The following is a 463,986-nucleotide window of genomic DNA, read 5'->3' on the forward strand; positions in this document are numbered from 1 at the left end:
CCCTCCCACCTCCTGGCCCTGCTAGTTCATGGTCCCCTATAACTCCTTCCCTACCTGGGCAGCTGTATGCTGGAGCAGTCAATTCCTCGGGGACAGGATTTACAGCAGAAATGGGGGAAAAGTTTTGAGTTTCAAAGTCCAAGATCCTGAAGGGCACCAGGCAAAGAAAGACTAATGAGTCACTGCAAAGTGTCCTGCTGAGACTCACCGGTCCCTGAGAAGGTTCTCCCACCCTGCAGAGCTGTCTCCTGCCCAGCCAGGGGATGTGGGACAGCAGAACCCCTGTTAGCGTGGGGAGTCAAAGAGCTGAGAACAAACAGCTGCAGGGGAGTCCGGGCAACGGTGAGAGCCGCCCTCCTGCACCCCAATGTCCCAGAGAGGCCCAGGACTGGCAGGGTCTCCACATAGGTTTTGGTGATGACACCACAGCAGCTCTGTTGTTTGACAAGCAAAGGCCAGGTGTCAGTGTGCACCTGGGGGAATGGGAGAAGGATGGACAATGATGGTGTGATGGGGGTCCAAATCCCCCTGTCCCACACCAAGGTGAATAAACCCAAGCACTGAATAAACCCACTCTCCACCCCCACTTAGTTTTAGCAGAAAAGCACAGGGAATTATTCATTGAAAGATATTAATTTCTACCACTTACAGAATAGGATCTCGAACATAGGGTCTCTAGAAAAAGAAAGGCCCACTTTCTGCCTTGCTTGTGATTGGAGGCTCATGCCTGTGACAAGGAGAGCACTAGAAGCTTTCTCAGAGGCCCTGGACCAGCTTGCTGAGTAGTCCACCTTTCCATGCCATCTGTAAAATACACTAACTGCTGGCCCTGCCATGAGGAGCTCTCTGGCCAGTGGATGACCGTCCAGGTCTCCCCCTGGGCACTTGTGTCACCACCAGTCCAACGGTACCCCAACCAAGGGTCAGCTGGTTTGTCCCTGTGAGCCTCAATGACACTTCTACTGAGAATTGTCATTCATAAATAACTGCCATGAAAACTAATGAAATTCAAGTGTACAAAAAAGAGCTGTGGTTTCTATGGCAATTAAATTGAATACTTTCTTAGGGAAATGTTGGAAAGAAACAGCTGTCACATTGGGGTGTGTGTGAGAGCTGTAAAAGTTCGGGGAGATGTTAGATGTCTAGAAAGTTCTGTACTTGGAGCACTTCATGGCTATCGCCTGTAATCCCAGGACTTTGGGAGGCTGAGGCGGGCAGATCACCTTAGATCGAGAGTTTGAGACCAGCCTGACCAACATGGAGAAAAAAAAATTAGCCGGGCGTGGTGGTACCGGCCTGTAATCCCGGTAACTCGGGAGGCTGAGGCAGGATAATCATTTGAACCTGGGAGGCGGAGGATGCGGTGAGCCGAGATCGCTCCATTGCACTCCAGCCTGGGCAACAAGAGCGAAGTTCTGTCTCAAAAAAAAAAAAAAAAAAAAAAAAAAAAAAAAAGATTAATGCGCATGTATGCGCCATATATATATATATGAGATGGCATCTCACTCTGTTGCCCAGGCTGGAGTGCAGTGGCACGATCAGGCTCACTGCAGCTTTGAACTCCTGGGTTCAAGTGATCCTCCCACTTCAGTCTCCCAAGTAGCGCGTGTGACCACGCCAGGTTATTATTATTATTATTTTTGGTAGAGACAGGGTCTCTCTATGTTGCTCAGGCTGGTCTCGAACTCCCGGGCTCAAGCGATCCTCCCACCGTGGCTTCCCAAAGTGCTGGGATTACAGGCGTGAGCCACCGCGCCCGATCCATATAATTTTTTTTAAAATAGAAAACCCCGCAATCTCCAGAGCCTCGGGTAAGAAGTCTCTCGTAAATGGCCAGCACCACAGCAACTCAATAGGCTTCTATTTCCATCCACGAACGCCAGGACACTCGTAAGCTGCGGGCACGCGTGACGAGACAGCAGCAGAGCGCCTTCTCCCGCGTCCCTTCGCTGAGCCCGGCCTGGCTAGCCCGCCACCCCGCCCGCTGTTACCCGACTCCCCGCCCGGACCACCGTCGGCCGCCAAGGTGCTGCAGGGGGCGCTGTCCGGCTGCAGGGGCAGCGCTGAGCCGCGCTCTGATTGGCTGGAGGCCGCGGCCCTCGCCCAGTTCGCCCGCCCCGTCCGCTAAGTGCCCGGGATCTCCAGCTCGCGTCCCAGTCTGCGGGCCTCCGGGGCAGCGGCGAGGCCGGAGCGTCGTGGCGGAGGGGACAAGACCAGGACAAGACCAGGGCAGGAGGGAGCCGGCCAACCGCGAAAGCCCCGCACGCCCGGCAAGATGCTGTCCTGGCGGCTGCAGACGGGACCCGAGAAGGCCGAGCTGCAGGAGCTCAACGCCCGGCTCTATGACTACGTGTGCCGGGTGCGGGAGCTGGAGCGCGAAAACCTGCTCCTGGAGGAGGAGCTGCGCGGCCGGCGCGGGCGAGAGGGCCTGTGGGCCGAGGGGCAGGCCCGCTGCGCCGAGGAGGCGCGCAGCTTGCGGCAGCAGTTGGACGAACTGAGCTGGGCCACTGCGCTGGCGGAGGGAGAGCGGGACGCTCTGCGGCGAGAATTGCGGGAGCTGCAGCGCTTGGATGCGGAGGAGCGCGCCGCCCGCGGCCGCCTGGACGCCGAGCTGGGTGCGCAGCAGCGCGAGCTGCAGGAGGCGCTGGGCACGCGCGCCGCCCTCGAGGCGCTGCTGGGCCGGCTGCAGGCCGAGCGCCGCGGCCTGGACGCGGCCCACGAACGCGACGTGCGGGAGCTGCGCGCCCGCGCCGCCAACCTGACCATGCACTTCCGCGCCCGGGCCACCGGCCCCGCCGCGCCCCCGCCGCGCCTGCGGGAGGTGCACGACAGCTACGCACTGCTGGTGGCCGAGTCGTGGCGAGAGACCGTGCAGCTGTACGAGGACGAGGTGCGCGAGCTGGAGGAGGCGCTGCGGCGCGGCGAGGAGAGCAGACTCCAGGCGGAGGAGGAGACGCGGCTGTGCGCGCAGGAGGCCGAGGGGCTGCAGCGCGAGGTGCTCGGGTTGGAGCAGCTGCGCGCGCGGCTGGAGGAAGAGCTGCTGCGGATGCGCGAGGAGTACGGGTTGCAGGCCCAGGAGCGGCAGGTCTGTGCACGGGGACTGCGCGCTGACCCCATACCCCCTGCCGCCGCCCCAGCACCCTGCCCTTGACGGGGTGGGGCAGCGGCCCCTTCACCAGGGGCGCGGCGTCGCGGATCTGTAGGGCCCGCCCAGAGGATGCCCGAATGGCCTGGGGACCCGGACTCGGTCCGCTGGTCCATCGACTCAGCGGGCGAGCGCCGGGCGGCAGTTGCCAGCGGATAGTCCCGTCCCCGTCATGGAGTTAGGTAGCAGCTGCTCTAACTTTTGACGCGCGTAACTGGGCGCATCCTGATAGGCGACCCTGTTAGCTCTAGGTTTTCCTTCCTTTTCCCATGCTTCGTAGACCCAGTAGATCCAAATATAAGAGTCAACCAAGAAACCTCTCTCACTTCCAGAAGTGACGCTATAGACGGCCCCGCTGTCTATAGCGCTCCTCAGGGGAAAACTCAAAATTAATTTCCAAAACGGTTTTTATTTTGCCAATATGATTTCCCAGTTGGAAGCCGCAGTTGTGGCTCCCTGGGCGGCTGCCTTGTTTGATCTTGGGAGGGGCAGCAACCGTAATGCAGAAGAGAGCTTGATCGAAGATGTTTTGCTCACAGCACACGCTGACGTCAGATCTCTGCGTAGTGTAAAAGTTGTGGGAAAGTGGGGCCCTTTGGCAGGATGTTATTACAAGTGCAGAGTGATATAAACAGTTACTATTTCAGAGAAGCAAACCCTCTGACACCGGCGGGGTGACACCTGTGTCTGATGTAAACTATGCCCAGTCCAGTCCTAGCGTTTGGCCGCCGCCCTGCCCAGCCTCAGCCAGAATTGGAAATATTCCCAAATCACACTGTCAGTTTTCAGGAGGACAGTTGGAAATAACATCTGTACAATTTCACAAATATTTCAAGAGTACAGTTTGCAGCTGTGAGTTAAAGATTTGAGACTGACTTTTTAAAATTAGAGGTGAGAGGAACATGGGGGTTGTCATATGGAATGACTGGGGTGATGTGACAGGTGTCCACAGATGATAAGGAAATACCTGTTGATTCTCCCTGGGTCCGCAGCACTGCGCTAGACTTTTAAGTATTCAAAGAGCTACAGGCTAGATGCGAAATCATAGAATGCAATATGGTACTAAATTGGGATTTAATCTTTTGAGTTGTGGGTTTTGTTCGGCTTCCGCCTCAACTTTTTTTGAAAGTGTTCTCTTGGGGCTTTGCCATAGCTAGAGCAGGGACAGGGACTGACCCAGTGTGTACCGATTTCCACTTGTGAGCTCTTGTGTCCCTTCGCAATGACAGTGGCCTGAGGTCTGAGTTGCACAGGTCCTATACCCCTTGTTGAGTGAAAGTTAAAAAGTGCCTTAATGTGGCATTCATGGAGATTTAACCAGTGGTTATTGTGACTCTCCAAAAAGGAGTGTCTGTCAAACCTACTGCCCAGGGAACCCCTTTGTAGGGAACCCTCACTACCAACTCAAGGGCCTGTGCTGTGCAGGCAGGTTTAGAAAATGCTGCTTTGAGCCATGCTGTGTGGACCAAATTCTCACTATGCGTTCACAGCCACAGCTCACTTGGCACATTTTTGACCTTCAGACTCTGGTTCAAGTGTTGGTTCTTAGCAGCAAAGCTTTTTTCCCCCCTAATGAAATCTTCAGTGGAACCCCTAATCTGAGACATATGAAATCAGAGTTCCCCTCACTGGAGGAGAGATGGGGACTTGGAAGTGCAGTTAGAATCCTGTCCAGCCCTCCTTTGACACAGGGACTCCAGGGTCCACCAGGGAAGTGCTTTTCCTGAGGTCCTACCTGCCCTCAGAGTGGGGCTGGGACCTCACTATCAGTTTCCCACTCAGCGATAGCTCTCTCTTGTTAGAATTTGCTGCTTTTTCCTAAAAGCAAAGAGCAAGGAAAATGTCAATAAGGACCTGGGTTTGTTTGTTGTTTTTGGTTTGGTTTTTGTTTTTTGAGACAGAGTCTTACTCTGTCGCCCAGGCTGGAGTGCAGTGGCTGATCTCGGCTCACTGCAACATCTACTTCCCGGGTTCAGGTGATTCTCGTGTCTCAGCCTCCCGAGTAGCTGGGATTACGGGAGCCCACCACCACGCCCGGCTAATTTTTGTATTTTTGGTAGAGACAGGGTTTCACCATGTTGGCCAGGCTGGTCTCACTGACCTCAAGTGATCCACCTGCCTTGGCCTCCCACAGTGCTGAGATTACAGGTGTGAGCCCCTGTGCCCGGCCGTTTTTTTTTTTGTTTTTGTTTTAAGTTCCAATTTGCAGAGGTTTTATTGTACTAAATGTTACCAGTCACTACCTTGTCCATATACTGAATCTTCCCTCAGTTAACTTAAGTCAACCCCATTTCAAATTGCATTCTGGAAGATTCAGCACCAATCACAGAGATGCTAGGAAGTATGTGAAAGAGTGAGTATGGATGATTTAACCCCAAGCCTGTAATTTTTTTCAAGTTCTGTAGAAGCTTACTATGGGGAGACTGAAAAAAATCCTAAAAGTGTGTTTAATTATACAGTAATAAATATCTTATTACTAAGAGCCTGTAGCAAGTGCTTCCTGTGTGCCAGGTACCACAGATGCCCTTCATAAATGTTCAGTCTCAGTGCCCACACCAGTGTTAGGAAGTGGGTACTAATATTAGCTCCACTTTACAGAGGAGGAAACTGAGGCACATAGGTCACCTGATTAGTAAGTAGTTAAGCCAGGATTCAACTCAGGCTCCAGTGCCTGAGCAGCTGACCACTGAGCCATTGTTTCTTCTGTCTGTTCGATCAGAGAGAAACCTTTAACCAGTATTCTTGCATTCATAGCATAATAATCATTGCTCTTCCTAAGGGCTAGTCCGAGGTACTCTAGTGATTTCCAGTCCTAAAATGCTTTTAGACCCCTCCAACTGGCTGATGTCAGAATAGTTTAGGTATTAAAACTATTTTCTTTCATTTCTTTCTCTCTGTGTTCCATGTGCTTTAATGCCCCTCCCCTGGAGGCAGGAGCTGGAGGCAGTAGAGGGTGCCCCCACATTGTGCCCAGCTCTCCCTGCCTCTTGCTAGCTTCTGTGGCTTAAGGGGGAAGATGCTTGCTAAGATTCTACTTGAGGGGAAACTGGTCCTTCCCAGATGGCCCATGCGCCTTCACTATATGGGGTGATAGTTGGCCTGCCCCAGGCCCAGCCTCAGATTTGCCTGAGAAGAATTTGCTGAACTGACATCCAAGTTCCCAAATGTGATCTAGATCACTTAAAGCCTGAGTAACACACCCAGGCTGCGGGAGGGGGCTTCAGAAAACACTTGAAGACATTTATGATAGGGTGAAGACCAGCATTACTCTGCAAACACTGAGATTTTTGCTTATGAAAGTGAGCCCTTAGCTACTCAGGCTGACTGTTTGGAAAAGGCTTCCAAGCCCCCAAAACATGATTGAATGAAAACTTTCTGTAGATGGGAAGGTGGGATGGGATTAGGATGGGATTAGCAAAGGGTCAGTGCTCTGCAGCTATCCTACCTGGCCCTGAATTCTGACTCTGCTGCTCTCTGGGTAGGTTATGTTCCTTAACCTGTCTGCAATTCAGTTTCCCCATTTGTGAAACAAGAGGTACTGGAAGTAGCTCCCAGGGTGTACACAATTGGTTCATTCGTTCGACTAACAGCCGTTGAACATTTAGTGTGCCACGCTCAGTTCTTCATGGCTGTGGATTCAGCAGTAAAAAATGCCACATAAAGCAAGGAAAGTCCCTTGACCTGAGAGGACTTCAGGTGGAAACAGCGCATGGCTTTTTGGGGATGCCTCAGCCAGACTGCTGATGTGGCTAGGGCACAGCGAGCAGGGGGTAGAATGGCCACTGCAGGACTTGGGCTTTTACTCTGAGTGCCATGGGAAGCCACTGGAGGTTCTGAGCAGAGGAGAGTTGGTGCCTGGCTGTATCTTAATGGAATCACTGTTGCTGCTGTTTTTAAAATAGACCGAGTGGGCGCAGGGATGCCTTAAGAGACTGTTGCAGTAATCCAGGTAGGAAGTGCTGGAGGCTTGGACCAGGGGTCTCAGAGGGGGACCTGCCTTCAAGTTGAAGCCAACAGCGTTTGCCACCATATTGGATGTGATGGGAGAGGGAGAAATCACAGTGGGCTTAAGGCCTTGTGGCCTGAGCAACTGGAAGAAGGGGGTACCCTTTACTGCAGGGCATTGGTTAGGAGGATGGGCCTGGATGGGAGATTCAAGTTCAGTGTACATGTGTTCAGTTTGAGGTGCTTCTTACATACCAACCTGGGATTGTAAAATATAACTTGAGTTCAGGGTGCTGTCTGGGCTAGAGCTATAAATACTTTGTTGGCTTCCAATTCATGCTTATTATTATGAATACATTTAAATTTTATGTCTAACTGAAGTTATCACAGTATTTAAATCCCCTGGAGCTCTACCTTTCAAGGTTGCAGATGACTGTGGTATTTGTGAACTATCCCACAGACTTGCTCAATGAGCGGTAGCTCAAGTTTGGCTAAGAGAAAATTAATTCTTTTGATACTAACAGCAGCGTGCCTTTCCTGGTGTGGAGCAAGATTTCATCATCAGTTGTGATGCTGCCCAACAGTTCTCTAAATAGCAAAAAGGTGACTTCTCTCCCAGGCTTTTGCAGCATTAGGTGAAACAGCCTCTGCTTGGGTTAGATTTAGCGTCCTGTGTCTGGGGCTCCAGTGCCTCTGTTCCGACCCACAGCTTGCAGACTGGCAAAGCAGAGCCCAAGTCTGAAGTTTTATTCAACAGCAGGATTTGTTGTGATTTCTGCGGAGACTGTTGGGAGCCAGTTAAGTCTTATATTCCTGCTTCCAAATGTCAACTAAATTTCCTTTGACAATTGAGGAGGAGCTGACTCACAGGGAAATGTGGTTGAAACTATACTTATTCCAACTTCAACACAGTTTGGTTTTCCTCTTTATATTTTGTGGGGTGCAGAACTATTCCATGTCCTCTGGGAGGAGAATCTTCCTGCGCACCCCTTTGACGTGACTGGGCCTTCTTGACCTGTTCAGGAGGTTTGTGGTTGGAGAGCTTTCATCGTATTTTTTTTCTAAGTAGTGTAACAACATTTGAACTTCTTTGTAAGGAATAAATTACTATAAATTTTTAATTTGTAATAGTTATGTCAAATTTCCTGTAGTAGGAAGAACACACATACATACATACATACATGCATGCATGCATACATACAGCCCATCTTATATGATAACCTTGTACCTAAATTTGTATTCCCTCTGAAACAGGGGAATGTAGGATTTTGACACTGAGATTTAACTATAGAATGTGTGAATATTGTGGCTGAATTGTGGCAGTGCTGTCACTTACGTCAAGACTGGCAATTGCTCTGCTTTGGTGAGCTTCTCTATCTGTTTATAATGCCAGCTGTGGAATCTGTGAATGTTTTTCCACCCTGGGACTTAAGCCAGTGATTTTTAAGTTTACTTCTTTGCTTTAAAAGCTAAGGGGTTTTAAACTATTTTAGTAGCCTTTATATTCAAAGGGAACCTAACAACAATCGCTGGCATAGAAATACAACTGTTATGAGAAGTGGAAATATTTATTGGCCGATCATGCATTTTGAAAAATGATAAATTCCGGCTGAGTGCGGTGGCTCAGGCCTATAATCCCAGTACTTTGGGAGGCTAAGGCGGGAGGATCACCTGAGGTCAGGAGTTGAGACTATCCTGGCCAACATGGTGAAACCCTGTCTCTACTAAAAATACAAAAATTAGTTGGGTGTGGTGGTGTGCACCTGTAATCCCAGCCACTTGGGAGGCTGAGGCAGGAGAATCGCTTGAACCTGGGAGGTGGAGGCTGCAGTGAGCTGAGATTGCGCCACTGCACTCCAGCCTGGGTGACAGAGCAAGACTCTGTCTCAAAAAACAAACAAACAAAAACAAAAAGATAAATTCCATGTGCAATCTTAGTAGTTCGTTTGTTGGTTTCACAGACATATGTATTGTGGACCCTCAGCATCTTGCCGGGTGCCTTTGGTGAAGGGATTCCAGCAGCAATGAACATAATATTCCCTCTCCCAGTAGTCTTACCATTTTTGAATTCTACAAAGATAAATGTTTATAGGTCTAGCTTAGTTTAGTTAATTATGTTCAGAAGTAACGCGACTTCCCATTACAAACCAGAAGTTAAAAGTATATGGACTTATTTCAATGTTGAAATACTTGCTTGGTTAATTGTTCCCCAGAGTAACTAACAACTAGGAAGAAAACAAAACTAGAAATCGGTGCAGCTGAAGCCCATGTGTGTATTAATTAGAAGATACTGTCGACTTCAAACAGGACATTTTAAGGAGGGTAATATGATCTGGATCACTTCATTTTAAATTTAATTGAACAGCTATGTGCTGTGTGACTTGTATGTGGTGGGTGCTAGTCTAGGACTGGACTTCAGAAGGCTGCAGTATCTCCCTGCCAGGTAGAGAGGCAGGTGAGGGACCCGGCCGGGGGTGAGGGGAGCTGCAAGGAGCACCCAGGATGCCCTTACTAACTGCACTGTGCAAGTACAGTTCAAAAAAAAGTTTTATTTATTTTTATTTTATTTTTTGAGTTGGAGTCTTGCTCTGTCACTCAGGTTGGAGTGCAGTGGCATGATCTTGACTCACTGCAACCTCTGCCTCCTGAGTTCATTCCTGTTCCTCAGCCTCCCAAGTAGCTGGGATTTCAGGTCTGCGCCACCACGTCCAGCCAGTTTTTGTATTTTTAGTAGAGACAGGGTTTTGCCAGTTTGGCCAGGCTGGTCTGGAACTCCTGACCTCAAGTGATCCGCCCACCTCGGCCTCCCAAAGTGTTGGGATTACAGGCTTGAGCCACCGTGCCCGGCCCAAAAAGAAGTTTTATATCTGAGTCTGTATTTTGTCATTTATGCCCAGAATGCATTTCTCCCCAGATGATCTTAAAGTAGCTTTTCTAAGTGAAACAAAACTGTATCAGTTTACCTGCTTATTATTGGAGAAATTGTGACTTTGGGGGGTACATTCCAGTTCAGATCTGAGTGACTGATGCTTCAAATATTGTAAAACCCCTGATTTCTAGTGTTGGCTTATTTTCCATAGCGTCTTAGTGACTGGTTTGAGGCTTTCCTAAGCTGCCTGATGTCTGGACGGTAGAGATGATTTGAATAAACTCCTAAGCATTCATTATTAATAGAGAGTCTCAACACAGAAGCCAGTGTCCTATCAAAATGTTCCATGTGCAATAGCAAACTTCCATATGGAAGAGAGAAAATGTTGGAAACCATCCTGCAAATGACTGCATGTTTAATAACCCTGGATGTTTTGCAGCTCTTCTAATAATCCTGGTCTGTTTTTATGTCCTGAATTGTTGGTACCTTCAGTTCGACCCAGTAAAGCTCCAGTTCTCCAATCTAAAAGTCTGTCTATTCTCTTTAGAGAGTGATTGACTGCCTGGAGGATGAGAAGGCGACCCTCACCTTGGCCATGGCTGACTGGCTGCGGGACTATCAGGACCTCCTGCAGGTGAAGACCGGCCTCAGCCTGGAGGTGGCAACCTACCGGTAAGGATGCTGTGCTGAGTTGGTCTTGATGAAGCCATGGGGGTGTAACTTGTACATGAAGGAGACTGGTCTAGGGACCATAGCCTCTGTGGAGTCCCTGTGGCTTTGTGACAAGCAGAGAGCAGCCCTTGGCATGGCCAAGCACGGAGTCCAAGGCCAAAAGGAAGAGGAAGAGTAGGGGCTAGCTTAGGTCACTGAGCAGGTATCCCCTGTATGGGAGTAGCTGAGCCTTGCCCCCTTACCTGGTGTTCGTATGTTCTGGGGACTCCTGAAGAGCTTTACACATGTCGACGTGTTGGATCCTAGGAGCTAGAGACTGTGTTTACAGATGAACAGACTTTGCTCAGAGAAGTTACAGAGCTGGAAAGTGGAGGGCCAGGATGTGTTAGTGTGTTTTCACACTACTATAAAGATACTACCTGAGCCTGGGTAATTTATAAAGGAAAGAGGTTTAATTGACTTACAGTTCCTCAGAGCTGGGGAGGCCTCAGGAAACTTATAGTCATGGCGGAAAGTGAAGGAGAAGCAAGAACCTCTTCCCAAGGTGGCAGGAGAGAGAGAGAGAGAGCTCAGGGGAAACTGCCACTTTTAAAGCATCAGGTGTCGTGAGAACTCAGTCACTATCATGAGAACAGCATGGGGAAAATCGCCCCCATGGTCCAGTCACCTCCCACCAGGTCCCTCCCTCGATATGTGGGGGTTACAATTCAAGATGAGGTTTGGGTGGGGACCCAGAGCCAAACCATGTCACAGGATTTGGACCCAGGAAGTCTGTGTCTATCAAAGCCTTTTGATTGTTGCTTTGAATCTCAGGGCTCTGATGCCACCCTGTCTGGGTTTGGCCATGAACTGAATCTCTTCCAAGAGTTTAGCATGGTGCATGGTGATGTAGGGCAAATGGCTTTATTTATCAAGATGTTGACTTGAATTCAAGGTAACCAACTCTGATGAAAAGGTCACAAAGGCTGGGTGCTGGGTGGGGCAGAGATGCAGTCCAGTCCCGTCCCCCTGGGTGTGGCCCGCAGGCCGGCAGAACAGTGCTCCTCCCCTCCTTGGCATCACCCCTCCCTTCCCCTGGGTGACAGTGGGTCTTTGATTGAGGTGGTGCCCCTTATTTCCTGGCAGTTCTCATGCTCAGGACTGCTATGAGGAGCAGGATCTGTGAAGCTTACAATGGAAGGAATTTTAGAGACCCAGATGTCCAACTTGCAGGAACGATAACAATAGCCAGCTTTATGGCGTCCTTACTGCCTGCCAGACGTGGTGCTAAGTTCTTTGCTGCTATTCTATGCTCCGAGTCAACCTCTGAGGTGGGCGCCACTCTCCCCTCTTAGAGGTGAGAGAGAGAGGCCTGGAGGTTGGAGCTGCAGGCTGGTGAGGGGCAGAGCCAGCAGGTCTGGTGCCAAACCTGTGCCATGCCCACCAAGCCATGTAAAAATGGCACACTGCCTGCTCCATTCCCAGGATTGTGGAACATGTGTCAATGGAGGGTGTGAGCAAGCTGTGGAAACCCCTTTGGCAAAAGAGTCAAAGCCCTGGTCATCAAAGCCATGTTCTAGTGGTGTCTCCTTAACAGGTGGGGGAGTTAAACCTGGAGAGGTTAAGAAGGGGACCAACTCCCCTGGGGAGGGCTAGAGCAGGGACCATCCCCTGGCCTGGTTCAGCACATCTTGTAGGCTGCCTCTGTAATCTTCTGATCATGTTTTTTTTTTTTTTTTTTGAGACAGAGTCTTGCTCCATCTCCCAGGCTGGCATGCAGTGGCGTGATCTCAGCTCACTGCAACCTCCGCCACCTGGGTTCAAGCAGTTGTGTCTCAGTCTCCCGAGTAGCTGGGACTACAGGCGCCTGCCACCATGCCTGGCTGGTTTTTGTATTTTTCATAGAGACGGGGTTTCACCTTGTTGGTCAGGCTGGTCTCGAACTCCTGACCTCAGGTGATCCACCCACCTCGCCCCCACAAAGAGCTGAGATTACAGATGTGAGCCACTGCGCCCAGCCCTGATCATGATTTTTTGCTCTAAGAATATCAAGGTGGCCTGAATTGCTTTGATGTCTATTAAAAGGGTATCTGGCTGATAAGTGCTTATAGTTTACATTGTAGCCTGGGTTGGCCTCACTGTCTTTATTTTCTGGAAGACTTACATCAGCCAGGGTTCATCCCAGCCTCACTCCCATGAGTGAAGAGGGAGCAGCTCTATTGGGCAGCCCCTGGCCTGGGCCCCAGGAGGCTACTAAGGGGTGAGGCCTTCCCAGGGGCATGGCAGTCTGTGCGGGAGCCATGGCTTAATTGAGGAGTGAATTGAGGGGCGGTCCTGGGGCCAAGGCCATGAGGGCCTTTCTGGATCCCCATTTGAGAACCTTACCGAAGCTGAGGGGCTGGTGGCCGGGGCTTAGAGAAAGGGGAAAAAATGCTGCCAGCCTGGACTTCCCAAAGCCCATTCTTGGCATTCTCCTTGGAAATCTTGTGGGGTGAACAGTTGCACAATTAAATCGGTAGGGCATTGAAACACATGTTGAGTTAGATAATCTAAACTTTAATATGGAAAACTTGAAAACACTCAGGCTTTATTTGGGGGAAGAAAGCATTAATCAGGAATTTTTCATTTGTGAGTGACAGAAACTCTCCTCAGACTGCCACAAGTCGGAAAAGGAATTTATTACTCACATACCTGCAAGTCTTGTGCTGGTCCACTCTGTGTGTGAAGGAATAACTGAGACTGGATCGTTCGTAAAGAAAAGAGGTTTATTTTGACTCACAGTTCTGCAGGCTGTACAGGAATCATGGTGCTGGCAGCTGCTCCTGGTGAAGCCTCAGGAAGCATGCAGTCATGGTGGAAGGTGAAAGGGGAGCAGGCATGTCACATGACAAGAAAGCGAGCAAGAGAGGGTGGGGAGGTGCCAGGTTCTTATTTTTTTTTTTTCCTTTTTGAGATGGAGTCTCACTCTGTCACCCAGGCTGGAGTGCAGTGGCACAATCTCACCTCACTGCAACCTCTGCCTCCCACGTTCAAGTGATTCTCCTGATTCTCCTGCCTCGGCCTGGAGAATATTGGCCAGGCTGGTCTCGAACTCCTGACCTTGTGATCCTCCCGCCTCAGCCTCTCTTAAAGTGCTGGGATTACAGGCATGAGCCACTGTGCCTGGCCGGTGCTGGGTTCTTTCAAACAACCAGATCTCGTGTGGACTCATAGAGTGAGAACTCACTCATTATCACAAGGACGGCACCAAGCCATTCTTCAGCGATCCACCCCCCTAACCAAACCCAAATACCTTCCACTAGGCCCCACCTTCAACACAGAGGTCACATTTCAGCATGAGAATAGGAGAAGACACACGTCCAAACCATATCACATCCTTAGTTTCAGGTGCAGCTGGTCCACATGGCAGGATGGTCTCTCTCTTCTGGACTTTTCCCACCACGTGGCTGGATGGGGCCTGAGCGGCTCCAGGCTTAGGGCCACCCAGCCTTGTGCCTGTGGTCAAAGGCGGGGGCCTCTCCTGTCAGCCTCTCCATCTCTGTTGGGTCATGTTCCTGCCTCAGAGCCCGTCACTGGCCAGAGGGATGAAGGGCTCTAGAGCTTTGGGGTGGGGTCCCAGCCTCTTGTGAGTCACATGGACTGAGCCTGGGGTGGTGGGAGTTACCTCACATCAGGCACTGTTCTAGGGCAGATGCCAGGCAGGCCTGGAAAACTGACTTCTGTGTCTGTGTTAGGAAATGCCCCATGCCAGATGCATCTTTTCCCTGCAGGGCAGTTGGATTTTTCTATTTTCTTTCTGTACTAGTTCTCTGAGTTAGAATCAGGAAACTTATTTTGTGTCTTGTGTCTCTGGGATGTTGAGCTCTTTCCTTCCCTCCTTCGTCCTGCCCCTGTTCTCCATCCTGAAAAGCCAGTGTATAAACATGGGCGTCCTGTCTGAGAGTCTGGGGCCTGCCTTTTTGGCAGGGTATTCACAAGCCCATGGGCCCAGCTTTTCCAGGGCATCGATTGCGAGCCGTTTCTGCTCGCTGTCAGCAGTCTGTCAGCCAGGACAGAGTTTATTTTGTCTGTCTATGGCTGGCATTTCCCTAACCCAATTATGGATTGATGTGGCCATCTTCTAGGAATTTGGGAGCTACTCGTGCTTTCCGGGGAGCAAGTGATGGATTTCACTGTACCTCTTTCTGCTGTCCACGTTTGCATGGGGAAAATGAGGACCCCTGCCAGCAGCCTGCCTGACTGGCCCTGCCCTGCTGCAGACTCCCAACCCTGCTGCAGACTCCCAGCCCTGCTGCAGACTCCCTGCCCTGCTGCAGACTCCCAGCCCTGCTGCAGACTCCCAACCCTGCTGCAGACTCCCAGCCCTGCTGCAGACTCCCAGCCCTGCTGCAGACTCCCTGCCCTGCTGCAGACTCCCAGCCCTGCTGCAGACTCCCAACCCTGCTGGGTAGGATCGCTGCAGGCCTCCCACCTCTGTGCTCTGGTTTAGTCTCGGAGATGCCCATCGATGAAAAAGACACACAGATGGTTGACTAGAACCCATTCTTTTGTATAAGCCAAAAACTTAGCATTTTTGAAAATCACCAGTGCATGTGTGGAAGACACACCCTCGTCATCCTCAATGTGAGTCTTTTTCAGTAGTCTGCACTGCTCCTATTAGGAAGACAGATGTGACGTTCCTGTTTGTGTTAGTGGACTTGCGCTCTTCTGACAGTTACTCTTTAACTAAAGTGCCCATTTGATCTCTGTAAACCTTGTCCCACCTGTTGTGGCCGTTGCCCCAGAATTGCTGAGTTGACCATCATCATCCTGTGGCTTACTGGTTCTCATTCACATGCAAGGGAAGGGTCTGTGGCTCTTTAATGCTTAAAGCACATTTTGCTGGGATTTGTCCATTGTCCCAAGGACTCTCAAATGTACTGAACACTGGCCGAGCACGGTGACTCACGCCTGTAATCCCCGCACTTTGGGAGGCCGAGGTGGTTGGATCATGAGGTCAGGAGATTGAGACCACCCTGGCTAACATGGTGAAATCCCGTCTCTACTAAAAATTAACCGGGTGTGGTGGCGGGCACCTTTAGTCCCAGCTACTCGGGAGGCTGAGGCAGGAGAATGGTGTGAACCTGGGAGGTGGAGCTTGCAGTGAGCTGAGATCGCGCCACAGCACTCCAGCCTGGGTGATAGAGTGAGACTCCGTCTCAAAGAAAACAAAAACAAAAACAAAATGTGCTGAACACCTCCCAACCCAGATCTTTGGCCCTTCTAGGTGACTGTCACAGGGAAGGAGCAACATTAAAGTAATAATATAATTGTATACTTGTAATTTCCAAAGAGACTTGCAATTTACAAATAAATATATAACTTAATAAAATAAACATAGGATAATAAAATTAAAACAAAGCAAACCTCAGAGAGTCTTAAGACTGGAGGTTTGCCTTTGGCCAGTACATGGCCAGTGAAGCTGCTGGCACCTTGCCTGACAGGTGAAGATGAGATCGAGACCTCTGAGCATCCTAAGACGTGCAGCACCGTCCCACCCTTTCCTCCTGCATTGCGGGTGGCAGTGAGCGGGAGCTGTGGGGCTGGGCTTGGGGCCATGAGAAGAGAGGAGACACACCCTGCCTGCAAGCTGGCACCAGGCCATACTGGCTCTTGTCTCCTGTCAAGAGTATCTGCAGTTGTGTGGGGCTGGAGGTAGTGATCCATTTGCTATATGATCGCAGGGTCTTGCCTGGAGTGTGCGTTTTATGGCACTAGCAGCAGAATGGTAAGGGAAAGATGCTCAGAGACAGGGAGGGACTGCACCTGGGAATCTCCAGGCCCTCAAGATTCTGATTAGATTAGTGACAGGTGGAACCAGCACAGTGGTCTTAAACCTCCTCGGATGATTGTCAGGTACCACCAGAATAGGGAATCCCTGGTCCAGGGCCTCACTGCTCACAGGGCGGCAGCATGCACATTGTGAGGCATTGCAAGTTTCTTGGGAATGCAGAATCTTGGGCCTACCCAGACATACTGGACCAAAGTTGGCCTTGTAACAAAATCCCAGGTGATTTGTGCGCACACTGCTGTTGGCAGAGTGGCCCAGGGGCAGGTAAGTGCTAGGTCTTCTCACAGCGGCCTGGAGGACAAGATGAAGGATGGATTGATGGAGGAGAGGGGAAGCAGTCATAGTAGGAGGTGGGGCTTACACCAGGACCCACGCGCCAGTCTGGGCTGTTTGCAGTTGCGTGTGGCAGTCCCCTTAGAGCTGCATGGGGCCTGTCCGAGGTCACAGAATCCTGTGGAGCCACCTGGAGAGACCACACTTTAGAGAAGGTAATGACTTGGATTGGACAGAATTTGAAGCTCTGAACACCCCAGATGAGCAACACAACTCATTCCTTTAAGTCTTGTTTTGCAGAATCATGTCAGAACAAATAGTTTATCTAGTTTCCCCAACATTTTGTTACGAGAATTTCCAAAGATAAGAAAAGTTGAAAGAATAATGAATGTTCCATTTGAGTTCTCCAATGAACATTTGCTTTATCTCACGACTGTCCACCCGTATCATCATCCATCTTTCTGATGCATTCCAAAGTAGGTGCCGTTACCTCTGACCATGAATGGGTAACAGGGAGTGACAGCTGCCTTCTGTTTAGTACCTACCATGTGCTAAGTGCTTTATAGACAGTATCTCCAGTTTTTATAGCTTCACCGAAGAAGCTCATTTTCCATGTGATGAAACCCAGGTTCAAGGAGGTTACTTACAAGGTTACACAACTCATAATTGGAGAGCCTGAGATTCTAACTTCAGGCCTTAAACCAGGGCTGTTCCCTCCATGCCCTGCTGAATGTGGAATTAGAAAGGAGCTGGATGTACTGGGATGCTGGGCAGATGACGGTACAGACCTAGACCCTGTCCTCAGTGGTAGGATGATGATGTTTTGGGTGCATTTGGGGGAGGCTGACAGGGCAGGCAGGGAGGGCTTCCTGGAAGAGGCAATGCTTGATTCTTATAGGAAGAGAAAGAGAAGCTGGAAATGACTTTTTGGAAAGGGTTTTCCAGGCAGAGGGAATGGCCAGGGGGAGGCCCTGAGGACTGAGCTAGTGTGGTATTTGTGACAGTGCCAGTCTCTGGGCAGCTGGGGTTTGGGGGCCTGTCATGGAGGGCCGCGTGTGATGGTTGGATAAGAGCCACACCTGCCCTCAGCCTGCTCCGAGACACTTGGTATGCAGGATATGATGCTGGGTGGGGGCCTGCAAAGATACTGCCAGTGTGGGCTTCATGTCAAGGAACATGGGCTGTAGATGAGGCAGCATGGATCTGGGGAGCCTGCTACAGGGCAGGGAACCCAAAGGACCGCCAGAGACCCTCCAGCCCGAGGCTTCTGGAGCTGGCGAGGGAGTTGTGAGAATCCGGGGAGGCTTCTAGAGGGATTTGAGAGGGATGAAAGTCTTGAAAGAAGGGGCCATTTGAGCAGACATAGAGGAGAGAGGGAGATGGACAGTAGGGGGTAGCGTAGCAGGAGGGACACAGAATGTTGAGGTAAAAAGTCAAGCATGTTCCAATAATAGAAGGCACGTTCCTAGGAGGTAGTGTCGATGGTTCGCTGCCACCTAACAGGGAAAGCTGTCCATGGGTCACCGCTGGATGGAGCACTTCAGACCGAGGTGATGAGAAGAGATTTGCGAAGAGGTGTGGGGTTTGGGCCTTTGGGTGGTGGGGAAGTAGGGAGATGGGAATTAGACTGGCAGAAAGGAATCAGGAAGGAGCTCCAGGTGGGCAAATTTGAATAAGAGAATAAGTTGAGAGAGGAACGTGCAAGGGGAGTGTGGAGAGGTCTGGGAATGAGGCAGAGCGCAGGGGCCTTGCATGCTGGGAAGCCTCTGTGGGGCTTTCTGGGGCCTGCGGGGGCAGTCCCAGGGCCAGCACTGTGGCGGGAGTAGGCGGGGCTGGGGAGGCAGCGGCAGGCAGAGTGCAGGAGGCCTACAGTGCTGGGGGCCATGGGGTGTCTGGGTGGCTGCAGGGGGGCTTCCGAAGTTGCCTGCAGTCGCTAGTGCCCAGGTGTGTAGACCTGATGGAGGTGGCTGTGGCAGGAGGCAGGAGCCTGAGGGACTGAGAGGTAAGGAAATATGAGAGACGTGTTGCTGTGACTCTCTGCAGGCTAGCACAGAGTCTTGTGAATAGTCGGATGGTAATTGATGATAAGATGGTGAAAACCCTAGCAATGTCCAGAACCTGCAGCGTCCCCAAACCCTCTCACTGCCGATGTGAAGATCTGGTCCAGATTCTACAGACTGACGACGTGCGGAAGCACAGATAGAAAAGAAACAGCCTCCCCATACAGACACTCAGCATAGAGCCCAGTCATCAGCAAGAAGCTGTTAGAAAACATAATCTTTCAAAAAAGATACTCAATATTGAAACAACAAATGCAAGAATACCCAGGAGTGGACAGTGCAGAAACCACAGAACAGAAGGATGCAGAAACAGCGTGCATGACATGAGGCCAATCCTAGGTTTCTGGTCTGGAAGACAGACAATGCGGTCTCTGTACGAATCCAAAAAGAGGCTTTTGTGTTCTATCTTTTGGGAGATGAAAGATATGATAATTGTTCTAAATTTCACCTGAAAGAAAAAATGGAAAACTGGGTCAAAATGATTTTTCAGTAGACAAATCCCAAAGGAAGCCTTCCGTCGGCAGATAGGAAAATGTAATGCAGAGATTTATTTACTGCCTGGGATCTTTAAGGCAAAAGTCCTTTTAAAAGGTTAGGTTAGAAACAACATCAAAAAATATGTTGTGTGTGACAGGAAGGGCATGGGAAGCTTCCTGTTTCTTCTTTCTAATCCCAGTTGGCAGAAACAGCATGTTTTAATGGAGAAAAATATGATGTGGCCTCTGGTCTCGATGTAGACTGCTAATGTAGCAACACAGAGGACTCCTGATGTTTACATCTCATCATTCTAGTGACATTTCTGATTGCTCCATTATTTTTAGGCCACCTGTACCTTTTCACATGTCTATGCAAAGAAAAATGTTTCTTAGGGGTTTCCTCAAGGTTTTGCAGAAGTATATTTTGTTTTTTTTAAAGTTAGGTCCCACCTTTTTTGGGAAGACTTATAAAAATGTGTGAACACTGAGACTTATCTGATTGCTACATAAAATACTTGAAGTGAATAAAATCTTGTAGTTTTAAGAATAGGGTTGGGCATGGTGGCTCATGCCTGTAATCCTAGCACTTTGGGAGGCTGAGGTGGGTGGATCACTTGAGCCCAGGAGTTGGAGACCAGCCTGGGCAACATAGTGAAACGCCATCTCTACAAATAATACAAAAACAACCAGCTGGGTGCGGTGGCACGTGCCTGTAGTCCCAGCCCCTTGGGAGGCTGAGGTGGGAGGATCACCTACGCCTGGGAGGCAGAGGTTGCAGTGAGCCGAGATGGCACCACTGCACTCCAGCCTGGGTGACAGAGCAAAATCCTGTAAATAAATAAATAAATCGAATATATAATTGAAAGGATCGACCAGTACCTTTGGTTGTTGGCCAAATAAATGAGTTAACATTCAGTTAACCATAAAATACAGGTGATCCACAATCCCTTCTCTTGTGGACTCATTTTAGTTAACTGGAAATCAGTTTTCTTTGGAGGATGTAGAGGAGGTGGTGATGATGTGATCGCTGATGTTTAGTGAGCTCTTATTCTGTGACAGCCATGGTTCTGAGAACTTCCTGCTTCTGGATTAGTTCCTACTGCAAACCTGTGAGTTCTCTCCATTTCAGAAATGGGGAAACTGAGTCACAGTGGGTTTGAGCGGCCTGCCAGGTCACAGAACTAGGAAACGGCAGGCCCCAGATTTGAATCCAGACATCCTGACTCCAGAGCTGTGTCCTGCGTTTCCTCTCTGTTTAATAAGTAACGTTTGTCTCTGTTGATTATCTGATTTTTTTTTTTTTTCAGTCTCTAGTATTGACCTAGAGATGGCTCTGGGATGTGATTGAATACTGACCCCAGAAGGGATGCCCGGAAATAGCCCAGCACTGTCACCTTACCTCCTGTTATCCTTCCTATGAAGCCGGTGGTCGTGTCACCTTTCCCATTCAGGTGGCATTGCTGGTCATGGGAATGGAACTCCCCGCTGCTCCCTCCCTTCTGCTCCCTGGTCTTCCCGGTGACTGACCAGCCATGGGCCCGCATCTGGGGTGACCCAGGCGGTGCCTCCACTCTGTGTGGAGCTTGGCTCCCTTTGGCACAGTGAGGAGCCAAGGGAGGCGGTTCTGCAGCTCCTCCAGCTCTGAGGCCTCCCTTTCTTCTATGTACTTCTCCACCTGCTGTTTGCTAGGAAGCACCGTGTGAATCACCCTCAGGCCCAGGCCCAGGCCCCGGGTCCGGTAGGCTCCCGCACAGGCCTGGCTTCTGGGAACATCCTGACAGTGCCTCATTTATGGGGCTGCACAGAGCGGTGGCCTTGTGCCCACAGTGCTGAGTCACAGCAGATTGTTCAGAAATTCCATTAGGATAATCTATCCCAGACGGAGAGCCTTGCCTTGGGGCCTGCTCAGGACACCGGGTGGCTCATTAGGGCCTGGCGCCTGGCCAGAGGCCACATTACAGCCAGCTTCTGCGCTGTGGATTTGTCTTGGGCTCCTTAACGAGGCCAGGGACGTGGATTTTCTTGCACTTTGGCTTATTTTCCTGCCTAAGGGGCCACCAACCTGTGGCGCTATGTGAAATGCCCACAATAGCCCATGACTCAGGGGATTGGCATTTCTCACAGTCCCTGAGGCTTGGGGGCAGATTTCCTCCAGCCGCTCTCAAAATAACCAGGTTTGATTGCAGCCTCAGAGAACAGTCTACCCATTTCTTAAAGTGGTACAAACCTGTTCCTTAAAAATGTCCCTCGCAGAGCTTTAGAGGAAATCGTAGTTTCTGGCTTCTCCTCAGAGTCTTGTTGGTGACTTCGCCGTGTAGTCCTGGGGCTGTGCGGAAGGCTGGTGGCTGCCATTGGGCTGGGTGTGCCACCCTAAGCATGAACTCAATGGCCAGTGCCCAGCCGGGTGCTCACGGAGAGTAAAGGTGACATGTGTCCCTGCCTGCTAGGATCCAGCCATTGAGAGGACACAGATGAGGGACAGCTCCTTCTCCAGCAGGAGCTTCTTACTCTCATAGGAGAGCTCTGCAGGGCCATATTGGATGAAATCACAAAGAGAATTTACTTTCATTAGTATGGCCCGGAGGGTCTATCTGCAGGATTTATGCTTTCTGAAATTTGTATGCAATACCATGGTCTCTAGCCTCACTGGGAGGCTTAGCGATATCACAGGGGAGGGGGCTGAGAGCTCAGGCTGCCTGGGTTTGCATTTTTCTCTTTATTGGTGAGCTGTGTGCCCTTGACCAAGACGCTATCTCTGCGCCCCGGTCTTCTCACCTATAGGGCGAGGATGCGGCCACAGGCCCTGGGTTGGTGGTGGCTCCGACTCTAAGTACAGACATGAGAGTGACCACAATGCATGGTGCTCAGTGTTGGCCAGGGATTGTACAGGCCTAGAAAGGGGAGGCCGTGGGGCTGTATCTTGTCTCCTGAACCAGGCCAGAAGCCCCACGCAGGGCTGGTGCCTGTCTCTTGTACGTCAGGGTCCTGAACTCTATGAAGGTTTGGTGATGCTTTGGAATTCTCCTGGAAGAGGAGCAGAACCATTCCCCTTGGAGGGGTGGGGAAGACATATTTTTCCCTGGACAGCAACATACCTTCCGTTCTAACTTGGGCAGCTCAAGGGAGAGGCCCCGTGGTACCCAAGGTTGGCAGCTAAGCCAGGCCGGGAGGATCTGAACTGGAACCTAGTCTTTCTCCCCACACCCTACTCTAGCTCCTCTGCTGTAGGACGCCACCCCTTCTGCTGCTGTCATCCTGGGGTGCAGACCCTTGGAGCCTAGCTTTATCCTGAATGTTCCTCTGATTATATAGACCTCAGAACTTTCTCAGCAGTGAAAGCTGTTTGCGTTCCTGGAACCTAAAATGCTTGGTCATGGGGGTGTGGGATTAATGGGTTGGTGTCCTGTTTCCTGGCTTCTGCCCTGAGCCAAGGGCTGGGGCTCTGGACTCAGGCGCCTGCCCATCCCCCATCCACACACCAGCACTCTGCAGTCACCGCTCCGGGGCGGGCCTGCTGTGTGCACCTTCGGGAGAGCGCCTCATGCCTTCCTTGCTTTATTCCAGCTGCCCACAGGGTTCTCATGTTCATGGGGCTCACCATGTTTAACTAGAGGGATATACAACTCGGTGTAGTTTGTCCAAGCTGCCAAGTCCCTGCTTGGGGGTGGCGTCCTGCTCCATTTTTCTGCCCAGCTCTCAGCCATAAGATGGGCATTTCTCAGTGGGCTCTGGTTCTGGATGCCTTTTGCCGTATGCCGTGCGTTTCTTGGAACCGGAGTTAGTGACTTCACATGTTGCTCTAGCAACTGAGAAACTGTTACACCCAGAGCCGCCAGCAGCCCAGGGGGTCTTCGTGAGTGACTGGCTGACAGGCATCCCGGGCTAAGCCCTTCACCAGCAGGCTGGGTCTGCTGGGACCACTCTCTCCTCAGCTCTGGGATCTGAAGCAGTAGACATGAACAACCTGATGAAACCTCTATAATTTTAGAACTTTGGAGCAGACGTAGTCAAAAAAATCACCTCATTGGGCACTTCTCACCATTTTATTAAAGGAGATAACAGGATGCCAGTTTGGATGAAGTGAGGCCCCTGGGACTGGCATTGGGAGGGTGCTGCTGACGGGGCGCTTTAGCACTGCCTTTTCCATCTGCCTGCCTTCTGCTGCTTTTTGTCATCTCCAGGATGACCCCCTGGAAGGCAGTTTGAAACCGCAGATGCAGTTTGGCTGCCTTACAAGTGTAGTCCCTGCTGTGCTCCTGGTCAGCCCTCTGCAAGCTGCCCCCCAAGCTGTGACTCCAGGAAGACCCCAGTGGGGGGTATAGCTGCTCTGGGGCCCTCTAGCCTGGGGTGACAGGCCATGCCTGGGGCCCACATTTCTCCAGTGCCCCCATGCTCCTGCTCCTCTTCACCCTGGACTGAGAAAGCTTTCTAGAAGGGCTTGGCTCGCCAGTACTGTTGAAGCCCTAGCCTGGTCATTTTGTTCATTGGGCTAGTAGGGGTTGAGCGCCATGCTGGGCGCCAGGGATGTGGCGGTGAGCAGAGCAGGCGGCCTGGCCCAGGTCTGCTGAGGCTGGTGGGTGGGCTTGCAAGCCCTATGGTGCAGCCCTGCCCAAGCCGCCTCTTCAGGTAGAAGTCCTAAAACGTGTGACACTATGGTCATTGGCACATACCACATAATACGTTTCATTAGAGGCACTTCTTACTCTTTCATTTCCTAATTAATTATGTTTTAAAATTATTTTTACAGGGCCTTATTGGAAGGAGAAAGTAATCCAGAGATAGTGGTCTGGACTGAGCACATTGAAAACATGCCATCAGGTAAATAAAAGCTAATGATTTAACTTAGCTTTAAGCATCTGAACTGTCTATTCTGTGGCTAGATAGTAAAGCACCATCATCTGGAAGAACGGGTTAGATACGGTGTTTAGATAACAGGAGTTCATCTCTCATTTAAGTACCAAATAGATTTTAGTTTCGTGTGACATAATTTCAGTTATGTGAAGGAGAATGTTTGGGAAGGTGCGTGATAAACTTGGTCCCCTCTTGACAGGATGCAGGAGCGGAAGGGGCTGATGGCACTGGGCAGTGTGAGGGCGAGGAGGAACGCACATGGACTTGTGTTTCACACCTCTAGAAGAGACAGTCCTTCCATTTCCAGACCAAGGGGTTATGGTTGTTACACCTGTAGAGGGAGGTATGGCCTTGGAGGGCAGGCAGGCAGTACTCTGGAACCTGCTACCCTAACAGGAAAGAGATACGGGAGTGGTTACATTGTTTCCACCACCCTAGGTTGGTGTGGGCAGCTCAGGAAAATGTATCTTGGTGCCTTGAAGACTATCTTATTCAGGCCAAGAGCCTCAGGACAGGGCCCTTCCTTCCTATGGCTGCAGAACTGACATAAGATAATTAATGTTCATTAGAAAGATCCTAAGAAACTGAGGGATAACTTGTTTTTTTAACCTTTTAAAGCCCTATAGAATCTTAAAGAGCTCTGGCTAAGCAAGTGTCGATTAAATTACGTATAGAATGTTGAGTTCACACCTTAGGCAGCATGGTTTTAGTCTTCCTTGTTTCTTTTAGGCACCTCATGGATTTGACACGTCACTGGGTTGAGAATAATATTTGGATTCTAATAATCTATAACTGGAAGGGATCTGGTCTTAGATAACATGCAGCAAATTTTCTTTCTAATTTTGAGAGGAAGTTTGAAAAAAGCAAAGGCGTTCATGGAAGGGTAGGCATTGGTCAGCCTGCCTGGCATCAGTTAACATATGACATCTCTAAAACAAGAATTAACTCCCCAGATTTCAAGATTTACTTAGTTACCTACAGTTTTAACCTGTTGATACCTAAGTTTGGACATCCATCATGTAACCTAAAGAGAGGGGAGAAGGAAGGGACAGGCCCAGGAGCTCCGAGGAAGACCAACAGTCTAAGTAAGCCAGGGCCTTGCTCAAATTTTCCCAGTTGTGATTTGGAGCCGAGGGAGAGCACATGGAGGGGCTAATGGCTGTTGCTGTTAACTTGCTTCATTCATTCATTCATTCATTCATTCATTCATTCATTTTTCAGACTTCTTGAAGGAAATAGAGACTTAATATTTGTAAACTAAATTTATTCTGGAAATTACATATTATGCCAAAAGCTTTAGAATAAAAATTACTAGTTGGGAATTTTTTTATTAGACTTTGAGCTTCTAGATAGTTGTGTTCTGTTGAATAAATGTACAGATATGTTCCTCAGGTAGTGAATTTATCAGTACTTATTAGTGTACTTGTGTTTCTTTTGTAATGTTGCATAAAATAATGTTGGCCCCTTGCCCACTAGCTGATAGACCTAAACCCAGTCTGTAATATTCCATATTTCTTGTTGAATCTTCATCATAAATGAGATGGTTCCTGCACTGTTTCGTGGGGGTTCATCTTCTGGGACTTCTCAGTTGGATCAGTAGGATCCGTTGACCTGAAGAGAGGAGTCTTGTAGAAAATGTCCTGGCCTGGTCTCTTCCCTGTATCTTGGGATTTGTCCAAAGGAGGCCTCTGGCCTTGGCTGCCATAAGGGGGAGAGAAGGCCTTGTCCCCGCTGAGCCAGCTGGGGTGTGGGTAGACACCAGGGGCACTCTCGGGGTGGATGGTGCTCCTGGCTATGTTCTAACCACCAGCTGCCATTCCTAAAGAGCAGTTTACCCTGCTGGGGTTTGGACACCCCAAAGGGTAGCACTGTCTGCAAACAGCCTGGAGCAAAGCTGGAAGCCCTGAGGACTGCCTCCCAAGTTCAGGATCATGACACTAAGACAGACTGGGGTGTTTCTGCCCTGGCTCCTTATCAGATAAGAAGGTTGTTAAGTGTAAAAATAAAAGATCAGAAATCTTAAAAAAGTTAAGTTATTTAATACTTGGCCCAATATGGAAATCAGTGAAAAATAAGAGTGTATTAAATAGTGGAGGATAGTGCTATTTGGTGTTTAATCATGATATACTTTTAATTATAGAGCCCTTCTCTGCTAAAGTAAGTAAATTAAACTTACCTCAAAAAGCAGAAATTAATGATTTCAAAATATGAGACTGTGAAATTTCAGCCTAAAAAAACTGCACCTCTGACCTCCTTGGGATATGCATTGTGCTTTAGGATTAATGTTAAGATGAGTGAGTATTTTAACATCAGTAACTGGAGAAATGCGTTAGGCTGAAGTATTTGTAGTGCTGCCTTTTATTGTAACAGGATTTTGTAAACTGCCAAAAAATAATTTGGGCACCGAATGTAACTTATTTTTATAATGAGCTTTCTGTGGTAACAGTATATATTTATTATGATGGGATGGGATTTGACTTGCAACAATACTTTTAGATGGAAAAGGGTAATGATGCCTGCCATTTTAATGAACTGTTTGTTCAATTTCTACAGAATTCAGAAACAAATCCTATCACTATACCGACTCACTGTTACAGAGGGAAAATGAAAGAAATCTGTTTTCAAGGCAGAAAGCACCTTTGGCGAGTTTAAATCACAGCTCGGCACTGTATTCTAACCTGTCAGCACACCGTGGATATCAGACGGGCACATCTGTTGGAGGTGATGCCAGAGGAGGCTTCTTGGGCTCGGGATATTCTTCCTCGGCCACTACCCAGCAGGAAAACTCATACGGAAAAACCGTCAACAGTTCGACTAATGTCAGAACTTTCTCTCCAACCTATGGCCTTTTAAGAAATACTGAGGCTCAAGTGAAAACATTCCCTGACAGACCAAAAGCTGGAGATACAAGGGAGGTCCCCGTTGACAGAGCTGAAGATTCCACAGTTGCCCGCGAGTCGTACCGGGACCGCCGAGACAATGTGGCGGCAGGTGCTTCGGAAAGCACACGGTCAAATGAGAGGACCGTCATTCTGGGAAAGAAAACAGAAGTGAAAGCCACAAGGGAGCAAGAAAGAAACAGACCGGAAACCATCCGAACAAAGCCAGAAGAGAAAATGTTCGATTCTAAAGAGAAGGCTTCCGAGGAGAGAAACCTAAGATGGGAAGAACTGACAAAGTTAGATAAAGAAGCGAGACAGAGAGAAAGCCTGCAGATGAGGGAGAAGGCCAAGGAGAAGGACTCACCGAAGGAGAAGAGCGTGCAAGAGAGAGAGATCCCGATTAGTCTCGAAGTATCCCAGGACAGAAGAGCAGAGGTGTCGCCGAAAGGTTTGCAGATGCCTGTGAAGGATGCTGGTGGCGGGACGGGTAGAGAGGCAGAAGCAAGAGCGCTGCGGTTCACGTTGGGCACCAGAGATGCCACCGGTTCTCTGCAAGGCGATTCCATGACAGAAACCGTAGCAGAAAACATCGTTACCAGTATCCTGAAGCAGTTCACTCAGTCTCCAGAGACAGAAGCATCTGCTGATTCTTTTCCAGACACAAAAGTCACTTACGTGGACAGGAAAGAGCTTCCTGGGGAAAGGAAAACAAAGACTGAAATAGTTGTGGAGTCGAAACTGACTGAGGATGTTGATATTTCTGATGAAGCTGGCCTGGACTACCTTTTAAGCAAGGATATTAAGGAAGTGGGGCTGAAAGGCAGGTCAGCCGAGCAGATGATAGGAGACGTCATCAACCTTGGCCTGAAAGGGAGGGAGGGGAGAGCCAAGGTCGTCAACGTGGAGATCGTCGAGGAGCCTGTGAGCTACGTCAGTGAGGGGAAACCAGAGGAGTTTTCTGTCCCATTCAAAGTGGAGGAGGTCGAAGATGTGTCCCCAGGCTCCTGGGGGTTGGTTAAGGAAGAGGAAGGTTATGGAGAAAGTGATGTCACATTCTCAGTTAATCAGCATCAAAGGACCAAGCAGCCCCAGGAGAACACGACTCACGTTGAAGAAGTGACAGAGGCAGGTGATTCAGAGAGCGAGCAGAGTTATTTTGTGTCAACTCCAGATGAATACCCGGGGGGGCACGACAGAGATGACGGCTCGGTGTATGGGCAGATCCACATCGAGGAGGAATCCACCATCAGGTACTCTTGGCAGGATGAAATCGTGCAGGGGACTGGAAGGAGGACACAGAAGGATGGTGCAGTGGGCGAGAAGGTTGTGAAGCCTTCAGAGATCCCAGCGTCCTCTCTGGAGGGGGACCTGGGTTCCACTCACTGGAAAGAACAAGCTAGAAGTGGTGAATTTCATGCCGAACCCACAGTCATTGAAAAAGAAATTAAAATACCCCATGAATTCCATACCTCCATGAAGGGTATCTCCTCCAAGGAGCCCCGGCAGCAGCTGGTGGAGGTGATCGGGCAGCTGGAGGAAACCCTTCCCGAGCGCGTGAGGGAAGAGCTGTCTGCCCTCACCAGAGAGGGGCAGGGCGGGCCGGGGAGCATTTCCGTGGACGTCAAGAAGGTCCAGGGTGCTGGTGGCGGTTCCGTGACCCTGGTTGCTGAAGTCAACGTCTCACAAACTGTGGCTGCCGATCGGTTAGACCTGGAGGAGCTGAGCAGAGATGAGGCCAGTGAAATGGAGAAAGCTGTGGAGTCGGTGGTTCGGGAGAGCCTGAGCAAGCAACGCAGCCCAGCGCCTGGCAGCCCAGATGAGGAAGATGGAGCAGAGGCCCCCGCTGCTGGCGCTCGCTTCAGGCGTTGGGCCACCCGGGAGCTGTACATCCCTGCAGGCGAGAGTGAGGATGCTGGTGGGGCCCCTCACAGCTCGGGGCAGCACGCTCGCCAGGGCCCAGTGTCGGCCACTGTGGAGGTCAGCAGCCCCACAGGCTTTGCCCAGTCACAGGTGCTGGAGGACGTGAACCAGGCTGCAAGGCACATAAAACTCGGCCCCTCTGAAGTCTGGAGGACTGAGCGAATGTCCTATGAAGGACCCGCTGCAGAAGTGGTGGAGGTAAGTGGGGGAGGTGACCTAAGTCAGGCAGCGAGCCCGACCGGAGCCAGCCGGTCTGTGAGGCATGTCACGCTGGGTCCCGGTCCAAGTCCACCGTCCAGAGAAGTCATCTTCCTAGGCCCTGCCCCTGCCTGTCCGGAGGCGGGGGGCTCACCAGAACCTGGCCTGGCAGAGTCTTCTGCAGATACAGACGGACTGGGGAGGCACAGCGCATTTGGCTCCAGACAATTTCATGCTGAAAAGGAGATTATTTTTCAGGGCCCCATTTCTGCTGCAGGGAAGGTTGGTGATTATTTCACAAAAGAAGAGTCAGTGGGTACCCAGACTTCTGTCAGGCAACTCCAGTTAGGCCTTAAAGAAGGGTTCAGTGGGCAAATCCAGTTCACTGCTCCACTTTCAGACGAGGTGGAATTGGGTGTCAGAGGAGATTCTGTACACATGGAAGGGTTGCCAGGGAGCAGCACATCCATCAGGCACATCAGCATCGGGCCTCAGAGGCATCAGACCACCCAGCAGATAGTTTACCATGGGCTGGTTCCCCAATCGGGGGAGTCTGGTGACTCAGAGAGCATTGTGCACGGAGAAGGCTCAGCAGATGTGCACCAGGCCACTCATGGTCACACCTTAGGTAGACAAACCATTATGACTGAAAAGAGCACCTTCCAAAGTGTCGTTTCTGAATCTCCTCAGGAGGACAGTGCAGGGGACACGTCAGGGGCAGAAATGACATCGGGCGTTAGCAGATCCTTTAGGCACATTCGACTAGGTCCTACAGAAACGGAAACCTCTGAACACGTTGTTGTCCATGGACCCGTGTCCAGAACATTTGTGCTTGCTGGTTCAGCGGACTCCCCTGAGCTAGGCAAGTTAGCAGACAGCAGCAGAACGCTAAGACACATTACACCAGGGCCCAAAGAAACTTCGTTTACCTTTCAGATGGATGTGAGTAACGTAGAGGCGATCCGCAGCCGGACACAGGAAGCGGGAGATCGCGGTGTGTCTGACCGTGGTGCCTGGACAGACGCGGACAGTAGGAATGACCGGGCAGTTGGCATGAGCTTTAAGGCCTCTGCTGGGGAAGGAGACCAGGCCCATGGAGAACAGGGCAAGGAGCAGGCCATGTTTGATAAGAAGGTGCAGCTCCAGAGAATGGTAGACCAAAGGTCGGTGATTTCAGATGAAAAGAAAGTTGCCCTCCTCTATCTAGACAATGAGGAGGAGGAGAATGATGGGCATTGGTTTTAATAAGCAGAAACATTTTGTCTTAATGGCATCCTGTTGGCGACATGCCAACATCCAAAGGCCTTCACTTTAAGAGGCGGGGGGAGTCTATGAAAATCTCCCCTTTTTTACTTTCTTAAAGAGTACTCCAGGCAGTGTCAATTTCCTTCATAGTTACTCCGTAAAGGTTTCCAGTTAATCCGTGCCTTAAAAGGCACTGCAATTTTATTATTGAGTTGGGACTTTTACAAAACACGTTTTTTCCTGGAGTCTTCTCTCCACTTCTGGAGATGATTTCTGTGTTTTGCACCTGGTCACAGACATGGCTTGCATCTGTTTGAAACTACAATTAATTATAGATGTCAAAACATTAACCAGATTAAAGTAATATGTTTAAGAGTCAACTTTGCTTGCATGTGCTAATATGAAATAACAAACTAACATTTTAGGGGAAAAATAAATACAATTTAGACTCTTTCTAAAAAGTCTTTTCAAAAAGAAATAGGAAATAGGCAGACTGTTCATGTTAAAAAAATTTCTTGCTAAATGATTTCATCTTTAGGAAAAATTTACTGGCCATATAGAGTTAAATTCATGTTAAGACTTGAATGAATTGCTTTCTATGTATAGAACTTTAAAAAATATAGTATTTATGGAGAGGACAGCTGTAGTCTGTTGTGATATTTCACATTCTATTTGCACAGGTTCCCCGGCACTGGTAGGGTAGATGATTATTGGGAATCACTTACAGTACCATTTCAATTTTTTTGGCACTAGGTCATTAAGTAGCATACAGTGTGAATATCTTTTTTTTGGTATAGCCTAAGTTCTGGAGTGGCCAGTTCCTATCAGACTGTGCAGACTTGAGCTTCTCTATACCTTAGCCCTTAGCACTCAAACATTTAATTTCACTGGTGGGAGGTAGACCTTGAAGACAATGAAGAGAATGCCGATGCTCAGACTACAGCTGGACTGGCAAGCTGGGTGTGTACAGGAAAATTGGAAACACACAGTAGACCATGCCTCCTAAAGACGCCTTTCCCAACCCTTCATTCATGGGATGCAGGTCTTTCTGAGCTCAAGGCTGAAAGATGAATACAGTAACAACCATGAACCCACCTCATGGAAGCCTTTTTTGCACTTTCAATAGAAGTCATTGCAGTTGGGGTGTTTCGTCCAGGGCAACAATCTATTAAATAGAAGGATGTTTTGGGGGAAGGAACTGGATCTCTCTCCTGCAGCCCAGCACTGAGATACCCAGGATGGGCCTGGAGGATGAGAAAGGCCCCCATGCTCATGGGCCGCAGAGTGTGGACCTGTAGATAGGCACCACCAAGTTTAAGATACTGGGATGAGCATGCTTCATTGGATTCGTTTTATTTTACACTTGGGTATTGTTTTAAAGTTTCCATCTGTAAAGTGTGGCATCATATAAAAAGAGTTTTGCTAGCAGCACAGCATTTGTTTAGTCCAGGCTAGCTTCTTTCACATAATGCTGTCTCAACTGTACTTCCTGTAACACAGTATCATAGCACTGACTGTAGTGCACTGAGGAATAACAGTCTGAGGTAGCACCACCCTCAGGCAGGCTACAGTGAAGGCACTGGAGGGTCTTCCCTCTCAGATTCACCTGGAGGCCCTCAGACCCCCCAGGGTGCACATCTCCCCAGGTCCTAGTAGTGGCTACCCCAGGTAGTTTCCGGAGAGTGCATTTTCTTCATTGATAAGTGGAGGAGAAATGCAGCACAGCTTTCAAGATGATATTTTAAAAACACCAAGAATCAGAGTATGGAAAGAAAGTTCATTTGAATTGCAAGTTTAAACCTTTGTTGTCCATCTGCCAAATGAACTAGTGATTGTCAGACTGGTATGGCGGTGACTGCTTTGTAAGGTTTTGTCGTTTATTAAAGTGTGTCGTTTTTAATACAGTCAAAGATGTGCTGATTTTGTTTTAACTGTAACAAGTAATGGTTTTTGGATAGATAATTGATCGGTGAGAATTTGGTCAAGGTGACAGCCTCCTGTCTGATGACAAGACAGACTGGTGGTGAGGAGTCTAAGTGGGCTCAGTTTGATGTCAGTGTCTGGGCTCATGACTTGTAAATGGAAGCTGATGTGAACACGTAATTAATGTTATAACCCACTTCTATTTACTTTGTGAAATATCGTGAATCTTAATTGTCATCTGCAAGTTTGGAACACATAACTTCAAGAAGTATTCTGCCAGAAGTATTTATAAGTATGGAATCATGAGCTATTGTTGGTTGCTAAATCTGTGAATCACCCAGGAGTGTGCCCTTGACATTGTGACAGGTCACCCCAAAGCTCCATGTCCTTTAAAACCAGTCACTCTGGGCACAAGAGAAATCAACTTCGTGGTTGGATGGGGCCGGAACACAACCAGTCTTTTTGTATTTATTGTTATTTAGACAAAACAGTACTCACTGAGTGTTTTTCAGTTTCCCACTGGTTGTTTTGATATTGTTTGTTTAAGATGTATATTTAGAATGGCATCATCTAAGAAGCTGATTTTGCTAAACTCCTGTTCCCTACAATGGGAAATGTCACAAGAATGTGCAAAAATAAAAATCTGAGGAAAAAACCCACATTGTTCTTAAAGAGAATGAATATTTTCAGTAGATTTTGATGTTTCCTTTAAACTCTAAATAAAGAATCTACGTGTTTACATGCATGTTTTTAGTGTAGCAGAGAATTACTGGGCAGAATATATATGAAAAGTTCCAGTTTTCTAATTCCTCCCCCGAATCAGAACTCAATATTGGGAGCACAGAGCTAGAAAGCACGGCAGATAGAGCATAAGCCAACTGGCTTGTATTCAGATACACACTGGACAATTTGTGGTAAAAATGTCATCATCACAGCCTGAATGATTAGTGGCAGTAGGGTACCACCAGCCATCCCATTTGGGATGGAGAGGTTTCTTGGGATGTGGGACTTTGAGTGCTAAAACCAGGACTGTCCTGGGCATACCAGGGCATACCAGGACTAAGAAATGGCCACGGCCATTTCTTAGGGGCTTGAAAAAATCGAGGTAGTTTGAGACAAAGGAATAGCTAGATATCTTTACCTGTTTGTAACCTTGTAGCCCTTTACCAAAAATAGAAAAACACAAGTAGCTATAGTCTTCCTCTTTTGTTGAAGTCAACAGAATTGCCAGATGGGAGACATTGAAGGGAACATTCCTAAATTCATTGTTTCCTGGGGTGGGGTGGGATGGGGGCGCTAAATTTTAAAAATGTGTTTTAGTTTTTGTGATTCCAAGATACCCTTCAAGAAATACAGAAAGGAAGAAGTAACATCATAATTAACATTTATTTAAAAAACTCAGCAGGGACTCTCAGTTCAGGCTGCTGTAACAGAAAGCCATAGCCTGAAAGGCTTAAACAACAAACATTTATTTCTTACAGTTCTGGAAGCTGGGAAGTCTCAAGGTGCCAACAGATTCACTTCCTGGTGAGGGCTCTCTTCCTGGCCTGCAGATGGCTGCCTTCTCAGTGTGTCCTCACATGGTGGAAAGAGAGATCATCTCTCTGGTGTCTCTTCTTATAAAGCACTAATCCCATTTATCAGGGCTCCACCCTCATAACCTAATCACCTCTCCAAGGCCCCATCCTCTAGTACCATCCGTTTGGGGATTAGGGCTTCAGTGTGGATTGGGAGCATATGAACATTCACCCCTTAGCAGACTTCACCCATGTCAACTAGATAGGAGACACGGTGAGTAATGACCACATCTTACACCTTTTTAGCACACTGCTGATGTCCGACAGGCCTGGGTGTGGGACCAGTGTGTACCAGCAAGCATGGTCTGCAGGGTCAGCTGTCACGCTCCTGAGGAAGACAGTGGACCCTGCTTCTCTCCACCCTGTCATGGCTCTATTAAGTTTCTTTTCCCCATCAATACTGGAGGTGGTGCCCTGCACAAATGGCCCCAGGGTGGTTCGGATGTCCCACTGGGGGCTGGAGGGGAGGGCCCTGTGCTGCAGTCTGCTGTCATCTTAGCACTGGCCTGCAGCCTCATGGCCATAGGGGAGGGAGGGGAAGGGACGGCACTGCCTACACCTGCACCCCTACCCCTGTGTGTTCAGTCCACCTCGATCTGGCACTGGATCTTCTTGTTGACATCGTGGAGAAAGGCGCTCAAAGCTTCCTGTTCGACTTTGCCATCCTCACACGACTATGGCCTCCTTCCAGGAGGCTGAAGACTACTGTGTACACGATAGTGTGCCAACTCAGGAAGCAGCTCCAGGTGGCGTCCAGGTTTGTCCTGCCTGCAGTGGAGGCCACAGGAGGGATGCGAAGCAGCAGGGAGTCTGCGGTCCTCCCCTGGCAGCCTCCTGCTAGCCTTTCTTTTCACTCCCTTAGACCTTCCCCCCTGGACCCAGGCCAAGTCAGGTGTGTTGGCCTCCTGCCCCTCCTACTGGGCTCTTTCCCAAACCCCTTTTCAGGCTTCAAGGAACTCTGAGGCAGGCTGCACTTTGAAGACACATGCTGACACCAGCGCGTTCAGGTTTCCCTTTATTAGCGTTTTCTTCTCATGTTATTCTCAATCCCTATTAGCCTCCTATAAGAAAGGGCTTCCTTCTTGAATTTCACTGTTCCAGATCTGATTCCAGACCTATGCAAGGAGCTGTGTGTACAAGCAGATGTCGGGCTGACTCCTGCACAGGGTGCACCAAACTTTTGAAGAGAAGTTTTTCAGCCACAGTAGTGCTGATGGGTAAAAATTCTTTGTTGGCAAGAAAAACCACTTAGGTGATAGAAAGAAAACTGCTTTATAGCATATATCACCCTGAAGGGCATCCACTGTCAAAATGTGGCCAATGGGAGGCTTACGGTCTCACTGTTGCACGTTGGGGCCAGCAGTTGGCCTTGGAAGTCTGTATCCTGACTGTTGAATTCCATTTTCTAGGTGGAGACAGATTTATACAGCACCCTAAATGACAGTGCCCAGGAATGTCCTAGGCTTTTTCAGGGTGGGGGTGTCAGTCTGCTGTTGTGCCGGGCCGGGCCTTCGCCAGCATGGTGTCCTGAGGGATGCTGGTGCAGAAGACCACTTTGGCTTTCGATGCCTGCCTTGGCTTCGCAGCAACCTTGGGGGCCCTGCAGACAAGCAGAAGTTGGAGTGATTGTGGTGCCCCTCAGCCCCCACACCGTTCCCATCCAGCCTTTGCTGCCCAGCCGGTGCCCAGACCTATTTATGAGAAGCCTTGGGAGGGGCTGTAAATGAGAGGAGAATTGTAGCACAGAGCATAAAATGAGATGTTTTCCTTCCATCTTTTATTTTTTATTAATTTTTGTTTTCAAACAGAGTATCACTCTGTCACCCAGGCTGGAGTGCAGTGGCCCAATCTCGGCTCCCTGCAACTTCCGCCTCCCAGGTTCAAGCAATTCTTGTGCCTTTCAACTTCCTGAGTAGCTGGGATTACAGGCACATGCCACCGCACCCAGCTAATTTTTGTATTTTTAGTAGAGACAGGGTTTCGCCGTGTTGGCCAGTCTGGTCTCAAACTCCTGGTCGCAAGTGATCCACCGCCTCGGCCTCCCAAGGTGCTGGGATTATAGGCATGAGTCACCTCGCCCGGCCCCGCCCATCTTTTAAAATCACCTGTGACCATCCCCACTGAGCTGAGGCACTCAACCCTTAGCTGTCTTGGTGAGCAGGACATGGGTGAGGAGGATGGTCAGGGTTGCGCTGGAGGCCTCCCTGGCTCGCCTTCCCTGCTGGCCAGGTTTTCTCTGCTCCAGGCTGTGGCCCTGTTTCCCTGAGCACAGACTCGGGCAGCCCTGGGGCTGCTCCCTGTGAACCAGGATTTGTGAGGTGGGCCCTCCACAGCAGAGCGCTGGGCCTCTGCTCAGGGGCTGAGAAAGGACGTGGTGGGCCAGCCTTTAAGGTCAAGTCAGTGAACTCTCCAGCTGCAGTCCTGACAGGCATCTGAGGGCAGAGGGAAGCCAGAAGCAGGGCTGCAGGAGGCCACAGGAATTCCTGGGGCCCTCCCCCTGCAGTGGGTGCCTTAGCCTGCAGGGGCTGGTCTGCAGGAAGACAACATCCAGCATATATTTCTGACTTAAAGGATGAATTAAAAAAAAATATCTGGGCAAGGAATTTATTTTACAACTTGGGTTTCAAAGGAACTTGTCCTTTATGGAAGTTATGGGAAGTCAGTAAAACATTCCAGAGAAGGTTCCACAGAACCTTCTAGAACCAGCTTCCTCTTGAGCTTCTGAATGGAAAGGGAATGAGATACTCAGAGAAAGTGTGAGGGAAGCCAACTCACGTGGAGAAGATGCCCATGGCCTGCTGGGTGGCTAGAGTCCTTTTGTCCTGTGGTCCGTATAAGAGGGTCTGGATCTGGAGACACTAGAACACCAAGCAGCTATCATAAGGCTACGGAAATGTCGCTGAGAGCAGGAAAATAAGGTCTCCCTTGAATGAGAGAAAGATCACTTCATTCTTAGACCCTGCTGTTATGGAATTACCACGTTCTTGGGGTTTCTCCTAGTGACTGACCTTTGATTTGGATGTTCTGAGGGATCTAGGCAAAAATGAACAGTTTTAGCACTATTTCACAAAACTCTCTGTGACTTATCTGTATGTAAACAATATATTTAAAAGTAGTATTTTTAAAAATAAAGGCAAGAACCTTGGTACTGACCAGAGCATGGGCTCTAGTTTCTATTTTTAAATGTGGCCCTTGCTATAGCCTGGAAAAGATAATAGATTTTTTTTTTTTTTGTAAACACATACTTTTATTAATACATGGGCTTTCTATACTGTTTACTACACAGCAATGTCTTAGTTATTAGGAGTCAAATACTCAGCTTATGGATTATCCAGGGCTGGCTTTGGCTTGATTTCTCCCTTCTGCTTACTTTAAGTCTTGCCATTTGATTGCTCGTCCTAGGCTAGGGCAAATCGAGGAGAGGAGAAAGATTAAAGCTGTGCCAAAAATGGCCAGAATCATTTTGAGAAAGAATGAGGTGCAGGAACTTGCTTTACTGGATGCCAAGACCCTTTTATTTTTTATTTTTTTAATAAAGTAAGACAGCACGTTAGCCAGGGTAGACAAAAAGACCAGTGGACAGGGCAGAGAGCCCAAGCCTTGACAGATGACAGAACTGACCTTGCAGGGTTGGTGAGGAAGAGGTGGGCTAGTCAATAAATGGTACTGGGACCGCTGGTTTTCCAAACAGAAGAAAATGGATCACTACCCCAAATCAAACACAAAGATTAAGCTCAAGAAAGATTTAAAGGACTAAATGTGAAATGCAAAACTTGGAGCTTTTAGATGAAAATATTGGATTTTTTTTTTTTTTTTTTTTACGGAGTCTCACTCTGTCGCCCAGGCTGGAGTGCAGTGGGGCGATCTTGGCCCACTGAAACCTCCACCTCCCGGGTTCATGTGATTTTCCTGCCTCAGCCTTCTGAGTAGCTGAGATTACAGGCACCCGCCACCACAGTTGGCTAATTTTTGCATTTTAATTTTTTAATTTTCCTAATTCTTTTTTTATAATTCTTATTTTTTTAAATTATACTTTAAGTTCTAGGGTACATGTGCACAATGTGCAGGTTTGTTACATATGTATCCATGTACCACGTTGGTGTGCTGCACCCATTAACTCATCATTTACATTAGGTATATCTCCTAATGCTATCCCTCCCACTTCCCCCCACCCCAGGACAGGCCCTGGTGTGTGATGTTCCCCATGAAGTTTCACCATGTTGGCCAGGCTGGTCTCAAACTCCTGACTGCAGGTGATCCACCTGCCTTGGCCTCCCAAAGTGCTGGGATTATAGGAGTAAGTCACCATGCCCGACCGGAAAATATCTTTATGATCTTGAGGTAGGGAAGTATTTCTTAGACAAGATCTGGACAAAGCAAAAGTGAAAGACTGATAAAGTGTAACTATATGAAAACCTAAAATATTTGTGCACCAAAATTCACCATAAGCAAAGTAGACAGACAAACCATGCTGAGAAAAGATTCTTGCAGTGTACAGAAATGAGGAAGGTTTAACATTCGGAATACATGAAGAATTCCTATAAGGTAATGAGAAATACCAAACCAAACCAAAACCTCTCAATAGAATAACAGTCAAAAGATATAAACAGATTATTCAAAGAGTTGAAATCTGATGAAATAAACATGCTTAATCTCATTAATAACCAGAAATACAAACTACAACTTCAATAAGGTAGGTACCATTTCACCCATCAGCCTGCAAAAACTACCAAGCTTTGTTAAAGATACAAAGCAACAAGAATTCTTTTACATATTGATAGTGGGTATTCAAACTGTTATAGTCCCTTTGTAAAACAATTTAGCAATATTTAGTAATGAATATGTAATTTGTGATATGTATATATGTATGTGATATATAAATGTTTGATATATGTATGTGTATATATAACCACATACATGAATCTCATGATTACAAAGTCAAGGGGAAAAAGAAAACTACAGATGAATGCACATGATATATATTATAATTTATATGAAGTTTTAAAACATGCAAAACAAAACTATAGTAAAATAAGAGCATGGGAATGATACCAAATTAAAAAAAGTAGCTATCTGGGGATGGGGTACAGGGGACTTCAACTGGATGGGTCATGTTTTATTTCTTATATTGAATAGTGAGTTCAAAAGTCTTTGTTATGTTATCCATACTTTTCTGCATAACTGAAATATTTCATAATATATTTTTTAAAAATTGGATGAATTGTGCTACATGGTAATAGCTTGAGTAAAAAAAAAAGTGTGAGGGTTTGGGGACTTACTACTGAAGGCTGTTTATTCATTCTGATCTGCCAACCATTTTTAGGTCTTCAAGAAAATTAAAATGCAAGCAGCCAAATGCCTTTGTCTTTATAAGCTGTGGAAACTATAAAAACTGTCTGAATGTTTCAGTGTGAGGAATTGAGAATGTGTTTTTCGAATCTGAGAATGTGGTTGTCCTTTGAAAAAAGTAACTATCATATGAGAATATGACAGGATTTTTTAAATAACAGAAAATATTCACTATTTCTTAGTCATTTGACTAAGAAATATACGGTATCAAGTAGTAGTAAACGCTGCTTGTTCTTTTATTTAATGCATAATTCAAATCCTACAAAGGCAAGGATCCCTGTCCCTCTGTCCAACAAGCCCTTGACTTTCTAAATCTGCACAGGGACCTTGGCCTGGCCTAGGCAGTGGGCTGAGCTGCTCATTCCATGGGGTTGAGCCAACGTTGCTTTAATGCTTTAGGTTGTTGTGACCCTAGAAATGTAGGAACTTTGACTAAGCTCCGTTGCTTTGAGGGGAGGGGATGGGGACATGTTTTTGATACCCATGGTACCTGATGAAAACCCTTCCAGCACCCTGCTTGGGTGACAGCTATTGGAAGCCTGGGCACACTGGGCCTGGCAGAGGAGGTGGCGCTCAGAAAGGGCCACAGAGCAAGAGAGGCAAGATGCTTCCCCCCACTGTCGCCCATCAGTGAGAGGCCCCTCTCTCTAGCGTTAACACTTCTTACCCAGAATAGACTTTATTTTGCCCAGAAATACCTTCACTCAGTGTAAAAGATCAGGGCTATTTTTAGAGCCACCCAGTCTTCCCTGTGTTTATATATTTATGATTGCCTCCGATGCAGCTCATTTTGAGAGGTGATGTTGTCACTGCTTGTCGTTAATTCATTCACTGTGGCATTAGAGTTACTGACACTGTAACAATTAGTTGAGACAGTCTGAGGTCTCAGTTCACTCTGCCTTAACAGATTGCCTTCAAAATCTAATATTCTGGAGGAATTTCCATCCTACCCCTTTGGTGATTGAAGCTGCTTCTCCTTGGCCCCTCATTCTCTAGGGATAGAAATACACTGTTCGCTGAATATGCACGAATCCCTGGGAAGAATGAGAAGGCAACTGACAGTGCTTATTCAAATTATCAGTGGGTCTACTAACCATCCCCACTTGTTACAAACCTTTGTGCTGATCATTTTCACTACTATGTTCGTAGAGAGAGTGGAGTTGAGAGAAGATTATGGTTGGGTCAAGAGATCCTTTCCAGTAATCAAGCCCTGAAGAGAGGAGCCCCATCCTTACCCTACCCCTAGACCTTTGTCAAAACTCAACTCTTCCTGGTATTAATATATTTTTTTTTCCCTAAGGTTACTTATCCTTACTAAGGAGATTTGCCCAAAATTCCAGCTGAAGTGAAAAGAGATGCAAAGGGGTGTCAACTAGGAGACAGAAACAGATCCTCAGCCCCTCACTAATCCCTTGTGTGATTACAGTGTAAGGTCAGGCACCAAGGCTGGAAAAAATGGTCATCCATTAACTAAACTACTCTTCCAAAGATAGCTTTTTAAAACAGCAAAATAACCCATTATGGACTTCTACTAGAAAATGTTTTATATAGTTATGTATTTATCTAAGAAACATAAACTGAATTTTTCAACATTCAGCTGTTCTTAGCTAAATTTACTTAAGCATTTTTGTGTGAAGTAGGTGTTTTGATTCTTTTGTTAAAAACATAGGCATTGACAGAGAGGAAGTCAATAAATGTTAATTGAACCTACTGGAGCCAGGCATTGTAAACATGTCGCTGAGCTAAGTAAAGAACTCGCCAAACCTTGACAGTAGAACATTCTCCACTATAAATAAAGGTACTCTGTGCTCCCCAGATTCTTCTGAGAGGCAGATATGCTCCTCCTTGAAATGAGCCAGTAAGGGGTTTCTCACTTTTCTTTAAAGTGAACAATAAACTGAACTCCTGAGTGTCCAGATGAATTTTAGGAGCCATTCCTTACATTCTCTTTGATTTTATATGCAGGGTTGTGAGAAGTCACTTGTGTTTCTATTGTTCCTTAAATACCAAACAGGGAGCTTTTCTTTCCCTTGCAAGAAGACAAAAGGGAATGTCTGCTTTTATACCAGCCTGCAGGCTGTCCCTAAATGGGGCCATGTTTGTCTTGCTCACCACTGTGTTCCAGGGCCTTGCACAACCCCTGGCACACAAGCAGATGCAGTAGTTGTTAAGTGAGTGAATGATTAGGACAAACACGTAAGCTGGGGAAATTCTTATATGGAGTCTAGACTCCTTAAGACACAGTTGGACCCTAGGGTTCCAGTGGCTCATCAGTTATTAAAAACCTCAGCTAGGGAAGTCCCACTGGGTATGTGGTGTTAAAAACCCTCGAAATTACAGTCCAGCCTTCAATAGGAGAAAGACGGCTGTTCACTATTTGCTGCTTACTCTTAGGACTCATTCGGAAAGCTGGGGTAGTTAAGAGACAATCTTAAGCATTTGATGCAAACTCTCAGAATTCTTTTTGATATGACTTTGAGGTTTGAAAGCTGGGAGTCTAAGGAGCCCAGGAGCCAAGAAAGCTGGGATAGGTGCTATCAGTTAGCCATCTTCCTAGCTGTGGTGCCTTTGAGCTAACACCCTTCCCAGTGTGGACAGAGGGGTGGCTCAGTGGCAGCTATGGCATCAGGGTTGGGTGACTCACTATACTGTCATTTAAAAACCCACAGTAATTCAATACCCAAACTCAGGAAGAATATTTTCTGTTTTAGGGGGATCTGTGAAAATGTGCAGTTGTTACTGAGGGCCATTTTCATAGCAGCATCCTGCAGAAGTAGATTGGTGGTATCTCCCTTCCTCCCTTAACCTCCTGCCTAAGGTCCCAGAATTGCATCATAACTTCTATTGAGGAATTTCAGATGATGAAGGTACCGATGGAACACCTCCTATTCATTAATGGAGACAGTGCAGCAAGGACTGCAACTAAAGGGTCATTTAAGTTACAAGGCTACATGACTCCGTAACAGAAAATCGAGAAAAGCATACTGTTCATTCCTGGTAAGGTTCCAAGCCAGGCTTGTCAAGCTATTACTTGTATTTTGTACTTACATAAAATGAAAAAGCTAAAGAAAGGTAAATTTAAAAAAATGCTCTAACGCTGAGGATCTGAAATCCCTGCTCTTCTTCACACACATTATCCAATGCCAGATTATGTCCACGGGGGAGAAATTACTCAGAAACTTGAAAATTGTGCTCTGTTTTCATGTCAGTTCTCAAGGCTGATACTAAGAGAAAAGATGACTCCGGAAGCCTTACTCCTTGGAAGCGTGAAATGTGATACATCTTTCAAGAAATACAAGTGCGCTTTCATTTACCAACCATTACAAGGCAGGCAGAAACGACTAACTTGGGGGAATTGAAGGAGTAAACCAAAACATAATTCATCAGACAGCCTTCCCCTGCAGAAACACAGTTGGGGTAGTGGGTGGTTCTTCTGAGCCACGCAGAAACCAGCCTCGTCCTGGCTGGACGCATGTCTTCGTCCACATTCGCCACTTCCTGAAGCAGGTGTCTGCTGAACACCTGCAACACGCCAACCCTGTGGCTACTTCGGAGATGGAATGGAGAATGGGCAGAAGTGGGCCTTGCTCTCAGGGGGCTTCCAGTGGAGTGGTGGAGACAGATATTTTTAAAATACATAAATAAACATGTCATAACAATCTGTGATAAGAGCTACAAAAGAAAAGAAAAAAAAGACGACGGGGCTATGAATGAATACCGGGGGGTGTTGGTGGTGGTCGATCCAGGGTACCTGGGCCAGCAGAGGCCTATGTGAGGAGGTGTCACTGGAGTGAGACCTGAGGACTGGGGAGTCAGCAGGTGAAGAACAAACAGGGCAGGATGGGGATGGAGGGAGGTGGTGGGGATTGGGGGGAGGTGGAGGCGGTGGTGGGGGTGGGGGTGGGGGTGGGCTCACAGGGAGAAGGAATTCCGAGTGTGTGTTTGAGAGAACATACCCCTGCATCCTCTTTTTCTCGGTCTATGTCTCTCTCTCTATCTCTGTCTCTCTATCTGTCTCTGTCTCTGTCTGTCTCTCTCACACAGCCCTACAGCTCCCTTACTTGGAGGGCCAGTGATCCTATGACCTGAGGACTGAGGCACTGGTTGGTGGGTAGGGAGCCTCCCATGAGAGAAACACAGGGAAGGTAGGAAGGGGGATGCTGGGCTTTGCAGGGAAATGGGAGATGAAGGATAAAGGGGGTGAGGTCCAGCCACTGCCACCTGCACAGCTCCTCAGAGCAGACTCTTTCAGAAAGCTCTCCCTGAGTATGTCCTGGGTGCCAGCCCTGGGGGCATGGATGTCATCCTTGCTGTCTCCCTCACTCCTCACCTCTAGGTTGCCAAGTCCCATGGGTTCTATGTCCTTATCGACATCCCTCGACTCCCCCACGACTTTGTTCCATCCCTTGGCCACTGTACTGGAGCAAGGTACCATCATCCTTCTCCACAACAACTGCAACACAAATATTTAGAAAATAAATGCATTGGCAGGACTTGCTATTGAGAGAAATCCTGCTGTGTACCCACATAGAAATTATGGTTTCTTTTTCAAGTGGAGCCGGCTTTTTGTATAAAGGCTGGATTTGCCTATTTCTAAGCCAGCCAAGGAAAGGGATGCAGACTCTTAAAGCTGGGCCTTCTGAACTGCCTTCTCTTGGCAAATTTCCCTATTACATGGAGCTCAGCGATCTGGTTCAGTCCTTCCTGAATCTGTGCTATCCACACCAGCCATTCCTGACCATTACTCTTTCAACTTGTTTAAGGTTACACTAGATTTATGTAACAGGAGCTTTTGCTTTTCCCTCCATCCCTGGCCATGTACCCATAAACTCACTGTTTCCAGCGAAGCTCTGAAAAACTGCTAGAGAGCCTCAGGCCAGGATGGTCTGTCCACACCCACAGTTCTGGATCCCTCCAGACCTTGTGGGATAGTTGATGACCCTCTGAGGCACTGTACACTCACTAAGCCATGGTCAGAGTTCTGATGCTTGAGGAGCTTTCCACAGCAAATGTAGCCTTGTCAGTGGGCAGCTTGTGTACACTACAAATCAAGTGTTTTCCAAGGGAGAGCAAACATGGAGGGGCACTGTGCCTGGGTGCCATAGCTGGGTGCGCCCAACCTCAGGAGGGTGCCTTTTCCCTGCAGCTGATGATGTTGGGGAGGCCTGTGGCCAGGAGAACTGGAGTTCTTATTCCCACACAGCCTATAGTGGGCAAGGGAGGCTCCACATTCATTCTTTTTTGTTTTTTGAGATGGAGTCTCGCTCTGTCTCCCAGGCTGGAGTACAGTGGTGTGGTCTCGGCTCACTGCAACCTCTGCCTCCCGGGTTCAAGCAATTCTCCTGCCTCAGTCTCCTGAGTAGCTGGGATTACAGGCATGCCACCACCACATCTGGCTAATTTTTGTATTTTTAGTAGAGATGGGGTTTCACCATGTTGGCCAGTCTGGTCCTGGACTCTTGACAGGTGATCCACCCGCCTTGGCCTCCCAAAGTGTTGGGATTATAGGCGTGAGCCATGGCGCAGGGCCTCCAAATTCACTCTTAACCAAGATAAGAATGAATAACCATGACCCCTTTAACAATTGGCTCTCATTCTCATATAAACTGATTTACAAACATCTTCAAGTCACAAGTGCTTGAAGAGTCTTTAAGCACACTTCTCAACCCAAGAACAAGACTTTTTATATGCAATTAATGTCATTATGACCTTCTCTTTAAAAAAGGTGGGCTGTTGTGGTCCAACAATGGGTCAAAGATGATTAGAAAAATCAGGATCAAGGACAAATGAGGCTCTACACATGAAAACAATGTGGAGTGGCGTGGTGGCTCTGTGGGAACTCCAAATTTGGCTCTGGATTTCCTGGTATATCCAGGACAACAAGGAAAATACCAAATATGCTAAAGGGAAAGTAAGACAAAGTGGGCTACTGATGGAATTACAGGGAATGGATTCTAACATAAGGTATGGCCTTCCCTAAGAAGGCTGTGTGTATTGGCCTGCTTGGAGGAATAGCTGGAATATAGCAGGGATTCCATAGCCTGTTCTCCAGTCTTGACTTATGACCACATAAGACCTTCCTAGGCTGGGCGTGGTGGCTTCACGCCTGTAAGCCTAGCATTTTGGGAGGCCGAGGCAGGCAGATCACAAGGTCAGGAGTTCGAGACCAGCCTTTCCAGCATGGTGAAACCCCATCTCAATTAAAAATACACAAATTAGCCAGGCATGGTGGCATGTGCCTGTAGTCCAAGCTACTCGGGAGGCTGAGGCAGGAGAATTGCTTGAACCCGGGAGGCGGAGGTTGCAGTGAGCCAAGATCGTGCCACTGCACTCCAGCCTGGGCAACAGAATAAGACTCCATCTCAAAAAAAAAAAAAAAAAAAAAAAGAAAAAGAAAAAGAAAAAAGACCTTTTTAACGTTGGCTTTCTTGCCTACAACCTCTGAATAAAAACTATGTTCCAACTCCTTTCTTAAAAAGGTTCATTTTAGTGGGCTTTGATTTTTTGAAGAAAGGGGTCACATAAAATTATTTCATTCTTTTATGAAAATGTTTAATGCCCACAGCTAAAGTAGTGAGGCCGTGGATTGAACCCTGCTGAAGATAGTATCTAATATAGAGGCCAGATGAAGGCTGGACCCAAATCTGACTTCACACTGTTCTTGGGCTCAGCATACTCCTGAGGTTCCTGATCTATGAAGCAGCCTTCAGGATTCTTTCTGCAGCCTTTCACCTGATGAAAATGTTGGTGATGATGACCATCCTAGAATACAATCAGGTTTCTATGTGGTACAAGTAGGTGAACTTTTGCTGTGGAAATTTCCATCTGGAGCCAAGAGAATTCTGTGATTTTCCCCTGCAGGCAGATGCCTTTAAAAGGCAGATCAATAATATGGTTTCCTTTTCGGTGATTTAATCCCTCTGTGTGCCTTGTTTCCCAGGCCTTCCTGTTTTTTGTTTTTCATGCCTGCAGGTCCATGCCTGGACCATTCAGCACAGGAGGGTACATCTGGAAAAGCCACTGTTCAGTGGGTTCCTGCTACTGAGTTGAAAACTTAGGGGATGCAGCTGTTGTTGTGATAAAAACAAGAGACACTTCTCAGGCAGTGTTTAGCTTTAGGAACTGCTGGCTTCACAGAGTCGACTGCTAAATATGGCATTTGAGAAACTGCAGTCAGCAGCAGATGTGAAAAGCATGTTTTAAGTCCCCATTTGCGCCCTCGTATTCACAGAGCAGTCAGCCTGTCCTCAGACAGGTACATGTGGAGGAGTGGAGATCAGAACCGCAGGCACCACAGTGCACAACCTTCAGAAATACAAGTGTCCATCGTTTCTCTTGGAGTCTGGCAAACGGTCAGGTATCTTTAAGATGCCAATGCTATTGTTTTCAGGACTGATGGTAAACAAGGCCAAATCAGAGGAAAAAGGGGCCACCAACTTCTACCACAGGCTTTAGGGTGATGCACCCTGAGAGTTTCTTGAAGCTGAGCTGATTTTTAGCCTCTTGGGTGGCAGTGTGGCCCAGAGCAGTGTTTCTCAGCCTCTGCCTAGGAAACTGGCCAACATGCAGAACCCTGAGCACCTGGCCCCTGCCCCAGAGACTCTGATTCAGAAGGTGACCCTGATGCAGGGGGCTCAAGAAGGATACTTGGTGAGCCACTGGCATAGAGGAAAGAGTCGGGCCTTACATAAGAGTAACCTGCCCACAGACCACTGGCTTACTTCTGGGAGCCTCAGGCTCCTTCTCTGTTTAACAGAGCTATGCAGGTTTGACCTGCAGGGTTGCTGTGAAGATGAGGAATGATGTATGAGCCACACCTGGTAGCAGTGAGTGTGCGGTGGGGCACATAAACCACTTCAGTCCCACCGGGAGCCAGCAGTGACAGTGTAAAGGTCTGTGTGGTCCTGCTCAGCCCTGCTCAAGTTTCTGTGTATCTCTGTTATCATTTGCCACCCTCCTCTATTCTGAGGTCCTTCCCCTGCCTGGGGTGCAGTGGCTGGGCTGAACCCTAGGAGGAGTTTTTCCAGATGTTATCTACCTTCTTCAGGGGAGAAGTGAGGAGCGGGAAGGAAAGCAGGTATTCCCAGTGGCAGGCAGCGCCTTGGCTCTGCGTTTTCCTCTCTCCTGAAGAGGTGCTGATGGTTGGAACAGCTTCCCAGTGGCCTGCATGGCCTGCACACAGGCAGTGTCTGGTGCTCATTAGAACAGCCTCACTCAGTTCATCTCATTCGATCCCTAAAACTGTGGGATGGAAGGAGGACAAAGAAAACTGAGTCCTCTTGTCTCCATTCTTGGTCCACTCCATTCCATCCTCAACACTATCCTCATAGTGATTAAAAAAAAAAAAAAATTCCAAAGGACAACTCTAGACCCATTGATTGTGCCCTGCTTAGCATTCCCTGTAAGCAGCATTCCCAGCTGCTTAGAGCAAGGCTCAGAAAAATTTTCTGCAAAGGGCCATATGGTAAATATTGTAGACGTAATAGTCCAAGAGACAAAGTTGAGGCTATTAGGTAGGTGCAGCACTTACATAACAAGACAGAAGACAAATTTCTACAAAATTTCTTTTCATGAAATTCAAGATATAATAATGAGCATTTTTTTTGGCAATATAGTTCTATAGTTCTACTAATGAGAAAAATAGATTCATTTTGGGAGGAAGATAACTATTCACTTACTTGAAGTTCAAAGGTGTCCTCCATCATCAAATGGGTTGCAAATGATCATGTGTAAAAAATGTTTAACTTGAGGGCCACACAAAAGCAGGTGGAGGGCTGCATTTGGCCTGTGGGCCATAGTTTGGGACCCTTGCTTAAAGGATCAGGTCTCGGCCCCTTCACCTGGCAAACCTGGTCTCAAGGATTTGCCCTGCACCTCTCCCACCAGCAACCCCACAGCCAGCCAGCTCCAACTGCTTTTTGTTCCTTGGATGTACTTTGGTGTCCTGCCTCTGAGCACCCTTCTTCCATCCCACTTCCCGGTCTGGGAATTCCTGTTTCTCTTAGCCTATACTCTTTTTCAGGACTACTTATCTGGACACTTTCCCTAAATCTCTTCACTCCCGTAGATCCCAGTATGGACCTGCTGCATGGAACTGAGCATGTAATACACTTGGGAGGTTATGGTCTATAACTCCCTCATTGGTCTGGGACATTTTTAAGGAAAGGGGCCACTTCATTCCTATTGTATTCATTGCACATGTGCCAAAAACAGGGAGGGACGCTGGCAACCCTGGCCCAGGTCTTCTGACTATAGGATAGTGTTTCCTGTGCCACCTCCACCCCAGGCCACCCAGTTACCTTGGAAGTACTATGTTTTTATAGCTTACCACTCTCCTGGCCTTGGCTGACTGAGCCAGGGGTGGGCCCTGGATTCAAGCCAGGCCTGTCAGTCTTTCCCTGAGGTCTTTGAGGTCTTTCAAGCTGAGACAAGAAAAGGCACAGGGACAGAAAGTAAAACTATGGAGTGTTGCCAGCCTTGATCTTCACCTTGAGGGAAGACACTGCCATGAGAGAGGAGGAAGATGTGCAGAGAGGAGCAAGGAGAAGTCCTGGACAGAGAGCGCCTTCCTGGCATGAGAGTCTGGCTGAGGCTCAGCTGCATCCTGCCGGCTAATCACTGGCTGTCGGCCCTTATTTGGAAACCACAAGACAATAGACGCTCCTTTATACCTGAGCTAGTTTCAATTGTATTCTGTCAGTGACAACCCAAAGACTCCTACTGTTCCGATCTTGGCATTCTCCCCACCGTGCCATTTGCTTCCAAACATTTTTTAAGCCCAGGGACCCCTTGTTCAAAAACAAGTCTTACTTGGAATTCCAAGATGTGAAATAAATGACCCTGTAGTATAGACTGTGCGATACCAACCACCTGGCCAACACGGCGAAACCCTGTCTCTACTAAAAATACAAAAAATCTCCACTCCAACAACTCTGAGCCACATGATCAAAGCCAAGACACTTCTCTCTCAGCTTCAGTTTCCCTCTTTATAAAATACAGAGTAGAGGTACCCAAGTGATATAGTTTGTATATTTGTCCCTACCCAAATCTCATGTTGAATTATAATCCCAAATATTGGAGGTGGGGCCGGGTGGGAGGTGATTGGATCCTGTGGGTGGGGATTTCTCATGAATGTTTTAGCACTATCCTCTTAGTGCTGTCCTCATGATAGTGAGTTCTCATGACAGCTGTCTGTTTAAAAGTATGTGGCACTACCCCATTCTCTCTCTCTTGCTCCTGCTTTCCCCATGTGACGTGCCTTCTCCCACTTTGCCTTCTGCCATAAGTACAAGCTCCCTGAGGCCTTCCCAGAAGCTGAGCAGATACCAGCATCATGCTTGTACAGCCTGCAGAACGGTAATCCAATTAAACCTCTTTTCTTTATAAATTACTCCGTCTCAAGTATTACTATTTTTTTGCTTTTTTTTTTGAGACGGAGTCTTTCTTGCTCTGTGCCCCAGGCTGGAGTGCAGTGGCATGATCTCGGCTCACTGCAACCTCTGCCTCCTGAATTCAAGCGATTCTCCTGCCTCAGCCTCCCTACATAGCTGGGATTACAGGTGTGCATCAGCAGCTAATTTTTGTATTTTTAGTAGAGACGGGGTTTTGCCATGTTGGCCAGGCTGGTCTCTAACTTAGGTGGTCTGCCCAGCTCGGCCTCCAAAGTGCTGGGATTACAAGCATGAATCACCACGTCTGGCCTCGGGTATTTCTTTATAGCAATGCAAGAATGGCCTAATACACCAACTCTTAGGGTTACTGTAGGAGTTAAATGAGTTAATGTACACGAATTGCTTAACACGGTGCCACTGGTGTAACAATCACTCAAAAAGCACTGGCTCTTTTTTCACAGGGTCTCACTCTGTCACCCAGGGTGGAGTGCAGTGGCATGATCTCGGCTCTCTACAACCTCCACCTCCTAGGTTCAAGCAATTCTCCCACCTCAGACTCCTGAGTAGCTGGGATTACAGGAGTGTGCCACCATGCCCAGCTAATTATTTGTATTTTTAGTAGAGACAGGGTTTCGCTGTGTTGGCCAAGTTGGTCTCGAACTCCTGGTCTCAAGTGGTCTGCCTGCCTCGGCCTCCCAAAGTTCTAGGATTATAGGCATGAGCCACCGTGCCTGGCCAGCATTGGCTCTTACTATATGGAGGTGACAGATGGGGAAATGCAGGGCATCTGCCACCCTCAGCTTCCGTCTCACCTCTCCCTCACCAAAATGTCTTTGGCATATGGGTAATGTTTAAAGTATTAAAAATGATTGATCTAATATATTTCTTCCTGGCTAGACTGGGGACTCACAAAGACAAGGATCATATTTGTCTTGGTCACTGTTTTCCCTCAGGTCTGGCTAGCACAGTGACTGGCCTATTGAAGGTGCCAAGTAACTATTTGCTAACTAACTGATAAAAGATATGTGTCACCTCACCAACAAATAGGTGTCACACATGTTACCAAATCTAGTGTCTTTTGCAGCAGAATCAGAAAAATCATAAGAGAAAAATACTTGATTTATAGGATAGCCCCTCAGAACTAGTTAATTCTTTTGGTTTGATTAATTATGTTACTTAGGGTTTCCCAGGTTTTCCCCATTTTAAAACTAATGAATGTAATGAAAACATATGATGTAACTTATGAGATACATTTAGAATAAAAGAAAATTTCATATTCATAAACACTTAGATTAATAAAATGAAAATAAATGAATTAAATTCCCAACTCATAAACCCAGAAAAACAATTTTAATAGAGCAAAATAAAATAAGGTACAAGGACAGAAATAGTAAAGATAAAATCAGAAATTAAGGAAATAGAGAATAGGATTTATGGGATTAAAGTCCTGGCTCTTTGAAAAAATTAACAAAATAGACAAACTAAGTCAAGGAAAAAGGGAGAAAACCCAAATATAAAACTAAGAAATTATAATGGGAAAATAACTGTTAAAAAGTAGAAAGTTTTAAAATTAATGAGACCACTTTTCAAATCTCCATGCAAATAAATCTGAAAATGTAAGTGAAATGGATAATTATCTAGAAAAATACAGTTTGCCAAAATGACCCCATTAGGGACAGAAAGCTTCAACGGACCACTTTTTGTGAAAGAAATAGAAAAAATTATCAAGGAATTTCCCTACAAAAGAAGCACCAGGCCTAAAGGATGTCACAGAAGACACAAACCTCCAAAGACTACAGAGTTTCAATGCTACATAAATTCTTTCAGTGCACGAAAAATAAGGTAAACTTCCAAATTATTTTTATAAGCAAATATAACATTGATCCTTAAACAAATAATACATACAAATATTGGCAGAAAAATCCTACAATAAATGTTAGCATATAGAATCAACATCTGCTATGGTTTGAATGTGCCTCCCAAAATGCATGTGTTGGAAACTTAATCCAAAATGCAACACTGTTGAGAGGTGGAGCCTAATGAGAGGGGATTAGGCCATTAGGACTCTGCCCTCATGCACAGATTAATGCTGTTATCTTGGGAGTGGTTTCATTATGAACGGCTGAGTTTGGCCTCCTTTTCTCTCCCTTTCTCTCTCTCATTTCCTTTCACTTTCTGCCAAGGGATTATGCAGCAGGAAGGCCCCTGCCAAATGTCAGCCCCTGAATCTTGGACTTCCCAGGCTCCAGAATTATAATAAATACATTTATTTTCTTTATAAATTACCCAATCTCTGGTAGTGTGAAATAAATTTATTTATTGTGATTTATTTAAATGATCTAAGAAGAACCATCTGATAATCTCCACTGACGCTGAAAAAGCCTTTGGTAATATTCAACATTTAGTTCTAATTAAAAAAGCACTCATGAAAATATAAATTGATGGATACTCTCTTAACATGATAAAATATATAAACCTTAGTTCTAAAACCAGCATCTATTAAATGAAGAATCACTGGAGGCATTTACACTAAGATCAGGAACATGGCAAGGATGCTCATTATCTCCACTGCTGTTTATTATTATATTGGAGGTATAAGCCAATGCAATTAGACAAACGAAATAAATTGGAGGCATAAGAACTGGAAAGCATAAAGTAAAACTAAGTCTATTTGCAGATGATGTAATAGAATACCCCCAAAACCTGGGAGAATCAATGATTGAATTAACTCAAGCAATAAAAGAAGCAATTAGCAGGATATAAAATTGACAGAGAAACCAACTGGGCTCGTATGTAAAAAAAAAAAAATCAAAAGATATAACAGTAGATAAATCTCCATTTATAATAGTAATAAGGAAGATCAAATGGTTAGAATTAAACTTAATAAGAGATATACAAAACCCATATGAAGAACACTTTTGGATGTGCCTGAAAGATATAAAAGTAGGCATGAAGAAATGGAAAGATACCCCTTGTTCTTGGATAGAAGAACTCAATATCACAAAGTTGTTAATTTTCACAAGATTTATTTATAAGTAATGCAATAAAAATACCAGCAAGCTCTTTACGGAGTTAGACAAATTGATACAAAACTTCATGTAGAAAAAAAAAAACATGGAAGAATAGCTAGAACATCTGATATTCTAGCAAAAGAAAAGCCATAAGCGTTGTCTACTCCTATCACATATTAAATCATTCTGTAAAATCTCTGTAGTTAAAACTGTGAAATATTGACACATGAATAAACAGAAAGACTAGTGGAAAAGAAGAGAAATCTAGAAATAGACTTAAGTCCATAAGGAAAATCAGTATATGATGAAGGTGTTATCTGAAGTCACTGGAGCATAGATGGGCTCTCTAATTAAATGGTGCTGGACAACTGGGTGGCCATTTGGAAAAAGGGTAAGATTAGATCCATTCCTCATGCCATCCACACAAATAAACTCCAAATTTAAAAGAAGAAAAAGAAGAATGACAATTGAAGAATATGTAAGAGAATTCCTCTATAAACTCAGTATATAGAGAGAGCACCACAAACATAAAGGACTGATAAATTATACTATGTAAAAAATTAAAAATATTTGCGTAGTAAAAATAATTGATAATTCATTTACAAAACATATATGTCTAAGAGGCTTACTATGTGTTTTACCCAAAAAGTATTAGCTTAGATCTACCACAAAAGTGATGTCATCCTATCTAAACAAGCCACTTCTAAAGTTTCATTTAAAAGAACCACCACGAGGGAGAGAAATTGACCTTGGAGAGGGGAGGGAGAGCCTACTCTTGTGTTCATACTGGTTCCAGCTTTACCTTCTTCAGTTTCTTGTGGGCCTCACTGTGGTTCCCCTGCACCAGGTCTGCTCCTCCCAGGAGCCGGTATGTCTCTGCCACCTCGGGACTGAAATCGCCAAATACTCCCACTTTGGCTTCCAGGGACTCTCTCAGGATCAAGGTTGCTCTCTGTGAAAGGAACAAAAAGCTATCTGGTTAACAAGTTCAAAGGCTGATTAAAATCAGTGCCTCTTAAGAAAATTACATCACTTGTATATTTTCACATGGGTGTGGTAGTCTCATGAGCTGAGCCTATTCTCCTCTTGTATTAGTCCATTCTCATGCTGCTATGAAGAGATACCTGAGACTGGGTAATTTATAAAGCCAAGAAGTTTATTTTTATTTTTTTATTTTTTACTTTTTTTTTTTGAGACGGAGTCTCGCGCTGTCACCCAGGCTGGAGTGCAGTGGCCGGATCTCAGCTCACTGCAAGCTCCACCTCCCGGGTTCACGCCATTCTCCTGCCTCAGCCTCCCGAGTAGCTGGGACTACAGGCGCCCGCCACCTCGCCCGGCTAGTTTTTTTTTTTGTATTTTTTAGTAGAGACGGGGTTTCACCGTGTTAACCAGGATGGTCTCGATCTCCCGACCTCGTGATCCTCCCGTCTCGGCCTCCCAAAGTGCTGGGATTACAGGCTTGAGCCACCGCGCCCGGCCAGCCAAGAAGTTTAATTGACTCACAGTTCCTCATGGGGGGGGGAGGCCTCAAAAAACTTATAATCATGGCAGAGGGCACCTCTTTCATAGGGCAGCAGGAGACAGAAGTGCTGAACAAAGCAGGGAAAGCCCCTTATAAAACCATCAGATCTTGTGAGAATTCAGTCACTATCACAAGAACAGCATGGGGGTAACCACACCCATGGTTCAATCACCTCCCACAGGTCCCTACCATGACACATGGGTATTATAGGAACTACAATTCAAGATGAGATTTGGGTGGGGAAACAGCCAAATCATATCACCTCTGGTTGAACAGGAGTCAGGAAACAACACAAATGTGAGGAAAGATGTAAACTATGAAGAGAGAGGACACCTGGCAAAATAAACCAGGTAAAGGACACCTGGCAAAATAAACCCACTCAGCCATTACAGGAATCCATTTCAGTTGAGTAGTAAGAACAAAAGCTCACATGGATCAGTCCTCACGTCAGTAATTGTGCTGAACACACACAATTGTGTGTGATCTCATTTAATTTTTGCCGTCTTCTTTAGATGGGTAAAATTTTAATCCTCATTAGGCAGAGGAGGAAACAGGCACAGAGCAGTTAAGAAACCTGCTCAGAGTCAGAGGGCTCAGCTATGTTGGTGCTAGGATCTGAATCCAGCCAGCAATTTTCATACTTTTCTGTTTTTAAATCCATCTCAGCAGATCTTCCATTTTACAACAGCAGGTGGTAATCTGGAGGTTTTTTTTGTTTTGTTTTTTTTTTGTTTTTAGACAGAGTCTCTCTTTGTCTCCCAGGCTGAAGTGCGGTGGCATGATCCCAGCTCCCTGCAACCTCCACCTCCCAGGTTCGAGCAATTCTCCTGCCTCAGCCTCCCAAGTAGCTGGGATTACAGGTGCTCACCACCATACCTGGCTAATTTTTGTATTTTTAGTAGAGACAGGGTTTCACCATGTTGGCCAGACTGGTCTTGAACTCCTGACCTCAAGTGATCCGCCCACCTTGGCCTCCCAAAGTGCTAGGATTACAGGCACGAGCCACAATGCCCAGCCTAATTTTCATACACTTTAGTCCCATGCTTTTCTCCCTCTGTCCACAATGCCATTCTTACAGAAGTGAAAATACAGCATTCCTGGGCAAATTATCTACGTATAGAACATCCTGAACACACTCCAGGCTTTACTATTCTCATAGGAAATCGTTTAGGAAACTGAAAGTAAACATTCCAACATGATGTGACATTTTGTTTGGTTTATCCAATTTATTTATACTAACATGGAATAAAAAATATGAATTGGTCAGGACACAGTATTTCCTGATACTAGCTTCTTCAGACACCAAAATAGGCGGGGGAAAACCCTGTTAAAGTATGTCAATCCTCCATACTTTCTCCAGAAATTCTTCCACAATCTTCCACATGAAGGCACGACATCAGCTGCAGAGCATGGATGCTGAATTTGACTGCCAAATACAGCATGGACCATGGGAGCTTCCTCATGACACAGCCCCAAAGGTGTCCTGAAAGTGCTCCACAAACAGAAGGACAAGGAGGGCCTTTAATCCTTTTGTTGGCAATAGTACAAGTCAGGGGCTAGGGCTGGGGTAGGGGAACCCCATTACAGGTGCTGATGAGGCAGAAATCAATTTCTCAGGTGAAAGAGGAATCCCTGTAGAGGCAGAGTGATTGTGTAACTCACCAGTGAGGCCCCACTGAGGTACATGAGGGACTAGCATTTAAATCTAGACTTGCCTGAGGGTAAAGCCCATCACATCTCCCAACTTCTGAGAGCAAGGACTTAGACTGATGAGAGTGTTGGGTTTGGTAATATTTCTGTGGGAATTGACTGTCAGATTTAGAGGAGCCAGTGATGGGGAGAAGACCCAGGGAGACTCCCTTTCTCAAATGAAGCTTTGGCTACTGTCTACAGCCTGACTGGGGAAACGGGGTAGATGTGAAGGAAGTTAAACGGCACGGATTTCTAGGAAACTGAGATGGCATCAACCTCTGCTAGGAAAAGCTTAATGGAGAGGAGTGAAGAGTAAAGAGGACTTAGGCAGGCTGAGAAGAGGGTATGGGCAACTGGGAGCACAGGAGGAGCACATGGCCTGTTGACAGCCAGTGAGTGACCAGGCTGAGGAAGTCAGAGAAGATTCTTGAGCAAAAGAGTGGCATAACTAGAAGACAAACCCTCGTAAAGTAGCTTACCCTGTGGCAGAGTGACCTTCACTTACATTTTACCTTAAAAGGCATTTCGGCCCCCAAAGATCATGTTCCACAGTGCCAATGGCCATGTGCTGTGGGAACATCTGGGATGGCCTGAGCACAGCCCCATTCTTGGCTCCGGGACTGTCCTTGGGCCCGGCCCTTGTTGGCCATGTTTGGCTGGGCAGGGGGTGCCACACACAGGGGTGCCTGGCCAGAGCATGGGGAGGGCTGAAATCCAGCCTCTGGTCCCCTCCAACATGGGCGGTATCTACCTGAGGAAGGGGCAGCTTTTTCTATTATCATAAGGGCACTGGATGGGCTGGTAGTGGCCCTAGAATGAAAAGAGCCAGTTTGCTAAACTCTTTGAGGGCAGCTTAGGAGAGTGAGATGCATCTTTTGATCAATACTGATCTGGGTGACCTGGGCAAGGGCAGTGAGGCATAGCATCATTGACAGTGAGCATTGGCTGACTCCGCAAGACACTATGGTGGGAAGCCAGACAGTACAGACGAACTGATGCATGGCCCATGGGAGTCAGAACAGCCAGCTGGCCCGTGGCCAAACATGCATCCACCTCTCTGCTCATCACTCCTCACCACAGGCAAGAGGGTCTCTGCTTTCACAGGTTCAGTCTAGTTGCAAGATAGATGTTAAATATCCACGTGAATATATACTTACAAATATTTGATGACATCAAATGGATTCTGTAAGGAAGAACAATGGGGAGCATCTAAATGAAGCCTGGGGGAGAGGAATCAGAGAAGCTGATAAGAAATGAAGAATGGGTTAGCATTGGCCTGGAGATGAATGAGGAAGGGCCTTCCAGGAGGAGGAAACAGAAGCTGGCACTGCCTGGAAGTGGGAATTAGAAAAGGCCAGTGTGGCAGGAACATGGATCGGGGGGAGGAGGCAAAAATGAGCCTGGAAATGTCAGTGGAGTCCAGGTTGTGGACAATACTGTGGGCCATGTCAGGATTCTGGTTTATCCTGAGGGCATCGGGGAGCCAGTGGACTGGCTTTTACAAATTAGTGTTCACTGGTCAGATCTGCTTTTTGGAAACATCACCATGGCTTCCTTATTCTGAGTGGATTAGAAGAGGGCAAGCATGGAAAAAGCAGCTGAGAGACAGGAACTTGTTAGAGCGGTCCAGGCAAGAGATGATGAGTGGCAGGACTAAAGATGGAAAACAATGGATGCCCCATTATTCTGACCTGAGCACTCCCCTTAAGTATTCTAGAGATGTGAGGGGAGATGGGGAGGGAATATGATGCCCCTGGAAGGCATTTCTCTCCCTGGGGTTGGGTGACCAAGAAAACTCCCATTTGTCATGTTGATTGTGGCCCTACTTTGGCCCGAGAAACATGTGTGTATCTATGTAAAAGCCCATGTTCCCTAACTGAGAGAAGGTGGGGGTAGTGGGGGGATTAAGGATGAGAAAAGAGCTGTGGGGGAGGAGGTCTACAGATGGCAAGGGAAATAAAGTTTTTCATTTCCAAGATTTGCCATGATAGAGTTGAAAAAAATATACAGCGAGCCCTCCATATCCATAGATCACAAATTATATGGGAAAAAAACAAAAATAACAATACAACAATAAAAACAATACAAATAAAAAATAGAGTGTAATAACTGTTACCATAGCATTTACATTGTATTAGGTATTATAAGCAATCTAGAGATGATATAAAGTATTCAGGAGGCTATGTCTAAGTTACATACAAATATGACACCATTTTGTACAAGGACTTGAGCATCCTTGGAGTTTGGTATCCTTGGGCGTTCTGGAACCAATCCCCCACAGATACTGAGGAACAACTATGTATATAGATATGTGTGTGTGTGTGTGTACACATACATGTACTGTGTACACATATGTGTATATATGTATGCATGTGTGGTTTTCTAGGAAACTGAGATGGCATTAACCTCTGATAGGAAAAGCTTAATAGAGGCTGGGCACAGTGGCTCACACTTGTAATCCCAGCACTTTGGGAGGCTGAGACGGGTGGATCATGAGGTCAGGAGTTCAAGACCAGCCTGGCCAAATGGTGAGCCCCGTCTGACTAAAAGATTTTAGCAAACTAGCTCTTTAGTAGAGCCCCATCTCTACTAAAAATACAAAAAAATTAGCTGGGTGTGGTGGCAGGGGCCTGTAATCCCAGCTACTCAGGAGGCTGAGGCAGAGAACTGCTTGAACTCGGGAGGCGGAGGTTGCAGTGAGCTGAGATTGCACCACTGCACTCCAGCTTGGGTGACAGAGCGAGACTCTGTCTCAAAAAAAAAGAAAAGCTTAACAGAGAGGAGTGAAGAGTAAACAGGACTTAGGTGCGCTGAGAAGAGGGTGTGGGCATATATGCACACATACATATATATACACATACATATATACATATATATGCACACATATATATATAATTGTTCCTCAGTATCTGTCGGCGATTGGAGATATATATATATGTATTAATATGTATACACACACACACACACACACACAAAAGAATATAGCCACGGTATGCTAGGCTTTGCAAGGAATACGTTCCCAAGGGTTTAATTACCAATGAATATAAGATCTGGGATTTGTTCTACTTTTATAAGCCATGTAAATCATGCTTGTATGAATCAATACTAAACAACTGAGCTGTAACTTCTGCACCGTATAGTTTTCCTTAGATATGCAAATTCCATTCATTACCCAAACTGAGGAGAGAGGGATTAGACACACTAACTGCCACACTATTCCAGCCAGATCTGCAGGGCTTCAATAAGCAGGGCCTGTCCACTATTTCTTTAGGATCTTTTGTAGGTGGGCATGACAATCTATATTCTCATGAAGTCTCCTAGCTTCTAAGAGCAAGTATCTCTGGAAGCTACCCGAAAGGAGCTCTAGCCTTATTTATGTGTCCCTCTAGAGACTGGCACATGCTTTGCACACAATAGGTGCTTAATGGATGCTTGCAGAGTAAAGGAGTAGCCCTTTGGATATCAACTGTGAATAACTAGACAATTGTGATCCAAACTCACTTACCTCTTTTTGTCCAGTCATTTGTAGAAAATGGCAAAATTCATCTTGAATTGAAAGAAATTTGGTTCTTCCCATCCCTTCAGAATCTTTAAGATGAGCCATGCTCTCTTGAAAATACTGCTCAGCTACATCTGAAGAAAAGCATTTATTATAACTTTGAAAACTGCTCACAGATTTGAAATGGAAACAGAATAAATATACTGTTAGCAATGTTGACCTATTTGAAAAGAGGTATTGGGACAAGAAAAAAAAAACAGTTAAGACTGTCCTTTGCCCATTAATCTGCCTGTTTCATTAGAAAGAATTTAGGTCTCGAAAGGTACCGTAATCTACTTTCCTTGATTTTCATACATCTAGCTTTCCTGGTGATACATAAAGAAAACTTACTGCAAAAGAAGAAACTATGCCCTAGATCTGAACACACTGGTGAGTTTTCAGGTTGATCAACCATCAATTCTTCCTATAACCTTAGTTTTTTTTTTTTTTTTAAATTTTTTTTTTTATTTTTTATTTTTTGAGACGGAGTCTCGCTCTGTCACCCAGGCTGGAGTGCAATGGCCGGATCTCAGCTCACTGCAAGCTCCGCCTCCCGGGTTCACGCCATTCTCCTGCCTCAGCCTCCCGAGTAGCTGGGACTACAGGCGCCTGCCACCTCGCCCGGCTAAGTTTTTGTATTTTTAGTAGAGACGGGGTTTCACTGTGTTACCCAGGATGGTCTCGATCTCTTGACCTCGTGATCCGCCCGTCTCGGCCTCCCAAAGTGCTGGGATTACAGGCTTGAGCCACCACGCCCGGCCAACCTTAGTTTTAGGGTAACTATAACTTTACTGAGGGTAGGACTCTGAAAGTTCACTTATTTTGATGTATTTGGAGGGTAATTTTGGTATGTATTTCTAAAACATGAAAAATCTTGCTGACATGCTGCTGAGGGAAGAAATCATTCAAAACCCCAATCATTCCAAATACTTCAACATACAGGTTATAATACAACACACATATTTTTAAATGCATGCCAATCTTGAATGCAAGAAATAGAAAACCTCAGGTATGGAAAATGATGACAGAACTAAAAGCCAGAGAAGCGAGTGGGAGCTGAGGTTGAATGGCCCATGAGCATATTAGAAAAAAGGTCCATCTACTAATACTGGGGCTTTCTAAGTCTGAGCAGGACTAGGGATGAAGCCTAAGGATCATTTGTGGTGGAAAGCTGAAGAGAACTCCCTGCAAAAAGCTGGTGTGGCCCCCAGAAGTCTAAGGTGACCTGTGACCCTTGCTCTTGTGTAGTACCTCCCCTGTGGTTATGGATGGAACTTGTGAGTATGAAGATACAGTTCTCCTGAGATGAGCTTATGTTATAGGGTACAGCTGACTTTAAGAAAGTGAGATTATGGCCGGGGGTAGTGGCTCACACCTGTAATTCCAGCACTTTGGGAGGCCAAGGTGGGAGGATCGCTTGAGCCTGGAAGACCTGCTTGCGCAACATGGTGAAACAAAAAATAAACAATACAAAAAAAATTAGCCAGATGTGGTGATGTGCACGTGTCATCCCAGCTACTTGGGAGGCTGAAGTGGGAGGATTGTTTGAGCCCAGGAGGTTGAGGTTTCAGTGAGCTGTGATCACACCACTGTACTCCAGCCTGGGTAACAGAGCCAAGACCCTGTCTCAAAAGAAAACAAAAACAAAAACAAAAACAGATTATCCCCTGGGTCAGACTTAATCACAGCTGCCCTTTAAAAGCAGAGAGTTTTCTCTGGCTGGTAGCAGAAAAGGAAGTCATATTTATGGAAAGCATGACAGAGATTTGATGAGAAGGATTGTGCCTGCTGCTGAGATGGAGAGGGATATGGTGGAAGGACCTGAGCAAGAGCAGCCTATGGGAGCTGAGAGGGGTCACTGGCCACCAGCTCTCCAGAAAACAGGGGCTATAGTCCTGCAGCTGCAAGGAACCGAACTGTGCTCATAACAGGTACGAGCTTCAGAAAGGACCCCAACCTCCAGTTGAGAGTGGAGCTGGCCAACAAAGCAATTTCAGCCTTAGCAGAGAAGCAAGCCTTACCACACCAGACTTCCAACCGACAGAACTGCGAGGTAATAAATGGTGAACAAATTTGTTATGCACGAAATAAAATGAATACAGGCAGTGCTATGGTCTGAATGTTTATCCCCCTCGAATTCACGTGTTGAAATCTAACCCCCACGGTGATGATATTCAGAGGTAAGGCCTTTCAGAGGTAATTAAGTCATGAGGATGGCACCCTCATGAATGGGATTAGTGTCCTTATAAAAGACACATCAGAGAGTTTCCTCACTCCTTCCACCCTGTGAGGACACAGTGAAAAGACAGCTGTCTATGAACCAGGAAGCAGGTCACCAGGCACCAAATCTACCAGAGCCTTGATCTGGGAATTTCCAGACTTCAGAACTGTGAGAAAAAAACTTCTGTGGTTTATAAGCCACTTAGTCTATTGTGTTTTGTTATAGTTTCCCAAACAGACTAAGCCAGGAATCTCTAAAATGAAGATAAGAACAATTGCACTTGTTCCAGGTGTGGACTTAAGGGTGTCTACCCAGAGGCTCTGACTAGAAAAAGAATACCTGAAATAAGCATATATGCAGTCTGAATGTGTACCACCTACTTGGTCTGGAAATCCTGAACCAAGAAACCAGCACAGAAACTAGTCTGAAACTGGAAAAATCACAGGGCTCTAGCACAGGGTTTGGCAAACTTATTCTGTAAAGGACAGGATGGTAAATATTTTAGGCTTTGCAGGCCATATGATCCCCATTGTTGCTATTCAACTCTACTGTTGTAGCATGAAAGCAGCCATAGACAATACATAAATGAATGAGAATAACCATGTTCCAATAAAACTTTATTTACAAAAACAGGTGGTGAGCAAATTTGGCCCATGTGCATAAGTTTGCTGCCCCTACCCTAGTAGAGGAAAATGTGATGGCTTCCTCCCCTGGGAGACATAGGACTCCCATAGAAGCACCTGTTGAAGATAGCTTAATGGTGACACATGACAAGCACATAAAGTCTGTTGGGGAAGATTATGAGCCATATATACAGCGGTCTACTTGACATTTCTACTTGGAAATATCATATTTATTATGCACTGTACAAACCATTATCTTCTGCTTTTAGAAATTTCCTCAATATTTGGTTATTCCTTTCTATCATTTCTAGTTTTGTATTTGTACTTTCTCTGTTTTCTTGATTAGGCCAGCTAGTGTTTTATCTGTTTCATTATCTTTTCCAGTGAATTGATTTGGATTTATTTTTCTCATTCTGTGACGGTAATGCCAGGTGCTTCCAAAGTGGCCTCCATGGTCTTCAGGTACAGCTCTCTAGAACACATGAGGATCAAAAATCCAATTAGCCCCTGTAAAGTGTGCTGCTTCTTGGAGGCAGCAGGATGAGTGGCAAGGAGAGCAGGCTCTGGGCTTGCGTTATCTGGGCCCAGGTTCTGGCTCTACCCCTTATAGCTGTGTGCCTTGCTGTGTGTCTCAGGTTCCCCATCTGGAAAAGGGGGACCATTATATTAATAACTCCCTTATAAGGAGGTGTAAGAAGTAAACAGATTAATGCACACGAACAAATGATAACAGGACTGACCTATAGCTGGTGCTCAATAAATGTTGATGATTTTAATTTTAGGGACAGTTTTGATAATTGTGGCTATGGGTGTCCATACTGGGCTGAAATAGCAGGCAGACTGGAAGCAGCAAGTGGCAGAAATGGACAGTGAGAGGAGAGAAACATGAAAACACACAGAGCGATCAAAAGACACAGAAGTCTAGCATCCTTTGCAGATAAACAGCCCTGTACACCTCAAGAGCTCTGAGAACATGCCTGAAATTTACAATGAGAATCGTGGGTCTTAAGAAATGATCTAATTGTATTCCATAGGATCTGTGTTAGAAAGGAGAGACGTAAACATTTGGGAAATATGTCTACCAAATGTAGTCAACCTAAAGATAGCTTAGGTCTGAAACAAGTTATGTTCATCTGCAAGATTTACTCCATGTAGATTTTAGACAGTTGCCAGACAGGAGCAGGAATTGCACTCAGTGCCAGCTGGCCCTGGGGTCTGCAGTTAGGCAGAAATCAATTGAACTGGATCCCTGTAACCCTCTCTTTCAATGGGGCCTGTCCCCAGCCACCAGCAGATGCATTTCTGGAGCACTACTCAGAAGTTTTTGTCTTGGTGGGAGAAAATCTACCACATGGAAAATGTTACATCTCTTCCTCATAGCTGACCCATGCGAGAAAACGTTACAGATTTAATGTGCAAACTGAGTATTAACTTTGGCTACTTTGATAATCTAACGACAGCAAATGTTGAGGATGAAGTGGCATTAATTTTGTTGATTATAAAAGCATTACAGAGATGAACATTCATGACTAAAATGAATGAAGATATTCAGGAGTGGAGTACTCTTTTGGTATTTTAATTTTCTGGCTAATTGAGAGTTAACTAAAGAATGTAGCTGAGTAATTCTTTTTAAAAGTAAAGATCTTTCCGCATCTCAGCCTTGTCCCTAAAGATGGGCCCTTACCGTGAAGACCTGCAGATGTATAAGGCATGGGGCAATTTGTGCACTGAGTTTCAGACTCTGGGCTTTGGCCGAAGCAGCATTGCCATGCTCAGGGAAAGGCAGAGGCCAAAAGGGCTAGGAAGCACTTCCCTGCCCTCTCCTAGGGTAGGAGCTGGTCTCCCTGGCACAGGTGGACACAGCCGCACCTCACATATATTAAGCCCTTTTATTTGTAATGTTCTCCCACCTCCCAGTATTCCTTCCCCTAACAGCCCATTTGGGCTGGTCCTCTCAACCCGAGAATGGCATGCTCCTGTCCCTCAGTGCAGCTCAGCTCACAGAGAAGCTTCGAGGGAGGATGCTGCGGGGTTCAATTCCAACTAATGCGCAAATGGCTCCTAACCTCAGACTTAGGGACGCCCAGTCATATTTTCCAAAGAGGATGCTTGTTAGTGTACATGGACCTCCGGAAGAGGGAATGGGTGCAAGGGAGGAACGAAGAGAGGAGAGTGCGGAAGGAGTGTATTCCTTACGTGAAGGCAATGTGGCTGCTGAAGTGACAGAAGGCCAGGCGTTGTGGTGGGCAGACAGAGATGGGCCCTGCCTGGGAATCTGCCCTCTGGGGACCGCCTCCTCAAGTCGCTGCTCTCTTCCTTCAAATCCTTAGCTTCTCTAAGGTTTTGTGCTTTTCCCATTTTTGTTCCTGGTAGGTCTCTAGTCACAGGGGGATAAGGCCAGATAGAGGGTTCCCAAACAGATGTTGTCACATGCAAGCCAACCACACATGAGGCATCTGTGAACTCAGGTTAGGACCCCTGTATATTAAAATGGTCTAGAGCTGAGGAACAGAGGAAGGTCTAGTGCATCCACGTGGGCACCCTCCCTGTCTATAGATTTCAAACCACTTTTATCTTTATCTGGGATACAAGAAAGCTCCTTTATTGCAAGATCCTGATGTATTTCCCCCAACCCCCTCACCTCCAAATTAACTTTGAGAACTAAATCCACATAAGCAGTCTTTTAGGGGAGGGCAAATTGAGTCCTACAACTACAGCAAAGGGGTCACTTCCTGAGAAGCAGTTTATTCTCCTGGCAATGGACATCCCAGTCTATCTCCACCTGGGACAAGTGACAACAGGATTTCCAGAGGGATAGGAAGTCATAGCCCCTTAGAGTGGCTGCCACCTCCTGGCCTGAACCTTGTGCCCTGAAACAGGGTGTGGGTTCACAAAGAGCCAGCAGTTTCAGCACTCTCACACAAGTCCATCCCTACCTTTAAAAACCACTTCTAGAATCCTCTGCAATCTGATGCCGAAGGCCTGGGCAGAAGCTGAGGTCATTTTCTAAAACACAGGAGCATGACTTAGCCTGTAAATCTGAGCCCTAATGGCACAGGTGTTCCAAGGCCGTGAATCTTCTATTTCCACTCTAACAGAATGTTTAGGTTGGCGGTGAGTTACAGCAGGGAGAAGGTGTGGCTTGGCGGGCAGGGTGGTTTGACGTCTCTGCAGATGGCTCTGTCTGAGGACTTGGAGCCACGTCATTCCAAAAGACCCTGAAAGATTCTGTGTAGAGATGTTCATATACAGGCAACAGAAAACAAGGCTTCATCCCAAGAGCAAGAGGAATGCAGGACTGCAATGTTGCCCACTGCCGGGGAGGCCAGGAGGCTTTTAATTAAAATAAATTCCAGTAACCCTGCGTTCATTTCCCTGTGGCTGTCCTAAGGCAGGAGTTGGAACAGTAAGGACAGTTTTCATTAAGAGGGAAGCCTCTGTGTACAATGTGACGACTGTCTTTTGTAGCAGTCTTAGGAAATAGTCCCTACTCTGTACCAACCGTAAAGGCTTTAAGGACCCCAGGGAGTTTAAAAATGGAAAGTCCCAAATCTTAGCCTGGCGCTAACCCAGAAGAGCTCCCTCACCCAGGAAACGAACACACTGAAGCTACTTAGACCCTGCTGGGGGCTGCTGTTCGAGGCTGCTAGCCTGTGGAGGCCACACGGGAAGCCTGAGAACACACAAAGCCTGGAAGAGACTCTTTCCTCACCCCAGAGCCTTCAGCGGTCCCCACAGGAGACCCTCTTCATGAGGAACACTTTCACAGTGCCATAGACAGGGGCCTGTGACATGGCTTCAGGGCTGCTGCTCACTAGCTATGTGATACGAGGAAGTCTGTGGCCATCTCTAGGGACAGGTGTGCATCCATAAAGTGAAGTGATCCAATGGCAGCAGACCACGTGCGGCTCGCAGGGTATAAATATGCAGCGTGCCCACACATGGCCTGGTCACCATTGGGATCTGCCTGCCTTAAGTGTCCTCACCACCAGGAAAGTGACCAGCCCCCTCCGCCACCATAACTTGGGGCCACCATGTAGTGAAGGCTTCCAGCAACCTCAAGTTCCTGTCACTTGTCTTGGTGATGTAGATGCATTTTCCGTCAGCTGTCTTAAAAATCCTTTTTGAAGCTGAGTCGGGGTAGAAGTTACATAGGCTTCTCTAAGAAGTTCTGAACACATTGGCCGGGCGCGGTGGCTCAAGCCTGTAATCCCAGCACTTTGGGAGGCCGAGACGGGCGGATCACGAGGTCAGGAGATCGAGACCATCCTGGCTAACCTGGTGAAACCCCGTCTCTACTAAAAAATACAAAAAACTAGCCGGGCGAGGTGGCGGGCGCCTGTAGTCCCAGCTACTCGGGAGGCTGAGGCAGGAGAATGGCGTGAACCCGGGAGGCGGAGCTTGCAGTGAGCTGAGATCTGGCCACTGCACTCCAGCCTGGGCGACAGAGCGAGACTCCGTCTCAAAAAAAAAAAAAAAGAAGTTCTGAACACAAATTACAAAGCAGCCCAGAAGTGAAAAACCCGAACCTCAGGAACGTGGTCACCATGTTGCTCATGCACTTCAGCCTCCCCAGGAGAGAAATGAAGGGACAGGCTTTGCTCTCAGACACAATGAAGGGACAGCAGCTGGTGAGCAAGCTTGATGAGGTTTCAGCTCTACCCTAGCTAGAGGGGCCAATAGCATAAACCTGGGTGGGGAACAGGCCTCCTCTTCTCCTCCGCTGGCCCCAAGGGCTGCCAAGCCCTGTAGCCCCTACCTGCCTGTCCTTTAGGGCTGCTCAGAGCCCTGCACCCTCAGCGGGGGTGGGGGTGGGGGTGGGGGTGGGGGTAGGGGTGGGGCAACTCCCTCTCTGGGTCTGGAGTGTGGTAAGTGGGTGGCACCCGGGGTCCATTCTAGGCCTTACTTGGCCTCTAACTTGCTGAATGACCCTGGACCCTAATCCCCTAGATGTGACTACTCTAGAGTGACTTCCAGAAGTTTCTGAGAAGGGATCCTCCTGATGCCAGTGAAAACAGAGTACGGGGCATCTCTTTCCTTCTCTGGGCCTCACTCCACTGCACCCTCACTTCCCCTTTCTCCCTCGCTCCCTGTGGGGCACAGAGCAGGGATGGATGCCACATGTGCTGCTTGGGGAGCTCAAAGGCAAGGCCAAACTCAGGCTGGTTGGGCATTTTGTAAAAACAAATGGGCCCTGAGAAGCAATAGAGGAAGTTTCTCTCAGAGCGCACAGGGGCCCAGAGGAGTGGGAAGTCTGAAGGGAGAGAGGCAGCTGGGGCGTGGCCAGCCATGGCTTACTCTCACTTGACTGTACCACCAGGCCCCGCTTGGAGGCTCAGGTTGGAGGCATCATGAGAGGCAGCAGGGACAGCTAAGAAGAGCATGGGAAGGTAAAGGACACCTCACTGTGGCTGCTCCCAGGTGTCCATGTTACCTGTCAGGGGCCCACAAGACCTAGGGCCTGTGTACACCGGGGGTCCCTGATTTCTGGTCTCTCTGGAACACACGGGGCCCAAGGAGCATCAGTAATCCAGTGAGCAGCGAGGCGGGAGGGCCCAGCAATGGGCAAGCTGAGAAGGCAGGCCACAGGGGAAGAGTTGAGAAAAGGGAGGGTCGTGTAAGGTAAAAAAGAGGAGACCTGGGTGAGATGCAGTGCCCAGCTCCTGATACTGACATTTTTCTAGTCTACTGTGTAAAATGTGGCTAAAGGCTAGGACCAGTGGGGGCGGGGGGGATATACATATTCGTGCATAGGAAATTATATCTTAGGAATCCACTTAGTCAGCCCCTTCCCCCTAAGCTCTAACCGGACAGAGCCCATTCCATCTGCTGTCACTGGACACTGCAGAACTCCCCAGCCTGCAAGAGCCCAGGCTGCAGATGGGGCTACTTCCAAACAAGGCCGTCTGCACTCAGCAGGCTCTGCCTCTCAAAGGCTGATGCTGAAATGTTCTTGGCTTTGAACCATTTCATTTTAATATCCTTTAGGAGATGAGTTATAAACACAAAGCCAATGCCTTGAACACTTAGCAGGGTTGGGAAAGCTGTTAATACCAAGTTTGTCTATGGCTGCTCTGGGAAGCTGGCCAGGCTCAGGTTCGTGACATTCCAGGAGCCTGAATTGGGAATCTTTATGCGATCACAAGCCTTCGTGACTTCTTGGGCAGTTTTGTCTGCATAAGGAATACAGGGAAGGCACAGAGCAAAAGGATTAGCTTGTGCGTCGAGACTGAAACACTTGCTCCTTGGCCACTGGCGTTTTGTTAGTTAGAGGGCAATGCCTTCAATGGGCATTCCGCACGCAAGCAGGCAGGCTACAGAGAATCCTCAAAGGAGAAATTTTTCTCATTAATAATTATTTTCTTCAAAAATCAAAACCAAAACCAACCCCCCAAAAGTCTTTGTACTCGGTACAAACAGGTTTAAGCACAGGAGAGCAGAGCTAAGATTCCCCCTTGGTGCTGGGTGGAACATGCAGATTTGCTCCTGGGATCCAGCCAGGACTTCTGAATTAGAAGTGACCAACGTCCAGGTCAGAAAGTCCTGTGCTGTTGAGAGCTGTAAGGGATTTGGTTGCCCCTTAGTTGTTACACAAAGATAAGTTGCAAATTGCCTTCTCTTATTTCTCCCTGGTGGAGGCAGCAGAGGCCTGGAGAAACCTAGGCTGCAGTGGATTTCTTTCATTCCTGCTGTGGGGGCAATGGCCACGTGAGGGGACAGCAGAGAGGTGACATAAAAGACAGTGGGAATGTACCCACCCGTGCTCCTGCTGCAGCCCCTGGCTGGGTGGTGCCTGTTGCATTTCTGCTTCTAGAGGGAAGCTGATTCCCCACACGTGCAACACGTGCTGGCCTGGTGAGCTCTTTTCCAGCCTTTCCCACATCTGCCACTATGGGTGCAAGGATTTCAATGGCAGCAGTTTTTAAACTATGTTCATGGAGTAGGAATAGTTTGAGAGTTCTTCTTGCTTTTTTTGTTTCTGATTTGCCCATTTAGGTGATTTGTTTGAGGCCTTAGGGGCAAAGGTTTATGCTTCTTTTTGCACCTGTTCCAGGACTTCATGTTGCTGCAGGACAATCAGCATTTATTTCTAGCTCACTGCTTCTCTGCCCTGGCTCCTCATTTAGCATTTACTCACCTTTAAGGCCTCAGTAAGCTTTTTTCCTAACAGCATCAGGGTGATAAACAGTTCAAGTGTCTTCTGGTTGATAAGTACTGAATCTGACAAGGGCCTGCCTAGGAGCAACATACAGACTGATGGGGACTTGGTCCTTTTGGGGTAGAGCAAAGAGTAGAAACAGTAGGTCCCTCGGATTCATGGTACTTTCTGGTACGAAGAGGTGGCAGTGTGAACTCATCTGTAAAATGGAAGGTCCTGTCCTGCCTCCAAGGGTTGTTAAAAGGATTCAATGAGCATGTCTGTGGAAGTACCAGCACCTGTATATAAGAGGCGCCCAAGTGCTGCTGCTATGGTTGTTACTGTCATTGTTGCTGTCATTATTATGATTCTTGCTTGCTCCTGAGTCTCTTCATCTTTTTTTTTTTTTTTTTTTGAGACTGAGTCTCGCTCTGTCGCCAGGTCGGAGCGCAGTGGTACAATCTCGGCTCGCTGCAACCTCTGCCTCCAGAGTTCAAGTGATTCTCCTGCCTCAGCCTCCTGAGTAGCTGGGACTACAGGTGTGCACCACAACGCCCAGCTAATTTTTTTTTGTATTTTTAGTAGAGACAGGGTTTCACCATGTTGGCCAGGATGGTCTCTATCTCTTGACCTCGTGATCCACCCACCTCAGCCTCCCAAAGTGCTGGGATTACAGGTGTGAGTCACTGGGCCCAGCCTCTTAGTCATCTTTTGCTTCTGCTTCAAGCAACCAGTCCTCCAGGCCTAATGCAGAAGCCACCCCCTTTCCCAATTTGTAAAACTATCAGTCCCAACTCCTTGTGCCTGGGAGAAGTTGTCTTCTTACCCATCTCCTTTATGTTTCTCACATTTTTTTTTTTTTTTGGAGATAGAGTATTGCTGTGTTGCCCAGGCCGGAGTGCAGTGGCACAATCTTGGCTCACTGTATAACCTTTGCCTCCCAGGTTCAAGTGACTCTCGTGCCTCAGCCTCCTGACTAGCTGGGACTATAGGTGTGCGCCACCACAACCGGCTAATTTTTGTATTTTTTAGGAGAGATGGGGTTTCATCATGCTGGCCAGGCTGGTCTCGAACTCCTGACCTCATGTGATCCACCCATCTTGGCCTCCCAAACTGGTTCCTCACATATTTCAATTCTGACTGGCCAGTGAGCTTTCTGGGTGCACGTCACCAAATGCCCTCAGCTGCTGCAGGTTGGAGCTGAGATTCTCCACATGTTCCTGGGCCCCAGGCCTTCCCATTGGCACTCCAAACCCTTCTCTCTGGGCTGCCTTCATTCTTGCTGTGTCCCTTTTCTGCCCCACACTTCACGGATTCTTTGGTGGGCCTAAGGATGGAGGAGACATGTGCAGTGCCAGACCCTATAATGTGACATGGCGTAAAGAGCCTCTGGGGTGGTTGGCTGCCTGGGTTCATATCTTTACCACTCACTGCTTATGGGTCCTTGGAAAAATTACCTAATCTCTGGGTGCCTCAATTTCTCCATCCAACAAATGGGGATAATTGTACCTATCTCATCGAGTTGCAAGGATTTCTGAATTAATAAATGTAATGCGGTGGGAACCGTTGCTGGTATGCCATATATAAGCAGTAGCTATTAATATTATAACTGTGTGAGGTCATTTAATTATCATATATTTATTATCTGTATCAAATAGGTATTATTATCATTTTCAAATTAAGAGAAGGCAATAGTGTGCTATAGTTAGACTGGAAAACTTTTAAAAAATATATAACTAAAATTGGATTGCCTCTGATTCTGTAAGTCACGCAAAGCAGAGTGGCCTAACTTCACAGCTATGGGACAATAGCATTCTAGGGCACAGATTCACTAGGTCCCACTCAATTCATACCTGCAGTGAGTACACTGAGCACTGGGTCAAGTGCTGGAAACCAGAATCCCTCTAGGCAAAAAGATGGTCTTTTGGCCTTAGCCTCCTCTCTGTTTGGTATTCATTCAGGAATGGACCCACCTCCCCTTACTCTGCCAGTTTACACCCCCACGGAAAACAGGAAAGATCTGACAGCAACCTGACACTCTTGCCTTCCAGGTCAAAAGTCACGGATCCAGCCTTCACACTTGTTTTGACTTACTCAGAGTCTTAAACATATTTCAGTTAGTTACCATCAGTTAAAAATTGGGCTGGGTCTGTGGTGGCTCATGCTTGTTATCCCAGAGTTTTGGGAAGCCAAGATGGGAGGGTAGCCTAGGGCCAGGAATTCGAGACCATCCTGGGCAAGACTCTGTCTCTAAAAAAAAAATTTTAAATTAGCTGGGTGCAAGCAGTGTGTGCCTGTAGTCCCACCTACTTGGGAGGCTGAGGCAGGAAGACTACTTGAGCACAGGAGTTTGAGGCTGCAGTGGCTATAATTGCACCACTGCACTCCAGCCTGGGTGACAGAGTGAGACCCTGTCTCTAAAAACATAAAAAATAATTAAAAAAAAATTGAAGATTCTCCAATAAAACTCCAAATTTCTACCTTCTCTTAAAAAAGGAGCTCTGCTAATATAAGCCTCCCTTCCACATGGCTGCCAGGGGCTGGAGCTAAGTAGCAGGTATGGGTTTTAGTTTGCCACAGTCCTCACCACTCTGTTTTGTCTCTCTCATACTATAGCCATCAGTTAGCTGCCATTTATAACTATGCTTGCTGCTGCTGCCGGTTTCTGATAACCACCTGCTTCACTCACATTGCTTGCTTGGTTCCTGTAGACATTTAGATTTGTGACTTGCTATTCTAGGAGTTTCCATCAAACATGTATTTTAAGTGTTTTATTAATAGGTATGGAATAGAAAGTACTTTCCTCCTATTACATGAATTTTAGGCACCAACAAGCAAACCTGATGGTTAGTGTGGAATGTTCTAGGAGCGGGGACAAGAAAGGTCACTTGTGTCCTCTCTCCATCCTTACACAGGCTCCTCCAGATCTAAAAAGGTGCTTCAAGCTCTAGCAGGTCAGAATGAGAGATCTGCAAGGTGTGATGGACAGATGGATAAACGCCGACGCCCCCTTCATCAGTTCCTCTGGGGACTGAAGCTCCCTGCCTGGCCCATGGATCTTTTTGGACCAGGTTGCTCATTGAAGCTTTCCCTTCACCTTCTCCCATGTGCTGGCCTCATTTTAGCGTAACTTCTGCTTCCTGAATCAACCCCATGCCTTCCAGATGTTGATTTTATGCTTTTGGGCACAGTGGACCTTATTTTATTCAGTACGTAATTATTTTTATTTGATATCTTGGAATACACCCCTAGGTTTTCTTTATGAATTGTACTCCATTTCTGAATATTATGACCAAAAAAAAAATCATTAGTACTATGTGTTTTCTGCCAATGGAGGCACATTGTATGCTCTGTGTGCTCTGAGCCCAGGATGGTGGATTAAACAATTCCTTAAGCTTGATGCTCTACCTATTATGCGGGGACAAGAAAAACCATATGAGCCATAAATGGCAACTTCCTTTTGGAATCCTGAAGCCGTGTAAGTTCATCCTGATGGAAAGTTCAGCCCTGACAGTGTCTGGAGGCCGGCTGGCCCAGAGGCCAAAGCTGTTGCCACAACAATCTTTAAAAATAGATCACCTCTGAAAGCAGAGCAGATTTCCCTGTAAGCCCAGTACAGATGCTCTGGGGCTCTTAACAGCTACGTTTGCATAGAGATTAGCTGTATTTCAGAATAATAGATTAGAAGAAGGCTAGAAGGGGAGAGAAACCAAAGGACTCTGAGGAAAGCAGCAGAGTAGCATAGCTGCAGATGATCAGATAAAACAGGCCTGTGTCGCAGCTCTGTTCACCTGTTAACCCATCTAGAAGACAGCTCCTTTATAGACCCAGGTGCCTGTGAGACAGGAGGAGAAAAGGATTCTTCTCACCATGGTGCTCGTGTCTCCCTGAAGCGACAGCAGCGTGGGCGACGATGTGTGCGGAGTCTGCTGCCTCCACTTGAGAGGGGCTTCTACTCAGGATGATGAGATGTGCCTGTCACCACAGAAAGAAGAAACATGTTGTTTACATACTTGGCAGCAGCAACAGGGAACTAACTGTCCTTGCAGAGATAAGCAGAAAGCCAAGGAACTTTCCAGCAAGCTAGAAGAAATGATTTACGTGGAAGTGAAATCAACTTGCAGGAGAGCTGGATTTTAAAAGGACTGAGTAGTGGAGGGAACACTGAACAATGAATCCAGATGGCTCAGTGCTATGGCCAGGGCCTGTCACTAAGCAAATCATTAAACGTCTATGATCCTTTGAGTCAGTGTCAGCAAAGAGGAAGAGGGAGTTACAAGAAGTAAAGAGATGGATAGAAGGTGTCAATGCTGTGCAGAGAAAGCGGACAAGTCCCGTGCCCTGCCTACCAGTCAGCCCCAAAAGTGGGACCATGGGTGTCAGCAGTCTCCCCACAGAAATACAGACTTCTTCTTTGTGCCTGTGCCACCAAGCCCATTTGCCTGCACCCTCTACAAACTCGCTCAGGGGAGCTGCCCAAGCACAGAAAGCAGCTCAGTTCCTTGAAAATAAAGTCCACTAAAATGTTTTTGCCCAGGCATGGTGGCTCATGTCTGTAATCCCAGCACTCTGGGAGGCCAAGGTGGCTGGATCACTTGAGGTCAGGAGTTCACGACCAGCTTGGCCAATACGGTGAAACCCCATCTCTACTAAAAATATAAAATTAGCCGCGTGTGGTGGTGCATGCCTATAGTCCCAGCTATTTGGAAGGCTGAGGCACAAGAATCGCTTGAACCTGGGAGGTGGAGGTTGCAGTGAGCCGGGATTGCACCACTGCACTCCAGCCTGGGTGACAGACTCCATCTCAAAAAAAAAAAAAAAATAGTTTTTAAACAACAAACAAAAGACTATGATCTTATGAACATAAAATCACAATAATCCTTTCAAATAACATGAAAAATACATGCTTTCAAATAAAAAGTAACTACTCATCTCCCTGTCAGCATTTGAGTTTTAAAATACTATTAGTAACTTGTTTACATTCATTCATACTTAGGATCGCCTACTATAGGACAGGCATGGGCTAGAAAGTGTGGGCAGTACAAAAAATAAAATATGGTGAAGTAAGATAATACACTAATGTGAGTCAGTAGGTAGTTCACAATTAATTGCCAAAAGAGTGACAGAATACTAAAATGCCATGAGTAGGCCAGGCATGGTGGCTCACAACTGTACTCCCAGCACTTTGGGGGGCTGAGGCTGGTAGATAGCTAGAGCTCAGGAGTTTAAGATCAGCCTGGGCAACATGGTGAAACCCTGTCTCTACAAAAAATACAAAAATTAGCCGGGTATGGTGTCATGTGCCTGTAGTCCCAGCTACTTGGGAGGGCTAAAGTGGGTGAATTGCTTTGAGCCCAGGAGGTTGAGGCTGCAATGAGGTATGATTATGCTACTGCACTTCAGCCTGGGTGACAGAGCAAGACCCTGTCACACACACACATACACACAAAAAGATAAAATGCTATGAGTTTAAAAAAGGAAAACACTAGGTTGGGATAGGCAAAATACACTAGCAATTCATAAGATGTAAGCTGCACTTTAATTCTTTTTTATTTGTGATACCAATTTTAATTTTCTTGATAATTGTTATCATCATTTTATACATGACAAAACTAAGATTGCTGAATGGGTGAGTACGATATCTCACAGCTAATAAGAGATAGAGATAAGAGTCTGACCCTGATCCTCTAACTTCAAATTCTGCTGTTTCTATCATGTCCTGAGTGCTGCCATTCCTCCGATCCTAGCCAGTGGTGGGAGACATCACTAACTGATGCCAGCACACTCCCCAGGGAACCCCGATTCAGTCCTCAGGAGCTGTGATTCATCCACGGGAGCTGGCACAGGAGATCGAGTCATCCCAGTTGAGCATTCTAGTCTGGACCATGCAGTCCTTCCTCCTCTTATGACCAGCTGAATACATTTCTGAGACTATAATCAGGGTGGAGATAGAATCTTCGACTCTAGACTGTCACCTTACTTGTCACATGCTAAAACCTGCCGAGCTACTGGCTCCGGACTTTTTATGATGGGGCTACTCCAAAATAAGATTGTAGGTAATAATTTTTATTGCTGTATTAGAATAATCAGAATTTCTTATTCATAAGTGCCAACAATACCCTTTGCTTTAAAGCAACTTTTCTTATTATCTAATATAAATTGAATATGTGATTTTGGCAACCCCAAATTAGCCACTGTCCTTGATTTGGCATGAAAGGCCCAGTCTTAAGCTCTGGCTTGAAATGTTTTTCAAATAACGGGCACTATGAAATTCAACTTCATGTATGTATAGACAATAGGAGCCACAGGGATAGAGTCAAATTATTACTTGTGTAGTGTTTGGAGAAAGGAAAAAAGAGAGGAAATACTCACCCCCTCCAAAAGAATACCAAATGCAAATTGAGCCATGTTTACTTTGTTTTTCCCCTACTATCTCTACGATCTGTTATTTGAAGAGAACAATCACTGTGTAATGCCAGAAAAGCTTTAACTCATATGATGCAAAGACATATAGTATTTTAGATTAAAACTAAAACAAGAAAGATTTTATATTTTGTTTCTTCCTATTCAGTATTATAAATTCAAGAAAATGTTAATAGATATGTGTCTAACAAAATTATTTTCAAATGAATAATTACATGTTCTGAAACCACTGTAAGTTGTTTTTTTGCCATGGAGACAGAAAGCAAAGTTTTCCAAGAGCAAAATACACACAATATCAAGAAAGTGAGTCAGGCTGGGTGCGCTGGCTCATGCCTATCTCAGCACCTTGGGAGGCTGAGGCAGGAGGATCACTTGAGCTCAGGAGTTTGAGACTAGCCTGGGCAACATAGTGAGACCCTGTCTCTACTAAAAAATAAAAAAAAAAATTAGCCAGGGGTGGTGCCATACACCTGTAGTCCCAGCTACGCAGGACGCTGAGGTGGGAAGATCACTTGATCCTGGGAGATCAAGATTGCAGTGAGCAGTGATCGTGTACTGCACTCCAGCTTGGGTGACAGAGCAAGACTGTCTCAAAAAATAAAAAAAGAAAGTGGGTCCTGAAAGCTTAAAGGGATTTGAATTTATCACAAAATTTTCATGACTTAAATATTTTTCTACATGAGATGCTAACATAAGCAAACATTTATTATTCATTATTCACTTCAGAAACTCAATCCCTAATGTAATTTATTTGATGTTCATGAAGCTTTTAAAAACCATAAGCTAGAGGGAAGGGGATTTGATGGGGGGCACCCATGATGTCTAAAATGAGCAAAATTAGCATCTCATTTATTCAGTAAAATTCAATTTAATTCTATTTAATTTAATTCATTCCTATTCAATTCAACTTATTTTCATTTTTAAATGCTTTCTACATGCCAGATATTGTGCTAACACTAGGAATTCCCCCTAAAAATTAGGCAGGAATTTTAGTTTTAAAGGCGCTCACATGTGAACTACAAAAATGTAGGATAGTTTGCATTTTATGCAGATTTACAGACACCACCCCTCATTAGGTTTTTGCACCCAGCTAACTAACTTCCTATCTACCCTTACTCTTGTCATCATTTCCCAAGATTTCAGTATCCATGAGATTGGCCTGTACTCAATCAGGCAAGAAAGAGATGGCACATGTAAACAGGTTAATAGAGGAAAAGAGGTCAATAAAATGATTCCTGGCATGGAGGAAATCCAAGGTGAGTGTGTTGGGTCCCAAGACAAGGTGCCGGGGGCATTTGCTATACCCAGAAAGAAGAATTGTAGGGAAATGAGCAGTGAGTTTCAGTAGAGACGCAGCCGACCTGCAGGGACCTTGAAGGGAGGGGCTGGAGGAATGGATGCTGTGTCTCCATGTCGTCCCTGGTCCAGGCTGTGTACCTCTCAGTCTGAGGGAAAGGGCACTGAGATGGTAATTAAAGGTCAGCCTCTGGGGCACAGAATAGGGCTGCGAAGGATGCAGAGTGTAGCTGAAGGACCAAATGGAAATGTCCAGCAAACGACCCAGCTAACACCTTGGCCTCTCAGGTTTCTAACAGACTTACTTTCCTCGTTACTCTCAGCTGCCCAGTCCCCGGGTCACACTCCAGACCTCATCATCGCCCACTCTGTGCTACCACTGGATCCTCCAGCTCACAGACCCATTTTGACTCTTGGGAGGCCCTGGATCTGCTGCATCCATGCACATCTACTCCACTGCCCCCTGACATTCTCACTAGTCATCCACCCCTCCTGCTGTCCTTCCCTTCTTCTTCAGCTTAATGGGCACCGCCCATTGCCTGTGTTGAAAATGCCCTCCACTGATGCATTAATTGAGATGGTAAAAAATGGGGAACCACCTAAATATCTATCAGCAGGGGAATGAACATATTGTGGTTTATTCTACAAGTTCTTGATTGAACTCCATCTACATATGTTAACATGGTTATATTTCAAAAACATACCACTGAGTGAAAGAAGCAACTTGTAAAAGGAGGCAAACATCATGGCACCATTGATTTTCAAGTTTCTTTTTTGGGGCAGAAGAACCCAAACAAAATCTTCTGTGGTTCTCTAATATACACAGCAGGAAAGAGTAGAACAGCTGCTCTCACAGAAGTAGGTGGATGGGGCCTGGAAGTCTGACTACCTGCTCCCAGCTGGCTGCCCCAGAACCTCCATGGAACATGAGGGCTCAGGGTGACACAGATTGAGAACCACAGCACATGCTGGGCAGTAAGGCTTCCTTAGGGAGTGAGTACAAAGGATGTTGACAAAGCTAGTGATTAGACTACACTGTCTTTCCAAACTCAACCATTGTTCACAATTGCGAACAATGCTTCATTTGCTAAGGGAATATAAACACCCTGTTACATGCATCTGAGAGCATTTAAGGACTAGGAATCACAGTTAACAGAATTATAGGCATCCTGCTTGCATCTCCTGGATTTTTGCAAGAGATCAAGTAATGGGCCTCGCGGGGGCTCCATAGTTTGACCACACTCACTCCTTCTCCTCATGATTTATTAATCTCCCCAGGGCTTCCATTTCCCCTCATGTCCTTTGTTCTTTTTAGTATCTTATGGTTACATTTATCAACTGTCATCTTGAAGCTGAGGAGGAATGTTTAATATCCCCAAATCCCTTGGGGTGCTGGCATGTTGGACTGGGTTAAAAACAAACAAAAAACCTCTAATATCCCACATGGAACAAGGTCATTAATTAAGAAAAAACAAACAAACTCATCCCCAAGACCAAGGACCTCAACCCCTGCCAAGGCACAGAGCAGCTGTTCCATCCTGGTGCCTTGTGTGTGTGTTTGGGGGGAAACCACAGATTCCTCAGTGCCAATCAAGCTGTCAATAGATGCAGCCAGAGCCAGAACTGGCAGACTTTTATCTAACTGGGCCTGTCCCCTTGGATTTGTAAAATGTGTAATATTTCCTAAAGAGAAAGCTTGATGACTAGTGAAAAGGATGAGAGATACTTCTATTTCTGCAGGCAGACCCCATCATCTGAACACTCAACTTCAAACCCTGGGAGGAGTCTGAGTGTAGAATCCCAGCTCTTGGGGATGGGGTGGGTCTTGGGGGTGAGGGAAATATATTTTCCCCCCACTCTGCAATAATTAGGGGTTCAGTGACAGAGCAAAATCTCTCCTACAGCAAAGTAGAGTAAGTACACAAGAAGATCAAGGTACATTTGTGGACTTAGCCTGGATGTGTTTACTCTGGAGATGAGAACACTCAGGGAGGAGACAATAGAATTCTTCAACTTAGTCACAGCCAGGATCTCTTTGTACAGCTGAGGGCGAGCAATGGAGGGACACAGGGAAGGAAGGAACTGACACCGATTCAGCATCTTCTTCTGCCATGTGTGGTACTAAGTGAAGTTTACCACTCACAGGTTCACTCAGTCTCAAAATGACCATTGAAAGTGATGTGAACAGCCCAATTTACAGAAGGGGAAATTAAGCCTCCAGGATATTAGGCTACTGGTTGAAGGTCACATTGTGGGTCAGTGGCAGAACAGAGATTCAGACTAAGGCCTATAATTCCCAACTGCATACTTTTCTAGTCTAACACTTGGTTATTGAGAGGGTAGAAGTTACAGAAAGATGATTTTCTAATCAATGTAATGAAGAGCTATTTAATGGTCAGAGAAAGAGGTTGTGAAAGAGTAGACTGTCTAGAAATGCAGTGGGCTGCCTAGATGGAAGAGTGAGGTGCTAACATGTGGATGCCTTAGCAGCTTCTAAATGCTTTAGAGGGATGCCATAAAGGAGAGAAAAGCAGCAGATGGTGGTTAGAGAAGATGTTATGGTGCCGTCCACCAAGAGTCTATGAGTCTGCTTGGTTTCAAGTTTGTGCCTTAATTCAACAGAAGTTCAAGTCCACTTGTCATTGGAGGTGTGAGCTGACTAGTTGTGAAGCTGCATAGCTTTCCTTCTCATCCTGCCAAAACTGGTCATTTCACTCTTCAAATTTGAGCTGACACCCTTACGCAAGACAGGGTCACATTGCAGCCCCAGGTTGCCATTTCCTTCCCTCTCCCATCTCTGCCCAGCAGGGAAGCCTTTCGTGGCTACACACACCTTGGAGGCTGGGGCAGCTGGTGAACCTTGGCTAAGAAAAAGACGGAGCTGGGAATCCCTGGGGGATTAGATGAACAGGAAGTCACTGGGAGCAGAGAGCATTGGAAAACTGAGTTCTGAGGGCCCTGGACTAAGCTAGTTTCTTTTAATAGTCAGAGAAAGTCCTCAGTGGCAGCTCTCCAGTTGTCAATTTTAGCTCCTCCAAAGAGCTGGGGAGAAAAAGCACTACTCTGTATAAGCATTAGCAACAAAATAGATACCTCAGGGCTTATATTTTCTTCGTTTGGTTGCAAGTATGTGTTTTCTTAAAACTTCATTAGATTTTTAAATGATAAGAGTATTACCTGCATATAATCTTCAAAAGTTTTAAGTGGTGGAAAAGAATAAACAATTGAAATTAAAAATACTCCTTCCCCCTTCTACCTGCCTCACCCTCTTTTTCTCCCCATTCTCAGCCTTACAGCTAATCAGTTTCCTGTATTGTTCCAGAAATTAATCTCTCTCTCTCTCTCTCTCTCACACACACACACACACACACACACACACACACACACACACACAAAATCATAACCCAGCCACGCGCCACTCTTAGCTTCATCTCCTATGCCCATACTGGGCTCCAGCCACAATAGCCAGACAGCTAAATTGCATTTCTTTAATTACGAGTGAGGCTGAGAACTCTCTCTCTCTCTCTCTCTCTCACACACACACACACACACACACGCACACATGCACAATCATAACCCAGCCACATGCTGCTCTTAGCTTCATCTCCTATGACCCATACTGGGCTCCAGCCGCAATGGCCAGACAGCTAAATTGCATTTCTTTAATTACGAGTGAGTCCGAGGATTATTTTTGTATGGTTATTGGTCATTTATGTTTCCTCTTCTGTAAACTGTATGTTCCTGTCTTGTGCATGTTTCTACTGAGTTGTCTTTTTTATCCAGATTTTTAAAGAACTCCTTCTATATTTTCTTCTCTTTGACATTTATGTTTTGACTTTATGATATATTATCACAGAGTAGCTTTTCATTTTTACTCTGTCAAATATATCACTTTCTTCCTTTCTCTTTTTCTCTTCTGTCTCCTAATGTATACTCATCTGTATATATGCAGAGAAAAATTGTTCAGCAAGTGTCAATACTGGCTATTTCTGGGCCAGGAGGTCTGAGGTGACTGGTGGCATATATTTGATCTTTCCTATATAGCTTGATTTTTAAAAAACAAAGAGCATGTATCATTTTTAGAAAAAGTAGTTATTACTTAAAAACAAACAAACAAACAGTAATCTTCCCCATTGTGGCACTTGGATTGATGTCATTCTTAGAAAATTTTTATAGTGAAACAATATGAAACAATAAGTGAAATAGTATGAAAATGGACTAATACAGTAAATTGGTACCAGTAGAACGGGGCATTGCTATAAGATACCAGAGAATGTGGAAGCGACTTTGGAACTGGGTAATGGGCAGAGGTTGGAAAAGTTTGGAGAACTCAGAAGACAGGAAGATGTGGAAAAGTTTGGAACCTCCTAAAGACTTGTGGAATGGCTTTGGCCGAAATGCTGATAGTGATAAGGACAGTGAAGTCCAGGCTGAGGTGGTCTCAGATGGAGATGAGGAACTTGCTGGGAACTGGAGTAAAGGTCATTCTTGCTACGCTTTAGGAAAGAGACTGGTGGCTTTTTGGCCCTGCCCTAGAGATCTGTGGAACTAACTTGAGAGAAATGATTTTCGGTATCTGGTGGAAGAAATTTCTTTCTTTCTTTTTTTTTTTTTTTGAGACAGAGTCTCGCTCTGTCACCCAGGCTGGAGTGCAGTGGTGCAATTTCGGTTCACTGCAACCTCCGCCTCCTGGGTTCAAGCGATTCTCCTACCTCAGCCTCCTGAGTAGCTGGGACTACCGGCACGTGCTGCCAGGCCTGGCTAACTTTTTGTACATATATATTTTTTTTTAGTAGACAAGGGGTTTCACCGTGTTGGCCAGGATGGTCTTGATCTCTTGACCTCGTGATCCACCTGCCTTGGCCTCCCAAAGTTATGGATTTACAGGCATGAGCCATTGCTCCTGGCCTGGTGGAAGAAATTTCGAAGCAGCAAAGCATTCAAGAAGCAACAGAGCATAAAGTTTGGAAAATTTGCAGCCTGACAATGCAGTAGAAAAGAAAAACCCATTTTCTGGGGAGAAATTCAAGCTGTCTGCAGAAATTTGCATAAGTAACGAGGAGCTGAATGTTAATCACCAAGACAATGGGGAAAATGTCTCCAGGGCATGCCAGAGACCTTCACAGCAGCCCCCCTCATCACAGGCCCTGAGATAGTAGGAAAAACGATTTTGTGGGCCCAGGACCCCCCTGCTGTGTGCAGCCTAGGGACTTGGTACCTTGCTTTCTGCTCCAGCCATGGCTAGAAGGGGCCAAGGTACAGCTTGGGTGTGGCTTCAGAGGGTGCAAGCCCCAAGCCTTGGTAGCTTCCATGAGGTGTTGAGCCTGCGGCTACACAGAAGTCAAGAACTGAGGTTTGGGAACCTCTGCCTAGATTTCAGAAGATGTATGGAAATGCCTGGGTGTCCAGGCAGAAGTGTGCTGCAGGGACGAAGCATGCACAGAGAACCTCTGCTAGGGCAGTGTGGAAGGGAAATGTGGGATGGAAGCCCCTACACAGAGTCTCCACTGGGCACTGCCTAGTGGAGCTGTGAGAAAAGGGCCACGGTCCTCCAGATCCCAGAATTGTAGGTCCACTGACAGCTTGCACTGTGCTCTACAGACACTCGATGCCAGCCCATGGAAGCAGCCAAGAGGGGAGCTGTACCCTGCTGAAGGCCCTGGAGCTCATCTCTTGCATGAGTATGACCTGGATGTGAGACACGGAGTCAAAGGAGATCATTTTGGAACTTTAAGGTTTAATTACTACCTTATTGGATTTTGGACTTGCACGGGGTCTGTAGCCCCTTTGTTTTAGCCAATTTCTCCCATTTGGAATGGGTGTATTTACCCAATGTCTATACTCCCACTGCATCTAGGAAGTAACTAACTTGCTTTTGATTTTACAGGCTCATAGGTGGAGGGGACTTGCCTTGTCTCAGATGAGACTTTGGACTTGGACTTTTGGGTTAACATTGGAATGAGTTAAGACTTTGGGGGACTGTTGGAAGGGCATGACTATGTTTTGAAATGTGAAGACATGAGATACGGGAGAGGCCACAGGCAAAATGATATGGTTTGGCTTTGTGTCCCCACCCAAATCTCACCTTGCATTGTAATCCCACAATGCCTATGTGTCATGGGAGGGACCTGTGGGAGGTAATTAAATCGTGGGAGTGGTTTCCCCCATGCTGTTCTCATGATGGTGAATGAGTTCTCATGAGATCTGATGATTTTATAAGTGTCTGGCATTTCCCCTGCTGGCTCTCATTCTCTCTCCTGCTGTTCTGTGAACAGGAGCCTTTTGTCATGATTGTAAGTTTCCTGAGGCCTCCCCAGTCATGCAAAACTGTGAGTCAATTAAACCTCTTTTCTTCATAAATTATCCAGTCTTGGGTATTTCCTTATAGCAGTGTGAGAATGGACTAATATAACTGCATTCTACATCTTTCCTAATTCTAAACAGAAGGCTAGTATTAATATTTTCAGAAATGTTTAAAATTAAAAATAGCATTATTCTGATTATTTACAATAAATTGATTGCATATTTATAGCAAGTGCACAGCAACTACTAAGAGCCAATCAGAGGCACTGCCATTAGCTGAGAACTCTGCACCTGCCAGGAGCCATGTGGGAGCACTCAGCAGCCATCACCCCTGGCCTGACCAAGGCCAGTAAGTTGTCCAGGCTGAGACCCAAAGCTAGATTTTCTGGCTCCAAAGCTGTCAGTTGAGCAACTGATGAATTTAATGATTTCATTATACTTTGAAAGTCAAAATACCCTAAATTTGGGAACTCCTGACTGGCAGAGCTACCCTGGAAACTGAAAAGAGGGATATGCAATTCAAGTGAGAGATGGGAAAAAGCAACCCAAGCTAGGACTGTTATGGGTGTGTTAATTTATACACACCCATAAACATACTCTCACTCACATAAGGAGAACCCTGTGATTTTTCTTTTGGATAGGAAAATAAGGTTTTATTGCCAAAATCTGCCATGAGGAGTTTCAGAAACAATCACATTTCCAATGTTTTCTTCCGGACCCCTGCGGTAGAGGGAGGGATGAGGTAGATGACGGCTCTTTCATCAGACCCTGGGACTGCTGCCTTCTTTGTGTTGGCTCTCCAGGACTTGGTTTATTTTTCTCCATTTTAATGAGCTAATCCCTAAAATGCTTTGGAACGTTTCTGTATTTTACAGGAAATAAAAGGTCTTTTCTCTCTGGGTATTTCTGTCACTCCAGAGGAATGAAGGGTGAAAAACAACAGGGAAAAAATAACAAAACCTCTTTGTGTATACTTAATAAATGGCTTTTATACATGGGTCCCCTTCGAGGGCTGTGGCCTTACTGCACCTTTCTGTATCTTAGGTAAATCTCCTAAAGGAAAGAGAAGGATTGAAAAATGTTTAATAATTACTGTTAAGAAATAAAAGTAGCTTATACTGGCAGAAGGCCTAATAGTTCACAAAGCACTTTCCATTTTGAACCTTTGAGTAGTTCTATGAAGTGGATGGAATATTTTGTAGGTTATTTTTTTAAGGAGCTAAATGACTTGCCTACAATCAAACAGCTGATAAACAGAATAGTCTGAACTCCAACCCAGATTTTTTTTACTTCAAATTCAGTATTATTTTCATTTCACCAAGGTATTTCTTTAATAATCTGCAATTAGTTTTAAAACACTCTCTAATATTTTTTAACCTCAAGAATAAACAACAGCAAAAGTCACCTATCGAACTTCATAAGTATTATAAAAATGAGTGAATTCCACTATAACCTGGATACAGGGAAATCCTTCTAACTTAAGGTCACAGGAAAGGTTGAAAATTTGAACACATTTAGAAAACTTGTGTGGCCAAAAGCAGAAATAGCACTAATAAATGAGTTCAGCAAGGTTGCAGGATACAAGATAAACATAAAAAACCATGTATTTCTATACATGAATAATCAGAAAATGAAATTTTAAATGCTTCCATTTGTAATAGCATGAAAAATAATAAAATACTTAGGAATAAATTTACCAAAAGAAGTACAAAGCTTATACTCTAAAAACTACAAAACATGGTTGAATGACATGAAAGAAGAGCTAAGTAAATAGATATCCCATGTTCAATGATTGAAAGACTTAATATTGTTAAGATGTCAATACTTCCCAAATTGTGATACAGATTCAATGTAATCCCTACCAAAATCCTGGTGTTTTTTTGTTTTGTTTTTTTGCAGAAATTGACAAGCTGATCCTAAAATTCACATAAAAATTCAAAGGATCCAGAATAGCCAAAAGAATCTTAAAAAAGAAGAACAAAATTAGAGATTTGCACTGATTTCAAAACTTACAACAAAACAACACTAATTAAGACAATGTGATACTGGCATAAGGATAAACACATAGATCAATGGACAGAATTGAGAATCTAGAAATAAACCCTTACATTTATGGCCAATTTATTTTGACAAGGGTCCCAAGATAATTTGATGGTGAAAGAATAGTCCTTTCAATAAATAGTGCTAGGACAATTGGGATAGCCACTTCCCCCCACACTCCCTCAAAAAAGGAAGTTGGACCCCTATATCTCACACCATATATAAAAATTAACTCAAAATGAATCAAAGACCCACATGTAAGAGCTAAAAATTATACAAACTCTTAGAAGAAAACATAGATGTAAGCCTTCATGACCTTGGATTAGGGAATGATTTCTGAGATGTGATGCCAAAAGCACAAGCAAAAAACAAACAAACAAAAAACCCACACAAACAAACAAACAAAACCATAGACAAGTTGGACAATCAAAATGAAAAACTTTTGTGCTTCAAAGGACACTATAAAAAAGTCAAAAGACAACCCACAGATTGGGAAACACCTCACAGATAAGGCTCTAGTATCTAGTATCCAGAATATGTAAATAACTATTATCAGTCAACAATAAAAAGACAAACAACCCTATTAAAAATATGCAAAGATTTTCCATAGACATTTCTCCCAGGAAGATATACAAATGGCCAATAAGCTTATGAAAAGATGTGCTACGTCATTAGTCATTAGAGAAATTCTAATAAAAAGCCACAATGAGGTATCACTTCATACGCACTACAATGACTGAAATTAAAAATGACAGATACTAAGAAGTCTTGGTGAGGATGTGGAGATATTGGAACTTTCATAAATTGTTGGTGGGAATGTAAAATAGTGAGGCTGCTTTGGAAAATAGCACAGTAGTTCCTTGAAAAGTTAAATGTAGAGTTACCATATGATTCAGCAATTCCACTTGTAGCCTTATACCCAAGAGAAATAAAAACATATGTCCATACAAAAAATTGTATATGAATGTTCACAGCAGTATTATTCATAATAGCCAAAAACTGGAAGCAACCCAAATGTCCATCTACTGATGAATGGATAAAAAAATGAGGTGAATCTGTATAATGGAATATTATTCCACCATGAAAAGGAATGAAGAACTGATACATGCTAAATATAGATGAACCTTGGACATATTATGCTAAATGAAAGAAGTCAGAAACAAAAGACCATATACTGTATGATTCTGTTTTTATGGAATGTCTAGAATAGAAAAATCCACAGAAATAGAAAATAAATTGATGGTTGCCAGGATATGGGGGAAGAGGGAGGAATGACTGCCAATGAGTATGGAATTTCTTGAAAATACTCTGGAATTAGATAGTGGTAATGGTTACAAAACTCTGTGAATATAATAAAACCACCACATTGTACATTTTAAATGGGTAAATTTTGTGGTATACAAATTTTCTCAAAAAACACCATGAACAAAATTTTAAAAAATAAATTGGGTAAAAATATTTACAACATATCTCATAAATAAAGGGGCAATATGTATAAGAGATAAAGGATTTCTAGCAGTTAAGAAAACTGAACCAAAGCTTCTATTTAAAAATGGTGAAATGATAGGAATATTTCACAAAAAAGATAATTGACAAAAAATACATGAAAGTCACTTAAACATATGAAAAGATGTTCAACTCCTTTTTAAAAAATATAAATGCAAATTAAAACTATCCTGAGACGTCATTTCTCACTCATCAAATTGGAATTAACTCAAAAGCTTGACGGTGTACTTTGCTGAAACAGGTTGTGGGGAAATTGGCACTATCATACACTGCTAATGGAAATACAAATGATACAAGCTTAATTAAAAGGCAATTTGGCAATACAGTAGTAGAATTCCAATAAGACAAACTTACCAATTAAGTTTTGTAGTAAATAAAACTACCAATATATACTCCCTTCAGCCTAGTGTCCCACGCCTAGGAATTTTCTCTGAAGATACAACTCCAACAATACAAAAATAATTTCAAAATATTAAAACCTATCTAAATGCCCCAAAGTGGAAACTATTTGGAAAAAGCCCACAGTACATACATAAAATGTATTATTATACATCTCTACAAGTAAGGGAGATTTCTATGAACTGCTATAAAGTTCATAGTATGAAGGTTTCCAGATATACTGTTATATGAAAAAAAAGCAAACATACTAATAACAAATAAATAACTTGGTAGGGAAAGAGAGGGACATTCCTAACAGCAGAATGCCAACTGATAAGTGTGGATAAAATGGTAGAATGGAAAATAATTATTTTACAACCACCACAGTTATGACTGGTTCAGGAAAGATTCATCAATAGATGTGTTAAACCCAGAGGGAAAATTTATGTGAGAAGCAAGATATTTACATAATCTTAAAATGTGTCTTTAAAGATGCTTATTAGCTGCAAGGGAAAAAACAGTTACTATATAGTGAAGAAACTGTACACCACCATGCATGGGTGATAAAAATTAATATCACCAGAAAAGGACAGATGGATTTCATGTGCCTCTGAATGAAATACCACAAGAAGGTACAATATCCCTTTGTAGTATTCTAGCTTGGCATGCTTCACTCATGAGGAAACATCAGACAAACCCAAACCAAGGAACAGTTTATAAAACAGCTGCCTTATATTCTTCAAAAATTTCAATGTCATAAGAAACAGACTGAATGAGAAACTATTCTAGATTAAAGGAGAGAAGAGCTATGACAACTAACTATAATACATGATCCTGGAGTGGATCCTGCATTGGAGGAAAAAGAATTGCCATAAAGGGCCTAATTGGGACAATGGACAAAATGGAATATGATCAATGTTCAAAATTCCCTGAAAAGCCAGGAGTAAGTGGTTCATGCCTGTAATCCCAGCACTTTGGGAGGCTGAAGCGGGTGGACTGCTTGAGCCCAGGAGTTTGAAACCAGCCTGGGCAACGTGGCGAAAACAATATGTAAAAATTGGCTGGGTGTGGCAGTGCACGCCTATAGTCCCAGTGACTTAAAGGGCTGAACCGGGAGGATTGCTTGACCTGGGAGGGCGAGGCTGCAGTGAGCTGTGTTTGCGCCACTACACTCCAGCCTGGGTGACAAGCAAGACCTGTCTAAAAAATAAATAAATAAGTAAATAAAATTCCTGGCTTTGATAGCTATATTGTGGTTACATATCTTTTTTTTTTTCCTAGGCTGGAGTGCAGTGGCGTGATCTTGGCTCACTGCAACCTCCACCTCCTGGGTTCAAGCGATTCTCCTGCCTCAGCCTATCAAGTAGCTGGAATTAGAGGTGTGCACCACCCCGCCTGGCTAATTTCCTTGTTCTTATAGAATATACACTGAAGTATTCAGGGATAAAAGGACATGATATATTGAACATATTTTCAAATGATTAAAAAATATAAACAATTATCTCTGAGTACATTTGTCTGTGTATATATATGTGTGTATGTTTGTATGTATGTCTATATAGATAAATAGAGAAAACAAATGTGGCAAAATACGTTACAATGGTGGTGAATCAGGGTGCTGCAAATGAAAGGCACTACATAACTCACTTCCCATTTCCAAAGCGCTAAGGACTCCTGGGAGTGATAAAACCTACATGTCGCATGCATATTTGAATCCCTTTGCTGATTCCTACTTTTAGACATTTATATTTCTTTTTTTTTTTTTTTTTTTTTTGAGACAGGGTGAAGTGCAGTGGCATCCAGGTTGGAGTGCAGTGATGCAATCTTGGCTCACTCTAGCCTCGGTCTCCCAGGCACAAGCGATCCTCCCACCTCAGTCACCTGAGTAGCTGGGACTACAGGTGTGCATCATCATGTGTGGCTAATTTTTCTATTTTTTTTTTTTGTAGAGACAAGGTTTTGCCATGCTGCCCAGGCTGGTCTCGACTCTTCAGCCCAAGCGATCTGCCTGCCTTGGCCTTCCAAAGTGCTGGGACTACAGGCATAAGCTACCGTGCCTAGCCTACATTTCTTCCTCTAAGCTAAACTGTGGCCTGGGGACACTAGTATCTCACAGACTCATTAGACCTACTCTTGATTCATAATCCAAATTGGCATATTTAATGCACTATAAAGCCATAAGTAAATGTGTTTGATTTCAACTTAATACCTTTCAATTTTATTTAACCACAAACACTTTTTTCTAGGAAGACCTGTGAACTCTTATGATATGCTAGTACCCTATGGAACACAGCGTGGGGAATGCTTCCCTAAACCAAACTCAAATCTTTGAATGCATACTGTTAGTGTTGGCTCTTGGAGGCCATCTTTCAGTTCAGTGAATTTTGTCAGGAGAAATGGCCCTTGCTGGATGACTATGTGCATATTATCACTTATATGGTTTGGCTCTGTGTCTTCCCTGCTGTTCTCGTGATAGTGACTAAGTCTCACAAGATTTGATGGTATTATAAGGAGGACTTTCCCTGCCCAATCTCTCTTTTTGCCTGCTGCCATCCACATAAGACGTGACTTGCTCCTCCTTGCCTTCTGCCATGATTGTGAGGCTTCCCCAGCCACGTGGAACTGTAGGTCCAATTAAACTTCTTTCTTTTGTAAATTGCCCAGTCTCCGATATGTCTTTATCAGCAGCATGAAAATGGACTAATACAGTAAATACAGCAGAGAGGGGTGCTGTGAAAAGATACCCGAAAAGGTGGAGATGACTTTGGAACTGGGAAACAGGCAGAGGTTGGAACAGTTTGGAGGGCTCAGAAGAAGACAGGAAAATGTGGGAAACTTTGGAACTTCCTAGAGATTTGTTGAATGGCTTTGACCAAAAGCCTGATAGTGATATGGACAATATGGTCCAGGCTGAGGTGGTCTCAGATGGAGATGAGGAACTTGTTGGGAATTGGAGCAAAGGTGATTCTTGTTATGGTTTAGCAAAGAGATTGGCAGCATTTTGCCCCTGTCCTAGAGATTTGTGGAACTTTGAACTTGAGAGAGATGATTTAGGGTATCTGGTGGAAGAAATTTCTAAGCAGCAAAGCATTCAAGATGTGAGTTAGGTGCTGTTAAAGGTATTCAGTTTCAAAAGGGAAAGACAGCATGAAAGTTTGGAAAATTTGCAGCCTGACAATGCAATAGAAAAGAAAATCCTATTTTCTGAGGAGAAATTCAAACTAGCTGCAGGTAATGAGGAGTGAATTTTAATCACCAAGACAATGGGGAAGATGTCTCCAGGGCATGTCAGAGACCTTTGCAGCAGTCCCTCCCATCACAGGCCTGGAGGCTTAGGAGGAAAAAGTGGTTTCATGGGCTGGGCCCGGGGTCCCCATGCTGTGTGCAGCCTAGGAACTTGACGCCCTGTGTCCCAGCTGCTCCAGCCTTGGCTGAAACGGGCCGACATAGAGTTTGGGCTGTGGCTTCAGAGGGTGCAAGCCTGAAGCCTTGGCAGCTTCCATGTGGTGTTGAGCCAGTGAGTGCACAGAAGTCATGAATTGAGGTTTGGGAACTTCTGCCTAGATTTCAGAAGATGTATAGAAATGCCTGGCTGCCCAGGCAGAAGTTTACTTTAGGGGTGGGGTCCTCATGAAGAACTTCTGCTAGGGCAGTGCAGAAGGGAAATGGGGGGTGGGAGCCCCCACACAGAGTCCCTAATGGGGCACTGCCTAGTAGAGCTGTGAGAATAGGACCACCGTTATCCAGACCCCAGAATAGTAGATCCATTGACAGTTTGCACCATGTGCCTGGAAAAGCTGCAGACACTCATCGTCAACCTGTAAAGGCAGCCAGGAGGGAGGTTGTACCCTGCAAAGCCACAGGGGCGGAGCTGCCCAAGACTATGGGAACCTACCTCTTGCATCAGCGTGACCACCTGGATGTGAGACATGGAGTCATAGGAGATCATTTTGGAGCGTTAAGATTTGACTGCCCTGTTGGATTTCAGACTTGCACAGGGTTTGTAGCCCCTTTGTTTTGGCCAATTTCTCCCATTTGGAATGGCTATACTTACCTAATACCTGCATCTAGAAACTAACTTGCTTTTTGACTTTACAGGCTCATAGGCAGACGGGACTTGCCTTGTCTCTGATTAAGACTTTGGACCGTGGACTTTTGAGCTAATGCTGAAATGAGGTGAGACTTTGGAGGACTGCTGGGAAGGCATGATTGGTTTTGAAATGTGAAGATACTAGATTTTGGAGAGGCCAGGGGCACAATGATATGGTTTGGCTCTGTGACTCCACTCAAATCTCATGTTGTAGTTCCCATAATTCCCACGTGTTGTGGGAGGGATCCGGTGGGAGATAATTGAATCATGGGGGTGGGTCTTTCCCATGCTGTTCTTGTGATAGTGAGTAAGTCTCATGAGATCTGACAGGATCATAAGGGGGAGTTTCCCTGACCAATCTGTTTGCCTGCTGCCATCCACATATGACATGACTTGCTCCTCCTTGCCTTCTGCCATGATTGTGAGGCTTCCCCAGCCACGTGGAACTGTCAGTCCAATTAAACCTCTTTCTTTTGTAAATTGCCCAGTCTTGGGTATGTCTTTATCAGCAGCATGACAATGGACTAACACAATCACTGAAGTCTTTCCATGAACTTGAGAAACTTGTAGCTGAGACCTTTTTTTGAACTTTTGAAAGTTTTAAAGTTTGTGCTGGGCACAGTGGCTCACACCTATAATCCCAGAACTTTGGGAGGCTGAGGCAGTCATATCACTTAAGGTCAAGAGTTCAAGACCATCCTGGCCAACATGATGAAACCCCATCTCTACTCAAAGACACAAAAATTAGTTGGGCGTGGTGGCGGGGGCCTGTAATCCCAGCTACTTGGGAGGCTGACGCAGGAGAATTACTTGAACCTGGGAGGTGGAGATTGCAGTGAGCTGAGATCATGCTACTGCACTCCAGCCTGGGTAGCAACAGCAAGACTCTATCTCAAAAAAAAAAGAAAAAAAAAAAAAAGAAAAAGAAGAAAGTTTTAAAATTCTATTAAAGTTTTGAACTTTAGAAACTGAAAGCTGAGATGTTGAGGATAGATCTGGATTTAGTCATGAAAAATTTAGAGAACAACTTTTAGAAATTGGATAGGAAGACTCAATGTTGTCAAGATGTGAATTCTTCCCAACTTGATATCCAGATTCAATGCAATCCTAATAAAAATCCCAGGAAGTTATTTTGTGGATATTGACAAACTGATTCTAAAGTTTGTATGCAGAGGCAAAAGATCCAGAATAGCCAATGAAATATGGAAGGAAAAGAACAAAATTGGAGGGCTGATACTACCCAACTTGAAGACTTACAATAAAGCTACAGTAATTAAGACAGTGTGGTAGTGGCAAAAGAAGAGACAGAGATCATGGAACAGAATAGAGAGCCCAGAAATAGACACACATAAATATAGTCCACTGATTTTCGGCAAAGGAGCAAAGGCAATACAATGAAGAAAAGATAGTTATTTCAACAAACCATGCTGGAAAAATTGGACATCTACGTGCAAAGAAAAAAAAAAAAAGAATTCAGACACAGACCTTACACCCTTCACAAAAAAAAAACTAAAAATGTGTTATAGACCTAAATGTAAAATAAAAACTAGTTGGGCGCAGTGGCTCACACCTGTAATCCCAGCACTTTGGGAGGTAGGTGGATCACCTGAGGTTGGGAGGTCAAGGCCAGCCTGACCAACACCAAGAAACCCTGCCTCTACTAAAAATACAAAATGAGCCGGGCATGGTGGCACATGCCTGTAATCCCAGCTACTAGGGAGGATAAGGCAAGACAAACGCTTGAATCTGGGAGGCGGAGGTTGGTGAGACGAGATTGCACCACCGCACTCTGGCCTGGGAAACAAGAGTGAAACTCCATCTCAAAACAAAAACAAAAACAAAAAAACCAAAACCAAAACAAAACAACACTATAAAACTATAAAACTCCTAGAACATGACACAGGAGAAAATTTAGATGACCTTGGACTTGGTGATGACTTTTTAGATGTATCACCAAAGGTACAATCCATGAATGACAGAAATGATAAGCTGGATTTCATTAAAATTAAAAATTTCTGCTCTGCAAAAGACATTGTCAAGAGAATTAAAAGCCACAGACTGGTAGAAAATCTTACAAAAGACATATTGAATTAAGGACTGTTATCCCAAATATACAAAGAACTCTTAAAAACTCAACAATAAGAAAATAAACAAATTTATTTTAAAAATGGGCCAGTAACTTTGACATCTCACCAAAGAAGATATACAGATGACAAGCCCATGGAAAGATGCCCCACATCATATATCACCAGGGAAATACAAATTAAAAGAACCATGAGATACCACTACACACCCATTAGACTGGCCTAAATCCAGGACACTGAAAACATAAGTACTGGCTTGGATACTTGATGGATATCAAGGATATGGAGCGGCAGAAACTCTCATTCATTGCTGGTGGGAATGTAAATGGTATAGCCATTTTGGAAGGCAGTTTGGTGGTTTCTTACAAAACTAGTTGTTGCCAGAGTTTAGGGGGAAGGAGAAATGAACAGGCAGAGCATGGAAGATTTTTAGGGCAGTAAAGCCACTCTATGTGATACTATAATAGTAAATACATGATGCTGTAAGTTTGTGCAAACCCATAGAATGTACAATGCCAAGAGTGAACCTGAATGTAAACTATGGACTTTAGGTGATAATGATGTGTCAATGTAGGCTCATCAATTATAACAAATGTATGACTCTAGTGAGGGAGGGTATGCATGGGGGTGGCAGGCAGGGGCTATATCTTTGTACATGCCACTCAATTTTGCTGTGAACCTAAAACTGCTTAAAAGAAAAAAGCCTATTAAAAAGTTTGTTGGGAGGCTGAGGCGGGGGGATCTCTTGAGTTCAGGAGTTCGAGACCAGCCTGGCCAACATGGTGAAACCCTGTCTCTACTACAAATACAAAATAGCCGGGCACGGTGGCGCATGTCTGTAATCCCAGCTACTCGGGAGGCTGAGATAGGAGAATCCCTTGAACCCAGGAGGCGAAGGTTGCAGAGAGCCAAGATCGTGCCACTGCACTCCAGAGTGAGACTCTGTCTCAAAAAAAAAAGAAAGAAAAAAAAAAGTTTGAGAGATATGGGTTAAGAAAAAAAAATTAAAGTAAATTTGAGACTCTATTCTGTAAAATGAGAGTAAAATAATGTAAAAAGCTGGCATGGTTGGTACAAAACTGCTTCATTTAAGAACAAAAAAAAAAAAAAACTGCCGGTGGCAAGGTACATCAAAAACAATTCTGTGGCAGAATGTTAATATGAATCCATATGAACTTCCTCCTACTAGTTTAATTTCTGGACATTTACCCCCGGAAATAATTCAAGAAACTATAAAAGGTTTTTGTATAAGAATATTTACAGTTATTGATACTAACAAAAAATTGTAAACCTGCCAGTGTTCCTATGCTAAGTAAATGTTGCCATGAGCCACAGTGACCTAGGCCAGAAACCTGATGTAAAGCTGGACTCCTCCTCGAGATCTGCATAACCCCCAGGCCTGTCACATCTACTCCCCACATATCTCTCAGATCTGTCCATGCCTCTCCATTTTCACCAGCACCACGTGAGTATGGGCTGTCTCACCCCCAACCTGAACTGCTGCAGTCATCATCTGTGAGTTATCCCCCTGCTTATCTCACCACCATCCAGTCCATTCTCCATACCGCAGAGTGGTCCCTCCAGAATGATAATCTGATGATGCCCATCTCCCTGCCTGAAAACCTTCATCTGCCCTTAAGAGGAAGCTCAAATTCCTTAATATGACTTTCAACATCTACCTAAACGATACCCGTCTACTGCCTTTGCCATTCCCACTGCCCAGGCAGAGGGAGCTTCTTATAGCTCCCTGAATGTGTCAAGCTTTGTCTAACCTTCAAACCTTACCACGTGCTCTGCCCTCTTGTCTAGGCTTGTCTTCCCCCAAAAACATCTCAGTACTTTTTGTAACTGCCAACTATACTTGCTATCTTTGGTCTCTCACATCTCACCTGCTATATAATCTGGTTTCTGTTCTTTTGTTTTGTTTTGTTTTTGAGACGGAGTCTTGCTCTGTTGTCCAGGCTGGAGTGCAGTGGTGCAATCTCAGCTCACTGCAAGCTCCGCCTCCCAGGCTCATGCCATTCTCCTGCCTCAGCCTCCCGAGTAGCTGGGACTACAGGCTCCCACCATCATGCCCGGCTAATTTTTTGTATTTTTAGTAGAGACGGGTTTCACTGTGTTAGCCAGGATGGTCTTGATCTCCTGACCTTATGATCCGCCTGCCTTGGCCTCCCAAAGTGCTGGGATTACAGGTGTGAACCACAGTGCCTGGTCTGGTTTCTGTTCTAATCATCACCCCAGTATTCACCTCAACAAAGTCATCAATGAAAGAAAAAGAAAAAAAAATAACATAAAAGGAAAGAGAAAATTAAAAACATCCAAATTTAGCACTATGTATCAGGTACTGTGCTAAGCTCTTTACAAACTTATTTATCCTCTCTGGAATTCCATGTCCTCCAAAACAGTGAAAGGTATCAAAAAGGAGGGAGGCCAGGCGCAGTGGCTTACGTCTGTAATCCCAGCACTTTGGGAGGCCAAGGTGGGTGGATCACGAGGTCAGGAGATGGAGTCAGGAGTTCACAACCAGCCTGGCCAACATGGTAAAACATCGTCTCTACTAAAAATACAAACATTAGCCGGGCATGGTGGTGGGCACCTGTAATCCCAGCTACTCGGGAGGCTGAGGCAGGAGAATCGCTTAAACCCAGGAGGTGGAGGTTGCAGTGAACCCAGATCGCACCTGCACTTCAGCCTGGGCAACAGAGCGAGACTCCACTCAAAAAAAAAAAAAAAAAAAAAAAAAAAGAAAAAGAAGAAAAGAAAAGAAAGGGACAGAGGACACCACTTTCATTTTTCCTTTTCCTCCCTGTTTTCCTGGCAATCTTTCTCTGTTTCATTTGCTAGGTAATCCTTCTTTACTTCAGTCGTGAATACTGAAATTTCTCAAGAATCTGTTATTGGTTCTTTTCTCCCTCCATCAATTCTCCCTAGGTGATCTCATCCTCTCCCAGGGCAATCACTACGTGTAAGGGGATAACTTTCTGACCTATGTTCTGAGCACCAGCCCCGATTATCTAACTGCCTATTGTCATTTCCACTTGTATGCCTCACAGGCATCTCAAACTCATCATCTAAAACACAGCTTGCCATCTCTCCATCACCCAGTCACACACCAGTTCCCTGGTAGAAACGGCACAAACATCTACTCAGCAGTCCATGCCAGAAACCTGGGAGTCATCCATGACTCTTCCCTTCCTTCTCTCCCCCACATCCAATCAATCTCTATGTCCTATCAATTCTGCCTCCTAAATCTTTCCTACATCCATCTACTTCTCTTCATCCCCACTATCTTCACCCTAGTTCAAGCTACCATCATTCTTACGTTTGGCTACCTCAGTAGCTTCCTAAGTGGTCCAGTTCTATGGTTGGCGCAACTTCCCCAATCCATTCTCTACAAATCAGCCAGAACAATCTTTCTAAAAAGTACTGGTTTTGAAAGAGAGCATGCCATTTATTGGGTGTGTACTCCTGGGCATATCACTCAACCTCTCTAATTCTTGGCTTCCTTATCTATAGATGGGAAATAATAATGTGTCACGGGGTGGTAATCATGATTAAAAGAGACAATCTAGATAAAGTGAGAAAAAGGGGCACTCTAACAAACTGTGAGTAGGAGTATAAATTGTCAGACAAATTACAATAAGAAATATTAATGAAATACTCTCAGGACCTTGTCACTGTATCTCATTTCAAATAACAAGAATAGATTGGTCTGTATCTTAAAACTTTTACAGGAAAAAATTATGAGGAAAACTTTTTTAAAAGTATCTTTGGCATGATACAATATAAAGACATAAAACTCACTATTATGGTTAATTTTACATGTGAACTTGGCTAGGCTATGGGGCCAGATTGTTTGGTCAAACACTAGTCTAGGTGTTGCAGTGAATACACAGTATTTTGTAGATGTGATTAATATTCACAATCAATTGATTTTAAAGGAGATGGATAATATCGGTGGCCCTCATCTAATCAGTTGAAGACCTAGAGTGAAAAACTGAGGTTTCTAGAAGAAATTCTGCTTCAAGACTGCAACACAGAAATCCTTCCTGAGTTTCCAGACTGATGGCCTGTCCTGTGGATTCCAGACTTACCAGCCCCTAAATTGCATGGGTCAGTTCCTTAAGAGAGACCGGACCTGGTGGCTCATGCCTGTAATCCCAGCACTTTGGGAGGCTGAGGCAGGAGGATCACTTGAACCCAGGAGTTTGAAACCAGCCTGGGCAACATGATGAAACTGTGTCTCTCAAAAAAAAAAAAAAAAAAAAAAAAAAAAAATCAAAAACAACAACAAAAAAATCTCTGTCTCTGTGTGTGTGTGTGTGTGTGTGTGTGTTTGTGTGTACATATGCTATTGGTCTATTTCTCTGGAGAACTCTGATGGACACACTCACTGAGGAATCTTATAAAGTAGACTAGCAGCTAACAGATAAAACTCCAAGTGGCTTCAGGTGAAGACTTTAGAATGTAGAAAAAAGGAGTCCTTATCAGTTTGGTAACATACTCTCTAAATAAATATTAAAAGATAAAGAAACCACCTTTAGGGCATCTCAGGCTGTTTGTGGTCTGTGCAGCTACTAACAGGGGACCAGTATCAGCACTTGCCCACGTGGCCATCTGATAAGAACACCCTTGTTGAGTGTCTACTCTAGGCCAAGTATTGTCCTTATCTATAGCAAATGACAAAGCCAGACATTTTCAGAGCGGCTGTGCCACTTGTGTCTATGAAAAGCATTGGGTCTAGAACAGCTTTGGTAGCCAGGACATTGTAGCTTACCTGGAGGAAGTGGTTAATGGATACATCGTGGAGTCCCAGGGCTTGCTCTACACCTGCTAATTCTCTCAATATGGGTACACACTCATGACTTTTTTCACCTTTACTGATCTCAACATATTCCAAAGCTGCTTGATAGTGGGACAAAGCTTCTTTTGATTTTTTCTGACCTTGACACACCCTAAAAAACAAAGGAATTATTTTATTTAATAATTAAAATAGAAAATACTGAAAATATAGGTGAGCTGGTAGTTGGGATGTGACTCTTTGATCCCTGGTGTCCAGGTTAGTTTCCTTGCTAACTAAGCTTTTCTTCCAAGAACCAGCTGGGCACGGTGGTTAAGAAAATGGGCTCTGGAATCACCAGGAAGGTTCAAGTCTTGGCTTCACCACTGACTAGATGTATGACCTTCCAGTCACTCAGTTTCCTCATTTGTGAGTTAAGGATAACAGTGCCCACACTTCATTGGGTTATTATGAAGATTAAATTAATTGACATTCATAAAACACCTAGAAAAACCTCTAATACATAGTAAGTGCTATATAGGTAGGTATAATCTGGGAAGGAAAAAGATTAATAGGCGACCCAGTAATACTGGGCTTCCTTTCTGTGGGCTTCGTTGCTTCACAAAACAATTGCTGAAGGAGCTTCACAAAACAATGATAGCAATCATCAAGGAAGGGATGCTGAGATGATAATAACTGATCTGTTGAGAAATTTTAGAAATTTCCCAGTACTGGGGAGGATGTGAAACACTCTCATTAACTGCTGAGGAGAATATAGTTTGGACATAAACTTTTTTATATCAAATCATACACATATATGTACACATATACACATACAATTTTGCTAATTCCAATTCTAGGAATTTATCTTGAAGTGATACTCTGGCAGGGCAAGAAGATATATATACAAGAACATTTATCTTAGTATTCTCTATAATGGTGGAAAAGTCCAAAGCACTTAAAATGCACCAATAGGAGACTATGCAAGCAGGTTACAGTAAGTACGTCTATACTGTGGAATGCCATGTAGCCATGAAAATTAGTGCTGATCCATATTTATTGACACAGAAGTTTACCCATTCTATATACTTCAGTGAAAAATCAGGCTCCAAAATATTCTGTATATCATCTCATGCATGTGAAAACTTTATATCTAATCTGCGTGTACACATATGCACAGAAAGATGGCAAAAGCCATTGCTATGTTAGCAATACTTACCTCTAAGCTGTTAGACTGTAATTTTACATTTCTTGTTTGTGCTTTTCTAAATATCCCAAATTTTCTTCTATGAAAATGTGTTACTTTTATATCATAAAAATGCTAATTTAGAAATTATAAGTAAAGGTGGCAGTGGGAAAATATTTCTATACCTTCTTAGAATAAGAATCTCTCATATAAAAAATGTATGCCTACATATTTTTTAGCAAACACAGCACATATTTAAAAATAATCTTCTCCAGAATATTTGTTAAGACTATTAGGAACCTTTTCTTTCATGGAAAAATTTTATGTGCAAAATTTATAATCCCTCCTATGTTGCCCTCCACACTAGAACTTTTAATATCAAAAGACCTTGTGATTCCCAAGCTGCCCAAGGGAAAACTAAAAGACTACCAAAAAAAAGGTATTATTTTCAACTCAACCACTGGGTATTTTTCACACCTATTTTTGCTCTCCAAAGGAATTAACTGCTGGAAGTAAAGATACTTTTTGGATCTGTGGTCCAGATGGCCACAGTGGAATAAAATGCTGAGTGAACAGTTTATGAATCTGGATACCTTCTATAATTGTGAAGAGGTTTAAAAACACAGGAAGAATTCAGGGACTAAGGAGGGCTGTAGCTTGTAGAAACTTTAATCTGGGAAGGAAAAAGATTAATAGGTGACCCAGTAATACTGGGCATCCTTTCTGTGGGCTTCCTTCCTGATGCTGAAGGAGCTTAGAATGTAGTGGGTAATCCTTAGTTTTGTAAATATCATACTTTATATTTGAAGAGAAAACCCATTAGAACCTTTGGTGATAGAAAGAGTCTCTGAAACATATGGTTGGTAAGAAATCACTTAGCCAAATACTTAGATTCTGTGGTAGACAAAGCTTAAATAACTAAAAATGGGGGTCAGCAAATTATGGTGTGAGGGCCAAATCTGCTGTTTTTATAAATAAAGTTTTATTGGCACAATGCCATGCCTATTCATTTACATATCATCCATGGCTGCTTTTGAAATATGACACAGTTCATTGGTTGCCATAGAGACCATATGGCCTACAATATCTGAAATATTTATTATCTGGGCTTTTTTTTTTTTTTTTTGAGACGGAGTCTCGCTCTGCCGCCCAGGCTGGAGTGCAGTGGCCGGATCTCAGCTCACTGCAAGCTCCGCCTCCCGGGTTCACGCCATTCTCCTGCCTCAGCCTCCCGAGTAGCTAGGACTACAGGCGCCCGCCACCGCGCCCGGCTAGTTTTTTGTATTTTTTAGTAGAGACGGGGTTTCACCGTGTTAGCCAGGATGGTCTCGATCTCCTGACCTTGTGATCCGCCCGTCTCGGCCTCCCAAAGTGCTGGGATTACAGACTTGAGCCACCGCGCCCGGCCTATCTGGGCGTTTAGGGAAAAAGTTTGCTGACCTCTGGTCTAGAATCTAGAGAAAGTTACATACTTCCAAAATGATTTCAGATTTTTTTCCACCTAATTTAGCCTAGAGAACTCAGACAATGCCATGGATATTTGAGAGAAGGAAAAAAATCTTCATCTTTTTCCTGTCTCATGTTCATAATGATGCAGTGTGCCACTGAAGTAAAGAATGGGTCCTTTGTTTCCCAGACTGCCCGTAAAGTCACAGAAGAGAAATGAAGGAAGTACAAACACCAAGATAATTTCATCTGGGCAATGGCTTTTAAAGAAAGCAGTGTTTAAAGTTTAGTAATCAAGCTCATAAGTGAGCAAAAAAGAAAACAACAAGGCATGTATTCATTGATATATCAAAAATTCCTTCTTTCCTGAGATAGGACACTAAAGAAAAGTGTTTGGGGGTTTGTTAATAGGTGAAGACCATGGAAAACTTGTAGCCACCTACTAACTATCTTAAGCCAAAAGCACAGCATATCATCCCAAGTTAACACCAGGTCACCTTTTCAGGTCTCAAAAAGTCATCCTTCAAATACCTGACTCTTAGAGAAAATGGTATGGAAAAGAACAGAAAATGAGAGGCAGGAAAATCAGTTGTAAGTACGCGGGAGTAGAAAACCCAAATTGTAGTCTGAGCAGCCTTGTTGACAAAGCTTGGACAAGAACAAAATGTCTCGAATCTTGGTTTCATCATCCAAACACAGTGGTTGTTGTGAGAATTGAATAAGATGTCCATGAAAATGCTTTGCAGACAGAAGTACATTATACAGATTAGTATTAAATGTCTACACATAATCATATCTTTTACTCCTCCTCCCAACCTGCACACCATAAGCAACAGCCTCAGTTTGTTCCCATGTTGAAACGGGCTCAACTGTGATTTCAGCTCCACCCCAACACCAACCATAGAAGAGTTTGGAAAGTCCAAATAATAGGCAAAATCAGAGAAACTGATTGGAACTATTGTGCAAGTGAGGTGGGCATTTTCTTATCCAATTGAATTAAAAAAAATAGAATAATTTTTATAAGAATACATACACATCACTAAAAGTAAGAACACATAAATAAAAACAAACGATATATAAAAGGAGATCCCTCATACCACATACACCAAAGTTCCAAGTGGATTAGAGGACAAATTAAAAAAAAAATTTTTTAATTATTATGTATACATAACAATTGTATATATGTATGGAGTAGATGTAAAATTTTGATATAAGCACACAAAGTTAATGACTGAATCAGGGTTATCAGCATACCCATCACCTCAAGCATTTTTATCATTTCGTTGTGTTAGGAACATTCCAGTTCCATTCTTTTAGTTATTTAAAAATATACAATAAAATATTGTTAACTATAGTCAACTTATTGTACTACCAAACATTAGGTCTTATTCCCACTAATCACCTATATTTTTATACCCAATAGCTTTCCCCTCTTCATCTCCAGCTCCCTACTACCCTTCAAAGCCTGTAGTAACCATCATTCTGCTATCTCCATGAGTTCAATTTTTCTTTCTTTTTTTTTTTTAATCTTTTTAGCTCCCACATTTGAGTGAAAATGTGGTATTTTCTGTGCCTGGCTTATTTCACTTAACATAATGTCCTCCAGTTCCATCCATTTTGCTGCAAATGATAGGATTTCATTCTTTTTTAATGGCTAAGTAATATTCCATTATGTATATCTACCACATTTTCTTTATCCATTCATCCACTGATTGTCACTTAGGTTGAGTCCTAGGTTGGCTGTTGTGAATAGTGCTGCAATAAACATGGGAGTGCAGATATTTCTTTTGATATACTGATTTCCTTTTTGGGGGGGTATATACTAAGTAATGAGATGGCTGGATCACATGGTAGTTCTATTATTAGTTTTCTGAGGAACTTCCACACTATTCTCCATAGTGGCTGTACTAACTTGCATTCCCACCAACAGTGTGTGAGTGTTCCCCTTTCTCCACATCCTCACCAGCATCCGTTACTGCCTTTTTGATAGAAGGCATTTTAATTGGGGTGCGATATCTCATTGTAGTTTTGATTTGCATTTCTCTGATCATCAGTGATAGTGAGTATGTTTTCACATACTTGTTGGTCATTTGCATGTCTTCTTTTGAGAAATGTCTATTCAGATCTTTTGCTCATTTTAAAATCAGGTTGTCTTTTTCTATTGAGTTGTTTGAACTCCTTATTTATTCTGGTTAGTAATCCCTTGACAGATGGGTAGTTTGCAAGTATTTTCACACATTCTGTGGATTGTTTCTTCACTTCGTTAATTGTTTCCTTTGCTATGCAGAAGCCTTTTAGCTTGATGTGTTCCCGTTTGTCCACTTTTGCTTTGGTTGCCTACGTTTTTGAGGTCTTCCTTAAGAAATCTTTGCCCTGACCGATTTTCTGGAGTGTTTTCTCAATATTTTCTTCCAGTAGTTTCAGAGTTTCAGTCTTAGATGTAAGGTTTTTCTTTTTCTTTTTAGACAGGTCTTGTTCTGTGGCCCAGGCTGGAGTGCAGTGGTGCGATCATGGTTCACTACAGCCTCAACCTCCTGGGCTCAAGTGATTCTCCCACCTTAGGCCCCAGAGTAGCTGGGACTATAGGTGCACACCAATATGCACCTGGCTAATTTTGTTTGTTTGTAAAGATGGAGTTTCACCATGTTGCCCAGGCTGGTCTTGAACTCCTGTGCTCAAGCAATCTTCCTGCCTTGGCCTCCCAAAGTGCTAGGACTACAGGCATGTGCCCCAGTTCCCGGCCAGATTTAAGTCTTTAATGAATTATAATTCAATTTTTGCATATAGCAAGAGCTAGGGGTCTAGTTTCATTCTTATGCATATGGATATTCAGTTTTCCCAGCACCACTTGTTGAAGACACTATATTTCTCCCAGTGTATGTTCTTGGCACCTTTGTCAAAAATGAGTTGACTGTAAATGCATGAATTTATTTATAGGGTTTCTATTCTGTTCCATTGGTTTATGTGTCTATTTTTATGCCAGTATTATGCTGTTTTGGTTACTATAGATCTGTAGTATAGTGTGAAGTCAGATAATGTGATGCCTCCAGCTTTGTTCTTTTTGGTCAGGATTTCTTTGACTCTTTTGGGACTTTTGTGGTTCCACACAAATTTTATGATTTTTTTTTCTATTTCAATGAAGAATGTAATTGGCATTTTGATAATGAGAGTTGATATTCTGAGAATGCATTAAATCTGTAGATTGCTTTGGGTTATATGCACATTTCAACAGTATTGACACTTCCATCCATGAACATGAAATCTTTTTGTATGTCCTCTTCATTTTCTGTCATCAATGTTTTATAGTTTTCATTGTAGAGATCTTTCTCTTTTTTGGTTAAGTTTATTCTTAACTATTTTATCTTATTTGTTGCTACGTATTTTTTTTTGTAGCTATTGTAAATGGGATTACTGTCTTGGTTTTTTTTTTTTTTTCAGATTGTTAGCTGTTGGCATACAGAAATGCTATTGATTTTTGCATGTTGATTTTGTATCCTGCAACTTTACTGAATTTGTTGATCAGTTCTCATAGCTTTTTGGTAGAATCTATAGGTTTTCCTGAATAAAAGATCATATCATCTACAAACAAGGATAATTTGAATTCTTCCTTTCTAATTTGAATGTCATTTATTTATTTTTTCTTGCCTAACTTCTTGGGCTAGAGCTTTCTGTACTATGTTGAATAAAAATGGTAAAAGTGGGCATCCTTGTCTTGTCCCAGATCTTAGAGGAAAGGCTTTCAGTTTTTCGCTGTTCTGTATGATACTAGTTGTGGGTTTGTCATATATGGCTTTTATTGCGTTGTGGTATGTTCCTTTAAGTAAGTTAAGTAAGTTCCTTTAAGTCCTTGTTTTTATCATGAAGGGATGTTGAATTGTATCAAATGCCTTTTCAGCATCTATTGAAATGATCATATGGTTTTTGTCTTTCATTTTGTTGATGTGAGGTATCCTATTTACAGATTTGTGTATATTGAACCATCCTTGCATCCCTGGGATGAATTCCACTTGATCAACATGAATGATCCTTTTAATGTGTAGCTAAATTTGGTTTGAGGATTTTGCATCCATATTCATCAGAGATATTGGCCCATAGTTTTCTTTTTTGATGTGTCTTCATCTGGTTTTGGTATTGAGATACTGCTGCTCTCATAGAATGAGTTTGGCAGTACTGCTTCCTCCTCAATTTTCTGGAACGGGTTATGTAGGATTGATATTAGTTCTTCTTAAAATGTGTGGTAGAATTTAGCACAGAAGCTATCAGATCTTGGGCTTTTCTTTGATGGAAGACATTCTATCATTGCTTCTATCCTGTTACTTATTGGTTTATTCAGGTTTCTGATTTCTTCATGGTTCAATTGTAACAGGTTTTATGTGCCTAGGAACTTATCCATTTATTCTAGGTTTTCCAGTTTATTACACATAGTTGCTCATAATAGTCTCTAATGATCCTTTAAATATCTGCGGTAGCAGTTGTATTGTCTTCTTTTGTGTCTCTGATTTTATTTATTTGGATCTTCTCTCTGTTTTTCTTAGTCTGGTAAAGGTTTGTTGATTTCGTTTAAACAAACTTTTTGTTATATTCATCTTTTGAATTTTTTTAGTCTCAATTTTATTTATTTGTGCTTGGATTTTTATTATTTTTTTTAATCTGAATTTGAGGTTTAGTTTGCTCTTGATTTTCCAGTTCCTTATGACACATTGTTAGGCTGTTTATTTGAAGGTTTTCCACTTTCTGGAGGTAAGTGTTTATTGCTATAAACTTCCCTCGTAGTACTGCTTTTACTGTATTATATATGCTTTGGCATGTTATGTTTCCATTTTCATTTGTTTCAGGAAAATTTTTAATTTCATTCTTAATTTCGTCATTGCCCCAATGGCTGTTTAGGAGTCCTAAATTAAAAAAAAAAAAACTGATATGTTTGAGAGAAGACATATGGAAAAGTAACCCTGTGTCTTTGAGTAGGGAAGGATTTCTAATATGTATACAAATAAAAACAGAAAACATAAGTAAAATTGATCATATTAAAAATAAAAACTCCTGTGCATCAAAAATCAAGGCAAACTACACATTTGAAGTACACACAACATATGTAAACAGCAAATAACTTGTTTCCAGAAATATGAAGACTATCCACCAATTTTTAGGAAAAATGCAAATAGCTCAGTAGCAAATAAGCAAAACATGTGAATAGATAATTCACAGAACAAGAATTCCAAATGTCTAGCAAACATATAAAAAGATATTTAACTTCCCTATCAGAAAAATTCAATTAAAGAAACCATAAGGGCCGGGTGTGGTGTCTCACACCTGTAATCCCAGCACTCTGGGGAGGTTGAGGCAGGTGGATCACTTGAGGTCAGGAGTTCGAGACCAGCCTGGCTATGGTGAAACCCCATCTCTACTAAAAATACAAAAATTAGTTGGCTTGGTGGCATGTGCCTGTAATCCCACCTACTCAGGAGTGTGAGGCATGAGAATTGCTTGAACCCGGGAGGTGGAGGATGCAGTGAGCTGAGCTCATGCCACTGCACTCCAGCCTGGGTGACAGAGCGAGACTCCATCTCAAATTAAATAAATAAATAAACCATAAGATATAATTTTGCATCCATATAATTGAGAACTATAAGAAGCCTGAGGATGTTGAGTAACAATTTATACACCCTGCTGGTGGAAGCAAAAATTGTTAGAAAGCGTTTGGTAAACCCAGTAAAATTGAAGATGCAGATGCTTGTCAAGTAAACAATTCTACTCCTGGGAATATACCTCAGAGATAATCCTGCATATGTGCCCAAAGAGACTTATATAAGAATGATCATGAAAGTAGTGTTTATAGTAGTAAAATATTGGAAACAATTCACATGTTCACCCTCATCAAAACAGACAATTACATTAGGGGAAAGTCAGACAATTAAACACCATATGGAGGTCTAAAATGAAAAGACTAAAAAAAAAAAAAAAAAAAAAAAAAGAAAAGACTAGAGCTGGATTATATCAGTTGGTAGAGATATATCTCAAAAATACAGATGTAATGGGAAAAAAGGAAGTTACAGAAGGAAACATACATATAAAGTTTAAAAATATGAAAATTTATACATATATACACACACACATATATGTATGCTATACATATACACAGTAAAGGTACAAAAACATTCAGAGGAATGAAAAACACCCAATTTCAGCACAATAATTGCCTATAATGTATGGGAATAAAATGGTATTGGGAAGAATGTATAACAAGCTTTCTTTGATCAGAAATAGATTTTGTAAGCTTAGTAGTGTGTATACTATTCTTTACACTACAAAATTTATATAACAATACTACATATATAGGTGCCTACAATATTTTATTAAAAAGATGAATATAATATGCAATTGTACAAAGAATGAAGCACATCCTGCCCCTCAATGAAGGTTGCTGTTGCAGGCTATTTCATGGTCCTGGTACTAACACAGCCAGAAATGAAGGCTATCAAGCTAATGCAACCCACAATGAGCCTTCTGAAGCTCATTGTGAGTACATTATTCACATAAAAGAAAAGGCAAAATGGAAAATAAAATTACTGTAGTTTTATAATATATTTAATAAAAAAGGAATTGAGAGTACTACATCAAGAAATAACTAAATTATAGTCTTACATCCATCTACAACTTACTTAAAGCATCAGTTAATTTTGGGTAATCTTGTGTGTTTCCATTTTCTCATATGTAATGTTTGAGAGAGCAATATTTTCTCCTTTCCATTTCTATCTACCTGCCAGGGATGCTTTAAGGATTTATTATCTAGCGTACCCACAATGTACTTGGTAGCTTAAGAGATACACTAGACAGATGAAAAGACAGAAAATTTTGAATAACAGAATGTGGCAGTATGTTAATTTGGCAGGTGCACAACTTAAGCCATGGCATATTTTATTGAAAGAAAATATATACACACTAATTCTACAGAGCACAAGAGGAGACACTATCTCATTGCAGACAAGTTTCAGATCTCACAGGGATGGAGACTTGTTTTAACAAGCAATAAACAATGCAATTTCTGGTATTACTAAGGCAACAGAGTTTCCTTTTAAAAGCTCTAGAATTTGGCAAGAATACTGAGCACCAGTATAAAGGAAAGGCTTTATGGGAATATCGCTGATCAGAATCTGATGAGAAACCAATCCCAAACGGTAACAAATGGGATTTTCCATAGCCAACATGAGAAAAGAGTTACATCTGGGCCTCTTTTTATCACCTGAGACAATACAGGTAAAGGCTTTGCTCTGCTGAATGCATTGTGGGGTTTCCAGTCTACATCAGTAAATGTAATCTGTGCCATGGTTAGGAACTTGGACACTAGCATTGAATAGGCAGGGCTCTGCTGGGCCACTTTCCAGCTTCATCACTTCCCACCTGTGTGACCCTGGAAGTGACCTCACTTCTCTCAGTCTTAGATGTTACATTTGAACATGGGAATACTAACAGTATCCACTACATACAGAGGACTAAGGATGAAAGGAGATGACATCTGTAAAGCACTTAGCAAAAGCCTGACAGAAGGTGGTCAATAATTGGTAGCTGGTTTGTTTTTTAAAAATATCATCATTATTTTATTTATATATATACACACACATATATATGTATATATACACACATACACACACACATATATATATATATATTTTGAGATGGAGTCTCGTTCTGTCGCCCAGGCTGGAGTGCAGTGGCGTGATCTCAGCTCACTGCAACCTCTGCCTCCTGGGCTCACGCCATTCTCCTGCCTCAGCCTCCCGAGTAGCTGGGACTACAGGCACCCGCCACCATGTCTGGCTAATTTTTTTGTATTTTTAGTAGAGACGGGGTTTCACCGTGTTCGCCAGGATGGTCTGGATCTCCTGACCTTGTGATCCGCCCGCCTTGGCCTCCCAAAGTGCTGGGATTACAGGCGTGAGCCACCGCGCTCGGCCTATTATTGTATTTTTGAGAAGGGGTCTCACTCTGTCACCCAGGTCGGAGTCCAGTGGCATGATCTTTGCTCACTGCAACCTCTGCCTCCTGGTCTCAGGCAGTCCTCCCGTCTCAGCCTCCGGAATAGCTGGGACTACAAGTGCATGCCGCCACGCCTGGCTAATTTTTTGTATTAGTGATTTTGTATTAGTTGTATTAATTTGAGACAGGGTTTTGCCATGTTACCCAAGCTGTCTTGAACTCCTGGGGTCAAATGATCCACCTGTCTTGGCCTCCCAAAATTTTTGGATTACAGGTGTAAGTCACTGTGCCCAGCCTATTATTTGATATATATTATTATATACTGTGTATTTAGAGATACATGATTATATATTTATGTTACATATTAATACTAATGACATGTTATTTTAAAACATTACTATTTAAATCATTATTCTTATATGTTTAGGAAAATGTACATTAGAAGGGTATAATATCAGAAAGGGAAAGATAGAAATGCAGTGCTCTAAAACATTAAAGCTTTAGGAGATTCAAGAAATAGAAAGCAGATAAAGTATATGAAAGTAACCTGTGCCATGTGGCTTTTCTTTAGCTTCCCTACATTGAAAAAAATAATTTAAAAAAAATCAGACTTGTGTAAGTTAAGAGCATCTCTTCAATCACAGAAATATAGGATTAGGAAGAGCGCCAGAGAAAACAAGCAATTTCCTTCCTTGTTAGGTAAGCAAAAAGTATTCTAGGCACATAGTGTACCATAGGAGGAGCTGACAGGAGAAACATGTCTGCTGGAGAAGAGCAGGGAGCAAGCAAGGGAGCAGGACTTTGAACATATGAGCATTTGTTACAGCCTTTATGCCCAAAAGACAGAAGCAGAGAAAATGCGACTCAGACATCAAGGAACCTGAGGTGATGGTAACAACTAAAAAAATTTTTTTTAAACGCTGAGTCCAGAAAGCAAAAGTTAGATGTTGAAATTTCTGACTGGACCAATTTGGGGATGACTATGGGATCTAAAAGCAAAGGTTATTACTGAAGTATCAAAAATTCCACTGGGAAGCATTTCTGGAGCAGCTTATGGAACTAAGTAGAACCCCATCATCTTAACAAGGTGATGGCAGGTAGATACGTACTCTGCTCCCCTTGCCATATCACTTCTCCATTATCTTCTCCTCCCTCCTAGGAAGTATGAGTTAAGGGAGAAACCTTCCCCTCCCCTTTCCCTTTGGAAAACTTGTGTTAGAATCACTTTCCAAATCTCATGACTTCACTGAATCAAGAGAGAGCAAGACAAAGAAAATCAAGCTTAAGGAAATAAGCATATACAGGCTGGGTGCAGTGGCTCATGCCTGTAATCCCAGCACTTTGGGAGGCCGAAGCAGGTGGATCACTTGAGGCCAGGAGTTTGAGACCAGCCTGGTCAACATGGTGAAACCCTGTCTCTACTAAAAATACAAAAATTAACCCGGGCGTGGTGGCACACATCTATAATCCCAGCCACTCGGGAGGCTGAGGCAGGAGAATTGCTTGAACCTGGGAGGTGGAGGTTGCAGTGAGCCAAGATCATGCCACTGCACTCCAGCCTGGGTGATAGAGACTGTTTTTTAAAAAAAGAAGTTAAGTATGTACTTATCTGATTTTAGCTTAGATGATTCAGGAGAGCAAAGAAAACAAAATGTAGCCTTCTCAGGGTATAGGGAAAAAATGCAGAAAAAAATTGCACACCAAGGGCAGTCTTGAAGTACAAAACCTTAATATGTGATATAAGTACTTGATTTAAAATCACCTCTGAGATGAAACAGCAGAAAGCAAAATGTTCAATTAGATCGTAATGATAATTATAGTTGCCCTTTTCTTGCTTTCTTGCTTGTTTCTGAGGGTCTCCCATGCACCTAGATTCTTTAAAGTAAAATCTTTTTAATTGTCACAGCAACCCCTGGAGGTCTTATTATTCCCACTTCAACAGGAGAGGAGAGTGAGGCTCCCGGGAAGCACGAGATCTGCCCAAGTTCTACAGCTGGGAATTTTGAATGAACACTGATTTGAACCCAGGGCTTCTGACTTCAAAGACTACATTTTTTTTTTTTTAAATAGAGATGGGGTCTCACTATGTTGACCAGGCTGGTCTCAAACTCCTGGCCTCAAGCGATCCTCCCATCTCAGCCTCCCAGTGTTGGGATTACAGGCATGAACCACCATAGCAGGCCCAAAGCCTACATTGTTAATGACACCATGGCACACTGCTTAGAAATACCTGGGAGGTGTCTTGTTGATGGTTTGAGGAAATAAAAGTGTTTACTCATTCCTGAGTTAGTTCAGCACAGTCATGCCAGGCAAAGTGTTCGCTGGACAAGCTGTGGGAGACTTCAAGGACATGTCAAGCAGTCAGAGAGAGCTGGGGGAAAATCACATGTTCTGGAGCAATAGTCTCAACAGATCATCATCATCATGGTGCACAGAAAGATAATTTAAAGAGGGGTGTGTGTGTGTGTGTGTGTGTCTGTGCATGCATGTGCAACGGCGTATGCCTGTATATACAAAGTCAACTATTTCTCTCTGGGCTTCTATCAGTAACCAGGATAGAAAATAATTCTCGACACTGGGGATAAATTTGCCCATTTTTGCAAGTGACTTTCCTTACCAGATTTAAAGACATATAACTGTGCACACAGGAATACATGATTTGGATTCACTCTCCAAAGTTAACAAACCATTAATGTATGAAGTAGTGCTGGAACAGAGGAGAGGAAGAAAGGGAGAAGTTTCAGGCCATAGTCAGGGATGGGAGGCATGGAGCATGAGTCACCCTGCAGCACAGCACTTATCTGTCAGCCCAAGGAGAAAGGCACTGGGCTGTTGCGACGGGCACCATAAAAGGACAGGCAGGAGGAGGAAGAGGATACACTAAAAGATATCCTTTTAAGAGGGACATAGGACTGAGTGCAGTGGCTCACGCCTGTAATTCTAACACTTTGGGAGGCCGAGACAGGAGGATCGCTTGAGCCTAGCCTGGGCAATATAGTAGTGAGACCCTGTCTCTACAAAAAAAAATAACATTAGCTGGGTGCAGTGGCACATGCCTGTAGTCCCAGCTCCTCAAGAGGCTGAGAGGGGAGGACTGCTTGAGCCCAGGAGGTCAAGGCTGCTGTGAGCTGTCACTGTGAAACTGCACTCCAGACAGAGCAACAAAGTTAAGACCCTATCTCCAAAAAAAAAAAAAAAAAAAAAGAAAAAGAGGAACATAAATCCTATGAGCGCTGCCTGTGAAATTATCTTGGCCTTCCACTTCCAAGACCTGGCAAAAGAAAAGGCCCTCACGGTTCAACTGTAACTACAGAAGTGCATAGACCCAAAACACCGTGTTAATTTCTAAAACAGATCGATTTGGACAAAATACATTTCAATAAGGAAACAAAGCAAAGTAATTGAATGAAAATTATAGTTTAAGCATGCACATTGCGGTGATTATATCAGGGTGAAGAATTAGGATGAAAAGAAGTAGCAAACTTTGAAACAACTTGGTTAAACACAAAAGTAACTTTGTAGAATAGTCTGGAAGATTAACTTAAATGCGCCTTGGCTATTCAGCCCAGATGTGTACAGAGCCCGCCATCTGCTGGCAAGGCTTGGTACTGCTAATTTGGAAGGCACTCAGAGGAGGTGCCAGAGGATCATTTACTCTTTTTCACAGCAACACCGCTCAATATTAAATACTGATATATTAATCAGGTCTCAACAAATGCAATAAATATTATATCTTGGATGTCTGAATTGTGTATTTCCTATCTTATAAGACAGAATACCTAACTTTTGGCAGGAAGGGATTCTGGACTGGTAAAGCCCTCCCAGTCACTAACGACCTTCTTCCTCCTCCAGTTATATAAATGGAATCGTACAGTATGATTCTTTTGCATCTGGCTTCTTTCACTAAACATTGTTTGTGAGAGCCATTCAAGCTGTTAAGCTTAGGAGTAGTTTTAATCATTTTATTTATATTAACAGATCACATTTTTTCTGTTTTACTTTTGTTGAACCTTTAGGCTGTTTCCAACTCTTGGCTATTACAAATAATGTAGCTTTGAACATTCTTGGCTATGTCTTTCGGTGAAAACATGCATATGTTGGGCATATAATTTAGTAGTGATACTACTGGATCAAAGGGTATGCAAATGTTCAAATTTAGGAGACAATGCCAAATAGTTTTCTAAAGTAGTTACACCAAATGTATTTGAAATAATGGTATATGAAAGAGCATATCAGAGAACCACATACTTCCAAATATTTGGTTTTATTAGTCTTAAAATTTTTTTTAGCCAATCTAGTGGGAATGTAATAGTATCTTATGATTTTATTTATTTATTAATTTAAAGAGACACAGTCTTGCTTTGTCATCCAGGCTGGAGTGCAGTGGTGTCGCATAGCTCACTGCAAACTCAAATTCCTGAGCTCAAGAGATCCTCCCACCTGAGTCTCCTGAGTAGCTAGGACTACAGGTGAGCACCACCACACTTGGATAATTTAAAAAATATTTTTGCAGAGATGGGGGTCTCCCCATCTTGCCCAGGCTGGTCTTGAGTTCCAGGGCTCAAGTTATCCTTCTGCCTCAGCCTCTCAAAGGGCTGGGATTACAGGTATGAGCCACCACACCCAGCCATATCTTATGATTCTAGTTTTCATTTTCTGATGACTGATGAGTTAGAACACCTTTTGATAGGTTTATTTGCTATGTGGGTGTTCTTTTTTTGGGAGAAGTTTCCTGCCCATCTTTCTCTTTCTTTTCTTTCTTCTTTTTTTTTTTTTTTTTTTTTTTGAGACGGAGTTTTGCTCTTGTTGCCCAGGGTGGAGTGCAATGGCACAATCTTGGCTCACCACAACCTCTGCCTCCCGGGTTCAAGCAATTCTTCTGCCTCAGCCTCCCAAGTAGCTGGGATTACAGGCACCCGCCACCACACCTAGCTAATTTTTGTATTTTTGGTAGAGACAGGGTCTCTCCACGTTGGCCAGGCTGTCTTGAACTCCTGACCTCAGGTGTTCCACCCATCTTGGCCTCCCAAAGTGCTGGGATTACAGGCATGAGCCACTGCGCCCAGCCTCCTGCCCATCTTTCTATCCAGTTATGTGTGTTTGTTTAACTGATACATAAGGGTTCTTTATAGATTTCAAATACAAGCCCTTTGTCAGTTATATGTATTACACATATTGTCTGCAGTATAAGATACACGATGATTTAAATACAGGACAACACAGCACCAAGCAGAGAGAATAAAGAGTGCTGGCATGCTCAAAGGTCCTTGCATTGTTCAGGAAGTGGTTAAATGATTAATTTACACTTAGATTCTAATAAATCAGGGATATAAATGACAAACTCCATGGTAACTACTAGAATAAAAAGAAAATAACAAAGCCAGGCATGGTGGCTCATACCTGTAATCCCAGCATTTTGGGAGGCCAAAGTGGGTGGACTGCTTGAGCCCAGGAGTTCAAGATCAGACTGGGCAACATAGTGAAATCTCATCTCTACAAAAAATACAAAAAGTTAGCTGGGTGTGGTGGCACACACCTGGAGTCCAAGCTACTCAGGAGGCTGAGATAAGAGGATTGCTTGAGCCCAGGGAGGTTGAAGCTGCTGTGAGCCATGAACCCATCACTGTACTCTAGAGTGAGACCCTGTATACAACAAAGAAAAGAAGAAATAAAAGAAAAAACAAGAGAAAAGAGTGTATAACCTGCAAATTAATGGGTATAAAATGGAATGACAGAAATATTTAATTAATCTAAAAGAAAGCAAGTAAGGAAAAAGAAAGGGACATAAAATTGGTAGGAGAAAAGGAAATTTAAACCCAAATAAATATTTTTTAAAAGGTATTGTAGGAAAATATATACTAAAAGAGAGCTAGGATATAATATCAGACAGAATAGATGTAGGAGACAAAAAAGGACAAGGTCAACTAACCAATAAAGTGATAGGTTAAGAAGATATGAAGCTGTTAAACTCTCCTCCTCTCACCCCAACAAAATAGCTTCAGGATATATATAACAACGCAATACAATTAAAAATCAGTAACATCAAGATATCTTGAAAACTCTCATAACTGCAAACCAAAACACACATCATTGAATAATCCTTGGACTAAAGAATAATTTATAAATGGAGTTATGAAATACTAAGAAGTTATGACAGTGCTAACGCTTCATGATAAAATATACGGAGTAGAGTTAAAGTAGGTCTTGGAAGGAAATTTTAGAGAATATTTTTGATATTTAGCTGGAAAAGACTTTCTAACCAGACTCCCAGAGCATAAATCATAAGGTGAAAATGAATGGATTTGAGTGAAGCAAAATAATAATAATTTCTAAGCCATGAAGAACACCATAGACAAAATTAATAAGTGGGCAATAGATATAAGAAAATATTTATATCATTAATATTTATAATATACAAGAAAACCCTGATTATCAATAGGAAAGGTACAGGAAACTGTAAAATAAAAATGAGAAGGAATACTAACAGGCAATTCATAGAAGGAGAATCCCAAGTGGCTAAGATGTATATGAAAAGTATTCAAACTCACTAATAGGAGAAATATAAACAGAACTTAAATAATTAGATAGCACGTTATATGCACCAGGTTGGCAAAGATCAACAATGTCAAATATTGCCAGGGGTGTGCTAGGAACCCACCCGCTCTGCAAGTGGGAATGCAAATGCAGATGGGTGTCGTGGTTGGCTGGTGCTTGGTGCACTTAAAGTTTGTTTGTACTCAGTACCACCCCTGGAATATAAACCTCAGAAAAGCAATACCACCCCTGGGATATAAACCTTAGAAAAAGTGTCGCTTAGCCATATAAGTGAAGCTGTGTAAGAATGGTCATGGCAGCACTGCTGTGGCAGCAGAGAGCTGGGGACAAGCTGAATGTCTATTGTTAGGAGGATGGACAAACAAAACGCAACAAATGCATTTTATGGAGAATTATACAGGAACCAGAAGCAATGAACTAAAATCCAGGCAACAATCAAAACATGTTGAGTGGAAAACAGTAACAAGCAGAATGACACATATGCTACAAATTTATAGGAATTTTCTCTTTCTTTCTCTCTTTCTCTTTCTCTCTCTCCCACCCCCCCCGCCCCTTTCTTCCTTTCTTCCATTCTTTTTGTTTGAGACAGAGTCCTACTCGGTCGCCCAGGCTGAAGTGCAGTGGTGAGGTCTCGGCTCATTGCAGCCTCTGCCTCCCAGGTTCAAGCAATTTCTCCTGCCTCAGCCTCCTGAGTAGCTGGGATTACAGGCATGCGCCACCATGCTCAGCTAATTTTTGTATTTTTAAGTAGAGATGGGGTTTCACCATGTTGGCAAGGCTGGTCTTGAACTCCTGACTTTGTGATCCACCTGCCTCAGCCTCCCAAAGTGCTGGGGTTACAGGTGTGAGCCACTGTGCTCAGCCAAATTTATAGCAATTTTAAACACATAAATATGTAAAACAATACTATTTGTTACTCAGAGATACATACTCAAAAACATAAGCCATCATTAAAGTATTTATCTATGATGTGTGTGTAGGAGAATGAGAGAAAAAATCAGAAATGAAGGGAAAAAATTAATTTAAAAATCCATACCGGAGAATTTGCACAGATGAATGAGCTCTGCACTTGCAGTTCAAAAACCACTCAAGAAAAACAAAAGAACAAGGGGAATTGTGATCACAAAAGAAATACCTTTAACTGGATGAGTCAAAGTTGGTTCTTCCCACTTTCCATTCACATGGAAGCATTAGGTGTGTTCTCCTGGGGCCCTTTCCTAGCAATTTTCTTAAAATGATTCCGTGGGTTCTCTGAGTTGTCTTGGGAATCAACCTACACATACAATCTAGTTAGGAAGGTAAACTGAACTCTTCCAGGTTTGGCTGAGGGAAGCCATGTAGGTCAACTGGGATTCTCTGCCTCTTCCAACACAGACCTTTCTTCATCTTTTCCTCTGCACAAGTCCATCTTTCCAAAGAGTGTGGGCAAACTTTGTCACCCCAATACTCTGAGGAATTGGCTTAGGTTGCCCTTTGGAGAGAGATAAAAGTACTAACTATGCAGAACCTTCTCTTCATATCTCTTCCAGCTGAGTTTACTTGGTGAGTATGGAGTAAGGCGAGGAACAAAGAACAATCCTTTCATTATCATGGATTCAGATAGTTTAAGATCTTTCTCCTTTTAGGTTTTCATCATAAAAGCAACCCGTTGAAGCATTTTAGACCAGAGCAGGGCAGGGAAAAAAGGAATGGAGGGAGGAAGAGAAGGGTGTAGGGGCTGGGGGTGAGGAGGGAGAGCAGGTAAAAAGAAAGTCAAGAGAATAATGATCAGAACTCTGGGACCCAGGGTGGATATGAGGGCACTCCATAGAGAGTGAAAAGTGTCACTGATGGATGCCTTGGTTGGGGCTGCTCTGACATGACTGTGCTCCTCTTTTACTTTTACACAGTGGCCTCCGGAGAAGCCATAGCCGCAGCCTCATGGAGATGCTCCTCCTACCTGAGACAGATTCTACTGGCAAAGAGCCTCCAGCCATCATGTAAGCAAAATCCTAAACTTGAAACTTACTGTGCAAATGATAATCTGATCCGTGCTTCAATTTCTATCCATTCTTCCTTTATAATCCTTCCACATTGTAGCAGCTCCTTTGAAAGTCTCTCTGCTTTTGTCAAATTCTCTGAAGCTTCCTTAAAACTAAATTGTGTTCAGGAAACTTTCCACTTGGTTCTAGATTCTACACCCCATGTCCTGAACTTCCTTGGTTCCCATACTTCCAATCACACTTCCTAAGTCATCCATCAGCATCAGCTTTTTACTTGGCATATAAGTATTATATGAATAGTATTTCTATTTGTAAAAGTTAGAGGCAAAAGGATACTTGTGAAGGGAGAGTAAAGCTCTGCCCATGGTATGGAAAAGCTCAATGGAAAACTTGAAAACATCTGTATTCTCGTTATAGGGAGGCACAATGGAGTTGGCGAGGATTTGTTTGGCTTTTTCTGCATGTTGTTTCGCTTGCAGTGACAGTCCTGTGGACAAAGAAAAAGAGGTCTCAGTTTCTCTTTCATCTCAACTGGACAGGAATACAGTTCTCTACAGTCTGAGAATCTAACAAGGTCTCCTTCACATATTGTCAAATGGCACATGGAGATGTATCTGGGCAGCATGAAACACTGTCGTGACTGTAACAACCAAAGAAGTGTTTTATACCAAGTACTCAAGATAAATTTTCCCCCAATGGCCTTTTTAGAAATAAACAGAATGAGCTGGAATTGAACAACTTTGAAACTTCACCAATATCAGAAGTAAAATATGTTACATATAATTATAAGAAACAAATTGAATACAAGAACTACAGCATTCTGGGCAGGAAATAAAATATTCACGAATTTTAATCCTGGCTGTGTAACTGCAATCGTAATGAAATACTAAAAATTCTGAATCTTCAGCTCACCCACCTATAATTACAACGTCAGAGAGTTATTTTTTAACATAATGCATATCTGATATCTACAAAAACTTACAAACACAATTCCAGTGAGGTAACAGATTAATGTGTGATAATTTCGTATTCCTATGTGGTAAGAGACTAATATGAAACAAAATGGAGCAAAAAAAAAAAAAAAATTACTACTAAGAACGAATTCCTCAGTGTGTTCCAGTGTTCCTCCATGGGCTTGTTAATCTGTGGGAAGGGAGGACTGAAGCCAGCAAAGCTTCAGGGCTTTGCACTTCCCTGTATTCCCATCCTCCTCCCTTACACTGACACCCACTTCCACTCACATACACACAGCCCCCGTCTTATGTTCTTAGTTACACAAAATTGTATCTCACATCTCTAAAAAATCCTGTCAAAATATGAAGTTAATTCTGTTCCTATGTCTATAAAACAGGAAGAATATATTTTCTAATGGAGAAAGTCAAGGGTATGCTTTTCATGTGGGAATTCTTACACGATATTATCTTATTACATATTTTTAAAAAGCACACACATGTATTAGTGCCACCTGTGCTTGTGATATTACACAAAGCATGGTGGACTGTATTTTCAACTGTGTCAAGTCCCTGAAGGAACCTGAACTCAATTTACTGGAGGCAGCATAGGGTGAAGTTCAATTTTCTCCTAAGAACCTTACTTTTGAAATCATAAAAAAAAAACATTGGCTCTGAAGTCAGACTGCCCAGAATGGATCCCCTGCTCTACCACTTATTATAAAATGCTGGCCTCAGCTTTCTCAGCTGTAAACAGGGATATTAAAAATACCCACCTCTGAGGACCGTGGTGAGGACTGAACAAGGTTATGCATGGAAAGTAACATGATGCCTGGCACCAAATGAGACTTTAATAAATGGCAGATACTACTCTTACTTTAAATTGAGAAGGACTATCACACAGAGAGGCAGCAGGCTGTATAAGAAAAGCATCATCTGAAACCCCAGATGGCAGGACAAACTGGCATTGAAATCCTAGGTCTGAGTCTTAGATCAGCTACTTATTAACAGTGTGGTATGGGGTAAGCTGTTCTAACTCAGACTCATTGTTTTCCCTGAATCTACAAAACGGGGTGGGAGGGCAGAGTTTAAACTAGATAATCTCCAAGGTCTCTAACAGCTTTGATCTGATAGGTAGGACAAGTCTATAATCAGATTTGGCCAAATTGATTGGATGGCAATAATGAATATGCTTGGTATAGAATATGCTTGGCATTTGGTGTTTTCCACTTCTATTGTTTTCTTTATTCACTGGGCCAACCCTGGAAAGTTAGCATCACCATCACCATCATTATCACTTTTCAGCCGAAGAAGCTGAGCAGAGAGATGCTCTTGTCCATCTTGTCTTGGGCTGCACAGTCAGTAAGTAGAAGCCATTATCACATCCTCGGTGTCTATTGTTTTTGTCTTCCCTGCACCCAGTCTCCCGTTTCCCTTTTGGGATGCCTGGCTCCTGCACATCCAATCCATGTGATTTGGCGAAGGCCTGCTTCTCCTTCAGGATCCAATGAATCCAAAAGGAAGGTTTAGCCAATCAGACTACTCCTTGCCTTTGGTATACAACCCAAGTTGTTTCAATTAGAACCCTTCCCATATTCTAGGATTTTGGTAGAGGGACATTATTTTACTCCTGGGAATGCTTATAAGGGAAGCCTAAAGTTGCAGGCAGTCTTGCTGCCACTATGTGGGCAAAGCCTGGCTAAGAATGGAGCAAATACCAAGAAAAACAGAGCCAAGCAGTGGGAGAGAGACAAACTGAATCCTGGTCACATTGTTTGAACACTGGATATGGCTAAATCTAAAGCAAGTTTTTCTCTTGCATTTTTCAGTTGTATGAGCCAAAAACTTTTGTTTATGTCAATTTGGGTTAGTCTTTTTAAATTTTTTAGTTATTTACAGTCAAGAGATTCTCCAATAAAAGTGTGAATGAATCCCATTCTGGGCCCCTATTCCATACCTTGGGTTTTTTCCTACAAAGTCTTCTTTGTAGATTAATTTTCTCCTAAGAACCTTACTTTTGAAATCATAAAAAAAAAAAGTTACAATATTTTTTCCCTTTTTCCCCTTTGAATGTTTACATGTTATATACTTTATCAACTCTTTCTAAAAGGAAATGGCTTCTTGGTATTTAGAAAGAAGAATATTAAAAAACCCCATCCTTCGAATTAAGTATGAATCAAATTTTGGGGAGAACAGCAGAAATCAACCAATTGATCACCCTCAGTCTAAGGCGAGCTTACCTTTCAGCTGGAGGTAGCCTTGAGCCAGATTAACATGTGCCTCTGCTAGTTTCCAATGTGAGTCTCCATAGCAAATTCTTGTCAGTGCTACGCAACGCACAAGCTCGTGGACGGCCTGTTTGTACTGTTAGGAAGAGAAAACAGGCTTACCAGTTATACAACTTAAAACTTAAGAGTCACAAAACACAAAATCAATGTGCTTTTATATCCCTTTGATAAATACTGAGTGACTACTATGTTCAAAACATTGTTCAAAGCACTTGAGATGTATCAGAGAACAAAACAGACAAAGATCTATTTGGGGTGGTAAAGTGTACAGTTGGTAAGATGAAATAGACAATAAACATAAGAAGTACAATTTATAGCACATTTAAAGGTGAAAAAAAGAAATAGAATTTAAAAAATAGAAAAAGTAGAGCAGACATCTAGTCATTCTCTAGGTTTCCCAGCTGTCCACCAATGAACAGCTACTCCATATGCAGGCACAACAGGGGCAAATGGTAGTGTTCGCAAATACTATACTTTGTGTGTGTGTGTGTGTGTGTGTGTGTGTGTGAGAGAGAGAGAGAGAGAGAGAGACAGGGTTAGGGTTAGGGTGAGAGAGAGAGAGAGAGAGAGAGAGAGAGAGAGAGAGAGACAGGGTCTCACTCTGTCACCCAGGCTGGAGTACAGTGGCACAATCTTGGCTCACTGTAGCCTCGACCTCCAGGGTGGGCTCGAGCAACCCTCCCACCTCAGCTTCCTGAGCAGCTGGGACCACAGGTGTGCACCACCACACCTGGCTAATTTTTTGTATTTTTGGTAGAGATAGGGTTTTGCCATGTTGCCCAGGCTGTCAAATACTATACTTTAGCTCTCAATTCAAAACTCTCCTTAGCCGTCTACACTAGCATAGCAAATGAGATCAGCAGGACTTACAGAGTTGATTAAAGCAGTGAGAAGCACATTTTCATTCAGGGCTAGGACAAAAAGAACAGAAAACTAGATTCCCAGTTCGAGGTGATCTCAGAGCAGCCATATCCTCAAAGCAAAGCTGGTAGTTTTAAAACACAGTTCCAGGCCGGGCGCGGTGGCTCAAACCTGTAATCCCAGCACTTTGGGAGGCTGAGGTGGGTGGATCATGAGGTCAAGAGATTGAGACCATCCTGGCTAACATGGTGAAACCCTGTATTTTTAGTCTCTACTAAAAATACAACAAATTAGCCAAGCGTGGTGGTGGGCATCTGTTGTCCCAGCTACTTGGGAGGCTGAGGCAGAACAGTGTGAACCTGGGAGGCGGAGTCTGTAGTGAGCCGAGATTGCACCACTGCACTCCAGCCTGGGCAACACAGCGAGACTCCATCTCAAAACAAACAAACAAACAAACAAACGAAAACCTTCAGCTCCAAAATTCTCTGATACTCCTTCCATCCACAGATGGGGGTCTATGTCCCATTTCCTGTGAATCTGGGCTTTATGACTGTTTGGCCAATAGAACCTGGAGGAAATGATGCAGGACCAATTTTCAGGCCACAGTCTACAGGAACTGGTGGCTTTGCTTTCTGTCTCTTCTTGGGTACTCACACTTGAAACCTGTTATGGGCTGAACTGTGTCCCCTCCCCAACCTCCCTGAATTTATATATTTAAGTCCCAACCCCCAGCAGCTTATAATTTAACTGTTTTTGGAGATGAGGTCTTTAAAGAGGTGATTTAAGTTCAAACAAGGTGTTAGGGCGGACCCTAGTCCAATACTGCTGGTATCCTTATATATGAAGAGGAAAAGACACCAGGGATGGGCATGCACATGGAGAAATGACCATGTGAGAATACAACAAGAGGGCAGTCATCTACAAACTAAGGAGAGAGGCTTTAGAATGAAATCAAGCCCTGCTCACACCTTGATCTTGGACTTCCAGCCTCCAGAACTGTGAGGAAATAAACTCTGTTCTTTAAGCCACAGCATGTGTGGAATTTTATTATGTCAGCACCACAAACTAATACAGAACCCAACCACAGTGCTGTGAGGAAGCCAACATGGCCCCGTGGAGAGAAGACCCACATAGAAAGACCCACATAGAAAGTGAACCATTTTGGCACCAGATTCTCCAGACCTTTCAAGACCAGATGATGCTGTGTGGAACAAAGCTGAGCAAACCCCACTGAGCTCTGCAAAAACTGCAAGCTCATGAGAAAATGAATCGCTCTTTTTGTTTTAAGACACTAAGTTGTTGGGGTGTTATGCAGCAGCAGATAGTCAGAACAGCAAGAGAGATGGCTGAAGAAAGAAAGCTGAAGGGGTCAAAGCAGAGGAAGAAAGGTAAGAACAACGATGGAGTTGTGGAGAAGACCCAGGATGCCCCTAGTATGCACCCCCATCAATGTCAAAGCTCAAAGGACTTGCATTTCCACACAATTCCTCCATGCATTGGAAATACCTTCACCCTAAAACAACATTTTTCTAGACAAAAATACACAGCCAGACAGTTGGCCAAAGAAGAGTCACTTTTGTGACCTAGCAGGAGGAAGCTAAGGAATACATGCTCACCATAAAGTGCTGAAAGAAGATGGACTGTGGCATTTTTTTTCTATAGTAACATGTTTCTTACTGCAAAAATAATGTATGCTCATTGTCAAAATACGGACGAGCAAAAAGATAAAAACTAAAAATCACCAGTAAGTTTACCCCCTAGAGATATCTAGGCAGCTAAATATCCCTTTATTCTTTATTTTTATGAATCTATATATTTTTTCTTTTTCTTTTTTCTTTGTTTTTTTTTTGAGACGGAGTCTCATTCTGTCACCCAGGCTGGAGTGCAGTGGTGCAATCTCCGCTCACTACAAGCTCCACCTCCCGGGTTCATGCCATTCTCCTGCCTCAGCCTCCCGAGTAGCTAGGACTATAGGCGCCCCCCACCATGCCCGGCTAATTTTTGTATTTTTAGTAGAGACAGGGTTTCACCTTGTTAGCCAGGATGGTCTCGATCTCCTGACCTCACGATCCGCCCGCCTCAGCCTCCCGAAGTGCTGGGATTACAGGTGTGAGCCACTGCGCCTGGCTATTTTTTCTTTTTCAAAAATAGGTTCATAAGCTACTTGCAGGTTTACAGTCTGCTGTTTTAACAATATATGAATAACTTCTCATGTCATCTTCTATGATATAAGTTTGAATGGCTCTACAGTATTTTATTATATGATTATATCATAACCGCATTACTCAATCCACTCTTTATTGGGCATTTAGGTGTCTGCAAATTTTTTACTCACTGAATATCCCGTATGGATACCTTTGCACACACCCATAAACATTCCCACAAAATAAATTCCTCCAAATGGGATCGTTGTGTAAAGGATATGCAAAATTCTGAGGCTGTGAGTAGCTATTGGTGAAGTACCTCTCCAAGAGGTTGCACCAGTTCATACTTTCAACACATCATATGTGAGCAGAAATGCCCCTTATGTTGAACCGAGTACAAATTGTGGAATTTTTGTTTTGGTTTTAGTTTGTCAATTTGTCAGTTGGCCCATTTCTTCTGGATTTAGTCCACATTTTTCCCCCAAATTGATGAGGCTGAACGTCTTCATGTGTTAGCTGGCTGTTTGTACTTCTTTTGGGAATCACCTTTTTATTGCCTCTAGACACAGGAAGTTTATGGAATGACTTCTTTGGAGAGAGAGAAAGAGAACAACAACTACAGTGTATGAAAGAGAAGGAAATGACGACAACATCACGGAATCCAGACAGAAAAAAGAGGGAGATCTGTTTTGATAGTGAATCTGTCCCAAATACAGATTTCCAGCAAAGGGGACTGTGCAGGCTGAGTTGGGCTTCCCTGATAATAACCTTGGTTCTCAGGACCTGAGCGGGGTTAGAGGTATACAAGAAACAGCTTGCCCTCCCTTCACTTCCTTATGTTATAAGGCATGGTCCAAATATCCCTATTGGTTTTCCAACCTTTATTCTACCAGTCCCAGTGGCTTTAGCAATAGGCATTGGTAAGGGGCAGACAGAAGACAAGTATGAAGTAGCAAGGCAATTTCAAAACTGGGAGGAGCCTTGGAAATAATCTAATCTGGTCCCCTCAATTTAAAGATGAAGGAATATAAGGCTGGAAAGTTGAGATGATTTACCAGCAAGTGGTAGCATCAGGAAGTGGTTAAACAATGAGGGGATGGATTGAGGACTCAGGAGTCAGCTTGAAGGGTCTCCCATTGGCAGATATGGAATAATCTGAGCTTCCAAGAAAACAATAGGTTGTAGTGTATTTGAAAAATACAATTTCCTGAACCCGTACTGATAGGAATAAATGAATGATAAATAAGCTGTGAAGAAAGAAAAGCTCTTCCTTATAATAGAATGCCAACAAACAAATGTTGAAAGCATGTGGAAGTCAGCGACTGGCTCTGTGACAAACATCATAGTAATAACTGATTCAGGTGAAAATCATCAGTGAACACTAAAACTGACGGAGTGAAGTTTTAAATATATACATAGTCTCAGTGAATCTCCCCACAAAATACTTATTAATTACAAAGGGAAAAATAGCAATTCTGCAGTAAAGAAACCTGCCACACAGCACCTTAACCAAATGTTCAAGGTTGGCATCACTGTCACGAGACAAATAGACATTCTGCACCTCCTGACAGGACGCACTAAGGAGCGCCCCATGTCACACCTGTGGTATTCCTGCTCCAAATGTACAATCTGAATAGAATCATGAGGAAGCATAAGACAAACTCAAAAGGAAAGATATTCTGCAAAACAATTAGAGTACATATTTCCAAGATATCAAGATCATGAAAAACAAAGTAGGTTAAGCAACTGTTTCAGATTAAAGGAGACTAAAGAGACATAACAACTCTATTTAGCATGAATTCACAGACTGAACCATGGGTCTGATTATTTTCTGTAAAGGACATTATTAAGAAGAAATATAAACAAGGTTTACAGATTAGATAATAGTATTATACTGACATTAATTTCCTAATTACGATCACTGTACCGTGGCTATGTAAGGGAATAGCTTTATTCTTAGGGAATAAACACTGAAGAATTTGGGGGTAAAGGGCCATAATATCTATAACTTACTCTCAGTTCAGAAAAACAATGAGAGTCAGAGAACAAAGCAACACAGCAAATGTTAACAATGAGTGAATCTTGTGCCTTTTCTGTAAGTCAGAAATTACTTTAAAATACAAAATTACCAAAAACCTGATATTTTAAAAAGTAAATTACATCATGTTAATACCTTGCTGAAATATTTTTAAGGCCTTCCAGGGCACTTAGCTTGAAACCTGCAAGGCCGTAAGTGAACTGACAGCCTCTCTCACTATGTTTAATGTCAGCTTGCAGCTTCTTCTCCTTGCTTCAAATATGTCCTGCTTGTGCCTACCTTGTAGCTTTATGTGTGCTATTTCCTCTCCCTAGAACTCTTTTCCCTCAGCTCCTCCACACTGGCTCCTTCTCTTCCTCAGGTCTCACCTTATCTTCCTGGAGGCCCTCCCTGATCACGCTACCCAAGAGAGAGCCACTCTATGTCCTCCTTAGCACTTATCACAGTCTATAAGGATCTGGTCCATTTACAACGTCGATCGCCTCTCAGGTCCATCAGGGTATGTACCTTGTCTGTCCTATTCACCATTGTATCCTGGATTCTTCACCAGAACCACAGAACAACGACATGTTTAATACCATTCTAGATACACAGAAAATAAGTTAATTCTTTACATTTGTTAAATGCCTTTGGGCATGAGGGCTTAATTCTTTTGCAGAAGTCTGGTTGAGAAAGGCTGCCAGCCTAGAGCCTACAAATAGTAGGTACCGAGTATCTGTTGCATAATGAACAAGTACAACCTCAAAACCAAATTTGTGCTCTTTCTCTATAATCCTGGTCTTTCTCCTGTATTCACTATACTGATGAAGGTCATGGGCAAGTCTCCAATCATCCAAGCAGACTCAGACCTTGGGTGGTAGGAATTCTACACACCCCATCTTTCTCACTCTCACATCCCCATTCCCTATGTCCCCTCAGTCATCCAGTCCTGTCCCACTGACTTCATTTCTAAATTCCTTTCAAAAGAGCTCAGCATTTCTATTGCCTCTGCCACGTGTTGTTCAGGTCCTCATTATTGGAGGATTATTGCAAATATCCTCCTAACTGATGCTCCTCTTCCAGTTTCACTCTTTTTTTGTCCATACCTTTCATAGCTATGGGAGTGATTGTTCTTAAAATCAAACCTGCTCATGGCATGCTTCTACTTATAACCTCATGGTAATCCTCCATCATCTTCAGGGGAAAATCAAAACTCTTTCACTAGGCCTTGAGTGCCCTCTGGGCCTCAGTTCCTGCCCATAATCCAGCTTCATATCTTGCCCTGTGTCACTAACACATTAGTCCCAGACAGCTCCTTATAGTTCTCCAAACAGACTGCACTCCCTCAGACCTTTGGCTCTTGTCTATCTGCTACCTCTGTCCAGAACATTTTGGTCCTCTTCATCACCTTCCAACTCCTAAGCACTGTTTACTAATGCAGTCTACGTAACTCCCATTCCAAGAAAGTGTGCTTTACCTGCTGTCCCTCTACCACCTCCAGGCTCACTGCCCACCCCTTTCTGTTTTGTATCTATGTCACTCGAGCTCTCACAGAACTTATCAAACTGACTACCATTATCTGTCCCCCATCTATCTTCCCAACCAAATCCCGAGTCCCTCCAAGACAAAGACTGTGGCTTTTCTTTCTGTGCCCCTGGTACCTACATGGCACCTGGCACATATTAGGCATACAATAGGTATTTATGATGAATGGATGAACAGGACCCAACACATAAGAGGTGACAGAGAAATGCCTACTGAATGAGTTAGTGAATGAGTAAAACTTTCAAGGAAAGAATGGGAAAGAAGCATGCAGAGAACAAGATCTGAGATTATAAGGAATTATAAGCTCTATGAGAGCAGAAGCTTCATCTGCTTTGTTTGTGTTGTATCCCAGTGCCCAGACTTGGCACACAGTGGGACCTCAATAAATATTTGTTGTTGGCTGTGCCAGCCGCTGTGCTTGGAGCCTAGAGATACTACATTCATTCATGTTGTAACAAAGGCACTGTCTTACACACTCTCTTGTACCAAACTGCTGAGATTAGGAATGTAATCCAAAACATTCTACTTCTCTTGATTATACCTTATAGCTCAAATCCCAGAGTAGAAATACAGAAACAAAAGTCTCCTTACTTCGTGACTGTTGGAATAAGACTTTGCTTTCTCTTCACAGAGGTGGAGTTTCTCTCGAGGAGGCTGGAATAGTGCTGTCTGAGGCAGCTTGTTTTGGAACTTCTTACTATTAGTGATGCTAACAGCAGCAACAACTTCATCTAGGTGGTTGGATATGTGGGTTTCCTGTGATTCTTGCATAGTTTTACATTCATTGTCTTCTAATTTTAAAATAAAAAACAAAGATGTTAAATGATAATTTACATAGTTATTTTTAGAAATATACATTTCAACACTATACCATAATTTCTTTGAAATTAGTAGTATTATATCCCAAGATTATGGTGGCTACTACTGACCTGCTGATTTCTACTTTCGACTAAATTAAACCTTCTTTATGTATATGGACACACATATATGTACACATACATATACACACATACATACACATGTATATATAAACACACACACACATAAATGTATATGTGTATATGTGTGTATTATACACATACATATGTACGTATATAAAGTCCAGTAGAAATTAGCTTAGCACATACATATGTATTTATATGTACATATATATATAAAGTCCAGTAGAAATTAGCTTAGCCCAAACAGTTCTCAATGACCCCAGATTAAATCAGCTGAAGCCCAACTGACCCTGAGGTAGAAAACAAATAACTGTTGTTACAACTTTTACTTCTGGCCAAGATGAAGTAATAGTAACTACATTTACCCTCTGGCCTGAAATAACCCAAAACAAACAAATAAACAGCCCACAGAACAAAGGATAAAACAATGGTTTCAAGAAACAAGACAAGCAATGAGAGAGCAATTCCTGAGAGATGGAAAAAATAAATCACCCCAGTTTATTGCTTTGAGAGAGTTTCCAGGAAACAGCACAGGGAGAGGGCACCCAGAAGTTACCCCAGTGGACTACCTGAGTTGAGGAAGTAGAGTTGAGAATTTGGGGAGACCAAGGTGACTAGAACTGACAGAACAAATTACTGAAGAGGAGAAGGCTCCAGAGACAGAGGAACCAAGAGATTAGCAGAGGGACACCCTTAAGTCTAGGGACAGAATACTGATTAGCATGTGCGTAAGAAAATTACTTAAGTCTGGAGAAAGAATCCTTCAACGAAGTTACAGGGAACAGTGTTTTGTGCTCACATAAGGCTGGTGCCTGTTGCCAGCAATCAGACTGAAAAAATTTCTAATTCATGAGGCATTAGATAGATACTCAGAAGTCTTTTATCTCAGTAGGGCTGATAATTAGCTGTAGACTGAACACTGCTCAGATCACCACACAGATCATAAAAAGTAAGACCTAAAAGGATCAAACTGTTTCCAATTGACTTGATTGCACTAGAGGACAATACTCAAGGATATTCATAGGAATACTAAAATAATCAATACCTAACAAGGTAAAATTCACAAAGTCTAATATCCAAAGATTACCAAGCATCCAAAGAAGCAGGAAAACATGGCCCATAATGAGAATAATCAATCAATCAAAACTGACCCAGAATTGACACAGATGTTAAGTTAGCAAATAAAAACATTAAACCAGTTATAATAATTGTATTCTATCAGTTTAAAAAGTTACATAAAGACATGGAAGAAATAAAAAAGACCCAAATGGAACTTCTAGATAGAAAAATTATGTGTGAAGATGAAAATGCGTGGGATTAATGGCAGATTAGAAACTGCAGCTGAAAAGATGAATTTGTAGACATAGCAATAAAAATTATCAAAAACAAAAAAAAATCAGTGGGCTGTAACACAACTTCAAGTTGCCTAATATATATGTCATTTCAGTCCCTAAAGGAAAGCAGATTGGAGGAGGGACAGAAAACATATTTGAAGAAATAATGGCCAATATTTTTCCAAATTTAAGAAAAAGCATAAAGCCAGAGATCCAAGAAGCTCAATGAACATGAAACACAAAAAACATGAAGAAAACTATACCAAATAAAGTCAAAACATCATAAACAAATTGCTTAAAATTATGATACAGCAAAAATCTCAAAAGTAGAGAAAAAGGACACATTACATATAAAAAATAAAGACAAAGATGGTAACAGATTTCTTAGAGGAATAAAAAGCAAACAAGTATGGAAAGAAAAAAGTTGGCAACCTTAAATTCTGTACTTGTGAAAATACCTTTCAAAAACAAAATTTTAAGTAATTTATCACCAGAAGACTTGCACTACAATGTTCTCAAAGAAACAGGCGTGAGCCACGGTGCCTGGCCTGTTTTTTTTTTTTTTTTGAGACGGAGTTTTATCTTGTTGCCCAGGCTAGAGATAGAGCAATGGCTCTATCTTGGCTCACCACAACCTCTGCTTCCCAGGTTCAAGTGATTCTCCTGCCTCAGCCTCCCAAGTAGCTGAGATTACAGGCATGCGCCACCACGCCCAGCTAATTTTGTATTTTTAGTAGAGACAGGGTTTCTCCATGTTGGTCAGGTTGCTCTCGAACTCCTGACCTCAGGTGGTGATCAGCCCGCCTCGGTTGCCCAAAGTGCTGGGATTACAGGCATGAGCCACCACACCTGCCCTGTGTCTTAGTTTTAACAAAAAAGTTTAAAAAGTAAAAAAAGAAAATAAAAAATTTTAAAAATGGAAAAAAGCTTTTAGAGTAAGGACACAAAGAAAGAAAAATTTGGCCAGCCACGGTGGCTCACACCTGTAATCCCAGCACTTTGGGAGGCCAAGGCGAGTGGATCACAAGGTCAAGAGATAGAGACCATCCTGGCTAACATGGTGAAATCCCATCTCTACAAAAAAACACAAAAAAGTAGCTGGGCATGGTGGCACATGCCTGTAGTCCCAGTTACTCGGGAGGCTGATGCAGGAGAATTGCTTGAACTTGGGAGGTGGGGGTTGCAGTGAGCCAAGATCACACCACTGCACTCCAGCCTGCACAACAGAGCGAGACTCCATCTCAAAAAAAAAAAAAAAAAGAAATGATCAAAGGGCCTGATAGATATTTCTCAAAAGACATACAAATGCCCAATAGGAGTATGAAAAAATGCCCAAGATTGTTAATCATTAGAGAAATGCAAATTATATCCATGAGATTTCTTCTTACACCTGTTAAAATGGCTATGATTAAAAAAAGAAAGATAAATGTTGGTGAGGATGTGGAGAAAAGGGAATCCTTGCACATTGCTGGTAGGAATGTAAATTATGGAACACAGTAAGGAGGTTTCTCAAAAAATTGAAAACAGAACTACCATATGATCAAGCAATCCCACTACTGGGTGATATATCCAAAGAACAGTATTCGTATATTGAAAAGATACCTGCACTCCATATTCATTGCAACATTATTGACAATGATCAAGATATGGTGTCAATCTAAATGTCTATCAACAGATGAATGAAGAAAATGTGGCACATATACACAACGGAATACTACTCAGTCTTAAAAAAGAAGGGCATCCTGTCATTTGTGACAACATGATGAACCTGGAGATATTATGTTAAGTGAAATAGCCAGGCACAGAAAGACAAATACTGAATGATCTCATTCATATGTACAATCTACAAAAGTTGAACTCACACAAGTAGAGAGTAGAATGCTGGTTACCAGAGGTTGTGGGAGGAGAAATAAATTCAAGAGATCTATTGTATAACATGGTGACTACTGTATTGTTTCCTTGCAAATTGCTAAGAAAGTAGACTTCAAGTGTTCTGATCATAAAAAGGGATAAATATGTGAGGTAATACATATGTTAATTAGCTTATTTAGCCATTCCACAACATATACATATTTCAAAACATCATGTTGTACAAAATAAAAAATGAGAGAGATGCCATCACTACAGATTCTACAAATATTAAAAGGTTAACAAGAGAATATTATGAATACCTTTATACCATAAATTTGACAATACAGATGAACAAATTCCTTTAAAGACATAAAATACCAAAGCCCAAAATATTAATAAAAAAGAAAAACTGTATGATCATGTCACTCAACATAGAAAAAGCACTTGACAAGATCTAATATTTAATATCTATCCCTGATGAAACTTCTTAGCAAAGTAGGAATAGAATTATACTTCCTCAATCTGATAGGCACCTTTGAAAAACCTACAGCTAACATCGGACTTAACAGTGAAAGACTGAATGCTTTATCTCCACGATCAGAAATAAGACAAGAAGGTTCACTCTCAATACTACTATTCACCATTGTACTGGAGCTTCTAGCCAGTGCAATCAATCAAGAAAAGAAAATAAAAGACATCCAGATCAGAAAGAAAGAAATGAAACTGCCTTTATTCACAAACAGTACATCTCTACTATCATTTATATAGAAAATATGATGAAATATGCAAAAAACCTACTAAAACTAATAAATAAGTTTAGCAAAATTGTAAGACAGGGGTGTCCAATCTTTTGGTGTCCCTGAGCCACAATGGATGAAGAATTGTCTTGGGCCACACATAAAATACACTAACACTAATAATAGTTGATGAGCTTAAAAAAAAAAAAAAAAAGAAACTGCAAAGAAAAAAAAAGTCTCATGTTTTAATAAAGTTTATAAATTTGTGTTGGGTCACATTCAAAGCTGTCTTGGGTCACATGCGGCCCATAGGCCACGGGTTGGACAAGCTTGTTGTAGGATATAAGATCACTACACAAAATAATATTTTTCTGTATCAGCAATGAACAATCAAATTAAAATTAAAATATAATACCATGTGTAATAGCATCAAAAATAGGGAATAAGAATAAATTTTACCAAAAGATGAGTAAGACCTGTACAAAAGTTAAAACTACAGAACACTACTGAGAGAAATTAAAGAAGGTCTAAGTAAATAGAAGCATACACCATATCCACGGGTTGAAAGATTGAACATTATTAAGATGTTAATTCTACCTAAATTGAGCTACAGATTTAAAGCATACCCAATCCAAAACTCTACATGGGTTTCTGTGTTGTTTTTTTTGGGTAGAAATTGACAAATTGTTTTTTTGTTTTTTTTTTTTTTTTTGAGACGGAGTCTCGCTCTGTCGCCCAGGCTGGAGTGCAGTGGCCGGATCTCAGCTCACTGCAAGCTCCGCCTCCCGGGTTTACGCCATTGTCCTGCCTCAGCCTCCCGAGTAGCTGGGACTACAGGTGCCCGCCACCTCGCCTGGCTAGTTTTTTGTATTTTTTAGTAAAGACGGGGTTTTACCATGTTAGCCAGGATGGTCTCGATCTCCTGACCTCATGATCTGCCCGTCTCGGCCTCCTAAAGTGCTGGGATTACAGGCTTGAGCCACCGCACCCGGCCGACAAATTGTTTTTAAAGTTCATATAAGAGTGCTAAGAATCTAGCACACCAAAATGACTTTGTAAAAGTAGAACACAGTTGGAAGATTAACATGGCTTTTTCCCATTCATTTATTTATAAAGTAGAAATTTAAACTTATTTAAATTTCTTTATTTATTCATTAAATCTAAAATATAGACTTTAGATTTTAATCTCAATGTGAAATTCAGACTTAAATCTAAAATACAGATTTATTGACCTATATTTATTATAAAGCTATGGTAGGCAAGGCAGTTTGTACTGCTGTTAAGATAGACAAGAAATGAAACAGAATGGAGAGTCCAGAAATGGACCCACACATACATGAATAACAGATTACTGACAAATATGCAAAAGCAATTCCTTGGAGAAAGAAGTCTGTTCAACAAATGATACTAGAACAACTGGATATTCACACGTAAAAATAAAACAAAACAAAAAACTTCTTTGATCTATATCTCATGCTATATATAAAAATTAACTCAAAATTGAATAGAGCTAAATGTAAAACTTAAAACTATCAAAACAATGTGTAAGAAAACCCTTGTGACCATGCATTAGGCAAAGCTTTCCTAGATATGACCACCAAACATAACCAATTGGATTTCATCAGAATTTTAAATTTTGCTCTTCAAGAGAAACTGTTCATTAGAAAACTAGAGGCTGGAAGAAAATATTTTCATAAATATGTATCTGATGTAAGATTTGTATCTTACTGGTATAAAGAACTCTCAACACTCAAGAAAACAGCTCCCTATACAAATGGGCAAATTATTTATTTATTTATTTATTGAGACGGGGTGTCACTCTGTCACCCAGGCTGGAGTGCAGTGGCGTGACCTTGGCTCCCTGCAAGTTCCACCTCCCAGGTTCATGCCATTCTCCTGCCTCAGTCTTCCAAGTAGCTGGGACTACAGGAGCCTGCCACCACACCTGGCTAAATTTTTTTTGTATATTTAGTAGAGACGGGGTTTCACCGTGTTAGCCAGAATGGTCTTGATCTCCTGACCTCGTGATCCGCCCGCCTTGGCCTCTCAAAGTGCTGGAATTACAGGCGTGAGCCACCGTGCCTGGCCAAAAATGGGCAACTTATTTTAACAGATGCTTCATCAAAGAAGATATACCAAGAACAAATAAGCACATGCTTTATATTCAACACTATTAGGCATCAGGGAAATGCAAGTTAAAACCACAATGAGATGTTACTCATCAATTAGAATGACTAAAATTAAAAAGACTTATTGTACTAAGTGTTGATGAGGATGGGGAATAACTGGAACTCTCATACACTGTTGCTGGAAATGTAAATAAGGCCAGACACAGTGGCTCATGCCTATAATCCCAGCACTTTGGGAGGTGGAGGCGGGAGGGTCACCTCAGCTCAGGAGTTTGGGACCAGCCTGGGCAACATGGCAAAACTCTGTCTCTACAAAAAATACAAAAATTAGCCGAATGCAGTGGCATGTGCCTGTAGTCTCAGCTATTCCGGAGGCTGAAGCAGGAGGATGGCTTGAGCCTGGGAAGAGGAGACTGCAGTGAGCCAAGATCACACCATTGCACCCCAGCCTGAGAGACAGAGGAAGATACTTTCTCAAAAAACAAAACAAAACAAAATTGTAGTAAAAAAAAAATATATATATATATATATATAAATAAAATTTGTCATTTTAACCTTTTCATTTTTTTCCCTTTCTTCACATGGCCATTTTAAGCATTTTTGTTTGTTTTTGTTTTTGAGACGGAGTCTTGCTCTGTCGCCAGGCTGGAGTACAGTGGCGTGATCTCGGCACGCTGCAATCTCTGTCTCCTGGGTTCAAGCGATTCCCCTGCCTCACCCTCCCGAGTAGCTGGGACTACAGGCGTGCACCACCATGCCCAGCTAACTTTTTGTGTTTTAGTAGAAATGGGGTTTCACCACGTTGGCCAGGATAGTCTCAATCTCCTGACCTCGTGATCCACCTGTCTTGGCCTCCCAAAGTGCTGAGATTACAGGCCTGAGCCACCGTGCCATGACCATTTTAACCATTTTTAAGTGTGCAGTTCAGTGACATTAAGTAAATTCACATTGCTGTACAACCATTACCACTGTCCATCTCTAGAATTTCCTTCATCTTGCAAAACTGACACTCTGTACTCATTAAACAGTAACTCCCTATTCCTCCCACCCTCCACCTCTGGCAACACACATTCTACTTTCTGTCTCTGAATTTGACTGCTCTAGGTACTTTGTATGTGTGGAATCATACATTATTTTGCCTTTTGTGACTGCTTATGTCTCTTAGCATAATGCCTTCAAAGTTCATCCATATTGTAGCATGTCAGAATTTCCTTTCTTTTTAAGGCTAAATACTATATAACATACTGTGTTTACACATTTATCCATTAATGAACACTTGGGTTGCTCCCACCTTTTAGCTATTGTGAATAATGCTGCGATTGAACATTAATTTACAAGTATCTCTTTGGGTTTCTGCTTTCATTTTTGGGAGGTACATGCCCAGAAGTGAAACTGCTGGATCATATGATATGTTTTTAATTTTTTTTTTTTTTTTATTGAGACAGAGTCTTGCTTTGTTGCCCAGGCTGGAGTGCAGTGGCGTTATCTCGGCTCACTGCAAGCTCCGCCTCCTGGGTTCACACCATTCTCCTGCCTCAGCCTCCGGAGTAGCTGAGACTACAGGTGCCTGCCACCACGCCCGGCTAATTTTTTGTATTTTTAGTAGAGACAGGGTTTCACAGTGTTAGCCAGGATGGTCTCAATCTCCTGACCTTGTGATCTGCCACCTTGGCCTCCCAAAGAGCTGGGATTACAGGAGTGAGCCACTGCACCCGGCCCTATGTTTTTAATTTTTTGAGGAAACATCATATTGTTTTCCACAGAGGCTATGCCATTCTACATTCCCACCAGCAGAGCACAAGGGCTCCAATTTCTCCACATTCTCGACAAAACTTATTTTCTGTTTTTAATAATAGCCATCCTAATGGATATGAAGTGCTATCTCATGGTGGCTTTGATTTGCAGTTCCCTAATGACTAGATTCTGAACATCTTTTCATGTACTTATTGGCCATCTGTATACTTACTTTGGAGAAATGTCTATTGGAGTCCTTTTCCCACATTTTTTTTTTTTTTTTTTTTGAGACAAGGTTTTACTCTGTCACCCAAGCTGGAGTGCAGTCGTGTGATCACAGCTCACTGCAGCCTACAACTCCTGGGTTCAAGTGATCCTCCTGCCTCAATCTCTGTTGCCCCTGCTGGTCTCCAACTCCTGGGCTCAAGCGATCCTCTTGCCTTGGCTTCCCAAAGTGCTGGGATTGCAGGTGTGAGGCACTGAGGCTGATCCTTTTCCCACGTTTTAATTGTTTTTGTTGTTCTAGTTACTGTTGATCTGTAGGATTTCTTTATATATGCTAGACCTTAACCCCTTATCAGATACACAATTTGTAGATATTTTCTTTCATTACATGGATTACCTTTTGTTGATTATTGTCCTGTTTTTGCACAAAAGTTTTCAATTTTGAAGTAGCCCAATTTATTTATTTTTTATTTTGTTGCCTTTGCCTCTGGTGTCATACCTGACAGTTTCTTAATAAGTTAAACATACACTTAGCACAGGAGCCATCGTTTCACTCTTAAGTTTTTGTTTTTGTTTTTGATTTTTTTGAGACAGAGTTTCACTCCTATTGCCCAGGTTGGAGTGCAATGGTGCAATCTTAGCTCACTGCAACCTCTGCCTCCTGGGTTCAAGCAATTCTCCTGCCTCAGCCTCCTGAGTAGCTGGGATTACAGGCGCCCACCACCATGCCCAGCTAATTTTTGTATTTTTAGTAGAGACGGGGTTTCACCATGTTGGCCAGGCTGGTCACAAACTCCTGACCTTAAGTGATCCACCTTCCTCAGCTTCCCAAAGTTCTGGAACTACAGGCATGAGCCACCATGCCTGGCCAACTCCTACGTATTTACATGAGATAAATGAAAGCATACATTATAAAAAGACTTACATACAAATGTTCATAGAATTTTTATTTTTAATAGCCAAAAAACTAGAAAAAAACCCAAATGTCTATAAATAAGTAAATGGGTAAGCGAACTGTGGTGTAGCTATACAATGAAATACTACTCAGTAATAAAAAGGAATGAATATGTTGCAACATAAATAAATCTCAAAATAGTTATGCCGTGTGAAGAAGTCAGGCAAAATAGAGTATATATAGCATGATTCCATTTATATAAATTTCAATGAAATCTACTTCAATGTATAATGACCAAAAGCAGATCAGTGATTCCCTTGAATTGGCCTAAGGAGGTGGTATGAAGGGGGTGGTACACAAGAGGGAGGAAGATGTAGGAAAGGGTGGAGTGGAGGGATTACGAGGGGCATGAGGAAACTTTTTGCGGTGGCGGATCTTCTCATTATTTTGACTGTGGCTGTGGTTTCTTGGGTGCACACAGATGCCCCAGATCATCAAATTGTATACTTTTATGCCAATTAATAAAACTGTTAAAAATCATATACATAGATCAGCCTTTCAGAGATCCCTCCCCATTCCTCCTCTTCAAACTCCAATTCCATTATTTACTATAGATAACATTTTAAATTTCATCCTATTGCAACTTGTTTATTTATTTTTTATTATTGTTATTTTTTGAGATGCAGTCTCACTCTGTCACCCAGGTTGGAGTGCAGTGGCACGATCTCAGCTCACTGCAACCTCCGCCTTCCAGGTTCAAGTAATTCTCCTGCCTCAGCCTCCCAGGTAGCTGGGATTACAGGCATGCACCACCATGCCAGGCTAATTTTTGTTTTTTTTTTTCCAGTAGAGATGGGTTTCACTATGTTGGCCAGGTTGGTCTTGAACTCCCGACTTCAAGTGATCAGCCCACCTCGGCCTCCCAAAGTGCTGGATTACAGGCATGAGCCACTGCACCTGGCCACAACTCATTTATTTATTCATTCCACAACTATTTACTGAATTCTGGCTACAAACAATGCACCAGGCTAATGTACTATGTGGAAAACAATAACCCCAAGAAATGTAAAGTAGAGAAGGAAAAATGATCAGGTACACATTAGCATAGTACTAGGTACTAAAATTGCTAGAAGAGTGGCAAGTGCTAAGACTTCAGAAATGGGAATCATTGCTGCTGCAATGACCTTGCTTGTTTGGCTGAAAAGATTCCAGAGAACAAGGAGAAGAGAAAGCATCCCAAGCAGAGTGAATAATTAGAAAAGGCTTGGAAGTGGGAAAGCGAATATGGCTAACTGCTGGTGGTTCAATTTGGTGTATGTGAAATGAGGGACATGGCTATCAAACAGCATTTTCCAAGCCAATTTCTGCAGTACACTAGAGCCACAAGACATTAATGTACATTCCATCAAGGAGGGTTATTGACAGAGGTGATCAAATGAGTTGGTAAACACAAATATCGGTTCCACAAAAGGAGGATTCTGTGATCAAATAAATGGGTAAACATGGACAAGTTTCTTTAATTCAGGTCTTCTCAAAACTTTAATACCTTGTGAATATCCCAGAGTGGGTATAGTATACACCACTTTTTCAATCTTTTTTTGACCATGAGATTATCTTTTTTCTTGAGCACCTATTAAATCTTATGGAAATAGCACTTTAAAAACAGTTTGGGAAACCCTGAGCTAGGGGAAAAGTAAAATGCTGGATTTCAGGCTAAGAAGGCATTAATTCATTTCAGGCTAAGAGTTTGATTGACTCTTTTCCTCATAAAGCATTATAGCACAAAAATATGAAAAAGAGAAAGAAGGAATCAGCCAAAGGTCAAACTGTGAGAATGCTAGAGAGGCTGATCTACAATGCAGGTAGTGTTCTCATTCCTGGGTACCTCTTAAAAATGTTAAAGGTCAGGCGGGTGTGGTGGCTCATGCCTGTAATCCCAGCAGCACTTTGGGAGGTCGAGGCATGCAGATCACGAGGTCAGGAGTTCGAGACCACCCTGGCCAACACAGTGAAAGCCCATCTCTACTAAAAATACAAAAATTAGCCCGGTGTGGTGGCACGCACCTGTAGTCCCAGCTACTCTGGAGGCTGAGGCAGGAGAATCGCTTGAACCAGGGAGGCAGAGGTTGCAATGAGCCGAGACTGTGCCATTGCACTCCAGTCTGGGTGATAGAGTGAGACTCTGTCTCAAAAAAAAAAAAAAAAATAAATAATAAAATAAAATAAAATAAAAAATAATAAAAATAAATAAAAATGTTAAAGGTCAATACTTCAGGTTTAACATGAAAGCTTTGCCTATACCCTGTTGTACAGAGACACAGTGCTATTTGAGATCCCAAGATGTTGGCTAACTTTTTTCTAATAACTTCTTGCCTTATGCTTCCTCATCTGTTCAACCCCACTGGCTGATAAGATGACCATTTCAACAGGTGCTGCTGTCTAGAGAAGAGCAGTAGCCAGAGATGGAGAATCTGAGATTCAAGAAACTGTGCTGTCCCAACTACCCATGTGATTTGGGCAATACCAACTAATATATACATAACACTTTATACTTTCACATATTTTATCTCATGTGGCCCTTACAACCATGTAAGGTACAGAGGCTAGGTATTATCATCACCATTTTATAAATAAAGATGATGAAATGAAGCTAAATCAGTTGCACATCACACAGCCAGAATTAGGACCCTGGTCTTATAATTTGGTGGTTTCCCATGACAGGTGGTTTCCCTGCCTTTCACTGACCACAGTCTATAGCAGTGGGAAGCAAATGTTGTTGCTTTGGAAACTCAAGCCTGCATTTTAAAAAGAGACCATACATTTTTATATACAGGAATGCAACATTTTCAATAGATTTAACTATATTTTCTTATCTTCCATTTAGGGGAGTCAGAAAAGAAAGTTTAAAGATGAAATAAGTAAGATGCCCCGCAGTATTTATTATTCTGGGCCTCTGAACCTAGTGTTAAACTTCAAAATGGATTTAACTTTTCTTTTTTGGCTTAACTGTAAAAAGTGGTTTGTCTCATGCTGCCTCTTAATATTGCATCCTTAAAAAAGAGGTTATATTTATTCTGAGCGCTCATAAGCTCATCTAACTTGTATATACTTTTTTTTTTTTTTTTTGGCCAGTTTAAAAAAATTGAGCCATCATTTTAAAATTAGGAGTTACATAAAGATGTAGATTTTGGGGTTTCTGACTTCTTGTGAAAACTCAGAACACTTGTCAACACTAGATCTGTGTCACCACAGGCAGTAATCAGCCAGGGAAGAGGGGTAGCTGCCCCTGGAGGCAAGGATACTTTCCTGTTGCCACCAATCCCTATTGGCTACCGGACATGAAGGCAGCAAAGTCATTCCCATTTGTCATTGTTCTTGTGTCTTATTGTAGGAAAGCAGGTCTCTGTATCCATTTTCTCTCTTTCAAAGTGAAAGGCCAACAGAGAAGGATATAATTTTCCTGGCCAACATCACTCATTTTCTGTATTTCGTCTAATCTAAAGCACCACTGATTATAAGATGCTACCTTTTTTATACACCATTTGACTTGCAATTGTAATGTTCATTCTAATTTCAGAGATGTTCAAATGCCAAAAAAAAAAAAAATAAAATAAAAAATGTACGTCTCTGAATCAACGAAAGGAGGAGGTATGTTACCTGTCTGGCTTCTAGAGGCATTTGAGTCTGTGGCCTTACTTTAAATGTGTGTGTTTCAATGTATGTGGCATCATACAGTAACATCCTCAACATAAAAACACACTTCTCAGGCTGGGCACGGGGGCTTACGCCTGTAATCCCAGCACTTTGAGAGGCTGAGGCGGGCAGATCACCTGAGGTCGGGAGTTCGAGACCAGCCTGACCAACATGGAGAAACCCTGTCTCTACTAATAATGCAAAAAATTAGCCAGGTGTGGTGGCACACACCTGTAATCCCAGCTACTCGGAGGCTGAGGCACGAGAATCTCTTGAACCCAGGAGGCAGAGGTTGCAGTGAGCTGAGACTGCACCACTGCGTTCCACCCTGGGCAACAAGAGCGAAACTGTCTCAAACAGACAAACAAACAAAAAACATGCTTCTGAGTTCACTTACTTTGAGTTACATGCTTATCATCAGTTACTTTTCTTTTCTTTGTAGTAGCTATAGCTGGGGCTTAAAATTTCATCACACATCAGCCCAGGTCCCACAAACCACCCCCTTCCTGCCAGGTGTGGGTTCAGCTTTCTAGGCCTCTGAATCACAACTGCCAGGGAGACCTACTCAGTCAACTGATACTGTTCCTTCTACCAGACCTGCCCAGTAGAATGTTAAAGCACATAATGAGCCTCAGATCAAGGTGTTAGGAAGAAGAGGTCTGAAGTGGAGTCTCAGTCTTCCATTTCCAAGTGGTGATATTCAAAATAATAACTGAAATAGCAGGAGGGCCAACCAATCTATACAGGTGCCAACGAGGCTGGAGCTGGGTTTTGAAGGTCCCCTGCTATTCCGGGTGTGAACCTTTGGATGCTGACTTGTGGAGAGACGTAGGGGAGCCTGAGGAAGGGGCAGGGGCCCTCAGGGCAGTGGCTTTTAGGAAATAAAAAACTTTATCAATCAGGCATGGTGGCTCATGCCTGTAATACCAGTACTGTGGGAGGCTGAGGCAGGTGTACGGCTTGAGCCGAGGAGTTCAAGGCCAGGCTGGGCAACATGTCAAAACCCTGTCTCCACTAAAATTACAAAAATCAGCTGGGTGTGGTGGCGCTCGGCTCCTCCAGCTACTCGGGAGGCTGAGTGGGGAGGATTGCTTGAGCCCAGGAGGCAGAGGCTGCAGTGAGCTGAGATCACACCACTGTACTCCAGCCTGGGTGACAGAGCAAGACCCTGTTTCAGAAAAAAAAAAAAAAAAAAAAAAAAGCCATTATGACTAGTTTCTTAACTAGCGTACGCTAGTGTACGCTAGTTAAGAAGCAACCTTACCCACATGCAAGCTAAGGCACTGGAAAAACACCCTAAAAACATAAAAAATACTGAAACCAAATAACAGAAAAATAGAAAATCTGAATAGATCTATAACAAGTAAAAATTTTAAAATAGTAATTAAAAATATTTATACCAAGTTAAGCCCGGGCTCAGATGGCATCAGTGATGAATTCTACTAAACTTTACTAAACTTTTAAAGAAGAAACAACATGAGTATTTCGTAAACTCTATCAGAAAATAGAGAAGGAAACTCTTTCCAACTTGTTCTATGAGGTATTACCCTGATATCAAAGCCAGACAAAGACATCACAAGAAAATAACAAATGAATATCCCTCGTGAACATGGACACAAAAATCCTCAACAAAATATTGGCAAACCAAATCTAGCAACAAATGCAAAGGATAATACATTATGATCAAGGGGGGGTTTATCCTAGGAATGGAAGGTTGGTTTAACATCTGAAATCATTAATATAATACACTATATAATAGAATATGGTCACAAACCATCTGATCATCTTGATAGACGCAGAAAACACATTTGGCAAAATCCATATCCAATCATGATTTAAAAAACTTCCCCAACCTGATAAAAGGCTAATAAAAGCCTGATTTTACAAATCAAAATGGATTAAAGACTTAAATGTAAGAGCTGAAACTATGAAATTACCAAAAGAAAACACTGAGGAAACTCTCGGGGACAGTGGTCTGGGCAAAGACTTCTTAAGAAAGATCTCAAAAGCACAGGCAACCAAAACAAAAATGGACAAATGGGATCACATCAAGTAAAAAAGCTGCTGTATAGCAAAGGAAACAATCAAAGCGAAGAGACAACCCACAGAATGGGAGAAAATATTTGCAAACTATCCATCTGACAAGGGATTAATAACCAGAATATATAAGGAGCTCAAACAAAACCCAACAGGAAAAAAAATCTAATAATCTGATTAAAAAGTGAGCAAAAGATCTGAATAGACACTTCTCAAAAGACATGCAAATGACCAACAAGTATATGAAAAAATACTCAACATCACTGATCAGCACAGAAAGGCAAATCAAACTACAATGAGGTCACCTCACCCCACCTTAGATGGCTTTTATTAAAAAGGTAGTAATGGATGCTGGTGAGGATGTGGAGAAAGGGGGACACTCATATACTGTTGGTGGGAATGCAAGTTATTGCAATTACTATGGAGAATAGTATGGAAGTTCCTCAAAAAGCTAAAAACAGAAGAAGTACCATATGATCCAGCAATCCCACTGCTCCATATAGATCCTTTCCGCACTCCCATGTATACTGCAGCACTATTCACAACAGTCGAGATTTGGAATCAGCCTAAATGTTCATCAACACATGAATGGATAAAAAAATGTGGTAGACATACACACAAAACAGAATGAAATCCTGTCATTTACAACAACATGGATGAAACTGAAGGATATTATACTAAGCGAAATAAACCAGGCAGAAAGACAAATTTTGCATGTTATCATTCATTGATGAGAGCAAAAAATTAAAACAACTGAACGCATGAAGACAGAGAGTAGAATGATGATTACCGGAGGCTGGGAAGGGTATTGGGGTGGGAAGCAAAAGTGGGGATAGTTAATGGGTACAAAACATAGTTAGACAGAATGAATAAGATCTAGTACTTGATATCACAACAGGGTGACTACAATCAACACTAAGTTATTGTATATTTCAAAATAACTAAAAGGGTAGAATTGGAATCATTCTAACACAAAGAAATGATAAGTGTTTGAGGAGACAGATACCCAATTACTCTGATGTGATTATTATACATTGTATGCCTGCATCAAAACATCACATGTATCTCATAAATATATACACCTACTACTATGTACTCACAAAAATTAAAAATTACAAAACAAAACCAAAAAAACCTGATTTACAAAAACCTAAAGCTAATATCATACTTAACGGAGCATGTTTGAATGTTTTCCCTTGAAGATTGGAAACAAGGCAAGAGCGATTGCTCTTACCACCTGTAGTTAAGGTTGTAATGGATATTACAGTCAGAGCAATAGGCAAGAACAATAAATTAAGGCATGCAGATTAGAAAGGGAAAAATAAAACATTATTATCGGATGACATGACCCTCTACGTAGAAAATCCTAAGGATTCCACAATAAATAAACAACCCTCCCCAACCCCATTAGAATGACTAAAGTTTGGCAAGGCCATGAGATACAAAATAAATAAATAAAATTGTATTTTTATATGTCAGCAATAAATAATCATAAAATAAAATTAAGAAAACATTTTGATTCAAAATAGGATAAAAGAGAATAAAATATGTAGGAATAAATTTAACAAAAGAAATACAAGACTTGTACAATGAAAATCATACATTATCGAAAGAACTTAAAGATCTAAATACATGGAAAGACATTCCATGTTCATGGATTAGAAGCCTCAATACTAAGATAGAATACTCCTCAAATTGATGTATAGATTTAATGTAATATCCATCAAAATCTCAGCTGTCTGTTTTTTTGCAGAAATTAACAAGTTGATCCTTATTATGGATCAATTAAGATGGAAATACAAGACCAAGAATAAATAAAACAATCTTAAAAAAGAGGAATAAAGTTGGAGGACTCACACTTCCCATTTTAAAAATTTACTATAAAACTACAGTAAAAGTAATCAAAAGTGTTGTACTTATAAATTTTCAGTTATAAGGTAAATAAGTTCTAGAGATACACAGCATGATAACTATAGAAAATAACTGAAATTTGTTAAGATCTTAGGTGTTCTCATCACACACACAAAAATGGTAATTATGTCAGGTGATGAATGTGTGAGCTAGCTTTATTGTGGGAATCATTACAAAAGGTATACTTATATCAAAATACTATGATGTTTACCTCAAATGTATATAATTTTTAGTTTGTCAATCATATTTCAATAAAGCTGGGGAAAAGCCCTCCCCAAAACAACGTGGTGGTACTGGCATAAGAAACGACATATAGAGGCTGGGTGCGGTGGCTCATGCCTGTAATCCCAGCACTTTGGGAGGCTGAGGTGGGCGGATTACTTGAGGTCGGGAGTTCGAGACCAGACTGGCCAACGTGGCAAAACCCCATCTCTACTAGAAATACAAAAAATTTACAGGTGGTGACGAGTACCTGTAATTTCAGCTACTTGAGAGGCTGAGGCAGGAGAATCGCTTGAACCTGGGAGGCGGAGGTTGCAGTGAGCCGAGATTGCACCACTATACTCCAGCCTGGGTGACAGAGCGAGACTCCGTCTCAAAAAAAAAAAAAAAAAAAAAAAAGAATTGACATATAGAAAAATGGGATAGTGGCGAGAGTCCAAAAATAAACTCGTATATATGTGAATTATTTTTTAACAAGGGTGCCAAGATAGTTCAATGGGAAGAGAACAGTCTTTTCAAGAAACAGTGCTGGAATAACTGGATAGACACATGCAAATGAATAAAGTTGGATCTCTACACCTCATACCATATATAAAAATTAACTCCAAGTGGAGTAAAGATTTAACAGTAAGAGGTAAAACTATAAAACTCATTGCAAACATAGGAGTAAATCTTCATGAACTTTTTTTTTTTTTTTTTTTTTGAGATGCACTCTCACTCTGTCGCTTAGGCTGGAGTGGAGGTGATCCACCCGACTTGGCCTTCCAAAATACTGGGATTACAGGTGTGAGTCACAGGACCTGGCCTGTTAGGCAAAGACTTCTGAGATACGACACCAAAAGCACAAGTGATAAAAGAGAAAAAAAAAACATAAATTAGATTTCATCAAATCCAAACCTTTACTGCTTCAAAAGATACTATTATTAAAGTTAAAAGACAAACCACAGAATGGGAGACAAGATTTGTAAATCATTTATCTGATAAAAGACTTTAACCACAATGTATAAAGAACAATTAAAAATCAGTAACATGGGACTGGGTGCGGTGGCTCACGCCTGTAATCCCAGCACTTTGGGAGGCTGAGGTGGGAAAATCATGACGTCAAGAGTTCAACACCAGCCTGGCCAACATGCTGAAACCCCGTCTCTACTAAAAATACAAAAAATTAGCTGGGCATAGTGGCGGGCACCTGTAATCCCAGCTACTTGGGAGGCTGGGGCAGGAGAATTGCTTGAACCTGGGAGGCGGAGGTTGCAGTGAGCTGAGATTGAGCCACTGTACTCCAGCCTGGGTGACAGAGTGAGACTCTGTGACAAAAAAAAAAAAAAATTAGTAACATGGGCCGGCGCGGTGGCTCATGCCTGTAATCCCACCACTGTGGGAGGCCAAGGCGGGTGGATCACGAGGTCAGGAGTTCCAGACCAGCCTGGCCAACATGGTGAAACCCCATCTCTACTAAAAATACAAAAAAAGTAGCCGAGCAAGGTCATGGGCGCCTGTAATCCTAGCTACTTGGGAGGCTGAGGCAGGAGAATTGCTTGAAGCGGGAAGGCAGACATTGCAGTGGGCCGAGACCGGGCCACTCTGCACTCCAGCCTGAGGGACAGAGCAAGACTCGGTCTCAAAATAAATAAATAAATAAATCAGTAACAAGATGACAACCCAATTAAAAAAAAAAGGAAAAATATTTGAAAGACATTTTACAAAAGAAGATCTATGGATAGTCAATAAGCACATGAAAAGATGCTTCGTATCATCAGTCATTAGGAAAATGCAAATGAAAGCTGTAATAAGATACCACTTAAAATCCAGCCAAATGAATAAGACAGATCATCAGGAGTGTTGGTGAGGATGTGGACAAATTGGAGCCCTCATACACTCTGGTGGAAATGTAAAGTGGGAATTCACCTTGGAAAGCAGTTGTACAACACCTCAAAAAGTTACACATACAGAGTTACCATATGACAGTAATTCCACTCATAGATATACACCCAGGAAAACTGAAAACACATGTTCATACAAAAACTTGTACCCATCTTCATAGCAGCATTATTCATAATAGCTAAATACTGTACTGTATTTACTGTAATACAATTACAATTAGTACAATTAAACACTATCATTAAATACTGGAAGAAATCCAAATGTCTGTTAACTGGTACTGTTAAATAAATAAAATGTGGTCTTGCCATCGAGTGGATTATTACCTAGCAACAAAAAGGAATGAAGTAATGAGACATACTACAACATGGGTGAACCTGAAAAACATTATGCTAAGTAAAAGAAACCAGATGCAAAGGATCACATATTGTGTAATTCCATTTACATGCCCAGAAAAGGTAAATTTATAGACAGAAAGTTTTTTAGTGAGTGGGGCTGGGGATAGGAAACCAGGACTTGCCTGCAAATGGGCACAAAGTATTTTTTTAGGAAGATGAAAATTTTCTGAAATTGGAATGTGGTGATGGTTGTACAACTCTATTATATTTTCTAAAACAATCATTGAGTTATATCCTTAAATGAACCTTATAATATATAAATTATACTTCATTAAAGCTGGTAAAAAATAGGTATGAAACCGCAATGCAGTTTCATGTGTAATTCTGGTTTTTATACATCTTATGACAAGACTTTTATAAAGATGGGGCAACCATGATTCCCCAAAACAATGTGGCAGAGGTCCCCAAAAATCTTAAGAAGTAAACTCAATGCTTTCGAAGACTACAAAGAAATGCATCAAAATTTATATTATTCAGCAATGATAAGGTAAATGTATTTGGGTAAGAAGCAGGGTTACTCATCTGTGTGCCAGTATTTACAGTATGAGGCCCCTTAGCTTCTGGTCTCTGTTCTTGTAGTCATCTTAAATTGCACTGTCAGTTTTATCGTCTTCAAATATTACTTTCATAAGGTGTGCCTCCTGTTCCAGACACAGGACCAAAACCCTTGATTTTGGGAATTCTAGCTTTTCATTTTTCTCATGCTGTTTTTATAAATTTTTAACCAAAGTTTCCAAATGAACCTTCTGCTGCAGTCAGAGCCAGCTCTTCCTCGGGCTGCACATACTTGCTAACAACTCACTCACTAGTAGGGATGCCACTTCCCTTCTTTCCTCTCTGAAATTCTGCCCATTGCTCAGGCCCAAATTGAGTCTTACCCATACTGTGAAGCCTTCTCTGAATAATTCATCTCACATTGAGCTGAGCTCCTGAAGTATCTGTGCTCTACAACAGTCATCTGGGCATTAAGAACTGTTCAGAAGTTTTAGTTTAAATGTTCTGAGCCTCATTTGTCCCTGTTCTTGAGGGGCTGGATTTTATTACTTTATATTCCCCTATATAGATTAACAGAAGCAACTCAAGAAATAGTTATTCATGTTTATCTATGTTTCCTTGATAAATTCTCTTTTATATTTGTTTTAATTTAAAATGCCATTTTTGAAAATACGATGCTAGATTTCTTTTTTGAGAATTTATCCTTACATGCTGATTCTGCTTCAGGTATCTATAGTATGTTTTATTTAGCCATTAGCAGATCTGTCCCTGGATTCCCTAATCCACAGATATACACAAAATTTGGGTTCAAGCAACTCTATTTTCTCTTATATCTTTTAATAGATGCATTATCTATTATACCAGGTATGACAATATACAAAAAAAAATTCATTTAAAAATTACAATATTACTAAATGTCCTTCTAAATCCCCATTTAAGCAACAAAAACGAAGCACAGATTCTTAAAGTAGAAAATGATCTATAGTTAATCTTACTATCTTGCCTCCTTTACTTTTCAAAAATCCACTGATAATCTGGGCATGATGCTTTCAAACCTTACCCTAAAGAGAAAAATACTCTCGGAACACTTCTTCCTGCTATCTTTAAATTGTGCTTGTATTTTTCTCTGCTTTTCTTTTGACACTCAATCACTCCTTTAAAACTTGTAAAAACAACAACAACAACAACAAAAAACAAAAACAAAATCGTAAAAGTTTCTGTAACTCTCCAATCTCCAACTATGTCGTAAAATCCTTTGCCGGTTTACCCAGTCTGCTGGGGAGGCTCACCGTTTCTTTTTCGAGCGAATGACACAGTTGTCTTGGCAGCGTGACTTGCCCTTTTGGTTCCTGCTTTATCAGTTTGGTGATTCTTTGTACAGATTGATAACCATGAAAAAGTCTAAAGTAGGGCAGTTCCGGAGCAGTTTTTTCCCGTAAAGCAAGGGGGTACCTCACAAAACTCCAGGCAAAAGAATGAATGATAGGGCACTCACCAATAGCGAGTGGAGAAGAGTATTTTGTCGAAGTTTGCAAACCAATCCTTGGGAGCCAGAGGTGGGAATTTTAAAATGAGGTCTTTTCCTTGCAATTTGCTTAAAGGGGTATCGCTGCCTGTTGCTATTGAAGTTTGTCAAAGAATGTAAAATCACCAGCTTAGAGAATTTTTTCCCCCTTCGAGAGAGACAAAACGTGCAAATTGATTCTCTGCAAATTGGGAGAACTTCTAAGAGTGGGGTCATAGGATACTCTCACATATAATCACTTGGTAACTTTTGTGTCAATCTGGGGAGGAGGTGAAAGTAATTTTAACATGATTCATTTTTCATGATCAAATATCAGATACTAAATGAATGCATTGAAAAACGGTATTCCCCTTTTAAAAAAAAGAAATGAAAACTAAGAGGCTAACATTATTTTGAAAAAACTGTTCTATTGTTAATCTTCTTTCTTTTTTGGGGGGTGTACCTCTTCATATATTAGCAGCAAGTCTTATTATTTGGGTTGACCACAAAAGTATCTTTGTTTTTACACAAAATGTGGATTTCCTCATTTTAAGACCAGCAAAAAATTTGAGTGCCACGAATTCTTAAGTATTATGAAACTATCTTAGAAATACATGACATATACTGTGCTCTATACCTGAGTAGCTCTTGAAGACCAAATTTAACAGATAACTGATAAATATTTTATTATAACTCATACCTTGTTTTGAAACCAATGTTTTTTATTTAATGTAACTCTGCTTTCTAGGTTATTCATCTCTAAGAGTAATTAAGTCAGCCACTGTAAAACTGCTTCATTATAAAGTTAAGGTTCCTTGACAAGGAGCCTCGCAAATTAACAGACAGGCTTTTCACGGAACAAAAAACATCAGCGATTGCAGTAGAGGAAAATACTTTAAAACCTTCATTTCAGAAGGAAATTTGTCATATTGAGACACTTTAAAAAGTGTCTCTTAACAATGTTTCCGAACTATGCTTCCAAGCATTTTTAACAGCATAAAACTCTCTTTCTTTGATGCTATTTCGCTGACATAATTTTTGTCTTGAAGAAATACATAATGACAGCCTACTCAGTCATGCTAGGAACTGTCATTGTATTTAACTCTCTAAATTGTTCCTGTCCTTTGTAGCAATCTTTTCTCACAATAAACCTTGGGTGCTTGAAGGGCAGAGACTAGGTTACCTCCTCCTCATCTTTGTTATCTACCAGTGCGCAGTGACCCCTTAAATCTAGTGCTTAGACTCACTACTTGCTAACATTGCTTTCGTTACATAAACTCACTGGCCTGTTTTTCAACCGTCAGACTGGTGCTGTTAGTCCCTGTGTCACGGGATTGCTGTCAAGGGTTCAACGAGATAATCTATAAACAGCTCTTAGAATGAACGCTCAACGTGGGATCACTGCTGTAATCCCTCAACGTGTGCTACTGAATGAGAGGCCGAGTGACTGAATGAATGTATGAATGAAGGAACAGGCCAGTAACTGGCGGCTCCCGAGGTTGGAGCCGGCTAAATTACCCCTTCAAAACGCTAAACAAAAAGCCACTCCGTGGACATCAAACCCCACGCCGGAGCCGGAAGCAAGAGTAGAGCCGCGGGCGGGGCCAGAATAGAGGAAGTCGCGCTCTCGGCCAATAGACATATCGCTTGGCAAACGAACATTTTCCCACACCTATCGTGAAAGCGCGAGAACACAGGGGGTTATCGCGAGGTTCCCTGCTCCTCTCCCGCTCCCTCTTCTCCAGCTCCCTGTAGCGCGGGTTCCGCTCCGCCCCCGGGGCCCCGCCCCCGACGCCCGGCGTTCCGCCCCGCCCCCGCCCGGCTCCCTGCCCCGCCCCGCCCGCAGTCCCCCGCTTGCCTTCCAGCGCAGCTTGCGCTCCGGAGCGCTGGCTCTGCTGGCGCTAAGGTGAGTAGAGCTGTCCGCTTCGTCGGGTGGTTCAAGTGGCAAGGCTCTCTGACCTGGCCGCCGGGGGGGACGCCCCAGACCTGGTCCTGCCAAAGCGTCCGGGTCGCGGCGAGTGGGACAGCGGGGCCGTCCGGGCCTCGGGTGGCCGCAGCTGCTGGGTCCTTCTCGCACTCTGCGGCCCGCGGCCCCTGGGACCTGAGAACCCTGATACCGGGTCCGTGAAATCCCTGCTGCTGGGCTCACTGCTTCCCAACTGTAACGATCTCAGTGGCTGGCTAACTCGGGCGAAACGGCGTGTGTTTTGCCTAAGACTCTGCCAGTGTTTATTACCACTGAGCTGAGAAAATAGCCTTTTACAAATGCTTTTAATATGTAGCTTATAGTTCTCTCATCTCCAGCGTTAGGAAATTGGAATGCGTATTCTACTAAATTGAGTACGGGCAAGTCAGTCTAAGGGACTCCTTTCTTTCAAAATATTCCTTAATATGTGTGGAATTTTGTTGAGAGGTTTTTGATTTTTTTGTTTTGTTTTTAATAAGATAGATTGGTGTTCACTTGTCAGGAAGCTCGTGTGTAGGTGCAGCTGTATACAGCTGATATTAAGTAATACTATTTGCGTAATAGTATTACTCTAACTACGTAAGAGGTAGTATAACTATACAAGAGGTAGTTTGCTTAACTAGGTTAAGATGTAGTAAAGTGAAATGGAGTAAGAAAATTACCTTGTTAAAGGCTGTGTATGGCCTGTGAATGCATACTGCAAAACTATGAGCATTGTTGATGCTTTATTGTCGTTATTGGCAGTTTTAGGATTTCATTTGTTTAGATTTTATCTCCCAAACAGCCTTTGTAGCAATTTTAACAGAGTTTAATGGTGTTTTTGAGGCAGCCAATCCCAGCTAGAACATTCAGAAGGAAAGCCGTCAGGTTACAGGGAATCTCTTACTGAATCTTGCCTCAGTGAGTGTGGTTTTGCATTGTAGGGCGGCGGTGCACAGGCTTTGCAGTCGGTTCACCTGCGATGGAACTATGGCATGTTACCCTCCGAGAAACTCAGTTTCCTCCTCTGCAAAACGGGCTACATATGTCTATTGCAATGCACGATTGTAAAGATTAGACATCCTTGTGGCATGTAGCAAGCTTATAGGCTCTATCCGTGGTGTTGACATAGGTGGATGGGAAATCAACCTTGCAATGTTCTTCCACATGTCATCAGATATTAGAAGGCTTACTTTAAAATTTTATTTTAAGTTCCTGGATACATGTGCAGAATATGCCGGTTTGTTACATAGGTAAACTTGTGCCTTGGTGATTTACTGCACCTATCAACCCATCACCTAGGTATTAGGAAGGGTTACTTTTTGTTATTGTGCTAGATGCAGGTATGCAAGCTTGAAGAAAACAACACAGTCCCTGCCCTCAGGATTTCTAAATAAGTTTCTGAAGAGTTTATTTGCAGGCTTTTTGGCTTTATTGACAATAAACAGGTGCAACGATAAATATTTAAGTGACAAATTGTGAGGAGTCCTACGAAGGAAAAACAAACAGCCAAGTTCCTCTGAAAGAACACCAGGGGAGTACTTTGGGATAGGGAAGTGATTTTTTTTTTTTAAGACCGAGTCTCTGTCGCCCAGGCTGGAGTGCAGTGGTGCGATCTCGGTTTACTGCAAGCTCTGCCTCCCGGCTTCAAGCGATTCTCCTGCCTCAGCCTCCCGAGTGGCTGGGATTACGGGCACCTGCCACCACACCCAGCTAATTTTTGTATTTTTAGTAGAGATGGGGTTTTGCCAAGTTGGCCAGTCTGTTCTCAAACTCCTCACCTCAGGTGATCCACCCTCCTCGGCCTCCCAGAGTGCTGGAATTACAGGTGTGAGCCACCGCGGCTGGCCTCGGGAAGTGATTTTTATGTTGAAATCTGGAGAATGATGGGACATTGCTTTCTAGGCTAAGAGGAGAGCAGCAAGTGCTGTTAGGGGTTTGGTAGCTTTAAGGATTGGAAAAACCCAGAAGCTTGGTGAGAAGCCAAGCAGAGTTGCTGGAGAAGTAGGTGGGGGCGGATGGTGAGGCACCCTCAAGGCCTGGTATGGGTTTGATTTTCTGAATAAGAGGTTTCTGAAGGGTTTATTTAGTAAGATGTGTGCCGGAAAGAGTGAGATGTAATTGGATGTACATTTTTAAAGGCCCACTGCTGGGATTAATGAATTGGAAGTGACTAGAGTGGACACAGGGAGACCACTAATACAGTTGGCCAGGCAGGAAATGACAGTGGCTTGTGGTTTTGGCAGATGGAGAGATTTGGATGGATTTGAGATGTCTTTGGGAGATGGAAGCCACTAGCCTTGTGATAGATTGGAGGTGGTCAGAATATGAGAGGATGGAATCATTCATGACTTCCTGCTGGTGGATGGAGGGGTGGGTCATTTATTGAGATGGGAAAAACTATGGAGATTTGGATTGATGATGAAAATGGAAAGCTCTTTGAGTGTGTTAAGTTTGAGATGGTTGTGAGACATCTCAACTGCTAACAGTTTACTAGTTCAGTGAATAATTACCTAAAAAGTTTCATTTTCTTCACAGAATCATTGATGTTATTTGTAGTCTACTTCCCTTTGCTTTACAGATAGGAGAATTAAGATGTGGAAAGATGTATCTTGTACAAAGTCACATAATATATGTCATAAAATAGGTGAGTAGGTGGAATAAATGTGGGAAAGTATTGGATCCTTATGTTGCTTTGGAAATAGTTAATATTTCATACTTTGCCTTTTTATGTAAAATGGCAAGTGCTAACTCATTAGCTAGGAATTAGAATTTGGAAATAATAAAATATAACCAGAAAATTACAGAACTTTTGTTTATTGAAAGCTTATGTTGCTGCATTTTGTACTAATTTGGTATTAATTCCCAGTGAAAATCACTTTCCTTAAGAAAAAAAAAAATATTGAAAGGTACTTTCCAACAGAGAGTTGGGAAAAAGTGCTGAGGAAAATAGTCAAATCTTTAAGCAAAGTTCAACTTCTTTGTAGTTGTTTCAGCATTTCCTTAGTATCCTGTGGAATCTTGTGAGTCAGTGTCTGTAAAGAACCCAAACTTTGAAATTCATTGGACCTGGCATCAAACCCTTGCTTTTATCCCTTGTGAACGGTTTGACCTTGGACAAATTACTGAAGCCTTTAGTTTGTTTCTTTTTGTGTTAACTGATGGTGAAGTTTGTTTTAGCTCTGTGCCTAGTGGATAAAATGGCAAATGTTACTTGTGTTGTTGCCCTTGTCAATTTTGGAGCTAGAAGAGAATTTATAATAATCTGCCCTGGACTCAGGCCTGTAAACCAGTACATTAGTTGCTATCTCCTTTCTATATATTAGGCAACTGGAGACCCAGAGACATTGTAGTATTATAGAATAATACAGGATTCTTGTTTCTGAGTGCAGTGTTTCTTCTTTCATTGAAATAATTTAAAATAATGAAACTGTGTGGCCCTGGATCTATTTCTTTGATGCCTCTGATAATCCATAAAGCTAAAAACAAAGAGGCGAGGCACAGTGGCTCACACCTGTAATCCCAGCATTTGGGGAGGCTGAGGTGGGAGGATTGCTTGAACTCAGGAGTTTGAGACTAGCCTGGGCAACACAGTGAGACCCCCATCTCTAAAACAAATAAAACAATTTGCTGAGTGTGGTGGTGCTGCCTATGGTAACGGCTGCTTGGGAGGCTGAGGTGAGAGGATCACTTGAGCACAGAAGTTGAGGCTACAGTGAGCTATGATTGAGCCACTGCAGCCTAGCCTGGGCAACAGAGTGAGACCCTGTCTCTAAAAACAAAATAAGAAGAAAGAAAAGAATAAAGAGATAAAGAAAAAAATCAGAATATAGGACAATATTTACATACTAGGAAGTGAAGAAAATGAAGCTATTAATGCTCTAGATATAAATAATATATATTTTAATATTTTTGAAGTACCTTAAGCTAAATACAAAATGAGGTAGTTCATAAAAGAAATGGGGTTTGCTGCATTTGATTTTTAAGCTTCTCCTTTGGTTGCATGTTATGAAACTGGTCACTGTTTTTCTTAGACAAGGGTTCCTATCTCAAGTGCAAAAACTATTTTTTCCATTAGGACTATTTCTAATAAATAATAAATATTGTTTAATCAGAGTATTTTTATTAAATTGTTATTCATTTTAATCTCCTCCTAAATATGTGTGACAATTTTAGTTGTTATGAATATAAAATGTAGGATTGAATGTATTAATATAATTATCTTTTTCAGTGTCTTCAAGTAGCTCTGGGTGCTAACTGGTTTATGTGGCAATGCTTGTAAAAAATCTTATAATGAATAAATTTTCTTGTTCTCTTTATAGAAATGGACCAATTTTGACAAGATATAGTACTGCAGTGTGCCTGATGGGATATATTCAGTCATGGCGTCCGAACTTTGTAAGACGATCTCTGTGGCAAGGCTGGAAAAGCACAAGAATTTGTTCTTAAATTATAGGAATCTGCACCATTTTCCATTGGAGTTACTGAAAGATGAGGGACTGCAGTACTTGGAGAGACTCTATATGAAAAGGAACTCCCTGACAACCTTGGTACAGTATTATATTACACTACAAAAAATTATTTATACGTGTGGTCCTGATCAAGATACATTTACATACCCTAAGGCATTCAGACCAAGACTTATATCCCCTGTTGTTATATATACGGTTAATATAAATGCACACACAGGGGTTTCTCATTGGCTATGAATTTGTTATCCAAGTTCGTGCAGTTATGAGGTTGCAAGGGAAGTTGTGAAGGAAAGCAAAATATTCACTCATGTATGACTTATCAAATTAGTACCCATTCAAAAACCTGTCTTCATTGAGCATGTGCTTCTGTCCTGACTTGTAATTTGTTTGTATGTTAAGCTTCTCAGGTGATTCTTGGATATTACAGCATTCACTAGACCAGTTAAAAAGTAAACAAGAGAAAGACCAACAGTGCTTTTGAGATACAGGTATTAAAGGGAGAGTGATTTGAAAATTAAAGCATTAAGAGGCACTAGGGAAGCTTAATGTAACTTTTGAGTGTTTTGAAAACAAAACCTTTATGATTGGCCTGTGAAAATCAAATGACTTTGAATTGGGCTAGCATACAATTTTTTGGAAAAAGTTTTGCCACAAAGACAACATTTAATTTGCTCTTTTTATGTTCTAAGAATAAGCACATAGTTTTTATTATAATCTGAATTGTATTACATATAAGATAAACTAAAAGTTTTTCTAAAGAATGTCCAAATCAAGCTTTTTATTCCCACTATTTTGTAAAACTTGGACTCTGTATTAAATGGATTTACTTTGTATGGCCTTGTCTGGTTATCACTTAACCTTATTTGAATCTTGTACTTGAATTCTAGTTCTTACTCATTTTAGAAGATTTATGAAATCTTACTACTTTGTGAATTCACCCATTCTTCATTCCCTTCGCTATATTGGACTTTGCTAAATATCTGGAAAGTGTATCTTATTGGCTTCATGTACATGGCATGTTTTCCTGGAAAAGTTTTATTTAATCTGTGTACAATGCCTATAGTGGGTAGAAAGCATTGTAAAATTAGTTTATCTTTGCTCTGTCTGGAAGTAAATAGATAAGTATGTTTTGTTCTTTTGTGATTAGCATATTGGCATATATGTTGAATGCCTACTTATATTTCTGAAATTAGATTTTTCAGTTTTCCAACTTGGAAAATCTATATGCAGTTATAGGAATCCTTTTTTGCAAAGTCATCATCTCATGATATGAAACCATATTAGTATTTTTTTAGCCCTTTAATGAGAAGTGGTATAAGAAATATTTTGACAAGGATTATAGCCTAGATTTTCCCATGTTTGCTCTTTATGTATAAAGAAAAATTTGTGAGTGGATTACTTATTAACTATCTACCATAGCCCAATGGGGTAGACTTTGTTCAGAGAATTGACCTTTGCTTATAAAAGTTAAATTTGTGGGCGGACCATGCGGCTGGAGGTGTGACTATCAGCCCAGGAGTGAGAGGGCGGAGGCAGCTCTTGCAATCGAAAGGGACTTGAGACTCACCAGCCGCACGCCATGAAGGCCCTGTGGGTGCTGGGCCTCTGCCGTGTCCTGCTGACCTTCGGGTCGGTCAGAGCTGATGATGAAGTTGATGTGGATGGTACAGTAGAAGAGGATCTGGGTAAAAGTAGAGAAGGTTCAAGGACAGACGATGAAGTAGTACAGAGAGAGGAAGAAGCTATTCAGTTGAATGAATTAAATGCATCATAAATAAGAGTCCGAAAAGTTTGCCTTCCAAGCTGAAGTTAACAGAATGATGAAACTTCTCATCAATTCGTTGTATGAAAATAAAGAGATTTTCCTGAGAGAACTGATTCTGAGGCTTTAGATAAGATAAGGCTAATATCACTGACTGATGAAAATGCTCTTTCTGGAAATGAGAAACTAACAGTCAAAATTAAGTGCGATAAGGTGAAGAATCTGCTGTGTGTCACAGACACTGGTGTAGGAATGACCAGAGAAGAGTTGGTTAAAAACTTTGGTACCAGGCCGGGCGCGGTGGCTCAAGCCTGTAATCCCAGCACTTTGGGAGGCCGAGACGGGCGGATCACGAGGTCAAGAGATCGAGACCATCCTGGTTAACACGGTGAAACCCCGTCTCTACTAAAAAACACAAAAAACTAGCCGGCCGAGGTGGCGGACGCCTGTAGTCCCAGCTACTCGGGAGGCGGAGGCAGGAGAATGGCGTGAACCCGGGAGGCGGAGTTTGCAGTGAGCTGAGATCCGGCCACTGCACTCCAGCCTGGGTGACAGCGCGAGACTCCGTCTCAAAAAAAAAAAAAAAAAAAAAAACTTTGGTACCATTGCCACATCTGGGACAAACAAGTTTTTAAACAAAATGACTGAAGCACAGGAAGATGGCCAGTCAACTTCCTGAATTGATTGGCCAGTTTGGCGTCGGTTTCTATTCCACCTTCCTTGTAGCAGATAAGGTTATTGTCACTTCAAAACACAACAATGATACCCAGGACATCTGGGAGTCCAACTCCAGTGAATATTCTGTAATTGCTGACTCAAGAGGAGACACTCTAGGACGGGGAACAACAATTACCCTTGTCTTAAAAGAAAAAGCATTTGATTACCTTGAATTGGATACAATTAAAAATCTTGTCAAAAATATTCACAGTTCGTAAACCTTCCTATTTATGTATGGAGCAGCAAGACTGGAACTGCTGAGGAGCCCATGAAGGAAGAAGCAGCAGCAAAAGAAGAGAAAGAAGAATCTTATGATGAAGCTATAGAAGAAGAAGAAAGAAAGAGAAGGAGAAAGGAGAAAGGAGAAAGGGAAGAAGAAGAGAAGAAGAAGGAGAAGGAGAAGAAGAAGAAAGAAGAAAAGGAGGAGAAAAGAAACCGAAGACTAAAAAAGTTGAAAAACCTGTCTGTGAATGGGAACTTATGAATGATATCAAACCAATATGGCAGAGACCATCCAAAGGAGTAGAAGATGAATACAAAGCTTTCTGCAAATCATTTTCAAAGGAAAGTGATGACACTGTGGCTTATATCCACTTTACTGCTGAAGGGGAAGTTACCTTCAAATCAATTTCATTTGTACCCACATTTGTTCCACGTGGCCTATTTGACACATATGGATCTAAAAAGAGCAATTACATTAAGCTCTATGTGCGCTGAGTATTCATCACAGATGACTTCCATGTTATGATGCCTAAGTACGTTAATTTTGTCAAGGGTGTGGTGGACTCAGATGGTCTCTTTGAATGTTTCCTGCAAGACTCTTCAGCAACATAAACTGCTTAAGGTGATTAGGAAGAAACTTGTCCGTAAAACTCTGCGCATGATCAAGAAGATTGCTGATGAGAAATACAATGATACTTTTTGGAAAGAATTTGGTACCAACATTAAGCTTGGCGTGATTGAAGACCACTCGAATCGAACACATCTTGCTAAACTTCTTAAGTTCCAGTTTTCTCATCATCCAACCGACATTGCTAGCCTACACCAGTATGTGGAAAGAATGAAGGAAAAACAAGACAAAATCTACCTCATGGCTGGGTCCAGCAGAAAAGAGGCTGAATCTTCTCCATTTGTTTAGCGACTTCTGAAAAAGGGCTATGAAGTTATTTACTTCACAGAACCTGTGGATGAATACTGCATTCAGGCCCTTCCCGAATTTGATGGGAAGAGGTTCCAGAATGTTGCCAAGGAAGGAGTGAAGTTTGATGAAAGTGAGAAAACTAAGGAGAGTCATGAAGCAGTTGAGAAAGAATTTGAGCCTCTGCTCAATTGGATGAAAGATAAAGCCCTTAAGGGCAAGATTGAAAAGGCTGTGGTATCTCAGTGCCTGACAGAATCTCCATGCGCTTTGGTGGCCAGCCAGTACGGGTGGTCTGGCAACATGGAGAGAATCATGAAAGCACAAGTGTACCAAACGGGCAAGGACATCTCTACAAGTTACCATGTGAGTCAGAAGAAAACATTTGAAATTAATCCCAGACATCCGCTGATCAGAGACATGCTTCAACGAATTAAGGAAGATGAAGATGATAAAACAGTTTTGGATCTTGCTATGGTTTTGTTTGAAACAGCAGTGCTCCAGTCAGGGTATCTTTTACCAGACACTAAAGCATATGGACATAGAATAGAAAGAATGCCTTGCCTCAGTTTGAACATTGATCCTGATGCAAAGATGGAAGAACCCAAAGAAGAACCTGAGGAGACAACAGAAGACGCAGAGCAAGACAAAGACAAAGAAATGGATATGGGAACAGATGAAGAACAAGAAACAGCAAAGGAATCTACAGCTGAAAAAGATGAATTGTAAATTATACTCTCACTGTTTGGATCCTGTGTGGAGAGGGAATGTGAAATTTAAGGCATTTCTTTTGGGAGAGACTTGTTTTAGATGCACCCCACCAGTCCCCTTCTCCCTGCACTGTTAAATGTGGGATTATGGGTTACAGGAAGAAGTGGGTTTTTTAGTTGAATTTTTTAAACATACCTTATTTGTACTATTTAACTGACTATTCTTGATGTAAAATCTTGTCATGTGTATAAAAATAAAAAAGATCCCCCCCCCCCCACCAAAAGTTAAACTTTTGGTCTTGTCATAGTTTCTCAGCTTCAGTTTTTTATTTATGAAAATAAGAATCTACTGTCCAGTAAATTGATGTTTGTAATAGTTTATGGTAATACATTTTATTTCTCTGCAACCTTTTTAATCATCAAAGATTAAATTGTTGTGTATGTTTATAATTATGTATATATTTTACTTTAATTGTTTTCTCTTAGCTGGAATATTTGATTTATGTATATCAAAGAACTTTGTAAACTATAAAGTGCTGTACAGATATGAGGAGATGGTGGGAATAGTAGCAGTCATCCCAAAGCCTGCGCATTGCCTGATTATATCAGATACGTGACAGCTTACAGCGCAGTTTTTGAAAACAGGTAAAACATTACTTTTCCTAGAGTGCTCAAAACTAGTAGTGATTCTTAGGGCTTTTGGAATATTTGCTGATGTTAAAATACAGTTCCTAAAAGAGAGTAATATGTGCAGTTTTATTTACAACTGCAATACTGTCCAAAACTGGGGAAAACATTATTGAAAATGTATAGTATCTCGAATATATTATTGCTTAATTGGCCTTTTACTTACGGATTTTAAACAAGCTTGAGAATCTGTCAGTCACTTCCATGTTCATGTTGTTTTAGTGTTTCTTAACATTGTTTTTTTTGTTTCCTGTTAACATTTTTGCATGTGTGTTAAACGCCTTCTCTCAGCATTTTCCTCCTTTCCTCTCCCACCCCTCAGCATATTAGGCCTCTTGCTGAGAAGAGAAGTTGTCGCTAATACACAACCTCTACCCTTCTCCCTTTTGCCCCTTAGTTGCTCAGAGCCATGTAGTGGCTTGTATTTGTAGGATGATTGCATGGCAAAAGTCCAGAACTTGGCGAGTGCTCATATTTAGAACTAAAGCACAAGAAAAAGCCTTTTTGCACATTTAAAAGAATAAACTTTGCAATTACAAAACTGGTATATGCCCTTATGTCAAACAACATAGAGGAGTATCTGGAAAGCAATCCTCTCTTTTTCCAGTTTGTGAAGCAACCAACATTAATATAGTTGGATTGTATCCTTCTGCTTTGGTTCATTCATGCTGCCATAACAAAACACCATAAAATCAGTGGCTTATAAACAAATTTATTTCTTACTGCTCTGGAGGTGGGGAAGTACAAGATCATGGTGCTAGCAGATTCGGTGTCTGGTGAGGTCTTTCTTACTGGATCGTAGATGGTGCCTTCTTGCTGTGTTCTCACATGGTGGAAGGGGTCAAGGGTCTCTCCCCGAACTCTTTTAAAGGACACCAATTCCATTCATAAGGGCTCTGCTGTCATATCTAATTGCCTCCCAAAGGTCCCACCTCTTATTTTTATTTTTATTTTTATTTTTATTTTTGAGATAGAGTTTCACTCTTGTTGCCCAGGCTAGAGTGCAACAGCTCTATCTCGGCTCACGGCAACCTCTGCCTCCCAGATTTAAGTGATTCTCCTGCCTCAGCCTCCCGAGTAGCTTGGATTACAGGCATGCGCCACCACGCCCAGCTAATTTTGTAATTTTAGTAGAGATGGGGTTTCTCCATGTTGGTCAGGCTAGTCTTGAAGTCCCGACCTCAGGTGATCCACCCACCTCGGCCTCCCAAAGTACTAGGATTGCAGGTGTGAGCCATCATGCCCAGCTGGTCCCACCTTCTAACACCATCATCATCTTGGGGTTTAGAATTTTAATGTATGAATTTGGGGAAACACAAACATTCAGACTATACCACCTTCCACCTCCTTGCTTGTGTTTATGTAATTATATATATATTCTGTTTGTATTTTTCCTTTTTTAATAACAAAAATAAAATCATACATATTTCTCTGGAAGTCTCTTTTTTCATTTCATGATACTCTCATTCCACTAACCTCTAGGCCACTAGATATATGTACATTCTTGTATGTATATGTATGTTTATATTTAGGATAGCCTAAAAAGTAGGATTGTTGGACTAAAGGGTAGACACGTTTTATATTTCAAAAGACTTTTGGCCAGTCATGGTGGCTCATGCCTATAATCCTAGCACTTTGGGAGGCCAAGGCGGGCAGATCACTTGAAGCTAGGAGTTTGAGACCAGGCTGGCCAACATGGTGAAACCCTGTCTCTACCAAAAATATAAAAATTAGCTAGGCATGGTGGTACACGTCTGTAGTCCCAGCTACTTGGGAGGCTGAGGCAGGAGAATCACTTGAACCTGCAAGGTTGAGTTTGCAGTAAGCTGAGATTATGCCACTGCACTCCAGCCTGGGCAACAGAGTGAGACTCAGTCTCAAAAAAAACTTTTTTAAAGCAATATTTGATTATCATTTATTTGTATAGCTGAGAAACCTTAAAACTTTTTGTTTTGTTTTGAGACAGGGTCTTGCTCTGTTGCCCAGGCCGGAGTACAGTATATACTCCTGGCTCACTGCAGCCCTGACCTCCTGAGCTCAAGTGAGCTTCCTGCCTCAGCTTCCTGAGTAGCTGGGACTACAAGCACACATCACCACACCATACACAGCTAAGTTTTACAACTTTTTATAGAGATGGGGTCTTGCTGTGTTGCCCAGGCTGATCTCGAACTCCTGGGCTCAAGTGATCCTCCTGCCTTAGCCTCCCAAAGTGCTGAGATTACAGTGAGCCACTGTGCCTGGCCAGAACTTTCTTTTTAAACATAAGCTGGTTTATATTGAAATCTAGTTACATAGTTGATAGGTGAACAAGAAGTAGTTGTGGGGGCCGGGTGCAGTGGCTCATGCCTGTAATCCTAGCACTTTGGGATGCTGAGGCAGGCGGATCACTTGAGCTCAGGAGTTCAAGACCAGCCTGGGCAACATCACAAAATCCTCTCTCTATAAAAAATACAAAAAAAAAAAAAAAAAAAAAAAAAAAAAAGCTGGTTGTGGTGGCGTGTGCCTGTAGTCCCAGCTACTTGGGGGATCTGAGATGGGAGGATCGCTTGAGCCCAGGAAGTTGAAGCTGCCGTGAGCCAACATCATGCCCCTCCACTTCAGCCTGGGTGACAAAGTGAGACCCTGTCTCAAAAAAAAAAAAGTAGTTAAGAAACATGATTTTTCTTCCTATCTTCCTATGATTTACCTTAGAAAATGTTTTAAATACTTTTTCCATAATTATTTTAAATGCAATTCAGGAATTAAGTCAGATCTTTATGATCATTTTAAGATAAATAAGATATTAGGAGTAATATAGGGTCTGGGTTTGTCACATGATAGGTATTCATGTAGTGGTAGAATTAAATAAATGAATGTAAAGTAGAATTGCATAAAGACCATATTATAAGAGTTCCAGACTGAGAGCTTTCAAAAGCAGGAACTGTATCTTGCATTCTGTACCTTCAGTGCCTGGCTTACTGCTTAACATGTGTAGTACACATAATTTCATTCTATGTAGCAGCATTGTAAAATATTTTAAAAATAAGATCCTATTTGTATGACACTGAAGACTGACTTTGACAGGCACTTAGGAGGAAGAGCATCATTCAATTAGTGTGTATTTGTTGAGTACTTACTGTGTACCCATCATTCTTCAAGACATTGACGATAGGTATATCATGGAATAGCTGCTGCTTCTCATGGAATTTTCATTTGTTGGCATTTCAAGTTTAAGGGAAGAAGATGAACTAAGACTCAGTGGCACAATGTTCGAGGGACAAGTCTACATACCTGTTTCGCTTGCCTTGAGCAGTGGTTTTATAGGTTCTATTGGAAGTAAAAGCTCAGGGCCACAAAGAAAACGAGCACTCAGAATTTCTCAGCAAGGCCAATTTTCTTCTGCGGAAGAGTGTGGCTCATAGGCCTAGCCACCATGAGAACACACAGAACAAAGGAGAACAACGCAGATTCTGTCCTGTGTCTTTCCCCCATTGGCTGGGGTTGGACCACACAATCTAAACTAGTCCCGATTGGCTAAACATTTAAACTTTCTTAGACAAGGTAGGCACATGATAGAGGAGAGAGGGAGGGGAGGAAGGGGTCACCTACAGGTGACTAGAAAGCTAACCTATTTCCACATAAGGAAACAGGGCTGTGGCATGTCTAGGCGTATTTAGACAGGTTAAAGCTCAGCAAAAGGGGGGAGTGGGGGCTGGAACTTGGAATAAATAACAGGGGAACTGGACAAACTGTTTGAAGAGGAACCTAGCTGTATCTAAGAGTTCCACAGAACCTCAGGTTTACTGAGCAATGCTGAGGTGGGGACTGAGCAATAGTCTATCTCCACTTAAGCGGAAGCAGCTCTTCTTTTGTTTGAGTATTGATGTTCTCTATGGAAACCCCCACATAGATGGGATATGCAGAGAGGACCTCTAGTAAACAGATGGGTAGATAGGTCTTGAAGTTTGGCTGTGATATGGGATGGGCATAGTGGGGGAGAATTTGACAACAAAGGAGATTTTTCTTCTCTTCTTCCCTTTTCTTTTCCCTTTCCTTTCCCCCCTCTCTTCTGTTTTCTAAGAGGACAGAGTAAATGCTGATAGGAAGTTCCCATTAGACAGGAGTTGAACCTCTGGAAAAAGGGAATAATTAAAAGTCCAAGTTTCCTAAGAATGGGCTCCAGAGTACACATGGAAGGATTGACCTTGGGAATATATCCTTTCCTCCTTTGTAAAAGTAAAGAAAGGGAGGACAGGTGGAAAGACAGATGGACACTGAGGGAGAGAGAGGCAGTTGAGAGAGTTTTTGTCTGATGCTTTTACCAGGTCAGACCATCTGCTTGGGAATGAACATTTGGGGAGAGGGCAGGTTGGAAGACTCACATGGCAGTTTGGCTAGAGAAAGAATTGTTGGGTGTTATTTACAAGCAGTTGGTGATTAAGCTTATGGTGGAATCTTCTGCTTGTTTAGGGAACTTTCTCTTGCTGTACTCAGCTGTCTGAGGTATGGAGAAGGAAGACTCTGGCATTCATACAGATTTAGGTTTTTGCCAGGTGGGTGCAGTACAAGTACAGAGAGACTAAGGAGGTTTAGGATTTGGCCAAGAGAGTGATATAACATGAAATCTGAGCTGGATTGGAGGCAAATAAAGGAAGAGTGAATACGGAGAATGGAGGTGGGCCAAAGTACCCATTGATGTTGAAGAACTGCTGTATTGGGTAAGCCATCTGGGATATGGGACATTTTGGTGGCAGAAAAAGACTGTGGTCATGGAGAAGTTTCTGATGATGACACGGTCTGAGTGTGCAAGGTGGAGGGGGCTGAGGTAGGGCCTTACAACCTTCCCTGCATTGGTGCCTGTGGTCTTTGTAAGAAGTAGAAGGAATATAGCTTGGAAGCAACAATCACCAGTCCTTTCTAAAATTCTGAAGTTCCTCAAGGGAGGAAATTAGTAGTGGGAGCATTTCAGGGCTGCAGTCCCGGGAAGTGGCTGTTTCATGGTTTGGTAGCACAACTCAGGACTGAGAGGTAAGAGATCGAAGTCCTATGGCTTAACCTCTTTGGACCTCAGTTCCTTTATTTACAATAAAAAGGGCCACAAGAGACTTTGAGGAAAGTATAAAATCTCAACCTGGAAGCAAAATCACTTAATGAATCTGTCAACTTCTTTTCTTAATGGGAACAGTTGGCCTTCCTGAGGAAATGAAAGAGTAACTTGCCCAAATACTGATAGAGCTCTTACTACTTGCTTATTTTATAAATATGAATGGACAAGAAAGAGGTATCTTTTTTTTTTTTTTTTTTTTTTTTTTGAGACGGAGTCTCACTCTCGCCCAGGCTGGAATGCAGTGGCGCGATCTCGGCTCACTATAAGCTCCGCCTCCCAGGTTCATGCCATTCTCCTGCCTCAGCCTCCTGAGTAGCTGGGACTACAGGCGCCTGCCACCACGCCCGGCTAAGTCTTTTTTGTGTTTTTAGTGCAGACGGGGTTTCACCATGTTAGCCAGGATGGTCTTGATCTCCTGACCTTGTGATCCGTCCGCCTCGGCCTCCCAAAATGCTGGGATTACAGGCATGAGCCACCGCGCCCAGCCAGAGCTATCCAAATTTTAATGAAAGAGAGAGTTTGGCTTATAGCTAAGCAACAGGAGTAGATGGATCCTGATTAAGCAGTTAATTTATGCAACAAGAGATAATTTAACTTAAAAATTATATTCCGCCAAGTGAAGGAAAGAGAGGTCTGTCAATCGTATTCCTGAATTGGGCTGGGAAATGAGGCACAGATGTTTTTTTCTTTCCTATTAGCCCAGGAGAAAGACATTCCTGACTTTCTGCTTCAAATATGAACAGGCAAATGAAAAAAGAACACAGATAGCAAAAACACATAAAAAGATGCACAACTTGGCCGGGCGCGGTGACTCAAGCCTGTAATCCCAGCACTTCGGGAGTTCGAGACGGGCGGATCACGAGGTCAGCAGATCGAGACCATCCTGGCTAACACGGTGAAACCCCGTCTCTATTAAAAAAAATACAAAAAACTAGCCGGGCGTGGTGACAGGCGCCTGTACTCCCAGCTACTCGGGAGGCTGAGGCAGGAGAATGGCGTAAACCCGGGAGGCGGAGCTTGCAGTGAGCTGAGATCCGGCCACTGCACTCCAGCCTGGGCGACAGAGCGAGACTGTCTCAAAAAAAAAAAAAAAAAAAAAAAGGTGCTCAACTTTTAGAGGAAGTGATAAAACACTAATCATTTTTACCTATCAGATTGGCAAAGATTAACACCTAGCCAGGCATCGAGGCATACCAGCTTCTTGGCCGAGATGGGAGGATCATGTGAGCCAAGGAGTTTGAAACCAGCCTGGGCAACACAGTGAGACCTTGTCTCAAAAAAAAAAAAAAAAAAAAAAAAAAAAGATTAACACCTAGTGTTAAGGATAATTAATACCCAGTGTTGGGTACAGTTGGGAGAAGATACTGTCACATACTCTTAATGGAAATTAATGTTTTTGTTGGGTGGTTGGGCCATATCTAGCAAAACTGTACATGGATATGTGTTTGAATCGGCATTTTCACTTGTAAGAATCTACCCAATAGAAAAGTCTGGTGAACAAGAATGTTCATCACAGGATTGAATATGATGAAAAATTGTTAAAACCTCAATATTCATCAATATTGGATTAGTTAAAATCTGATAGCAGCTAGCACTGTTTGAGTCTGTACCAAGTGCTCAGTTTTAAGCAAATGGCATGTGTTATTTAATCCTCGGGACAATTCTATGATGTAGGCACTATTATCTTTATTTTATAGACAAGTAAACTAAGGCATAGAAAGTACATCAAACTGATAGTGATTACAGTTGTAGATGGGTGGAGAGTGTGAGGGTAGGGGTGGAGTCTGAAAGAAACAGAGCCTTACTTAAGTGTTTATAGGAAAAGGGAAAGCCCTACCAGTAAGTTTGGTTTATATTAGTTTCAGTAAATATTTATTTTTATAGTTCAGAGTCAGTTAAAATAAGATGGTTAGAATACAGTACCACTAAGGTTTTATCAAGCTTTCTAATCAGTGAGTCTAAATATTTTGATTTACAGTGATGCATATGTTTATGCTATATTGACATAGATGACTCTTAGCCGGTGGCTAGATGAGAGAGGTTGATGGCTAGGAAAGTCACACAACTATATCTGCCATCCCCCCACTTGAATTTGGTAATAGTAGGATCTGGATCAAATAAGGATCAGAACACCGTAAGGGGAAAAACAGTAAGTTAAGGAGATGGGCTAAAAAAGCATCATACAGCCAAGTGCGGTAGGAGAAACAGGGAGCGGGAATTAAGTTTTGTTGTTGGTTTGGTTCATTTTGAATTCCAGAGCAAGGACTTCCTGTTTTTCTCCGGTCTGTTGGATCCTTGCAGCTTGAACTGCTGCTAGGATGCAGGACCTCCATAATCGCCATGATTGCACTGTTCTTGAGCTGGCTCTGTATAAAAGCATCTCTGTTTCTTAAATTGACTATGTGGAAATATGTGAATATATTAAATAGTAAAGCATTCTGATGGTCTGTTAGTGTTTTAGTGTTTGTATGTAATATGTGGTACTGTTCTGGAAAACAGCCATTACATTTATCCTGTCTTCATAATACACATGTGCCTGAAAATTAAGTTTTGTTACAAAAACTTATTTTCCTGTTGAATTTTCAGATTTAGAAGCTTTTCTGTCATTGTTACCGCTTCCTTGTCAGTAATGTGGAACAGTGACTCCTTGTCAAATAATTAAGAAACTCAAGCCTCTCATATGTCATAAAGACTTTCATTTTTCAGGAAAATGAATGTCTGTTCCATAACTCTATTTATGGAGTCATAGGATTTTAAAGCTAGAAGCTTTATTGATAATGTGGATATTTTTTCTTTCTGAAGAAAGTAGGAAAAGGATAATGGTTGGTTCTAAAGTCACTTTTATGGCTTTTCAGTGCAAAAATAAGGTCTCCTAATTTGTGGTCCAGTTAGTTTTGCTTCATTTTAATTCTGTAGATATTTATTGATAACCTCTTCCTAGTCTAGCACCACCATGCCGTTAAAATTTAACCACGTTTATCCACTGTGTAGAAATGAAGTGCTGCATGTTAAGTGAATTTTCCCAGTTAATTTTTGTAAAGCCTGTGTCTGAGTTTTCCTGTGAATAAAAGTCTAGCTTGCTAGAAATATTTTTAAAACATGTATCATTCTTTGCTTTTTAAATAAAATATAGGGAACCTGACTTAGCATGTACCCTGTAATTTGTAGTTTCTGCCTAGGGAGTTAGGAGGGGGACAGTTTAGAAAGAGGTGGCAGGGCTAGGGGTCTTTTCCTTAGAATAGACCATTTTCTTGTATACTTGAAGGGTGTTATTTGCAAGCAAAAGACTCAAAACCATTGGTATATGTATGTTTCCACAAGTTTAAATTCATTTTTCAGGCATTCACTATAATGAGGCACCTGTGTACTAGAAGTGAGATGCCAGTGTCTAAATGTTAGTCCCATCGAATCAGTCAACAAATACATACGTTATGTAAGTAAGGCACTTGTACACTGATCTTGGAACATGCTCCCCACCCCACGCCCCCAAACCAAACAGTTATGTCATAAACTTACAGAATTGTTCAAGCTACGTGTAATCTTAAATCATTGATGTGGCTTAATGGGAATGTGTTTGGTATTCTATTTTTGTGTGTATTCTATATTGCTTTGAAAATTTCATTTATAAAGTCATACTTATGGCATATTTATTAAATAGGATTTTTAAAAAATAAAAAGCTAGATAAGACTCTTCATGCTTGTAACCTCCAACCCTTGTTTCTGACATTTATATAGCTTCCAGTTTTAACAAGTATTTTTAAGATAAACACTTCAAGAGGCATTTCAGCAATTTTTGATGCCTGTTTTTTCTTTTGAAAAATCTCTTCTTGGCAATCAAATTTCTATCAAATTCAGAAACATTTTATTGTAAATGTACTAGATGTATAGTGTTTTTTTATTTTGAGCTCATTCTGTTAAGTTTTTGCTAAGTTAAAAATATCAGTCTCGATGTTTGTTTTATGTTTTTTGCCAGAAAACATTTGCAGTTTTGAAGGTACTTAAAATATTTTCATTTACATTTCTTAAGATGACAATTTTAATCTCTATAAATGCTAAGTAAATACTTTCATTTATTTCTAAGAAAAATAATCTAAAACATTTATCATTCATACAGTTAAGTAGTTATTCTTTATGTTTTATATTTGAAAGAGCTGAGTTTAAGTGAAAAATCAGTAGTGAATATAAAGGTATGAATTCTGCACACTTTACCAGCCACATGTGCTATTAACTTTTTTTTTTTTTTTTGGAGACAGTGTTTCACCCAGGCTGAAGTACAGTGGCACGAACTCAGCTCACCTCTGCCTCCCCGGTTCAAGTGATTCTCCTGCCTCAGCCTCCCGAGTAGCTGAGATTACAGGCACCCACCACCACGCCTGGCTAATTTTTGTGTTTTTAGTAGAGACGGGGTTTCACCATGTTGGCCAGGCTGGTCTTGAACTCCTGACCTCAGGTGATCCACCTGCCTCAGCCTCCCAAAGTGTTAGGATTACAGACATGAGCCACCATGCCTGGCATTAACATTTAAATTAAAGTGAAATAATATTAAAACTTCAGTTCCTCCATCACATAACCACATTTTAATTGCTTCATAGCCACATGTGGCTAGTGTCTGCCATATTGGACAGCACAGATGGAGAATGTTTCCATCGTGGCAGAGAGAGAAACAAAGGAAAGTGAGTAATAATTATGAAGTGAGCCAAGAGACAAAGGTAATGGTAACTAGGACCCTGAAGGCGTTTATGCTACTGCGGAAGAAGAAAGAATGCTGGTTCCCTCATTCTGTACCATTAGCCTGCTAGGGTTTCCGATTCCTCTGTTGATAAATATTGCTCTATGACATATATACAAATGGAGGGAAATACTGGAGAAGGAATGGGCAAGTTGAAAAGAGGTCTACCACAGTTTTAAAAAATCTGGACACGTGGTATTTAACTCATGCCGTGTACCTGCTTGGAAGCAATGACATCAAATTATTGATCCAACTAAAAAGTTTGTTAAGTGTGTTGTGGTAGTTTGTGAATGAAGTACTTTTTATTCCTTCAGTACCAAAACTTCATTAGCTTTTTAAAAATGAAAACTAATTTATTGGGGTGAAACTGACATAACATAAAATTAATCCTATTGAAATGAACAGTAGGATTCAGTACATTCACCGTGTATGCAGCCGCTTCTGTCTAGTTCCAAACATTTCATTCACTCCAGAGTAAAACCCCTCACCCATTAAGCAGTTTCTCCCCATTCCCTCACCCCCACCCTCAGCTCCCACACCCAGCCCTAGTAACCAGCAATCTGTTTTCTCTCTGGGTTAACTCTAGATATTTTATATAAATGGGATCACAAAATATGAAACTTTGTGTATCTGGCTTCTTTAACTTAGCAAAATGTTTCCAAGGTTTATCCAAGTTTTAGCGTAAGTCTGTACTTCTTTTTTTTTTTTTTTTTTTTTTTTTGTGGTTCAGTAGGATCCCACTGTATGGCTATACCACCATTTGTTTACCCATTCATCTACTGACGGACATTTGGGCTATTTCCACCTTTTAGCTATTGTGAGTAGTGCTGTTATGAACGTGAATGTACATGTTAAAGGACCTGTTTTCAGTTCGTTTGGGTATATAAATGAGAGAGGAATTTCAGGATCGTATGATAATTTTATGCTTAATTTTTTGAGGAACCACCAAACTTTTCCACAGTGACTGAGCCATTTTACATTACCACTAGCAATGCACAATGGTTCCAGTTTCTCCACATCCTTGCCAACACTTGTTATTTTCCTTTTACTGTTAGTGTTACAGCTGTCTTAGTGGGTATGAAGTGTTACCTCATTGTAGTTTTGATTTGCATTTCCCTAATGCTAGCATCTTTACATGTGCTCGTTGGCCATTTGCATATCTTCTTGGGTGAAATGTCTATTCAGATCCTTTGCCCATTTTTTAATTGAGTTGTCATTTTGTTGTTGAATTGTAAGGGCTCTTTTTATAGTCTGAATGCTAGACCCTTACCAGATACATGATTTGTAAGTATTTTCTCCCATTCTATAGGTTGTGTTTTTTACTTTCTTGTAATGTCCTGTAATGCACACAAGTTTTTATGTTTTGATGACATCCACTGTATCTTTTTTTTTTTTTTTTTTTTTTTTTTGAGATGGAGTCTCACTCTGTTGCCAGGCTGGAGTGCAGTGGTGCCATCTCGGCTCACTGCAACCTCTGCCTCCTGGGTTCAAGCAATTCTCCTGCCTCAGCCTCCCGAATACCTGGGACTACAGGTGCGTGCCACCATGCCTAGCTAATTTTTATATTTTTAGTAGGCATGGGGTTTCACCATGTTGGCCAGGATGGTCTCCATCCCTTGACCTCGTGATCCACCTGGCTCAGCCTCTCAAAGTGCTGGGATTACAGGCGTAAGCTGCCGCATCCAGCCCTGTTTTTTCATTTATTTATTTATTTTGAGGCGGAGTCTCACTCTGTCGCCCAAGCTGGAGTGCAGTGGCACAATCTCAGCTCACTGTAACCTCCCCCTCCTGGGTTCAAGGGATTCTCTTGCCTCAACCTCTGGAGTAGCTGGTACTATAGGCACATGCCACCATGCCCACCTATTTTTTTTGTATTTTTAGTAGAGATGACGTTTGACCAGGTTGGTCAGGCTGGTCTCGAACTCTTGATTTCAAATGATCCACCCACCTTGGCCTCCCGAAATGCTGAGATTATAGGCATGAGCCACTGCACCCGGCCAGTGTGTCTATTGTTTCTATTGCTGCTCATGCTTTTGATGTAATAGCTATCAATTCATTGCCAAATCTAAGATTATGGAGATTTACTGTTATGTTTTCTTCTGTGAAGTTTGGTTTTAGCTCTTAAATTTAAGTTGCTGATCCATTTTGAGTTAATTTTTGTATATGGTATGAGATAGTGGTCTAAATTCATTCTGCTTTCTTCTACTTTTTATAACTTCTATAAGAACTGAAATACATTTAATCTGTGACTTCTTTGAAATGTGTTGTTAGAAGCTAGGATGGAGCAGGTTTTTCCGAACCCTGAGTCCTAGTGGCTTATAACAGCACACATATTTCTTGTCTACACTGAGCCTCTGCTCAGGAATGAAGCTGACAAAACGTCCAGCATGTGGCGGTCTCTGTGGAAGGGGTGAGGTCTTTTGTGCTCAATCTTGTCAAGGCTTCCACTTTGGCTTAATTTCACTGACCAAGCAAGTTACTTAGCCGTGGCCAGCTTGATGAAAGATGTGCAGTCCTAGCAGGTGTTCGGAAAGAGAAGGAAAGAAAGTAGGTAATGCACAGTGCCCACCAGAAGATATCACTGAACATGATGGTGTTTGCAAAATATTTGACGTATTTGTTCCAAGTTTAAAAATTTTAAAACATTCCCATTTAAGTGGAGTCTAAAAGGATATGGTAAAGCATTATTGATTCAGAATTTGGGGTAAGTTTTATACTAACTGTGCTTGCTGAAGTTTACTTTTTCATTATTGTAAAGAAAAGTTGTTTAGCTAGATAATAATGTAAATGGGATTTAATGAAGAGAATCCTTGGCTTGATTTAGAAAAACAATTTCTAGGTAATTTAGTAGGATGTATTTGAGTACATGTTATATTCATTTGATAAACTTTTCTGTTTCAAATAGTGAAACAAGAAGGCAATAATAGTAATAGATTTGAGAAGCACGTTAAGACTATTGCTTTTATCAGGATTTTAAATTTAAAAACATTAAAACACTTCATAGCTTGTAAATCCTATGGATTAGGATACACTAGTTTGTGTGACTTCCATAATCCAACATTAGAGCTTGGTTACCCACAAAGTAACAAAAATTCTGACATTAATTTCTAGTTGTCTAGTCTCTTACATGCTAGAAGTATAAAAATTAAAACGTATAGCATTTGTCAGCTACATTGCTAAAAATACGGCATTAGAAAACAGAGAGTGATATTATGGAACACCAGTAGGTGTCAGTCACAGCCTGTGCAAGGGCTGATTATTTGCCAGGAGTTTGGGGCATCTATTCCTAAATGTCTGTGTGTTTTAAGGCATTATTCTAATGAACTGCAATTTTCTCAAAGTGAATGTGCTTATTTTCAAATAAAAACACAATGTACCTACTTGTTAATAAAGACATAGAGATGCTCTATTGGCAGCAAAAGCATTATTTCAGTGCTTAATTGTGTGTAGAGCTACAGCTCAAAAGAACTAACTAGTTTGTCATGGAAAGATTAGAATGCTATTTGATGGAGCCAAGTAGACATGCAGAAAGAATGGCCGTGGAGTGTGTGAATTAGCCAGATAAAGTATTGATATTAGCAGATGAAACTAGTTGAAGGTCTAACAGTCAAACAGCATTTCTTTTTGGACAAATCTTTCCTTTTTATAGGAACAGCTATAATGAAGGCCCTCCACACACTGGTTCCCTAATTTTTCTAGGATGCTTTGTATGTATGCCCATAAATGGAAGTGTATAGTCTCAAGGGAGATACTGATAATAAAAACAAAACACTCCAGGGATTTAGACGGATCCACAAGGAACATGTGAGAAATGACTAGTTTTGAAGGACCTTGTTGCATATATCAGTATGAAACATGGGGCAAAAAGAATCACAGCTTTCAGCATTTGAAAATGAAATACAAATGGTACTGATAAGAGTGGGTCCTCAAAAATGCTTCCTTGATTTCTTAACAATATTCATATTCAGTGATACTTGGTTATCACAAAAGGGAAGGATATGTATATATAAACAGTTTGGGATACTGTTGCTAACTATTTAAATACATCAGTATGCCAGTATGACATTAATAATGACATTTTCTGGTTTAAAATAAACCAGTGATATTCCATTGTGTTCAGGATTTTTTAAAAGCTATTCCTTAGTATAAAATATAAGCCCTTAGTGATCTGTTCCTTGCCATTCTCTGTAAAATCATACATCTTCATACCCAATGGCCCAGACATACCAAACTAATGTCACTTGTCCTAGTGAATGTTTAGATCTCAAATTGTATACAATTGATTATAATCAATTGTATAACAGCTTATGCTGCACACAGCAGATCTTAAAATTCAATTTTAATTTTTTTTCAATTATAAAAGACACATGCTCATTGTTAAAAATCCAAGTTTCTCTATGAAAAATTTCTTGGTTATTTAAAATAGTCAACTTTCTAGTCCTTAACACATTAGTTTTTCTATTGACATGATGGTTTTTCTAACAGGATTTTTGAAAATGTAAGATTTCTTCAGGAGTGCTGTTATGTAGTTATAGCAGAATGGATTGTATTTGCAGTTTCCCAGTTGTACCTTGTTTTCTTTTGGCTTTTCATATGTTGCTTCTTGTGCCTAGAAAGCTATACAGAACTACCCTCCTCTCCATTCCATGTCAGCCTGTTATAATTTATGTCTTTTGGAACTCGGGTCAGACCTAATGTCTTCTAAAAAGCCATTCTTGATTTGTTATTACTGATACACAGTTTACCCTATAGTATGCTTGAATGTAGATGAAAAAAAATTAGTTCTGACTCAGTGTGCTCCTTCAGCCTTTCGACTCTTTCTTTTCGTTTGTGTAAATTTGAACCCCCTGTGTGTGTGTGTGTGTGTGTGTGTGTGTGTGTGTGAGAGAGAGAGAGAGAGAGATTATATGTGTATATATTCATATATCTGTGTGTGTGTGTGTGTGTATGCAGACTGGCTTTCAGTTATTTACAGGAGGCTTTCTCCCCTACCCAGTACCTCCAGCAGAGAGAAGCCTGTTTTCAGTCTGTGAGTAGAATTGTTCTAGGATTCTTTTCATGGAAAGGCCAGCCCTTTCAGGACTCTGACTTTTTCTGGGTAAGGGACCTAGGTTTGTCTGCCTTTCTCTCTTCTGCCAATGGCCAATTTCCTGTCCCTCCCACATCACACCTCTACTCTGATCTCCAGACCTGTGGCCAGGTCTGACACTCCCTTGGACCACATGAGCTCCAGCTTTCCCTGTTCATTTGGAGCTTAGTCGGGTCTTGTACCTGGGGGCCCTGCAGATTTCCCTTATTTTCTCTTGAGCATGATTTGGGAATTTGGAGGATATATTAGTTTTTTAGGGCTGCCGTGACAAATTATCAAAAACTGGGTGACTTGAAACAACAAAAATGTATTCTCTGACAGTTCTTGAGACAAGAATTCCGCAATCAAGGTGTGGTCCGAAATGGTTCCTTTTCAGATTGGTTCCTTCTCAGGGCTCTGAGGGAGCATGTGCTCTTTGCGTTTCTCCTTGCTGGGAGTTGCCAGCAACCTTCGGTGTTCCTCAGCTTCCAGTTGTGTCACTTCAGTTTCTGGTTCTTCCCTCTGTCTGTGTCTGTGAAGCACATTTTCGTTTCTTCCATGACCATGGTTTATGAGGTTTGTGGTTTCTCTAAGGCAGGGGTCCCCAATTCCTGGGCTATGGACCTGGTACCTGTTAGGACTGGGGCCGCACAGCAGGAGGTGAGTGGTAGGCAAGCGAGCGAAGCTTCATCTGTATTTACAGCCACTCCCTGTCACTTGCATTACCGACTGAATGCCATCTCTTGTCCTATCAGCAGCAGCATTAGATTCTCATAGCAGAAACCTTATTGTGAACTGCACACGTGAGGGATCTAGGTTGCGCACTTGTTATGAGAATCTAATGCCTGACGATCTGTCCCAGTCTCCCATCACCCCCAGATGGGACCGTCTAGTTGCAGGAAAACAAGCTTAGAGCTCCCACTGATTCTTCATTATGGTGAGTTCTATAATTATTTCATTATGTATTACAATGCAATAATAATAGAAATAAAATGCAAAATAAACGTAATGTGCTTGAATCATCCCCACACCACCCCCACAACCTTATCTGGAAAATTGGTCTTCCAGGAAACCAGTCCCTGGAGACAAAAATGTTGGGGACCGCTGCTCTAAGAGACATTGCTTTTTATTGTTCGAATTTATAAATTTAAATTGTAGTATGGTCTCTGTAAGAATAGAACCCAGACCTGCTGATTAATTATTTTCACATTTTCTCAAAATTTACACCCCTCAAAAAGGTAGTACTTTGTATTTAAATAAATTAGAAATGTTTCGACATTTTTCAAAAATAAAATTTAATTCTGAGTTTTTAATTTTCAGCCAGAAAACCTTGCTCAGAAGCTTCCAAACCTTGTGGAACTGTGAGTCTGTTTATTCAAATTTTTTAAAAACAAGAATGAACATAATTCTAAGTTATTTGAAATAATAGGATGTGTCATCTTAATGTATTAATTTGTTATTTTTTGGTATCATGATCATGGTACTCATGTAGGTAGACCTGTGATTCTACTAAACCCAATAGTATTTTAAAGTATTTAACCATTTACAACTGTATTTTAAATATTTCACTTCAAGGTAGTGAAGATGATGAGAAATGCCTTTTCTCTGGGTACAGTGTCTTCCGTCACAGAATCTTTCTGGATAGTCCATGTAATTGGGAAACTCTATTATTGTTATTACTACTACTACATGTGATACTTCATATAAACAGAGAGCGTAAAATATAAGTAAAAGTCTCTTTTCATGCATCCTCCACGCTTCATTTGTTTTAGTTCTTTTTATGATTACCTCCAAGTGCTAAATACTATGTTTACACCATTGTTTTTTTAATGCACCCGTGTTAATTGTCTGTTAACTTACCACTAAGGAAGATAAATTTAGATATCTTACATTTCCCTCTCTGTCTAGCTGCCTCCTGATTTTTTGCAGGAGGGTTTGCATTGCTATTTCTTGTACTCTTTGTTGTTTGGCACGATTTTCAAGAGGTCAAGGAAGGAAATCTAGCCTTACACCTGCCATCTTTTCTGTCATGTCCTTTGTCCCATCCTTTTATTTTGAAAAATTTCAAACTAACAAGAAAGTTGAAAACATAGAAAGAACACCCATATACCCTTCACCTAAATTTAACCAGTTTTGACATTTTGCCACATTTGCTTTCTCTTTCCCTTTTCTACCTGTCTCCTACCCCTCTGCCCCCCAGAAGCTGAATGATTTGAAAGTAAATTACAGACATAAAGTCATTATCACACCTAAGGAAAGTAATATTCATTATAATTTAATACACAGCTTATGTTTAAATTATGCAAGTTTTCAAAAATAATGCCTTTTAAAAGTAGATGTCTGAATTCACTGGATTATTTCCTCCTGATTACATTGATTTAAACATTTTTGATGTTGTTTGACCGCAAAACTTGCTTTATCAAGCTTTTGGTTTCATCCTTTTGTATGTGTGTATATGTGTATTATTTTCTGAAGTTTCTGATAGTTACGCACATCATGGTTTTTTCTTTTCCTCTAAATACGTAAGTATGTATTTCTAGGAACAAGGCTGTCTTTCCATCTTTTTAGTTTACTTTTGTGTCCTTTATTTACTTTATAGTTTTATTTAAAACAGGTTTTGAAAATTTCTAAAGTCTGTTACTAAGTATTTAATCTTTTTTTTTTACTATTGTAAATGAATTTTGTCATGTGTTATATCTTCTAACTGGTTATGTTTTGTATATATGAACAATATTGATTTTTGCGTGTTAACTTTATATCCTGGTATCTTGCTGAAATCTTTATTGTTTCAATTAGTTTTCATGATAGATTCTCTATAAAGTTTTCTAGATGTACTCTTACGTTGGAAAATACAGATGGTGTTACTTCTTCTTTTCCAACTGTTATCCCTTTAATTACTTTCTCTAGTCTTATTGCATTGGCTAGTTCCTCCATACAATGTGAAAGTGTCCTGGAGATAGTGGACATCCTCGTCTTCTTTCTTTAAAAAAAAAAACAAAAAATTTAAGACCGAATTTCACTCTTGTCGCCCAAGCTGCAATGCAGTGGCCACGATCTCGGCTTACTGCAACCTCTGCCTCCCGGGTTCAGGCAGTTCTCCTGCCTCAACCTCCCAAGTAGCTGGGATTACAGGTGTCCACCACCACGCCTGGCTAGTTTTTGTATTTTTAGTGGAGACGGGGTTTCATCATCTTGGCTAGGCTAGTCTCAAACTCCTGACCTTGTGATCCACCTGCCTCAGCCTCCCAAAGTGCTGGGATTACAGGCATGAGCCCCTGCGCCTGGCCTCTTATCTTCTTTCTGACCTTGCTGGGAATGCCTCTAGGGTTTTCCCCATTAAGAAAGGTGCTGACTTTACAGTTAAAGTATCTGTAATCTATTGTTTTGAGCAAATATTCATCTTTATTAATTATCTATTGCTGCTTAACAACTTACCCCCAAATGTAGTGATTTAAACATTCAATATCTTATATTTTCTGAGGCCCCAGAATCTGGGCCTGACTTAGCTGGGTGCCTTTGCCTCCAGGTCTCTTACAAAGCTGCAGTCGAGGTTGTTGGCCAGGACTGCAGTCTCATCTGAAGACTTAACTGAAGAAGGACCTTCTTCTATGTTCATTCATGTGGTTGTTGTCAGGTTCAATTCCTTGTAGGCTGTTGAACTGAAGGACTCTGTTTCTTGCTTGCTGTTGGCTACAGCACCTCTCTCAGTTCCTTGCCATTTGGCCTTTCTATAGGATAGTTTACAACATAGCAATTGGCTTCCATCAGAGCAAGCAAGCCAAAGAGCAAGAGAGAGTATACACTTTCTCCCAATCCCTGGTAATCACTAATCTACTTTCTGCCTCTATGGATATACCTTTTTCTGGATGTTTTATATTAGTGGAATGAAACAATATGTGGCCTTTTGTATCTGGCTGCATTAACACAGCATAATGTTTTCAAGGTTTATTCATGTTGTAGCAGGTATCAGAATTCATTCCTTTTTATGGCTGAATAATATTCCATTGAGTAGATACATGACGGTTTGTTTATCTGTTCATCAGTTGATAGACATTTGTGATGTTTCCACATTTTGAAAGCTTTTCCTTTTACAGTTTCTGGTTTGTCAGTTGTTTGTTACAACTGTTTCAGGCAGCTGTGAAGTTAAACAATTGCCTGTAATTTGTTTCAGTTTACAACGGTTTTTGCACTGGGCAAACTCGTAGTCAGATGGAATAAAGATAGCCTTGCAAGTGGGTCTTCCAGGGAACCATGAGACGAATCTTTGATAGTTCTCTGAGAAGGAAGCTTTTAAGGCACTCTAACGTGGTCCTACCCCTTGCTACTGCTTTTCTCCTTGATTGTGGGCTGTTGGTTTTTCAGTCTTCTGCAGAGCAGGAGAGTGGGGTTAGGACTAGAGCAAGTGAAAATACCATGAAGCCTACAACCCACCGTTCTTACTGACGTTCAGTCATTTTTTTCTTGAATAAATTCTCCCTATATTACTGTAAGCCTTAGGTTCATTTCCAGAGTTCTCAACATGTAGCATTTAGACATTTCTGACAGTTTCTCATTGTTTTTATGGAAGGGAATTTTTGGAGGTTCTTACTCTACCACTTTTGCTCAAAATTTTTAGTTTTGTAAAAAAACTGCCAATTTACCAGATTAGCTGTCCCATTTTACATGTCCCCTGGCAATGTATGATTGTTCCAGTGTCTGCACATCTTACCAGCATTTGGTGTTGTCTTTGTTATTTTAGTCATTTTGATAGATGTGTGGTTTTTATTACATTGGAATTTTCATTTGTATTTCTATAATGACTAATGATACTGAACATCTTTTTGTAGACTTATTTGTTATTGGCATCTTTCTTTTGGTGAAATGTCTGTCCATGTCTATTGCTCATCTTCTGATTGTATTTTTTTTAAATTTATGAGTTTTAAGAGTTCTTTGTAAACTAGTTTTCTGTTTTATATGTTGTTTACAAATATTGTCTCCCAGTGGATAGCTTGTGTTTTCATCCTCTTTATGTTCTTTTGCAGAACAAAAGTTTTACATTTCGATGAGGTCCAGTTTATCATTTTTTGCTTTTATGTGTCCTGCTTTTGATGGCACATCTAAAAACTCTCTGTCTAGCCCTACGTCCCAAAGACTTTCTCCTTTCCCCACCCACCCCCCAAAGTCTTACAGTTTTTTTATTGTACATTTGTCACCTATATTTAAAAATTTTTTTTCTGAGATTAGAATTCTTAGTGACCGTTTTATTTTCCTATCAGCCCTTTCATGATATTCATTATTCCCTGGTGTGCATAGTTTCTGAAGAAACATCTACAGTTGTTACATTTGTTTCTTTGTGTGTAATGTGTCTTTTTCTCCCTTGGGCTACTTTGAAGGGTTTTAAGGGATTTGATTTAGATGTATCTTGTTGTGGTTTTCTTCTTTCTTACCTTTGAGGTTCATGGGGCATCTTGGGGTTGTGTCTTCACAGTTTTTATCAAATTTGGAAAATTTTGACATTGTTTCTTCAGAGACTTATTTATATACCCTGTTCCTGGCCCCTGCTTGTGGAACTCTTACATGTTTGTTAGACTGTTTAATACTGTCCTGTAGTCACAAAGACTCTTCATTTCCTTTTCAAACTTTTATTCCCTATGTGCTTCAGTTTGGACAAATTGTATATTCTAGTTAAGAGTCAGTAATATTTTCTTCTTCAGTGTCTAATGTGCTATACTAATCCCACTCAGTGAAGTTTTCTCTTTGGTTATTGTTTTTTTTTTTTTTTTTTTTTTTTTTTTTTTTTTTTTTTTAAGAGACAGGGTCTTACTCTGTCACCCAGGCTGGAGTGCAGTGACTCTATCCTAGCTCATTGCAGCCTTGAACTCCTGGGCTCAAGGGATCCTCCCATCTCAGCCTCCCAAGTAGCTAGAAATACAGGCATGCACCACCATGCCCAGCTACCTTTTAAATTTTTTCATAGACATGGGGTCTTGCTGTGTTGCCCAGGCTGGCTTTCTGTTTGTGTTTTTGAGACAAGGTCTTACATTGTCACCCAGGAGTCACATTGGAGTGTAGTGATGCAATCGTGGCTCACTGTAACTTCAAACTCCTGGTCTCAAGTGATCCTCCTGCCTCAGCCACCCAAAGCTCTGGGATTATAGGAGTGTCACTGTGCCCAGCCTGTTATTGTATTTATGATATCTGGAAGTTCTATTTATGCTTCTTTATATCTTACATTTCTTACAATGTTCATATTTTCATTTAAATAGTTGAATATAGTTGTTATAGCTATTTTAATGTCCTGTTTGCTAATTCTATCATCTGTGTCATACTGGTTTTATTTGTAGTGACTGGTTTTTCTCCTGGTTATGGGTCATATTTTCCTGGTTCTTGGAATGTCTAATACTTTTTGATTGGATGATGGACCTTATAAAGTTTGCATTTTTGAGAGTCTAAATTTTATTGTCTCCTTTTTTCTGGCATGTAGCTATTTGCAGTTTATTTTGATCCTTTTATGTCTTATTTTTATACTTTGTTAGGACAGGTGGGTAGGTTAGCCTTATTACTGAAGCATGAGCTTTCCAGAGTCTTTCTTGAATACCTCAAATGATCAACAAGGATTTGGCACACTTGCTCAGAACTTGAATGTCTCTCAACCCTGTGTGAGCTTTTCAGACTGTTCAGCTGATTGATTTTCAGCTGCTTTTTGCCCGGAGTTCCTTGTATTTTTCTTCTATTATTTTTTGAGATGGGGGTCTCATTATATTGCTCAGGCTGGTCTTGAATTTTTGTCCTCAAGTGATCCTCCTGCTTCAGCCTCCCAAGTAGCTAGGGTTACAGGTATGACCCACTGTACCCTGCTAGAGTTTCTCTTCTGTGTGTTTGTGCTAGAATTCAGCTATGAGTGAGGCCAAGGGATTCCTTATGTAAATTTTTTTGTTTGCTTGTTTTTTGTAGTAGCGGCTCTCTCTTCTTCAGAACTTTACCCCACAACTTCCAGTTGCCTCAGGTTCCTGAACTCTAATATGTGTCCCCTGAACTCTGATATGTGTCTCCATAACTCAGTGAGACTTCTGTACTTTGTTTGGGCTCTCCTTCCTGTTCTACAGTCCAGAATTTGCCTCTAGGAAGAAAGCTAGGGAGATTGTATGGCTTACTTCCTTTCTCGTAGGGAATGTAGTCCTAGTTGCCTTTGTTAATATCTGAAAATAATTGTTTCATGTAAGGTCATGCACAGCATAATGATGTTTTGGTCAACGACAGGCCACATATGTAATGGTGGTCCCATAAGATTATAATACTGTGTTTTTACTGTACCTTTTCTATACTTCTATACTGTACCTTTTCTATGTTTACATATGTTTAGATATACAAATACATTGTGTATCAGTTGTCTGATGGTGTTACAGTTGTCTGCAGTATTCAGTACAATAACATACTGTCCAGATTTGTAGCCTAAGAGCAACTACACCTTACAACCTAGGCGTGTGGTAGGCTCTACCATCTAGGTTTGTGTAAGAACACCCTATGGGCTGGGCATGGTGGTTCACGCCTGTAATCCCAGTACTTTGGTAGGCCGAGGTGGGCAGATCATGAGGTCAGGAGATCAAGACCATCCTGGCTAACAAGGTGAAAACCCGTCTCTGCTAAAAATACAAAAAGTTAGCCAGGCGTGGTGGTGGCAGGCGCCTGTAGTCCCAACTACTCGGGAGGCTGAGGCAGGAGAATGGCGTGAACCTGGGAGGTGGAGCTTGCAGTGAGCCGAGATTGCACCACTGCACTCCAGCCTGTGTGACAGACCGAGACTCCATCTCAAATAAAATAAAATAAAATAAAATAAAACAAGAACACCTATGATGTTTGCACAACAAGGAAATCACCTAATAACACATTTCTTAGAACATATCCCAGTCATTAAGTGGCATGTGACTGTATTTCATCCGGTTTTCTTGTTTATAACAGTTGGGTAAATCCCGTTTACTCCATTGCTGTGATTCATCCTGACTGAAAGTAGGAGTCCTGTGTCTTTAATTAAATTTCATTTATTTATTTATTTATTTATTTTTGAGATGGAGTTTTGCTCTTGTTGCCCAGGCTGGAGTACAGTGGCACAATCTCAGCTCACTGGAACCTCCGCCTCCTGGGTTCAAGAGATTCTCCTGCCTCAGCCTCCCGAGTAGCTGGGAGTACAGGCATGTGCCACCACGCCCAGCTAATTTTTGTAGCTTTAGTAGAGACGAGTTTCTCCATGTTGGTCAGGCTGCTCTCGCACTCCCGACCTCAGGTGATCCACCTGCTTTGGCCTCCCAAAGTGCTGGGATTACAGGTGTGAGCCATTGCACCCAACCTAAAAAAATTTTTTTTAATAACTTTTTTATTTTGGAACAATTTTATATTTATAGAAAAGTTATAAACATAGTACAGAGCATTCTGGTATACCCCTTACCCAGTTTGTCCTGTTGTTAACATCTTAGAATTCCATGGTACAGGCCGGGCGCGGTGGCTCACGCCTGTAATCCTAGCACTTTGGGAGGCCGAGGTGGGCGGATCACGAGGTCAGGAGCTTGAGACCAGCCTGACTAACATGCTGAAACCCCATCTCTACTAAAAATACAAAAGACATTAGCCAAGTGTGGTGGCAAGCACCTGTAATCCCAGCTACTCAGGAGGCTGAGGCAGGAGAATCACTTGAACCGGGGAGGCGGAGGTTGCAATGAGCAGAGATCGAGCCATGGCATTCTAACTGGGGTGACAGAGGGAGACTCCATCTCAAAAAAAAAAAAAAAAAAAAAAAGAATTCCATGGTTCATTTGTCAAAACAAAGAAGCTGACTTTGGAATATTCCTATTAAGTAAACATCTACATTTAACGTTGTTTAAAAAAACTGCCAAGCCATTTTCCAAAGTGTGTATACCCCAAAGTGGCATTCCCACCAACAATGAATGAGAGTTCCTGCATTATTTGAGTAGAAGAGGAACATAATAAGGACATTGAAACATCAACATTTCAACTACTCTGAAATTACCAAAATTAAGTAAAAGGTAGTGACTTAAATTTGAAAGTCCTAAGCCTATGACTACAAATGACTCATAATAACTATAATAACAACAATAACAAGAGCATTCATTTAAATCCTTCTGGGAGTCAAGCGCTATTCTAAGAGCTTTACATATATTAATTCATTTAGTCCCTGCAACATCATAGATTAGGAGAGAGAGCAGTTCAGTAATTTCTCCATAGTCACATGGCTATTAAGGTGCAGGCAGTGTGGCTTCAGAGCCCGCTGTCTGATCCACTTTACCAGTAATGGTTCTTAATTGGTTGTACATCAGGATTATTGGAGTTAAGATGGTGTTTCACTTGCTACAGGATGGTTTCGGACACCAGTAAGACCCCTGGTGATTCTAACATACAGTTAGGATTGGCAACACTCTGTATTATTTTTTTAAAGATACATTTATTCAGCGTCATGATCACACTACTACATTTAGCAATCAACAGCATGAGTGCAAAAAAAATCTACATTAAAACCCTTTGTTGGAATGCTTTACACTTTCCACAGAACAGAAACTAAAATAGCCTGTTATACAATTATTCACAAATACAGTCCTCAAGTTTTTTGCCCATATACATGAGTATTTGTCTAAAACATGTCTTCTTTATAGCATCTAGGCCCTGCCACCACTGTGCTTGGCTGAGTTCACAAAACTGTTGTAACCTGTAGCTTCCCTGTCACTTCTCTGGCTCTCCTCTCACACTAAGCTTTGTTTCCTGACAGTAATTAAAATCTTCTGACATTGCCATAGCTACTGCTGCTACTGGAACTGGCATAGCCACTTTGGTTTCATGGTTTGGTCAAGTATTGGCCTCTACCACCATAGGAGCCAGAGCTTCTGCCACCATTGTCCTCCCTTCATGGGTTCAAAATGTGAAGACTGACTGTTGTAATTGTCAGAATCATTCTTTCACCACTTCCAGAATTGCTTCCATCATTATCAAATCCATTGTAGCCATCCTCACTGCCACCATATCCACCATCACCATGGCTGCCACCAACCCCACCATGACTGCTGAAATTTCTTCCACGACCAAAGTTGTCATTCCCATCAAAACCACTTCCACGACCACCATCAAAATTTCCAGAACCGCCTGCTCCACAGTGGCATAGTGACAAACCCAAAGCCCCGGCGCGCTTGGTGTTGGGATCTCTCATGACCACACAGTCCATGAGCATTCCCCATTGCTCAGAATGGCTCCTCAGGCTCTCATTGGTTGTTTCAAAGCTCACACCTCCAATGAAGAGCTCCAATGAAGAGCTTCCATAGCTGTTCAGGCTCTTTAGGAGACTGACTTAGACATAATGGCAGGGGGAGGAGAGACTTTAATGATGCTTCTTCAGCAGCATCCACAGGCAGCCACTGTGTACTATTTCATACAGCATCTTCATTATATGTAGATAATATTTTAAAGTCTGTTTGAAAAATTCTAATCATAATAATGGGTACTTTAGTTCATATTTTGATTTGGACATTTTAATGTCTTTTTATAGGTAGAGCTTGAATTGAGGCAAGTATTTTGTTTAAAAAAATTTTTTTAATCAGTTCTCTATTTTGATTTGGGTATTCCTTCCTAAAATTAATGTTTAAAGATTATTGATTTTAAAATGTGTAATCAGGCCGGGCGCGGTGGCTCAAGCCTGTAATCCCAGCACTTTGGGAGGCCGAGACGGGCGGATCACGAGGTCAGGAGATCGAGACCATCCTGGCTAACACGGTGAAACCCCGTCTCTACTAAAAAAATACAAAAAGCTAGCCGGGCGAGGTGGCGGGTGCCTGTAGTCCCAGCTACTCGGGAGGCTGAGGCAGGAGAATGGTGTAAACCCGGGAGGCGGAGCTTGCAGTGAGCCGAGATCCGGCCACTGCACTCCAGCCTGGGCGACAGAGCAAGACTCCGTCTCAAAAAAAAAAAAAAAAAAAAAAAAAAAATAAAATGTGTAATCATTTCATATACAGAAAGCAAGGACTGAAGTATATCATAGAGTAAATGGTGGGCTTATTTAAATTGTGTTATACCCAGCAGGTTAATTAACCTTCTACAAAATTGATTTAATTCAATATAAAATAATCTTCATAAAAGTGCTTTCTGTCTTATTTTGTGTTTATTGACATTTTAATATTCAATATTAGACTTTAAGAATGCAGAAGAAAACTTTTAAATTCTATTTAAAAGTACTTTATAAGATTTATTTTTAAAGTACAATAAATAAAACCATAGGTTTGAAAGTAAAGTTTACTAAAATCTAGTTCTGTTGTCTCTAAATCAATGATATAAATTTATTTTCTTAAATTATTGCTGTGTGATCTCCAGCATTCACTTGTTTTGCTCTGAATAGTTGGTTACTGATTGCAGGAAGTCTCCACCAGAGTGTGCTCAAGACACTGTAGTGGGAAAAGTGTTACTTAGGCTTGCCTAGACTTTCTAGCCTCTGTGAAAAAGAAAATTTTTTAAGAGAAACATTTGATTTCTTGTTACAAAATTTCTTTTGCCATGAAATAAATTCTGTACATTGACAGTTGAGTAGTTCTACAGACACTGTAAATGAAGAGTATTTAATCTCTCCGTTGTTGGTTCTCAGTATGCATGCTAGCTAGAAGTATCTTTATTTTGTGAAGTTATTTTTTAGAAATGAAAAGTTCATCTTCCTTTACACAATAGGTGTTGATTTTTTTCTCACAATAAGTATATTTTTTAAAGCCTGAATAAAATGAACTGGAAAAACTAGTAATTTGTGTTATGAAGTTAAAAAAAAACATATAGTTTATCTATTATGTATGCTTTTATTTTAAAATAACTAAATCAGTAAATAGATTTAATATTTGCAATTCTAGTACAAAAGATTATTCTCGAAGTATTATTAGTTAGCTGTGCTAACCATTATTGTATGTCGATGCATTAGAGTAGGGTGTGAAAGTTGTGGCCTATTTATATTTGATAAATTTCTAAGTGAGCATTTTATAAACTGATTATCTGACAAAAGTACTTAATGACAATAGCTATTTTTTTTCTTTTTCCTTCCTAGATACCTGCACTCAAATAACATAGTTGTGGTTCCGGAAGGTATGTTTACTTAAAATTTTTAGTTAGAAGATAATATAATTTAAGCTTTGCTTTATAAATAGAACAAGTTTTAATTTTAAGACACCTTTAATTTTTTAGCTTCAAAACTTTTTTTCTTCTAGTAAGTCCAGTTAAGAACTATAATTAAATAAATAAGTCTAAAATGGTTATAATAGTTAGGTAAACTATTATTAGATAAATTCCTATTAGGTAGATAATAAGTTCTAAATTTAATAAATCTAGTTAAGAATTCTGGTCAGATAAAAAAGGCCCTGTGTATCATTTCTTGAATTATTTTAGTTTTAATGTTTTTATTTGTGCTGTATTTTAAGTTATATTTTATCTTGAGCTGGAAGTATTTATCACTTTCTTCAACTTAGTTTGATCCGTGTTTTTACTGTTTTGTGAGCAACTGAGACAAGGATATTAAGTAGTAAAATATTTTAACTTGGAATACTTGCATTACAGATTTGATGTAATACTTGAATCAAATTCATTTTGGTTCTCCTTTTCTCTTTGAAGCCATTGGGTCTCTTGTAAAACTCCAATGTCTGGATCTTAGTGACAATGCCTTAGAAATTGTTTGCCCAGAAATTGGTCGTCTGAGAGCTTTACGTCATCTTCGATTAGCTAATAACCAACTGCAATTCCTACCTCCAGGTAATCATAGTCTATAGCACACAATAGTTTCTTGTCTAGTATAAATCTATATTTCTTCATATTTCTCACTGTATGTCTAGGCAATGGGCTGTAGATGTATTTGTAAGTATTTGTCCATTTGTTTGAAGATGAAACTTTAAGGAATGTGGGCGAAATATTACTAAGAGTCTTTTTTGTGATGCAAATGTAAAAAGGTAGCATTTATATTTTAGATATAGCTACAATTACTACAATTGTGCATTGCAACCAATATCCCTTTGAATTACTGCTCTGGCAAAATATTTGTACAAAGAGCTACTTCAATTCTGAATTTCACATAAGAGAATTTAGGTGAGCTTTGCATGATATAATCATTTTACTATCCAAAAGTCAAATACCTGCAGTGTTTTCTCTTATTCTCCAGTGAGGTAACTAATGTACATTAACTTTTTTTTTTTTTTTGAGACGGAGTCTCGCTGTGTCGTCAGGCTGGAGTGCAGTGGCACAATCTCAACTCACTGCAATCTCTGCCTCCCAGGTTCAAGCGATTCTCCTGCCTCAGCCTCCCGAGTAGCTGGGACTATAGGCGCGTGGCCCCACGCCCGGCTAATTTTTGAATTTTTAGTAGAGACAGGGTTTCACCATGTTGGCCAGGCTGGTCTCAAACTCCTGACCTCAAGTGATCCACCTGCCTCGGCCTCCCAAACTGCTGGGATTACAGGTGTGAGCCACCACGCCTGACCTAATGTATGTTAACTTTGATTTTAAAAGGAGTCATGCTAAAATTTAGTAGAACAATTTACATTTGAGACTTAGGATTGTCTATTCTGCCTGCTGAACATGTAAGTAAATTATGAATGTACCTTATAGATAGGCAGTACTAAAATCTTGCATTTTATTGACAGCCACCATTAAACCCTTTGATTTCTTAGGAGGAGCATCCAGAGACCTTGCTTTGTGAATCCACATATTTGCAAATCCCACTCTCATATATGATTTCATGTATTAAAAAACATGATAATTAAAAAATAAAAAACTTACGCTTCAGGCATTATATGAAAGTTACTGTGTATTCAAGAATGAGCAGAGAAAGATACAGATGTTAATTTGTCTGAGATTATTTTTACTCTTTTGAGTAAAACCAACTCGAGAATACCAACCAGCCTTTTAGTGTATCTAGGTGAAATATGTGACTCAAACAAAACTACAAATTACTACCTGTCATAGAACTTCAGGGTAACATGAGAATGTTAAAAATTATGCATGTTAAACCCACGAATGAAAAAGTCTATGATATTTCTTTGTTTTTTCAAGTACAGAAATGTCTAAATTAAAACATACTAACGGATTAATTTTTAGACTTTATGTTCTGGCCTTAATATATAGATTCAATACTGTATATAAAAATGGCACCAGTCAGGCTGGGCACAGTGGATCACACCTGTAATCCCAGCACTTTGGGAGGCCAAGGTGGGTGGATCACCTGAGGTCAGGAGTTCGAGACCAACCTGGCTAGCATGGTGAAACCCCATCTCTACTAAAAATACAAAAATTAGCCGGGTGTGGTGGTGTTGTGCCTTTAGTTTCAGCTACTTGGGAGGCTGAGGCAGGAGAATTGCTTGAACCTGGCAGGCAGAGGTTGCAGTGAACCGAGATCACACCACTGCACTCCAGCTTGGGTGACAGAGTGAGACTCCACCTCAAAAAAAAAAAAAAAAAAAAAAAAATTGGCACCAGTCAGCGGTGACTGTGTTTTAAAAAATATTATTTTACCCTCATATAATGAATGTCTTATTTTTTCTAACTATAGTTAATATAAAAATTTTTGACACAATACAGGAATATGGTCTTTCCTTTATTATATATACATCAGGCCAATGGTGTTTCATCATTCTAGCTTTCATCAAGTTTGTACATTCAGATACCTAGAAAATGAGATACTCTTTTGAGGATTGCCTAGAAAATGTATCAGTAAAGATATTACTTTACATTTTTCTAACATTTTCATATATGAAACTTATATAAGATATACAACCAAAATGCATAAATATAATGCTGTATTTATGAACTCTTTTTTTTTACATACATTTAAAGAATATACAAAAAATACAATTCTGCCAGACATGGTGGTTCACATCTGTAATCCTACCACTTTGGGAAGCTGAGGCAAGAGGATCGATTGAAGCCAGGAGTTCGAGACCAGCCAGGGCAACATAGTGAGGCTTTGTCTCTACTAAAATCCAACAATAATAATAATAAAAAAATTAGCCGTGCATGGTGACACACACCTTAGTCCTAGCTACTTGGGAGGCTGAGGTGGGAGAATCTCTTGAGCCCAGGATATCAAGGCTGCAGTGAACTCTGATTGCAGTATTGCACTCCAGCCTGGACAACGGAGTGAGACTCTGTCCCCAACCCCCCACAAAAAACAATTCTGTGATAAACCATTGTTCTGGGTGTTGTATTATTCTGTCTTTTCCTGTAATATAAAAACATGATGTAGTAGAATATGGTCATTTCCTTCCATTATATATCTTAGAGGTTAAGGATGTACTTCTAATATCATTGACTGCTTCTTAATAACCAGTGAAGGCTATATGTTTTGTGACTACTTTCATATAATTTATTTATATCTCTCCTGTTACTCAAGAAATTTGAGGCATATACTTGTGATTTTATTTTCCTGGGTTTGTTTCTATTTGTGTTTGCTTTTGCTTGTTTTGAGTAAAATTATATACATTAACAGTTATACATTTTGGATAGGAACTTTTGATTGAGCCATGTATACAGACTTTATTCTTTCTTGCCACCATGAGTAGCAATGGACTAAGTTTTACCAATTATTTGATTCACTTTATACATCTCATGAGGTGATTTCAGATGTTATGATTTAAGTATGTAAGGAGCTAAGCATACATCCCCGAAATGCTTTATTATGTTTGGAGACATACTATGGGAGGGTATTCTAAATGTGGGAAAGAAATGTGAGGGACTGTGATCTTGTCCCTATTTGACCACAGTAGGCACCAGTTGATATCTGCTTAATAAGCCCCTTCTCCATAGTCCATAGTCCATGCCAAGACTTGTCACATGTTACATTCTCTTAAAAGACTTAACATTTTACCATGTTTCTTTGTTGTCATTGAAAAGCCTTTGAATATAATTTTATAGTTTTATATCCAATATTTAAAATTTGCCAATTAGTTCTCAAAGTGGTTATGCCATTTTACACTGTTCTCTCAGCAATGTATGAGAGGTGCAGTTACTCCACATTCTTGCCAACATTTGGTGTTGTCTATTTGTTTGTTTAGCCATCATAATGGGTGTGAAGTAGTATTGCATTTTTAAAAAATTCTATTTAATTTGCATATCTCTCTTGACTAATGTTATTTAGCACTTTCTCATGTATTTATGGGCTATTCCAAATCTTTTTGAATTATAGGAGATATCTCCCTGCTTTAAAGACCAGCTGCCAGCAGGTTCAGTTGCTGAGGAATTCTCTTTGCTCTCCAGTTTGGCTTCTGGCTTTCTGTGACTTGAGAGCTCTTTGAATCCTGCTGCTCCATCCTTGGCCTGTAAAGGTTGACTGTCATCGCCCTGTACTCTGTGACGGTGGGTCTTGCCTCTGAGAAGTTTCTCTTGGCTTTTCTGTTACCACCTATCCTCCAGGTTTTCCCTTGCTGGAAGCCTAGAGTACATTGAGGAGATTATCTCAGTTCTTGCTCTCTTTCCTTGCCCTCATTTTTGGTGAAGGTTGTTGGGACAGAGTGGTTTGTGTGTTTGTGTTGAGCAGGGGGATTTATTAATAGTACAGTCTTTCTATACCTATGGATCCTCTGGGTTCTACACGGGTATGTCCACATAGAGCTTTCAAAGTTAGACTGTTTTCTCTTTAACCATTGTCTGTGGCAGATTTCTTTTCCCACCTCTATTTCAGTCAGGGATGATAGCAGCCAGGGATCTCTTCTCTTTGAAAATGTGCTTCTCACTCTTTGGAGCTGATTTAGATTTCCCCATGTCCTCAGTCTCTGATGGGTTTTTATTCAGCTTGTTTTAGTTGTTAGGGTGAGAGTGATGATCTCTTTGGAGTTTCTATTTTCAAATTGGAATTAAGTCCTCCTTCTTCCCAACTGACTTCCACAATTTGTTTTTGGTTCCTCTTTGCTTCCTTTCTATTTTTGGATTACTTGAGTATGTTTTAGTGTTCCATTTTATTTCCTCCATTGACTTTTCTCTAGGCTTCACAATATGCTCCCTTAACTTATTACATTTAGAATATTGTACCATTTCATATAAATTATATACATTCATTTATTATTGTGCATATTTTACAACAGTATACTTCCTTTTACCCTCCTTCTTTTGTACTACTATGTCATTTCAATATATGTTATAAACTCCTTAAGATAATATTATTTTTGCAAGTCAGTTGTCTTTAAAATACTAACACTGGGCACGGTGGCTCACACCTGTAATCCCAGCACTTTGGGAGGCCAAGGTGGGTGGATCACCTGAGGTTGGGAGTTTGAGACCAGCCTGACTAACATGGAGAAATTCCATTTCTACTAAAAATACAAAATTAACCAGGCATGGTGGCACATGCCTGTAATCCCAGCTACTCAGGAGGCTGAGGCAGGAGAATCACTTGAACACAGGAGGCGGAGGTTGTGGTGAGCTGAGATCACGCCATTGCATTCCAGCCTGGGCAACAAGAACGAAACTCTGTCTCAAAAAATAAAACACCTAAAAAAATTTTCCTGAATATTCACTATTTCCTGTGTGTTCTATTCTTTTTTTCTTAAGAGACACAGTCTTGCTGTGTTGCCTGAGCTGATCTCAATATCCTGGCCTTCTAAAGCACTGAGATTACAGATGTGAGCCACTGCACCTGGCCATTTTTTCCTCTAGATTTAGTTTCCATCTGTCATTTCTCTTCAACCTGAAGTACTTCCTTTAGTATTTGTTTTAGTGCAGTTCTACTGGCAATGAACTATCTCAGTTTTTCTTTATGCAAAAATGTTATTTCATTTTCACTTTTGAAGAATATTTTCTCTGGAAATAAAATTCTGAATTGACAAGAGTTTTTTCTTTGAGCACTTTAAGGAAGATCTTCCATTATTTCCTGGCTGTCATTGTTTCTGATGAGAAGTCAGCCGTAATTTGTATCATTGTTACCCTGTATCTTTTTCTATGGCTGCATTAAGATTTCTCTCTTTAATCTTTTCTCTTTATCTTTGGTATTAGCAGTTTGTATATGATGTGTCTTGATACAGGATTTTTTATATTTACCTTTCTTGGGGTTTTCTTTATTCCCAAATTGGCAAGTTTCCTGTTATTATTTCTTCAGATATTTTTCTGTTCCACATTTCCTCTCTTTCTGGAACTCTGGTTACTCACATTAGATAATTTGGTATTCTTCTACAGGTCACTGAACTTTGTTCTTCTTCTTCTTTTTTTTTAATGTAATCTTTTTCTTGCCCTTATCTCAAGATTAGAAGATATCTGTTGATCTGACTTCTACTCACCGTTTCTTTTATGCTCTCCAGTGTGCTAGTTTTTATGCTCCTCTGTCTTAATCCATTCAGGCTGCTGTAAACAAATACCATAAATGGGGTAGCTTATAAACAACAGAAATGTATTGCTGAGTTCTGGAGGCTGGGAATTCCAAGATCAAGGTGCCAGCAGATTTGGTATCTGGTGAGGTCCTACTTTCTGATTCATAGATGACACTTTTTCACTATGTTCTCATGTGGTGGAATGGGGCAAGGCAGCTCTCTGCGGCATCTTCTGTAAGGGCACTAATTCCACTCATGAGGGTTTCACCCTTAGGACCTCCCAAAGGCCCCACCTCCTGAGACCATTGCATTGGTGACTTGGTTTTAACATATGAATTTAGAGGTGGGGACACAAACATTCAGATCATAGCACCCTCTTTACCTCCTCACAGCCTTTTCATCTTTGGTGCCCTGTCCTGCATCTTCTAGGTGCTTCACTTGCCCGCCACTCTGATCTGCGCCTCTTCAGTTCTGCAAGACTGGAGCTCTGTTTAGGTTCCATTTCCCTGTGCTGTGGCCCAAAATAAGCCCCATGGCAGAAATTCGGGTCCAACATGGGGCTCATCTCTTGTGTTCCCCAGATTTTAAGGATTGTAGTTCTGGGTTGCCTGTCCATTGCTTGAAAACAATTGCTTCATATTTTTTTGAGTAGTTTATTGTGTTTTGGTGGGAGGCAGGTCTGGCATCAGTTACCCTGTCATGTCTGGAAGTGGAAGTCCTATTAGATGTCCTTTGATTTCTCATCTGAGTGCTTCCCTACATTCTTTTATATATATGTTTTTGTAGTTGTTGTTGTTGCTGCTGCTAAGTGTGTACCACTTAAACATTTATGTATTGCTTTTCTCTATGCCTGGCATCAAAACTATAACATTATTTGTCATAGAATGTATTTAAACCAATTTTCTTCCAATGACATTTTGTAATTTGATCATATAAAATTACGTAATCTATTATGAAGAGAATTTTACTGTGTACCTAGAAATAAAGGATTGTTGGAGAAAGGCTTCCATCAGTGCAGGGCCCCTTTCTGATTAAACCTCGCTAAATGTCACAAAGTCCATTGGATGTTTGAGGAGACAGAAAGAACAGCCAATCTTTGATAGTCAAGAGAAACCTGACACCTTTGTGATCTGCTGTAAACACTCTGAATTACCACAAGAGAAGGTTATAGTAACAAAGAAACAACAAAAAGTAACCAGCAGTCAGAAAAGATGTTGCTTACATCTGGCATATAAATCAGCCTATTTTTAAAAAATACTTTTATCCTTGAAAAGTCGTTTTGCATACCAAAAAAGGCAGGATTTTCAGCCCAAGTTAAAAGCATGACTCTGTTGTGTTTTAATGGCTGAAAGTATGCACAGACAGAAATGTGTACCACATATAACCAGCATGTGTTGTTCCGAAAACCCAGGTTTCAAGTGTAGTCAAATTTATTACCATTTTTTTCTTAAAATTTACTTTTTCACCCATTGAACCTCTGTAAGTTTATTGGAATGAAATTTAGTATCCTTTCTTAGGTCTGTCCCATTGCCACCTGAATTGTCGTGAAACCTCCGTGTTTATTCATCTCATGTGGAGGCGAAGAGGAGTACAATCTCATGTTGTACTGCCTATGCAGTACGGAGGTGCTGATTTTTCAGAGATGCTGATCCCACCTTGTAGTTACAAGCCTTGGCACAGGTGCTCCATATTTGAATTCCCTGTGTTACAGTTTCTAGGAATGATAAGTGGCCCAGGAACACTGGGTCAGCCCCGGTTTCCTCATCGCTTCCATTGTGCCTACATACTATGTGATCAGTTCAAAAGGAGAACAAAGCAGCTCTCATTTTGAATCCGCAAAACACAAAGTGTGTTATTCTGTCTCCTGTCCCCAGATATTCAAGGCTCTTCACCCCATATTACCCTCCTTAGGCGAATACCATGGTAATTTTGGGTGATTTACTCTTCTGGGAGACTCAGCTTTTCACTGATTACACATCAGTCTGGTAAAATAACTAGCTAGCACTTCTCTCACTAAAAAAGAATCTAAAAAATTAATCTCTGGCAGAGCATCCTTCTGGTGTCACCAGGCTATATATGTGTGGTCAGCAATATACATAAATAGATTTCCTCTATTTTGTGGGGTTATCTGCATGACTGGAAGGGGACTTGCTATTTCATCTGCTTAACAAAATAGTTTTACTGCTCAAAGTATACCACGCTATGTGCTAGAGAAAGTGGGCGCTAAGAAGGAAAACAAAATCTGGACCCATACTTCAAGGGCACTTATAATATTTTATTGTCTAATATTTAAACTGCATGCAGTACTTGCAAAGAAGAAATTAGAGAGGAGAGAGAAAGAAGTATTGAGTGTGTTATTGTAGCTAGTGATTATCTTGGTACACAGTGCTGAGACTTGAAATACCCATTTTGACAACTAATGGGTGGAGGGGCAAAAATCTAACAATCTACCTCAGCTTGCTAGATGACCACTGAATAAATTATCTACCAGATACAGAAATAATTAGCTGGGTGTGGTGATGGGTGCTGTAATCCCAGCTGTTCTGGAGGCTGAGGGCAGGAGAATCACTTGAACCCGGGAGGCAGAGGTTGCAGTGAGCCAAGATTGCACCATTGCACTCCAACCTGGGCAACAAGAGCAAAACTCTGTCTCAGAAAAATAAAATAAAATAAAAAAATTATCTACCAGAGCCCTAAACTCATATTAAGAACTTGTTCTTTCAGTAACTTTATTTTTTATTTTATTTATTTATTTTTTTAGGGGCAGGATCTCACTCTGTCACCCAGGCTAGAGTGCAGTAGAGTAATCATAGCTCACTACAGCCTTGACCTTGTGGGCTCAAGTCATCCTCCTGCCTCAGCCTCCTGAGTAGCTGGGACTACGGGCATGCACCACCATGCCTGGCTAATTTTCTTTAATTTTTTTTTTTTTTTTTTTATAGATGTGGGGTCTTGCTATGTCACCCAGGCTGGTCTCAGACTCCTGGCCTCAAGTGATCCTCATGCTTTGGCCTCCCTAAATGCTGGGTTAAAGGTGTGAGCCATCATGCCTGGCCCTCAATGACTTTTATGAACCTGAAGTTACCTTATTATTAATTATAACTTTGTAATGGTTATAGTACTTTATTAGTAAAGTAACTTTATAGTATAATTAAATATACATATATTAAAAACTTTATAATAACATAGAGATTTTAAATTTAGATTTTTACATAAAATTATGGTATAATAGATAAAACAGATTTCTCAGAAAAATATTTTTACTGTAGATAAACTATCAGCTATTGTAAAATCTTCTTACAAATGGAGCTAAGGCTCATCAATTTTATTTACAAACTTTTACAAGCTTTCAAAATTTGGCAAAACCTTAGGATAAAAATGACTTAAAAATATTCTAAAAGAAAAAAAGTTTTGTTTTCTGGACCATGTATCCTTCTCAGTGTCAAATAAATACAGAAAATACTCCTTTTTAGGAGCGGTGTAAAGGGAAATGTTAGAAAACTTGCCAGATGTCTAAAATACAAAAGTTCATTGCTACAATACTTAAAAAAAAAAGGCAAAAGAAGAAAAGTTGGTTGCTCAGACTTGGAAAGCCTCTACCATCAATCATGCTTAACGCCTAAGGCATGATGAACTCCTTTCCAGGGCCCATTCCTTTGTGAAAAGATTTAAAAGCAACTAACACTATAAACCAAGTGATCCAAATTCACTTCACGTGCAGTACTTCTTATAGAATTAATTTATGACAGCATGGTATATTATAGGCTTGGTGCTGCATGGCAACAGTGATGACAGCACTGAGGTCAGTTAAGGAGGGCTTAAGGAGAAGGCAGATGTGACGTGTGAGAACTAAGCTGGTGTGAAAGTGGTATGCAGGAGCAAATGATTTAGTTTGGGTATTTTCCACTATTTATCTCTGAAATGTATCCATCTCATAATCCATTATACACACTGGTTCCAGGATTCTCTCTCTCAAATACAGATTTGACCAACTGTTTCCCCAGTTTAAAACCCTTCATTTAAATAAATTGCTGAAAATGTTGTGGTTGCATGATAGAAGCCTATACTGAGTTCATAACCATTTGTTTATGATCAATACCAGGAATTGGGGACATTTTAAAAAACCTGATAAATATAGAAGTGTTTTTAATCTTTTCAAGTGAATTTTCTTGAGAATATGTGTTTTCTTAGACAACAACCTATTAATAAGACTTCAGAGATTTAATTGTGAGATGGAGTCTCCCTGTGTCACGCAGGCTGGAGTGCAGTGGTGCAATCTTGGCTCGCTGCAACCTTCACTTCCCGGGTTGAAGCGATTCTCCTGCCTAAGCCTCCCAAGTAGCTGGGATTACAGGCATGTGCCACCATGCCCAGCTAATTTTTGTATTTTTAGTAGAGATGGGGTTTCACCATGTTAGCCTGGCTGATCTCGAACTCCTGACCTCAGGCAATCCACCTGCCTCTGCCTCCCAAAGTGCTGGGATTACAGGTGTGAACCACTGCACCTGGCTTTGTTATTTTTGTATCTAAATCAGCCTGCAATATTTTAGAGGTGGCATGGAGTAATTTCTACCATACCTTTTGCTTTCTTGGCAAAATGTGGTTTAATTGTTTGTTTTTACTAAAGAACTTTCAAGTATTAAAATATTATATGAATAGTGATTTGATGTATTGCATTTGTTAACCAAACTCTGGCAAAAGTATGTTTTAGATAAATACATTAGCAAAGATAGCATTTTCATGTATAATTATTTTACAGTTTCAGCTGATTTTTCTACCTTGATTTCAATATATTTTGTGACATGATCAGAAAATAATGATTTTATGTAAATTGTAAAGAAAAATTAATATAGCTAATATATCTACATGTATTATATAGATGGATATAATATAGGTTTCATATATAGGTTCACATAATATAGATACCAAAATAAGTGTTTCTTAAAAATTAATGTATTTAATATGCAAAACGTTTTATTTTTCATTTATTTGAACATGCCGTTGCTTTACTTCATCTGTAAATTACGTTTTAACTTGTTAAAGGTTTCAGTTTAAATCAGATTTCTGTTATGCAAGTAATTTTAGAGTTAACGCTTGTTTTAATGAGTGAAAAGCTTTATGATTTGCCAAGGGTCGATGTAATGAGAAGTAATTTTTACAACGTTGCTTGATATTGTTTGTTATGAACCCCCCCCCCCACTCAATGTGCATAATAATTCTTTGTTTAATCCTTTTTATTAACGCTTTTATTAAAAATTGCCATTTTAAACAGATACTTTGTTTTTGAGAAGTTTTGGTTTTCACTGTGTATTTTTTGTAGGTAGTAGGAAAACATGAAGTCAAAACTGGCTGTAGAAGTGAGGAAGGGCTCAAAAAATGAATATCTTTATATGCTTATAGCAAATATCACTAGTCGTTTATATGTCTGATCTGCTTCTTAGCTGGATCTGCTGACATCTCTGCTCCTGACATAATCTGAAAGAGAATTAAAGCCTGGCAGAGCTCTTTTGATGACTTTTTTAAATTTGAGAAGTTTGGCATTCTTCATTTTAGTGTGAATTTACAATACTAGTATTAGTGACTTAGTTTTTCTTTTTTTTTTTTGGAATAACCACAGGTTTTGTGGAAGTCATATTATTTTCATATATATTTAGGTCCTAGCATGAATCCATTTTTCTTAAATGAGATAGTTTTTACTGTAATTTCATAGTCATTATAAGATGTTGAAATAATTAAAATGTTGAGAACAAAATGCTGAAAGATATATATGGATGTTTATAGTAATATAAAGTCTTAGAATTTTTCTGTATCTATTTTTACCTAGTTTTAAAATATAAATGCATATTTTTATAAATGAAAGTACAAGTCTCATATATAAAATTAAAATTTCAATTATTAAACTATTCAATTGAGTAATCAAAGAATTATTTTTATAATTTTTTGTTTACAGGCTATGAAAATAGTGTTTAATCTAAAGCAGAACAAATGTACATTGGAAAATATTTTTTAAAGTATGCACAATTGGCTGGGCACCATGGCTCATGCCTGTAATCCCAGCACTTTGGGAGGCCGAGATGGGCGGATCACTTGAGGTCAGGAGTTTGAGACCAGCCTGGCCAACATGCTGAACCCTGTTTCTACTAAAAATACAAAAATTAGCCAGATGTGTTTGTGTGTACCTGTAATGCCAGCCCCTCAGGAAGCTGAGGCATGAGAATCGCCTGAACCCAAGAGGCGGAGGCTGCAGTGAGCCAAGATTGTGCCACAGTACTCCAGTCTGGGTGACAGAGTGAGACTCTAAGAAAATGAAATAAAATAAAAGGTGTGCACAATTACGCATATTGTTGTATATGTCCTGAACCAAAATTATGATTTCTGTGGTGCTATTCTTCTATTACCTGATATCTCTAGGAAACTGATTACTACGTGTTCGAGAATGTGAGATAATTTTTCTGTACAGCTCTGTGTACATAACCAGTGAAGGAAGAATCACCGTTACTGTTTTATATACACAGGGTGTTGTCTTGCAGTATTTTTATCCATCAGAGGAGCTGTTCTCGTTCAGAGATAAATTTCCGTAACTCATTCTCTTTAAGTGAGAAGATCCAATAGCATAGTTGAATATGTATTTTACAAAGACCAAATCCCTAAATTATTTAGCAACCTAAGAGTCAAATATTTGTATTGTTTTTAAGTGCATGTTATATTAAATATAGACTATAGAATACTATTAATTTTTAAGTAAAAGGGAAGTGCACATTTTAACCTTTTTCTTTTGAGACTCTTAATAAAATCAGCTTCATAAATCAAAGTTAATAATAATTGTATCTATTCTGTACTTCTTAATTTTTTTCTAAAATGCCAACCACCATATCTATTTTATTTGAATATTCTTGGTTTGCTTATGATATCCTGTGAAATTGCATTTGAACTTTATAGGTAAAACTATTTAAGTTTCTCACAACGGAATTCCATGGAGCTTTAAGTACTATAAACTTTCAATAAAGCAAAAGCCTATAAAATTATTGTTACTTGATCCCTCTGTGTCTCCATTTTCTTATCCAATGTGGTAGGTAAATTTTAACATGATGGGTTCTGATGTTCATTCTATCACTAAAACTCAACATTTTAAAATTTATACTAGCTCTAGCAGGTTTGATTTTATGGAGGACCTAAAATGATGCCTTTGAAAATTTGCTTCTGCTGCTAAAAGAGATGACATAATAAGGTGTGAGAGTTTATATATTACCAGTGTTTGTTTCCTATCCATAGTTTAAATTTCTGACTACTTCTAAATCAGAAACATATGTAAAATTATGATATATAATGGTATGACAAGAAAGAGAACCTATATTTCCTTATCCCCAGGGCATGATCTATACTGTTTACAATGTGTGTTCTATACATCACTTTTTTTTCCTACATACCACTCATAAATGCCATCTAAATAATATCTTGTTAAACTTTATGACGGTGTCAATCATTTTATTCTTGGTATGAGTTAATAATTTTTTAAGGTATTGATATTCTTTGTGTGTGTGTGTATGTTTGTTTTTGTTTTTGTTTTGAGATGGAAAACAAGTTTTGCTCTCGTTACCCAGGCTGGAGTGCAATGGCGCAATCTTGGCTCACTGCAACCTCTGCCTCCTGGGTTCAAGCAATTCTCCTCCCTCAGCCACCCAAGTAGCTGAGATTACAGGCATGTGCCACCAAGCTATTGATTTTTTAACAGCTTTTTTGAAGTATAAATTTATATGCCATAAAATTCATCATTTTACATGTACAGTTAATTAACTTTATTCAATGTCCACAGTTTAGGAACCCTCAATACAATCTAGTTTTAGAATTCTTCCTTCATTGCAGAAAGTTCCTTAGTGCCTGTTTATTGCTAGCTTGTGTTCTCACCCACAACCACTGATCTTGCTTTTTGTCTCTATAGTTTTGACTTTCCAGAAATTTCATGTAAATGTATATAACCTTATGTTTTAGTAGTTTAAATGTATATAACCTCATCTTTTATTGCTTTGTAATGTTTTATTGTATGGATGTGCCATATTTGGTTTATTCATCAGTTGTTTAATTGGGCTGTCTCCAGTTTGGGCTGTTAGGAATAATGTTGCTACGAACATTTGTGTACAGGATTTTTGTGGGCATATGTTTTCTTTTCTCTTGGATAAATACCTAGGAGTAGAATTGCTGGATATATTTTTAACTTTGAAAGAAACTGCCAAACTGTTTTCCAAAGTGGCTGTACCATTTTGCATTCCCACTAGCAGTGTATGAGGGTTCCAGTTCCTCATCCTTGCCAACATTTGGTATCTTCAGTCTTTTTTATTGTAGCTCTTCAAGTTGCTGTATGGTGGTATCTCATTGTGTTTTAAATTTGCATTTCACTAATAACTAAAGATTAAGCACCTTTTCATGTGTCTATTTGCCATCTCTTTGGCAAATATTAACTATTTCTATCTTTTGGCCATTTTTAAATGGAGTTGTTTATTTTCTTATTATTGTGTTGTAAGAGTTCTTTATGTATACTGGTGTTAATGGATAATTTTCATAAAAAAGCTAACATCGTGACTCCCATACAGATATAAAAAATTTAAAATGTTTTAAAGCTTTTATTTAACTCATTAATGAGTAAATTGATGAGGTGTTATAACCAGTTCAAGGAGAATCCCTAGGACAAACACATTTATAGATCAAGAATATAAAAATGGGCCAGGCACAGTGGCTCACGCCTGTAATCCTAGCACTTTGGGAGGCTGAGGCAGGAGGATCACTTGAGGTCAGGAGTTTGAGATCAGCCTGGCCAACATGGTGAAACCCTGTCTCTACTAAAAATATAAAAATTAGCTGGGCATGGTGGTGCATGCCTGTAATCCCAGCTACTCAGGAGGCTGAGGCAGGAGAATCGCTTGAACCCAGGAGGTGGAGGTTGCAGTGAGCTGAGATTGTGCTATTGCACTCCAGCCTGGGGGACAAGAGTGAAACTCCATCTCAAAAAAAAAAAAAAAAAAAGAATGAATATTCAAATGAGGCAAAGCTGGTTTTCTCAACAAGGACAGAGCATTGTCCCCCCAGTGGATATAATTTATATGTATGTTTAGAAACAAGAATTATTTACATTGTTATCAGTTATCTGTAGTTTATGGAATTGTAAAATTACTGTCAGAGACTCAGTGTCAGATAACCTGTATGGATATGCTAGAGACCAAGGGTTAGAAAACTCTGACTTGTGGGCCAAGTCTGGCACTTCATCTGATTTACTAAATAAAGTTTTTTTGGAACACATTCATTTACATATTGTCTATGGCTGCTTTTATGCTGCAGTGGCAGAGTTGAGTAGTTGTGACAATGACCATATGGTTTGCAAAACCTAAAATATTTACATAAATAGCCCTTTACAGCAAGTTTGTAAACTTTTGTCAACCCCTGCGATTATCTGGATACAAGTCATTTATCAGATATATGATTTGCAAATATTTTTTCTCAGTCTGTGGTTTGTGTATTTTTTTAAATTGGCGTGTCTTTTGAAGAGCAAAACTTATTTTTCTTTGTTCCGGCACTCCATTCATTTATATATATATTCCTTTTTTTTTTTTCAAGACAGGGTCTTACTCTGTCACCCAGACTAGAGTGCAGTGGCGTGATCTTGGCTCACTGCAACCTCTGCCTCCTGGGTTATAGCGATTCTCATGCCTCAGCCTCCTGAGTAGCTGGGATTACAGGTGCGCACCAACATGCCTGGCTCTTTTTTTTTTTAGTAGAGACCGGGTTTCCCCATGTTGGCCAGGCTGGTCTTGAACTCCTGACCTCAAGTGATCCACCCGCCTCAGCCTCCCAAAGTGCTGGGATTACAGGTGTGAGCCACCATGCCCAGCCTTATATATATTTCTTTATGTGTGTATGGGTAGCAATATTAACAAGGATGATGGTCTGAAAGACTATTTATTAAAGTGATTTATGGGGATCACGACCCTATTCAGTGTTAATTTCTAATCATTTGGTCTATTTCTTGCTTGTATTTTTATTTATGTAAGAATACTTATGGCTTTAATCTTGCTTCTCTAATTTTGTTGGGCCTCCACAGCAATGTGCTTCTTATCAACAATATAGGGAGAGACTTGAGACTATGTGACCCACCCCAATCCTGTGGAACTGCTCACGTGCGTCTTTGATGGCCAGATCTTAGTGGTAGGAGTTGAGCCAAACAAGTGAAAGGCTCTTGGTTTTGGCACACATCAGATCAGCTAGGTGCATTTTGCTATCCTCTAGAGATCATGTAAATACATATATATAAAAGGAGACTAGAAGAAGGCATGCCGACAGCCAGGATGATTATTGGAAGAGTTCATCTCTCAGGCTTTTTTATAAATATGAATGAATTTTCTGTCTTGCTAAATGGTAGTAAATATTTTGAACATCTTTTTATATAGCCATGGTTGACGAGTCTTTCAGGGCTTTTACAGCACCGAAACTTTTTCTGTAATTTCTGAACTCTGATATTTAAATACATAAATTATCTATATAAAGATGTAGATTTTCTAGCACATATTCATTTAATTTTTTATTCTTTTATAAAGTAAAATAAATACTACTTTGAAATTAATTAAGAAAATGTTTATAATGTTTGGATTTAACAAGATGTTTATAAGAAAAAAGTGTTTCTGAAATCGCTGAAACTAAAATTATCCTAACACCTTCAGGATTCAAGCTTTAGCTTTCCATAAAATATCAGGGTTTGTTTATTTAAAGAATGTTAATGAATACTATCTTTTTTTTTAAAAGCTCTGTGATATGCTAATTGGGGTCAGTAAAATTTGGAAAGAGGAATATTATATATTTTTCCTTCTATATTTTTCTGTTATTTATAAATTACTTTGAAAATAAAAACAGTGACTTTGTTCGTGTTTCTCCACTCAAATCTTGAATGTTCAAACTGAGCTCTACATAAAGTATGTTAGTATATCTTTGTAAGAATTGTGATGCATAACTTCACATTTCTCCTTCATCACTTAGAAACAGAGGGCAGTATTTTAGTATCAGTCATTGAGAAATTAAGCCTTAAGTGGTAGTAGTTCATTTATTTTTAACAACATGATTAAGGCTATTCAGAAGAATACTTTTGTTAAACATTTGGGTTTTTCCTTTTTGTCTTCATTTAATTATTTCTTAGTATTGTACATTATTAGGCTAAATGACCTTGGTATCTCTAATTAAAAATTAAATATCTTACAATGATGTAGCTTTTAGGGAGACTTGCAGGCTAATGATGCTGAGGCATTTCTCTTCGCTGTTGGCCCAGACATTGCCCACTCGGTTTCCTAATTTAGTAACAGAAATAAAACTATGCACGACTGGGCAGGTTTGGTATGCCGGCGCCCTGCCAGGAAGCGTTGGTTTCTTAAGCAAATGGACCGATGGGGATTTGAGGAAAACACAGATTATGTTACATGAGCTTTGCACTTTGCAAATCCCTAACTATTTAAAGGAACTCGGCTAACCCTCTGATACCTAAATAAAGTCAGTTTTGTTTAAACACATACACACAAAATGATATATTGTTTCCTTTTCCAAAATTAAAAATTAAGCTTCATATTTGTGTTTTTAATTTCACATTTTTTTGGTCAATGTTTAAAAGCTCTTGCTTGGTTAAATAATGTATGAAAATTATTGTTAATTTTGTTAAATTATTTTATGTATTTGTAATACCCTTCCATATAGCATAATATAAAGGAGTTGATAATGTACATATGCATTGTGCTTCTGTGTGAGGAAATGAAAGAAAGTTCTGGCAGGTTTTAAAAGAAGCCTAGTTTTATTCCTTGGCTCTGGCACCAGCTTGGCTGAGCGACCTTGGTGCCTATTGTCTGTCCTGCACTGTGAGTGTCATGAGTGTTCTGCGTCACGCTAACACTTTAGGTTGGTCTGCAGCAGTTTCTTTGCTGAGTGTTTGAGCACAGGCTGGTTTCCTATCCACTGACACGTTTCCTTCTTGCTGGTGCATCTTGTCTGGCACATCTTTGGTCCTTTTAAGGTCCATTGCCTCTGAATTTGGAGAAAAGCCTTGAAGCCCTGAGGATTAGCCTGCTGCTTTTCTCCTTCAAGCCATTATGTGTTTCTTCAGTCTCTGCCATTCATTGTCAGAATGGGGCCAGCTGTTCACTCTGGTGATCTTTGTTAAATTGCCATTAGACTGTATGTAAACCCTGGAGGCAGGTAATTCTGAAGCATGTTTTCATTGAGAGAGTTTATCTCATCTTTTACTAGACTTTTGACAGATAGAAATGAACAATGCTAATACTTGGGACACTGTGGGTTGGGTATGGAGAACGATACAGTGTGCAGGGTCCACATCATGCTTAAGGCAGCATTGGTTACAGTGTGGAACAAAGTGGATTTAATATAAATTTAAGTTGTCAAATCCCATGGACTTTAGGACAAGTAAGATTTCCCATCCTATAAATGCCATCCAAAAGTGTAAACATCAAAAATTCTTAACTGAAGTGGTCAGAACATTACTAATCTATGAAAATAATTCTTAGATCTATTCCTCTCCTTTTGAATATCTGAATAAGGCAGATAGATGCCCAGTCCTAGCATCAGACACCAAAGATTCTAATCCTGTTCATTCATTTTTTAAAATGTAAAAGTTGTTACATATAGAAAAGTTATCAGACCAAAAGTATGTACTCAATAAATTTACCCTCTTCCTCATCTCATTTTTTTGCTTTCCCAGTTTATTTCTATCCTCTTAGAGTCCACACTCCATGAAGGCTGGCTCATAGTTCCTCTGTCATTAGCCTTGCCTTTGTTTTCCTGACTTCTAACACTCATCTCAGTTTTTTTTTTTTTAAATTTATTTTTTATTATTATTATACTTTAAGTTGTAGGGTACATGTGCATAACGTGCAGGTTTGTTACATATGTATACTTGTGCCATGTTGCTGTGCTGCACCCATCAACTCGTCAGCACCCATCAACTCGTCATTTACATCAGGTATAACTCCCAATGCAATCCCTCCCCCCTCCCCCCTCCCCATACACCGGGGACTCATCTCAGTTTTAAAGGGAAACTATAAAGATCCTGCAATTGAAAATCTTGTTAAGGTGCAATATTCTATACTTGTTAACAGTAAAGACTTACTTATGTGTGACCTTGGTCACTGTGGATCCCATTCTGGATGTGAAGGGGAGTCACTGGTGGATTTTGAGCAGAGAAGTGATATGATCTTATTTATGTTTAAAATAATGACTCAGATAACTGTAAAGAGGGGCCAGTAATGAAAAACTTAAAGGAGGCGCCAGCAACAAAAACTGAGAGATGGGTTAGGAATCTGCCAAAATAACCCCAGCAAGAAATGATAATGGCTTGCACTAGAATGGCAGCAGAACTGTTGATGAGAAGCAGTTGGATTTTGGCTTCTTTAGTGCTTTATAATTTTCAGTGTCTCACTCATTTTCTTTTACCAACAGGGCAGGTTTTGTCCCTGGTTATAAATAAGAACTCTCGAGGCTCTGAGAGATTATGAACCTTACACAATGTGACTTAGTAAGGTAGAATCGAGACTTAATGCTAGGTCTTGTGATTCTCAATAGTGTTTTTTCCAAGTTATTAACATAAATACTTAATCTTAAAAAAAAAGTCTTTCAAATATTTTATGTAATTGAAGAAAGTAAAATCATGTACTAGTGACAGAGCATGATGGCTTACACCTATAATCCCAGCGCTTTGGGAGGCTGAGGTAGGAGGATAGCTTAAGCTAGGAGTTCAAGACCAGCCTGAGCAACATAGTAAGACCCTGTCTCTACAAAAGATAAAAATAAAAAACTTAGTTAGGCATGGTGGCACGTGCCTATAGTCCTAGCTGCTTGGGAGGCTGAGGTGGGAGGATTGCTTGAGTCTAGAATATTTGAGGTTGCAGTGACCTATGAATGCTCCACTGCACTTCCACCTGGGCAATAGAGTGGGACCCTGTCTCCAAAAAAAAAAATAAATAAATAAATTAAAAATCATGTACTAGCTTATAATACTATATTATTTATCTCTACATAACAAATTACCACAAACTTAGTGGCATAAAACAACACACATTTATTATCTCAATTTCTATGGATCAGCAGTCTAAGCACAGCTTAGCTAGATCTGCTTAGGGTCTCAGAAAGCTGCAGTCAAGGTTGGGTTGACCAGGGCTGCAGTCTTATCTGAGGCTCAACTGCAGACTAATAAAGGAATTCTTGATTGTTTTTGCTATCTAAGAGAAATAATTCTACTAAGGAACAGTGCCCTTGTCTTTTTTTCTATAGTATCACTCCCTTCTCACCTCAGCTTTGGATATGTAAACTTAGCAGTTAGAGTATAAATGCTTGTTTATTCCATTCTATAAGAATCTTGGAATGCAGACTCTATGTTTGTGGGTGTTATCCTCATTTTGCTGCCATGAGTAAATATCCTAATTAGGCTTGTTAGTGGTTATTTTCCATTTAGTTTCCTAATTCTGCTTTTGCCACTGTCAGGGTGATCTTTTGCAGGTTCTTTGGCTGATGAATTAAGAAAATTTGTGGAACCAACCCCTGGGTTCAAAAAACAGAGTGACCCTCAACTGTGATCTGACTCTCTCCACTCCTGAAGCCTTTCTGAATTCTGCCTCAGCTTAGCTGATTGTTATAAACTAGTCTTTATTTGTGTGTATGGCATATAACTGAGGGAAGATGTCTTTTTTTTTTTTTTTCCCTTGAGATGGAGTCTCACTCTGTCGCCAAGGCTGGAATGCAGTGACGCGATCTTGGCTCACTGCAACCTCTGCCTCCTGGGTTCAAGCGATTCTCCTGCCTCAGTCTCCTGAGTATCTGGGATTTCAGGCATGTGCCACCAGACCTGGCTAATTTTTGTATTTTTAGTAGAGGTGGGGTTTCACCATGTTGGTCAGGCTGGTATCGAACTCCTGATTTTGTGATCTGCCTGCCTCGGCCTCCCAACGTGCTGGGATTACAGGTGTGAGCCACCACACCCAGCCGGGAAGATGTCTTTTAAAAGCTTTTGGGCACTCTCTTCCACAGTTTCTTCTCTTAGGACTTCTGCTTATAGAATTGGAAGACTAGATAACTCAGACCAACCCTCCCTTGAGGACAGTGCGGAGTGGGGAGTCTGGGAGAATCTGTTTTGAAGGCGTTGGTGAGCTAATAAGGTGGTGAAGAATTCCAGGCCAAAGAGATTAAAACTTTTAAACACCATTTCCCACTAAAATGAGCCAGGTTGCTGGGTTTGAGGCACAACTTGTGGAAGATGCACCCTCGGAACATCTTGTGCCAGAAAACAGAGAATCAGTCAGAGACTACTGAGGGTCATGTGAAAATCGTACAGAAGTCAAAAGTGGACTGTTCAAGCATAAAAAGCAATGACTGAAATGTATTGAAACACATCAGATATAGAAACATCTATGAGTTTGTAATGGTGCTCTTAAAAACTTGTTGGTAAACTCTGGAGGTTGTTGTAGTACCAAGTTGTTCTTCAAAATTTAAAGGGAAAGAACCAAACATTTTTCTGCCTTTTCTAAAACAACTATTTTTCAGGGTAACTGAATAGTTGAAGAGGGAAGAGTTTTTCTACATGGAATAATTACAGTTAATACATATAGAAGGAATGATAGAATTTTAAAAACCAACATTTATAATTTCTAATGAAATATCTTGGCAAAATCATTAATAGCTTCCTGAACCATTAGGTAAAAAGTTGATAGGAAGCTTTGTATTGAATGGATCAGGCTGATAACACTAGAATCTACTAGTTAATCTTAACTTCACTAAAAGTGGGACAAGCAGACATCATGTACTACTACCCTGTGTGATGAAATTGGAAGTGTATAGCTCTCTCCTTATAATGTAATCATGCCAAAGCAAAGTAAACAAGGGATAAATGAGTATTTTTGATGACACAATGAAGGCACAATAATCCAAATTGAGGATGTTGAAAATTCTATAAGACAAAAATCCGTGTAAGTAAATGAAAGACCTGAAAATGAAGAAGGGAGAGGGAGAACTGTTATAAATTAAGAGATTTAAGAGTCATATCCTTCCATTTCTTCAAGTCATAAATGGTGACCATGCCAACACCATACTCTTCTGTAAGGTGTTTCACACAACATGGCTGTCCAGTTTCTCCAACAGTTTGACTTTCTTTTTTTTTTTTTTTTTTTTTTTTTTTTGAGACGGAGTCTCGCTGTGTCTCCCAGGCTGGAGTGCAGTGGCGTGATCTCGGCTCACTGCAAGCTCCGCCTCCCGGGTTCACGCCATTCTCCCGCCTCAGCCTCCCAAGTAGCTGAGACTACAGGCGCCCGCCACCACGCCCGGCTAGTTTTTTGTATTTTTAGTAGAGACGGGGTTTCACCATGTTAGCCAGGATAGTCTCGATCTCCTGACCTCGTGATCCACCCGCCTCGGCCTCCCAAAGTGCTGGGATTACAGGCTTGAGCCACCGCGCCCGGCCAGACTTTCTGTGCTCTAGATAAACACAAATGCTTCCTATTTTTCTTATCACTGTTACCCACAGAGGTATTTGCAGGCCTTTTTGACATTTTCAGCAATATATTTACACCACAAAGCAGAGAATAAACAAAAAACCACAGTGAGTAATGCACGTAGGTCTTGGCCCTGTGTGGGTCATGGTGGGGAACCTGCTGTTGGTGTCCTTAGCCTGCACCCATGCCCTTTCACTACCCTTTGTTGGTTTGCTTGTGTGGGGGTATCTGGGCGTGCACGAAAAGATATATTTCAGCTAAAGGGGACTGGGAGGGTCTTTTCTGTCTTGGGGACATGGAATAAACTGTGTGTTATGTACTCGCATTTTGACTGCAACCTGTCACGTGAGGATAGGTATGTAATTTTCCACTTGTGGCATCATGTTAGCACTCAGAAATCTTTGGATTTTAGAGCATTTCAGATTTCAGGTTAAGTACTTCTTTCATTGCTTTACATATGTTGTGTGTTTGTTCTCATTCATTTCAAATACATTTTCTAATTTTCTTCTTTACCCATGAGTTGTTTACAAGTGTATTGTTCAATTTCCAAGTGTTTGGACGTTTCTCAAGTTTCTTCCTGTTGTTGATTTTCAATTTAATTCTGTTGTGGTCAGACTATATTCTTGTATGTTTTCAGTTTTAAAAAAGAAATTTAGTAAGACTTGTTTTATATCCTAACATGGGTTGGCAAACTATGACACACAGACCCAATCTGGTCAGTGGTCTTTTTGTGGTTGTTGTTATTTGCCTGCAAGTTCAGAATGATTTAAAAATTTTAAAGAGTATTTTAAGAAGCCAAGAATATGCAACAGAATCTGTACATGGCCTACAAAGCCTAAAGTATTTACCATCTGGCCCTTTACTGAAAACATTTGCCACCCCTGCTCTAGAATATGATCTATCAGATATGGTAAATGTATGTGAAATATAAAGGGCTGAATATGTATATTTCTTAATTTCTTTTAAAAAACCCTAAAGATTATTTAAAGCAATAGTCATAACAATGAGAAAAGTGGAAACAGCTATATTGGAGCAAAGTTGCTGTGTTTTACCAGAATTAAGCCAGTATTAACCTGAAATATATTGTGATTAATGATATATATTGTGATTCCTAGAATAATCACTAAAAAAACCCTCAAGAAGTATAGCTAAAAAACTAATAAAGGAAATTAAAACAATACACAAATATTTCTACAGTCATGCACTGCTTAATGATGGGAATACATTCTAAGAAATGTGTTGTTAGGTGATTTTGTTGTTGTGTGAACATCACAGAGTACTCTTCCACAAACCTAGATATTATAGCTTGCTACACACTAAGCCATATGGTATAACTTATTGCTCCTAGGCTACAGACCTGTGCAGCATGGTGCTATACTGAATACTATAGGCAGTTATAACACAATGTGACTTTATTGTTAAAAACTGAGACACTAACACACACATTAGCCTAGGCCTACACAGGGTCAAGATAATCAATATCACTGTCTTCCACCTCTAATCTTGTCCCATCAGAAGGTCTTCAGGGACAATAGCATGTATGGAGCTGTCATCACCTATGATAACAATGCCTTTTCCTGGACTGTCTCCTGAAAGACCTGCCTAATGCTCATTTACAGTTAATTTTTTTTATAAGTAGAAGGAGTACACTCTAAAATAAAAAGTATAGTATAATTAATAAACCAGTAACAGAGTTGTTTATTATCAATTATGTACAGTATTTGTATGTGCTGTCCTTTATACAACTGGCAGCATAGTAGGTTTGTGTTTACACCAGATTCATCACAAACACGTAATGAGTTGTGCTACAATGTTACAATGGCTACAACTCTCACTAGGTGATAGGAATTTTTTAGTTACATTATAATTGTATGGGACCACTGTCTCATCTGCGGCCTGTTGTTGACCAAAATGTAGTTATGTGGTTCATGACTGTATGAGATAAAAAATAGTAATGGAAAAACAGACACAAAAAGACATGAGACATAATTTTAAAAATAGCTGAATAACAAATGTAAATATAACAACATCAATAATTACATTAAATATGAATGGTCTAAACACTACAATCAACAGGAAGAGATTTTCCAACTTGATCATAAAGCAAGATCCAAACTATATTTTGTCAGAAAAGATACAATTTAGGAACAAAGACACAAACGGGCCAAAATAAAAAGAAGGAAAAAGATATACCATGCAAACAGGAAATAGTAGCTGTAGTAGCTATTTTAATAACAGACACAATACACTTTTAAGACAAGAAATATTGGAACTAAACAAGGACAGTTTATAATGATAAAAGGATCAGTATATCGAGAAGATAGAACAATTATAAATGTAGATGCACTTACCAGAAGAGGCCCAGAATACATGAAGCAGAAAATGACAGAATTGAAAGGGGAAATAAACAACTCAATTATGTTGAAGATTTTAGTAGTCCTCTCTTGGCATCTGAGAACAAGTAAAGATATAGAAAACTTGAACAATTTCGTTGACCAACTTGAACTAAGGTAACTCTCCACTCAACAGGAGCAGAACGTGTTATTCTTTAGCAGCACACATTGAACATTCTTCTGCAGCACACATAGAACATTCTTCAGGATAGATCATATGCTAGGCCATAAAGCAAGTCTTAATAAATTCAAAAGAACTTGACTCCTTCCTGTTATTTTGAATTACCGTCTGATAATCATTTTCTTTCAGCCCTTTTAATATTTCTTATAGGGCAGGTTTGCTAGCACCTAATTTTCTCATTTCTTATTTGTCTGAGAATGCCTTTATTTTGAATTTATGGCTGAAGGATAGTTTTCCTGTATGTAGAATTCTTGGTTGACATTTTTTTTTCTTTTCCTTACAGAGTTTGCCACTTTTAGGTGACAAAGCTGTGGGATTTTTGTCCCCTGCCCCAAATTGAGGGTGCTCTCTCTGGTAGCCAAGCTTTTGGTTTCCTTAGTCCTGTTTTGATAAACTACTATTCTTGTAGTCTGGGCTGGAGGTAGGATGTGATAGGAGCCATCCCAACCAAAAAAAGGCTTCAGACTTCCACTGTTCTTGAATGAAGGTTTTGTAGAACAAACACTACTGAATTTATTGTCTGCCTTTTGTTGATTTCTAGAGTTCTGAAATAGTTGTTTTTCAGAGTGTTGTCCAGTGTTATGCTGGTTTTTGGTGGAGAAACTGAGTTTTTCACATGCCCCAGGCTGCTGTTCTTCCAAAATATTCTCAAGCAATTTATTTAATTAACTATTTAAAAATATTGGACAGGTGTGGTGGCTCATCCTTGTAATCCTAGCACTCTGAGAGCCTGAGGCAGGTGGATCACTTGAATCTAGGAGTTTGAGATCAGCCTGGGGAACATGATGAAACCCCGTCTCTATAAAAAATTAGCAAGGAATGGTGACACATGCCTGTAGCCTCAGCTAATTGGGAGGCTAAGGTGAGAGGATCACTTAAGCCTGGGAGGTTGAGGCTATAGTGAGCTGTGATCACACCACTGTACTCCAGCCTGGGTGACAGAGTGAGACCTTGTCTCTAAGTAAATAAACAAATAAATGAATCAATAAATAATTTTTTAAAAGATATAAGGAGCTCACAGAGCTGTGGAATCCATATTTTTGTCATGAATTTGTAACAATATTTTATCATCTCTGATTCTGTAGCACTTCTAAAGTTACTGGGTAGGTTCCTGTGTTCACAGTTATTGACAAAAACATTGGGAATGTGTTTTTATGTTCTTTCACTTACTGAGATGGTATTTGTCTAGGTATGTAAACTGCTTTAAAGTATATAAAAGCCTTCTTACCCCCTTCACCTAACCTGGTTTTAAGTTCCTCTATAAGATGTTTGAACATCAATCTTTAGTGGAGAAAGTAGCCTTTAACTTGTCATTTTAGCTAATTATTCTTAGTGCAAGTATACATTTAGAAATCTTTCTGATAGTAGCTTTTTTTTGAAGTGTGGCTCATGCAGGACAATGAAATTTACTTCATTCTTGCAGATTCACATAGCTAAAGACAAATGTAAATCTTTGGTTATAGCTTTCTCAGAAAGCAATAAGATGTATATACAACTTTAAATCTTGGATTTTATTTGCATAGGGTGTTATTTGACATCAATTTTTATTCTCTTTACTCCAAAGAATAAAATAGTAAAAGCTAGAAAATGTTTTTTGTAGATTTTCAGCTCTTCAGAGGATGAAAAATTTTTTTTATCATCAAACAAGTAATCATGCAGTTCTTGTAAAAATTCCCAGAGGAGCACAGTATAATTTCAGTGTTGATTATTTATTTAAAATATTAAACATAATTTAGTTTTGAGGACAACAGCAGATCAACAGACAGTAATATCTAGGTAACAGGAAAGTAAATTCCTTTTATTGTTTTAGATGTTGTGTTTAGATACTGTCATTGTTTAGGTACTGTCTGTATTAATTGTTTCTGTGATAGAAAGTTTCTTGGTGTTTTGAATCATTAACCAAACGAACTTTCTTATTCTCTTATTATAGGCTTAAAATGAACTTCCAGTGGAAAGTCACTACTACTGTCCTAAAATTTTTATGGTGGGAAATAGAATTCTAGGATCTCACGCCAGTAGTGCTATTGACAGTCCATATGCTTGTTTGTTGGTTAAACTCAATTTTGAAACAATTATAGACTCTTATGCTGTTATAAGTCCATATATTTTGAACCAATCATATTTTTTTCTTTTTAATTTTTTCCAGCTATTACCTGGTTTTGTACAAATTAGCTAATGCTACTTTGTGGGTAATGATAGAGGCCATATAGAAAGGTTTGAAGTTGATTGCTACTCTGTGGCCCCAATTTTGTTAAGCACCAACTATGATAATAGTCATGATTATGATAAGGTATCAGAAATACCATCTTCAGGCCAGGCATCTGGCTTACACCTGGAGGCTGAGGCAGGAAGATAGTTTGAGGCCAGGAGTTCCAGGATATAGTGAGTTGTGCATTTCAGCTAGGGCAACAGAGCGACAACCTGTCTCCAAAAAAAGAAAAAGAAATATTATCTTCACCTACTAGAAGCCTGTTTCCCACTCACGAAATTCTTATTTTAAATTATGAATTCGTAACAAAAAGCATCACACATTTTAAAAAATTGAGTAAAGCATCAAATCAACAATTTTTGTGTGCTATTAATGGAATCTGCTCATGTTTTCTAGAAATTTTAACTTAAATAAAACATTTAGATATTAATGCTATATTGGCTCAACCAGTAAGCCTTTTATAAAGTTTGTTGTATCTATGTTGACAGTATTTCTGAATGTAAGGTTATATAAAAATCAATTCATCCATACTTTTGGTTACTCATTAAATATAATTTGTTATATATACTAATATCTCTTAATGAAAGTGAATACAAAGGAAGTAATAATTATTTGAACAGCAGTTGTATCCATATTTTTGTAGACTCATTTCAAAACAGTGGTCTTTTTTTCCTTTTAATTTTATTTTCTTGTGAAGAATTTCTTGTGAAGAATTTGGTAGAAACCACTTGCCTCTGATAAGGAACTAGAGAAATAGGAATTAAGGAATAAGGAAAGTCATTTTTTTGGTGGAAAGATTTGAAGGAGGTTATGAATACAGTTCATTCTATATTTTATGAGAAACTTTTAAGTTCTATTACTGTATTGGGAACATCTGCTATAAGGGGCTGAAGGCCTGTTTTTGCCTATAGGGAAGAAAGTAGAAAATTAATGGATGATAGCAGATAATTATTATACAAAGACAAATTTGAGGTAGGATTTAAATAGAAAACTCTTAAAAAAAAAACTCTTTGAACATCCTTCCAGAGAACTACAAGAATAAAACAGTATCTATTGAAAGGACCATGGTGGATACAAGCTTGGACACCAGGGAAGGTTTTTGTTTGTTTGTTTTTTAAAGATTGGGTCTTGCCCTGTTGCCCCGGCTGGAGGAGTACAGTGGTGTGATCATAGCTCACTGCAGCCTCAAAATTTTGGGCTCCATCAATCCTTCTCCTTGGCCTCCAAAAGTGCTGGGATACAGGTGTGAGCCACCTACTGGGCTTTTTTTTTTTTTTTTTTTTTTTTTTTTTAATAGCACAGCCTAAAGTTATAATAATCAGAGCCTCATAAATGTTGCATGTACACAAGTACGCCAAGGACCACGAGTATTAGACTAGGATTGAGCATCCCCTTTTCATTTCGTTTCTCTTGAGCAGAGTCCAAAATAATTCCTTTTTATTTTTCCTGTAAAAAAGGAAAAAATATTAGAACTACTATTAAAAATGTCTATGCCTTTCTGATGGAGTACCTAGGGAAAATGTGCCTTAAAAGGTTGATGACCGACCTTTTCCAAACTTTCTTTACATGTTCTGTGGAAAAGTGTGCAGTGGCCAAATGTATGGGAACCTCCTGGTGAATCACAATTAAGTGGGTTTCCTGACTCAGTAATGCTCTGTGATAGGTTAATGTGTATTACAGTAAACAGTATAGTATATTGTTTTTCCTAAACTTACTAGACCATGAGAACATTGCTCTGAACTGGTGTTCCTGTGAACACAGTTGGATTAACCACTACTTGAGATGTGTGTTGTTCCATAAGGCCAGTAGTAAAAATTATTACAGACATTTGGTTTTTCTTAAAGTTAATTTAAAATTAAATGTCAGCTTTCTTTTGTTCTGTTTTTTAAGTTGCTTTTTGGGGTGTTGTTTTGAAATAATTCCTACATTTTGCTAACCTGCCAGTTCAAATAATAGGAGAGTCGAACATAAAATTAATTTGGAAAATGTTAGTATTCTTGGAAATTTTATTTGCAATTAAAGCATTTCTGAAAAAAATATGACTTATAAAACACACGTCATCTCTGCAACATTGAAGTGTTTGCTGTTCTCTATAAACATACAGGTTTTATTGTTTTTTTCCACTGTGTTGTTACTTGTTATTATTGAGGAGCATTTAAAAGCTTTGTTAATGCAGTGCACAACAAAAGATTTATAGAACACAATAAAAGATTTTGAATTCTGGTGTGTACTGACTGCCTTGCAGCAAAGCAGTCGTCCTCTTTGTAGTATTTTTGCAAAGATTGAGAATAAATAGACATCTGAAGAAATATGTTTTTATGTGTTCTCATTAGAAGCATCATACAATTTTCTATACTTGTAACTGACAGAAACTATGAAATTTTAGATTTAAAAGAATTTTATAATGACAGAACTTGTGAGACCCTCAGCAATATAGATTTACATAAAAGCATTATATATACACATTTATGAAATTTTTGTGTTCTGTTGCAGTGAACCAGAATATCATTACGAAACCCAAATTTTTAGAATTTTAATCACAGATTTCAGTGTGATAATTCTTAGCTAAAGTAAATACAACTAATAAATAAAAATGTAGCAGGTGCTTAGAATTGTTGTATTTCTTGTTCTAAGGAATCCCAAAGTGTGTGAGGAGGCACCATTAAATAATTAATTTTTATTGTAGAAGTAGTTCATCGCAATAGAAGTAAAAGTTTAAACAGCATAGGAAATTTTGAAATGGAAAGATAACATCTTTCTGTGCCACATTTCATCTCTACGCTTGATATTAATAATTTTTGAGTCTTTTTTTTCACTCTGTAGGTGGTTATCTGAGAACTCTAAATGAGAGCAGGCAGTAAATTTAGAGACTTTGCTTTTGTATTAAGATTAATAACCAATACGTGCATATTCAGAAATCTCTAACGCAGTGTTTTTCATGTAAATTATGATGTGAGTTTCTTATTGTTTCTTACAAAGGCTATATATTAAGGTTTAGAAATCAGAATTATATATTGAATTTAACATGTAATTCTTTTAATTAATGGAGAGGTGTTTTTTTAAACTAGATAATTTATATGTTGTGCATGTGTTTTTCCAGTGGTTTCCAAGTGTTCTATCAGGGGAGGTCGTCAGCCGCTTTCTATTTTTCATGGTAATTCTTTTATGGGAATTTCAAAGGAATAAACTGGAATTAATCAATTTGGTAATCTGAAATATATATACACTAAAATGTTTTCCTTTAAAATTTCTTCCTGTTTTGAATTTAGAAAGTGAGATGAAAGCAGTCATCATTATTATATCATTCTTTCCAGCAAGTAAAATAGAGATTACTTTTACTTATCCTGTGCAAAGTAGTAAAGTTAAAAAATAAATTTTTATTCTGGACTGTGATGCTGTGATATTTCTTGAGGCAATGATTATAATAGTTTTATACCAACAATAGACACCTAGTGGCCTCATTCAGGTCAAAGCCTAAAAACCCCATTGTGCTAACTCAGTAAAGAGAAAAAAGCCTACCTAGAAGAAGTCTGTAAAATTGACCATCGCTAAAATAAAACATAAAATGAAAATCTGCGTATGTGATCTCCATGAATCTTGAAGAATGAAGAAGATAAAGGATTTTTCCAAATAGAAATCCATGTACAGACACAAAGCGATAACAAAGATGCTAACTTTTAGAATAAATGCTTTTAAAAATCAAAGACAATATATCTGAAAAAGAGATAAATGCTATTTCTCTCTAGCAGTTAGTTATATTATAATTGTCATTTAGCAAGAATACTTTAATGACTAATTGGTTAGCTACCCAGTGAACACCTGGGAAATAACTTATTTGGAAGAATACTGAATGAAATTCTAGTGCATAATTTAGTCACACACAAAGCATGAGGTAAAATGTCAAAACAGTGTGATTTTTTTAAAGTACTGTTTTTAACATTTAAAAAATTTTACTGGGAATTAATTGGCAAGCTTGACACCTGGACATAAATATTTAAATCAAATTCATTTTTCTTATGTTTGTCAGATGTCATATGTTTGGGGACGTTTTATTTTATTTTATTTATTTTTTATTTTATTTGAGACAGAACCAGGCTGGAGCGCAGTGGTGCGATCTTAGCTCATTGCAACCTCTGCCTCCTGGGTTCAAGCTATTCTCTGCCTCAGCCTCCCAAGTAGCTGGGACTACAGGTGCCCGCCACTATTCCCAGCTAATTTTTTTTGTACTTTTTAGTAGAGACAGGGTTTCACCATGTTGGCCAGGCTGGTCTCCAACTCCTGACCTCAGGGATTCCAACCGCCTCAGCCTCCCAAAGTGCTGGGATTACAGGTGTGAGCCACTGTGCCCAGCCGGGAGTATTTTATTTTAAAGCTCCCAAATAATATTTAATTATCTTTTATAAATATAATAGATATTCTGTTAAGAGGTCGTCTTAATTGCTGATTTAATTTTTTTAACTTTAAGTTCTTGTATATTGTTTATATTAGACAAATGCATGATTAATAAATTTTCTTGGTGTGCTTTCTGGTATTGTTAACTTTAAGTTATGGTCATTTGTTACTAAATATAACCTGCCAAATATTCAAAAGTTATGAATATATAGCAAGCCTCTTATAATATGGACAGTTGTGTCCTATACTGGCAGATCCTAAGTAATGTATTACTAAGGGTTATAAAAAAATAAACATAGGTTCATGTTTAAATTTGTGGACCATCACTCTTTAGAGCCAAAATAATTGCTGGATAGGTTCCAAAGCAAGTTTCCCAACACCTGATTAACTCCTGGTGCCTTTGAAACATGTTATGCACTTGGAATTATAGGAGGGAACACATGCTAGTAAGCATGCAGCTATAATGGAGTGTAGTAAGAGCATGGAGAAATATGCTGGTGCTGTTTGAGCCCTACAAGCAGTCACTCCTTCAGACTTACTGGATCATGATGTGAACCAAAATCAAACTATTTCTGGCCCATCAAATAGACCAGGTAAGGCATAGATTTGGTTTTGCCAAACTGGGTGGATCTGGTTGTACCTTCCCAAATGTGAAAATGATGTAATAGTTAAACAAATATACCTACATTCCAAATTTATAAAGTCAGATCATTGTTAATTCCTTCAAATTAGTTAATCTTGAAGATATATTTATTCCAACAAGACTTCATGGTTTTTAAGTTTAAATAAGATCTAATCGAGTTTCTAAATAGTTCCAAAAACAAAAGAACATCATTGTTATAAGAATGCCTCTGAGCTGTCATTGAGTATGTTATTCAGAGGATGCCAATCTTGTTTAAACATGAAAAAAAAGTTTTCTTTTGGACCTGCCTTCAGAGTTTGAGGCATGTTCTTCTCAATATAATTGATGGTATCATATCTTTATCATTTTGGGGGTAGATTTGATCCCTAGAATCCATGAAAAAATTTTGTATCAAGATCTTAAGAGAATTTCAAACCAGAAATTTCAAAAATGTGAATGAACACATATCATTGGATTGGTTTTGCTGGCTTATGATCTTGAAGGGCAATATTTATTTGCTTACATGACTTCTGACATGCCTGCTGAAAATTTAGTTACATTATTTTATAGTCAACTCTAAGTTATGCACATTACATTTATTTCTGTAAAACTGTGTCAGCTATTTAGCAGATCACACATGCAAATTTGAAAATGCATAACAGACTGGGGCTATTTAGCTTGTGGGCAGCTGGTCTTCTGTCAGTAATGTCTTATAGAATACTCCCATCACTTGCATTCACAGAGATAATTATAAGACATTAAGGAAAACTTAAATTATGTTAAATGTGCAACAAACCTCTAGCAGTCTTGGATTTCACTTTTTTTCCTCCAAGGATTTGTGAGTTTCCTCAAAAGTCCACAAGTGTTGTAATTTTGCTAAGCAACAAATCTGAATCGTAAGTGTGAGGTTTTTGTGCAGCTGCAAGTCTGGTCTGTGGCCACTGAACAAGTGAGGCAGTTTAAGGAATACATTAATTAAGTCAAAAAATATTTACTGTGCACCTACCATGTGCTAGACTCTGCTAGGTGCTAGGAATATGGGGAATATAGCAGCAAACAAAGTCAAAGCCCCTGTTCTTATGAGTGGGAAGTACACACTGTGGTTTGACATGTAAATGAATGAGTAAGTAATTAAATAAGTAAATGCAGGGAGGGAATAAATAGGATGCTACAATTGAGAAATAAGAAATCTGCTTAAAGTCAGGGAAGACCTTTGTGAAAATGTGATAGTAACGTTCTGAAAGACAAGAAAGAGTCTACAGTTTGGAGAGTTGGGAAAGAGCATTCCTGACCGAGGAATAACAGATTCAAAGGCTCCGAGGGAAGAAATAACTTGACACTTCTTTGAGCCAGACAGAAGGAAGGACAAGGTAATTAGATTGTAGTGAGGTGGGGGAGAGAGGTGGGCCAGGGCTGATCTGGGACCATGTTACTGGTAAGATGGTGTTAGAGATTTTATTGATGTGCAGCAGAAAGCCAGGGCAGAGTTTGGGGCAGGGAAGGACCATGATCTGACATATATTTTAATATCACTTTGGCTTCTGTGTAGAAAATAGATTGGAGGGAGTGAGAATAGAAGCAAGAAGACCAATGGGGAGGCTTGTTGGATGAGTTCAGGCAAGAGATGGTAATAGGCCGAGCTCAGTGTCAACAGTGGAGGTGGAGACACGAACAGACTTGGTATGGATGTTGGAGTGTGGCCTCTTATGGGGCCCTCACCTACCTTTCTCCACGATTTCTCTCTATTCTGTAGAGGATATAAGTTACAGTGGTGTTCCCAGATTTGGTCATTACCCAGTTCATAAAATATCAATAAAATAAGGGTGTGCTTTTAAAAATATAATAATATTTTTAAATTAAAATAATATGCTTTTTAAAAAATAATAAAATAATAAAATGCTTTTTTAAAAATAATAATTAAAAACGATTAAAAGGTTTTAAAAGGTATACTTTTCTTACCTGGAAAATTAACTTCAGACCCCCATTAAGGTCCAGATGCCATTTTACAGTATGCTAATCACATTCTAGTTTATTCTTTCAGCAAAAAGATAATAATGCCTCCTGTGTTCCAGGCACAGAGCTAAGGCATATTATTGCAAAGATGGGCAAGGCAGTCCCTGCCCTTTAAAAGGTCATGTCCTGGGGCAAAGCAAGCAAGAGCCAAATATACAGCTAAGTTACTATTCAACTTTGTGGAAAGAACCAGGCTACTGAGTTAGCTTGGGTGGATGGTGGCTAACAGAGGCTTTGACCACTTTGTTGATGCTGCTGATTTTTCTGTGGTATTTCTGTATTTAATTTAATTTCTGTTCTTTTCTATCATACAGTAATTTCTCATAATTTCTGGTTCATGATGCCTGCCAGTATTTTTTTTTACTGCTTTTGCAGATTCTCTTTCCCACCTCTTAAAAAAATGTACACTCAGAAACATCTCAGAATGGAAGTATCAAAGTTTGTTTGTATTATTAAGCATAATTTACCACAATTTGATTTTGGCTCCCTGGTCTGTGAGCATGATTCAGCTCACGTGTAGAGACCAGGTCCTTTCTAGATAGGCTGCTTATTTGCAGTGACCAGTCTGGATTTAAAAACATAAATATGATAATTCAGTGTGAAAGGATTTTAATCCTCATACCAGAGAATCAGGTTGAACTCCTTCTTAGGAAGATAATCATTTTAAAAAATGATTTTAGACTATATCTAGGATTCAATCCCAATTGTCACAAGGAATGTCTAAGAGGTTGCATTGTTTGATAATTGCAGTTAACTTAAGGGTGTGGGACATCCTGAATGCTGTTCTTAGCCTTAAAAATGGACTAATATTTCAAGTGAATCTTGCTAAGGAAGGTAGTGCTTCCCAGTTTCTGAAGGTCATCTATCTCCCAGTAAAGAGCACTTTTCTCTGTGTTAGAGTTAACAAACATATTTGTGTTTGCAGTTATTTTCATAATAAAAAACTACATCAATTACAGACGTATTTATATTGAGTTTACATTTAGAATATTTTGTAGTATGATGAACTGAAATTATAAACACTAACTTTTCTGTTGTGTATTATTGAATTATATGGGATATTTTAATCACTATTAACCTCCTGAGTTAGGTGTTACTCTTTTTTCTTTAACAGCGATTTGATGATCTAAATAGTTGAGTAAATAACCCAAAGTTGCATAGCCAATAAGTAACAGGATTATGGTTTGAACCTATTTGTACATACCAGAGTATGTACATTCCACAGCTCAGTCAAGAGAAAGAAAATGGATATGGAAAGGAAGACTTACTGTACACCAAATGAAATTTGGCATTGAAATGTTGTCTTTTATTTATTTGTACAGTAGTCCCCTTTTATCTGTGGGAGTATGTTCCAAGACCCCCAGTGGGTGCCTAAAACCTCAAATAGCACTGAATCTTATATACACTACGTTTTCTTGATCTGATAACCTAAATGACTAAGTGACTAATGGGCGAGGAGGGTAGACAGTGTGGATACACCGGACTAAGGGATGATTCACATCACGAGATTTCATCACGCTACTCAAAATGGCATGAAATTTAAAACTTATGAATGGTTAAATTTTGGAATTTTCCATTTAATATTTTCAGACTGCAGTTGACTGTGGGTAACTGAAACTTCAGAAAGCTAAACCGCGGATAAAGAGGAATTTCTATATGTTCTCAGCCCAGTGTGCTCTGGAGCTCAACTTAGAGCTATTTTTAGTGGTACTGGAAAAAGCAAGCGCTTAAAAATAGCAAGCCTGTTATTGACTCTCTGTGGTCACTAGCTTGGTGTGGAGTGGGTGGCTTCCTTCCCATTCCCATTTAAATTTTAGGTTAGGTCATTGTGCATCAGCGCAGAACTATGATTTAAAGGGAACTTACTGGGTTTTTCTTTTGAAATTGACACCATAATGTTATTTTTGTGCCTAATCTAAGTAATTACTATGTGGCAATAATAAAATCATTTTCAGGATACTCTATAAGTAGCTGAAAAGTTTCAAGGTATTGCATATTTAGCACAAAAGTAAACAATGCAAACAACTGTAAAGTTAGAGACACTACGGAAATAAGGTGTACAGACTTATGTTTGCTCCCAGGGAAGGGGTAGAAAGGATTGGGAGTGGTGTGAAAGGAGTAGGATTCTTCCAGGATTCCAAAAAGAATGCATTGTAACTCTATGTCAGTAATACAACATTAATTTCAGCATGACACAGCAATAAATATTTAAAATAAGCCTGTCAATTTCTACCAAAAAAAGCCTCCTGGGATTTTGATAGGGATTGTGTTGAATCTACAGATCAGTTTGGGGAGCATGCTATCTCACCAGTGTTGTCTTCAAACCTATAAACATGAAATATCTTTCTGTTTATTTAGATCTTCTTTAGCAGTAAGAGGATTTAGATCCTCTTAGCAGTATTTTACAGTTTGCAGCATATAAGGTTTGTACTACTTTTATTCAGTTTATTACCAAGTATATAATTTTTCTTGGTGCTGTTGTGAGTGGAATTATTTTCTTAATTTAATTTTGAAATTGTTTTTTCCTGGTATATAGAAATACAATTGATTTTCTAATATTGATCTTGTATGTAGCAACTCTTTAAAACTTATTAGTTCTAATAGTTTTTGTGGATCCCTTAATTTGTATTTTCTACTAAGGATCATTTTATCTGTAAATAAAGAAAGTTTTACTTCTTCTCTTCCATTCTTGGTGCTTTTTGTTTGTTCAGTTTTTGCCTTCCAGCCTTTGCTAGAATCTCCAGTATATTGTTGGATAGCAATGGAAACACTCAGCCTCCTTGCCTTGTAGGCACAAGGGGAATTTAAGGGAGAAAGCACTCAGCCTGACACCGTTAACATAGTGTTCTCAGCTCGAGGTGTTTTGTAGATGCCTCTTGTTGGTTGAAGGAGTTGCCTTTTGTTCCTAGTTTGTTGAGAGTAGTTATCATTAGTGGATTTTAGATTTTGTGAAATGCTTTATTCTTATTCCGTGAACATGTGTATTACATTGATTTTTCAGGTATTGAACCAACCTTACATTTCTAGCATCAGACACACTTGTAGGGGAGAGAGGTGGGCCAGGGCTGATCTGGAGACCATGTTACTAGTAAGATGGTGTTAGAGATTTTATTGATGTGCAGCAGAAAGCCAGGGCAGAGTTTGGGGCAGGGAAGGACCATGATCTGACATATATTTTAATATCACTTTGGCTTCTGTGTAGAAAATAGATTGGAGGGAGTGAGAATAGAAGCAAGAAGACCAATGGGGAGGCTTGTTGGATGAGTTCAGGCAAGAGATGGTAATAGGCCGAGCTCAGTGTCAACAGTGGAGGTGGAGACACAAACAGACTCGGTATGGATGTTGGAGTGTGGCCTCTTATGGGGACCTCACCTTCCTATTTCTCTCTATTCTGTAGAGGATATAATTTACAGTGGTGTTCCCAGATTTGGTCATTACCCAGTTCATAAAATATCAATAAAATAAGGGTATGTTCTTTGCTTTTTAAAAAATAAATAAATAAAAAATGATTGAAAGGTTTTAAAAGGTATACTTTTCTTACCTGGAAAATTAACTTCAGACCCCCATTAAGGTCCAGATGCCATTTTACAGTATGCTAATCACATTCTAGTTTATTCTTTCAGCAAAATGATAATGGTGCCTCCTGTGTTCCAGGCACAGAGCTAAGGCATGTTACTGCAAAGATGGGCAAGACAGTCCCTGCCCTTTAAAAGGTCATGTCCTGGGGCAAAGCAAGCAAGAGCCAAATATACAGCTAAGTTACTATTCAACTTTGTGGAAAGAACCAGGCTACTGAGTTAGCTTGGGTGGATGGTGGCTAACAGAGGCTTTGACCACTTTGTTGATGCTGCTGACTTTTCTGTGGTATTTCTGTATTTAACTTAATTTCTGTTTTCTGTCATCCAGTAATTTCTCACAATTTCTGGTTCATGATGCCTGCCGGTATTTTTTTTATTGCTTTTCTGGATTCTGTTTCTCACCTTTTTAAAAAAAATGTACACTCAGAAACATCTCAGACCCAGTTGTTCATGATAAATAATCATTTTCAGTGTTGCTAGCTTTCATTTGCTAATATTTTGTTAAGGATTTTTGCACTTATTTTCATGAAGGATATTGGTCTGTAGATTTCTTATGATGTTTTTGTATGGTTTTAGTATCAGAGTAATGTTCACAGAATGAATTGGGAAGTTTTTCCTCCTATTTTCTGAGACAGTTTGTGAACAATTGATATTATTTCTTCCTTAAATATATAATAGAATTGAAATAGTTGATAGAACAGAAAAGCAGGTTGACAACGACCATCTGGACCTGGTCTGTCTTATGGGAGGATTTAAAGATTTAAAATTACGAATTCAGTTTTCTTTTTGTTTGTTTGTTTTTTTGAGACAGAGTCTTGCTCTGTTACCTAGGCTGGAGTGCAGCGGCGCGATCTCAGCTCATGGCAACCTCTGCCCCCAAGGTTGAAGCAATTCTCCTGCCTTAGCCTCCCAAGTAGCTGGGATTACAGGTGTGTACCACCACACGCAGCTAGTTTTTGTATTTTTAGTAGAGATGAGATTTCACCATGTTGGCCAGACTGGTCTCAATCTCCTCACCTCAAGTGATCCACCTGCCTCAACCTCCCAAAATGCTGGGATTACAGGCATGAGCCACTGCGCCAGGGTACTAATTCAGTTTTTTAACTTGTGATATATCTATTTAGATTTTTAATTACTTCTTGATTTTGGTAATTTGTATCTTTTTAGAAGTATGTTTATCTAAATTGCTAATTGACTGAAATAAATTTGTTCATATTATAGTATGTCCTTTTAATCTTTTTAATTTCTGTAAAGTTAATAGTGATATTTCATCTTTTGTTCCCAGTTTTGGTAATTCAAGTCAGTTTTCTTTTTCTGTGTATGTATTTATTTGCTTTGGTTAGTCTAGCTAAAGGTTTGTCAATTTTGTTATCTTTTTAAAGAACTAACTTTCGTTTTCATTGACATTTTTTTCTGTTGCTTTTCTGATTTCTATTTCATTGATATCTACTATAATTTTTATTATTTTCTACTTATTTTGATTTAGTTTTTACTTCTTTTTCTCCTTTCTAAAGGTGGAAGCTTAGGAAATGGATTTGAGAACTTTCTTTCCAATACAGACATTTGAAGCTTTAAATCTCTCCCTAGTCATTTCCTTGGCTACATTCTATGAATTTTGATGTCTTGTATTGGTTGTTTCTATTTGGCAAAAATATTTTCAAAGTTTCCTTCTGATTTATTTTATTATTATGGGTTATTTAGAAGTGTGTTGTTTAATTTCCAAGTATGGGGATTTCCCAAATTTCTTTCTGTTGTTGATTTCTAATTTAGGTACCTTTTGATCAGAGAACATACTTTGTATGATTTGAATTCTTTTAAATGTGAGACTTAATAGTCTAGCATGTGGTCTGTCCTGGAGAATATACCAAGTCCGCTTGAAAAGAATGTGTGTATTTTGCTGTAGTGTTCTTAGATGTCAAATTAGGTCAGTTTGGTTGCAGTGCTGATCGTAATCTTGAAAGATACAGTCCTGAATGTGAGAACCCCAAATGTTGAAAGATCAGATTTCCTAAAGATCAGAACTCCTAACATATAAAATTCTGAAAGTCACAATTGTGAAAGATCAAAATCCTGACTGTTGAAATCCTGAAAGCCTAATTCTAGGGAAGGAGTTTTAGTACATTTTGGTTGTACCAGGATAGTTGCATCATGTTAGGTGGAACTATTACCTTGTTATTGTCTTTATTTGGAAATTAGGTATGATTTAAGGAGACGCATATGAGTGCCAGGTTGACAAGTAGTGGACTCGTGGACTTAATTTTAGGTGTCAACTTGACTGAATTAAGAAATACCTAGAAACTTGGTAAAACATTATTTTGGGTGTGTCTGTGAGGTGTATTCCAGAGGAGACTGGCACATGAGTCTGAGTGGACTAGGTAGGGAAAATCTGCCCTCATTACTGGTGGGCACTATCTAGTAGGCCAGGGGCCCAGAGAGAACAAATACTGTGGGCGAATTGGTCTCTGTCTCAGAGAAGGGACAACGTTTTCTTTCTCCTGCTGCCTTAGACATTAAAATTCCAGGCTTGCCATCCTTTAGACTCCAGGATTTATACCAGCAGCCCCCCGGGTCCTGAGGCTTTTGATCTCAGACTGAGAGTTGCATCATTGGCATCCTTAGTTCTGAGGCCTTCAGACTGGGACTGAGCCACACTGTAGATATCCCAGGGTTCCAGCTTGCAGACAGTCTGTCATGGGACTTCTCATACATGAGCTGATTCCCCTAATAAATCCTTTCTCATATATCTGTATACGTATCTTATTGGTTCTGTCTCTTTGAAAACCTCTAATACAGATTTGGTATTGGGGAAGCCAAGTATCATTCCTTCTTACCATATTCCTTCTAACACAATGGAAGGGATCAGTGAAATTGTTCCCTTGCAAAAACGCTGTGATAAATTAAGTATATGCGGCTACTTAATGGTAAAAGATAAATTTTAAAATATAATTGGTGCTATGAATACAGAAAATCACTTAGTTGTAGTGGTCAAGCAATAACCAGACTTTCAAATAGACAGCATACACTTCAAAAATTTGTAGACCACAACCACCCTCCAAATACAAGTGGAGAGAGTGTTTTGAAGATATTAGAAGTGAAAATGCAAACAAAAAAATACAAGAAATCTCCCCTGCCAAATTTTTCAATGGTGTACAACTTCTGCCCCTTCACACATAGTGCCAGTTTGTTATGCTGAGCATTTCATCTTCGCATAATTTCCAACACTGGAGGTATAAATTGTGTAAACATTTCAAGAGTTCTAATTTGCATTTTTATAAATTTGAGTCCACGAAAGTGCATTATTACAATGTTAACTTTGGGTATAAGCACTGTGCATGTATGAAAAAGGTTGAAACTTCCTCAGTAAATGAAGAGATGTCCATTTTGTACATCTGCATATGTGAAAGATAACATTTCTTGAGATCTTGGCTCTTTGGATATGGATAACTGCATATTCAGTGGTTGACCCGTCACAGTTTTTCATTGATCTCTTCAGAAGACTTAGGTTGTTCAACACGGTATTTCATGCAGCTGACTGCAGTTATAAAGCTGGCGGCACACAGTTGCCAAGCATAGTGGTATGCATTTATGCATTTTGCTTTTTGACATGTTTCCTTATGAATGTGGTTTTTCTGCTTGTAGCTATTATACCCATGCACCTATGATTAATATATCTGAGTGTTTATACTTGCAAAAATATATGTTTTTATTGCCTGTTTTATTGTGTAAAGTGACCTATCAAGTATTGTTAGGTTTTTATGTTTCTAAAATAAACCCTCTTTATAAAATAAATACATGTCTTTTTTTAAAAAGGAATTTTTAAAAATTATTTCTTTCCAGAATTATACTTTTAGGATTTTGATCTTTCAGGATTGTGATTTTCATTCAAGATTTTACACTCGGGATTTTGGATCTTTCAGGATTTCAACATTTGGCATTATGGTTCTCAGGAGTGTATCTGTTAGAATTATGGCCCAGGCCCATTTGGCTGATTATGTAGTTTTAAGTTTTCTATATTCTTGGTGGTTTTCTGTTTAGTTGTTTTATTTTTATTGAGAGTAATGTATTAAAATCTCCATCTGTCATGTTGAAGTGTCTGCTTGTCCTTCCAGTTTTGTCAGTTTTTTACTTTATATAATGTTGGACTCTCGTTAGATGTCTATGTATTTATAGTTGACTTATTTTTCTAAAGTATTATCCATTTTACTATTATGAAATATTTCCTCTTTGCCTCTTATAGTATTTCTTGTCTTTTTTTTTCTGATATGAATATAGCTGCTCTCTCTTATGTTACTTTTTGCATGGTATGTATTTTTTTCCATCCTTTTACTTTTCAACCTATTTGTGCCTTTGAATCTAAAGTGTATTTCTTATGGATAGCATATTGTTTTTTATGCAGTTGACAGCCTTCCCATTTGACTGGGTTATTTAGTCTGTTCACATTTAATGTAATTATTGATATGATTACGTTTATTAATACATCACCCATTTTGCCATGTGTAGTCTACATATCTTGTATTTTTTCCCTGTACCTCTCCTTTCATTACCTTTTTTAATGTTAGATAAATATTTTTAGTGTGCAATTTCAATTACTGTGCCAACCTTTTTTAACTGTATATTTTTAATTATCTTCTTGTTGCCTCTGAACATGATGAGCCATTTTTCTATTGATGCTTTCAAGATTTTTTATGTATCTTTGTCTTTTATAGTTTGATTATGATGTGTATATGTGTGGGTCTCTTTGTATTTATCCTACTTGGTCTTTATCAAGTTTAAGTCTTTTAATATTTCTCATCAAAATTTAAATTCATAATCACACCTTGTTGCCCCATTTTACAATAATGAAAAAAAAAGTGCAGGCCTTAGTAATTTTTGCAGCCATGTAAAAACACTTTTTTGCACATTTAATTATTTTTGAAATATGTTCAAAATCATTTATTTTACTTGCTTCCATGTACATTTTGATGGATTTTTTTCAAATACCTTTAAATAGATGGTTTGTAAATAATGCAATTCAGAGGTATTGATGACATTTTTATTGTTTTTCTATAAAAATAAATTCTTAGAATTGGCATCAGCACACTTAAAGTGTAATAGTCTAGAAGCTTGTAACTGTCTTTGACTTTTTCCTATTTTATTATTTTTCATATTAAATCAAGCCTACCTCATGCTTTCGTTAAAGTACCTCTGGAATTTGTCTTCAAATTCTGTCGCACTGCATCTGTTCTAGTCAAATGCCTACTCGTTTTGTCAGCCTAGTATCTCCTTCCATATCATTGCTTTCTGCATATTTGCCTGTCTAACCTTTCCAAAAAACATCCCTTCATCCTTTAAGATTCTTCAGAAGATGTCATATTCTCACAATAGTAAGTCCAGGCTCCTCTACCCAATATTTATTATCATTCCTGTCTCCACCAAACTCTGTCTCTCTGTATTGAATTTATTTTCTGCTCTTCTCCTATTGGTCTTTGTCATTTGTTGGTCCCCAAAGAGCCCATTGTGCAAGCTGTATTTAGTTTTTCACTTGCATGCCTTTCCTCATGGTTTTAACCCCGCCCCCATGCCCTGCTGGGAATCCTTTACATGTTTTCTTTGTGCCTTATTCAAATTCCCATCTCCAGTAAATTTTGGAAGAGTTTCTCCAAGCCTTCACATAACCTCTGAGCTCCTCTTGCAGCTTGTTGGTTGTGTGTGATGTGCTTCTCAATGGCAGAGGCCTTGTCTCATTCTTGTCTTGACACTGCCCATGTTAAGTCTGGGATTGGTTGCTCTTCTCTCCCACATAGTCATTTTTTGATTTTTAAATTTAGTTCTTTTCTCTTTTTCTTTGTATTTCTTCTTATGACTTATAAAACACGATGATTCTTCCTCATGTTTTATCCCCACACACCCAAAATCAAAAGCATTTTTGTTTTGTGAAAGAGATAGACAGGCTTAGCAAGGTGGAATACTGTGCCAGGGGAGCCAAGCATGAAATTGACTCTCCTGTGCACTAGTTAAGTTCAAGTAGAAAACTCCCTTTCAGAGTCACAGGCTATATACTGAATCCTACCTGCCTGCTCCGCTGCAGGTGTATATTTTGTTCAGTATTGAGGAAATTGAGCAGTAATGTATGAACTTCCCAGCACAAATTTGTAAATATTAGAAAAATAACTACGAGTTAGGGTATTTTGGACTTGTATTACTTTTATAAAGTAAAATAATTATTTTAAATTCTCTAACAAAAGGTCTGTAGCAAAGATCAGCAAACCTTTTCTGTAAATGGCCAGCTAGTAAATATTTTTAGGTGTTGCAAGCCACATATGATCTCTGTCACGTGTTCTTTGTTTTTATTGTTGTTTACCATCGTTTAAAAATGTTTAAAAAAAAAAACCAGTTTCAGCTTGCAGGCAGGACAAGAGCAGGCCACAGGCTAGATTTGACCTGTGAGCCATAGTTTACCACCACCTGGTCTGTAGCAATGAGAAAAGCTACCCTGTTCAGTTGAGCATCCAAGATGACGGAAGACTGTTATCCAGTAGAGAAGACATAGCTAATACTAATCCAACTGTTGTACAAACTGGAATGTGCACAGAGGGGTACTGTCAAGTGGTAGAGCCTGGGAAATCTTAACCTAGGAGGAATGGCTCAGGAATAGGGACAGGATGAAAGAAGGGGAAGAGTGGTCTTCGACATCTAAGTCTCCATGATGTGAAAGTAGACTTGTCCTGCACAGTGCTGACTAGGTCTTCAGTATAATGTGCTGTCCTGGAAAAGAGTAAATGTCCTTCCCCTAAAATGGTGATTTTTCCCTGAGGGACTAAGTTCCTTGTAAGGAACTTCCTAATCTTCACTCAAGTCTTACGTGATTTGATGTATGAAAAGGACCTAATTGTACTCACCATGGAACAGATGACAACTGTAGGCATCAATGATGAGGAAATTATGGAGTAAATGGAAGTATTTAATTTGGGAATTAAAGTAAATCTTTATAGGGTATGTATACTTTGGGTTTTTTAAAAGGTGCCACATGCCTAAACAATATCTAAAAATGTTAGTTAAACTGTATCTCATTTTATTGTTATAACCTTTACCATGATGAACATTTCCAAAAGACATTCTAATTTCTACTCCAGAAATCTATTTAGCTCATATGAACAAGTTGCACTTACTTCATTGCTATTATTCATAAATCTCCTATTTTCTTCTTAGATGGATGGTAAAATCACACAAGTAGCAAAAACCAGGTTCCTTGAAGTGACTGTAATTGTTCTTTTCTCACCCTGGCAACAAACTTGACTCATCAAGATGCAGAAGCCACAGTGACAGACTTCTGGTTCCGATTCACCACTTTGTGTCTCTTTTTTTCTCCATGCCAGCCGGCCCTTTTCTCCACTTAAGAAATTCTGGCAGGGTAATTTAAAGACATCCACCTAGGTTGGATTATTTGCATTTTCACCAAAACTCCTGTTCTTCAGCATTCATGTTTGTGGAAATAGTTGCAGCTACTGATTTCATTTGGTTAAACTGTTATAATATTGATTCATTTTGTTTATTTCAGTTCATAAGGATGCAATTTATCCTAATTTTGATTTTGGTTGTAGAGGTTGGCGATTTGAAGGAGCTGCAGACACTAGACATTTCTACCAATCGTTTGCTAACTTTACCCGAGAGGCTTCACATGTGCCTTTCTCTGCAGTACCTCACTGTGGACCGAAATCGTCTATGGTATGTGCCGCGCCATCTCTGCCAGCTGCCCAGCCTCAATGAGCTCTCCATGGCTGGAAACCGTCTTGCATTTTTGCCACTTGGTAAGTAATTGTGTTTAAAGTAAAACAGCCAAAGAATAAGATGGAAAGCTTTTGTTTCTTTGACTGGAACCAATTAGTTAGTTTCCTTCCTTGTGTTTATCTTGATGATTGCTTCTCTAAGTTTGTTTTTGCAGTGAACAAAGTGTCATTCCTAGTTAACAAATGGAATTTATTTCAGTGAGGGATTTTATACTTTAAAAAAGAAATCTGTGCTAAAATTGTGTTTAGGGACAAAATATATGAGATGATTTCCTCAGAGAAAGGAATTAAAGAGTGTGTGTGTGTGTGTGTGTGTGTGTGTGTAAGGTATTGAACAATATGAAAAGATAGCTACTGGTACAAGTATTGGCTTAGGTGTTGACTTCTCCCTAGGAAAATTGGTATTGGGTATCCTAATAGTTAGTATTGCCAAATAACCAGATTACAACACTTTGAAGACCTTAAAATTGGCTGAACTTCCTGCTGAGCTAGAAAGTCAGCTTGGCTAAAAAATAACGTATTATCCACTGTAGCTGTAGCTGACTCATTTTGACATAATATATGTCAAAGTACATGGGCCTTGAATAAAACAGTATATTTATTTTGTAGATAGCTGAATAATTTTGTTAACTTGTAAGAAACAAACATGCCACTTAAAAAAATTTAAATATGAGGCCTCTTCGAAACTTAAACTGTCACAATAAGCATCATATGATTTTACTCATAAAAGCATTTTTATAGTGAATAATTCATCTCTGAGGGCAGTAAATAATTTACTAGTCCCTAAAGGAGATATTTTCCAACATAATACAATGCACATACTATTTTCAATTTAATATGTTCAAGGTAACTTTAAAATACTGAACACATTAAAATCAATTGAAGTGATAATCAAATTTAAGGAGATTATTTTTTTCCATAAATATAATTACATTTTGTACTTATAAAATTAACAAAATGAGGCCGTTTCAGAAGCAGGCTACATTTCTAAGAAATCAGAGCTTCTTTCAAGTGAGAAAAATATCAAATATAAATAGATTTTTAAAAATAAAGGTACCTGCTGCTCTAACCCCACAGGTCATGCATAGACCAATTATGGTGGACAAGCACCAAATTACAAATCTAGAGATCCAGGTTATAGCCTGATTCCACCATTTCACAGTGTGTGACCTGGAGTAAGTCACCGGAACCTCTCTGAGCTTCATAAATTTTATTTTCCATGAGCCAGACATCATATTTATCCTGCTTCCTTTATAGTTATTTTGAAGTCGAATATGATAGTTTATGTATAAGAATTAGAAAGCACTGTACAAATGTAGATGACTCTCAAATGAGAAGATACAACTTGTAGATTACCATATCTGACTTAAAAAATGTTTACTCTTGAGCCAGGCATGGTGATGCATACCTGTAGTCCCAGCTACCCAGGAGGCTGAGGTAGAAAGATCACTTGAGCCCAGGAGTTTAAGGATGCAGTGAGCTATGACTGTGCCTGAGAATAGCCACTGCTCTCCAGCCTGGGCAACATACCAATACCCTGTCTCTAAAAAAAATTGTTTTTACTCCCCTCACATTCACCTCATCTCCTTGTAGTAAGTACCTAAACTTGTACTTACCACTTCCTAATGGAGATGGAAATGTGACCTATACCAGTGCCAACTCCCTTCCAAGTGATTGCCAGGATGTTGCTGTCAGTGCTGGCAATACATGAGGGAAGGCAAGGAGGGAGGGAGGGAGGGAGATAAAGGATGTGATGGTTTTATTTGTGTGGCATAGAATGCAACTTACTGGCATAACACCAGATTCAGAGTAAAGTTGCAAATTTCGTTGTAAGTAGCCTTTGACCTACTGTGGTTTGACTTTCAGACTTTCAGAAACAGATTGGCTTGTTAAGTCTGGGGTTGCCCATGCTACTATTCATAATGTTGTTGTTATTATAGACAATATACATAAAAAGGAGTGTTTCCGTGTGCAATAATGGTATTATGTATACTACTATGACTATTTGTAAGAATAATAATAGCTATCAGATCCGGCCACTGCATTCCAGCCTGGGTGACAGAGCGAGACTCCGTCTCAAAAAAAAAAAGAATAATAATAGCTATCATTTATTGAGCACTGAGCCTTCGGCCAGGTATTCTATTTAATATGCTCACTAATTTAGTTATTACAAAACCTTAATGCAAAATCTATTATTATAAAAGTTATTGGCAACCTAATTTTGCAGATAAGGAAATTGAGGCTCACAGAAGTTAAGTAATCTGCCAGAGTCACAGCTAGTAAGAGACAGAATTGAGCTTTGTCTGATTCCAAACCTACATTGCCACATTGGCATGCTGTCTCCATATTTCAGACATGGTCTCTCTACAGGGGGACCTTATTTGGGAATAGGGCTGAACCGTATTGAGCATCATATTGTTTGTGGCACCGTATTGTTTGTGGCCGTTTCCAGTGTCAAAGTTTGGCTCTGCCATTTTGGGCTCAAGATACTCCTAGTGACACTCTTGTTGGCCTCATTCAATATATCTCTCTATTCACTTAACAAGATTACCTGCTGGAGGCTAGTGCTTTATCTCACCTACCCACTCTGTACACCAACCTGGTGCTCCCAATTACTTGTTTCCACCTGGCCTTGTGTCAGTAGCTTCTGCATCAACAGAAATCTTATAAAAGCCTAGGCCTGAACCCTGTTATCTAGATCTATCTTGGTGCTAGTAACTCTTCTTCCATTGCCCGGCCCCTACAACTTCAGCAGAGCTCCTGGTTCCTTAATTTGGAGGTGTGCTCCTAATAAATTGTTTTTCTCTTGTCTTGGTTATTCTGTTACATATTCTTTGTCTCAGCTGTAAACCATTCATACAACTACTGGCTACATTGAGCCTGCCAAAGTCTGATCCATAGCCCTCTTCTCTTGTCTGATACTCAGATGTGCTCTTACCACAATGCCATCTGGTTCTAGAGCCCTAGCTCTGCCTAGATTCCTGCACACAATTGAACTCCTTAAGTTGAATGACTTTTGTTTGCTGCAGCTGGTTACTGTGCCCTTCGCCTTGCCTATTCTGCCTCCCTCACTATGGTTCCTTAGCCTTGGCTCCTCATTCCCCTAGTCATTGGCCACTCATTCCTGCCTTTCTTTCAGCAGTGACACAAGCTGAGTATGTGCCAAGGTGGCAGTGGTGGTGGGAGAATAGAGGGAAGCCATTCCCATAGGAAGCTGACCACTGTCATGTTTGGGGCCCTGGGAGTGATGCTGTGTGTCATGCTGAATGCTTGCAGCAACAGAGGACCCAACTTGCAGTGGCTGGTGCAAGGTTAAAGAAATGGTTGTTGGTAGAGAACTGAGTGCTACATACACATGGCTAGTCTGCTCTTCTGCCTTGGCACCCTCAGTTATTTACTAGGGCATCTTCTGTATGCACCATGCTAATGGCCGGTGTGGCTAGGGAGGTGGGCATCTCTTCTTTGGTACACAATCTTCAGTGGTGAGTTGAACTGTTACAGAGTAGCTTCTGTCTCTAGGTTTCTTGTTACTCCAAAGCCTTGCCTCTGTGTCAGGAGCAACCTTCCTTTGTGAATTTGTGAATGTGGTGTCAAAGAGCTTTAGAGGCAAGAGGGTCTACTCTGCACTTTGAGGAGGATGCCTTATGGCAGTTGAAGTAACCACAACTCCCAATCTTGGCCTGCAGATAGCCCAGGATAGGAAGCAGCTTCCACAAGGCTCTGGTCACCATCCTGGCTCATAAGGCTTACAGCCCTGGCAGAATATGGGCCTGTGAATAGGTTTTACTTTACTTTAGAAAAGCATATAAGCAAGAGGATGATGATGATGAAGATTATCCAGTATAAAAGAAGCAGGCTACCTGAAGCAATGCTCTGTCCTGGTCTAAAACTGGATTCTTTGAGAACAGCAGGAAGAAAGGATCAGGGAGCAAATACAAGCCCTGGTGGCCTTGCTGCATCTGGTATACTGGATATTCTTTGTAAGAAATGGACGAGACAGCTAGAGAGCTCTGTGTGAGGTCACTCAAGGAAGGCTTCAGGAGACTGGAGACAGGATAATCCACGGAGATGAAGAAACTGAAGCTGACCAAAATAGCCACAGTTTCCTCATTCTCATCTTTCTGTTTCTGGGGGTATTTTTTGCCATCATGAAGATCGATTTGGAAATTGAATTCAGTTCTGTCTTTAGGAAGAAAACAATTAAATTTATACACTTAAAACCTTTCCATGAACCTTTTTCTGAAAAACCAAAGGCATCTAATGCTAAGAACTATCTGGGAGAGAGCCAAACAAAGCATGCAGCCTCTGATACTGCCTTTTTTTTTTTTAGAGAACTGAACTGTTCTTAGAAACTTAGCAAATAGGGGTATCTCTTTACAGTAGTTTGGAAATACTCTGCACATACACACAGGCACACACTCACATGTACCTCTAAGGTTTTCAAATATTAGAAGGCTTCTGTGTTATAAGAGCCTTGATCCTATAAGAATAATACAGGAACTTGAAAGTTTTATGAAACGAATGCTGTGATATCGCTCCCTATGATAGGAGGTGGGAATCTTATTTTGGGGAGCCACTTAATGAATTCAGTTTCTTGCCAAAGAAGTGTGACTTAGGAGAAAACCAGTCTTCAAGTGGCTTCTTAAAGAAATGTAAGATTATAGCCTCTTCAAAAGGTAACTAAAGATACCATATGTAAGGGATGACTTAAATCACTTATAATACTGTCTAACCCATTAACAGTCTTTGAGTATGTTTCCCTAAGTCACTTGTAATACTGTTGAAACCATTAAGACTCTTTGACTGTGTTCTTCTTAAGATGAAAAGATGCATCAAAAGAAAAGGATGTTCCTATTATTACTATGCTAGCACAACTGAGTGACAGAAGATTCTACAGATAGAAGCTTTGTTCACGGTGGTGACTATCAGCAAGGAAGAGGGGAAAGCAGTCACTTGAGCCTAGTGCTATGAAATTTAATAGTGGCCTCAAAACTTGAATATTTGCTTTTGATTCAATATAGCTCCGTTAACTAAATAACTCAGACAACTGCAACTCATTTCTTGGCTTCTGAAAGTGTAGGGAGATATAAAGAAAATGATTTTTTTCTCTAAGGCTTTTTAACCATGCGCTTCTGGTTTTCATTGCATAATTGATAAGTCCAATTATCCACAACTTACTTAATGTTGAATAATAGATAGAAGGATTGTGAGGTTGCCCATTCACAAATTGACTATGGAAGAGCATCCTTTAGTTAGCTCCCAGGAAATGCCGTGTCAGCCAAACTCAATGCCAGTAACTTCTGTAGTTTAAGAAAACAAGAAAACAAAAGTTGTACCCACATTAGCGATGGAATTCTTATTGAATGTTAACTTAAAAAACAGTGATTGGGCTGGGACCCGTGGCTCACTCCTGTAATCTCAACACTTTGGGAGACTGATGTGGGTGGATCACTTGAGGTCAGGAGTTCTAGACCAGCCTGGCCAACATGGTGAAACCCCGTCTCTACTAAAAATACAAAAATTAGCTGGATGTGGTGGCAGGCATCTGCAATCCCAGCTACTGGTGAGGCTGAGGCCCAAAAATCGCTTGAACCTGGGAGGTTGCAGTGAGCCAAGTGAGCCAAGATTGCACCACTGCACTCCAGCCTGGGCAACAGAACGAGAAGAAAAAAAAAAAAGCGATTGAATTCGTAATCAGGAATGTTTGGCACAGGACATTGAGATTTACAGAATAGCTTGTGCATAAACCACCATGTAGTAAGCCCAACAGCTAGTAGAAAATAACTTTCTACTAAGGAAAATTAACTGGGTTTCTAAACCAGCCCCAGAGTTATCTCTTGGAGATTCTAGTAGTGTTTATTTTATTGGGAAGAGTTATTCTGTGTGTCAAGGACTTGTGCTACATACTGAAATGATGTTTGAAAAATATCAAATGTAAATAGATTTTTAAAAATGAATGTATCTCTGCACTAACCTAAAATTGTTTATAGAACAATCCTAGCGGACAAGCAAGCATGTGAGTGCAGAGATTCATGTTTTAGCGTGATTCTACCAGTCCTCCAGACCACACTCCATGACTTTGATAAGGGTATAAAGCTGGCCCTTTGTCACGTAACAGGAGAACACGCCAGTTTTTTATAGTGGTAGTACTTGTATTTGTTTGTAGGAATTGGATGCCTTATGTAGAAAAAATATATAGCAAGTAATGGTGCAGTTTTAGAAACTAGCTCCTAGGCATTTTCAAAGCACATGCTGAAATCCCTTCTCTTTTTGTAAATGGCATATAAAAGGCACAAATCTGTTAACTGTACTTGTTTTTTCTATTGTCTCTTGTTCCTACTTTCTCTGTATTTGCTTAGAAAGTCAGGAAAAGAATTGCTGTTTACTATTTTTTAATAAAAATTAAAGTCCACACAGTAAAACTATTTAAACTTCAATCTAGTATTGAAACTAGTTGGAAACCAGTTAATAATTTCCTAATCTCAGACTTACAGATGAGTGTAAACTGTACTGTACTGAACTGTGAATGTATTTCATCTGCAGTTTGAAGAACTGTGGCCTTGACGTCATTATTTAATGGGACCAATTTGCAGAATTTGTGACCTTAAGTAAATTTCAGTGAAGAACTTTATTCTAGTACGGACAAAAAGTCCCAAAGGTTGGAGTGAGTTCTGTGTTTGAGTAGAAGGTGTGATACCTGCTTTCAAAAAGGGGACCCAAGCTTGTGACAAAATGATGTTCTATAGTAATTGTTGGGCAGGTCTCTATGTAATGAAAACAGAGAAAAGAAAGTCTTGAAAGCAAGGTTCAAAATCTAGTAGTGGGAAGAAATGAGAGAATGAGTCTGTTAACAAAAATCCATGTAGATCTTTCAGGAGAAAAGTTAGAACTCTAGAATGCAAATTTTGTCAAGGAAATGGATGTGCAATGCTTTTTTTTGAGCTCTGTCTTTTTGTAAGTATTTGTAACAAAAACTCTTCTTTATCCTTGTGCTGCTTACTCTTCTGAGCCGATTCTACTGTCTTTTTTTTTTTTTTTTTTTTTTTTTTTTTGAGATGGAGTCTCTCTCTGTTGCCCAGGCTGGAGTGCAGTGGCGCGATATGGGCTCACTACAACCTCCGCCTCCCGGGTTCAAGCGATTCTCCTGCCTCAGCCTCCTGAGTAGCTGGGATTATAGGTGCATGCCACCATGGCTGGCTAATTTTTGTATTTTTAGTAGAGATGGGGATTTCACCATGTTGGCCAGGCTTGTCTCGAACTCCTGACGTCAGGTGATCCACCCGAATCAGCCTCCCAAAATGCTAGGATTACAGGTGTGAGTCACCACGCCCAGCCTATTCTACTGTCTTCTGACAGTGCTTTGTTTTTCTTTCATTGCATAAGGGTTTTTCTCTTGTTTAGGTTTTCTTAGGAAGTTAACGGTTATTTCATGTGGCTTCTGCAGCAAGGGCCAGACGTTGACTTACTATGCTAACGTATGAAGAGAAAAGTACAGCTAGATTAGGTGAGCTTTAAGTGAACAAATTTGTATTTTTCTCTAAGTTTTGGAGTAGGATTTAGGGGGTGGGACATGATTAATGTGAAGAAAGTGAGCCCTGTTCTCCCAAATATCAGTTAAAAGAAAAAGAAATGCTGCTCATTCTTAGGGCACAACGTGAAGCTTAGAAAAATAGTAGTATGAGGGCTAGCACCATGAGCAGAATGTTTACCAGGAGTTTTTTGTTATTCTGGTTCTGGAACTCACAGCTTTTTAAATAGTGACAAGAATGTGCAGTACTAGTGAAGTCTGGAAGATGTTATGAATTGACTTAAAAGCAAGAATCTAGAGTTTCCATCAGTCATAGCTTTCAGTGAAGTTTTAAGTTCCAAACCAGAAACACAGGCACATAGTGCAGCTGAGCAGCAGTTCAAGGTACAATGCAGTGAAGACATTTTGCTCTTCACACAGGCTGCCATGGCAGGGTTGTATTTTCGAAGTCCATACTGGACAGTCAACCAGTTTCCTTCTCTAGGATCTTCTCTGAAGGAATTCTTGGTATTTCTGCCATAAATCTGTAAGTTAGAACTAGCCCACCAGTTTTCTAGTCCTTTAAAGCAAGCAAAGAGAAACTTGGTTCATCACTTATCTCCTTGGCAATGTCTGCTTCAAGAGCCAACTCCGATACTGTACCTGGATGCTTTGGGCAAGAACCAGCTCTCTCACCCTCAGCCCCCAGGCATCCTGCTAGGTAGTACCACTCCCTGCCCTGCATGGGAGTGTCCTGCTTGTATAGAAATAATGTGTTGGGGGAGGCTGTCTAACTTCCATCATGGTGAAACAGGCATATGTGCCTTTAAATCCCCGCTCTACCACTTAATAGCTGTGTAATCTTGGACTTAGGAGGGTTATTTAAGTCTCAGTAATAAGGTAATATTAGCACCTACTTCATAGCACGATTGTGAGAATAAGATCCATAAAACATGTATCACTTATAAATACCACATAAGCATACAGTCAATATGAACTGTTTTTACTCTGTAACTAGACTGTAAGGAAGTGTAGGAAGTGTGTGTCTTCATGTTTGGACCCCAAGCATTGAGCACAGTGCCCAGCCCACTGCTTGTCATCTCTTTGTTACCTGAACTGTGCAACAGAAATAGAGATGCTGCAGCATGAATATTTAAACCAACAGCAAAGGAAGCCTGCAGTCATTCAAATTCATTAAAATCTATTTATTTTAATTTAACAGTTGGTGATCTACCATGTATAAAGTTATCTTATTAAATTATAATTCACTGTGAGGTCTTATTTTGTAAAAGCTGAATAGACTAGAAAGACAGTGACTTTGTAAGAGAGTTAATGGAATCTGTGTGTTGTGTGTATTTAAAGAGGCTAGCACTTAAAAATTTATTACTCTGAGAAAGTGGTTGAAGGGTTGTCTTTGTAAAAAGCATCATGTAGGTAATTTAAATTCATTTTAAGAATTATTTTGGAATACACTGTAAATTATTCTGAATTTATTACTAAGAAGCCCACATTTTATAATATTTAAAGCATTGTAATTATGACTAATAGTATCTCTGATTTATTGAACTGTGATAATTGGTTTAACATTGATAGAGCATTCCAAACAATTTATTTTGGTTGATTGCTTTGATGTTGTTGTTTCTTTTGGCCCATCATTTTGTTGATGAGAATATACATTCACCTTTTGATAAAATAAATGAGTTTCATACTGGTCAGCATGGAGTAAACACAGACCCTGTTCTGTCCTCTCCTGTGCTGTCATTCCATGCTCGCTTTTACAGTATGGTTAAAAGGGCAGTAGTCTGAATACACAGGAGCTTTTTGTTCCATTTTCAGCCATGTGGACTGCATATGCCAGAGCCTTGAGGTTGAAAACAAACAAACAAACAAACAAACAAACAGAATTGGAGTTTGTGCAGGACTCCTAGATTTTGCTAATTTCTAAGTCAGAAACTCTGATCTGTGAGTTTGGAAGAAAAAAAGGAAATATTCTGGACACAGTACAGTACTTTAAAAAGCCACATGAAAAAGTTCTTTATGGCCGTAGCATCTATGCAGATGGACAGCCTCCTTGCTTTATAAATTTTACATACTGAGCCTTTTTTGCTCAAGAACTTTAAAAAATATTATTGCATGATATATCTATTGTAAGGTATTGGTGCATTAATATTAATAAAAGGAAGAAAACCACCCCAGTGGTTAGTAGATGAGTGATCTCTTCCAAAGTTAATTATTGAGTGAAGGTTTTTTTGTCTCAAGAATGTAAGAAATATCTCAAAGCCTTTTCATGAAGTACATGTTTGTATTTCAGCCTCGTAGTGATTACGAATGCCATTCCATTGTGCTTGGGGTTTTTGCCAGCCGACTGCCTTCTGGCCAGGATCACGCTCTCAAGAGGCTGTCACAGCACCGCCTTTACAGCCTGTGACCTTGCCTGGCGCTGTGGTGTCCTGGCCTCCCCACCAGGCTGTGCTGTGCCAACTAAAACTGCAGAGCTGCCTGGTTCTCTTCATCATCCCACACTGTTTTGTGATCTCCTCTTTGTATTCAGAAGTAGGAGGTAAAAGACTAAGATGTATCGAGTACCAATTATTTTGCCAGGAATAAAGCTGGGCACCATATATGTTGTTTAATCTTCGTAACAGGTCTGTGAGAAAGGTACTCTTATCCCCTTGTTGCAGTGTAGGAAACAGGCTCAGAACATTTCATTTCCCTTCATGTCAGGAAGCAGTTAGCAAGTGGGGAAGCAGGATTCAGACTCAGTTCTGACTCCAGCACCCACTGCATTATCTAATTTCAGTACTGCCATTCCCTACTCTTTATCAGATTGTGTATTTGGAAAATTTAAGTGTCTGTATTACATACTCATGTCCATGTGGCATTATGCTGCCTAATGTATAATCTGAACATAGCAGGTACTGATTTTCTTTCAGCTTTAACATAAAATAGTCTGTTTCATGGTGGGCATATATTAAAAAATTACCTTCCTCAAAGTAGCCAGGAGGTACAAACTGAATTATCTGGAATATTGAAAAGCGAAGACAAGATCTGAACCTAATAGCATTTTTAAATTATCAACTCGTTTTTTCCTATAAAACTAACATAGGGAAAGAAGACTAAACTAGTAAGAGGTAGCAAGTGCCAGCTTTTATTTAACTTTATTGTGTGATCTTTGCATGTCACCTCATTTAATTTGCACAAGCTCTTTTGCAGTATAGAGAAAAGAGGTGCTTCCTCTGTCATGTCTCATTTTGTGTCCTTGGTTTGAGGGGATAAATCATTGTCTCTAGAGGCTGTTGCCTCCAACTCTTTTCTGTGCAATTGAAGTATAGAAAAGTGTTACTACCATTTGCTGCATGCCAAAGAGAATTCTCAATTTTAATTGGCCGCCTTCTACTGTAGGCACGTACTTCCAAATATGTCACTTACTAATAAAGAGAACAGTAACTGCCATATATTGGAGAAGGTTGTGTGCCAAGAATTCTATTTGATAATTTTTAAACCTTGTTAGCAATTCTCACTAAACCTGAGGACAGCTTTATTTTCCCCATTATACAGATGAGGAAACTAAGCCACACATTTAGTAATTAGAACAAGGATTCAAACCCAGGTTGTCTGACTCCAAGTCTGTGCTCCTGCTCTTTTAACTAGTATGCTCTGCCCCTTACCATTGCATATACCCAAGTAAACAATATTTCCTGCTTTCTGTGAGCCCTGCTCAGATTTGTCTTTCAAGGGGCTCTGAAAGACAAATCTGAGACCAGAGATCATTTGCATTTTATCAACGCAGTTTCATTTTGGAAAAAAAAAAAAAAATTCCAAGGTGTTCTATGTGTTTTTAAAGTCTTCTATTTGTGACTGTAGGATTTGTTGAGCACCTTTTCATATACCTGTTGGCCTTTCGTATATGTTCTTTGGGAAAATGTCTGTTTAGATGCTTTGCCCATATTTTAATTGAGTTGTTTTTCTGCTACTGAGTTGTAAGAGTTCTTTATGTATACCAGAGAAGTAGTGAAGAAATAAAATAGGCATTTTTAGTACCATGTTGAGGTCTTTTTTATGCAAGTGGATTCTGGTATTTATAGTTTTCCCATCTATATTTTATAAATGTGTTGCCTTTTACACCAATAGATATGTCCATGAATGTTTACTTAAGTTAACAGTATGCAATATTTTGGTAATTCTCTAGTCTGATGCTTAAAAAACATATTGTATGCTGATTTAAATATCACAATTGTTTTAAACATTCAGTAACCTTGCAACTGGTAATATTGAGGGACCAGGTACTGTTACCCCATTTAACATATGAGCAAACAGAAGCTCTGCTCACATGCCTTGTAAGTGAATAGTCAGACACATGAGTCCTCTTATCCCCACGGTGAGCAAATTATTCTCTTCAGTGACTTATTTCTGAGTTAGTGCCTCTTTTTTTATTTTTTATTTTTTTTAGCAGGGTCTCACTCTGTTGCCCAGGCTGGAGTGTAGTGGCGCAGTCATGGCTCACTGCAGCCTTGAACTACTGGGCTCAAGTGATCCTCCTGCCTCAGCTTCCTGAGTAGGTGGGACTATAGACGTGGGCCACAATGCCCAGCTAATAGTCGTTCGTTCATTCATTCATTCATCCATTCATTCATTCATTCATTCATTCATGTTTTTTGAGACAGGGTCTTGCTCTGTCACCCAAGCTAGAGTGCAGTGGTGCAACTGTGGCTCAGTACAGCCTCGAACTCCTGGGCTCAAGTGATCCTTCTGCCTCAGCTTCCTGAGTAGCTGGAACTATAGGCATGTGCCACCACTCCCAGCTAATTATTTTGTAGAGACAGAATCTTGCTGTTTCCCAAGCTGATCTTAAACTTCTGGCCTTAAATGACTCTTGTTTCCTTTTGTTTTAAGATAAATTACATTTTAATACAATATTTTAAGAAATAAAATTAATGCAAAGAAATCCATGGTAAACAAAATAGCAAAAATCTGAATCAAGACAGGATCTGGCAATGCCATGTTGAGACATTTGAAGCCCAAGGCAAAAGGAAGAATGTGCACTCCTATGATTTTTTTCTAGAACATTAATTTTTTAGGGCATTAAAGTACTTGAAAAAATATCAAAAACTGAAAGTAGGTGTATTAAAACTTGACTTTATTCTAAGTTTAAATATTTTGTTTATACTAAAGCCAGAATTCATTGTAAATTTACTTCTCCAGTTTTAATGGAAGCATACTTATCAAAAATATTTTCATTACAACCATTACCCATTTAAAAAATACATAAAAACCTGTATACGTGGTACACATTTTTCCCTTCCAAATTGTATGACCTCTGTTCGGTGTTATTTTCCATTGAAGAAGGTTTTGTGTGTGTGTGTGTGTGTACTTTTTTTAAAGTAAATTTTCTTATGTATATTTCAGGTTTATAACATGATATTATGGGATACAAATAAATAGTAAAGTGGTTACTGTAGACAAACAAATGAACATATCTATCATCTCACATAGTTTTTCATGACAAGAGCAGCTAAAAATATATTTAACAAAATTCTGTAATACAGTACAAGTTTATTAACCTTAGTCTTCATGTCGTACATTAGGATCTCTGAACTTGTTCATCCTACATGTCTGCTATTTTCCATCCTTACCTTCTTCCCACATGATAACCCCTGTTTCAGTCTTCTTGTGTACTTGAGCTCTTTTTTATTTTATTTTATTTTATTTCATTTTATTTATTTATTTTGAGATGGAGTCTCACTCTGTCGCCCAGGCTGGAGTGTAGTGGTACGATTTCGACTCACTGCAAGCTCTGCCTCCTGGGTTCATGCCCTTTTCTTGCCTCAGCCTCCCGAGTAGCTGGGACTACAGGCACCCGCCATCATGGCTAATGTTTTTGTATTTTTAGTAGAGACGGTTTCACCGTGTTAGCCAGGATGGTCTCCACCTCCTGACCTCGTGATGTGCCCGACTTGGCCTCCCAAAGTGCTGGGATTACAGGCGTGGAGCTCTTTTTTAAAAAATATTCTGTATATAAGTGAGATTGTGCAACATTTTTCTTTGTGTGTCTGGCTTATTTCACTTAGTATAATGTCTTCCAGATTCATCCAGGTTGTGGCATAAGTCTCTTTTTTAAGGCTGAAAAATATTCCATTATGTACACATACCACATTTCTTTATCTGGTCATTCATCAATTGGCATTTACAGTGTTTCCATATCTTGGGCTGTGGTGAATAATGCTGCAGTGAATATGGGAGTGCAGATGTCTTTATGAGGCGATGATTGTATCTCCTTTGGATATATACCCAGAAGAGGGATTGCTGAGTCATGTGGTAGTTCTATTTTTCATTTCTTTAGGAACCTCCATACTGTTTTCCGTAATGGCTGCACCAATCTACAGTCCTACTAACACGTACTAGGGTTCCCTTTTCTCCACACCCTCACCAACATTTGTTATCTCTTACCTTTTTTATAATAGCCATCCTTATAGGTGTGAGGTGGTAATCTCATAGTGGTTTTAATTTGCATTTCCTTTACTAGTGATGTTAAGCACCTTTTCATATACCTGTTGGCCTTTTGTATATGTTCTTTGGAAAAATGTCTGTTTAGATGCTTTGCCCATTATTTAATCGAGTTGTTTTTCTGCTATTGGGTTATAAGAGTTCTTTATAAATTTTGGATATTAACCTCTTATCAGTTATGTGGTTTGCACTTATTTTTTTTTCCCAGTGAGTAGGTTGCCTTTTCATTTTGTTAATTGTTTTCTTTGATGTGCAGAAGCTTTTTAATTTGATGTAGTCTCCTTTATTTTTGTTTTTGTAGCCTGAGCTTTTGGTGTGATATCGAAAAAATCATTGCCAAGGCCAGTGTCAAGGAGCTTTTCTCCTATGTTTTATTCTAGGAGCTTTATGGTTTCAGGTTCTATATTTAGGTTTCTTAATCAGTTTTGCGTTGATTTTTGTGTATTGTGTAAGATAAGGGTCCAATTTTATTCTTTTGCATGTGGAAATCCAGCGTTCCCAGCACCATCTATTGAAGACATTTTCTGTTCCCTGTTATGTCCTCTTGGTACCCATATATGTTTGGATTTATTTCTGGACTCTCTGTTCTGTTCCATTGGTCCAGGTTTCTGTTTTTGTGCCAGCATCATAGTGCTTTTGTTACCATAGCTTTGTAAAGTAATTTTAAATCAGGAAGTGAGATGCCTCCAGTTTTATTTTTCTGTCTCAGTATTGCTTTGGCTATTTGGGTGTTGTTATTGTTGTTTTATTTTTTGCTCCATATGAATTTTAGGATTTTTTTTCTATTTCTGTGAAGAATGCCATTGGAATTTTGATAGACATTACATTAAATCTGTACATTGCTTTGGGTAGTTTGGATATTTTAACAATATTAATTCTTCCCATCCACGAACACTGGATATCTCTCCATTTATTTGTGTATTATTAATTTTCTCCCATCAGTTTTTTATAGTTTTCAGTGTATCTTTTCACCTCCTTAGTTACATTTTCACCTGCTTAGTTACATTCATTTCTAGGTACTTTTTAAAAATACTATCAAAAATGGGATTGTTTTCTTGATTTCTTTCTCTGGTCGGTTGTTATTTGTATATAGAAAATCAATGAGTTTTATATGTTGAAATGTATCCTGTAGCTATAGTGAATTCATTTATAAGTTCTGCTAGTTTTTTTTGTGAAATCTTTGGGGTTTCATCTCTTATTTTTTACATATTTGCAGCTCAATTAGCACCACAGTTTTTCTCTTCTGGAATATGTACACTTTATAATTGTTTTTATCTTCTAGTCTTAGAGATCTTTTTTTCTTTTTGGTGTACTGGAGTAAAAATGGACTAAAAAGTTCATAAATGACACTGAGACAGCTGAATCACCATTTGAAAAGGGGAATTATTAGCTGTACTTTTATGCCATGTATAAGAATAGACTCCAAATGAATTAGAACTCAATTTGTTTAAAAAAAAAAAGGAAGAGAAAAATGAAACCATATGAACACTAGAAGAAAATATGGGTGAATTCTGCTTAAACTTGGATGTCACAGGGAAGAGGTTTTCCAACTACGACTCAAAATCTGGAGGCAATTTTTAAAAAAGATAAATTGGAAGACTTTTCAGAATTTTGCATGACAAAAATACATCATCAACTAAGTTAAATGACAGCTGACAAACTGAGAGAAAGTATTTATAACATAAACCACAGATGTGGAACTCATGTCCCTGATACATAAAGGACTCATAAAAACAAGGGGTAAAATACCAAAAACCTGATCAAAAAATGAGAAAAATATTTGAACAGGCAATTTACAAAATGTATATAAATGCCCCTCAGACATAGTTTTGAAATGTTCAAACTCATAAGTAGAAAAATGCAAGTTAAAACAATGTCAAGATACCTTTTCTTACCTATAAGGATGGCAAAAATTTTAAAACATGACGTTTTGCTTCCTATGAGGAAGCAGGTGCTCTCATACGTGGCTGGTAGGTGTGTAAATTGTTGTAACCCTTTTGAGGGAAATTGTGGTTCATTTTTGTAACTGGGCAGGATGATTGTAATAGGACCAGCAGGAAGTAATGTTAACCCACCCTACCGTCTCCCACAGGAACTCTTTCTTACCTTAACTTTATATTACGCTCCTCCTGCTTTCTGGGACAAATTATCCAGAACCCATTTGTGAACCATAAGACCTTCAACCAGCTTCTCTAACAGAAGTGATCGTATTATATTACAGTTACCGTTTTTCCTGTTTCCACATAGGTTAATACTGTATTCATAGCTATATTTCCAAGGCCTAGCATAGGACTAAAGGTCCTTAATGGTTAAATGGGTTTTCTTTTGCAATATAAATGAATCTAAAAGCCTCCTAATGTAGCTATCTGGGCCTTTGACTTTCCTAAACTAAAGAAAGATTAAGAGGAAGAGCTGTCCTTCAGCCTATCTTCTGTTTTCGTAAGCAGAACCCTAGAAAACCTTTCAAAGACTATGTTCTTTCTTTTTTCTCTCTCTTTTTTAAAAATTTTTAGTCAGGGTCTGGCTGTGTTGCACAAGCTGGATGCAGTGGAATGATCTTGGCTCATTGCAGCCTCAACCTCCCAGGCTCAAACAATCCTCTCACCTTTCCCGAGCAGCTGAAACTAGAGACACATGCCACCATACCTGGCTAATTTTTTTGTATTTTTTGGTAGAGATAGGGTTTCACCATGTGGCCCAGACTGGTCTTGAACTTCTGGGCTCTAGCAATCCACCTGCCTTGGCCTCCCAGGGTGCTGGGATTATAGGCATAAGCACCACCACCTCCCACCCCCGCCATATTATGTTCTTTCTTAAGAGCAGATGGTTAGCAAGACTGCTCAGGACTCTGTTGTGTACCTCTGTGACAATGAAGACAAATAGCCCTAGTCAGTGAGTGCTTAGGAGTGGAGAGGAGAGCTGGTTGCACATTCCTAGGCACATGGGAAGGGATGGCCTGGATATCTGAGAAGTGTCTCTACCACCTGTTCTTGCTGGGAATCTCCATCCGTACTTTCAGCCTTATTTCCTCACTGGATCCTCTTCCACTCTTTGCCTTCTCACTGCCCTGCTACCTCTGGGAAATACTTGAGTTCTGCCTCTTTCTGACATTCTTGTTACTGTTGTAGACCCTTCTTTTGGGGCCCCCTTTCTCAACTTCTTCCTTTTCCAGGTTCATACCCATTCCAGCCCCTGCTCTCTGGCCTTTAAGTCTTGTCTATGCCACTGTCCCACCTCACGGGACTGGGGTTTGGGTTCTGCTTTACTTCTTCCTCACGGGGAAGTTCTCTCTATTCCTACATCTGCCTGGATCCTAAGACTCCTGCCTAGCCAATGCCTGATCCCTAATCCTCTCCTCCATCCACCTTTGCCATGGGAGGTGAGACACAGGAAATCTCTGTATAAGGTGTTAAAGAAAAAGTGATTCAGTGGCACTTGTTAAAGCATAGTACGGAAGACTTTATTTGAGACCATCAGCCTAGGTGCAGCAACCGCTGCAACTGGGTCTTGTAGTTGGGGAAAGAGATTGGGCCAGCTCTGAATATAACATGGGCAAGTAGGAATTTACAGCCAAGGAGCAAGGTGATCAGTGGATGGAAACTGCTGAGAGGAAACATCAGGAATAAGGAGACAATATGTAGTTCTGGCAAGAAAAGGGATGACTGACCAAGTAGAATTCTTGCTAAAGACAGGCCAGGGTGATTAGACCGAGGAGATGGGGGAGAAAGGAGGAACCCAATCAGATATCCCAAGTGAGGGGTTCTTGCTAAACTGACTTAGCAGAGTTCTTTGCTAAAACTGGATTTTACAAGGTCCACATGTGGACCTAGAAGAAGGTTTAGGAACCTGACTAAAGTTTGACCAAGCAAAGAATCTGTATCAAGGGGCAGAACTAGGCTTGTTTAGGCTGAGCTATAGCTTACTTTATATAACACTTTTTATGGTTTTCTTCCAGAATAGAAATTTTCGAGTATTTCTAATATTATGTATTACATTTTATATTTCACATTATAATGGTGCCTGTATATAGAAATTACAGCACTTTTCTTTCTAATCCAGATTTAGGTCGATCTCGAGAACTACAGTATGTATACGTGGATAACAACATTCACCTGAAAGGCTTGCCATCTTATCTGTACAATAAAGTCATCGGGTGCAGTGGGTAAGGCCAATTTCACATTTTGAACTAAAAAATAGATTAACTACTTTTGGTACTTCTGTTCAATTTTGTCTTTGCCCTTGATATGCTAAACCAAGTATCCTTAGAAACTAAGGGTATTGGGCAGGCAGTTTGGAATATTGCCTGCTGGGTTCAATCAGTAAGTTATTTTCTAATTGAAAGAAAAATGAATCCATGTATACCTTTTTTATTATGGAAAGAAACACCTTTATTTCCCCCCCCACATACCCCAGCTTTATTGAAGTAGAGTTGGCAAATAAAATTGTAATTATTTAAATTGTACACGTGATGGTTTGATGTACATACATGGCCACACGTGCCATTATAAACTCAGTGGTGCTAGTCACAGAAAGTAGAGGAATCAGCATTAATTTAGAAGTTTTTCTTTCTCCGAAGCCCATTGCAATGACAATTTTACTGCAGTGACAGTCCTAGTATCTAGGATTTTACCAGTTGGAAATATTTAGAACTCAACATTTGAGATAGTCCCTCAAAATAAATCATGATTCTAGCAACCAAAACAGATATTTCAGTTAATGGGCTTTTATTTTCAGAGCAGCAATAATCTTTTCTTTTTAGTCAGGCTTTTAGAAAGATGGTTTCATCTTCTCCTTCTACAGTGCTGGCACAGAACCACCCTAAAGTGTTTCCCTGATTGGCCAAGGATTAAGATGGGGCCACTCAACCACCAGGACCCACTTGTGACTGACCTTCCTTTCCCCACTTCAGCAGCCAAGTGAATACCCTGGAGGCAACCTAATCAGCATGTTTGACTCTCCCCTTGTAGTCCCCATCATCCTGCATGACTTGGCACAGGCTATGTGTAGTTCTGGCAAGAAAAGGGATGACAATAAATATATACATAGAAGACAGTCGTTCCCCGCCGTTGGCATAGCACAGCTCCAGGGGCAGTCCTAGGAGCAGTTCTTTTAGGAAAACTTATGCAGTTGTTATCTTGGGAAAGCCCAAGATGAGTTCAGTGCCTGTATAGGCTGATGAACTCCAAGCTGAGAGATGTATTCTGGAACTTTCTGTGAAGCAAAGATGATAGAATTGGTGTTTTTAGCTCAGTGATTTTTCTACAGCTGCTTATGTCACAGCTGTGATACTATGTAGTCATTAATCCTAATGAGTTCTTAAAGGATCATTAATATAGCCTAATTCTTCCAGGTGGTGAATAAAATGCCTGTAGTCACCATGGTACATAGAATGATGCAAGCAAGCTCCAAAGCTGAAGGCACTTTTTCCCACACCAGAACCTTCAGCGACCAAACTGAAATGCAATCTGCATCTCTGCCACAATTAAGGAGTAGCTCTTATTTAAGAAAAAGTGGGCCGGCCACGGTGGCTCAAGCCTGTAATCCCAGCACTTTGGGAGGCTGAGACTGGCAGATCAGGAGGTCAGGAGGTCAGGAGATCGAGACCAGCCTGGCTAATGCGGTGAAACCCCGTCTCCACTAAAAAAATACAAAAAACTAGCCGGGCGAGGTGGCAGGCGCCTGTAGTCCCAGCTACTCGGAGGCTGAGGCAGGAGAATAGCATAAACCCGGGAGGCGGAGCTTGCAGTGAGCTGAGATCCGGCCACTGCACTCCAGCCTGGGCGACAGAGCGAGACTCCGTCTCAAAAAAAAAAAAAAGAAAAAGTACCTTATACTTTGTTGTTTAGATATAGATGTTATTGACTACTAGAAAGTTCTGTTTGTGCTAAGTAGAGAGATATTTTTAAGTCTTTGACTTGGTGTCTGGTAGCAGTGGTAGTAAATTTGATGAGAACTCCAAATCTTTTTAAAAAAAGCAAAACACTAGGGGAAAATACACAAATTAGGTAGAAGTCGACTTTTTTTATTATTAAACTTTTGTTAGTAGTAATAGAGAAATAAAATTATTAACAATATAGGTATCAAACAACCAGTTTTCTAATAGTAGTATTGAGGGAATAAGCAGTCCTACTTACAAATGGCCTATAATCTAAAGGCCTTTTTAGCCTGTTGGTTTAACTCCGAACTCAGAATGCTTTCTTCATAGAAACGGCTCTGGCCTCTACCTTGGTAAGCAAACTCATTGAAGAGTCTATTGACTCATTGACTAATTTGCACCCCCTAAATTATACTTACATATTTCTATGGCAAAATGTGTTCAGAATTTTAATAGATGATAACTGCTGAAGCTTTGACACAGCAGCATTAAGAATCTCCTTTCTTCTGCCTCTTTTATCTGTTGGATATGTGGAAAGGGACTTCCCAGTTCCAGTTCAAAGTAGTGTTGCTTCGTGCCTCAGCCTAAAGGAAAGGAGGGGGAAAGGGTAGTAGCACAAGGGCCTGGGGGAAATCTAGTAAAAGGACATACATGTATTTGAAGCCTAGAAAGTGCCCTTCTTGATTCAGAACAAGAATTTTGGTCCAGTTGTTCCTTCAGTGAACATTTATTGAGCAACTACTCTGGTCACTGTATGAGATAATGGCTATACAGTGATGCGCTAAGCAACACAGTACCTGCCCTCATGGACCTTCTGATCTAGCCAGGGAGTCAAGCAAACCCTAAATAATGTAACAAACTTGGTACTAGTTCTCTTTAAGGAAGTAATATTTAATCTGAGACCTGAAAGATCAACTCCTTTGGTTCTTCACTGCTATCATATGTTGCATCTGGCCTAGATGTAGGCCCAGGATATAAGAATAGCTTCTGCTGTGCTGTACAAGCTCTGAAACAATTGCAGTACCCTTTTCAGATTGAGGGTCTAAGAATTAGAGCAACAACTGAGCAAAATGAACACAGCTTTAGGGACTTGTGAGGCAATATAAGAAAAGTCTGAGAGATATATATATATATTTATCTCAGATTCATATCTCGGAAGGAGAATAGAGAGAGAATGGGGTATAAAACTTATAAACAGGTATAGAAACAGCAAATAGCAAATGTTGCAGTTTTAAGAAATCTCAGAAGTCTCATAAAATTATCTTTGGTATTCATGGAAATGCAAACAAAGTTAGCTTCTCCTTATTCTGTGTTTATTTGTCAAATAATTTGTGAACATTAGCAAATCAGCACAGTGCTAGAAATTGTGGGAAAAACAAATATAGTTTAAATGTTTATCTTGATATGCAAAAATAACTGTAATACAAATAATAAATACCCTAAGAGAGGTAGAGCGATGGAAATGTATAGCATGGAACTGTGTTTTATGACCTAGCTTCAAAGCCACACACTTGTTTCTGTTAAATCCCGTTGATTACACAGGTCAACCCTATTCAAAGTAGGAAGGGAGTGACCACTAGGAGCCAGGACCATTCGGGGCCCACTTGGAGACTGGCTATCACAGCTTCATGGCATCTATACTATTTGCTAGCCTCATGGAAAGGAATGATCTTCATTTTTTCTGGGTTTTTCTTGTTATTACAGGAGTAAATGTCCTTTTTCTTCTACATTATAGCCAGAAAGAGAGGTTCATTCCATGTTAGAATTTTAGAGAATGGTAATTGGCACACATGCTTACTGAGGAGAACTTAACAGTAAAAGTAATCCTCTACAGGATGATTTTTTCCAGTTGTTTAATCATGTAAAAAAGAAAAAAAAAAAAAAAAAACCAAGCCACTGCTTTGCTTTTTATTGTGTAAATAAGCAATTATAACTGGATTTGTGTCCAAATTGGTTAAATACTATTCTAAGGGTTTATTAATATAACCACTGAGGGTAATAGAGTTGCTTGTATGAGAAATGTATTCTGAGTTAAACCAATATACTAAAAGTAGTCCATTTTTATGTAGGGGCTGCCTGCCCCCAGTATCGGATACCTGAAACACACTTTCATGGAACAGGACCAAAGTGGCCTGGCTGCAGATGAAAGTACTCAAGTGTGATTGAAACTGTCATTTAAGAGACCGAGTTTATTATACTTTAAACTCAGATAATAATAAAAAGAAAAAAAAAGAAAAAAGAGCTACATATGAAAAAATAAATAAATAAATAAATAAAAAGAGACTGAGTTTGCAGTTTGACACCCATGAAGTTAATTTTTGTTAAAACAAAAATATTAATTACTTTTAAGTGTTAACAGAATATAAGAGAACCCAGGGTCTCTACAATATAACTTTCACAGTATCTAGGAAACATTCCAAAATTACAAGACATGTAAAGAATCAGGAAAATGTGACCCATTCTCAAGAGGAAAGGTGACCAGCAGAGATTCCAACTTTAGATGACCCAAATTGTTGAAGTGACACACAGAGATTTCAAAGCAACTGTTACAGTTATTCTCAATGATTAATGAATGAAAAGGCCAGAAAAATTGAGACTAAAAAAAAGGAAAATCTAGAATTGAAAACAGTGTCTGAAGTAAAAAATTAACTTAATGGACTTCATGGCAGAATGGTTGGAACAGAGGAAATGTCACTGAACTAGAGATAGATCAGTAGAATTGATCCCATCTGAAGGACACATAGAAAAGACATTGAAAACAAAAATGAACACAGCATCAGGGACTTGCCAGCCAATATAAAAGAGTCTTGTGCATGTATAATTGGCATCCTAGAAGGAAAATAGGGAGAGAATAGGTAACATCAGTAACAAATATGTTTGAAGAAATAATGTTTAAAAATTTCCCAAATTTGATGAAAAACAAATTTACATTTTCAAGAAGTGTAGCAAATCCTAAGCAGTATAAATTCAAAGAAAACCATGCATAGGCAAAGCTGATGAAAACAAAAGATAAAAAGAAAATTTTGAAAGTAACCTGAGAAATAACATTACATACAAAGGAGTAATTCAAAAAGATTGTTAACTTCTCATCAGAAACTTTGAAGTCCAGAAAACAATACAACTATGTTTTATAAGTGCTGAAGAAAAAAAGTCAACTCAGAATTACATAAATACATTCTCAGAACAAAACTTAGCCTTAAGTAGCTCTGCCAAGATGACAGACTCTTTGTCCAAGCCAAGGTTTATTCTTTCTAGGTGACATAGTTTCTTTCCATCTCCATATCCACTTCTCCCCTTTCCTTTTACTTTTAAGCTGAAGAAAAACTTTTTTGCTAAAAAGGAGAAGGATAAATCTGTAGCACTTCCCACAAGAATGCACATGTAGATGACACAGCATAGTTTCTGAAGGAGAAAAGGTCATTATTTGGGTACTATCAAAAGTCATGGCCGGGCGCGGTGGCTCAAGCCTGTAATCCCAGCACTTTGGGAGGCCGAGATGGGCGGATCACAAGGTCAGGAGATCGAGACCATCCTGGCTAACATGGTGAAACCCCGTCTCTACTAAAAATACAAAAAACTAGCCGGGCGAGGTGGCGGGCGCCTGTAGTCCCAGCTACTCGGGAGGCTGAGGCAGGAGAATGGCGTAAACCCGGGAAGCGGAGCTTGCAGTGAGCTGAGATCCAGCCACTGCACTCCAGCCTGGGCAACAGAGCGAGACTCCGTCTCAAAAAAAAAAAAAAAAAAAAAAAAAAAAAAGTCATACAGCTCTCACTCCCCTCTCAGTCTATTATATATTAATGTCTGTCTCTCCTCACTATAAGAGGCCCAGTTTTGATCTTAAGTGCGTTCCTCACAAATGTATATGCTCATATGTACCAAATACACTATTTTTATGGAGACAGGATTTGTAGTAGCTCCACACTACAAACAGCCCAAATGTCCATCATTACTACACAGCAATGAAAATGAATAAACTACAGTACACAAAGCAACATGGATGAATTCCAGAAGTATAATGTTGACAAAAGAAACCAGGCACAGCAACATTCATGCTGTTCAAACAGGCCAAACCAGACTATAGTGTTAGAATTTGGAATAGTGGTTCCCTTTGGGGTATGGGTTTTGCTTAGCAGTGGGACCCAAGGTGGTCTTCTGAGGTTCTTGTTCTTGACCTTGGTGGTGATTAGTGTGTTCATCTTGTGAAAATCACAGAGCAACTGTGATTTCTGTACTTTTCTATATGATGATATGTTTAAATAATGTTTTAAATATTTTAAAGTTTACCTTAAAATATCAATAATTTATTCAACATTATATTAAAGAAAAACAAACATTACTATATTGGTATGTTAAGAAAAACTTTAGATGAATTCTGTAGCCATATATAATAATTTTTATATTAAATGTGGATGTATTCAAACTATGGCCATTAAAATCAGGAATAGGAGAGGAGTGAGGGCCCACTGTCACCACTACCATCTGTCTAATGCAATAAGATGGATAAAAAGGAAATAGACATTATAAATACTGGGAAAAAAGAACCAGAAAGGTCTTTATAGGTGATATGCTTGAATATCACCTATCTAGAAAACTCAAGATATGCTACCAAAAAAATATTTCAGACACATAAAAGAATTTAGTAAGGTGGCTAAATATAAGATAGCATACAAAGATCAGCAGCTTTTATGTCTTCATAAATTAGAAATCAAAGTTAGGGAGAAAATGTCATTTATATTTGTACCACACATTTAAATATCCAGTAATAAATATCATGAGAAAGGAACAGAATCTATATGAAGAAACTTGTGAAATTTTTATTAAAGGATAGGATATAAAGCACTAGGTGGATAGTACAGACATACCATGTTTGCAGATAAGGAAATTTATTATCAAATTACCTCTCTTAACATGGAAACTGATGTTAATTCTAATCCAAATCTCTGGAAGGCTTTAGGGAAATAGAGATAAAATAATTGTAAAGTTCACATTGAATGGTAACTGAGAATTGCAAGAAAAAAAATTGAACAATAATAGTTAGGACAGACTTGTCAAATGATAGAATCTTCTATAAAGTATTATAATCAAAACAATATAGAACTGACACAGAATTAAATTAATGCATCACTGAAACAGACTAAAGACTCCAGAAAGCAATGCCAGGGTATATGGGAACTTAATAGAATAAAGAGAACAGTGCGATTCAGAGGTAAATGATAGTGTTGTTTAATAATGCTACTCCAATTATTTTTCCATTTGGAAAAAAAAAAAGCTATGTCCTATTTTATATTATATAACCAAGTAAGACAAATAGATAAAACATCTACATGTAAAGGCCAGGTGTGGTGGCTCACACTTGTAATCCCAGCACTTTAGGAGGCTGAGGCGGGCCGATCACTTGAGGTCAGAAGTTCAAGACCAGCCTGGCCAACATGGTGAAACCCCGTCTCTACTAAAAATACAAACATTAACCAGATGTGGTGGCAGGTGCCTGTAATCCTAGCTACTCAGGAGGCTGAGGCAGGAGAATCACTTGAACCCGGGAGGCAGAGGTTACAATGGATTGAGATCACGGACTGTACTCCAGCCTAGGTGACAGAGCAAGACTCCGTCTTAAAAAAAAAAAAAAAAATCTACACATAAAAATACAATAAACATACTGGAAGAAACTTTAGGATAATATATGCACAGTCTTCAAATTAGGGTAACCCTCTTAAGAAATTCAGAAAAATGTAGATACTGTGAAGAAAATAAGTGGATAGATTTCACATCAGAAAAGAATGACTGCTGACAAAGGGAACCATATGCAAAGTTAAAAGACAAAAACATTTTTATTGATAAATATTTCAGTGTATATGACAAAGGATTGTTATCACCAATATGGAAGTTCCTACAAATCGTTATATTTTAATTCAACAGAAAATTAGGTAAGGGATGGACATGGACAGTTTACAGAAGAAGAAATACAAGTGGCCAGCAAACCTAACAAAAGGTGATCAAACTCATTAGTAACCAAGGAGACATTTCCATTAATCAGCCTAGCAAAAACTAAAATGACTGATAATATCCATTTCTGATGATGGTATGGGGAAATGGATACTTTCTTAACAATCATTTTGGAAAGATCTCAGGCATTTAAAATGTTCATTTTTCATGGCCGGTGGTCTCAGTTTGGGAATTTTACTATAATAAAAACATCTGTGCATTGGAATGTATGTAAGATTTATTGTGATGATGTATGTGTAGTAGGAGGGAAAACATTGAAGTCAGGATAAACATAATAAATAAATTAATAAACTGTGGTTCATCCATAGTATGGAATATTACAAAAGGAATTCTCTAAATCTATCTTGATTAGTATAAAAGATTATGTGAACAAAGTCACATTTCAGAATTATTTGCTTTGGGAACTAACAGAGAAAGCCACTGGCTTCTTACCCATAATGATACTCCATACCTCTTCTGTTTATCTCAAGCTCTCATTTTCAAGACCCTAAAGACTTCTCCATTTCTGTTTCCTTCTATATTTGGGTTCTCTTTACCTCTTTGCCACTTATCAGTCCCTTACCTGTCTACCATACTGTGGTCAGATAGTTGGTAAAAAACAAAACAAAACAAAACAAAGAAACAAAAAAACCACACCTAACAGTCTTCCCCATGAATTAAAACCATCTAACTTCAGCTAATATTCCTGGCCTCCTCCCCCTACCCATCCATACCCTGCATCCCTGTTTCCAGCACTGTTGAAACCAAGATGTAGCCATATTCTTTCAGGCTTCTGTACTGCTGCACATGCTGTTCCCTCTGCTTGGAATGCTCATTACACATTTCCATTTATTCCAGGTGAGTTGAACATTAAGTCAGATATTGACTTATCTTTAAAATTTCCCCTAATTCCCTGGACAGAGTCGGTCAACCCTTCTTTGCCCCCACATTAGAACAATTGTAATGATTTCTCCCAAAGGAAGGGTTCATTCTCGTTTTTCTTAATTTAAGTATCTTAACGGACTAGCATATAGTAAGTGCTCTGGAAATGTTTTCTGATGGAGGGAAGGAACAAACGAAGAAAATTTTAAAAAATAAATGAATCAAGGGTTTCTGGCTTCCAGTCCTGTGCCCTAAGCTTCATTGCTTGCATCTGGTCAAGGTTAGTGATATTATTTTGTGTTTTCAGAGCCAAGGTTTGTTGGCCATCTATTTGTCATTACACAAGAAAAGTATTGAGGCTCTCAGGTTACCCAGTGGTTTCACACAAGAAGTAGAATGAGATTGGATTTGTGAGTTTTGGTAACATTGCAGCATTAGGGACGAGGACATCTCTGCCTTCTGGTTATGAGTGGCTGCAGGGAATAGGGCATGACTTGGCTTATTGAGTATGCCAAGAATATTTTCCCCACAAGTTTATGGAAGGATCCAATAAAGTTATCTTCTGCCATTTAAAATCTATTTGCTTTATGGGTTTAAGTTTTTCTACACAAAAATTCTATTAAACCAAGATGCTGTTATTCAACAAGGTACTTTTTTTTTCTTTTAATTTTGAGAGTTTCAAAAAAAACACATACTTAGGGTAATAAAATGGGGAAAAGTAGAATTTACAAAGCAAATTATGTAGAGCCTAGGAAGGAAAGTTCCTTTAAGGTTCTTCCTTGCTAGAAGTGACTGGGCCTCAGCAATGATTTAGCTGAGTTCCAACTAATGAGTTTAGATTTCTGGGCCAGGTTTTATGAAGGAACCCGGGATAGCATCTGTTCACTTTGAAAAGAATTCTGGCAATTCTACTTTAAAAGAATTCACGAATTTTCAAATGTATATTTTGATTAACACATTTTATTGGCACCCGTATTCTTCTCCTTATTGCTAATACTGTGATTGTGTGTCTTTCTGCAGCTGTGGTGCTCCCATTCAAGTTTCCGAGGTGAAGCTGCTTTCCTTTTCATCAGGGCAGCGAACCGTTTTCCTCCCAGCCGAGGTGAAGGCCATAGGGACGGAGCATGATCACGTCCTCCCTCTGCAGGAATTGGCCATGAGAAGTCTGTATCATACCTACCACAGCTTGCTGAAAGGTACGTGGGACTTCTGGTTTTTTTATTATTCTGTGTTATTTAGTGAACATTGTGCTTTGTGCACCTGTTTGGGCTTTCATCTTAAAAAAAAAATTATTGTGGTAAAATACACATAACACGAAAGTAACCATTTTATCCATCTTTAAGTGTACGGTTCAGTGGCATTAAGTACATTCACATTGTTTTGCAACAGGATTTTCCTAATAAGAAAAATACTTTTGATATGTTATCAACACTGATCACTTTAGCACCCCCTACAGACAGAGAAGCATTCTTAAAAAACGTGGTTGTCAGTTGCAAAGGACGGTGCTTAAAAGTTCAACTGTGTGGTTTCAGGTAAGGAACTTGGTGTTGGGAATGTGTATTTGGTTAAAGTAAAAGGCTGGCAGTAGGGGAAATTTGGAAAGATCTTGTCCTTAAAGTTGGATACGTCAGTAGAGCAGGTTTTTGCCTTACCGCCTCCTTGCATCTCAGCAATATGTAGATCTAAAGGAGGTAGAAGTACTGGGAGCCGTTGGCAGTATTGTCGTAGTGAGGCAGCTGAAATTTGGAAAGGATTTGGCAGTGCACAGATTTGATAGGTATTGTGGGTGTATGTCTGAAATGCTTTAAGACAGCACTAGGCAATATTAATACGAAAAATACATTTCAGGTGTTTTTAAAACTGTGAAATGTTTCATCTTTACTTAAAAAACAGAGTCCATACAAAAACATCTCACATTAACCTTCCAGAAATGCCTAGTGCAAAGTTAAGTTGGTTTTAAAAGTTAAACAGAAAATTATAGTTGTTCACCAATCAGTAAATTCCATTTTTCTAAGTGTTATTGATGAGTCTGGACATATATAAAAGGTAAAAAGATGATTCGTATTTCCTTCCCAAAGATGTGTTGATAATTTTTAGATTTCACCTCAGCATGAGCATTTCTCTCTCTGTTGGATGTTCATCATCAGTAGAAACCTGGTGTAAATGTGTCCTCAAGATTGCTTGGGCCACTGGGATGTTTTGCTTTAAATGTCTCTTTTGGGTAGCTCAGACTAAGCTGGGAAGGAAGCTCCCTGTTTTTATTAATGGCAGTTCATGGGAATAAGACAAGGAAAAGCTTGATTTCATTATTTTTCATTCTTTTTTTATTTCCTCCTTTTCATTCTCTTTAAAAAATATGATTTAGCCTTAGTGGAAGATTGATACTAAATGCCTGATAGATTAGGGAGAACTTAATGAAAGTCAGTTTTAGTCGTCAGTTCCAAAAAGTCTCTGACCCTTATTAAAGTTTGCAAAAATCCTCTTTGGGTGAATTATCCCTTTTTGATCTTTGTTCTTAAAAAATATTTTATCTCACTTATTCCTTGCCTCTACCTCAGGATAGTTTCTGGCTCTTAAAATGATTGAATTTATGTTTTCTTTTAGTATCAAAAATATTTTTAAAAACTTTCATTTTCAGATGATGTTAGATTTTTATTCAGTGTCTATCAATCAGATAACAGAATTTTCAACATGAAGTACTTTTAAGTAACTGAAATTATTTGGTAACAAAGAGAAATATTTTAAGAAGCCTAGTTTAAGGAAGTTTGATTTTTTACTCACGTGCGTGATTTTCTCTTGTGTTCCAGATTTGAACTTTCTGTCTCCAATCTCATTACCCAGAAGTCTCCTGGAGCTGCTGCATTGCCCTCTGGGGCACTGTCATCGGTGTAGTGAGCCTATGTTTACCATCGTCTACCCCAAGCTCTTTCCCTTGAGAGAGACGCCAATGGCAGGGCTGCACCAGTGGTAATCATGCCTAAGTGGGCACCAGGGTTTACACCCAGGCAAGGGGTGCCAGGTGGGGAGGCGAGAGGCTGTGCATGAAAGCATTAAGTCAGCAATTTTAAAGGGGCATAACATGCTTCCTGAGGAACAGCTAAATGAAATGATGCTCACTTTGAACATCAGAAGAAAACTGGACTTGCCTTTATTAGTTAATTTTTTGGTCATGTGCTGGACAGTTTTATTGTATATATTATTTAGAGGAACTCATTCTTTGTGAGAATGTTTTCCTGCTATTTCCCTATTCACAGTATCCTTTAGGCAATAAGGGATGCAAGAAAAAAAATGTGTTGTATAACGGGATGCGCCCAGCTCTTTTACTTAGTTGGTGTTGCTAACTGAAAATGTGTGATTGAGTTCTGTGTGTGTGTGTGAGAGAGAGAGTGTGCATGCGCACACACACACATTTCTGTTCTGAATTTCTAACCTTTCCAAGTGGCATTCTCATGCCCAATAGTGCTACTTCCAAAAAAGAATAGTGGGTCGGGCGTGGTGGCTCATGCCTGTAATCCCAGCACTTTGGGAGGCCGAGGCGGGTAGGTCACGAGATCAGGAGATGGAGACCATCCTGGCTAATACAGTAAAACCTGTCTCTACTAAAAATATAAAAAATAGCCAGGCGTGGTATCAGGTGCCTGTAGTCCCAGCTACTCAGGAGGCTGAGGCAGGAGAATGGCATGAACTCAGGAGGCGGAACTTGCAGTGAGCCGAGATCACGCCACTGCACTCCAGCCTGGGTGACAGAGTGAGACTCCATCTAAAAAAAAAATAGCAGTTAAAGATAGGCCATCAGATGAAAAATTCCCCATTTCTACAACCTTAGTTTATGGGCTTCCTAAATTTAGGAAACTAAATTTACACGTTTTCTAACTTTGAATTTGTTTAAGTTAAAAAAAGTACTATAGTACCTCATTTATCACCATCAAATATATTTCATGTGAGTAAATTTTCCACATAACTGAAGCCATTATCCCTCTTTCATATGCCAAAAAGCATTTTGCTTGTAATCATGTTAATAGAAACCTTTCCAAGATTTTCTTTCCCTCCTTCGTTTCTTAATCCATGCAAGATAGGCAATATGGGGCAGTGTTCAGAGCATGGACTTTGCACCCAACAAGCTTGGCTCTTCTGTTATGAGAACGTGGGCAGGCTGTGGGACTTCTCAAAATGGGGATACAACAGCCTGCGTGGCAGGGCCATGTGAGGCTTGGCAGATGAGAAAGGTACGCACCTGGCACTTAAGAGGTATTCAACAAATGGTAGTTCCCATTTCCATAGCTCTACCCACTCCATCCCAAAACCGTGTTTATCTTTTTCTTGCTCTGGATAATCCTGTTTTGCTATATTTCATTTCCTATTTCAATCTTCTGTAATTTTAATGTTTCATGCTTGCAGGAGTTCTGCTCCGAATCTTTCTAATTTGCTACTTCTAAGGTGATCAGATAACCAGATTTGGTGGAATTGCATTTAAATTAGAATAAAAATAATTGAATTGGGTTCTAAGTATTACTACATGAATAAAATTAACAAATAAAATAGACATGTTTATGAGAAGCTTATAGTGGTGAAGTACACAGGCCCTGATTCCAACTCCGCAGGCCACCTAAGGCAATTTACTGACCATCCCTGAGCTTAGTCTTTTCATCAATAGAATGGGAATAATAATAATATCTATTTAATAAGGTCATTGTGAGAATTAAATGTGATCATCCCTGCAAAGAGCCCAGGATGGTGTCTGGCAAGTAATAAAAAGCAAATGTTAACTATTATTATCTATTTTTGTAGTTCAGAGACTTTTACTTCTTATTTTTGCTGTGTTTTTAGCAAATGATCTTTATATTAGCAAGATATCATCGCAGGAAAATCTTAACTAATTCATTAAACTATAGTTCAAACCCTTATGCATTGTTATTATACAATTTCCTATAGAAGACATTTCCTTACTGAAAATATGAAAATGTAAACAAAATGATAGTGTCAGGATGCTCAGTAGCCAATCAAATTCTGAATACCTGTTTTTAAAATTAAACTTTTTAAATCATGGCAATTCATTTTTGAAAATAAAGTAGATCCTTCAAATGAAATCACTTTTATGTTATCTTTATATAAAATTTGGGGAATTTAGGCAGTACTTGCATTTTCCATTTACTATTTAATTTCCCTGCTACAACTTAGAAATATAGTGTGACTAATCTATTGTTTCAGGACATAAATATGATATTAATTTCATAAAATGAGTATATCAAGTACATAGAACTAAGGCAATGTTCTTTTCTTGCATAAAGCCAGAGTGCCTCTGTTTATAGCAGAGATGTAATGCCAAGATACAAACATGGCTTTCTGTGGGAAGTTAATGGTAGGGTCTGAAATTGAGAGTTTGTGGCTTTCATTCAGCCCACCAGGCTGTGCTCCTTCCCATGTTGCCATGGAGATTGTATTAAAAGCATCGGCTTCAGTTTCTACCATAGTCTTAAAAGTACTTTATTTTGTAATTGAAAACCAAATACTTGAATCTCCAGTAGCTTTTTGCTGAAAATATTTTTTAATATCATAAACTCTAAAAGATCTAAGTTTTCTAATATATTCAGTTGTTTGCATTGCTTGTCATAAAATACATTATATCAGCCAATATCTAAATTAATGTGAACATCTGGCATTATTTCAAAAAGGAACATATTGAATATTCTTCTAAAATACCAAATTCAGTGGAAGTGTTAGTTTCAACCTAAATTTAATACAGAGTGAAGTAAAAAGAAATGACAATATTTTGCATAAACAATAAATACCCAAACTTTCAAATATATATAGCAAAAAAGAATAGCTAGCAAATTCATGACTTTTGATCCTGTAGGCATAGCAAATTTTCATTTTCAAAACTTATTGTTCATTTATTAAAATGGAGGACTTCAACACAGAAGATTATTTCTTAGTAAAATAACATATTTCTCTTTTCCCAAGCATGTATGGATCTCACAAGTTCTGTATTTCCCAGTAGGAAACCAGGCTACCCAAAGTTTTTCAGGGGCATTGGATTAGTTTGCCAGGGATGCTGCAACAAAATGCTACAAACTGGGTGGCTTAAACAACAGAAATTTATTGTATCTCAGTTTTGGAGGCTGGAAGTCCAAGATCAAGGTGTCAGCAGGGTTGGTTCCTTCTGAGGCTGTGAGGGAGGGATCTGTTCCAGGCCTCCATCACTTGTAGATGACGATCTTCTCCCTTCGTCTCTTCACATCATTTTCCCTTTATGAATGTCTGTCTCTGTGCACAAGTTTTCTCTTTTTATAAGGACACCATTCATATTGGATTAGGGCCTACCTTAATGACCTCATCTTATCTATTATATGTGCAAGGATATTGTTCCCAAATAAGGTCTCTATATTAGTCAGCACAGGCTGCCATAACAAAATGACAGGGTGGCTTAAACAGCAGAAATTATTTTCCCATAGTTCTGGACGAAAGAAGTCTGAAATCAAGAGGTCAGCATGGTTGGGTTCTAGTGAGGGCTCTCTTCCTAGCTTGCAGGCAACCAGCTTCTCATTGTCTCCTTATATGGCAGAGAATGTCTCTTCTTATAAGGGCACAAATCCTATCATGAGGATCCCACCTCATGACCTCATTTAAACCAATTATCTCCCAAAGACATCCTCTCCAAATGCCCTCACATTGGGGGTTTGGGCTTCAACATATGAATTTAGGAAGGAAACAGTCCAATCCATAGTAGTCACATTATGAGGTACTAGGGGTTAGGACTAAAACCCAGGAATTTTGGGGGCTATACAATTCAACCCATAACAGTTGGCACTCTTTCCCCACTGAGATAAGAAAAAAAAAATGTTTTCTCCTGCTCTTACATAGTCACTCAATACTGAATATAATACAGAATGCTTCACCTCTTGTCACCAAAATTTGTGGGAAGTTCTCCCCACCAGCAACCAGCCAGTTCTCCAGTAGATACTAGCTAGGTGTCCTGTAAGTCCATCAGTTTCTGGACACTATCTTACTGGAGATAGCATTAGATCCTGCAGGTTAAGCGCTCAGTCCCACAAGACTGCCTCCACTTAAGATGCTAGTTACAAGTTGTAGATTGTCACCTGTACTTCTGACCAACCAGCTGTAAAATCAGGGCTCCCAATACCTCCTTCTCATGTTCAGTTAATTTGTTAGAGTGGCTCACAGAGCTCATGGAAACACGTAACTGTTTTATCTGTTTTATTCTGCTATCACAGAGTACTTGAGATCAGGTAATTTATAAAGAAAAGAGGTTTATTTGGCTCATGCTTTGGAGCCTGGGAAGTCCAAGATGGAGTGGCCACGTCTGGTGAGGGCTGTCTTGCTGCATCATAACATGTCAGAAAGGCAGCAGGCACAAGAGACAAAGAAAATCAGACCAAACTCATCCTTTTCATCAGGAACACCCTCCCATGATAACTAACCCATTCCTGTGATAACGGCACTCATGAGGGCAGAGCTCTCATGGCCTAATCACCTCTTAAAGGCCTCCAATATTGTCAAAGACCTTCCAATATTGTCATATTGGCAATTAAATGTCAACATAAACTTTGGAGGGGACTTTCAAACCATAGCATTTGAGTTTACTGATTTATTATAAAAGATACAGGTGAACAGCCAGATAGAAGAGACATATAAGGCAAGGCATGTGGGAATAAATATGGAGCTTCCATGCCTTCTCTGGGCATGCCATCTTCCAGCTATCCCAGAGTTCTCCAAACCCAGTCCTTTGGGCTTTTATGGAGGCTTCATTACATAGGCATGATTAATTAAACCATTGATTATTGGTGAGTGGCACAACTTTCAGCCCCCCTCCCTTCCCCAAAGGTCGGGGATGGGGCTAAAAGTCCCAACCCTCTAATTATGTCTTGGTCTTTTCAGTGACCAGCACACATCCTGAAGCTACCTAGGGATTCCCCAGCCACCAGTTGTCTCATTAGCATATGAATGATACTCTAATCACTTAGGAGATTCCAGAGTTTTAGGAGCCATATGTCAGGAAACAGGGTCTAAGACAATACCACATCCCCCAAAATTCATGTCCTCACATGCAGAATAAATTCACCCCATCCCATCCCCAGAAAGTCCTAAATCTATTTCAGCATCAACCCTTAAGTTCAAAATCTCATCTTAAATATCTAAATCAGGTATGAGTCAGGATATAATTCATCCTGGGGCAAAACTCCTCTCCAGCTATGAACCTATGAAACCAGATGACAATTTAGCTGCTTCTAGCATGTAATGGTGGGACAGGAATACAATAGACATTCCTACTCCACAAGGGAGAATGTTAGAAGGGAAAAAAGGGGTCACAGGTCTCAAATCTAAAATCTAGAAGGTGAAATTGCATTAGATTTTAAGGCTTAAGAATAATCCTCTTTGGTTCCACATTCTGTTCTCTGGGCCCAGTGGGGTGACAATCACACCCCCTTAGTCCTGGATGAACCAAAGAGGTTGCCCTGCCCCTGGAATTGAGAAGGTTGCCCTACCCTTGGACTCTTTCTTCTCTTTAAGGATAACATATGTTTGCATCTAGGTAGTTCTTTTGGCCATCCTGCCTAAAATACCAGAAGTCTGACCGCATTTCTTCATCTCATCCCATCTCTGTCCTGTTCATACAAGCTAGCAGTATTTTTGCTGAAATAGTTGATGATCCACAAGTCACATACCTAATCTGTTTGCAAACCATTGTCCAGTCACACTGTTGATGTTCTCTTTCATGTTTTACAATATGAAGAGACTTTGAGAATTTTCTAAATCTTCAAGTTCTGGTTCCTTGTGCTTAATAATAATGTGCTCTCAATTTATCTCTCTCCTCTTGTATTTTACTTACATCTATAAGCAGCAAGAAGAAACCAAGCAGTGTCTTCAACACTTTGCTTAGAAATCTCCTCAGCCAAATATCCAAATTATCATTTACAAATTCTGCTTTCCATCCAATAGAACACAGTTCACTCAAGTCCTTTGCTACTTTATAACAAGGATCACCTTTCTTCCAGTTTCCAATAATACATTTCTCATTTGCAGTCTGAGACCTCACCAGAAGCATCTTTAACATTTGTATTTCTAGCAACATTCTGTTCCTGACAATGTATTTTCTAAGACAATAGAAACTTTCTCTATAGCGCCTTCCTTTCTTTTGTGAGCCCTCACCAGATTCTTCTTTATTTCTCCCAATAATCTCTTTTGCAGTCTGAGACCTCACCAGAAGCATCTTTAACATTTGTATTTCTAGCAACATTCTGTTCCTGACAATGTATTTTCTAAGACAATAGAAACTTTCTCTATAGCGCCTTCCTTTCTTTTGTGAGCCCTCACCAGATTCTTCTTTATTTCTCCCAATAATCTGTTTTCTATCACACACCTAAAAACTCTTCCAGCCTCTATTCATTACCCCATGTCAAAGCCACTTCTACATTTTTAGGTATTTGTCACAGCAGCATCCCACTTCCTGATAGCAAAATCTCTCACATTGAAAGAGAGAGAATGACTGATTTTAAGAAATTGGCTCACACAATTGCAAAGGCTGGCAAGTTCAGAACTTTGGGGCAGACTGGCAGTCTGGACATTGAGGTAAGAGTTGAAGTTGCAGTGTTGAGTCTGAAATCTGCAGGGCACCAGGCTGGAAACTTAGGCAGGGATTCTTTATTGCAGTCTTAAGGAGAATACCTTCTACTTTTTTGCTCTTAAGGCCTTCAACTAATTGGATAAAAGCCCACCCACACTATGGAGGGTAATCTGCTCAACTCAGAGTGTACTGATTTAAGTGTTAATCATATCTCTAAAAAATACCTTTACCGCAACAGCTAGACTAGTATTTGACCAAACAAATGGGCTCCATAGCCTAACCAAGTTGACACATAAAATTAACTATCACAGTTAATCAAAAGGTCTTACTTTAATCACCAGGGTATTTTGCGACAGGAACTGTAGATAGGCCAGTATCACAATGGTTCTTCCCATATTGCTGGTTAAGCTTTAGCCAAAACAGGTAGTACAGAGTGCATTCAGGCTTCATTGCTGTGTTGTCTCTGCTTTTGTGTAATAAGCCATGGGTGCAATGGAAGAACCAATAGTCCTAGGGATAAAGAGATCTAGTTTGGAAGTTGAGCTAGGGCTATATTACTTTTCTTAGTACTATAAGATATTTACTGTCGTTAGGTTGAATCATACAAGTCATATGCATTTCCATGTGGTCCAACCTGTGATATCCCTTTTACAGGGGAAACAGGTACAGGAAGATTACAAACTGGGCCAAGGTGTCATAGCAGAGCTGGGATTTGAACCCCAGCAGTCTGACTCCAAATCTGTGTTTTAGCCACTGTGTTGTTCAATTAGCTACTAAGTGGACCAGCATATTAGCATCGAGAAATCTTGAAATAAATAAACTTGTAAATAATGAGTTCAAATATACTTTCAACTCATAAATAAACTCATAAACACAAAATTAAATATTATCTAACATTCTGAACAAGATACTTTTGAAATACATGTGTATGTGTATGTATGTACCCACACGTGTGTGTATGTGTATGTATGTACCCACACGTGTGTGTATGTGTATGTATGTACCCACACGTGTATGTGTATGTATGTACCCACACGTGTGTGTGTGTGTGTACAGTTTGGGTGTTTGCACTAAAAAGTCCAGAAGGATGGAGTTCTAACTCTTTAATATGAGTATCTTGGGAAGGGGGGAATGTGGAGTTATGAGGTAGTCAGGTGGAAGGGGAACTTTCATTTTCAACTCTATATACTTGGGATATAATTTTACAAATCTACAAAACAATATTTGAAAAAAATTCTTTCTAGAGGTACTGAAAAAGCCCTTTCTCTAAAATTGTATACACATTAAAAAAGAAAAGGAAAGATTGTTATGGCAATTTTTTTTTTGTTCAATTAAAAATGTTTTTATGGGCCGGGCGCGGTGGCTCAAGCCTGTAATCCCAGCACTTTGGGAGGCCGAGGCGGGTGGATCACGAGGTCAGGAGATCGAGACCATCCTGGCTAACATGGTGAAACCCCGTCTCTACTAAAAATACAAAAAACTAGCCGGGCGTGGTGGCGGGCACCTGTAGTCCCAGCTACTCGGAGGCTGAGGCAGGAGAATTGGCGTGAACCTGGGAGGCGGAGCTTGCAGTGAGCCGAGATCGCGCCACTGCACTCCAGCCTGGGTGACACAGCGCGAGACTCCGTCACAAAAAAAAAAAAAAAAAATGTTTTTATGCAAGTTGCATAAAAGATTGCATAGTGTGATCCAGTCTTTGTCAAGCAATTATAGGTGTGAATATATGTGTATATCTATGTGCACATATATAGTAAATACATGCACATACACATATATTGAAATAATTGTATATATATATAGAAAAAGTCTTGGGAAGGACTCATACACCAAAGTAACAGTGGTTTCCTTTAAGTAGTGTTAAATTTTTGTAACAAACTGGTATTGCTTTAGAAATTAAAAATAGTTTTAATGATTAAAATATTAGTATGCCAGGTGCCTGTAATCCCAGCTACTGGGAGGCTGAGGCAGGAGAATTGCTTGAACCCGGGAGGCAGAGGTTGCAGTGAGCTGAGATCGTGCCACTGCACTCCAGCCTGGGTGACAGAGCAAGAGTCTGTCTCAAAAACAAAAACAAAAACAAAACATTAGTATGCCAATGGCTTCTTGTAAAAAAAATTTTCACATTACTTCCAAGTAACTCAAAAGACTCATCCTCTTGTTTATTAATTTATCCAGTCGGTCAGCAAACACAGTTTGAGCACCTACTGCTAGCCGGGCGCTGTGGTAGGTGAGGACACCATGGGCTTCAGTCAGGCCACTTTCAAGCTCAGATTTGCACAGCTTGGTTCTTTCAGGAATTCTTGGTCATCTGGGCCAGAGTGATTCTATGAGAGTGCCACGTGTCTGAGTGATTGCTGTGCCTTGAGATGGAGACCTGTTTGTTAGAGGGCCTGCAAAACTGACTTGGTCTTAAAGTTTCCCTTTGTCTTTCAGAAGAATTAATACTCCCTTCTCTCACTCACTAGTAGTTTATTTTTAAAATAAGCTCTTTTACATAATTCTTATCTGGTTTCATCACTTATGAAATGTTTCACATTTCCTTACCCTTGCTTTTTGTGGCTATTGCTTCTTTGAAGCCAAGTAATATCAGTCATACCAACATTATTTGCATACTCATTTTGGGAATTTTTTTTTTCCTTTTGGCAGAAGCCTATTCATTGGCACCCTCTTAAGGTGACTTATGAAATTTCCCACAAGTGAAATAGTCTTCAAAAATTTAAGTAAATTGTTCTTAACTGTTTCTTCCTCCTTGTAACATTCAAAAATTATTTGTTGACCATCTGTCATGGGCCATGCTCTGCAGTAGGTACTGAAAATTCTGCTTTGACCCCACCACCTGATTCTTTTCTCATACATATCTCATTCCTAATGTCTAGGGCAAGGACACAATCAAGAAAGAAATCTGCTTGACATTTCTGTTTCTGTTTCTGCACACAGAATCTTCCCATGAGAGACAGTCACTACGAACATAAATGCAACAAGCAGATACAATATGTTATTAGATGATTCTTGAGTAAGTTAATATGTACACAAGCTCAGGATTTTAACTTTGTCTTATAAATATTTTTTTTTCTTTTGGCTTGACTTTCTGTATGAGTCAAATGTATGCTTTATGTTTTTAATCAGGAAACATATTTGCAGAAGAAATCCCACATTTCTTATGATTTTTGTGGGCTCCAATATGTGCCAACAGCATTGTGATTCGTTCTTTTAAGGAATAGTGGTATTTCTGTATTTTAAAACCAAGCTGAAATGCTCTTTCTTCTGCCTTGCCTGTAAATATGCTCAGAGATTCTAAAGCAACAAATGTCATGTCTGATGTTCTTTGTAGAATTTATCAGCATCTTTTTCTTAACTGTAGAGCTTATTGCTCAGCTCAAAGTGTTTCCCCAGACCTCTGATGTCTCTGGTGCCACAGTTGTGGATTTTAAAGGACTTAACCAACATGAATCCATTCTTAAGGCAGCAGATTTGTTGGTGTACTTGTAATAACTCAGATTATTAATACAACAAACAGATACAATATGTTATTAGATGAGTCTCCCAAAAGCAAATAAGTACACAGCCTTGGGATTTATTTGTTGCACAAATATGACACCTCCAGGTTACTCACTCCACCCCCATGAGCTTCATAAGGAGTTAATGATGATCCAAAGGACATTATCCTTTAACGAGTGTAAATCCCGTATCTTCATGGAATTGAATGGTTTTGCTTGGGAGCTGTTTTAGTCCGTTCTCATGCTGCTATGAAGAAATACCCAAGACTGGGTAATTTATAAAGGAAAGAGGTTTAATTGACTCACACTTCCACATGGCTGAGGAGGCCTCAGGAAACTTACAATCATGGCTCAAGGGGAAGCAAGCATGGCCTTCTTCACTGGCAGCGAGAGAGAATTACTGAGCAAAGAGGGAAAGGACACTTATAAAACCATCAGATCTCATGAGAACTCACTCACTGTCATGCAAACAGGAGCATGGGGGTAACCGCCGCCCCCCCATGATTTAATTACCTCCCACTGGGTCCTTCCCGCGACACATGGGGATTATGGGAATTACAATTCAAGATGATATTTGGGTGGGTACACAGCTAAACCATATGAGGAGCTTTATTTTTAAAAACTAAATGGCTGTGGTATGAAATGTATCCCTAGTATGAATGATTTGCATTTAACATAATTATCTTTTGATCCCTGTGTTAAGTTTCATCAACTAATCCCCCAAAATACACCTTTTGTGTCTGTGGTTCTTTTCAATTTGATTTATTCAAATGTATACATCCTGGTATAGCATAAAAATTATTGGAACTAGGGTTCTAACCAACTTCATTTAAAAAAATTATTTAAAAATTTTTTTCATTTCTAATTTTTGTCAGTACATAGTAGATATATTTATGGGGTACATGAGATGTTTGATACAGGCATGCAATACATAATAATCACATCATGAAAATCACATTCCCTCAAGCATTTATTCTTTGTATTACTAACAATGCAATTATACAATTTTAGTTACTTTAAAATGCACAATTAAATTACTGACTGTAGTCACCCTGTTGTGCTATCAAATAGTAGGTCTTATTCATTCTTTCTGATTATTTTTTGTACCCATTAACCATTACCCAACCAACTTCAATTTTTTAAAATTAGAGGTAATGTAAAAGTATCTAATAACTCAAAATTCACATAATTTCTTGAGTTAAGAAAAAAAATTCAAAAGTGATGCTTGCCTTTTTGCTTTCCTAAAGATGTCATTTGAAAACAAGTCTTCTGTTTTGATGAAGTTAAATTAATCCATTTCAATTTTATAGTAATGCTTTTTGTGTTCTAAGAAATCTTTACCTCCCCCAAGGTCGTGAAGCCTATATAATTACATGTTAATATAATTATATTATAATTCTCTGTTCCATTCACTTGATCTATGTCTATCTCTTAGTCAATAGCAAACTGTCTTAATTACTATAGTTAGATTATGGTAGGCCTTAATATCAGGTTGAGTGATACTTCCACTTCACTTTTCCCTTTCAGGATTGTTTTAGCTATTCTAGGCCCTACACTTTTCCACTGAATTTTAGAATAAATTTATCTTTGTCTCCAAAAAGCCTTGTTGAGATTTTCATAAGAATTGCTTTAATTTTATAGATTAATTTGGAGACAGTTGACATATATACTATGTTGAGTCTTCTAATGCATGAACATGATGTGTTTTTCCATTTATTTAGGTCTTTTACTTCTTTCATCAGCATAATTTTCAGCATACATACCATTAAACGTTTTCCTAAGTTTATATCAAAATATTTCACTTTTTTGTGTGCTTATACATGATACTGTGTTTTAAAATTTCAATTTCCATATGTTCATTGTTAGCATATGGGAATGTTGTTCATTTTCATATTTTGATTGTATATGTGGCAGGCTTGCTGAACTGGCATTTTAGTTCTAGGAGTATTTTTTGTAGATGCCTTGGGATTTTCTGCATAGAAAATCATGTCATGCTGTCTGCTAAGGAGTGGTTTTATTTCTTCCCTTCCAATCTGTATGCCTTTATTTCTTTTTCTTGCCTTATTGCAGCGGTTAGAACTTCAAGTACTGTGCTGACTAAGGTTGTGAAAATAGACATCCTTGCCTTGTTGTCTTGTTACCAATCTTTTTTTTTTTTTTTTTTTTTGAGATAGAGTCTCACTCTGTCACCCAGGCTGGAGTGCAGTGGCGTGATCTCAGCTCACTGCAAGCTCTGCCTCTTGGGTTCACATCATTCTCCTGCCTCAGCCTCCCAAGTAGCTGGGACCACAGGTGCCTGCCACCACACCTGGCTAAATTTTTTTGTAGTTTTAGTAGAGACGGGGTTTCACCATGTTAGCCAGGATGGTCTTGATCACCTGACCTCGTGATCCGCCTGCCTCCACCTCCCAAAGTGCTGGGATTACAGGCGTGAGCCACCGCGCCCAGCTGCCTTGTTCCCAATCTTAAAGGGAAAACACTCAGCCTTTCACTGTTAAGTATAATGTGTTAACTATAATAGTATATATAATATGTTAAGTATAATATAATCTCTTAAGTATAATGTGTTAACCCTACTGATAAGTATGGGTTTTTGGTATGTTCTCTTTATTAAATTAAGGAAGATTTCCTCTCTATGTAGTTTGCTGAGAGTTTTAATCATGAAAAAGTGTTCTGTTTTGTTAAATGCTTCTTCTGAGTCCATTGATATAATCATATGGTTTTTCTTTTGCCTGTTGATGTGGCGGGTGATACTGATTATCAAATATTGAACTAGCCTCACATGCCTGGAATAACTCCCACTTGATCATGGTATGTAATTCTTTTTGTACATTTCTTTAATTTGTTAATACTTTGTTGAAGATTTAAAAATCTTTGTTCATGAAAGATGTTGGTCTGTAATTTTCTGTTTTTGTATTATCCTTGTCTGGTTCTGGAGTCAGGATAATACTGGCCTCATTAAATGAGTTAGGAAGTGTTCCTCTTCTTCTGTTTTTTCCTGAAGAAATTGTGTAAAACTTTTCAAAAATTTATTTTTTTACTCTTTGTTAGAATTCTTCAGTGAAACCATCTGGGCAGGGAAATTTGTTTTCTTTTTTAAATTATAAATTCAATTTATTTAATGGTTGTAGGACTATTCAGGTTGTCTATTTCATCACAGTTGAGTTTTGGTAGTTTGTAGTTTTCTAGACACTAGACTGTTTCTTGTAAGTTGTCAGATTTATTAGTATACAGTTGTCCCTGGTATTCCTATACATCTTTTTAATGGCTGTAGGATCTGTGGTGATATCATCTGCTTCATTTCTAATATTAATTCGTGTGTTCTCTCTTTTTATCTTTGTCAGTCTTGCTCAAGATTTATCAGTTTTATTGTTGTTCATAATCCTAGTGGTTGATTTCATTGGTTTCTCCTCATTGTTTGGTATTATTCTGCTTGCTTTGGGCTTATTTTCTTTTTTTAGGTTTTTAAAAGCTAAAAGAGGACATTTATAGCACTAAGTACTTACATTATAAAAGAGGAAAAGTCTCAAATCAATAATCTAAGCTTCTTTGTAATGTAAGCATTTAGTGATATAAATTTCCCTCAGCACTGCTGTCTTCTAGCTATGTACCAAAATCTTTGATTTTTGAATCGTATTTTCATCTTCGTTCAGTTTGTGTATGTTTTAAGTTCCTTTGATATTTCCTTTTGACCTGCGAAAGTGTGGTCATTTGATCCATGGGTCAAAGAACTGTGGTGTTTAATTTCTATATGTTTGAAGATTTTCCTCTTGTCTTTTTGTTATTGGTTTCTAGTTTGATTCTATTATAGTCAAAGAACATACTCTATGATTTTTTCCCTTGCTTTAAACTTAAATTGTTCTTCATTCTGTAGTTTCCTGGTAGAAATATGAGTTATTAATTTTAGACCTTTCTTTTCTAACATGTGTATTTAGTACTATAAGTTTCCCTTTAAGTACTGCTTTGGCTGCATCCTATTACTTTTTGATAACTTGTATTTCATTTTCATTTAGTTGAAAATTTGTTTTATTTCTCTTCAGATTTCTTCTTTCACCTAAATATTTAGAATTAAGTTGTTTAATTTCCAAATATCTAGGAATTTTCCAGCTATCTTTTATTATTTCTAGTTTAATTCCCTTGTAGTTTGAGAACATAATTTGTATGATACCTTTTAAATTTTTTAAGGTGTGGTTTTTTGCCCACATTTTGTAAACATTCTCATTTAAGTGTTCCTACCAGTTTATGGCTCTAGCAGCTCTGTCCACGTAGGCAGATTTCAGCTGTGACTTGGTATATGGTCCATGGGCATTTGAGAAAAACAACATATATTCTGCCACTGTTGGATAGTATTCTGTATATGTCAGATTTTTTTTTATTGTGTTGTTCAGTTTTTCTGTACTTGTACTAATTTTCTATCTAGTAATTCTATCAGTTGCTGAGAGTAAGGTATTGAAGTCCCCGACTCTATTTATGGATTTATCTATTTCTCCTTTCATCTCTATTATTTCTTAACAGCTTTATTGAGATAATTCACATATCATATAGTTTCATCCATTTAAAGTATACAATTCAGTGTTTCTTAGTACATTCAGTGATATGTGCAACCCTCACCCTAATCCATTTCAGAACATTTTCTCTCCCTAAGGGAAACCCTAAACACTTAGCTCTTGCCCCTGTCCCTCTATCCCCATCATATCTAGCTCTAGGCAACTGCTTATCTACTTTCTGTCTCTGTAGATTTTCCTATCCCTGGCCTTTGGCTTACTTTACTTGGAGCCAATTTCATCTGGGCATGTTACTGGTTCTGGATTGGAGGTTTCTACAGCATTCTATTTAAGATATAGAGAGCAATAAGGTACCCAGGGAACTCGCCAGCACTGCGTTGTTCCTCAAGTCCCTCTGTCCCTGGGCTGTCTGCCTTCATTCTCCCTTTCAGAGCTTGCCTGTGCTTATTTGTTGTATTTTGTTCAGAGTGTTTCAGGTGTAGTGGAGAAGACCTGGGAAGAATGGGGCCTACCCCATCTTGGTGGAACCAGAAGTTCCCACCGAAATATATTTTCTCCCGAAATCCAGAGGGATCCACCAAGTGTGTATCTGTTTCTCTGTAGTGGGCAGTTCTGGATATAACTCTTCTTTTCCATTTGAAACTGCACTGATGTAGCAGGCATGTGAACTCTTGCAGGATTTCTCTCTCACCTCTGATAATCATGTATCTATTGAGGCATCAAGGGTGCTTGCTACTTCCAGTTTGTATTCCCCCTTGCAAATATATTTAGCCTTAGGGAAGAAAAGACTTCTTGGCCCTCCTGGAGATTTTCAGGAGGTGGCTGAGCAGGGTCCGCCACCTTGGGTCCTCTCTGCATTTCCATTTATCCTCCCTCTAGAATCTGCAAGGGGAGTCTAGCACAGCTGTCTCATCGGCTGTTGGCCTCCAATGAGTCAAGCCTTCTGTTAACCACTCCCAGGTGCTTAATGTATCATATTCTGAGGTATAGGTGAAGTACCCCTGTTGGCCTGATCCAATCTTACATTCATTCTTGCTGGCTAATGTACTTAGAATCCATTTCCATGTGTGCCCTCCAGGTTCCTGCTAATATAGTTTGACAAGATCCTGCAACTCCATCAGCATGTACATGATTTCCTCCAGGAGTAGACCTTGCAGTGATCTCTGGATCATGCTAGGATTTTACCCTTTTTGGCCCTAGAGGCGATGAGTATTGATGGTGGTGGGTCCTGAAAAGTTTTTAGATAACCACCACAGAGGAAGCCATTGAAACATTTGTACCCAAGGGAATGCTAGTTTTCGTAGAAGGTGGAAAGATCTGTTTCTGATATGAAGAAATGTTTAGAGGTGCTAGAGAGTCAAGGCTCTTAGATTTGTGCCTGTCTAGAGGCTCCCATATTAAGTCTCAAGTTCCCACTCTTTCCCAACAGCATCTTTTACTTTAGCATAAGAGACTTAGCATAAATATATCTTTATCTGGCATGTGATCCTGAAACCTCTACATTTAGCTTCAGCCATGTCCCTTGCAGATTCATAAAATAAGGATTCATTTAAGGCCACCATAAAAACTTTCTGATTCTCTACCCATGCTTTGAGTTGAGATCTCAAGGACTAAGCTTATCATTTTCTTTTCGGAATCTCTTCAGCACAGTCAAAAGAAGTCATCTCACCCCACAAACTTGGAATCACCATGATGCCATAGCAATCAAGTGCCACAGCCACTTGCTGTCCCAATGCCTTGCCCTCCTGTTACCTTCTGTTCCAGTGATATTTGAGTAACTGCGATGCCACCACATGCTACAGATTAGCAGGGTCCCACTTCTCCCTAGTAAGAAAGCCATTCATGTACTCACCAGCCCAACCTCAGAATGTCACTTGGATGAGCTGCTTTGTTGGGCCACTTCTCATAACACATACTGTATTCATCAGGGCTGAAAAACAAAATGCACATTTGGCTGAGACTTTGAAGAGAAATCAGTGAAGAAGGGCAATTGGCTGAAGTTTGGGCAGGGTGCAGAGCATCCAGAAGGATAATGAGGCACACAGGGACTCACAGCATTAGGAAGCCCTTACCATGCTTAATCCTTGGGCCTGAAGGGCAAAGGGAGCTCTGGAGCCTGGCAAGAACCAGAGGTGGCAAAGGGGGCCTGCCTGATAGAATCTCCAGTCCCAGAGGTAGAGAGGAAGTGGGGTGGAAATACTCAACTTTCCCTCTTCCTGTCCTTCAGCCCCCTGCTGGTGCCTTCTGCTGGTGCCTCCCACTGGCCTAACCAGAAGCTGGAGTTGAGGCAGCTTTGCTGGTAAAGTCTACAGAGGTCCCCTTCCTGGGCCACAGAGAAAGGCGGACTGTGTTGGGGGTGAGGAAATAGAAGACAATTAGCACAGGGGGTCTTGTGGAAACAACAAGAGACTGTTCTCCCCCTACCAGAGGATAGCACTTCTGGCAGCAAAACAAGGCATCTAGCAGCTGAAACTGTCCAGAGTGAGTCGGAGGCCCCCTGGAGTTTGTGACTCACTGCACAAAGGTGCCCAAACCTCTGATATGTGGGAAGACCTTTGAACTGTATTATTCAGATTCTGAAATGACCTCTATGAGCAATCTATGTGTATACATATATTTGTAGGATAAATTCCTTAAAATTATGTTGTTTAAGCTCTGGTATATATGTGTTCTGGCTAAATTGGTGACATTTTCTGTTACATGATTTTTATAATGGACTTCAAATTCTATGATTGCACTGTTGGTTCTAGTAAGCAGAATTCAAAACGTAAAGTGGAAAAGATTTTTTTTTTCTTAGTTTCTGCTTTAGGGATAGTATATCCTCTGAACACTGCTATTAAAATGAACATTCACATGTATATACTTCACCTGATTCCAGTGCTCAGTTTTAAAAGGAAATTTAAATTTCTATTATGCAGTTTGTCGACCATGGCTAATCCTCCATTTTAACAAAGAAAAAAAAAGAGACAGTTTTCAACAGAAAGAATCAGAGACTTTAATCTTGAACTCACAGTGTTCTTCTCTCCTTTTCCCCTTCCAGGAGGACAACTGTTAGTTTTGTGGCTTACTGCTGCTCCACCCAGTGTCTGCAGACTTTTGACCTGCTGAGTTGATAAACACTCAAGAGCCTCAGGAGCGCTGCCAGCTTGACACTGGGGAATCCAGCCAGTCCAGCACACTCTTCCATTCTGTCCTGTCCAATGCGGGGGCACTGCAGAACTCTCTGGAAATGTCGTGATTGAGCTTCAGAGCTAAAATGCCTTCACCCTTCCCCCAAGTTGGAATATATCCCCCAAATTAAGGACCCATTTGTCTTCTGTGTTTTTCCTTTTTATGTGAGTGTGTCTTTTACACAAACCATTTAGATTGATGGGCCTCCCTAAATCTAATTTAAAGCAAGTTTCAGGTGCCTGGAAAACAGTGATTTGATAATCTAGCCAGATTCCCTTTTGAACACGCATACCTTCAATGATGCTTCCTCTCCTCTCCCTTGTTTTCCCCAGAGAGTTATTTCCCTGAGAGCATATTCTCCACAGTGTCTCCAATGGAAACTTGTTAGTTTTTGAGGAGTTTCAGAAAACCCCATGGCCTCAATGGTCTTGAGTAGCAGGGTGGGGTGCCTGAGTTGGCGGCAAAGTGAGGCTCCCATGGAGGCTCAGTGAGGATCCCAGAGCACACACCCTCTGGAAGTTCCAGCCTTGTTTATAAGTTTTACAATGTAGCAACAGACTTTTGTGAGGGATTTTAAAAACAAAAATGTAGATTGTAATAAAATACACTTCTTATTTTTTAAAAATGTTTGCAGAAAAATGATTTTGAAATTTTTTATTTTTCTGATAAGTTTTTTTTATATGAGAAGAATTTGAGGAATATTTGAAGCTTTACAGGATCTGATTTTTTTTTCTTTCTCAATATAAACAGTTTCCATACAATGAGAAAGGGGGGAGAAAACACACATTGAAATAAGACCTCAGTGTTCTTTTTTGATGGGTTTATGATTAAGTTTATACTGACTTTGAAATATTTTTGTCACACGTGAAAGACAGGCTTCAGCTACTTCCACTACTAGTTTTTAACAGAATGATTCTAAGTACAAGCTGTGCACATTTACTTGGTCACCTGATGCATGACATTGTCTTCATTTTGACCCTCGTTTCTTGTATACTTAGCATACTGTCCAGATGCAACTGAGAAAATACAGGAAAAGCAGGTCCAAATTCAGCCTTGGACTTCTGCAAAAGTCCATAAACAGAAAGTCTGTGAGCCTCCACCCTGCCAGAAAGAACTGCTCTTCATGAAGGAGTCACGTATTTGCTCTTCCTTTCAAAGGATGGCATTTTAATGTTGCTTTGCTGCCAGATGTTCATCTGGTTGCTGTGAAGTGATTCTTTTTTTAAAATGTTTTTTAATGATGTAAGTTTTCTAAAAGGGCTGAATGGAGAACTAAGGATTTTCTTGGTAGAAAAATTATATTTTTTAAATTTCAGACTTATCAAAAATTTGGTTGATGGAATTTTTATTAGCCGCCCTGACTTTATAATGCTACGCTCTAACAGTGCCAAAAATCCTACATAGTTACTGACAAATGTGTGATCTTTTTACAGTCACACCACCTGCTGCCCGGAAAGCACACCATCCACGTAGAATGGAGAAGGCAGAAAGTTACCATGTGTTCCCACTGTATCTGCACTGTTCTTACTTCCTCTTGTCCCTTTTCATAACTTGATCTATTCAGCCTTAACATTTCAAAGGCTTATAGTAAAATAGGAACTGAAGATCTGTATCAAAATGTAACACTTTCATCCTTTGGAATAACTGAAGTTTTAACATAACCTCTACATGCATATAAGTTAGCCGGTGAAAATGTGGCATGAAACTTCACAATTGTGCTTCAGGCCTAAGTGACTGCTACCTATCATTTAAGTGACAGTAAATGTCTTGCTACATTTTTCTATTTCATCCTCTACAATCATATGTCATGGAATGGAGCTATGAAATGTGCTAACTTGGTATTCAGGACTCTCATTGTGATAAGGTAATACATTAGTTTTACCTTGTTTGAAATTTTACAAAGATGCTTATAATCCAAGCATTCTTTCTCTACCTAACTACGGTGTGTTAAACAACAGCAGTGGGCTAGGCAGACAACCTTTGGGCAGTCTCAACCTTAATCCTTGGGTATAGCACCTGAACTTAATTGATGAGAAGTGGAACTTAAATGGTTTCCCTGGTGCTGTTCATTGTGGAAATTTTATGCTGGATTCATCGATGTCATTCTTAATCTTTTGATATTATAAAGGAGTGTTATCAACTGGGGAAAATTTGCCTACATGCTGTATATTTGAATTGTGTCCAAAACTTTGCAGAAAAGCAAGTCTGAAGTTACTATATATGTTGTTTTCTGAGCAACAGTTACGCTAGGTAGAAAAGTATTTCACACAATAATAGTAATGCAAAAAAAGTGAGCTACTTGGAAAGTATCTCTATTCAGGTAAGTTTACTTCAGTGAGCTCTCGTGTGGTTAGTGGTAAATTTTAAAGTCCAGGATAGCCTCATGAGCATAGGCCTTCATATGATGTAGTGCAAAGGGGGCCCATTTTAGTGGATTACCCTATCAGTGTTCATCAGTATGTCCAATTGTTATCATACCAAAAACCTTAATTACATAACATTGTATGGATGAAATGCTGCATCTTCAGTTAATACATGTTTTGAGCACACTCTTAAAATACATAATAATTAAATGATCCCTATTCAAAAGAGCCCTGGCCTGGGCGGAGGATCCACTCCGGCTAACGGATAAGAGTGATGTACTTCTTTGTTACCTGGCCCTTCTCTTATGGAAAAGTGAGGTGTACATTAAACATCTTTTGGTCATTGTGCTTCACTAAGACCTTTCACACTCCAGCTTGTCTGACTAGTGTAATTCACTCCTGTTTTACATTGAGCATTACAAATTAAAATCTTTACAGTCTAGGAAAAAAAAAGGCTTCAACACCAGTTGGCTTATGAGGCTCTGCGTATAATTTTCTCTAAAATACATAACTATTTTGTAGTCTCTGGGGACTTTCAAAGCCAGTTTTTAAAATTATTAGTAGTAAAGTTGTTTCTCTTTCCTGAATGAAAAATCAGAAATTCTAATCTTTGCTATAAAGTACTTAATACATTGCCTCAGCATAAATCAAAACATTTGTATTATGATGATTTATGAACATGGATTTCTAACTGGACCAACACTAATGCAACCTGATACAATTAAAAATTGAGATGTAAATTCATTTCACAGACTCATAAACACACTCTCTTCAAGACTCTTTAAATGGATCCTTACATTACCCTGCTCATTTTATTATGCCTTCATTTTTGTGGTTTTCATTCACTCCTGCTTGCTCCTCTTGAAGTTCTCATACATTTTCCCAGAAACTCAGTGAATATCTTGTCTGTGCTTCAAACAAAGGGGGTTTTTATAAAGTTTGTATTTTGAAATAGCTCTATGTCTGTCTAAAAATCAAGTCTCAGCAGTGGCTCACGCCTGTAATCCCAGCACTTTGGGAGGCCGAGGATGGCAGATCACCTGAGGTCAGGAGTTTGAGACCAGCCTGACCAGCATGGTGAAACCCCGTCTCTACTACAGATACAAAAAATTAGCCAGGCATAGTGGCGCACACCTGTAGTCCCAGTTACTCGGGAGGCTGAGGCAGGAGAATTGCTTGAACCTGTCACGCAGAGGTTGCAGTGAGCTGAGATCACACCATTACAATCCAGCCTGGGCAACAGAGTGAGACTCCGTCTCAAAAAAAAAAAAATCATTCAAGTCTCACTGTGCCTACAGGGAGGAACTACCTTCCTGTGTCATCAGCTAATAGATCTGAAAGTGATGCCGGTGTCTCTAGGAAAGGGATTGATCATAGCCAAGTGACTGACATTCTTGGTCAGGAAAAGAGCTTGCTTCACAGCCTTTGAAGCATGACTGTATGTGTGGTCCCCTTGTACTTTGGAGATGGAAAGTATAGCAGCCAGTGTGGTGGCTGGGCAGAAGGCGTAGCATTTGGACATTATTTCTATATGTAATTAAGAGACTTTCAAGGGTTAGCTGGGTTTTTTTCCACTCAACAAGTGTGGATTATCGTTGCTACCTGTGTTAAAGAATATCAGGTTTTGTTTCTTATGGTGATTTTTGAGTCTTAATGATCCAAGATTTTTAAAATAGATACATAATGAAAGGATTGTCGAGGCCTCTGAAAAATTATGGCAACATTCATTTGGAGTGTGGCTAAAAACTCATACTTCATCCAGTTTGGTTGCCTCTCTCAGTTACTGCAGTTTATAGAATAATTGAGCTTGAACCATGTGAATGCTCAGAATATCAATGGTGGAGTATTTATTCAAGAGAAATTATTGAATCTCGGTATGAACAACGAGATATCTCCCCCTTCCATCTCTATTGTATCCTTGAAAACCAACAGTATACAATGAAGGTGAAAAGTAGCAGCCTGGGAGCCACTAGAGGGGGCAGAATGGACTTAGAACTCCTTTAAAGCCTCATTCCCAGAGAATTGTCATTATTTGACCTGTCAGGCAGGTCCCTGGAAGACCTCATTTGCAAGACTGTCTTTATTTTACCAGATTGGAGCTTGCCAGGTGTGAAAAGCCTTTTTCCCAGGGACGTTAATCAAGAAAGACTCAGAGGCAATTGGTTAATTTTGTGGTTGCCTCAAGTGGTGGCCAACCCTTGGAGCAGACAATAGGCTAACCAAAAATGTAAAAGGAAAAGCTAGGGAATGAGATGTCCATAAGGACCTCAAAAAGTTCTGGTATTCTTAGGAATTTAGATGGTCATGTGTATGTATAGAGCTTTGCATATGCCAAGGGTTATACTCCTGCTCAGGAAAGACTTAAGAATATCTTGAGCTGTCACCGTAGGTTGACCTTGACACACAAGCAGAAAGTGAGGCCAAAGGCAGCTTCCTTCCTGTCGCCTTCCTGGCTCAGTGTTGAAGGGGTGCCCCAACAGGCACCCAGAGCCCTTAGTACAGACTTGGAGACGTAGCACAGTAAGAAAACTCCCTTGGTAATGTTTAGGGAAATTTCCGTCCAATCATTAGCTGACCACTAAACGACCCTAGCAGAGACTTCAGTGTCCATGCACTATAAAGAATATAGACTTTACCCAATTAGTTCAGAATAGTCACTAAACAAGCCAAAAACTCAGCAAGTACATCAAACCCTTAGCAAGGAGATAAAAAGGTAAGTATGATTTCCAGAGTTGCCACATTGTTCTTTGAAATGTCCAGTTTTCCACAGAAAAATTATGAGACACATAAAGAAGAAAGTATGTTCCATATATGGGAGGAATAAAAAATAGAAACTGCACCTGAGGAAGTCTAGACATTGGATTTTTAGATGAAGACTTTAAATTGGCTATTTTAAGTAGGTTCAGAGAACTAAAGAAAAATTATGTGTAAAGAACTAAAAGTATGAAAATGTCTCACTAAATAGAAAATGAAAAATTATTTTTAAAAGAACCAAATATAAATCATGAAGTTGAAAATACAATAACTGAATTGAAAAATTCATGAGAAGAACTCTATCTAGTCTGAGAAACAGAAAAAAGAATAAAGAAAAATGAATAGAGCCTCAGAGACCTGTGGCACACCATCATGCATACCAATATATGCATAATTGGAGTCCCAGAAGAGAGGAGAGAAAGAGGTAGAATATTGGGGAAAAAATAATGGCCAAAAACTGAAATGTGATGAAAAGCATTGATTTGCATACCCAAGAAGCTCAATGAACCTTGAGTAGTATAAACTCAGAGATTCATGCCTGGATACAAAATCACACTGTCCAAAGAATCTTGGAAGCAAAGAGAGAAGTGACTCATGTGCTAGGGATCTTCATCAGAAACTATGGAGTGTAGAAAACAGTGAGATGACGTATTCCAAGTGCTGAAAGTGAATGACTATCAAATAAGCATTCTATTTCCAGCAAAACTATCCTTCAGAAATGATTAGGTCATGCCCAGATAAAAACAGAATTTATTAGAAAGGTTGCTCTACAAGAAATAATATACAGAGAACTTAAGGCTGAAATGAAAAGATAATAGTAACTCAAATGCACATGAAGAAATAGCACTGATAAAGGTAGCTATATTGGTAAATACAAAAGGCAGTATGAATGCATTTTGGTAACTTATTTTCCTCCTATCTGATTTGAGGCAACGGCATAAAACAAATAATTAAAAATCTGGGCACAAAGTGAAAAAACAATTTGTATGACAACATTACAAAGGAAGGCGGAGGGAAAAGAGTTACAGAGGAAGAAAATTTTTCTATACTGTTGAAGTAGCATTATTCCAAACTAGGTTGTTATAAATCGAAATGTTATAATCCTCAGGGAAAACACTAAGAAAATAGCTAGAGAATATATAGTAAAAGTTACAACAAAGAAAATGGTACACTAGAAAATAGCTGCTAAGAAAAGACATGGAAGTAATGGAGGAATAAAGGAACAAAAAAACATAGAAAACAACAAGGCTGGTCACAGTGGCTCATGCCTATAATCCCAGCACTTTGGGAAGCTGAAGCAGGAGGATTGCTTGAGCCTGGGAGTTAAAGGCCAACATAGATAACATAGTGAGGCCTTGTCTCGACTAAAAAAAAAAAAAAGGCAGACTAAACCCTACCTTATCAATAATTGCATTAAGCATAAATGGATTAAACACTCAAAAGGCAAAGGTGGTAGAATGGATAAAAATCATGGTCCAACTATATGCTGCCCACTAAGAAACTCTTTTTTTTTTCTCCTTTTACATATTTATTTTAACAATTCCTTTTGTTCCAGATGCAGGTAAGAATATTTTTTTAATTAATTAATTAATTAATTATTATTATACTTTAGATTCAATGACACAAGTAGGCTGAAAGTAAAAGGATGAAAAAAATACATGTAAACTTTAAGAAAAAAGCTTGAGTGGATATAACATCAGACAAAATAGACCTTAAGATAAAAATTGTTGGTAGAGACAAAGACATTACATAATAAAAGGGACAATCCATCAAGAAGGCATAATTTTAATAGTTGAAATTATGCAAAACATGTTCTCTGACCACAGTGGGATGAAATTAAAAATTGGAAGACTATTTGGGAAACCTACAAAAATGTGGAAATTAAACAGTACACTCCTTTTAACCAATGGGTCAAAGAAAAGAATCACAAGGGAAAAGGAAAGTCCCTTAAGAGAGTAATGAAAATGACAGAACATACCAGAACTTATGAGATGCAGCTAAACCATCACTTAAAGGACCATGTATAGCTATAAATGTCTCTATTAAAAGCTTCAAATCAATAACCTAGCTCTAAACCTTCAGAAACCAGAAAAGGCTAGCAAACTAAATGTAAAGCAAGCAGAACAAAGAAATAATATGGATTAGAATCAAAATAAATGAAATAGAGGATAGAAAGAAAAATAGAGAAAATCAAACCAAAAGCTGATTCTTAGAAAAAGTCACTTTATAAAGTTGACACACCCTTAGCCAGCCTAGAAAAAAAAAAAAATTGAGAAGACAAATTACCAAAGTCAGGAATGAAAGATTACTACCAATCTTACAGAAATAAAAATAAGAGTTCATATGACAACAAATTAGGGAACTTAGATGACACAGACAAATTTCTACAAAGACATATACTATCAAAACTGAAGAAGAAATAAAAACTTTAAATAAGTCTAAACAAGAGATTAATGAGTAATCAAAAAATTCCCACAGCCAGGCATGGTGGCTAACACCCGTAATGCCAACTACTTGGGAGGCTGAAGCAGAAGGATGGCTTTAGGCCAGGAGTTTAAGACCAGCCTAGGCAACATAATGAGACGTTGTCTCTAAAAATATATAAATTAAAAAAAAAATAGGTGTGGTGGTGCACACCTGTAGTCCCAGCGCCTTGGGAGGCGGAGGTGGAAGCATCCCTTAAGCCCACAAGTTCAAGGCTGCAGTGAGCTATTGTCACACCACTGCACTCCAGCCTGGGTGAGAGTGAGACTCCCATCTCTTAAAAACAACAAACTTCCTACAGGGAAAAGTCCAGGAGCAGATGTCTTCACTGGTGAATTCTATCAAACATTTACAGAATACCACCAATTATTCACAAACTTCCAAAAAACAGAAAAGGAGGATACCCTTCCCAATTCAGTATCACCCACATTAGAAATCAGGCAAAGAAAACAACTACAGGCCAATAGCCCTCAATATAGATGCAAAAATCCTCAACAAAATACTAATGAAACTAAATCCAGCAACATACAGAAAGGAATATACACCATAAGCAAGTGAGATTTATCTTAGGAATTCAAAATTCAACATACAGAAATCAATGTAGTACACCATATTATTAGAATAAAGGACAAAAACAACATGATCATCTCAATGCGTATAGAAAAAGCATTTAATATTTGGCAAAATCCAAAACTCTTAGACGAAAACATTCAAAAAGCCAAAAATGGACTTTTTCATCCTGAGAAAGGACATCTATGAAAAACCCATAGCTGATATGTTGACACAAAATACTGTAAGCCTCCCCCACCGCCCGGAGATCACAAATGAAACAAGGATGTTCTGTCTCATCACTTCTATTCAACCTTGTACTGGAGGTTCTAGCCAAAGCAGTAGGCAAGATGAAATAAAAAGCATCCAAATTGGAAAGGAAGAAGTAAAACAATTTGCAGATGACATGATCTTGTATGTAAAAAATATTAATCCCAGCACTTTGGGAGGCCGAGACGGGCGGATCACGAGGTCAGGAGATCGAGACCATCCTGGCTAACACGGTGAAACCCCGTCTCTACTGAAAAGTACAAAAAACTAGCTGGGCGAGGTGGCGAGCGCCTGTAGTTCCAGCTACTCAGGAGGCTGAGGCAGGAGAATGGCATGAACCCGGTAGGCGGAGCTTGCAGTGAGCTGAGATCCGGCCACTGCATTTCAGCCCCGGCGACAGAGCGAGACTCCGTCTCAAAAAAAAAAAAAAAAAAAAAAAAAAAAAAAAGAAATTTCATGTTCACGACTGGGAGAAAATATTGCTAAGATGTCAATACCCCCCAAATTGATCAACAATTTATATCAAAATACCAGCTGCACTCTTTGCAGAAATGGACAAGCTGATCCTAAAGTAATACGGAAATGCAAGGGACCCAGAATAGCAAAATAATCTTGAAGAAAAAGTTGTAAGATTCACACTTACCACTTCGAAACTTACTACAAATCTACTATAATCAAGACTATGTGATGCTGGCATAAGGATAAACACATGATCAATGGAATAGAATTGAGATCTCAGAAATCAACCATTACACTATGGTCAATTTATTTTTGATGAGGGTGCCAAGACAAATCAATGACGGAATGTATAATCTTTTAAACAAATGGTGCCAGTGAGATAGCCATATGAACCAATGAAATTGAACTCCTATTTCATACCATAGGCAAAAATTGCTGCAAATGGATGGCAGACCTAAATGAAAATAGGTCTTAGAATGAAAATAAACTCTTAGAAGAAAATGTAGATGTAAACCTTTATGACATCTGACTAAGCATTTGATTATTTGATATAACACCAAAAGCACAAGCAACCAAAGAAAAAATAGATAAATTGTGTTTCATTAAAATTAAAAACCTGTGCCTAAAGGACACTATCAAGAAAGTGAAAAGACAACTCACGGAATGGGAAAACTTGTCCCAAATTATATGTCTGATAAGGGTCTAGTATTTAGAATATATAAAGAATTCTTACAACTCAAAAAAAAATTCAAAGAAAAAATGGTCAAAGGATTTGAATACACATTTTTCCAAAGAAGATATGCAAATGTCCAAAAGCACATGAAAAGATCTCAACATAATTAGTCACTGGGAAAATGCAAATCAAAACCATGAGATACCATTTTACACACACTAAGATGGCTATAAACAAATAGGTGGAGAATAATAAGCCTTGACAAGAATGGATAAATTAAAACTTTCATACATTACTGGTGGGAATGTGTGAACTATGCACACTGGCTCAGTCTGGCAGTGCGTCAGAAGGTTAAACAGAGTTACCACATGACTGGTAATTCCACTTCTAGGCACTTAAGAAAACTGAAAACACATCCACACAAAAACTAGTGCATGAATGTTCATAATAGCCAACAAGTGCCCATCAATGGATGGATGGATGAATCAAATCTAGTATATCCATATGATGGAATATTATTTAACCATAAAGAGGAATGGGTTAGTGACACATGCCACAACATGGATGAACCTTGAAAACATTATGACGTGAAAATGAAATGAAAGGAGCCAGCCACAAAAGATCACATGTATGATTCCATTAGCATGCAATGTCCAGAATAAGAAACCCCTAGGGACAGAAAGTAGCTACTGGCCAGAAATTGAGGGGAGAAGAAAATGGGTACTAACTGCTAATGGGTATCGAGTTTCTTTGGGGGCAATGAAAATGGTCTGGAATTAGATAGCAGTGATGGTTGCACAACCTTGTGAATGTACCGAAAACCATCGAATTGAGGTAAAATTCAGTGTATGGTATATAATATCTCGATTTAAAAAATCAAAGCTAGAGATGCAACTTACTTTACATATCTGTTAGTACATTTTTTGGATAGACCAACACTCCTTCCAGAAGCCAGGGAACTGCTGTCACTGTGGCTGTAAAACAGAGAAAGCAGTACTAACAGCTCATCTGGTTTCAGATTCTGTTCTTGCTGGTTAACATCAGCATCAGGCCAAAACTGCAGTAATTTAAAATTTTCACTTGGAGAGTCTTCCAATTTACTTAATCTGTTGATCAAACAATTACCATCCTAGTAAGCGCTCCTCAAGGACTGAAACCTGCTGAAAGTAAGACACCATGAAATTAATGTGTTTGAACATAAAATCAAATGGAAAATTCTGTAAAGTACTAGGAAGTACTCCTCTGTAAAGCATTTGGATGCCATATTTGCTTTTTTCCTCAGTTTCCAACACTGTTTTGGTACCATTCTTTAGAATAAAAATGTACAGGAAGGAATTATCTACCAAACGTCCTCCTACAACTTTCTCGTGCCTGGCACTGACCTGCACCATTAGATTTATTGACTGAAGAATTACACCCTCTTTGATGGTATGCAGTTTAATTCAATAGATAAAAGCTACGTCTAGATTTTAAATAAATGATAGGGATTTAAAATTGTATATAAAAAAACAGTCGTTGTATCTTGCTTTCTTTGGGTATGTATCCTTTCTTTAATTGAGCAGGCAAAGAATTTTAAGAGAAAAATATAAAATCCAGCTATAATATTATTAATCTGATCTTGCTATTTGAAAGAATCTAGGTCAGTTATGTTTTGAGCTATTACTGTTGAGTCCTGTGCATTGATTATTTAATATTTTTTTCTTTTCTTTTCTTTTTTTTTTAGATTGAGTCTCTCTCTGTCTCCCAGGCTAGAGTGCAGAGGTGTGATCTTGGCTCACTGCAACCTCCTCCTCCCAGGTTCAAGTGATTCTCCTGCCTCACCCTCCCGAGTAGCCGAGAATACAGGTGCATGCCACCACACCCAGCTAATTTTTGTATTTTTAGTAGAGACAGGGTTTCGTCATGTTGGCCAGGCTGGTCTCGAACGACTGGCCTCGTCCTCCCAAAGTGCTGGAATTACAGGATTGACTACCCTAAAAGGGAAGACCTGGTCTTTTTTTATTTAGTACAGAAGTGTACTTTAATCCCAGTCTCCTTGCAGGAATTCTCTATCCATGTAGTATTTTTTATAGTTTCTAAATCATATTAAAGTAGCCTTATTCTAATTATAAAAGTAATACTGCAGGCTAAAGAAAAGTGTGAAGTGAAAGCTTGAAATTTCATTAATCCCCCTCTCTTTTGATGAATATTTGCCTACCTTTTCATTCTTTCGTATGAATCCTACACATACATATGTGGTCTGACTTAAATGGCATATTTCTCTGCAGTTTTATAACCTGCTTTCTTCACCTATTATGAAAATCTATATCAACAAACAGATGTACATAATCACTACATAGTATTACATGTCTACTGGCCAGATGCAGTGGCCCATACCTAAAATCCCAGCACTTTTGCCAAGGTGGGCAGATCACCTAAGGTCAGGAGTTCAAGACCAGCCTGACCAACATGGCAAAACCTCGTCTCTACTAAAAATACAAAAATCAGCCGGGCGTGGTGGCAGGTGTCTGTAATTCCAGCTACTGAAGAAGCTGCGGCAGGAGAATTGCTTGAACCCGGGAGGTGGAGGTTGCAGTAAGCCAAGATCGTGCCATTGCACTCCAACCTGGGCGACAGAGTGAGACTTTATCTCAAAAAAAAACAAAAAACAAAAAAGTATTATATGTCTACCAATATCATTTAATATAATATATATTTGTATGTATATTTAATATATTTTTAAACCTAAGTCTTTTGCTTTCTCTTGTATTTGAAAATATCGATTTCTTCCAGTTTCCTCCTCTATGACTTTATTTGAGCAGGCAAATGGAAGATTTAATTCTTTTACAAGCAAGTACTAAATTGCTACTACTTTTATAAACACACATGATCAGTTCAGCTCTTTTCAACCAGAGCAATCTTGGAAAACATTATCTTTTTTTTTTTTTTTTTTTTGAGTCTCACTTTGTCGCCCAGGCTGCATCGCAGTGACATGATGTCAGCTCACTGCAAACTCTGCCTCTGGGTTCAAGTGATTCTCCTGCCTCAGCCTCCTGAGTAGCTTGGATTACAGGTGCACACCACCACACCCAGCTAATTTTTTTGTATTTTTTTAGTAGAGATGGGGTTTCACCATGTTGGCCAGGCTGGTCTTGAACTCCTGATCTCAGGTGATCTACCCGCCTCAGCCTCCCAATTTGCTGGGATTACAGGCGTGAGCCACCATACCCGGCCCAGAAAATGTTATCTCTTTATTTAATGTAAGATTCATTTATGATGAGGCTTGTAATAGGATTTCATTCCAAATGTATTTTTATTTGTGTGACTGTCTGGTGTGCCATGGCCACACAATTTTCATTAGGTTTCCCAGAACCATCTCTGTTTGACGTATTATGTAAAAGCAGCAACAACAAAACAAGCTGGAGTTTCATCAATTAAGCTTTTGCTTAATATTAAATTCACAACATTGATTTACATCAGATTCATGGCCAAAATATTAATAGTTGGCATGTTGTTCAGGGGTCACTACAAAAATAATCTATGGGGTCCAGCTTTAGTTAAAATGAACAGCTCACAGAAAGAGCTGTGTGAACACCGAGAAAATGGCATCAGGAAGATGAGGGTGGCAGCAGGGGTCCTTGTGTCAGCTGCAGAAGAGCAAGCCGCACCCTTTGGGGAGTTTTTGTGGCTGAGAAACTCCGCAGACTTAGGAAGTGTGAAGAGTAAAGAGACTGGAAAAAAAAGAGAAGAAGAGGGTCGTGGGGATGGGGGGAGATGATGAAATACCACCGCTTTAGTAACAAGGCATTACTTACAAATTTCCATGATTTTACCAGTGCCTATGTTTGCTCTGAAAGAAAATCCAAATTTAAGGAAAGAAATGTTATGGTGTTTCACACCTGTAATCCCAGCACTTTGGGAGGCCGAGGCAGTTGAATCACTTGAGGTCAGGAGTTCGAGACCAGCCTGAACAATATGGTGAAACCCCGTCTCTACTAAAAATACAAAAATTAGTCGGATGTGGTGGTGCATGCCTGTAATCCCAACTACTTAGGAGGCTGAGGCAGGAGAATCACTTGAACCCAGGAGGTGGAGGTTGCAGTGAGCTGAGATCGTGTCATTGCACTCCAGCCTAGGCAACAAGAGCAAAGCTCCATCTAAAAAAAAAAAAAAGAAGAAAAAAGAAATGTTATGAATTGGTAACATCAGTCACATTCCTACAACTTGCTGGTGCCTGGCACTGACCTGCAGCAGCCTCTGAGATTACTAATAGGCTGAGTGTAGGAGTAGCCTGGACCGTGTCTGCATGGGTGTGGGGGATGGCTCTTCTGAAGAAAGACTTAGACTCAGTATTTAGAAAACCTGAAATGAAAGTGAGCCCACCTCTGTTTACCCTGTAGGAAGCTAAGCTAAGTGAGTAGCTGAAGATGAAGGGAAGCCTGGAGATTTTGCAGGTCACCACAAAAACCCTAATCGAAGGAGGTACTACACAAATTTAGAAGAAATGGTGCATGATTGTTTACAAAGGTTCCTGGATTTGCAGTGTTTGGCAGAGGAAGAGACATGGAGAAATACTGAAACTCATGCTAAAGGTGAACATGAAAAAGTGAGATTAAAGAGCAGAATCATCTGATAGCACAAGTATCAAAAGAAAGCAAGCAACAACTTGATTTTTGCCTGTGCCTGTGGCCACCTCAAGGAGTTGTCTTCGCACGCCACTTTCCTTTGGGACAGTCTTGCCCAGTCCCATATCTTTGCGTGATCTCACTGATGTATCTGAATTGGCAAACCTATCTCAGAGGATGTGGAAAATTCCTCAAATAGAATTCATCATGCTTCACCCCAACTCACCCTCAGGTTTCTCCAAGAAGCCCTCTCAGCCCCTTTGCCAAACCTGTAGCAAGCAAATGTAGATGATTCCTACTCGAGATCACTTCCTCTACTTCTATTAGGTGGTTCCCATTGTTTAATTTAATTTAATTATTTTATTTATTTAGAGATGGAGTCTAGCTCTGTTGCCCAGGCTGGCGTGCAGTGGCTCAATCTCGGCTCACTGCAACCTTCACCTCCTGGGTTCAAGCGATTCTCCTGCCTCAGCCTCCCGAGTAGCTGGGATTAGAGGCACCCACCACCACGCCCGGCTAATTTTTTGTGTTTTTTTAGTAGACACGGCATTTTACCATGTTGACCAGGCTGGTCTCAAACTCGCGACCTCAGATGATCTGCCTGCCTCAGCCTCCCAAAGTACTGGGATTACAGGCATGAGCCACCGTGCCTGGCCAGTTCCCATTATTTTTATATCAATATTTTAGTCATCTTCATCAGGAGTCATGGTGGAAACTACATTTTCCACATTACCAATACCAAACCAATCTTTATTCTACTTATATAGAAAGACCCAGGGAAATCTGAGAGTTTCATTTGGACCACTTTCATGTCATGTTTTTCACTAGCGCCTTAAATGTCCATTCTAGCTAGAGCATTCATTTGAAAATATGCCATCTGGGACCTCACTTTGGTCACCCGAGTTTCTGAGAAGATGCACACTTCAAAGCATGAGTTAAATGGCTGCTTTCTATTTTAACCTGCAGCTTCCTCATAACAAAACTTTTTAATGGTACCGTATTAGTCCATTGTCATGCTGCTGATCAAGACATACCTGAGACTGGGCAATTTACAAAAGAAAGAGGTTTATTGGACTTACAGTTCCTTGTGGCTGGGGAGGCCTCACAATCACCGCGGAAGGCGAAAGTTGTGTCTCACATGGCGGCAGACAAGAGAAGAGAGCTTGTGCCTGGAAACTCCCCCTTATATCATCAGATCTCCTGAAATGTAGTCATTATCACAAGAATAGCATGGGAAAGACCTGCCCCCATGATTCAATCACCTCCCACTGGGTTCCTTGCACGACATGTGGGAATTGTGGGAGTTACAACTCAAGATGAGATTTGGGTGGGGACACCACCAAACCATATCAGGTACTTTTACTATCCAAAGTGATACACAAAGCAGTCCCCACTAAGTGATATCCTGGTTCCTCTGAATAAAAGAAAAAAAAATCCAAACAAGACTGAAAGCTAGGAAGCGAGCCCACCCAGACCAGCAAAACCAGAAGGAGCTGAAAAATCACTCCAGGCCTATCACGTTTGTAAAGTGCTTTTAAAAGTTCTTCCAATCCCAGCTCACTTTGTACTTAGGAAAAAAGAATTCAAGGTATAAATTGAATAAATAGATATGATAGTGATGACGTATGTAAAAGCAACCGCTCATACTTTTAGACTTGTGAAGTCAATTCTTTAGCTATGTTTTGGCCTATATAGAGGTTTAAGAATATTCAGACATGTATCTGTTACATGAAATAATCATTTCACTTCTAAAAATATTCTTCTGCTACCAATTCAATTTAAACAATGCAGCAGGAAAGCTTAATTAAGCTTTCTAGGTTGTTAAAACTGCTTCCAGAAAAATATACTATTCTTAGAGTCCCACAGTCAGATTGCAAGAAACGACTAATATATTATCAGTAAAGAAATGTTGGTCCCTTTCTTGTGCTTAGCACAGAGCCCAAGCTAAGAGATTTTTAACTCAGTAAACCCCGAGAGTGGGCAGCTGGAGGGGACTTTGTTCTGCTGGTAATGTCAGCCTTGGGAGAGGGGAATTGACAAGAGGCCAAATTCCTCCAGGAAATTTGGGACTAGTTGAAACCATCCTACCCCTCCTTGCTTTGATGATGGTGATTGATAAGTTTTAATCTTTCAGCACCTGGTATTAACAAGGCAGTCTTCACAGCACCAAAACAACAACAAAGAAAAACCTAAAACATCATTTACAGATTGGCAGCCTGATCCAGAGCCTGCAGAGGGAGGAGAAAGTAGCAAGGGAGGGGAGTGAGAAGCTTGACTCCCTTTTCCAGACACCGTAAGGAAAAAATCCAACCTGCTGAAAAGCCACAGGAAACATGAAGACTGTGTGGTGTTTGCTGGCTGGGTGGAAAGAGGCCTGCAGGAAGGGCCGGCCTACCTATGAGTGGATTTGAAGGGGAAGATTGTTCCAGGCAGAGGAAGGGTGGGGCTGTGAGGCAGGGTCCCGTGGGATGGGATGGGGTGAGTGTGGGCCAGTGTGAGTGTGGACAGATGTGAGCCTGGATGGGGGGACGTGGGTGTGTGTGAGCGTGGATCGGGGACATGAACAGGGTGTGAACATGGACAGGTGTGAGCGTTGATGGTGGGTGAGTGTGGATGGGGGTTAGCATGGATGGGGCGGGCGTGGATGGGGGTGAGCATGGATGGGGGTGGACGTGGACAGGGGTGAGTGTGGATGGGGGATGGTGAGCGTGGATGGGAATGGGCGTGGATGGGGGTGAGCATGGATGTGGGTGAGCGTCAACGGGGGTGAGTGTGGGTGGGGGGTGGTGGGCGTGGATGGGGATGGGCATGGATGGGGGCGGGCATGGACAGGGTGGTGGGTGTAGACCAGGCCGCAGATGAGGCCTGGCTTGAGGAGCGCTGCTGAAGTGATTGTGTTTTCTTCCCCAGAGACGACAGCTGCAAAGTTGTTGCATCGTTTCAGGGAGACTGACATTTTGTCACACTTAGTGCAATGCTGTGGAGAAGGGACTGGGGGAGGCAGGGGGCAGGGAGTGGGCACAGAGGTCCGGGGTGGTGGCTTGGACTAAACCAGAGTGCAGATGGGGTAAGGGACTAAGGGCAGAGGCGAGGAGGCGGTGAAAGGTGGTGAGAGGAGGGACGGCGAGGAGGGTAGATGCGAGGGTGAGGAGGGTGGACTAAAGGAATGGACCTGGGGTTTCCAGCAGGATCGCCCGCTGCCTCCTCCACCTCCACCTCGTGGCCCACCGCCCTTTTGGCTTCCATGTCTCCCTGTTCTCCTCACCAAGAAAGTGGGCTCCCTTCCCACTCCCACTTGCCCCCACCCTGCCTTCCCCACCCCCTGACACCACCCCTGCCCCTGCTGGGAGCACTGCCAGCAGCTTCTCCCCCACTCTCCTCCCGTGGGCTCTGAGCCAGGCTCCTGGCCTCCTTGTGCCTCTTTGGCTAGGTCACCTCCTCCTGCTCCCACCCCAAGCCATTGGACCAGGGGTCCACCTGGTCCACCCACTGCCTGTGGCTCCCGCCATGACCTTGAAGGAGGGGCTGTCTCAACCCCACATCCAGTCCTTACCAGCCCTGAGGCCTGGCCGGCATCCTCAGCCTCACCGAAGCTCAGTCACTCAAAATAAGATTGCAGTGATGTTTTACAACTCTGTGATTGCACCAATAGTCACTGAATTCTACACTAACATGTGCATTTTATGGTACATAAATTATACAAAACAAAAGGAAAAGACCACCAGCTCTCCTTTCTTCCCGGCCCTAACCTCCACACCCATGCCTTTGTCGCCAGGGAGCCACCACCTGCCCCCAACATGACTCACACTCCCTCTGACTAACTTCCCAGTCCAGAAAGTTTCCATAGCTGGCCAACCCTTGCCCACCTGTATTTCTCAAACTGCCCACCTCAGCCCCTACCATCCATCGGCAAACCCCCGAGGGCTCTGGGTCAGTGGTTCACAGCACAGGCACTGCCACCCACGGAGCATTCGGACCTTTGTGGGGGGCGCTTTCGGTTGTCACTTGACTCCAGGGCACTGCCAACAGAGGTGGGTAGGAGAGGATGCAGGACGGCGTCTTACAACAAATTGTGGTGTCCTGCAGGCCTTTAGAACACCCCATTCACTTTCTCTTCTGTCCAGATCAGTCTGGTCTGCTGTGATCCCTCCTGCTACTCCATTTTTTGTATTAACCTGTTACTCTGCTCTTCGTTTTCATGAATCTCTTATACAGAATGGCTTCTGACCCTCTTATTTTCTTAAATTCCAAATTGGCCCTCCTATCTAGCTGTCAGCAACCGATTCCTTCGCTGTCTATGAGGAAGGAGCAGGGCACGCTACAAACACCAGGATCACAGTGTGGCTCGGACCATGCGCTAGTGGGGACCTGGACCCCCACCTTCCAGCCAGAGGGACTGCCTCTGAGCTCAGCCTCATCTGGGACAAGTGGTTTCTTTGCAGCTTTCCTGGGCTAGGGTCTCCAGTTGCCCGACAACTGGCATTCCCAGACAACTCCCAGAAACAGCTGGCACCACCAGCCAGATTTCCTGGCACCTTGCAGCGTGGGTATTCCCACTGTGACGGGGTCACTTTCTCATGTGGGCCCTACAAAAAGGGAGAGTGACAGAGGTGGGGAGTCTCCCGTGGGACATCTGTTGGCCAGCTCCCCAACGCCACTGCTGCGCTCTCTGTGGGATGTAGGAAGATGAGGGGCCCACCTCCTGTCTCTTGCTGAACCTGGCTTTGTAAGGGTCCACATCCTCTGGTAAGGCGTATTCCCTACCGGGGCCAGCGGCGGCATGGAGTCCAGTCTGAGCCTGTGAACATGCTGCCCTTTGCTTATTCTTGGCCCCTGGGGTCAGATGCCTTTGGACCTGCTCACTTCCGCCGGTCAGCAGCAAGCTCTCCCTCTCTCACTCTTAGAAAATGTTTTATTTGTAGTTCTCTAACGATGTAGGTCACTTCCTTCCTTACATATAACTGTCCCCTTTCTCCCACTGCAGTACTTTCCATGCAATCTATGATAAGTGCATGCAGGAGGGAAGTTCAGGTCTCATCATTCTAGAAATATTTAACATGTACCGAAGATCTTGTACTAGATACCACTTTAGGGCCCCGCAGAGATACTGTTAAAGAAAAATTATTCGGTGGTTGTCGTTAAAGTGTGGGAAAGAAGACTATTCAGGACCATCAGGATAGCTATAGGGACTGCTGCGATGGACTTATACAGTGGGGAGGGGAGATTGGGACAGCTCTGAATACGGTATGGGCAAGGCGGAACTGACAGCCAAGGAGCAGGGTAGGGGCAGTGGATGGAAAATTCCTAAGAGGAAACATCAGGAGAAAGGGGGATACGGGGGATCCAGAGCAAATGCACCTCATAGGATTCTTGCAGAAGACAGGCCAGAGTGAGCAGACCCCACACGGGGGATGGTAGAGAGAGAGGAACCGGATCAGATATCGAGGGTGACCAGGTACAAATGGTAGGGGGTTCTTGCTCAACTGACTCAGCAGGGTTCTAAGTTAAAACTGGATTTTACAAGGAAATGCAAAGATGAGCCTAGGAGAAGGCCCAGGAATCTGACTAAAGTTTGGTCAAGCAAAGAATCTCTGTCAATTCCTACAGAAGGAATACAGTCCCTTCCTTTGAGAAGTTTATAATGTATTCATTTGTAGTCATTAGAGCACAAAGACATTAGTAGGAAAGGAGATTGGAGGGTGGGAAGAGGCAACACTTATAATCCAATAAGGATAAATGCCACCCTGTCCAAACCCACTATTGGGTCCAGTCAGGGATTTTGTGATGTGGTGACTGGAGTCAGCAGCGGGTCCAGCCATTCTCCCTGAAACTTTTCCCTTGCAGGCTTGATGGGGTGCCACTCAAGACTTCCCTCAAGACTTCCCTCTGCTGCAGGATGGAAGAAAGCTCACCTGCGGAGGAAGAGGAAGGCTCCATGAGAGTCTCTGAGGTCCCCGATTTCTACTTTCTCAGACAGGAGTGCTGCATCTGGATGGCATGGCAGAGGGAAGCCCCAACTGCCACTGCTCCAGGGACCCTTATAGTTCCATGGTGATGGAGAGAAGAAAGAGGCTCTTCCAGGAAACAGCCTTGGGGACAAGGAGACCACACTCCTGGGTGATTCGAAGATCAGACAAGGCTCCTATAAAATGAACGAATGAAGTGAATGAATGAGACAGTAAGTCAAGTGAAATGAAAGGTGCGGGTGTGGGCTTTGGGCTCTCCACCCTCTTACCATTCCACAGTGTCCCTTCCTTACAGGGAAGGGTGATAGTGTCCCCGGGGCCTTACTGTTTGGTAAATTTCACCATTTCCAGCCAAGGCACCCTGGGCAAGCTGTGGTTAAGTAACTGAACATGGCGCGGTCAAGGCACACAGGGCACCTGTGTTCACAACTGAGAAATGAGAAAGCAGAGATATGACTTTGTTAGGATAAGGACCACACACCTCCCGAACTAGGCGACTCTTGCAGGTGTGAAATGGTGACAGCAACCTGTCTTCTTGCTCATAAAAATAATTCTCCAGCCGGACATGGTGGCTCACGCCTATAATCCCAAAACTTTGGGAGGTCAAGGTGGGCAGATCACCTGAGGTCAGGAGTTCGAGACCAGCCTGACCAACATGGAGAAACCCCATCTCTACTAAAAATACAAAATTAGCTGGGCATGGTGGCACATGCCTGTAGTCCCAGCTACTCACGAGGCTGAGGCAGGGAGAATTGCTTGAACCTGGGAGGCAGAGATTGCCGTGAACCGAGATCGCGCCACTGCACTCCAGCCTGGGTAACAAGAGTGAAACTCAGTCTCAAAATAATAATAATAATAATAATAATAATAATAATAAATAATAATAATAATAATCACCCTTAAAAATGCTTCAAACAAACAAAAATCTTTCCAGGTTCTGAGGCATTCAGTTGGCCTTTCCAGAGCCAGAAGTTTGTGGCGAGAATTCTCGTCCTTGCTCTACAAGCAGTGGCCAGCCTTCCAGGTGCACCCACATAGCCCCGCCAGGCTTTCTGCGCTCCCCGCCAGCTGCTGCTCTGGAGCTAGGATGTGCCAGGGTTAGCATCTTAAAAATAAAGATTTCTTCCAGCTGAAGATCCAAAATAGACTTGGTGAGAGTTTTTCAGATGAGAAAGAGGAGAAGAGCAGATTCTCTAAAAAACTGGTCCCGATTCTTACCCAAACCCAAGCTAGCGAGCTGGAGATGCCCATGAACTCAAGTCCCCCTTCTCAACCTCTCAGAGTCCACCCGTAGCCTGAAATCAGGCACGTCCCCACCTCGTGCCCAGCACGGTGCTGCACATTGCTCTGAGGAAGCTCTCGGTTCCTCCAGGTGGATAGTCAGGACTAGAGAGACAAAGAAGCTGGCAAAGCCAGGTGCAGAAGGACTGGGTGGGCACGGCACGGACCGGGCTTGCTCCTCTCTCCTGTCCCAGCCAGGCATGCTGTCTGGGTGGTCCTGGCCTGGGTCCTTGCCAATCAACAGACATGACTGGAAGTCCATCTGGCACTGATACCCTGCCCAAATTGGCTGCCATTTCCACCTTGCTGTGCTGGGACCTTGGGCACACAAGGGCTGAGGGTGATCAGCTAGAGAGCTGGTGCTTCCAGCCTTCAGACAGGTAGGGCTCAGACGGAGGAGCTGGTGGATTCTACCTAGGGGCTCTGCCAAGACCTTTTGAAGGCTGCTCCCCAAGACCTGCCCTGGGCCTCATGTGCCTGCAAGGTTTCATCTGCCTTGGAAAACTGCATGTATTAAGTAACAGCTACTTTACTGTCCCATTTTTCTTGATAATCAAAGCACATGTATTTTTGCACAAAGCCTCAGGTTAGGCTGGAGGGTCTCTGGGTTGCCGTAAATCCCACCTAACGCAGGTGTGCTGGGCCTGCGTCGTGGGCACATGTCTGCCTCCATGGGGTGCTCCCCGGACCCTGCTTCCCGTTTGCAGACCTCTCGAGCCCTGGACTCAGCAGAAGAGCTGGGCTTTGAGGACCTAGCCCTGCAGCCAGAGAACCACAGAAGCTGCTGAGGGAGCGCTGAGACTTCCTGTAGGCTGATGGGACTGACTCTGGAGGTGACAGTCCCCAAATCCTAGTCACTGGCACCACCACATTCTGCTGCCCCTGAAGTCCAGAGCCACCTTTGCCCTGGAGGAGACACAGCTCCGCAGCTAAATGGCATGTGTTTGCCCGTAGCCCAGCCATGCCCCTCAGCCTCTCTAAGCCTCATTTCCTGATCTTACAAAGGGAGATGATGAAGAGATTCTCCTAGGATTTTTTTTAGGAATAATGAAATGTGCCTGGTATACGCCAAGACCTCAAAAAGAAACCTTCTCCCCATTCCCCACCATCCCCCAAACTCTGCACACTCCCTCCTGCCCACTCCCTCCCTCTCCTGGGCGTGGCTCAGTATTTATCTTCACTCCTTGGAGCTGAGTTGGTGGGAGGGAGAGGGGTGCTGTAGGAAAGCCCTCCTCCTGTCCCCAAAGAGAGAGCATTCCCAAGGGGCTGATTCCAGCCTCCGCTCACAGCACACTCCTGCCAAGCCTGCGGCCTCCTTTTTTCTCCTTATGGCTCGAGGCCCAGTTTTGGAGACATTTGGCTCTGATGCACTTCTAAGTGCTGAGACAAGTTACTTGGATGCCTTTAAACCCAAAACAAGGTCAGACATCAAACCACATCTCCCTGTGCAGCCAGGCTTCCACTCCCAGCTACCCCAGGGAGGTTGTGGAAAGAATAAAAAATATTAGTGGTGGAGTTAATATTGTGCCCACCCCCACTCCAGGCCCTTCCCCAGCTGCAGCCGCTCTTGCTGATGGTAGTCTGGGGTCTCTCTATTTTCTATATGTTTGCACACGTAAATGTTGCACATCTTATATAGTATGGTTTTGTGGGCATTGCACGGATAATATTGTTCTTCAACTGTGCTTTCACTAACTTGGCATTGCTGAGATAAAGCCCTGTGGATCAGTTTTGCGCATGGTTCTCCTGAGCTCCTGACTGCTGCCTGCCCTCCCCAGATATGGCCAGCATTTGCTGACTCTGAGGCAGTGTCTGGCCAAGGAGGGCCTTTCCTTCCAGATCACAACACGATCACTTTCATGATAATGTCACTTAAAGATATAAAAACACAAGGTACATTTGCCTGATTTGCAGCTGAGAGCATATTCTGTATGCTGGTTTCGGGCTGCAGAAAAGTTTTTGGTGCCAGCTGACACATAAACAGCACTGTTTCCTGATTTGGGTCATGGTGATGGCCGTGGCACCCTGAAGAGCACCCAACACCTAATACTGGCAAGGGGTAGAGGGAGCTCCAGAGCCAGGGCTGAGCTGGAGATCGTGTTCTTCCTGTTCCTCCCGTGTCCCCAGCTGCCAGAAGGAAGCTGCTGCCTTCCTGTTTAAATGCATCTTAAATCTGTGCTCATCAAAAGCATCACTCAGGGCCAGGCACGGTGGCTGATGCCTGTAATCCCAGCGCTTTGAGGGGCCGAGGCTAGTGAATCACCCGAGGTCAGGAGTTCAAGACCAGCCTGGCCAACATGGTGAAACCCCAACTCTACTAAAAATACAACAAAATTAGCTGGGCGTGGTGGCAGGCATCTGTAATCCCAGCTACTCAGGAGGCTGAGGCAGGAGAATTGCTTGAACCCAGGAGGTGGAGGTTGCAGTGAGGTGAAATCGCACCACTGCACCCCAGCCTGGGCAACAAGAGTGAGACTCCATCTCAAAAAAAAAAAAGGTATCACTCAAAACATGGGCCTGATGGGCAGCCTGGATTCCGCCCCAGCAGCCACCTGGTGAGTGGGGCCCCACTTAATGGGAGCCCTTCTAGAACAGCTCTATTGTAAATGCTCCCCTCTGCAAGCTGTAGGTTATTACATGGATAATATTGTTCTTCATCTGTGCTTTCACAGTATCGCCCTCCTAGGTTTGCTGTGAGGATCAGATGAGCTAATTATTCATAAGAAACTTAGGACAATGCTAGACAAAGGACCTCAGTGCCTGCCTGGTGCTGTGTGAGAGGCTGCTGTGTCCATCAGGGACACAGGTGGGCTGGATGTCAGCGTCCACTGCCCATAACACATCCCTTTCTTCTCTCGGGGCTGTTTGTCTGAGACATGAGTCAAACCTACCCTCAGATGGCTTCATAAATATAAAATTGACAGGGTGGCCTGGTGCAGTCACTGCTCATGCCTATAATTCCAGCACTTTGGGAGGCTGAGGTGTGTGGATCACTTGAGGCCAGGAGTTCGAGACCAGCCTGGCCAATATGGTGAAACCCCATCTCTATTAGAAAAAAAATACAAAAATTAGCCTGGTGCAGTGGCACAGGGCTGTAATCCTAGCTATTTGAGAGGCTGAGGCAAGAGAATTGCTTGAACCTGGGAGGTGGAGGTTGCAGTGAGCTGAGATCGCACCACTGCACTCCAGGATGGGTGACAGAATGAGACTCTGTCTCAAAAAATAATAATAAATTAATTAATTAAATAAAAATAAAATAAACAGGGCACAAAACTACGAGTTCCCAAGGGTCTCTGAAGACCTGGTCAACCTTGGGGAGGTGGCCCACAACAGAGGGGTTCCATCTCCAGCCGTCACCACTCTGCATCAGGTAAGGTGCCGAGTTCAGGCCAGCCAGGATGCATCCTAAAGGAAGGTCCATGTTAGGACACAGCCACCAGCCAGTCTAGCTGCCCAGCCCTAAGGCAAAGGCCCACTCTGAGCTGCAGTTTGATTTTCTGGTGTTTAACTAATGTCCTCTTCTTTTAGAGCTTGGGTTCCTCTGCTGCTGTCCACCAGCTCCCTCCCCTCTCCCCTAGGCCTGCCCCAAGCATCCCTGGCCCAGGGCTGAGACTGACTGGCCAGGCAGCATCCCACTGTCTTGGGCACTGTGACTGGTGGAGGAATCCAGGCCTGAGCCAATCAGCGCAGGCATTACTCTGGGCCCCAGAGTTGCAGCTCCAGTGGCTTGGAGGTGGGCGTGTGACCTAGTTTGAGACAGCGAGATGTGAATAGTTCCTTGCTCTTAAGAGTGAGCCAAGGAAAGAAACACCTCCTCTGTCTCTGGACATCTGGGCAGGCGGGTTTGAGGCCTGGGACAGCTGCCACCATTTTGCCACCATGAAGGAAGCCAGACTGAGGATGAAGCTAACACAGTTAATTTGGGAAGTCAGAGAATCACTGAGAGATGGGGCCACAGCCCCTGGATGAAGCCAGTCCTGAAGCCCACCCTGACCCTTGGCATGGAATTTATGTGAGAACAAACTTCCCTGTGGTTTGGCATCTTAGTGGAGGTGGTTTTCTTTGAGCTTAGGTGAGCAAGGGCTGAGGGTCTATTCAAGGAAACCTCCCTGCAAACTCCCTTTCTGGCGAACTCACCTACTCTGAGACTAGCCCAGTGTGACCGAGGATCAGTATTGCACATTGATGTCACAGGGTGAGTTGTCTGGATTAACAAGCATGTCAAAGGCACCTGCAGCCTTGGCTCTGCCTGTCCTGGATCCCTTTCCAAGTGACCCCCCAAAGACCTAAGTGGAAGGAGAAATGGGCTTTGAGACCAGAGAAGAAGACAGCAGAACCATAGGCATACCTCCAAGGCCAGGACACCACTCTCTGGTGAGATCAGCTCCCTCATTACAGAGAGAGTGCCCGGATTCACTGCTCCACAATCCCAATGGCTGTGCTTATCCTTAGACAGGCAGGAGGGCTCAGAGGTTCAGAGTGCTGGGGTACCCAGCTCTGCTGCTTGTTCGTTGTCTGACCTTGGGCAAATTACTGAAGGTCTCTGTGGTTCGGTTTCCTCATCTGTAAAATGGGAGTAGTATCGCTCTCCTAGGGTTGCTGTGGGGATCAGATGAGCTAATTATTCATAAGAAACTTAGGACAATGCTAGACAAAGCAAGCACACAATCTAAGAGCAGTTATTAGTAGTATTATAATTCTCATTAGCAATCATTAGTAGTATTATTTGCACTAGCGATTATTATTAGCATTATTATTTTCATTATTGGTAGGAATGGAGAGTCAGTTAAGTTAGTTTCTGGCTTTCTTTTTTGCTTTTCTTGAGACAGAGGTGCACTCTGTCGCCAGGCTAGAGTACAGTGGCGTGATCTCAGCTCACTGCAACCTCTGCTTCCCGGGTTGAAGCGATTCTTCTGCCTCAGCCTCCCAAGTAGCTGGGACTACAGGCACGTGCCACCACACCCAGCTAATCTTTGTATTTTTAGTAGAGATGGAGTTTCACTATGTTGGCCAGGATGGTATCTCTTGACCTTGTGATCCACCTGCCTTGGCCTCCCAAAGTGCTGGGATTACAGGTGTGAGCCACTGCGCCTGGCCCTTTTTTCTTCTTATAATTTTTTTCTTTGTTTCCTGGGGAATGGAGTCTGAAGCTCTTAGGCAGTGCTTTCCAGCAGCACTGGGAGGTAGACGGATTCTAGAACTCCTAAACATATCAAGATTCCCACACCCACACACTGGATGGATCTGAAGGGCAGGGCAGGCTGGGGTCTAGTGTCTCACCACACCCAGGACAGACCAGTGAGCTGGGCCTCCAGCACCTTGGCCTCATAGAGAAAGCCTGGGACCTCTGCTCTTCCCAAGGAAGAAGCCTAACGATGGCTGAGGTCAAGTTCCCTCCAGCTCAGCATAAGGAAGCCTGGAGCTGAAAGTAAATGAATCCATAGAAGCAAAAGCAATGAATCTTCCTTCCAGCCTGTGTTCATGCCCAGCACGTGTATATAAATCCTATACGCCATTGCTAATCACGGAGAGCTTCCCTGCCCCGAGTCCTTGCGTTAGTTTCATGTTCCAAATGAGTCCCCTTATGAGATGCCTTGCGTGGAGCCTCATCTTGCTCCAGCACAAAGAAAGGTGAGGGGAAGACTGCCAAGGAGAGGAGAGCCACAGAGGCACGGCAGGGCATGGCAGGGCTGCATCGGGCTGCTGAAGGCAGGCAGGACCTCAGGCTGAGAGAGACCACAAGGTCCCGGCGCTGGAGGGGACTACATGGCAGACACCGTCTGGTGTGTTCCCCCAACTGCACTGTCTGGCACCCACCAGGAATCCAGCTTGGGGAAGAACCCCGGGGAACGCTGGTGGTCCCTCTCCTGCTGGCCTCCCTGGGCCCCTCTCCCCTCCCTGGTCATGGGGTCCAGGCCAGTCCATGTGGCTGTGATTGGGGACAGGCTTCGGCACTATGCTAGCTCAGAGCTCGGCCTTAGCCAGCCCATGCCAAGTTTCCAATAAGTCACTTCCACTCAGGGCTAACGAGTACCCTCGGCATTTTTCTTGCTCTGGACTCCAGAGGCTGCATGGTGATGCAATCATGGCCACTTTTTTGTTTGTTTTGTTTTGTTTATTGAGACGGAGTATTGCTCGGTTGCCTAGGCTAGAGTGCAGTGGTGTGATCTCAGCTCACTCCAACCTCTGCCTCCCGGGCTCACGCCATTCTCCTGCCTCAGCCTTCCGAGTAGCTGGGACTACAGGTGCCTGCCACCATGCCAGGCTAATTTTTTTTGTACTTTTAGTAGAGACGGGGTTTCACCACGTTAGCCAGGATGGTCTCGATCTCCTGATCTCGTGATCTGCCAGCCTCAGCCTCCCAAAGTGCTGGGATTACAGGCGTGAGCCACCAAGCCCGGCCTTTTTTTTTTTTTTTTGAGATGGAGTCTCACTCTTCTTGCCCAGGCTGGAGTGCAATGGCGCGATCTTGGCTCACTGCAACCCCTGCCTCCCAGGTTAAAGCGATTCTCCTGCCTCAGCCTCCCAAGTAGCTGGGATTACAGGCACCCACCACCATGCTCAGCTAATTTTTGAATTTTTTTAGTAGAGATGGAGTTTCATCATGTTTGGCCAAGCTGGTCCCAAACTCCTGACCTCAGGTGATCCACCTACCTTGGCCTCCCAAAGTGCTGGGATTACAGGCGTTAGCCACTGTACCAGCCATGGCCACTTTTTGGGTGGGGGGCGGGGGTCGGGGGGTGGTGATACAGCTAGTGGTAATTATATAAAATTGTTTGCAGTGGTAGACTTTAAGACAAAAACACAAATGAAATAAAATGAAGTTCATTGCATAGAAACACCGAAAACATGGTTATGCCCTTTTCCAACCCCTTATAAGACATACAAACGTTGTCAGAAACACCCCCTGGTTCCCATTTTAGATTTCATTCATTGAGTAATTATTTTTGCCCATTCTCTGTGCAGGGGTTGCACTGTTATCGATGGTGGCAGCAGTGTGAATCAGATGAAGCCCCTGCTCTCCCAGAGTGATTGTGGCCACGTTAGTCCAGCCCAGAAGAGTCTCCAGGGGGTCGAGCATCTGTTCTCGTATCAGAACTAGCTTTGGGATTGTGACTTTGGGGGTCGCTTTGTTGGCCTTCCTTTTCCTGCCAGGCAGCATATAGGGATGGGGGCTGTCAACCGCACCCTCCCTGAATCCACATCCATCACGGGCCCCCTTGCAGGGCCTTCTTTTTTTCTTGACCCAGCGTCAGTCACGTGACTTGCTTTGGCCAAGCGATGTCAGCAAGTGGGATACAAGTAGAGGCCTGAAAAGTGCCGGCAAATGGGGCTTGCTCACTCGGCTCTGCCACAGTGTAAGAACATGCCTCGATTGGCCTGCTGGTGGACAGGACCCTTGGAACAGGACTGGCGTCCCCAGCTGCCCCAGCCGAGGCCACCCTAGACCAGCCAGCAGCCAGGACAATGGCCCGGGTGAGTCCCGCCTGCATCACAGGCTGCAGACTCGTGGGCTAAATAATTGCTCATTGCTTCAAGTCACTGAGTTTCAGGGCGATCCGTCCCACAGCATTATTGTGGCAGTGGTCACCGATGGGGCAGTAGGAGGGCTCCTGTCAGTACCAGGAGCTGCTGGCTCTTGTCAGAAAGGACCTAGTAGTAGCCAGTGTGGACCTGGAACAAGAGAGAGGTCCTTAAAATTAGGGTCTCCAGGCATCATGTGGGGCTGAGCCTCACAGGCAGCAGCCGTTCCTGAAGCATAGGAGGTGGTAGGAAATGAGGAGGCGAAGGTGCGAGATGCTACAGCAGCTTCCCTGAGCGGGGACGATGGGCACCTCTCATCGGTGGGCACCGCAGGGTGAGTCAGTTCCCGGCCCTGCTGCTTGAACTCATTTCCCACAGGCACAGGCTGGCCGTGGGAGTCCACGGGCTATGTGCAGTCTCCTCATTCCCACCTCCTCCAGGTTTCCTTGCAGCCTCCACCTCCAGGGCTGAGTCATGAGGCTCATGGCCCCAGGGAATGAGAAGCTGGAAAGGCCTAGGACTTCAAGGTCACAGAGCTGTCAGCCCTCTGGGGAAATGCCTTGGCAGGAAAGAGCAGCCTCCTCACCCAAGGCAGCCCCCAGCCAGGGACGGATCAGCTTGGGGGCATAAACCTTGGTCCCCTCATTACAGCTTGGTGCAGCTCGCAGGGCCACCCCAGCTCCGGGGCTCCTCAGACCAGCTTCTCCCTCAGACCATCCCACCTGTCCCATTCTGTCTCCTTCCATCAGGGCTGACCCCCCAGAGGACACCCTAACAACTCCCTACAGCCCAGGCTCTACCTTGGTGGGTATCAGCTTCCCTGAAACCAGTGGTGCTTCTCATTCAGTCCCTGCAGAGTGAGAAGCAGCCTGAAGGATCTCCCCTACTTCCAGGGGAGGCCCCAGGGATCCGCTGAGAATCTGGCTGGCTGGCTTGCCAGGAAACATCACTGTGAGGGTGAAGTGTCCCAGTCTTTGAGGGCTGCATGCCCACTGCGCAGGCGAAGGCTGAACAGGAGCTGCAGAGCTCAGGAAATCACAGCGTGGGCAAGCCTAGGCTGCAGGACGGAGCCACAGCAAGGGTGATGCAGGTTGCCAGCACCCCATGGAGGACGCCACAGAATCCCAGGGCAGCCCGGGCCTGCCGCACCTGCACTGTCGCCTACTTGGAGTGGAGCATTCTTCTCAGGAATCAGCTATAGGAAATACGTAGTCTTATAATCTTTGTCCACCTGAGGAATTACAGACGGTCCCTGGCTCGTGGTGGCTCAATTTACGATTTTTTGAAATCTTGGCAGTTTTGACGAATGTACAATATTCAACATTTTATGATAAAATAGGCTTTGTGTGAAACGCTTTTGCCCAACTGTAGGCTAACCCGAGTGTCCTGAGCATGTTTAAGGTCCACTAGGCTAAGCTAGGATGTTCGGTAGCTTAGGTGTGTCAAATGCGTTTTCAGTTTCCGATATTTTCAACTTGGAATGGGTTTACCAGGATGCAACCCCCACGTAACTCGAGGAGCGCCTGTATGCGTCAATTGCCTTGACTCCCCTAACAGGGCGGGTGTGAGGGCTGCCATGTCAGAGAAAGCAGGTCTGGAATGGAGGTCAGAAGAGGATCCTGGAAATTCTGAGGTTTCCTAACAAGGCCCCAGTCATGGCGGGAGGCTCTGAAGGCTCCACTGGGGCTGGAGAATCTGCTTCCAGGCTCTCTCTGGTGTCCCCTGTTGGGGCTCCAGGCCTTCTCCAGCTGCTGGTGGAGGACGTGGATCACAGGGCTGCTCAGTACAGGGCAGCTGGCTTTTCCCAGAGCAAGGGCTCTGCAGGGGAGAGAACAAGAGAAGGCGGGCAAGCTGGGGGGCACAGTCATTTTGTAGCCAAATAATCTTGGAAGGGACAGCCCATTACTTTTGCTAGATTCTACTCAGTAGAAGCCAGTCGCTAGGTGGCAGGAATCACGAGGGCCATCAGAGAGGCTGCCTGCCCTACGGGATCGCAAAGGGGACAAGGCACAGCAAAGGCTGTGGAGCTGGGGGATGCCAAGCCCATTCAGGACGAAATGAAGAAGGACGCCGCAGAGCCTGCTTCTGTGTTCCTTCCCCTCACTGGGGCAGACCATCTGCTGCGGCCAGCCTGTGCCCACTCCTCACGGATCTGCGTATTGCTTCCAGGGGTCCTTCACTCCTGGGAGTTTAATCATTCTGTCCTGGCCTCTTTGCTCCCAGCCCTCCCCTGGCAGTTGCTGCTCTATTGTGCTAGCTCAGTTTTCACTTTTTGCCTTTGCAATGCACAAGGGTTAGCGATGCTTGATGGTACAGTCTCTCTGTTCAAAGAGCTGGGGTGGTTTCTACTTCTAGCTGGACCCTGAGTGATCCTTCAGGCAGGGGTCTCTGCGACTGGAGACACGCCCTGTGCATGAGGCCCCATGTACACTCCAATTGCATCCCCCACCCATGCCCAGCCCTGAGAGGCAGGCGAGACAGTCCCCTCTCACCGTCTCTGGGGTGGGCCTTGATTTATTGACTGAAGAATTACACCCTCTTTGATGGTATGCAGTTTAATTCAATAGATCAAAGCTGTGTCTAGATTTTAAATAAATGACAGAGATTTAAAATTGTATATAAAAAACAGTCGTTATATCTTGCTTTCTTTGGGTATGTATCCTTTCTTTAATTGAGCAGGCAAAGAACTTTAAGAGAAAAATATAAAATCCAGCTATAATATTATTAATCTGATCTTGCTGTTTGAAAGAATCTAGGTCGGTTATGTTTTGAGCTATTACTGTTGAGTCCTGTGCATTGATTATATATATATTTTTATTTATTTACTTTAAGTTCTAGGGTACATGTGCACAACGTGCAGGTTTGTTACGTATGTATCTATGTGCCATGTTGGTGTGCTGCACTCATTAACTCATCATTTACATTAGGTATATCTCCTAATGCTATCCCTCTCCCTCCCCCTACCCCACGACAGGCCCCAGTGTGTGATGTTCCCCACCCTGTGTCCAAGTGTTTTCATTGTTTAATTCCCACCTATGAGTGAGAACATGCGATGTTTGGTTTTCTGTCCTTGTGATAGTTTGCTGGGAATGATGTTTTCCAGCTTCATCCATGTCCCTACAAAGGACATGAACTCATCCTTTTTAATGGCTGCATAGTATTCCATGTATGTACCACTTTTTCTTAATCCAGTCTATCATTGATGGACATTTGGATTGGTTCCAAGTCTTTGTTATTGTGAATAGTGCCACAATAAACGTACATGTGCATGTGTCTTTATAGCAGCATGATTTATAATCCTTTAGGTATATCCCCAGTAATGGGATGGCTGGGTCAAATGGTATTTATAGTTCTAGATCCTTGAGGAACTTCCACAACCATTGTCTTCCACAATGGTTGAACTAGTTTACGGTCCCACCGACAGTGTAAAAGTGTTCCTATTTCTCCACATCTTCTCCAGCATGTGTTGTTTCCTGACTTTTTAATGATCGCCATTCTAACTGGCGTGAGATGGTATCTCATTGTGGTTTTGATTTGCATTTCTCTGACGGCCAGTGATGATGAGCATTTTTTCATGTGTCTATTGGCTGCATAAATGTCTTCTTTTGAGAAGTGTTTGTTTATATCCTTTGCCCACTTTTTGATGGGGTTGTTTGATTTTTTTCTTGTAAATTTGTTTAAGTTCTTTGTAGATTCTGGATATTAGCCCTTTATCAGATGGGTAGATTGTAAACATTTTCTCCCATTCTGTAGGTTGCCTGTTCACTCTGATGGTAGTTTCTTTTGCTGTGCAAAAGCTCTTTAGTTTAATTAGATCCCATTTCTCAATTTTGGCTTTTGTTGACATTGCTTTTGGTGTTTTAGACATGAAGTCCTTGCCCATGCCTATGTCCTGGATGGTATTGCCTAGGTTTTCTTCTAGGGTTTTTATGGTTTTAGGTCTGACATTTAAGTCTCTAATCCATCTTGAATTAATTTTTGTATAAGGTGTAAGGAAGGGATCCAGTTTCAGCTTTCTACATATGGCTAGCCAGTTTTCCCAGCACCGTTTATTAAATAGGGAATCCTTTCCCCATTTCTTGTTTTTGTCAGGTTTGTCAAAGATCAGATGGTTGTAGATGTGTGGTATTATTTCTGAGGGCTCTGTTCTGTTCCATTGGTCTATATCTCTGTTTTGGTACCAGTACCATGCTGTTTTGGTTACTGTAGCCTTATAGTATAGTTTTAAGTCAGGTAGCATGATGCCTCCAGCTTTGTTCTTTTGGCTTAGGATTGTCTTGGCAATGCAGGCTCTTTTTTGGTTCCATGTGAACTTTAAAGTAGTTTTTTCCAATTCTGTGAAGAAAGTCATTGGTAGCTTGATGGTGATGGCATTGAATCTATAAATTACCTTGGGCAGTATGGCCATTTTCACAATACTGATTCTTCCTATCCATGAGGATGGAATGTTCTTCCATTTGTTTGTGTCTTCTTTTATTTCATTGAGTAGTGGTTTGTAGTTTTCCTTGCAGAGGTCCTTCACATCCCTTGTAAATTGAATTCCTAGGCATTTTATTCCCTTTGAAGCAATTGTGAATAGGAGTTCACTAATGATTTGCCTCTCTGTCTGTTGTTGGTGTAGAGGAATGCTTGTGATTTTTGCATATTGATTTTGTATCCTGATACTTTGCTGCTGAAGTTGCTTATCAGCTTAAGGAGATTTTGGACTGAGATGATGGGGTTTTCTAAATATACAACATGTCATCTGCAAACAGGGACAATTTGACTTCCTCTTTTCCTAGTTAAATACTCTTTATTTCTTTCTCCTGCCTGATTGCCCTGACCAGAACTTCCAACAGTATGTTGAATAGGAGTGGTGACAGAGGGCATCTCTGTCTTGTGCCAGTTTTCAAAGGGAATGCTTCCAGTTTTTACCAATTCAATATATTGGCTGTGGGTTTGTCATAAATAACTCTTATTATTTTGAGATATGTCCCAACAATACCTAGTTTATTGAGATTTTTTAGGATGAAGGGCTGTTGAATTTTGTTGAAGGCTTTTTCTGCATCTATTGAGATAATTATGTGGTTTTTATCTTTGGTTCTGTTTATATGATGGATTACATTTATTGATTTGTGTATGTTGAATTAGCCTTGCAGCCCAGGGATGAAGCCAACTTGATTGTGGTGAATAAGCTTTTTGATGTGCTGCTGGATTTAGTTTGCCAGTATTTCACTGAGGATCTTTGCATTGATGTTCATCAGGAATATTGGTCTAAAATTCTCTTTTTTGGTTGTGTCTTTGCCAGGCTTTGGTATCAGGATGATGCTAGCCTCATAAAATGAGTTAGGGAGGATTCCCTCTTTCTCTATTGATTGGAATAGTTTCAGAAGGAAAGGTACCAGCTCTTCTTTGTACCTCTGGTAAAATTCGGCTGTGAATCTGTCTGGTCCTGGACTTTTTTTGGTTGGTAGGCTATTATCATTGCCTCAATTTCAGAGCCTGTTATTGGTCTATTCAGAGATTCAACTTCTTCCTAATTTAGTCTTGGGAGGGTGTATGTGTTCAGGAATTTATCCATTTCTTCAAGATTTTCTAGTTTATTTGTGTAGAGGTGTTTATAGTATGCTCTGATGGTAGTTTGTATTTCTGTGGGATCGGTGGTGATATCCCCTTTATCGTTTTTTATTGCATCTATTTGGTTCTTCTCTCTTTTCTTCTTTATTAGTCTTACTAGCAATCTATCAATTTTGTTGATCTTTTCAAAAAACCAGCTCCTGGATTCATTGATTTTTTGAAGGGTTTTTTGTGTCTCTATCTCCTTCAGTTCTGCTCTGATCTTAGTTATTTCTTGCCTTCTGCTAGCTTTTGAATGTGTTTGCTCTTGCTTTTCTAGTTCTTTTAATTGTGATGTTAGGGTGTCAATTTTAGATCTTTCCTGCTTTTTCTTGTTGGCATTTAGTGCTATAAATTTCCCTCTACACACTGTTTTAAATGTGTTCCAGAGATTCTGGTATGTTGTGTCTTTGTTCTCATTGGTTTCAAAGAACATCTTTATTTCTGCCTTCATTTTGTTATGTACCCAGTAGTCACTCAGGAGCAGGTTGTTCAGTTTCCATATAGTTGAGCGGTTTTGAGTGAGTTTCTTAATCCTGAGTTCTAGTTTGATTGCACTGTGATCTGAGAGACAGTTTGTTATAATTTCTGTTCTTTTACATTTGCTGAGGAGTGCTTTACTTCCAACTATGTGGTCAATTTTGGAATAAGTGTGAAATGGTGCTGAGAAGAATGTATATTTTGTTGATTTGGGGTGGAGAGCTCTGTAGATGTCTATTAGGTCCACTTGGTGCAGAGCTGAGTTCAATTCCTGGATATCCTTGTCAACTTTCTGTCTCATTGATCTGTCTAATGTTGACAGTGGGGTGTAAAGTCTCCCATTATTATTGTGTGGGAGTCTAAGTCTCTTTGTTGGTCTCTAAGGACTTGCTTTATGAATCTGGGTGCTCCTGTATTGAGTGCATATATATTTAGGATAGTTAGCTCTTCTTGTTGAATTCATCCCTTTACCATTATGTAATGGCCTTCTTTGTCTCTTTTGATCTTTGTTGGTTTAAAGTCTGTTTTATCAGAGACTAGGATTACAACCCCTGCTCTTTTTTTGTTTTCCATTTGCTTGGTAGATCTTCCTCTATCCCTTTATTTTGAGCCTATGTGTGTCTCTGCAAGTGACATGGGTCTCCTGAATACAGCACACTGATGGGTCTTGACTCTTTATCCAATTTGCCAGTCTGTGTCTTTTAATTGGAGCATTTAGCCCATTTACATTTAAGGTTAACATTGTTATATGTGAATTTGATCCTGTCATTATGATGTTAGCTGGTTGTTTTGCTCATTAGTTGATGCAGTTTCTTCCTAGCATTGATGGTCTTTACAATTTGGCATGTTTTTGCAGTGGCTGGTACTGGTCGTTCCTTGCCATGTTTAGTGCTTCCTTCAGGAGCTCTTGTAAGCCAGGCCTGGTAGTGACAAAATCTCTCAGCATTTGTTTGTGTGTAAAGGATTTTATTTCTCCTTCACTTATGAAGCTTAGTTTGGCTGGATATGAAATTCTGGGTTGAAAATTCTTTTATTTAAGAATGTTGAATATGGGCCCCCACTCTCTTCTGGCTTATAGAGTTTTTGCCGAGAGAGCCACTGTTAGTCTGATGGGCTTCCCTTTATGGGTAACCCTACCTTTTTCTGGCTGCCCCTAACATTTTTTCCTTCATTTCAACTTTAATGAATCTGACAATTATGTGTCTTGGAGTTGCTCTTCTTGAGAAGTATCTTTGTGATGTTCTCTGTATGTCCTGAATTTGCATGTTGGCCTGCCTTGCTAGGTTGGGGAAGTTCTCCTGGATAATATCCTGCAGAGTGTTTTCCAACTTGGTTCCATTCTCCCCGTCTCTTTCAGGTACACCAATCAGACGTAGATTTGGTTTTTTCACATAGTCCCATATTTATTAGAGGCTTTGTTCATTTCTTTTTACTCTTTTTCTCTAATCTTCTCTTCTTGCTTCATTTCATTCATTTGATCTTCAATCACTGATACCCTTTCTTCCACTTGATTGAATCAGCTACTGAAGTTTGTGCATGCGTCACGTAGTTGTTGTGTCATGGTTTTTAGCTCCATCAGGTCATTTAAAGTCTTTTCTACACTGTTTATTCTAGTTAGCCATTCATCTAATCTTTTTTCAAGGTTTTTGGCTTCTTTGTGATGGGTTCAAACATCCCCTTTTAGCTTGGAGAATTTGTTATTACTCATCATCTGAAGTCTTCTTCTCTCAACTCATCAAAGTCATTCTCTGTCCAGCTTTGTGCCATTGCTGGCAAGGAGCTGCATTCCTTTGCGATCAGAAAAATCAGAGAAGAGGCACTCTGACTTTTAGAATTTTCAGCTTTTCTGCTCTGGTTTCTCCCCATCTTTGTGGTTTTATCTACCTTTGATCTTTGATGATGGTGACGTACTGATGGGGTTTTGGTTTGGATGTCCTTTCTGTTTGTTAGTTTTCCTTCTAACAGTCAGGACCCTCAGCTGCAGGTCTGTTGGAGTTTGCTGGAGGTCCACTCCAGATCCTGTTTGCCTGGGTATCACCAGTGGAGGCTGCAGAACAACAAATATTGCAGAAAGCCAAATGTTGCTGCCTGATCCTTCTTCTGGAAGCTTCGTCTCAGAGGGGCACCTGGCTGTATGAGGTGTCAGTCGGCCCCTACTGGGAGGTGTCTCCCAGTTAGGCTACTCGGGGGTCAGGGACCCACTTGAGGAGACAGTCTGTCCATTCTCAGATCTCAAACTCCGTGCTGGGAGAATCATTACTCTCTTCAAAGCTGTCAGACAGGGATGTTTAAGTCTGCAGAAGTTTCTGCTGCCTTTTGTTCAGCTATGCCCTGCCCCCAGAGGTGGAGTCTACAGAGGCAAGCAGGCCTCCTTGAGCTGCGGTGGGCTCCACCCAGTTCAAGCTTCCTGGTCGCTTTTTTTACCTACTCAAGCCTTAGCAAGGGCGGATACCATTGCTCAGGGTGACACAGCTGCAAGTGCAGCCCACTGCCCCTGCTCCTCCACTGCCCTGCACTGCCCTGCAAGGAGGAGGAGGCCAGTCTCATTTCTCGGGCAAGGTGGGAACTTAAGACCCCAGGGCCGAGTTGCTCCCCTGTTCGGGAGCATTTGCTTCAGTCTGGGAATTCAGTCATCTGGGAATTATTTAAAAGAGGTGTAGAGGCCTTGAAAATCTTAGCTTGGGTTGATTGGGGGAGGGAGAGGGACAGTGTCCTGTGTTTTCTATTTTCTTTTTTTTGAAATTTTAGTTTCGGGGTACATGTGCAGATTTGTTATATAGATAAACTGCATGTCATGGGGGATTGGTGTAAAGATTGCTTTGTCACCCAGGTCATAAGCACAGTTCAGATAGGTAATTTTTCTGCTCCTCTCCCTCCTCCCACTCTCCACTCTCAAGGAGGCCCCAGTGTGTGTTGCTCCCCTCTTGGTGTGTCCATGTGTTATGATTTAGCTCCCACTTATAAGTGAGAACATACATGTGGTATTTGGCTCTCCTGCATTACTCTGCTAAGAATAATGAGCTCCAATTCCATGCACATTCCCACAAAGGACATGATCTCATTCTTTTTTATGGCTGCATAGTATTCCCTGGTGTATATGTACCACATTTTCTTTATCCAGTCTACTGTTGATGGGCATTTAGGCTGGTTCCATATCTTTGATATTGTGAATAGTGCTGCAGTTAACATATGTGTGCATGTGTCTTTATGACAGAACAATTTATATTCTTTGGGGTATATACCCAGAAATGGGATTGCTGGGTTGAATGGTAGTTCTAGGTTCTTTGAGGAATCACCACACTGCTTTCCACAATGGCTGAAATAATTTATACTCCCATGAACAGTGTATAAGTGTTTCCTAGTCTCCACAACCTCACCAGGGTTTGTTATTTTTTGTCTTTTTAATAACCATTCTGCAGGCCAGGCATGGTGGCTCACACCTGTAATCCCAGCACTTTGGGAGGCTGAGGCAGGCAGATCACGAGGTCAGGAGTTCAAAAGCAGCCTGGCCAACATGGTGAAACCCCCATCTCTACTAAAAATACAATAGCCAGGTGTGGTGGTGGGCGCCTGTAATCCCAGCTACTCGGGAGGCTGAGGCAGGAGACTCCCTTGAAACTGGAAGGTGGAGGTTGCTGTGAGCGGAGGTTGCGCCAGTGCACTCCAGCCCAGGCAAAAGAGCGAAACTCAGTCTCAAATCACAGTAATAATAATAATAATAATAATAATAATAATAATAGCCATTCTGACTGGTGTGTAATGGTATCTCATTGTGGTTTTGATTTGCATTTCTCAAATGATTAGTGATATTCAGCATTTTTTCATATGCTTGTTGGCTACATGTATGTCTTCTTTTAAGAAGTGTCTGTTTATGTTCTTTGCCCACTTCTGAATGGGGTTTTCATTTGTAAATTTGTTTAAGTTCCTTATAGATGCTGGATATTAGATCTTTGTCAGATGCATAGTTTGTAAATATCTTCTCCTATTCTTAGGTTGTCTGTTTACTCTGTTGATTTGCTGTGCAGAAGCGCTTTAATTTAATTAGATTCCATTTGTGAATTTTTGTTTTTGTTGCAATTGCTTTTGGCATCTTTACCATGAAATCTTTCCAAGTTCTATGTCCAGAATGGTATTTACTAAGGTGTCTTCCAGGGTGTTTATAGTTTTAGATTTTCCCTTTAAGTCTTTACTTCATCTTGAGTTGATTTTTGTATATGGTGTAAGGTAGGAGTCCAGTTTCATTCTTCTGCATATGGCTAGCCAGCTATCCCAGCACCATTTATCGAATAGGAATTCCTTTCCCCCATTGCTTGTTTTTGTCAGCTTTGTGAAGATCAGATAGTTGTAGGTGTTCAGCCTTATATCTGGGCTCTCTATTCTGTCCCATTGTGTCCTGTATTTTCAGTGAGGGAGACAAGGCCCTGAACTTACACAGCCCCAGCCCCTCCAGGGCTGCACGCCAGGGACCCCTGCCCAGACCTGCCAGGAATGGCTGCTCCTGTGTGGGCCTCCAGCTCAGCCATGCATGGACACAGGCAGGTCAATGACCAGAGGCTGAAGGGTCATAGGAAGGATGTCAGGGCAGCAGCAGCTCCGTGGAGGGAGCCGTGGACCACTCTTACATTTAAATCCACCTGCCAGTCAGGAACAAGTTCACTTCCATAACACAACTTTATTGTGTTTACACAGTTAAACACAGCTCACATGTTCACTGTAGACACAGAACTGCTGTGAAAGGACGGCCCATTTCTAGGCTTTTCCTTGAAGATTAATATGCCACTAGTTTGTTCCCTGTGCCCGTCTGCTAGCATTGGCCAGTCAGCGGCGGGTTAAGGAGAAGTCAGCAGGGAGAAACTTAAATTGGAGAAAAAAAATTTCTAGCAGATGCTGTTTGGTTACTCACCCAGCTTCCACCACCCTTTCTGCTGTCTCAAGAACCCAGATATTTTTTGTCATGTTCCCCAAGTCCTCTCTCGGTAGAGGCCCCAGGAAGAGCCCTCAAAGGCGGAGCTCTCCAGACACTGTCATGAGCAAATGCGAGCCCGGGACAGCCGTGGCCACCCAGCAACACACCTTGTGGAGGGAAGTGTGCACCACTCAGGGGGACTGGGGGACCAGAGCAGGTGCCATGGGAGAAGCCCAACCTGCAGCCCCTGGCCTCCGCTTAAACCGGTTTGAGCTGGATTTCCTACTACCTGCAGCTGAAGCACTTTGATTGCTACAATTCTACTCATCTTGTCTCTCTTAAGCTGGTCAAATGCAAGTGAACGTGGGTTCCAGCTGGATGCTGAGTTGAACTCTGCGTTTGCACTCCTGCTGCACCCCCTGTGGCACACTCAGCCAGGGGCCTGTGCTTCTTCCCTGTGCCTGGAAGGGGCATGGCTCCATGTGGGTTGCCCCTCGAGCAGACCACAATGAGGACTTGGGTGCATGAAGTGATCCCAGGAAGTGCAGGGCAGGAGTGGAGAGGGAGGCAGGGGAGGGAGAGAGGTCCATGAATGAGGGGTTCCCACTGCAGGCAATGGGCTCAACCCACTGGGCCCTCAGGGAGACTGTGGGACACGGGCCTCCAATGTCCTCACTGGAGAGGGCAGAGGTGAGCATTTCTACAGACTCCCATCCCCATGGATGAGGGGGCTCTGGGGCACAGACTCCCCTGGCATAGCCGAGCTGTGCTTGCAGGTGGGGGGGACATTCCCAAGGTGGCAGAGAAGAAAAGAATAATCGAGAAGCAGGCTAGTAGGTATGTCCTGTCCTACAGGACAGCTGGGTGGCTGGGGCTCTGAATGGGACTTCACAGCCTCTGCTTAATCACAGAAGCCTCAACTTTCTTATTTGTGAAATGGGGCTAATGTTTGGGGTACATACCTGGCAGGGCCAATGTGACAAGAAGCAATAATAAATGTACTTCCTGGCATACAGCAGGGGCTCTGTAAGTGCTGATCCTGTCAGTGGCAGCTCTGTAAGGAAAGCAGCTGCCTCGGTTATGGTGCCAAATGCTGTGTGCTGGGCTCTGCTCTCCCTCTGCCACCTCTACCCCACCCCTTCCTCCTGTGTCCACGAGTGGCCCGGGGCTCCAGGCAAATTAGGCGTTAGCAACCTGAGCTGGCCTGCTGGCCTAGAGGCCAGGCCACTGTCCTGAGTTGTCCCGGCCAAGGCTGTGGGGACCACATGAGGCAGCCAGGCCAGGCAGGTGCCCCTGCTTGGTGTCCGCAGCCTGGACCCAGGTTGATCTGCAGGGTCACTGCCAACTGCCGGTGCCCACAGATCGCGCCACTTGGCCCTCTGGCCTGAGCAACCACCTGCTGCCTTCCATGGGAGGCCTAGCCGCCTGACCTTTCCCTCCCAACGTCATTTTCCGTTCTGCTGTGTTATTGGCTGGGCCTGAAATGCTCCTCTGAGGGCGTGGGAAGGACCGTTCTGAGGCTTGTCATTGTTTCAGGATCAGGTTGCCTCAGCCGCTAAATCAGACAGAAACCAGAACCTCCTCTTGAGTCACCCACACCCATGACAGGGGCCTCAGGAGGAAGGTGGGGCTGGGGTGGAGGGTGGGGACTCTCTCGGCCTGTCTGGGCCTAGAAGGCCTCAGCGGTGCCCTCCTGCAGGCAGCCCAGCTGCAATTTTGCAGCTCTGGCCAAGCACCAAGCTGGCATGAGGGTCTGGACCTCAGCCTGAGCCCTGCCAGCCTGAGTAGGTGGGAAGGAGGTGGCCCTCTCAGACAGGGGAATGCAACCGCTCCTACCATGGAACCAGGGGAAGGAGGCTTCGGGGTTTGGGATGAATGCTGGGAAGAAAGGCCTGCAGGAAGCTCCTTCAGATCTTCCCGAAGGCAGGAACCACAGGACCCCAGCACTCACTTCCTAAGTCTCCAGCCCCATTCCAAGACTGGGCTGGGGCGTGAGGACCCCTGCACAGCTCACCACTTGAGCCCTCTCTAAACAGCCTCCTGTACATCTGCGTCCCATGTGTCCTTTGAGGAGGAAGGAAGCCACCCCCGGGGGTTCTCAGCCGTTCCCTGGAAGAAGTTGGCTCTGGCCTCAGACATGCGTCTCCTGTCAACAAATGAAAGCCGGGCCACTCATCAGCTCCACTATCGGTTAGAAACCTGCAACCACCTCTGGCTCTCCGTCTGTACAGCCAGGGGTCCTGGCCCCATCCCCTCCCCAGGCTGGCTGGCTGTGGATTCCATGCCAAGACACACTGCCCAGGCACATCTCCAGCTGGCAGGAGGCTACGGTGCCACGTTCAGGCTCTGCCAGTGCTTCTACGGCCTTTTGTCCCCTTCGAATGTCCTTAGATGGAGAGCCTGGGCCACTCCTCCTGTGTGCTCCTTGTTCTTCCACTGCAGAGTGGCCAAAGGAGGGGCTCTGGCTCCCAGCCTGGGCCCCAGCAGGAGGGCCTGTCAGCTTTTCCCATGGTGCAGCCTTTGAGGACCCCAGCTGAATCCCACCCGCCTGCCCTCCACGGGCTACAGCTCTTCCTCATGGTCACCTGCATTAAGCACCTACTGTATACCCAGGGCTGTGTCCTGTGAAAACAGAGCAGATGTAAGCCAGGTCTTTGGTCACGGCGCCAGCATCTGAACAGCGTTTGCAGTTAGAAAAGCATTCATTTGACCCTCATGGTCACTTCCAGGTGTGCAGAGTCCAGGAATTGTCCTGTTTTCCAGATGAGGAAATGGATGCTTTTGCGAGGTCACATCACATGCACGGAGCACAGATGTGCCTGAGGGCCACGCCCTGCAGCAGGGGTGGGATTAGAATCTAGCTGTTTTGGAGCCATCGTCTTTTCCGTGATGTTCTGAGGGGCCCCTCTGTTTCTTCTGAGGAGTTTCATGCTGATTATTAGAGACAAGGTGGTTCAGGCAAGACCGCTCTTGAGCATGGACGCAGGCACGTCGAAGTTCACGCACACTCACACCACAGGCGTTCCAGAGCACCTCAGATGGGAGGGGCCTGCCGGAGGGTAAGGTCAGAGGGCCCTGGGTGGGCAGCAGATGCAGTGATGAGAAGAGGGCATCCCAGGGAGCTGCTCTGGGGATCAGCATGCGAGGCTGGACAAAGCGGTGTGGACAGAGCGCAGATGTGGTCACAGGCCACACTCTGCAGCAGGTCAGGCTAGGCTGGTGTTAGAGTCAAGAATGGGAGGCTTGGGACTGTGGTCTGTGGTCTGTGCTGCAGTTTGATGGTATCACAGCAGGTTTTGACCTGGGAGGTGACTCCCTGAATGCATTCAGTCTGGAGGAGCCTGGGAAGTGGCGAAGGGAAAGGGTCTCCAATGAGAGTAACTGCTGTTGCCCACTTGGCAGGTGAAGAGGGCCTGGAAATTGGATTTTTAAAACTTAGAGTCAACCTGATGATTCAGTAACAAGTGGGGCACATCTGGCTTGTAATAATAATAACTCATTCTGCACTGCAAAGGTCTTTATGGACCACAAACTGTGCCTACAGGAAAGACTTTACCATCTTTCATGGCAGCTTATCACCTTCAGAGCCTCTGGAAGGACCCCACAAGCCCTCCCCTTGCACTGAGGGTTGCCCCACACCTGCCTGCATAGGCTATTTGGGGGGTCTCTGCACCCAGATCTGTCCCTGGATGGGGTTTGGCAGGTGGTCAGTTTTGCTGTGTGAATTGTAAATAAACAGTCTTTTAGCAGCCACCTCCCCACTCTCTGCAGCCTCAGCTTCACTGTTCTGTGCCCCTCCCCTCTTTCCTGCCTTGTACTATTTGGACTCCTTTTCTCTAATCAAAATCTGCTCCCTGGAAGAATCAGAGAGCAGTCACTTATTTTCCTCGGGGCCAACATCTTCACTCGGTCATCATTCTACTGTAAGCTGGTGAACATAGCACCTGACATAGAGTAGGTGCGCAGTAAACTAGAAGGAAAGGAAAATGGGTTTTGAACGACTGGGTGGATGCATGGGTAGATGCGTGGGTGGATGCATGGATGTCTACGTGAAGAGGCTCTCCTATGCAGAAAAGCTACTGAACATGGATCGGATTAGAGAAAAGTGGGAAGAAGCCTCCATCAGATGCTTCACCTCTCTTACTGCCTGGGCATTACTCTTCGGGCTCTCACTTTCTTGAAAGTGGCAAGAAATAAAGCTGATGAGTATGTGAGAGGACGGGCAATGCGATCAGAGTGCTTACAGTCACAGGCAGTAACATGCATGCAGTGTGAGCAGAGGTGGTCCAGTTCAGGCTGAGGCAAGGTACAGCAATCTCAGTGGGACCTGGGAATGCTGCAGGGCCTGCCTCAGTGTCACTTGCAGGGCCCCAGATCCCTCCAGATGGAATGGGAGTCAACACATCCCTGATCTAGCTGGTGACACCGGGCATCTTTTATCTCCTGAGACTCCACTTTCTGATGAGGGACTATACTGAAGCAAGATAGTTTCCAAGGCCCCGTTGCCCCTTTGCTGACCCTTAGGTTTCATGGGTTAGAATGGCAAAGGTGCTGAGACCCCGGGTTCTCTCCAGAGCTGTAAACCATCTCCAAAGGAAAACTGCAAGGAACATCTGTCCATCTATCTATACGTATGTATAGATACATAGCTTAGGCTGGGTGCAGTGGTGCGCGCCTGTAATCCCGGCACTTTGGGAGGCCGAGGTGGGCAGATCGCCTGAGGTCAGGAGTTCGAGACCATTCTGGCCAACATGGTGAAACCCCCTCTGTACTAAAAAAAACACAAAAGTTGGCTGGGTGCAGTGGTGTGTGCCTGTAATCCCAGCTACTCAGGAGGCTGAGTTAGGAGAATTGCTTGAGCCTGGGAGGTGGAGGTTGCAGTGAGCTGAGATCACACCATTGCATTCCATCCTGGGTGACAGAGAGGGACTCTGTCTCAAAAAAAAAAAGAAAAAGAAAAAAAGAAAAAAAATGTATATATAGTTTGAAGTCTCTGGAGACCTTTGCTGTATGTGTGTATATACGTGTGTGTATAGATACATTCACATAACATATGTATACATCATATATGCACACATATATAATTTATACATATGCATACGTATTTTTTTTAAATAAGAAAATGTGTGAGTCACTGGGGTCTGAGTTCATGTTCAAAAGATCAAAAGTGGACATGTAGACTGCATGCCCATGCTCACTGCAGCACTATTTGTAAGTTACGGAATCAATCTAATCATTCAATAATGGTTGAATGGATAAAGAAAGTGTGGTGTAGACGCACAATGGTATACTATTCAGCTGTAAAAAAGAAAGACGTTCTGTCATTTGTGACGACATAGATGGAACTGAAGGACATTATGCTGAGTGAAATAAGCCAGGCACAGAAAGACAAATACCGCAGGTTCTCACTTGTATGTGGGGTGGAAAATAATCAAAGTTAAAGAAGCAGAGAGCAGAATGGTGCCAGAGGTTGTGGGAGAGCTGGCGAGGGGAGTGAGGACATGACGGTCAAAGGGCACATGGTCTCAATTAGGCAGGAGGAATACATGTTTTTTTTTTTTTTTTTTTTAGGAAATGGGGTCTTGCTGTGTTGCCCAGGCTAGTCTCGATCTCCTGGGCTCAAAGGATCCTTCCGTGCTTGTCCTCCTGTATGACTGGGATTACAGGTGTGCACTGTAAGTTTTCTTTTCTTTGAGATATATTGCACAGTGTGGTAAATATAGTAAGTAATAATGTGTTGTACATTTCAAAATCACCAAGAGAGTAAATTTCAAATGTCCTTACCACAAAAAATGATGAGTGTGTAAGGGGATGGATATGCTAATTACTTGATTTAATTTTTTATGTTATGTTCATCAGTCATCACATCACTTTGTACCCATAAATACATACAACTGTAATTTATCCATTTAGAATATTAAAAGTAAAATTTAAATGTAAAAAAGTGGGCCTCTGACATAGGAAGCTCTCGGGGGTGGCCCAGCCCGAGGATCTGGGCAGGCCTGGCCCTGAGCTCATGTGATCCGTCTGGCATGTGGCTTTGGTGGGTACAGGAGGGGAAGCAGGGGAGGAGGGGGTCCTGCTCTGGTGTGGTCTGGTGCCTGAGAACTGGGCAGACCCATGTTGGGCCCCTGTGTGACTGTCTTCCTGACCTGCTCCCAGGCATTTGGGTGGCCAAAGGACTACTCCTAGCCAGGGAGCACAGGTGACCTGTGACACTTCCAGGCAAGAGCTTCTGAATGCTGGTGTGAGAACATCCAGAGGGCGCCTTCCCTCTGAAATGGAAGCCGACAGTTTGAGATGGTGGCTTCCTGTCAACCGAGTCCTGGAGAGACGACCACGATTAGTCTCCTGCTAACCATGATGGATGCTTACTGTGGGCAAGAAAGAAACTTCTGCTGCTATCTGCCACAAAGACTTGGGGCTTGTGACCATTGCACCACCTAACCTGCCCTGACAGGGTTGAGGCCCAAATATTCCCAAAAATCCCAGAAAAAACCACCTTATTTTTCTTCTTCCCATGTGCTGGCTCTCAGATTCTTGGTGGCTGATCTGGGTTTCCTGGCAAAACTTTTCAGCAACACTGCTGATGACCTGAAGTATTCCAACACCTTCCCTGCTCCTCCCCCAGGCTCCCAGCCACTCACTCTGGGGGATCGCTGCAGATGCAATGTTTCTTGATAGGAGGGAGGGTGTGACTCCAAGCCAGGCTGAGGAATTGCAGCGAATGGGGGCCTCCAGGAAAGGCCTCCCCTGGAAGTGGAGCCCCAGTTGGCATAAAAAGCTGTTTTCGCCGGGAGTGGTGGCTCACGCCTGTAATCCCAGCACTTTGGGAGGCTGAGACGGGCTGATGAGCTGAGGTCAGGAGTTTGAGACCAGCCTCAACATGGAGAAACTCCATCTCTACTAAAAATACAAAATTAACCGGGTGTGGTGGTGCATGCCTGTAATCCCAGCTACTCAGGAGGCTGAGGCAGGAGAATTGCTTGAACGTGGGAGGCGGAGGTTGTGGTAAGCCGAGATCACGCCATTGCACTCCAGCCTGGACAACAAGAGGGAAACTCTGTCTCAAAAAAATAAATAAATAAAAATAAAAATAAATAAAAAGCTGTTTTCACACTTGCCTTATTTTCTGCTGAGAACTGATAGTCTCCTCTGGATGTGAAGCAGCCAGGGAGAAATCTCTGTCCCGGGAACGCAGTGTTAAGCAGGGAGCTGAGAGGTGCACACATAACCTTGGCAGGCTCGGCTCTGCCTCCTGGGCGTCTGCAGCCCAAGTGCATGACTGGCACACCCAGTGTGGACGCACCCTAAGTGCCCCTGGGGCTGGGCGGACCACAAAACACGCAGCCTTCAGCTCCGGCAGTGGCAGGTTCGATGGGGAGGTGGTTTTTAAAAACCTCCTGCTTATCGATTTCTGCGTGGTGAGGGAAAGTTCAGCCGGCCTTTCCGTGGAGAGAAGCTGAAAACCAACCCTGCTTTGTCCGCATCTATTTCCTGCCAGCTCTCAGCAGCGTGACCAGCTGCCTCTGCTGGTGGCGTGACCTTGGGTACGTCACCTCACTGCCGGCTCTCCGTTGCTCCCTCATCCCTGTCATCACCAACATTTCCTGAAGCCCACCATGGGCCACACGTGGACTCCATGTCTCACAGGAAGTTGCTCCTTAAACGCTCACAGAACCACCCTGGGTAGGTACAACTCTTCTCCATTCCCATTTTTCCAGATGAGGCGATTGGCACACAGAGAGGTTAAGAAACGTAATGGAGGTCACCCAGTGGTGGCATTGGATGAGAGAGAGCTCAGCCCAGTACCCACCTCTGGGGACTGACCGCCCAGATGTGTGTTGCCAAAATCCACTCCCCTTCTGATTGGAGTACTTTTTCCTCCGTGTCATGCCCGTGCCCGCTTGCCCTGGTGTTTATGAACACATCATTCCCTTCTCTTCCCCACGGGGACAGCACAAGGGATGCTGGTGGCTGGCTGTGCCTCCAGCCATGTGAGGACCTGATAGGCCAGCCTCCCTGCCGGATTCAGGACCCAGCCTGCCAGTGGGCCTGAGTCACAAGAGAAGCCATGGCTGGTGAGGAGGGTCACTGGCCCGCCTGAGAGAGGTATGGGGACCAGTCTGATGCAGCAGCGGAAGGCAGGGCTGGCCCTTTTTCCAGTGGTCATCCTTGCACCCCACACAGGACCTTGGTACCAACGTGACCCCACGTGGCAGCCCCCGGAAGTGTGATGAGCAACCACTGAGGCCAGAAGCCCAGCTGGTGCTGGGAGACAGGCTGTTGCCCCTCCAGAGGCCTGGGTCAAGCAAAGGTGACATACCAGGGAGGGGTCAGGCTCCTAGGGAAGAGGTTGGGAGGGTCTCTGATCTAGAGAGCACAAGCAGGAGGAGCAGTTATGGGGCCTTGCCCAGTTCTTGGCAGTCCTTCTCTGTTGCCCATATTGGGTAATGTCGAGACCCAACCAAAGATCCCAACAATATCAGTTTGACCCGGGGTAAGGGGGCTTTCATTCCAGACACTCAGGGTCTCTTCCTTTGGAATGGGATGGGGGTGTAGTGGGGAGGGTACTCCGTCAGGGGGTGCTGCTCAGCACAGGGTAAAGACGTGCAGGTGTCTGGCCTGCATCTTCCATCAGCCCCCATAGCAGGAAGGAGACCCACAGCAGGGGATCCTGATGGGGGGACACGCCCACACCCTGTCCTTCAAGACTGGCCCTGATGGCAAGCTCACTGCTCCTCCCAAGTCCTGTCTGGACCCTGTCATGTCCATCCAGGTCCTCCAGCAAGCAGACAGCAAGCCAGGAGGAGAGGGGCAAGAGATTCATTGGGGGAAGCACCTGTGGCAGATGGGGAGAGAGACTTGAGTCTGGATGAAGGTCTGACCCTGGGACAGGGAGAGAGGGAAGGGGGATTGGGCAGGAGGATGTGCGTACCCAGGGGAGCCCCGAGAAAGCTATGCTGCTAGGCTGATGAGAAGCCCCAGAGAGAGAGGCCTGCATACAGGGCAGTGGGTCGGGCAGGAATGGCTTGGTTCTAGGGACTAGTGCCTGTACGGTATCCAGTCACTGGCTGGAGTGGCTGGTGAAGGGGAGACCTCTGTGTGAGCAGTGACTCCTGTTGGGGCGGCAGTGGGCAGCTGTGCCTTCTTCCAGCATGTTCTTTTAGGAGATCCCATAATTCCCACTGGTTTCTGGGGCCCCCTTTCCCCATAGGGACCCAGGCCTCCTATCTCCCCATGCCCTCTGTCTGTGGACCCCTCACCCCAGCTGACTGCCATCCCCTCTGGTCCTATCTGGCAGGCAGCTCTTGCTGCTGGGTCTGGGACCCACCAGCTAGGTGCTCCTCCTGCCCCGCAGCTGCCCAGAGAGGGGCACCCAGAAGCATGTGCAGCCTTAGTTCACAGGGAGTCCTGTGTGGGGCAGAAATGGCCCCCTGTGGGTGAGCTGGGACAGGAAAAGGCTGTGGAGATGAGGAAGGGACCCCGAAGACAGACCTGGCCTTGGCCACACTCATGCCTGGAGCTGGCTTGAGCCCTGTAGGGTGGGGTCAGATGGAGCCCAGATGCTGGCTGGAGGGTCCAGATGAACAAGTGCCGGGCGCGGGGGCAGCCTGGCCAGTTCTCAAGGGACCATGGGCAGCAGGACATTGGTATCCCCACCTCCGCTGGGCCCAGCTTTTGAGAACAGTGAGAGGAAATGGAGGCTGGGATGGGCAGGGCCCTCACTGGACATAGGCCTACCGCCTGGGAAGGAGGCCTGTGTTTGAGAAATCCCTTCAGCCTGGGAGGGCAGAGAGACAACACCCTGTGTGGGTGTTCGGCCTTCAGCAGCACCACGCCCTCCCACCCCCAGAGCTATTTCTGCAGCTTCCTGGCTTGGTTCCTCTTGCTCCACCCCCACCTCTGTCCCGGGTGAGACCTGCTGGGAGCAGAGGCCCCAGGAGCCACAGCAGGGCAGGGCCTGGGGAGGAGGGACGCCCCCTGTGGAGCAGCATGGACGAGTGGCCATTGCGAAGTCACAGCCAGGTTTAACCCCTAGGATTCCAGTTAAAATGGAAAATTTGGACTCAATCTGCCTCTCCCCACTGAGCAGAACCTGCTGGGGCTCCAGCCTGCCTCCTTCTGGGCTCTGGGGGTTTCTTGGTAACTTCTCCCATGGCAGGGACGCCACAGAGCTTCGGGGGCAGATGACCACGTGTGGCTGCTCCTGTTGGCTGGAGGGGACAGGAACCTGTGACAGTGTCCTCTTTCTTCCCCTAGAGCAGAGCCGCGGACTGGGAAGGCGCCCTATCACCAAGAGGACAGGCCCTGCAGAATGCTGTGGGGAGGAAGACATGATGCAACAGCTTCAAAGCACCTGGCAGAGCTCTCGCCTCTTTCCCTGCAATTGCCAGCGTCCAGATGGGCAGTCGGTCAGCCCTGGGACTGCTCGAGTGTTGCCTGCACTCAGCAGCCGTGACCCAGAGCCCAGCTGCCCAGAAAAACAGAAGCTGTCATGGAGGAATTTGTGTTCCTGTCACACATTCAAAAATTACTTTTTTTTTTTTTTTTTAAAGAACCTATACTTTTGGGCCCTTATAAACAATCCATCTTCTAAAAGTCCACCTGGGACAGGCTGGATATCTTCACAGCCACCTATTTAAGTAAATTCCCCATCTCCATCACCACCGAGACTCCTCTCAGCTCCTGCTTCCTTTTTTCTCCTAGCTTGCGTTGTCAGTAACACACTCCGGATTAGACTTATTTACCTTGTTATCACGTCTTCCTACCCTGACTCCCAGTAGAATAGAAGCTCGAGGAGGGAGGGATGTTGCCTGTCTTGTTTACTCTGTATCCTCAGAACTTAAACTGTGCCTGGCATGCCATAGGCACTCGATAAATATTTCTGGAATGAATAAAAAGGATGCTTTCTTCAGAAAATGGTGACGCTTTCTCAGCAGGGCTGGAAGGGTGGACGCTGGCATCTCTGTTGCTCCTAGAAGCCCCCCTGACATGGTCTGCCCTGGGCTAGAATCCAGTGCACCTCCCTTTCTGGTCTTTACCACAACCTGGGACACCTTGAGACTGGACCCCTAGATTGGTGGCAGGACCTGCTCCAAGCTGCCCAGCAAGACCTGGGCAAGCCACCCGCACCAGCCTGGGGCTCCCAACTTCCTCTGTGCTCACCCCTGCACCCTCATGCCTCACCTGGGAGCTGATGAGACATGCGAAAACTCCAGCACCACCCCGGACCTGCAGGGACCAGGGGATGCATTTGAACCAGGGATCCACGTCAAACAAGTGCACACTGCAGTTTCCCATGCGATGCCCTGCCCACAAACGCCCCCTTCTCCCAAGCTAAGTGGAGGGCTTTGCTGAAGTCATCTTGATTCTTCCTCCCTGCAGCTACTAAAACAGGCAACGCTGGCAGCTGAGGGGCGCAGGCCTTAGCATTACCGCAGAAACCGTGAAGGGCAAACCCAGCAATTAGCCGGGGAGAGTGGGGAGGCGAGGCAGGCACAATGGGAAGGCAGGGGAACAGCAGCTGTAATTGCAGGGTGTGCCAGCCCTGGGGACTCGCAGGGGGAGGGCATTAAGACGTGGAGGCAACTACCTATGCGTGAGCTCCTGTCGGGTGGGGGCCCACAGGGGCTGGCAGGGGAGGGGCGGGGTGACGGGATGCGAGGAAGATGTGAGTCCAGCCACCTCGAGCCTGAATCCAGCCTTCCTAGATGTCCAGGGGGAGCCTCCCCCACTTGTCCCCACCCTCGCGGGTGACACCCAAGGGATGCTGCCCCAGGCTTCTAGGCCACGGGAGGGTGAGGCTTCTTGGAAGCTGTTTCCCTGTTTGGTGCATCTGAATTGGATCCAGAGAGTTCTAAGCTGTCAGAGTGAATTTCACACTGAGGCTCCCTGGCACCCTGGGGCTTCATGGCAGGGTGTGGAGGCAGCCTGTGGGGCAAAGAGGCCAACCTGGTGGGCTTCCTGCCCCTTGCCTGACCCCTGCATCCCACACACACTGACTTCGGCCAGGCAGTGCTGCTTCTGTTTTATATTGAAATTTCTGAACGAGATTTCATTTCAGGAATGAGTCTTGCTATTTTAAAAAAGAGAGCAAGAAAGGAACTTTATTCATCTGCTCTGCCGTCTCATTTTATAGATGAGGAGGGAAGTGGCGCGCCCAGAGATACTTGGGTAAGAAGAGACAAGTTCCGTTCTCCTACTTCCTGGCTCCAGAGAAGGAAACGGCACATTTAGGGAGGACTCTGTATCCTTGGGCAGATTCCCAGAGCCTGGGCATTTTTATTGTCCTAGAAAAATGATGCGGAAGCTGAGAATCAGGATACTTCATTCCCTAGAAGACTGCCGAGGTTTGAGAGGGAGCTGGGCTTGGCACCCAGGTTTGTGGGGAGCATTGGGCCATCTGGAACCCAGGGTGACATCACCCCACCCCTGCCAGCCTCTTCTGCCCTGTCCTCAGCTCCGCTCTGTCCACTGCCAATCAGTCGCTGCAGGAGAAGGCATCGTGCAGGGGATGGAGCCCCCAGCAGCCCTGATGCAGCCCTCCTTGGCCCCAGAGTCCAGCAAGACTGGGTACAAAAACATATTTGATTTCACCCATGGGAGGGCTTCAAAGGAAAGGGAAACCAGTTGGGGCCAGAAAGGGCTGAAACCACCTGAGAGCTGCCACTCCCTCCTGCCCCCTGCCCCTGGGACTCCTACACCATCCCAAGCTCGTGAGATCTGATCCGCCCCTCATGTTCCATGACAAGACCCACTGCATCCCAGGTGCCTCCCCTGAACCCTCAGCCACCAGGCACGCTGGCTTCTTTCACTCTCCTTCCCCGCCAAGGCAGGTGCCCCCCGATCCCCCAAAGAGGACCCAGTTATGCCTGCAGAGAGGTTCTCTTGTGCCAGCCACACATGTGCTCTCCTGTGCCCATGGGAGAGCCTGACAGCCCCTCTGTGGGGTGTGGACCTGGGTGGGATGAGCCCCTGATACTAATCTGAGTGTGACCTCGAGGTGACGGAACTTTTCTGCTTCTGCCTTTCCTCACACGTAAAACCAGAAGACGGTAATGGAAGAAATGTCTCTTGGTGACCCCCAGACTGACCTCTGCAACCCCTGCCATCCAGGGATCCATCAGCATTTCTTAGCGACAGGAGGACATTGTTGCACTGGATGCTGGGGAGTGGGGTGGGGCGCCGTGCCTAGTGACCCGAGGGCCAGGGCCACGTCCCAGGGCCGCCTCTGTAGGCATTGCAAAGTCATATGCCAAGTGGGGACATGGCACTGGGATCAGCTCAGCATCCCTCCTCCCCTCTGTCCAGCACCCTTGCCTCTGGGGACTGCCTTCTGTCTCCCCATGTAATTCTGGGGGTCTGCCAGGCCCAGCTGCCCCCAGCCTCATGCAGCACGGGCGCATATGTAGAGAGCCCTTCCCCGCCGGCACTAGGCTGAGAAGTTTGACGCTGGAAGTCAAGTGGTGTGTCCCCTGCTCCTGGAAAAGCTTGTCCAACACCAGAGAGTGAGGTCCACAGGCAGGCAGGGGTGGCGCTAAGTGAGAGACAGAGCAGAGCCACGATGGGGCGTCCCTGGGCCCTTGTGGCCTGCACTGGCTCTTGGCAGGGGCACTCTGGCCCTCCTTGCTGTCTGTGACCCAGCTCTCCATGCCTGACCTCTCCCTGTATCCCTCCTGTCTGTGTCTGCCCAGGATGACTGACTGCCTGGTTTGGGAGAGCAGCAGCTCTTGGCTTTTCCCATGTTCCCTACCTGGAGCATTCAGCCCCACACCAGGGATCAGGCTGGAGTGTGGCCTGGGCAACAGGCAGCCAGGGTGAGAACCGAGGCTGAGGGAGAGGAGTCTCTCTGGGGTGCAGAGCAGGTGAGGAAGGCAGCTCCAACACTATCTGGGGAGGCTCCCTGCTCCAGCCTGGGAGGATTGGGGCCCAGCATACTGGGGGTCTCTGCCCTCAGGGACCCAGGACCCAGGGAGGGAGAGGAGGTCAGCACTGAGCAGAGGCCCATAACATGAAGCAGGAGGACGTCAGCACCCGAGAGACCTGACCGAGAGCCACTGGTGACTCGGGGGAGTGGCTGGGCTGCCTGCAGGTTCCCCTGGGCACTCCCACCCCTGTGGACCCCCTTCTGATCTATTGTTCCTGGGCTACGCCGTGCTCCCGTGGGCCCCTCAGCAGGGCTTCCCTATTCCCTCCAGCTTTCTGTTTCCATGGAGAAAGTTCCCGAAGCCTGGACCAGGAGTGGGCTTAGTACCAGGCTGAAGCAAACAAGGCAAGGGCCACACCAGCCTGTCTGCCCTTCCCCGGTTTTAAAGTCTGGTGCCCGGAGAAACATCAACCTTTGATTTTAGCCACGTGCGATTGCTTTTCTTCCGGAATAATTAGTAGCATCCAACCCTGAAACCCGGACACTTTTTCCTGAAACACCCTGGGCCTCAGGACAGCTGGAAAGGCCGAGTGGCTCACACAGCCTTTCATGCTGCCCTCCTGCCGGTCCACATGGGGACCGCAGTCACACTGGCCAAGTGGGCTGGATGACAATATTTTATTTTAAGACCCAGATTTCCAGCCAGCTGCCTCAGCTGTGTTATGACCCTCTCTGTTCACACAGGTTGAAAGGAAGATGGCAGGCAGCGCCCTGCTTTGGGGGTGGGGGGAGGGCTGCAGCACCATCCTTTCCCTGGACTCCCCTATTCCCTGACACCAGGATGAAAGCAGACCCCTCATGATCCCCCGGCCAGGGCAGCCCAAGACCCAGCGTCACTGGGCCCAGGTGGTGGGTCCTCCGGCCAGAACGGGGGGAGGCTCCTGTTTCCCAATACCCCCACCTGGCTTCCGAGAAGGTGCAAATAAAATAACGAACGAAAGGAGGGAAGCGGGGAGGCACCCAAAATAAAGCCCTCTGAGGATGAAAGCCCGAATCCAGTGTTTCCATGGAAAAAAAGACTTCCATTTGTTCTTGGGTAGAGTTTAAAGAAGAACAGAGTATTGTCATCACGAAATGGTTTCATTTCAAGCCTTGACTTCGGGGGGTTTGTTCTGGTTTTGTACTTTCTCTCCTCCCTGTGGCTGCTGCACATGAAAGGCTGGGGTCAGGCCCGGCACGGGGGTGGGAAGCAGGGGCTGTGCGTTTCGCTTTGATTTCCCCGAGAACAGCAGGAAGCTCATTCCACCTGGAGATGTCTGGCTGTCTCCTTCCGGCCAGTCCCAGACTTTGCTGAGAATAATTCCTTCTTGAAAAAAACATAACAATTCCCATTAAATGTTTCAAATTGCCCACACCAAACTCAAAGCTCAGAGTGAGGGCTTTGAAGGCTTTTCACGGAACAAAAATAAAACCCTTCGCAGACCTTGGAGAGATGTGGCTGAAATAACTCCCGGGTATGTGAAACGCGCCTGAGGTATGTGAGTGGCAGAACAGCAGCCCTGGTACCCGAGGTGGGGAAGGTTTGATGAACAAACTGAAGAAATGAGGATTGTCCCTGGAAGAGGCGCTGCTCCCAGGGATTTCAAAGATTTTTGTGATTTGATCCAACATTGGGTGATTAGCTCCACTAATGAGAGAAGCAGATAATCCCAAACAATGACTACTCCCTCCGGCCACCTATCCCCCTCTGGCCTTCCATCAAGATGGCTGGGGAGAAGGTGACCAGCCCAGGCAGAAACCCATGCCAAGATCTTTGAGGTCGTTCTGAGCTCAGTCTCAACAAAGCCATACTCAAATTCAATTAATGCACTCAGTAAACATTTATTGAGCACCTACTATATGCAAGGCATTGTTCTAGGTGCTGGAGATACAGCAGTCAACAAAATGACAAAAATCCCTGGACATCTCGGCTGCATGGTCCTACAAACCCAGAAGGAGCATGTGACGGTTCTCCGGGCCTATCTTCTCCAACTGGACCAAGCACACAAATCACCTGGGGCCTTGTTAGGAGCAGCCTCTGATCAGAGTCTGAGGAGGGGCCTGGAGCTCTGCATTTCTGACAAACTCCCGGGTGGTGTCACGGCTGCTGGCTCAGCTCCCTGGGTTCCATCCCAGCTCCGCCACCCACTGTGTCAGCGTGGGCAAGCTTTTTAAATGCATTCTCCTCCATTTTCTCATACATAAAATAGACCTTCATATAGAGCCCACCTTGCAGAAATGTATTAGGGAAATAAATTTTCCTTTTTTTTTTTTTTTTTTTTGAGTAAGCCCACTTGCACTGGGTTTCCCATTCCTCACAGTGTCTGTGGATGCATCGTTGTATCTTGATCTTGCTCTTGTTCTGAATTTCCCCGTCTTTCCTGCCAAACCACTACATACCCTTGATTCAAAAGGCTCCTTCCAGACCTGAGAGGATAGAAGGGTGTGCAGCTCTCTCTTCAGATGCTGCCACTTTGGGTGGCTGAGCATGGAGAGGGGAGGGAAGAGCTTCTCCATAGAACTTCTGCTAGAGAATCTCATCCTGCACCGCCTTTTAGCAGCCGGGGGACTAAGTGGACTGCGGGGGGCTGCCATATCATCCCGGGACCACAGAGATCACCTGGAACGATGGACTAGCCAAGAGTTACTCAGCACCCGGGATCTGCGGTCAGACTCCCGGGGTGCGACTCTTGGCTCCTCTGCTCAAGACCTGGGTGACCTTAGGCAAGGGACTTAACCTCCCCACTCCTCTTCCTGTCCAGTAAAATAGGGGTCAACGGGGTGCCGACTCCTAGACTTGGTTGTTCCTCCATTTCTCTGCTTTCTTGTGATCCAATTTGGAAGCAGGCCCACAACGAACATGGTGGGGAGGCATCTGTTCCAGGCAGGTGGCATTTTACCTTGGGACTTCAAATTCCCGAGTGGGTGAGTTTGTGGTTTAGATGCCACTAGTGATGGTCACACTGATAGGTCATGAAGACTGACGCCAACCTGAGTTCCAGCAAGGGGTTCGAGTGTCTTAATGACATTACAAAGCTCTTCCAAAGCTTTGAAAGACTGAAAATGAACCTGACATTGTGAGACCCACAGGGCAGGGCAGGGAACGTGCCCAGTGAAGCCCGAACTCCTTCATCTGGGTGGTGACCAGCCTGAGTACTTGAGTGTGAGTCAGACACAGGCAGCCACGGCTGCAACTCACAGCCTTCAGCAACCCCTGCCACCCACCACACCTTCTGGTATAAGCAGGAGGCCTTGGTCTCAGGGAGAATCCCATCTACCACCTACTGGGTAGATGACTACAAAGCGACTAGGCAATTTGTTTAAACCCTCTGAGTCTCAGGTATTTCATGTATAACATGAGAACACTGGTTTCTAAGGATGCTTGGCTTAATGCCAGGTGGGACGACAGCAACTCCAGCAGAACAAATGTCTGCAATGTCACCGTAGTGGGGTAGGGGGGCTCACCCCAGTCCATCCCCACCCAGAACCTATGTGGAGGCTTGTCCTCTACAGCAACACCATGCAATATGTGGGACATACTTTACCAATAATCATTGTTTATCTGATATTCAGTTTTAACTGGGTGTCTTCCACTTTAGCTGTCAACCCTACCTCCTGACTCCATGCTCCACTTTGGTCTCCCACCCAAAGCCTCCCAGCCTCCTTGAAGTCTGGCTCACCTTGCTGCCTGCCCCAGCTCAGATGCCCCTCCTCAGTTGAGGGAAGAGGATGTTCCGTCTCGTGTCTATACTATTATTAAGTACAAACTATGTTTATCTCCAGCTTCTTTTTTGATTTGCAAAAAGTTATCTTGGATTTTGTTGTTGTTGCTGTTAAGCACAGTGCCTGTTTTTAGCTTTTTTTCATTCCCACAATCACTTTCCTTCTCCTGAAAGCAATGAGGGTGTGAGGACTTTGGGAAAGGAAGAGCTCAAGGATGGATCCTTCGAGACACTGTCTCCAAGCGCAGGGAGCTGAGGAGGCTGCCACTACTGGGGCAGAGGGTGGGGAACAGAGTCGTTCTGGGAACTCAAGGGTGTAGATGAGGTTTAACTGTTCTAAGGGCATCTTGTTTGGAGCCCAGCTGTGTGCATTGATGAGGCCCATTTAAATATTTTAAATAATTAGTAAATTCCTTTTTGCAATAGGAAATGCTTGTATGTTATTTATTTATTTATTTATTTATTTATTTTACTCAAATGGCACAAAATGGCATTGAGTGAAGCCTCACTCTTTCCCATCCCCAAGCTTTTTCTCTACTCCCCGAAGACCAACTTGACAACAGACGCAAATTGTGCACCCTGGGACATATTCGTCCCTTTTGGTTGGGTGTGTTTTGGGCACAGACAGTAGCTGTGCAATGTGCATGGTTCAGCATCCTGCTTCCCCCTCGCTCTCCTAGGCTGGAGAGCATTGTAAACCCACCCCATCTGCAGTTGCCTTTAGGTGGGTTACCACAGGCAGTGGAGGATGTGGTCTCAGCACCTGTGCTGGGGCTCAGAGAAAGGACCTGGCACCAGACGTCCATGAAACACTTGGATAGCCCCTGGGAATGCCACCCTCCTCCTGGAACAGTTGGTCTCGATCGCTGATTAATGTTTACCAGAACAATTTAAAACTCAACTTTGCATTCAAAAGAGAGCCCAATGCTATACCAGGGGCATAGTTTGTGATTCCATCTGAGCTTTGTTGATGTGCTTAGAGCTGTTTGTACACACTTTTAATTAGTATATACACACCGACTTTTGTTTTGCTCCCTTTAATGTCACTGCTCATAAACACTTCCCTGTACTAACATAAGATCATATCTTTTTGATTTGCAATGGAAAAACTGTGTCACTATTTTTTCCACCACTCAAGCATCTATGGACTTGATCTTTTTGCCAGAGTTCTCTCGCTGGCGTTTGAATACAAAAAAGAATGTGAACTATGTCATCTGAAAACTGCTGATTAACTCTTAAAATTTCTCAGCTCTCATTTGCTCCACATGTAAAGATTAAAAGCTGTAAGAGTCATGTGTCTGACTTCTTCTGCTTCAGAACACTCCACCCCCACCCCATCTTCTCCACACATGCCATTCCTTGCAGGCTTCTGGCAGTGGAAAGGATTAGTCAACTATGTCAAAGGCCAGGAGCCAGACATCACGCCCCACGTTAGCCAGGAAAACCCTCTCCTCCCAAGTCATGCCCTCTCCCTGCCAGCCCCAACACCCCAGGCACCTGGTACAAAATCATTGAGCAGAGAGTGGGTGCTTCAGTGGCTAACTCTCCCCTTCACAGCATTCACTGAAATACTCACTGGACCATGCTGGAAAAGAGCATACGGGGTTTCCCCTTGAAGGACGGTGAGTCTGAGTGTCCTTAAAGACAGGATTGCCATTGCAAATGCTATGGCAAAGATGAATTTTGAGCTTGGTGCAGACATCGGTAACCAGAGACGTGATATCACCACAGGTACTGGTATTGGAGAGCAGTCACCCAATCAGAAAACATGACAACGGATGGGCTGGTGCTGGACCTTGGAGCCCACTTCAGGGTGGGGTGAGGCTATTAATCTTTGAGATGCTGGGTCCCCTGGGGGCTCTGGAGAAAGGCTAGGTCAGCGAACCATGGGGGCATAGCAGTGGGTACTGGGCCATAGTCTGGAAGGATGGCAGGGTCCTCATAACCAGCGCAGCTGTCACTGGGAGTACTGGCTAAACACTGGCCCCTGGAGTGAGCTGGGATTACAGGCCCCTGCCACCATGCCCAGCTAATTTTTGTAGTTTTAGTAGAGACACGGTTTCACCATGTTGGCCAGGCTGGTCTCGAACTGCTGACCTCAGGTGATCCACCTGCCTCGTCCTCCCAAAGTGCTGGGATTACAGGCGTGAGCTACCATGCCTGGCAGTTTTCCCCATTTTACAGATGAGGAAATTGAGACTCAGAGAGGTTCCCAACTGGTGGGTGGTAGGGTCAGGATTTTAACCAGCTAATCAGCTTGTCTGACATTATGTTCCAAGCTTTTCAGAGGACAAATCACCCATATCTCTAAAAGGGAAGGCACAAGGTATACTCAGAAGGCCATTTACCCTTAAAATGAGGACTCAACTTGAGGCTGCAGACATTTGGCCCCTTACTTCACAGCAATTTCCTTTTTTACTTTGGACCTTTTTGACATTTTTCATCAGTGGGCTGCTGCTGACTGGTTTTGATAGGCACATTTTTATTTACATGCAAATTCTCAGCAAGCAGCTCACATGTAAATACTACACTAATTATTAAACTTGTATGGCTCATCAGAATGCTGCATCCTAATTGGCTGCAAGATTGTCGATAACCCACAATAGCCTGATTTGGAGCCTTACCAATTTTTGCATCTGCATAATAAAAGGGAACAAGAGGTTGAGAGTGTATACCTATTTTATATGTGTTTCTTCAAGGTCAAATAATCTTTTATTTCCTTCCCAATCTACATATTCATAAAGACCTTTATACAGTTAATGAGACGGAAGATTAAATGGTTGCAGATTAAGAACAAACCCTACTGTTCTAATTAGAGTAAAAGTTACTTAGTCAATCAGATTAGAATTCCAGATTCGAACTAGCGAACACAGAGGCATAATAATGCCAGCACACACCTTCCCCCTGACTGGTAGCTGACACACAGCTAGTGCAGCTGGGCAGGAAAGCCATGAATCCTGGGGATTCTTTTCGCCTTTGCAAAGACCCTTCTAAGTGCTGCCAATGGTGGAAAAATTGAGAGAAGGGGATGGAATCTCATCACATCACAACAAGGCAACATTGTTTGGCCCCATTGGGGTTACAAGAAGAAAGAGTCTGCCCACATCAATTGGTTTGTGATCTTTCCCAGAATCCTTTTTGGGGAACCTTAAGGAGTTTGGGCAAGCAGTGAGTGCTTATGGATGAGGTCTTGGGGCACTGGGGCTGAGTACAGAGATTTAAGATTCAGTCCCTTCTGTAAGGAAGTTTGCAATTTCCTTTGGAACATCAAGACCTGTACATCTGGAGATGATTTTGAGCAAGGTCCTCATTTGGGCTCCACAGACGCCCGGAGCAGTGTTTTTTGTTGTTGCCCTTGTTGTTTTGTTTTGGTTTTTTGTTTGTTTGTTTTGAGACAGCGTCTTGTTCCATCAAGCAGGCTGGAGTGCAGTGGTGCCATCTTGGCTCACTGCAACCTCTGCCTCTTGGGTTCAAGTGATTCTCCTGCCTCAGCTTCTCAAGTAGCTGGGATTACAGGAACGCACCATCATACTTGTCTATTTTTTTTTTTTTTGTATTTTTTAGCAGATATGGGTTTTTGCCATGTTGGCCAGACTGGTCTTGAGTTCCTGACCTCAGGCGATCCCCCTACCTTGGCCTCCCAAAGTGTCGGGATTGCAGGTGTGAGCCACCGCGCCTGGTTATGGAGCAGTATTTCCTGAAGTGCAGTTCTAGAACAAGCATCTAAACAACTTCAGGCACTGGCCAAAATGCAGATTCCCTGTCACCCCAGACCAGCTGGTAAAGCTTGAACATCTGTATTTTTGACAAGCCCCTGATGATTCTGATGCACATTGAAGTTTAGAAACCACTGGCTTGAAGGGTCCCTGAATGGACTTTAGTGAATGCACAGACCCCCTGACATTGTAGACATTTTATTTTTTATGTACTTTTTTCTGGTAAGAGGTCCATAGCTTCCATCAGGTTCTCAAAAAGTGTCCATGCTCCAGAAAAATGTTAATATCCCTAGCATAGCAGAAAGAGATTAGGAGAGCAGAATCCAGCAAACCAGCAGACACTGGCCACATACGACCCAGAACAAATCATGGAACCTGAAGTTTAGAGATATCCCCAGTGCAGTGAGGTGTTGGCAGTTCTTTCCTTCAACCCCAGTGGTGCAGGCAACAGCACTACAGGAGCTCAGAGGAAAGAGCAAGGGTGAAGTGATAGCCTGGACGAGAGCTCTTCCCAGCAGAGGAGGGCTCATCTGGTCCACAGAGGAAGGGCATTCCAGCTGTGGACCCCACCTGTGCAAGGTCCTCATTTGGGCTCCACAGACGCCGGGAGCAGTGTTTGCATAGCCAAGGCACCAGTCAGGGACACACACACAGGGAGCACTGGGAGTGTGTCTCCTCCTTTGTTAAACATGTCCTGCCTCTCCTTTGCCTCTATATTCCCAGGAAACTTGGAGCTTGGTCCCATTTGCACCTGGAGCAGATGGTGCACCTTCTCTGTTTTGAGTGCCGCCCTTACCCCGGGTGGGGAGTAGGAGTCCTCTCCAGACCTTCTGCAGGATCGCTAATGAGATCAAGTCTGCCTGTCAGGAGGGGCGATTATCCTGTGGCAATGGGTTATTACCTTTTACAAGTGGCGCTCAGCCTGCCCCGCTGCCTGCGCGCCTGGGGCGTACACACCTGGCAGGGCCAGAGCAGCTGCTGAGAGCCACTCCTGCAGCTGGCGGCTCATTAGCAGACGCAGCCTCGCCGGCGGGCAGAGCCAGGTGGGGGACAGCACTCGGGCCTGTTTGGGCCTCAGGACCAGATCGCAGGAGGAGAGGTGCAACCCCAACCACGCTGCCCCCAACCCAGCTCAGCCCTGGAGTTGGGGCCGGGGATTCCCTACTATGCAGGGGTCCGGGCGTCTTAGAGAGGCAGGGTCCTCATTTTTTTGTGGAAGGCTCTGAGGCCCTTGCCCTGCCTGGCCCTAAATGAAGAACCTTCCTCTGGGTCCGCGGGACAGGGAAGGGAGGCATCAAGTCTCCCAGCAGGTTTATTCTCCACTCTGACCTGCGGCTCCTCGTCCCTGAAGCTCAGGAGAAGCCTCTAAATTGCAATCCATCTCCCCCAGAGATGGATTTTCCTGCCCCCCACCCGTACATCCCCTTGCTTTGGGGTCAAGCTGGCATGCTTGCAGAGACAGAGGAAGGGGAGGCACTCTGAGTTTAGCGCAATGCCTGGACACGCCCACTGCCCCGAGGAGGCCCCGCCCACAATCTCCAGGCCAGCCTGCAGGGAGAACCCGTAATCTTACAGCCAGGTGCCACGCGCTTTCCCTATCACTCTTCCCCCACGTTAACCTCCATCCACCCGCTGTGCTGCACTCCCCAGCGCGGGGCCTCTGGAGGCTGCCAGCTTCCTGCGGCCCCCACACCTGTTTTTGCTGCAGCTGCCTGCAGGCCTCTGGGGGGTCCGCCAGGGCTTTCGGGAGGTCCACGTGGATGTCTCTATCCTCGCCCAGCGAAGGAAGCCTCCTCACGCTCCGCCTCAGCACCTGTCCTTTGGTTTTGATCTTTGTCCAGACCCAAAGCCTCACATATTGTATTTCATATTATTCGGTGGGGGGAGAGGGGTGACTGTGGGAGGGGAGAGAGAACGGAGAGAACAGTTGTCCGCATCTGGGTCATGGTCTGCAGCATCAGATAAGGGGTAAAAGACACCCAGATAATCCACACCCCCCACCCAGCTTGGGGTCTAGAAAAGCAGAGGCAGGGAGGCCTAATGGAGGGCGTCTCTGCTAGTCTCCTCCAGCTGCCCTAATAACACGCCACAACACACCACAGACCCTGTTGCTTAAACAACGGAAGCGTGTTGTCTTACGATTCTGGCAACTGGAAGTTTGAGATGGAGGTGTTGGCAGGCTTGGTTTCTTCTGAGGCCCCTCTCTTTGCTCTGTAGACCGCCACCTTCTCCCTGTGTCCTCACGTTATCTTTCCTTTGTGTCCAAATGTCCTCTTCTTCTAAGCACACCAGTCAGGCTGGATTCTTAACCCCCAATGACCTCATTTTAATTTAATTGCCTATCTTCAAATATGGTGACATCGTTAGTACAGGGAGTTATGACTTCAACAAGAATTTTGAAAGAGGACCCTGTTCAACCCATAACAATATCCCAGGGACCCCACAATTCTTCCTGGGCTTGCCAACCTTCAAGGCAGAACCTGAACCCCTTTCCTGGGGAGTTCTCCCCTCTAGGTGGAGAAGCAGCGGTGAGGAGGCAAGCATGTGTCCAGGTGCAGGGAAAGTCTCTTGTTCTCGGAGACGGGAGATCCTGGAAATAACCGTGAAAGGCCATCGGATCCAGGTGCTGGTTCCAGTGGGGCATCAGGGAATATTTCAAGTTAACCTGTTTTTTGTTTTTTGAGACAGAGTCATGCTCTGTCGCCCAGGCTGGAGGGCAATGGTGTGATCTCAGCTCACTGCAACTTCCGCCTCCCAGGTTCAAGTGATTCTTCTGCCTCCACCTCCCAAGTAGCTGGGACTACAGTTGTGCACCACCACGCCCAGCTAATTCTTTTTTTGTGTGTTTTTAGTGAGATAGGGTTTCACTATGTTAGCCAGGCTGGTTTCGAACCCTGACTTCGGGTTATCCACCCGCCTTGGCCTCCCAAAGTGCTGGGATTACAGGTGTGATTAACCTTCTTCAGTTGAGCATTCGAGGAGGCATCCCCTAGAGAAGCACACATCCAACCTGATACTATGAAGCAGGTTTCCTTATCCCCACTTTACAGAGTAGAAAAGTGAGGCATGGAGTCACCCAACAATTAGGAGAGGCAGGATTTGAACCCAAATTGTGTAGTCCTGGAGCTCAGACTTGGATTTGAAGAACTTGAAGAAAACATGAATTAAAAAAATATATATATCAAGATGGAAAAAGTTTTTTAAAGCATAACATGTATCCAGAAGCATTCAAACCAGATACATTTAACATCATTCACAGAAACACCTTTATGTCCTATAATGACAGTAATAATGACCACCATCACAACTCAGACAAAAGACAAAAGAAGTGCCGGGGAAAACCGATTGTAATATACAACAATTTCCATTTTCTTTAATATACAACGAGCTCTTCCAAATCAATAAGAAAAAGTACAACGACCCAAAGGAAAAATGGGGTGGGAGGCAGGGAGAAAAGCTGTGAGCAGACAGTTCACAGAAGAAATAGAAGTGGCTATGAACCATTTCCATGTGCAAAGTCACCCAAGGACACTCTTAGTTAAAGAAATGCAAATCAAAATGCTGACTCTCCATTTTCACCCGTCAGAATGGCAAAATGGAAGAAACTCACAATTCTAGTACTGATGAAAGAATGGCAAAAGGGAATTTTTTCTATATTTTGGAAGAAAATATAAATTGATGGAACCTGTTTTAGGGCTACCTAGGTTCTGGCAAAATTGGCATTGCAAACACCATTCCACCCGGCAATGCGTTTACTAGGAGGTACCTGCCCCAGAAACAGATTCTCACAAGAATGCTCACAGCACCAGCCTTTGAGAGAGTAAAAATCTAGAAACAGCCTAAATGCCATGGATGGGGCAATGGCTGAATGAATTATGTCCCTCTTCCCCTGGAAGGACAGGTATAAAAAAGAATGAGGTTGGCCAGGTGTGGTGGCTCATGCCTGTAATCCCAGCACTTTGGGAGGCCAAGGTGAGTGGATCATCTGAAGTCAGGAATTTGAGACCAGCCTGGCCAACATAGTGAAACCCTGTCTCTACTAAAAATACAAAAAGAAAAAAAAAATTAGCTGGGCGTGGTGATGCATAACTGTAGTCCCAGTTACCTGGGAGGCAGAGGCAGGAAAATCACTTGAACCCAGGAGGTGGAGGTTGCAGTGAGCCAAGATCGCACCATTGCTCTCCAACCTGGGCAACAGAGTGAGACTCTGTCTCAAAAAACATAAAACAAAAAAACCAGAATGAGGCTGACACCTAAGTTTTGGAGTTGGCAAAAGGTGGGTTGATCTAAGATCTATTTATTAGGTGAAAGCGTGGAGCGCTGAGCAGTGCGGTGCTGGGAGTGAGCCCATCTGTGTGAGAAAGTGAATAAAGAAGGTACCCATGGGGAGCGGCCCTGTGAGTGAGAAATTTGCCTTCTGCGGTCTCCATTCTGTATTGTAGGGTTCTCAGACTGGTGCCTCAGGGTTTCCTGGAGGTCTTGTTCAAACACAGTCTGCTGGGCCCAGCCCCAGGGTGTCTGATTCAGCAGGTCCTGCGGTGAGTGGTGAGGTGGGGAGGAGGCAGAATATGCATTTCCAGCAAGTTCCCAGGCAAGGCTGCAGCCGCTGCTGCTGCTCCAGGACCCCCACTTTGAGAAGCCCTACTGTAGTGTTCGAATTTGGCCACCATGTTCAAGTATCAGTTTTATAGTTTTTTAAAATAATAATTTATGAAAATGATCCCAGGGCCACTCTTCTCCACCCGTGCCAGTGGTTTGTTGTCTTCACCTTGTCTGTCGGGAAACCACTCCCTGTGTCTAAGCCCCGTCTCTCCGGCTTTGTTCCAACCACCCCCTTTCCCCAGTGAGGTCAGCTACTCACAGGAAGGACAAGCCACGCTCGGAACAAAGCTCCCACCCACTGGAAGACAATGACCAGACCCCCGCCCCTTGAGCCTTCCGTCTAAGAGCAGAGCTCCAAACCCTGATCTTCATTGCTAGAGCAGCCCTTTCCTGGTTGCATAATCACAAGCCTCAGCCTCAGCTTCCCACTCCTTCCCCCTCAGCTAGAGGATGTGCAAAAGGAACCGCTGACACCCGTGTCTGTGGAAAGGTTATGGCTTCCCTGTGACAAGCCAGAAAGCTCAGAGCCCGACTCGCAGGAGCCTGTGCACCCAGAGACTCACCATTATAAAACCAAGAACGAAACTGCACATTAGGAGGAGAGGACGACGGAGTCCTCCTTCAGAAGGCTGATGCTGTCTCAGGAACCCCATTTGAACTTCTTGGCTGTGATGGCGAACGCAGGGTCTTGGGACAACCTCCAGGTCACCCCAGGAGGAGGCCCCAGCAGTGGAGCTCTGATCACTGTGGCGACCCAAATTCCCTGCTCAGAGGTTCTAGACACTCTCTGCCCTCCTTGCCCCTAAATAAGTGGAATTGAGTCATGCCCATGGTCCTCTCTCATCCAGCGCCCCTATTAAGCTGGTGGCCACCATGCAGAGCCCAGAGAGGGACATCTCACCCTGAAAATCACGTAGTAACACAACACCTTGGAGCACATACCTGCTGAGTGGAGTGGCAGTGTCCCTTGGCCACCCGTCCCCTCTTGTGCACCTCACAGCCTCGCAGAGGGGCTGCTCCCAGCCCCGTCCCGACCTGCCTCCAGCGACCCGCCTCCCCCTTTCCTCCTCTTCTCTCCTCCTGCCCAGGGAAGCGGTGACCCAGCTCCCCTCTCTCCATCCTTCACATGCTCCCTCCATTTCTGCTTTCAAAAGAGGGAGAAAACATTTTGATTATGAAGCATTTCCAGGGCTGTTTAGGTTTGCCATTGCTAGGTCTTTTGTTTGCCTTTCCTCCTAGCCTCCGCCTGGGTTGAGGTAACATTATTATCTCCGCTGCACAGGTGAAGAAATGCTAATTGAGAAAGGCTACGAGACGGCCAAGGTCAGACACCCATGCGGCCTGGAGCAAGGCAGAGGCCCCACCACCTAATCGTAGGGCCTCGGGTTGTGCAGGACACAGAGACCCCGGCCCCTCGTTCCAGAGCCAGTGACTGCTGGAGGGAGACACGAGCGTCCCGTGGTAGCAAGAGAATTGAAGAGGGTGTGAGTGCAAATCCTACCTGGTCAGAGAGGCAAATCCTGCCTAGGTCTGAATTGAGGGATGATGAGGAAGAAGAGAGGTGGGCAATGGGCGAGTCAGGGCTTCATCCCCTGTACTTCTACCAGCCTTTTAAGCCTTCAGTTGTTCTCACAATTGTATCCTCACTTGATTCTTGGAAGCACCATGGGTAGTCAGTAATGTCAGGGAAACCATGGCTCTTGGGCGCAGACGCTTCCCAGGTCACATTGCTTGGCTGTGATGACTTCAGTGAGCTCTTTCCAGCCAGGGGATAGGTTATAGGCTGTGTGGGTCCAGCGTTGAGAAGCAGGAGGCCCTGTTTTGCCCGGTGGCCATCTGGGAGTGGGGTCACTGTGACCCTGCTGTGGCGAAGGTGGCCAGAAGCATGAGTCCATTGCGACCAGCCAGGAGCCCACTCCGCTCCTGCCCCGCCTCCACCTCCCGCCTTACCACCTGGCTTTTGTTCCAGGCAGCCACATTTCTCAGCTTTCCCCCAAGCTGAGACCTGGAGGGGATCCAGTTTGACCAGTGAGTCGCACGTGGCAGGGTGCCGGGATGCCTGGGGAAGTGTGGTGTTCCAGACACAGCCACCGCCCTGTCTCCTCGCTGCTTCCTGCCTGAATGCAGAAGCCGAGTCCGGCCGGGGGTGGCCATCTGGTGACACACTGAGGACACACTGTATGCTTGGGACGGCAGAGCCGGATGCTCAAAGAAGCCTGGCTCCTTAGGACTTCCTCATGCAGCTCCACCAGCCCTGCCTGCCTGCTTCTGGACTTGCTCTGAAAGAAAACAAAACTCCTATCAGGTTCAGTGGCTATGGTCGGCTGTGGTCAGGGGCAGCTGAACAAAACTTGAAGTCTCAAAGGTCGTGAAGCCCATCAGAAAAGAAGAGCTCCCTGGCGCCTGCAGCCTCTCGGTCTCAGATCCAGCTCCTGGGACCTCAGGGCCTGCCCCTTCCCCTGCCTTGCACCCCAAAGCCTGCCTGGGACCCACAGACCCCTCCCTGCAGCTGCCGGGAGCTGCAAGTGGCACCCACGCACTCTGGGCCTGGTCTTTCGGCCACGACTCTTGCCACCTCTGCTGGGCAGTCTCAGTAAGTATTACTCCTTCCACACAGCCCAACTGTAGGTGGCTGGAGGACAGTCCAGCAGTTCCTTCTGTCTGTCCTACCATCCACAGCGGCCAGTCTAGCCCAGATCTATGTGGTCTCACGACTGTGCAGAGGGGACAAGGGAGGCTGCTATTTTCCCCAAATTATGCATGAAGCCACCATAGGTGAAAGGGCTTGCTGGAGGCCTGTGGCTGATGAGTGGTAGAGATGGAACCAGAACCTCATTCAGATGTCCCTGTTCTGTGACTCTCAAAGGGAAGATCCCTGAGCACACATCAGAATCACCCAGGACATTGTTCATGATGCACACTCCCCAGCCCCACTCCAGACCTACCAAATTGGGATCTCTGGGGAAGACGCCCAGGAATCTGCATGATTGGGTGCCCCCCTCACAGCCCAGGCATGATTCTGGTGCACACTGAAGACCAAGCACCTCTCTTGAGCTGAGCTGTCTCCGCAGCCATGAGGCTCAGACCTGCAAGGTGTCAAGTGCAAGCCTCCACCTCGTGGTTCATGGTTCTAGGGGGTGACCCTGAGCCCAGCACCCCAGAACACAGAAGCACTTTCAGCCTGCAAAACAGCCAAAAATTCTGATGCCCAGGCTAAAACCCAGACCAGTGAACTCTGAATCTGTAGGGGTGAGACCCAGGTATGGGCACTTTTAAAAGTTCCCCAAGTGATTCCAAGGCCAGAGCTGCCTGTCCCCAGGCTGTGTAGGGGAAAAAGATGCTTCTTCCTGGGGGCAGGTGGTGGCGGGGAGGCTATTAAACACACAACTAGGCCCTACCCCAGAGTTTCCCATCCAGCAGGTCTTGGGAGGTCCCAAGAATATGGGACCTCTAACAAGTTCCCAGGTGGTGCTGGTGCTGCCGGACTGGGAGCCCCACTCTAAGAAGCCCTGGAGAAGGAAGCAGGAGTGGAGGAAGAACTGAGGGGGGGTTACATGTGGTCCTTGTTAAGGGTCAGATGACTTGCTCCACTGAGCAGGGCCCACCTGTCCTGTTTTCTTAGGTGCTATGGATTCTCCAAATGCATCTTCTGAGGCTGGGAATGTGCCTCTCCTATCATCATTGCAGCCATATAGATAAAGAATTGGGGCCTTCCATCCAGGGCCCCTGGGATGGCAGGGCAGAGTGTGCACTGCACAAACCCAGAAGCCACCATTCACCTCCCCTGAACTGTGGCCCTCCATGGCATTGCCAAACCTAACACGTTTCCCACTGAAAGCCCAGCGTGTGGCCATGGAAAGTTTCTTGTGGCGCCTCAGAAATTCTGCATCCACGTTTGCTTTCGTTTGTGTCTTTTCTGCCCCTCCTCATTTCTGTTGGAGCTCCATCCCCCTGGAGGGTTTGGGATGGGATGGATCTGGCTGGCCTGGTACAGGGGCCTCTGCCCTACACAGGCCCCACCAGAAGTAAGCCTCCATCCTGGGAGCAGGCGCTCAACGCGGCTGACCCAGCTGATCTGGGCATGGGCAGCTCAGCCCGGTCAGGAGCATATGGCCTCCCTCCTTTGCCACTTCATGCTGCTGATTAGGCCTCCTCCACAAGGAGATAAACCTGCTGGAGGAATTTGTTTTCTTTGGCAGCCCACACTCCATCCAACAGAACTGCAGGCTGACTCACCGGCGCTGGTTTCCTCTGAGCCCCCGCCCATCCACGGCCTGTTTGGGCTTCTCCCTTTCAGGAGGCACTTCCTGGCTTGACCTATGTGTCCTGGGTGTTTCTGTCTTGTGATTCGGGCCCAGCTGCCACCACATTCCTTCCGTGACACTTGGCTGGTGTGGGTGGGCAGCCATGAGCGGGCTGGGGAATCTTATGAGAGGGTGTTCCGTTTGGGGCCTGAGCACAGAGAGAACTCGCTAGCCCAGGCCTGGCTGGCAGGAGCAGAGGGCCCCACGCTGCCCCCAGCTCGCTTCTCCGCAGGGAGAGAGGGCAGGTGGGCAGGGCCCCCAGGGGAGAACACACCCAACCCCCCAGTGGGGAGTGAGGCCTTGCCAGGTATGAAGTCATGGGGGAAAGAATGTCCAAACCAGCTGGTGCCTCCCTCATTTCTATCTCCAGACCAGCCCTCTCCCCTGAAATCTGGGGTCATAAATCCAACTGTCTCCTGCACAAGCCTGCATTCCTGATTTCTACCCCCAAAAGCTAAGTACGCCTCCCAACATCTGAGCAACTCCGTCGTTTCTTAGCTCAAGCCAAAAATCATGATGCCATCCTTGACTCCAAGCTTTCGGCACATTCTACTTGCCTTTTTTTTCTTTTTGGTACACATGAGTTTGGCTGGATGACTGACTGTGAAATGTCACCAGTAACTCTCCACAGGGCCAGATGGGCACTGTGAGAAGCCCTCCCTTTCACTTTCTCCCCCATGGCAGACAGAGGAACCTGCACTTAGGCTTACTTCCCTGGGAGGTGAGCATCATCCTCCAACCTCTCCCACCAAGGTGAGGTCCACATGAGGTCACTGATGGTCCTGAGTTGAGAGCGAAGGCTGACAATATTCTTCTGCAAGCCCTGCGCTTGGGACAAAGCCTGGAAAAGCCCCTGGCTGGCCTAGCTCACAGGCTTCCTGAGAACTGCTATTCAGGGAACTGTGCTCTAGCTGGGAGGACCACCTTATTGCAGGTCATGCCCCACATTTTGCTTGGTCCTTGGATGAGAGGAGGGAGAAACGGAGGGGATGAGACATGGACCAGATCCCTTGGCAGTACTAAACCTTGAGAGCTGTCACCAGCTGCAATTACTTGCTTCTGCCTTTAATTTCATGTTGAGAAGCCACAGGTGATGGAAAAAGAAGTTGGTTCCCATGGGCAGAATGCTTTTTCAATATGCATTTATTAGCAAACCTTCTGAAGGTGTAAGCTGAATGTGAGGCAGCTGCCTCTAGAAGTGAGATTCACATGCAGGGTGGAAATGGTAGATGGGAGATCTGGAGGACAGACACTTTGGAAAAAAGAAACTTCTGTTTGCAAGGGACTGTTATTTTAAAGTTCAGAACATTTTTGTAACTATCTTCCTCTCCTGGGCAACCTCCTGACTTGTCCCTTATTTCAAATCTGTTGTTGCTCTTTAAGGGCCTATCCAAGCAGATGTTCTTCTTCGGATCGGTGAACTAGGAATTTTAGTACAGGTGTACCTTGTTTCACATAATTGATGTGTGTCTGAAAAATTATGTGTCAACTAGCTTTGTTATAAATTAAATGCTGTTTTAAATGCAACAAGATGGTTTGCATTTTAAGATAATTTGATGGCAAATTCATTATTTTCAAAGGCTCTTATAGCCAGTTATACTCAGGTTCATGGCTCCTTCCCCAAGCAGCTTCAGAAACATGGCTGGGATGGATTATGATTCATATAATCACAGACATCCACAAACAGAGAGAAATTCAGACATTTTCACCATGGTTTCCACATGCATTCTCTCTCTTTTTTCAGCCACGGAACTAATGCTTCAAATGAAATCTGACTCAGAGCTGAGTGAATGAGACAGGGCAGAGGGGGGCCTCTCCTGCTGAATTAGTGTGGAGAACCCAAAGGTGGGGACCTGTCTGACACCCATGTACCTCCCTATGCTCCCTCATGAAGTCCCCAGCACCCCTTGGAATGCCTGGTTTGAAAAGCATTGCTCTCAAAGTGTCATGAGCATTCTCTCTTATCTGCAGTTCTACCTCTAAGACTCCAGATCCTCCCACTGGAGCACAAATGTTCATTACAGTTTCATTTTTGACAGCAAGTATTATAGAGGAAAACAGTTTAGCTCCTGCCACTGCATTGTCAATGGAGAATACATGGAGAGCCTGGACTTAGTAATAATGAGGCATCCTTCCCTGTCTCCCACAAGGGTAGAATCAGTGGAGCCTAGTGGGGAGCTAGAATTGCCACTCTGGCCTAGTAGGAACAAGGATCCTCCCCTCCAAGCATTAATAAAGGACAAGTAGAGAACATGAACTTCTACTTCCACCTGGCAGTTACAAGACAGCATAGTGTCCCCGCTTTTGGTACTGGAGCAATCTCAGAAGAAACCAACTGGAACAGAAGGTTTAAATAGAATCCAGAATTTCACAACATAGTACCCCAAATGTCCAGGTTTCAGTCAAAAATCACTTGTCATATTGAGAACCAGCAAAACCTCGATTTGAATGAAAAAGACAATCAATATATACCAATACTGAGGTGATGATATGGTAGAATTATTTGACAAAGATTTAAAGCAAATATGATAAATATGTTTCAACAAGCAATTACAAACATACCTGAAACAAGTGAAAAATAGAGAATCTAGGCAAAGAAACAGAAGATATAAAGAAGAACCAAATGAGAAATGTAAAACTGAAAAATACAGTAACTGAAATTAAAAACTCAATGATGGGCTTAACAGTAGAATGGACAGAGAAAAGAATCCACGAACTTGAATATAGAACAATAGATATTACCCAGTTTGAACAAAGAGAACATAGACAGAAGAGTAAGAAGGAGAAGGATAAAGAGAAGGAGAAGAGTAGTAGTAGAAGAACAAGAGAGTTTGAGGGATATGTGGGATGATTAAAAAATTCTAACGTTTATTGTCATCAGAGTTCCAGAAAAGGAGAATGAGGGCTGAAAAAATACTCAAAGAAATAATGGCTGAAAACTTCCTAAATTTGTCAAAAGACATAAATTTACCGATTCAAGAAACTGAGTGAACCCCAAACAAAATAAATTCAAAGAAATTTATACCAAGAAATATCATGGTAAAACTTAATGTGAAACTTTTATATTATAGTGAAAATCAAAGACAAAGGAAAAATATTGAAAGCAGCAAGAAAGAAATGACAACTTACCTAGAGGAGAAACAATACAAATGACACTGAATTTCTCATTAAAAACCAAGGAAGCCAAAAAGAAATGTCACTGCATTTCCTAAGAGCTGAAAGAAAAGAAATCTCAGGCTGGGTGTGGTGGCTCACGCCTGTAATCCCAGCACTTTGGGAGGCTGAGGTGGGCGGATCACTTGAGGTCAGGAGTTCGAGACCAGCATGGCCAACATGGTGAAACCCCATCTCTACTAAAAATACAAAAATTAGGCAGGCTTGGTGGCAGGTGCTGGTAATTTCAGCTACTCAGGAGGCTGAGGCAGGAGAATTGCTTGAAACTGGGAGGCAGAGGTTGCAGTGAGTCAAGATCGTGCCACTGCACTCCAGCCTGGATGACAGAGTGAGACTCTGTCTCAAAAGAAAAAAGAAAAGAAAAGAAATCTCAGACCAGAATTCCATGTGCCATGAAAATATCCTTCAGGAATGAAAGGAGAAATCAAGACATCTCAGATGAAAGGAAACTAATATAATTAATCACCAGAGACCTAAAAGAATGGAATCTCTCTAAACAGAAAGGCAATGATAAAAGAAGGCATCTTGGAGCATCAGGAACAAGAAGGAACAATGGAAAGGGCAAAAATATAGACAAATACATTTTCCTTGTCCTCTGGAGGTTTCTGAATTGTTTCATGATTGAAGCAAAAATTATAGCACGGTTTGATTCGTTTCTAAATATATATAGAGGAAATATTTAAGACATTATAAATAAGAAGGGGTAGAGGAATATAAAGGGAGGTATGGTTCTACACTTCACTTGCCCTGGTAAAATATCAACACCAGTAGACTGTGATGAGTTATATAGATATAATGGGCTGGGTGTGGTGGCTCATGCCTGTAATCCCAGCACTTTGGGAGGCCAAGGCAGTTGGATCACTTGAGGTCAGGAGTTTGAGACCAACCTGGCTAACATGGTGAAACCCCATCTCTACTAAAAATACAAAAATTGGCTGGGTGTGGTGCTGGGGGCCTATAATCACAGCTGCTTGGGAGGCTGAGGCAGGAGAATCACTTGAACCCAAGAGGTGGAGGCTGCAGTGAGCTGAGATCTCACCACTGCACTCCAGCCTGGGCAACAAAGTGAGACTCTGTCTGAAAAAAAAAAAAAAGTTATATAGATATAATGTAATACTTACAGCAACCAGTTAAAATGCCACACAAAGAGAGACACTCTAAAACACTATCAATAAATCAAAATGGAATCCAAAAAAATGTCCCAGTAACCACAGGAATAGAGGAAAAAGGAAATAGAAAAATGAAAAACAGAGAGAACAAACAGAAAACAAAAAATAAAATGGCAGGCTTAAGTCCTAATACATCAATAATTACATTAACGTAAAAGTTCTAAGTACATATTTTATTTTATTTTTTATTTTTTAACCTTTATTTTAAGTTCAGGGGTACATGTGCAGTTTGTTAATAGGTAAATTATGTGTCACAGAGGTTTGGAGTACAGATTATTTTTTCACCCAGGTAATAAGCATAGTATCAACTTTTTGACCCTCTTTCTCCTACCCTTCACCCTGAAGTAGGCCCTGGTGTCTGTTGTTCTCTTCTTTGTGTCCGTGTGTACTCAATGTTTAGCTCCTAACTGTAAGTGAGAATGTGCAGTATTTGGTTTTCTGTTCCTGTGTTAGTTCGCTTAGGATAATGGACTCCAGCTCCATCCATGTTGCTGCAAAGGACATAATCTTGGTTTTTTTATGGCTGCATAGTATTCCCTGGTGTATATGTATCACATTTTCTTTATGTGTCTACCATTGATGGGCATTTAGGTTGATTCCATGTCTTTACTATTGGAATAGTGCTACAATGAACACATGCATGCATGTGTCTTCATGGTAGAGCAATTTATTTTCCTTTGGGTGTATAACCAATAATGGGATTGCTGGGTCTAATACTGATTCTACTTTTAATTCCTTGAGGAATCACCACACTGCTTTCCACAATGGCTGACCTAATTTGCATTCCCAGCAGCAGTGTATAAGTGTTCCCTTTCATCTGCAACCTCACCAACATCTGTTATTTTTTGACTTTTCAACTTTTCAATTCTCATATATATATGCTATGTAATGCCATATGTATAGATAAAACATGAAATCAGAGTAGCAGAACACACATTGTTTACAAGAGCCTATATAGCAAAGGAGTTATCCAAATGCCCATCAGTGGTTCCTGGATAAAAAAAAAAAAAGTGGTTCATATACATGAGTGAATACTGTGCAGCCATATAAAAGAAAAAGATTATGTCCTTTGCAGCAATATGGATGGAGCTGGTGGCCTTCAGGCATCACACCAAGTTCATCACTCCAACAGGCATGGACAGAAGCCTCAAGTCCTAAAGACTGTAGTCCCTGGCATTTCTGACAGAATCTGGGCCTCATCTCAGCAGAGGGATAGAATTAGGGTTGGGGGAGTGGGGGGAGTCTATGAGGGGAAGGAGCATCTGTAGTGTGGGATATTCACATCATTTCACTCTAGTCTTGGTGGTGGCCTGAGAGTCATGGTGGCATGGACCAACCTCATCCATGCACCTCCAGGCCCCATGAGAACAGATGTGAAAGGAAGAACTGTCACCCCTAAAGGCCCACGGTCAGAGCCTTCCTGTCATTCAATGGACATGGTGGTGGCTCTTCCATGCCCACTTTGCTGCAGTTCCTGTGAGATGGGAGAGGCTGAGCCAAGGGAACTGTGAAAGGGATGGGCAAGAGGGCTTTGTGCAGGGTTGTGTAAGCAGTGATCTAGTTTCATCAAAAGAAGAAAACTTAAGTAAACGAATGGTGAATTTTGAAGTCAAGTTTCTCACTGTTGGAATAGGAAGTTACAGACAATAAGAGGAGAAGGCTATAATGGGGTGGGGTGATTGATTAGAGCTGGAGATATAGGTATAAACTCATGTCTAGCCTAATATAGATGCAGATTGATACATATTGAAATGTTTATAGATATGTGTGTATACACAGGTTAGTACACACACATAGAGTTTCCTGCTCTCTCTGCTGAGAGAGCCAAGAAGGAATGTCACCACAGGAACACACCTGGTGCCCAGATCTTGATTTCTAACATCATTCTTCAACAAAAGAAATCAGAGTTCTCTGGGAAAATGGCTGGCACTGCATCTGGGGCAGAGACTATCTGAGATGATCCTGGATCATCTTTTAATGTCAGAAAGCAAGAAAGTCCTTAAAACTAAGCCAACATCCACAAAACATGATGATGGGAGTCTATCAAAGGAACACAGAAGCCAACCCAAAGAGTTCCCAGAGACTAACACTGGGACAATTTAAACAACAAATAAAGTAGTGTTAGATCGTAACCTAAAATAAATATCCGAGTCCATATTGTCATACATAAATTATTCAATACATAGACAAATGGAAAAAATGGACAAATATTCTCCCTTCAAGGAAATAGCATGTAACTCCTCATTCCTTAAGTGTGGACTGTGCATAATGAATTTCTTTTCAAAAAGTACAGTAAGAAGGCAGGGGTGGAGAGTTGGAGGTAGGGGTAGGGTGAAGAGTAACTTTATAGTAGAGAAAACCGACAAACATGCTCTCATCCAGATGACCAAGGTTAACATTACCAGTGACAAATCATGTTGATGGTATATGTTGTTAATATGATATGAAAAGAAGGGCACTTTGTGTTTGTGGTCTTCCTCCCCCAAACCCATAACCCCATTCTAATTATGAGAAAAAACAGCGGACAAATCCCAATCAATGGGCATTCTATAAAATATCTTGCCAGTACTCCTCCAAAGGTCATTGAAAACAAGGAAGGTCTAAGAAATGGTCCCATCCAAGAGAATCCTAAGGAAACAATGATGACTAAATGTAATGTAGTAACCTGAATGGAATCCTGGGCAGAAGAAGGACATTAGGTGAAAACTAAGGAAATCTGAATAAAGTATAGACCTTAGTTATTAATAATGGGTCAATATGGGCACATTACTTGTGACAAGTGTATCATACTAATGTAAGGTGTTCATGAGGAAAACTGGGCATGAGACATGGAAACTCTCTTCACAACTTTTCCATAACTCTAAGTCTATCCTAAAATAAAAAGGTTTACTTAAAAAAGAAAAGAAAGCAGGAGTGGCTATATAAATATTAGATGAAAAAATACTTCAGAACAAAGAAAATTACCAGAGACAGAGAGAAGCATTACTTAATGACAAAAGAATCAATCAACCAAGATTTCACAACTAGAAACGTGTATGTACCTAACGACAGAGCAACAAAAAATATGAAGCAAAAACTCATAGAACTGAATGGAGACATAGACTAATCCATAATTGTAGTTGGGGACTTGAACTTTCCTTTCTCAACAACTGATATAACAAGTAGACAGAAACTCAGCAAGGATAAAAAGAACAACATCATCAACCAACAGGAGCTCACTGACATTTTTGAAGCATTTGATTCCACAGTAACAGAACACACATTCTTTATAAGAGCCTATGGAACATATATCAAGATAGACTATATCCTGGGCCATAAAATAAATCTTAACAAACAAAGTTAATAAAACTGAATTCATGTAGAGTGTATAATCTGACCACAGTGACATCAAACTAGTAATCAATAACAGAAAGATACAGAAAAACCTCCAAATGTTTGAAAATATAACACACACACACTTCTAAATAATCCATGAATCAAAGAGGGAGTCCCAAGGAAAATAAAAAATATATTGAAGTAAATTAAAATGAAAATATGTCAAAATTTGTGGGATATAGCTACAGCATATGCAAAGAATATAAAATTAAACCTCAACCAAGTGGAAGAAAGGGAATAACTAAGGTAAGAGCATAAACCAGTGGCATTAAAAACAGGAAAACAAAAAGAAAATTCTATGAAATGTAAAGATCAATATGATTGACAAATTTCTAGCAAGATTGACAAAGAAGAGAGAGAGAAGTCACAAACTAACATTATCAAGAATAAAACAGAAAATATCACTACAGACCCTACAGCCATAAAAACGGTAATAAAGGAATACCATGAAGAGTTCTACAGACATAAATTTGACAACTTGAATGAAATGGACCAATTTCTTGAAAAGCATAAATTACCACAACTCACTCACTGTGAAATAGATAATTTTAATACCCCTGTAACTACAAAGAAAAACAAATTCGTAGTTTAAAAGTTCTCCAAAAAGAAATCTCCAGACCTAGATGATTTCAATACTAAATTGTATTTAAAGAAGAATTAACATCAATTCTAGACAATCTCTTCCAGGAAATAGAAAAGAGGCAATAGTTCCCAATTCATTTTATAAAGCTAGTCTTACTCTGACCCTGAAAGCAGACAAAGATAGCTGTAAAAACTAAAATTACAGACCAATATCATGTATGAGCATAGAAGCAAAAATCCTTAACAAAAAATGAACACACAGAGTTCAGCAATATAGAAAAAGAATTAATTATACATCAAAACTGGACAGGATTCATTCCAGATATGCAACAATGGTTTGCCATTTAAATATCAATCAATATAATCTACCATATCATCAGACTAAAGAATAATAATTACATGATAGTATAAATGGACTCAGAAAAAACATCTGACAAAATACAACACCAATTTATGATAAAAACTCTCAGCAAATTTAGAATAAATGGAAACTTCCTCAGCTTGATAAAAAGCATCTACAGAAAACCTACAGCAAACATTATACTTAATCACAAAAGACTGAAGGATTTTCCTCTAAAACTGGAGATGTCCACCATCATCAGTCTTATTTAGCATAGTATTGGAAGTTCTAGCCACTGCAATAAGACAAGGAAAGGAAATAAAAGGCATACATATTGGAGAGGAAAAAAACAAAAGTGTTCCTATTTGCAAATGACATAACTTTCTATGTAGAAAATCTCAAGGAATCTACACAAAATAAAAAACTTCCTAGAACTAAAAAGTGCATTCAACAAGGTTGAAGGACAAGGTTGCAGTATCTAAGATAACCACACAAAAATCAATTGTACTTCTATATACTAACAATGATCAGGAGACATTAGCATACAATTTATAATTGTTTTTTAAAAAGCAAAATACATGCAAATTTAACAAGACATAAGAATCATATGATAAAAATTACAAAACTGTTGAAAGAAATCAAAGATCTAACAAATGAAGAGAAGGACTCTGTAGATTAGAAGATTCAACATAGTAGAGATATCATTTATCTCCAATTTGATATACAAGTTTAACACAATTTCTATCAAAACTCCACCAAGAGTTTTTTGAAGATGTTGACAAAATTATCCTAAAATTTATATAAAAAGCACAAATAACTCAAATAGCTAAAAAAAAAAAAATTCAAAAAAAGAGCAAAATGAGATTAGTCCACCAAATTCAAGACATATTATCTAGCTCTAGTAATCAAGACTGTGCAGTACTGGCAGAGAGATCGACACGTAGATCACTAGAAAGAACAGAGACCCCAGAAATAGACCCACAGAAAAATGACCAACTGATTTTTGACAAAGGTGCACAATCAATTCAATGCGGTAAGTACAGCTTTTTCAGCGAATGGTGCTATAACAATTGGACAGCTATAGGCAAAAAGTGAACTTCAGCCTCATCCTCACACCTAATTCAAAATGGTACATTTACACTTAAATGTAAAATATGAAACTATAAATCTTTTAGAAAAAAATTGGAGGAAATCTTTGGGCTTTATGGTTAAGCCAAGAGTTCCTAAACTTGACACCAATGGCACAATCCATAATGAAAAAAAACTGATAGATAGGACTTCATCAAAGTTTCTAATTTTGTTCTAAGAAAGACCCTGTTAAAGGGATGGAAAGACAAGCCACAGACAATGAGAAAATATTTGCAAACCACATACCCGACAAAGGACTGGTATCTAGAATATATAAAGAACTCTCAAAATTTAATAGGAAAACAAAAACAAAAACAAACCCAAAAAAGCCAATTAGAAAATGGCATAAACAGACACTTCATCAAAGATGTCCAGCATCATTAGGCATTAGAGAAATACAAATTAAAACACAATGAAATATCAATATGTATCCATCAGAATGGCTGAAATACAAAACAGGGACAACACCAAATGTTAGTGGAGAAACTGGATCACTCATAGATTGCTGGTGGGAATGTAAAATAGCACAGATGTTCTGGAGAACAGTTTGGTAGCTTCTTAGGAAACTAACATGCAACTGCCATATGGCCCAGCATTTGTACTCCTGGACATTTATCCTAGATAAATGAAATTTCTATTCCCACAAAAAACCTGTACACAAATGTTTATAGCAGCTTTATTGGTAATATCCCCAAACTGTAAACAACACATATGTCCTTCAAGAGTGAATGATTAAACAAACTATGGTACATTCCTTCTGAGGACTACTACTCAGTAGTAAAAAGGGACAAACTCTGATATGTGCAACAACCTGGATGAATCTGCAGGGAATTATGCTAAGTTATAAAAAACTATTTCTCAAGGTTACATTCTATATGTTTCCATTTACATAACATTCTTGAAATGACAACATTATAGAAATAGAGAACAGATTACTGATTGGCCAGAGTAAAAGACCAGGTGCAGGGAATGGGGAGTGAGGATGTGAGGGACATGGGTGTGGCTAAAAAAGGCAACAGGTGCTCATGCCTTTAATCCCAGTGCTTTGGGAGGCCAAGGTGGGAGGATCACTTGAGGCTACCGAGGAGTTTGAGACCAGCCTGGGCATAGAAAGACCCTGTCTCTAAATAAATAAATAAATGAATAAATAAATAAATAAATAAATAAGTAAATAAATAGGCAACAGAAAGGATTCTTGTAGGGATGGATCACTGTATCACTGTATCCTTCTAATGATACTGTACTACAGTTTTGAGTGATGTTGCCATTGGGGGAAACTGGGTAAAAGGTACATGGTATTTCTCTGTATTATTTCTTACAACTGCATGTGAATTTACCATTATCACAAAATCAAATATGTAATTTAATAAAAAATGTCTTTAAGAAAAACACTCTAAATGTCTGTTGTTAGGAGCCCAACAAAATAAACTATGGGCCATTCATACTCTGCAAGACAAGCAAGTATGACAAAGAATAAGAGAAGCCAACCTGAAGGGCATGGAATCAGAGTTGAGTAAAAACAGCAAGACATAGAAGAGTATGTAGATGTCATTCTTTGTCCACAAAACAAGACCAATTTTAAGAATGTCTGTAAATGCATGTAGAAAAACATCTGGGCACCAGCTCAGGTACCACGTGATACGGCAGCAGCCCGGGAATCATGCGGCAGGAATGGATTGGAGAAATAGCTTGAGAAATAGATTTGCAATGTATCTGAGAAATATTTTGTAGGCAGAATGAGCAGGACTTGGTGTGGGGCACCTTTGCTGAGCCATGTCCCCTTCTCTGGTCACTGGGCCTTGATTTCCTCTGGGGACATCTTGCAGGGACTCCGAGCCAAAGAGCCCTGCCCACAACCCAGGCTCCACCATCTTTACCTTCTGCCCTGGGACTTTGACTCTTGAAAGGAGGAGTACTGTAGATAGTACATGTCTACAAACATGGTAGAGCGGGTGGAATCCCCCCAACAGCTGCAGAGCCCTGAGCTAGTGTCTTTAGGCTTCCCTCAAGTCTGTGGCCTTCCCTTCCCTGCAACCCTTGTGTGCAGCTCATAGCCAGAGAGCCTTGGTGCTGGGTGGGCTGTGGCATTGGAGACAGGGAGAAGTCCCCTTGGTTCTCTGTCCTCACCATTCTGAGCAGGTGCGTTAGAAGTTCTCCTGGCCCTTGTGGGCTTCTTTCTTCATTCTCTCTACGTGGTCTGATTTCTGCTAGAATTGAATCATCTATTAATGCTGACTCACTCATTCAAGGAGCATAATTCAAAAATTAGGTTGGACCTGGTGGCTCATGCCTGCAGTCCCAGCACTTTGGGGGGCCAAGATGGGAGGATAGCTTGAACCCAGGAGTTTGAGGTTATAGTGAGCTATTATCATGCCACTGCACTCTAGCCTGGGCAACATGGCAAGACCCCACCTCTAGAAAAAAAGCAAAAGCAAAAAGAGTTTCCATGGCCCAACTTCCCAGAATCTGTCTCTGATGATGGCTTCAAGGAAATGTTCTATGGATTCTGCTCTCTGAGACACTGGGTTAAGATGTCCTGCAAGATGTCCTGCCTGAATATAAATGTGTAGGCCTACTTAAATGTTTATGACACCCAATTTCCCCAAGTACCCAAGCACCCTGAGTGGTGGTGCCTAAGTCTACTTGTGAATGGCACTAATTTCCATTAGGACATTGGTTAAAAGTTGCCCTCTCGATGAAGAGGCAGGAAGAACAACATTGTTGCCCTTGGGGGATTTCGTGTGTTGGCAAGGAGACCTAAGGGCACTGGGGTATGTTGAGCATCTTCTACGTCCCAAGCACTGAACTGAGGATCACATGTTCTCACACAGCCCTGAGGGATACATGTTATTTACCATCTCCATTTTATAGACTAGAAAATCAGAATGTAGAAAGATCAGATGTTAGTAAGTGGCAGAGTGTGTGTAGAACTCCAGGTGTGCCTGACATTGAATTCTGCATTTTCTACCACACCACACTTACCCTCATTGGAAAGAGGGTTCCAGAAGAAAGAAGGTGATCGTAACACCCAAAATCCTGCTGCTTGGCAAATTGATAAGGCTGAAGATGACTCCTTTCAGAGCCTTTACTAAGCTGGGGTGTAATAAAGAGAAAAAGAGAGAGCCTGAGAGGGTGGAGGTGGGATCCAGGTCTTCCACCTCCTAGGATTCTATCCGGCTATTCTTGGCATCAGGAAACTCTGAGAGCATCACTTTTTAATTCATTTTTTAATTGACAAAAAAGTATATATATATATATTTATGGTGTGCAACACATTTTGATCATATGTATACATTGTGGAATAGCTAAATAAAACTAACATAGTCATTACTTCACAAACACCATTTTTGGGGGATGACAACACTTAAAATCTACTCTCTTAGCAATTTTCGAGTATACAATATGTTATTATTAACTGTAGTCATTCATCATGATGTACAATTGATCTTGGATGTATTCCTTCTATCTAACTGAAATGTTGGGTCCTCTGACCAATATCTTTCTAATCCCCCTGCCCCTCAACTCTTGGTCATGACCTTTCTACTCCTACTCCTGTGAGTTTGAGCTTTTTAGACGACACATGTAATAAGTAAGATTATTACATGTGTCATCTTACATGTGGTATGTGTCTTTCTGTGCCTGGTTTATTTCACTTAATATAATATCCTCTGGGTTCATCCATGTAGTCATAAACAACAAGATTTCCTTTTTTAAGGCCGAATAGTATTTCGTATATATGCCATATTTTCTTTATCCATTCATCCACTGATGGGCACTTAGGTTGATTCCATATTTTGGCCATTGTGAATAATGCTGCAACGAACACTCGAGTGCAGATCTGAAATCAACATACCGATTCCATTTCCTTTGGATATATAGTCAGTAGTGGAATTTCTGGGTCACAGGGTAGTTCTAGTTTTAATTTTTTGAGAAAACTCCATACTGTTTTCCATAATGACTGTACTAATTTATATTCCCACCAACGATATGCAAGGGTTCCCCTCGGCTCACTGCAACCTTCACCTCCTGAGTTCAAGTGATTCTCCTGCCTCAGCCTCCCAAGTAGTTGGGATTACAGGCGCCCGCTACCACTCCTGGCTAATTGTTGTTAGTAGAGACAGGGTTTCACCATGTTGGCCAGGCTGGTCTTGAACTCCTGACCTCAGGTGATCTGCCTGCCTTCGCCTCCCAAAGGTGAAGTGCTGAGATTACAGGCATGAGCAACCACACCCGGCTCTCTCATCTTTTTGATAATAGCCACTCTAACAGTTGTGAGGTGACAGCTCACTGTGGTTTTGATTTGCATTTTCCTGATGATTAGTGATGTTGAGAACCTCTTCATATAGCTGTTGGCCATTTGTTTGTCTTCTTTTGAGAAATAACTGTTCAAATCTGTTGCACATTTTAAAATCAGGTTATATGTTTTCTCACTATTTAGTTGTTTGAGTTTCTCATATATTTTGGATGTTAACCTAATCAGATAGATGATTTGCAAATATTTTTCTCCCATTTCATAGGCTGTCTCTTCACTATGCTGATTGTTTCCTTCACTGTGCACCGTTTTGATCTCAGGATCAGGACAAGTCTCCTTTTGGAGTGCCACCCTGCCCACAATGACTATTCTGTTAGAGCTGATCCCCTCCACCCACCTACATACAGAGGAGAGCTTCTGGTGTCCGTGTCTGTGTATTACAACCCTGTCTCCCTAATCTCAGATGTCTGGATTAAGGCTGGACACCTAACCCAGGCTGGACCAATCAGTGCTCCATTCTATAAAGGGAGGAAATGTAAACTCAGAAACTGTGTGATGATCACCTTCCATCCACCACATGACATGCATAGGGCAACACAGAAGATGGGTTGGTGGAGAGAAGCAGAGGCAAGAACACATGTGGCTTTCGCAAGAGACAGATAGGGAGTAGCTTCCTGTATTTCTGGCAGCTTCTAGGCCTGGTTCCCACCTCTCTCGTGGCCCAGTGGTTCAATTCCATCTTGGTTCCAAAAGAGTGCTCAATTACCCCCCAACAAATTCCATGAGCTCATTTGAAGTGGGTTTCTGCAACTTTTGACCTAAAGTGTCCTAACAACCCCAAGTGACAGGGATGTGTATCCTTCTGAAACAGCAGAATTTTACTCCTCAAAGATCCTTCCCAAAGATCCCAGAGAAGCCGGGGAGAGAAAAGGCCAATTCTCTTGTATCCAGTTGAAGTTGAGATCCTCATTCTGACATTGTCTATGATGGGTAATTTTGTGTGTCAACTTGCCTGGGATGAGGGATGCCCAGATACTTAGTAGAGCATTATTTCTGGGTGTGTCTGTGAGGGTGTTTTTGCGAGAGATGAGCATTTGGATCAGTGGACAAAGTAAAGAAGGTCCACCCTCCACAATGTGGAAGGGCATTACCTAATCTGTCGAGGATCTGCTTAGAACAGAAAGGTGAAGGAAGGGTATATTTTCTGTCTCTTTAAGCTGGGACATCCATCTTCTCCTGCCCTTGGATATTGGACCTCTCGGTTCTTGGGCTTTTGGACATCAGGACTTAAACCAGCGTCCTCCCCATGCCCTCGTTTCCAGGCCTCTGGACTTGGACTGAATTCCACCACCAACTTTCCTGGGTGAGTTGGACTGAATTCCACCACCAGCTTTTCTGGATCTTCAGCTTGCAGATGGCAGATTGTGGAACTTCTTGTCCTTCATAATCTCGTGAGTCAATTTCCATAATAAATCTATCTCTCTATCTGTCTGTCTATGTATCTATCTATCTATCTATCTGTCTATCTATCTCCTATTTGATCTGTTTCTTTGGAGAACTCTAATAAGATATCTCAGCCAGTTAGAGATGCTACAGCAAGATATTGCAGACTGAGTGGCTTAAATGACAAACACTTATTTCTCTCAGTTCTGGAGACACCAGCAGATCCAGGATCTGATGAGGTCCAGCTTCCTGGTTTATAGATAGCTGCCTTCTCACTGTATCCTCACATGGTGAAGAGAGAGTTCTAGTGTCTTTCTCTTCTAAAGACACTACTCTAATCACTACTCTAATTACGGGAGCACCACCCTCGAGACCTCGCCTAAACCCAATCACCTCCCAAAGGCCCCGCCTCCTAATACCATCCCACTGGGGGTTAAGGTTTCAACATACGAGTTTTGGAGGAACACAGACATACAAGCCATAACACTAGGTGGAATGAAAGAGTTAAATTCCAAGGGCATTTATCATAATAATTAAACCCTATCAAAATTAAGCAGGCATCACTCTCCCTGTGATAACTGAACCTTTCGGTGTCAACACCAAGGACAGGGCTTCTGGGTGTAATTCGTCTGTGCAGCCTGTTCTGTATTAACCTACTAATCTGTGTATGGCTAATGACTCAGGACAGCATGTTGACCTTGACTTCACTTCAAGGTTTTCATCACGCCTGCGCTCCCAGATAAAGGGCAGGGATTGCAGATAGGTGGCTTGTCATAACACTTATTTCCCTCCACAACCTGGCTCAGGTGTTTAAAGTGTTCCATATAATCCTTTGCCCAGTATTTTACAGCCTTTCCCTAAATCTTTTCCATAAGTCAGGGAACCCACCAACTCCGACGCTGGTTCTGGCAAGCCCTCCACTGTGGCAGCAACACATCTCACCTTCTTTTTGCAGTCACCCCCCTTGCAAAGACCCAACCACTTCCAAGCACCCTATGCCTGGCATGGGGACAGGCAAATCAGCTTTTGCCTGGGGGGACCCTTCCAAGGCCTTGACTCCCTGCTGTTGTCAGACCTCTGCCTAGGGAAGCCAACAGTGGCAAGAAGTTGGGGCGGGGGCTGTTTGGAGTCACCCACCCCCCTTTTCTAGAGCACTGATCAAGCCGGCTGCAGCAAGAAGCAGGAAACTTGACTCTTTCTTTTTCTTTTTTCTTTCTTTCTTTTTTTTTTTTTTTTTTCTGAGACAGAGTCTCTCTCTGTCACCCAGGCTGGAGTGCAGTGGCGTGATCTCAGCTCACTGCAACCTCCGCCTCCCAGGTTCAAGAAATTCTCTGCCTCAGCCTCCCGAGAAGCTGGGATTACAGGCGCCCACTACCACGCCCAGCTAACTTTTGTATTTTTAGGAGAGACGGGGTTTCACCATCTAGGCCAGGCTGGTCTTGAACTCCTGACCTCATGATCCACCAGCCTCGGCCTCCCAAAGTGCTGGGATTACAGGCGTGATCCCCAGGCCACCGCACCTGGCTGACTCTTCCCCTTTCTGATAAGTCCTGGGGTGGCCTTGGGGCAGATGGTCCCCAGTGGCTGTGCGCACCAGGTTTGCAGATCGAGGCACCAGCACTGTGCGTGCTGTGACCAGGGGCCTGAGGACCACCCTGCGTTCAGTGTGTGTAACCTCTAAGCAAAGACTTTACCTTTTGCTGGGAGCCCCACGCAAATCACAAGCCTCCAGAGGCACTTATTAAGTGCCTGTTTCTTCTTTATCTACTTAGATGCTAGACCAAAGAGCTACATTCTAAAATTTCACTAACTGATTTATATCCTGCTCGTTCCCAAAAAGGATGACAATAAAACCACAGGTACAGTATGGCCAGGAACATTTAACCAAGACAAAGAAGGGGAACAAAGGCAGAGAATTATGCTCAACCTCAGCCTTTCAGGAAAGTAAAATCCAAGATTTCATTTTCTAGGTGTCTTTAAAGTTCCCCAAGATGTAAGGGCAACTTCCTTTTCTTTTTGTAAAGCTCCTCCAGCCCCGTTGGAAAGGCAGCCGGTGCTTTGTGATAAGCGTGGGAGGCCTGTTCCCACTAAGACGAATTATTCTGTTGCAGCATGGACTGCTGCAGCCATGCAGGCTGAGGCTGGCTTTTTTTTGCCCGGTCACTTGACAGCCTTCAGCCCAGCAGCCCTACCCTCTTGGCCGCAGCCACAGAAAGCCTGGGCAGGATTGTGTTTCTCGGCTGACTCTGCACACTGGTGACAGATTGTCCAAGCTGTGCCCTGGCCCAGGCTTGCAGAGCTTCCCCATTTCCCTGTGGATACAAAGGTGAGCGACCAGAGTGAGCCCCCATCACAGGCCATCGTGCCTGGCACCCCGGGACGCCCAGATGAGCGAGGAACGCTGTGTCCTTGGAGGAGGCAGACGCAGCCCCAAATAGTGTTAGGAAGTGAAAGGGGAAGGGAAGGGGGTGAAAAGTGCTGAGTGTGGGCTTTGTGGGGAGCTCCTCTGGTCAGCAGGGTTCCTCCAGGAGCCCAGGGCACAGGGACACCCGGTGGATGGGGCCACTGTGCCAGCATCACCTACACAGGAGAAAGGCCAGAGGGGGCCTTGTTTAAGCTCCGTCCCCTTCTAGTGGCTCTCTCTCAACCTTAAAAACAGGAGACGCAAAACCTTCCCTTTGTTTCTACCAATGGAGCATAACGAAATCTGTGATGAGAGGTAGGGCTCAAGCCATTCCACAGCTGGGACCTCTTGTTTCATGGCTGTTGCCTGAAGGCACAGAACGTCGGACTTGAACTTTTGTTCTGCTGTCTGCTTCTCAGCTTAGTTTCTTTGGACTTCTCTGAGTCTTGTTTCTCCCTGCTTAGAAAAAGGTGATAAACGATAGCCACTATCTAGGATATGGAAATTCAATAAAACTACAAATATACCGATAAAAGAGTCACGTATACGTACAGTATACTCACACACTACGTTGACATATACACGTGTGACTATACACACCACCCTTCTGCATGCCCTCCCTGCAGAGCCTGGAATGCCCCTGGCCATGGCTCCCTGGCCTGAGTGTGACTCAGGTGCTTAGGGCAAGGACAGCTGCCCCTGTCCCTGGCGGGGCTGCCTTTCTCCCCACCACACTCTGACCCACTCCAGCCTGACAGCAGCTGGGGTCCCCTGGGATGGGCCAGAGCTCCAGCAGCTAGTCCTGGTTGGCAACTTGGAGGCCTGACCACGGACAGAGTGCTCCCTGTGCGGGACCCGGGCCTGGAATGCCCGCTTGTGAAACCCCAGCCTGCTGACCTTTGGGACATGGTGCGAAGTGAAGCCCGCCTGTGACTTGGAGGCAGGAGGGCGACTGGAGTGGCGAGAAATGATGGCAGCCATCTGGCTGTGCTGTTTACCCTGGCTGCGAAGCCACCCTCCTCCAGCTTTTCTTTTCCCTTCCCTTCAGCATCCTGGCCCCAAGCATACTGCCACGCCCACTGACAGTGATCAAATAATAACAGCAACGGCGACATTTCCTGAGCTCCCACTGTGTGAGGGTGTGCATTCTCCTCTTTATTGTCACCCTCCTTGGATCCCTCCTGCCTCCCTGGCCGCACCTCCTCAGTCTTCTGCGCTGGACCCCTCACCTGCCCACCCCAGGCCTAGCTCACTGATGGTCCTGTGATTCTGGCCTGCACCAAACTCTGTCCTGTGCTTGGTATATTCACCCAACACGACGTGCTCTAGAGGCACAGGGCTGTGTTGACTGTGTAATGTCTAGAACCTAAGCGCCAATGGGGTGGCCTAGCCCTGGCACAGAGGCAATACCCAGGAAATGAATGAGTGCATGAAGAAACAGAGGCTCAGAAAGGGCGAGTCATTTGTCCAAAGCCACAGAGCTGGAAAGTGGTGGAAGGAGGGTTCAGACCCCATTGCCTCTGACTCCTGGATCCCCTTGGTGTCTGAACTGCCATCCCCACTTCCCACCCCCTGTCCAGAGGTCCCCTTCCCTTGCCCCACCACCTCCACAAGGAGTGCCTCACCTCTGCTGTCAATCTCTCTCTACTTCCCCTCCCCCTCCCAGATAGCATTACCTAGGGGCACTGAGGGGGGTTCACGGACCCCACTGGCCCAACCTGTGGCCTTTCTGAGGCTGAAAAACCTGCTGAAGGAGAAAATGACCATGTTACCCATAAGCAGGAGCATCCGGGTAGGAGCCCGGGGAACATCTTCCTTCCGGCTCCTTCCAAAACCCCAGAACCCAGTGCATGGGCAGCCTTTTGAAGACAGGCGAGCTGGCTCTACCTATCTTTCTGATTTGAAATCTAGGTCACTCACTGCCTCCCCTCCTCCTTTAGAAGATCAGCAGGATATCTTCCAGGGTCTCAGAGCGAGAGAGGGGATGACAGGGAAAAGCATTTCAATGGAACCCACACCCTGCCTGCCGCTGTCAGGAACACTTCATTTTGGAGCCAGTATAATTTATGAGATGCAAATGGATTTAGCATTAAAAAAGAAAAAAAAAAACTTGGAAAAGGTACAAAGTGCACCTCACACCCTGTGTCGAGGCGTGTTTGGGGTTCTATTAATCATCTCAGACAAAAGAGATTTAATCTCAGGCTAGCTGATCCCGAGAGTGCCAGCGTCTCTCCCCAAGCCCAGGAGGCTTGCCTGGGGAGCTGCAGGCCTGGCCTGTGTGCAGCCTCCAGGGCTCTGGTGCACAGCACTTGTGCTCAGCTCTTGTCTGAGTCACGCAGTAGATGAAATTACAGAGGTTCCTGCACATGATGAATCAGAAAGCAGGATCAAGCCAAATATTTGGACAAGCCTTGCCCCGCATAGAGCAGGATGAAGACTTAACAGCCAGCAAGCAGCCTGCCAGCAGCAAGCCCAGAGACTGTTTCTGACAAAGTGCTGCCGTGGGGTAAGCTGCAGCTCAGGAGGGAATTAGCTCAGACCCATAAAGGCACCCTGCAGTCGGATCTCATGGCCAGCACTGGGGAAAGGGGCCTGCGAGCATCCCAGGGCCCCGAGCCGTGATTCAGTCTTGGGCTCAGAAGAGGGGTCTTGTCAGGGTGTAGCGTGCAGGGTGGGGGACATGGGTTGGGGGAGGAGATGGTTCACTTTGAGTCACCCTCTCAGCCTTCTCTTTCTGGGAGTCTTCAGACAGCAGGCAGCGTTTCCTGCAGCAGCGGGGAGACCACGCGGCCCTGCCCACACTCCTGCCTGGGCCCTGGTGGGGGATGCAGGCAGACACGGTGACCACAAAATGGGGAAGGAAGTGAAGCCATGAGTCCCTTGGCAAGGCTTTAAATGCTTTGAAGACTCTCACCAGAGGCCTAATTGCTACCCTTTGGAGCTCCAGAGTTAGTTTTTCAAGGTTGTTTGGAACAATAAAACCCGTAATAACAATTCTACCTTAGATTTGTCTGGAATCTTTTTTTTTTTTTTTGTAAATTAACTTTTGAAAGAACTCAACATTCTTGGGTTTATTTTAAGCTACTTTTCTCCTTCGCGAGGATGCTTCCAGGCACTAAAATAGTCTGCATTGGAGAGAACAAACAAATCCCTACAAGTAAACGGTTGATATTGATGACTAGCAACAGTAGCTAACATGGGCTGTGAACTGACCCTGTGCTAGGCAGACCCCTGCTCCACGCTTCACATGAAAATGGCTTGTCTGAGCTTCACTAGAACCCCTACGAGGTGGTTGCTATTACATCCCCATTTTGCAGTTGAAGAAACAGGCTCAGGGAGGTTATTATAACTTCCTAGGGCCACACAACTAGTGTCGCACAGCCAGAATTTAAACCCAGGTGATTAGACATCCAGCTCATATTCTGCCTCCCGACAGCCGTAATGTTGCACAAACTCATCAGCCAAAAGACCCTGAGAACAGGTTCAAGTCATACTTTGATGAGGTTAGACTTGATGGCTGCCTTTAGGAGCCTGGCCCACTCTCCAAGCTTGGAGAATGAAGCTGGGGAGATGGCTTCCTGAAAGGAGGTTAACCATGGATTAACCAGAGTTTTAAGCCTGGGTGGGCCAGCCCTGCTTCCCTGGAGACAAGACTCGGTGAAGATCTTCCTACCAGGGCACCCTCTGAGAAAACAAGGCTGCTGAGCTTGCGTGAGAGAGCAGAGCAAAGACCTGCAGTCCATGGCCAGAGCCCGGGCTCAGAACCTGGCTGGGGCCCTCATTAGCTGCGAGGCTACTCCTGTTAGTGTTGCTGCTTTATAAAGTCCCAAACTTGGTGGCATAACACTGCCATTTATTGTATTCACAGATGCTGTGCTTCAGAAATTCGGACAAGGTACAACAGCATCTACTTGCTTCATGGTGTCTAGGGCTTCATCTGGGGACACTTGAAAACAAGGGTGGGGGGATGTGACTTGATGACGGGGGGCTGGAGCCATCTGGAGACATTTTTGCCCATGTGTCTGGTGGTTGATGCTGGCTGTCAGCTGGGACCACAGCTGAAGCTGTCACCAGAATACATAGAAGTAGCCTCCCCATGTGGCCTGGGCTTCCTCATGGGCCTCAGGGTCGTCAGATTTCTTGTGTAACAATTATAGTCATTTGTTAGGGGTGCCATAGGAAAACACCACAAACCGGGTGGCTTAGAACAACAGAAAGTTATTGTCTTACAGTTCTGGGGGCTGGAAATCCAAGATCAAGGTGTCAGTAGGGTGGGTTCCTTCTGAGGCTGTGAGGGAGGGATCTGCTCCAGGCCTTCCTCCTTTTATAAGGGGGAAATTCATAATCCAATAAGTCATATTGGATTAGGGCCTACCTTAACGACCTCATTTTAACTTGATTACCTCTATGAAGATCCTATGTCCAAATAATTTCACATTCTTAGACAAAAAATTTTGGGGGGATAATACAATTTAACCTATGTCAGTCACTCCAGGCTCCAAAGGCAAGTGTTCAAGAGAACCAGCAGAAACCACATGGCCTTTTCTGAGCAGCCTTAGAAGTTGAGTTCCATTCTATTTGGTTACAAGTAAGTCACTAAGGTCAGCCCAGATACAAGGGGGAGGGACAGAGATCCCACCTCTTGGTTGGAAGAAGGTCAAAGAATTTGTGAACTTTTTTTTTTCTTTTTGAGATAGGTACTATTTTTATTCCTCTTTTATAGGAAGAGAAAGCAAATCCTAGCATGGTCAGGCAACTCACCCGGGGTCTGACAGTTAGTGGATGACAGGGCCAGCATTGGATCTCAACATGGATGTGCTTTCAAACTTCTCTATGACCTGGTGCGAGTTATGTAACCTCAGTAAGCCTTGATTGCCTCATCTGTGAAATGGTGATAATGATACCCAATTCGCAGAGTTGTTTTAAGTATTGAATGAGTTATGTAAAATGCCTGGCATATTAGAGGAACTCAATTAATGATAATTCCTCTCCTCCTCCTCCTTTTTCTTCTTCTCCTAGCATCATTATTATTATTATTATCATCATTAATCTTAAAAGTGGAAACATGATGACAAGAGCTTTGCAGGGTAGGGTAATAAGAAAGCACCAGATAGGAGGTTAAACTCCTTGGATCTTCATTTGAGCTGTGGATGTTCACAGCTGCTAATCTTATTGTGAGTGTATGGTGTGTCCAGCACAGAGCTGATCATTTCCACGTTTGATCCTATTTAACCTGTAAACCAGCTGGTAAAGGGCAGAACTCATATTTGAACCCATGAGCCAATGCACTCAATCTCTATGCTATCCCACTTCTGACCAACAATCTGTAAGCTTTTTTTCCCAGCAATAACAATGTATAACCCATAATAATGGAGCAGGCACAAATGCCATGGCCCATGCTCTCATGTGTGCAAAGATTCAACTTTATTTGCCTTTCCGTCAGCAACTTCTTCCTATCTTTAGTCCCCATTTCTCCCTAATGACAAAAAAACAAAAGGTAGCCTAGTCATTTCCATGAAAAACCAATTGAATTTGGTGATTTCTCAAGTTAGGTTAAAGCTTGTTGAAATTTAGGATTTTTCTCCCTGAAATGACATCTCAATTTCACAGGGAATGTGCGGATCATTGTGTCTAAGACATGCCTGGTTCGTGATGGTGATAGAGACGATATTAGGTTTTCCTAAGCCCCGTTTAATTTCCCTCATCCTGGGCACATGGACGACTGCATTTCCCAGCCTCTTTTGCAGTTAGGTTGGGGTCATGTTTTTAGTTCTGGCCAAGGGGCTGTAAGGGGATATAATGTATGTCGTTTCCTTGCTAAGATAGTGGGAAGCACTCTGTGCAGCCTTCCAGTCCTCCCTTTCTGCTGAGGCCATCCTAGAAGTCAAAACTAAAATGGAGCAAATTGGACTCCTGAGTCATGGCTTGGAAGGGAGCTACTTAGGAGACCCTCAAAGCACACAATGGATTAGATCACATGAAAGAGAAACACATGTTTATGTGTCAAGCTACTGAGTTCTGGAGTATGTTTGTTACTAAAGCAGAGCCTATCCTATCCTATGCTGATTATAACTGTGCTATTATCCTATGCTGATTATCCTGTGCTCCTAACATCAACACTGATTTCCACTGGTATCTGCTGAAGCAACCAGCATTTCCTCATGTCAGTGTCTACGGGACTGAACATATCTCCATCTGGCCGCTGGCTTGCCCAGCCCTCTCTGCCACTGATGACTGTGTCTGCTTGTCATGTGAGAATTAGCCACCAGCCTGGGCCTCTGGCTTCCATTCTCTGCTCACTACCACATCCATCTCGGGAGCACAGGCAATCTGAGCTACTCTCCCAATCTACAGTCCCAGTAAGACTGCAGGAGACCCCATCCAGGCTTTCTCACTCTGCTGTCCCCACACCCATCTCTTCTCAACAGCTCTCCTGCCCAGGAAGCTGGTGTAAGGTTCCCCTACCCTTGGATTTCCCAAAAATTCATATAGGGGTTGCTTTGTCTCCCCCTGAGCCTGAGCCATCTGGTAGGACAGGAGGGCTCACAGACTTCTTCCTTCCAGCAGTCCCTTCTCCCTCCGCCTTGGCAACCTGGTTTGGGTCTGCACATCATGTTGCTCATGTGGCCTCTTCTCCTCTCCTCTTTCCTTTCCACTCTTTGGGAAATAAACTTTATGCTCCAATTTTTAAAGAGTTTTTTAGTTCCTCTTTGAAACTCGGTAAACCATTTCTCTTTCAAAAAGCTTCCCTCTTGCATAGCAAAAAGTCTTGATTCACATGATTACTTTTTCTTCTATACATTTTAAAAGCCCGTTTTGAAACTCCCAAGTTAAGAATTGGATTCTTTAGTATTTGTATTCTGCTGGTTCTTTTCTTTCCCAGGGAAAGGAGACCTCTGGAAGAATCAGAGCAACAAGGACATGCTGGGAGGGGTGGGAGCTAGATTCTGAATATGCATCTCTGCATATGATTGTGCTGCTATCATAAGGGACATTTGCATGGTGCCAGTGCACTTCAACCACTTAAAATTCGCAACAGCCCTGCTGTGTAGAATCACCCGTCTTTTACTGGTAGGGAAAGGGGCTCAGGAAGTTCAAGTGCCTTGCCCAGGATCAAATGGCAATGCCTAAACCTGGGGAGAGTGGTCTTTTTCTAGGGCATGTGTCAACACAGCTAGAGAAAGAAGTCCCCACCAGGAGAAACCAAAGCCAAATACGTGGAGCTGGTGCAAGCTGGGGCAAGCTCCCAGTGTGTGACTGTGCCCAGCAAAACCACAAGAATCATCAGGACCAGAATGTTGACAGTCATGGACTGCCATACAATTCAAAAAAGAAATGTAAGCTCCAGTAGAGTAGAAACTCTGTTCTGGTCAGTGCTGTATCCTTGGGTTCTAGAACAGTGTCTGGCCCACAGCAAGAGCTCAAATGATATTAGTCAAATGAGTGAATGAAGTAAGAGGAATAGGATCTGCTCTCAGGCGCCTCATCATTTGGCTGAGAAAGCCAATTTCCCAAAGAAGGAAAATCAGAAAGCAGATTAAGTGCTAAACCAGGCAAAAGTAACTATAAGCAAATGTAGATGCAATAAAGAATAAAAAATCAGTCTGGGTGAGGCCACCCACAGATCACAATCTGTCATAAATGTGTCATACACAGTATCATATATGATACAGTGTCACATATGATATAAATGTCAGATCTCTGGGTCACACATCTGAGATACTCGAGGGTTGACTCTGAATGGCTTTACACAAGTCATGATGTACTGGGAGCTCCATTTCCTGTTAGTGGCTGGTATGGGAACTTCTCTTAAGGGGAGACTTACTTTGTCAGGGAAAATATGTTTTTAAGCAGATTAGGATAAAGAGGGATTCTAAAGGGTGCACTTAATCCACAGAAGATGGCTTCTTCAGGAAAGGACAGGGATTGGAAATTTCCAAAAGGAAACCCTCATGAAGTAAGAACAGTAGGGTCAGATCCTGAAAAAGATGTGTCTTCATCTATTTTGTGCTGTTATAACAGAATATCACAGACTAGGTAATGTACAATTAACAGAAATTTATTGACTCACAGCTCTGGAGGCTGGGAAGTCCAAGATTGGGGAGCTGGCATCTTGGAAGGACCTTCTTGCTGCATCTTAACATGGCAGAAGGGCAGAGAGAGAGAGCACAAGAGAGAGCATAAGAGGGGGAAAACCCCACCCTTTATAACAAACCCACTTCCATAATAATGGTATTAGTCCATTCATGAAGGTGGAGCCCACATGACCTAAATATCTCTTAAAGACCCTACCTCCCAATACCATCACAATGGCAACGAAATACCACATGAGTTTGGAGAGGAAAAACATTTAAACCATAGCAAGATGGGGTACACGTGTCAGAGGTAGAAGCCCCACAGTGGGATGATAAATAAGGCGATTTGAAGAAGAGGCTTTTCCAAGTGAAAATAATGTGCATTGTATCATGTCCCTTCACCAAGCACCAGTGAAGCCTCAATGAGATCACAATATGCCTGGATAGGTTGATTGGCTTTCTTATGGCAAAAGGGACTCCTAATTCCTGACTGGAGAGGAGCTGAAACAAAATCAAATGCATGTGGCCACACTTTTCTCACAAGATTTGTGTGAGGGTTTCTAATCTAAGTACTTAGTAACTGGAAAGTATTGGACACGGAACCCTTAATGACTCTGCAGGTGCTCTGGGTTGGAGTGGGCTGGGGTAAGGTGGGGGGACTTAACCAATGAGATTCTGGAGGAATGGGGACTGAATGCTAGCTCATTCCGTATAGTGTCTTACCAGTCAAGAGAGCTCAAGATATAGATGCTGTCATTCTTCTAGGCTGTGCCTGTGGCAGACATGACCAAAGGATTGCAGCACTCTTTCTCATTGAGGCCAGACTTACACTCAGAGCCCCTCTCCACATTGCTCTCCAGGTAGCCACTATTAATGGGATAGAGTTGATGGGAGATTAAACCAATCTACCTTCCTTAGCCTGAGCCAGAGGCCATAGGCAGGCAACCCATGAGCTGGTGTAGACTGTTTTGTTTTTTGTTTTCCTTACATAAGGTTTTCAAAAGATTTTTGTTTGTTTGTTTGTTTGTTTTGAGACAGAGTCTCGATCTGTGGCCCAGGCTAGAGTGCAGTGGCGTGATCTTGGCTCACTGCAAGCTCCGCCTCGTGGTTCAAGCGATTCTCCTGCCTCAGCCTTCTGAGTAGCTGGGATTACAGGTGTGTGCCACCACACCTGGGTAATTAGTAGAGACTGGGTTTTACCATATTAGCCAGGATGGTCTCGATGTCCTTGTGTGATCCACCCGAGGACAGATTACGAAAGTGCTGGGATTACAGGCGTGAGCCACTGTGCCCAACCCGATTACATTTTTATACTAAGAATTTCACATAAATATCCAGATTTCCAGCTGCTCTTTTTTGTTTGTTTGTTTGTTTTTGTCAGGGTCTTGCTTTGTCGCCCAGGCTGGAGTGCTGTGGTATAATCTTGGCTCACTGCAACCTCTGCCTCCCAGGTTCAGGAGATTCTCCTGCCTCAGCCTCCCAAGTAGCTGGGATTACAGGCATGTGCCAAAGCGCCCAACTAATTTTTGTAGTTTTAGTAGAGACAGGGTTTTACCATGTTGGCCAGGCTGGTCTTGAACTTCCAACTTCTCTTGAAAAGCAGGAGTGTCTGACACACTGAGCCTTCTTTCCTGCAAGGTAACAATCACTTGTGGTTCAAGAGCAGCTGCCCACTGCCCCCATCGCCCCATGAACGCTGAGGGCTGTCTAGTCTGGGGGTCCCTGCAGGCATTTTGGATTGGCTTCCATACCTACCTCTAAACCGAGGCCAGCTGAGCATGCACGAAAGAGTAGACTCTGAAGATGGCTTGAGTTCCAGTCTCACCTCTGCCACGTATGAGTCATGTGATGTTGCACAAGTCCCTCATCCTCATGGGGCCCTAACTTTCTCATTTGTAATGGAGGATAGTAACAGTACTTACCTCATGAAATAAGAGCTGTGAAGATTAAATTAATTAGAACAGTGCCTGGCACACAAAAATCACTAAAATAAGCTTAGCTGTCACTGCTTGACGTTTCCGTAAACGCTCAAGCGTCTGTCTAGAATGGCACCATAATTCCTGCCTCACGGGTGAGGAACCAAGGCATGGAAGGGCCACACAGTGTCTCTAGGGGCACAGATGAGCCCAGCTACCTGGGGGTCGTTGCTGGGTGAGGGAGGGACTTTGTGGTGCATCCTAGGCCTTGTAAGTGGATTTCCGTAGCTGCAGCACTGGGGCACACACACGGTGTGAGGGTATAGATTTGAACTCAAGAAATGGAAAGAGGCTGGGCGTGGTGGCTCATGCTTGTAATTCCAGCACTTTGGGAGGCCGAGGCAAGTGGATCATTTGAGGTCAGGGGTTCGAGACCAACCTGGCCAACATGGTGAAACCCTGTCTCTACTAAAAATGAAAAAAATTTAGCCGGATGTGGTGGCAGGCACCTGTAGTCCCAGCTACTTGGGAGGCTTAGGCAGGAGAATTGCTTGAACCCGGGAGGCAGAAGCTGCAGTGAGCCAAGATCACCAAGATCACGCCACTGTACTCCAGCCTGGCAGCAGAGTGAGACTCTGTCTCAAAAAAATAAACACACATGGAAAGAAGCCAGATGTGGTGGCTCACGCTTGTAATCCCAGCACTTTGGGAGGCTGAGGCTGGTGGTTCTCTTGAGGTCAGGGGTTTGAGACCAACCTGGCCAAAAAGGTCTCTACTAAACCCTGTCTCTACTAAAAATAAAAAAAAAAAAAAAAAAAAATTTAGCTGGGCATGGTGACAGGCACCTGTAGTCTCAGCTACTGGGGAGGCTGAGGCAGGAGGATTGCTTAAGCCCAGGAGGTGGAGGTTGCAGTGAGATGAGATAGTGCCACTGTACTCCAGCGTGGGTGACACAGTGAGACTCTGTCTCAAAAAAAGAAAAGAAAAGAAAAGATAAAGAAAAAAGAAATGGAAATAAAATATTTGCTCTTTGTCCTCACTTTTCAAAGAGTTAAAAGATGAAGCTAACTAAAGTAGAGATGTTGGCTGACATTCATACTCAAAGCCTCGTAAGAAAGGCCCAGGGCTTCCCTAATGACATACTTTAATGGTGTGAGGATTTTTTAAATGGACCCCAAAGTAAGGCAAAAATAAACAAACAAAAAAAGCCCCCAGCAGGGACGCACAAAGCCTGAAAGGCAAATGGTATGCCTTCTTGCCCTCCTCAGCTCACAAAGCAGCTTCTTCCTGCCTTCTGAGCACAAGCAACTGACCTTCACACAGAGCACTCGGGGTCTTCTGACATTCATGAAAGACTCTTGTGTCTGACCACCCCTCATCCTGGGAACACCCCACTGCCTCTAGGGGCTGCCTGCATCCCTGGGGACTCAGAGTGTCCATGGTGGCCCTGAGGCCACAGCTGAGGTTGTTGGTGGGGACATTCCTGGGGTGGAGTCTGCACAGTGTGGGTGGTACATTAAGCAGGCAGCCGGAGGGTCACAAGGGTCTTGGAAAGAAAGGGGTGCTTTGGGGACAGGAGCAAATCTCCCCACCCTAGAGAGACAGCCCAGCCTGTGTTTGAACTGCATGCATTGTCCCCTCTCTCTTTTACAGAAAAAGGCCATCCGTCGTCAAAATTCAGCTGAATGAGTTTTTCCAATTCAGCCTCTTGTTCCTCCAGCTGTGCCAGCCTCTACTTTGTGGGTCTTGCTAGGGTGAGAGGGTGTGAGTGTAGATCTACCAGCGCCCCAAAGACCTTGCAGCATGTTCTACAGGCTCCAAAGCCACTTCTGAGCAGGAATGGAGGGGGAAGGCTGGGACCCAGAGGTAAGAGGAAGCAGTTAAGTCAACAAGCAAGATAAAAGGTGGAGCGGGGGGTGCAGAGGCGGAAGACAAGGAAGGAAGGAAGGGCTGGGAGGAGAGGTATCGTTTTTGTCCTTGCCGTTTCAAGGGTGGCAGGAAAGAGAATGAGAAGAGAACAGAAGTTTTGCAGAGACTATGACGGGTGCCACGTCTAAGATCTTTGGGGGATATGTGAGTGAGGAGTGGAATTCATTTCTGATTGCTGAATGGTGCTATTAATATTTTGAATCTACCACTGCCCCAGGCCTGAACCACGGGAGCCCACAACTTCTATGGGACTACTGAGGGCTGGGGTGGAGTGAGGGGTGACGGCAGAGACACTCCATGAAAAAGGGATTTGTTCAGCAAGGACCAATGAGATGGAGAGACTCAAAATAACCAAGCCTGGTCCTGCCTTCAAGGAGCTCACGTCCGGCAGAGGCGAGAGAAATGTTGGAGAAACAGATGTGAATCCTACAAATTCCCCGAGCCTGTAAATCCCTGGCTTCACCCAGTCAGCCCCTTTGGCTGCGCTCCGTGGGCCAGTTTCCCCAGGCTGGCAGCAGACACGCAGCCCACGTCTCCAAGGACTGGCTGTGCAAGTGAACTGCTCTGAGGTCGCCTGGGCTCCTACAGACCCTGCCTTCGCCCTCTGTCCTCTATGTGTGTTTCGTGACAGGAGGGATGTGCAATGTCCAAATATTTTTCCTGGAGCAGGAGAGAGGTGGAGTGGGGGGAAGGAAAGAGGTGGGGGTGGGAGAGGGAGGAGGCGTTACCCAGTGGTCTAAGCAGCCTGGGAGGCGGGTGGCTTGCCAGGGCGCTGGGCATGGCTGTCGGCAGGGACTGCAACATGTGCGTGTGGCACCCTGCCCAGGGGAGAAATCCGAAACAGCTTTCTACACGGAGCTGCTGCTCCTGTGTGCGGGCCCCACCCAGCTCAGAGCCAAACAGCTTAGGAAGCCAAGGGATGCTGGCCTTGACCCCTGCAGGGGACAGGAAGGAATCTCTTGGGCCAGGGTATTTGTAGCAGGTATACAATTTAGAATTAAGATTCAGATGCTCAGAAATGTTAACTTCATTTTCTACCATTGAACTCCATTTGTTGGAGAGCCCCACTTCTATTCAGTAGTGGAAAAATACTAACCTCATCCATCCTGGAGAAGGCAGTCACATTGAGTTTGCAGTTTAGTCCATTCCGGGGGTGAATCCAGTCTCTGGGAAGTGCTCAATCTTCCCAGGAGGCATGTGAGAGCTTGAGACGTCCATGTACAATCTTGGGAGGGGACTGGGCCCTCTGGCTGGCAGGAAGTAAGCACCCTCTGTTCTGGGATCCCCTAACCTGCTGGGGTCCCCATCCTTCCTCCTCCAGTGACAGAGAAGCAGAGGGCGCTCACTCAGGCCTCAATTATTTTACTCCGCCCTCTCTCTTCATGCTCTTCTTCCAGCCCAGGAAAATGGGATGTACTGCATTCCTGTGTGGCAGGAAATTGCCCACATATTCTATCCTGCTCCTTTCCCATTCTAGAGCTGAAAAGCAAAACTCTCCACTCTTCTGCAGAACATGAAATCGTCCAATTCACAGCAGCTGAAAGGGGAATGAATGGCAGGGGCCAGGGGCAGGGGAGAGGGAAAAAGGGAGTGAGTGTTGAGTGGAGGCAGAGTTTCAGTTTGGAAGATGAAGAAGTTCTAGAGATGGATGGTGGTGATGATTGCACAACAATGTGAATATATGTAATGCCCTTGAATTGTAGTTAAAAAATGGTTAAAATGGAGCCACATGCAGTGGCGTGTGCCTGTAGTCTGGGCTACTCAGGTGGCTGAAGTGGGATGATCCCTTGAGGCATGGAGTCCGGGGCTGCAGTGAGCTATGATCAAACCTGTGAATAGCCACTGCACGCCAGTGGGGTGCAGTGTTTCTGGGAGAAACATAGTGAGACCCTGTCTTAAAAAAAATAAAAATAATACAAATAAAAAATAATTTTAAAAAATGGTTAGGCCTGGGGGCGGTGGCTCACGCCTGTAATCCTAGCACTTTGGGAGGCCGAGGCGGGTGGATCGCCTGAGGTCAGGAGCTCAAGACCAGCCTGGCCAACATAGTGAAACCTTGTCTCTACTAAAAATACAAAAAATTACCCGGGTGTGCTGGCAAGTGCCTGTAATCCCAGCTACTTGGGAAGCTGAGGCAGGAGACTAGCTTGAACCACAGAGGTGGAGGTTGCAGTGAGCGAGGGTCCAAAACAAACAAACAAACAAAAAAAAGATTGAAATGATACATTTTATGTTATGTGTATTTTATTGTTAAAAAAAAAAAAAAAAAAAAGCTCATGTCCAGTCTTTCTGACTTCGGTGCCTGATATATTAAAGAATGCTTTTGGAATTTAGAAGACTTCTTTCTCTCAAATACTTGGCTCTTAGGGTTGAAAGAGTCACTCTTATTTCTGAAATGGGTTTCAGGAGCTTATCCAGGATGTCAAGAAGGAATGCTGTCACTTTCTCTTTGGAATCCAGCTATAATAATCTTAATCCTCCCCTAGCAAAACTGGGGAAAGATCACTGACAAGGAAGCATGAAAACAGAAAAACAATTAATTAGTCTTAAGTGTCATCTCGTATTTTCAACAACCATGCATTAGAAGTGCTAGATTTGTCAAGAGCTTGGAGTTTCATCTATCTCTAGGACTGCCTGAGGTATCAAAGTTTATGTTTAAGGGCCTCATTGTGATTAGTTTTAAGGATACAGAGAGACAGCCATAAAAAAGGAATGAAATAATGGCCTTCACAGCAACCTGGATGGAATCGGAGACCATTATTCTAAGTGAAGTAACTCAGGACTGGAAAACCAAACATCACATGTTCTCACTCATAAGTGGGAGCTAAGGTATGAGGATGCAAAGGCGTAAGAATGACACAGTGGACTTTGGGGACTCGGGGGAAAGGGTGGGAGGGGGTGAGGGATAAAAGACTACACATTGGGTGCAGTGTACACTGCTTGGGTGATGGGTGCACCAAAATCTCAGAAATCACCAATGAAGAGATTATTCATGTGACCAAACACCACCCATTCCCAAAAACCTATTGAAATTAAATAAATAAGAATGATGGTTTCCAGCTGCATCCATGTCCCTACAAAGGACACAAACTCATCCTTTTTTATGGCTGCATAGTATTCCATGGTGTATATGTGCCACATTTTCTTAATCCAGTCTGTCACTGATGGACATTTGGGTTGATTCCAAGTCTTTGCTATTGTGAATAGTGCCGCAATAAACATACATGTGCATGTGTCTTTATAGCAGCATGATTTATAATCCTTTGGGTATATCCCCAGTAATGGGATGGCTGGGTCATATGGTACATCTAGTTCTAGATCCTTGAGGAATCGCCATACTGTTTTCCATAATGGTTGAACTAGTTTACAATCCCACCAACAGTGTAAAAGTGTTCCTATTTCTCCACATCCTCTCCAGCACCTGTTGTTTCCTGACTTTTTAATGATCGCCATTCTAACTGGTGTGAGATGGTATCTCATTGTGGTTTTGATTTGCATTTCTCTGATGGCCAGTGATGATGAGCATTTTTTCATGTGTCTGTTGGCTGTATGAATGTCTTCTTTTGAGAAATGTCTGTTCATATCCTTTGCCCACTTTTTGATGGGGTTGTTTGTTTTTTTCTTGTAAATTTGTTTGAGTTCTTTGTAGGTTCTGGATATTAGCCCTTTGTCAGATGAGTAGATTGCAAAAATTTTCTCCCATTCTGTAGGTTGCCTGTTCACTCTGATGGTAGTTTCTTTTGCTGTGTGGAAGCTTTTTAGGAAACCATCATTCTTAGCAAACTATCACAAGAACAGAAAACCAAACACCGCATGTTCTCACTCATAGGTGGGAACTGAACAATGAGATCACTTGGACTCGGGAAGGGGAACATCACACACCGGGGCCTATCATGGGGAGGGATGAGGGGGGAGGGATTGCATTGGGAGTTATACCTGATGTAAATGACGAGTTGATGGGTGCTGACGAGTTGATGGGTGCAGCACAGCAACATGGCACAAGTATACGTATGTAACAAACCTGCACGTTATGCACATGTACCCTAGAACTTAAAGTATAATAATTATAAAAAATAAATTAAAAAAGGAGAAAAAAAAGAAATTAAATAAATAAATAAATAGTTACTTCAAGGCAAAAAAAAAAAAAAAAGAATACAGAGAGAGGTAAGGGGTCTGGTGGGCAAAGTGGCAACAAATCTATTCCTTTGTGTACTTAATAGCACCTCAGCAAGGTGCCTGCTATCTTCTATTGTGTATTTACTCCCTTCTGCTGCTGTAGCCAATGACCACAAACCTAGAATCTTAAAAACACACAAATTTATTTTCCTACCGTTCTGGAGGTCAGAAATCTGAAATGGGGCTGGGCTTGGTGGCTCATGCCTATAATTCCAGAACTTTGGGAGGCTGATGGGGGTGGATCACTTGAGGTTAGGAATTCGAGACCAACCTGACCAACATGGCAAAACTCCATCTCTACTAAAAATACAAAAATTAGTCAGGCATGGTGGTGCACACCTGTCATCCCAGCTATTCAGGAGGCTGAGGCAGAATTGCTTGAACCCGGGAGGCGGAAGTTGCAGTGAGCTGAGATCACACCACTGCACTCCAACCTGGGAAACACAGCAAGACTCCATGAAAACAAAAACAAAACAAAACAAGAGAACAAGGTGTCCACAGGGCTGTGTGCCTTCTGGGAGTTCTGGGAAGAATCTGTGTCCTGCCTTTTCCAGCTCCTGGAGGCTGCCCTCATTCTCCGGCTCATGGCATCTGCCCCAGCCATGGCATCGCCCTGACCTCTGCCTCCATCTTCATATCTCCTTCTCTGACTCTGACCCTCCTGCCTCCCTCTCATAAGGACCCTAGTGATTATGTGGAGCCCACCTGGACAGTCCAGGATGCTTACCCTATGCAAAGATCTTTACCTTAATCCTATCTACAATGTCCCTTTTGCCATGTGGGGTAACATATTCACAGGTTCCAGGGATTAGGGTCTGGACATCTTTAAAACTCATTATTCTGCTCACCATGAGTTAAAAAGCCAGCCGTACACCTTACAGTTGCTCTTTTGCAGGACATCTGCCTTTTCCTAATAAATGGTTTTTAGCAGTTTGACCACAATGTGCCGAAGAGTGGTTTTCTTTGTGTTGATCCTGCTTGGGGTTTGCTGGGTTTCTTAAATGAACATCAGCTCAGTTGATGCTTTCTATTGGTTTTGGAAAATTCTCAACCACTATCTCTTCGAATACTGCTTCTATGTCATTCTCTCCTCTCTTCTCTAGGCCCCCAACTACGTTAGACATCTGATGGTTCCCCATGCATCTTCCACACTCTCTTTTGCTCTTTTCATTCTCTGCCCTCTGTGCTTCAGTCTGAAAATTTCCTATTGGTTTTTGAGTTCACTTATGCCGTCTTTTGTTATGTCCTGCTGCTGTTCAATTCACTCCAGAGTCCTTGATTTGATACTATATTTAAAAATTCTGGAATGTTCAATTAATTATTCTACAGATTCTAATATTCTGTTAAATTCTCTATCTTTTATCCATTTGGTCATCTTTTCCTCTATTTCATTTAACATATTTTTTATAGTTATTTTAAAGTCCTTCCTACTAACTCTAAAGTCCTTGACCACTTCTGTAGCTTGGTTTTAAAAATTTTTTTGGTCATGTTTTCCTGCCTATTCACACCTCTTAATTTTTTTTTTCTTTTTTTTGAGACAGAGCTCTGTTGCCCAGGCTGGAGTGCAGTGGCATGATCTTGGCTCCCTGCAACCGTTGCCTTCTGGGTTTAAGTGATTCTTGTACCTCAACCTCCCGAGTAGCTGGGACTTCAGGTGTGAACCACCACACCCAGCTAGCCTTGTATTTTCAGTAGAGACAGGGTTTCACCATGTCGGCCAGGCTGGTCTTGAACTTCTGACCTCAAGTGACCACCTGCCTCTACCTCCCAAAGTGCTGGGATTACAGGCGTGAGCCACTGCGCCTGGCCTTATATTTTTAATGTATGCTGGATAGTGTGTGTGAAAGAACCCTGGAGGATGTCAAAGAAAGTTCACCCTTTCTTCTGTCCAGTTGGTGGGAGAGGGCCGGTCACCTCAACCCATGAGGAACTGAGCTGGGTTGGGGCTGGACTGCAGGTTTAGTTAGTTTGACTCATTCATGGTTCATTATTCTTGTTCCTCATCCGAGGTTCTCCTAGATGTTTTACTGAATGCTTGGTGGGTCTCTGTCTCTTTATCCCTGGGAAGGGGGTCTATCTTCTTTCATATCTTAGTTTATCTAGTCTTCATTGCATCCGCAGCTCCCTAAGGTCTTCACAATGTGATCCTGATGTGTTTGTCTTTTCTCTATTTGTTGCTGCGTTGCATTGCATGATGCTGTCTTCTACTCTTTCTTGGAAGTGAAAGTCCTTCTCTCTACATTTCAAAACACCAATGGGCGAAAAGACTTCTAGAACAACAAGGTACCAAAGGAGGCAACAAGTAAATGAGGAAATGGGTGGCAATCTCTGCAGAGAAGTAGAGACCCTCTATTTGGAGGTCTTTCAGGGGACTCAACAAATAGCACCCTTCTTCCCCACCCAATGTCTGAAGCAAGAGAGAAATAAGTAGTAAGAGAGGTAGAACTCAAAATATCACCCTTATTACTGACACGATGTCTTAGTTTCGGCTGCTATAACAAGGTACTATAGACCGAGTGGCTTATAAACAGCAAGATTTTCTTTCTCATAGGCCTGGAAACTAGAAATTGGAGATCAAGGCACCAGCCTGGCTGAGTTCTGATGCGGGACCTCTTCCAGATTGCAGATGGCCACCTTTTCTGTGTCTTCACGTGAGGACAAGAGAACAAGAGTCCCTTTTATAAGGGCATGAATCTCGTTCAAGAGGGCTTCACCCTCATGACCTAATCACCTCCCAAAGTCCCACCTCCTAATTCCATCACATTGGGAGTTAGGATTTCAACATGTAGATCTGGAGGAGACACAAACATTCAGTCCATGCACAGGCTATGTTAGAAGACATGGCATTTATCTGCGGGCCTTCATAATACTGGTGCTAAGTTTTAAACTAACACTTAATGCCAGAATTAGCGAGTGTAGCTAAGGCAGCCCAGAGAGAGAGCAACTGAGACAACATGCATTCAACAGGCAGCCTCCTCCAGAGACACAAGGAAGCGGGTGAGTGGTGTGGGTCATTTCCACTTTCAAACCAGCTGATCAAAAGAGATCCCAGGGGCACAAGGGAGACAGAGAGTCCCCAGGAGGGGGCCAGCAAGAAGATGAACAGACAAATATGAAGGCAGGAGGAGGGTTCCGTTGAGGGGAATATGGAGGGGTTTGGGGATGAGATGCTGCTGTGTGAGGTCTCCAGCAGGACAGATGGAAAGGGAAGTAGAGGAGGACAAGCCATGGGGAAGGGAAAGAGATGGTGGAAACTGGAGGGGCTCTCAGGGCTCGGCACGGGGCTGTGGTGGCTGTCAGCCTTCGGTTGGGGCAGGAAGAGAGCTGGAAGGCAGCCTCCGTGCTGGGAAAGTGGGACCTGAGTTTTCAGTCCTCATGTCCCATGGCCTTGGCCCCCAGGGATCTTCTGGAAACTCAGAGCTGACCCAGTCCCCAGTCAATGACCTTGGGCATGTCTTCAGCATCTTCAAGGAAAAGGGCGACGTCCTTGGCATGACTTCCCAAGCCCCCTCTGTAACCCTGCTTGTCTTCCCAACCTCGTCTCCCGTCACTCTGCCTTGTCCCCCTCCTGCCTTTGGCTTCACTACAGGACTCTCCTCTGAGCCGCGGATCCTCCAGGGCTGAGAAGGGATGGGAAGGCCAAGGTGGGCAGCTCCTGGAAGGTCAGGCCTGCCAGGGAAGCCCATTGAGGGGGCGGTGCTGAGGTCAGGCCAGGCCATATTCTAAGCATATTTAGAAGGGAGGACACAAGCTTTGAGCTCAGAGACAAAGTTGGAGGGGAACAGACAGAGCGTGGGAGGGTTGGGCTTGGAGGCCTTGAGCCCAGGAATGACCCCACCACAGCATCCCTTTTTGACAAGGCTGACCACCCTATGCTGGACCCCAGCTGTGACCACTGCAGGCCTCCATGCACGCAATGTCATTTTGCCTTCACTGTGCTTGTGTGGCCCGGCACCATGCCCTTCCTGCACGCAGTGGGTCCTCATCCTCAGAGGCCTGCTGGGACCTGCCATCGCCACAGCACTCGGCAGGCACCTCCCGATGCCTGTAGCTGAGGCTGTGTGCTCCCCATCTCAGGGAGCATGGGATAGATCCAGCATCCCCCAGCCTGCACCCAAGGTGCAAGAGAACTGGGAAATATATTATTTTTTGAATTAAAAAATAAAATATATCTAAAGGCAGGGTAGTTTTTTTTTTTTTTTTTTGAGATGGAGTCTCGCTCTGTCGCCCAGGCTAGAGTGCAGTGGTGCGATCTCGGCTCACTGCAAGCTCCGCCTCCCAGGTTCACACCATTCTCCTGTCTCAGCCTCCCAAGTAGCTGGGACTACAGGCACCCGCCACCATGCCTGGGTAATTTTTTGTATTTTTAGTAGAGATGGGGTTTTGCCGTGTTAGCCAGGATGGTCTCGATCTCCTGACCTCATGATCTGCTCGCCTTGGCCTCCCAAAGTGCTGGGATTATAGGCGTGAGCCACCACTCCCATTATTAGCTTCTCCAGAGCAATTGCAATCACCTGGGTTCTTGGCTGCACCTGGGGAGACAGTGCTGCTAGCTCAGGCCCACATCGTCCAGTGGAAATATACCCTCACCTCCTCCTCAGGATCCCCTGTCTTCTACCAAGAAGCCGCTGTGCTGGCCCCTCAGCTGCTGTCAGCCCATCAGGGACACCACGGTGCCCAGGGGCATCCCTCCTCTGCAGACCCTGGCCCTCCCATCTCATGCCTGTCACCCTCTGTGGCCAGGAGCACTGCAAGCCAGGGCACTGAAAGGTCCTCACCTCTCAAGACTGATTTCTCAGGAGCTGGTCCTCTGGTCTGGTCTCGGGAGCTGTGAACTCAGCGGGGGCTTCAGCCTCTGGCCTCCCTCAGGCCAGCCTCTTCCCAGGGCAGGGGACTTGCTGCTGATATCAGCAGATGAGACCAGCCCAGGTGGGATGCTCCCTCACCAAGGACGCAGGAACAGCACAGAGTTAGTCATTCCAAGGACACAGGCTGGACTCCAGGACGGCCTCCGTTACCAGCAGGGGACAGAGCCTAAGCCCCGTACTCGGTTGATGGACCAAGAATGTTCTTCACTGCTCAAGTGAGGCCCAGGGGAGCATCCACAGGAAGGGTGGGAAGCACCCAGGCTCTGGCCCAGGCAGGCCCGGCCTCACCGAGACCACCAGCTGGGGGACAGGGACAGAGATGGAGAGGGGGCAGGGCCTGGCCTTATGGACTTGGAGCTTTGTTAGCTGGGGAGCAGCCCTCGCTTCTGACTGCTGTTGGATTGGTAAATATTTGGACAGTGTGAGCTTCAGAATTTCTTCTAAAGTAGGCAGGGGCTCAGAACCATGGAGATGTGGATACTGACGGTGAATGCTTTGTCCCTTGGGGCTGATAACATGGTGTGTGCAGAGATGCTGTGGAAAAGGCTGCTCCTCCGGGAACTGCATTCACAAAAGGACTTCCCATGCAGACCCAGAGGCCTGAAGGAGATTGCCGAGTTGCTTTGGGCAAAAGCAAGATGGAGGGGAAATAATGCACTTGTAACAAAGTGACTGAGCCCCAAGACAAGGCTGACTTCAAGAGAGTCGGTGCCACCCCTCCATCCCAGTGGCAGGGTAGGGGTCGCTGCTGGCCAGACTTGAGAAACAAGGAAGCAACTCGGAAGAGGCCAGTCTGATCCAAAACACAGAGAGAGAGTCCACATTTGTAATTGAGATGAGAGAAGGAGCTGCATTATTGATGAAACAGCAGAGCCCAGAGTTAACAAGGAAGGAGGAGGCCTTTAGAGGGGAAAGTGGTTTCAAAAGCATCCGTATTTCACCGAAAAAAAACACACACAAACTATGATTTAGAGTGTGCTGAGGTTTAGAACCGGAGATGACTCTAGTGCAGTTAAGACCACGGGGGGAGGACGAGGGTGTGGGCAGGGAGGGCAGAGGGACAGAGGGGCAGGGGCAGGGGCAGGGGCAGGGTGTTCCTGCAGGCTCCAAGTGAGAGAGGGGCATGTGGGGAGGGGGCTGCCCCTGGGGATGAAGGAGTGTCTGTACATGTACACGCTCACATTCCCCAAGTGTGCAGTATGTGTGTAAGAGGGCATGTAGACACTTGGAACAGATGAAGGGACAGAGGGAGGGTGCCCCCACTAAAGATAAAGAGCCTTCTGGGGTTTGTGTGTTTGCCAGCCTAATCTGTCATAAGAACTTGAGCCAAAACTTTAAGAAGAGGGGTTTCTTTAATGTTCTTTAAAAAAAAAAAATTAAGGTATAATTTATGTACAATAAAATGCACAGCTCTTCAGTGTTCAGGTTTGACAGTTGCATATGCTTATGTAATCACCACCAAACACAAGATATAGAACAATAATCATCAGCCCAGAAAGTTCCCTCATGTTCCTGGCCACCTTTTGACTTGTATCAACATAGATCAATTGCGTTTGTTCTAGAAATGCATATAAATGAAATCATACTGTATATACTATTTTTGTGTCTGGCTTATTTCACTCAGCACGATTTTTTTTGAGGTTCATCCTTGTTGTGGGTCTAACAGAAGATGGATTGTTGGCCAGGCCTGGTGGTTCATGCCTACAATCCCAGCACTTTGAGGGGCTGAGAAGGGAGGATCACTTGAGGTCAGGAGTTCGAGACTAGCCTGGCCAACATGGTGAAATCCCGTCTCTACCAAAAATACAAAAATTAGCTGGGTGTGTTGGCATGCACCTATAATCCCAACTACTCGAGAGGCTGAGGCAGGAGAATCACTTGAACCCAGGAGAAGGAGGTTGCAGTGAGTCAAGATCGCGCCATTGCACTCCAGCCTGGGTGACAGAGTGAGACACCATATCAAAAAATAAAAATAACATGGTTCATTGTATCGCTGAGTGATGTTCCATTAAATGGAGATGCTGCATTTTGTTGATCCTTTCTGTTGACTTGCCTTGGGGTTGTTTCTAGTGTTTGACTCTTATGAGTATGGTTACTGCAAACATTCTTGTATAAGTCTGTGTGTAGACATTTCTTTTCACTTCTTTTGGGTTAATAACTAAGAGTGGAACTGACTGCTGGGTCGTAGGGTAGATGTATGTTTATTTACTGCCATAAGAAACTGCTAGACGCGTGTTCATCCACAATGATAAAGGGTTCCAGTGTCTTCACACACTTGCCAAATGTTCATTATATTTCACCTTAGCCATTTTAGTGGACGTGAAATGTTATCTTATTGCAATTTTAATTTGCATTTTTCTGATGACTGGGGATGTTCAACACCTTTTCAGTGCTTACTGACCATTCATTTGTCTTGTGAGATACCTACTGAACTCATTTGCCCATTTAAAAAATTAGACTCTTCCTCTTTTTTGTTGTTGATTTGTAGACATTCTTTATATATTCTAGATCCAGAAAAGGAAGGTTTTTAAAAGTAAAACAGTAGCCACTGATCTTGATACCCTTGTCCTTTAAGCTGAATACCTGCCACCCCTCCTATTCCACCTCATATATCACTTTGGGTGGTATGCTGACTTTAAAATGTACCCACTGTCACTCAAATGGCTGAAATGCTAAATTCTGTTTAATCAAACTCAACCGACTCATGAGGATCCATTTCCACTGAAAGCAGAAAAAAAAAAACCTCAAATGAACCAATAAAAGCAATGAATCTTACTGCTTCCAGGTAAACTCTCTCCCATTTGACACTTAATCTTTGTATAATTACTTTGGCCATTGAGGATTTCATTTAATTAATCACAGGGTAAACTCTTTTTCAGAGTTTCACCCTCTTGAAAGTCCTCCTGTCCCTCCAAGTGATGGTCAGGAAGTCGTTTCTATTCCTCATGGGGGCAAAGTAGACATTACCGGTCCTCTGTTCTCTAGTTTCAAGTCTGACTGTATGGGAGGCACTTGGGTTATTCTCCTGGTGTCTGGAGGTCGGCTCCACCCCTGGGCTCTGTGCTCTGCCCACTGTGATCCTGTCTTGGCCTCCAGTTGCAGGGGCTTGTCTCCTACCAGGCACCAACCTCTTCCTCTCCCGCAACCCTGTAGCACTACTGCTCCCGACTCCCACCCCACACAGAAAGTTCTAGATCTCACCCAAGCCACACACAGACCCAGGGAACCTCCTCTATAGCATCTCAGATTCCCTCCATATCTAAACGTTCCACACCATCATTTCTCCTCTACTGAAGCCCGCCAGCATGGGTCTAGATCACCTTGCAAGGCAGTCTCTGCCTGAAATTCTAAACAGAAAGTGGAGCACAAGCTTTCAGATTCTTCTTTGGACCATCTGAAGTGTCCATAATCTCTCCTGCACTCTAGGTATAGTGTCTTAATCTAATGATGTCATTAACTGAAAATGTCTCTCATCTCTGCCCCCCACATCCCAGCCCAAGAAGGGCTGTTCCCCTTGCTGGGGGACACGGAAGTGCTCTTGGGTCATTTGTGACTCCTTCTCTACACTATGGTGTGTGCTGAAAACCCCATGCTTGTCCTCTAAGACTTTTATAGTTAAGAGAAATGTATGCGGGTTTAGGAAACCCTTTCCTCTCTTAAGGGCCCAGCTTTTGCAGTTGAGGTCTTGGCTTTCAGTCCTCCTGTTCTTGAGTGTATTTAAGTGGACACTCAGCATCCTGTCTTCATTCCCATTTCCCCTTTCTCCTTCATTCCAGCTACTGCTCATGAAGATGGTGGAAACTGTGGCTAAGTAGGTGGAAATCACAAACAAGGAGGAGTGAAAAAAAGAAAGTACATTAATATAATTCAAGGTATTAATCTGAACAAATTTACTTCGATGTTAACTAAAAATGACTTACTCCCTCCTCCAAAAAGAGAAAAAAAAGAAGAAAGAAATCATGTATTCCTGCACTCAGCTCCAACTTGGCTCCCACTGGGCCCTCCTACATTTGCTGAGCCTCTGGACTTTCCGAGCCTTAGGCTCTCAGATCCCTTTCTTGGCGCCTGCTTGTCTGTCAACTCTGTGTCTGGCATTGCCTAGTGTCATGCAAGGATTTTCTCTGGTATCCAGCTCCGTGGGACCTATCACTCCTGGGCACCAAAGGGGCAGGATACAGACCCTGAGGGCAGGAACTCCTAGGAAATTCCCCAGATCGATTTCTTGATAATTCAGGTGAGCCTAACTAAGTTTGGATTGGGAACTTGGTGACAGCCACCTGCAACATGGCCATCCGTAGTCCCACCTCCTAGTATCTATGCTTTGTGTGGTCCCCTCCTACATAGGATCAGGGTTGGTCCACGTGACTGATGGAGTAAGGTTGAGTGATGGTACAGCTATGAAAGACATTGTGGCTTCTGCCCTTGTCTCTCTCAAATCACTAGCACTGGGGAAGCTGGCTGCCATATTGTGAGGACACTCAATCAGCCCCATGGAGAGGTCTATGCAGCAAGGAGCTGAGGCCTCCTGCCACAAGCCATGTGGATGAACCATCTTGAAGCAAACCCAGAATTACAGTGGCAGGCTAATGTGGCAGACAGGACTCATCCATCTAGCCCTATCAGCCCAGAGCTGAGGAAGTAGAAGCCTAGAGAGGTTGAATGATCCATCACCACCACACATCTGGTCAATGTCCAAGCCACACCTTGGCTCCCAGTCCCAATTTTAAATAAACTGATTGATCTTCAGCTCAAAGTAGCTTCTTGTGCTGGGCGTGGTGGCTCACGCCTATAATCCTGGCCTATTAGGAGGCCTAGGCAGGCGAATCACTTGCAGTCAGGAGTCTGAGACCAGCCTGGCCAACATGGTGAAACCCATATATACTAAAAATAGAAAAATTAACTGGGTGTGGTGGCACATGCCTGTGGTCCCAGCTACTCAGGAGGCAGAAGCACAAGAATTGCTTGGATCCGGGAAGCAGAGGTTGCAGTGAGCCAAGATCACACCACTGCACTCCAGCCTGGGCAACAGAGTGAGGATCCGTCTCAAAAAACAAAAACAAAAACAAAAACAATGTGGGGGTGGCTTCTTGGATTTCACTATTCATGTTTCCTATGCCCTGGCTTCTCCATCCTGTGGCACCTGGTCATTAGCAGAGTCTAGGACAACCTACTGCAGTAGGCAGGGAGTTGGAGTGAGGTAGGGCAGGCTGATGGGCGTTCTGGGTTGAGGAGATATTGTGGTTAAAGGCACAGCAGCGTGAACATGGGTGATATTTTTAGAGAGGAGTGAGTTGTCTACTGCAAAGGAAGGCAGGGGCCGTACAGAAGAGCACCTTCATTACAGCATAAAGTGACACTTCCTGGAGCTCCTGAGACAGCCTAGGGCAGGTGTCAAAGTTCCTGCCTCGAGTTCAAAACAGGACAGTGTCTGTCCTTGAAGGTGGAGAGCACCCAACAACAAACACCTATGGGAGGGTGTGTATTATTAGCCTGAGTACTGTCCAAGGCAAGATGCCATCAAAGCAGGCAGGGTTTGGCCAGTCCCATTCATGCTTGATCAGGGGAGATGTTTCCAGAATAATATAAAGCTGAAGGGTGCAGAAGAGAGTCCCTGCAATAGCAGATCTGGGGCTCCAGGACTAGCCCTGATGACCAAGAATGCTGACCTTTTTGGCAAACTGTCTCAGCAGGCTCTCAACAACCTCTGCGCCTGAGCTTCCCAAACCAAAGGCTGAAGCAGCAAAGGCGGATGGAATGTATTGATTCCTTTGGTTTTGTTTCACCTTGTTTTCATTCACTGCAGTAATTTTCTTCCCAGGAAAGCAGAAAATTTCCCAGAATAAGGATCCTAGCCCTTCTCTATGACCTGCATATAGGTATCACTTTTCAAAGCCAATTTACAGACATATGTTTCTTGCCAGTAAGTTCAAAGATGTAACCACATCAAGTGCAGAAAGCCTGGTTCTTAAAGAGAAGGATAAAGCTGAGTTGGAAGACAGTGGGTTTTCTAGCCCCAATCTCACCTTCTTCCAAAACCTACGGTAACCCCAAGAGATGAGGAAAGTTGAAATTTTTCAGATTTATGCAGGCAAATAACTTACTTAATTTTTCTGATTGAATTTAATGCAGCTCCCAACCCCTTATTTATATTCAGTCACTATCAAAATTTTCTCAGTGTCTTTTAAGTAAAAATGGAATCAGTTACAGATTTTTTAAATTTATTCCTCTTTCCTCTCTTTCTCACCAGGTGTTAAACTTGAGTGAGGTGTATTATGGGTTGGGAGGCACCCTGTGTCTGCGACCCAGATAGTCAATGTTCATTGGCCCCAGGAAATTGGCACTTACCCTGCTACCCCTGTATCTGTGACCTCTCCACTCTCCAGTTGCCAGACCCAAGCAGGTGCCCCTGTGTTCTCTTTATCCCACTACCAAGGCTCTGCAGCTTGCTCTCAGGCACACCTGCTCTCTCTCCATGGCATGGAAACATTGGCTGCACCACCCTGGGAACCTGGGGGCTCTGGGAAACCACGTGTGGCCCATTCACTGGGGCTCCTCCATGCTTCTGGTGCCACAGCACATGTGGGCTTCTCAAGAGGCTTGCCGCCCCTTTGTCCCTCCCCTTCACCTTCAATTTACTTGAAGAAACCAAAGCCTTGGCTTTGTAAAGAGTATTGTCACTGCCATGTGTTTAAAAAAATCCATTCGGAAATTCAGATGGCTTTCCCTCCCTTTCCTTGGGGTAGAGGCTACAGGCCAATAAGGAAAATAAGATACAGAAACCTTGAGAATGGGTGTTGGGATGTGCTTTAAGGTGAAGGGAAATGCTGTTTGCAACAAGTTCTTAGTAGCAAGCAACAGACACCTATTTTGGCTAATTTCAGTGAAAGGGAGTCTCATGAAAGGCTCTGGGGCAGCTCCAAATCATTTTAGAGGACAGACAGGCACAAAGCTGATCTTTGAGGAACTATGAGTCAAATCACACCACAGACCAGGGCCAATGGGGAAACCCTGCCACCACTGCTGAGCACCCACACCTCGCCCACCCCAGGAGCTGTGCCTGGCTGCCACTGCTTCTGCGGCCACCACTGTCCCTTCCCTCCTGAGTCACCCATTCTGAGTCTGGTATTGGCACCTTCACCTGGCTGGGAGGCCCCACTCTTTGAGCCCCAGCTGCAAGGCAGGCTGGAAAAAGAAAGTATCTGACCATCACTTACCTTTCAGAGAGGTGGTTTTGCTCTTCACAAAGACTCAAAGAGAGAGAGAGAGACAGAGAAGCAATTCTCCACATAAATATCAAGATCATGCTTCAGGTGCTGGGAAACCAAAGCTCATTACAAGGGCTCTCCTTTCACATAAGAAACACACTGGGGCTGGCCCGAGGAGGTTCTCTGAGAGCCTCCAAGGTGCTCCACTAAAGGACACAAACAAAGCAGCACAGGAGAGGCTGCGGGACACAGAGATTCTGCCTCTAGGAAGAGGAGCAGAGGCCTGACGAAGACCAAGGAGCTGGGAGAGGACTCATGAGAGGGTTGAGAACCACAGGGAAAGCCCCTCCACTGTGGAGGAGCCCAGGGTGAGGCACCAAGGCGGGGAGCCCCTCCCCTGAGGACTGCATCCATCCAGCTGGAAGATGGGACTGAACTGAAGGAAAGACCACCGTGGCTAGAAGTACTTGAGCTGTCAACAGTAAAGCTACTCACTGTGGGCTGCACCAGCCCTCCCTCCCATTACTAGGAGTCCAACACTGGGATGAAACCAGATTCTGTGGAAATTTGGTCAGGGCCAAGAGGAGAGGGAAGAACTCAGTGCTTGGATGTGGATGTCGGAGTCCACCTGCCATCCATCTGCTTGTGGGGAGGAGGGTGGGAAGTACAAGACCGAGTGGGGGTAAAGGCCCCAGGTGGGCAAACAAGGCAGCTCCCTGTTGGTCCACATGTTGACCTTTTGTTTGTGGCCTCTTGCCCACAAGGACGGTATTTCCACTTAAAGGTTACCTCCACCAGGCAGCAATCATTACTGTTTTGCAGTCTGTTGGGAAGGTCAGGTGCAAGCCATCAGATAACAAAGAAAAAACATGACAAGAAGAGAAACAAATATTTCAGGGCACTGCCCTTGTCGTTCCTCACCCCTGAACGCACTGATCCCCCTGGCCAGCGGAGATGGCTCCCACCTCTTTGTTTAGCTCTTATGGTCACGGGGTTTGCCTTCCTTGCTGATGCCACCAGCATCTTTTGGTTGGAAACAAAACATCACCATCAATTCAGATTGTTCTTAGGAGCTTTCAGAAGAGATATTGGTTGCATTTAACACACAGTTGGGGCCAAAATCAAGGCTGGGTAGGTGCCCAGGTTATTCAGCGGGAAATGACATCCTGCTCAGGCACATAAATGTCATGCTCCCCAAGCCCTGACACAGGCAAACTGTCTCACAGCATTCCTTCCCTAGGACTCCAGATTTTCCAACCGATGGTTCTGTTGTTGCCTTCAGACACAACCTGTCCCGGTTGGGGAGGCCAAGATAGTCAGGAGCAGGGAGCAAACAGGAAAACAAGAGTGGTATCACTGACCTAATCTTTTCCTTTGCAGAAACACTCTCAATTAAAATGCATCACTTCAGAAACCCTATGAAGGACCCGCTCTGTGAATTCTTTCAAAGGTCATCTTAATAATCCAAACCAGTTGCCCAACCAGAAAAGAATCATTCTCTAACACGGTTGAAAACACCCACAGGCAGGTGCTTATTGATTGTGAAAATTAAGACTCACGCATCATTGGAGCCTTAATTCCAGAGAAGGTGGGATGTGCACAGATGTGTTCTTTTGACAAACCAGCACGAGCAGAAAGACTGTATGGCCATCACCCCTAAAAATAAAAGTATCCCGCCAAGCTTGTCATTGGCATCCACAGCTTCCCCTTTCTGAGGCTGAGATGGGGTTTCCTTGGCCACCTCACTCCCACCACCATAGAGCAGAGAGGCCCAAAGTCTGTTCTCAAAATCACTCACATTCAAATGTGAGTAACTGACATCAGCCAAATTGGGAACCAGAGTCAAATCTGAAACTCAAAGGAAAAAGCTCCCAGAGAAACTTCAGAGATCTTCACTGTGGGGAGATCCGGGGACCCACTAGATGGAGGAGGGGATCTTTATGGCTGCTGTTTCACTGAAGGGACAGAAGGACCAGACTCACTAGGTCTGGGTAGAAACCCTAGCTCTGAAAGTTCCTTCTTACATGGCTTTGGGATGATTACTCGGGGTGGTTCTGAGCTTACTTATTGCATCCATAAAAACGAGAGACCCATGTGGGCTTCTCAGGGTGAGATGAAGTGGGATCCTATTTGTGAAGGTATTTGGCCCATCAAGGTGTCCGTAGGACTAAAGAGCCTATGCAGAAACACTTGTGGCCAGGACCGGGCTCCTCCAGGCTGTGGTCAGAGTGGGACAGGTTCTAGTGGAAAACTCTGCCTCGGTCAAGGGCTGGTCAAGGGTTGGTGCTCTCAGTAGAAAGCCAGTCTCAGGTGTGACTGACAAAACCTATAGGGGCTTCCAGAACCCATCACATCGGTGTCTCTGGCCTGCAGGGGACCTGATCATAGCTCTCTTAACCTACCATTTATTCATCAGCCTCCCGGAGCTCCTCCTGGAGGCCTGGCCTCAGAATGAGTCATATTGCCCGACACCACGCTCTTTTGTTCAGAATTGATACAGGACATGGAGTTCCTGTGAAATTAGCTCGAAATTAATTTAGCCACAATGGCTTATTGTTAGATTTAATTGTAAATGAAACAATTCACCAGGGACGTTTTACTTTGTAAACAAGCACCTCAGAGTCAGCAGGGAATTTGGATGTATAATTTTTTCCTACTCTCTAGTCGCGGCATAAGTTTTTACAAAATTTGTGGCCAAGCATAAAAAGCATTTTGGACAAGGCTTTGGAGGGACAGCCCACTGCCATTCGTCACCCTCTTAGGTGCCCTGGCATTGGGTAGGAGCAGTCTGCTTTCACACCGCCTGCTGGGCACAGGAAGGTGCTCTTTGCTGCAGTTAATACATTGTCCAGGAATGACCCTGACTCCATTCCAGAATCCCCAGTGCTCCTGCAGAAGCATCAGTGCTGCTCAAATTAAAGAGTCCAAAAAACGGGGTCTGGGCAGTCCAGGCTATGGTTTCCTTCAGAACCCCTGAAGCCAGTGTTTCTTAGAACATGATGCCACACCACTGTTGGAGCGTACAGTTATTATCAACATATAGTTCGCATTTTAATGGTTACATGCTCATTTTAAGATGTATTAAAACAAAAATCATTCCTCAAAGCTGTGATTTCATGGCAATACACATAGGTTTACATTAAAAGATAGGTCAGCCAGGGACAGTGGCTCATGCCTGTAATCCCGGCACTTTGGGAGGCCGAAGTAGGCGACGGCTTGAGCCCAGGAATTTGAGATCAGCCTGGTCAACATGGCGAACCCCCGTCTCTACAAAAAATACAAAAATTAGCTGTGCATGGTAGTGCATGCCTCCCAGCTGCTTGCCAGGCTGAGGCAGGAGAATCACCTGAGTCTGGGAAGTGGAAGCTACAGTGAACTGTGATTGTGCCACTGCACTCCAGCCTGGGTGACAGAGGACACCCTGTCTCAAAAAGGAAAAAAAAAAAAAAGTAGGTCAATATGAAGAAAAGTAATTTAAAATTTAAAAAAATTAAAAAGTAAATTGTATGCAACTTAAAGCCATGAGATATCATCTTACATCAGTCAGAATGGCTGTAAAAAGACAAAAAATTACAGATGTTGGTGAGGACGCAGAGAAAAGGGAATGCGTATGTACCATTGGTGGAAATGTAAATTAATACAACCACTATGGAAAAGAGTATGGAGATTTCTCAAAGAAGTAAAAACAGAGCTACCAGCAATCCCACTACTGAGTATCTACCCAAAGGAAAAGAAATCATTATATCAAAAAGTGGCCAGGCGTGGTAGCTCACGCCTGTAATCCCAGCACTTTGGGAGGCCGAGGCGGGCAGATTGCTTGAGGTCAGGAGTTCAAGGCCAGCCTGGCCAACATGGTGAAACCTCGTCTATACTAAAAATACAAAAATTAGCCGGGTGTGGTGGTGGGCACCAGTAATCCCCGCTACTTGGGAGGCTGAGGCAGGAGCATTGCTTGAACCTGGGAGGTGGAGGTTGCAGTGAGCTGAGACTGCGCCACTGCAATCCAGCCTGGGCAACAGAGAGAGACTTTATCTCCAAAAAAAAAATGTTACCTGTATTTGTATGCTCATTGCAGCACTATATAGAATCAACCTAAGTGTCCATCAACAGATGATTGCATAAGGAAAATGTGGTGTATATATACAATGGAATACTATTCAGCCATAAAAAAGAATGAAATCATGTCTTTTGCAATAACATGAATGGAACTGGAGGTCTGTCTTAAATGAAACACTCAGATACAGAAAGACAAACACCACATGTTCTCACTTATGAGTGGGGAGCTAAATCATGTGGACACACAGATGTATAGTATGGAATGATAGACAATGAATATTTGGAAGAGGGAGGTGGTGGGAAAGGGGTGGATGATGAGAAATTGCCTAATAGATACAGTCTATGTTGTTCAGGTAATGGATACTCCAAAAGCCCTGAGTTTACCACTCTGTAATTATCCATGTATTAGGTTGGTGCAAAAGTAATTGTGGTTAAAAGTAACGACAAAACCTCAATTACTCTTGCACCAACCTATGACAAAATTACATGTATACCCCATATATTTTACAAATAAAATTTTTTGAAAAATAAAAGCTTAATAATTAAAAAAAGATGACATGTGGCAAAACGTTACTGAAGTTTGCTAAGTAATGCCATAAGCCTAGCTTCTTGGAAAGTGGTCATCAGAGAGATCAGGGACATCACTTGAGAGCTTGTTATGACTTTGGAATTTCCAGCCCCGCCCCAGACTCTCTTAGTCAGAATCTGCATTTTAGGCAGGTCCCTAGGAGATTAAGCACGCATTTTAGAGTTTGAGAAGAGTAGCCTAAGAAAACCCGGGGGGCGGGCAGCATCCCATGGTACTGCTGACATTGCTGGGCACATCAAATACATCTAGCTGAATCCCCTCTGACACAATTGGGTGAAGTTTTGGTCAGCAGACACAATTATTTTGAATATCCGTGGCCCCTCCTTCACTCTCACAGCAAGATGGTTTTTTTCCCACTGTGTACAACTCCGGGCCGCCTCAGTGACCTTGCTTTGCTTGCACAGAAACATGGGCTCAGTTGGCCGTAGAGTAGGTAAAAAAAGCCCAGAGCAGAGGACAGTCTGGGACGGCCCAGGATGACTTCCCAGTGCACACGACTGAGCCTAAAAAGAATGCCGCAAAGACTACGGGGAGGCTGCCAGCTGCAGGGGCCAGAAGATAAGAGTGTTAATTTAGCTTGGCTGGCATCCAGAAAGCTGAGCAAAGCTAGGCATCCGAGCTCAGGGTAAAAATATATAAATAAAAATAAGTAGGCAGATGTTTATGCTCCCTTCCTAACACTAGCTAGTATGTATCCGGTACATCCTATGTGCCTTGTAGCAGCTCCAGAAAAGGCATCGTTGTTCTCTGTCTCTCTCTGAAAACCCCAAAGGTTAGCATTGTCACCCCATCTCACAGTGAGGGCCATGTGGCTCCAGTGGTGTTCTGCCTGTGGTCACCCAGCCCTCCACTAAGCCCCACCACTTTCTGCTGAGAGCTGGCTCTAGGCAGGAAATGGAAACAGGCTGGTCTTTTTCAAGGCTGCAGCATAACCAAAGCCCTAGTGGATGCTGCGTTGAAAGAACTCTCAGTATCCTAATAAGGTTTCAGAACAGAAAGGAGTGTCTTCATCACTCTTGTCTTTGCCAACACCATCCCATCAATCTTCTCTGCACTTTGACGCAGACACGAGGGACTGTTATCCACGTGGCAAACTTGGAAGCACCTTGAAAGAGAGTCTAAGTAAGTTGCCAAGACGCCCGTCTTAAGGCCGAGTGCCTCTATGACAAATAGCCTGAGCAGCTGCACCTCGCCGAGATGGCAAACGGATGAAATGCGGTCACTTTGAAAAACTGCACACTATGTGCCTGATGCACGGTAGGTGCTCAGTACGTGGGCAGTGCCTTCCCTGTCCCCTACTCCCTCTGAATGCGGCTAACCACTTTGGACCATTTCCTCCACTCACCCCACAATGAACTAAAGAGATGAAGTCAGCCTTTGTCCAAACAGGAATGAATTCTGCCACTGGCAAGGCAGTTGGAAAAGCTCCCCGTTATAATGCTAATTCTCAAACATTTTAAATCTATGTCCCATTTTGATCAATGTAAACATTGTGTGCCCTTCTTCGATATTATTTGAAATTTCAAATAAAATTAAATATTCTGATTCAAAGCAAAGGAAATGAATTATATAATTTAATACACTTTATGCAACTGTCCCCAGCCTGCAAGATCCTGATATGACCATCCAACAAGGACAGCCTGGCTGCTCTCAGTTGAGTCCTTATAGATCAAGCCATTGCTGGAACGGGATGAAAACACGTGGACAGCAAAACAGAACGCCATAGCATCTGAACAGCACTCTGATCGCCCTGTCCCTGGTAAAGACTTTGCCTCTCCTACCCCATAGATAGGGGTATAGACAAAGCTGGGCCAATCATAGTACCTCAGCTGCCACGGGATGCAGTGATTGGCCCAGGAGGTGGGTACATGGCCAAATCTAGGCCAATCATAGTCCCTCACCTGCCCCTGGAGGCAGTGATTGACCCAGGAGGTGGGCACATGGCCAAATCTGGGCCAGTCGTAGTACCACACCTGCCTCTGATGCAGTGATTGGCTCAGGTGGCACATGACCAAATCTGGGCCAATTCTAGTGCCACACCTGCCTCTGATGCAGTGATTGGCTCAGGGGCAGGCACGTGACCAAATCTGGGCCAATCCTAGTACCACACCTGCCCCTGATACAGTGATTGGCCCAGGGGTGGGCATGTGGCCTAACCCTACAAGGACTTTTCCTATTGTAGGGGTAGGACTTGGTCACGGAGGAATGGGGTCCCTCATCTCTGGGATGGAAACTGGAACGGGGAGCAGGAGAGCCTAAAGCCCAGGCACACTGTCTCCTGCCTCATGGAGGAGTGGTTTGAGACAGTGAAGTCCACTCACAAAGAAAGGCCAAGATAAGAGATAGAGTGCAGCCAAAAACGGCTCCATTTACCCCAAGGCAGGGACCCACCTCCACACCCCACAGTTTGGCTTCAGGAGGTATCATTCTCTTATTTTAGCTAAAAATTGTCCAGTTAAGGTTCTCTCCCACATCTCCAATTAAGAGTGGCCTAACTAAAACAAGGGGCATGGGAGAGAGGATTCCACAATATCCCTGGACACGGAGGCACGGTCTCTCAATGCTACTTAGTTTGCACAGAGCTTTCCCTGCACAGACGTGGCTTTCTTCCTCTGTCTTTTCACACCTTCCTCTTCCTTCTCTCTGCATCTGCCAGTTTCTCCCCGTCTTTTTTTTTTTTTTTTTGAGACGGAATCTCGCTCTGCCACCCAAGCTGGAGGTGCAGTGGCGCGATCTCCGCCCACTACAAGCTCCGCCTCCCAGGTTCACGCCATTCTCCTGCCTCAGCCTCCCGAGTAGCTGGGACTATAGGCGCCCACCACCATGCCCAGCCAATTTTTTGTATTTTTTTTAGTAGAGACGGGTTTTTACCATGTTAGCCAAGATGGTCTCGATCTCCTGACCTTGTGATCTGCCCGCCTCGGCCTCCCAAAGTGCTGGGATTACAGGCGTGAGTCACCGCGCCTGGCCTCCTCTCAGTCTTTCTACACACCCCCAAATTCTCTTCTTTTTCACTGCATCCTTTTGTCCACCCAAGCCTCTGACTCTTACCTACTTTTGGCTGTTGGTTCACATTTCCTATAATATTTTTTCCCCTGGGAAATCAAGGTGCCCACATGCCCCTGCTCTTGGGGCTCTGTGCATGCTCCCTGGTTCTATGCTCATGAAAAGCTGTCCTGGCTGGACCTGGCCAGTCTGCCCCATCCACACACTCTAGCCAGATGCGCCTGGGGGTGGGAGGGTGGTGTGGGACTAAAGCCACAGTAGACTTGAGAAATACACACAGGAAGCAGCCCATTTCCTCAGAAGCTGCCCAAACTTCTGCGATACAATTTTAGCATCTGGCCAACCAAGCAAGTTGGGCCTGATACATTTATAAAATCGTTTGTTAAAGAAATCATATTCCAGAATCCCATCTGCGATCTTTTATTTTCTGTTTGGTGTTGCACATGTTTGGGGAAAGAAGTCAATAAAAACCATCACAATTTAATTTTAATTCCCACAAAGACAAGAGACCGCAGCAAGTGACATGATAGAAATCCAGAAGCTTCAGATGACAAATGCAAACTCATGTGAATGGCTGTAATGTCAACTTGTGGTCCGTGAGCCAAGGTTTCAAGTCCCATCTAGTTACATCAGCTCAGCCAAGTTCCTCAACTTCTCTTAGCATCTTTTTCCTAATCTGTAAAATAGAGGATACTAAGGCTTTCTGTGTGAATTCAAGATGAAGTAAGTCACTAATACCATTGCTGTTCTGGCCCTAGGCTAGCCTACGCCTTGTATATTTGCACTGAGGAGTAGATTAGGGATGCAGTACTACAGCTGTAAGTCAATTTCCAAATCTAAGTGGAGGCCAGGCACGGTGGCTCATGCCTGTAATCCTAGCACTCTAGGAGGCTGAGGCAGACAGATCACTTGAGGTCAGGAGTCCAAGACCAGCCTGGCCAACATGGTAGAAACCCCGAAATTCCATCTGTACTAAAAATACAAAAATTAGCCAGGTGTGGTGGTGCACACCTGTAGTCCCAGCGTAGTGTGGAGGCTGAGGCAGGAGAATCACTTGAACCCAGGAGTCAGAGGGGGTGAGCCGAGATTGCACCACTGTAATTTGGCCTGGGTGACAGAGCAAGACTCCATCTCAAAATAAATAAATAAATAAAACAAAAAATCTAAGTGGAGCCTGTTGGGTTCAATAATGTCATAATTTGTGTTAAAATCTCAGTTGACTGACTTCAAACTATACTACAAGGCTACAGTAACCAAAACAGCATAGTATTGGTACCAAAACAGAGATATAGACCAATGGAACATAACAGAGCCCTCAGAAATAATACCACACGTCTACAACCATCTGATCTTTGACAAACCTGACAAAAACAAGAAACGGGGAAAGGATTCCCTATTTAATAAATGGTGCTGGGAAAACTGGCTAGCCATATGTAGAAAGCTGAAACTGGATCCCTTCCTTACACCTTATGCAAAGATTAATTCAGGGTTAAAGACTTAAATGTTAGACCTAAAACCATAAAAACTCTAGAAGAAAACCTAGGCAATACCATCCAGGATGTAGGCATGGACAAGAACTTCATGACTAAAACACCAAAAGCAATGGCAACAAAAGCCAAAATTGACAAATGGGGTCTAATTAAACTAAAGAGCTTCTGCACGGCAAAAGAAACTACCATCAGAGTGAAAAGGCAACCTACAGAATGGGAGAAAATTTTTGCAATCTACCTATCTGACAAAGGGCTAATATCCAGACTCTACAAGGAACTTAAACAAATTTACAAGAAAAAATCCAACAACCCCATCAAAAAGTGGGCAAAGGATATGAACAGACACTTCTCAGAAGAAGATATTTATGCAGCCAACAGACACATGAAAAAATGCTCATCATCACTCGCCATCAGAGAAATGCAAATCAAAACCACAATGAGATGCCATCTCACACCAGTTAGAATGGTGATCATTAAAAAGTCAGGAAACAACAGGTGCTGGAGAGGATGTGGAGAAATAGGAACACTTTTACACTGTTGGTGGGCATATAAACTAGTTCAACCATTGTGGAAGACAGTGTGGCGATTCCTCAAAGATCTAGAACTAGAAATACCATTTGACTCAGCCATCCCATTACTGAGTATATACCCAAAGGATTATAAATCATGCTGCTAAAAAGACACATGCACACGTATGTTTATTGTGGCACTATTCACAATAGCAAAGACTTGGAACCAACCAAATGTCCATCAGTGATAGTCTGATTAAGAAAATGTGGCACACATACACCATGGAATACTATGCAGTCATAAAAAGGGATGAGTTCATGTCCTTTGTAGGGACATGGATGAAGCTGGAAACCATCATTCTCAGCAAATTATCACAAGGACAGAAAACCAAACACCGCTTATTCTCACTCATAGGTGGGAATTGAACAATGAGAACACTTGGACACAGGAAGGGGAACATCACACACCGGGGCCTGTCGTGGGGTAGGGGGATTGGGGGAGGGATAGCATTAGGAGATATACCTAATGTAAATGACGAGTTAATGGGTGCAGCACACTAACATGGCACATGGATACATATGCAACAAACCTGCACATTGTGCACATGTACCCTAGAACTTAAAGTATAATAAATAAATAAATAAATAATGAATAACCCTGTTAGCAACTTAAAAAAAAAAAATCTCAGTTAACCACATTGTGTTATATTACATAACACTGTTTAAAGTTTTAGGGAACAGTAACTCTGCTGCGATAATTCTGCCTGCAAACAAGCACCACAATGGATTTGGAGAACTTACTAAACCACTGGTCATCCAAGAAGACTACAAACTTCCCATTTGTGGGGGCACTTAAAAATTACAAATTCAGTTTGGCTTTTCATTGCATTTTGCACTATTACTTTGCATTTTAATAAGAATGGGTTTTTAAAGATTTTCAGTTATCTCAGTAGCTGGAAATTTAAGCCAATTAATTTTCTACTTGAAAAATTCTACAGTGATATCTGTACACAATAAGACTACATTTTTCACTGTAGAGGAAGGGAAGGAAACCTTCATTTTACCACCTTCCCTTTGTAACTTTTTGGTAAGATTTTGCTTTAGAAATGTAAAAGGCTATTTCACACCCCAAGGCTGAGGGTTAGTGAATATACTCTTTTTGATAAAATGCAATTTTGTGGTGAAATGAACGAATAATTTAGAAGGAGAAAAACATGATCTTACGAAGAAAATACTAGACTTCTAATACCTCTTCTCTAAGGTCCATTCAGATTGCTGACTTTTTATAAGATGTCCAATTCTAACCCACCTAGGTACACCCAGACTCTATAAATATACACACACCTAACACACTTCTAAAAGGAGTAAATGTGTGCTGGGGAAATATTGGAACAATGACGTTCCTGAGAGAAGCTTGTTTTTTCAAGTTATTAAAGGAAGGTGGCAAGCATTCACGAGGATATAAAAACTTAACGTCGTCTGAAGGAAACTCTTGAATATGGTTAACATTGCTGCCAAAAATCTCAGCTATGTTATGTCAGAATGTTCAATTGCAAGCTACACTTTAATGAATGGAAAGATAGGGTAACAGCAGGAAGTTTCTGCTGCAACTCACAGCAATCTTGAAAACCAAGTTCCCAGAGTTGGCTGGGCTCACTGGTTCAGGGGCTGTGCTGTCTAGTTGTCTGATCTGCCAGTTAGCAATCAGGGATACCAGGGGCCAACAAGGGAGGAGCGGGAGAGCAGGAGAGCAGGAGCTATCTGCCCCCCTCCTCATTCTCCTAGCCAAAACTTACACTGACAAGAAACTCACTTTGCTCTTTGTGAAAAAGTAGATGGTCTGAGAAATACATCACTGGACTGGGAAGACAAGAAATCAGTGCCACCCTGCATTAAGTACGTGACTCCCCTTCTTTTCCATGCAGCTTGCTTGCAGTGTGATGCTGCTATTTTTATCGGCTCTCTTCAACCCAGCTGTTGCTTCATGTTAACATGGCGAATGGTGTGAAAATCCCAGCAGAGGAGCGTGAATCCCAGAGGGACCCATCTTCTGTCATTTCTAGAACAGATAAAATGTCATGAGACTCAGTGGGGGATGGCGCAAGAACATTTGGCCAATGGGGCCAATGAGAACATACCTGACATTAAAGTGACAGGGAGCTAGGGGCCAAACTTTGTCCTCAAACCCAACCAAAAGCACAGATGTCCAGTGGTCAGGAAGGATCATGGATCTTTGTGGAAAAATTGGAAGCAGGAGTCTTCGCATTTTCAGGGCAGGCCATGGCTTTTCCAGGTGTTTGACATTGTGGAGTCATGAGGTTGGGACAACTGCCTAGAGTCCAGCCTGGAGGTGGCCCCAGAGAACCCACTTCCTTTTCCTGAGTTAGAATGTGACTTGTAATTTTAAGCCCACTCTTTGTATTTCCTCTGCGAAAATAACAGCATTTTGGCAGGACTGTGTGTGGGGGGGGAAAGTGCCACATAAAACTTACACAATTTAAAAATACAGCTCTAATTGCAGGTTTGCTGTCCCATGGTTTGGCAAATTAGGGGGGCAAATTGGAGAGGCCCTTGGAACTTGCTCCAGGCATGAAAAGATTGTTCAGTTACACATCTGACTGTGTAGCTGGTGAACTCTTTCAAAACCTGTGAAAATATGATTTTAGGGGTTTCCTTCTAGAAGAGCAGCTGTTTTCTATGGGGGATTATTTTGTGAGTGAGTGTGCAATTCAGAATATAAGCATCAAGGGCGTGGACTTCTCTGCACTTTTCTTTCTCCAGCTTTATTATGAGAACAAAATGATTTCTCTTCCTACTCCAAAATTTTCAGATTCTCTCAGATCTAGATGAAATTCAGTGAAAAATCAATATCTTCTCGTATCTAAGTGAAGATACTAAATGCCAGCAAATTTTTCATTTTTAAATGATTAATTTAAAATCACTTAGGATTTGCAATCTACAGAACTCTCGAGGACAAGAGTTAGAGCTTCCATATTTCAATGCAAACTCTGATTCACTTTAAAGATGAATACTTTCAAGGTTTAAAAATGTCTAATGGGAGACTAAGGGGAGAAGGATACTGTGGATGGACACACAGTCTGTTTGACCTTCCTACTGGGCCTTTGTGTACTGCAAGGCTGGTTAGCTAGCACCTGCTTTTTCCAGGATCCCTTGCAGCTCAGCTTTTGATATTACACTGTTTGGATTTTTGCACAAAGTTTGGGAGGCAGAAGTAAGGCTTTTGTTGTTTCTGTGACAAATCCCCCGAGGCTGTGTTGGATCCTGCTACAGCTTTAGCCAGCCCTGTTTCCATCTTTTCACCCAGAGGCAAGGCATGGCACACTCATGTTTTTGCTGGTGTGGGTCAAAGTCACTGCTTGGCTTGAGAGCCAGTATTTCCACAGTAGTTTTCTGATCCTTGGATTGCAATGAAGGGAAGGTGTCCTACAGGCCATGTGTCCAGGGCAGCTTCTGGATTTCCCTTGCTCCTGGTTATGGCAGCTCTCAGCACACCAGTCATGTTCCTTGTTCCCCATCCTGAAGTCTGTGCCTGGAGCCCTCTGATGATTGTTTTTAAAGCGTACTGTTCCTTGTATTAATTTTTTTCTGTTCAAAATAGCTAGTGTGGTTCCTGATGTCTACTAATGAACCCTAACATAGAAAGTAGGGGTGTGGTGCTCTGGAAAGTGGGATCTCAGCCTCAGCTGTTGTCCTCACACGTTGGGATGGGTTACCCTCTGCAAAATCTCTTCCTTGGCTCTGTCCTCCTCCCTTTCTGCTAATATCATAGCCTCTACCTTCACAGAGAAAAGTGGAGGCACTAACTCCTTCAACCTTTCATTTTTACCTATAACCAAATGAGTCTTATGCCCTTTATGTTCCTTTACATATTAAGAGAAAACAAATCCATCGCCAGGAATCTTGATAAACAATATAGGGCTTTACTTCTGGTATTCCTACAGGGTGGATCTTTGGGATATTACCCAGCACACACCATGGATAGCTTCCCTCAAACCCCGTGCAGACCTTTCTCTGCTGGCCACCTCCGGGCAGCATCTCCCTGCTCTCCCTCATTGACCTTGGACTTCCTTCCCTCCATGCAGCCCCCTCCTCTTTCCTCCTCCCCTCCACGGTGTGCTCTCTGTAGGAAGTCCCCACAGAGACGTTTGCTTTATCTGCCCACCAGGCCTGCAGGTGGCTGGGAACCCCACAGCACGGTACCCTGTGCTCCTCCGTGGCCTCCCAGTCAGAGAAGCTCAGGAAGGCCCTAAGCTTGAGAAGCAGAGTTCCCCTATCAGTCTGACTGCTTTTCTCATGAGAAAACATCTGGTGAGTCACATTTTCCTGGCCATACACCTTTACACTGGAAGCAAACATATAAACAAGTCAGATCTTTTTCAAAGCAGGTGGATGTAAATCTAAGAAGGCAAGAGGATATTTCCATCCATTTTTTAAAATTTAGGTGAAATTCACAAAACATAAAATTAATCATTTTAAAATGAACAATTTGCTGGCATTTAGTATCTTCACAATGTTGTACCAACTGCCACTTCTACCTGGTTCTGAAACGCTTCCATCATTCCAAAGTAAAAACTCCATACCTACAAACTAGTTACCCTCCATTCTCCCCTCACCCTTCAGCCCCTGGCAACCACCAATCTGCTTTCATTTCTATGAATTTACCTATTCTGGATATTTCATATAAATGGAATCATACAATATGTGATCTTATGTGTCTGGCTTCTTTCACTTAGCATAATGTTTTTGAGGTTTATCCACATCGTAGTATGTGTCAAAGCTTCATTCGTTTTTATGGCTGAATAATATTCCATTGCATGAATAAATCACAATTTGTTCATCCATTCATCCATGGATGGATATTTGGGTATTTCCACCTTTTGGCTTTTGTAAGTAATGATGCTATGAATATTCATGTATAAGGATTCGTTTGAGTACCTATTGTCATTTTAGGGTGCTTACACCTAGGAGTAGAATTGCTGGGTCCTGTGGTAATCTTATGTTTAACTTTTTGAGGAACTGCCATACTGTTTTCCACCATGGCTGAACCACTTTACAGTCCCACCAGCAATGAATGACATCTCCTATTTCTCCACACCCTCACTCACACTTGTTATTTTCCATATTTTTTATTATAGCCATTCTTGTGTGAAGTGGTAGCCTACCGTGGTTTTGATTTGCATTTCCCTAATGACCAAAGATGTCGAACATCTTTTCATGTGCTTCTTGGCCATTTATTTATTTATTTATTTATTTATTTATTTATTTATTTATTTTTGAGACAGAGTCTTGCTCTGTTGCCCAGACTGGAGTGCAATGGTGTGATCTGGGCTCACTGCAACCTTTGTCTCCTGGGCTCAAGCAATTTGCATGTCTCAGCCTCTCGAGTAGCTGGGACTACAGGCATACGCCACCATGCCCAGCTAATTTTTGTGTTTTTAGTAGAGATGGGGTTTCGTCATGTTGTCCAGGCTGGTCTTGAACTCCTGACCTCAAATGATCTGCTGGCCTTGGCCTCCCAGAGTGCTGGGATTACAGGCGTGAACCACCATGCCTGGCCCATTTATTTATCTTGTTTGGTAGTACTGTTCATTTTTAACCTGGAAAGTTGATGGCCTTTAGAACTAGTGATACTTGAGTTCAGATACATTCAACTATTTAGAAGTGGTATGACCTGACCACATTACTTCTCCAGGCTTCATTTTCTTCCTCTGGGAAAAGCATAGAATAACTTCCCACAGCTGCCTGCTTGACATCCTTCAGGTCAGGGTTTAAATTGATTGGCTCAGAGAAACTTTCCTGATACTCTTTTTTAAGATAGATTCGTGTGTTGCTGTTTTACAATAGCCAATTCTTTCTTTCATAGCACTCAGCACAGTTTGTAATTACATATTCATTTGTAAGTTTTTGTCATCTATCTCCTCTACTAGATCATTCATTCTGTGTGGTCACTAGCCATTGACTATCTTGTTTACAACTGTATATCCAGAGCATAGCACTATGTCTGCATCTCGAGTGTGTGTGATGTTTGTTGAATGGGAAAAAATTAGTAAATTATTAAATAATATTTGTAGGGAACTTAGCACAGTGCCTGGTGTATATTAAATTAATGGTTCACAATGGGGGATTTTGGAAATGTGGTGGTGGTGATGGTAGTGTTTATGGTTATCACAATAATTGAAAAGACAATACTAGTGTTTAGAGAGCAGAGCCAGGAGCACTAGACAATACCTGTGGCGGCATCCTACCATACAAAGAATTGTCTCACATCCCACACACTTTAGAATATACCACCAGACATCGATATAGGGGGAAAATCTGTTTGTAATTATCAGCACTTATAATGCTGTTTTTTTCATATAAACAGAGTAACATTTGCACAGTTTTAATAGGCACTGAATTTTCCAAGAATGCAATACACATACATTTAGAAAGTTGTTTCACATTGTGTTTGAAACTCCACTGAGAGTTGTTTGCTTTTTCAGAAAAATGACATCTCCGTGAGCAATACTGCTCATGGTATTTGAATCCTCAGTGTAACACTACTTGATCAGCCTGTATTTGTAAATGTGATTCTACGTATTGGTGCAAAAAACCTGGTTAGTGTATTATGTCTTCCAGTCTAGGCATGCCTGAATATGTACATGTTGCAATACATAGTTTATTATAATTTTTTTGTCTTCTTCTTTGTATTGTATTTAAAATATTATACTTAATTATTTTGAAATTTTGTATATAGGTAGATTATCTATGAATTTTATTACAGGATCTTAGAAAAAAAACTTTTTGTTTTAAAGGAAAGCTTTGAGTCAAATAGGGATTAGATGTATTAGATGTGTATTAGATACTCTCTTTTAATATGAATAATTACAGTGGAACTTTACAGCCTTTTCTGAGATAAGTGGCAAAGGAAATAAAATCTTATTTTTATCCTAAGATCTTATTTTCTTATTCTTATTGCCAAAATGCTCCTTTTCACATACATAGGGACACTTTTAATACTTTGTGCGCCCCAAAATATTGTTGGTTCCACGTAAAAGGTACATTACAGAACTTGTGAGCAAAACTTCTACAGAGCAACCCGAAGTGAGGTTTATGCAGCTGTAATTACCTACAAAGTGTGGCTAGTGTTTGAGAAGGACATATTTGCTGGACTTGAATCCTGGCTCCACTCCTTAGTAACTGCATTATTTCAGACTCGTTGTTTAACTCATTGGTCCTCAGTTTTCTCAAATATAGAACAGGGTCAATGACAGCTGTCTCTAGGGTGCGGTGTCATGAAATGTAATCAGGTGTATACCAGGCCCAGCACAATGCAGTCACATGGTAGGTACCTAGTGTTAATTTTCTTCTCTAAAATTATTTTCTTCATCTCCCAAACTATTCTAATAATTGCCATCAAAGACAGATCCTATATAGAACTTCATAAACACAAAATCATGAAATAATACATCACAGACACCACTGGCCTGGATTACACAAGTGTATTTTTACACTATATTCCATGCACTCTGCTCAATGTAAATCTTAGTTTGGGGTTATTGAACCTACAGTCTGTGCATGTGGAGTTTTCCAGGAAGTCCCCAACTTTTGCCATTCTAAAAGGAAACTGCAATGTGCAAAGGTTAGAAATAACCACCTGACTGGGCGCAGTGGCTCATGCCTGTAATCCCAACACTTTGGGAGGCCGAGGTGGGCGGATCACCTGAGGTTAGGAGTTTAAGATGAACCTGGCCAACATGGTGAAACCCCGTCTCTACTAAAAATACACACACACACACACACACACACAAATTAGTGGTGTATGGTGGCACAGGCCTGTAATCCCAGCTACTTGGGAGTCTGAGGCAGGAGAATCGCTTGAACTTGAGAGGCGGAGGATGCAGTAAGCTGAGATCCTGCCACTGCATTCCAGCCTGGGTGAGAGAGCAAGACCTGTATCAAAAAAATATTATAAGGTAAAAGTAATTTAACCTTTACATATGCAGTTTCTTCTGTCAGTAATATTCTTTTCCCCTTCACCCTGCTAATTTCTTTTCATCCTCCAAAATTCGACTGAACCATCACAACCTCAGCAAAGTCTTTCTGGACTTCCCAGGCTAGATTTGGCCTGGATACATGTTCCTGAACACCCTGGTTATTTCCTGTGTTGTGGGAGGCAGCTGTGTGCTTATAACTTGATAACATCCCTCCTGGGATGTATATATTCCATGGGGGCAGTGATTGTGTCCTACTGCTCACCTGCATCCCTATCTTCTTATTCAGTGCCTGACACATACCAAAAATTCAATACCTATTTCTTGAATTAGTGCATGAATTTTCCATCAAAACCAATGAATTGACTTCGAATCAACGTTTCTACTATTAAGACTGAATTGACTATGATACAATAGCATATTTGTTTGACTTCAGTTAAGAGGTCTTTGTAATATTTTCTTCCAAATATTGTGCTAGTACTGGACCCAGACGCATTGACAACCCCAAGCACGTCACCAGGATTTCACCTCCTCCGACTTTACCTTTTCTATGTGAATTCTCCTCTTTGTTGAATGTCCTCAGTTTTGACATGTGCATCCTGAACTATAGCTAGTGACAGTTGCTCTAATTATTCAGAAGTTGTGTGAAGTTTTTTGTCTCCTGGACTCAGCCAACAGCTCCTTGAAACCAGAGAATCTTTCAAATCCCCCTGGAGTATTTAGCACAATAGACAGCAGATGGATATTGGTGGTCAATCACCACTAACTTATCTAACACACTTCTTACACGTCTGTAAAGTACAAAACAACTTCACCATCTGATAATTGCATCAAAACTAATAAATTGACTCCGTCTAAGGTGGTTATTTCTTTTTTTTTTTTTCTTTTGAGATGGAGTCTTGCTCTGTCACCCAGGCTGGAGTGCAGTGCTGTGATGATCATGGCTCACTGTAGCCTCGACCTCCCGGGCTCAAGTGATCCTCCTTCCTCACCCTCCCAACTATCTAGGATTACAGGTGTGCACCACCACATCAGGCTAATTTTTTTTATTTTTAATTTTTTTGTAGAGATGAGGTCTATGTTGCCCAAGCTGATCTCGAACTTCTGGGCTCAAGCAATCCTCCCACCTTGGCCTCCCAAAGTGCTGGCATTACAGGCATGAGCCATCCCATCCAGCCTGCCTTGTAATCTATCTCTCTATCTATCTATCTTTTTATTTTTTGAGACAGGCTCTTGCTCTGTTTCCCAGGCTGAAGTGCAGTGACATGATCATAGCTCATTGCACCCTCAACCTCCTGGGCTCAAACTATCCTCCCACGTCAGCCTCCTGGGTAGCAGTGACTACAGGCATGAATCACAGCAGCTGGCTACTTTTTTTATTTGTTTGTTTGTTTTGGTAGAGACAGGGATCTTGCTATGTTGCCCAGGCTGGTCTCAAATAATCCTCCCACCTCAGCCTCCTAAAGTTCTGGGCTTATAGACATGAGTCACTGTGTCTGGCCTATAATATTTTTAAAGAAATCTGTAAAGATAATTCAAAATGTCTGATCCAGTTAATTCTGCATATGATATTATTCAGGCCATAATTAAACAAAATATTTTATATTTTTTGTGGTCTCAGCCAATTAAGAAAATGTCCCCTAAATATCTTAAAATACCATCCTAGGACCCCAAAGAAGACAATTGCCTGGAGTCCATAAAACCTGTAGGGGCAGGGGACACCTACTAAAACAGCCAAATAATAGACTGGATCTTTATCCAAGATAGGACATGGCTTGGAGAGAGACAGAGTGGTTGGTGTTGAGGACTGAAGGGCCATTAGGATTCAGCAATGGAGGCTGTATGCAGTGACAGAAGCTGCACTTCATTTGCCCTGAATTAACTAACTAGTGGGAAGAGAGAATCATGGAATTTTAGATCAGAAATGATCTTAGAAAGAAATTTTTTCTATTCTCTTTTATTCTCAAATAGCCAGATTTTTGCTGTATTATGCCATCTGGCTAAGAACTTTTTGTTAGCTAAGAACTTTGCTCCTTTTTTCAAAAAAAAAATGATAAAAGTAATGTACTCTTATTTTTGAAAAATTGGAAATTGTGCAAAAGAATGGCCAGAAATGCACTCATTATCCTGTATCTATTTAATTCTATTATGGAATACAAGTATGGATAGACAATTTTTCCTACTGTGTTTATTGAAAAGTCAATCCTTTCTTCATTAAATTACCTGGTACCTTAAAATTTGATAATTTTCTTTATTTCCTAATATAAGTATTTAATGCTATTAATTTTCTTGTAAATACTGGTTTAGCTTCATTTCACAAATTTTAATATGTGTTATTTTACTTTCATTCCATTCTGAATATTTTCTAATTTCCCTTGTGATTTCTTCATGCATTTTAAAATGTATTGTTTAATTTCCAAATATTTGGAGAGATCTCAAATATCTTTTTATTATCAATTTTACTTTAATTTTGCATTTATATAGTTCTTCTGGCTGGAGGGCATGGCTCATGCCTGTAATCCCAGCACTTTGGGAGGCAAAGCCAGGCGGATCACCTGAGGTCAGGAGTTCCAGACCAGCCTGACCAACATGGGAAAACCCCGTGTCTACTAAAAGTACAAAAATTAGCCAGGCATGGTGCTGAGCACCTGTAGTCCCAGCTACTTGGGAGGCTGAAGCAGGAGAATCACTTGAACCCGGGAGGTGGAGGTTGCAGTGAGCCAAGATCGTGCCATCGCACTCCAGCCTGGGTGACAGAGCAAGACTCTGTCTCAAAAAAAAAAAAAAAAAAAAAAAAAGCTCTTCATCTATCAATCACAGATAAAGGAAAGTTGACATTTTCAACTATAATTATGGATTTGTTTATTTTTCCTTTCAATTATTTCAATTTTTGCTTCATCTATTTTGAAGCTCTATTACTAGTTGCTTACACATTTGAGTATTATCTCATCCTCCTGATCAGTTGACCCTTTTATCACTGTGAAATGCTCTTCTCTATTCCTGGTGATATTACCAGTTGTTAAATCTACTGTGATGTTCATGTAGCCACTCCAACTTTCTTTTGATGAGTATTTTCATGTTGTGTCTCCCAAGACAACTCCCAGTTTTAATGATTTACTAGAAGGACACATAGAGTTATAATCATAGCCATAATTTATTATAGTGAAGAGATACAAAGCAAAATCAGCATACACGGATGCACTTAATTCTTCCAGCAGTGAATTGTAACAACACATGTGAAATGTTTTCTGCCAGGGAAGCTCATTAAAGACTCATGGCCAAGGTTTTTCTTCTTCTGTTTTTTTTTAGAGCAGTGGTCATACAGACACTCTCTGACTAGCACATATCAAAATGCCAGACCCCCAGAAGGTAAGTGGTTGTTCACCATAAACCACGTTATTCGTACAGACAGTTTAGGCACAGTAAGCCATTGTTATCCATCCTGAAAATGGTAGTAACACTCCCAAAATTCAAGTTCCCACACACCATTGAAGGCCAGCTTCTCAAGAAGGCCTGTCTGGGGATAGCAGTTTTAGATCTTTTATGTTAATTCTTTTCTGCACACAGGGTATATTGTTTTCTATTCTTTTCTGTTTAACATCTATGCAACTTTATACTTAACATGCTTTCTTATAGGCAGCATATATTTGGATCTTGCTTTTTAAAATCTAATGAGACTAGTTTTGCCTTTTAATAGGAGTGTTTAAATCATTCATATTAAGGACATTCTTCTTCAATAAATGGTGTTGGGAAAACTGGATATTCATATGCAGAAGAATGAAACTGGACCTTTATCTCCCACAATGTACAAAAATCAACTCAAGATGGTCTAAAGACTTAAATGTAAGACCCAAAACTATTTTAAAAAGTAGTAGAAGAAATGCAGGAGAAACCCTTCAGGACATTGGTCTAGGCAAATATTTTATGGCTAAAACCTCAAAAACACAGGCAACAAAACCAAAAATAGATAAATGGGACTATACTAAATTAAAAAGTGCCTGCACAGTAAAGAAAACAACCAATAGAGTAAAAAGACAACCTGTTGAATGGGAGAAAATATTTGCAAACTATCCATCCAGCAAGGGATTAATATCCAGAATATACAAGGAATTCTTTTTTTATTTTTATTTTTATTTTTTTTTTTGAGACAGAGTCTCACTCTGTCGCCCAAGCTGGAGTGCAGTGGCGCCTTCTCGGCTCACTGCAAGTTCCGCCTCCTGAGTTCACACCATTCTCCTGCCTCAGCCTCCCGAGTAGCTGGGACTACCGGCGCCCGCCACGACGCCCGTCTAATTTTTTGTATTTTTAATAGAGACGGGGTTTCACCATGTTAGCCAGGATGGTCTCGATCTCCTGACCTCGTGATCCACCTGCCTCAGCCTCCCAAAGTGCTGGGATTACAGGTGTGAGCCACCGCGCCCAGCCTATACAAGGAATTCAAATAACTCAATGACAACAACAACAAAAAATCACATTAAAAAGTGGGCAAAGGATATGAATAGACATTTCTCAAAAGAAGGCATACAAATGGCCAAAAGGTGTGTGAAAAAATGCTCAATATCACTAATCCTCAGAGAAACGCAGATTAAAACCACAATGTGATATCATCTTACCCCAATGAGAATGGATATTATTAAAAAGACAAACAAACAAACAGATGCTGGCCAAAGTGTGAAAAAAGGGAACTCTTCTGTACCATTGCTGGGAATGTAAATTAGTAAAGCCACTATGGAAAATAGTATGGAGATTTCTCAAAAAAGTAAAAATAGAACTACCATATGATCCAGCAATCCCACTACTGGGTATTTAGCCAAAGGCAAGGAGATCAGTATATCAAGGGGAAACCTGTAGCCCCATGTTTATTGCAACGTTGTTTGCAATAGCAAAGATATGAAATCAACCTAAGTGTCCATCAACAAATGATTTCATTCTTTTTTGTGGCTGAGTGGATAAACAAAATGTGTATGTATATATATATATATACACGATGGAATACATTCAGCCATAGAAAAGAATGAAATCATGTCATTTGTAGCAATATGGATGGAACTGGAGGTCATTATGCTAAGTGAAATAAGCCAGGCTCAGAAAGACAAAGGTTGCATGTTCTCACTCACATGTGGGAGCTAAAAAAGTCGATCATATGAAGATAGAGAGTAGAATGAGCGATACCAGAGACTGGGAAGGGTGTGCGGTTGGAAGCGGGGATGAAAAGTGGTGGGTTAATGCGTGCAAGAATACAGTTAGATAGAAGCAATAAGTTCTAATGTTCCATAGCAGCATAGGGTGACTACAGTTAACAATAGGTATTATATATTTCAAAATAGCTAAAAGAGAGAACTTGAAATGTTCCCAACACATAGGAATGATAAATACTTGAGGTAATGGATGCCCTAAACACCCTGGCTTGATCATTAGACATTCTATGCATGTAACAAAATATCACAAATACTCCATAAATATAGACAAATATTATGTGTCAATATTTTTTAAAATGTACTTATAAGTATGGCAGAGTTTAAATATCTTGTTATATTTTTATTTTATCTGATCTTTGCTCCTTTTTTTCTTTCTTTTCAATTTTTTTAATAATCCCATTAAATATCCATTCTCAGTTTATTAGCTATACCTCTTGATTTTGCTTTTTCAGTGATTGCTCTAGGGTTTACAGTTACATGTGTGCGTATTTTATAATATATGTATATGTATGTATGTGTATATATATACACACACACACAATCTTCATCTTATTTCAAATAACATATTTGGTTGTCATACATTTTACTTCTATATATATTATAAAACCCACAATACATTGTTTTTTTTATTTTTGCTTTAAATAGCCAAATACTTTTTTAAAAAATTAAAAATGGGCTGGGCACAGTGGCTCACTCCTGTAATCCCTGCACTTTAGAAGGCCGAGGTGGGTGGATCACCTGAGGTCAGGAGTTCGAGACCAGCCTGGCCAACATGATGAAACCCTGTCTCTACTAAAAATACAAAAAATTAGCCAGGCATGGTGGCAGGCGCCTATAATCCCAGCTACTCAGGAGGCTGAGGCGGGAGAGTGGCTTGAGCCCAGGAGGTGGAGGTTACCGTGAGCCAAGATCACACCACTGCACTTCAACCTGGGCAATAAGAACAAAATTCCATCTCAAAAACAAACAAACAAATAAACAAACAAAAACAAATAAAAGATTAAAATAAAAAACATTCATTTTTACTGTAACTGGATTCAAAATTCTGGAAAATAAGATACTCAGGTCTGGCAAATGCCAAAGTTAAAAAAAAAACAACAACAATAACAAAAAGAAACTCCTAGTCATTTTGATTTAACTGTCAGCAAACTCTCCATCATTTTAACTGAGCAATGTCCATGGGCGAACAGTGAGTGCTTGACCAGTATTATTTAGTACTCACCACAACTCTCTTTGTTTTGTTTCACCAAAGATTTATAGAGATTGCGGCAAGTATCTAGCATATAAACATTTCTTTCCCATATAAAGAGGTTTTTTTCCCCCAACTGCTCTTAATACTTTTATCCAGCAATCTAGCACCCTCAGATTTTTTTTTACACCATATTATGACCCACTTACTCCAAATACCCAACTCTGAAATTGGATCCTCATGTTTTATTGGTTTCTCTGAAAATTCTCTAGCTTCAAAGTGAGAAATTAAAGAATCTAAACAGCTTAAATTCTTATTTACTAACCACAGCAGCAGCTCTATTGCAATATCTTCCTCTAAACTGTGCCAATCAGTTCCTTTTTTTTTTTTTTTTTTTTTTTTTTCTGAGACGGAGTCTCACTCTGTCACCCAGGCTGAAGTGCAGTGGCTGAATCTCAGCTCACTGCAAGCTCCGCTTCCCGGGTTTACGCCATTCTCCTGCCTCAGCCTCCCGAGTAGCTGGGACTACAGGCGCCCGCCACCTCGCCTGGCTAGTTTTTTTGTATTTTTTAGTAGAGACGGGGTTTCACCTCGTTAGCCAGGATGGTCTCAATCTCCTGACCTTGTGTTCCCGTCTCGGCCTCCCAAAGTGCTGGGATTACAGGCTTGAGCCACCATGCCCAGCCTAAACTGTGCCAATCAGTTCTTTAAATTAATTAGATTATATTTTCAATATTTTCATTGGCAGCATGTTATTATATTTCTCTATTTAGGTAAATGACATCTCATCTTTTTTTTGGTGTTAAGTTTCAGGTTTTGGGTTTACACAGGAAATTAAGAATTGTAGAGGAAGCTCTTTGTCATGAAGGAACAAACAGAACAGATATAGGACTTATGTTTGGGAGCCTTTCCATCATGCTTATTATCGTGGTATAATTTTGTTGCTTTCCTTTTTCTACAACATCAATATTACTAATATAAACTATTAACTGACCTTGAAGGATGTAGTCAGACTACTATGAGTTTAAGATATTTGAAATAATTATTTGCTCTGTAAGAATAGGTTATCAATTTGATATGGTATTTTTAGTTTATGTTCATTGTTTTAAATAGAGACAGGGTCTCACTATGTTGCCCAGGCTGGTTTTGAATTCCTAGCCTCAAGAGATCCTCCCACCTTGGCCTCCCACAGTGCTGGGATTACAAGCATGAGCCACCACGCCTGGCCTAGTTTATGTTCAGCTTCAATTTTTCCTTTTTTTCTATTTCTTTTTATTTTAAATGTTATTTTTAAATATATAAGACATTTATATAGAACAAAACTCAAAGTTATTAAAAAGGGGGTGGGACTTTTGCCATTCATATTCGCTTTAACATACTCCTGCGTACCCCTCCTAGGGAACCATTTTTGTTAGCTTCTGTGTTTCTATTTGCAAAAACAAGCAAATATGTATGTGTGTGAATATATTATGTAATTTTTCTCATTTCCCTTTCTTTCTTACCTGAGCGGTAATATATTACATACACTGTTCTGCATCTTGCTTTTTGTAGTAGTTATTTAATCTTTGAGTTTGTCATCTGTGACATAGGGAGAACACTGTGTGCGAAAATTAAATAGAAGGGGGCACACAACAAGGACCGGGCACACAAGGACAGGCACAGTGGGACCTACCTCCACATGGTATCTAGAGCCTACTCCTGTTCCTCCAAATGGCAACATAATGGCTGCAGATACTCCCATTACTTCAGGTAGTGGTTTTAGATTAAAATGTTCTTGGAGAAGTTGGGAGCACACAGCAGATCATCCAGCATGAATAGTTTGTAGCTTTCTAGTTGCATCTACAACCAAGGCCACTGTACTTTTTTAATCCAAGACAAACTTTCAGAACCCAAGAATGGCTGCTGGCAAGTCTCCTCCTGGTGGTGCCCAGCACCCAGTCTTCCCACAAATTTAGCCATGAGTCCATCCCATCTGCCACATGGAGGCAAACAGACTCATGGCCAGGCTGCAGGGCAAAGAACTTCTTATTAATGAATATATTTTCTATTTGCCCACATATTTACCATTTCCAGTACCCTTCCTTACTTTGTGTAGATTTATTTCCATCTGGTATCATTTTCCTTTTTCATGAATAACTTCCTTACCTTTTCTTGTGGTGCAGGTTTCTTCCTCACTTTGTGTAGATTTATTTCCATCTGGTATCATTTTCCTTTTTCATGAATAACTTCCTTACCTTTTCTTGTGGTGCAGGTTTACTGGGAGTAAGTTCTATTACCTTTTGTTTGTCATTTTTTACCTTTATGTAAAAAAATCTCTTTGCTGGATATAATATCCTACATCTACAGGGTTTTTCATTCAGTATTGTTGCCTCATTTTCCAATAACTTGCATAGTTTGTGACTAAAATTTGCCATCCTTCTCATCATTGTTCCTCTGTATGTAGTGTATCTCCCCCAACTACCCACAGCTGCTTTTAAGATTTTTCTCTTCATCATGGGTTTTGAGCAATTGGATTATAATGTACTTTGGTGTGGTTTTCTTTATGTTTATTCTGCACGAGTTTTGTTGAGCTTCCTCTATCATGCGTTTATAGTTTTCGTCCAATTTGAAAAGCGTTTTGCCATTATTTCTCTCACTTTTTTGCTGCTGCTTCCTTTTTTCTGGGATACCGACTACATGCCAATCAGACTACTTGTTTTGTCCCATAGGTCACTATGTTCCCTTAATTATTGAGACATCAGTAAATGAGAAAGGACTATTGAAATCTCTGACTATAATTTTTCTTTTTCTCTATTTCTATTCAGTCTTTGTTTAATGTATTTTGAAGTTCTGTTACTAGATGCATACATGTTTGTCATTGTTGTGTCCCCTTGATGACCTGACCTCTTTATCCTCATGAAACAATCCTCTTTTCCCGTGGTAATATCCTTAGCTCCAAAGTTTACTCAGTGTGAAATTAATATAAACATTCCAGTTTTCTTTTAATTAGTGTCAGCATAATATATCTTTTTCCATCTTTTTATTTTTATGCTATTTAGTTTTTATTTCAAAAGTATGTTTCTCACAGGCAGCGTGTACCTGGGTCTCTCTCTTTTATCCAATCTGATGATCTCTACCTTGTATTTAGGTCATTGAGGCCACTTATATTTAATGTGAATGAATCTGGTTAGGTTTAAATCTACATATTGTTATCTGTTTTCTATGTGTCTCATCCCTTTTATGTTCCTGTTTACCCTTGTCCTATTCCTGTGGATTGCTTGAGTATTTCGTATTATTTCACTTTATCTCCTTTGTTGCGTTATTAGCTCAAACACTTCGTTGGGTTATTTTAGAGGTCGCTGTAGAGTTTATAATAACCTTTTTAATCTTATCACAGCCTACCGCAAGTGATATTATATCACTTCATGGATCATATCAGAACCTTACAACAGTATGCTTCTATTTCTTCCTTCCCAAACTTTGTGCTATTGTTGTCATACATTTTATTTCTACATATAAGCCTCATAATACACTGTTTTGGATTTTGCTTTAAACAGTCACATCTTTTTTAAAAAAGAGATTTAAATTCTGTTTTAAAGTTTTATATTTACACATATTTATAGTTTACACATATTTCCAGTGCTTTTAATTCTTTTGTGTAGACCTTGATTTCCAAATAGCATGATTTTCTATCTAAAGGACTTCCTCTAACTTTTTTTGTTTTTTGGTTTTTTTTGTAGTGCAGACCTGCTAGTAATGAGTTCTTTCAGCATTTGTATGTTTGCAAAAGCCTTTAGTTTGCCTATATTTTGAAAAGTCTTTTTTCTGGATAATGATTCTGTGTTTACCGTTTTATTTATTTGAGTTTTCTTTTTTTCTCTTAGTTTGGTGAAAGCTTTGTCAATTTTATCTTTTCAAGAAAACCAATCCTTAAGTTTAACAGTATATGTTGTTGTTTGTCTAGTGTCTGTTTTATTTATTTCTGCTCTGATCTTTACTATTTCCTTCCTTATGCTATATTGGGGTTAGTTTGCTCTTCTTTTTCTAGATCTTTGGGGTGTGAAGTTAGGTTATTTGAGATCTTTCTTTTCTCTCGATGTGTTATAAACTTCCCTCTTAGAACTGCTTTTGCTGTATCCCATAGGTTTTGATATGTTGTATTTCCATTTTTGTTTGTCTCAAGATATTTTTTTATTTTCTTTTGATTTCTCAATATAACCATTGGTTGTCCAGGAGTATGTTGTTTAATTTCCATATATTTATAATTCTTGTAGTTTTCCTCGTGCTATTGGTTTCTAATTTTATATCATTGTGGTCAGAAAAGATGCTTGATTGATTTCAGTCTTCTTAAATTTGTTAAGACTTGTTTTGTGGCCTAACGTGATCTACCTGGAGACTCTTCTGTATGTACTTAAAAAGAATGTATATTCTCCTGCTGTTGGATGGAATGTTCTGTATATGTCTGTTACATCCTTTTGGCCTACAGTCTACTATTTCCTTATAGATTTTCTGTCTGGATAACCTATCCATTGTTGAAAGTGAAGTACTAAAATTCCCAGCTATTACTGTATTACTGCCTATTTCTCCCTTCAATTCTCTTAATATTTCCTTTATATGTTTAGGTGCTATGATGTTTGATACATGTATATTTTCAATTCTTACATCCTCTTGATGAATTTACCCCATTATTACTATATAATGACCTTCTTTGTCCCCTGTGACAGTTTTTGATTTAAAATTTATTTTGCCTGATAATAAGTATAGCCATCACTACTCTCTTTTGGAAAGAGATGGCATTACAACTGATACCGTGGAAATGCAAAGGATCATAACAGACTATGAACAATTATATGCCAATGAGTTGGATAGCCTAGAAGAAATTGATAAACTCCTAGAAATGTCCAACCAACCAAAACTGAATCATGAAGAAAAAGAAATTTTGAACAGACCAATATTGAGTAAGGAGATTGAGTCAGTAATAAAACCTCCCAAACAATAAAAGTCCAGGATCTAATGGCTTCACTAATGAATTCTACCAAATATTTTTTTCTTATTTTTTTATTATACTTTAAGTTCTAGGGTACATGTGCACAATGTGCAGGTTTGTTACATATGTATGCATGTGCCATGTTGGTGTGCTGCACCCATTAACTCGTCATTTACATTAGGTATATCTCCTAATGCTATCCCTCCCCCGTCCCCCACCCTACGACAGGCCCCGATATGTGATGTTCCCCACCCTGCATCCAAGTATTCTCATTGTTCAATTCCCACCTATGAGTGAGAACATGCAGTGTTTAGTTTTCTGTCCTTGCAATAGTTTGCTGAGGATGATGGTTTCCAGCTTCATCCATGTCCCTACAAAGGACATGAACTCATCCTTTTTTATGGCTGCATAGTATTTGATGGTGTATATGTGCCACAATTTCTTAATCAGTGTATCATTGATGGACATTTGGGTTGGTTCCAAGTCTTTACTATTGTGAATAGTGCCACAGTAAACATACGTGTGCATGTGTCTTTTTAGCAGCATGATTTATAATCCTTTGGGTATATACCCAGTAATGGGATGGCTGGGTCAAATGGTATTTATAGTTCTAGATCCTTGACGAACTTCTACAACCATTATCTTCCACAATGGTTGAACTAGTTTACAGTCCCACCAACAGTGTAAAAGTCTTCCTATTTCTCCACATCCTCTCCAGCACCTGTTGTTTCCTGACTTTTTAATGATTGCCATTCTAACTGGCGTGAGATGCTATCTCATTGTGGTTCTGATTTGCATTTCTCTGATGGCCAGTGATGATGAGCATTTTTTCATGTGTCTGTTGGCTGCATAAATGTCTTCTTCTGAAAAGTGTCTGTTCATATCCTTTGCCCACTTTTTGATGGGGTTGCTGATTTTTTCTTGTAAATTTGTTTAAGTTCTTTGTAGAGTCTGGATATTAGCCCTTTGTCAGATGGGTAGATTGCAAAAATTTTCTCCCACTCTGTAGGTTGCCTGTTTACTCTGATGGTAGTTTCTGTTGCTGTGCAAAAGCTCTTTCGTTTAATTAGATCCCATTTCTCAATTTTGGCTTTTGTTGACATTGCTTTTGGTGTTTTAGACATGAAGTCCTTGCCCATGCCTATGTCCTGGATGGTATTGCCTAGGTTTTCTTCTAGGGTTTTTATGGTTTTAGGTCTGACATTTAAGTCTTTAATCCATCTTGAATTAATTTTTATATAAGGTGTAAGGAAGGGATCCAATTTCAGTTTTCTACATATGGCTAGCCAGTTTTCCCAGCACCATTTATTCAATAGGGAATCCTTTCCCCATTTCTTGTTTTTGTCAGGTTTGTCAAAGATCAGATGGTTGTAGATGTGTGGTATTATTTCTGAGGGCTCTGTTCTGTTCCATTGGTCTATATATCTGTTTTGGTACCAGTACCATGCTGTTTTGGTTACCGTAGCCTTGTAGTATAGTCTGAAGTCAGGTAGCATGATGACTCCAGCTTTGTTCTTTTGGCTTAGGATTGTTTTGGCAATGTGGGCTCTTTTTTGGTTCCATATGGACTTTAAAGTAGTTTTTTCAATTCTGTGAAGAAAGTCATTGGTAGCTTGATGGGGATGGCATTGAATCTATAAATTACCTTGGGCAGCATGGCCCTTTTCATGATATTGATTCTTCCTATCCATGAGCATGGAATGTTCTTCCATTTGTTTGTGTCCTCTTTTATTTCACTGAGCAGTGATTTGTAATTCTCCTTGAAGAGATCCTTCACATCCCTTGTAAGTTGGATTCCTAGGTATTTTATTCTCTTTGAAGCAATTGTGAATGGGAGTTCACTCATGATTTGGCTCTCTGTTTGTCTGTTATTAGTGTATAGGAATGCTTGTGATTTTTGCACATTGATTTTGTATCCTGAGACTTTGCTGAAGTTGCTTATCAGCTTAAGGAGATTTTGGTCTGAGATGATGGGGTTTTCTAGTTATACAATCATGTCATCTGCAAACAGGGACAATTTGACTTACTCTTTCCTAATTGATTACCCTTTATTTCTTTCTCCTGCCTGATTGCCCTGGCCAGAACTTCCAACACTATGTTGAATAGGAGTGGTGAGAGAGGCCATCCCTGTCTTGTGCTGGTTTTCAAAGGGAATGCTTCCAGTTTTTGCCCATTCAGTATGATAATGTGGGTTTGTCATAAATAGCTCTTATTATTTTGAGATATGTCCCATCAATACCTAATTTATTGAGAGTTTTTAGCATGAAGGGCTGTTGAATTTTGTCAAAGGCCTTTTCTGCATCTATTGAGATAATCATGTGGTTTTTGTCTTTGGTTCTGTTTATATGATGGATTATGTTTATTGATTTGTGTATGTCAAAGCCCACTTGATCATGGTGGGTAAGCTTTTTGATGTGCTCCCAGATTTGGTTTGCCAGTATTTTACTGAGGATTTTTGCATCGATATTCATCAGGGATATTGGTTTAAAATTCTCTTATTTTGTTGTGTCTCTGCCAGGCTTTGGTATCAGGATGATGCTGGCCTCATAAAATGAGTTAGGGAGGATTCCGTCTTTTTCCCATTGATTGGAATAGTTTCAGAAGGAATGGTACCAGCTCCTCTTTGTACCTCTGAATTCTACCAAATATTTAAAGAAGAATTAAAGCCTATCTTTCTCAGAATCTTCTAAAATATTGATGAGGAAAAAATACTTCCAAGTCCATTTTATGAGGCCAGCATTACCCTGATGCCCAAGCCAGACAAGGACTCTGTAAGAAAATAAAATTATAAGCCAATATTTTTGATGAACTTGTTTGCAAAAATTATCAACAAAATACTAGCAAACTGAATTCAATAGCACATTAAAAGAATTATATACCATGATGAAGGGGAATTTATCCCTGGGATGCAAGGATAGTTTGATATACAAAAATCAATAAATGTGATATATACCATATTAACAGAATGAAGGATAAAAACCACATGATAATTTCAGTGAATGCAGGAAAAGCATTTGATGACAACATTCTTTCATGATAAAATCTCTCAATAAATTAGGTATAGAAAGAATGTACCTCAACACATTAAAGGCTGTATATGACAAGTCCACAGCTAACATAATCAATAATGAAAAGCTGAAAGCTTTTTCTCTAAGATCAGTAGCAAGACAAGGATGCACTTGTCTGGCACAAGCAAGACAAGCTCTCATTGATTCTATTCAATATAGTACTGGTAGTCCTAGCAGAGAAATTAGGCAAGAAAGAGGAATAAAAGGTGATATGGTTTGGCTCTGTGTCCCCATTCAAATCTCACCTTGAACTGTAATCCTTATAATCCCCATGTGTCAAGGGTGGGACCATGTGGAGGTAATTGGATCATGGGGACAGTTTCCCCCATGCTGTTTTCATGATAATGGGTGAGTTTCATGAGATGTGATGGTTTTATAAGCATCTGGCATTTCCCTTGCTGGCACCCACTCCATCCTGCCACCCTGTGAAGAAGGTGCCTACTTCTCCTTTGCCTTCTGCTGTGATCGTAAATTTCCTGAGGCCTCCCCAGCAATGTGGAACTGTGAGTCAGTTAAACCTCTTTCCTTTATAAGTTACCCTGTCTTGGGTATTTCTTCATAGCCGTGTGAGAATGGACTAAAACAAAAGGCAACCAAATCAGAAAAGAAGAAGTAAAATTGTCTTTGCTTACAAATGCTATGATCTGTAAGTATGATCTGTACATATAAAAAACCCTAAAGACAAAAGTGTCACCAGAAACTCTTAGAACTAATACACAAATTCAGTAAAGTTGCAAGGTATAAGACGTAAAAAATCTGTTACTTTTTATATACAAACAATAAACTATTTGAAAAAAGAAATTATGAAAACAATATCATTTACAAAGGCACCAAAAATATTTAGGAATTCATCAAACCAAGTAAGAGAAAGATCTGTACGTTGAAAACTATAAAACAATGATGAAAGAAATTGAAGAAGAAGACACAAATAAATGAAAGAACATCTCATGTTAATGATTGGAATAATTAAAATTGTTAAAATATTCATACTACCCCAAATGACCTATAGATTCAATGCAATCTCTGTCAAAATTCCATTGGCATTTTTCACAGAAATAGAAAAGGCCATCCTAAAATTCATTTGACATTGCAAAAGACTCTGAATCGTAATAGCAATCTCGAGCAAGAAGGACAAAACTAGGGACATCACACTACCCAATTTCAAAATATACTGCAAAGCTATAGCAATCAAATCAGTATGGTACTGGCATGAAAACAGACATACAGACCAATGGAATATAGTAGAGAACCCAGAAATAAATTCACACATTTATATTCAATAGTGATTAACCTTTAATCTTTGACATAAGTACCAATAACACACACTGGAGAAAGAGTAGTTTTCTTTTTTCTCTCTTTCTTTTCTTTTCTTTTCTTTTTTTTTTTTTTTACAGGATCTTCCTCTGTCACCCAGGCTGGAGTGCAGTGATGCAATTATAGTTCACTGCAGCCTCAAACTCCTGGGCTCAAGCAATCCTCCCACCTCAGCCTCCCAAGTAGCTATGCCTAGGTGCATACTACCATGCCCAGCTAATAACAAAAACTGTGGAGATGGCGTTCTCCCTATGTTGATTCTCCCTACACTGGCTGGTCTCAAACTCCTGGACTCAAGGAATCCTCCTGCCTTGGCCTCCCAAAGGCATTGGGATTACAGGCATGAGCCACCACACCTGTCACATGTCTAATAGAATTGGACTCATCTCATACCACATGCAAAAAATCAACTAAAATGGATTAAAGACTTAAACATAAGACCTGAAACTGTATGTCAATAGCAATAAAAACAACCCAATTAAAAAATTGACAAGGGATCTGAATAGACATTTCTTAAAAGAAGGCATACAACAGGCCAACAGGTATATGAAAAAAAAGCTCAACATACTAATCATCATGGAAATGCAAATTAGAACCACGAGATATTACCTCACATCTGTTAGAATGGTAATTACCAAAAAGACAAACAATAACAAGTGTTGGTGAGGATGTGAAAGAAAGGGAACCCTTGTACACTGTACTTACTATATGATCCAGCAATCTCACTTTAGGGCATGTATACAAAGGAAATGATATAAGTCTGTTGAAGGGATATCTGCACTCCCATGTTCATTGCAGCATTACTAACAATAGCCAAGACATCAAAGCAACCTAAGTGTCCATTGGCAGATGAATGGAAGTATTTTATATATATATATATATATATATATATATATATATATATACACACACACACACCCACACACACCCACACACATACAATGGAATATTACTTGGCCATAAAAATGAAAGAATTCTTGTCATTTGGAATAACATGAATAAACCTGAAGGATATTATGCTATGTGAAATAAACCAGGCACAGAAAGGAAAATATTGCATGATCTCATTTATGTGTGAAATCTGAAAATGTCAAACTCACAGACGCAGAGTAAAATGGTGGTAGCTTGGAGCTATAGGGTAGGAGAAATGAGGAGGTATTGGACAAAGGGTACAGTTTTTTACACAGGATGAGTAAATTCTGGAGATCTAATGAACAGCATGGTGACTAAAATTAATAATATTGTATTGTGTCCTTGAAATTTGCTAACAGAGAAGGGCTTAAATATTCTCACCACACACACAAAAAGACAATTGTGAGATGATAGCTATGTTCATTAACTTCATTGTGATAATCATTTCACAATGTGTAACTATATCAAAGAAATCCCATTGTATACCTTCAATATGTATAATTTTTATTTGTCAGTTTTACCTTAATAAAGCTGGAAAAAAATAGAAAACTACAAAAAGGCATATATAGTTTAATATTGTTCAACTACATTGACAAAACTGTTGATTTATGTCATAGATTTAGGAATTTTTGTATAAACAAATTCAGTAAAATTACAAGGTACAAAATCAGTATGCAAAAATCTGTTGCATGTCTATACACAAACAATGAACTAGCTGAAAAAAGAAATATTGGGGCTGGGCACAGTGGCTCATGCTTATAATCCCAGCACTTTGGGAGGCCGAGGTGGGTGGATCAGTTGAGGCCAGAAGTTCAAGACCAGCCTAGGCAACATGGCGAAACCCTGTCTCTACTGAAAATACAAGAATTAGCTGGGCGTGATGGTGCCTGCCTGTAATCCCAGCTTCTCAGGAGGTTGAGGCAGGAGAATCACTTGAATCCAGGAGATGGAGGTTGCAGTTAAAACAATCCCATTTACAATAGCATCAAAAAACATTTAGGAATAAATGTAACCAAAGAAGGTGAAGATCTGTACAGTTTTATGTAAATATTTAATTACTTATTAAATATATAAATACTAATCGTTTAAAAACTTCTTAAATAAAGGATTTAACATAAGGAGAAAAATTGTATGCTGATGGGTTTTTTGCTTTGTTTTCTTTTGTTATTTTAATACTTGAGGATGTTGCTGTACCATCTTCTCACTTGCAGTTTCAGAGGAGAAATGTGCTATAATCCTCACCTTTGTTCCTCTGTACATAAGGTGTCTTTCTTCCTTTGGCTGCTTTAAGAGTTTCTCTTTTTTATTATTTATTTGTTTGTTTGTTTGTTTGTTTATTTTGAGACAAAGTCTCTCTCTCTGCCTCTGTCGCCCAGGCTGGAGTGCAGTGGCGTGATCTCGGCTCACTGCAACCTCTGCCTCCCAGGCTCAAGCAATTCTTGTACCTCAGCCTCCCAAGTAGCTGGGATTACAGGCGTGCACCACCAAGCCTGGCTAATTGCTTTATTTGTAGTAGAAACAGAGTTTCGCCATGTTAGCCAGGATGGTCTCAGACTCTTGACCTCAAATGATCCTCTCACCTTGGCCTCCCAAAGTGCTGGAATTACAGGCATAAGCTACTGCGCCTGGCCCAAGAATTTCTCTATACCATTGATTTTAAGCAATTTGATTATAACATGCCTTGGTTTTCTTTACCTGTTTATTTTTTATGTTTTAAATTCTAGAGACAGGGTCTTGTTCTGTCACCCAGGCTGGTGCAAAGCTCACTGCAGGCTTGAACTCCTAGGCACAAGTGATCTTTCTGCCTCAATCTCCCAAGTAGCTAGGACTACAGGTGGACGCCACCATGTCTGGCTGATTTTTTTAATTTTTTTGTAGAAATGAGGTCTCGCTGTGTTGCCCAGGCTAATCTTGAATTCCTGGCCTCATGGGATCCTTCCACCTCAGCCTCCTGAACTGCTGGGATTACAGGCATGAGCCACTATGCCCAGCCTTCTTCACATTTCTTGTACTTGGGGGTTCATTGAGTGTTTTGAATTTATAGTGTGAGTTTATATTTTTCACCAACTTTGAAAAAATTGAGGGCATTATTTCTTCAATTATTTTTTCTGCTCTCTCCTTCTTTGGAGACTTCAATTACACATATAGTAGACCACATAAAATTGTTCCACAGTTCACTGAATCTCTGTAAATTTTTTTTATTCTATTTTTTCCCCTATGTGTTTCATTTTGGATAGTTTCTGTTGCCATGTCTTCAAGTTCATTAAACTTTTCTTCTGCAGCATTAATCCTATCCCAACTATTTGTCATCTCAGACATGGTAATTTTCATCTCTTAATTCGTGTGTGTGTGTGTGTATAATATCTACCACGTATCTACTTAACATGTTTAATCTTTATCTTCTTGTACACATGAAATACAATTATAATTACCATATTTATATCCTTAGCTAGGAACTACATTATCTGTTTTATTTTGGGGCCAGTTTCTATTGATTAATTTTTTTCTCTTCCTGGGTCATATTTTCCTGCTGTTTTGCATGCCTGGTAATTTTTTCTAGGATACCAGCATTGTAAAGTTTACATTTTTAAGGGTTGGACACTTTTGTATTCCTAATTCTATTAATATTCTTGAGTTTTATCCTGAAGTTCAGTTAAAGTACTTGGCTCCAATTTACTTCTTTCAGATTTTACTTTCAAGTTTTGACAGGAGGGCCCAGAATAGCATTTAGTCTAGGGTTAACTTTTTCTCCATTACTGAGGTAGAATCAATGACCACTAAACTATGAACCCTTCCCTGCTCAGGCTGGTTTCCAGGGGTTGCTCCCTGTAATCCTTTCAGGGGCTTCTTTCCTCAGCCGTGGGTAGTTTTCTCTTCCACATGTGCTGATCTGTCCATAGCTGAAGACTTACAGGGACTTCCTTGAAGATCTCTAGAGCTCTTTCTCTTTGCAGCTCTTTCTTCTCTGATACTATGTCTTGCAAACTCTGGCCACCTCAGTCTCTCAGACTTCCAGCTGAAGTCTTCTTAACCAGGGGAGACCAGCAGGCCCCAGCTGGGTTCCCCTGCCTGCACTCATGCCTGGAAACTGTCTTCTGGCTGTACACTTTGGCAACGGTAGGCTTCCCTTCATTCATTTCCCAGCTCTCATGGATTACTTTGTTAGCTGATATCCAATGTTTTGAAAATAGTTGTTTTGTATGCTTGCTGCAGATTTTAAGTTATATTGACGGATAGTCTCTGACCCATTATTCCATCTTGCCTGGCAGCAGAATTCTTCAGAGGTAATCGAGTGCCAAAGATTTAGTCTAACGTTGAATGTGGATGAAAAAGGAAGTACCATATTTTTATTTTAATGCAGTCATTGTTAAATGTTTTTATGCTGCAGATCCTCTGGCAATCTTGTGAAACCTATGGTTTACTTTTGAGAATGTTTTGAAATGCACAAGGTAAAATACAGAGGACTACAGTGGAAATCCTTATAGTGGATATAGTTATCGGAATATTTTTCTAAGTGAATTTGTGCCATAGTAATAGATGTGTTTCTTAATTAATGCATTGAATACCAAGACCTACTAGTGGGTTTAATGAATTCTGTAATTTTCAAGTAGTAATAAGCATAAGCTTTATTTTGAGACATTTACAACAAGGTAATGTAATTTCAATATATCACTACTTCCCATTGGTGACAATGTCAGGGTACTATTAATATTACTGTGGTTTGTTGCCAACGTACATTACAGAAGGCAATGCTAAATTTCAGTCAGAGGTTAATAAAAATAAACATCCAATTGCTCTTTCACCCAAGATCAAAGCCTCCTGAATTCTGTCCACAGACCTCTGGGAAGTCCATGGGTCCAGGATAAGAACCCCTATTAATGAATGGAAACTGGAGTGCCTGGGAGTTGTGAATCTTACACAATTGGCTAAGCTTGTGAACTGACAATGATTTTGTCTGAATCTACCTTGAGAATGTGAGATGCCATGAGGATAGTTTTGTGCGGGTGAGGGGGATAGCATTTACAGGACAACTGGGAGTGTCCTTTGTGCCAAGATGGGTCTCCCTACTGCAGTTCCCCTACCAAGCAAGTTTGCCCCCACTGCTGAGGAGTCCACCTGTCAAATGGCTTCTTGCCCAACTCCCAGCCTGCAGCTCAAGATTCATCACTCAAAACTGACAAATTGGGCAGTTCTGATGTTTATTTTTGCCTCTGGTCCTTTGGCCAGGCCACACACTCTTGGATTCGTGAATACGCAGTTCTGTTCCTAACCAGTGTGTCCCAACCAGAAAGTCACTGTAATTTTTGGTTTTGTTCCCATACTCCCTCCAAATGTCATTAGTCATATCCTCCTTCCCTTTCTGCCTTGAATAGGCAGTCATTATGATGAAGCCAGGCTTGTTTCAGAATTCCATGAGAACCACAGTGTCAGGCTGTGACAACTCTAGGGCTGGAAATGGAAAAGGCTGTGATCTGGGGTTGGCTGGCACCGTCCCCGTGAGTCATTATGGAAACACTGTCCCCGGATGCTGCTGAGAGGACTGGGTTGCTGGTGAGTCCATCTGTCAGATGAGATCCTGACCCTCTGACATCTTAAAACGTTCCATAATATGTGGGATGTTGGGCCTTCCGTCTGGTATCCTGGCTACATTAAAATTTGGGTTGTTTTATTCTATCTTTGGTTCCCTTGCAGTTTCCAATGTGTTAAAAAAATACAATTTTTTTTCAGATTACAAAAATAATACATATTCATTGTACAGAAATTGAAAAAGGCAGAAAAACATAGAGAAGGAAATTCTACCACCCAGAGATAAGGATTTTTTTAAATGTTGCATTTGCTTTCAGATGCTATTTAGATTATAGTTTATAAAATACTTTCGTAAGCTGTGTGCTTTTTAAAACTCTAACAGTATAGCTCACACAGTCTGCCTTATAAAAAGCATAAAATTCTATCATTTTTTTCTCTGGAGGAGGCCTTATATAAGACCATCTAGTCTAACACACTGTTTATAAAAATGAGGAAACTGTGATCCCAAGAGGGTAAGTAACTTGCTCAGGGCTCCCCAGCGCATGAGCCACAGAGTCAGGAATGGGAGTCTGGATCTTTGTCTCACCATCCTGCTGCCTTGTGACCTGCCCATGTCCTGTCAGTGTTCATCTTCAGACAAGAGCTGAAAGCACTCCGGCCTCTCTGCCTCTTGACCCGGAGGAAATGTAGATGAGTTCCCAGGCTTACTGAATAGGATATTTGCCCCTGCTTTAGACCTTGAGTTAGGGAACTATTTAACATCTTTGAAATTTTCATTCCCTGGGGGAAAGCTTAAAATTTGAGGAAAAACAAAAGGCTCTTTCCCATGCAAAAATTATTTTTTATTATCATTTGGAAAAGAAAAATAGGCATTACTAACAACTTAATGACTTCACTAATATACCTGCCTTTAAACTTAAGAATGAATATTTAGTAAAATTTATAAACTCTGCTAAAGTACGTACACAATAGTATGTATATTTTATAATATGTATATTTCCAAGAAATGTGAATTCACCCCAGGAAGTAAGGAGGCTGCCGGTATGGTATGGTATGGTACGGAATGGTATGGTATAGTATGAGATGGGATGGGATGGGATGGGATGGGATGGGATGGTATAGTATGGTATGGGATGGGATGGTATAGTATGGAACGGAATGGGATGGGATGGGATGGCACGGTAACGATATTGTATGGCCTGGCATGGTATGGCATGGTATGGCATGGTATGGCATGGTATGGTATGGTATGGCATGTCATGGCATGTTATGGTAATGGCATGGTATGGTATGATAATGGTATGGTATGGCCTGGCATGGTATGGTATGATAATGGTATGGTGTGGTATGGTATGGTATGATAATGGTATGGTGTGGTATGGTATGGTATGATAATGGTATGGTGTTGTATGGTATGAGATGGCATGGGATGGCATGGAAAGGTAATGGTATGGTATAGCGTATAGTATAGTCTGGTGTATAGTGTAGTGTTGTTATATTGATGGTATAGCATAGTATAACATAGTAAAATGAATGTAATTCAGATTTAGGTGATCTTGGATTTAAGTCCTAACTCAGCACCTAACTGGTTGTGTAATCTTGGAAACTGAGCCTCTTTGAGCTTTATTTCATTATCTGTAAAATGAAAATAGTAATAACAGTTATCCCAAGATATAGATACAATAAATAAAACAATGTATTCCCATTTCCTTTTTAGAAGAAAGTAGAGAAAAGGTAAGAAATGAATTTATGAACTGGTGATTGTAATATTTCTGAATTGATTATGACACTTGCCTACTGCTCATGTGTATTACTGTGCCAAAGAGGTGTGATGAGAGGGACAGGGATAAGGCTTCCCCCTAAGTGTGGGTGCCAATTCCAAAAGAAGGAACCACTGAGAGTCACACTGCCACCCCAATTGGTAAATATTTCACTCTTTATGATTTTCTCATCCTGTTATTTTTAATAAAATAAAAATCAAATCTATAAAAATTACAAAATTAAATATTTCAATTAAATTGAAATATTGGATAACAGATAACAATCAATTTTTCAGAATACACAAGGACATGGACAACAGGATGTGTTAACTTCAAGGACAAAAAATCGGGTCAGACTTTAAGTAGAACATGGTTGAGTAAATCAACATCTTTCACCTTGTCCTCCAGAGAATCCTACAAAAGCAGCAAGGAGAATGAAAGACACCCTACGCACTCGACTTTCAGTGAAATCAAGATATCTAGATATTATATGCAGACTCTAAAATATGTGCAAGGAATGTCAAGACGGCTGATATTAAGCGAAAGCTATAAGAAGAATATAAAGAAAAAGGTTCAGAGAGTAGCTAGATGGCCCAGGGTTGGGGTGGGGTAGCAGAGTTGAAAGTGCTAATAAAAATAGGTAAAAGGCTCTACTTGATGTGTAAATATGTATCTCCTGTTTTCAGTAAAAAAAAAGCAAGAACTATAGTAAGCAAAGCTGGGCAGCAGATACCCTCTTGGACTTCATAAGATACAAAAAAGCAGAAAAGGTGGAGCTGCTCAAAGAATCACAAAGATGCGCCATATTTGCAAGAAACAGTCTGTCTCTGTGGTAGAGCAGAGAAGAAGAAACCCTGTGAATTGTGAAATGTAGAAGGTTTATACTGTCTCCAGTCCCCCTCTCCATAGCACTCCCCTGCCAGAAACCTTTTGATCCAGGGAAACCCAAGTCATTCAAAGATGAGTAATTTTTAAAATGAACTACCCAAACACAAATTTAAAGATACCTGCTTTTTTTATCTTGCTGAAAAAATCAGCAAGATTTGCCAAGACATAAAGAATACTTATTAGGAAAATATTGTCATCATGAAAGCAATAAAATGTTGCTCAATATGTTGCCATGAAATTTAAAGATTATTGAAGAAATTTCCTCTAAAAGTAAAACCACAAAGCAAAAATTAATATTAAAAAGAAAAATATTGGCTGGGCACGGTGGCTCACACTGTAATCTTAGCACTTTGGGAGGCTGAGGCAGGCGGATCACCTGAGGTCAGGAGTTTGAGACCAGCCTGACCAACATGGTGAAATTCCGTCTCTAATAATAATAAAAAAAAAAATTAGCCGGGCACGATGATGGGCGCCTGTGATCCCAGCTACTTGGGAGGCTGAGGCAGGGGAATCGACTGAACCCGGGAGGCGGAGGTTGCAGTGAGCCGAGGTCATGCCATTGCACTCCAGCCTGAAAGTGAAACTCCATCTCAAAATACAAATATATATAACAGGGAAGAGGTGATAGGATAATAGGAAGAAATGAATCATGTGCTTGAAGAACTTGGGAAAGAAATAGAATAACATAGCAAAAGGACCCTAGAATTAAGACAAAATTAACAGGAACATAAAAGAGAAGACACAGTATTGACAAAAAGAGTAAAAATGAGAACAATGAATAGATGAAATGGAAGTAAAGAAAGTTTTTCAAAAGATGAAAGAGAAAATGTTAGATGTAGAAGACAAGCAAAGGATATCCAACACATACAGACAAACTTCAGAAAACCAAGAGATGGTTGAACATAGCATATACCTACCTATAGTTCTAAGGCTAAAACAAATGTGGGGATTAGCATGACAGATCAGAAAATGTATCTCATAATCTGCTGAGATGTTAGAAATGATACAATTCCAGAATAGAAAAGAGAAGGGAGGAAAAGGTGGAAGGTAGAATATGCTCACTAATCAACTCCTATGTAGTCACAGAAATCAAAGGATATCACTTAAGGTTGAACATCAAATAAAAGATTTACAGGCACCTTAAATTGTGCAAAGATAAACATAAGAAAGATAACATTGACTAAAATTAGATGATTAAGAAAGGAAAAGGTAGGGAAGGAGGAGGAAATATACTAATTTTATTATTGCTCATAATAGGGACCTGATAGATGTAGTCCAAAGTAGAGAACTAAGAGCATGATATGAAGTTATCATTACACAGGTAAACATCAAACATGCAAACCTGCCTAATTTGCAGAAGAAACTTGCAAGAGAATAAGGTAAATAGTGAATTATTTTAATAGAGAAAGTAAGCATAATATAAAATAATACGACAGCAGTGAGATCACACATATCTGTCGTTATCAATCACTGTAAAGCAGCTTAACTTACCTATAAAAAAAGAGTTTCAGGTTGAATTACAAAACTAAACCCAACTCTTTTTTTTTTTTTTTTTTTTTTTTTTTTGAGACAGAGTCTCACTCTGTCACCCAGGCTGGAGTGCAGTGGCACGATCTAGGCTCACTGCAACCTCTGCCTCCTGGGTTCAAACAATTCTCATGCCTCAGCCTCTTGAGTAGCTGGGATTACAGGCATGCACCACCACACCCAGCTAATCTGTTGTGCTTTTAGTAGAGACAGGGTTTTGCCATGTTGCCCAGGCTGGTCTTGAACTCCTGAGCTCAGGCAATCCACCTGCCTCAGCCTCCCAAAGTGCTGGGATTATAGGCGTTAGCCACCGAGCCCAGCCCAACTCTATTTTTGTGTACAGAAAGAGTGAGAGCAAAAGATAAAAAGAGAAGTTTTCCTGCTGGCCTCTGATGGAGTGGCAGGCACAGACTTAATGTCTCACCATCAACAACTAGAAAACTGGACCAAATATTTCAAACAATGGCTTTCTGACATCAGACATTGGACAGCACGGGACTGTGATCTCTCGGAGAAGGAAAATAAACGAAGTGAGCCTGACGATTGTCCCACTCTGTCTGGAGACAGTTTCTAGACCACTGGGGCAAAGCGAGGACACAGACTGAGCCCAGCAGCGTCGCTGAGCTAAGGAGATGGAGTTTTCAGTTAAGGACACTCTTAGGAGAAATCTGGGAAAATAGCCACTCTCATACATTTCCAGTAGGAGTGTAAATTGGTACAAATCTTTACGGTGGCCGATTCAGCAATACCTGGAAAACTGACTTTTTGAGTTAGTAATCTCATGTCTGGGAATTTATCTTACAGATATATGTGCACAGGTGCAAAATGACATACATACAAAGTTACAGCAGCATCGTAATATTATTTGTATGAGAAAATTTTTGGAAGAATGTGAATGTCTGTTAATAGGAAGCTGGCTAAACATATAACACATTGATACAATGGCATAGTAGGTATCAAAAAGTGCCAATATATACAACAATCCTAATAAAATGTTAGCACCTCAAATCCATCAGTTAATTAAAAACAATATATTACCCCTAACTAAGGATAGAATTTGTTCCAATTAAAGGAGAAAAAAAGTGATTCTCCTGAGAGACACAGAGAACTCAGTTGACAAAATTCATGTCCATTCTAGCTAAAATCAGAAGGACATTTTTCCTTCTAAAATCAGATGGAAAGTTTTATTAACTTGGTTAAAGGTATGTGACATTTACTAGTGCTTTTCTCCAATGTTTCTAGTTTTCATCTTCCCAAGCACAATATATGGTATTAGAAAGATTGACCATCCATTGCAAAAAAAAAAAAAAAATTGAATTAGGCTCCTGTTTTGTGCTACAGTTAAAAACTAATTCTAGATAAAGAACAAAACTAGTAAATAATTGGAGAAAGTGCAGGAAAATATGCTTATAACTTCTGATGGTATTATCAAGCAAGATTCATACTCAACAATCCATATCAAAAATGATTAATATAGTTGCCTGCATCAAAATGTATTCCTCTGTACCATAAGAGAATGCATTCAAAAGTTAAAATCTAAGAATAAGACTGTGGGGAGGGGAGGAGTAGAGAGAGAATGTAGGGAGTGGGGAGATTGTTGGTCAAAGATTACACGGTTTCAGTTGGACAGGATAAATACCTTTTGAGATCTATCACAGAGCAGGGTGACTGTAGTTAATAATAATGTATTGCATGTTCCCAAATTGCTCAATTTCAAATGTCTCATCACAAAAAATGGTAAGTGAGGTGATACGTTTATTTGCTTGATTTAATCATTCCGCGTTGTATACTTACATCAAAACATCACATTATACCCCATGCATATATACAATTATGATCCCTCCATTAAAAATAATATTAAAAATAGGAATAGACTAAGTGAAACTATTTCAATAGAAATATTTTTGACCCTGTCTCAAAAAACAAGTAAAATTGAGAGTTTGTTAATAGGCAGGGTTGGTGAAGGTGAGGGGAAACAGTTACTCTTTTTTACTGTTGGTAGGAAAAGGATTGCAGTCTAGACCAACCCTATCCGATAGAACTTTCTTTGATAATGGAAATGTTTTCTCTGCACTCCTGAACAGGACAGCCACTAGCCACATGCGGCCAGTGAGTACTTGAAATATGGCCAGTGTGACTGAGGAACTGAATTTTAAATTTTACTTCATTAATTCAAATGTAGAGAGATAAGCTGGGCACAGTGACTCACCCCTATAATCCCAGCATTTTGGGAGGCCAAGGCCAGCAGATCACCTGAGGTCAGGAGTTCGAGACCAGCCTGGCCAACATGGTGAACTCCATCTCTACTAAAAATACAAAAATTAGTCAGGCATGGTGGTGCGTGCGCGCCTGTAATCCCAGCTACTCAGGGGGCTGAAGCAGGAGAATCACTTGAACCCGGGAGGCACATGTTGCCGTGAGCTGAGATCATGCCACTGTACTCCAGCCTGGGTGATAAGGCGTGACTCTGTCTGAAAACAAAACAAAACAAAACATTTTTCTTTATACACAAATAGGGCAAGTGGTGAACCATCTTGACAGTGCAGATCTGGAATATATAAAGAACTCTTACAGATAGAAATAGTAAAAAGATAAACAGCAGACAAACTAGCCGTGAATGTGAACATGCAAATCACACAAAACACGCAAATGGCCAATGAATGAGTAACAAACATTGAACCCCCTCCTTTTTAATGAGGCAAATTTTAACACACTAAGATATCTTTTTTTTGGTAAAAATTTGTGAGTTTGGCCTGGCACGGTGGCTCACACCTGTAATTACAGCATTTTGAGAGGCCAACGCAGGAAGATTGCTTGAGGCCAGGGGTTCGAGAGCAGCCTGGGCAACATAGTGAGACCCCCATCTCTACAAAAAAATACCAGAATTAGCTGGGTGTGGTGGCATGTGCCTGTGGTCCCAGCTACTTGGGTGGCTGAGACAGGAGGATCACTTGACTACAGGAGGTTGAGGCCTGAGTGAGCTAGGATCATGCCACTGCACTCCAGCCTAGGCAATGGAGTAAGACCCTGTTTCAAAAAAAAAAAAAAAAAAAAAAAATTGAGAGTTTGTTAATATGCAGGGTTGGTTAAGGAGAGAGGAAACAGTTACTCTCTTTCACTGTTGGTAGAACTATATATTGACATGACCTTTTTGATGGGCAGTTTTGCAGTATCTATTAAAACTTTAAATGTGTATAGCATTAATCTAGCAATGACCATTTTTATGGAGTTCAATAAATTCATTATAAAATTCACCTAGAATAGAAAAAATGAGAGAAAACAAGGAACTTTTTCAAAAAGAAAAATGTGAGAAGTAGGCTTTTGCCTCACCAGAAATCTCTTCCCTAGAGAAATATTAAACATAAGCACAGAGACATAGATTAGATGTTAATTTTTTTAAAAACAGGTAAGTTCAGGTTTTGATGATGTTATGATGCTATAGGGCAGCCAGAACTCTCACACACCGCTGGAGAAAATGTATATCAGTACAACCACCTTGGAAAACTATTTGGCAGTATCTACAAAAACCGAACACATGTGCATGGTAAGGATATATTAAAAAGAAATGCATAGATATTTGCACCAAAAGACACACAAGGCCAGGTGCAGTGGTTCACACCTGTAATCCCAACACTTTGGGAGGCTGAGGCAGGTGGATCACTTGAGCCCAGGAGTTCAAGACCAGCCTGGGCAACATGACAAAACTCCGTTTCTACAAAAAATACAGAAAACTAGCCAGGTATGGTCGCACAGGTCTGTAGTCCCAGATACTTGGGAGGCTGAGTTGGGAGGATTGCTTGAGCCCTGGGAGGTCGAGGCTTGAGGCTACAGTGAGCCATGATCACGCCACTGCACTCCAGCCTGGGCAACACAGCAAGGCCCTGTCTCAAAACAACAACAAAAAAGTCATACACAAGAACATTCATAGTAGCACCATAGCACCACTCAGAATGACGTCAACTGGAAATGACCCAACTGTCCTTCAGTAGTGTTATGGGTTTATAAATTATAATCTGTTCATGCACCAGAAAGCTCTACAGTAATGACAGAGTGAACTACTGATACATGCAATCATATAAATAAATTTCACAAATGTAATGTTGAGTACAAAAGCAAGACAGAAGAATACATTTCAAATTATTGCAATTGTATACATGTTATAAACAAGCAAAGGTAATGTATGGTGTTAGTAGTCAGGATAATGGTAAACTTGAAGGGAAGGGAGAGTGACTGTGAGTGATGGACATCCTGGCGGGGTTAGTCCTCTCAGTGTCTGGTCCCTAGTTCCTTCATAGAAGTGGGGCCTGTTTTTCACTGGTCCATCTCACGCAGGATGCTACATCAGCAGCCGAGATTTGTTTCTCCCTGCTTCACTTACTCCTGAGACCCATGCATTGAGAAATAGGAGCTTAATCTTTTCTGGCTAGAGGTTTCCTTGCTTAATTTTAGTAAGTGAGGCTGAATTGGAAACCCTAGCAACTGAAACCATTTGTCGTCTGGTAAGCAGGTCCTTGGAAGGAGATTTTAGCTGGTACTTGAATCAATGGGTTAATGATTAAAGGATTCAGAACTGTGCCTGGCACATTTTAAGCACAAATACGTTTGCTTTAATTTGTGTTATGCCTTACATATCCAAACTTGACATGTATCTCCCTTTCTCATCTCCAAGGCAAAAAATCATATGAAGAAATTTTAGAAATCCCTATACACACCTAGGTTCCATAACATTTACTTTCTCCATCCCATCATTTTTTTAAAAGTTTATTTTGATTACGAAGTTTCAAAGGTACAAAAAAGTACAGAAAATAATATTATATGTATCTACAGAGCCTCTACTTCCCAGATGTAACAGATGTTGATCTTTTGCTACGTTTCTTTCAGATCTTTGTGTGTGTGTGTTTTCAAGTAAGCAGAAACAGCTGAGTCCTCCCCTCTGTTCCTCTTTCTTCTCCTTTTCCTTTGCACTTCAGGGAATTTCTCTCTCTTTAAGTTAATATTTGCCATCTGACTTTTACTCTAAATGCATCTGTTAAGCGATATAGAGTCCCAATTTAATTATTTAAACTATTAATTAAAAGTTGAAATAATACACAATTCTGATGATCAATTTTTTAAAAATGCCTTTAGTAAGCAAAGAAAAAAACTTCTTAAAACAAAGAAATGCCCATTCAAGGGGGCTTGGTGGGATAAAGGGGTCCTATTCACACACAGGATAGTTTCTGCCTTGCACATAAACCCACTTTCTGTAGAAATAAATACTGGACCATAGCCCATCTACCAACTCATCTCAAAATTTTAAGCACTGGCATCATTTACCATGCAACCCACAACATATGCTGCACGGAATGTCCAACAGCTGAAAGATCAAGGTATCCACTTCTGGTCTACAGCATTTATGGGTGGCACCTGCTAGTGGCTGCTGGTCTGCTTGCCTGAGGCCAGGGACAGCTGTGACCTATAGGTGAGGCCCCTGTGGTTATCCAAATCCCTTCTTGCCCTTTAGATAGCTGGCCCTGGGTTCTTTTTTGTGACATACCCAGGAGTTTGTAGCAGCTATGCTGACAGGTGCTCCAGCACCTGTTGGACCAAAGACTGGGCTGTTGCATGTCACCTGACATCAGACGTGATGAGTTGCTCAGGTCCTAAAGCTTCTTCTGCAACAAGGATTTCTGTCTCCCTGGAGTGGCTCTTCTGATTCAGCCATTACCTCCAGCCCCTATAGAGACTCCTGTAGGGCTTGTGAATACCCTGGCAGCAGCACAAGATCTGATCGTTGCCTTGATAAGCATTTCTTGGGGAGCTCCCTGTGCAAACCCTGCAGTAGTTTCATGAGAATTGCATGAACCCTGCTGCCTGAAACGTCAGAAACATGTATCTCCAGCACATAGGGATTTGGGAGTACTAAGGAAATTCAAACAAGGGGAGATTTATGCTAGCACTTTCACAACTGCCACCACCTTGGAAATGGCCCTTGATGAGCTGGTCCTATTGTCCCCCATCTCCCATTAGCCATAGCTGCCAAGATAACAAAATATGAGTTCTGCTCCAACATCTCTGGAGTGCCCTTCAGGGACTCACATCCATGGCCTGGCAGATGATCTTTCTCTCTCAGCCATGCCACGCATTAAGTAATTTGGGGGTGGGGGGCTGTCTTCTGGCCTGGAACCTGGCTCCAAGGGGGCCACTCAGGTATTCCTTGATTGCTTTAGGAGCTCACACCTTCCAAGGTGGTTTTTGGATTCTCTGGGGTCTCATTTGGGTGTGTCTTTCTCCAGCTGTTTTTTGAAGGCAATGGCCTATTCTCCAGTTATCTCCTGCTTCTTTTCATTATCCCATAAAAAATTACCTTTCCTGGGTGCCATCTTATTAAGGCTTTATTGTTTTCTTTATTGGTACTTTTATTGGTAGCAGAATAGTTGATATGTGATACCATAAGAATTTTAGGGCAAGGTGGTGGTGGCTCGTGCCTGAACTCCCAGCACTTTGGGAGGCTGAGGCGAGCAGATCACTTGAGGTCAGGAGTTTGAGACCAGCCTGACCAACATGGTGAAACCCCATCTCTACTAAAAATACAAAAATTAGCCATGCATAGTGGGGATGCCTGTAATCCTAGCTACTCAGGAGGCTGAGGCAGGAGAATCGTCTGAACCCAGGAGACGGCGGTTTCAATGAGCTGAGATCATACTACTGCACTCCAGCCTGGGCGACAGAGCAAGACTCTGTCTCAAAATACATACATACATACATACATACATACATACATACATACATAAATTTTAGAGCTAAAAGTACTATTTAGTTCCAGAATTATTAATCTAATTTCAGAGCGAATGGGATTCTGGAGGCCCAGAGATAATGTGAAACTAAATGCAGTGTTTTCTGTGCATTTCAGTGGAAAAGGCCCAAAGACCTTTCATCAGGTTCCTAGGAGTTACTTGAGACAGATTATAGATAGATAGATGCTAAGAACCATTGACCTGTTGTATTCATTCACTGCATTGCATTCACGAACCTATATTGCATTCAACCAATATCAGACACTGGAGCCAGCCACTAACAAAGCAGACATAGCTCTACCCTAGTGTAGCTAAGAATCTGGTGGGGTGAAACGATAAACAAATAAGCACACACGACTAATTAATTACAGATAGTAATAAGTGCTGCAAAGGAAGCAGAGTGAAAGGATAAGGGATGGGGAGGACCTATTTGGAAGTGTGAACAGGGGAAGTCCTGTCCACTGAAACCTAAAAGATGTTTGGGAGCGGCCTGAAAAGCCAGGAGAAAAGCATTCTAGTCAAAGAGAACAGCAAATGCACAGGCTTTGAGAAAGGAATGAGACTCGAGGACTGGAGAGGTAGAGGGACCTGAGGGCAAAGGGGAGGGAGAGTGGGGCTGGATGGGATGAGAGGGGTGGGACCATGCAGCGGGTACCATGTAGGTACAGCAACCTGGAGTTTTTACAAAGTGCAGTGAAAGCCACGTTAGGGGATCGGGTAGGGGAGTGAGGTGATGGTGCTAGTGTTTCAGGAACATCCCATGGCTATCGATGGGGAATAGGCTGTTAGGGGCATGGACCAAGAGGCAGCAGTCCAGGCGAGAGACAGTGGTGACCTGGCCTACAGCAGTGGAAGAAAAGACGGGAAGAAGCGGGTAGAATTTGGATAGATTTCAGAGGCAAAGCTGATGAGACTTGCTCATGAGTTAGACATAGGGAAGAGAAAGGGAAGAATCAGGATAATGTCCGCATTTCCAGATTGAGCAACTGGCTGAATAGTGTGCTGCTTCCTGAGATGTAGAAGCCTGGGGAGGATGGTCAGGGTTGGTTTAAGAGGTAAAGTCAAGTTCAGGTTTCAACATATTAAGACTGGGAAGAGGCTGAGGTATAAAATGATCACACTGAGCAAGAGGGGAGCAAGCTTATTAAGGAAATGTAGTCAGATTGCCTCAGGCATTGGGTGTCCAAATAAAATATTTTTTCCTTTCTTTTTTTTTTTTTTTTTTTTTGAGATTGAATCTTGCTCTGTTGCCCAGGCTGGAGTGCGGTGGTGCCATCTCGGCTCACTGCAACCTCCGCCTCCTGGGTTCAGGCAATTATCTCACCTCAGCCTCCTGAGTAGCTGAAATTACAGGTGTGCACCACCACACTGGCTAATTCTTGTATTTTTAGTAGAGATAGAGTTTCACCATGTTGGCCAAGGTGGTCTCGAACTCCTGACCTCAAGTGATCTGCCCGCCTCGGCCTCCCAAACTGCTGGGATTACAGATCACAGGCATAGGCCACTGCACCTGGCCCCACTTAAGGTTTAAAATCATGAATTAAATGCCAAACTGTGTCCAGTCATGTTCAGCTACTTAGGTGCAGTCCTCAAGAGGGCAGATGAAGGGTTCATCACAATGTTAGGGTGTTGCCAGCTCATTATTTTGAAGGCAGAGAGGGCCAAGAGAATTGAGGCTAGGTGCAATTTGCCAGGTGCAACTACAGTGATTGTGATGGAGACTGCAATGCATCCACCCAAATCCATTTTCCTCTCCTTCCTTCCTGCATTTCCCCGATTTTCTTGCAGGTAGGTGTGGCCCTGAGACTGGCTCTAACCAGTGGAATGGGAACCGAGGTCTTGAGGGCCACTCCTAAGCCTGGCCCATTAAAACCTTCCAAATGTGTCTTTCCATGCTTTTGTCCCCGCTGAGCTGTTTTGGTGACCTCTGGGGGAACCATAGAAGCTGCTGTTGAAGATGGCACAGTTGCAGTCAGTTTGTGTTGCTGAGGCCTGTGTGAGGCCACTCTACCACCACACTCATATCCACCTTACCCTGACACTTGTGAGCTAGATTATGTGAGCTAGAAATTAATTCCTCTTACCTTGCACCATTACACATTTTGGTATGTTTGTTACTAAAGCCGTGCCTGCCCCAACTAGTACAGTGACAGGTCATGTCAGAGGGTGAAGAAGCAGTGGAAACTAATGAGTCAGAGGGCCACATGGGAGCCCATCTCTGCCACTGAAACCTCAGAGAGCTTAGTGGCTCACCTAGAGAAACTAGGGCAGTGGTTCTCAACCATAGCTGCAAATTAAAATCACCTGAGGACCCTTAAAAAACCCTGAGGCCCAGGCTGCACCCAAGACCAATTAAATCAGAAGATCTGGGGAAAGGGTGAGGCCCAGACATTTTTTAAAGCTATCCAATTGATTCCAATGCGCAGCCAGAGTAGAGAACTACAAAACTAGGATGAATACCTAGGGAACCAGATTCATGGATCTTTGTCCAGTGGGGTTTTACAGCTATTTTATGATAAATAGGAGCCTCACAGCTGAGTAAGGGAACACTGCATCCAAGCCTTAGTAGACACCAATAACGGGGTGACTGTGCTCAAGATCCAGAGCAGACTGGAGATCTTGGGGGGATGCCAATCGGTTACAGAGAATGACCGTGAACCAGCACCTTCCTCTCTCCACTCCAATACATGTCAGGAGTATTTTTGAGACAGAGTCTCTCACTCTGTCACCCAGGCCAAAGTGCAGTGGCATGATCTCGGCTCACCGCAACCTCCACCTCCCAGGTTCAAGCGATTCATGTGCCTCAGCCTCCTGAGTAGCTGGGATTACAGGTGCCCACCACCATGCCCAGCTGATTTTTGTATTTTTAGTGGAGATGGCGTTTCACCATGTTGGCCAGGCTGGTCTTGAACTCCTGACCTCCAGTGATCTGCCCGCCTTGGCCTCCCAAAGTGCAGGGATTACAGGTGTGAACCACCACATCCGGCCAGATTCTTGAGTTAAATGAGATTCAATTTGAAATAACCCACTTTGCCCCTGGTTGGCTGAGATTTACATTATCTGCTGCTATCAAGAGGAATAAAAATGTCACATTGAGACACTGGGTTGCATGGCTTGAGAAATAAGTACCTGCTCACCTGCATTTTAATCATGAGCATTTCATTTTATTGTTTTCGATTTAAAGCAGGCACTGTTTATTAATTGACCACACTAGAAAAAATCCAGGTAGACACCTTAGTTCATCCTCCTAAGAAGCCAATTGATCTGGTCTTCCCTGCTGCCAGCATCTCCACCTTCTACAAAATGGGTGGTCTTTTTCTTCATTTTACTTCATGGAGAGGATAATTTTAAGAGCCACAGGAAGTTATTAGCTTCTTTGAAGTGTTTTCCAACAGTATAGATCTCATGAATCAGATCCTCCATGCAGGCGATGCCACATTTATCAAAAGATTGAGCAATCAACGTGTTATCTGCCAAGGCAATCCGCTTCTTATTGATTTCGCAATAACCACGCTTGTAGATTAGTTCATTGACTGGCTTCAGGCTTGGTTACCCCCATGCAACATGTGATTCTACGATCCTCAACATGTTAATTGAACCCTTGTTGTGCTTAACAAAGGTTCCATTGAAGATTTGACAAAGGCAAAGAAGCTATAACACTTTTCAGACCTTTGGACTCACACCATTGATACCTCTGATTCCGATGACAAATGCCAATTTGGGTTCTGCAGATACTTAGAAGTTGTCAGTTTTTTTTGTCATCCAAGCCATTTGAATTTCAGTTCTGTACATATGTCTATATTTCCTGTGATAACGCTTCACTTTTTCATAGATAAGCTTCCTCCTTGCCTTTCAAAGCATTTTTTAGGCAAACTTCTTTATCGGGTGCTTAATCTTCAGTTCTACAAAATTCCTTTGCTTTTTCTTAAGGGTTTCAGGCACAGCAGGAACCTTCTCCTCTTTGATACCTCCAGGGTTCCAGTGGACAAGAGCGCACTTTGTTTTAAAACAGCCTCTGTTGTCATCTCTAGGACTCACTGTAATGGTGGAGATTTCAGGCCCTGGTCCATGCGCATGAAAGAGATTTTTGTGGCAATTGGTACTCAAACCACTGGTTCAGTTCATGCCCTGATCCTTTCTTGGATGTTACCCAGGTTTTTGGCCCTGGTTAGCTGGTTTGCAGACAGAATTCAGTGCAAACTCATCCCCTCAGCTGGCAGGTACCTCAAGGAGTCTATGCCTGTGTCCATGTCTGGATCATCTTTATTTCCTTCATCAAATTAACCACAAATGTTTTTTGCTTATTGTAGACATTCAAAAATACCAACAGATTAAAGGATAATAGTAACCTTAATAATAATAATGATGATAATAACAAGACATGTTCTACTCATACTTTTTTTCTTTTCTTTTCTTTTCTTTTTTGAGACAGAGTCTCACTCTGTTGTCCAGGCTGGAATGCAGTGGTGCAGTCTCAGCTCACTGCAACCTCTGCTTCCCGGGTTCAAGTGATTCTCCTGCCTCAGCCTCCCGAGTAGCTGGGATTACAGGTGTGCACCACCATGCCGGGCTAATTTTTGTATTTTTAGTAGGGACAGTGTTTCACCATGTTGGTCAGGCTGATCTCGAACTCCTGACCTCGTGATCCACCCACCTCAGCCTCACAAAGTGCTGGGATTACAGGTGTGAGCCACCATGCCCAGCCTCCACTCATACTTATTCAATGGCATTGCTCATACTTGAGAGCTCGTCTATGAGCCATTTTTACTGTAAATAAATTTCGCTATAACTTTAAAGAAAAGTTTTTAATTGTCTCTTTAATTCCTTAGTCTTTTACATAGCTTCTTTTGGATTCTGAGGTTTTCTAAATTTTCTTTCATAATATTCATATGTGTCCATTTGTATAAGTAAAAAGGAATATAAAGAAAAACATTTCAAATAGTCTATACTCTTACCATCCTGATGACATCTGTCAAAAATTTTTAAAAGTGCATGCATATGTACATGGTTAAAATGTTTAAACAGCATGTGAGAGTATGAAATGCTATGAGAAAGCTGCCTGGAACACTCACCTTTACCCTGCCCTCAGCTCCTTTCCCCATGGCAATGATGTAAGTGACTATTATTCCGTTCAGAAAGTGAAATGTCTATGTCAAGATGCAATTTAATATATATATATGTACATAGATTGACAGATACAGACAAAGACATATATAGATAGATATTTGTAATTTACATAGAAAGAAGCCTATCATTCATAGTGTTCTCTAACTTGCTTTTTTCAAAGAATGTATCTTAGAGATTATTCCATATCAACACATATGGACCCACCTCATTTTTTAACAGCAGCAGAATATTCTATAGCGTGACTATGATGTAGTTTATATGACAGTTTTCTCCTGGACTTTTAAAAGTTTTCAGATTCTTGCCATTATGAACAGTGCTACAACCAATATCCTGGTAGCCCTATCTTTGCCAAATTTTGTGGGTAAATTTTTATATGCTAGACTTCAATTGGTGTTTAAAATATCTCAAGAGCTAATATATGATTTGAATAGTAAAAACTGCACATTCTGGCCATCAGAGAGGTGTAGCCCTGAGGTTAGCTATCCTGAGAGGAAGAGAAAGAGTGATTTGCTTTTCTACATCTCCAAGTTCTAGAGTCAACATGAGCAGAGGCAACCAGTCAAAGAAAGCTACCCTCTTTTCTTTACTTTTAAAGTCAACACCCAACATATCAGTGATGTTTCTGTCCCTGGGTGACCAGAAATGGCCTAGGAACTTGTGAATTCCAAGTAGTTTTTCTCAACCTCAAGCTCACTCACTGCACCTGCCATTTTGTCTAAGCAAGGAACGGATCAAAGCAAAAGAAGATGGAGGAATGGCTGTTGTGAAACCTGCTGCTGTCTCATACCCAGCCTGAGAGTGAGCCTGAGAATGCATATTGGAAAACTGATTAGCATTTACTCTTTAACAGAAAATGTGGAATATAAACACATGCACACTAAGCCAAAAGGGTCTTCCAGTTTCCCTTCTTGGAGGAAGAGATTTGTCTACAAGAAGGATTTTTCATCCTTGGCACTGTTGACATGTTGTGCTGGATGGTTCTTTGTTGTTCATGGGGAAGTGCTGTTCTGTGTATAGGAGGATGCTTAGCAGCATCTCTGGCCTCTACCCACTAGATGCCTCTGGCACCCACTCCCCAGGTCACCCACAGTTGTCTCCAAATGTTACCAGATGTCTCTCTTGTTGGAAACAACTGGTCTAGGAGCACACACACACACACATGCACATATATTTGTGTCATATATTTATAGTAGGTGAATAGTATTCTCTTACATGGTTGTACTATAAATTATTTACTCAATCTCACTTTGATAGATATTTATTCCTTTTTTGAATTATTTTGTACTATAAACAATTCCACAAGGAATATATTCTGCAAGGGACAATTCTTCAATGTGCAATTGCTGGGTCAAGGCTAAGCACATTTGACATTGTGATAGATATTAACCAAATTGCTTTCCAAGGAGAATGCACCAATATTCACTCTCACTAACAATGTATGAGAATGCCTGTTTCTATACGCCCTTGCCAACTCAGCATGTTAACAAACCTTTTCATGTTTTTTAATCTGAAAGGTGAAAAATGGGATTTTTCTGTCACAGCTCTGCCGCTGTGTTCAGTTCTAGAAGAGGTATTCTAAAGAGAAGTTGCTCAAAAATGCACCTTCCCATAGATGCAAAGACCAGGACAGAGAATTCTGGAGAAGAATTCTGATAAAACACTTCAGTTTCTTTTTTCTTTTTTTAGGTTAGGTCAAATCCAACTTATCTAAGCTGCTGGAAATTGCAAATGATTCTCAACGAGAGACCCAGCCCCTTGAAACTGTGTGCTTAATTCACACAACATGCCAGAGCATGATTTCTGGAAAGGCTTTTTGCATTCCTGTAGATCCATATATGATAAATACTTTTATCATTTTCTGTGGCGTTCACCATCATGGTGCTGAGAGGTGCTGTCTGCTTTCATCTATGTGCTGAATTACAGATATACATGATCAAATAAAGTCAAGACAAGAATCAAGCCTCATAAAAATCTTGCCTACAGCATGTACCCAAAAAAGTCAGTCACGCCAAGGCTATGCAGGCCAAGTGAAGCCAGAAGTTGTGCAATTACCCAGAAGAGGTTGAAATTTCTGACAAAAACAGGGACCTCATTGAAAATGTAAGCATAAAATGAATCCTCATTAAAAGAGAAAAAAAAGGCTGCTTCAATACTTTGCTAATGTGAACACTGAAAATCATGATTTCTGACCTCCAGTATGTACTTCCAGTATGTACTGTGAAGCCCAGGGTGAAATAGATTTTCCATTCCCTGATTTTCTGGGTTGGTCACTTTGGCTCCAACTTAAAAGAAATTTTTGAATCAGACCAGAGTGTTCCACACTTTGCAGTTGCTTGATTGAAGACAAAGATCTATTCGTTCACTCAGGACTCATATATTGGAAGCCTACTATGTGTCAGGCCCTCAGCTAGACTCTGGGGAAGGTACTAATGAGGAAGACACCACAGCTGCTGGCCTGACCTCACATGAGAGAAGACCTGAGAAGAGAGGCTGGGGACCAAGGGAATAGAGGAGCTTTGCTGGTGTGCACAGCTGCCCCCATGCCTACTAGTAGCAGCTCTTGGGATTTATCATAGTCCAGTCTGGCCTGAAATTAACTGACCAGTGCAAAGGGCTCCTGGCTATTGTTAGGAAAGTAATTAGAGTGTGAGTTCTGATCACCTCCTGTTTACTCTCTTGGTGAAGGAGGGATCCCTTGCTCTAATTAATATGAGATGGCCAAACACAAGACACTTGACACTGGATAGGTGAGGTTGGCATCAGTTTATTAGTCACACATCCTCACAGCCTTGGGGAGGAGGATACCATGCACCATGTGAAGCCACGTTGGGGTTACGCTTGTGGCAGAGGGAACCAGCAGGGGCCGTGGGAATCAGGCCTTGTAGTAACAAGAGGGTGAGGTGTCCCCAGGTTCCTGTAGGAAGATGTCATTGGCTTGTTTTGATAATTTTACAGGCTGGCAGTGACATGGAACCTAGTAGGTTTAGGTCTAGATAGTGGGCAACTGGTCTGGCTGATAGGGGAACTAGCTGGGTGAGGAATCTTTCCTGGTGGGTGGGGGGCATATCTGGTGAGAGAAAGCAAGGGGACTCAGGGTGAGACCTTTGGGATCTCATGAGGGTCAAAGAGGGTCAAGGCAGCAGCACATGACATTTCAGGTCTTACAAGATAGTCTGTTACATTTCTTACTGACAATTTTCCTTCTCTATCTCTTCCAATAGTAGCCCAGGATTATCTTTGAGGATATGGACCAAATTTCTGCCAACTGCAGCCTGAATACAAGCATACAATTAACACTTGCTGAACAATTGTTGTGATATTGATTTTCTTTTTGTCTGTCTGACACACAGGCTCCCTTCTTCTGATAATAGCATCCCAATTTGGGGAAAATGGCTCTCCTCACTCTCAGTCCACGTGCCCCTGAGGTTCTGATGAGTTTGAGTCCCCTTCCAGGACTCCAGGGGTGGGTGAGTCACTCAGACATGACCAATCAGAGTACTCTATCACCCTGGCCATGGTGATTGGTTAAGAGAGACATGTGACCTGGGCCAGGCTCAACTCTGGGACTTTGCTAATAAGAAGGTAAAATAAAGCTCTTTTTTGATGGAGATCTTAAGCTGGAAACTATAAGATCAGAGCTGAGGCCGGGCGTGGTGGCTCTAGCCGGTAATCCCAGCACTTTGGGAGGCCGAGGTGGGCGGATCACGAAGTCAAGAGATCAAGACGATCCTGGCCAACATGCTGAAACCCCGGCTCTACTAAAAATACAAAAATATTAGCTGGATGTGGTGGCACGCGCCTCTAGTCCCAGCTACTCGGGAGGCTGAGGCAGGACAATCGCTTGAACCTGGGAGGTGGAGGTTGCAGTGAGCTGAGATCGCACCACTGCACTCCAGCCTGGCGACAGAGCGAGACTTGGACGAACAACAACAACAACAACAAAACCCAGAGTTGTTGCAGGACCAGCTGTAAAGAGGGCCTGCATGGGAGTGAAGGTGATACAGAGGAGCACAGAATGCGGTGGTGGTGTTGGGGGACAGCATCTGAATGGATGATGTCATTTCAGCTTCTAATCCAGCAATGCTGGGATTGTAAATATCCCTGAGCCTTTTATAGTCTAACGAATGAATACATTCTTTCTCTTTTACTTTTTGGCTTAAGTTGGTTTGACTTGGGTTCCTTTTACTTGCAGCTAAAAAGCTAATAGACAGCCAAGGCCAGGTGCAAGTGGCTCATGCCCATAATCCCAGCACTTTGGGAGGCCGAGGCGGGTGGATCACTTGAGGTCAGGAGCTCGAGACCAGCCTGGCCAACATGGTGAAACACCATCTCTATTAAAAATACAAAAATTTGGGTGTGGTGGCGCACGCCTGTAATCCCACGCACACTTGTAATCCCAGCTACTCAGGAGGCTGAGGCAGGAGAATCACTTGAACCCAGGAGGCAGAGGATGCAGTGAGCCAAGATGGAGCCACTGCACTCTGTCCTAGGGGACAAAGCGAGACTTTGTCTCAAAAAACAAAACAAAACAAAACAAACTAACTAACTAAAAAAGACCTAATAGCCAGAAGTAGAGTCACTTGCCTTTTGAACAGGAAGGGAGCAGTTTGTACTAACCCTGCTAATGATTTAATCTACTACTTCTTCCTGGTTCTCCTCCTTAGGTAACAACAATGCAAAACAACCGTCCAATGGCTTAAAAACCACCCCCTGCCCCCTAACCTTGCTCCAGCCACACTTGTGCTCTTTCTGTTCTTTCAACAAAATAACCTCTGTCCCACCTCAGGAACTTTGCTATTTCCTCTGCCTGAAATACTCTTCTCCAGGTCTTAATCTGGCCACTTACCTGAAATGTCACCGCCTCAGAGAAGCCTTTCCTGAACTCAGAGCTAAGGCGTTGGCCCAGTTACTCTATCTCATGATTATTTTCATCATAGCTCTTATTACCATCTGACATTTTCTTGTTGGTGCATTTTTTTATTGTCTGTCTACCCCCAAGACTGCAAGCTTCAAGAGAACATGGATCTTCTCTGTATTTCCAGGGCCTGAATAGTGCCTGACTCACAGCAGGGGCTCAGAAGTTTGCGGAAGGAATCAATGAACCACACATGTAACTATTATTTATGTTGGTACATGTAGCTTATGGAGGCTCTTTAAATAACCTTGAGTAAGGTAATCTTACTCAAAGTTTTCATCTTTTATGGTATTGTAAAAGATGATAACCTTTTATCATTATCTTTTATATGGAGGAAAATTGAGGTTTGGAGAGGTTGAGCAATTTGCCCAACGTAACACTTGTAGGAAATGGTAGAGATGTGATTTAAACAAAGGAACTTTTGACTCGAAAATATGTGGTCATGCCTTTTCAGTCACTACCAGATTTGTCTCCAATCTCAACATTTGAAAATTCTAACAGATATAAATCCTTGCTAGATCATGAGTTGCAGTCTGGAACTGATTTGTGTTCTCTCTGTAGTCATCACAGAGAACTGACCGTTCTCTCTGTACAAGATCTTTGGGGACATCCAGACCCAGAATTGGTCTAAATGGACATCTTAATAGGTATGGTAGAGTCTGATAATGCCTGGAATGCATTTCAAAAGAGATTATTGAAGGGTAACTAAAGGGTTCTCGGTAAGAGAGGTCAAGCCTTTAAAAGAAATTTTGAGACAAAAATACACAGGCAAAGAGAACAGTAGGGAGAGATCATGATGGTTGCATATGCAAGGGTCGATGTGGGTGGGATATCGGGAGATGTGTGAAATGCAGCCTCTCTTTGGATTGAATATAAAACATGAAAAGAAAATAAACTCAAGGTTTGGAATTACTGTAATTGACATGTGAATATATTGTTGGTTGTAGAGAGAATCACAAAGTCTGAATAAACTCTGTACAAGAGAAAAAATACAATATAACAAAATGACAACATATAATAGAAATTGAAAGACTTATTTGAAGTTCAATTGTGTAAAACATCCAGCTGTCAAAGATTCAATTTCTTATATTTTAAAAGTTTATTTAATCTTTAGGTAGACTTCTACATGCAAGAATATAAACTGAGCAAAGAAAAGTTCTTTTATCTGCTTCTTTGAGAACCTGAATTCATCCTTTTCATCATCAGCCATTCAAGAATAAAAGCCCATGTGATATTAAAATAAGAAAAGTGAAAACACCCCTTTCAATACCTGAAAAGGATGTAATGGGCCACATTATACATGTGTATGTGTCAGTTTCTGATGTTTAGGAATAGCCACATGGTGGACATGGAACCCTATGGCTTTGTGTAATAATTGCAAACGTTTTGTTTTTTTCTGTGTTTTTCCCCCTCGATTCAGAACACTGATCACCTTAACACATTCATACTTATAAACATTTTCTAATGGTCTTAATATTGCCCAAACTGAAGTTGAATTTACTATTGTAAAGCATTGTAAAAATACTTTATACCGGCTATATTAACTCCATATGAGGGTTAAAATTGGGGAATTGAGTAAAGCATAGAATACTAAAATATTTTATCACTTAATTTTTTTATCCTGAAATAATGTTAGCCTTACCAAAAGTTTTTAAAATGGTGCAGAAAATTCATTGAATTCTTGCATAAGGATAATATGATTATGAAAATCAGGAAACTAACAGTGACATAACACTATTATATATGCTCATAGAATACAGACCTTATTCAAATTTCACTAGTTTTCCCATTTCTGTCTCTTTTCTGCACCAGGATCCAATCCAGAATCCCATTTTACATTTAGTAATCAGGTCTCCTTGATTTCCTCCAGTTTGCAACGGGTCCTCAGTCTATTCTTGTCTTTCATGGCCTGGACACTTTTAACGAGCATTGGTCAGTTATTTTGTAAAATATCCCCACAATTGCAGTTTGTCTGATGTTTTCTCATGGTTAGATTCAGGTTATACATTTTTAGCAAGAATACCAAAGAAGTGAGATGCCCGTCTCACTGCATCATATAATGGGATACATGATGTTGATATGCTTTATTACTGACGATGCTAGCCTTATTCACTTGCTTAAGGTGGTGTCTGCTGGGTTTCTCTACTATAAAGCTGCTATTTTTCCCTTTCTAATTAATAAATATCTTATAGGAAACTACTTTGAGACTATGTAAATGTCGTGTTTCTAATCATCCTTTCACCCACTGCAACAATTATTAACAGTGGTGTCTGCCTAATGATGGCTTTGTATTGTCCTTATTCCTTTTACATTTTTTAGTTGAAATTCTTCGGTCAGGAAGATCTGTACCCTCTCTCCCATTTATTTATTCACTTAACTATTTATTAGTATCAGTACGGGCTCATGGATATTTATTTTATTCCTTTGACATGACCCCATTATTTTCTGGTACCATAGTTCATCTTGCTTTTTTCTTGCCCCAGTCCTGGAATCAACTATTTATCTAAGGAGCTATAGTTCCTTAGCCATAGTTTATCGTAAAATGGCACTTGTTACAGATCTGGGTGTTTATTGTAGAACTTGCAATAGAAAAGGAGTATACGATTTTCTCTCTCTGGCACACAGACATTAGGGATCTTAAAGCTGATGAACTTCCCATGAACAGAACAAAGCAGATTCTGTTTTTATCTTTAGGTTTAATTAATAGTGTAGAATTTTGATTTTCTGAAATAGTTACAAGTCACTAGATCTTTGATGTAACAAGTAAGACATAGTTCTCTTATATGTGGCACTTCTCAACAAGATAAAAGTCTTTATACGAAGTTAAATTTGGAGGGAGAATTTACTACTAATTTGGGGTAACAGATTAAAAACCTTCAATTTTTAATTATTTATACTCATACAATATTGAGAGATAGAAATATTAGTTTTTTAAGATACTTTGCTTGGTTCACACCATGCCTAAAAAATATCAACTTTGTGTAAGTATTGGAGACAGAAGATTGAACATGGCATAGTCCCTGTCTTCAAGTGGCTCACAAAACTCCTTCGAGGCTCATTTTACCCTAATCACTTATTTGCTCCAGTTTTCCCTGGTTCGGGTAAACTTACTTTTTTCCTCTATGAATCCATTCTTTTCCCTGACCACCTCCTTCTGGTCATTCCTCTACTCCATAAGTCATTTCCCTTTTTCCTCAGCCCATATACCTCAACTTCAAAAATCTGCTTAGATTTTTCCTGCTGGCAGGGCGTGGTGGCTCACGCCTGTAATCCCAGAACTTTGGGAGGCCAAGGTGGACGTATCACCTGATGTCAGGAGTTCGAGACCAGTCTGGCCAACATGGCAAAACCCTGTCTCTACTAAAAATACAAAAATTAGCTGGGCGTGGTGGCTGGCGCCTGTAATCCCAGCTATTTTGGAGGCTGAGGCAGGAGAATGGTGTGAACCCGGGAGGTGGAGCTTGCAATGAGCCAAGATAGCGCCACTGCACTCCAGCCTGGGCGACAGAGCGAGACTCCGTCTCAAAAAAGAAAAAAAAAAATTTTTTTTTCCTCCTCCAAGAAGTCCCCTGCTAACATGTCCAGTCTCATCTAGTTGTATCTTTCTCCAGCTCCTGAGGCTAAGGAGATACTGTCCCACAGGCATCTCAAATTCCACACAAGTGGAATGGAACTCATTCTATTTCTTTCTGTTCAGCCCCAGCTCCTTCCATTTTGTCTTCCTCCAGTGTTCCCCACTTAAATAATGCTGTTACTGTCCAGCCTAAACAAGAAACCTAGGGGGACAACTGGGACTTCTCGACTCCCTCTAAGCCCTGGTTCAAAGGTCAGCAAGCCAGTGAGTTGTGACTTCTAAACAGTTTTCTATTTTGCCCCTGCTTTCTCATTTGTATCAGGAAACTGCCTTCATTCAGGTCCTCTTTCTTATCTCAGGTAGCACTGGCATCAAATAGGTCCCCTGAAAAGTAGACTCCCAAAGATTCTGGTGAAGGTAGAGTGTTTGGAAGGTGATCCCAGGAAGTGAGAGAGGGGAAAGAAGAAGAGGTAACAGAAGTGTGCAAATGAGTAGGTCACCACGGCTGTCAATGGGTGCCCAATCTACTGGGACAACCCATCCCTCCACAAGAGACTTCGGGGAGCATGCCTCAGAAATGTCTTCCTGAGTTTTGAGGAAGCTGGGATATTTATCTACCGAGACCAGCCCTCTAGCTAGAGCATACTCTCAAACACGGACACACAGGAAGTCATCAGCACGTGTGGGAACTTTGTGGAGATCTTTGGAGGTGGTGGGGCGGGAGGGGGTCTGACAACATCAGTACCTCCTAACTGGTTGTCTTGCCTCCAGGCTTTCTCTCCCCACCAACCACTACTCCCTAAGTAATCTTTCTAAAATGCCAAATAGCTCAAGCTCCTCACCTGCTTAAAATCTGTTGGGGTTCAGAATAAAATCCGAATGGCTTGATCTTGACATGTTAATGATCAATCAATGCACTATCTCACTCCCAACTACTCTTTTAGCTGCTTCCCAGTACTCAGTGCAGACTCCAGGCATACTGTGCTAGCTGTGGGGTCTCAGAGCCACACTCAAGGTCCCTGCACACAGCAGTCCCTCTGCCTAAAGGCTGCTCATAAATATTTATGAAACATTTATTTGATTTTCTAGGACATTCCAGGCACTGGTGCTAGACACAGTGAATACAATAAAGAATAAGTTACAGTTTTAGTTCTTCAAGGAGCTCACTCTCTAAAGGGAGGATACAGACATACAAAAAGAAACACACTATACATTGAGTAAAACCCCATATTAGAGAAAATGATGGCTAAGTGGAGACTTGATGGATTGACTTGATGCAGGGTTTACCCTGAAGACAGGAGGAAACAGGCTTGTGTGTACAGAGAAGCTTCTCGAATTTCTGAATGGAGAAAGTGGGGTGTCAGGAAGAGGTGAGGGAGAAGCTGGCCGAGTCGTCAGTGGTTCCTTTGGCTTCTAGGCAGCTTGAGCATTATTCTTCACATCAAGACACAGTGAGGGTCCCTTCTGCATCCTACCAGGAGGTTTTCCAGATTCACTGTGGGCATCACCTCCTCTAAGAAGCCTACCCTCATTTTGTCCCTCCTTAGACACTCATTGTTCTCTTCCCACACCCCTAGGAAACTCCTCGTGACGGATTGTGTTTTAAGGTGTATCCTCCCCATGGCCTGCTAGCCCCTTTGAAGAAAAGGCTGCTCCTTCTCACCTCTGCATCTCAGTGCCTGGCCCCGTGCACAGCCCCTGCAGCTCAGAAACACCTGGACCCCTGAGTGCCTTCAAGGAAGCCAGAGGGGAAAGACTGACAGATGCTGCTCCTCAGTTCCCTCTAAGCCAGTGGCACACGTAAGTGCTCGGCACAGGGTCTTTCTGAGCACTCGAAGTTGCTGGAGACACTAGACTTCAGGTCTAGGTTTTCAACAACTGAACAGAGGCTGTGGCAATTTCCTAAAATTGGTTGCTTTAACTACAAATAACAGTGATTGTGCTCTGCTAATAGCTGTGCTCCAGAATTCTTAAACTTACCCTTCCTCCTTTCCCTCTCTCCTTCCTTTCCTTCCTTCCTTCCTTTGTACCACTGCCTGCAATTCTCAGACAAGGGCTTTGACGTGGAGAGTGGTACGGAGAGACGTGCTCTCTAAAGTGATGTAAACACTCTTTGCATTTCTGCTTTGGCTGGACTCATAGTCGAGTTCTCTGCTTGACTTTTTGAGGGTAACAATAGCATTGGAATGGGTAAGGGGTGGGCAGTGTGCGCTGAGTCTTCTGTGCCTCAGGAGGCTCAACTTCTGGAAGGGTGGGAGCTGGAGTGGAGCAATGAGGGTGAAAACATCTTTTGGAACAGTCTGTTTTCACTGCCTCTTCTTCCAGGGTGACAGCAGGTGGCAAGGAGGGGGCCACTGATAACTGTGCCCCCACTCCAGACCCGAAGCTTTAAAGGATAAGTATCAAATTCTTCCTGTCCTCCTGGAGCAGAAGAGCCAAATCCAGCTGGCTCTGCAGCTTCTGGCAGGTTAAAAAGCATGCATTTCCACATGACTTGCTGATTTACACCACATTTTGACATGTTTTAAAAACCTCCCTGCAGTCCCTTTTGCTGGCTCTCCTGAACACTGGTGTTGTGGAGCTCTGTGCAGAGCTCCAGGTTTATTTTCTGGCGTCTGCTGTCTATGTGCCGCCTTTGTTTTGGGCTCTCCCCAGCACATTGCCCCGTTGTCCTTGAGGGAGGAAGCCGGCCAGTCTCTGGCTTCCTTTGTAACTTCCCAGTTCCTCTGCTCACAGCCTCTGCTCATCTGCTCACCCACCCCAACCACTTTGTTTTAAGTGCTGTGGGATTGAATTTCTCATCTTCAAATGCAAACAACCATTTGGCTTCGTGTCCATTACACAGGCACCTCTGGGGGCACATGCAGGCACTGTGGCCCCGAAAAACTTCAGAGGTGAGCGGTCTTCTGGATGAGAGGGCCAACAATGGCTCATCTCCTAAAGACTTCTCTAAACAAAATCAGTAGCCCCAGAAAACACAACGGCTGTCCTAAGCCTATCCCCTTTGCACCTGTCTCAGAAAAGGCAGCATGCAGAGTGGTCAGGAGTTCAAGTCCTCAGAGCCCTCCTCTGAAGCTGTGACCCTGACTGGTCACTTTAGCTCTCAGCTTCCCTTTCCTCATCTGTAAAATGGGAATAGAAACTGAATCCGCTTCATGGGGCCGTTGTATTACATAAGCTGTCATACGCGAAATGTCCATCACAGTTTACCGCCCCAGGCATCCTAGCAATTATTAAGTCACAACAAGGAGGTTGCTACTGTCCTGGGACCTGCGGAGCTCGGCTGGCCTGTCTGAAAGGGCCTTCTCGCCCTCGAGATTCCTTCAAGTCCCATTCTCTCCGAGCCCGGGTCCGAGGGTCCCCTTGTGCTTGCTCCTGAGGGTGACCTGCCCATGCCCCAGGGCGAGCACAGGTGCGGCCCTGACCACAATGCGGGCGTGGGTAGCCAACGTCTGGGGAGG

At 42.3% G+C, this 463,986-nt stretch overlaps 3 protein-coding genes, 1 long non-coding RNA gene and 1 pseudogene across 23 annotated transcripts; 3 read left to right on the plus strand and 2 right to left on the minus strand.

The window, feature by feature from the left end:
- The first annotated feature begins 2,155 nt into the window (after positions 1-2,155).
- On the plus strand, positions 2,156-32,927 carry SYNM (synemin). Of its 2 annotated transcripts, XM_005560578.5 has the most exons (5): positions 2,156-3,085; positions 10,507-10,631; positions 23,997-24,067; positions 26,654-29,100; positions 30,037-32,927. In XM_005560578.5, the coding sequence occupies exons 1-5, from the start codon at positions 2,276-2,278 to the stop codon at positions 30,343-30,345; spliced, it is 3,762 nt and encodes a 1,253-aa protein (XP_005560635.3). In that variant the 5' UTR covers positions 2,156-2,275; the 3' UTR covers positions 30,346-32,927. The 2 variants fall into 2 exon arrangements, with proteins under 2 accessions (XP_005560635.3, XP_005560634.3); XM_005560577.5 differs by having other exon boundaries at positions 26,654-32,927.
- On the minus strand, positions 17,006-21,013 carry LOC141407249 (uncharacterized). Its single transcript, XR_012415483.1, has 2 exons — positions 20,649-21,013; positions 17,006-19,221 (listed from the first exon to the last, which is right to left on the minus strand). It is a non-coding gene; the product is annotated as an uncharacterized lncRNA (long non-coding RNA).
- A 708-nt stretch (positions 32,928-33,635) lies between the features above and the next one.
- TTC23 (tetratricopeptide repeat domain 23) lies at positions 33,636-149,590 on the minus strand. 11 transcript variants are annotated; one of them, XM_045396026.3, is made up of 12 exons: positions 149,157-149,338; positions 127,770-127,969; positions 120,564-120,687; positions 117,710-117,860; positions 117,400-117,525; positions 98,228-98,405; positions 73,200-73,305; positions 59,316-59,443; positions 53,399-53,548; positions 43,525-43,647; positions 36,621-36,703; positions 33,636-35,445 (listed from the first exon to the last, which is right to left on the minus strand). In XM_045396026.3, exons 2-12 carry the CDS (start codon positions 127,947-127,949, stop codon positions 35,328-35,330), a joined length of 1,467 nt encoding a protein of 488 aa, XP_045251961.2. In that variant the 5' UTR covers positions 127,950-127,969; positions 149,157-149,338; the 3' UTR covers positions 33,636-35,327. The 11 variants fall into 11 exon arrangements, with proteins under 11 accessions (XP_045251961.2, XP_005560639.4, XP_005560641.3 ...); XM_005560582.4 differs by lacking the exon at positions 149,157-149,338 and adding an exon at positions 148,951-149,116 and having other exon boundaries at positions 127,770-127,966; XM_005560584.4 differs by lacking the exon at positions 149,157-149,338 and adding an exon at positions 148,951-149,116.
- A 1,403-nt stretch (positions 149,591-150,993) lies between these two features.
- On the plus strand, positions 150,994-281,568 carry LRRC28 (leucine rich repeat containing 28). Of its 9 annotated transcripts, none has more exons than XM_073996813.1 (11): positions 150,994-151,071; positions 155,433-155,660; positions 169,022-169,115; positions 176,800-176,840; positions 187,535-187,572; positions 188,095-188,232; positions 233,252-233,458; positions 251,508-251,610; positions 261,208-261,383; positions 262,995-263,154; positions 280,813-281,069. In XM_073996813.1, exons 7-11 carry the CDS (start codon positions 233,329-233,331, stop codon positions 280,883-280,885), a joined length of 642 nt encoding a protein of 213 aa, XP_073852914.1. In that variant the 5' UTR covers positions 150,994-151,071; positions 155,433-155,660; positions 169,022-169,115; positions 176,800-176,840; positions 187,535-187,572; positions 188,095-188,232; positions 233,252-233,328; the 3' UTR covers positions 280,886-281,069. The 9 variants fall into 9 exon arrangements, with proteins under 9 accessions (XP_073852914.1, XP_005560650.1, XP_005560648.1 ...); XM_005560593.4 differs by lacking the exon at positions 169,022-169,115 and adding an exon at positions 276,044-276,078; XM_005560591.4 differs by lacking the exon at positions 169,022-169,115.
- LOC102136375 (endoplasmin-like) lies at positions 157,126-160,066 on the plus strand (annotated as a pseudogene).
- Positions 281,569-463,986: the final 182,418 nt, after the last annotated feature.

Source organism: Macaca fascicularis, chromosome 7 (genome assembly GCF_037993035.2).
Source record: "Macaca fascicularis isolate 582-1 chromosome 7, T2T-MFA8v1.1".
Classification (NCBI taxonomy): Eukaryota; Metazoa; Chordata; class Mammalia; order Primates; family Cercopithecidae; genus Macaca; species Macaca fascicularis.

Bases quoted from the DNA above. Each gene is read 5' to 3' on its own strand.
- SYNM (XM_005560577.5), top strand. From the start codon at position 2,276: ATGCTGTCCTGGCGGCTGCAGACGGGACCCGAGAAGGCCGAGCTGCAG. The intron at 3,086-10,506 runs GTCTGTGCACGG...TATTCTCTTTAG, and splicing joins TGCAGGCCCAGGAGCGGCAG to AGAGTGATTGACTGCCTGGA. The intron at 24,068-26,653 runs GTAAATAAAAGC...CAATTTCTACAG, and splicing joins CATTGAAAACATGCCATCAG to AATTCAGAAACAAATCCTAT.
- TTC23 (XM_045396026.3), bottom strand. From the start codon at position 127,949: ATGCAAGAATCACAGGAAACCCACATATCCAACCACCTAGATGAAGTT. The intron at 98,406-117,399 runs GTAAGTTTCAAG...TTTGTTTTTTAG, and splicing joins ATCAGATTATCATTTGCACA to GGTGTGTCAAGGTCAGAAAA. The intron at 35,446-36,620 runs GTGAGTTGGCTT...GCTTGTCTGCAG, and splicing joins GCCATGGGCATCTTCTCCAC to GGCCCCCAAGGTTGCTGCGA.
- LRRC28 (XM_005560591.4), top strand. From the start codon at position 155,493: ATGGCGTCCGAACTTTGTAAGACGATCTCTGTGGCAAGGCTGGAAAAG. The intron at 233,459-251,507 runs GTAAGTAATTGT...TTTCTAATCCAG, and splicing joins TCTTGCATTTTTGCCACTTG to ATTTAGGTCGATCTCGAGAA. The intron at 251,611-261,207 runs GTAAGGCCAATT...GTCTTTCTGCAG, and splicing joins AAAGTCATCGGGTGCAGTGG to CTGTGGTGCTCCCATTCAAG.